This window comes from Pleurodeles waltl, chromosome 5 (genome assembly GCF_031143425.1).
Source record: "Pleurodeles waltl isolate 20211129_DDA chromosome 5, aPleWal1.hap1.20221129, whole genome shotgun sequence".
Classification (NCBI taxonomy): Eukaryota; Metazoa; Chordata; class Amphibia; order Caudata; family Salamandridae; genus Pleurodeles; species Pleurodeles waltl.
In genome coordinates this window covers 1876428797-1877005512 of record NC_090444.1, presented here as the reverse complement: position 1 = coordinate 1877005512, position 576716 = coordinate 1876428797, and the positions used below count along the sequence as shown (strand labels likewise).

At 47.7% G+C, this 576716-nt stretch overlaps 3 protein-coding genes across 3 annotated transcripts; 1 reads left to right on the top strand and 2 right to left on the bottom strand.

Annotated features, from left to right (window-relative positions):
• Positions 1–75651: 75651 nt before the first annotated feature.
• LOC138297182 (serine/arginine repetitive matrix protein 2-like) lies at positions 75652–87371 on the bottom strand. Its single transcript, XM_069236677.1, has 2 exons — positions 81915–87371; positions 75652–77136 (listed from the first exon to the last, which is right to left on the bottom strand). The coding sequence occupies exons 1-2, from the start codon at positions 82077–82079 to the stop codon at positions 75652–75654; spliced, it is 1650 nt and encodes a 549-aa protein (XP_069092778.1). The 5' UTR covers positions 82080–87371.
• On the top strand, positions 82463–85314 carry LOC138296920 (zinc finger protein 300-like). The gene has a single exon (XM_069236442.1). The coding sequence runs from the start codon at positions 82463–82465 to the stop codon at positions 83444–83446; it is 984 nt and encodes a 327-aa protein (XP_069092543.1). The 3' UTR covers positions 83447–85314.
• A 163210-nt stretch (positions 87372–250581) lies between the features above and the next one.
• LOC138297181 (uncharacterized) lies at positions 250582–558689 on the bottom strand. The gene is made up of 13 exons (XM_069236676.1): positions 558222–558689; positions 546688–547530; positions 532140–533238; positions 458670–458739; positions 443002–443262; positions 437867–439258; positions 436829–437395; positions 417342–418089; positions 382640–383864; positions 335014–335673; positions 334448–334559; positions 281188–281917; positions 250582–254071 (listed from the first exon to the last, which is right to left on the bottom strand). The coding sequence occupies exons 2-13, from the start codon at positions 547307–547309 to the stop codon at positions 253317–253319; spliced, it is 8241 nt and encodes a 2746-aa protein (XP_069092777.1). The 5' UTR covers positions 547310–547530; positions 558222–558689; the 3' UTR covers positions 250582–253316.
• Between the last annotated feature and the right edge of the window lie 18027 nt (positions 558690–576716).

Genomic DNA, 576716 nt, shown 5'->3' with positions numbered 1-576716 from the left:
AAGGCTTGTTGGCATTCTTTCGGCGGGAAAACACTTCTGCACGACTCTCCACAGCGAGAGGCATCTGTCCACCAAAGGGGAAGTCTCTAGCCCTTTTCGTTCTTGCAGAAACCTCTGCTTCTTCTGTCCAGTAGAAGCTTCTTTGCATCCACAGCTGGCATTTCCTGGGCATATGCCCATCTCCGACTTGCTTGTGACTTTTGGACTTGGTCCCCTTGTCCCACAGGTACCCTAGATTGGAAATCCATCGTTGTTGCATTGTTGGTTTGTGTCTTTCCTGCATTATTCCTCTAACACGACTTCTTTGTCCTTAAGGGAACTTTAGTGCACTTTGCACTCACTTTTCAGGGTCTTGGGGAGGGTTATTTTTCTAACTCTCACTATTTTCTAATAGTCCCAGCGACCCTCTACAAGGTCACATAGGTTTGGGGTCCATTCGTGGTTCGCATTCCACTTTTGGAGTATATGGTTTGTGTTGCCCCTATCCCTATGTTGCCCCATTGCATCCTATTGTAACTATACATTGTTTGCACTGTTTTCTAAGACTATACTGCATATTTTTGGTATTGTGTACATATATCTTGTGTATATTTCCTATCCTCTCACTGAGGGTACACTCTAAGATACTTTGGCATATTGTCATAAAAATAAAGTACCTTTATTTTTAGTATAACTGTGTATTGTGTTTTCTTACGATATTGTGCATATGACACTAAGTGGTACTGTAGTAGCTTCACACGTCTCCTAGTTCAGCCTAAGCTGCTCTGCTAAGCTACCATTATCTATCAGCCTAAGCTGCTAGACACCCTATACACTAATAAGGGATAACTGGGCCTGGTGCAAGGTGCAAGTACCCCTTGGTACTCACTGTGAGAAAGTAGCCTCTTTCTAGCCTTGTTACCCCCACTTTTGGCCTGTTTGTGAGTGTATGTCAGGGTGTTTTCACTGTCTCACTGTGATCCTGCTAGCCAGGGCCCAGTGCTCATAGTGAAAACCCTATGTTTTCAGTATGTTTGTTATGTGTCACTGGGACCCTGCTAGTCAGGACCCCAGTGCTCATAAGTTTGTGGCCTATATGTATGTGTTCCCTGGGTGGTGCCTAACTGTCTCACTGAGGCTCTGCTAATCAGAACCTCAGTGGTTATGCTCTCTCATTTCTTTCAAATTGTCACTAACAGGCTAGTGACCAATTTTACCAATTTACATTGGCTTACTGGAACACCCTTATAATTCCCTAGTATATGGTACTGAGGTACCCAGGATATTGGGGTTCCAGGAGATCCCTATGGGCTGCAGCATTTCTTTTGCCACCCATAGGGAGCTCTGACAATTCTTACACAGGCCTGCCACTGCAGCCTGAGTGAAATAACGTCCACGTTATTTCACAGCCATTTTACACTGCACTTAAGTAACTTATAAGTCACCTATATTTCTAACCTTTACCTGGTAAAGGTTAGGTGCAAAGTTACTTAGTGTGAGGGCACCCTGGCACTAGCCAAGGTGCCCCCACATTGTTCAGGGCCAATTTCCCTGACTTTGTGAGTGCGGGGACACCATTACACGCGTGCACTACATATAGGTCACTACCTATATGTAGCTTCACAATGGTAACTCCGAATATGGCCATGTAACATGTCTATGATCATGGAATTGCCCCCTCTATGCCATCCTGGCATAGTTGGCACAATCCCATGATCCCAGTGGTCTGTAGCACAGACCCTGGTACTGCCAAACTGCCCTTCCTGGGGTTTCACTGCAGCTGCTGCTGCTGCCAACCCCTCAGACAGGCATCGGCCCTACTGGGGTCCAGCCAGGCCTGGCCCAGGATGGCAGAACAAAGAACTTCCTCTGAGAGAGGGTGTGACACCCTCTCCCTTTGGAAAATGGTGTGAAGGCAGGGGAGGAGTAGCCTCCCCCAGCCTCTGGAAATGCTTTCTTGGGCACAGATGTGCCCAATTCTGCATAAGCCAGTCTACACCGGTTCAGGGGACCCCTTAGCCCTGCTCTGGCGCGAAACTGGACAAAGGAAAGGGGAGTGACCACTCCCCTGACCTGCACCTCCCCTGGGAGGTGTCCAGAGCTCCTCCAGTGTGCTCCAGACCTCTGCCATCTTGGAAACAGAGGTGCTGCTGGCACACTGGACTGCTCTGAGTGGCCAGTGCCACCAGGTGATGTCAGAGACTCCTTCTGATAGGCTCCTTCAGGTGTTAGTAGCCTATCCTCTCTTCTAGGTAGCCAAACCCTCTTTTCTGGCTATTTAGGGTCTCTGTCTCTGGGGAAACTTTAGATAACGAATGCAAGAGCTCATCCGAGTTCCTCTGCATCTCTCTCTTCACCTTCTGCAAAGGAATCGACTGCTGACCGTGCTGGAAGCCTGCAAACCTGCAACATAGTAGCATAGACGACTACTGCAACTCTGTAACGTTGATCCTGCCGCCTTCTCGACTGTTTTCCTGCTTGTGCATGCTGTGGGGGTAGTCTGCCTCCTCTCTGCACCAGAAGCTCCGAAGAAATCTCCCGTGGGTCGACGGAATCTTCCCCCTGCAACCGCAGGCACCAAAAGCTGCATTACCGGTCCCTTGGGTCTCCTCTCAGCACGACGAGCGAGGTCCCTCGAATCCAGCGACTCTGTCCAAGTGACCCCCACAGTCCAGTGACTCTTCAGTCCAAGTTTGGTGGAGGTAAGTCCTTGCCTCACCTCGCTGGGCTGCATTGCTGGGAACCGCGACTTTTGCAGCTACTCCGGCCCCTGTGCACTTCCGGTGGAAATCCTTTGTGCACAGCCAAGCCTGGTTCCACGGCACTCTAACCTGCATTGCACGACTTTCTAAGTTGGTCTCCGGCGACGTGGGACTACTTTGTGCAACTTCGGGTGAGCACCGTTTTACGCATCCTCGTAGTGCCTGTTTCTGGCACTTCTCCGGGTGCTACCTGCTGCTGAGAGGGCTCCTTGTCTTGCTCGACGTCCCCTCTCTCTCCTGGTCCAATTTGTGACCTCCTGGTCCCTCCAGGGCCACAGCAGCGTCCAAAAACGCTAACCGCACGATTTGCAGCTAGCAAGGCTTGTTGGCGTTCTTTCGGCGGGAAAACACTTCTGCACGACTCTCCACGGCGAGTGGGATCCGTCCACCAAAGGGGAAGTCTCTAGCCCTTTTCATTCCTGCAGAAACCTCAGCTTCTTCTGTCCAGTAGAAGCTTCTTTGCATCCACAGCTGGCATTTCCTGGGCATATGCCCATCTCCGACTTGCTTGTGACTTTTGGACTTGGTCCCCTTGTTCCACAGGTACCCTAGATTGGAAATCCACAGTTGTTGCATTGTTGGTTTGTGTCTTTCCTGCATTATTCCTCTAACACGACTTCTTTGTCCTTAAGGGAACTTTAGTGCACTTTGCACTCACTTTTCAGGGTCTTGGGGAGGGTTATTTTTCTAACTCTCACTATTTTCTAATAGTCCCAGCGACCCTCTACAAGGTCACATAGGTTTGGGGTCCATTCGTGGTTCGCATTCCACTTTTGGAGTATATGGTTTGTGTTGCCCCTATCCCTATGTTTCCCCATTGCATCCTATTGTAACTATACATTGTTTGCACTGTTTTCTAAGACTATACTGCATATTTTTGGTATTGTGTACATATATCTTGTGTATATTTCCTATCCTCTCACTGAGGGTACACTCTAAGATACTTTGGCATATTGTCATAAAAATAAAGTACCTTTATTTTTAGTATAACTGTGTATTGTGTTTTCTTACGATATTGTGCATATGACACTAAGTGGTACTGTAGTAGCTTCACACGTCTCCTAGTTCAGCCTAAGCTGCTCTGCTAAGCTACCATTATCTATCAGCCTAAGCTGCTAGACACCCTATACACTAATAAGGGATAACTGGGCCTGGTGCAAGGTGCAAGTACCCCTTGGTACTCACTGTGAGAAAGTAGCCTCTTTCTAGCCTTGTTACCCCCACTTTTGGCCTGTTTGTGAGTGTATGTCAGGGTGTTTTCACTGTCTCACTGTGATCCTGCTAGCCAGGGCCCAGTGCTCATAGTGAAAACCCTATGTTTTCAGTATGTTTGTTATGTGTCACTGGGACCCTGCTAGTCAGGACCCCAGTGCTCATAAGTTTGTGGCCTATATGTATGTGTTCCCTGGGTGGTGCCTAACTGTCTCACTGAGGCTCTGCTAATCAGAACCTCAGTGGTTATGCTCTCTCATTTCTTTCAAATTGTCACTAACAGGCTAGTGACCAATTTTACCAATTTACATTGGCTTACTGGAACACCCTTATAATTCCCTAGTATATGGTACTGAGGTACCCAGGGTATTGGGGTTCCAGGAGATCCCTATGGGCTGCAGCATTTCTTTTGCCACCCATAGGGAGCTCTGACAATTCTTACACAGGCCTGCCACTGCAGCCTGAGTGAAATAACGTCCACGTTATTTCACAGCCATTTTACACTGCACTTAAGTAACTTATAAGTCACCTATATTTCTAACCTTTACCTGGTAAAGGTTAGGTGCAAAGTTACTTAGTGTGAGGGCACCCTGGCACTAGCCAAGGTGCCCCCACATTGTTCAGGGCCAATTTCCCTGACTTTGTGAGTGCGGGGACACCATTACACGCGTGCACTACATATAGGTCACTACCTATATGTAGCTTCACAATGGTAACTCCGAATATGGCCATGTAACATGTCTATGATCATGGAATTGCCCCCTCTATGCCATCCTGGCATAGTTGGCACAATCCCATGATCCCAGTGGTCTGTAGCACAGACCCTGGTACTGCCAAACTGCCCTTCCTGGGGTTTCACTGCAGCTGCTGCTGCTGCCAACCCCTCAGACAGGCATCTGCCCTCCTGGGGTCCAGCCAGGCCTGGCCCAGGATGGCAGAACAAAGAACTTCCTCTGAGAGAGGGTGTGACACCCTCTCCCTTTGGAAAATGGTGTGAAGGCAGGGGAGGAGTAGCCTCCCCCAGCCTCTGGAAATGCTTTCTTGGGCACAGATGTGCCCAATTCTGCATAAGCCAGTCTACACCGGTTCAGGGGACCCCTTAGCCCTGCTCTGGCGCGAAACTGGACAAAGGAAAGGGGAGTGACCACTCCCCTGACCTGCACCTCCCCTGGGAGGTGTCCAGAGCTCCTCCAGTGTGCTCCAGACCTCTGCCATCTTGGAAACAGAGGTGCTGCTGGCACACTGGACTGCTCTGAGTGGCCAGTGCCACCAGGTGACGTCAGAGACTCCTTCTGATAGGCTCCTTCAGGTGTTAGTTGCCTATCCTCTCTCCAAGGTAGCCAAACCCTCTTTTCTGGCTATTTAGGGTCTCTGTCTCTGGGGAAACTTTAGATAACGAATGCAAGAGCTCATCCGAGTTCCTCTGCATCTCTCTCTTCACCTTCTGCCAAGGAATCGACTGCTGACCGTGCTGGAAGCCTGCAAACCTGCAACATAGTAGCAAAGACGACTACTGCAACTCTGTAACGCTGATCCTGCCGCCTTCTCGACTGTTTTCCTGCTTGTGCATGCTGTGGGGGTAGTCTGCCTCCTCTCTGCACCAGAAGCTCCGAAGAAATCTCCCGTGGGTCGACGGAATCTTCCCCCTGCAACCGCAGGCACCAAAAGCTGCATTACCGGTCCCTTGGGTCTCCTCTCAGCACGACGAGCGAGGTCCCTCGAATCCAGCGACTCTGTCCAAGTGACCCCCACAGTCCAGTGACTCTTCAGTCCAAGTTTGGTGGAGGTAAGTCCTTGCCTCACCTCGCTGGGCTGCATTGCTGGGAACCGCGACTTTTGCAGCTACTCCGGCCCCTGTGCACTTCCGGTGGAAATCCTTTGTGCACAGCCAAGCCTGGGTCCACGGCACTCTAACCTGCATTGCACGACTTTCTAAGTTGGTCTCCGGCGACGTGGGACTCCTTTGTGCGACTTCGGGTGAGCACCGTTTTACGCATCCTCGTAGTGCCTGTTTCTGGCACTTCTCCGGGTGCTACCTGCTGCTGAGAGGGCTCCTTGTCTTGCTCGACGTCCCCTCTCTCTCCTGGTCCAATTTGCGACCTCCTGGTCCCTCCAGGGCCACAGCAGCGTCCAAAAACGCTAACCGCACGATTTGCAGCTAGCAAGGCTTGTTGGCGTTCTTTCGGCGGGAAAACACTTCTGCACGACTCTCCACGGCGAGAGGGATCCGTCCACCAAAGGGGAAGTCTCTAGCCCTTTTCATTCCTGCAGAAACCTCAGCTTCTTCTGTCCAGTAGAAGCTTCTTTGCATCCACAGCTGGCATTTCCTGGGCATATGCCCATCTCCGACTTGCTTGTGACTTTTGGACTTGGTCACCTTGTTCCACAGGTACCCTAGATTGGAAATCCACAGTTGTTGCATTGTTGGTTTGTGTCTTTCCTGCATTATTCCTCTAACACGACTTCTTTGTCCTTAGGGGAACTTTAGTGCACTTTGCACTCACTTTTCAGGGTCTTGGGGAGGGTTATTTTTCTAACTCTCACTATTTTCTAATAGTCCCAGCGACCCTCTACAAGGTCACATAGGTTTGGGGTCCATTCGTGGTTCGCATTCCACTTTTGGAGTATATGGTTTGTGTTGCCCCTATCCCTATGTTTCCCCATTGCATCCTATTGTAACTACACATTGTTTGCACTGTTTTCTAAGACTATACTGCATATTTTTGCTATTGTGTATATATATCTTGTGTATATTTCCTATCCTCTCACTGAGGGTACACTCTAAGATACTTTGGCATATTGTCATAAAAATAAAGTACCTTTATTTTTAGTATAACTGTGTATTGTGTTTTCTTATGATATTGTGCATATGACACTAAGTGGTACTGTAGTAGCTTCACACGTCTCCTAGTTCAGCCTAAGCTGCTCTGCTTAGCTACCATTATCTATCAGCCTAAGCTGCTAGACACCCTATACACTAATAAGGGATAACTGGGCCTGGTGCAAGGTGCAAGTACCCCTTGGTACTCACTACAAGCCAGTCCAGCCACCTACATTGGTGGTAGCTGTGGGATAAGTGCTTTGAGACTACTTACCACTCTTGTCGTTGTACTTTTCATGAGAGAAAAATATACAAAACAAGGTCAGTGTATATACACATAGCCAAAAAGTTTTGCATTTCCTCTTTTCACTCTTTTCTAAGTGCTGAAAAGTACTTCTAACTTTCTAAAAAGTTCTAAAAAGTTTTAAAAGTTTTTTTCTCTGTCTTTCTAAAAGCTCTGACAAACTTTTTTATCTTTTTCTATCACTTTAACTCTCGCTAAAAATGTCTGGCACAGGCCAAAATGTTCATCTGTCCAAACTTGCATATGATCACCTTAGCTGGAAAGGAGCAAGGAGTCTCTGCATAGAGAGAGGTTTGAGTGTAGGGAAGAATCCTTCCTTGGAATTGTTACTTAACATGCTTAGAGAACAAGATAAGGCAAGAAGTGCCCCATCTGTTGAAAAAGTAGCTAATGGTTCCCAATCTGATCCAGGGACTCCCCCAGGAAAAGATTCAGGAAAGAAACTTCCTAGCCTGCCCATTACTAGACAGTATAGCATAGTTGGTAATGATGTGGAGTCACACCATACAAATAGTGTTGTCTCACATCATAGCAAAAGCATGTATTCTCACCATACTGGTAGTGATGTTTCTGTTAGCCAAGCTGTTAGGGTGGCCTCTGTAAGGGACAGGTCTCCTTCTGTTCATTCCCATCATACCTCTGTATCTAGAAATGTCCCTCCCACCAACCCTGATGACAGATTGTTAGAAAGGGAACTCAATAAGTTGAGGGTGGAACAAACCAGACTGAAGCTTAAAAAGCAACAGATGGATTTGGATAGACAGTCTTTAGAATTAGAGAAGGAAAGACAGAAGTTGGGTTTAGAAACCCATGGTGGCAGCAGCAGTATTCCCCATAGTCATCCTGCAAAAGAGCATGATTCCAGGAATCTGCACAAGATAGTTCCCCCTTATTAGGAGGGGGATGACATTAACAAGTGGTTTGCTGCACTTGAGAGGGCCTGTGTTGTACAGGATGTCCCTCAAAGGCAGTGGGCTTCTATCCTATGGCTATCATTTAGTGGAAAAGGTAGGGATAGGCTCCTTACTGTGAAAGAAAGTGATGCCAATAATTTTACAGTCCTTAAGAATGCACTCCTGGATGGTTATGGCCTAACCACTGAACAATACAGGATAAAGTTCAGAGAGACCAAAAAGGAGTCTTCACAAGACTGGGTTGATTTCATTGACCATTCAGTGAAGGCCTTGGAGGGGTGGTTACATGGCAGTAAAGTTACTGATTATGACAGCCTGTATAACTTGATCCTGAGAGAGCATATTCTTAATAATTGTGTGTCTGATTTGTTGCACCAGTACTTGGTGGACTCTGATCTGACCTTTCCCCAAGAATTGGGAAAGAAGGCAGACAAATGGGTCAGAACAAGGGTGAACAGAAAAGTTCATACAGGTGGTGACAAAGAGAACATTAAGAAGAAAGATGGTGAAAAATCTCAAGATAAGCATGGGGATAAGGGTAAAACCAAAGATCCCACTTCAAATCTTAAACACTCTTCAGGGGGTGGGGATAAAACAAATTCTTCCTCTTCTTCTCAACCTACACAATTTAAAAAGCCTTGGTGCTTTGTGTGTAAAATTAGAGGCCATAGGCCAGGGGATAAGTCCTGTCCAGGTAAACCCCCTGAGCCTACCACCACTAGTACATCAAGCTCTAGTGCCCCTAGCAGTAGTGGTACTAGTGGTGGGACTGCTGGCAACAGTCAAGTTAAGGGTGTAGTTGGGTTCACTTATGGGTCCATAGTAGAAACTGGGGTAGTCAGTCCCAAGACAGTTTCTGTCACACCTAGTGGCATTGGCCTTGCCACACTGGCTGCTTGTCCCCTTACAATGGATAAGTACAGGCAGACAGTTTCAATAAATGGTGTTGAGGCCTTGGCCTACAGGGACACAGGTGCCAGTATCACTTTGGTGACTGAAAACCTAGTGCATCCTGAACAACACATCATTGGACAACAGTATAAGATTATTGATGTCCATAACTCCACTAAGTTTCTTCCCTTAGCTATAATTCAGTTTAGTTGGGGTGGAGTTACTGGCCCTAAGCAGGTGGTGGTATCACCTAGCTTACCTGTAGACTGTCTCTTAGGTAATGACCTAGAGGCCTCAGGTTGGGCTGATGTAGAGTTTTATGCCCATGCAGCCATGCTGGGCATCCCTGAGGAATTGTTCCCTCTCATTTCTACTGAAATGAAAAAGCAAAGGAGAGAAGGCCTGAAAACTCAGGATCCCTCTCCATCAACAGGTAAAAAGAGTATCACAGTATCCCCTAACCACCCTACCATTCAGGATACCATTCCTGTGGTGGGAGAAACCTCTCCTGGGGTGGCACCTGTTCCAAGGGAATCATCAGTTGGCAAAACTGTACTCCCTGAGGTGGAAGTACCTCTCTGTGGGATAACTAACATTGGTGAGAAAAAGAGCACCATTTTAGTTAACATGGAGCATCCCTCCAACCCTCCCAGAGAAACTTTAGTGCAGAAACCCTGCACTGCCTCACAACACTTAGGACAGCATCCCTGCCCTAGTGTGGAGCTCATAGGACAGCATCCCTGCCCTGCTCCAACTCAAGAGAAACAGCATCCCTGTTCTCTCTTCCAGCCATATGGACAAAGTTTTTGCCCAGCTATGGCTTTTCTGAGACAGCATCCCTGTCTGGCATTTCCATCACTACAAATAGGTTCAGTGGACAATTCCCACTGCTCTAAACTAAAACTTACTGATAGAAACTCTGAAAATACATCTTCACATTGTTGCTTAGCTAAAAAACTTCAAACAGGGTGGTTTACATCCCCACAGGGAAGTAACCATATAGTGGATGATAAAGGGAGTAACCAGTCTATTGCAGAGCTACTCTCTACTTATCACCACTTAGACAATAAAGTCTCAACTGGCCAAGGTTAGCCTTATTGTCCTTCGTTTGGGGGGGGGGAGTTGTGTGAGAAAGTAGCCTCTTTCTAGCCTTGTTACCCCCACTTTTGGCCTGTTTGTGAGTGTATGTCAGGGTGTTTTCACTGTCTCACTGTGATCCTGCTAGCCAGGGCCCAGTGCTCATAGTGAAAACCCTAGGTTTTCAGTATGTTTGTTATGTGTCACTGGGACCCTGCTAGTCAGGACCCCAGTGCTCATAAGTTTGTGGCCTATATGTATGTGTTCCCTGGGTGGTGCCTAACTGTCTCACTGAGGCTCTGCTAATCAGAACCTCAGTGGTTATGCTCTCTCATTTCTTTCAAATTGTCACTAACAGGCTAGTGACCAATTTTACCAATTTACATTGGCTTACTGGAACACCCTTATAATTCCCTAGTATATGGTACTGAGGTACCCAGGGTATTGGGGTTCCAGGAGATCCCTATGGGCTGCAGCATTTCTTTTGCCACCCATAGGGAGCTCTGACAATTCTTACACAGGCCTGCCACTGCAGCCTGAGTGAAATAACGTCCACGTTATTTCACAGCCATTTTACACTGCACTTAAGTAACTTATAAGTCACCTATATGTCTAACCTTTACCTGGTAAAGGTTAGGTGCAAAGTTACTTAGTGTGAGGGCACCCTGGCACTAGCCAAAGTGCCCCCACATTGTTCAGGGCCAATTTCCATGACTTTGTGAGTGCGGGGACACCATTACACGTGTGCACTACATATAGGTCACTACCTATATGCAGCTTCACAATGGTAACTCCGAATATGGCCATGTAACATGTCTATGATCATGGAATTGCCCCCTCTATGCCATCCTGGCATAGTTGGCACAATCCCATGATCCCAGTGGTCTGTAGCACAGACCCTGGTACTGCCAAACTGCCCTTCCTGGGGTTTCACTGCAGCTGCTGCTGCTGCCAACCCCTCAGACAGGCATCTGCCCTCCTGGGGTCCAGCCAGGCCTGGCCCAGGATGGCAGAACAAAGAACTTCCTCTGAGAGAGGGTGTGACACCCTCTCCCTTTGGAAAATGGTGTGAAGGCTGGGGAGGAGTAGCCTCCCCCAGCCTCTGGAAATGCTTTCTTGGGCACAGATGTGCCCAATTCTGCATAAGCCAGTCTACACCGGTTCAGGGGACCCCTTAGCCCTGCTCTGGCGCGAAACTGGACAAAGGAAAGGGGAGTGACCACTCCCCTGACCTGCACCTCCCCTGGGAGGTGTCCAGAGCTCCTCCAGTGTGCTCCAGACCTCTGCCATCTTGGAAACAGAGGTGCTGCTGGCACACTGGACTGCTCTGAGTGGCCAGTGCCACCAGGTGACATCAGAGACTCCTTCTGATAGGCTCCTTCAGGTGTTAGTAGCCTATCCTCTCTCCTAGGTAGCCAAACCCTCTTTTCTGGCTATTTAGGGTCTCTGTCTCTGGGAAAACTTTAGATAACGAATGCAAGAGCTCATCCGAGTTCCTCTGCATCTCTCTCTTCACCTTCTGCCCAGGAATCGACTGCTGACCGCGCTGGAAGCCTGCAAACATGCAACATAGTAGCAAAGACGACTACTGCAACTCTGTAACGCTGATCCTGCCGCCTTCTCGACTGTTTTCCTGTTTGTGCATGCTGTGGGGGTAGTCTGCCTCCTCTCTGCACCAGAAGCTCCGAAGAAATCTCCCGTGGGTCGACGGAATCTTCCCCCTGCAACCGCAGGCACCAAAAAGCTGCATTACCGGTCCCTTGGGTCTCCTCTCAGCACGACGAGCGAGGTCCCTCGAATCCAGCGACTCTGTCCAAGTGACCCCCACAGTCCAGTGACTCTTCAGTCCACGTTTGGTGGAGGTAAGTCCTTGCCTCACCTCGCTGGGCTGCATTTCTGGGAACCGCGACTTTTGCAGCTACTCCGGCCCCTGTGCACTTCCGGCGGAAATCCTTTGTGCACAGCCAAGCCTGGGTCCACGGCACTCTAACCTGCATTGCACGACTTTCTAAGTTGGTCTCCGGCGACGTGGGACTCCTTTGTGCGACTTCGGGTGAGCACTGTTTCACGCATCCTCGTAGTGCCTGTTTCTGGCACTTCTCCGGGTGCTACCTGCTGCTGAGAGGGCTCTTTGTCTTGCTCGACGTCCCCTCTCTCTCCTGGTCCAATTTGCGACCTCCTGGTCCCTCCAGGGCCACAGCAGCGTCCAAAAACGCTAACCGCACAATTTGCAGCTAGCAAGGCTTGTTGGCGTTCTTTCGGCGGGAAAACACTTCTGCACGACTCTCCACGGCGAGTGGGATCCGTCCACCAAAGGGGAAGTCTCTAGCCCTTTTCGTTCCTGCAGAAACCTCAGCTTCTTCTGTCCAGTAGAAGCTTCTTTGCATCCACAGCTGGCATTTCCTGGGCATATGCCCATCTCCGACTTGCTTGTGACTTTTGGACTTGGTCCCCTTGTTCCACAGGTACCCTAGATTGGAAATCCACAGTTGTTGCATTGTTGGTTTGTGTCTTTCCTGCATTATTCCTCTAACACGACTTCTTTGTCCTTAGGGGAACTTTAGTGCACTTTGCACTCACTTTTTAGGGTCTTGGGGAGGGTTATTTTTCTAACTCTCACTATTTTCTAATATTCCCAGCGACCCTCTACAAGGTCACATAGGTTTGGGGTCCATTCGTGGTTCGCATTCCACTTTTGGAGTATATGGTTTGTGTTGCCCCTATCCCTATGTTTCCCCATTGCATCCTATTGTAACTACACATTGTTTGCACTGTTTTCTAAGACTATACTGCATATTTTTGCTATTGTGTATATATATCTTGTGTATATTTCCTATCCTCTCACTGAGGGTACACTCTAAGATACTTTGGCATATTGTCATAAAAATAAAGTACCTTTATTTTTAGTATGACTGTGTATTGTGTTTTCTTATGATATTGTGCATATGACACTAAGTGGTACTGCAGTAGCTTCACACGTCTCCTAGTTCAGCCTAAGCTGCTCTGCTAAGCTACCATTATCTATCAGCCTAAGCTGCTAGACACCCTATACACTAATAAGGGATAACTGGGCCTGGTGCAAGGTGCAAGTACCCCTTGGTACTCACTACAAGCCAGTCCAGCCTCCTACACTCACTACAAGCCAGTCCAGCCTCCTACATTGGTGGCAGCGGTGGGATAAGTGCTTTGAGACTACTTACCACTCTTGTCATTGTACTTTTCATAAGAGAAAAATATACAAAACAAGTTCAGTGTGTGTACACATTGCTAAAAAGTTTTGCATTTCCTCTTTTCACTCTTTTCTAAAGTGCTGAAAAGTACTTCTAAACTTTCAAAAAGTTCTAAAAAGTTTTAAAAGTTTTTTTTCTCTGTCTTTCTAAAAGCTCTGACAAACTTTTTTCTCTTTTTCTATCACTTTAACTCTCTCTAAAAATGTCTGGCACAGGCCAAAATGTTGACCTGTCTAAGATTGCATATGATCACCTTAGCTGGAAAGGAGCAAGGAGTCTCTGCATAGAGAGAGGTTTGAGTGTAGGGAAGAATCCTTCCTTGGAACTGTTACTTAATATGCTTAGAGAACAGGATAAGGCTAAAAGTGCCCCATCTGTTGAAAAAGTAGCTAATGGTTCTCAATCTGATCCAGAGACTCCCCCAGGAAAAGGTTCAGGAAAGAAACTTCTTAGCCTCCCCATTACAAGACAGTCTAGCATAGTTGGTATTGAGGTGGAGTCACATCATACAGATGATGTGCTCTCACATTACACTGTCAGCCAAGCTGTTAGGGTGCCCTCTGTAAGGGACAGGTCTCCTTCTGTCCATTCTCACCATACTTCTGTTTCAAGACATGTCCCTCCCACCCACCCTGATGACAGATTGTTAGAAAGGGAGCTCAATAGATTGAGAGTGGAACAAACCAGACTGAAGCTCAAGAAGCAGCAGCTGGATTTGGAGAGACAGACCTTAGAAGTAGAGAAGGAGAGACAGAAACTGGGTTTAGAAACCCATGGTGGCAGCAGCAGTATTCCCCATAGTCATCCTGCAAAAGAGCATGATTCCAGGAATCTGCACAAGATAGTTCCCCCTTATAAGGAGGGGGATGACATTAACAAGTGGTTTGCTGCACTTGACAGGGCCTGTGTTGTACAGGATGTTCCTCAAAGGCAGTGGGCTGCTATCCTATGGCTATCATTTAGTGGAAAAGGTAGGGATAGGCTCCTTACTGTAAAAGAAAATGAACCTAATGATTACAAAGTTCTTAAAAATGCACTCCTGGATGGTTATGGCTTAACCACTGAACAGTACAGGATAAAGTTCAGAGAGACCAAAAAGGAGTCTTCACAAGACTGGGTTGATTTCATTGACCATTCAGTGAAGGCCTTGGAGGGGTGGTTACATGGCAGTAAAGTTACTGATTATGACAGCCTGTATAACTTGATCCTGAGAGAGCATATTCTTAATAATTGTGTGTCTGATTTGTTGCACCAGTACTTGGTGGACTCTGATCTGACCTCTCCCCAAGAATTGGGAAAGAAGGCAGACAAATGGGTCAGAACAAGGGTGAACAGAAAAGTTCATACAGGGGGTGACAAAGATGGCAAGAAGAAGGATGGTAAGTCTTCTGACAAGGGTGGGGACAAATCTAAAAATGAGTCTTCATCAGGCCCACAAAAACACTCTGGTGGGGGTGGTGGGCCCAAATCCTCTTCTAATCAAAACAAGGAAAAGAAACCATGGTGCTATTTATGTAAAATAAAAGGCCATTGGACAACAGATTCCAGTTGTCCAAAGAAAAGCACCAAGCCTCCTACCACTACAACCCCTACTGCTACACCTAGTGTCCCTACTAATAGCAGTGGTGGTGGGAGCAAACCTACTAATAGCCAATCCAAGGGAGTAGCTGGGCTCACTATTGGTAACTTAGTTGGGGTTGGCCTTGTTAGGGAGGCCACAGAGGCTGTGTTAGTCTCTGAGGGGGCTATTGATTTAGCCACCTTAGTTGCTTGTCCCCTTAATATGGATAAGTACAAGCAGCTACCCCTAATAAATGGTGTTGAGGTTCAGGCCTACAGGGACACTGGAGCCAGTGTGACTATGGTCATAGAGAAACTGGTCCACCCTGAACAACACCTACTTGGTCACCAGTACCAAGTAACCGATGCTCACAACAACACACTTAGCCACCCCATGGCTGTTGTAAATCTCAACTGGGGGGGGGTTACTGGTCCAAAGAAAGTTGTGGTAGCCACAGATTTACCTGTAGACTGTCTACTAGGAAATGATTTGGAGACATCAGCTTGGTCAGATGTGGAGTTAAAGGCCCATGCAGCAATGCTGGGCATCCCAGGGCATATTTTTGCTTTGACAAGGGCTCAAGCCAAAAAGCAAAAAGGACAGGGAAGTTTGGATCCTGGAACAATGGACCAAGTGCTCCCTAAAGCTAGGGCTAGTAGAAGCAAACCACTTCCTACTATCCCTCCCTCTACAGTGGATTCAACTTCTGAGGAAGAAGAATTCCCTCCCTGTGCAGAACCTACACCAGAGGAGCTGGAAGCAGACACTGCTGAGCTTTTGGGTGAAGGGGGGCCTGCCAGGGAGGAGCTGAGTGTGGCACAGCAAACCTGTCCCACATTAGAGGGTCTAAGACAGCAAGCTGTCAAACAGGCTAATGGGGATGTCAGTGACTCTCACAGAGTTTACTGGGAGGACAACCTCTTGTACACTGAGCATAGGGATCCTAAACCTGGAGCTGCCAGGAGATTAGTGATTCCTCAGGAGTACAGAAAGTTCCTCCTAACTCTAGCCCACGACATTCCCCTAGCTGGACACCTGGGACAAATGAAAACTTGGGACAGACTTGTCCCCTTGTTTCATTGGCCTAGGATGTCTGAGGACACAAAGGAATTTTGTAAGTCCTGTGAAACCTGTCAAGCCAGTGGCAAGACAGGTGGCACCCCAAAGGCACCCCTTATCCCATTGCCTGTGGTTGGGGTTCCCTTTGAAAGGGGAGGGGTTGACATAGTTGGCCCCCTTGACCCTCCTGCTGCTTCAGGCAATAGGTTTATCTTGGTGGTAGTGGACCATGCCACAAGATATCCTGAAGCTATTCCTTTAAGGACCACTACAGCTCCTGCAGTGGCAAAGGCCCTCCTGGGAATATTTTCCAGGGTGGGCTTCCCAAAGGAAGTAGTATCAGACAGTGGAAGCAATTTCATGTCTGCATACTTAAAGGCCATGTGGAAGGAGTGTGGTGTAACTTACAAGTTCACTACACCCTATCATCCACAAACAAATGGACTGGTGGAGAGATTTAATAAAACTCTCAAAGGCATGATTATGGGTCTCCCTGAAAAACTCCGCAGGAGATGGGATATCCTGTTACCATGCCTCCTTTTTGCCTACAGGGAGGTACCCCAGAAAGGAGTGGGCTTCAGCCCCTTTGAACTTCTTTTTGGACACCCTGTTAGGGGTCCACTCACACTTGTAAGGGAGGGTTGGGAACAACCTTTAAAAGCTCCTAAGCAGGATATTGTGGACTATGTACTTGGCCTCAGATCAAGGATGGCTGAGTATATGAAAAAGGCCAGTAAAAACCTTCAGGCCAGCCAAGAGCTCCAGAAACAATGGCATGATCAGAAGGCTGTTTTGGTTCAGTACCAACCAGGGCAGAAAGTGTGGGTCTTGGAGCCTGTGGCCCCAAGAGCACTCCAAGATAAATGGAGTGGTGCCCACACAATTGTTGAGAAAAAGGGTGAAGTCACCTACTTAGTTGACTTAGGCACTGCAAGGAGTCCCCTTAGGGTACTCCATGTAAACCGCCTGAAACCCTACTATGACAGGGCTGATCTCACCCTGCTCATGGCAACTGATGAGGGACAGGAAGAAGACAGTGATCCTCTACCTGATCTCTTCTCTTCCACAGAACAAGATGCTATTGTGGAAGGTGTAGTTTTGGCTGATTGTCTTACTGCTGAGCAGAAAGACCATTGCATAAATCTCCTAGATCAATTCTCTGAACTCTTCTCTACTGTGCCAGGTACCACTTCTTGGTGTGAGCACACTATAGATACTGGAGACAGTTTACCTGTCAAAAGTAAGATCTATAGGCAGCCTGACCATGTCAGGGACTGCATAAAGCAAGAGGTGCAGAAAATGTTAGAACTAGGAGTGGTTGAGCACTCTGTAAGTCCATGGGCTTCTCCTGTGGTACTTGTACCAAAACCCCATTCCAAAGATAGAAAGAAGGAAATGCGGTTTTGTGTAGACTATAGAGGTCTCAACTTGGTAACCAAAACTGATGCTCACCCTATACCCAGGGCAGATGAGCTCATAGATACACTGGCATCTGCCAAGTATCTAAGCACTTTTGATTTGACTGCAGGGTATTGGCAGATCAAATTGTCAGAAGATGCTAAACCTAAAACTGCATTTTCAACCATTGGAGGCCATTACCAGTTTACTGTAATGCCTTTTGGTTTGAAAAATGCACCTGCCACTTTTCAGAGGTTGGTGAATACAGTCCTGCGAGGGCTGGAAGCTTTCAGTGCAGCATATTTGGACGATATAGCTGTATTTAGCTCCAGCTGGGATGATCACCTGGTCCACCTATGGAAAGTTTTGGAGGCCCTGCAAAAGGCAGGCCTCACTATCAAGGCTTCAAAGTGCCAGATAGGGCAGGGTAAGGTGGTTTATCTGGGACACCTTGTTGGTGGGGAACAGATTGCACTACTTCAGGGGAAAATCCAAACAATTATTGATGGGTTCCCCCTACCACTCAGACTCAGGTGAGAGCCTTCCTAGGCCTCACTGGGTATTACAGGAGGTTCATTAAGAACTATGGCTCCATTGCAGCCCCTCTTAATGACCTCACATCCAAGAAAATGCCTAAAAAGGTATTATGGACAGCAAACTGTCAGAAAGCTTTTGAGGAGCTGAAGCAGGACATGTGCTCTGCACCTGTCCTGAAAAGCCCTTGTTACTCTAAAAAAATTTATGTCCAAACTGATGCATCTGAATTAGGAGTAGGGGCAGTCCTATCACAACTTAATTCTGAGGGCCAGGATCAACCTGTTGCTTTTATTAGTAGGAGGTTGACCCCTAGAGAAAAACGTTGGTCTGCCATAGAGAGGGAGGCCTTTGCTGTGGTCTGGGCTCTGAAGAAGTTGAGGCCATACCTGTTTGGCACTCACTTCATTGTTCAGACAGACCACAAACCTCTACTTTGGCTAAAACAAATGAAAGGTGAAAATCCTAAATTGTTGAGGTGGTCCATATCCCTACAGGGAATGGACTATACAGTGGAACATAGACCTGGGAGTAGCCACTCCAATGCAGATGGACTCTCCAGATATTTCCACTTAGACAATGAAGACTCATCAGGTCATGGCTAGTCTTATTGTCCTTCGTTTGGGGGGGGGGGTGGGTTGTGTAGGAAAGTACCATCTTGCCTGGCATGTTACCCCCATTTTTCACTGTATATATGTTGTTTTAGTTGTATGTGTCACTGGGACCCTGTTCACCAGGGCCCCAGTGCTCATAAGTGTGCCTGAATGTGTTACCTGTGTAGTGACTAACTGTCTCACTGAGGCTCTGCTAATCAGAACCTCAGTGGTTATGCTCTCTCATTTCTTTCTAAATTGTCACTAACAGGCTAGTGACCAATTTTACCAATTTACATTGGCTTACTGGAACACCCTTATAATTCCCTAGTATATGGTACTGAGGTACCCAGGGTATTGGGGTTCCAGGAGATCCTTATGGGCTGCAGCATTTCTTTTGCCACCCATAGGGAGCTCTGACAATTCTTACACAGGCCTGCCACTGCAGCCTGAGTGAAATAACGTCCACGTTATTTCACAGCCATTTTACACTGCACTTAAGTAACTTACAAGTCACCTATATGTCTAACCTTTACCTGGTAAAGGTTAGGTGCAAAGTTACTTAGTGTGAGGGCACCCTGGCACTAGCCAAGGTGCCCCACATTGTTCAGAGCCAATTCCCTGAACTTTGTGAGTGCGGGGACACCATTACACACGTGCACTACATATAGGTCACTACCTATATGTAGCTTCACAATGGTAACTCCGAATATGGCCATGTAACATGTCTAAGATCATGGAATTGCCCCCTCTATGCCATCCTGGCATTGTTGGCACAATTCCATGATCCCAGTGGTCTGTAGCACAGACCCTGGTACTGCCAAACTGCCTTTCCTGGGGTTTCACTGCAGCTGCTGCTGCTGCCAACTCCTCAGACAGGTTTCTGCCCTCCTGGGGTCAAGCCAGGCTTGTCCCAGGATGGCAGAACAAAGGACTTCCTCTGAGAGAGGGTGTTACACCCTCTCCCTTTGGAAAATGGTGTGAAGGCAGGGGAGGAGTAGCCTCCCCCAGCCTCTGGAAATGCTTTCTTGGGCACAGATGTGCCCAATTCTGCATAAGCCAGTCTACACCGGTTCAGGGGACACCTTAGCCCTGCTCTGGGGCGAAACTGGACAAAGGAAAGGGGAGTGACCACTCCCCTGACCTGCACCTCCCCTGGGAGGTGTCCATAGCTCCTCCAGTGTGCTTCAGACCTCTGCCATCTTGGAAACAGAGGTGCTGCTGGCACAATGGACTGCTCTGAGTGGCCAGTGCCACCAGGTGACTTCAGAGACTCCTTGTGATAGGCTCCTTCAGGTGTTGCTAGCCTATCCTCTCTCCTAAGTAGCCAGACCCTCTTTTCTGGCTATTTAGGGTCTCTGTCTCTGGGGAAACTTTAGATAATGAATGCAAGAGCTCATCCGAGTTCCTCTGCATCTCTCTCTTCACCTTCTGCCAAGGAATCGACTGCTGACCGCGCTGGAAGCCTGCAAACATGCAACATAGTAGCAAAGACGACTACTGCAACTCTGTAACGCTGATCCTGCCGCCTTCTCGACTGTTTTCCTGGTGGTGCATGCTGTGGGGGTAGTCTGCCTCCTCTCTGCACTAGAAGCTCTGAAGAAATCTCCCGTGGGTCGACGGAATCTTCCCCCTGCAACCGCAGGCACCAAAAAGCTGCATTACCGGTCCCTTGGGTCTCCTCTCAGCACGACGAGCGAGGTCCCTCGAATCCAGCAACTCTGTCCAAGTGACTCCCACAGTCCAGTGACTCTTCAGTCCAAGTTTGGTGGAGGTAAGTCCTTGCCTCACCTCGCTAGACTGCATTGCTGGGAACCGCGACTTTTGCAGCTACTCCGGCCCCTGTGCACTTCCAGCGGAAATCCTTTGTGCACAGCCAAGCCTGGGTCCACGGCACTCTAACCTGCATTGCACGACTTTCTAAGTTGGTGTCCGGCGACGTGGGACTCCTTTGTGCGCTGTTTCACGCATCCTCGTAGTGCCTGTTTCTGGCACTTCTCCGGGTGCTACCTGCCGCTAAGAGGGCTCCTTGTCTTGCTCCACGTCCCCTCTACCTCCTGGTCCAATTTGCGACCTCCTGGTCCCTCCTGGGCCACAGCAGCGTCCAAAAACGCTAACCGCACGATTTGCAGCTAGCAAGGCTTGTTGGCATTCTTTCGGCGGGAAAACACTTCTGCACGACTCTCCACGGCGAGAGGGATCCGTCCACCAAAGGGGAAGTCTCTAGCCCTTTTCGTTCTTGCAGAAACCTCTGCTTCTTCTGTCCAGTAGAAGCTTCTTTGCATCCACAGCTGGCATTTCCTGGGCATATGCCCATCTCCGACTTGCTTGTGACTTTTGGACTTGGTCCCCTTGTTCCACAGGTACCCTAGATTGGAAATCCATCGTTGTTGCATTGTTGGTTTGTGTCTTTCCTGCATTATTCCTCTAACACGACTTCTTTGTCCTTAGGGGAACTTTAGTGCACTTTGCACTCACTTTTCAGGGTCTTGGGGTGGGCTATTTTTCTAACCCTCACTATTTTCTAATAGTCCCAGCGACCCTCTACAAGGTCACATAGGTTTGGGGTCCATTCGTGGTTCGCATTCCACTTTTGGAGTATATGGTTTGTGTTGCCCCTATCCCTATGTGTCCCCATTGCATCCTATTGTAACTATACATTGTTTGCACTGTTTTCTAAGACTATACTGCATATTTTTGGTATTGTGTACATATATCTTGTGTATATTTGCTATCCTCATACTGAGGGTACACTCTGAGATACTTTGGCATATTGTCATAAAAATAAAGTACCTTTATTTTTAGTATAACTGTGTATTGTGTTTTCTTACGATATTGTGCATATGACACTAAGTGGTACTGTAGTAGCTTCACACGTCTCCTAGTTCAGCCTAAGCTGCTCTGCTAAGCTACCATTATCTATCAGCCTAAGCTGCTAGACACCCTATACACTAATAAGGGATAACTGGGCCTGGTGCAAGGTGCAAGTACCCCTTGGTACTCACTACAAGCCAGTCCAGCCTCCTACAGATGGACTGGGTGGGGGGGGTTGTAGGAAAGAGGTCAAGTTTTGAAAAGAAAAGCAATTTGGAAAGAGAGGGACGGTTAGGTGTAGTGGGTATGGGAGTGGAGGAAGAGGATGTGGTTGTAGGAGTGTGAAGTCTGGTGTCTTTGGGTGCAGGTGCTTGGGCTGGAGGCTGACGTGAGGTGGATGGCTGTTGGGTGGGTGGCTGCTTGCGTTTGTGTGGTTTGGAAGAGGGGGTGACAGACACACTGGGAGAGGACACAGGGGACGTGTAAATGGTAGTGGGGGTGGTGACTGCACGTGTGCGGATTGTTCTGGTGGGTGTGCTGGTGATGGACGTAGTGGATGATGATGTTGTGCATGCAAGTGTGAGTGGAGACGTCACAGGGAGGGAGGAGGGAGACGAGGAGGAGGGGGACACAGTGGAGGCAGTGGCTGTTGGCATGTCTGCATGTGGATGTTGCTTGGGTGAATGCTTGTGTGATCTGTGGTGCTTATGTCTGGATGAGCTGCCCTTGGGTGTTGAGGTGTGTGCAGGCTGGTCTGTAGGTGTGGCTGGGATAGGCAGAGGAACAGGGGAGTGGGACTGGGTTGAGGAAGTTGGAGGGGGGAGGCTAGACACAGGGACAATTGCTGCCATCAGTGCTGAGGCCAGAGCGTTGAACGATCGCTGATGGGCAGCCTGACCCAAATGAATGCCCTCCAGGTATGCATTGCTCCGATGCACCTCCCTCTCTACACCCTGGATGGCATTCAAAAGGGTAGACTGCCCAACAATGATGGTCCTCAGGAGGTCAATGACCTCCTCACTGAGGGCAGCAGGGGTGACAGGGGCAGGGCCTGAGGTGCCTGGGGCGAAGGAGATGGCCGGCTTCCTGGCCGAGCGGGCACGGGGCGAACGCTGAGGGCCTGCTGCGCTGGGTGGCGTCTGTATCTGTTGTTGCGGTGGGCACGGATGTTGCTGCCACCACAAGGGAGCTCCCTTCCGAGGACGTGTCGGTGTCGCTGACGTCTCCACGGGTCCCCGTTGTGGAGCTCCCCTCGCCCTCCGTCTCACTGGTGTACTCGGAGTCGGTTGTATGGCCCTCCGGGCCCATGTGAGATGCAGCTCCCTCGTGCGCCGATGCCACTTCTCCTCCGCCTGATGATGCTAATGCACACATGAACAGGAAAACCAAGAAAAAGGGGGGGGAGAAGAAAGAAAGACATGTTGAGTGCATGCATTGGCGGCACCGTTGGCGGAGAGGACAGACACAGAAGCCCCCATCAGTACGCCGCGCACTCGGGGTACACTACTCAATTATTGTGACTTGGCCTACAGGTCTATGGACGACAAATGCACACATAGGTGAGGCCGGACCATGGATAGCTGTACATAGCACCCTACAGAGGTGGGGGGCGGGGGCACAGGGCCATGCCTAACGGAGGGGCCTAGCCTACTGAAAGCGCCCTGGCCTAGAGATAGCCACAGCCCTCCTCCCCCACCCAGACACCTCCACTGTGCGCTAATATAGCAGAATGTGCTGATACTCACCCCCTTGTGTCTGCTGTGATGTCCTCACGCGCCCATCCAAATCGGGGTAGGCCACCACCAGGATCTGGGACATCAGGGGGGTCAATTGCCGGCTGGCACCCCTCCTACGTTGGGAGGCCATCCCCAGCAGAGCTTCGACGGTCTTTCTGCTCCCGCGGCGGATGTCCTCCCACCTCTTGCGGCAGTGGGTGCCCCGTCTGTTGTGGACCCCCAGGGCCCGGACGTCCTTGGCAATGGCACGCCAAATTTCGATCTTCTGATGGGCGCTGACCTATGTGACATGTACAGGGTGGGAAAAGAAATATCATCACTTTTCTGCATGGTCGATGTGAGTGGCCCCCCCTCCCCAACCTTGCCATGTGGCACATGCTCTCATCTGTCGTGCATTGCACTCCTCATTCGCTCACCTCCCCACCATCTTACATCCACCCCACTCAACACAGGCATAGCCCATACTACGTGCTCCTTGTGTACTTAACTGTTGGTCTGGAGGACCATAGAGTAGCGCATACTGGGGGAGGACCCCATCAACAAGTTTCTCCAATTCCTCAGATGTGAAGGCAGGGGCCCTTTCCCCAGTCGCAGCAGCCATTGTATCTCCCAGACCGAGGTCACAGCAGCACTTGCAGTATAGGTCCTCTCCTGTGGATGATCAGGTCTCGAGTGATTAAGCAGTTAGAAAATGGCGGTCACGCCCACGGCGGTGCGTACCGCGGGCGCACATCGTCATTGGCTCCTGAAACCCATAGGGTTCAATGTTAACCAATGCGGCTTAGCACCGCGGTCTTCGACCGCCTACCGCCACGGTGTGCCACGCCAGCGCATTGACCTCACATCCCATTGTCACACTTCACAGGTCAGGCAGCCGCCATTTCAAGGGCCCACATGGCTTAATTTCTACTGCGTCACACAGGCCTAGGCCTTGCATTGCCACTCATACAAGCCATTCAATGCATAGCGAATCGTGTACTGTGCAAGTTGTGTGGACGTACCTGTGGGTTGCTTGACTCTGTGCTCCATGTTGTCCTTCCTAGGCACCGTCCGCTGGGACTTGCAAGGAGAAGGAGGAATCCTCCCGTGTACAGACCGCTGGTGGACCTGTCGACAATGGAAGAACGACATATCATACTGACATACAGGCTTGACAGAGCCACTATACATGAACTGTGTGCCCAGCTGGAGCCAGACCTGATGTCCCCCGTCCGCCAACCCACAGGGATTCCCCCTCTGGTGCAGGTTCTGTCAGTTCTCCATTTTTTTGGCAAGTGGATCATTCCAAACAACAGTGGCCATATCATCAGGGATGTCTCAGCCTATGTTTTCTAAGGTTTTGTCCAGAGTGTTGTCTGCCCTGATGAAATACATGCGGAGCTACATTGTGTTCCCTGAGGTGGGCGATTTGGCTACAGTGAAGGGTGATTTCTATGCCCTTGGACATATCCCCAACATCATTGGTGCCATTGATGGGACCCATGTGGCTTTGGACCCCCCCAGTGGAAGTGAGCAGGTGTACAGGAACAGAAAAAGTTATCATTCGATGAATGTCCAGGTGGTCTGTTTGGCAGACCAGTACATCTCCCATGTAAATGCCAAGTTCCCTGGGTCAGTGCATGACGCGTATATCATGCAAAATAGCAGCATCCCGTATGTGATGGAACAGCTACAGATACACCGTGTGTGGCTATTGGGGGACTTTGGTTACCCCAACCTGTCCTGGCTACTGACCCCAGTGAGGAATCCCCGGACCAGGGCAGAGGAACGGTACAATGAGGCCCATGGGCGAACTAGGAGGATCATAGAAAGAACCTTCGGGCTCCTGAAGGCCAGGTTTAGGTGCCTGCATATGACAGGTGGATCCCTAATGTACTCACCAAAGAAGGTGTGCCATATCATCGTGGCCTGCTGTATGCTTCACAATCTGGCTTTGCGACGCCAGGTGCCTTTTCTGCAGGAGGATGGTCCAGATGGTGGTGTTGTAGCAGCTGTGGAGCCTGTGGAGAGTGAAGAGGAGGAAGACGACGGGGACGACACAGACAACAGGGACACAGTGATACAACAGTATTTTCAGTAGCACACAGGTAAGAATCAACCACGCCATTTTACATTTACTTAAGGCCTCCTGCCTCTCTACTGTAGCGTTTCCCCCCAGTTCCTGTTAACTGATTTGTGACTTTCCCTTCCCTTTTCAGAGCTGTATGCCCCACTGCGTGACTTCTGCTTTGTTTGCCCATGGACTAAAGCTGTATGACAGTGGTATGTTGTCATCACAATGTAACTGAACATTTTTGCACCATTATGTCTAATACATTTGTTAAGAATACAAGCAGACTCCAGATTTTTTAAGTGCAATAAGTGATTTAATTAAAGTGCTACATTTAGGTACATGATTGTAAAACGGTGATGGGTGGGGGTGGAGTAATGTCCATGGCAGAGTCCAGTTCTCAGTCTCACAGGTGCATTGTCCATATGCCTGTGGAAGGATGGAGCAGGGGCAGTTTAAGGTTGGACAGGGTGACAATGTGGGACAGTGGGATGACATCAGGGGGTATTGTTTGATGGCGGGGGTCTTGGCATCCTACTCTGTCTTCTTGTGAGATCTCAGGTTCCGCTTGCGGGGTGGTTCTTCTTCTGCAGGAGGTGGGGTTCTGGTGGCCTGTCGTTGTGTGGGGGCCTCCTGTCCACTAGCGCCGGCGGATGTGGTAGGCTGTTCCTGGTCTAGGCTAGTGACAGGGGCCCTTTGGGGTGCCACATGGTCCAGCAATGTGGTGACTATCTGGTTAAGGGCCACGACGATGGTCCCCATTGCGGAACTAATGTTCCTCAGTTCCTCTCTGAACCCCATGTACTGTTCCTCCTGCAGTGCCTGGATCTCCTGGAACCTGCCCAGTACCGTAGCCATCGTCTCCTGGGAGTGGTGGTATGCTCCCATGATGTTTGAGAGGGCCTCTTGAAGAGTGGGTTCCCTGGGCCTGTCCCCCCCCGTCGCACAGCAGCCCTCCCAGTTCCCCTGTGTTCCTGGGCCTCTGTCCCCTGGACGGTGTGCCCACTACCACTGCCCCCAGGTCCCTGTTGTTGTTGGGGTGGTGGGTCAACCTGGGTGCCCTGTAGTGGCGGACACACCGCTGATTGACGTGTCCTGGAGACAGAGGCATGGCCCCGCTGGGTGGGAGCTGTGCTGGTGTTCCCAGAGGGGGTTAGGTCTGCTGTAGCCTGTGGCTGTCTGTGGGGAACCGACTGTCCCGAGGTCCCCGATGGGCCGAGCTGGTCATCTGGGTCCAGGGAGACAGAGCTGCTGTCATCACTGGGGGCCTCTTCTGGGGGTGGGATGGACATCTCTGGACCCTCCGTGGCGGTGTGGTGGCGTTCGGGTCCTGCAGGGGTATAAGGGTATGGTTATTGCTTCTGTGTGTGGCATTTCGTGTAATGGGTGGGTGGCCGTGTACCCAAGTGCAGGCATTCCCTTGTGGGGGCTTTTGTGAGGGTGGCTTGTGGGGGTGATGTGTGTGTGCAGTGGGCATGCTTTGGTGATGGGTGTCCATGCTTTGTGGTCGCATGCAGGGCTTGGTGTTGGGATGGGTGGGTTGTGATGGTGAGCCATTTGCAAGGAGTTGGTGTGATGGGGGTGGGGGTGGGGGTGAGGGTGGGGGTATGATTTGGCATGCAGGTGGGGTGGGGGAAATGAAGTAGTTAAGATTTGACTTACCAGAGTCCATTCCTCCGCCTACTCCTGCGAGGCCCTCAGGATGCAGGATGTGCAAGACTTCCTCCTCCCATGCTGTAAATTCTGGGGGAGTAGGTGGGGTTCCGCCGCCAGTCTTCTGCACCGCAATGTTGTGCCTTGATACCATGGAACGCACCTTCCCCCGTAGGTCATTCCAGCGCTTCCTTATGTCATCCCGATTGCGTGGATGCTGTTGTGAGAAAGTAGCCTCTTTCTAGCCTTGTTACCCCCACTTTTGGCCTGTTTGTGAGTGTATGTCAGGGTATTTTCACTGTCTCACTGGGATCCTGCTAGCCAGGGCCCAGTGCTCATAGTGAAAACACTATGGTTTCAGTATGTTTGTTATGTGTCACTGCTAGCCAGGACCCCAGTGCTCATAAGTTTGTGGCCTATATGTATGTGTTCCCTGTGTGATGCCTAACTGTCTCACTGAGGCTCTGCTAACCAGAACCTCAGTGGTTATGCTCTCTCATTTCTTTCAAATTGTCACTAACAGGCTAGTGACCAATTTTACCAATTTACATTGGCTTACTGGAACACCCTTATAATTCCCTAGTATATGGTACTGAGGTACCCAGGGTATTGGGGTTCCAGGAGATCCCTATGGGCTGCAGCATTTCTTTTGCCACCCATAGGGAGCTCTGACAATTCTTACACAGGCCTGCCACTGCAGCCTGAGTGAAATAACGTCCACGTTATTTCACAGCCATTTTTCACTGCACTTAATTAACTTATAAGTCACCTATATGTCTAACCTTTACCTGGTAAAGGTTAGGTGCAAAGTTACTTAGTGTGAGGGCACCCTGGCACTAGCCAAGGTGCCCCCACATTGTTCAGGGCAAATTCTCCAGACTTTGTGAGTGCGGGGACACCATTACACGCGTGCACTACACATAGGTCACTTCCTATGTGTAGCTTCACAATGGTAACTCCGAATATAGCCATGTAACATGTCTATGATCATGGAATTGCCCCCTCTATGCCATCCTGGCATAGTTGGCACAATCCCATGATCCCAGTGGTCTGTAGCACAGACCCTGGTTCTGCCAAACTGCCTTTTCAGGGGTTTCACTGCAGCTGCTGCCAACCCCTCAGACAGGTTTCTGCCCTCCTGGGGTCCAGCCAGGCCTGGCCCAGGATGGCAGAACAAAGGAATTCCTCTGAGAGAGGGTGTTACACCCTCTCCCTTTGGAAAATGGTGTGAAGGCAGGGGAGGAGTAGCCTCCCCCAGCCTCTGGAAATGCTTTCATGGGCACAGATGGTGCCCATTTCTGCATAAGCCAGTCTACACCGGTTCAGGGACCCCTTAGCCCTGCTCTGGTGCGAAACTGGACAAAGGAAAGGGGAGTGACCACTCCCCTGACCTGCACCTCCCCTGGGAGGTGCCCAGAGCTCCTCCAGTGTGCTCCTGACCTCAGCCATCTTGGAAACAGAAGTGCTGCTGGCACACTGGACTGCTCAGAGTGGCCAGGGCCAGCAGGTGACGTCAGAGACTCCTTCTGATAGGCTCCTTCAGGTGTTGCTAGCCTATCCTCTCTCCTAAGTAGCCAAACCCTCTTTTCTGGCTATTTAGGGTCTCTGCGTTGGGGATTTCCTTAGATAACGAATGCAAGAGCTCATCAGAGTTCCTCTCCATCTCTCTCTTCACCTTCTGCCAAGGAATCGACTGCTGACCGCGCTGGAAGCCTGCAAAACTGCAACAAAGTAGCAAAGACGACTACTGCAACTCTGTAACGCTGATCCTGCCGCCTTCTCGACTGTTTTCCTGGTGGTGCATGCTGTGGGGGTAGTCTGCCTCCTCTCTGCACTAGAAGCTCCGAAGAAATCTCCCGTGGGTCGACGGAATCTTCCCCCTGCAACCGCAGGCACCAAAGAACTTCATTACCGGTACTCTGGGTCTCCTCTCAGCACGACGAGCGAGGTCCCTTGATTCCAGCAACTCTGTCCAAGTGACTCCCACAGTCTAGTGACTCTTCAGTCCAAGTTTGGTGGACGTAAGTCCTTGCCTCCCCACGCCAGACTGCATTGCTGGGAACCGCGACTTTTGCAGCTACTCCGGCCTCTGTGCACTTCCGGCGGAAATCCTTTGTGCACAGCCAAGCCTGGGTCCACGGCACTCTAACCTGCATTGCACGACTTTCTAAGTTGGTCTCCGGCGACGTGGGACTCCTTTGTGCAACTTCGGGTGAGCACCATTTCACTTGTCTTCGAAGTGCCTGTTCCGAAACTTCTGCGGGTGCTGCCTGCTTCTGAGAGGGCTCCTTGTCTTGCTCGATGCCCCCTCTGTCCCCATACACAATTGGCGACATCCTGGTCCGTCCTGGGCCACAGCAGCATCCAAAAACGCTAACCGCACGACTTGCAGCTAGCAAGGCTTGTTGGCAATCTTTCGGCGGGAAAACACTTCTGCACGACTCTCCACGGCGTGGGGGATCCATCCTCCAAAGGGGAAGTCACTAGCCCTTGTCGTTCCTGCAGAATCCTCAGCTTCTACTGTCCAGTAGCAGCTTCTTTGCACCCACAGCTGGCATTTCCTGGGCATCTGCCCATCTCCGACTTGGTTGTGACTTTTAGACTTGGTCCCCTTGTTCCACAGGTACCCTCGACTGGAAATCCATTGTTGTTGCATTGCTGGTTTGTGTCTTTCCTGCAGAATTCCCCTATCACGACTTCTTGGTCCTTTGGGGAACTTTAGTGCACTTTGCACTCACTTTTCAGGGTCTTGGGGTGGGCTATTTTTCTAACCCTCACTATTTTCTAATAGTCCCAGCGACCCTCTACAAGGTCACATAGGTTTGGGGTCCATTCGTGGTTCGCATTCCACTTTTGGAGTATATGGTTTGTGTTGCCCCTATCCCTATGTGTCCCCATTGCATCCTATTGTAACTATACATTGTTTGCACTGTTTTCTAAGACTATACTGCATATTTTTGGTATTGTGTACATATATCTTGTGTATATTTGCTATCCTCATACTGAGGGTACACTCTGAGATACTTTGGCATATTGTCATAAAAATAAAGTACCTTTATTTTTAGTATATCTGTGTATTGTGTTTTCTTATGATATTGTGCAAGTGACACTAGTGGTACTGTAGGAGCTTCACTCGTCTCCTAGTTCAGCCTAAGCTGCTCTGCTAAGCTACCATTATCTATCAGCCTATGCTGCTAGACACCCTATACACTAATAAGGGATAACTGGGCCTGGTGCAAGGTGCAAGGTGCAAGTACCCCTTGGTACTCACTACAAGCCAGTCCAGCCTCCTACAGCTGTCCCACAGCGTTGACCCTGTCGACTATCCTTTGCCATAGCTCCATCTTCCTAGCAATTGTGGTGTGCTGCACCTGTGCCCCGAAGAGCTGGGGCTCTACACAAACTATTTCCTCCACCATGACCCTGAGTTCTGCGTCAGAGAACCTAGGGTGTCTTTGGGGTGCCATGGGGTGGTGTGGATGAGGTGAGGGATGTTGTATGTGTTGTAGAGTGTGGTGTGTGTGGTGGTGTATGGTGTTTTGTGCGTGGTAATTGTGTGGGTGATGTTGTGATTTGCCTCTGTGTGATGGTCTACTCTAAGCAGTGCTGTCTCTCTCTGTCCTTCAGTCGCTATTGTGGTCGTAAGGGTTTGTGGGTGATGTGGGTGTGTGTTTTATATTGTTTTGGGTGTGTGGGAGTGTTGTTTGTATGTGTATCAGGTGTGTGTATTTCAAATTGTCCAATGTGGTTGTGTTTTGTAAGGGTGTGTGTATTTTGACCGCGGCGGTGTGTACCGCCAATGGAATACCGCGGTTGATTCGTGGGTCGTGATGGCATGGGCGTATTTCTGTTGCCGTGACGGTGGAGGTTTGGTCATCGCCAGTTTTACGCTGACCTTTGGTGTGGCGGACTTTTTTGGATGTCGGGTTTTTGGCGGTTTGCCAGTTGCGGGTCAGAATGACCGTGGCGGTTTACCGCGGCAGCGGCGGTGTTATGGCGGTCTTCTGACCGGCGGTAAGCGCCTTTTACCGCCGAGGTCAGAATGACCCTCTATGTTTCTAAAAGTTGGAATGCTTTTTAAGAATCTAACACTATCTCTAGAACTTAATTCACACTTTCACAAAACTTTTAAACTCTAAAAGAAATGCTAACAGGGACTAACACAAGGCCCTAGCAGGACTTTTAAATTTTTTTAAAAATAGTTCACATTTCAAAAATCAGTTTCTAATGACAATTTTTGGAATTTAGTCGTGTGATCAGGTATTGGCTGAGTAGTCCAGCAAATGCAAAGTCTTGTACCCCACTGATGATCCACCAAAGTAGGAAGTTGGCTCTGTATGCACTATTTCAAAGTAAGGAATAGTATGCACAGAGTCGAACGGTTCCCCTTAGAGGCAAGATAGTGGCAAAAAGAGATAATTCTAATGCTCTATTTTGTGGTAGTGTGGTCGAGCAGTAGGCTTATCAGAGGAGTAGTGTTAAGCATTTGTTGTACATACAGAGGCAATAAATGAGGAACACGCACTCAGAGACAATTCCAGGCCAATAGGTTTTGGTATAGAAAAATATATTTTCTTAGTTTATTTTAAGAACCACAGGTTCAAGATTTACAAGTAATATTTCAATAGAAAGGTATTGCAGGTAGGTACTTTAGGAACTTTGAATTAGCAAAGGAGCCTATACAGTTTTCAAATAAATGGCATATAGCTATTTTAAAACTAGACACAGTGCAATTCTCAACAGTTCCTGGGGGAAGTAAGTGTTTGTTAGTTTTTGCATGTAAGTAAACCACCCACGGGGTTTAAGTTTGGGTCCAGGGTAGCCCACCGTTGGGGGTTCAGAGCAACCCCAAAGTTAACACACCAGCAGCTCAGGACCGGTCAGGTGCAGAGGTCAAAGTGGTGCCCAAAACGCATAGGCTTCAATGGAGAAGGGGGTGCCCCGGTTCCAGTCTGCCAGCAGGTAAGTACCCGCGTCTTCGGAGGGCAGACCAGGGGAGTTTTTTAGGGCACCGGGGGGGAACACAAGTCCACACAGAAAGTACACCCTCAGCGGCACGGGGGCAGCCGGGTGCAGTGTGTAAACAAGCATCGGGTTCGCAATAAAAATAAATGGGAAACCAAGGGGTCTCTTCAGCGATGCAGGCAGGCAAGGGGGGGGCTCCTCGGGGTAGCCACCACCTGGGCAAGGGAGAGGGCCACCTGGGGGTCGCTTCTGCACTGGAGGTCGGATCCTTCAGGTCCTGGGGTCTGCGGATGCAGTGCCTTTACCAGGTGTCGGGTCTTTGAAGCAGGCAGTCACGGTCAGAGGGAGCCTCGGGATTCCCTCTGCAGGCATCGCTGTGGGGACTCGGGGGGTCGACTCTGGCTGCTCACAGTCTGGCAGTCACCGGGGAGTCCTCCCTGAAGTGATTGTTCTCCACAAGTCGAGCCGGGGGAGTCGGGTGCAGAGTGCCAAGTCTCACGCTTCCGGCGGGAAACACGTGTTGTTTCAAAGTTGCTTCTTTGTTGCAAAGTTGCAGTCTTTGGTGAACAGAGCCGCTGTCCTCAGGAGTTCTTAGTCCTTCTAGATGCAGGGCAGTCCTCTGAGGCTTGGAAGAGGTTTTAATGGTCGCAAAACAAATTGAACATTCAGAACTCTGCGTGGAAGATTTAAGAAAATCCAAGAATACGTTAAAGACTGTTCAGTTTGTTGGGACAAGGTTGCCAACTAAAAAACACCCTGGTCCGTTGAAAACTAAACTGTTATGTTATAGATGTAATTCATCATCACACTTAACCAATAGCAAAGATTGCCCAGCTTTTAAGGTGTTATGTAAAAAATGTGGTAAAAAGGGGCACTTTGCTAGGTGTTGTAAGTCTGGAGACAAAGGGGTGGTGAAGTTGAATGAAGTTGGTGATGGGGGCAGTGATGATAATGATGAAGAAAGATCATTCATTTTACAAGTTGTAAATGATGTAAACTGTATTGCTAAGGTACGATGTGAATACCCTATTGATGTGGTTGATGTTAATGGGGTCAAGGTTTCCATGATGATGGATTCAGGTGCAAAATTGACTCTGATTTCAGAGTCAGACTTTTTAAAACATTTTGCGAACAAGGTTACTCTTCAACCTCCAGATGTTTTGCCTTTTAGTTATGGGGGGAAACCTATTGAGTTGAGAGGATATTTTGAAGCTAAGATCATGTTCAAAGGGAATACCATTGAAGGGAAGATTTATGTTCCCATAGTAGGGAATACTATTTTGGGTTGGCCCCATCAGAAATTACTTAATATTGTATTGAACCCTAATGCAGTTCCACAAGTCCAAGTTCAAAAGGTCTGCTCTGGTAGTGATGATCTTATGAATGAATTTCCTGAAGTTTTTTCTAATAAGATTGGGTGTGTAAAAGGATACAAGCACCGCATTGTGTTGAAAAAAGAAGCTATTCCTATAGCATGTAAGGTTAGGAACATACCTTTTAGTTTAAGGGACAAAGTTAAGGTGGAACTTCAGAGATTAGAATTGGAAAATATTATTGAGAAGGTGGAAGCTGCAGAATGGGTGGCCCCAATTGTAGTTGCTTCTAAAGCCAACTGAGATATTAGGCTATGCATAGACTTGCGAAATTTGAATAAGGAAGTGGTTGAGGACAGATTTCCCTTACCTAACATTACAGAAATTATAAGTTCTTTGGGCAATGCCCGTTTCTTCACTACTTTGGATCTCAGTTCAGCTTATCACCAGGTTTCACTGTGCGAAGAATCTAAATTGTTGACTTCATTTATCACTCCTTTTGGTGTTTTTAAATTCAACAGGATGCCGTTTAGATTATGTTCGGCGGCATCCGTTTTTCAAAGACTGATGAATGGGTTATTAGGTGATTTGCCTTTTGTGAAATTTTTTCAGGACGATGTTCTTGTTTTTTCAGATACTCTTGAACAGCATAGAACATCTGTCAGGAGTGTGCTTAACATTTTCCGAAACAAGGGGATAACTTTAAAAAAAGAGAAGTGTAAGTTTTTTAGAACCGAAATCTCCTATCTTGGTCACATGATTTCTGCGGAAGGAGTAAAGCATAAAAAGGAGTTAGTTCATGCCATTATAAAGCTAGCAGCACCTGAAAGTAAATCTGATGTACAGTCCTTTTTGGGTATGGTGGAATTTTATGCTAAGTTCATTCCTGATTTGGCTAAAAGAACTTGTGCTATTAGGAGTTTACTTAAGAACCGATCTGAATTTAACTGGGACTCTGAGTGTCAGAGAGAATTTGAAGATTTAAAGATGGGTTTGTCTTCAGCTCAATCTCTTAATAGTTTCCAACCAGATCTACCTTGCTCAATTACCACGGATGCATCTGAGAAAGGATTAGGATGTGTTTTAAGACAGTTTAATGAGGACAAAATCAATACTATTGCATTTGCGTCTCGTAGTTTACGTGGTGCGGAGTGTAAATATTCGACTATCGAAAAAGAGGCTTTAGCCATTTTCTGGGCTGTAAGAAAATTTAAACAATTTCTGTGGGGAGTCAGGTTTGAAGTATGCACTGATCACAAACCTCTACGTGAGATCTTTGAGAAAAAGGGGTTGGATAATGTTTCGGGTCGCATTTGTAAGTGGATTGTTGGATTACAGGATTACCATTTTGATGTGAAGTATGTTCCGGGGTGTGAAAACAAAGCAGCGGACTGTTTATCTAGAATGAATAATGTTGATTGGGATGGTTATGACTCTGATGATTCCTGGTGGGTTGATGAGGATGTTAAGGTATGTGCTGTCACTGACGGGTGTGTTACGGAGGATGAATGGTTACAAGGAATGGAGGATGATGCAAATCTTTCCCGTGTCAGAGATTTACTTTTGGATGGACGGGCCTTAAATAAAAATGAGAATATGAGTGAGAATTATAGTAAAATTTGGCATGAATTGTCCATTCAGAATGGGATAGTTTTGAGAGGAGAAAGGTTAATTCCCCCGTGTAACTTGCGTGAGCGCATCATGGATTTTGCCCATAGTGGTCATCATGGGATTTGTAAAACTAAAGAAAGACTGAGAGGAGTATACTGGTGGCCGGGTATGGACTTAAATATTGAAAGAAAAGTACGTGATTGTGTGGAGTGTAATGTTGCGGATAAGTCGTTGAAAGTTAGAACTCAACCTATGATACTCAAGAAAGCTCCTAACGAAGTGTGGGACTCAGTATCTATTGATATCTTAGGACCATTGAACTATAAATCACATTAAAAATTTGTTGTAGTGCTTATGGATGAGCTTTTTAGGTGGCCAGAGATCATGATCTCTTCAGAAGTGTCCTCTTTGACTGTGGTAGAATTTCTCACAGATGTTTTTAGTAAAGAAGGTAATCCCAGGTCCATTTTGACTGATAATGGGGTTCAATTCACATCTAAACTTATGCGTGAGTTTTTGAGTAAAAGAGGGATTCTGCATAGAAAGAGTGCCTTGTACCATCCTGAGACAAATGGGATGGTGGAACGTTTCAACAGGACATTAAAGGAGACCATTCAGTTGGCAAATCAATTGGGGTGTGATTGGGAATTCATGATTAAGAAGAAGGTTGAGGAATATAGGTTCACGCCACACACTAGCACGGGTCAATCCCCGTTTGTCATGTTCAAGAAACGTATACCACATACTATGGTGTATCCTCCGTGGGTTAAAGTTTATACTAAGGAACAACTCAATTATGAAGGTAGGAGGGATTCAGGAAGGAGCAAACATTTGTCTTGTCAGGAGAAAAGAAAACATGTGTATGATTTGAGGAAATCTGTAAAAGAGTTACATATTGGAGTGGGTGATTTCGTAAAGGTCAAGTTACCTGGGAAAATTACAGGAGGGCAATCTCATTTTAGCAGAGTTTTTAAGGTTATTGAAGTTTACAGTGGTGCTGTTAAATTGGATGATGGTCGTGTGTGGAATCTCAATAGAATTGTCAAAGTCAAGTAATGTAAATGGGTATATATGTACTTTTCTGGAAGAGGAAGGTGGTGGTGTATTGTGTTAAGAATAAGTAAAGAAAAAATAACTTTCATGTATTTAAAATGTATCATATTACTGGTGTGATTGTATTTCATTGTTTTGCACTTTGTTTATTTGTAACATGTTATTTGGTTTCTTCCGGCCGCCCCTGCTCCATCAATGGGACTGCTTGGAATGTTGGAATGACAGTTGGTGAAGGAGCAGAGCAGGAGTGGCTGGGGTTTCCTTTTCTTCGTTGAGAATTATTCTTCAATAAATACGGATTACTGTTTTCCTGGTTTCCTGCATTGAAATTACTTCAGTGCCCTCTGGGGTGTATGTTACAATAAAATGTACACTGGCATTAGTGTGCATTTATTGTGCTGAGAAGTTTGATACCAAACTTCACAGTTTTCAGTGTAGCCATTATGGTGCTGTGGAGTTCGTGCATGACAGACTCCCAGACCATATACTCTTATGGCTACCCTGCACTTACAATGTCTAAGGTCTTGCTTAGACACTGTAGAGGCACAGTGCTCATGCACTTATGCCCTCACCTATGGTATAGTGCACCCTGCCTTAGGGCTAGAAGGCCTGCTAGAGGGGTGACTTATCTATACTTCATAGGCAGTGTGAGGTTGGCATGGCACCCTGAGGGGAGTGCAATGTCGACTTAGTCGTTTTATCCCCACTAGCACACACAAGCTGGCAAGCAGTGTGTCTGTGCTGAGTGAGGGGTCCCCAGGGTGGCATAAGACATGCTGCAGCCCTTAGAGACCTTCCCTGGCATCAGGGCCCTTGGTACCAGGGGTACCAGTTACAATGGACTTAACTGGATGCCAGGGTGTGCCAATTGTGGAAACAAAAGTACAGGTTAGGGAAAGAACACTGGTGCTGGGGCCTGGTTAGCAGGCCTCAGCACATTGTCAAATCAAAACTTAGCATCAGCAAAGTCAAAAAGTCAAGGGGAAACCATGCCAAGGAGGCATTTCCTTACAATGAGCCTCCAACTCCACTTCTGCCCAAGCTGATGTCTCTAAATCATTCCCTAGTAGACAGTCTACAGGTAAATCTGAGGCAACCACAACTTTCTTTGGACCAGTAACCACCCCCCCCCCCCCCAGTTGAGATTCACGAAAGCCATGGGGTGGCTAAGAGTGTTGTTATGAGCGTCTGTCACTTGGTACTGGTGACCAAATAAGTGTTGTTCAGGGTTTACCAGTTTCTCTATTACCATGGTAACACTGGCACCTGTGTCCCTGTAGGCCTGAACCTCAACACCATTTATTAGGGGAAGTTGCTTGTACGTATCCATATTAAGGGGACAAGCAACCAAGGTGGCCAAATCAATGGCACCTTCAGAGACTAGCACAGCCTCTGTGGTCTCCCTAGCAAGACCAACCCCAACTACATTATCAAAAGTGAGCCCAGCTACTCCCTTGGATTGGCTATTAGTAGGTTTGCTCCCACCACCACTGCTATTACTAGGGGCACTAGAGGTTGCAGTAGGGGTTGTGGTAGTGGGAGGCTTGGTGCTTTTCTTTGGACAACTGGCATCAGCTGTCCAATGGCCTTTTACTTTACATAAATAGCACCATGGTTTCTTTACTTGATTAGAAGAGGATTTGGACCCACTACCCCCACCAGAGTGTTTTTGTGGGCCTGATGAAGACTCATTTTTAGATTTGTCCCCACCCTTGTCTGAAGACTTACCATCCTTCTTCTTGCCATCCTTGTCACCCCCTGTATGAACTTTTCTGTTCACTCTTGTTCTGACCCATTTGTCTGCCTTCTTTCCCAATTCTTGGGGAGAGGTCAGATCTGAGTCCACTAGATATTGGTATAACAAATCAGACACACAGTTATTCAGAATATGCTCTCTCAATTTAGATTGTACAGGCTTTCATAGTCAGAAACTTTACTGCCATGTAACCACCCCTCCAAGGCCTTCACTGAATAGTCAACAAAGTCTAAGAGTGCATTCTTCAAAACTGTAAAATTATTGGCATCACTTTCCTTCACAGTAAGGAGCCTATCCCTACGTTTTCCACTGAAAGATAGCCATAGGATAGCAGCCCGCTGCCTTTGAGGGACCCCCTGTACCATACAGGCCCTCTCAAGTGCAGCAAACCACTTGTTAATGTCATCCCCCTCCTTGAAAGGGGGAACTATCTTATGCAGATTCCTAGAATCATGTTCTCTCACAGGATTGCTATCTGGAATACTGCTACTGCCACCATGGGGTCCAAACCCCAACCTCTGTCTCTCTTTTTCTAAGTCTAAGGATTCCCTGTCTAGAGCCAGCTGTTGCTGTTTAAGCGTCAGCCTGGACTCTTCCACTCTCAACTTATTGAGTTCCCTTTCTAACATCTTGTCATCAGGGTGGGTGGGTTGATAATGTCTTGACACAGAACAATGATGTGAATGAACAGAGGGAGACCTGTCCCTAACAGTTGGCACCCTAACAACCTGGCCTCCAGGAACAAAAACATCCCTACTGTGATGGGCGCTTCCATTACTACGAGCTATGCTAGGTGGTCTGCTTGCTAAGGGGCAGGTTAGGAAGGGCACCCTCTAACACTCTTACTGGGGGTCCCCTGAGTCAGAGTGTGAGCTATCTCCTAACTTCTCAATTGAACTGCCAGCTAGGGCCTTATCATTTTCAATAAGCATGTTAGACAATAATTCTCTAGAGGGGTTCTTTCCTACCACTAAACCTCTATCAATGCAGAGACTCTTTAGGCCCTTAAAGTTAATGTGGTCATAAGCTGTGCTGACCAAATTAAGAGGAGTTCCTACATCAAACATGATAGAAAAGGTTTAGGGACAGATAAAAGAGAGAAAAAGTTTTAGGGCATTTTAAAGCACAGGAAAAAATAACCTTTTCAACTTTTTGAAACTTTTAGAAAGTTTTAGGAGTACTTTTCAGCACTTAGCAGATAGTGTAAGAGAAGAAAAGCAAAACTTTTTGGTTAGGTGTACATACACTGAACTTGTTTTGTATATTATTCTCTTATGAAAAGTACAAAATGACAAAGTGGTAAGTAGTTACAAGTACCTAACCCACTGCTGCACAACCAATGTAGGAGGCTGGCCTGGCTTGTAGTGGGTACCAAGGGGTACTTACACTCTGTACCAGGTCCAGTTATCCCTTATTAGTGTAGAAGAGGTGTTTCTAGCAGCTTAGGCTGATAGAAGGTAGCTATAGCAGAGCAGCTTAGGCTGAGCTAGGAGACATGCAAAGCTCCTACTATACCATTGGTGTCATATGCACAATATCATAAGAAAATACAATACACAGATGTACTAAAAATAAAGGTACTTTATTTTTATGACAATATGCCAAAAGTATCTCAGTGAGTACCCTCAGTATGAGGATGCAAAATATACACAAGATATATGTACACAGTACCAAACATATGCAGTAATAGCAAAAGGAAGTAATGCAAGCAATGTAAAGTTACAGTAGATAGCAATAGGAGCACATAGGTATAGGGGCAACAGAAACCATATACTCCAAAAGTGGAATGCGAACCACGAATGGACCCCCAACCTATGTGAGCTTGTAGGGGGTCACTGGGACTGTAAGAAAACAGTGAGGGTTAGAAAAATATCCCACCCCAAGACCCTGAAAAGTAGGTGTAAAGTGCACCTATATTCCCCAGAGAGCACAGAAGTCGTGATAGGGGAATTCTGCAAGGAAGACCAACACCAGCAATGCAACCAAAGTGGATTTCCAGACCTGAGTACCTGTGAAACAAGGGGACCAAGTCCAAGAGTCGCGACAATGTCGAGAGAGGGCAGATGCCCAGGAAATGCCAGCTGTGGGTGCAAAGAAGCTGCCACCGGATGGTAGAAGCTGTGGATTCTGCAAGAATGAAGAGGACTAGGAACTTCCCCTTTGGAGGATGGATGTCCCACGTCATGAAGAAGCTTGCAGAGGTGTTCCCACGCAGAAAGACCGCAAACAAGCCTTGCTAGCTGCAAGGGTCGCGGTTAGGGTTTTTGGGTGCTGCTGTGGCCCAGCAGAGACCAGGAAGTCGCCACTTGGATGAGGAGACAGAGGGGGCGCCCAGCAAGTCAGGGAGCCCTCACAGAAGCAGGCAGCACCCGCAGAAGTACCGGAACAGGCACTTGTAAGAGGAGTGAACCGGAGTCCACCCGAAGACACAAAAGGGAGTCCCACGATGCCGGAGGACAACTTAGGAGGTTGTGCACTGCAGGTTAGAGTATCTCGGACCCAGGCTTGGCTGTTCACGAAGGAAATCCTGAAAGAGTGCACAGGAGCCGGAGCAGCTGCAAATCACGCGGTACCCAGCAATGCAGTCTAGCATGGGGAAGCAAGGACTTACCTCCACCAAACTTGGACTGAAGAGTCAATGGACTGTGAGTCACTTGGACAGAGTTGCTGAGTTCCAGGGACCACACTCGTCGTGCTGAGAGGGGACCCAGAGGACCGGTGATGCAGTCTTTTGTTGCCTGCTGTTGCAGGGGGAGAATTCCGTCTTCCCACAGGAGATTTCTTCAGAGCTCCTGGTGCAGAGAGGAGGCAGGCTACCCCCAGAGCATGCACCACCAGGAAACAGTCGAGAAGGCGGCAGGATCAGCGATACAAGTGTAGTGTGGTCAGTTTTACGTATCCTTTGCGCATTAGCTTCGGGCTTTAGGCCTTTGTGCATTTTGCCCTGGATGTATTTTATTCTTTTGCTCGCAGCTTAGAGCCTTCGTGCACTTTGCTCTAAATGCTATTTATTCGGCTTCGTACTGTTATTTTTCAATTAGCCAGTTCTACGGTCTTGTTTTATATTTCATATCACACTGTTTAGCCTACTTCAGCACTGGAGTTCTCCATAACACATTCTTGTTCACACTGTGCTTCAGTCAAGGATACAGTCTAGTACATTGCCGATAGACGTGGTAGGAGTTTAGTCTTTGGCATTTCTGCGTAGGGACATTTTGTGATCACGCTGACATGTTAGTTATAAAAACACTTCCTTGTCCCAAGGAGGAGGAGGGAGATTCCGACCAGGGAACCACAACTAGATGCTGACTGCCTCGTTGCAGATGCTGAACCAGATCACAGGCCTTTGCTCAGGTATGAGAGTTTATGTCTCCCGAGGGATTCAGAAAGGTAAGTTAGAAGCTTAACATGCTGTGCTCGAAATAGAACTAGCAGAGGGAGAGTAGAAATTGTTAAACACCATGATAGCGTTATTCTTATGTTTTACTCTCCTGGTGACTATTTCAATCCTTCTGTGTTGTATGGTTCTGGTTATTGTGGCTCACGCCTTATTATCTAAAATGCAGTTGTTTTATTAAAACATTATATAAAATTTATACTGCCTTTGTCATTTGTATATGAGATCACACTGTAAATGAGAGAGTTGATTTGGATTTGAGTGACCACGACTTCCCTGAGAAGTTCCAAAGATGTCATGCGCTCGGCTGCCCAATCCTCTCTTCCCTTTGGGATAAATGAGGCACTGCTAGTTAGCCGGAGCAAAACCGGATTTAGGGTGACAGAGTTCCTTCCACGTGGGTCAGACTCAGTCCCCCACACCGTGAATGATCCTGCTGCCTAGAAATCCAGTAGTCTCATTTAGGATAATGAGAGCCCACACGACATGGCGCCGCCAACGATTGGTCTGGCTCTAATTTTTGGGTCCGGCTGACTCTCTCGGTCTCATATATATATTGACTCCTCGGTTCCGTAAGCAGAGACGTCCGTGGAGCTGAGGATTTCCGCCGCCACGGAATAGGTGCATCCTATTACTTAGTGGTCGGTTATTCAAGCTTGAACTTTGAAAGGAAAAACCCCGTTATTGGTGTGCCTTCTCTACCCAGGTGCTGTTTTTCTCTAGATGGCGAATCCGGTAGTGGTGCAAGTAGCGCTTAATATGCGACAACCGCTCATGGGACATTTGTTAGCACATGGCCTGACGGTCCAGGGGGGTCCAGTCACTTTTGTGGTGGACGCCCATGCAGCCTATAGAACAGAACTTTTTTATTCTTGGGTCGTATTTCCAGCAGTAGATGGGGGTTCAAACACTTTTCACAAATACATTGTTGCGAATGTCCCTGGACAGTACAGGGCTTATGTATACTTAGAGATACCTTTATCTTATTAAGAACACCATAATTGGCTTGATTGCGCCCTCCCACACACAGTAGCACAAGTAAGGTTAGGTCCACTGAGTAATGATGGTCCGACCTGGCCTTTATTGGCTACTTACACACCATATCCTGCGGTTGCTAATTTGCAAGTGGCTGACGTGCGTCATTTATATATGGACTTAGCATCTACATACAGAAGACTGGTTCAGTTTGTAATGCAGGCATTAAATACTAATGCAGCGCGTGCTGCTCCGGCGCACCCACAGGCAGTGGTTCCGGGTATCAATCCGGCCACTGTATACTCAGTTATGGGTAAGGTACCGGCTAAACGTGAGGAGACTCCATTTTGGCTGGCGCAAAAAATTAATACGCTGGAAGCAGTATTTCCCCATACGGGACCTCAGGATAAACATAGAATATTGACGATGTGTTTGCCGTATGGAATGGTTCCTCCGGTGGACCTTTGTAATACATGGGGCACGGTGTTTGCGGCGCTCTACACTACAGCGCACGGTACACCGACTTTGGCTAATCTGCCTGAAGTGCTTAAACAGATTCAAGATGAATATGGGGCTGCCCCCGCCTTAGATTTAGGGATGCAGTTGATGGGCAATTTTGTCTCAGTTTCTTCTATTATCTTGAGTAATCTCAAGGGAGAGGCAGTAGCGCTAGCAGTGCGAATGCGTCTTCGGGACGTTCCGCAGATTAATCAGGAGCGGGAACTTCCGAGAATAATAGCAGAAACATATTCCAGTATTGGTCACAATAGCCTAGGAGCTAAACCGCAAAAACCCCAATTACAGGGTAAAAATAATAAAGATAATGCTAAACAACAGCAACCTGAGGGTACTAAAAAGCTCTGGGAAAAGAAACAGCAAACACCTAAGAAGGATGGGGGACAATCTCCGCAACCGGAGACCCCGCAGAATAGGTATAATCTCAGGAATAGGGATAATTTGAAGACGCCTGATAGATATCAATATACTGATACACGCCAATCTCGTTCCTTTCAGGACTCCTCAGACAAGAGAAGTGAGAGCGGTGGGCGGTCAGAGCGGAGAACTGAGTACGTGAAACCGAGACAGGAGTCACAACGCTCAACGGAGGTTTCTGTTAAACCGAAAGAGAAACCGCTCCAACAAAAGCAACAATTTAAAAAGAAGAAGGTGTCAGCAGTCTCAGTTAGACATGCCACACAGGAAGAGAGTTCTCTTGAAGAACAAGACATGGGCGTTAGCACTGTTAGACAGCGCGGCAGAGGTCACAATAGTTCGCCGGAGTCTTCTAGAGCATCTGGAGGTGAAAGCAACTGATGACTTCATACAAGTCGAAACGGCAGATATGCGTGTCTCTGATCCCGATAGAGTATATAAAGTAACTCTTCAATTAGAAGGGGACATTGACCGCATTGTACACGCCATCTTTTGGGACCATGTGGTAAAATCATATGACGTTCTGCTGGCCGAACAAGATTGGCCACCTGACTTTGTTTCGCGACTGTCCGGTTGGGGAGGAGGTTATTACACCTTCGTTCTCACCACTTGTTCCGAGAGAACTAGCGGAGTCCTATAGTAAATCATGGGCTCTAGCACAGGCCCCCGCCCTATATAGAAATAACGTGGGGTGGGATAGACAATCACCGTATCATGTAATTCCAATAAAGGGCGAACCTCAGCCGCAGCCGCAGTATCCTATCAAATTTGAAGCAAGGGCATCGGTTACGAAAATTCTTACACAATTGGAGTACCAGGGTGTAATAGAACCCTGTGTCTCGCCGATGAATAATCCCTTATTTCCAGTTGCTAAACCGGACCATTCATTTAGGATAGTGGTGGATTACAGACACTTAAATGGACATACACGCACATATGCTATACAGAATTCACACAGCGCAGCGCTTATGAATAATATTGTGCGTAAAAAATACAAAACAACATTAGATATCTCGAATGGATTTTTCTGCCAAAATATAGCGCCCGAAAGTCGGGACTATACCAGTTTCAGTGCATTTGGCTCTCAGAAATTTTTTTGTAGTTTGCCTCAGGGGTATAAGAATAGCCCAGGAATATTTTCGGCTCGAGTAACTGAAATTCTGCACGGGTTGGACCCTGAAGCGTTATCATATGTTGATGACATATATTTGACAGACGATGAGATTCTGCAACATCTAAGGCGTGTAGCACGCATTGTTGTGGGGTTTGCTGAAATTGGATATAAGTTTAATTTTCAGAAGTCAAAGATTGCCTTCCTCAGCGTCATTTTCCTGGGATATGAGTTGTCGAATGAGGGCAAGAGCTTAGCGCCACATTTTTTGGAGAAATTTGGTCAATTGCAGCCTCCCAATACGGTTCGGAAGCTCCAGTCATTATTGGGGTTTCTGAATTTTGGCAGAACTTACATTCCTGAATATGCTTCACATATAAAACCCTTATACGAGTTGATTCGCCCAAATTTTTCGAGTAGATTTTGGACGATTGAGCATACACATATACTTCGAGATTTGCAAACTGATCTCTTAGCAGTTAAACATTTACACACACAGGACAATAAAACGCATTTAGTCATCAGGGTGATACCTGGGGCTGTTGGGTTTACATATGTCACCTTTAATGAAGGTGTATTCTGCTGCAAAACAACGATTTGCACAGACTGAGAAAATACTCACTGCTGTACAGATGGCTGTTATTAAAGAAAGACCTCTTGCCCAGGGCCAACGCATCATTGTCGTTTCCCCGATTCCGGCCTTAGAGGCTGTTACAAAAGCGAGTGTTCCTAATTTGAAAGCTTTACACCCGCGATGGATACAATGGGCTACGTCTTTGACAGACACTGATGTAGATTACATATTTGACCCTAAGCTGCAGACTCAAGAATTTCTTTAATATGAAATGGAATACCCAGTTCCCGCTGGCACGTTGCCTATTGACCAATATCAGGTGGTCATGTATACCGATGGCTCTGCGCAGCCAGCGGTTGGGACTAAACAACCGTATTCTGCTGCATGTGCAGTGGTGAGCTGCACTATGGAGGGGGAAGTGTTCTGCCCCCGACATACTTATACACAGACTTTGGGGGATTGTACAGCACAGCTGGCAGAGCTCAAAGCTCTATTGTTAGCATTGGAACACGTGGATCCGGCGATACTAACCTTGCTGGTCTGTGACTCCTACTACTGTGTTCAGTCTTTCAATGAATATTTACACTACTGGAGGTTGAATGGGTTCAGAGATTCTAAAGGCAACACCATTAAACACAAATTGCTGTGGGGTAAGGTTGCGGATCTGAAAGAAACGCTTCCTAATGTCCATGTTGTACGTACACTTGGACACCAGCGCGTTGGAAAATACGTTGCTGGGAATACTTTGGCTGATGAAACCGCGAAGTTGGCAGTGGCTGTCGCCACTGTGGCCGCAGTGACTCATTCGGGTTCCAAACCAGACACAGAGATTTTGGCTGCCATAAAGGCTATGGCTGATGGCATGCCCTTTCCTAAAGGATTCCCTTCTAAATATAGTTACTGCTTGAGTGGTGCGCTAAATGCTGTTGTTAACATTCCAGGCATTGGTGTACGTGATATGCCCAATAAAATTGAGAGACCTCGATTGATTTCTGCAGCACATGAGGGGGCAGCATCTGCACATGCGGGTGTGGCTGCCATGATTTCACTTTTACAGGCTCGTTACTGGTGGCCTGGTCTCTATAAGGAGACAAAGCAGTATGTCCTTTGTTGTGACGTCTGTCAACAAATTAAAGCTTCGACGGCTAGACGCCCGCAGCAGACGCCCCTTCTGATTTCAAATAAACCTTTACAGTGTGTGTACTTGGATCATTGTGGTCCACTGACGCCAGATAGTGCATACAAATATATTTTGGTTGCTGTAGATTCGTGCTCCAGATTTGTGTGGGTCTGGCCACAGCGCTCGGCTGACGCTCGGACTGTTATTAAAGATTTGCACATCTTTGTCGATACATTTGCAGTTGCGGCTTTTCATTCGGACCAGGGCCCTGCTTTTGCCTCTAAGGCATTCAGGGACACCATGGCTTCGTTGGGGGTCCAACTCCAATTCTCGTCTCCATTTCATCCCGAGGGAAATTCTGTCGTGGAGCGTTTAAATTGTGATTTAAAGCAATCCTTAACGGCCAGAGTTATAGGTACGGGTCGTAGTTGGATAGCCCACCTGTATGGAGTACAGAGAGCACTTAATAACTTGCCTAGAAGGTCCCTGGGGGGTCGTACTTCATATGAGTGCCTGTTTGGAACACGAATGTATGTTCCTGATCTAGATGGTCCTGGTGTGGAGGCGGCAGATACGCCCTTTGACATAAATGATTGTGTCACTGTTTTGCAGGATTTACAACAATTCCGTGAAGATAACTCTTCTGCGAGTGCTGCCTCCTCAGGAATTAAGGATGAGCCAGTAACGCCTACTGGTTGGATACCCAGGATTGGGGATCTAGTGCGTGAAAAGGTCGCAGTAAAGAAAGAAATTGGTCCTTCTTATCGAGCACCAGTCCCTGTATTAGGGGTTAGCGGCACGAGAACTGTAATTTTACCGCCGCTGCACGGGCCAAAGGAAATCGCTTTGTTTCCATTGATAATGTCAAGTTACAACATGTGGCCGATTCTGCACAGCAGACCAAGGGGGACACCCAGTAGTTCCGGAATCCCTCTCACTACTGCGGAAGAAGTCCTGCTGCAGGTGATTTGCACCGATGCTGTTTCCTCTCCGAGCATGGGGAGGGTGGAAGATGATCTTGCGATTGTTCCACAGACAACGATTAGTTTGGAGTCTTTTGATCAAGTTGCTGTACGTTCTACTGATGTTTCTGAACATGTGGTTTATAGCGTGCCTAGGCGAGAGCCACCATCTGCTTCTTTGTTCACGATTGCGCCTTTTGCAAGAACTGCCTCTGGCTGCTTCAACGACACTACTGATGCAGTGTCAGACTTGTCCTCACTATCTTCAATCCGCGGTCCACGTAAGCTGCTGTGTTGGCTTAAACGCACATATTTTGTTTATCCTTGGAACTATTTGTGGCTTTTTATGGCTGTAATGACTATCTTTTTGTGGTTGGGATTTGTGGTTACTTTTTTTTTTAGTAATACATGGTCATTTTCTTCCTGAACGATCTGACATTGAGCACGTGGAGACGGTGTTGAAACCACATTTTTCATCTCATATGGTTCGAAGAGACTTGTCCAATGTGAACATTTCTGCAATACCGATTCCGGATGGGATTGTGTGGGATAAAGTAATGTTTGATATATATGGTCCCACTGAATTGATTCAAATACCGTATGTCCTCAAGTTATCAATGAATGATATTGTTATACCAGGCATTGTTTCTGATGATTGCGATGTGAAGACAGTAGATTCTATGCTTACTGAATTGCAATATTATACTGTCTGTGACGATGAAGATGCCTACCTATTTAGAGATAATCATGGTGACATGTTTTGCAACAATTATTATGGACACCACTTTATTCATAAAGTAGCCCTAAATCGATATTTGAATATGTGCAATGGGAACATTGCCCGACTCCTCCACAGGGGAGTTCTAAAACGTATTATGATAAATTTGCATATTTTTCTGGGCATAGTCAACAAGATGCTAAGTCTTACTATTTTAAAGTTACTCCGTATGCTAATAAGCAAATGTTATTGACCGATACTAAATTACTGTATTCGAATTTGTTTGTATCTAAACTTTCGGTTGAGGGGTATGAATATTGGTTTAAGACTGTTGAGTTAAAAAGTGTTGGGGGAATGAAAAATTGGCAAAGGCAAGGCAGGGACACATTATTTAGGGCATGTATTATCCCTGTGCAGATGATTTTCCTCAATGACACGGTACAACAGACTAGCTGTTTGGGCTTAGCAACGATTGGAGAGTTGAATTTGCCTGGTATACCTGTCCCTTCCAAATTGAACAATTGGCAGCGATATGTTAATGCCACGTTTAATGAGTTTACACACTGGGTCCAGAATGGTACGCTTAACACTTCATTGATACATCCGGGCGGGTGGTTATTATGGCCCATAGACACTAATGGGTGTCATCGACGTTTTGTCACCTCTTCAGGGGGGTTCAGGACTGGTAGGGCAGACCCTCGCTACATATCACCAGAACATGCTGATATCATAACTACATACAGCGTGGGAAAGCTTTGTCAGCAATGGTTAAAATCATCCACGCTGGATGCAGTTAAATCACATCTCACGTTGCTGTCTAATGATACTGACTTACAAGATTTTTTGTCAGGACCAAAGGTGCCACGGAAGAAACGTTTTTTATATGAAGTATATAATGAGATTTGGAAGCTTTCACAACAAGAGGCAGCGGCCCTGTTGATACAAATTGATCAGGAGAATCTGATACAGGCTTTGTCTGTTGTGGATAATGGGATACATACCCTTTCAGACCGTGTTTATACAATTGACAACATCGTTTCCTCTGCTATAGACATTATTAAATCAGATATGTCTTCTTTATATCATGGGCAGAGTCAGACGCGGTCCATCATGCAGCTGGGTTGGACTCTACAGACCTTGAAGGCAGGTTGTGTCCCGTGGCAGCACATTCGTGCCAGGGAGATATTTGTTTCCTTTAATTTGACTCGTCAGCAACAGCTGATGGCTAAAAAAGAAGCGACGTATGTTTTGTTAAATATTGAAAAATTAGAGAAACTGCCTTTTACGGTTGCTGAGATTCCGTCAGCTGAATGGTTGATTCATGGGGTTATTAATTTGCCTATCTCCACTCTGCAATTTACTTCTTGTTTGAAGCACATTCCGGTGGGTAGATATGAACTATTGGGAGACAGTTACATACACGAGGTGTGGGAGCTTCTCTAGGAGGCTGGACTGGCTTGTAGTGAGTACCAAGGGGTACTTGCACCTTGCACCAGGCCCAGTTATCCCTTATTAGTGTATAGGGTGTCTAGCAGCTTAGGCTGATAGATAATGGTAGCTTAGCAGAGCAGCTTAGGCTGAACTAGGAGACGTGTGAAGCTACTACAGTACCACTTAGTGTCATAAGCACAATATCATAAGAAAACACAATACACAGTTATACTAAAAATAAAGGTACTTTATTTTTATGACAATATGCCAAAGTATCTTAGAGTGTACCCTCAGTGAGAGGATAGGAAATATACACAAGATATATATACACAATAGCAAAAATATGCAGTATAGTCTTAGAAAACAGTGCAAACAATGTATAGTTACAATAGGATGCAATGGGGAAACATAGGGATAGGAGCAACACAAACCATATACTCCAGAAGTGGAATGCGAACCACGAATGGACCCCAAACCTATGTGACCGTGTAGAGGGTCGCTGGGACTATTAGAAAATAGTGAGAGTTAGCAAAATAACCCTCCCCAAGACCCTGAAAAGTGAGTGCAAAGTGCACCAAAGTTCCCCTAAGGACAAAATAGTCGTGTTAGAGGGAAAATGCAAGGAAAACACAAATCAGCAATGCAACAACGATGGATTCCTGACTGAGGGTACCTGTGGAACAAGGGGACCAAGTCCAAAAGTCACAAGCAACTCGGAGATGGGCAGATGCCCAAGAAATGCCAGCGGTTGGTGCAAAGAAGCTCTTACTAGGCTGAAGAGCTGTGAATACTGCAGGAACAAGGGCTAGAGACTTCCCCTTTGGAGGATGGATCCGCCACGCCTTGGAGAGTCGTGCAGAAGTGTTTTCCCGCCGAATGGACGCCAACAAGCCTTGCTACACGCAAATCGTGCGTTTGGCGTTTTTTGGACGCTGCTGGGGCCCAGGAGGGACCAGGAGGTCGCAAATTGGACCTGCAGAGAGAGGGGACGTCGAGCAAGACAAAGAGCCCTCACTGAAGCAGGTAGCACCCGGAGAAGTGCCAGAAACAGGCACTACGAGGATGCGTGAAACGGTGCTCGCCGAAGTTGCACAAAGGAGTCCCACGTCGCCGGAGACCAACTTAGAAAGTCGTGCAATGCAGGTTAGAGTGCCGTGGACCCAGGCTTGGCTGTGCACGAAGGATTTCCGCCGGAAGTGCACAGGGGCCGGAGTAGCTTGCAAAGTCGCGGTTCCCAGCAATGCAGCCCAGCGAGGTGAGGCAAGGACTTACCTCCACCAAACTTGGGCTGAAGAGTCACTGGACTGTGGGGGTCACTTGGACGGTGTCGCTGGATTCGAGGGACCTCGCTCGTCGTGCTGAGAGGAGACCCAAGGGACCGGTAATGCAGCTTTTTGGTGCCTGCGGTTGCAGGGGGAAGATTCCGTCGACCCACGGGAGATTTCTTCGGAGCTTCTGGTGCAGAGAGGAGGCAGACTACCCCCACAGCATGCACAAGCAGGAAAACAGTCGAGAAGGCGGCAGGATCAGCGTTACAGAGTTGCAGTAGTCGTCTTTGCTACTATGTTGCAGGTTTGCAGGCTTCCAGCGCGGTCAGCGGTCGATTCCTTATCAGAAGGTGAAGAGGGAGATGCAGAGGAACTCGGCTGAGCTCATGCATTCGTTATCTAAAGTTTCCCCAGAGACAGAGACCCTAAATAGCCAGAAAAGAGGGTTTGGCTACCTAGGAGAGAGGAAAGGCTACTAACACCTGAAGGAGCCTATCAGCAGGAGTCTCTGACGTCACCTGGTGGCACTGGCCACTCAGAGCAGTCCAGTGTGCCACCAGCACCTCTGTTTCCAAGATGGCAGAGGTCTGGAGCACACTGGAGGAGCTCTGGACACCTCCCAGGGGAGGTGCAGGTCAGGGGAGTGGTCACTCCCCTTTCCTTTGTCCAGTTTCGCGCCAGAGCAGGGGCTAAGGGGTCCCTGAACCGGTGTAGACTGGCTTATGCAGAATTGGGCACATCTGTGCCCAACAAAGCATTTCCAGAGGCTGGGGGAGGCTACTCCTCCCCTGCCTTCACACCATTTTCCAAAGGGAGAGGGTGTCACACCCTCTCTCAGAGGAAGTTCTTTGTTCTGCCATCCTGGGCCAGGCCTGGCTGGACCCCAGGAGGGCAGCTGCCTGTCTGAGGGGTTGGCAGCAGCAGCAGCTGCAGTGAAACCCCAGGAAGGGCAGTTTGGCAGTACCAGGGTCTGTGCTACAGACCACTGGGATCATGGGATTGTGCCAACTATGCCAGGATGGTATAGAGGGGGCAATTCCATGATCATAGACATGTTACATGGCCATATTCGGAGTTACCATGGTGAAGCTACATATAGGTAGTGACCTATATGTAGTGCACGCGTGTAATGGTGTCCCCGCACTCACAAAGTTCAGGGAATTGGCTCTGAACAATGTGGGGGCACCTTGGCTAGTGCCAGGGTGCCCTCACACTAAGTAACTTTGCACCTAACCTTTACCAGGTAAAGGTTAGACATATAGGTGACTTATAAGTTACTTAAGTGCAGTGTAAAATGGCTGTGAAATAACGTGGACGTTATTTCACTCAGGCTGCAGTGGCAGGCCTGTGTAAGAATTGTCAGAGCTCCCTATGGGTGGCAAAAGAAATGCTGCAGCCCATAGGGATCTCCTGGAACCCCAATACCCTGGGTACCTCAGTACCATATACTAGGGAATTATAAGGGTGTTCCAGTAAGCCAATGTAAATTGGTAAAATTGGTCACTAGCCTGTTAGTGACAATTTGAAAGTAATGAGAGAGCATAACCACTGAGGTTCTGGTTAGCAGAGCCTCAGTGAGACAGTTAGGCACCACACAGGGAACATATACATGCACACCTATGAGCACTGGGGCCCTGTGTGACAGGGTCCCAGTGACACATACATATAGGCCACAAACCTATGAGCACTGGGGTCCTGACCAGCAGGATTCCAGTGACACATAACAAACATACTGAAAACATAGTGTTTTCACTATGAGCACTGAGGCCTGGCTATCAGGATCCCAGTGAGACAGTGAAAACAGTGACAAACACCCTGACATACACTCACAAACAGGCCAAAAGTGGGGGTAACAAGGCTAGAAAGAGGCTACCTTCTCACACAACCCCCCCCCAAACGAAGGACAATAAGGCTAACCTTGGCCAGTTGAGACTTTATTGTCTAAGTGGTGATAAGTAGAGAGTAGCTCTGCAATAGACTGGTTACTCCCTTTATCATCCACTATATGGTTACTTCCCTGTGGGGATGTAAACCACCCTGTTTGAAGTTTTTTAGCTAAGCAACAATGTGAAGATGTATTTTCAGAGTTTCTATCAGTAAGTTTAAGTTTAGAGCAGTGGGAATTGTCCACTGAACCTATTTGTAGTGATGGAAATGCCAGACAGGGATGCTGTCTCAGAAAAGCCATAGCTGGGCAAAAACTTTGTCCATCTGGCTGGAAGAGAGAACAGGGATGCTGTTTCTCTTGAGTTGGAGCAGGGCAGGGATGCTGTCCTATCAGCTCCACACTAGGGCAGGGATGCTGTCCTAAGTGTTGTGAGGCAGTGCAGAGTTTCTGCACTAAAGTTTCTCTGGGAGGGTTGGAGGGATGCTCCATGTTAACTAAAATGGTGCTCTTTTTCTCACCAATGTTAGTTGTCCCACAGAGAGGTACTTCCACCTCAGGGAGTCCAGCTTTGCCAGCTGATGATTCCCTTGGAACAGGTGCCACCCCAGGAGAGGTTTCTCCCACCACAGGAATAGTATCCTGAATGGTAGGGTGGTTAGGGGATACTGTGATACCCTTTTTACCTGTTGATGGAGAGGGATCCTGAGTTTTCAGGCCTTCTCTCCTTTGCTTTTTCATTTCACTTGAAATGAGAGGGAACAATTCCTCAGGGATGCCCAGCATGGCTGCATGGGCATAAAACTCTACATCAGCCCAACCTGAGGCCTCTAGGTCATTACCTAAGAGACAGTCTACAGGTAAGCTAGGTGATACCACCACCTGCTTAGGGCCAGTAACTCCACCCCAACTAAACTGAATTATAGCTAAGGGAAGAAACTTAGTGGAGTTATGGACATCAATAATCTTATACTGTTGTCCAATGATGTGTTGTTCAGGAGGCACTAGGTTTTCAGTCACCAAAGTGAAACTGGCACCTGTGTCCCTGTAGGCCAAGGCCTCAACACCATTTATTGAAACTGTCTGCCTTACTTATCCATTGTAAGGGGACAAGCAGCCAGTGTGGCAAGGCCAATGCCACTAGGTGTGACAGAAACTGTCTTGGGACTGATTACCCCAGTTTCCACTATGGACCCATAAGTGAACCCAACTACACCCTTTGCTTGACTGTTGCCAGCAGTCCCACCACTAGTACCACTACTGCTAGGGGCACTAGAGCTTGATGTATTAGTGGTGGTAGGCTCAGGGGGTTTACCTGGACAGGATTTATCCCCTGGCCTATGGCCTCTGTTTTTACACACAAAGCACCAAGGCTTTTTAATGTGTGCAGGTTGGGAAGAAGAGGAAGAATTTGTTTTATCCCCACCCTCTGAAGAGTGTTTAAGATTTGAAGTGGGATCTTTGGTTTTACCCTTATCCCCATGCTTATCTTGAGATTTTTCACCATCTTTCTTCTTATTGCCATCTTTGTCACCCCCTGTATGAACTTTTCTGTTCACCCTTGTTCTGACCCATTTGTCTGCCTTCTTTCCCAATTCTTGGGGAGAGGTCAGATCAGAGTCTACCAGGTACTGGTGCAACAAATCAGACACACAATTATTAAGTATATGCTCTCTCAGGATTGTGTTATACAGGCTTTCATAATCAGTAACTTTACTGCCATGTAACCACCCCTCCAAGGCCTTCACTGAATGGTCAATGAAATCAACCCAGTCTTGTGAAGACTCCTTTTTGGTCTCTCTGAACTTTATCCTGTACTGTTCAGTGGTTAAGCCATAACCATCCAGGAGTGCATTCTTAAGAACTTGGAAATTATTGGCATCATTTTCTTTCACTGTAAGGAGCCTATCCCTACCTTTTCCACTAAATGATAGCCATAGGATAGCAGCCCACTGCTTTTGAGGGACATCCTGTATAGCACAGGCCCTCTCAAGTGCAGCAAACCACTTGTTAATGTCATCCCCCTCCTTATAAGGGGGAACTATCTTGTGCAGATTCCTGGAATCATGCTCTTTTGCAGGATGACTATGGGGAATACTGCTGCTGCCACCATGGGTATCTAAACCCAACTTCTGTCTTTCCCTCTCTATTTCTAAAGACTGTCTATCCAAATCCAGCTGTTGCTGTTTGAGCTTCAGTCTGGTTTGTTCCACTCTCAATCTATTGAGCTCCCTTTCTAACAATCTGTCATCAGGGTGGGTGGGAGGGACATTTCTAGATACAGAGGTATGATGGGAATGAACAGAAGGAGACCTGTCCCTTACAGAGGGCACCCTAACAGCTTGGCTACCAGCATAATGTGAGATCACATCATCAGTATGGTGTGATTCAACCTCTGTACCAACTATGCTAGACTGTCTAGTAATGGGCAGGCTGAGAGGTTTCTTTCCTGAACCTTTTCCTGGGGGAGTCCCTGGATCAGATTGAGAACCATTAGCTACTTTTTCTACAGATTGGGCACTTATGGCCTTATCCTGTACTCTAAGCATATTAATTAACAGTTCTAAGGAAGGATTCTTCCCTACACTCAAACCTCTCTCTATGCAGAGACTCCTTGCTCCTTTCCAGCTAAGGTGATCATATGCAAGTTTGGACAGTTCAACATTTTTTCCTGTGCCAGACGTTTTTTAGAGAGAGTTAAAGTGATATAAATAGAGAAAAAAGTTTTCAGAACTTTTTGGAAAGACAGAAAAAACTTTTTAAACTTTTAAGAACTTTTTGAAAGTTTAGAAGTACTTTTCAGCACTTAGAAAAGAGTGAAAAGAGTAAATGCAAAACTTTTTGGCTATGTGTATATACACTGACCTTGTTTTGTATATTTTTCTCTTATGAAAAGTACAATGACAAGAGTGGTAAGTAGTCTCAAGCACTTATCCCACCACTGCACAACCAATGTAGGAGGCTGGACTGGCTTGTAGTGAGTACCAAGGGGTACTTGCACCTTGCACCAGGCCCAGTTATCCCTTATTAGTGTATAGGGTGTCTAGCAGCTTAGGCTGATAGATAATGGTAGCTTAGCAGAGCAGCTTAGGCTGAACTAGGAGACGTGTGAAGCTACTACAGTACCACTTAGTGTCATATGCACAATATCATAAGAAAACACAATACACAGTTATACTAAAAATAAAGGTACTTTATTTTTATGACAATATGCCAAAGTATCTTAGAGTGTACCCTCAGTGAGAGGATAGGAAATATACACAAGATATATATACACAATAGCAAAAATATGCAGTATAGTCTTAGAAAACAGTGCAAACAATGTATAGTTACAATAGGATGCAATGGGGAAACATAGGGATAGGGGCAACACAAACCATATACTCCAGAAGTGGAATGCGAACCACGAATGGACCCCAAACCTATGTGACCGTGTAGAGGGTCGCTGGGACTATTAGAAAATAGTGAGAGTTAGCAAAATAACCCTCCCAAGACCCTGAAAAGTGAGTGCAAAGTGCACCAAAGTTCCCCTAAGGACAAAATAGTCGTGTTAGAGGGAAAATGCAAGGAAAACACAAATCAGCAATGCAACAACGATGGATTCCTGACTGAGGGTACCTGTGGAACAAGGGGACCAAGTCCAAAAGTCACAAGCAACTCGGAGATGGGCAGATGCCCAAGAAATGCCAGCGGTTGGTGCAAAGAAGCTCTTACTAGGCTGAAGAGCTGTGAATACTGCAGGAACGACAAGGGCTAGAGACTTCCCCTTTGGAGGATGGATCCGCCACGCCTTGGAGAGTCGTGCAGAAGTGTTTTCCCGCCGAATGGACGCCAACAAGCCTTGCTACACGCAAATCGTGCGTTTGGCGTTTTTTGGATGCTGCTGGGGCCCAGGAGGGACCAGGAGGTCGCAAATTGGACCTGCAGAGAGAGGGGACGTCGAGCAAGACAAAGAGCCCTCACTGAAGCAGGTAGCACCCGGAGAAGTGCCAGAAACAGGCACTACGAGGATGCGTGAAACGGTGCTCGCCGAAGTTGCACAAAGGAGTCCCACGTCGCCGGAGACCAACTTAGAAAGTCGTGCAATGCAGGTTAGAGTGCCGTGGACCCAGGCTTGGCTGTGCACGAAGGATTTCCGCCGGAAGTGCACAGGGGCCGGAGTAGCTTGCAAAGTCGCGGTTCCCAGCAATGCAGCCCAGCGAGGTGAGGCAAGGACTTACCTCCACCAAACTTGGGCTGAAGAGTCACTGGACTGTGGGGGTCACTTGGACGGTGTCGCTGGATTCGAGGGACCTCGCTCGTCGTGCTGAGAGGAGACCCAAGGGACCGGTAATGCAGCTTTTTGGTGCCTGCGGTTGCAGGGGGAAGATTCCGTCGACCCACAGGAGATTTCTTCGGAGCTTCTGGTGCAGAGAGGAGGCAGACTACCCCCACAGCATGCACAAGCAGGAAAACAGTCTAGAAGGCGGCAGGATCAGCGTTACAGAGTTGCAGTAGTCGTCTTTGCTACTATGTTGCAGGTTTGCAGGCTTCCAGCGCGGTCAGCGGTCGATTCCTTATCAGAAGGTGAAGAGGGAGATGCAGAGGAACTCGGCTGAGCTCATGCATTCGTTATCTAAAGTTTCCCCAGAGACAGAGACCCTAAATAGCCAGAAAAGAGGGTTTGGCTACCTAGGAGAGAGGAAAGGCTACTAACACCTGAAGGAGCCTATCAGCAGGAGTCTCTGACGTCACCTGGTGGCACTGGCCACTCAGAGCAGTCCAGTGTGCCAGCAGCACCTCTGTTTCCAAGATGGCAGAGGTCTGGAGCACACTGGAGGAGCTCTGGACACCTCCCAGGGGAGGTGCAGGTCAGGGGAGTGGTCACTCCCCTTTCCTTTGTCCAGTTTCGCGCCAGAGCAGGGGCTAAGGGGTCCCTGAACCGGTGTAGACTGGCTTATGCAGAATTGGGCACATCTGTGCCCAACAAAGCATTTCCAGAGGCTGGGGGAGGCTACTCCTCCCCTGCCTTCACACCATTTTCCAAAGGGAGAGGGTGTCACACCCTCTCTCAGAGGAAGTTCTTTGTTCTGCCATCCTGGGCCAGGCCTGGCTGGACCCCAGGAGGGCAGCTGCCTGTCTGAGGGGTTGGCAGCAGCAGCAGCTGCAGTGAAACCCCAGGAAGGGCAGTTTGGCAGTACCAGGGTCTGTGCTACAGACCACTGGGATCATGGGATTGTGCCAACTATGCCAGGATGGTATAGAGGGGGCAATTCCATAATCATAGACATGTTACATGGCCATATTCGGAGTTACCATGGTGAAGCTACATCTAGGTAGTGACCTATATGTAGTGCACGCGTGTAATGGTGTCCCCGCACTCACAAAGTTCAGGGAATTGGCTCTGAACAATGTGGGGGCACCTTGGCTAGTGCCAGGGTGCCCTCACACTAAGTAACTTTGCACCTAACCTTTACCAGGTAAAGGTTAGACATATAGGTGACTTATAAGTTACTTAAGTGCAGTGTAAAATGGCTGTGAAATAACGTGGACGTTATTTCACTCAGGCTGCAGTGGCAGGCCTGTGAAAGAATTGTCAGAGCTCCCTATGGGTGGCAAAAGAAATGCTGCAGCCCATAGGGATCTCCTGGAACCCCAATACCCTGGGTACCTCAGTACCATATACTAGGGAATTATAAGGGTGTTCCAGTAAGCCAATGTAAATTGGTAAAATTGGTCACTAGCCTGTTAGTGACAATTTGAAAGTAATGAGAGAGAATAACCACTGAGGTTCTGGTTAGCAGAGCCTCAGTGAGACAGTTAGGCACCACACAGGGAACATATACATGCACACCTATGAGCACTGGGGCCCTGTGTGACAGGGTCCCAGTGACACATACATATAGGCCACAAACCTATGAGCACTGGGGTCCTGACCAGCAGGATCCCAGTGACACATAACAAACATACAGAAAACATAGTGTTTTCACTATGAGCACTGAGGCCTGGCTATCAGGATCCCAGTGAGACAGTGAAAACAGTGACAAACACCCTGACATACACTCACAAACAGGCCAAAAGTGGGGGTAACAAGGCTAGAAAGAGGCTACCTTCTCACAGCTTCCCTTTCTATACAGATGTATTAATGGTTTGAGGGAGGTTTTTCTTAGCGGTAGTGAATGCGAAACTTCTTTCAGCCATTCCATGGTTTGTAAACAGCTGTCCTTGCACGGGCGTGTAATGCTTCGATTACTAACTTAGCTTGTTATCTGTAGGGAGTTCCAGTCCCGGTTATTAAAAACACTTTCCAGGTGCTTTCTAACGGCAGTTACATTCTTCTTAACAGCGAACACTGTTGTGGCATGCGTGCCGGAATAGTTTACGTCGTCGTTGTCACCAAGGCCGTTACGTGCTGCGGGAATGTGTTGTTTCCCCCCACTCAAATTAGGGAGGAAGCAGACATCTGGCCTCATCTTGCTACTTCCAAGGTAAATTTCGACAGGTTGAGTCGATTAAAGGCTCTATTGTTTCAAAAGCATGTGGCCCTTACATCTGCTAGCGAGCCCTACGCACTTCAAGTGCCAAGGTCATCGGCGGAAATACAGTCCCTTTTGAATACTAACTTTCCGACTCACTTTGGTGAACTTGTGGGACGTATATTTAATGCATCCAGAACTACTGGAATTGCACATTTTTTTAAAGCCATTGGTGTTGGTGTTGGTTTTGCTCACACCTTCTCTTCCATATTCGGTTTAATACCTTCGGCTATACACCCTATTTTCGGAAGCATTTTTGGGGTTTCCCGATTACTTTGGCTTTATTGGCTGGAGTCTTGCTTTTGCTGTTGTTCTTCCGCAATGGCTGTCCCGCCGCGACGAGATCCCATGTTGGCGCTCCCATCAGCGCAGCTGTGTCGTGAACGCATGATGCAGCATTTTGGAGCAACACTCCTGGGTCATTTGGAGCGTGACTGGTCTCTGACATTCCGGCCGGTTTTGGATTGTGTGCAACCCGTGTTTCGGTGCCTCTGGTGCTCGTTTGAACATGCACTGGCTCTCTGTCTCTCACTGCAGCACTGTAGGAGGCTGGACTGGCTTGTAGTGAGTACCAAGGGGTACTTGCACCCTGCACCAGGCCCAGTTATCCCTTATTAGTGTATAGGGTGTCTAGCAGCTTAGGCTGATAGATAATGGTAGCTTAGCAGAGCAGCTTAGGCTGAACTAGGAGACGTGTGAAGCTACTACAGTACCACTTAGTGTCATATGCACAATATCATAAGAAAACACAATACACAGTTATACTAAAAATAAAGGTACTTTATTTTTATGACAATATGCCAAAGTATCTTAGAGTGTACCCTCAGTGAGAGGATAGGAAATATACACAAGATATATATACACAATAGCAAAAATATGCAGTATAGTCTTAGAAAACAGTGCAAACAATGTATAGTTACAATAGGATGCAATGGGGAAACATAGGGATAGGGGCAACACAAACCATATACTCCAAAAGTGGAATGTGAACCACGAATGGACCCCAAACCTATGTGACCTTGTAGAGGGTCGCTGGGACTATTAGAAAATAGTGAGAGTTAGAAAAATAACCCTCCCCAAGACCCTGAAAAGTGAGTGCAAAGTGCACTAAAGTTCCCCTAAGGACAAAAGAGTCGTGTTAGAGGAATAATCCAGGAAAGACACAAACCAGCAATGCAACAACTGTGGATTTCCAATCTAGGGTACCTGTGGAACAAGGGGACCAAGTCCAAAAGTCACAAGCAAGTCGTAGATGGGCAGATGCCCAGGAAATGCCAGCTGCGGGTGCAAAGAAGCTTCGACTGGACAGAAGAAGCTGAGGTTTCTGCAGGAACGAAAAGGGCTAGAGACTTCCCCTTTGGTGGACGGATCCCTCTCGCCTTGGAGAGTCGTGCAGAAGTGTTTTCCCGCCGGAAGGACGCCAAAAAGCCTTGCTACACGCAAATCGTGCGTTTGGCGTTTTTGGACCCTGCTGGGGCCCAGGAGGGACCAGGAGGTCGCAAATTGGACCTGCAGAGAGAGGGGACGTCGAGCAAGACAAAGAGCCCTCACTGAAGCAGGTAGCACCCGGAGAAGTGCCAGAAACAGGCACTACGAGGATGCGTGAAACGGTGCTCGCCGAAGTTGCACAAAGGAGTCCCACGTCGCCGGAGACCAACTTAGAAAGTCGTGCTATGCAGGTTAGAGTGCCGTGGACCCAGGCTTGGCTGTGCATGAAGGATTTCCGCGGGAAGTGCACAGGGGCCGGAGCAGCTGCAAAGTCGCGGTTCCCAGCAATGCAGCCCAGCGAGGTGAGGCAAGGACTTACCTCCACCAAACTTGGGCTGAAGAGTCACTGGACTGTGGGGGTCACTTGGACAGCGTCGATGGATTCGAGGGACCTCGCTCGTCGTGCTGAGAGGAGACCCAAGGGACCGGTAATGCAGCTTTTTGGTGCCTGCGGTTGCAGGGGGAAGATTCCGTCGACCCACGGGAGATTTCTTCGGAGCTTCTGGTGCAGAGAGGAGGCAGACTACCCCCACAGCATGCACAAGCAGGAAAACAGTCGAGAAGGCGGCAGGATCAGCGTTACAGAGTTGCAGTAGTCGTCTTTGCTACTATGTTGCAGGTTTGCAGGCTTCCAGCGCGGTCAGCGGTCGATTCCTTATCAGAAGGTGAAGAGAGAGATGCAGAGGAACTCGGCTGAGCTCATGCATTCGTTATCTAAAGTTTCCCCAGAGACAGAGACCCTAAATAGCCAGAAAAGAGGGTTTGGCTACCTAGGAGAGAGGAAAGGCTACTAACACCTGAAGGAGCCTATCAGCAGGAGTCTCTGACGTCACCTGGTGGCACTGGCCACTCAGAGCAGTCCAGTGTGCCAGCAGCACCTCTGTTTCCAAGATGGCAGAGGTCTGGAGCACACTGGAGGAGCTCTGGACACCTCCCAGGGGAGGTGCAGGTCAGGGGAGTGGTCACTCCCCTTTCCTTTGTCCAGTTTCGCGCCAGAGCAGGGGCTAAGGGGTCCCTGAACCGGTGTAGACTGGCTTATGCAGAATTGGGCACATCTGTGCCCAACAAAGCATTTCCAGAGGCTGGGGGAGGCTACTCCTCCCCTGCCTTCACACCATTTTCCAAAGGGAGAGGGTGTCACACCCTCTCTCAGAGGAAGTTCTTTGTTCTGCCATCCTGGGCCAGGCCTGGCTGGACCCCAGGAGGGCAGCTACCTGTCTGAGGGGTTGGCAGCAGCAGCAGCTGCAGAGAAACCCCAGGAAGGGCAGTCTGGCAGTACCAGGGTCTGTGCTACAGACCACTGGGATCATGGAATTGTACCAACAATGCCAGGATGGCATAGAGGGGGCAATTCCATGATCATAGACATGTTACATGGCCATATTCGGAGTTACCATGGTGAAGCTACATATAGGTAGTGACCTATATGTAGTGCACGCGTGTAATGGTGTCCCCTCACTCACAAAGTTCAGTGAATTGGCTCTGAACCCTGTGGGGGCACCTTGGCTAGTGCCAGGGTGCCCTCACACTAAGTAACTTTGCACCTAACCTTTACCAGGTAAAGGTTAGACATATAGGTGACTTATAAGTTACTTAAGTGCAGTGTAAAATGGCTGTGAAATAACGTGGACGTTATTTCACTCAGGCTGCAGTGGCAGGCCTGTGTAAGAATTGTCAGAGCTCTCTATGGGTGGCAAAAGAAATGCTGCAGCCCATAGGGATCTCCTGGAACCCCAATACCCTGGGTACCTCAGTACCATATACTAGGGAATTATTAGGGTGTTCCAGTAAGCCAATGTAAATTGGTAAAAATGGTCACTAGCCTGTCAGTGACAATTTGGAAAGAAATGAGAGAGCATAACCACTGAGGTTCTGATTAGCAGAGCCTCAGTGAGACAGTTAGTCACTACACAGGTAACACATTCAGGCACACTTATAAGCACTGGGGCCCTGGGTTACCAGGGTCCCAGTGACACATACAACTAAAACAACATATATACAGTGAAAAATGGGGGTAACATGCCAGGCAAGATGGTACTTTCCTACACAACCCCCCCCCCAAACGAAGGACAATAAGACTAGCCATTACCTGATGAGTCTTCATTGTCTAAGTGGAAATATCTGGAGAGTCCATCTGCATTGGAGTGGCCACTCCCAGGTCTATGTTCCACTGTATAGTCCATTCCCTGTAGGGATATGGACCACCTCAACAATTTAGGATTTTCACCTTTCATTTGTTTTAGCCAAAGTAGAGGTTTGTGGTCTGTCTGAACAATGAAGTGAGTGCCAAACAGGTATGGCCTCAACTTCTTCAGAGCCCAGACCACAGCAAAGGCCTCCCTCTCAATGGCAGACCAACGCTTTTCTCTAGGGGTCAACCTCCTACTAATAAAAGCAACAGGTTGATCCTGGCCCTCAGAATTAAGTTGTGATAGGACTGCCCCTACTCCTAATTCAGATGCATCAGTTTGGACATAGAATTTTTTAGAGTAACAAGGGCTTTTCAGGACAGGTGCAGAGCACATGGCCTGCTTCAGCTCCTCAAAAGCTTTCTGACAGCTTGCTGTCCACAATACCTTTTTAGGCATTTTCTTGGATGTGAGGTCATTAAGAGGGGCTGCAATGGAGCCATAGTTCTTAATGAACCTCATGTAATACCCAGTGAGGCCTAGGAAGGCTCTCACCTGAGTCTGAGTGGTAGGGGGAACCCAATCAATAATAGTTTGGATTTTCCCCTGAAGTGGTGCAATCTGTTCCCCACCAACAAGGTGTCCCAGATAAACCACCTTACCCTGCCCTATCTGGCACTTTGAAGCCTTGATAGTGAGGCCTGCTTTTTGCAGAGCCTCCAAAACTTTCCATAGGTGGACCAGGTGATCATCCCAGCTGGAGCTAAAGACAGCTATATCGTCCAAATATGCTGCACTGAAAGCTTCCAGCCCTTGCAGGACTGTGTTCACCAACCTCTGAAAAGTGGCAGGTGCATTTTTCAAACCAAAAGGCATTACAGTAAACTGGTAATGTCCTCCAATGGTAGAAAATGCAGTTTTAGGTTTAGCATCTTCTGACAATTTGATCTGCCAATACCCTGCAGTCAAATCAAAAGTGCTTAGATACTTGGCAGATGCCAGTGTATCTATGAGCTCATCTGCCCTGGGTATAGGGTGAGCATCAGTTTTGGTTACCAAGTTGAGACCTCTATAGTCTACACAAAACCTCATTTCCTTCTTTCCATCTTTAGAATTGGGTTTTGGTACCAGTACCACAGGAGAAGCCCATGGACTGTCAGAGTGCTCAACCACTCCTAGTTCCAACATTTTCTGAACTTCTTGCTTTATGCAGTCCCTGACATGGTCAGGCTGCCTATAGATCTTACTTTTGACAGGTAAACTGTCTCCAGTATCTATAGTGTGCTCACACCAAGAAGTGGTGCCTGGCACAATGGAGAAGAGTTCTGAAAATTGTCCTAGGAGATTTATGCAATTATCTTTCTGCTCAGCAGTAAGACAATCAGCCAAAACTACACCTTCCACAAGAGCATCTTGTTCTGTGGAAGAGAAGAGATCAGGTAGAGGATCACTGTCTTCTTCCTGCCCCTCATCAGTTGCCATGAGCAGGGTGAGATCAGCCCTGTCATAGTAGGGTTTCAGGCGGTTGACATGGAGCACCCTAAGGGGACTCCTGGCAGTGCCTAAGTCAACCAAGTAGGTGATTTCACCCTTCTTTTCAACAATTGTGTGGGGTCCACTCCATTTATCTTGGAGTGCTCTTGGGGCCACAGGCTCCAGAACCCACACTTTCTGCCCTGGTTGGTACTGAACCAAAACAGCCTTCTGATCATGCCATTGCTTCTGGAGCTCTTGGCTGGCCTGAAGGTTTTTACTGGCCTTTTTCATGTACTCAGCCATCCTTGATCTGAGGCCAAGTACATAATCCACAATATCCTGCTTAGGAGCTTTTAAAGGTTGTTCCCAACCCTCCTTTACAAGTGTGAGTGGACCCCTAACAGGGTGTCCAAAAAGAAGTTCAAAGGGGCTGAAGCCCACTCCTTTCTGGGGTACCTCCCTGTAGGCAAAAAGGAGGCATGGTAGAAGGATATCCCATCTCCTGCGGAGTTTTTCAGGGAGTCCCATAATCATGCCTTTGAGAGTTTTATTAAATCTCTCCACCAGTCCATTTGTTTGTGGATGATAGGGTGTTGTGAACTTGTAAGTTACACCACACTCCTTCCACATGGCCTTTAAGTATGCAGACATGAAATTGCTTCCTCTGTCTGATACTACTTCCTTTGGGAAGCCCACCCTGGAAAATATTCCCAGGAGGGCCTTTGCCACTGCAGGAGCTGTAGTGGTCCTTAAAGGAATAGCTTCAGGATATCTTGTGGCATGGTCCACTACCACCAAGATAAACCTATTGCCTGAAGCAGTAGGAGGGTCAAGGGGGCCAACTATGTCAACCCCTACCCTTTCAAAGGGAACCCCAACCACAGGCAGTGGGATAAGGGGTGCCTTTGGAGTGCCACCTGTCTTGCCACTGGCTTGACAGGTTTCACAGGACTTACAAAATTCCTTTGTGTCCTCAGACATCCTAGGCCAATGAAACAATGGTACCAATCTGTCCCAAGTTTTCATTTGACCCAGGTGCCCAGCTAAGGGAATGTCATGTGCCAGTGTTAGGAGGAACTTTCTGTACTCCTGAGGAATCACTAATCTCCTGGCAGCTCCAGGTTTAGGATCCATATGCTCAGTGTACAAGAGGTTGTCCTCCCAGTAAACTCTGTGAGAGTCACTGACATCCCCATTAGCCTGTTTGACAGCTTGCTGTCTGAGACCCTCTAATGTGGGACAGGTTTGCTGTGCCACACTCAGCTCCTCTCTGGCAGGCCCCCCTTCACCCAAAAGCTCAGCAGTGTCTGCTTCCAGCTCCTCTGGTGTAGGTTCTGCACAGGGAGGGAATTCTTCTTCCTCAGAAGTAGAATCCACTGTAGAGGGAGGGATAGTAGGAAGTGGTTTGCTTCTACTAGCCCTAGCTTTAGGGAGCACTTGGTCCATTGTTCCAGGATCCAAGCTTCCCTGTCCTTTTTGCTTTTTGGCCTGAGCCCTTGTCAAAGCAAAAATATGCCCTGGGATGCCCAGCATTGCTGCATGGGCCTCCAACTCCACATCTGACCAAGCTGATGTCTCCAAATCATTCCCTAATAGACAGTCTACAGGTAAATCTGAAGCTACCACAACTTTCTTTGGACCAGTTACCCCCCCCCCAGTTGAGATTTACAACAGCCATGGGGTGGCTTTGTGTTATGTTGTGAGCATCGGTTACTTGGTACTGGTGTCCAAGTATGTGTTGTTCAGGGTGCACCAGTTTCTCAATCACCATTGTGACACTGGCACCTGTGTCCCTGTAGGCCTGGACCTCAACACCATTTATTAGGGTTAGTTGCTTGTACTTCTCCAAGTTATGGGGGCAAGCAACCAAAGTGGCTAAATCAATAGCCCCTTCAGAGACTAAAGTAGCCTCTGTGGTCTCCCTAATCAGACCAACCCCAACTAAATTACCAAAAGTGAGCCCAGCTACTCCCTTGGATTGGCTATTAGTAGGTTTGCTCCCACCACCACTGCTATTAGTAGGGACACTAGGGGTAGCAGTAGGGGTTGTAGTGGTAGGAGCTGTGGTGCCTTTCTTTGGACAACTGGGATCTGTTGTCCAATGGCCTTTTATTTTACATAAATAGCACCATGGTTTCTTTTCCTTGTTCTGATTAAAGGAGGATTTGGGCCCACCACCCCCACCAGAGTGTTTTTGTGGGCCTGATGAAGACTCATTTTTAGATTTGTCCCCACCCTTGTCTGAAGACTTACCATCCTTCTTTTTGTTGCCATCTTTGTCACCCCCTGTATGAACTTTTCTGTTCACTCTTGTTCTGACCCATTTGTCTGCCTTCTTTCCCAATTCTTGGGGAGAGGTCAGATCAGAGTCCACCAAGTACTGGTGCAACAAATCAGACACACAATTATTAAGAATATGCTCTCTCAGGATTAAGTTATACAGGCTGTCATAATCAGTAACTTTACTGCCATGTAACCACCCCTCCAAGGCCTTCACTGCCTGGTCAATGAAATCAACCCAGTCTTGTGAAGACTCCTTTTTGGTCTCTCTGAACTTTATCCTGTACTGTTCAGTGGTTAAGCCATAACCATCCAGGAGTGCATTCTTAAGAACTTGGAAATTATTGGCATCATTTTCTTTCACTGTAAGGAGCCTATCCCTACCTTTTCCACTAAATGATAGCCATAGGATAGCAGCCCACTGCTTTTGAGGGACATCCTGTACAGCACAGGCCCTCTCAAGTGCAGCAAACCACTTGTTAATGTCATCCCCCTCCTTATAAGGGGGAACTATCTTGTGCAGATTCCTGGAATCATGCTCTTTTGCAGGATGACTATGGGGAATACTGCTGCTGCCACCATGGGTATCTAAACCCAACTTCTGTCTTTCCCTCTCTATTTCTAAAGACTGTCTATCCAAATCCAGCTGTTGCTTCTTGAGCTTCAGTCTGGTTTGTTCCACTCTCAATCTATTGAGCTCCCTTTCTAACAATCTTTCATCAGGGTGGGTGGGAGGGACATTTCTAGATACAGAGGTATGATGGGAATGAACAGAAGGAGACCTGTCCCTTACAGAGGGCACCCTAACAGCTTGGCTACCAGCATAATGTGAGAGCACACCATCAGTATGGTGTGATTCAACCTCTGTACCAACTATGCTAGACTGTCTAGTAATGGGCAGGCTGAGAAGTTTCTTTCCTGAACCTTTTCCTGGGGGAGTCCCTGGATCAGATTGAGAACCATTAGCTACTTTTTCTACAGATTGGGCACTTATGGCCTTATCCTGTACTCTAAGCATATTAATTAACAGTTCTAAGGAAGGATTCTTCCCTACACTCAAACCTCTCTCGATGCAGAGACTCCTTGCTCCTTTCCAGCTAAGGTGATCATATGCAAGTTTGGACAGTTCAACATTTTTTCCTGTGCCAGACATTTTTTAGAGAGAGTTAAAGTGATAGAAAAAGAGAAAAAAGTTTTCAGAACTTTTTGGAAAGACAGAAAAAACTTTTTAAACTTTTAAGAACTTTTTGAAAGTTTAGAAGTACTTTTCAGCACTTAGAAAAGAGTGAAAAGAGGAAATGCAAAACTTTTTGGCTATGTGTATATACACTGACCTTGTTTTGTATATTTTTCTCTTATGAAAAGTACAATGACAAGAGTGGTAAGTAGTCTCAAGCACTTATCCCACCGCTGCCACCAATGTAGGAGGCAGGACTGGCTTTAAGTGAGTACCAAGGGGTACTTGCACCTTGCACCAGGCCCAGTTATCCCTTATTAGTGTATAGGGTGTCTAGCAGCTTAGGCTGATAGATAATGGTAGCTTAGCAGAGCAGCTTAGGCTGAACTAGGAGACGTGTGAAGCTACTACAGTACCACTTAGTGTCATATGCACAATATCATAAGAAAACACAATACACAGTTATACTAAAAATAAAGGTACTTTATTTTTATGACAATATGCCAAAGTATCTTAGAGTGTACCCTCAGTGAGAGGATAGGAAATATACACAAGATATATATACACAATAGCAAAAATATGCAGTATAGTCTTAGAAAACAGTGCAAACAATGTATAGTTACAATAGGATGCAATGGGGAAACATAGGGATAGGGGCAACACAAACCATATACTCCAAAAGTGGAATGTGAACCACGAATGGACCCCAAACCTATGTGACCTTGTAGAGGGTCGCTGGGACTATTAGAAAATAGTGAGAGTTAGAAAAATAACCCTCCCCAAGACCCTGAAAAGTGAGTGCAAAGTGCACTAAAGTTCCCCTAAGGACAAAAGAGTCGTGTTAGAGGAATAATGCAGGAAAGACACAAACCAGCAATGCAACAACTGTGGATTTCCAATCTAGGGTACCTGTGGAACAAGGGGACCAAGTCCAAAAGTCACAAGCAAGTCGTAGATGGGCAGATGCCCAGGAAATGCCAGCTGCGGGTGCAAAGAAGCTTCGACTGGACAGAAGAAGCTGAGGTTTCTGCAGGAACGAAAAGGGCTAGAGACTTCCCCTTTGGTGGACGGATCCCTCTCGCCTTGGAGAGTCGTGCAGAAGTGTTTTCCCGCCGGAAGGACGCCAACAAGCCTTGCTACACGCAAATCGTGCGTTTGGCGTTTTTGGACCCTGCTGGGGCCCAGGAGGGACCAGTAGGTCGCAAATTGGACCTGCAGAGAGAGGAGACGTCGAGCAAGACAAAGAGCCCTCACTGAAGCAGGTAGCACCCGGAGAAGTGCCAGAAACAGGCACTACGAGGATGCGTGAAACGGTGCTCGCCGAAGTTGCACAAAGGAGTCCCACGTCGCCGGAGACCAACTTAGAAAGTCGTGCAATGCAGGTTAGAGTGCCGTGGACCCAGGCTTGGCTGTGCACGAAGGATTTCCGCCGGAAGTGCACAGGGGCCGGAGCAGCTGCAAAGTCGCGGTTCCCAGCAATGCAGCCCAGCGAGGTGAGGCAAGGACTTACCTCCACCAAACTTGGGCTGAAGAGTCACTGGACTGTGGGGGTCACTTGGACAGCGTCGCTGGATTCGAGGGACCTCGCTCGTCGTGCTGAGAGGAGACCCAAGGGACCGGTAATGCAGCTTTTTGGTGCCTGCGGTTGCAGGGGGAAGATTCCGTCGACCCACGGGAGATTTCTTCGGAGCTTCTGGTGCAGAGAGGAGGCAGACTACCCCCACAGCATGCACAAGCAGGAAAACAGTCGAGAAGGCATCAGGATCAGCGTTACAGAGTTGCAGTAGTCGTCTTTGCTACTATGTTGCAGGTTTGCAGGCTTCCAGCGCGGTCAGCGGTCGATTCCTTATCAGAAGGTGAAGAGAGAGATGCAGAGGAACTCGGCTGAGCTCATGCATTCGTTATCTAAAGTTTCCCCAGAGACAGAGACCCTAAATAGCCAGAAAAGAGGGTTTGGCTACCTAGGAGAGAGGAAAGGCTACTAACACCTGAAGGAGCCTATCAGCAGGAGTCTCTGACGTCACCTGGTGGCACTGGCCACTCAGAGCAGTCCAGTGTGCCAGCAGCACCTCTGTTTCCAAGATGGCAGAGGTCTGGAGCACACTGGAGGAGCTCTGGACACCTCCCAGGGGAGGTGCAGGTCAGGGGAGTGGTCACTCCCCTTTCCTTTGTCCAGTTTCGCGCCAGAGCAGGGGCTAAGGGGTCCCTGAACCGGTGTAGACTGGCTTATGCAGAATTGGGCACATCTGTGCCCAACAAAGCATTTCCAGAGGCTGGGGGAGGCTACTCCTCCCCTGCCTTCACACCATTTTCCAAAGGGAGAGGGTGTCACACCCTCTCTCAGAGGAAGTTCTTTGTTCTGCCATCCTGGGCCAGGCCTGGCTGGACCCCAGGAGGGCAGCTGCCTGTCTGAGGGGTTGGCAGCAGCAGCAGCTGCAGAGAAACCCCAGGAAGGGCAGTCTGGCAGTACCAGGGTCTGTGCTACAGACCACTGGGATCATGGAATTGTACCAACAATGCCAGGATGGCATAGAGGGGGCAATTCCATGATCATAGACATGTTACATGGCCATATTCGGAGTTACCATGGTGAAGCTACATATAGGTAGTGACCTATATGTAGTGCACGCGTGTAATGGTGTCCCCGCACTCACAAAGTTCAGTGAATTTGCTCTGAACCCTGTGGGGGCACCTTGGCTAGTGCCAGGGTGCCCTCACACTAAGTAACTTTGCACCTAACCTTTACCAGGTAAAGGTTAGACATATAGGTGACTTATAAGTTACTTAAGTGCAGTGTAAAATGGCTGTGAAATAACGTGGACGTTATTTCACTCAGGCTGCAGTGGCAGGCCTGTGTAAGAATTGTCAGAGCTCCCTATGGGTGGCAAAAGAAATGCTGCAGCCCATAGGGATCTCCTGGAACCCCAATACCCTGGGTACCTCAGTACCATATACTAGGGAATTATAAGGGTGTTCCAGTAAGCCAATGTAAATTGGTAAAAATGGTCACTAGCCTGTCAGTGACAATTTGGAAAGAAATGAGAGAGCATAACCACTGAGGTTCTGATTAGCAGAGCCTCAGTGAGACAGTTAGTCACTACACAGGTAACACATTCAGGCACACTTATGAGCACTGGGGCCCTGGGTTACCAGGGTCCCAGTGACACATACAACTAAAACAACATATATACAGTGAAAAATGGGGGTAACATGCCAGGCAAGATGGTACTTTCCTACAAGCACCCTCCAGTGGTCGATGCTGATCTGTTGATGTTCCCGATTAGGGCTCATTCCCAGACTTGTGCACTACGGTTGCGTTTGCTTCGTGAGGCAGTTTATGAGATTCCCTTCCTGGAGGAAGATGGTATTGTCTCATGCATAGGCCCTGCACGGGGTGCCGCCCTGAATGGGTTTGAGGCTTTGGAACACACCTGCTCCATGGTACTTTTTGGCGTGGATCTTCCGATATTGACATATATCGAAGTGGAGGAACTCCTGCTTTCTATTGCTTCTGTCTGACAATTGGATTTTTTTTCCCTCTTCTCAATGAAGACAAAATTGACATTATATTGGATTTGGCTTTATCGTCACATGCTTCCCAAATTTATGACTTTATTGTCCTCTTACCTTGTCGAAATGTATCTTTTTATGTTTTGTTATATCTGGGGCATGTTTTTATTTTCTTAGAACCACTTGCTACCGACAAGGGGAGGGTGTAGTGTGGTCAGTTTTACGTATCCTTTGCGCATTAGCTTCGGGCTTTAGGCCATTGTGCATTTTGCCCTGGATGTATTTTATTCTTTTGCTCGCAGCTTAGAGCCTTCGTGCACTTTGCTCTAAATGCTTTTTATTCGGCTTCATACTGTTATTTTTCAAATAGCCAGTTCTACGGTCTTGTTTTATATTTCATATCACACTGTTTAGCCTACTTCAGCACCGGAGTTCTCCATAATACATTCTTGTTCACTCTGTGCTTCAGTCAAGAATACAGCCTGGTACATTGCCGATAGACGTGGTAGGAGTTTAGTCTTTGGCATTTCTGCGTAGGGACATTTTGTGATCATGCTGACATGTTAGTTATAAAAACACTTCCTTGTCCCAATACACGCAGGAGGGAGATTCCGACCAGGGAACCACAACTAGACGCTGACTGCCTCGTTGCAGATGCTGAAACAGATCACAGGCCTTTGCTCAGGTATGAGGGGCCAATCAAAGCATTTCCAGAGGCTGGGGGAGGCTACTCCTACCCAGCCCCGACACCTTTTTCCAAAGGGAGAGGGTGTAACACCCTCTCTCTGAGGAAGTCCTTTGTTCTGCCTTCCTGGGCCAAGCCTGGCTGGACCCCAGGAGGGCAGAAACCTGTCTGAGGGGTTGGTAGCAGCAGCAGCTGCAGTGAAACCCCAGGAAAGGCAGTTTGGCAGTACCCGGGTCTGTGCTAGAGACTCGGGGATCATGGAATTGTCTCCCCAATGCCAGAATGGCATTGGGGTGACAATTCCATGATCTTAGACATGTTACATGGCCACGTTCGGAGTTACCATTGTGACGCTGTACATAGGTAGTGACCTATGTCCAGTGCACGTGTGTAATGGTGTCGCCGCACTTACAAAGTCCGGGGAATTTGCCCTGAACGATGTGGGGGAACCTTAGCTAGTGCCAGGGTGCACCACACACTGAGTAACTTAGCACCCAACCTTCACCAGGTGAAGGTTAGACATATAGGTGACTTATAAGTTACTTAAGTGCAGTGGTAAATGGCTGTGAAATAACGTGGACGTTATTTCACTCAGGCTGCAGTGACAGGCCTGTGTAAGAATTGTCAGAGCTCCCTATGGATGGCAAAATAAATGCTGCAGCCCATAGGGATCTCCTGAAACCCCAATACCCTGGGTACCTCAGTACCATATACTAGGGAATTATAAGGGTGTTCCAGTATGCCAATGTGAATTGGTGAAATTGGTCACTAGCCTGTTAGTGACAATTTAGAAAGCAGAGAGAGCATAACCACTGAGGTTCTGGTTAGCAGAGCCTCAGTGAGACAGTTAGTCATCACACAGGGAACACATACAGGGCACACCTATGAGCACTGGGGCCCTGGCTGGCAGGGTCCCAGTGACACATACACTAAAACAACATATATACAGTGAAATATGGGGGTAACATGCCAGGCAAGATGGTACTTTCCTACAGTGTACATATATCTTGTGTATATATCTTATCCTCATATTGAGGGTAGTCACTGAGATACTTTTTGCATATTGTCATAAAAATAAAGTACCTTTATTTTTAGTACTTCTGTGTATTATGTTTTCTTATGATAGTGTGCATATGACACCAGTGGTATAGTAGGAGCTTTACATGTCTCCTAGTTCAGCCTAAGCTGCTTTGCCATAGCTACCTTCTATCAGCCTTAACTGCTAGAAACACCTCTTCTACACTGATAAGGGATAACTGGACCTGGTACAAGGTGTAAGTACCTCTGGTACCCACTACAAGCCAGGTAAGCCTCCTACATTGGGGTGGACTGGAATTGAATGGGGTGGATTGCCCTTCAGTGGAGTGGAGTGGGGTGGATTGGAGTGGGTGAATTGTTTGGGTCTGAGGTAGATTGGACTGGGTGGGGTGAATTGGGTTGGTGTGGGGTACAGTGGGGTGGATTAGATTGGAGTGGGTGGATTAATGTGGTTTAGAGAGGGGTGAGTTAAGGTGGACTGGATTGGACTGGAGTAGGGTAGATTAAGGTGGACTGGATTAGGGTAGATTAAGGTGGACTGGATTGGCACAGCATGGATTGGAGTGAGGGGATTGGGTTGCAGTGGATTGGATTGACGTGGCTTGGCTGTTGGTTGTGCTGGGTTATACTGCTGTGTGGTGGGTTATATTGGGATGGGTTGGATGTGGAGTGGCCTGGAGTGGGTTGAATTGGAGTGGGTGGATTGGACTTGAGTGGGTTGGACTGGGGTGGTAGGGTTGGATTGGAATGGCATGGGGTTGATTGGATTTGAGTAGACTTGATTTGAGTGGGGTGGATTGTTGATTTTGATTGCATTGGAATGGAGTGGGTATATTGGTATGTGGTGGACTGAATTTGAATGGAGTGAGTGAACTGGATTGGTGCAGGACTGGACTGGGCTGGAGTGAAATGGGGAGGAGTGGACTGGACTGGGTGGATTGGTGTGGGATGGATTGGAGTGAGGTGTGTTCAGGTGGTTTGGAGTAGGGTGGATTAAGGGGGAATGATGTGGGTTGGGTGAGATTGGACTGGGTGGGTTGGATTGGTTTGGGGTGGATTGGACTTCAGTGGGTTGAACTGAAGTGGGGTGGGGTGGATTGTATATGAGTGTGGGGTGGATTGGAATTCATTTTTGCAGTTTTATATTGAGCAAACTCAACTTGAAGGGTTTGTAGCTCTTTACATGAGCACCAGCTACATTACACAGTCATATTCATTTCATTTAGACAGTGAGCTGTGCAGGATCACAGGATGTTGAGCTGACGCTGAGAGTCGGTTCCATGGCACAGTGTCCCCAGTTCCAAAGTTGGTAGCTTTGGCCCTAATGCATTCCGAGTCGACGGCAATCTAAGGCCTGCAGAGATCACTGGACAATATAGACAACTGATGCAGATTGCGGCTCCCATCACTAGGTTTCCTATGAAGACAACAAGCATTCAACTCCACATAATTCAACACAATGCCACAATTCCACAAAATACACATCAACACCACATGCTTCCACTACACACAATACATTTCAACATCTCATAATTCCACACCACACAATTCAAATCCACACCAGTCTGCTCCATGTCACATAATGACAAATTCAACTCCACAGATTTCCACTCCTCTCCATTCCACACAATTCCACTTCAAATAATAGTACTCTGTGCAACATGATCACACTCCACGCAACACAATTCAGCTCCAGATAATTCCACTCCACATATATCCACTCAACACCAAAACACATAATTACACTCCACAAACTTCAACTCCACACTGTTACACTACACATAATTCCACACCATGCCACACAATTCAATTACACAAGTATCCACACCACACAACATAATTACATTCCACTCCATACCACATAATTACACTTGACACAAATCCACTCCGCGCTACATAGCAACACACCACATAAATACAATCCACACCATGCCACATAATCCCACTCAATATATTTTCACTCAATGCCAGAGAATTCAACTCCACACAATTCCACTCCACTCAATTCCACTCTCAACACATATTTGATCTACACACCACATAAATCCAATTGACACCACGGAATTCTACATCATGCGATGTAATTCAACACCACACCACAAAATTCCACTCAATACGTCACTCCAAGACACACAATACCACTACACATAATTTGACTCCAATTAATGCTGCATAATTACTATCCCCATAATTCCACCGCACACCATGCCACACAATTCCACTACACAACCACACTCAACGCCACACAATTCCGCAACAAGCAATTATACTCAAACCCACATAATTTCACACCACACAACCTAATTGCAATCAACAAAACATAATTCAATATCATGCGACATAACTGAATTCAATTACATGCCACTCCATGCCAAACAATGCCACTCCACTTAAATCCACACCATGCAACATAATTGCACTCCACATAATTTCACTCTGCACCATGCCACAAATTTACACTACAGATATTTCAACTCCACACCACATAAATCTACTCCACTCCATAACACATGGCTAGAAGAAATTGACATTGACAACGTCAACAGCTCTCAGATTGCAGTGACCTGTTGGCTTTGCCAATGCTTGCTATTTTGCCCTTTTATTGGCATGGTTCCACCCCTACCCATTGGATTGTATAACACACTGTGCAGTGAATGTCTGTGCGCTCTCACGCCTCCAAGCCGCCATCCTATCTCTCTGTTGTTGACAGTGTTTGTCTTGAGCCCCAGCCTCAGGCAACAATAAAAATGCACTCTCTGCTCTCCTTACTATACCCTTCTTTTCCTCCTAGTGAGTGCCTCCTACATTTTGCTTTTCCTTCAGTTAAGTGTCCCCTCAAGCCCCCTCTTGCTCCTCTCTCTCCTATGTAGAACCCATCTTCCCCATTTTTCCTGCCTGCGTTCTCCCCATAGCAGCAGCTTAAACCAAACCATGGTTTTTGGGTTGTGTCTGCACAGCAAAAGTCTTGTAAATAGAACGAGCATTTGCACAGCTGAGCGAGCTGCTGTGTAACACGCCATAAAGTAAAATAGAAACATGTTCTATGGCGCGGCCAGCGTTGACTGCACTATAGCGTTATTTTTTCAAGTTTAAGCCATGTTGCACAGCAGCTCATTCTGCTGTGCAACACGTAAACAATATTGATAAAGCCAGTCGACTTTGCATAGGAGAAACCCACAGCTTTTGGTAATACGTGTTTATTTCATGCAGCCTCTCGTGAGTGCCCTGGGAGCTGCACAACACGCGTGATTAATGCATTTCAGTTCCGGGATGCAGACGCCAGCGTTAGTCTAACCCCTGATGCGTGGGACGTGGCAGGGTGGTCTGCTCCAGCCCTGATTATTCCTGGAATTCTGAGACGTGTACTCTTGTTCATTTCATTATAAAAAAGAACAACAAGTTTCAGAATTACAATAAAGAAGCCGGACGGCAGCGGTTCACAAGGATCCGGAGTAAATAGATGAATGAATAAGACTATTACTGAGACCTCCGCTGCCAATCAGCAGCAGCCAATCCGAGTCAGCAGGCTGAGAGCCAATCCAAACTCACCTAGTTTATCAGAAGCAGGCAATCCGAGTCAGCAGGCTGAGAGCCATTCCAAACTCACCTAGTTTATCAGAAGCAGCCAATCCGAGTCAGCAGGCTGAGAGCCAATCGGAGCTCACGATGCTTATGAGCAGCAGCCAATAAGAGTCAGGAAGCTATCTGCCAATGCGAACTCTGGGTTAGTGACTGAGCCTCGGGCTGCGGTGAGAGCCTCGGACGTGAGAGGACAGCGGCGCGGGAGCCTCGAGCTGCGGGAGCCTCGAGCTGCGGGAGCCTCGAGCTGCGGGAGCCTCGAGCTGCGGGAGCCTCGAGCTGCGGGAGCCTCGAGCTGCGGGAGCCTCGGACCAGCGGGAGCCTCGGACCAGCGGGAGCCTCGGACAGCGGGAGCCTCGGACAGCGGGAGCCTCGAGCTGTGGGAGCCTCGGACAGCGGGAGCCTCGAGCTGTGGGAGCCTTGAGCTGGACAGCGGGAGCCTCGAGCTGTGGGAGCCTCGGACTGTGGGAGCCTCGGACAGCGGGATCCTCGAGCAGCGGTGAGAGCCTCGGACGTGAGAGGACAGCGGGAGCCTCGAGCTGCGGGAGCCTCGAGCTGCGGGAGCCTCGGACCAGCGGGAGCCTCGGACAGCGGGAGCCTCGGACAGCGGGAGCCTCGAGCTGTGGGAGCCTCGGACTGTGGGAGCCTCGGACTGTGGGAGCCTCGGACAGCGGGAGCCTCGGACTGCGGGAGCCTCGGACAGCGGGAGCCTCGGACAGCGGGAGCCTCGAGCAGCGGTGAGAGCCTCGGACGTGAGAGGACAGCGGGAGCCTCGGACGTGAGAGGACAGCGGGAGCCTCGGACGTGAGAGGACAGCGGGAGCCTCGAGCTGCGGGAGCCTCGAGCTGCGGGAGCCTCGGACAGCGGGAGCCTCGGACAGCGGGAGCCTCGAGCAGCGGTGAGAGCCTCGGACGTGAGAGGACAGCGGGAGCCTCGGACGTGAGAGGACAGCGGGAGCCTCGAGCTGCGGGAGCCTCGAGCTGCGGGAGCCTCGAGCTGTGGGAGCCTCGGACAGCGGGAGCCTCGAGCTGCGGGAGCCTCGGACAGCGGGAGCCTCGGACAGCGGGAGCCTCGGACAGCGGGAGCCTCGAGCAGCGGTGAGAGCCTCGGACGTGAGAGGACAGCGGGAGCCTCGAGCTGCGGGAGCCTCGAGCTGCGGGAGCCTCGGACCAGCGGGAGCCTCGAGCTGTGGGAGCCTCGGACAGCGGGAGCCTCGGACAGCGGGAGCCTCGAGCTGTGGGAGCCTCGGACAGCGGGAGCCTCGAGCTGCGGGAGCCTCGGACAGCGGGAGCCTCGAGCTGCGGGAGCCTCGAGCTGTGGGAGCCTCGGACAGCGGGAGCCTCGAGCTGCGGGAGCCTCGGACAGCGGGAGCCTCGGACTGTGCGGACAGCGGGAGCCTCGGACGTGAGAGGACAGCGGGAGCCTCGAGCTGCGGGAGCCTCGAGCTGCGGGAGCCTCGGACAGCGGGAGCCTCGAGCTGCGGGAGCCTCGAGCTGCGGGAGCCTCGGACAGCGGGAGCCTCGGACAGCGGGAGCCTCGGACAGCGGGAGCCTCGGACAGCGGGAGCCTCGGACAGCGGGAGCCTCGGACAGCGGGAGCCTCGGACAGCGGGAGCCTCGGCCTGTGCGGACAGCGGGAGCCTCGGACAGCGGGAGCCTCGAGCTGTGGGAGCCTCGGACAGCGGGAGCCTCGGACGCAGCATCGCGCCCAGGATCCCACGGCTGGTGAGGCGCGGGGGGCGGTGTCCCCGGCCACGGAGGGTCCACCCGCGCCTGTATTGTCTCATCCCCTTTGCTGCTCCCGCGGCTCCTCGCAGGCGCGATCCCACCCTTGTCCCCTCCCGTTCCTGTGCTCTCCTGGGTCCCTTCATCTCTCTACCTCCCGTGACAGCCCGCGGGAGACTGGTTGTTACCGCTGTCCGCACATGTACTCATGTGCTGGTGGTGCTCCATCCTGGGCGGCAACTGAGGGCTGGGACTCTCCCACCTGTCAGGAGTGGCCGGGTCTGAGCAGCATCCGCATCCTTGTAAGAGGCGCTGTATGCAGCCTGAGCAGCATCCTTGCGAGAGGCGCTGTATGCAGCCTGAGCAGCATCCTTGCGAGAGGCGCTGTATGCAGCCTGAGCAGCATCCTTGCGAGAGGCGCTGTATGCAGCCTGAGCAGCATCCTTGCAGGAGGCGCTGTATGCAGCCTGAGCAGCGTCAGCATCCTTGCGAGAGGCGCTGTATGCAGACTGAGCAGCATCCTTACAAGAGGCGCTGTATGCAGCCTGAGCAGCATCCTTGCGAGAGGCGCTGTATGCAGCCTGAGCAGCATCCTTGCAGGAGGCGCTGTATGCAGACTGAGCAGCATCCCTGCGAGAGGCGCTGTATGCAGACTGAGCAGCATCCTTGCGAGAGGCGCTGTATGCAGCCTGAGCAGCGTCAGCATCCTTGCAAAAGGCGCTGTATGCAGACTGAGCAGCATCCTTGCGAGAGGCGCTGTATGCAGACTGAGCAGCATCCTTGCGAGAGGCGCAGACTGAGCAGCATCCTTGCGAGAGGCGCTGTATGCAGACTGAGCAGCATCCTTGCGAGAGGCGCTGTATGCAGACTGAGCAGCATCCTTACAAGAGGCGCTGTATGCAGACTGAGCAGCATCCGTGCGAGAGGCGCTGTATGCAGACTGAGCAGCATCCGTGCGAGAGGCGCTGTATGCAGACTGAGCAGCATCCGTGCGAGAGGCGCTGTATGCAGACTGAGCAGCATCCGTGCGAGAGGCGCTGTATGCAGACTGAGCAGCATCCGTGCGAGAGGCGCTGTATGCAGACTGAGCAGCATCCGTGCGAGAGGCGCTGTATGCAGACTGAGCAGCATCCGTGCGAGAGGCGCTGTATGCAGACTGAGCAGCATCCTTGCAAGAGGCGCTGTATGGAGACTGAGCAGCGTCAGCATCCTTGCAAGACACGTTGTATGGAGACTGAGCAGCGTCAGCATCCTTGCAAGAGGCGCTGTATGCAGACTGAGCAGCGTCAGCATCCTTGCAAGAGGCGCTGTATGCAGACTGAGCAGCATCATTACAAGAGGCGCTGTATGCAGACTGAGCAGCATCCTTACAAGAGGCGCTGTATGCAGACTGAGCAGCGTCAGCAGGAGGCGCTGTATGCAGACTGAGCAGCGTCAGCATCCTTGTAAGAGGCGCTGTATGCAGACTGAGCAGCGTCAGCATCCTTGTAAGAGGCGCTGTATGCAGACTGAGCAGCGTCAGCATCCTTGTAAGAGGCGCTGTATGGAGACTGAGCAGCATCAGCATCCTTGTAAGCGGCGCTAAATGGATACTGGGCAGCATCCCTGAGAAAGACCACAAGTGACTACTGCATCTTCCAAAGAGCATCCCCCGTCCTAAGCAATATCCTTCACTTACTCCGGAAAGGAAGCAACCCTTTTTGTTTTTTTTATGGTCCAGAAAAGGCGCCGTCTTTGCTAATGTACTGATTAAGCATCGATGCAACGCAGCTTAATGATGGCTTTTCTGTTAGAGATCATAAGATAAAATGACATCAGCATGATAGAATTTAGATTTTAGTTCACAGACTGTATTTGTTCTTCTGGGATCATTTACTGGGTGTTCATTGAATGTTCTTAAGCAACGCTACTGAGAAGCAACAAATGCCGAGGGTACGGAGTTTCCGATTGCTGTCTTTTTGTTAGAAAAAAGTTATAGGATTGTGCTGCCACTGTGGAGCGCTGAGGTTTGAGGAAACTGGTCAAGAGGAAGTCAGATTGTCTTTCACTGTCTTAACCCTTTTGCGGCTAAGATTTGACCCTTCCACCCAGTGCTATGCCATTCTTTGGTTATTTAGGGGTCCTTCGCGCTTAGGCTTCCCATACCTTTTTGCCAACAATATCCACACCAAATTTGTGGCCTATCTTCTTTTTTTTTCCAACATCCTGGGGATTCTCAAGTTACCCTGAGTTTGTGAATTTCCCACGAGGGGGCTGACAAAATAGTAAAAAATGCAGCTACATTTTGGATTTTTGGGGACAAATGTGAGGAAAAAAGTGCTGCAGAAGAAAGCGTCTGTTGATGCCATTTGCAGAGGAGATAAACAAAGAGTTTGCGGTGATAAAATCTCCTTCTTCCCAGCTTTCAGGAACAGGTGGACTTGAGTCAGAAAACCACATTTTTAATGCAGTTTTGGTGTTTTACTGAGACATACCCCATATTTTTTGTGCTTTCGACATTGCAGTTAGTGGTAGAAATGGGTGTGAAATCAATGGCTGAAATGTAGACAACATTCTGAATTCAGAAAAGGGGCATTTGTGTAGATCCTTTAAGGTTTTCCCAAAGAAAGTAACTGCTGAAATAAAATAAAATAAAATATTGAACCAGAGGTACTCCAAGTCAATAACTGAGATGCACCTTGCAAATGAAGACAGCCTGGAAATGCGCCCTTCACGCTCCCAGGCTATCTTCATTTACATCCACGGCTCCCAGGGGGCATGCTCCACAGTTTGAAGAACTCTGCTGTAAATTACCAGGGGAGAGGGTGGGAAGGCATGACTTTATGAAGGTGGTCCGTGAAATGTTATGTGAAGATACAGTGATGTAACTTGTATGGAGGAGAATGCCTAGACCAGACGGCCCTGTGGGATAAGTCAAGGATTTGCAGCATCGGGTTTGTCCTGACAGTATCACTGAATAGTTGGGTGTTTTTCTTTACTGTTTTTCTCTACTGAGTGGCAGCTTTTACCTGATGTATTTATTATTGTACTTGTCTATGAACCTTAATTGACATTGTATTCTGAGCAATGCTGTTGACATGTACTAGTTATTTGTTAGTGGAAAAATGCATATTTGCTTTACTCATCTCTCAGAGCTTCGATGCTACGGCCGGAATGCGCTTTATAAATTCAAATACAAAAATACTTGCAGAGATAAAAAGTTAACTTTGAAACTGTAAAAATTTACAATACTAATGGACATTATGGATGACCTGTGAAAGGGTTGTGAAATTAGTGACTCAAGCAGCTCATTTTCTTGTCAAGGAAAAAAATAGAAAGCAAGGAAATCTCACCGCCAGTGAGGTAATGTAAATTTGAATAGCGTTGGGCTGAGAGATGATCCTTAGGGAATTCCACAGATTAGGTTCTTGACCTTTGGTATGTCGGGTGGTAGGTTGACTGCATGTATCCTTTCAGTGAGAAAGGAACCAATCCAGTTGAGCGCAGGTCCTTGTATGCCTGTCTCATGCAGTCTTTTGATTAGGGTGGGGTGGAAGACTATTGAAGGCAGCAAGGAGGTCAAGTAGTGTGTGTGCTGCTGTGTGGACCGTCTAGGATCATCCTGATGTCGGCTGTTGCGGTGTGGGCAGTCTCAGTGCTCTGCTTTGGCCAGAAATCTGATTGCTACTTGTCATGGAGCGCCTGTGCGTTGAGGTAGTAGGAGAACGTTGTATGCGTTGAGGTGGTAGTAGAGCTGTGTATTTATAGCTTTTTCCATCACTTAGGCTGGGTAGAGTCAAAGGGAGCTAGGGCAGTACCTTGCTGCATCCTTCCTCCTTTCTGTGTTTGCAGGAGTCTGCTTAGCACAGATGATGGTGAGTCCTGAGGCTGGTCTAACAGCCTGCAGGGTGCATTCGCAACCTCCTCGATCAGAGGGAACTTAGCTAAAGGAGGCTTGGGGTTCCCTCTACCCAACCCCTTCACCACCAAGAGGGTTTGAAATATTTCTCATTGAAGGCTTCATAAGGGGGGCATTGGTAACATCTGCATTCTGAAAAAAGGATGCGTAAAGGACCCTGGTTGACTGCCAATGCAGATGTTTATGGTGAGTGTTCCACCCTACATCAGCTGGCACCCAGGTCACTTTACATCACATCTCCCGCAGATTAATTTCCCCCCTCTCCACTCTTTCCCCTCCCCATGAGCCTATGGTACAGGAGCAGCTCCCTTTCCTTTGTATTTCTCAAAACTCTTGTGATTGAAAATGACTGATAAAGCACACTGTGACAGGGGTTTGGTGTGTAGTCCAATGTGGTGGCAGATTCTGGGCTCCTTTTCAGTGCTTTAATATTGCAGAGTTCTTCGTATGACTTTGTGCACTCAGGAATATAGCCGCAAAGCATCATCCTTTGTTATACTGGTTTATTTATCTGATCAGAGAGGAGAAGTATTAGCTTTGTGTTTTTCTATTCATTCACACTGCACTGTGGGTCTCTCTTATTACTACTTCATTGTATCCTGATGCACTCCTATAAGATGGACCAGATAGCTGTCAGGTTCGTGACAAGAGTGCCCATCCATCCTCCAAAATCAGGCCCATAGCTCAAGATTATGGTTTATGATTTTATTTTTTGCTCATGCAATACTAATTTTGGGTTTCTTTTTCATTTTGACAGGTGATTGAAACACAGCAAAAGTGAAAAGAGACATGAAATGTTTGTAAAGAAGTCCTTTGTGACAGTAGATGTGAAAACGCTGCACAAGGAAATCCCTTTCGGTGATATGAAGGGTCGAAGGAGAGGCTTCTCCGACATCAGAAACTACAGCACCATCGTGCATATACCATTCTGAAAACTAAAAATCAGGACCTGAAATGGGTGATTTTAATATACCAAAGATCATGTGTTTCTCATGAACGTAAGAACAGCTTCCAATGTAAATAATCTCTTTCTGACACCCACTGGAAGAGCTCACAAAATAGCTGATATTTGTATGTTTATGCCAACCCTGTAGTAGGAAGGGGAGCTTGAGTCTGTAAGCTGAAGTGCAAAGGAAACCGGTTGCATACATTATTGGATGACCAAACCTTCACCATAAAGAGTTATTAACCAGAACATCACAATACTGATCAATGAGGAATTAATGGCAGAAAATCTAAATGCAATGAAATGAACAAGGATTTTATGAATGGAAGATAAATATTTGAAGGTGTGAGCCACAAAATGGAGGAAGTAGTTAACCCAAAAAATTACGCTGGTGAAAACTCAATTCACTGTTCTACATGTGGCAAGACTTTTGCTTCAAGGTACAGTTTCCTAGTCCATCAGAGAATTCACACTGATGAGAAGCTGTGTAAGTGTCCTGAATGTGACAGGGCTTGTGCTCTAAGGTACAGTTTCCTAGTCCATCAGAGAATTCACACTGATGAGAAGTCATATAAATGTTCGGAGTGTGACAAGGCATACAAATTTAAGGAACGTTTATTAATCCATCAGCGAACACATACCGGGGAGAAACCATATAAATGTTCTGAATGTGACAAAGCTTTCATACTAAAAGAGCTTTTATCAATCCATCAGCGAACACATACTGGTGAGAAGCCATTTAAATGTTCTGAATGTGACAAGGCTTTCAGTCTAAAACAGCTTTTATTACTCCATCAGCGAACACATACTGGTGAGAAGCCATTTAAATGTTCTGAATGTGACAAGACTTTCAGGCAAAGGCATCATTTATTACTACACCAGAACATTCACACTGGTGAAAAGCCATATAAATGTTCTGAATGTGAAAGGGCATTCAAAAAGAGGGAACACTTATCAATGCATGAGCGAATACATACTGGTGAGAAACCATATAAATGTACTGAATGTGACAGAGCATTCATTAAAAAGCATCAGTTATCAGTACATGAGCGAACACATACTGGTGAGAAACCATATAAATGTACAGAATGTGACAAGGCTTTCCGTCAAAAGAGTGATTTTTCACATCATCAGCGAACACACACTGGTGAGAAACCATATAAATGCTCTGAATGTGGCCGAGCTTTCAAGCTAAAACAGTTTTTATCAGCTCATTACCTAACACATACTGGCGAGAAACCGTATGCATGTTCTGAATGTGAAAAGGCTTACAGACAAAAGTATGCTTTGTCACAACATAAGAAAACCCATCACAGGTTTTCAACTCAGAGTCACAGTTGATATGATATGATATAGGCAAAATTATACTATTGAGAAACCATACAAGTGTTCAGAAAATGATAAGCAGCGATACTGGAGTTTTGCAACTGTGAATTTTGCATAATTTTAGATTTGCCACATAATTCTGCATACGCTGCAGATTATCACAAAAAAAACATTTCTAGCACAAATGGTTCAGAAGTTACTAAGAATGCAGTGACACATGTTCCCACACAAAGGGAGGTCCTTTGCAATGCTGGACTTGCCGCCTTTCTGTGCCTGTTGCTACGTTTGGGTATTAAGCTGGGTCTAATCGGGTGGAATTAATGCCCATGCAGTGTTGGCAACTTTAGAAATGATGATATAATGAAGTGATACTGTTCCAAAATGTGCTGCATTATGCCACATAATTTGACCGTTCTTGCCTCATAATTTACTCAACCCTATCACAGCTTGGCCCTCTCGTGCCACATAATTCCAGTGGCCCTTAGGAGAAGGCATCTAATAAACAGGAGCTTTTATCCATCCAATAGCTAACACTTAATAGCGAGAAACCACTTGGTGTACTGAATGTGACAAGGTCTTCAAGTGAATTTTTTATTTCTAAGATTAGAAACACCAGACAGTAAGTATGAATACGCTTGTAATACAGTGTAATTGATGGTGATATAGTTGAGGAAGAAATCACTGATGCTAAATAGACAAGTCACCCAGTGATGAGGCAAATCACATGGCTGTTTACTTGATAGAGGAACAGCTGATCCGTCAACTAAAGGAAACAAATGAGAAACCAGACTTGTGCTTAATGTGACAGACTGTTAGCAGTTATACAACACCATGAATGCAAAGGCAAGAGGGACCATTGTACATTCTACTCATGAACCATAGAATCCTGATTCACCATACTCACTCATTTGTACCTCAAAAACCAACGTTGGAGATTGCCTGCCTCAGTTTGTCAGCCAAGCTTCGTTTTCAAAGACCTTCCTAAAATTGAACCCAAACAAAATTCACTTTTATCACCAATATAATCAAAAAAAGGCAGAGGAGGTGCTTTGCTGCATGATTTTTGGAACTTCTTCACAACCTCTCAAAGTAAATGAATAAAGTATATCCTTAACCATTCTCTACTTCATGGTATCCAGTACCAAGAAACTGCAGAGCGTTTAGTACACGTGCCCTCCTTTGCTAGGCTCTCTACAGGAGGGCCTAAACCGCTGTCCTTCTCACATGGATGGTGCTAGCACCCTGCCCACTAATAACCCTGGCCCTATGTTCACTCCAGTGAAAGTATGCTTCAGGCTGCTGATAAAAGAAAATGATACGATCACATTTGTTCTATTCCAAATTAACACTGTTGCTTGAAATCATTATCCTCTTCAAGACGTTCTACATCACAGATAAAACAACGCCAGACAATGCTTCTCTTTACCTGGTTGAAAAACTAAACCCCTCAGGAAGAAGGGCGAGCAACAGTACCACATAAGGCACCTGGACATTACAAGCGGAGAAGTGCAAAAATCAACCCACATCAACAGGTGTCACCCATGAAAGCAAGTGGCTTTGCTAAGTATTTGGTTTTCAGAGAGTGAGCTTGGAAGTTGATGCCACCCCTTGCAAACTCAAATCTAATTTAAAGACTTGTTTTTCATGTCAGCAGTAGACGGATGCAGGTCAACCAGTCAGAAACATAGTACAGCAGAATAGGTGTGGGAGTATAAGGGGGTACCAGAGAGACATTATCGAAGACGTCTATTTGAGAGACATCTCTGCTTCTGCAGCCTGATCTAAATAAGAAATTAACCCAATGTTACATTGTGTGGTATGGAGCCCCGTGCGAGAGGATGGACGTGTAATGAGGAGAGTAAATAAACAAAGTAACCTACTGACTACTTTATAGCAGTTTCTTCATACTTTGGCGACGAGCATTTTGGAGACCGATTTGATTGGTGAGGTCGCACTGGATTGTTTTTACCGTTGCCGCTGTCTAATGGTAGAATACCGCTACTGATGTGCGTAGGAATGATGAGACTAGCGCCACCTTATATTCCTGTCAAGTGTAGTCCTGCTTTTTGGGACACATCGTCATTTCATGTATATTCACTTTGATTTACTACTGCATGGAAGCACTGTGCTATATCAGCCTAGAAATCTATGCCTCGCATGTGCATTACGTCATCAGCAACTGTTAGGATCAGGTACTCAATGTCAGAATGTTGACTGCGTGACGTGACTATAGTGGATTGGGAAACAAACTTTGCATCTCTATGAAAACAGCAGCCAGTGTCAGTGGCTCACAAGTTACTGAAAACCCTACCTCAAGCATCGTGGTTTAGCAACAATTGTGGATTGGGGTGCTTTTGTTATCCTATCTGGGATATTACTTAGTTGGTGCTATGCACAACTTGTGCTTATACGGTGGAACATCTGTCTGGTTGTTAAAAAGTCACCTAGGAAACCTTTGGAAGTGCTAATTAAAACCGCACCATGCAGTTTGTACCCCTCCTAAAGTTCTTCAAAGTAAAGGTGAACCACTTACTACATGGGCTGGGTGGGAAGAAGAGTTTTTGAATTATATGAAAGCAGTTGAGTGAAAGCTGGAAGAAAACATTTTTACATTGTTTAGGTTCTGAAGGATAAGTCATTTTTAGGACTGTACCACTTATGAGGTCCCAGGATGATGGAGACCATGATTGCTTTACAGAAATTTGATGAGAATGCAGAAGTAGTTTAAATCCATTGTTAGTATTGTATTGGGTAGTTTCAAATTTTATACCAGATTTCCCTGTGAAGCAGAACTGTTTGACCTTTTGTAAAAGCCCTTGTGGCACGGTCTGTCTTTCAATTGGTTTTACCATGAATGGGAATAGATAATTAATGTACTTTGATGTCAAATGTGAAGGGCCTCAGTAGATGTGAAACTGCTTGTATGTTTTGAATGTGGTCGTAATACGCATATTGCATATTCTGCCATAGGGAAGAATCGTAAACTTTGTGGTAAGCTAGTGCATTTTTCTAGAGTGTAGGGACAGTAAGCAAAAAGTAGAGCAAAGAAAAGTAAAATTGGATATGTAAGTGATGATAAAATTGTTTCCCAAAGTTTTTTCCCAGTAACTTGGGATTACTGATGGGGTTCTTTCCAGTCGCAGCTCACAACATCAGGAAGGGGTGGGGTGAAGGGGGGGGGCGTTTAAGGGAGGAGGGTTGTAAATGAAAAGAAAAAAGAAAATCACCTCCTCTGCTGCGCACCACTCCTCTTTCCCTTGTTGCTGCTGCAGGCTTTCAGCCTGCCCTGCAGCCAATCATGACGCTGCTCAAAGCAGCATCATGATTGGCTGGGAGTGCCCAATCAGGGCACTCCCAGGTACACTGAGAGCTCGTGCAGGCTCTCTCAAGACTTGAGAGAGCTTACTGTGCGCATGTGTGTTTGACCGGCCCGAGACGGCCGGCCAAAGATACATGCACAGTGAGGGGGACTGCTGAACACTCCCCCCTTGCTGCTCTTTACCCCCGTGGCCCCACCCCTTTAAAAGAAAGAGATAATAAACAAAGTTTATTATCTCTTTCTTTTAAAGGTTTTGCAGCTGCCACGGCTGGTGGGGGTGGCAATGCTCCTCTACCCTAATGGAGGAGCCACCCCTGAATCTTTCACAAAGTTCAGTTGAAGAATAACACTTTTGCTGTTAAACATACATTGAGAAATGTTCTGTTGAGTGTGAGAGAAGAGCTGAAGAATTTAATGTAAAGTATGATGGAAATGGGAGTTATCCAAGAAATCGGGTCATTGGAGTGGATTTCTCCCATTGTACTGGCGCTTAAGGGTGATGAGACTGCGCATCTGTGTGTTGATTTACGTGGATTGAATGCTAACATCATGATTGACCCTCTTCCTAATAATAATGAACTAATGTGCATGTTGGAAGGAAATAAAGTCTTTTCGGCACTGGATTTATTTTCTGCCTACCATCAAGCTATGCTGGCACCCGACGCAAAAAAGCAGAACACCTTTTTGACATCTATAGGTCTGTTTTAGTTCGTTAGAACGCCTTTCGGACTAGCATCAGCTTCTGTTTTCCAAAGGCCTATGTTACACAATTGTAAGGGTGGTGAAAAATGTGTGAAATGTTTTCAGCATTATATATTTGTTTTCTTGAAAACAAGAGAAGCAGGTAGAGCATCCTAAGGAGGTTTGGGATGGTCATGTAACTGAGAGATGTCCACACCTGGTATCACCAGGGAGGGGGTGTGCAAAGTCACTAGGGAGCAGAGGCCATTCCAGTTCGGGGGTAGTTGTATGTGGAGCCGGGCCCCACACATCCAGTAGTCATCCATCAGGCTGGAGGTGCTGCCCTGCATATCAGCGTTGTAGGTGGTGATGTTACAGTTGAGGTCACTCCCCACTTTCACTGTCCCTTTCCCTCTGAAACAAAGAGAAAACAGTGTTAATTTCATTGCTATTCTAGGGTGTATCGTAGTCCCTGTCCATGTAGATCTCTGTATGTTCGCATCCCATATTTCCTGACATTGGCCTATTATCTTATTAAAGCTTAGTGGACCTTATGTTTTGGTACCATTTGTCATGGGCAAATACTGATCGTGTGATACTAAGAACTGGTCTGCCTGAGCAATCCGGGGGCAGGGGTTTAGCTAAATAGTTATTACATTCAGATGATGGGTAAGACCTTCCAAAAATACCTCGATGTAATACCCATTTTTCCCAATCTGGGTGAAACATTGTTTGCCCTGCTTCCTTCATTCTTGATATCTCTTCCATTATCTCTTGTTTTTCTGTCGGGACTCGTAGGACTTCTGGGGTGGTGTCAAATCTAGTTGTGTTAACTCGTGCAGTAGCAGGACTAACCTGAGTTGGCTGTAGCTGTGCTCTCATTCTGCACAAAAACAGGTGCAGGAGACAATGTGTAATGTTTGGGGATACCTCTTTAGGGAGATGCAATTTATCTACTCCAGCAGCATGGGGAATGAGAGAGCATACATAACAACTGGTGTTGGATGTGGATGTGCCTATGCTGTGCATGTGCTGGTACCACACATTGTCAAACAAAGCAATATGGCGAGGGTGATGGTTAGTATCATTATCAACAGTTCTACGCATGCGTGTAGTAATCGATATAGGATCAAAAAAAAAAATATATCTATGGGCTAAAAGCAGCAATATCAGTGCAACGAGGAGGAAAAACAAACATAAAATACATAACTTAAAAGAAGAATTGTCTAAGATTGAAGCTTTAGAGGGAGGCTTTACTCCGGTTGCTTCTCCTGTTCTCCCCCCCTCTTTTTCCTGCTCGGTGTCCAAAGGGATGGATGGCACTGGGAAGGGTCCATTAAATTTGCAGTTCTTCCATTGTCTTGCAAAATTGCTAAAGTTCCCAAAGGTAATGGTGTTTGTTGATCCTTTACAGGAGATGCGTTGGCACGCTTCTTGGCTGCACGTGTAACTTGTTTAGAAAAGAACTTTGCAACTTTGGTTAGCTCAGACATGTATTCATTCATTTCAGATTATACAACTTCAGGTGCACTCTCAGTCTCCAACTTATGTCTGGTTGGTGGCACAAATGTGCTCATTGTTCTACCTGTCAATATTTGATGAGAAGTCAAATGGTGCTCTGATCCTGGGGTATTTCTCAAAGCAAAGAGGGCTAACAGACTTGGCATCACAGTGAACACAAGGTCCTGCTTCAATCCACCTTGAGAATGGGCAGACTACAACTATAAGATAGCGATAATGATTGCATCTGCCAATCATATCAATGTAGTCAATGTGCAGTTCCTTAAAGGGACCTTGTGGGCGAGGTATTGTAGAAGCTATTACCTTAGAGGTGGGACTTGGTGAATACTGCTGGCACACTGCAGGTGTGTGTGTGTGTACATTATAATCCTCTCATGTAAGTAAGGGACAAACCAATCCTGACGTATTTGGAGGGACATATTGTCTCTAGCAGTATGTGAACGAAGATGTAGCTGGTTTAGAGCTATCAGTAGCAATGCTTGGGGCATGACAGGCTTCCCTGTTGATATTTGTCTGTATATTAAATCTGTTCCTGTCTGTGTGCATCCTCTAGCTTCCCACAACTGTTTCTCATGCTCTGGTGCATTTTATTGTATCTCTTATATGCAGGTGAGCTGTCTCTTTGTAATGTCTGGATGCATTCAGAGAGTCTGAAGATGTCAATGTTTCACTAGCTAACAAAACTGTGGTATGTGTGTCACGAAGAGGGCGTGTTGCTGCATCTTTGGCTGCCCAATCAGCCAGGGCATTTCCACGGGACACAAAATCTGAGCATTAGTGTGGGCTGCACATTTCACTACTGCAACTGCATGTGAAGGTGTTAAAGCTTGTATCAAGTCCTCTAAAAGGGGGCGGTGCATGACAGGGCTTTCATCAGACTTGAGAACTCCCCGTCTATTCCACCGCATAATGCTGGAATGCACTGTTGTAGTGACATAGGTTGAATCAGAGTATACTGTTATTGTTTCTCCTTCCCCTTGTTTGAGGGCTGCCCCTAAAGCTACTAATTCAGCAGCCTGGGCTGAATATTGAGATGGCAAAGTTATCTATTCAGTTATCTACAGTGTGTCTGAAGAGTTGTGCTCATAGCTCTGACCACTGCAGCACTTGTATGTCTTACCCCCTTATGTCCATTGATAAATTTGACAATGAAAGTCCCCTCTCAGTGTTGATGAGAAAGGTGTACTCCTTGCCATTTATGGCTACCATCACAGTGGGTTCCTTGTCTGGCCTGTGGGTTACCGAGAAGACTGGACACATGAGACTTCTCCTTGGGCACCTTCATTGGGCATATGCTCCCATGTAGTTTTGCTGGAATGGGTTACCTCCCCTGACAGTTACCCCTCCTTGTAAGTTCTGGTGCTGCAAGGTGGGCTGCACTGTCTGCTGTAACTGCTGAGGCTGTATCTGTGGTTGAGGCTGCAGTTGTATTTGGGGCTGTGGGAGATATATCACTTGGGGACTCGTGGCAGATTGTGCTACAATGTCACCAGGCGGTACCATTTGTTGGCCATAATTTGCCCTTGTCTGGTTGCTAAATTCATCTTCCTTTTTAAACCTACAGTCTCTAATGAAATGTCCTGTCATTTTGCAATAGTGGCATGTCTGTCCACTCTGGAATGTGTTTACTCTATTTCCCCCAAACCTTCCTCGCCCTTCTCTTCCATTATTCCTGTTATTGCTTCTCTGGGCATACTGGTAGGTTTGCATTGGGGTGCCTGAAGGAGGCATTCCCAGGGACACTGCAGCTAACTGGGTGGTAGCAGTGGCAATTCCTTCCTCTGTTTTATTGGCTATTTCCTGCTGGACCAATTTAGCTGCTGCTTTCTCTATTTTATCTTTCTCGCTCTTTTCATTTTCTTGTCTCTTCTTACAAAAATTTATTATGTGTGCTTGTATCTCTGTCCATGGTTTGGCCTCCAAGGCAACTATATTATCTAATTTATCCTGCACTTCAGCTGGCAGACACTTTTTCACTATTTTGAAAATAGTATTGCATTCTGTCCTGTGACATCCCAACTCTCCACCGTTTCCTGTGTCCATTTTTCCTTTATTCTGTTAAGGAATTGGGCTGAATCCTGATTTGGCTGCATTGCTTGTGCCATAAGGGACCCAATGTCTGGCCTGTCTGGATACATTTTCCTCAGTTGTTTCCAAACAATTCCCCTTACTCTATTAAAGGGTGCCCCATCACATTTTGGGTTGGTCAATGTCACATCCTTTACTCCTGCCTTTGTGAACTGTGTGTTTGTCTCATCTCCTATAAGGGAACTTAGTAAACTCTTAATGTCCCCTATTGCAAGAGTAATCCCTGCAGTATGTTTTTCCAGAGCTGCTATCCATTTCCCAGCACCCTCCGCAAGTTGTGGCAACTGTTTATTAAAATGTTCTTTGTCCATCTGGGGCCATGGTATATTTTGAGGCACCCCAGGGCCCTTGAATATCAAGGGCAGTTGTGACAGGACTGTATTCCTATTGCCAGTAGGGTGATGAGAGTCATACTTACAAGCATATCTCTGCCACACCCTTAAACCTTTCTGCATATAGGGATAATCCCAGTAAGGTTCCCCTGTGCCCTATAAAATGCACATTTCTGCATTAGCCATGTCTCAGGGTTCAAAGGAACCCTCTCGCGGCCATGGTGTCATCTGTGATGCCAATCCTTCTGTCCAACCTGCTAGGTTGTCAGTAAAAAAGGACAATATTATACCAACTATTTTCATACTGAGCTACTATTTAATTGGGTGTCAAATTATTGCCAGGACATACAGGGAATGCATGTGCCGTGTCTTTCCTCAGTGTCATTTTTCCTGCCATATCAAATGTTCCCTTTCTCTCATATGGGCGTGCATTCGCCCCATCAAATACTAATCTCTGTAATTCTCTTGGCTTGTTTTGTAAAGTCTGTCCTGTCTTATTGTTTTCTTCTCCCTCACAGGCACATTGTGACTGTTCCTTGTTATGGTCCTCAAAAAGGGACATTCTTTTAACTTGTTCAGTGATGTCATCTAATGCCCCCTCTGATCCTTTGTAGGATTTTTCTAAACCCATATCTTCTTCACCTAAGCTGCTATGTGTGGAGGCTGTGTCATCTAGTCCTTCTTGTTCAATTATTTGTGGCCTAGTGAGGGCCCTTGACTGCCTCTGGGCCTTTCCTCCTTTTCCCAAGTCCCTCTTTTGTCTACCCGTCCATCTTCCTGCTCTGTGACCCACCTGCTTACACTAGCCCCCTCCATTCTCTGTACCCCTCTTGATCCCTCATTAGGCATACCTTCATTTTTCCTAGTGGGGGACATCTCGTCCTCCAAATGAAGTGTAAATGTGGCATCTACTGTCCCTATGTATTTAGTACTGTTCCCACCTGACATTTCACATGGTGTACTGGCCATTTGAGGATATGGAGATGGGTGAACATATTTTCTATGTTTAAAAAAAGATTCTAATGGTGGGCTATACTCTGGGTGTGTATGTCCCACAGCAGGGGGATGTGAAGAGGTGGGTAGTGAGTTTGGGGTACCAGGTTGCATCGTATTCATGCCCTGTACCTTTGCATTTCCTAACCTTAATTGCACGTCTTGATAGGGGGTGGAGGAGCCGAAGGGAGGGTCTAAGGCTTTGTATTTGACTCATTCATATTTGTTTCACAAAAGCCCCTCCATAGGTCTAGTGTGATCTTCCTTTTCTCTAGTTTATTTCCCTTGTATTTACTCTGTAGGAAGGTGGCCATGTGTTCTATGATTGTATTATCAAATGTGCCCTCTTTGGGCCACACATGTGCAAGTTTAAATGTTGCTTTGTGCCATTCCTTACAGTATTTTCCTATCCTGTCCCTGTCTCAAGAGAACACTTTAACCATGTGTTCTAAAGGAGACCCCATGACTGTTAAGTGAACTTAATCTTTTGTACTATATGTTTTCCACTCTAAATGGACTTCTATTTACTTCCTAGGGTATTTCCAGACTTCACATAAACTAGTATTAGGCTGTGAAGGTGAACATCAGATATATATATATCTCCCTAATCTCTTAATGACTTTATTCATTTACATATATATATTGGGTAAGTGCATTTATGTGTGGCCTAAGTGGTTTGTTTGCCTGACACAACAAACAATAATATTATTGTGATCTATATACATGTTTATAAATTACTCATATCCTAAATTCCACACTGGGAGGTCCCTAATAAATACATACAGTAGGAGGTCTAATACTAAATACGAGTCTGTTATTATTGCAGGGAATTCACGTGACTGTTGCCCATGGTTCCACTGAAAAATTGCAGTAACTTCAATATATTCACTTTCCTGCCACAAGGTGGCACCAGTGTCACACATGGAAACAAATTTAAAATTTACTCTTGGAAAGACAACTGCAACAGGTTTTGTAGATTTCAAAATAAACTCTTTTATTCTAATTACGTGAAGATCCTGTTCACATCTATCTGAAAGGTAGTTAAATATATTTGTATGTACTGTATAGTAGCTGATAATTCTCCTTCTATTTGTATATCTTCAATATATGTGTGTATGTCCCAGTCTATAATATTTGATAATTCATCTAGCCTCCAATCTTGAGGCTCTATAGTTTTATAATGGGGATAATAGTAGTGTCAATATTTGTTATGGGGTTTATGAGGCTACTACACTACTTTTAACTTGGAGAATAATGTCCTTGTATTAGTTCTTTGAATAATTACTTATAATTGTCTAACAGGCATTTCTCTTATGTCAATGTAGGTTGTTTTAAGGCCTAGAGGTGATATACTATAAATACCTAGGCATTCATAAACTTCTGACTTAAAAAATGATTCTATGGTATTGATATTGCTAATCTACTACGGTCAGTACTGTTGCAGAGGGCAACAGCCTGACCGTTATAAAAATTAATAATTAATTCAGGGATGTGGAATTAATTAGTTGACTTTTTGGGACCTGCCCAATCCAGTCAATTACTTTACTTTTGAGTATACTATTATAACTTAACCTTCATAAGAATAGGAGGTCTGATACTTATTTCTAAATTATACACTAAATAACAAATGTATATATTGACATTATTATGTGGCCACATTTCTGTCTATACATGCACATACATACACAGTAAATTTTAATATACATACACAGTAATTCTTAATTTCATACTAGGGCAAACAAAATACCACTGGTCACTTCCCTCTGGATTCATAAAAGGGACAACTTTTCACTATTTTCAACTAAAAAAATTGTGACGTCCAGATTTAATATCTGGGTTAGGTTGACATGAGTGTTCTTTAAAAGATACACTGATTGCTCAGCCCCCAAGTCCAACACTACTCCTGACCACTTTTGACTTACTTAGTCAAGCTCCCTGTATCTTCCGGACTTACCACCGGGATCCCTTAATATCATCTCAATTCATACACAATCTTGCATGCAAACACAAAAATGACCTACATTACAGTGTCAACATTGTAAATGTCTTTATAAAATAAAAGGAACAGACCATGTACTTTGTACACCTTACTACCATCACCTGAGTCCCATCTGTCCCCACGAAATCAGAGATTTTTACTAAATGTAGGCATCTGTCTTACCTCTTTAAAATGTGCACAAATCACCTTGTGGAGACAGGCAGGGCCCCCAGTTCAGCAGTTGGTGAGATCAAAGTAGAGCTCCTAGGCTTTTAGCTCGCCAATATGTTAGAGGGAAATCTGTTAATAAACTAAAACAAATCATTTTGACACAATAATATAGGTTTAATCAATTTTCAGCTGGGAACAACAGGCAGTCTCACATAGAGGCCATGACTGAAGTTCAAAGTTCTGGTTCAAACACCAGTAGCATTTATACTATAAAAAACACAAAAAACTGTGGTCAAGAGTTCAGCATTTACGTAAGCAACTACAAGCAGTACAGATAAGATAATGAGGTGCCTCTGGAAAGAAGCACTTGCACTTGTTGGCCTCATGGGTGGGCAAGTTACACTGACGTCATTCACCATATCTATCTTTCTGCACAACAAGAGATTATGGGGGTCATTCTGACCCTGGCGGTCTTGGACCGCCAGGGTCACGAATGACGGAAGCACCGCCAACAGGCTGGCGGTGCTTCAAAAGCCATTCTGACCGCAGCGGTAAAGCCGCGGTTGCCCTGCCGGGGCCGGCGGTTTTCCGCCGTTTTTGCCCTGGCTGGGAGAATCCGCCAGGGCAGCGCTGCTTGAGATTCTGACCCCGTTACCGCCAGCCTGTTTCTGGCTGTTTTCACCGCCAGGAAGAGGCTGGCGGTAAGGGGTGTCCTGGGGCCCCTGGGGGCCCCTGCACTGCCCATGCCTCTGGCATGGGCAGTGCAGGGGCCCCCTAACAGGGCCCCGGCCAGCTTTTCACTGTCTGCCTAGCAGACAGTGAAAAGCGCGACGGGTGCAACTGCACCCGTCGTACGGCCGCAACACCGCCGGCTCCATTCGGAGCCGGCTCCTGTGTTGCGGCCCTCATTCCCACAGCGCCCGCCGGCCCAGCGGGAATGTCAGAATGGGGGCCGAGGAATTTTGGCCGCGGTAGCCGCCCGCCAAGGTTGGAATGACCCCCTATATGTTGCGTGCTGCTCATGGTAGCCCTGCCTTGCAAATACTTATCTGACCCTTACACAGTTCCCCTTTACACAATATGAATGACTTGTGGTTTTTAGGACCCCTGTGCTAAGGAAGGATACACCCTTCTGTTCCACCCTGTTCATGCTAAGTGAACATTTTGAAAGCAACAGTTGGTACAGCTTTAAAGTAAAACTCTCATTCTAATGTGGCTTGTGTGTTTCAGCACAGCTAACTTAACAATGCAGCATGTGTATAAGTTTCCTAAGTAATAAGTGTTTGTTTGTCCTAAATATGACCTGCCTTTTCTATTGAACCCACAGTCTGTCTTTTTTAACATGTCATGTATTAAGCCTTTCACTACTTACGTTGGTTTACAACTATGTAGCCTAAAATGTTTGTATCGGGATATGGGAATTTATGTTTGTTTGTATGTGATGTATTCCTATTCTTCCTACCTCAGAGTGGGTTGGATTGGAGTAGTGTAGGTTTGATGGATTGGAGTGGTGTGAACATGGGTGGGTTGGATTGGGGGTAGAGTTGGTTGGATCGGAATAGATTGGATTAGAGTGGATTGGGGTAGGGTGGATTGAAATGGGGTGGCTTGGATTTGGGTGGAGTGGATTAGGGCGGTCGGACTGGAGTGGGATGGATTGGACACGAGTGGCAAGATTGGGGTGGGGTTGACTGAACTGGGGTGGGTTGGATTGGGGTAGAGTTGGTTGAATTGGAGTAGATTGAATTAGAGTGGAATGGGTAGGATTGGGGTGGGTTGGGTTGAATTGGAAGTGAGTGATTTGCATTGAGGTGGGGTGGATTGCATTGGGGTGGGGTAGATTGAGGTGGGGTGAATTGAATTGAGGTGGGCTGGATTGGAGTGGGATGGGCTGGATTGCAATTGAGGTGGAGTGGGTGGTTTTCTTGGAATGGGGTGGGTGGATTGTGGATTGCAGTGGGGTGGATTGGTTTGGTGTGGGTTGGAATAGATTGGAGTGGATGGATTGGTGTAGGGTGGATTGGATTGAAGTGGAGTGAAATGAGGTGGGCTTGATGAATTTGATTGGTGTGGGAGGGATTGGAGTGGCGTTGATTGTGGTGGAATATGGTGGTTTGTTGTGGGTTGGATTAAAATGGATTAGGGTTGATTAAGAAGGATTGGAGTGGGATGGGTTGGATTGGCATAAAGTGTAATGGAGAGGGGTGGACTGGATTTTAGTGGGGTGGATTGTGGATTGCACTGAGGTGGGGTTGGGTGGATTGGTTTGATGGATTGGAGTGGGTCAGTTAGATTTGTGTAGGGTGGATTGGATTGCAGTGGGTTGACTTGGACTGGAGTAAAGTGAGGTGGATTGGATTATTTTGGATTGGATTGGAGCAGGTTATTTAGGGTTGGAGTGGGGGCAGCATATTTAGGAATGGAGTGGGGGCAGGTTAATTTGGATTGGAGTGGGGGCAGGTTAATTTGGATTGGAGTGGGGGCAGGTTAATTTGGATTGGAGTGGGGGCAGGTTAATTTGGATTGGAGTGGGGGCAGGTTAATTTGGATTGGAGTTGGGGCATTTTACTTTGGATTGGAGTGGGGCGGATTGTTTTGGATTGGAGTGGGTGTTTTGGATTGCGGTAGGGCAGATTGTTTTGGATTGGAGTGTGGCATATTATTTTGGAGTGGAGTGGGGCAGCTTTATGTCGGGTTGGACTAGGATGGATTGGATTGGACCGGATTTTTTTGGATTGGATTGGACGAATTGTTTTGGGGTGGGGCTAATTGTTTTGGATTGGAGTGGGGCTGTAGGAGAATGGCTCCCTGTTGCAGTTACCCCCCACTTTTTGCCTGATATTGATGCTGACTTGACTGAGAAGTGTGCTGGGACCCTGCTAACCAGGCCCCAGCACCAGTGTTCCTTCACCTAAAATGTACCATTGTATCCACAATTGGCACACCTCTGGCACACAGATAAGTCCCTTGTAAAACAAGTGCTTAACACTACCCTCTGATAAGCCTAGTGCTCCACCACACTACCACAAAATAGAGCATTAGAATTATCTACTTTTGCTACTATCTTACATCTAAGGGGAACACTTGGACTCTGTATATGCTACTTCTTACTTTGAAATAGTACATACAGAGCCAACTTCCTACATTGGTGGATCAGCGGTGGGGTCTAAGACTTTGCATTTGCTGGACTTCTCACCCAATACCTGATCACACAACTAAATTCCAAAAATTGTCATTAGAAACAGAATTTTGCAATTTGAACTATCTTTCAAAATGTTTAAAAGTCCTGCTAGGGCCTTGTATAAGTCCCTGTTAGTATTTCTTTTAGAGTTTAAAAGTTTGGATTACGTTCTAGAAATAGTTTTAGATTCTTAAAAAGTATCCCAACTTTTAGAAAAGTAATGTCTAGCACAGAAGAGATGGTGGTGAAACTCAACCTCACTCCTTACCTGCATCTAAGGATGTCAGAGTTAAGGACTCTCTGTAAGCTAAAAAAGATAAAAACTGGGTACAACCCTACCAAAGTACAGCTCCAGGAGCTCTTGGCAGAGTTCAAAAGGGACCCCCTCTGATGATAATCCTTCAGATGGGTAAATTCGTGAACAGGAGGATGAATTCCCCCCTCCTGTCCTAAATAGGGAGAACAGGGTTCCTCAAACCCTGACTCCACAAATCATAGTCAGAGAGACTGGTTCTTCCACAGGGGAGACCAGCACCTCTGAAAGCATTGAGGGCAGCCTCAATGAAGAGGACCTCCTGTTAGCCAGGATAGCCAAAAGATTGGCTTTGGAGAAGCAGCTCCTAGCCATAGAAAGGGAAAGAAAAGAGATGGGTTTAGCTCCCATCAATGGTGACAGCAACTTAAATAGGGTCAGAGAGAATGCTGACATCCTAAAAATCCCCAAAGGGGTTGTAACAAAATATGAAGAGGGTGATGACATCACCAAATGGTTCACAGCTTTTGAGAGGGCTTGTGCAACCAGAAAAGTAAACAGATCGCACTGGGGAGCTCTCCTTTGGGAAATGTTCACTGGAAAAGTGTAGGGATAGACTCATCACACTCTCTGGTAAAGATGCAGAATCTTATGACCTCATGAAGGCTACCATGATTTAGGGCTTAGGATTCTCCACTGAGGAGTAGAGGATTAGGTTTGGGGGGCTCAGAAATCCTCGAGCCAGACCTGGGTCGATTTTGTAGACTACTCAGTGAAAACACTGGATGGTTGGGTAACTGGAAATTAAGTGCATGACTATGTTGGGCTTTATAATTTATGGACGAACACATTTTAAGTAACTGCTTCAATGAAAATTTGCATCAGTATCTGGTAGACCTTGGTCCAATGTGTCCCCAAGAATTGGAAAAGAAGGCAGACCACTGGGTCAAGACTAGAGTAACCCAAACTTCCACTTGGGTTGACCAAAAGAAGGGGGTTACAAAGCCTCCCCAGGAGAAAGTTGGTTACACTAGAAACAAAGAAATAGTCATCTGTAGGCCCCAAAAAACCAAACCAGGTGGGTGGGCCCCAAGACACAACCCAAAACAAAGGTAGGTACCAGGGTAAGAACTGGGATGCGACAAAGGCATGGTGCCAAAACTGTAGACAGACAGGGCACCACACCAAGGACACTTCTTGTTCCAAAAAAAAAAAACCCTAGCAAAATCCCAGGGGTGACCAGTGTACCCATTGGGGATGATTCCTCAGATGAGGAGGTCTTCATAGCCTTCAACTGGAAAAAGGGCCCAACAGGTAAGTTGGAGATTCCAGAGGAAAGTAGACACTCCCACCACCTACTGGTGAATGGAATCCCAGCCACTGCCCTGAAAGACACTTGTGCCAGTCACACTATTGTGCATGACAGGCTGGTGTTCTCAAACCAGTACATCCCAGGTGAGACTGCCAGATTAAGAGTTAGCCCAGACAGGGTCACTGATAGGCCTGTGGCTTTTGTTCCCATAGAAGTGGGTGGGACTTCTAGCTGGAGAAGGGTGGTAGTCAGTATAGACCTCCACCTTGATTGTCTCCTTGGAAATGACTACCCAGAGGTTAGTCAGAGCCCAAGAGAGGAACTGGTCCAGTGCCAGTCCTCTCCCAAGGATTGTGGAGGTGCTGCCCCTGTAGTAACTGCAAGTAGGCCACAGAAGAAAAAGAAAAGAAAACAGAGTAGGAAGGGTGGACAACCTTTAGGTAAGGTTCAGCAAGCCAAGGAGATTCTGCTCCAGTAGGGGAGAGCTCCAAAAGTGGCACTGGTAAGGTCCCACCTGACCCACAAGAAATCCTGGCTAGTCAGGCAACTGTTAAACCTGAGAGGGTGGCTCCTCAGTTAACAAAAGAAAGAGTGGAAGAAGGGTGTTTACTACAAGATGTAGTAACCCCCCCACCCCACTCTAGCACAGCAGACAGGCACCCTGAACCCAAACCTTGTAGGTAAAGAGCTAAAGGTGTGGTTCTGGGCACTGACAGCTGTCAGTGACCTCTGCTGGGTGTTGGCCTTTATGGCTGCACTATCCTTGGCATGGTGGTCTGACCCCATTCCAAATAGAAAGTTAGGCCCCCTGACCCTGTTGGTAATGGTGGGGTTACTCCAGCTATGGGTAACCTCTTTGGGTAAGCTAGGGGTGACCCTGGCTAAAATGAGATTAGCAGAGGTGGATACCTCTAACCCCAAAATAGAGAAAATAGGGGACGATATCACAGACACAGACGAGGCAATTCAGACTGTCCTATCACTGTGGAAGTGAGTCAGTTCCCTAGAGGGAATGACCTGAACAGTAGGATGTAAGGCAGAATAGGCCCTGCAACAAACCAGCCTGTTTTCCTTACTCTTCCTCGCCTGACAGACTGGGAAGACTCTCCCAGCTTTGGCTGAGTCTCCTGGCCTGTGGGCTGGGGGGCTTGTGTAGGAAAATGTTGCAGTTACCCCCCACGTTTTGCCTGATATTGATGCTGACTTGACTGAGAAGTGTGCTGGGACCCTGCTAACCAGGCCCTAGCACCAATGTTCTTTCACTAAAAATGTACCATTGTTTCCACAATTGGCACACCTCTGGCACACAGATAAGTCCCTTGTAAAAGGTACCAGTGGTACCAAGGGCCTGTGACCAGGGAAGATCTCTAAGGGCTGTAGCATGTGTTGTGCCACCCTTAGAGACCCCTCACCTAACACATGCACACTGCCATTGTAGATTGTGTGTGTTGGTGGGGAGAAAATGCAAAGTCGATGTGGCATCCCCCTCGGGATGCCATGCACACAAAATACTGCCTGTGGCATAGATAAGTCACCCCTCTAGCAGGCCTTACAGCCCTAAGGCCGGGTGCACTATACCACAGGTGAGGGCATAGCTGCATGAGCAATATGCCTCTACAGTGTCTAAGTCTATTCTTAGACATTGTAAGTACAGTGTGGCCATACTAAGTATATGGTCTGGGAGTTTGTAGAAAAACGAACTCCACAGCTCCATAATGGCTACACTGAATACTGGGAAGTTTGGTATCAAACTTCTCAGAATAATAAACCCACACCAATGCCAGTGTTGGATTTATTAAAAAATGCACACACAGGGCATCTTAGAGATGCCCCCTGTATTTTACCCAATCCTTCAGTGCGGGACTGACTGGTCTGTGCCAGCCTGCTGCCTAGAGACGAGTTTCTGGCCCCCTGGGGTGAGAGCCTTTGTGCTCTCTGAGGGCAGAAACAAAGCCTGCACTGGGTGGAGGTGCTTAACACCTCCCCCCTGCAGGAACTGTAACACCTAGCAGTGAGCCTCAAAGGCTCAGGCTTCGTGTTACAGTGCTCCAGGGCACTCCAGCTAGTGGAGATGCCCGCCCCTGGACACAGCCCCCACTTTTGGCAGCAAGTCCAGGGGAGATAATGAGAAAAACAAGGAGGAGTCACCCACCAGTCAGGACAGCACCTAAGGTGCCCTGAGCTGAGGTGGCCCCCTGCCTTTAGAAATCCTCCATCTTGGTTTTGGAGGGTTCCCCAAGAGGATTAGGGATGTGCCCCCCTCCCCAAAGGAGGAGGCACAAAGAGGGTGTAACCACCCTCAAGGACAATAGCCATTGGCTACTGCCCTCCCAGACCTAAACACACCCCTAAATTCAGTATTTAGGGGCTCCCCAGAACCCAGGAAATCAGATTCCTGCAACCCGAAGAAAGGACTGCTGACCTGCAAGTCTGCAGAGAAGGAGGAAGACGACAACTGCTTTGGCCCCAGCCCTACCGGCCTGTCTCCAACTTCGAAAACCTGCTCCAGCGATGCATCCAACTGAGACCAGCGACCTCTGAAGCCTCAGAGGACTGCCCTGGACTACAGGACCAAGAAACTCCAGTGAACAGCGGCCCTGTTCAAAACCAGCTACTTCTTTGCAACAAAGAAGCAACTTCCAAAGACTTCACGTTTCCCGACGGAAGCGTGAGACTCTACACTCTGCACCCGACGCCCTCAGCTCGACCTGCAGAAAACAAACACCTCAGGGAGGACTCCCCGGCGACTGCAAGCCTGTGAGTAACCAGAGACGACCCCCCTGAGCTCTCACAGCGACGCCTGCAGAGAGAATCCAGAGGCTCCCCACTGACCGCAACTGCCTGTAACAAGGGACCTGACGCCTGGAACCAACACTGCACCTGCAGCCTCCAGGACCTGAAGGAACCAAACTTCGACGCAGGAGTGACCCCCAAGCGACCCTCTGCCTAGCCCAGGTGGGGGCTGTCCCGAGAACCCCCCCCCCCCCCTGTGCCTGCATGCACCGTTAGTGACCCCCAAGTCCCTCCATTGTTTCCAACCTAAAACCCGACGCCTGCTTTGCACACTGCACCCGGCTGCCCCTGTGCCGCTGAGGGTGTGTTTTGTGTGCCTACTTGTGCCCCCCCCCCAGTGCTCTACAAAACGCCCCTGGTCTGCCCCCGAGGACGCAGGTACTTACCTGCTGGCAGACTGGAACCAGAACACCCCTATTCTTCATAGGCGCCTATGTGTTTTGGGCACCTCTTTGACCTCTGCATCTGACCGGCCCTGAGCTGCTGGTGTTGGAACTTTGGGGTTGCCTTGAACCCCCAAGGGTGGGCTTCCTATGCCCCAGAACTGAGACTTGTAAGTATTTACTTACCTCCTAATCTAACCTTTACTTACCTCCCCCAGGAACTGTTGATTTTTGCACAGTGTCCACTTTGAAAATAGCTTATTGCCATTTTTGCAAAGACTGTACATGATATTGTTTTAATTTAAAGTTCCCAAAGTATCTAAGTGAAGTACTTTACATTTAAAGTATTAACTGTAATTCTTGAACCTGTGGTTCTTAAATAAACTAAGAAAATATATTTTCAATCTAAAAACCTATTGGCCTGGAGTAAGTCTTTGAGTGTGTGTTTCCTCATTTATTGCATATGTGTGCGTACAAAAAATGGTTAACACTACCCTCTGATAAGCCTACTGCTCGACCACACTACCACAAAATAGAGCATTAGAATTATCTACTTTTGCCACTATCTTACTGGGAAACCTTGGACTCTGTGCACGATATACAGAGCCAACTTCCTACAGGGGCCAATTGTTTTGGATTGGAGTGGGGCCAATTGTTTTGGATTGGAATGGGACTTAATGGTTTTGAATTGGGGTAGGGCAGACTGGAGTTGGGCACGTTATTTTGGATTGGAGTTGGGGCACGTTATTTTGGATTGGAGTTGGGGCACGTTATTTTGGATTGGAGTTGGGGCACGTTATTTTGGATTGGAGTTGGGGCACGTTATTTTGGATTGGAGTTGGGGCACGTTATTTTGGATTGGAGTTGGGGCACGTTATTTTGGATTGGAGTTGGGGCACGTTATTTTGGATTGGAGTTGGGGCACGTTATTTTGGATTGGAGTTGGGGCTCGTTATTTTGGATTGGAGTTGGGGCTCGTTATTTTGGATTGGAGTTGGGGCACGTTATTTTGGATTGGAGTTGGGGCACGTTATTTTGGATTGGAGTTGGGGCACGTTATTTTGGATTGGAGTTGGGGCACGTTATTTTGGATTGGAGTTGGGGCTCGTTATTTTGGATTGGAGTTGGGGCTCGTTATTTTGGATTGGAGTTGGGGCTCGTTATTTTGGATTGGAGTTGGGGCATGGAGTTGGGGCACGTTATTTTGGATTGGAGTTGGGGCTCGTTATTTTGGATTGGAGTTGGGGCTCGTTATTTTGGATTGGAGTTGGGGCACGTTATTTTGGATTGGAGTTGGGGCACGTTATTTTGGATTGGAGTTGGGGCACGTTATTTTGGATTGGAGTTGGGGCACGTTATTTTGGATTGGAGTTGGGGCACGTAATTTTGGATTGGAGTTGGGGCACGCCGATTGTTTTGGAGTGAGACCGGCTGATTGTTTTGGAGTGGAGTGGAGTGGAGCGGGCCGATTGCTTTGGAGTGGAGTGGAGTGGAGTGGAGCGGGCCGATTGCTTTGGAGTGGAGTGGAGTGGAGCGGGCCGATTGCTTTGGAGTGGAGTGGAGTGGAGCGGGCCGATTGCTTTGGAGTGGAGTGGAGTGGAGCGGGCCGATTGTTGTGGAGTGGAGTGGAGCGGGCCGATTGTTTTGGAGTGGAGTGGGCGATTTATTTAGGTCTGAAGCGAGGCCGACTGCTTTGGTTTGGAGCGTGGCCGACTGCTTTGGTTTGGAGCGGGCCGCCTCTTTTGGTTTGGAGCGGGGCAGAGACTTGGTTTGGCGCGCGTTTGGTTTAGAGCGGGGCAGATTCGTTTGGTTTGGAGCAGGGCAGATTTGTTTCGTTTGGAGCACGTTTGGTTTGGAGCACATTTGGTTTGGGGCGGGCAGATTTGTTTGGTTTGAATCTGCCCTGCTCCAAACCAAACAAATCTGTCTTTCCCCAAACCAAACAAATTTTGAATTGGGCCAGATTATTTTGGTTTGAAGTGGGGGAAATTATTTTGGTTTGAAGTGGGGCAAATTATTTTGGTTTGAAGTGGGGCACATTGGAGTAGGGCGTATTTGTTTTGGATTGGAGTAGGGCGGATTTGTTTTGGATTGGAGTAGGGCGGATTTGTTTTGGAGTGGGGTGAAATTGTTTTTGTTTGGAGTAGGGTGGAATCACCGGCCCAGCAGAATGTTGTTTATGCGGCTGGTGGGGTCTCGCGGGGGCTGCCGGTCAGTGAAATGACCGCCAGCATGAACACGGCAGTAAACACCACCATGTTCATAATGACCCCCCATAGTGTCCCTCTGACCCCTGGCGTCTCAATTCACACTGCGCAGCTGTGGGTTTACCCCTCCCGGCAATAGCCTGCAGTACATTTGTGGACGCCATCTCCTCCACTGAAATCAATTGGGCCACCACTGTGCTGGCACTATGTACCCACCCACCACTGAGGGTGTGAGTTTGGTGCTGCCTTGTGGCCCCCCTTGTACTTATCTCAATGCCAGTAGATCGACCTCTGACCCCGCTTTACACACCTGTAAGTAGCACTGCAGTGAATATCCCCATCTCCATTGGAGAGCATTGGCCTTGTGACACCGTGTTGTCACTCTGCACCCAGCCACTACTGCGCCGCTGAGGGTGTACGTTTGGTGCTGGCCTGTGACCCCCAGGCGTTCGCCTCAAACCCCAGAGACCAACCTCTTCCACTGCTGGTACATACCTGTGAGCAGTGCGTCAACTCCCTCCCGCAGCTACCATTAACAAACTGTGACACCAACCTCAAATTTAACCTTTGCGCTCACCCGCCACTGTGGATGCACCTTGGAAACAAACCTGAACCTTGTCTAGTGCTAGTCTAAACCCCTGAAGACTGGGATCAAAAGTCATGTCTGTGAAACTGCATCTTTGAAAATTGCATTGTCGATTTTTGAAACAGCAAAGTATTTTTAATTTGACAACTGCTTCAAAGCATAAATAAAAGCAACTGTTATTTTTGTAAATTGGTCTCTGATTTATTACTGCCTCTGAGTACAACAAATGCTTAACACGACTCCTAGATAAGCCTAGCTGCTCACCTACACTGCCACAAAAAGAGCTCTAGACCAATCTGTTTCTACCTCTGAACATCTTTGGTGATCCACTGGACTCTCTGCACAGTGCACTTCATTTTAGTACATTATATAGAAAGCCAGTGTTCTCCAGTCCCGCTCCAGTCTGTCCCAGTCCAATCCAAAACCATCTGTCCTACACCAATCTGCCCCACTCCAGTCCAAAATCACCTGCCTCACTCCACTCCAAAATAACCCTCCTCCAATCCACATCAATTTATCCCACACCAATCCAATCCACTCCATTTCGGTCCAGCCCATTCCAATACAAACAATTTGCCTGTTTTAATCTGTCAAGCTTCAATCCAATTCATCCCACCTCAATCTGACCTACCCCAATCCAAAACAATCCGCCCCAACTCCAATCCAAAACAATCCACCCCACTTCAGTCCATTTCTCCCCATTCCAATCCACCCCAATCTGCCCTACCCAGGCAGGCCTCCTCTTATTTTAAGATGGTTTCTTCTGCACAGGTCCACTCTCCTTGGGAGTTCTTGGTCCTTTTGGAAGGCTGGCAGCCCTCCCCAGGATTTGGAGGTTGCTGGGCTGCAGGACGGTCGTCTTCTGGGTGCAGGTTTCTTTGAAGGCTGCAGACAGGCCAGTAGGGCTGGGTCCAAGTCAGTGGGTGTCTTTAGTCTTCTCTCCTGGCAGTGGGTCCGGTTCTTCTTAGGTTGTAGGGATCTAGGGTTCAGGGGTGCCACCTAAATACTGAATTTAGGGGTGTTACAGGGAGTGCCAGGTGGTAGCCAATGGGCTACTCACCTTTAGGGTGACTACACCCTTTCTATGACCACTTCCTTTGGAAAATGGCATAACTGTAACCCTAGCGGCCTAATTCCTTCCATGGAAGATGGAGGAATTTAAAATGTAGTGTGCACTTCAGCTCATCCACCTTAGGGGTGGGACTGGCATGAAGTAGGCACTTCTACTAATTTGCTTAACTTACCCACCAGTCCTGCTGCCAAAAAATGGGGTCTGGAACTGGGGGTCAACCTCCCCCATTTGGAGGGGCCCGGTCGCATTTCAAAGGCAGCAAGGCATCTGAAGGCCCCTGCCCTGGAATGTCCATCCTGCCTGGAAGAGGAGATCACCCCTTTGCCTGGGGCAGTCCTTTGTTCTGAGCCCCAGGGTGCGTTGACTCTCTCCTCAGGGGGCCAGAGCTTTGAATAGGGTGGCTGTACTGTTTTTTGTTTTTTTTAACCAGTCAGTGCCCATGCTAGAAGTTGGTAGGTTTTACTAAGGTGCCCTCTGAGTGCATGTATTAATAAATCCATCACTGGATTCAGTGAGGGTTTAGACAAACGAGATGTTTGATACCAAACATCCCTGTCTTTAGTGAAGCTATTATGTAGCTGGGGCACTCGTAATGACCAGTGTCTAGCACATGTACTTAAAATGGCTTCACTGTTCACTTACTATACAATCAACAAAGACATAGCAGGGGCATATCTGCTCAGGCAGGTATGCCCTCGTGACATAATGCGCCCTGCCTTTAGGGCTAGAAGGTTTACCAGAGGGGCGACTTTCATATATTGCATGTAGTGTAAGGGGACAGGGCACACAGGCTGTGTGCCATGCCATGCCATGCCATGTTTTCATTTTAGTTCTGGACCAAGACACGCAGCCTGTGAAGGTAACACTGTGTGCACTTAGGTGAGAGGGTACCGGAGGGTGGCACAGTCTGTGCTGCAGCCCTCTGGGACCTTCCTTTAGTACCCATTGCCCTAGGTGCCAGGGTACCATTTACTAGGGACTTACAGTAACAACTAAAGGTTTGCTAATTGGGAAAAACAACTGTGCAGTTTTAGGGTAAGAGATCTAGCCCCAGTGATCTGTTTACCTGGGACCCAGTGCACTTTCAGTCAAAATTACACCAGAAGCCAGGGGAAAAAAGTGGGGGCTGGGGGTTGGCATGTCAAAGGAGGCACTTTCCAAAGGGCAAAGATTATTTTGGATGAGAGTGGGGCAGATTTTTTGGGAGTGGGGCAGATTGTTTTGGATTGGAGTGAGGTGGATTGTGGTGGAGTGTAATAGATTTAATTTGGGTTGAAAGGGATTGGCATGGGTTGGATTAGAGTGGGGTTGATTGGATTGAGGATTGGATCAGGCAGTTTGGATTAGAGGAGGGTACATCTGAACATGTGCAGATTGTTTTGGATTGCAGTGGGGCAGCTTGGAGCAGGCAGAATGTTTGGATTGGAGCAAGCATTGCAGGTTGTTTTGAATTAAACTGGAGCAGATTGGAGTGGGGCAGATTATTTTAGATTGGAGTGGGGCAGATTATTTTAGATTGGAGTGGGGGGTGTGGTGGATTGGATTGGGGTAAAGTAAATGGATTGGATAGGAGTGGGATAGATTGGATTAGGCTGGATTTGGGTTAAACAGGAGTGGTGTGGATGGATTGATGATGCATGGATTGTGGTGGATTTGAGTGGGGTGGGTAGGGGTGAGGTTAATTGGGTTGGAATAGGCCAGATTGGCAGTGGGGCGGATTGGAGCGGGCACATGGTTTGGATTGAGGTAAGGCAAGTTGGAATGGGGCAGGTGGTTTTAGAATGAAGTGGGACAGGTTGGATTTGTGCAGATTGTTTTGGATTGGAATGTAGGGGGAGCAGCTTGTTTTGGAGTGGGGAAGAATGGTTTTGGAACGGAGTGAGGTGGATTGGATTGGGCTGGATTTCGGATGAAAGGGATTAGTGTGGATTAGGTTACAATATGGTGGATTGGGGTGAGGTGGGTTCGATTGTAATGAGGAGGACAGGAATGGAGTGGAGCAGAATGGAGTGGGGAAGATTGGAGTAGGGTAGATCTGAGCATGTGCGGATTGTTTTGGATTGTAGGGGGCAGGTTGGAGCAGGCAGATTGTTTTGGATTGGAGTGGGGCAGATTATTTGGGATTGGAGTAGAGCAGATTATTTTGGATTAGAGTGGGGCAGATTATTTTGGACTAGTGGGGAAGATTGGAGTGGGGCAGGTTATTTTGGATTGGAGCAGATTGGAGTGGGGCAGGTTATTTTGGATTGGAGCAGATTGGAGTGGGGCAGGTTATTTTGGATTGGAGTGGGGCAGGTTATTTTGGATTGGAGTGGGGCAGGTTATTTTGGATTGGAGTGGGGCAGGTTATTTTGGATTGGAGTGGGGCAGGTTATTTTGGATTGGAGTGGGGCAGGTTATTTTGGATTGGAGTGGGGCAGGTTATTTTGGATTGGAGTGAGAGCTGGTTATTTTGGACTGGGGTGGAGACGGATTGTTTTGGAATGGGATGGGGCGGATTGCTTTGGATAGCAGTGGGGCAGAATGGTTTTGGATTTGGGTAGGGCACATTGGAGTAAGGTAGGTGGGTTGTAATGACGAGAATTAGGGATTGAAGTGAGGCAGATTGGAGTGGGGCCAATTGTTTTGGATTGGAATGGGACTTAATGGTTTTGAATTGGGGTAGGGCAGACTGGAGTTGGGCACGTTATTTTGGATTGGAGTTGGGGCACGTTATTTTGGATTGGAGTGGGGCACGTTATTTTGGATTGGAGTTGGGGCACGTTATTTTGGATTGGAGTTGGGGCACGTTATTTTGGATTGGAGTTGGGGCACGTTATTTTGGATTGGAGTTGGGGCACGTTATTTTGGATTGGAGTTGGGGCACGTTATTTTGGATTGGAGTTGGGGCACGTTATTTTGGATTGGAGTTGGGGCACGTTATTTTGGATTGGAGTTGGGGCACGTTATTTTGGATTGGAGTTGGGGCACGTTATTTTGGATTGGAGTTGGGGCACGTTATTTTGGATTGGAGTTGGGGCACGTTATTTTGGATTGGAGTTGGGGCACGTTATTTTGGATTGGAGTTGGGGCTCGTTATTTTGGATTGGAGTTGGGGCTCGTTATTTTGGATTGGAGTTGGGGCTCGTTATTTTGGATTGGAGTTGGGGCTCGTTATTTTGGATTGGAGTTGGGGCATGGAGTTGGGGCACGTTATTTTGGATTGGAGTTGGGGCTCGTTATTTTGGATTGGAGTTGGGGCTCGTTATTTTGGATTGGAGTTGGGGCACGTTATTTTGGATTGGAGTTGGGGCACGTTATTTTGGATTGGAGTTGGGGCACGTTATTTTGGATTGGAGTTGGGGCACGTTATTTTGGATTGGAGTTGGGGCACGTAATTTTGGATTGGAGTTGGGGCACGCCGATTGTTTTGGAGTGAGACCGGCTGATTGTTTTGGAGTGGAGTGGAGTGGAGCGGGCCGATTGCTTTGGAGTGGAGTGGAGTGGAGTGGAGCGGGCCGATTGCTTTGGAGTGGAGTGGAGTGGAGCGGGCCGATTGCTTTGGAGTGGAGTGGAGTGGAGCAGGCCGATTGCTTTGGAGTGGAGTGGAGTGGAGCGGGCCGATTGTTGTGGAGTGGAGTGGAGCGGGCCGATTGTTTTGGAGTGGAGTGGAGTGGGCGATTTATTTAGGTCTGAAGCGAGGCCGACTGCTTTGGTTTGGAGCGTGGCCGACTGCTTTGGTTTGGAGCGGGCCGCCTCTTTTGGTTTGGAGCGGGGCAGAGACTTGGTTTGGCGCGCGTTTGGTTTAGAGCGGGGCAGATTCGTTTGGTTTGGAGCAGGGCAGATTTGTTTCGTTTGGAGCACGTTTGGTTTGGAGCACATTTGGTTTGGGGCGGGCAGATTTGTTTGGTTTGAATCTGCCCTGCTCCAAACCAAACAAATCTGTCTTTCCCCAAACCAAACAAATTTTGAATTGGGCCAGATTATTTTGGTTTGAAGTGGGGGAAATTATTTTGGTTTGAAGTGGGGCAAATTATTTTGGTTTGAAGTGGGGCACATTGGAGTAGGGCGTATTTGTTTTGGATTGGAGTAGGGCGGATTTGTTTTGGATTGGAGTAGGGCGGATTTGTTTTGGAGTGGGGTGAAATTGTTTTTGTTTGGAGTAGGGTGGAATCACCGGCCCAGCAGAATGTTGTTTATGCGGCTGGTGGGGTCTCGCGGGGGCTGCCGGTCAGTGAAATGACCGCCAGCATGAACACGGCAGTAAACACCACCATGTTCATAATGACCCCCCATAGTGTCCCTCTGACCCCTGGCGTCTCAATTCACACTGCGCAGCTGTGGGTTTACCCCTCCCGGCAATAGCCTGCAGTACATTTGTGGACGCCATCTCCTCCACTGAAATCAATTGGGCCACCACTGTGCTGGCACTATGTACCCACCCACCACTGAGGGTGTGAGTTTGGTGCTGCCTTGTGGCCCCCCTTGTACTTATCTCAATGCCAGTAGATCGACCTCTGACCCCGCTTTACACACCTGTAAGTAGCACTGCAGTGAATATCCCCATCTCCATTGGAGAGCATTGGCCTTGTGACACCGTGTTGTCACTCTGCACCCAGCCACTACTGCGCCGCTGAGGGTGTACGTTTGGTGCTGGCCTGTGACCCCCAGGCGTTCGCCTCAAACCCCAGAGACCAACCTCTTCCACTGCTGGTACATACCTGTGAGCAGTGCGTCAACTCCCTCCCGCAGCCACCATTAACAAACTGTGACACCAACCTCAAATTTAACCTTTGCGCTCACCCGCCACTGTGGATGCACCTTGGAAACAAACCTGAACCTTGTCTAGTGCTAGTCTAAACCCCTGAAGACTGGGATCAAAAGTCATGTCTGTGAAACTGCATCTTTGAAAATTGCATTGTCGATTTTTGAAACAGCAAAGTATTTTTAATTTGACAACTGCTTCAAAGCATAAATAAAAGCAACTGTTATTTTTGTAAATTGGTCTCTGATTTATTACTGCCTCTGAGTACAACAAATGCTTAACACGACTCCTAGATAAGCCTAGCTGCTCACCTACACTGCCACAAAAAGAGCTCTAGACCAATCTGTTTCTACCTCTGAACATCTTTGGTGATCCACTGGACTCTCTGCACAGTGCACTTCATTTTAGTACATTATATAGAAAGCCAGTGTTCTCCAGTCCCGCTCCAGTCTGTCCCAGTCCAATCCAAAACCATCTGTCCTACACCAATCTGCCCCACTCCAGTCCAAAATCACCTGCCTCACTTCACTCCAAAATAACCCTCCTCCAATCCACATCAATTTATCCCACACCAATCCAATCCACTCCATTTCGGTCCAGCCCATTCCAATACAAACAATTTGCCTGTTTTAATCTGTCAAGCTTCAATCCAATTCATCCTACCCCAATCCAAAACAATCCGCCCCAACTCCAATCCAAAACAATCCACCCCACTTCAGTCCATTTCTCCCCATTCCAATCCACCCCAATCTGCCCTACCCAGGCAGGCCTCCTCTTATTTTAAGATGGTTTCTTCTGCACAGGTCCACTCTCCTTGGGAGTTCTTGGTCCTTTTAGAAGGCTGGCAGCCCTCCCCAGGATTTGGAGGTTGCTGGGCTGCAGGACGGTCGTCTTCTGGGTGCAGGTTTCTTTGAAGGCTGCAGACAGGCCAGTAGGGCTGGGTCCAAGTCATTGGGTGTCTTTAGTCTTCTCTCCTGGCAGTGGGTCCGGTTCTTCTTAGGTTGTAGGAAACTGAATCTAGGGTTCAGGGGTGCCACCTAAATACTGAATTTAGGGGTGTTACAGGGAGTGCCAGGTGGTAGCCAATGGGCTACTCACCTTTAGGGTGACTACACCCTTTCTATGACCACTTCCTTTGGAAAATGGCATAACTGTAACCCTAGCGGCCTAATTCCTTCCATGGAAGATGGAGGAATTTAAAATGTAGTGTGCACTTCAGCTCATCCACCTTAGGGGTGGGACTGGCATGAAGTAGGCACTTCTACTAATTTGCTTAACTTACCCACCAGTCCTGCTGCCAAAAAATGGGGTCTGGAGGGGCCCGGTCGCATTTCAAAGGCAGCAAGGCATCTGAAGGCCCCTGCCCTGGAATGTCCATCCTGCCCTGAAGAGGAGATCACCCCTTTGCCTGGGGCAGTCCTTTGTTCTGAGCCCCAGGGTGCGTTGGCTCTCTCCTCAGGGGGCCAGAGCTTTGAATAGGGTGGCTGTACTGTTTTTTTTTTTTTTTTTTAACCAGTCAGTGCCCATGCTAGAAGTTGGTAGGTTTTACTAAGGTGCCCTCTGAGTGCATGTATTAATAAATCCATCACTGGATTCAGTGAGGGTTTAGACAAACGAGATGTTTGATACCAAACATCCCTGTCTTTAGTGAAGCTATTATGTAGCTGGGGCACTCGTAATGACCAGTGTCTAGCACATGTACTTAAAATGGCTTCACTGTTCACTTACTATACAATCAACAAAGACATAGCAGGGGCATATCTGCTCAGGCAGGTATGCCCTCGTGACATAGTGCACCCTGCCTTTAGGGCTAGAAGGTTTACCAGAGGGGCGACTTTCATATATTGCATGTAGTGTAAGGGGACAGGGCACACAGGCTGTGTGCCATGCCATGCCATGCCATGTTTTCATTTTAGTTCTGGACCAAGACACGCAGCCTGTGAAGGTAACACTGTGTGCACTTAGGTGAGAGGGTACCGGAGGGTGGCACAGTCTGTGCTGCAGCCCTCTGGGACCTTCCTTTAGTACCCATTGCCCTAGGTGCCAGGGTACCATTTACTAGGGACTTACAGTAACAACTAAAGGTTTGCTAATTGGGAAAAACAACTGTGCAGTTTTAGGGTAAGAGATCTAGCCCCAGTGATCTGTTTACCTGGGACCCAGTGCACTTTCAGTCAAAATTACACCAGAAGCCAGGGGAAAAAAGTGGGGGCTGGGGGTTGGCATGTCAAAGGAGGCACTTTCCAAAGGGCAAAGATTATTTTGGATGAGAGTGGGGCAGATTTTTTGGGAGTGGGGCAGATTGTTTTGGATTGGAGTGAGGTGGATTGTGGTGGAGTGTAATAGATTTAATTTGGGTTGAAAGGGATTGGCATGGGTTGGATTAGAGTGGGGTTGATTGGATTGAGGATTGGATCAGGCAGTTTGGATTAGAGGAGGGTACATCTGAACATGTGCAGATTGTTTTGGATTGCAGTGGGGCAGCTTGGAGCAGGCAGAATGTTTGGATTGGAGCAAGCATTGCAGGTTGTTTTGAATTAAACTGGAGCAGATTGGAGTGGGGCAGATTATTTTAGATTGGAGTGGGGCAGATTATTTTAGATTGGAGTGGGGGGTGTGGTGGATTGGATTGGGGTAAAGTAAATGGATTGGATAGGAGTGGGATAGATTGGATTAGGCTGGATTTGGGTTAAACAGGAGTGGTGTGGATGGATTGATGATGCATGGATTGTGGTGGATTTGAGTGGGGTGGGTAGGGGTGAGGTTAATTGGGTTGGAATAGGCCAGATTGGCAGTGGGGCGGATTGGAGCGGGCACATGGTTTGGATTGAGGTAAGGCAAGTTGGAATGGGGCAGGTGGTTTTAGAATGAAGTGGGACAGGTTGGATTTGTGCAGATTGTTTTGGATTGGAATGTAGGGGGAGCAGCTTGTTTTGGAGTGGGGAAGAATGGTTTTGGAACGGAGTGAGGTGGATTGGATTGGGCTGGATTTCGGATGAAAGGGATTAGTGTGGATTAGGTTACAATATGGTGGATTGGGGTGAGGTGGGTTCGATTGTAATGAGGAGGACAGGAATGGAGTGGAGCAGAATGGAGTGGGGAAGATTGGAGTAGGGTAGATCTGAGCATGTGCGGATTGTTTTGGATTGTAGGGGGCAGGTTGGAGCAGGCAGATTGTTTTGGATTGGAGTGGGGCAGATTATTTGGGATTGGAGTAGAGCAGATTATTTTGGATTAGAGTGGGGCAGATTATTTTGGACTAGTGGGGAAGATTGGAGTGGGGCAGGTTATTTTGGATTGGAGCAGATTGGAGTGGGGCAGGTTATTTTGGATTGGAGCAGATTGGAGTGGGGCAGGTTATTTTGGATTGGAGTGGGGCAGGTTATTTTGGATTGGAGTGGGGCAGGTTATTTTGGATTGGAGTGAGGCAGGTTATTTTGGATTGGAGTGGGGCAGGTTATTTTGGATTGGAGTGGGGCAGGTTATTTTGGATTGGAGTGGGGCAGGTTATTTTGGATTGGAGTGAGAGCTGGTTATTTTGGACTGGGGTGGAGACGGATTGTTTTGGAATGGGATGGGGCGGATTGCTTTGGATAGCAGTGGGGCAGAATGGTTTTGGATTTGGGTAGGGCACATTGGAGTAAGGTAGGTGGGTTGTAATGACGAGAATTAGGGATTGAAGTGAGGCAGATTGGAGTGGGGCCAATTGTTTTGGATTGGAATGGGACTTAATGGTTTTGAATTGGGGTAGGGCAGACTGGAGTTGGGCACGTTATTTTGGATTGGAGTTGGGGCACGTTATTTTGGATTGGAGTGGGGCACGTTATTTTGGATTGGAGTTGGGGCACGTTATTTTGGATTGGAGTTGGGGCACGTTATTTTGGATTGGAGTTGGGGCACGTTATTTTGGATTGGAGTTGGGGCACGTTATTTTGGATTGGAGTTGGGGCACGTTATTTTGGATTGGAGTTGGGGCACGTTATTTTGGATTGGAGTTGGGGCACGTTATTTTGGATTGGAGTTGGGGCACGTTATTTTGGATTGGAGTTGGGGCACGTTATTTTGGATTGGAGTTGGGGCACGTTATTTTGGATTGGAGTTGGGGCTCGTTATTTTGGATTGGAGTTGGGGCTCGTTATTTTGGATTGGAGTTGGGGCTCGTTATTTTGGATTGGAGTTGGGGCTCGTTATTTTGGATTGGAGTTGGGGCTCGTTATTTTGGATTGGAGTTGGGGCTCGTTATTTTGGATTGGAGTTGGGGCACGTTATTTTGGATTGGAGTTGGGGCACGTTATTTTGGATTGGAGTTGGGGCACGTTATTTTGGATTGGAGTTGGGGCACGTTATTTTGGATTGGAGTTGGGGCACGTAATTTTGGATTGGAGTTGGGGCACGCCGATTGTTTTGGAGTGAGACCGGCTGATTGTTTTGGAGTGGAGTGGAGTGGAGCGGGCCGATTGCTTTGGAGTGGAGTGGAGTGGAGCGGGCCGATTGCTTTGGAGTGGAGTGGAGTGGAGCGGGCCGATTGCTTTGGAGTGGAGTGGAGTGGAGCGGGCCGATTGCTTTGGAGTGGAGTGGAGTGGAGCGGGCCGATTGTTGTGGAGTGGAGTGGAGCGGGCCGATTGTTTTGGAGTGGAGTGGAGTGGAGTGGGCGATTTATTTAGGTCTGAAGCGAGGCCGACTGCTTTGGTTTGGAGCGTGGCCGACTGCTTTGGTTTGGAGCGGGCCGCCTCTTTTGGTTTGGAGCGGGGCAGAGACTTGGTTTGGCGCGCGTTTGGTTTAGAGCGGGGCAGATTCGTTTGGTTTGGAGCAGGGCAGATTTGTTTCGTTTGGAGCACGTTTGGTTTGGAGCACATTTGGTTTGGGGCGGGCAGATTTGTTTGGTTTGAATCTGCCCTGCTCCAAACCAAACAAATCTGTCTTTCCCCAAACCAAACAAATTTTGAATTGGGCCAGATTATTTTGGTTTGAAGTGGGGGAAATTATTTTGGTTTGAAGTGGGGCAAATTATTTTGGTTTGAAGTGGGGCACATTGGAGTAGGGCGTATTTGTTTTGGATTGGAGTAGGGCGGATTTGTTTTGGATTGGAGTAGGGCGGATTTGTTTTGGAGTGGGGTGAAATTGTTTTTGTTTGGAGTAGGGTGGAATCACCGGCCCAGCAGAATGTTGTTTATGCGGCTGGTGGGGTCTCGCGGGGGCTGCCGGTCAGTGAAATGACCGCCAGCATGAACACGGCAGTAAACACCACCATGTTCATAATGACCCCCCATAGTGTCCCTCTGACCCCTGGCGTCTCAATTCACACTGCGCAGCTGTGGGTTTACCCCTCCCGGCAATAGCCTGCAGTACATTTGTGGACGCCATCTCCTCCACTGAAATCAATTGGGCCACCACTGTGCTGGCACTATGTACCCACCCACCACTGAGGGTGTGAGTTTGGTGCTGCCTTGTGGCCCCCCTTGTACTTATCTCAATGCCAGTAGATCGACCTCTGACCCCGCTTTACACACCTGTAAGTAGCACTGCAGTGAATATCCCCATCTCCATTGGAGAGCATTGGCCTTGTGACACCGTGTTGTCACTCTGCACCCAGCCACTACTGTGCCGCTGAGGGTGTACGTTTGGTGCTGGCCTGTGACCCCCAGGCGTTCGCCTCAAACCCCAGAGACCAACCTCTTCCACTGCTGGTACATACCTGTGAGCAGTGCGTCAACTCCCTCCCGCAGCCACCATTAACAAACTGTGACACCAACCTCAAATTTAACCTTTGCGCTCACCCGCCACTGTGGATGCACCTTGGAAACAAACCTGAACCTTGTCTAGTGCTAGTCTAAACCCCTGAAGACTGGGATCAAAAGTCATGTCTGTGAAACTGCATCTTTGAAAATTGCATTGTCGATTTTTGAAACAGCAAAGTATTTTTAATTTGACAACTGCTTCAAAGCATAAATAAAAGCAACTGTTATTTTTGTAAATTGGTCTCTGATTTATTACTGCCTCTGAGTACAACAAATGCTTAACACGACTCCTAGATAAGCCTAGCTGCTCACCTACACTGCCACAAAAAGAGCTCTAGACCAATCTGTTTCTACCTCTGAACATCTTTGGTGATCCACTGGACTCTCTGCACAGTGCACTTCATTTTAGTACATTATATAGAAAGCCAGTGTTCTCCAGTCCCGCTCCAGTCTGTCCCAGTCCAATCCAAAACCATCTGTCCTACACCAATCTGCCCCACTCCAGTCCAAAATCACCTGCCTCACTTCACTCCAAAATAACCCTCCTCCAATCCACATCAATTTATCCCACACCAATCCAATCCACTCCATTTCGGTCCAGCCCATTCCAATACAAACAATTTGCCTGTTTTAATCTGTCAAGCTTCAATCCAATTCATCCTACCCCAATCCAAAACAATCCGCCCCAACTCCAATCCAAAACAATCCACCCCACTTCAGTCCATTTCTCCCCATTCCAATCCACCCCAATCTGCCCTACCCAGGCAGGCCTCCTCTTATTTTAAGATGGTTTCTTCTGCACAGGTCCACTCTCCTTGGGAGTTCTTGGTCCTTTTAGAAGGCTGGCAGCCCTCCCCAGGATTTGGAGGTTGCTGGGCTGCAGGACGGTCGTCTTCTGGGTGCAGGTTTCTTTGAAGGCTGCAGACAGGCCAGTAGGGCTGGGTCCAAGTCATTGGGTGTCTTTAGTCTTCTCTCCTGGCAGTGGGTCCGGTTCTTCTTAGGTTGTAGGAAACTGAATCTAGGGTTCAGGGGTGCCACCTAAATACTGAATTTAGGGGTGTTACAGGGAGTGCCAGGTGGTAGCCAATGGGCTACTCACCTTTAGGGTGACTACACCCTTTCTATGACCACTTCCTTTGGAAAATGGCATAACTGTAACCCTAGCGGCCTAATTCCTTCCATGGAAGATGGAGGAATTTAAAATGTAGTGTGCACTTCAGCTCATCCACCTTAGGGGTGGGACTGGCATGAAGTAGGCACTTCTACTAATTTGCTTAACTTACCCACCAGTCCTGCTGCCAAAAAATGGGGTCTGGAGGGGCCCGGTCGCATTTCAAAGGCAGCAAGGCATCTGAAGGCCCCTGCCCTGGAATGTCCATCCTGCCCTGAAGAGGAGATCACCCCTTTGCCTGGGGCAGTCCTTTGTTCTGAGCCCCAGGGTGCGTTGGCTCTCTCCTCAGGGGGCCAGAGCTTTGAATAGGGTGGCTGTACTGTTTTTTTTTTTTTTTTTTTTAACCAGTCAGTGCCCATGCTAGAAGTTGGTAGGTTTTACTAAGGTGCCCTCTGAGTGCATGTATTAATAAATCCATCACTGGATTCAGTGAGGGTTTAGACAAACGAGATGTTTGATACCAAACATCCCTGTCTTTAGTGAAGCTATTATGTAGCTGGGGCACTCGTAATGACCAGTGTCTAGCACATGTACTTAAAATGGCTTCACTGTTCACTTACTATACAATCAACAAAGACATAGCAGGGGCATATCTGCTCAGGCAGGTATGCCCTCGTGACATAGTGCACCCTGCCTTTAGGGCTAGAAGGTTTACCAGAGGGGCGACTTTCATATATTGCATGTAGTGTAAGGGGACAGGGCACACAGGCTGTGTGCCATGCCATGCCATGCCATGTTTTCATTTTAGTTCTGGACCAAGACACGCAGCCTGTGAAGGTAACACTGTGTGCACTTAGGTGAGAGGGTACCGGAGGGTGGCACAGTCTGTGCTGCAGCCCTCTGGGACCTTCCTTTAGTACCCATTGCCCTAGGTGCCAGGGTACCATTTACTAGGGACTTACAGTAACAACTAAAGGTTTGCTAATTGGGAAAAACAACTGTGCAGTTTTAGGGTAAGAGATCTAGCCCCAGTGATCTGTTTACCTGGGACCCAGTGCACTTTCAGTCAAAATTACACCAGAAGCCAGGGGAAAAAAGTGGGGGCTGGGGGTTGGCATGTCAAAGGAGGCACTTTCCAAAGGGCAAAGATTATTTTGGATGAGAGTGGGGCAGATTTTTTGGGAGTGGGGCAGATTGTTTTGGATTGGAGTGAGGTGGATTGTGGTGGAGTGTAATAGATTTAATTTGGGTTGAAAGGGATTGGCATGGGTTGGATTAGAGTGGGGTTGATTGGATTGAGGATTGGATCAGGCAGTTTGGATTAGAGGAGGGTACATCTGAACATGTGCAGATTGTTTTGGATTGCAGTGGGGCAGCTTGGAGCAGGCAGAATGTTTGGATTGGAGCAAGCATTGCAGGTTGTTTTGAATTAAACTGGAGCAGATTGGAGTGGGGCAGATTATTTTAGATTGGAGTGGGGCAGATTATTTTAGATTGGAGTGGGGGGTGTGGTGGATTGGATTGGGGTAAAGTAAATGGATTGGATAGGAGTGGGATAGATTGGATTAGGCTGGATTTGGGTTAAACAGGAGTGGTGTGGATGGATTGATGATGCATGGATTGTGGTGGATTTGAGTGGGGTGGGTAGGGGTGAGGTTAATTGGGTTGGAATAGGCCAGATTGGCAGTGGGGCGGATTGGAGCGGGCACATGGTTTGGATTGAGGTAAGGCAAGTTGGAATGGGGCAGGTGGTTTTAGAATGAAGTGGGACAGGTTGGATTTGTGCAGATTGTTTTGGATTGGAATGTAGGGGGAGCAGCTTGTTTTGGAGTGGGGAAGAATGGTTTTGGAACGGAGTGAGGTGGATTGGATTGGGCTGGATTTCGGATGAAAGGGATTAGTGTGGATTAGGTTACAATATGGTGGATTGGGGTGAGGTGGGTTCGATTGTAATGAGGAGGACAGGAATGGAGTGGAGCAGAATGGAGTGGGGAAGATTGGAGTAGGGTAGATCTGAGCATGTGCGGATTGTTTTGGATTGTAGGGGGCAGGTTGGAGCAGGCAGATTGTTTTGGATTGGAGTGGGGCAGATTATTTGGGATTGGAGTAGAGCAGATTATTTTGGATTAGAGTGGGGCAGATTATTTTGGACTAGTGGGGAAGATTGGAGTGGGGCAGGTTATTTTGGATTGGAGCAGATTGGAGTGGGGCAGGTTATTTTGGATTGGAGCAGATTGGAGTGGGGCAGGTTATTTTGGATTGGAGTGGGGCAGGTTATTTTGGATTGGAGTGGGGCAGGTTATTTTGGATTGGAGTGAGGCAGGTTATTTTGGATTGGAGTGGGGCAGGTTATTTTGGATTGGAGTGGGGCAGGTTATTTTGGATTGGAGTGGGGCAGGTTATTTTGGATTGGAGTGAGAGCTGGTTATTTTGGACTGGGGTGGAGACGGATTGTTTTGGAATGGGATGGGGCGGATTGCTTTGGATAGCAGTGGGGCAGAATGGTTTTGGATTTGGGTAGGGCACATTGGAGTAAGGTAGGTGGGTTGTAATGACGAGAATTAGGGATTGAAGTGAGGCAGATTGGAGTGGGGCCAATTGTTTTGGATTGGAATGGGACTTAATGGTTTTGAATTGGGGTAGGGCAGACTGGAGTTGGGCACGTTATTTTGGATTGGAGTTGGGGCACGTTATTTTGGATTGGAGTTGGGGCACGTTATTTTGGATTGGAGTTGGGGCACGTTATTTTGGATTGGAGTTGGGGCACGTTATTTTGGATTGGAGTTGGGGCACGTTATTTTGGATTGGAGTTGGGGCACGTTATTTTGGATTGGAGTTGGGGCACGTTATTTTGGATTGGAGTTGGGGCACGTTATTTTGGATTGGAGTTGGGGCTCGTTATTTTGGATTGGAGTTGGGGCTCGTTATTTTGGATTGGAGTTGGGGCTCGTTATTTTGGATTGGAGTTGGGGCTCGTTATTTTGGATTGGAGTTGGGGCTCGTTATTTTGGATTGGAGTTGGGGCTCGTTATTTTGGATTGGAGTTGGGGCACGTTATTTTGGATTGGAGTTGGGGCACGTTATTTTGGATTGGAGTTGGGGCACGTTATTTTGGATTGGAGTTGGGGCACGTTATTTTGGATTGGAGTTGGGGCACGTAATTTTGGATTGGAGTTGGGGCACGCCGATTGTTTTGGAGTGAGACCGGCTGATTGTTTTGGAGTGGAGTGGAGTGGAGCGGGCCGATTGCTTTGGAGTGGAGTGGAGTGGAGCGGGCCGATTGCTTTGGAGTGGAGTGGAGTGGAGCGGGCCGATTGCTTTGGAGTGGAGTGGAGTGGAGCGGGCCGATTGCTTTGGAGTGGAGTGGAGTGGAGCGGGCCGATTGTTGTGGAGTGGAGTGGAGCGGGCCGATTGTTTTGGAGTGGAGTGGAGTGGAGTGGGCGATTTATTTAGGTCTGAAGCGAGGCCGACTGCTTTGGTTTGGAGCGTGGCCGACTGCTTTGGTTTGGAGCGGGCCGCCTCTTTTGGTTTGGAGCGGGGCAGAGACTTGGTTTGGCGCGCGTTTGGTTTAGAGCGGGGCAGATTCGTTTGGTTTGGAGCAGGGCAGATTTGTTTCGTTTGGAGCACGTTTGGTTTGGAGCACATTTGGTTTGGGGCGGGCAGATTTGTTTGGTTTGAATCTGCCCTGCTCCAAACCAAACAAATCTGTCTTTCCCCAAACCAAACAAATTTTGAATTGGGCCAGATTATTTTGGTTTGAAGTGGGGGAAATTATTTTGGTTTGAAGTGGGGCAAATTATTTTGGTTTGAAGTGGGGCACATTGGAGTAGGGCGTATTTGTTTTGGATTGGAGTAGGGCGGATTTGTTTTGGATTGGAGTAGGGCGGATTTGTTTTGGAGTGGGGTGAAATTGTTTTTGTTTGGAGTAGGGTGGAATCACCGGCCCAGCAGAATGTTGTTTATGCGGCTGGTGGGGTCTCGCGGGGGCTGCCGGTCAGTGAAATGACCGCCAGCATGAACACGGCAGTAAACACCACCATGTTCATAATGACCCCCCATAGTGTCCCTCTGACCCCTGGCGTCTCAATTCACACTGCGCAGCTGTGGGTTTACCCCTCCCGGCAATAGCCTGCAGTACATTTGTGGACGCCATCTCCTCCACTGAAATCAATTGGGCCACCACTGTGCTGGCACTATGTACCCACCCACCACTGAGGGTGTGAGTTTGGTGCTGCCTTGTGGCCCCCCTTGTACTTATCTCAATGCCAGTAGATCGACCTCTGACCCCGCTTTACACACCTGTAAGTAGCACTGCAGTGAATATCCCCATCTCCATTGGAGAGCATTGGCCTTGTGACACCGTGTTGTCACTCTGCACCCAGCCACTACTGTGCCGCTGAGGGTGTACGTTTGGTGCTGGCCTGTGACCCCCAGGCGTTCGCCTCAAACCCCAGAGACCAACCTCTTCCACTGCTGGTACATACCTGTGAGCAGTGCGTCAACTCCCTCCCGCAGCCACCATTAACAAACTGTGACACCAACCTCAAATTTAACCTTTGCGCTCACCCGCCACTGTGGATGCACCTTGGAAACAAACCTGAACCTTGTCTAGTGCTAGTCTAAACCCCTGAAGACTGGGATCAAAAGTCATGTCTGTGAAACTGCATCTTTGAAAATTGCATTGTCGATTTTTGAAACAGCAAAGTATTTTTAATTTGACAACTGCTTCAAAGCATAAATAAAAGCAACTGTTATTTTTGTAAATTGGTCTCTGATTTATTACTGCCTCTGAGTACAACAAATGCTTAACACGACTCCTAGATAAGCCTAGCTGCTCACCTACACTGCCACAAAAAGAGCTCTAGACCAATCTGTTTCTACCTCTGAACATCTTTGGTGATCCACTGGACTCTCTGCACAGTGCACTTCATTTTAGTACATTATATAGAAAGCCAGTGTTCTCCAGTCCCGCTCCAGTCTGTCCCAGTCCAATCCAAAACCATCTGTCCTACACCAATCTGCCCCACTCCAGTCCAAAATCACCTGCCTCACTTCACTCCAAAATAACCCTCCTCCAATCCACATCAATTTATCCCACACCAATCCAATCCACTCCATTTCGGTCCAGCCCATTCCAATACAAACAATTTGCCTGTTTTAATCTGTCAAGCTTCAATCCAATTCATCCTACCCCAATCCAAAACAATCCGCCCCAACTCCAATCCAAAACAATCCACCCCACTTCAGTCCATTTCTCCCCATTCCAATCCACCCCAATCTGCCCTACCCAGGCAGGCCTCCTCTTATTTTAAGATGGTTTCTTCTGCACAGGTCCACTCTCCTTGGGAGTTCTTGATCCTTTTAGAAGGCTGGCAGCCCTCCCCAGGATTTGGAGGTTGCTGGGCTGCAGGACGGTCGTCTTCTGGGTGCAGGTTTCTTTGAAGGCTGCAGACAGGCCAGTAGGGCTGGGTCCAAGTCATTGGGTGTCTTTAGTCTTCTCTCCTGGCAGTGGGTCCGGTTCTTCTTAGGTTGTAGGAAACTGAATCTAGGGTTCAGGGGTGCCACCTAAATACTGAATTTAGGGGTGTTACAGGGAGTGCCAGGTGGTAGCCAATGGGCTACTCACCTTTAGGGTGACTACACCCTTTCTATGACCACTTCCTTTGGAAAATGGCATAACTGTAACCCTAGCGGCCTAATTCCTTCCATGGAAGATGGAGGAATTTAAAATGTAGTGTGCACTTCAGCTCATCCACCTTAGGGGTGGGACTGGCATGAAGTAGGCACTTCTACTAATTTGCTTAACTTACCCACCAGTCCTGCTGCCAAAAAATGGGGTCTGGAGGGGCCCGGTCGCATTTCAAAGGCAGCAAGGCATCTGAAGGCCCCTGCCCTGGAATGTCCATCCTGCCCTGAAGAGGAGATCACCCCTTTGCCTGGGGCAGTCCTTTGTTCTGAGCCCCAGGGTGCGTTGGCTCTCTCCTCAGGGGGCCAGAGCTTTGAATAGGGTGGCTGTACTGTTTTTTTTTTTTTTTTTTTAACCAGTCAGTGCCCATGCTAGAAGTTGGTAGGTTTTACTAAGGTGCCCTCTGAGTGCATGTATTAATAAATCCATCACTGGATTCAGTGAGGGTTTAGACAAACGAGATGTTTGATACCAAACATCCCTGTCTTTAGTGAAGCTATTATGTAGCTGGGGCACTCGTAATGACCAGTGTCTAGCACATGTACTTAAAATGGCTTCACTGTTCACTTACTATACAATCAACAAAGACATAGCAGGGGCATATCTGCTCAGGCAGGTATGCCCTCGTGACATAGTGCACCCTGCCTTTAGGGCTAGAAGGTTTACCAGAGGGGCGACTTTCATATATTGCATGTAGTGTAAGGGGACAGGGCACACAGGCTGTGTGCCATGCCATGCCATGCCATGTTTTCATTTTAGTTCTGGACCAAGACACGCAGCCTGTGAAGGTAACACTGTGTGCACTTAGGTGAGAGGGTACCGGAGGGTGGCACAGTCTGTGCTGCAGCCCTCTGGGACCTTCCTTTAGTACCCGTTGCCCTAGGTGCCAGGGTACCATTTACTAGGGACTTACAGTGACAACTAAAGGTTTGCTAATTGGGAAAAACAACTGTGCAGTTTTAGGGTAAGAGATCTAGCCCCAGTGATCTGTTTACCTGGGACCCAGTGCACTTTCAGTCAAAATTACACCAGAAGCCAGGGGAAAAAAGTGGGGGCTGGGGGTTGGCATGTCAAAGGAGGCACTTTCCAAAGGGCAAAGATTATTTTGGATGAGGGTGGGGCAGATTTTTTGGGAGTGGGGCAGATTGTTTTGGATTGGAGTGAGGTGGATTGTGGTGGAGTGTAATAGATTTAATTTGGGTTGAAAGGGATTGGCATGGGTTGGATTAGAGTGGGGTTGATTGGATTGAGGATTGGATCAGGCAGTTTGGATTAGAGGAGGGTACATCTGAACATGTGCAGATTGTTTTGGATTGCAGTGGGGCAGCTTGGAGCAGGCAGAATGTTTGGATTGGAGCAAGCATTGCAGGTTGTTTTGAATTAAACTGGAGCAGATTGGAGTGGGGCATATTATTTTAGATTGGAGTGGGGCAGATTATTTTAGATTGGAGTGGGGGGGTGTGGTGGATTGGATTGGGGTAAAGTAAATGGATTGGATAGGAGTGGGATAGATTGGATTAGGCTGGATTTGGGTTAAACAGGAGTGGTGTGGATGGATTGATGATGCATGGATTGTGGTGGATTTGAGTGGGGTGGGTAGGGGTGAGGTTAATTGGGTTGGAATAGGCCAGATTGGCAGTGGGGCGGATTGGAGCGGGCACATGGTTTGGATTGAGGTAAGGCAAATTGGAATGGGGCAGGTGGTTTTAGAATGAAGTGGGACAGGTTGGATTTGTGCAGATTGTTTTGGATTGGAATGTAGGGGGAGCAGCTTGTTTTGGAGTGGGGAAGAATGGTTTTGGAGCGGAGTGAGGTGGATTGGATTGGGCTGGATTTCGGATGAAAGGGATTAGTGTGGATTAGGTTACAATATGGTGGATTGGGGTGAGGTGGGTTCGATTGTAATGAGGAGGACAGGAATGGAGTGGGGAAGATTGGAGTAGGGTAGATCTGAGCATGTGCGGATTGTTTTGGATTGTAGGGGGCAGGTTGGAGCAGGCAGATTGTTTTGGATTGGAGTGGGGCAGATTATTTGGGATTGGAGTAGAGCAGATTATTTGTGATTGGAGTAGAGTAGGTTATTTTGGATTACAGTGGGGCAGATTATTTTGGACTAGGGAAGATTGGAGTGGGGCAGGTTATTTTGGATTGGAGCAGATTGGAGTGGGGCAGGTTATTTTGGATTGGAGCAGATTGGAGTGGGGCAGGTTATTTTGGATTGGAGTTGGGGCACGTTATTTTGGATTGGAGTTGAGGCACGTTATTTTGGATTGGAGTTGGGGCACGTTATTTTGGATTGGAGTTGGGGCAGGTTATTTTGGATTGGAGTGGGGCAGGTTATTTTGGATTGGAGTGGGGCAGGTTATTTTGGATTGGAGTGAGAGCTGGTTATTTTGGACTGGGGTGGAGACGGATTGTTTTGGAATGGAATGGGGCGGATTGCTTTGGATAGCAGTGGGGCAGAATGGTTTTGGATTTGGGTAGGGCACATTGGAGTAAGGTAGGTGGGTTGTAATGAGGAGAATTAGGGATTGAAGTGAGGCAGATTGAAGTGGGGCAGATTGTTTGGATTGGATTGAAATGGGATGGATTGGAGTGGAATAGATTGGATTGAGTGGGGCGGGTTGAAATGGATTGGTGTGGTTTGGATAGGATTGGTGTTGGGCAGATTGGATTGGAGCAGAATTGATTGTAGTGGATTAGAGTGGGGTGGGTTGGGGCAGGGCAGATTGGGTTGGGGCGGATTGGGTTAGTGCGGGCGGATTGGGTAGGGGCGGATTGTTTTGGATTGGAGTGGGGCAGATTCAAGCATTGCAGATTGTTTTGGATTGGAGTTGAGCCCGTTGTTTTGGATTGGAGTAGGGCAGATTGTTTTAGATTGGAGTGAGTGGGGTGGATGGGGTGACTGGGATAAACTAAATGGATTGGATAGGAGTAGGATAGATTGGATTGGGCTGGATTTGGGTTAAACCGGAGTGGTGTTGGATGGATTGATGATGCGTGGATTGTTTGTGGTGGATTAGAGAAGGGTGGTTTGGGGTGAGGTGGATTGGGTTGTAATGGGCAGATTGGAACGGGCAAATGGTTTAGGTTGAAGTATGGCAGGTTGGAACGGGGCAGTGGTTTTGGAATGAAGTGGGACAGGTTGGAGTTGTGCAGATTGTTTTAGATTCGAATGTAGGGGGCAGATTGTTTTGGATTGGAGTGGGGTGGATTGGATTGGATTGGATTGGAGTGGGCTGGATTTGGGATGAAAGGGATTGTGTGGATTGAGTTGCAATATGGTCGATTGGGGGTGAGGTGGGTTAGATTGGACTGCGGAGGATTGGGATGGAGTGGAGTAGATTGGAGTAGGGTGGATCTGAGCATGTGCAGATTGCTCTGGATTGTAGGGGAGCAGGTTGGAGCAGGCAGAATTTTTGGATTGGAGTGGGGCAGGTTATTTTGGATTGGAGTGGTGGAGGCAGATTGTTTTGGATTGGAGTGGGGCGGATTGTTTTAGACTGCAGTGGTGGAGGCAGATTGTTTTGGACTGCAGTGGTGGAGGCAGATTGTTTTGGACTGCAGTGGTGGAGGCAGATTGTTTTGGACTGCAGTGGTGGAGGCGGATTGTTTTGGACTGCAGTGGTGGAGGCGGATTGTTTTGGACTGCAGTGGTGGAGGCGGATTGTTTTGGACTGCAGTGGTGAAGGCGGATATTGTTTTGGACCGGAGTGGGTGGAGGCGGATATTGTTTTGGACCGGAGTGGTGGAGGCGGATATTGTTTTGGACCGGAGTGGTGGAGGCGGATATTGTTTTGGACCGGAGTGGGGCACAAATTGTTTTGGACCGGAGTGGGGCAGATATTGTTTTGGACCGGAGTGGGGCAGATATTGTTTTGGACCGGAGTGGGGCAGATATTGTTTTGGACCGGAGTGGGGCAGATTGGTGTGTGACACGATGATTTTGGATTGGAGTGGCACAGATTAAGTGGAGAAGGTTAAGAGGACTGGAAGGTGGTGAATTATAATGGGGTGGATTGGATTGAGCGGATTGGTCTGGGGTGAGATTGGGTGGATGGAGGGGGATGAATTGGATTGGAGCGGGGTGGATTAGAGTGTACCGCACAATTATGTGGTAAAGCTTAATTTTGAAATTATACATGAGAAAGAAACCATGCTGTTATGCATTATTTAGAACAAAATAGGCGTCATCTTTTGATAACACCGCTAATGAGCTAATATTATGAAAGAAAACAGTGCAAAGTAAAAAAAAAATACCTGGCAAAAGAAAAGAGTTAACTATAGAAAATAAAACTTTACAGTTTGATTGTTCTGCTGTGCAAGTTTTTGCCTGTCACACGCCTTCTCTTTGCAGGGCCCTAGAGGTGAAAAAGAACAAAATAGTACCTCGACCATGTCAGGGGCAGTGGACAGGTATTGATTAAGCTAAATCAATCAGTGCATGCTCCCTGCTCCTCAGACGAGAACGGAAATGATGCTAGGCCTGCAGTTACCAATTACCTGGCTGTAAAGAAGAGTTCCACTCAAGTCAACAAATGGTAAGCAGCAGATGGGTTCAAAGCTCTTTTTGTTTACAAGAGTGTCTGGCAAGCGAGGCACATGCGCTAGCACAAAGTATTGCAGGCTCAACCCTAAAAATGTAGTGAATAAATACAATTATATCGGAGTGACAAAGCCCTACCCGTCATCTAGTTCTGAAAATGTCTTCCATTCCACTGTCAAGGCTCTGAATTGGGGGTGGCAAATGGTTTGTGTCAGGTTCCTTTTGAAGTGTAAGTGGGTAACTGCCCCCAGCCATCTGGCCCACACCTAGTCTCCACTGTGTCACAGTCATGTGACCCAGGTTATTGGCAAAAGGCACAGATGGTTAAGACCATAAAATGCCAACTTTCTAAAAGTAGCACTTTCAGAATTCTACCTTAAAATCTTACTGCACCATTCAACAGAGTTTCAGATTATAATTTGAGAGGACGGCTCTGACTCTGGTTCACTATGATTATTCGGTTTTGGATCATCTGGTTTTTGACTTTTTACTGTAAGGGGGGCCTCGTAGTTTGGAACTCACCCACAGTAAACTTCTGGTAAAATGGACTGCACATTTACCCCCGGTGCTGCCTTGTTAAGCAAAGGCTGCTGTGACTAAGCATGGGTAGGCGGCCCAGGGATGTTTACATGTGATCATGTGTGCACATGCATGTGCACCATGTGAGGACTGCGCAGAGAGGATTTCTGGCATGCGCAGTCAAGAACTGTGCATAGGTATCCTGGCGCAGAAAGGACAGTGCAGAGTGGGTGGTGACCTGGAGTAGGTCTTATGAGATGGGTGTAGTCCATGTACCCACTGCCTTGATTGTAGGAACACTTCATTACATGTCAGTTGGAAAGGCTGGCCTAGGGCGCAACTCCATTTCCTTAGGGTCCACAGACTCCAGTGTTGCACCAATGTACAATTTAACCTGTATTAAAAAAAATAATGAAGTAGGTTACAAAATAATATTTGTACATCTTATGGGTCATCCAGGAATGTTATCTTTCTCTGACTCAGCTCAGAATTAGGGCCAGTTACTGCTCTGTCCAGCTGCTGGAGCAGAACCTTGTGTCAATCAGCCAGCTATCATTCCATGCCAGGAACTGTGCCTGAGAGGCCCCAGAAGGAATGTCAGGGAGGAGGGGCTGAGTCTCTTAGAGCACATGTGGCAAGTGACTCCTGGATGAGGCTGTTTTGAGATTTTCCAGAAGACTGTACCGGAAGGTGTGGAGAAGTGATGTGGCAAATCCGGATTAGCCAGAGGCGCAGCCCTGCTGGCCACTTCCGCCCCCACTTAAAAGATCTTGCACAGGGAGGGCTCGTTCTCTTGGAATCTGCTTTTGCTGAAGAACCCCGGGACTGGAGGCTGACCCCATGGACAGTTGGAAGGAGGACCCCTCTGAGTGTCCCCAGGACCAAGGACTCTGACTTTGATTGATCTCAGGGCCAGTGGGGAAAGATTGAGCTCTGCTCTCCCTCTGGGCCTCTCACCTACTGGCGCAAAGTGGAATCTGGCACAGGGAGCCTGTGAAACCAGCTCCCAGCCAAATTTGTCATCCTTTCAGCCAGAAGGCCTGATGAAAGTGATCCTGGTAACTAGGGCTCGCCACCAGGAGCAAAATGAGCCAGAGTTCATCAAAATTGGCCCACCGGGGCCCGAGATATCTTCCTTTAAAGGAAGGACCTTACATCGGCCCATGGTGAAGCATGTGGGGCTCCACCGCTGACCTCCAACTTGCTCCTAGGGTGGGTCAGAGCCTGGGGGCTGCCCCCAAAGAAACGTGGAGCCAAGGAGTGCTGTCGGGCATCCCCTGCAAAAGTACTGGCATGAGGGAGCGTTGCGCTCCCTTGAAGGTGTGCAGGAAGGGCCCCAGACCCCATCCTGGGGCCCCACAATAAAGTGAAGATGGGGGACACCATTGTGCCCTCTGTGAAGATTGCCAGAGGGGCGCCTGGACCCCATCCTCGGGCCTCACAAGGAAGCACATCCGGGAAGCACTGTTGCGATCCCCGTGAATATGGCTGCCAGCTGAGGGCAGGTAAGTGGCCAATGGACAAGCCTGGTGAGCTCTGCCACACTCTCAGTTGAGATTGCTGAGGAGCCCTGAACCCCGTCCCAGGGTCCCACACAAAAGCAAAGCCGGGGGATGCTGTTGCCTCCCCCACCTCCCTGTGAAGGTGGCTGAAGGGACTCCAGACATCATCCCGTGGTCCCGCAAGGAAGAGGAGGTCAGAGAGTGCTGTCGCGCTCCAGTGAAGTTGGAGAAGGGGCCCAGGACCCATCCCCAGCCCCGAAGCACTGGCGAGTATTGGGTGGGGGGAGAGTGCCACCGCACTCCCCATGTGGCTTGCTGTCCCACTTTGGGGAGCACCCATGACTGATGGCAGTGGTTGGAGGGTGGGTCCACTATGCACGTCTGCTAGTGGAGCAGCCAGACTAGAATGGTGCTGTCGGCTTCCCCCGGAAGCCTGAGAGCTGCTGCTCGCGCTAGGAGTCGGTGAGGGCAGCCGGTGGTGGACTCCCCGGTGGTGGGACCAGACACCCCTGGAGACACAGTCACAGTGCGAGGCTGCAAGATTACAATGGAAAACAAAGAAAAAGGCAAAAAGTGACTTTTCCCAGCGCAGCAGAAGTGTGGCTCATCAAATATGCACGCTGCTGAGGGAGTGCCCCATAATGTTCTGGGGGCCTGACCACATTCCTAAGTAGACATCACTCGTTTTCGGCTCGAGGTGAGCCCAGTAGAATTGGGTCACCACCAAATGGAAGCAAATGTGCAGGAGGAGCTGCAGGAGTAGCGCAGCCTCCCCACAAGGACTCATCAACTGTCCCCACCCTAAGTTCCAGGGGACTTGGGAAGGATAACCCCTCATGGGTTCCAATGTGTTTTCTAAGCAAATCCCAGCTGGAACTTTTGTTTCAGGGTGCTGGAAGTGAGCCGCCTAGGGGAAAGATCATGGCTGCAGTCTTTGTGGCCTACGTGGTGTTAACAACAGGATTGTTACAATGGTGAACACCCTTTAGGGGTGGCAGGTTGTAATTACGGGTTGTTTTTACAGTAATGGAGTCCTTTAGGGACTATGGTTCAAATGGTAGCATGTTATGCTGATTGTGTTTAAAAATGTCTGACTGCAGGGTTGTGGCCTGTGGTATGACTCGTGCAGGGTCATATGAAAAGGCACCCTCTAGGGATGAAAGATGTTATTACATCTTGAGTAACAACCAAGTGATGTCCTTTAGGGACTGTGTGAACTGTACATCATTTTATGTTAAGTAATTCAATATGAATTATGATGATCCTTGGCCCACACCCTTTAGGGGTGTGAGTAGACTGTGTAGATCATGCTTAGAGTGATCCTAGCAATGGCGACCACTCCAGCCTGCTTAGACATGTTCCTTGGTGATGCTTATTTGAGTAATGAGTCCAACGGCCACCAGTGATCAAGGTAGATTTTATTGCCAGTATCGGTGCTCTCACTGCAAAGTTACAACCAAAAAGGTGCATTAGACTACAAGTGAATATTCTGCCATGCAGGTTGTTGGTTTATATCTCCCCTCGGAAGAGACAAGAATGATTATGAAGTGTTATCCAAAAGTAATTACTTCAACTGGTGTATATTTGTAAATTGTTGCATAGTATTGAGTAGTGTGTGTAATAAATGTACTTTTTACTTTATCAAAACAAAAAGCACTCACTGGACAATCATTTACTGAGTGTTATTATTGTGTGCTCGTGAATGGTGATTACTAGCCCACACCACCTCCCTTGAGTAAGCCTTGGAGTGCTCTGCAACGCTTCCAGCTGAGAGTCGAGAGCTACAACTGGGTATTTGGTTCCCAGCGGTGGATGAGTGCGGACCCATTATTTGTGCAGGCCACACAACTAATGACCAACCCACCAACACAATTCATTTGCGTCTGAACAGTAGAATCCTATCTGCTCTCATTCCATAGTTATCACTCATTGAATGCAATAAGGTAAACCAGTGTTAACCAATGGGAGAGGCAGGTGTTTCAGTAGTAAAAACCAGCTTTAGGAGTGTTTCACTACCCCGGGACATGTAAAACATAAATCCACATCTTCTTAAATACAGAGATCCTATTCTATGAACATTTAGGGCTCACTTTAGGGGTGACATGTATTTAAAAGGAAGATTTACACCTGGCAAAAGGTTTATTTTGCAAGGTTGAATGACTGTTTTAAACTGCACTACGGGCTGCAGTGGCAGACCTGAGATGTTGATAGGATACTTAAGTGGGTGGCACAATGTATGCTGCAGGCCCGCTGTATTTTTACAGGCCCTGGGTGCAGGTAGTACCTTTTTCCTAGCGACGTACAAGTAAACTGAATGTGCCAATCAGGTGTAGGACAATCTTATCATCTTTTAGGGAGACAGCACACACACTTCAGCACTGGTTACAGTGGTAATGTGCACAGAGTCCTAAAAACCAAGAAGAACGTGCTCAGCAAAGGAAGGGAGTGAAGGCGGAATGTTTGTGGGGGTCCTGCAGAGAGGGCGAGGTCCGGCACCGGGGTTCATCACTGTAGTGCTTTTTATCTTATCTAGTTTCTAAGCACTAACATAACACAACAGAAATGCACTTCTGAGGTCAAAGAAGACTTTTATTGTTGTTAATTCTTCCCCAACCACAATATTTTATGTATGACGAATTAGTAGCTTTCAAGTCCGCGTTAATCAAACAAAATATATCAGTTTGCAATATACACAGCAGGTTATATTTATAAGATATTGAATGCAAAGCAAAACAAATACTTCACCGTGTGGGAATTATTTACAGCTACATCTTTCTAAGGTCTGCAAGCTGATGACCCCTGTCAGCCGCGAGAAAGAGTTTCATCTACCCACACGGGATGCTGGCAGCTGGCGCCAAGCTCCAGCACGAGGTCCGGCAGATTCGAATCTGACCCTCTGCAGCCTGTTACATTCGTTACAAAGGTGTGCCCCCTCCTCTCAGACCTGGGAAACTGAGCAAGCCTTTTGGAGACTGGCCAGGTCTCCAAGACTACTCCTGTTCCCAAGCTCAAGCGAAGAAAACAACACCCATGTACTCTCTCTTATCATGTCTAGTCTACTGTGAGAACAAAACATCTTGGTTCATCTTGTGCAAAAACACAGCTTGGAAAAATACAGCTTGGATTCTCAACTGCAATGTCTAACTCCACGTTAAAGGCAATAGGCAGCTAACCTAGATATCAAATGCAATGTCATGTTAAAGGCAATAGGCAGCTAACCTAAATATCAAATGCAATGTCTAGTGTCATGTCAAAGCCAATAGGCATCTAAGCTGAATACAAAATGCAATGTATAATATCATGTCAAAGCCCATAGGCAGCTGAGCTGAATACAAAATGCAATGTCTAATATCATGTCAAAGCCAATAGGCAGCTGAGCTGAATATAAAATGTAATATATGATATCATGTCAAAGCCAATAGGCAGCTGAGCTGAATACAAAATGCAATATATAATATCATGTCAAAGCCCATAGGCAGAATATCTAATAGCATGTCAAAGTCAATAGGCAGCTAAATTGAATACATCATGTCAAAGCCAATAGGAATGCAATGTCAAAGCCAATAGGCGGCTAGACTGGATACAGCATGTCAAAGCCAATAGGTAGAATACAGAATGTAATGGCTAATGCCATGTCAAAGCCAATAGGCAGAATACAGAATGTAATGACTAATGCAATGTCAAAGCCCATAGGCGGCTAAACTGAACAAAACATACCATGTGCTACTGGTGAACATTGAGCAACTAATATGCGCAGTGGTGAAACACAAAGTCATTGGTCAAAACAAACTTTATCAAATGGCAGTACAATCACATGTAAGCCTGGGCTGATCCAAGTGTGCAGGGGAGCACAGAACGGGACGCACACCCCGCCGAGCCTACTCTTACACGCAGGTTTATGGGGCTCAATGCTTGTGGGGCGAGACGTTCTACGAGACGATCAGAGGTGCGTTACTTCGGTTGGAACCACAAGTGCGAACCTTTAAATGATCCACTCCCCCTTCTTCGGGCAGCAAAGCTTGTGCTTCAGATGGAATAAGGGGCAGAACTCTACAATGAAGACTGATGTAGCACCCAATATCCTTGGGGTACAGAGTGAGGCAAGGAAGACACCCCCACCCTTACCCCCACCCTTCGCAGACTGATACAACCCAAGTGGCGCCGCAGACTGTGGGTTGATGTCGGTTCTCAGTCCGGACACTGAAACACTCCCCACATGTGTACAGACCTCACCCATGAGTGAGCGGCCTATCCCATCCCGTGTCCACTCTCGGGTGACTTCTGCACCTTTGTAGCTCACCCAGACCAACCTGGCCAGACTGCTGCGGTGTTCTGTACCTGCGAAAATGATGTCATTCTTTAGACTGGATCAGTGTCACATCAGTCTCAACAGAATGAGGCTTTGCAAACGGATTCTTGGGCGGACTTCCTTGCACTGCTCTGACCCAAAGGTCCCAATTAGGATTATTGGGAACTCCCCCGATCCTTCCTGAATGAGAGAGACACGCGGCAGGGGTCCCACAGTCTCCTTTACTATTTGCGATGTAAGTATAACCAGAGAGGATCCTGCCCATAGCAGACTGCATAGTGGGAAGAAGTTTTACTGGGTCCTGGAGAGGGATGATATTGTGTCAACGTTAGGAGCCCCGCACACCAGTGTTCACCTCTAGTCAAACAGATCATTAGGTTTTCCAAATCACTCATGGCAGCCATCACCAACGCGCCTCAGCTGGACTAGCGCATACATTGGGGTGAGAATCCAATGTGCAACCACCCGACGTTGGTAATTAAGGAGAATTGTAACTAGGGATCCTGGTTTTATGGTATTTGTCTTTTTTGAGATTTCCATTGTTATTTATTTTTTGCTAATTTATTCTGTATTTATTTATTTTAGGTTTTGTGAAAAAATGAAGCTGAAACTAGTATATTTCCATAATTTTTCAACCGAAAAAAGTACGTTCTTATTTTAATGTCTGCCAATTTTCAGTGATCTAAGACCTGTAAGTAATAAGTCAATAGACTTTTAGGAAAATAGTTTCTTTTAAATAGACAGGAAAATGAATGATTTTCTGTCTGTTTTTATCTGTAAAAATCAGTAAAAACTTAAAACAGGGAGCATTAATTATGACGCATTGCTGATGAAAATTCAGACCAGCATTGAGAAATGGTTGATGATATTTGGATAACTGTTACTGATGCTATATGGCAGTAATCTTGTACTCAGATGGCCAAGATCTCTCTTAATAGTACACTGCCTCCTCTATTGTACTTTCTGTAGGAAAGTTACCTCTTTTTGGCATGTTACCCCCATTTTCTGCCTGATGTCAATGAGCTTGACTGTTCACTGACATCCTGCTAACCAGGACTACCGTGCTTATGCGCTCTTCTCTAAATTCTGTCACAGCATACTGTTAACCCAGTATTTCAACCAAAATTTGCATACTGGTCACCCCTTATAAGTCCCTAGTATATGGTACCTAGGTACCCAGGGCATTGGGATTCCAGGAGATCCCTATGGGCTGCAGCATTTCTTTTGCCACCCATAGGGAGCCCATGCAAAGGGTTCCACAGGACTGTCATTGCAGCCAGCGTGAAAAGGTGCAAGCACCCTTTCACTGTCATTTACACTGCACCAGGTCACTTATAAGTCACCCATATTGCAGGCCCTCTAGCCCTGAAGGCACGGTGCAGAGTATCTGTGTGTGAGGGCACCTCTGCACTAGCAGAGGTGCCCCCACATCATCCAGGACCATTTTCCTGAACTTCAGGAGTGCCAGGACGCCATTTTACGCATGCACTGGACATAGGTCCATACCTATGTCCAGCTTCACAATGGTAACTCCGAATATGGCCATGTTTTGTATCATACATGTTGGAATCATACCCCAAGGCTTTTGAAAGCATTGGTTGTATGATTCTATGCACTCTGGGGGCTCCTTAGAGGACCCCCAGGACTGCCGTTACATCCTTCTGAGGTTTTCCAGGCAGCCCCAGCTGCTGCCACCTCACAGGCAGGTTTCTGCCCTCCTGTTGCTCATGCAGCTCGAGTCCAGGAAGACAGAACAAAGCATTTCTTTTAGGAGAGGGGTGTTACACCCTCTCCCTCTGGAAATAGGTGTTACAGGCATGGGAGGGGTAACCTCCCAGAGCCTCTGGAAATGCCATAAGAACGAAGGACTCTCCAGTGGAGTGACAGAGTCACTTTCCTGCTTCAGCAGGCACCCTTCTGCAGTGACGGCTGGTGGCGTGGTCCCCTCTCCTGACGATGTGTGTGGATCCAGCGACACAGGTGGAGGACTGATGTGGTCCTGATAGTCCTGATGTCCAACTTTGGTGGAGGTAAGAGCTTGCCTCCCCACGCAAGACAGTACCCTTGTGCACAGCGTGTTTTGCAGTTGCCAAGGCTTGTTGGCATCCTTCCATGAAGTTCTTAGTGCCCCATTCAGCTCTGGCCCCCAGCACTATATCCTGTGACGCACAGCTTCCTGAGTGGTTCTCCGGTGGCGTGGGATCCCTTTGTGTAGTACTGCATGGGCCTCCTTTTGCACCTTCTTTGTCCCAATGCTGTGGGACTCCTGTGTGCACTGCCTGGTCTTCTGCGGGCTCTCTGAGTTGCTGAGAGCCCCCACTGACTTCCTCCCCTCCTGGGTAGATTCCATAAGGTCTCTCCTGGTCCTGGGCGGCGCCATTTTCCGCTAACCGTGAGCTTTGCGTGTGCCAAGGCTTGTTGGCGGAATCCAGTGCCACAAACCAGTCTGCAATCATGTATCCGGCGTGGGACATCTCCTGCACCAACCAGGAACCTGCATCTGTCTTCTTGGGTGCAGTACTGACTTGTCATTCACCGGTGGTTCTTCTTGTGCACCTCCATCCGTGTTAGCAGGGGCTCCTCTTCTCCCTGGACTCTTCCGTGCTTCTTGGGCTTAGTCCCCTTCTTCCACAGGTCTTCAGGTCCAGGAATCCATCATTGGTGCAGTCTCTTCTGGTTCTTGCATAATCTTTTATCTCGTGTTCTTGTGTGTTCTAGAAAAGGTACTGTGATTTACTCCTGCTTTCCTGGCCTCTGGTGGGTTCTATTACTTACCTTTGGTATTTTCTAATACTCCCAGCGCCCCTCTACACACTACACTTGCCTAGGTGTGGGACCGACTTTCGCATTCCACCTTCTTAGTATATGGTTTGTGTTCCCCCAGGCTCATTTCTAACTATTGTGATTTTCACTATTTGCACCATTTTGTAGCTGTTTTTACAGTTATTTCTGAATACTAGTGTATATAATTTGTGTATTACTTACCTCCTAAGGAAGTATAGTCTCTATGGTATTTTCGGCATTTGTGTCACCAAAATAAAGTACCTTTATTATTGTAACACTGTAGGAGGCTGGCCTGGCTTATAGTGGGTGCCTGGTGGCACTTACACCTTGTGCCAGGTCCAGTTATTCCTTATTAGTAGATTAGTAGTGTTCTAGCAGCTTAGGCTGATAGAGGTAGCTATAGCAGAGCAGCTTAGGCTGAACTAGGAGACATGCAAAGCTCCTACCATACCACTTATATCATATGTCACTATATCATAAGAATCACAATACTCAGAGTTACTAAAACTAAAGGTACTTTATTTTAGTGACAATGTGTCAGAAATATCTCAGAGGATATACTCCCTTAGGAGGTAAGTAAAATACACAAAATATACACAAACCAAAATCAGGTAAGTAAACAGTTGGAAAAGTACTGCAAACACTGTAGAATACAATAGGATGCAATAGGCATAGGGGCAACACAAACTATATACTAAGAAAGTGGAAGGTGAACCACTTAGGGACCCCAGGCCTAGTGTAGTGTGTAGAGGGTTGCTGGGAGTGTAAGAAAATACTAAGGCCCATATTTATACTTTTTTAGCGCCGCTTTTTGATGCAAAATCGGCGCAAACTTACAAAATACCATTGTATTTTGTAAGTTTGCGCTGATTTTGCGTAAAAAAGCGGTGCAAATGTGGCGCTAAAAAAGTATAAATATGGGCCTAAGGGCCATATTTATACTTTTTGACGCAAAACGGCGCAGTTTTGCGTCAAAAATATTACCACCGGCTAACGCCATTTTGGTGCGCCGTGCGGGCGTCAAATTTATACTTTGACGCATGGCGGCACAAATCACAGATGGGAGTCATTATTTTTTATGCACACCGCAGCATGAAGTCGTAAAGCAGAATGACGTTAACGTGGCGGAAATGACTGCGGGTCGATTTACAACCCCGCAAACCGGATATGTGCCGTTTTTTTACGCAATAGCGTCAAAAAACCCTGTGAACACTGCCATTTCACCAGAGGAGAGCCAAAATGGATCCCAGATGCCACTACAGACCCCAGGAAGATGACAACAGACCAGGAAGCAGCCAGGAGGACCCACACAAGAACCAGGACACTTATAAGAAGAAAATAAAGTGTTGCTTCAGTGCAGAGGAGCAGGAAATTCTGGTTAAAGAGGTGACAGAACACCAGCACCAACTGTTTGTCACCTCAAAGTTGCCAATCAGTAGGAGAGAGGCTATATGGCAACAAATTGTTGACAAGATTAACAGTGTGGCTGAAGTACGCAGAACAGTCATCAAGTGCAAGAAACGCTGGCATGACTGCAAGCGCAGGACCAAGGAAAAGATGACCAGGAACAGGAAGGCAGCACTGCAGACTGGAGGTGGGAGTCCAGCACACCAGGAGGCCCTGGACCACATGGAGGAGATGGTCGCAGCCGTCATCCCTGAGGAGATCGTCCCAGGGATTCAAGGACAGGACAGCACAGACTACCAGGAGACAACTCACATGCACGATAAGTCGCATGGGGAATTAAAATGCACCAATGTTAACCATAAGCGGGGGGGAACTGACCACCAAAATGCATGGAAGTCATCATATACATGGAGTGGAATGGGTAAAGGGGGATGGCATGGGGGCATGGCCTGCACAAACAGAAGCTGGGGCACACCATTACACTACACCAACAACAGTCCCATGGGGGCATGCTGTCATGCCAACGATGGAGCAAAGAGAAATCCACGCCAGGAGGGAAGGCCACAACGTCAAACTGACATCCCAGCACACGTCAGCCACCATACCCCCTACATTAACTAGGGCCCTCTTAACAACCTCTAGCCTTACCGACAACTGGAATGTAACTGCGACAACAGTTGCCACTACCACTACCACTTCTGCTCTGTGTGCAGCTCAAGTAGCCAATGGCAGTAACCTCCCCATGGAACATACACACCTAAATTAGGGGGTGAGGATAACAACTTCAACAATCCCCTGAAACAAGACAAAGACCCCAGTACTGTCAAATGTCAATGCCCATAGTTGTTGCAAACATCAGCCAATGTAAACAACAATAGGAGCTACACAGCACTAAGGACACACCCATGCTGCATATGTCAGGGTCCATCCTGTGCCTGGGTCACAATGTAACATCACAAATGTCATTCTGCTCAGAAAACAGCATTGAGGGGGGGCCACATGTAACTGGTCACTGAAATACACCTGGACAGTCAGAGGATGAAATAGGACACTGATACGACTATCAGGGCAATCCAATGTAACACACATTCCCCAACATCAGCAGTACACATTAACAATGTCAACATCCATATCGGATCTTAACATTGCCATGCATAGGATATGCTACATGTCAATTACATTTAAGTCGATGTGAACGATCAGAGATTGGGGCAGGTCCAGATTGTTAAGTGTGCTGCCAGTGCCATCAGAGCACCCACAGCCAGTGAAAGGTCTCACCATGAGAATGGATATACACAGAGGGTTGAGTAGGACAAGAAGGTGGCAATTCTCTATCTGGCCAAAACCAACACCTAGAAGAGATGATGCAGACAAGTCTTATAACTCAATAACATACATGTGACATGCAGGTGGGCCATAGGCCTGGGAGAATGCCCATCTGAAGGACTGGAGCAATGAACACGAAACAAGATCACAATGTGAATTCATAACAAGGCAGGCATGTCACCTCTCTCATGCCACAACACAGACTCACTAATTGTACCCTGTTTCATTGCAGAGGAAGATGGATCTCCTGCGGATATGCCTGTCCCAGATTACCCTGATGACATGGATGACGAGCCGATAAACATTCCCCAGGAGACTTGAAACCCTTCAGACCCCACCTTCAGTCACAAGGAGGAGCACAGAACAAGCAGCCATCGCAGAGGATCCACCCACCACCCCAATTGTAAGACCTGCCAGCTCCAATACAGCTGAGGACTCAGACACTGGCACCAGCTTTGAGAGAACTGTAGTTGGAGCCGGCCAAGGAGGTGCGGGTGGGGATGCAAACTATGGCAGCCAACCTTGAGGGGGTGCGTTTGTGCATGATGTCATCTGCAGATCAGGCAGCTGCTATGCAAGCCCTAACATCTATCTTGCAGGAACAGCAAAAAACCCAGAAGGAAATCAGCACAGCTGTAATACAGTTGACCCAACACCTACAACAGCAAACCTGTCCACGCGTTCACGAATGCAACATTGAACCCCTCAGGGCCGATCTGGCTGCCTACCATCGTGATGTGGCTGCTCTTCTCAAAAACCAGCAGATCCTCCTTGCTGCAGTACTGCCCTTAAGACCTTCACATGGAGCAGTGATGTCTGACTCCATGTCTTCTAACATTGAGGTGTGTGTTGCCCCTTCACAACCACCATCAACAAGGACAGAGGAGGCAACACACACATCAGAAGACATGGAACAGATCACATTCACAAGGAAAAGTACCCGGAAGCACTAGTCCCTGCCACATGGCCAACTATTACCAAGGTCCTGCGCTTTGTAACATGCCACTCTTGCAACAACTCTACTTAATGACTGTTCTGCTTACCACTGTATATCTTGTCAGCCTGTCCAGTGATGGTCTCTCTCCTACTCATTGTCAAATCCTGTCCCTCTGCACTGTCTGAAACAGCAACCCCAGCATGTCAAAAGCATTTCCGTAACCCCTTGTGTACGATCACAATGTAAGATGTCACTATAATGGACTCACAATCACGGACAATGTACAGATAGCACTACAGCACTTTTCAATAAATAGCACTTACACAACAAATCTGTCTCTGGGTAATGTGACATATCAACTGTGCAGTAGATAACTGAAATGTGCCTACTGTCAAATTACGTAGCTTGTCAATACAACTGTCCTGATATTATATAGTTAGAGAAATCTGCACAGTGCCCATGATTGCATCATACTCTGCCCATCCTGAGGGATATATCTGATGAAGTGAGAAACCATACACCATCATGCTGTGTTGGACAGAAGAATGCTTCCGCAAGGGATATCTAAGTCATCAAATAGTGGCCGCAAAATGTTGTCACTATGCAATACTAACACATATAACAGTGCAGACTAATCTAAGCAAACACTACAAAAACTGCATAAATGAAGGTGTCTGAGTTTACATACAAATAGGTAATCATGCTGAACTGTGTTACGAGAACTCATCTTATAAGGGTGTCCTTGATCATCACACTGCAGTCAGACCTAAAACTGTTCCCCCAGTACCAAGTCTGGAAGCACTGTTTGTGATGTAGAAAACACACTTATCAACAGAAACACATTGTCATCCATATTAACTGTGATTGGTGGTTGCAACGAAGGGTGGAAACTTTGCAAGGTAGCCCTGGGGTAGCTGCCAATCGTACAGCTCAGTTGGGATTTGTTTGTAGCATAGGACACAAATGTAATAGTACAAAATTCATGTACACTGATTCCAAACCCAGGATCAAGTACCATTTAACACATACTGTTAAGTGTTAACCAAATATTTATTAAATGCTAATCACAGAAGTGGAAACTGAGGGAAAAATCTTACCTACCCTAATCTACCCTGACTACTCATTACCCACAACTGTCCCTAACTAACCTAAGCTACACTTACTTATAACATGTAACGAAACGTTCTAAACATCCACCCCCCACCCCCCTTATGAGACGGGACACATGGAGGACAACACATACTAACCTAAACACATACTATACTATCCTAAACAAATATATATATATATTTTTTTTTTTTCTTATTTTTTTTTATTAAACACACAAGAACCCCAACATGTAATAAGAAAAAATAGAAACAATCAGAACCGCCCACCCACTAACACTAACTAAACTAACAGCCTATATTAACCTAACACTAAGCCCCCTAAGCCAACTAACTATAAGAACAAGGAAAGAGGAGGGAGGGGAGGGAATCATGTCCATATCAAAAACAGTCTAGAGGTTGGCCCTGCAGAGGGTCCTCTTGATTGACTTCACACGCTGGTTAATGTGGCGCACATCCCGGCTCAGGTGGCTTAACTTGCGCAGCACACAGTCCATCTTCCGTTCCATGTTGTGGAAGGCTGCAGAGTCAACAGATGGAGCTGGGGCAGTCTGGGTACCGGTGGAGGAGGTCTGTGTGTGTGTGTGTGTGTGGAGCCAAGGCCAGTGGGCTGTCCTGCACCTGTAGCAATGCTGGGGCCTGGAAGTCCGGCAGATGTAGGCACAACAGTCCCAGCTGTGGGTGGGGCCACCTGGCTTGAAGTGGTGGTTGTGCTGGTGGTGGCTGTGGTGGGCAAAGTAGGCCCACCCTGTGGGAAGGCCCTCCATGCCCCGGAGGCCCGTTCATGGTGATATTGACGGGCCATCCTCCTGAACCCCGACTCCACCAGCAGGATGTGCTGGTATCTCATGGCCCGCCACTGGAATTCACGGACCTGGTCTGGAGTCATGTTTGCAGCTGTAGAGACAAATGCAAATATTCTACATTAGTAACTGCATTGTGTGATATGGCACAAGAAGTTCATCAGACAATACATCTACTGTACTTGTAACAGCTCATATCACAATACAGATCATTGAATGTCCCTGAGGAAGTACATGGCAGGCCAGTCTACAAAGGTCACATCACAAGTAGCACATCCATAACCTACAAGATGGGTAACAACTGGCTTTGACTTGCCATCTGAGTTCTGCCAGTTATCGGCTAACAATCATGCTGCATATCCTCCGCCAAGACCTGGGCTACAAATGTCAGTGTACGGAATGCAAAACTAAAGCCACATGGTCTGCAAGTTGTAACTGGACTTGCCAGTATAGTACTACCTGCCAAACCTGAGGGTGTATACTATGTTCCAAGCAAACAGTCACTTATTCACATGTATGTGTAACATACTGGTAGCATCAGTACTAGGTACCCCATTCACAAACCCATGCCTGTGTTTGAGGGGGGGGCGGTGGATAAACCACTATCAATTCCCAACAACATGTACACCAAGGAGTGTACAGAAAACTCCACATGTGTTTGGCTCTACACACACACACACCATAGGTAAGGTCTATCAACAATTAGGAGTCAGCAAACCCTTGACCAATCATAGGGCCACACATGTCATGAAATGCAGAACTTGGTACACAACATATACTTCCAGTAAGGCCTGACTTACATCAGACACAGAGTTGCAAGAACACCCAGGAATATGATTAGCATGCACACCTAGGCCATTGCACTCAGGTTCCACATACTTGTAGCACTACATGTGGAAGTACATGCTGCTAGGAGGTTCTACCTACAGTTTAATAAGTACCTTGGTAAATAGGGAAGCAGCAGTCTAATGGAAAGCAATTTGCTGTACCAATCTTGGAGAATGTGGGTCTGACAGGCAGACTAAATCTGAGCTGACTTCCACATGACTCACCCCAGTACTCACTGTGGGGCCTACAGGAATGGCCTACAATCCCTAGATAATACCATAGGATACGCATTGGCCAACTCAAAACATTTGAGAAACTGAAATGCCACTCATGGAACAAGATAAATGATTGCCCAACGCATCACACCGTACTATGCGTTCAACACACACGAGTCCTTAACCAGCAAACACAACACATAACCGACATATCAACACTTACTGGAGTGGTCGGGGTCCTCAAATGTCGCCACCTCTCCCACAGTGTAGGGTGACGGTCCACCTTTAAGGCATGGAAGGAAGAAATGTGCTCAAAATCTGTGCACAGACCAACAATTTCATTAACATATACAATGTGTAGGCTGAATCAGGAAATGGCAGCCATTCAGACATGATACTGCATCTGATATATCACGGCCAACTTGGACATAGCATGGGTCTCCTGTGACAGTAACACACATATCTGCACACATGCATTGGCCCTAACTATCATGTGGTGGCAAACATGCCCCGTTATTGGTGATATGAAAAAAATATGGAGTGCAATCGTCTCATCATGTGCTTCCAAGAGAGACATCCAAAGCCTAGTTACTTGAGGACTGCATTACCAGTCAAACATGCTATGTGGCCATGACACATTTATGACACATGGGTACAATGTACAGAGGGAGGGGCAGGGACTTTTGTAAGCCCTCCTGTTGTTACAGTTTATTCAATTGATGTGGCCCAGCTATGGTGATTTGCACCAACCATGGAGATGTGAACCCATGTGCATAACTTTGGACTGCCATCCCTAATTGGAATGTGGCACAACTAACTCCAACAAACATTCTAAGATGTTTCCAAATCCAGATCTGACATATATCCAAAAAGATAAAGGACCACAATAATCCCAAACATTCATAGTACTTCCGTGAACGCTTTCCTTCCACACTCACCAGACTCACATGAGACATATGTCTGAGCCACTTTGCTATAATCAATTGACGTGAAGCCAGCACTCATTTTCTGCATCATGTAGTGATTCTAAAGTCAGTCTAGCTATTGCGTCAACAAAGTTAGCCAATATGTTGGTACATATTTACTTCTCTGGCAAAGTGCCCTATATAATCATGATTGGCTCCTATTTTGTTTGGTTGTCTGACACAAAGGCCGCACCAATTTACTTCATGGAAAAGTATCCTGTAAGTTTGCTGAGCACGTGCTACCTGACAGCTAGTAATTGTGATCCTTCCCATAGTGCATCAATTATCCCTGTATGTTTCCCCAGTATTACACACAGTCAGCAAGTTAGCTGGCAGACATAGTACAAATCATCTGATGTCACTACAGAGCATTTAATCGTGCACATTTACATGATTAGTACTCACCAACAGGGCCACCATTCACGATTCCCAAGTGGTCCAAGAGATCCTGCTCCCTTGGTGATGAGGTCAGCCCACTGGTGCTTCAGCTGGTGGTCGCTCCTCTGGCTGGCATACACACGCTGCAGGTGATGCAGCACCTTTCCCCACCGGATTCTGCGCGCCTCTGTGTGATACCCCTGTATCACCCTGCCCCCTGCCTCGATCATCAGTGGCAAGAAATGGCACACAAGCCATATGAAGCCCCCCAACTCCTCTTCACCCATCCTGCCAAGACGTAGCCTACCAGACATTGTAGAAATGTGAAAGGGAACAGGGGTTAAAGTAATAGAAAGGGGAAAAGGGGGAAAGTAGGGGTACAAATACAGAAGAAAAGTAAACTTAACCACTAAAAGAGCCCAACTATCCCCAAACTACCACTACCCACAACAGACTCCCACAAACAACAAAAACACTAGATAAATGGACAAATGTACACAAAACACAGTAGGTCAGTATACAACAATAGTTATTTCACAAATTGACAATAGAGACAGCACACAGGACAAAAAAGCACAAAATCTTAGGACACCACTCTACACAGCCACACAGTCTAGAAGAATCATAGACTGCAAAGTGAAAGTGAAAGTACACCCACTGTACATGATCTGTAAACAGGATATCCTATTACATCACTTCCTGTATGAAATGTATGCCTTTTTTCGCATTATGCGTCATTTTTTGTCCACCAATACTGTGCGTCATTTTTTTTGACGCACAGGAGTGAAAATTAGCCCGCATCCAAATATTAGTACATGGCCTGTACAAATATCTGGATGCAGCCTAATGTTCACTCCTGTGCGTCAAAAAAAAATGACGCAAATACAGTATTGGTGGGCAAAAAATGACGCATAACGCTAGGAACGTCAAAATTTCAGTGCATGAACTGGTTTTGGGCATTTGTTCTGTTTTTATGTTATGTTACATTTGGGACACATCAGAGATAGGCTGATTGCACCCACTATGGTGTTGATGGTGTATGTTCACATGTGTGACATATTGCAGCGGTCCATGATCCACTACTTCCTTCACAGTATTTTTACGGTTGGCTGACGCACTAGATGGCCATATTTGTGGCCTACATATATTTGTTGCACAAATTGGGCATGTTTGGCATTAGGAGAGGATAGCAATGTGACGCACATATGTACAATACCTAAATGCCTTTGGCTCAATGTGTGTGCTTTGGCAACTAATGTATTTGTTGACCAAGTGTGTGTGTATCACATGAAGCATTATTGCACATATGCTTGTATGAATGTTACGTCCATGTGTCTAATCCTTAGATGCAAGTCATTGTGGAAATGAGAGAGGACATGTGTTAGTCATACATGTAGCAACATCCGTAATGTGGACTTCCAAGATTTAGGGTAACGTAGACACCACATGTGACAAAGCATGCACCAGATAGATGGCAGACACTTGTTCATGTCAATGGTCCACATTTTCAACATCCTATGACCTAGAGTTTTGGTAACAGCTTCCTAGGCACTAGTTGGCGAATCCCACAGTGAGTCATACACATGCATTGAGGTAGTGGGTACCATGTTGTTTGCCCAGACAGACAAAGGGTGAATCACAAATGTATGATGACACCACAGTTGAGGTCATAGAAGTGAGCCACAACTCTCAAGTGGCTGTGGTGGACCAGCAGATAAGGCAGCACGTGTCCACATATTTCCAGTGATCAATTGCACATAGGTGTCTTGTTTATGTGTGTGGTCCAGTGATGATCCTGTATATTTTTTGGGGTGTAATTTGTCACAGTTCGGTCCAGGACTCATCACGAGTCAGTGGCAGCTATTCCTGTATCTACTGAGTATCCTTGATTGTTCAATGTGAGTAAAGTGGATGAGGACATGGGAACCTACATGGGGATGGTCCCACCCTGTCACTAAAGACGTGTAAAGAGACAGTCAACAGGGCAACCTTGGTGTGCTGAGTGAGATAATGTCTCAGGTGTCATGTTCCGGCAGGTGTTATTACAACATTTGTACACAGGTTAGCCTCTGCAATTTCCACTGCATCTGGGAACATAATAGCGTCTGTGCTGATTATTCTCGCAGCTATTAACCACACACGGCCCATCAATATGTTGTGAGCACTGTGATTCTGTGTGTAAACTGTCAGGGTCCTGACATGTGTGGATTTTTAATGGACATTATCAGAGGTTGCTGGTTCTGCTGAAGGCCCCGTACCCAATCCCTGCATACAGCCCTGGGACACTGTCACACTTTGTCATTCATGCATAAATGAGACCCAGACATGGGATGGGCCATGAATTTTGCTTTTCACAGAGGATTTAACTCAAATGGTACAGTTAAAAGGCAGATGATGCTATACAATGTATTTGGGTATGCATTGAAGAAGCCCATGCCCAATACCCCCTGATGAATGAGAGGTTTGCTAACGCAAATGTAATACATATGTAGACACAGGGATACTTTAGTGTGATGCACGGACAGATGCCAGTCAGGCTGACAGAATGCAGGGTGATTCAGGATCCAGCAGTTTGACAAGTTACATAATCAGTGGTCTGACTCAGACTGTTTGGAGGACGAACTAGAGAGTTGACATGTCAAACTGTGTATGTCCTGTGTTTTTGAAGGTGACAAATGAACCCAAGGGCTGTGTTACACTGCTTAATTAGTATCAATGCTTAACGGTGTATTAAACAAAATGGCAACTTCTATGCTGTTCCAGACATCAGCAGGGGCAGTAATGGGTGGGGTGCATCTGTTTCTCACAAGTCCTGTAGGTGAGATTTGCATTCTAATGGCCAACAGACATTTTCACACTGGAAGCAATCTACAGGTGCTAACAGGGCTTTGAAACTAGAAGTCAGTGTATTAATTGACCTGCTTCCTTGCAGTCAGATGTTCTATTACAATGGCATACCATAGGAAAGGGTGTAGCACACTGGATTGCTATTGTTAGTCTGTGTGTGTAGAGGAGGGAATATCAGGGTACACATCTTAGTATTCCAGGCACCTCTTCAGACAGGTGGGTTGTCATCAGGTGCATGGGTGTGTCAGGAGTTAGGAAATGGGCTGACATGTACATGGAATGTCATGTGCGCAATGCTGCTCATATGAGTGGCACTTGTGCTGTCTATGATCTGCTTCTATGGAACTCTGGTCACAGATAGTCCTTGCAAATATTGGATGCAGTTGGACTTACTGCTGTCAAGGGTCTGGTCAGACATTCCTGTTACTGATGCAAAAGCACATCGACTGCCTCATGTATGAGGCTTGTTTTCCCCTTATTGAGTGATGGTGTCTTAGTTGTGTGCCATATGCTGCGTAGGTCCTTGATTTCAACATGTATGTGTGAAATAGGTGTGGTCCTCTGCTATTGGCCTTCAAAGGAGAAATGTACATGATATATGTGTAGGAAAGTACCATCTTGCCTGGCATGTTACCCCCATATTTCACTGTATATATGTTGTTTTAGTGTATGTGTCACTGGGACCCTGCCAGCCAGGGCCCCAGTGCTCATAAGTGTGCCCTGTATGTGTTCCCTGTGTGATGACTGTCTCACTGAGGCTCTGCTAATCAGAACCTCAGTGGTTATGCTCTCTCTTTACTTTCTAAATTGTCACTAACAGGCTAGTGACCAATTTCACCAATTCACATTGGCATACTGGAACACCCTTACAATTCCCTAGTATAAGGTACTGAGGTACCCAGGGTATTGGGGTTCCAGGAGATCCCTATGGGCTGCAGCATTTATTTTGCCACCCATAGGGAGCTCTGACAATTCTTACACAGGCCTGCCACTGCATCCTGAGTGAAATAACGTCCACGTTAATTCACAGCCATTTACCACTGCACTTAAGTAACTTATAAGTCACCTATATGTCTAACCTTTACCTGGTAAAGGTGTGGTGCTAAGTTACTTAGGGGGTCATTCTGACCTCGGCGGTAAAAGGCCCTTACCGCCGGTCAGAAGACCGCCATAACACCGCCGCGGCCGCGGTTAACCGCCACGGTCATTCTGACCCACAACGGCCAAACCTCCAAAAATCCGTCCTCCACTGCACCCCGCCACATCAGCGGGCAGCGATAAACTGGAGATGACCAAACCTCCACCGTCACGCCAACAGAAATACGCCCATGCCATTACGACCCACGAATCCACACGGCGGTCATTCAAACGCGGTATTCCATTGGCGCTACACACCGCCGCGGTCAGAATACACACACATCACCAAAACACAGCCACATTGGACAATTTGAAATACACACACCTGATACACATACACACACCACTCCCACACAATCAACCAACTATAAAACACACACCCACATCACTCACAAACCCCTGCGACCATAATCACTGAGAGAAGGAGAGAGAGACACAGCAGACAATCCATAGCAAGACACACTGAGGCACACTACACCATCACACACACCACATAGTAGCACAAAGCACCACTCACCAACATACTCCTCATCACATACACCACCCCACACCTCACCCACACCACCCCATGGCACCCCAAAGGCACCCACGCTTTTCGGACCAAGAACTCCGGGTGGAGGAAATCCTAAGAGTGGAACCCCAGCTCTTCGGCTCGCAGGTGCAGCACACCAGTATAGCCAGGAAGGCGGAGCTATGGCAGCGGATCGTGGACAGGGTCAACGCGGTGGGACAGCATCCCAGGAATAGGGAGGACATCCGCAAAAGATGGAACGACCTACGGGGGAAGGTCCGATCGATGGTCTCCAGGCACCACATCGCGGTCCAGAAGACTGGCGGCGGACCCCCACCCACCCCTCCCGAATTTACATTGTGGGAGCAAGACGTCTTGAACATCCTGCATCCTCAGGGCCTCGCTGGAGTAGCCGGAGGAATGGACTCTGGTAAGTCCAATCTCAACTACTATATCCCCCCCACCCCATCAGCATGCCAACCCACACCCCCACCCTCACCCCCAACCCCCCAGCACACATCCTCCCTGACAATGTCTCACCAGCACAACCCACCCATCCCAACACCAACTCCCGCATGCCAACACAAATCATGGGCACCCATCACCTAAGCATGACCACTGCACTAACCCCCCCCCCCACTAACTACCCTCACAACACCTCCCTCAAGGGAATGCCTGCACTGGGGGACAAGGGCACCCATAACACGCACGCTATTGCACACACAGAAACAATAACCAAACTCTCTTACCCCATGCAGGACCCGAACGACAACACACCAGCCAGGAGGGTCCAGAAGTGTCCATCCCACCACCGGAACAGGCCCACACTGAGGATAGCAGCTCTGTCGACAGTGAACCTGATGACCAGCCCGGACCATCGGGGACCTCTGGGCAGTCGGTTCCCCTCAGGCAGCCACAGGCCACACCAGACCGACCCCCTCTGCCAACACCAGCACAGCTCCCACCCAGCGGGCCCATGCCTCTGTCTCTAGGACAGCTCAATCAGCGGTGTGTCTGCCACTACAGGGCACCCAGGCTAACCCAACACCCCAACAACAACAGGGACCTGGGGGCAGTGGTAGCGGGCACACCGTCCAGGGGACAGAGGCCGGGGGAAACCGGGCAGCTCGGAGGGCTGCTGTGCGACAGGGGGGGGAGGAGAGGCCCAGGGAACCCACTCTCCAAGAGGCCCTCACCACCCTCATGGGGGCCTACCACCACTCCCAAGAAACGATGGCGACGGTACTGGCCAGGTTCACTGAGATCCAGGGACAGCAGGAGAAACGCTACATGGGGTTCAGGGAGGAGCTGAGAATCATCGGGACCGCAATGGGGACCATCGTCCTGGCCCTCAACAGGATAGAGGACGCGTTGCGGGACCATGGTGCACCACACAGGGCCCCTGTCACTAGCCCAGACCAGGAACAGCCTACCACCTCCGCCGGCGCTAGTGGACAGGAGGTCCCAACACCTCGACAGCCCCCCAAAACCCCACCTCCTGCTGAAGAACAACCACCCCGTAAGAGGAGCCTGAGACCAAAAAAAAGACAGAGTAGGATGTCAAGACCCCCGCCAGCAGGACATACCCCCTCAAGTCTTCCCACTGTCCCACATTGCCACCCTGTCCAACCATGAACTGCCTATGCTCCATCCTTCCACAGGCAAAAGGACAATGCACCTGTGAGACTGAGAACTGGACTCTGCCATGGATATTCCTCCACCCCCACCCATCACCCTTAGAATCACATGTACCAATATCTAGCACTGTAAATAAATCACATTTTGCACACAAATCTGTTTTGAGTCATGCTGTATTATTAACAAATGTATTACATATTACTGTTCAATTTCTGTTCTGTCAATTAGTCATGACAACATACCAATATCAATACGCTGTATCTCATGGGCGAACCAAGCAGAAGTCAGGTACTGAGTCAGACAGCACTGAGAAGGGAAGGGAAAGGCAAAAATTAATGAAAAACATCTGTGGGGAACTACAGAAAGTACAGATGCAGGAGGCTATAAGCAATTGTGAAATGTCGTGGGTGATTCTTACCTGTGTGTTACTGGAAATACTGTTGTATCACTCTGTACCTATTGTCTGTGTCGTCCTCAGAGTCTTCCTCCTCTTCACTCTCCACAGGCTCCACGGCTTCTACAACACCACCATCTGGACCATCCTCCTGCAGGAAAGGCACCTGGCGTCGCAAAGCCAGGTTGTGAAGCATACAGCACGCCACGATGATATGGCACACCTTCTTTGGTGAGTACATTAGGGATCCACCTGTCATATGCAGGCACCTAAATCTGGCCTTCAGGAGCCCAAAGGTTCGCTCAATCACCCTCCTAGTACGCCCATGGGCCTCATTGTACCGTTCCTCTGCCCTGGTCCTGGGATTCCTCACTGGGGTCAATAGCCACGGCAGGTTGGGGTAACCAGAGTCACCTATTAGCCACACACGCTGTCTCTGTAGCTGGTCCATCACATAGGGAATGCTGCTATTTCGCATAACATACGCGTCATGCACTGACCCTGGGAACTTGGCATTTACATGGGAGATGTACTGGTCAGCCAAACAGACCACCTGGATATTCATTGAATGGTAATTCTTCCTGTTCCTGTACACCTGTTCATCGTCATTTGGGGGGACTAAAGCCACATGGGTCCCATCAATTGCACCAATGATGTTGGGGATGTGTCCAAGGGCATAGAAAGCAGCTTTCACTGTAGGCAAATCACCCTCCTCTGGGAAAATGATGTAGCTCCGCATGAGTTTCATCAGGGCAGACAACACTCTGGATAAGATCTTGGAAAACATAGGCTGAGACATCCCAGATGACATGGCCACTGTTGTCTGGAATGAGCCAGTTGCAAAGAAATGGAGGACAGACAGAACCTGCACTAGAGGGGGAATTCCTGTGGGTTGGCGGATGGGGGACATCAGGGCTGGCTCCAGCTGGGCACACAGTTCATGGATGGAGGCTCGGTCAAGTCGGTATCGTAGTATTATATGGCGTTCTTCCATTGTCGACAGGTCCACCAGCGGCCGGTACACGCGAGGATTCCTCCTTCTCATCGCTAGTCCCAGCGGAAGGTGCCTAGGAAGGAGAATATGGAGTACAGAGTCAATCCACTCACAGGTACGTACAACACAGCTTGCACAGTACAGGTAAATGTATGGTTTGATATGTTTGTATGTGTGCCATTGCAAGGCCTAGGCCTGTGTGACGCATTAGAAATTAAGCCATGTGGGCCCTTGAAATGGCCGATGCCTGACCTGTGAAGTGGGACAATGGGATGTGAGGTCACTGCGCTGGCGGGGCACACCGTGGCGGTAGGCGGTCGAAGACCGCTGTGCGAAGACGCATTGGTTAACATTGAAGCCTATGGGTTTCAGGAGCCAATGACGATGTGCGCCGGCGGTCGCGGTACGCACCGCCGCGGTACGCACCGCCGCGGGCGTGACCGCCATTTTCTATCTGCTCAATCATTCGAGACCTGAACATCCACAGGAGAGGACCTATACTGCAAGTGCTGCTGTGAACTCGGTCTGGAAGTGACAATGGCTGCTGCTACTGGTGAAAGGGCCCCCGCCTTCAGTTCAGAAGAGTTGGAGAAGCTCGTGGACGGGGTCCTCCCCCAGTATGCGCTACTCTACGGTCCTCCAGACCAACAGGTGAGTACACTCAGTGCACATTGAATGGGTTATGCCTGTGTGGAGTGGGGGGGATGTAAGTTGGTGGGGTGTGGAGGGAATGAGGAGTGCAACGCACGACAGATGAGAGAATGGGAACCATGGCAAGGTTGGGGAGGGGGGGGCATGTACTCCAAACATGCAGATATGTGACGGTTTCTCTTTCCCACCCTGTACATGTCAAACAGGTGAGCGCCCATCAGAAAATCGATATTTGGCGTGCCATCGCCAAGGAAGTCCGGAACTTGGGGGTCTACAACAGACGGGGCACCCACTGCCGCAAGAGGTGGGAGGACATCCGCCGCGGAACGAGGAAGACCGCAGAAACACTGCTGGGGATGGCCTCCCGACCTAGGAGGGGTGCCAGTCGCACCATGACCCCCCTGATGTCCCGGATCCTGGCGGTGGCCTACCCTAATTTGGATGGGCGCTTGAGGACAGCACAGCAGACACAAGGGGGTGAGTATCTGCACATTCTCCTATCTGTATGCGCAGTGGAGGCGTCTGGGTGGGGGAGGAGGGCTGTGGGTGACATTAGGCCAGGGCGCTCTCCGTAGTGTAGTCCTCTCCCTTAGGCATGGCCCTGTGCCCCCACCCCCCACCTCTGTAGGGTGCCAAGTGCAGCTACCCATGCTCCAGCATCACACATGTGCGCGTCTGTTGTCCCTAGACCTGTTTGCCTAGTCAGAAGTACTGAGTAGTGTACCCCAAGTTCGCGACTTAGTGCACGAGGCACCTGTGTCTGTCCTCTCCGCAAAGGGTATTGCTAAGGCATGCACTCAACTTTGTTTAATTTCTCCCCCCACCCTAAATCTTTGTCTTCTTGTGTTTTAGCATCATCAGGCGGAGGAGATTTGGCGTCGGAGCAGGAGGGAGCTGCAGGTCACCAGGCCCCGGTGGGCACTGACACAGACACCGAGGGCACCAGTGATCCGGAGGGCGAGGGGAGCACCACAACGGGGGCCGGTGGAGACACCAGCGACACGGACACGTCCTCGTTTGGGAGCTCCCTAGCGGTGACGGCACCATCTGTGCCCCCCGCAACAACAGGTACAGCCGCCACCCAGCGCACCAGCACCGCCCTCCCAGCAGCCCCTCAGTCTTCGCTCCGTGGCCGCTCGGCCAGGAAGGCGCGCGTCTCCTTCGCCCCAGGCACCTCAGCCCCTGCCTCTGTTACCCCTGCTGCCCTCAGTGCGGAGCTCATTGACCTGGTGAGGACGGTCATTGTTGGGCAGACTACCCTTCTGAATGCCATCCAGGGGGTGGAAAGGGAGGTGCATCGGAGCAATGCCTACCTGGAGGGCATTCATTCGGGTCAGGCTGCCCATCAACGAGCGTTCACTGCTCTGGCCTCAGCACTGACGGCAGCCATTGTCCCTGTCTCCAGTCTCCCTCTTCTATCTGCCTCCACCCTTTCTCTGTCTCCTGTACCTCAACCTATCCCATCCACACCATCAGACCAGCCTGCACACACCTCAACACCCAAGGCCAGCTCATCCAAACATAAGCACCACAGAAAACACAAGCATTCACCCAAGCAACACACAGATGCAGACATATCAACAGTCACTACCACCTCTGTGTCCCCGTCCTCCTCGTCTCCCTCCTCCCTCCCTGTGACGTCTACACTCACACCTGCATGCACCCCAACATCAGCCAGTTCTTCCACCACCAGCAAACCCTCCACTACAGTCCGCACACCTGCAGTCACCACCCCCACTGGCATTTACACGTCCCCTGTGTCCTCTCCCACTGTGTCTGTCACCCCCTCTTCCAAGACACATAAACGCAGGCAGACACCCAAACAACAGCCAACCACCTCACCACAGCCTACGTCCCAGTCACCTGCACCCAAGGACAGCACACCTGGCTCTCATACAACCACATCCTCTTCCTCCACTTCTCTCACCACTACTCCTACCCCTTACCTTGGTCCCAAGAAATATTACCTCTCCAATTTTGACCTCTTTCCCTCCCCCGACCCACCCCCTCCAACTGGGAAAAGTCCCAAGGGCACCTCAGCCACCACCAGCCCAACTTCTACAGTGCAAGTGGTGCATGGCATGTGGAGTCCACCCTTTGGCGGCAGTAACACTTCGGTGAGCAGCAAGGGGACAGCCAGCCCCCCCCCCCCAGGCAAGAGGACCCGGAAATTGAAGGGCCGCCGTGAGCGGACAGAGACGGCTGCCCCCAAGGAGGTGACTCCGGCCACTTCACCGGCCACAGCAGCCAGGGGAGGCAAGGGGCCGAGAGCCCCATCTAAGGAGCGGAAGGACAGCAGGGCGGAGAGGACAACCACCAGGAGCGCGGAGCAGGAGGGCCCCACAAGCCCCATCCCGGCTGCAAGGGACGACACCAAAGGGCCCAGGACTCACTCCCCGAAGGGGCCTGACACAGCACGGTCGGAGGGCGAGTGAGCAGGGTGTCCAGGCCAGGTCTGACTCCCTTGACATACTGCAAGAGCACCGCTGAACAGGGCCCCGCCGTGAAGACAGGTACCGCTGAAGAGGGCCCCGCCGTGCAGAAGAGCACCGCTGAACAGGGCCCCGTCGTGAAGACAGGTACCGCTGAACAGGGCCCCGCCGTGCAGAAGAGCACCGCTGAACAGGGCCCCGCCGTGAAGACAGGTACCGCTGAACAGGGCCCCGCCGTGCAGAAGAGCACCGCTGAACAGGGCCCCGCCGTGCAGAAGAGCACCGCTGAACAGGGCCCCGCCGTGAAGACAGGTACCGCTGAACAGGGCCCCGCCGTGCAGAAGAGCACCGCTGAACAGGGCCCCGCCGTGAAGACAGGTACCGCTGAACAGGGCCCCGCCGTGCAGAAGAGCACCGCTGAACAGGGCCCCGCCGTGAAGACAGGTACCGCTGAAGAGGGCCCCGCCGTGCAGAAGAGCACCGCTGAACAGGGCCCCGCCGTGCAGAAGAGCACCGCTGAACAGGGCCCCGCCGTGAAGACAGGTACCGCTGAACAGGGCCCCGCCGTGCAGAAGAGCACCGCTGAACAGGGCCCCGCCGTGAAGACAGGTACCGCTGAACAGGGCCCCGCCGTGCAGAAGAGCACCGCTGAACAGGGCCCCGCCGTCTCAAGCACTGCTCCGCTGGGCCCTTCCTCTCAAGCACCGCTCCGCTGGGCCCTTCATCTCAAGCACCGCTCCGCTGGGCCCTTCATCTCAAGCACCGCTCCGCTGGGCCCTTCCTCTCAGGCACCGCTCCGCTGGGCCCTTCCTGTCAAGCACCGCTCCGCTGGGCCCTTCCTCTCAAGCACCGCTCCGCTGGGCCCTTCATCTCAAGCACCGCTCCGCTGGGCCCTTCATCTCAAGCACCGCTCCGCTGGGCCCTTCATCTCAAGCACCGCTCCGCTGGGCCCTTCCTGTCAAGCACCGCTCCGCTGGGCCCTTCCTCTCAAGCACCGCTCCGCTGGGTCCTTCATCTCAAGCACCGCTCCGCTGGGCCCTTCATCTCAAGCACCGCTCCGCTGGGCCCTTCCTCTCAGGCACCGCTCCGCTGGGCCCTTCCTGTCAAGCACCGCTCCGCTGGGCCCTTCATCTCAAGCACCGCTCCGCTGGGCCCTTCCTCTCAGGCACCGCTCCGCTGGACATCGCCATGTCATGCACCGCCGCGCTGGGTCCCGCCGTCTCAGGCACTGTTTATGGTTCACTGTGCCCACCATGCCTCCTCCTTGACCAGTGGAGACTGTCATCCACCGGATGGACTGTGGCTTTGCACTCCCCAGGATGGTGCAGTGGGCAGCCCACCCACTGTAGAGACATTGAGAGACTGTGGCTTTGCACTCCCCAGGATGGTGCAGTGGGCAGCCCAACCAATGTAGAGACATTGAGAGACTGTGGCTTTGCACTCCCCAGGATGGTGCAGTGGGCAGCCCACCCACTGTAGAGACATTGAGAGACTGTGGCTTTGCACTCCCCAGGATGGTGCAGTGGGCAGCCCACCCACTGTAGAGACATTGAGAGACTGTGGCTTTGCACTCCCCAGGATGGTGCAGTGGGCATGGTGGCTCCTCGTGGATCTGGCGTCGTGGACTCATGTGACTGTGGTGGCCCCCCCTTCCATTCCCCCTGAGGTGCCTGTAGTTTTAACATCAGATGCCCCTGCAGTGTTCTCTCCAAAGGACTCAGGTCTCGTGTGTGGGCTTTGCCCTTGTTTCGCAGAACATTGGCCCACGGACATGTTAGATTCGTAGGATGTGCAGGACTTGTTACTTCAGTGATACACTGATGTGTATATATTTTTGGTTTTTGTAAATATTTTTCACGGTTGCTCAATTATTTCCAGGTGCTTTTTTTGTACATAAATATTTATTCCAAATTTGGTTGTGTCATTGTATTTTTAAAGGGTGTTTGTGTGGTGTCACTGTGACTTCCTGCTCTGCATTGGTGTGTACATATTGGGGGGGTCGCATATGTGTATGCCCGTAACCTTTCGTCCTCCCCCCTCCCGTGTGTCGTAGGTGCAGTACTCACCGTTGACCTCTGCGCCGGAGTTCGTACTCGTGGTAGATGAGCAGGTAGACGAGAGCAGGTATGATGTTCAATTCGGGTTCCATGCTGTCCGGATTCCGCGTGGAGTGTCTCGAGGTGAGCGTTTTCCATTGAAAATGTCTGTTTCCGCCGTGTTTTTATCGGCGGGGCTCCCGCCCCGGAAAAGGTGGCGGATTGGTGGGTCGTGATAGGGTGGGCGGTACATTGTCTGCCGCCTGGCTGTTGGCGGTGACCGCCGCGCTGTTTGTTTGTTCCGCCGTGGCGGTCGGAGTGTTAATGCGGCGGGCTGTGTTGGCGGTTCCCGCCAGGGTCAGAATTGCATTTTTTTGACCGCCGGCCTGTTGGCGGGTTGGCCGCCGCTTTATCACCGACCGCCAGGGTTAGAATCACCCCCTTAGTGTGTGGGCACCCTGGCACTAGCCAAGGTGCCCCCACATCGTTCAGGGCAAATTCCCCGGACTTTGTGAGTGCGGGGACACCATTACATGCGTGCACTGGACATAGGTCACTACCTATGTACAGCGTCACAATGGTAACTCCGAACATGGCCATGTAACATGTCGGCCATTCTGGCATTGGGGAGACATTCCATGATGCCCCGAGTCTCTAGCACAGACCCGGGTACTGACAAACTACCTTTCCTGGGGTTTCACTGCAGCTGCTGCTGCTGCCAACCCCTCAGACAGGTTTCTGCCCTCCTGGGGTCCAGCCAGGCTTGGCTCAGGAAGGCAGAACAAAGGATTTCCTCAGAGAGAGGGTGTTACACCCTCTCCCTTTGGAAAAAGGTGTCAGGGCTGGGGAGGAGTAGCCTCCCCCAGCCTCTGTAAATGCTTTGATGGGCACTGATTTGTGCCCATCTCTGCATAAGCCAGTCTACACCGGTTCAGGGATCCCTAAGCCCAGCTCTGGCGCGAAACTGGACAAAGGAAAGGGGAGTGACCACTCCCCTGACCTGCACCTCCCAGGGGAGGTGCCCAGAGCTCCTCCAGTGTGCTCCAGACCTCTGCCATCTAGGAAACAGAGGTGCTGCTGGCACACTGGACTGCTCTGAGTGGCCAGTGCCAGCAGATGACGTCAGAGACTCCTTCAGAAAGGCTCTTACCTGTGTTGCTAGCCTATCCTCCTTCCTAGGTAGCCAAACCACCTTTTCTGTCTATTTAGGGTCTCTGCTTTGGGGAATTCTTTAGATAACGAATGCAAGAGCTCATCAGAGTTCCTCTGCATCTCTCTCTTCACCTTCTGCCAAAGGATCGACCGCTGACTGCTTAGGACGCCTGCAAAACCGCAACAAAGTAGCAATGACGACTACTGCAACCTTGTATCGCTGATCCTGCCACTTTCTTGCCTGTTTCCTGGTGGTACATGCTCTGGGGGTAGCCTGCCTCCTTCTTGCACCAGGAGCTCTGAACAAATCTCCCGTGGGACGACGGAATCCTCCCCCTGCAACCGCAGGCTGCATCACCTGTCCTCTGGGTCCCCTCTCAGCACGACGAGCGTGGTCCCTGGAACTCAGCAACTCTGTCTGAGTGACTCCCACAGTCCAGTGACTCTTCAGTCCAAGTTTGGTGGAGGTAAGTCCGTGCCTCCCCGCGCTAGACTGCATTGCTGGGTACCGCATGATTTGCAGCTGCTCCGGCTCCTGTGCACTCTTCCAGGATTTCCTTCGTGCACAGCCAAGCCTGGGTCCCCGACACTCTAACCTGCAGTGCACAACCTCCTGAGTTGTCCTCCAGCATCGTGGGACTCCCTTTTGTGTCTTCGGGTGAGCTCCGGTTCACTCCTCTTCGTAGTGCCTGTTCCGGCACTTCTGCGGGTGCTGCCTGCTTCTGTGAGGGCTCCCTGACTTGCTGGGCGCCCCCTCTGTCTCCTCATCCAAGTGGCGACATACTGGTCCCTCCTGGGCCACAGCAGCATCCAAAAACCCTAACCGCGACCCTTGCAGCTAGCAAGGCTTGTTTGCAGTCTTTCTGCCTGGGAACACCTCTGCAAGCTTCTTCACAACGTGGGACATCCATCCTCCAAAGGGGAAGTGTGATCGGGCGATCCCGATCACAGTGACAGCAGCCGGAGGAACTGACGTATCGGGCGAACCCGATACATCATTTCCGCGTCCCCATGTTGCCATGGGGACGCGCAACTCGCCACAGCTGCGTTTCCCCGTTCACGGGGAAACGCTCAAGTTAAAAAAGACCGCGGATCGGGAGGTGAGGACAGACAACGACGAAGAGCAGGACGGCGGGAGTACGAGGAGGACTGACACCGGTGAATCCACGAAGGAGCAGACCACCAGGCACCAGGAGCTGCACAACCCCGGAGAACAGCACAGACAGACGAAGGAGCCTAGCCACGACCCTGGAGGGTCGTGGCTCACAAAGGTACGGTCACTCTTAGGGACAAGGGCTGGAACCCTAAAAACTACGCTGGGAAAAGGAAGTGGGGAGGGGTAAGAGGGGGGAGAGGGATAAAGAAAGGGCACAGTCTGACTAAGGATACCTAAACCTCTCGGGTGCACCTTATAACTTACCTAAAGTACAGATAGTGTGATGCTTTAGCACAGTTCACGGGTGGACGCACTTTTTCCTCCTATTCCCCTACTTACCCACTCCCTCTTTCGTTCTTCACTAGAAAAAGCCTCAGTACCCACCTATATACTTACCCAAGTCTTCTTCTGTTTTCTTGTCGGTACCTCTCTGGAGTTTTACCCCGTCCCTCGAGAAACCTGACAAAGGAAGAAAAGAGAGAGAAAGAAGACCAAGTTAAAGAGACATTTAACTGGACTACGCCATATTTCACTATGTACACTTGAAAGAACAAAAAGATAACGCCTAAAAAAATATAATAAACCTTTACTTACCATAATATCGGATCTCTGTCTGGTTTATACTGTTCAGCCTGCCACAGGAAGTTTCTAGCTCTCTTCGTTCTTGCAGAATCCACAGCTTCTACCATCCGGTGGCAGCTTCTTTGCACCCTCAGCTGGCATTTCCTGGGCAGCTGCCCAATCTCGACTTTGTCGCGACTCTTGGACTTGGTCCCCTTGTTCCACAGGTACTCTCGTCCAGATCTCCACTTTGGTTGCATTGCTGGTGTTGGTCTTCCTTGCAGAATTCCCCTATCACGACTTCTGTGCTCTCTGGGGAATATAGGTGCACTTTACACCTACTTTTCAGGGTCTTGGGGTGGGCTATTTTTCTAACCCTCACTGTTTTCTTACAGTCCCAGCGACCCTCTACAAGCTCACATAGGTTTGGGGTCCATTCGTGGTTCGCATTCCACTTTTGGAGTATATAGTTGGTGTTGCCCCCTATACCTATGTGCTCCTATTGCAATCTACTGTAATTCTACATTGCTGGCATTACTTCCTTTTGCTATTACTGCATATTTTTGGTATTGTGTACATATATCTTGTGTATATTTGGCATCCTCATATTGAGGGTACTCACTGAGATACTTTTGGCATATTGTCATAAAAATAAAGTACCTTTATTTTTAGTATATCTGTGTATTGTGTTTTCTTATGATATTGTGCATATGATACCAGTGGTATAGTAGGAGCTTTGCATGTCTCCTAGTTCAGCCTAAGCTGCTCTGCTATAGCTACCTTCTATCAGCCTAAGCTGCTAGAAACACCTCTTCTACACTAATAAGGGATAACTGGACCTGGTACAGAGTGTAAGTACCCCTTGGTACCCACTACAAGCCAGGCCAGCCTCCTACAATATGTCATTTACAGTGTGTGTGTATGTGACCATTGTATGTTACGCATCACATTAGCTCTGGGATTTTCAGTGTCCTAATCAGTATATCAGCAATGCATGAAGGTGTGCAAAAATGATTAGCCAGACCATGATATGGTGATTATTATAGGTGTTTATTTAAATTAGTTGATTAAAGTGGTGATGGTGATTATATTTAAAATAAATTGTTGACAATATGTTGCCGCCTGCGTATACCAGCGGACGTGTTCTGTAGTTCCCCCTCATGTTGCAGGCCACCATCCTCCTCTTCCTCCTCTTCAGGCATGTGTGGCTCTGGTTCCAGAAGGGGAATGTTCCTTTTGATGCAAATGTTGTGCAATATTGCACATGTTAGGATGATCTTACAGACCATCTCCGGGGAATATAGAAGGCTACCACCAGTGATGTCGAGGCACCGGAACCTTGACTTGAGGATGCTGAAGGTCCTCTCGACTATGGTGCGTGCCCTCCTATGTGCGTCGTTGTAGGCATGCTCTGCTGCAGTACTCGGGTTGCCAATAGGTGTCATTATCCATGGCTGGATGCCATACCCCTGATCAGCTGAAAGAGAAAATGAATGGCATCATGTTGATGTAGCTGGCCCTATGGAAATGACCTTTCATGGCAGTAGTTGTCTTGTGTTGTCTGTGACTCTTTTGTGTTATAATGTTGCATACTAGGCTTCTAGGACGGACCATCTGCATTGTGTTGTTTCCTTGGCTGAACGAGTGTTTGTCTGCTGACCGTTATGTCAGCAGTATGTTTTGGGATTTGCAGTACAGTGTGCCCTCCCTAGCATTGTGACTTGTGATACAGGTGTCCCTGTGTCTTCACTGGGGGTGAGATGATAGTTCCATACACAGGTTAAAATTGACAGTGTTTTTAACACGTTCATATCAATGTACCCTGGACATCCCATACCTTTAAGACTTATGCAATGGATTAATGTAAACGTCATTGGGACACTTACAATTTGCAAGGTGACATTTAGGCAACCCACTCCACACGTTGTGATCATTGACGTCTTAACATTAGACTGTACACTAATTTCAGATGTGTGACAGGTTCTCTGCAGACCTATGAAACGTGGCTAGCGATGTCCTGACCTCAGTGTGTTCCTGTTCACATGTTGCTGTTGTGGTGTATGTGTTGTGTGTCCTAGAGGGTTGCTGTGCAGTGTATATATAAGTAGGTTTTTGTACTTACCAACAAGTAGTCCATTGCCATACCGTCCATCCTGGAAGTGTTCATTGATGGTGCAGTGACGGTAGATGAAGGAGTCATGGACACTCTCAGGATATTTAGCCATGATGTTGTTGATCAATCCCTGGTGATCGACAATGGCCTGCACATTGATGGAATGTGTGTGCTTCCTGTTGCGGTAGAGGTGTTCAGTTGCAGCAGGTGGCACAAGGCATACATGTGTGCAGTCGATTGCACCAAGGACGTGTGGGAAGCCACTAATGAGGTAGAACCACTGTTTTGTTTCCTGCTGCTTCTGCAGTGTGTTAGGGAAGCAGATGTGGCGGGTGTAAGTCCAATTATGGCATCCAGTACTTTGGGCAAAAAGGCAGAGAATGATAGTTGTGATATTCCGGCAACCAGGGCACCAGTTGTTTGAAAAGAGCCACTTGCCAGCATGTGAAGTACAGCAAGCAGCTTGGTTTCTGTTGGGATGGTGCGGGGTGTCAGCAAAGTGGGTGCCAACTGCGGTTCAATGTTTTGCAGCAGCTGCTGAATGGCCTGCCAGTTTAACCTGTACCTCTGGATGATGTTGTGTTCTCTGAGGCCATGAAGGGTTGTTCTGGGGCGGAATATCCTCTCCTGCCTTCTGCGCTGCCTTTGGGGTCCCTGCTGGTGTTGTTGTAGCTGCTGTTGTAGCTGCTGGGCTCGGCGTCTGCGTGCACACTGGATAAGAATCACCTCCATGTCTCCCTTTTGCTGCTCTGCTGCTCTGCTGTTGCTTCTGTGTGTTCTGATTAAATACAGGTGTGTTTGCCCCATTTTAACGGCTGCCCTGACCCAGATGTTAAATTTTGACGCAAATCGGGCCGTGGGTCATTTTCTGTCTCCGCCTCCCGGCCGTGCGTAATTTTTCCCCGAAAGCATAAATACGACTCAAGGCCCTTTAAGTCATTTTTTGGACGGGAACGCCTACCTTGCATATGATTAACGCAAGGCGGGTTGCCGCATCTAAAAAATGACGAACATGGTGGAATTTTGTCGTCCGCGGGCTCGGGCATCAAAGTTTAAATACAGGGCAACATTTACGCTGAATGTGCGTCAAACTTTTTGACGCACATTCGGCGCAGACGGAGTATAAATATGCCCCTCAGGGTGTCTAGGGTACCCAACCCAAGACCCTGGAAAGTAGGAGTAAAGTGACCCTACTTCCCCAAAAACACACTAAAGTCGTGATAGGAGATTCTGCAAAGACCACAACTGACTGCACAGCACTGAAGACGGATTCCTGGACCTGAGGACCTGTAAAGGAAGGGGACCAAGTCCAAGAATCACAAAAGTGTCCGGGGGGGGGCAGGCCCCACTAAACCCCCAGATGAAGGTGCAAAATGGCTGCCTCCGGGTGGAAGAAGCTGAAGATTCACAATGGAAGATGCCAGGAACTTCTCCTTTGCACAGATGTCGTCCCACAGCGTGTTTGGAGGATGCAGAGTTGCTTCCACGCAGAAAGACCACAAACAAGCCTTGCTAGCTGCAAAGGTCGTGGTTGAAGAAAATGGGTAGTGCCCGGGACCAGGAGGTCGCCCCTTGGAGGAAGAGACTGAGGGTGCTCAGCCACACAGAGAGCCCACGCAGAAGCAGGCAGCACCCGCAGAAGTACTTGAACACGGGTTCAAGAAAACTGAGCACGACAGTCGTCTCAACACTACAAAGGAGGGTCCCATAAAGCCGGTGGTCAACTCAGCGAGTTGAGCAATGCAGAACGGAGTGCTGGGAACCTGGGCTGTGCTGTGTACGAAGGATTCCTTGCAAAAGTGCACAGAAGCCCTGGCAGCTGCAGTTCACACAGTACACAGGATTACTGTCTGGCATGGGGAGGCAATGACTTACCTCCACCAAATTTGGACAGATGGACCACTGGACTGTCGGGGTCACTTGGATACAGCTCCTGTGTTCCAGGGACCACACTCGTCACAATGAGAGGGAATCCAGAGGACCAGTGAAGCAGAAGTTTGGTGCCTGCGTTAGCAGGGGGAAGACTCCGTCAACCCACGGGAGATTTCTTTTTGGCTTCCAGTGCAGGTTGAAGGCAGACAGCCCCCAGAGCATGCACCACCAGGAAACAGTCGAGAAAGCCGTCAGGTTTGGTGCTATAATGTCACTGGTAGTCTTCTTGCTACTTTGTTGCAGTTTTGCAGGCGTCCCGGAGCAGTCAGTGGTTGATCCTTGGCAGAAGTGAAAGAGGGAGATGCAGAGGAACTCTAGTGAGCTCTTGCATTCGTTATATGAAGAGAAGCCCAAAGGAGAGACCCTAAAGAGCCCTCAGAGGAGGATTGGCCACCTAGTCAGGTAAGCACCTTTCAGGAGGGGTCTCTGACGTCACCTGCTGGCACTGGCCACTCAGAGGCCTCAACTGTGCCCTCACACCTCTGCATTCAAGATGGCAGAGGTCTGGGACACACTGGAGGAGCTCTGAGCAGCACCCCTGGGGTGGTGATGGACAGGGGAGTGGTCACTCCCCTTTCCTTTGTCCAGTTTCGCGCCAGAGCAGGGGCTGGGGGTTCCCTGAACCGGTGTAGACTGGCTTATGCAAGGAGGGAACCATCTGTGCCCTTCAAAGCATTTCCAGAGGCTGGGGGAAGCTACTCCTACTCAGCCCTTAACACCTATTTCCAAAGGGAATACCCTCTCAGAGGAAATCATTTGTTCTGCCTTCCTGGAACTGAGCTGCCCAGACCCCAGGAGGGCAGAAGCCTGCCTGTGGGTTGGCAGCAGCGGTAGCTGCAGTGAAAACCCAGAGAGCTGGTTTGGCAGTACCAGGGGTCCATGCTGGAGCCCCGGGGATGCATGGTATTGGCACCCCAATACCAGATTTGGCATGGGGAGGGGGACAGTTCCATGATCCTAGACATGTTACATGGCCATATTCGGAGTTACCATTGTGATGCTACGTATAGGTATTGAACTATATGCAGTGCACGCGTGTAATGGTGTCCCAGGAACTCACAAAGTCCAGGGAAATTGCCCTGAACGATGTGGGGGCACCTTGGCTAGTGCCAGAGTTCCTATTAGTATGTTTTAGTTTAGAGAAGTGGGAATTGTCCACTGGGCCTATGTAAGGAAATGCCTCCTTGGCATGGTTACCCCCTGACTTTTTGCCTTTGCTGATGCTAAGTTATGATTTGAAAGTGTGCTGGGACCCTGCTAACCAGGCCCCAGAACCAGTGTTCTTTCCTTGAACTGTACCTTTGTCTCCACAATTGGCACAACCCTGGCACTCAGGTAAGTCCCTTGTAACTGGTACCCCTGGTACCAAGGGCCCTGATCACAGCTTGTGTGTGCTGGTGGGGAGAAAATGACTACGTCGACATGGCACTCCCCTCAGAGTGCCATGCCAACCTCACACTGCCTGTGGCATAGGTAAGTCACCCCTCTAGCAGGCCTTACAGCCCTAAGGCAGGGTGCACTATACCACAGTTGAGGGCATATGTGCATGAGCACTATGCCCCTACAGTGTCTAAGCAAAACCTTAGACATTGTAAGTGCAGGGTAGCCATAAGAGTATATGGTCTGGGAGTTTGTCAAACACGAACTCCACAGCACCATAATGGCTACACTGAAAACTGGGAAGTTTGGTATCAAACTTCTCAGCACAATAAATGCACACTGATGCCAGTGTACAATTTATTGTAAAATACACCAAGAGAGCATCTTAGAGATGCCCCCTGAAAACATACCCGACTTCCAGTATAGGCTGACTAGTTTTTGCCAGCCTGCCACACACCAGACATGTTGCTGGCCACATGGGCAGAGTGCCTTTGTCACTCTGTGGCCAGGAACAAAGCCTGTACTGGGTGGATGTGCTTCTCACCTCCCCCTGCAGGAACTGTAACACCTGGCGGTGAGCCTCAAAGGCTCACCCCTTTTGTTACAGCGCCCCAGGGCATCCCAGCTAGTGGAGATGCCCCCCCCTCTGGCCACTGCCCCCACTTTTGGCAGCAAGGCTGGAGGAGATAATGAGAAAAACAAGGAGGAGTCACCCCACAGTCAGACAGCCCCTAAGGTGTCCTGAGCTGAGGTGACTCTTACTTTTAGAAATCCTCCATCTTGTGGATGGAGGATTCCCCCAATAGGATTAGGGATGTGCCCCTCTCCCCTCAGGGAGGAGGCACAAAGAGGGTGTAGCCAACCTCGAGGACAGTAGCCATTGGCTACTGCCCTCGCAGACCTAAACACACCCCTAAATTGAGTATTTAGGGGCCCCCAGAACCTAGGAAACCAGATTCCTGCAACCTTAACAAGAAGAAGGACTGCTGACCTGAAGCCCTGCAGTGAAGATGGAGAGGACAACTGCTTTGGCCCCAGCCCTACCGGCCTGTCTCCCAACTTTGAGTAAAACTGCAACAGCGACGCATCCAACAGGGACCAGCGATCTCTGAAGCCTCAGAGGACTGCCCTGCAACCAAGGACCAAGAAACTCCAGAGAACGGTGGCCCTGTTCAACAATCTGCAACTTTCTGCAACAAAGAAGCAACTTTTAAGACTTCACGTTTCCCGCCGGAAGCGTGAGACTTTCCACTCTGCACCCGACGCCCCAGGCTTGACCTGCAGAAAACAAACACCTCAGGGAGGACTCCCCGGCGACTGCGAGCCCGTGAGTAACCAGAGACGACCCCCCTGAGCTCCCACAGCAACGCCTGCAGAGGAAATACAGAGGCTCCTGTAACAAGGACCCGACGCCTAGAACCAACACTGCACCCGCAGCCCCCAGGACCTGAAGGAACTGAACTCCAGTGCAGGAGGACCCCCAAGCGACCCTCTGCCTAGCCCAGGTGGTGGCTACCCCAAGGAGCCCCCCGTGCCTGCCTGCATCGTTGAAGAGACCCCCGGGTCTCCCTGTTGCTTTCAATACAAAACCCAACGCCTGTTTGCATTCTGTACCCGGCAGCCCCTGTGCTGCTGAGGGTGTACTTTCTGTGCCTACTTCTGCCCCCCCCGGTGCCCTACAAAACCCCCTGGTCTGCCTTCCGAGGACACGGGTACTTACCTCCTGCTGGCAGACTGGAACCTGGGCACCCCTGTTTCCATTGAAGCCTATGTGTTTTGGGCACCTCTTTGACCTCTGCACCTGATCGGCCCTGAGCTGCTGGTGTGGTAACTTTGGGGTTGCCTTGACCCCCCCAACGGTGGGCTACCTTGGACCCAACTTTGAACCCTGTAAGTGTTTTACTTATCTGTGAACTTTACAATTACTTACCTCCCCCAGGAACTGATGATTTTTGCAGTGTCAACTTTTAAAATAGCTTATTGCCATTTTTGTCAAAACTGTACATGCTATTGTGATTATTCAAAGTTCCTAGAATACCTGAGTGAAATGCCTTTCATTTGAAGTATTACTTGTAAATCTTGAACCTGTGGCTCTTAAAATGAACTAAGAAAATATATTCTTCTATATAAAAACCTATTGGCCTGGAGTAAGTCTTTGAGTGTGTGTTCCTCATTTATTGCGTGTGTGTGTACAACAAATGCTTAACACTACCCTCTGATAAGCCTACTGCTCGACCACACTACCACAAAAAAGAGCATTAGAATTATCTCTTTTTGCCACTTTCTTACCTCTAAGGGGAACCCTTGGACTCTGGGCACACTATTTCTTACTTTGAAATAGTATATACAGAGCAAACTTCCTACAGTCTATATCAAGTGATGAGAATGCCAGGCAGGGATGCTGTCTCAGTAAGGCCATAGCTGGCCAAAAAGTTTGTCCATATGGCTGGAAGAGAGAATAGGGTTGTTGTTTCTCTTGAGTTGGAGCAGGGCAGGGCTGCTGTCCAATAAGCTCCACACTAGAGCAGGGCTGCTGTCCTAAGTGTTGTGAGGCAGTGCAAGGCTGTTGCACTAAAGTTTCTCTGGGAGGGTTGGAGGGATGCTCCATGTTAACTAAAATGGTGCAATTTTTCTCACCAGTATTAGTTATCCCAAAGAGAGGTACTTTCACGTCAGGGAGTACAGCCGTGGTAGCTGATGAGTCCCTTGGTTCAGGTTCCACCCCAGGAGAGATTTCTCCCACCACAGGAATGGTATCCTGAATGGCAGGGTGGTTAGGGGATACTTTGATGCCCTTTTTACCTGTTGTTGGAGAAGGATCCTGAGATTTGAGGCCTGTTTTCTCTCCTTTGATTTTTCATTTCAGCTGAAATGAGAGGGTGCAGTTCCTCAGGGATACCCAGCATGGCTGCATGGGTATAAAACTCTACCTCAGCCCAACCTGAGGTCTCTAGGTCATTACCTAACAGACAGTCTACAGGTAAGCTAGGTGATACTACCACCTGCTTAGGGCCAGTAACTCCACCCCAACTAAACTGAACTATAGGTAAGGGGAGGAACAGAGTGGAGTTCTGGATATCAATAATCTTGTACTGTTGTCCAATGAGGTGTTGTGCAACAGACACTAAGGGCCTCATTACAACTTTGGCGAACGGCGCAAGTTGTAACCGCCGTGCGGCCGCCAATGCAGCCGCACTCCTGCGGTGCCCATTTCAACATCCCCGCTGGGCCGGCGGGCGGAAACCGAGTTTCCGCCCGCCGGCCCAGCGGGGGGATGAGGGCCGCAACATGGGAGCCGGCTCCAAATGGAGCCGGCAGTGTTGCGGCCGGGCGACGGGTGCAGTTGCACCCATCGCGCTTTTAGTGAAAAGCCGCATGGGGCCCTGTCAGGGGGCCCCTGCACTGCCCATGCCAATGGCATGGGCAATGCAGGGGCCCCCAGGGGCTAGGCGACTCCTCATACCGCCAGCCTTTTCCTGGCGGTTCTCACCGCCAGGAAAAGGCTGGCGGTCGGGGACTCGTAATCCCCTGGGTAGCGCTGCTAGCAGCGCTGCCCTGGCGGATTACTACCGCCGGGCCATTGTGGCGGAAAAACCGCCGCAGTCGTAATGACCCAGGAAGCACCGCCAGCCTGTTGGCGGTGCTTCCGTCATTTTAGCCCTGGCGGTCATGTACCGCCAGGGTCAAAATGACCCCCTAAGTTTTCAGTCACCAAAGTGACCTGTGTCCCTGTAGGCCTGGGCCTCAACACCATTTATTGAAACTGTCTGCCTGCACTTATCCTTTGTAAGGGGACAAGCAGCCAGTGTGGCACGGCCAATGCCACCAGGTGTGACAGAAACTGTCTTGGGACTGACTACCCCAGTTTCTATGATGGACCCAAAAGTGAACCCAACTACACCCTTATTTTGGCTGTTGCCAGCAGTCCCACCACTATTACCACTTCTGCTAGGGGCACTAGAGTTTGATGTATTAGTGGTGGTAGGCTCAGGGGCTTTACCTGGGCAGGACTTATTCCCTGGCCAATGGCCTTTATTTTGACACACATAGCACCAAGGCTTTTTAATGTGTGTGGATTGTGAAGAAGAGGAAGAAAATGATTTATCCCCACCCCCTGAAGAGTGTTTATGATTTGAAGAAGGATCTTTAGTTTTACCTTTATTCCCATGTTTATCCTGAGATTTCTCACCATCTTTCTTCTTGTCATCCTTTTCACCCCCTGTATGAGCTTTTCTGCTCACTCTTGTTCTGTCCCATTCTCTTGTTCTGTCCCATTTGTCTGCCTTCTTTCCCAATTCTTGGGGAGAGGTCAGATCTGAGTGTACCAAGTACTGGTGCAACAAATCAGACACACAATTATTCAAAATACGCTCTCTCAGTATTAGATTATACAGGCTTTCATAGTCAGTCACCTTACTGCCAATGTAACCATCCCTCCAAGGCCTTCATTGAACAGTCTACAAAGTCTGTCCAGTCTTGAGAGGACTCTTTTCTGGTATCTCTGAGCTTTATCCTGTATTGTTCAGTGGTTAAGCCAAAACCATCTAAGAGTGCATCCTTCAAAACTTTGTAGTTATTGGCATCACTTTCTCTAACAGTAAGGAGCCTATCCCTACCCTTGCCAGTAAAAGACACCCAGAAGATAGCAGCCCACTGCCTTTGAGGGACCAACTGTACCATACAAGCCCTATCAAGTGCAGCAAACCACTTGTTAATGTCACCTCCCTCCTTGTAAGTGGAGTACTATCTTATGCAGGTTCCTAGAATCTTGTTCTCTTACAGGATTACTATCAAGGACACTGCTGCTGCCACCATGGGGAACTAACCCCAACCTCTGCCTTTCCCTCGCTACATTTAGGGATTCCCTGTCTAAGGGCAACTGCTGCGGTCTTAGCTTCAGTCTGGCCTCTTCCAACCTCAGCTTTCTGAGTTCCCTCTCTAGGGTGGGAGGCTTGGGAATTCTGAGACACAGAGGAAATGTGGGAATTGGCAGAAGTGGACCTTTCTATAACTGGCTGGACTCTAGTTACCTGGCCTTTTGGAGTGAAAGGTGCCCTACTAGTGTGTGGCCCCCTCCCACAACCAGTGTCACTAGGTGGCCTGTTAGCTAGCAGGTCTTTGGATGACCTTTCTTTCTTGGAAAGTGAAATCTTGGTGGCGGAACGTATGAGCGTGATCACTAAACTTCATAAAGACAATACTCCTGGCCCAGATGTTTTCTGGGTCTCCAGCCCGGCGGCGTCACTATACCGCCGGCGGTATTTGGACCCTGCTGACCGCCATGGATTTCATGCGGTTTGAAACCGCCATGAAATCCATGGCGGTGAGCACTATCAGTGCCAGGAAATTCCTTCCCTGACACTGATAGTGGTCTCCCCCACACCCCATCCCCACCCTGACTCACTCCCCTACCCCCACCACCCCCCTACCATCCCCCAAAGGTGGCAGGACCCCCCTCCCCACCCCGACCCCCAACATAACATCATTCATACACACACGACACGCACGCAGGCACCACCAACACACATACACGCACACACACTGACATACATGGCAACATCCACACGCACAGACACGCACACCCACATTCAAACATACATGCACACATCCATACAGACATACCTACAGACATACACGCACTCATTCCCAAACACACAACACCCCCGCAAGCATACACGCACTCACACACCCCCTCTACATACACACACGCATGGCGGTCCCTCGGCGGTCTTGAAAAAAGACCGCCGAGGTCAAAATGACCCCCATAGTCTAAAGTCCACTCCACTTCTTGTTCAGCTGGTATGACAAAACATTATTTTTTCACAATATATTTTTTTTTTTATCCCTGTGTCTCTTTGCAGGTTCAGACTCTCCACTGATACCAAATCTTGTCTTTAGAACCAAGGTATTTTTTTACATATGTGTTTTTGACTATCTGTACAAATTTTTGGGGTACAAGTTTGGGATAAGACAAATGAAAAGTGTTCTCTTAAAATACCCTTTAATAAATTAAATATTTTCTTAGAAGGTTCCTCTCATACATGCCGTTCTCAGGTTATGTTAGGAAAATTTGCTGACTTACTCATTGCTATAGCGTTACAAATGATTACATCCAGTTGGAAGGGAGAACTAAAGTCTTGTTTCTCGGAACGGTGCTATGTCATCATCATCAAACTGGACAGAGGTCATGCACTTACCGCACAACAGCTGAGTGAATGAGACCTGCTCTTGGTGTCACTCATCCTTTTTATCCAGACAATCCACTCCTTGCTCGGGTACCACTACTATTTTTGACCTGCCTTTATTCGTAAGCCGCTTTTTATATATATATATATATATATATATATATATATATATATATATACATACATATATATATATATATATATGTGTAATATTGAGTCGTATTGTATATTATATCTATTTTGGATTGCTTCCATTATTTACCTTATATTACAATGTTTTTATTTTCCTTGTTTCTCTTCTTTTTCCTACTTTTGTCTTTTTACTCTCTCAAAAATCATACAAGGGTGATTGATTGTATTCACTATAGCAATATACTTGTATTCTGTGTTCTCATTATGCACCAATAATGGCCAAACTCCAGAAAAGGCTGCAAGCATACAGAACGCCTCTGCACACCTCATCCTGGATATCCCCCGCCACTGCCATATCACAGGCCACCTGAGAGACCTGCATTGGTTCCCCGTCAACAAGAGAATCACCTTCAGAATCCTCACCCATGTTCACAAGGCACCGCACAACACCGGACCAGAATACCTCAACTAATGGCTCTCCTTCTACACCCCAGCCCGACAATTCCGCTCCGCTGACCTCGCCCTCGCCACCGTCCCACACATCTGCAGAACAACCACTGGCGGGAGATCATTCTCGCACCTCGCTGCCAAGACATGGAACACTCTTCTCACTCACCTGCATCAGACTAAGGACCTCCTTACCTTCAGGAGATTTCTCAAGACTTGGCTGTTCGAGCAGTAGCAGCCCCCATCTCCCCCCCCCTCTCAGTGCCTTGAGACCCTCACGGGTGAATAGTGCGCTTTACAAATTCCCTGATTGATTGCATGACCTATTGATTACCCCATTATTTTTCTTGTTGACTTCTGTAAATGTGTATGTACACTTCTATCAGTTGTAATATTTTAATAGTACTAGCTCCTTTAATAAAGCATTTTCAAACTCAAACAGCCAGGCATGGATGAAGGTGTCCCCCATATGTTGGGGGCGCTTTGCTTCTTTGTAAACCTAAGGCCTGTTTCTCGCAACACCTTGTGAAGTGACAGTGTCCCTCAGGGGATACAAAAAGCAGTTGTTAGAGTTGCCTTTCCTTACAGAGGACATTCTAATGTGTGGCTTTTTTCACCAAGTGTACAAGACTTGATTCAACAAAGCGTTGTAAACACAGCTCTCTGTAAGCAAACGCCTGAGACCTGCTTCTGCCCATTCACAGTACTATAGCTCAAAGCCATGCCTTCAGACATTTACTGAGAAGTGTGCCTTCTGCACAGCCAGATCTACACAGTTCCTTAGATTAATGTTTGACCAACTGCTCCAGTCCGGTTATGTGGCTTTGCATTCTGGACTTGTATTCCTTGTTTTATAAAGAGGAAAATGACAAAGTGGCCTTTTCAGGATATCAAGGTAGACCAGTTTGGGGGTCTGGAGGTGCTGGAGAATGGATTGGTGTAGGTTACAAGGGCTGAGAAATTAAACAGCTAACTGTATTCAATTCCAGCTGCAGGTACGAGCTTCCTAGGATGGAATCACATCTGGATTAATTAAGCCTTACTCTGAGAGATAGTTTTCACCTGGCAAGGTATCACTTAGTTGCATTGGCTTTTTGCTGTCATACTAGTTTGCACCCCTTATTTGTCATTTTTGTTTCCCATTTAATTTCCACTGGTTTCTCTAGTGCCCTAGTGTTGCGCTGTTTCTTGCCTTGTTCTGTCATTGAGTCTTACCACTGTGTTTACAGCAGCTACCGCTTGCTACCTGGCCAGCTTAATGTTCATAACTGCTCAATCCACCTCTGGAACCGGATTGTGCTATATTTCTGCTGCAGTAGGTGTTGACTTACCAATCCTGTAGTATCTAGACAGAGTGGTGCTATCCCCTGAACCAAACACACTTTTAAGCAGTACGGTCAGCAGTCCATGACATTGCCCAGGTAAGTGAAGGCCTGAGCCTCTTCCAGTGCATCACCTGTAAGAGTGACTGCTGTTGTGGTGGCTGTGTTAGCCTTCATGATCTTGGTTTTTCCCCTGTGGATGTTGAGGCCAAGGTGTACTGATGTGGCTGCCACATTGTTGGCCTTTTCTTGCATCTGCAGATGGGTATGGGATAGTATAGCCAGGTCGTCTACAAAGTCCAGGTCATCGAGCTTTGTCCAAAGGTGCCCACAGGATCCCATTTCTTCTCCTTGCTGTGGATGTCTTCATGATCCAGTCTACGGCCAGCAGGAAGAGAAAACGCAAGAGCCAACAGCACTGGCGGACTCCGGTCCTCACCTGGAAGGCTTCCATGAATAGTCCTTCTGCTTGCTGTGGATGTCTTCATGATCCAGTCTACGGCAGCAAGAAGAGAAAAAGCAAGAGCAAACAACCCTGGTGGACTCAGGCCTCACTTGGAAGGCTTCCATAAGTTGTCCTTCTCCGTGCTGTGGATGTCTTCATGATCCAGTCTATGGCCAACAGGAAGAGAAAAATCAAGAGCAAACAACCCTGGGGGACCCAGTCCTCACTTGGAAGACTTCCATGAGTTGTCCTTCTCCTTGCTTTGGATGTCTTCATGATCCAATCTACGGCAGCAGGAAGAGAAAAAGCAAGAGCAAACAACCCTGGCAGACTCCGGTCCTCACCTGGAAGGCTTCCATGAATAGTCCTTCTGCTTGCTGTGGATGTCTTCATGATCCAGTCTACGGCAGCAAGAAGAGAAAAAGCAAGAGCAAACAACCCTGGTGGACTCAGGCCTCACTTGGAAGGCTTCCATAAGTTGTCCTTCTCCGTGCTGTGGATGTCTTCATGATCCAGTCTATGGCCAACAGGAAGAGAAAAATCAAGAGCAAACAACCCTGGGGGACCCAGTCCTCACTTGGAAGACTTCCATGAGTTGTCCTTCTCCTTGCTTTGGATGTCTTCATGATCCAATCTACGGCAGCAGGAAGAGAAAAAGCAAGAGCAAACAACCCTGGCAGACTCCGGTCCTCACCTGGAAGGCTTCCGTAAGTTGTCCTCCATGGACTGTCTTGCAGGTCATTTACTCTTAAGCTTTATTGATGATTCGTACAAATTTAACTGGCACACCATAGTGGTGGAGGAGTTTTCAAAAGGTCTCTCTGTCCATGCGGTTGAATGCCTTCTCCTAGTCGATGAAGTTGATATAGAGGGGAGAGTTCCATTCCATCTACTGCTAAATGATGGTGCGCAATGTTGCAATCTGGCCTGTACATGACCTATCTTTGCAGAAACCAAATGAGCACTGACTTCTTCATTTCTTCTGTTCAGTATGACTCGGTTGAACAGTTCGCTTGTGGTTGATAGAAGAGTTATCGCTCTGTAGTTTGTGCAGTTTCACAGGTCACCTTTCTTGGGGATCTTAATGAGCTATCCCTCCTTCCAGTCTGAAAGCCCCTTTTCTTTTTCTCAGATCCTTTCAAACATGGGAAAGAGCATGTCTGCTGATGTTTCAATGTCTGCCTTCAGTGCCTCTGCAGGAATGTTGTCGGGTCCGGATGTCTTCCCATTTCTCAGTGCTTGCTTTGGTTGATGTTGGAGCCACTGTATGTTTTATGGACTGCCATTTTCAAGCTTTCCAACAGGTTCCCATTATGAAGAAAACCGTGAAAGAGGCAATTCAAGGAACCAGTGGTACAGAATTGACCTTAGCCTGTCAAAACACTCTTTATTAATGGCTATGCAGACAGGGCATATGCAAAAAAGTATAATTTCACCTCATTGCTTGACAGTCTTCAGTACCACACGATTTTTAATCATCAGATCTATTGGTTGTATTACTCCTGATATGTGTGTGTGTATCTAAGTTTCCATAGAAAAAGCAGATTTTTTCGCTTGCCTTGATCTTTGGCGCCACTTGACGAATCTTCCCGAAAATTTCCAAACCAATTTGACAGTCATGTGAGCTGCAGTCTGGAAAGTTATAGGGTGATCCATGAAGAGGGGACCGCGATAAAGGGGGTGAAATTTATAGCATTTCCAATGTTAATTCCCATAGGAAAAATTGAACAGCGATAGCACCAAAACCACTGGACGGAATAAAAAATTTGGCAGAAAGATAGCTCTTGGTCCAGAAAGAGCCCTTTTGTTACTTGGCTTAAATCTGTTCAGTAGCTTTAGAGAAATTAAGGAAAATCCAAATTTGTACATCTAGGGACGCAAAGGTTTTGCAACCCCTCTCGATCTTGTGCTGAGATCTGATTGGCTGCCCACACTTCAACAAGGAAATGTTGTCAGCTGAGTCCCACAAAAAAAGTTAAAAATAAATAAAAGGGGTCTGGGTACAGACATCGTGACCCCTTAGGTCTGGTATCTTTTGGTGGGGTTCCAAAGGACCCCCCACCCCGGCTAAAAAACATTTTCTTTAAAAAAAACAATTCCAGAGATTCACACATTATCTGCAAATCTGGCAAAAATAAATATAAAAAATAAAATAAAAACTAAGCCTGTGCTTCGTTTTCTTTAAGCCCCCGGGTGGGCCAAGTCCCAGGGGCATTATTAAATTAAGTGCAGGAGGGGTGCCCCCCACGTCCCTGGGACCACCACTTCCCCAAAGCAAAAATAATTAATGGAGTGGGGGAGGCCCATCAGCCTCCCCTACAGCTCCAGGACATATCTGATGCCACCAAGTCAGAGCAAACACTCTGCTCGCAACGAGGGGGCTGTTAAACAGCTTTCCCTCACTATGAGCAGAGGCTTCTTCTGTCTCCCTGCCCACAGAGATGCATGCAGGGAGACAGAGTAAACATTGCTCTCACAGAGAGAGGTGCTTTAGCAGCTTCGCCTCTGTGACAGCAGTGCAGCTCCCACCGGAGGTTGCTGGCTGGGACCATGGGGCCCTTCAGGCTTACCCTGCAGTCCCCAACCAACATTGTGACTGGGTGCCCCGGGGGAGCACCCAGGTCACATGGCCAGGCCCCAGGGAATGGGGTGCCCAGGGCCGAGATCAGCCTAGGAAGGGGGTACACATGGCCCCCCTCACACCCAAAAATAAATAAAAATAATTAGGCCATGCCCCAGGGGATGGGGTCCTTAGATTGGCCTGGTGAAAGGGGCAATGCAGCCCCCATTCCTTCCCCACCCCAAAAAACAATAATTAGGCTGTGCCCCGGGGGATGGAGCCCACAGGGCTAAGATCGTCATGGGGAGTGGGGTCACGTGCCCTCCCTACAAAAAAATAAACAAAAAGAAATATATATGTATATATTTTTAGGCCAGACCTCGCAGGATGGGGTCCCTAGGGCTGAGACCACCCTGGGTGGGGGGGGGGGGGTTAGGCTGGGGGAGGGCATCCATGGGGCTGAGATTGGGCTCCCTCTCTCCCAAACAATTTAATATTTAGGCTGGGGGATGGGGTCCCCAGGGCTGAGATCGGTCTGGGGAGGTGGAGCAGCGGGGTTGGGTTGTTATAGGGGTTGGGTGCAGGGACTGACCATGGCCAACGGCTGTGTGTCCCACTGGATTTTTTTGGTATAGGGGTTGGCTGCAGGGCCTGGCTGCAGTCAAGGCTCTATAGCCAACCGCCTCCAGCTAAGGGCAGCGGCTGTGCGCAGTGGTGGTTGGGTTAATGTATAGAAATGAAAATTACTTTACGTTAGAAATAAAATAGAAATTCACTGGAAAAAACAAACGTTACAGGGATGGAAATAGACAGGAAATGGAGTTTAAAAAAAACATAGAAATTCACTTTAAAAAAAAAAAAAGGTTACAGGGACGTTATATTTAGGCTAACATTTTTGAAACGCACAAAACCATAGAAACTCACCTTTTAGAGTTATCTCAAGTAACTATAAGTTGTGCCCTCAGGTGACTCTAACGCGCGACCTCGCCAGGACGCACCACACGTAGAAAGAGGAAGTGATGAGGAGACATAAAGATGTTTCTCCTCCTTATACCTCACCTCGGGAGGCGCAAGGTCTTGGCATATCCACATGCTTACATGGCCAAGTAAATCTGGAGATTTGTCAAATCTATGGTGCTGCATCCGAACCCCCACTGCAATGCCCATGGAATGCACCCCCAGCGCAGAGTAAGGCAACACAGCAATTTGCGCTGCTTTGTGTTACTCCATATCAATGAGGCCATTCAAAGTCACTCGAAGTGGCTTTGCGTGGCCTCATAGATATGATTTTGTAGTTTGTGCCACCAGAGCTTCATAAAAAGTGATGCTCCAGCAGCACAAAGGGCTCATAAATATGCCCCTAACTCTGTTCAGGAGACCTTCTGTACTCTCCAAGTTTCTCCTGATCTCCTCCTTCCCCAAGGCAGAGATTATCCATTAGGCCCAACAACTCCAGGACTCCTCATACCTCCTAATGTTGCATGTCCACAGGTCCCAGCTACAGCATACAAAAAGCAGAAGCATGCCAAGGAGCATTCAAATGGAGCTTCCTTTAACAATAACGCTGGCCAAAGGGTTGACTATGATGCCCCCCTCCAAGTCAGAAGAAATTATGGGGCATCTTTATACTCTGTCTGCGCCGAGTGTGCGTCAAACATTTGATGCACATTCGCCGCAAACCTTACACCATATTTATACTATGACGCCTGACCCCACGAACATCAAAATTCCTCTGTGTGCGTCATTTTCTGGATGCTGGAAACTGCTGTTCGTTAATGACATGCAAGGTAGGCGTTCCTGTCCAAAAAATGACTTTAAGGCCTGTGCGCCTTATTTATACTCCTGCGTCATTTTGACACACAGGAGGGGTTGGGCCTTAAAAAACGGCGCACAGCCTGATGTGCGCCGTTTTTAAACACCTGGGTGAGGGCAGGCGTTAAAGGGCCTGTGGGCTCACTTCCATGGTCTCTGACCATGGAAGCAGTCCAGAGGTGCCCTTCCCTGCCTCCAGGGACACCCCCTGCTACCCTCTCCCACCCCTGGAGGACACCCATGGATGTGGGACCCATCCCAGGTAAGTAGAGGTAAGTATAATTTTTTAATTTTTTAAAGTGGCATAGGGGGGCCTAACTTGGGGCATGGCCTTTGGGCAAGGTGGCATGACTCCTGTCTTTGCTAAGACAGGAGTCATTTCAATGGGGGTTGTGCGTCAAAAAATGGTGCAAGTCCGGTTAGAGCCATGATTTTTTACTCTAACCTGACTTGCACCATTTTTTGACGCACAACCTCCATTTTTCCCTACGCCGGCGCTGCCTGGATAGAGTCATTTCTTTTTTTACTCTGACCAGCCCGCAAGCCGGCTAACATCAATCCTTAAATAAGGTGCCCACCTGGCGCGTAGGAATGGTGTTAGCCAGCAGTCAATTTTTTGACGCAAACCAGCGCCGGCGCTGGTTTGAGTCAAGAAGTATAAATATGGGCCTATGTGTCTGTAGCCGGGCGCCCGAACACAAGGCTACCAACAGTGGTGGCCCCCAGACAGACCGATACCCCGGGGGTACCAAGGGGGAGGAGCCGGAACACATGCACATCGGGAATCCGGATATCCGGATTCCCGTAGAGAAAACGCACGTGGAATGTCCAGGGCACGGAGAAGAGATGGAGGAGGAAGACACGGAAGCCGAGGAGACACAGAGCAACGGAACACGTGACGAACAGAGCCACCCAGACCAGCAGACTCACGAGGAGAACCTCGACGGCGGGCAAGGAAGCCCAGAGATGTGGAGACTCGTGGCTCCAGCAGGTACGGTCCTGCTTAGAATGCAGATTAAACGCTTTGGTGAGGAGGGAGGAGGGAGAGAGGGAGAGAGAGGGGAAAAGGGGGTGAGGAGGAGGAGAAAAAGAAAGGAAGGGAATAAAAGGGGGCTACTGACAAACAAGTATTACATAAATAATTACCAGGCCCTGGTTATTTTTTTTATTGCCATTGTTGGTGGTTGGATAAAAAGAGAACTATCTTGTTTTTTGGTTTTTTTTCTTCTTTTAGTGTGAACCCCCCCCTCCCCTTTCACTAGTGCCCACATTTATCTTTTGACACGGGTGGTGTGAATTCGACGTGTCTTTCCTAGTGATAGGTCACTAAGGTGCTTGCACTATCTGGTAAACCTTCTTTCTTTCTTTCCCCTTTCCAATACTCCCCCTTCCCTTACTACCTCACCGCACTCCTTTCCCAAACCCTCTCATCATACTATAACAGCACAAGAAATCCATCCAGAGTAAAGACTTACCTTACCTTCTTTCCTTTCCCGGTTTCCCGGACAACTCCGCTCCACCACGAGAGCTTTGGCGGGACCACAGAAGACCTGAAAGAGAGAAGAGGAGAAAAAGGACTACTTCACTGAGAGAGAGAGAGAGAAAGAGAGAGAGAGAGAGAGAGAGAGAGAGAGAGAGAGAGACTTATGGACTGATAAAAAGGACTTGGTAATTTTCAATAAAATACACAATTTTCACAACCACAACACCCGAGTTGTCTCGTATATCCATACCGCTACGCCCACTGCCACAGTGGTGTCAGAAGTGGGATAAGATAGTAGCGGCTGAGTACAGGAGGACATACCCAACATCGGAAAAATATGGAGGTGAAGCCAACCATTGAAGACATGATCCAACAACTGGCTGAAGGACAACCCCACCTTCAATTAGTGTGGGAGCCCAACAAAGAGAGGCCAAAGCCGATAGAGAAGCCCTCCAAAGTGCCCTGAAGAGCCAAGCCACAATTATCGTGAATAATCAGTTGGTACATGAGACGGCCTTACAAACACTGACGGATACCATCGCAGCCAGCAAAGTTCACCCCAACGTCCCAAATTCTTTCCTCCAAAAATATCAGGAGGGGGAAGACCCCAACGCGTTTTTCAAAAACTTTGAAAGAGTGGCTCTGCCACATGGCCCGAGGAGCGATGGGGTCAATATGTGACTCCCTTATTAACAGGTAAACTACAAACCGCCTATCAGGCCGCTAACCCAGACGGGACCACTCCGTATAAAGTAATAAAGAGGAGCATACTAGAATGCGTGAGACATGATGTCGAACATTACCGACTACGCTTCCGGAAGACCAAGGCCCGTATTTATACTCCGTTTGCGCCGAATTAGCGTCGTTTTTTTCGACGCAAATTCGGCGCAAAACTAACGCCATATTTATACTTTGGCGTTAGACGCGTCTAGCGCCAAAGTATGGGCAAATAGCGTCATTTTTTTGCGTGAACGCCTTCCTTGCGTTAATGAGATGCAAGGAAGGCGTTCCCGTCTAAAAAAATGACGGCGACGCAAATGCGTCGTATTTATACTCCCGGGCAAAAATCACGCCCGGGAGTGGTCGGGTCAAAAAACCCCGCATTTGCGCCACTTTTTAACGCCTGGGTCAGGGTAGGCGTTAAGGAGCCTGTGGGCTCAAAATGAGCCCACAGGTGCCCTCCCATGCCCCCAGGGACCCCCCCTGCCACCCTTGCCCACCCCAGGAGGACACCCAAGGATGGAGGGACCCATCCCAGGGACATTCAGGTAAGTATAATTTTTTATTTTTTTTAATTTTTTTGGGTGGCATAGGGGGGCCTTATTTGTGCCCCCCTACATGCCACTATGCCCAATGACCATGCCCAGGGGACATAGGTCCCCTGGGCATGGCCATTGGGCAAGGGGGCATGACTCCTGTCTTTACTAAGACAGGAGTCATTTAAATGGCGTCTGGGCGTCGAAAAAAATGGTGCAAATCGGGTTGAGGCGATTTTTTTGCCTCAACCTGACTTGCCCCATTTTAAGACGCCCTAACGCCATTTTCCCCCTACGCCGGCGCTGCCTGGTCTACGTGGTTTTTTTCCACGCACACCAGGCAGCGCCGGTCTGCTAGCGCCGGCTAACGCCATTCCATAAATACGGCGCCCGCATGGCGCTTCAGAATGGCGTTAGACGGCGCTAAATTTTTTGACGCTAAACTGCGTTAGCGCAGTTTAGCGTCAAAAAGTATAAATATGGGCCCAAGTGGTCACCTTCAGAGGACCCCAGGACCTTATATTACAGAGTGAAAGATTTAGGGTTTAAATGGTTAGGTATGATTGGCACAGAACGGGAAGACATCATAAAATCCATTCTTCTCGAACAGTATCTGGAGGCCCTTCCTCCCCTTACCCCCAATTGGATTCAACAGCATCGTAATGTAGATACCAACATGGCAATTGACTTGGCTTGTGCATATCATCGGTCAACCGAGTTTAAAGCGGGGCCTTCCAAGTTGACGAGTTCCACAAATCGACCCCCAAGTCTAACATACCGACCCACCACCCGAAAGAATATAGAAGAAGCCCCCCCTCCCCGGTCGGTTGAAAAGCACCCTATGCAACAGCCTCAATCGTATAGTTGCGGCGAGTGGGGCCATATAGCCAAGCTATGCCCCCACAAAGATGAAAAGGGTGAACCTATGGAGATCGTGATGACCCGTGGGCGAGTCCTATGTACAGGAAAAGAGAGCTCCAGACATACCCAGGAGATAACGGCTAATGGCCAGAGGATTAGGGCCTTAGTGGACTCTGGGTGTAGCCAGTCTGTTATTAGGGCCGACTTGGTTTGTCCCAATGTCCCATAGCCCGAAAAACTAGTTTCCATATGGTGCATGTAAGGAAATGGCTCCCTGTTGCAGTTACCCCCCACTTTTTGCCTGATACTGATGCTGACTTGACTCAGAAGTGTGCCTGGACCCTGCTAACCAGGCCCCAGCACCAGTGTTCTTTCACCTAAAATGTACCATTGTCTCCACAATTGGCACAATCCTGGCACCCAGGTAAGTCCCTTGTAACTGGTACCCCTGGTACCAAGGGCCATGATGCCAGGGAAGGTCTCTAAGGGCTGCAGCATGTCGTCTTATGCCACCCTAGGGACCCCTCACCCAGCACAGACACACTGCTTGCCAGCTTGTGTGTGCTGGTGGGGAGAAAATGACTAAGTCGACATGGCACTCCCCTCAGGGTGCCATGCCAACCTCACACTGCCTGTGGCATAGGTAAGTCACCCCTCTAGCAGGCCTTACAGCCTTAAGGCAGGGTGCACTATACCACAGGCGAGGGCATAGGTGCATGAGCACTATGCCTCTACAGAGTCTAAGCAAAACCTTAGACACTGTAAGTGCAGGATAGCCATAAGAGTATATGGTCTGGGAGTCTGTCAAAAACGAACTCCACAGCTCCATAATGGCTACACTGAATACTGGGAAGTTTGGTATCAAACTTCTCAGAATAATAAACCCACACTGATGCCAGTGTTGGATTTATAAAAAAATGCACACAAAGGGCATCTTAGAGATGCCCCCTGTATTTTACCCAATTGTTCAGTGCAGGACTGACAGGTCTGTGCCAGCCTGCTGCTGAGAGACGAGTTTCTGACCCAATGTGGTGAGGGCCTTTGTGCTCTCTGTGGACAGAAACAAAAACCTGCTCTGGGTGGAGGTGCTTCACACCTCCCCCCTGCAGGAACTGTAACACCTAGCAGTGAGCCTCAAAGGCTCAGGCTTCATGTTAAAATGCCCCAGGGCACTCCAGCTAGTAGAAATCCCAGCCCCCTGGACACAGCCCCCACTTTTGGTGGCAAGTCCAGGAGAGCTAATGTGAAAAACAAGGAGGAGCCACCCACCAGTCAGGACACCCCCCAAGGTGTCCTGAGCTGAGGTGACCCCTGCCGTTAGAAATCCTCCATCTTGATTTTGGAGGATTCCCCCAATAGGAATAGGGATGTGCCCCCCTCCCCTCAGGGAGGAGGCACAAAGAGGGTGTAGCCACCCTCAAGGACAGTAACCATTGGCTACTGCCCTCCCAGACCTAAACACACCCCTAAATTCAGTATTTAGGGGCTCCCCAGAACCTAGGAAATCAGATTCCTGCAACCTAAGACGAAGAACGACTGCTGACCTGAAAGCCCTGCAGAGAAGACGGAGACACCAACTACTTTGGCCCCAGCTCTACCGGCCTGTCTCCCCACTTCAAGAAAAACTGCAACAGCGACGCGTTCCACAGAGTCCAGCGACCTCTGAAGCCTCAGAGGACTACCCTGCATCTAAAATGACCAAGAACTCCCGAGTACAGCAGCTCTGCTCCAAAGAAGAAACATCTTTGCAACAAAGAAGCAACTTTGAAAGAACACACGTTTCCTGCCGGAAGCGTGAGACTTTGCACTCTGCACCCAACGCCCCCGGCTCGACTTGTGGAGAAACAACACTACAGGGAGGACTCCCTGGCGACTGCGAGCCCGTGAGTAGCCAGAGTTGACCCGCCTGAGCCCCCACAGCGACGCCTGCAGAGGGAATCCAGAGGCTACCCCGACCGTGACTGCCTGCTTCAAAGAACCCGACTCCTGGTAAAGACTCTGCACCCGCAGCCCCCAGGACCTGAAGGATCTGACCTCCAGTGCAGAAGCGACCCCCAGGTGGCCCTCTCCCTTACCCTGGTGGTGGCTTCCCCAAGGAGCCCACCCTTGCCTGCCTGCTTCGCTGAAGAGACCCCTGGGTCTCCCATTGAATTACATTGCAAACCCGACGCCTGTTTGCACACTGCACCCGGCCGCCCCCGTGCCGCTGAGGGTGTACTTTCTGTTCTGACTTGTGTCCCCCCCGGTGCCCTACAAACCCCCCCTGGTCTCCCCTCCGAAGACGCGGGTACTTACCTGCTGCCATTCTGGAACCGGGGCACCCCCTTCTCCATTGAAGCCCATGCGTTTTGGGCAGCGCTTTGACCTCTGCACCTGACCGGCCCTGAGCTGCTGGTGTGGTAACTTTGGGGTTGCCCTCAACCCCGAACGGTGGGCTACCTTGGACCCAACTTTGAACCCTGTAGGTGGTTTACTTACCTGCAAAACTAACAAACACTTACCTCCCCGAGGAACCGTTGAAAATTGCACTGTGTCCAGTTTGAAAATAGCTTATTGCCATTTGTGTGAAAACTGTATATGCTATTTTGCTAATTCAAAGTTCCTAAAGTTCCTAAGTGAAATACCTTTCATTTAAAGTATTGTTTGTAAATCTTGAACCTGTGGTTCTTAAAATAAACTAAGAAAATATATTTTTCTATATAAAAACCTATTGGCCTGGAATTGTCTTTGAGTGTGTGTTCCCCATTTATTGCCTGTGTGTGTACAACAAATGCTTAACACTGCCCTCTGATAAGCCTACTGCTCGACCATACTACCACAAAATAGAGCATTAGAATTATCTCTTTTTGCCACTATCTTACCTCTAAGGGGAACCCTTGGACTCTGTGCATGCTGTTTCTTACTTTGAAATAGTACATACAGAGCCAACTTCCTACATTGGTGGATCAGTGGTGGGGTACAAGACTTTGCATTTCCTGGACTACTCAGCCAATACCTGATCACACGACTAAATTCCAAAGAATGTCATTAGAAACTGATTTTTGAAATTTGAGCTATTTTTCTAAATTTTTAAAAGTCCTGCTAGGGCCTTGTGTTAGTCCCTGTTAGCATTTCTTTTAGAGTTTAAAAGTTTTGTAAACGTTTGAATCAAGTTCTAGAAATAGTTTTAGATTCTTAAAAAGTATTCCAACTTTTAGAAACAGAGGTGGTCATTACAACCCTGGCGGACGGTGTTAAAGGTGCGGTAATACCGCAAACAGGCCGGCGGACAAAAAAAGGGAATTATGATCCTGGTGGAAACCGCCAACAAAGACAGCCACTTTAACACACCGCCCGCCACGGCGGTACAGACAAGCAGCGCGGCGGTTACCGCCAACAGACAGGCGGGAGACAATGTACCGCCCACACTATTACAACCCGCCAATCCACCACCTTTTCCAGGGCGGATTCACTGTGGATAAAAACACGGCGGAAACAGTTTCTGCAATGGGAAAACGCTCACCTTAGCACATTCCACGAGGAAGGAGGACACCATGGAGCTGGAATTACAAATCCTCCCTGCCCTTGTTTTTCTGCTCCTTTACGACCAACAGCTACGTAGGCGCAGAAGATACCGGTGAGTACTGCACCTACGACACGGGGGAGGAGGGAGGCAAAAGTTAGGGGGACACCCACCAAACACCCCCACCCCCATCCTCGCATAAAACAACATACACACCAATGCAGTCACAAAAATCACAGTAACAACCCACAATCCCCCCGGAAGATTGAAAAGACAATGCGAAATTCAGGCAAACATTGTAATGTGCCAATATACATGTCATACAAAAATATACAGATATATATCTCAAAATCACTCTTATTTACACATACAATCCGAGAAGTAGTGCAAATATGTACACAACAATGTCCGTGCACCAACAGTCCAAAAATGCATGGGCGAGGCCCACAATAGATACCTGACCAAAATCAGAGAGAACACTGCCGGGGCATCAGATAGAAACACTACAGGCACCTCAGGGGGAAGGGAAGGGGGGGCACCTCAGCCAGATGGATGCGAAGCCAGATCCACAACGGGGCTCCATGCCCATTGATGTATCCTGGGGAGTGCAAAGCCACAGTCTCTCAAGTCTCTACAGTGGGTGGTTTGCCCACTGTGCCATCCTGGGGAGTGCAAAGCCACAGTCTCTCAAGTCTATACAGTGGGTGGTTTGGCCACTGTGCCATCCTGGGGAGTGCAAAGCCACAGTCTCTCAAGTCTCACAAGTGGGTGGTTTGCCCACTGTGCCATCCCGGGGAGTGCAAAGCCACAGTCTCTCAAGTCTCTACAGTGGGTGGTTTGCCCACTGTGCCATCCTGGGGAGTGCAAAGCCACAGTCTCTCAAGTCTTTACAGTGGGTGGTTTGCCCACTGTGCCATCCTGGGGAGTGCAAAGCAACAGTCTTTCAAGAAGATGCAGGTCTCCACTGGTTCTGGAGGGGGACTGGTGCCCAGACTGGATGAGTGTCCCCGTGAAAGTACCTGTCCTGTCACTGTCCCAGCTGCACATGGGATAAGGATGCCTGATGTGGCGGTCCATTCATTCCTACACGGTGCATGCCCAGTTCAGCGGTGCTTTGCCATGGCGGTCCCTGCCCTGTTCAGCGGTGCTTTGCCATGGCGGTTCTGGACTGTTCAGCGGTGCTTTGCCATGGTGTTCTTTGCCCTGTTCAGCGGTGCTTTGACATGGCGGTCTTTGCCCTGTTCAGCGGTGCTTTGCCATGGCGGTCTCTGCCCTGTTCAGCGGTGCTTTGCCATGACGGTTCTGGACTGTTCAGCAGTGCTTTGACATGGCGGTCTATGGACTGTTCAGCGATGCTTTGCCATGGCGGTCTTTGCCCTGTTCAGCGGTGCTTTGCCATGGCGGTCTATGGACTGTTCAGCGATGCTTTGCCATGGCGGTCTTTGCCCTGTTCAGCGGTGCTTTGCCATGGCGGTCTATGGACTGTTCAGCGGTGCTTTGCCATGGCGGTTCTGATACGGACATTGGTGTGTGGCATGACAATCTCTACACTGGGCATTGGTGTGTGGCATGACGATCTCTACACTGGGCATTGGTGTGTGGCATGACGATCTCTACAATGGGCATTGGTGTGTGGCATGACGTTCCATCATTGCCCAGCGGGGCTGTGGCATCCTGGCCCCTTCTGGGCTGTGACTCCGGTGGTGGTCTCTGGACCAGTGACGATACTTGTGCCCTCCTGGGCTGTGACTCTGGCGGTGGTCTCTGGACCAGTGACGATACTTGTGCCCTCCTGGGCTGTGACTCCGGCGGTGGTCTCTGGACGAGTGACGATACTTGGGCCCTCCTGGGCTGTGACTCCGGCGGTGGTCTCTGGACCAGTGACGATACTTGGGCCCTCCTGGGCTGTGACTCCGGCGGTGGTCTCTGGACCAGTGACGATACTTGGGCCCTCCTGGGCTGTGACTCTGGCGGTGGTCTCTGGACCAGTGACGACGGTGCTGGCGGTTGTGTCTGGACCGCCGGAAATGATGGCGCACTTCTCCGCCGTGACACTCACAACAGGCTGGGCAGAGTTCCTCTGGACCTTCCCCCCCTTTTTTGGAGTTTCAGCTGACTCACCAATCGCCTTCAATCCCATGTCACTTGTTGTCCCACCAGGAGTCTTAAGACGGTCCCGTCGTCCACTCTCCAATTTCAGAGCCTTTATAGGGGGTGGGCTGGCAGTGCCTTGGCTCCGGGTCCTACTGCCTGCCCTGGTGGCCGGTGCACTCCAAAAACCTGGAACACGCACCACTGGTACTGGAGGCTTTTTGGCTGAGGCGCTGCGACGGGACTGATGAATTGGAGGGGGGGTGGGGGCAAAAAGGTCAATTTGACATAGGGACAGTTTCTGACGGACACTGGGATAGGTAGCTGGAGGGGGTCTGGGAGTGGAGGAAGAGGAGGTGGTTGTAGGAGGTGTCACTTTAGGTGTTTTGGGTGCAGGTGCAGGTACTGGAGGCTGTCGTGAGTTGGATGGATGTTGGGTGAGTGATTGCCGGCGTTTGTGTACTTTGGGAGGGGGCGTCACAGACACATTGGGAGAGGACACAGGGGACGTGTAAATGGCAGTGGAGGTGGTGAGTGCAGGTGAGCGGCTTGCGGTGCTGGGTGTCCTGGTGCGAGTCCTAGTGCCTGTAGATGTGGTGCATGCAGGTGTGTGTGTAGACGAGACTGGGAGGGAGAAGGGAGAAGAGGAGGAGGGGGACACAGTGGAGACAGTGGATGTTGCTGTGTCTGTATGTGGGTGAGGCGTGCATGAGTGCCTGTGGTGTGTGTGGTGCCTATGTTTGCTTGAGCTACTTGTGTGTGCTGACTTGTGTGCATGCTGGTCTGTAGGTGTGCTTGGGATGGGCTGGGGTACAGGAGATTGGGTCTGGGTGGAGGAAGTTGGAGGGGGGAGGCTAGACACAGGGACAATGGCTGCCATCAGTGCTGAGGCCAGAGATTGCAGGGTTCGCTGAAGGACAGCCTGACCAGAATGAATGCCCTCTAGGAATGCATTACTGTGTTGCAACTCCCTTTCTACACCCTGGATGGCATTCACAATGGTAGACTGCCCAACAGTGAGTGACCTGAGTAGGTCAATGGCCTCAGGGCAGCAGAGGTGACTGGGGCAGGGCCTGAGGTGCCTGGGGCAAAGGTGATGCCCACCCTCCTGGGTGAGCGGGCACGGGGCGAACGCTGAGGGGCTGCTGGGAGGGCGGTGCTGGTAGGGGAGGTGGCAGCTGTACCTGTAGAAGTGGGGCGCACAGATGGTGTCGCCACCACAGGGGAGCTCCCATCGGCGGACGAGTCCATGTCGCTGGTTGGTGAACCGGTGGCCGACGTGAAGCTCCCCTCGCCCTCCGTCCCACTGGTGCATTCAGAGTCTGTGGTGTGGCCCTCAATGGCCATGTGGGATGCAGCTCCCTTGTGCTCCGGTGCCACTGTACCTCCGCCTGATGATGCTGATGTACAAAAGGACAGGGAGAGCAGGAAAAGTGGGGGAGACAGAACAAAGAGAGTTTTAGTGCATGGCATGCCGCTACCGTTGGCGGACAAGACAGACGCAGCAGGCCCCTGCATTACGCCGTGCTCCTGACCTCTGCACTTGCAATTTCTGGGATATGGCCTACATGGCAATTGTGGAAATCTGCGCAGATGGATGCCACAGGGGCAACTATACCTCAACTTGGCACTCTGCTGAGGTGGGGTTGAGTGCCACATGGCCTACATTATGGGGGGGCCTTGCCTACCTAACTCGCCCTGGCCTAGGGACACCCACAGCCCACCTCCCCCACCCAGACCGCTCCACTGCACGCAAAGTCAGAAGAATGAGGTTGTACTCACCCCCTTGTGTCTGCTGTGATGTCCTCAAGCGCCCATCCAACTCCGGGTAGGCCACCGCCAGGATCCGGAACATCAGGGGGGGTCATGGTGCGACGGGCACCCCTCCCCTCCCCAGCTGAGCCTCCACCGTCTTCTTGCTGCAGCGGCGAATGTCCTCCCATCTCTTACGGCAGTGGGTGCCCCGTCTCTGGTGGGCCCCCAGGGTCCGGACCTCCTTGGCGATGGCACGCCAAATGTCCCTCTTCTGGTGGGCACTGACCTACATGACATGCACAAGGGAAGAGGAACAGTCATTACCAACTGCATCGTCAATGTGAGTGGCCCATTCATTCCCATGCATTAATGTTCTATGAACTCTGGCCCCTTCCCTCTTCCACCCAGCACTCTCCACCCAGGACTAGCCCATTCAACATGCTCCCTGTGTACTAACCTGTTGGTCTGGAGGACCGTAGAGTAGCATGTACTGGGGGAGGACCCCATCCACAAGTTTCTCCAACTCCTGTGCAGTGAAGGCAGGGGCCCTTTCCCCAGACGCAGCAGCCATCGTTGCTTCCAGACCGAGGTCACAGCAGCACTAGCAGTGTAGGTCCTCTCCTGTCGAAGGCCAGGTATCTAGTGATTGAACAGATAGAAAATGACAGTGACGTCCGCGGCGGTGACGTCCGCGGCGGGGCGCATCATCACCACCGGCGCACCTGTTCATTGGCTCCTGGGACCCATAGGGTCCAATGTTAACCAATGCAGCATTGCGCCGCGGTCTACGGCCGCCTACCGCGACGGTGTGCAACGCCAGCGCAGTTACCCCACAATCCCATTGTCCCAGCCACCATTTCAGGGGCCCACATGGCTTCATTTACTACTGAGTCACACATAGCTAGGCCTATACTCAACACACATACAGGAAGGGTTTTTTGTCTGGTGTAGTCTTGTGTGTAACTGTGGGTACATACCTGGAGGAATAGTGACTGGTTCTTCGCTGTTGTCCTTCTTAGGCACCGTCAGCTGGGACATATGAGAAGATGGCGGAATCCTCCGGTGTACCGACCGCTGGTGGACCTGTTGACAATGGAAAAAAGACATGTCATCGTCACCTACAGGTTTGACCGTGCCACAATCCAGGAACTATGTACCCAGTTGGAGCCAGACCTGATATCACCAATCCGCCATCCAACTGGAATCCCCCCTGACGTGCAGGTGCTGTCAGTGCTCCATTTCCTTGCAAGTGGCTCTTTTCAGACAACAGTGGCCATGGCATCAGGGATGTCCCAGCCTATGTTTTCCAACGTGTTGTCCAGAGTGTTGTCTGCCCTGCTGAAACACATAAGGAGATACATCATATTCCCTCAGGTGGAGGATTTGCCTACAGTGAAAGATGACTTCTATGCCCTTGGACATATCCCCAACGTCATAGGTGCCATTGATGGGACCCATGTAGCTCTGGTCCCCCCCGCAGGAGTGAACAGGTGTACAGGAACAGGAAGAGTTATCATTCGATGAATATCCAGATGGTCTGTTTGGCAGACCAGTACATCTCGCAGGTAAATGCAATGTTCCCTGGCTCTGTGCATGACACCTACATCCTGCGGAATAGCAGCATCCCTGATATGATGGGTCAACTCCAGAGGCACCGTGTATGGCTATTGGGGGACTCTGGTTACCCCAACCTTTCCTGGCTATTGACCCCAGTGAGGAATCCCAGGACCAGGGCAGAGGAACGGTACAATGATGCCCATGGGCGGACTAGGAGGGTTATCGAACGCACCTTAAGGCCAGGTTCAGGTGCCTTCATATGACAGGTGGATCCCTATTCTACTCACCGAAGAAGGTGTGCGACATCATCGTCGCCTGCTCCATGCTCCATAATTTGGCATTGCGACGCCAGGTGCCTTTTCTGCAGGAGGATGATCCAGATGACGGTGTTGTGGCAGCTGTGGAGCCTGTGGACAGTGATGAGGATGAAGCTGAGGAAGAAGAAAACAACAACAGGGAGTCAGTCATACAGCAATATTTCCAGTGACACACAGGTGAGAACATTTTCTGGTTTAACATTACATTAACTTTCACACGTCTACCTCTATCCTTTACCTACATTTCATTCACTATTTGTTAATTGAGTTGTACCCTTCCATTTCAGTTTCACAAGTGTGGGAACCTACGTGTCAACTGCTTGCATCCTTGAAGGGCTTGTGATGTGTGACATTGGTATGTTAGCCTTACAATGGGTAACCCATTATGACACTGTAATTGATAACACTAAGTTCCAAATCATAGACTGACTCCAGATTTTTTTGTGTTTCAAGGGTGTTTATTTAAGTGCTCAAAAAATGAAGGGGGGTTGTAAAATGAGGATGGGTGATGGTGGAGGAATGTCCATGGCAGAGTCCAGTCTATTAGTCTCACAGGTGCACTGCCCATCTGGACATTGGAAGTGGAGCTGGGGCAGTTCCAATCTGGACAGGGTGACAAAGTGGGACAGTGGGGGGACAATCAGGGTGGTCTCATTTCCTGGCGGGGGTCTTGCCATCTAGCTCTGTCCTGTTCCTGGATCTCAGGGACCGCTTGCGTGGTGGTTGTCCGTCTGCAGGGGGTGGGGTGCTGGTGTGGTGGTCCTGTGGCGGGGCGTCCTGTCCACTAGCGTCGGTGGAGGTGGTGGGCAGTTCGTCGTCCTGGCTAGTGTCAGGGGCCCCTTGGAGTGCCACGGTGTCCCTCAAGGTCTTTTGAATGTCCGTCAGCACCCCTACGATGGTGCCCAGGGCGGAGCCGATGGTCCTGAGCTCCTCCCTGAACCCCAAATACTGCTCCTCCTGCAGACGCAGGGTCTCTTGCAACTTGTCCAGGACCGTCGCCATCGTCTCCTGGGAGTGGTGGTATGCTCACATGATGGAGGAGAGGGCCTCGTGGAGAGTTGGTTCCCTTGGCCTGTCCCCCCTCTGTCGCACAGCAGCCCTCCCAGTTCCCCGGTGTTCGTGTGCCTCCGTCCCCGGGACCGTGTGCCCACTACGACTGCCCCCAGGTCCCTGTTGTTGTTGGGGTGGTGGGTTAGCCTGGGTGCCCTGTAGTGGTGGACACACCGCTGATTGACCTGTCCTGGGTAGGGAGGTTTGGGCCCGCTGGGTGGGTGCTGTGCTTGTGTTACCAGAGGGTGGAAGCTCGGTGTTGGGCTGTGGCTGGGCAAGGGGAACCGGCTGTCCTGAGGCCCACGATGGTCCGGGCTGGTCATCAAGATCCAGTGGGGCAGAGCCGCTGTCGTCACTGTGGGTCTCTTCTGGGGGTGGAGTGGTGTTGTCTGGACCCTCTGGTGTGGTGACGTTCCTTCGGGTTCCTGCAGGGGTATAAGAATATGATTATTGCATCTGTGTGTTTCATGGTGTGCAATGGTTGGGTGTGCGTGAACCCCAGTGCAGGCATTCCTGTGTGGGGGCTTGTGTGGTGATGGTTGGGGGGGTGTTCTGGGTATGTGCAGTGGGCATGCTTTAGTGAGGGGTGTCCATGCTTAGTTGTGTCATGCAGGGCTTGGTGTTGGGATGGGTGGTTGGTGTCATGGGTAGATTAGTGAGGATTTGGGGTGATAGGGGAGGGTGAGAGGGTGGAGGTGTGTGATAGCATGCAGGTAGGGTGGGGGATGTGATAGTTAAGATTTGACTTACCAGTCCTCCGAGGCCCTCAGGATGCATGATGGTCAAGACTTGCTCCTCCCATGTTGTTAGTTCTGGGGGAGGAGGTGGGGGTCCGCCGCCAGTCCGCTGCACTGCAATGTTGTGCCTGGAGACCGTGGAACGCACCTTCCCCCGTAGGTCGTTCCACCTCTTCCTGATGTCCTCCCTATTTCTTGGGTGCTGTCCCACGGCGTTCACCCTGTCCACTATTCTGCGCGATAGCCCCATCTTCCTGGCTATTGATGTGTGCTGTACCTGTGAGCCAAAAAGCTGTGGCTCTACCCGTAGTATTTCTTCCACCATGACCCTGAGCTCCTCCTCGGAGAAGCGGGGGTGTCTTTGGCGTGACATGGGGTGGTGTGTGTGATGTGTGGGGTGGTGTATGTGTTGATGAGTGTGGTGAGTGTAGTGGTATGTGGTGTTTTGTGCGTGGATGTTGTGTGGGTGATGGTGTTGTGTGTCTCTGTGTGATGGGGTTGTCAATAGCTGTGCTCTCTCTCTCGCCTTCTCTCAGAATTTCTGGTTGTAGGGGTTTGTGGGTGATGTGGGTGTGTATTTTATATTGTGTTGTGTGTGTGGGAGTGGTGTGTGTATGTGTCTCAGATGTGTGTATTTGTAATTGTCCAATGTGGCGGTGTTTTGGTGATGTGTGTGTATTTTGAGCGCGGCGGTGTGTACCGCCAATGGAATACCGCGGTTGAAAGACCGCCGTGTGGATTCGTGGGTCGTAATAGCATGGGCGTGTTTCTGTTGCCGTGGAGGTGGAGGATTTGTTTCCGCATGTTTATCGCTGACCTTTGGTGTGGCGGTGTTGTGTGGGTGTCTGAATTTCGGCAGATTCCGTGATGTGTGTCATAATAGCTGTGGCGGTCTGCCGCGGCGGTGTATTGGTGGTCTTCTGCACGGCGGTAAGCGCCTTATATCGCCAATGTTGTAATGACCCCCATAATGTCTAATGCAGGAGAGATAGTGATGGAACTCAACCTCACCCCTTACCTGCATCTTAGGTTGTCAGAGTTAAGGTCTCTCTGCAAACTCAAAAAGATTGAAACTGGTTCAAACCCTACCAAAAGACAGCTCCAGGAGCTTTTGGCAGAGTTTGCTAAAAACAACCCCTCTGATGATGGCCTCACAGAGGGGCACCCTAGTGACATGGAGGATTTCCCACCTCCAGTCCTAGATAGGGAGCCCAGGGTCTCTCAAACCCTGACTCCAAATGTGATAGTCAGAGATGCTGCTTCTCTCACAGGAGAGTCCAGCAACTCTGGAAGCATTGAGGGCAGCCTCAATGAAGAGGGCCTCCTGCTAGCCAGGTTGGCCAAAAGATTGGCTTTGGAAAGACAGATCCTAGCCATAGAAAGGGAAAGACAAGAGATGGGCTTAGGTCCCATCAATGGTCGCAGCAACATAAATAGGGTCAGAGATTCTCTTGACATGCTAAAAATCCCTAAAGGGATTGTAATTAAATATGAAGATGGTGATGACATCACCAAATGGTTCACAGCTTTTGCGAGGGCTTGTGCAACCAGAAAAGTAAACAAATCTCACTGGGGTGCTCTCCTTTGGGAAATGTTCACTGGAAAGTGTAGGGATAGACTCCTCACACTCTCTGGAAAAGATGCAGAATCCTATGACCTCATGAAGGCTACCCTGATTGAGAGCTTTGGATTCTCAACTGAGGAGTACAGGATTAGAATCAGGGGGGCTCAAAAATCCTCGAGCCAGACCTAGGTCGATTTTTTAGACTACTCAGTGAAAACACTGGATGGTTGGGTAACTAGAAATGAAGTGCATGACTATGTTGGGCTTTATAATTTGTTTATGAAAGAACACATTTTAAGTAACTGCTTCAATGAAAAGTTGCATCAGTATCTGGTAGACCTAGGTCCAATTTTTCCCAAAGAATTGGGAAAGAAGGCAGACCATTGGGTCAAGACTAGGGTAACCAAAACTTCCACTGGGGGTGACCAAAAGAAAGGGGTTACAAAGCCTCCCCAGGAGAATGTGGGTGACACTAGAAATAAAGAAAGAGAGTCCTCTGTAGGCCCCCAAAAACCAGAGCCTGTGGGTGGGCCCCAAGACATGACCCAAAACAAAGGTGGGTACCAGGGTAAGAACTGGGATGCCACTAAGGCATGGTGCCAAAACTGTAGACAGACAGGGCACCACACCAAGGACACTTCTTGTCCCAAAAACAAACCCCCTAGCAAAATCCCAGGGGTGACCAGTGTAACCATTGGAGATGACTCCTCAGATGAGGAGGTCTTCATAGCCTTCAACTGGAAAAAGGGCCCAACAGGTGAGTTGGAGATTCCAGAGGGAAGTAGACACTTCCACCACCTACTGGTGAATGGAATCCCAGCCACTGCCCTGAGCGACACCTGTGCCAGTCACACTATTATGCATGACAGGCTGGTGTTCTCAAACCAGTACATCCCAGGTGAGACTGCCAGAGTAAGAGTTAGCCCAAACAGGGTCACTGATAGGCCTGCAGCTTTTGTGCCCATAGAAGTGGGTGGGACTTTTAGCTGGAGAAGGGTGGTAGTCCGTACAGACCTCCCCCTTGATTGTCTCCTTGGAAATGACTACCCAAAGGTTAGTCAGAGCCCAAGAGAGGAACTGGTCCAGTGCCAGTCCTCTCCCAAGGATTCTGGAGGTGCTACCCCTGCACTAACTGGAAGTAGGCCCCAAAAGAAAAAGAAAGGAAAACAGAGTAGGAAAGGTGGACAACCTTTAGCCAAGGTTCCAGCAAGCCAAGGAGATTCTGCTCCAGTAGGGGAGAACTCTAAAAATGGCACTGGTAAAGTCCAACCTGACCCACAAGAAGTCCTGGCTAGTCAGGCAACTGTTAAAACTGAGTGGGTGGCTCCTCAGTTAACAGACGAAAGAGTGGAAGAAGGGTGTTTACTACAAGATGTAGTAACCCCCCACTCTAACAAAGCAGACAGGCACCCTGAACCCAAAGAAGCCTGTAACTTAGCCCCTTCCCTTGTAGGTGAAGAGCTAAAGGTGTGGTGGTTCTGGGCACTGACAGCTGGCAGTTGCCTCTGCTGGGTGTTAGCCTTTATGGCTGCACTATCCTTGGCATGGTGGTCTGACCCCATGCCAAATAGAAAATGAGGCCCCCTGACCCTATTGGTCATGGTGGGGTTACTCCAGCTCTGGGTAACCTCTGTGGGTAAGCTAGGGGTGACCCTGGCTAAGATAAGATTAGCAGAGGTGGATACCTCTAACACCAAAATAGAGAGAATGGGTGAAGACATTAAAAGCACAGACAAGAGGCAATTCAGACTAGGTCCTATCACTGTGGAAGTGGGTCAGTTCCCCAGAGGGAATGACCTGAACAGGAGGATGTAAGGCAGAGTAGGCCCTGCAACAAACCAGTCTATTTCCTCTACTCTTCCTCGCCTGACGGACTAGGAAGACTCTCCCAGCTTTGGCTGAGTCTCCTGGCCTGTGGGCTGTGGGGGGCTTGTGTAAGGAAATGGCTCCCTGTTGCAATTACCCCCCACTTTTTGCCTGATACTGATGCTGACTTGACTGAGAAGTGTGCTGGGACCCTGCTAACCAGGCTCCAGCACCAGTGTTCTTTCACCTAAAATGTACCATTGTCTCCACAATTGGCACAACCCTGGCACCCAGGTAAGTCCCTTGTAACTGGTACCAAGGGCCCTGATGCCAGGGAAGGTCTCTAAGGGCTGCAGCATGTCTTATGCCACTGTAGGGACCCCTCACTCAGCACAGACACACTGCTTGCCAGCTTGTGTGTGCTGGTGGGGAGAAAATGACTAAGTCGACATGACACTCACCTCAGGGTGCCATGCCAACCTCACACTGCCTGTGGCATAGGTAAGTCACCCCTCTAGCAGGCCTTACAGCCCTAAGGCAGGGTGCACTATACCACAGGTGAGGGCATAGGTGCATGAGCACTATGCCCCTACAGTGTCTAAGCAAAACCTTAGACATTGTAAGTGCAGGGTAGCCATAAGAGTATATGGTCTGGGAGTCTGTCAAAAACGAACTCCACAGCTCCATAATGGCTACACTGAATACTGGGAAGTTTGGTATCAAACTTCTCAGAATAATAAACCCACACTGATGCCAGTGTTGGATTTATTACAAAATGCACACAGAGGGCCTCTTAGCGATGCCCCCTTGATTTTTACCCAATTGTTCAGTGCAGGACTGACTGGTCTGTGCCAGCCTGCTGCTGAGAGACGAGTTTGTGACCCCATGTGGTGAGGGCCTTTGTGCTCTCTGAGGACAGAAAAAAAAGCCTGCTCTGGGTGGAGGTGCTTCACACCTCCCCCCTGCAGGAACTGTAACACCTAGCAGTGAGCCTCAAAGGCTCAAGCTTCGTGTTACAATGCCACAGGGCACTCCAGCTAGTGGAGATGCCCACCCCCTGGACACAGCCCCCACTTTTGGCGGCAAGTCCAGGAGAGATAATGAGAAAAACAAGGATGAGTCACCCACCAGTCAGGACAGCCCCTAAGGTGTCCTGAGCTGAGGTGACCCCTGCCGTTAGAAATCCTCCATCTTGATTTTCGAGGATTCCCCTAATAGGAATAGGGATGTGCCCCCCTCCCCTCAGGGAGGAGGCACAAAGAGGGTGTAGCCACCCTCAAGGACAGTAGCCATTGGCTACTGCCCTCCAAGACCTAAACACACCACTAAATTCAGTATTTAGGGGCTCCCCAGAACCTAGGAAATCAGATTCCTGCAACCTAAGACGAAGAAGGATTGCTGACCTGAAAGCCCTGCAGAGAAGACGGAGACACCAACTGCTTTGGCCCCAGCTCTACCGGCCTGTCTCCCCACTTCAAGAAAAACTGCAACAGCGACGCGTTCCACAGGGTCCAGCGACCTCTGAAGCCTCAGAGGACTACCCTGCATCTAAAAGGACCAAGAACTCCCGAGGACAGCAGCTCTGCTCCAAAGAAGAAACATCTTTGCAACAAAGAAGCAACTTTGAAGGAAAACACGTTTCCCGCCGGAAGCATAAGACTTTGCACTCTGCACCCGACGCCCCTGGCTCGACTTGTGGAGAAACAGCACTACAGGGAGGACTCCCCGGCGACTGCGAGTAGCCAGAGTTGACCCCCCTGAGCCCCCACAGCGACACCTGCAGAGGGAATCTAGAGGCTCCCCCTGACTGCGACTGCCTGCTTCAAAGAACCAGACGTCTGGTAAAGACTCTGCACCGCAGCCCCTAGGACCTGAAGGATCTGACCTCCAGTGCAGATGCGACCCCCAGGTGGCCCTCTCCCTTACCCAGGTGGTGGCTTCCCCGAGGATCCCCCCCCCTTGCCTGCCTGCTTCGCTGAAGAGACCCCTGGGTCTCCCATTGAACTACATTGCAAACCCGACGCCTGTTTGCACACTGCACCCGGCTGCCCTGTGCCGCTGAGGGTGTACTTTCTGTGCTGACTTGTGTCCCCCCCCCGGTGCCCTACAAAACCCCCCTGGTCTGCCCTCCGAAGACACGGGTACTTACCTACTGGCAGACTGGAACCGGGGCACCCCCTTCTCCATAGAAGCCTATGCGTTTTGGGCACCACTTTGACCTCTGCACCTGACCGGCCCTGAGCTGCTGGTGTGGTAACTTTGGGGTTGCCCTGAACCCCCAACGGTGGGCTACCTTGGACCCAACTTTGAACCCTGTAGGTGGTTTACTTACCTGCAAAACTAACAAACACTTACCTCCCCCAGGAACTGTTGAAAATTGCAATGTGTCCAGTTTTAAAATAGCTTATTGCCATTTGTGTGAAAACTGTATATGCTATTTTGCTAATTCAAAGTTCCTAAAGTTCCTAAGTGAAATACCTTTCATTTAAAGTATTGTTTGTAAATCTTGAACCTGTGGTTCTTAAAATAAACTAAGAAAAGATATTTTTCTATATAAAAACCTATTGGCCTGGAATTGTCTTTGAGTGTGTGTTCCCCATTTATTGCCTGTGTGTGTACAACAAATGCTTAACACTACCCTCTGATAAGCCTACTGCTCGACCACACTACCACAAAATAGAGCATTAGAATTATCTCTTTTTGCCACTATCTTACCTCTAAGGGGAACCCTTGGACTCTGTGCATGCTATTTCTTACTTTGAAATAGTACATACAGAGCCAACCTCCTATAGTGTATACATGGGGAAATGAAGGACTATCCCTTGGTTTCCGTTCTCCTCGGATGGGAAGGGAAACCGAATTCCTTACCAATGGGTGTTATTGACCACCTGGTAGAAGAATGCATCGTAGGCACAGACTATGTACATTTCACCGACCTACTACAGAGCGTAGAGAAAAAGAATCGACTAGAGTAATGGTGGGATGAGGCTCCCTTTTCGGAAACCCCAATAGAAACAGGAGCCGTACGATATAGACCTAGCAAGCGGGAGAAAAGAAAAAATAACAAAACTTTATTCCAGGAAGGAAGAGAACAAGGGTCCAAAAAAGGTCCAGAGTATAACCATACCCCCTCTACCTTCATTCAGTAGTAGCCAACATGAGGACTCCTCCCTCCAGAATGCCTAGGGATCGGCTAAATCAGAGATCAGCGGTGAGGTGGGTCCTTACTTTTTTGTACAAAAAGGCCTCCTGTATAGAATCACCAAGCATAATAATCACGAAAAAAAGGCAACTAGTCGTACCGCAGCCATACCGAGACCAGGTATTGCACCTTGCTCACAGCCAACCGGGAGGGGGACATTATGGCAGAGATAAAACTGAGGAATATCTATTACGCAGTTTTTATTTGCCAGGAGCCTATGCCCAAATATGTTGTTTTTGTATGCAATGCCCTAAATGTCAGATGGTAGATCCAGGGCTCCAAAAGAAAGCACAGTTACAACCACTGCCTTTAATAGACATCCCTTTCTCAAGGGTGGGAATGGATCTGGTAGGTCCCCTCCTTCCATCAACAAAAGGGTATACTTATATACTAATCCTTGTAGATTATGCCACAAGATATCCCAAAGCTATACCCCTCTCCAGCATGACAACCAAGAATATGGCTCATGCTATGATTGGTTTCTTTTCCCGGGTGGGTTTCCCAAACAAAATCCTGACCAACCAACGGACACCATTCATGTCGAACCTAATGGCACAAATATGCCACATCTTGGGGGTCAAACAGCTCAAAACCTCAGTGTACCATCCACAAACAGACGGTCTCGTTGAGAGATAAATCCGCACTCTGAAGTCTCTATTGAGAAAAACGGTTTCAGAGTTGGGACGAGACTGGGATAAGAAATTACCTGTCGTCCTATACGCAATAAGATCCAATGTACAAGCGTCCTCGGGCCATAGTCCCTTTGAATTGGTCTTTGGCCGCCAACCCCGTACCCTTCTAGATATGGCTGCCAAATTATGGGAAGAGGAAGAAGGGGGGGGGACCCATACTAGAGTATACTCAACAACTGAAAGCCGAGCTACAAACTGTTTGGGAAGACGTCCGTTTACATATGGAATGGGCACAAGAAAAACAAAAGCGGTACTATGATCAGGGTACTAAATTGCGACAACTACAACCAAACAATAAAGTTCTCCTTTTGCTCCCGAGCTCAGATAATAAGTTGCTAGCTAAATGGCAAGGCCCATATAAAATAGTGAAGGCAATAATCCCTGTCACTTACCTGGTTGAGATATCGGAAAACCCAAGGAGGACACAGATCTACCACATTAACTTGTTTAAAAAAAAAAAGAAAAGCCAGCTACCCCCCTTCTTCCCATAGCGACGGGTTTTCTGGTAACCCCTAACAAGACTTTAGCCTTAGAACTATGCCCCACTACTCCAGATTCGGAGCTGAACCGACCTCAAGTTAGTCCCTCACTACAAGACAAGCAACGACAACAACTCAATACTCTTCTAAAAGAGCATGCGAGGTTCTTTTACTCAAAACCGGGGAGGACCTCACTGACACAGCACCAAATCAGAACACCAAGCGGCCAAATTGTACGCCTCCGCCCCTATCGTATCCCAGAAGCCCAGAAAATTCTAGTAGAACAGGAAGTAGAGAAAATTCTTCAAATGGGGGTTATCGAACCATCCATCAGCTCCTGGTGTTCTCCAATCGTACTAGTCCCAAAGCCAGATGGCTCGGTTCGCTTCTGTATTGATTTTCGGCGACTAAACGCAATATCTCAATTTGATACCTGCCCTATCTCTCGTGTTGACGAGTTGCTGGCAAGACTGCAATACCTGTCAACCCTAGATCTGACCAAAGGATATTGGCAAATACCCTTGGCCCCGGCGGATCGAAAAAAGACAGCCTTTTCTACACCCTCGGGCGATACCATTTCACCGTGCTTCCCTTCGGATTTCATGGCGCTCCCGCTACCTTCCAAAGATTAATGGGCCAACTCTGGAGACCCCTCTATAAATACGCAGGAGCTTATTTAGACGATTTAGTGGTCTATAGCGAGTCTTGGGAAGACCATCTTAACCACCTAGATCAGATATTCTGATTTTTATATTCTGCTGGCCTTACACTCAACGCCTCCAAGTGTCACTTGGCCTATAACAACATTGCGTATCTCGGGTATTTTATAGGCAAAGGACAGATCCGACTGCAAAAGAGCTAAGTAGAGGCTATACACCAAGTACCGGTCCCAGCCACCAAGAGGGAACTTCGATCTTTCCTAGGCCTAATAGGCTATTATAGGTGATTCCTACCGCATTATTCCACTTTGGCGGCCCCTCTTACCGACCTCTTATGAAAGGGACAGCTGTCAAAACTACCAAACCTAACCCCGGGTCAACTATCTAGTTTTCACACCTTAAAGAACAGCCTCACCACTGAACCTTTCTTACGTTGTCCAGACTTTACAAAAACATTCCATCTTCATACTGATGCCTCCGATGTAGGGATAGGCGCTGTACTTTTCCAAATAGATTAAGCGAGCTTTAACGACCCTATAGTGTTTATTAGCCGGAAACCTCTACCATGCAAACAGCGTTATCCGATTATTGAGAGGGAATGCTTAGCTATCAAATGGGCCATAGAAAATGTGCAATATTACCTTTTGGGTCATCCTTTTATATTATATACCGACCATGCTCCCCTCACCTGGTTGTCCACAAACAAAAACACGAATTCCCGCGTTCTGCTGTGGTTCATGGAGCTCCAACCCTTTTCATTTCACATCCCGGGTGACCAACAGTATACAGCAGATTTCTTATCCTGTTACCCCGTAAACACGGAACTCCACCAGTCCCTTTCTAGGGAAAGGAGATGTAGCCAGGTGCCCGAACACCCGGCTGCCAACATTGGCGGCCCCCAGAAAGGCCGATACCCCGGGGGCACCAAGGGGGTGGAGCCGGAACACACGCACATCAGGAATCTGGATTCCTGTGGAGAAAACGCACGCGGAACATCCAGGGCGCGGAGAAGAGATGGAGGAGGAAGACGCGGAAGCCGAGGAGAGACAGAGCAACGGAACACGCGAGGAACTGAGCCGCCCAAACCAGCAGACTCACGAGGAAAACCTCGATGGCGGGCAATGAAGCCCAGAGACGCAGAGACTCCGCCACGTCCCTGGAGGGGCGTGGCTCCAGCAGGTACAGTCCTGCTCACCAAAGCAGGTTAAACGCTTTGGTGAGGAGGGGGGAGGGAGGGGACAAGAGGGTGAGGAGGAGGAGAAAAAGAAAGGAAGGGAATAAAAGGGGGATACTGACAAACAAGTATTACATAAATTATTACCAGGCCCTGGTTATTTTATTTGTTGCCATTGTTGGTGGTTGGATAAAAAAAGAACTATCTTGGTTTTTTTTTTCTTCTTTTAGTGTGACCCCCCCCCCCTTTCACTAGTGCCCAGATTTATCTTTTGACACGGGTGGTGTGAATTCGACGTGTATTCCCTAGTGATAGGTCACTAAGGTGCTTGCGCTATCTGGTAAACCTTCTTTCTTTCCCATTTCCAATACACCCCCTTCCCTTAATACCTCCCCGCACTCCTTTCCCAAACCCTCTCACCTTACTAAAACAGCCCAAGAAATCCATCCAGAGTAAAGATTTACCTTACCTTACCTTCTTTCCTTTCCCGGCTTCACAGACAACTCCGCTCCACCACGAGAGCTTCGGCGGGACCACAGAAGACCTGAAAGAGAGAAGAGGAGAAACAGGACTACTTCACTGAGAGAGAGAGAGAGAGAGAGAGAGAGACTTATGGACTGATAAAAAGGACTTGGTAATTTTCAATAAAATACACAATTTTCACAACCACAAAACCCAAGTTGTCTCGTATGTCTGTACCGCTACGCCCACTGCCACAGTGTCAAAACAAAAAGTTAAGGTGAACTTCAACTATGCTCCCTTGTCTGAGCACTTTTATGGGCTCATCATTTTGATGGAGGAGTTGTTTGACTCCGATCCCAAGGCCCTCGCAATGACTGATCAGGATTATGACTGCATAAAGGATGATCTCTCAGAGGCTGTTAACCACCTCCTCCTCCTTTATAACACGGATGCAGACTTGTTTCTAGATTCACAAAATGCAGTAACTTGGACCCATCACCAGAATGAGACTTTCCTAACCCCCCCCGGCCCTCCTTCACAAGAAGTTTACTCATCGTAAGAAAAATAGCCGCAGCCCTGGAATTGACTTTGCATTTTGGGGAGGGTCCTAACATTTTAATCAAGATCTTGTAACTCTTCCTTAGTGGTGGAGCCCTTGGTTTAAAAAAGGCTCTGCTGTAGCTGCATGGGAGAAAATCTAATCAGGCCAAACGGGCCACAGGCAGATATCCAGACTCCATAGGCCTGCTGTTCTCTCCTTCTTCCTTGGAAAGTCTGGTAACATACGTTCAAATCAAAATCCAAATACCTTTCCTAGGGTACCTCCTGATATAGAGCTGAAAAAACTTGACTATCAGCTGCAAAATCTTTGCTTTTTCACTGCAAATGTGTCCTGCCTTATGGGCTGACATGTTATTTAACTACGGGAACTGGAAAAGACTACCATTTGCTTACCAGGACACATGACAAAGCAAGTCACTGATTTGGTCACTGACTGCTTTGATGTCTTGAACCTAAAGCGTGATCTAGATTGAGGCCACCACAGCTTGGTCCAAGGGCACGGCTGTTATGCTGCATGAGCATGCCCAGATTTGTTCCACTGGGTTCTCTGTACATATCAAGCACTACTCATGAACTTGCCCTGTAGCTGCTCACCTTGAGAACAGTCCTCTTTTGCTGGAGGACCAAGAGTGGAGATTTGACCCCAAAGTAACAAAGGTGGTCTTCTCCAAATCTGAGTTTCCATAGTTTGATCTGTTAACTGTGGCCCAGAGAAGGAAGTTGCCTCAGTTTTGTGCCAGATTCCTTCCTCTTCCAAATAGTTTGCTCAGGTACGCTTTCAGATTCAGCTGGTCTCTGAGTCTACTGTATCTGTATCCACCAATTTTGCTTTTGATGAAAGCCCTGCAGAAAATGCAGGAGGATCAGTCACAGCTGATCCTTATTGCTCCAGATGGCGCACAGAGGACCTGGTACACTACTTTGTTTGTGCTTAGGTTGCAGCTGCACCTTCCTCACCTGCAAAGGGTGTACCTGCTTTTACAGAAGGATGGTCGGGTACTCCATCCAATCCTGAAGGACTGCAGCTCTACACATGGCTCATTTTGCCTTCCCGGTGTGGTGTGGTTGTGGACATCTTGAAGTCTTGAAGGCCAGGAAACCTGCTACTAAAGACATCTACATGGGTCTCCAGAACATAATTTGCTCAGAGGTGGGAGCCTGAAGGTTTTGATCCTTCTCGTTTTCTGATGTCCTGGGATTCACGTTGTCCCTTGCAAAGCAGGGGAATCTGGCAGTGGCCAAAGTTAAGGATAATTGGTTCCCGGATAGTCGTCCTGTGTTTTACTGACAAAGTATTCCAGTTTAATTCACCATTACTGGTGTATTTCCTTAAAGCCTGGTTATATTTGGTTCCTCTGACTAAGTTTTGTGTTCTTAAGTGCGATTTGAATCTTGTGCTTACTCTCTTGTTGGCATCCCAATTTGAGCCGATGCAGAGTTGCTGGTTCAACTTCTGGCCCTGAATACAGTACTGTTGGTAGCAATCGCTTCAGCCTGTAGGGTCAGAGAACTTCAGACTCTCTCTAACCTCTGCCTTTCACAGTTTTCTAGCCAGAGAAGTTGGTCCTTCACACCTGCCAGTTCTTACCCAAGGTAGTATTGCATTTCATATGAGTCACTATATGACTCTTTGAGCTCTTTTTTATTTTTTTACTTCCTCCACATACAACCAAGGAAGAGTAAATGCTGCATAGCCTGTGCCACAAATGTGCAGCGCTGTACTACGTTAACCACACGTGACATGATAGAGTGAATGATTAACTATGTGTAGGCTTTGCCGATGCCGAATGCATTTTCCTGTCTGTATTTATTTTTAAATGTGGATAAATATGGAAATTATAATGTTTTTGAGTGAATATAAATGTTGTCAGTTGTGGCTCCCAGGCCAATAACTGTCTGGAATGACGGGTAAGAGAGCTAAAAAAACAAAATAGACATTTAAAGAATGAAGCTGCAGGTGTGCGCGGTTGATACTAATGGCCTCATTACGAGGCTGGCGATCCTAGGACTGCAAGCCTCGCGGTGGCAGTCGAACCGCCACACTCCAGGCAGTCTGACTGCCAAATTACAACCTTGGTGGGTGGACCCGCCTAAAGACCACCGTCCCCGCCAGGAACATTGTTCCCAGCATGGTGACCGTGGTTAGGGCTGCACCGAACTCAGTGCTGCCTGGTTGATTACAACCCCACTTTCTGCCAGCCTTTTCATGGCGGGGACCCCTGCCCAGAACCATCGGAATGCGCACTTCTTTGCAGACCATGCACATTCCAAGGGTGCTGGTCGGCCCCATCTGTGCTATGGTATAGGACTCGTTCTCGGCAGACCGACCAGCGGGAATGCATATTACAATGTTCCTGCCGGTCAGCGTGGCAGGAACATTGTTATATGCTCGGGGGGATGTCACCACCATGGCTGTGGCATCCTCCCCTTGAGTTTGGCGGTCCTGTGGTGGGACCTTTAAATTCATAATGAGGCCCTGAATGTTTGTTTTCATAGAAATCTTATTTTATTATCTATGGGTGTTCATATCATTGAAACCTGTCAGGCAAGTGTACTTTTCTCGGTTCAATAAATGTGAAAAAATACTATTGTCAGCTTCATCTTTTCATAAAACCCTAAATAAATATGGATAATTACAAATGGTGCAAAAAAAAAGAAGAAAAAATATATATATATATATATATATATATATATATATATATATATATATATATATATATATTCATTCACAGGTAAAAACAAAGGTTAGAGGGACGTTATAGTTAGGAAATAGATTTTGTTTTAAATATAGAAATTCACTGAAAAAAACAAAGGTTATAGGGACGTTATAGTTAGGTTAACACTTCAAATCTACAAAACCAGTGAAATTTAGCAGTTATAGTTAACTGGGCCAACTATAATTGCGCCCCCATAATGCACCGCTTATGACCTCACATATTAGATCACTTATGACCTGGTCAGATAAATCACTGATTACATCACTGATGCCATCTAAAATGACATCAGTGATGACATTACTGATCACATCATCCAATATAGACCTTAATGTAATGTCCAAAAAATCGATTTCTACAGCACTCATTTTGTATGTGAAGGTTAATCCATACTCATTTTGATTCAGTTTTTCAAAATATGCTACAAATTCATCTTGTGTGCCATCCCAAATTACGAACAGATCATCTATATAAAGCAGCCATAAAATGATCTTACACAAGCGTTCCTGGTAGTTCTCTTGCCATACAATCTCTCTCTCCCACCACCCCATAGTGAGATTGGCGTAGCTTGGGGAAAATGAAATTCCTATGGCAGTTCTGCGTATGTGCTTATAAATTTGGTGATCAAATAAAAAAAACTTTATGAAGACACATTTTCCAAGAGCATATCAGAGTGTCTAGTTTCCCTTAAATTTCTCTGTCTCAAAAAAATATGTAAGTGCTGTTAATCCAACTTCATGTCGAATTGATATATATAATGATACTACAGCTATAGTGACTAAGATGTAGCTCGGTGGCCACGCAATATCACAAATGACTCTCAAAAAGTCACCCATGTCTTTAATATTGGAACTGACTGAGGTCACCATAGAAGCAATATAGAATTCCACATATTTGGAGATATTTTCAAAAGAAGACGCGCATCCTGACACAATGGGTCTTCCAGGTGGATTCAGTATGAAAGAGATATGATAAAGCAGAAGAAATACTTAAATCCAAATAACAACATAAACTTTTGAGAAATTTGAAGGATTATGAGAAAGGGCAGATTCTTACATTTGGAAGGAAATATGATCAGTTTAGGAACAAATCTCTTGGAAGAGTAAAGATGATAGATCTATAAACAAACCAAATGGTATGATGACCAATGACAATGAAAGGATACAAGATGATTCTGGAAAGGTGGAAGTGAGGATAGTGAGAGTGATGCATCCTTACAATCAGAGAGTGGTGGAGCAAAAGACAATATTTTAAAGTACTTCGATCTCATAGTCCAAGGAAGACTAACGGGGCAAGCAGGAAAAGGAAACTAGCTTCATCGAGGTCAAGGAAAAGGAAGAAGAACAATAAAAGGAGTGTGAGATTCAAAGGAAGGCCCAGTGGGAATGCAAACAAGAGGCCAGTTGACACTAAAATGATGGAGAAAATGACTGTGGTCAATCTCTCTGGAACTTGTATAACGGAACCCGAGAAAGAGGTATTAACTTTAGGATACTTTTTTTGTCCTGGGGCACAATTTGACTATACTCAAGAGTTGTATATGTTTTTTTCATTTTACTAGGAAATTAACATTGAAAAAGTGGTTTGCAACTCAAATTAAAGAACTAAGCACTGTTACGGAAGTGATATCTTCTAATTTACAGATAAAGGATATAGAGGTATACTACACACTATGTGTGAGCTAGATAAAAATATTGAGGCACTCTCTGACCCGGTTTTAAATCTAATGCAAATGGGAATTGACATAGAGAAACAATGTCCTAGTGGTTTTAGACCTAAGTAAACTTTTCTTCCCCCAGTTAATAGTGATGCTATCAATGTTTTTGAGAGGGGTGTTACTAAAGAGATGAAGGAACTGATATGCAAAAAGATCCAACTTTGACAATCTGAATTTAAAATATAGCGAAACGATTAAATCATTACAAGACAACAGAACTATTGTAATAAAACAAATCTGATAATGGTGGAAATGTGCTGGTATTATCCAGAGATATGCATATTAAGCAAGGATTGCGGCAATTACAGGGTGTGAATAATTACATGATTTCAAATAGAGGAAAGATGTTGCAGGCGAAAAGTAATTGTTTTATAAAGAAAAGGTGTTTTGTAATCTTGATGAGTGGAGAGAGATGGGACTTATTGAATTGGAGGAGTATCAATTCCTAAATGTTGAATTTCCCAAAACTCCAGCTATCTATTTTTTACCTAAATTGCATAAGAATGCAAATAATCCTCCAGGAAGACCCATTGTATCATCTGTGAACAGTTTATTGGAGAATACTTCGAAATATGTTGGGTTTTTTCTTATGTCCATTTGTGGAGGCATTGCCTTCATATATTAAGGATACTGGAGATTTTCTGAGGATTATTAATGGAGTTATGTGGGAAGATGATTTCCTCTTGATAAGTTCAGATGTCTACACCTTGTATACCTGTATACCCCATGACAACGGGATCAGTGCAGTAAGACATTTTTTGGGGGCCCGGTCATTGTCATATCTCTTTCATACTGAGATGTTGCTGGATATGATCTACATATGTTTGACCAACAACTTTTTCATCTTTGAGAAAACGCTGTACTGTCAAACCCAGGGATGGGCACCTGTTTCGCACCCAGTTATGCAGGTTTATACCTTGGCTTGTAGGAGGAACAGGTGGTCGAGAACATCACTGATTTTGAAGATCACGTAGTCCTCTGAGTTAGGTACTTCAATTACATTTTTTGTATTTGGAAAGGCAGCACAGAATCTACAGTACAATTTGTGACTGTTTTGAATGATAATTCTCTAAATTTGAAATTTAGTGGGGAAATCCATTCAAATGAGATTGAATTTCTTGATGGGAAGATCAGTGTTTTGAATGGTAAATTGGAATGTGCCCTATATGGAAAGGAAACAGCTAGAAACAGTTTACTTCATGCAAAAAGTAATCATCCTAGAAACTTGGCTCAGAGTATCCCATATGGAGAATTATTGCGAGCAAGAAGGAATAGCAGTTTGGATACTGCTTTGAGGAAGAAATTGAGATTATGATTAAACGTTTTAAAGAAAGGTTAATCATCAAGTACTATAGAGAAAGCACTGGCTAAAGTTAGGCAAGTTAATAGAGATGATTTACTAGTAACGGGATCAGCAAGCGACACTAAAAAGGAAGAGTCTAGGAGATTTATTACAACATTCCACAATAAGACAGGAGAAATAAAGAGGATATTTAAAAGGTTTTGGCCAGTGCTGAAAACAGATGAAAATATAGCTGAAGCACTGGAAGAATATCCAAGATTTACCTTTAGAAGGAGTAGATCATTGAAAGATTCTCTAAGCCAAAGCTTATTATCGAAGATAGAAATTAACAAACCTATCAACGTTTTTTTCTTTTGTGGGAAATGTAAGGCTTGTAAGTATAGTGGAAATCGGAAGGAAATTACATTTCCGGGGGTTTCAAGACCATTCAGTATCCGAAAACATGTAACTGGTAAATCAGTGGCTACCACAACTTTCTTTGGGCCAGTAAATCCCCCCCCCCCCCACCCCTCCCCTCCAGTTGAGACTCACAACAACCATGGGGTGGCTAAGAGTGTTGTTATGAGTAACTTGGTACTGCTGACCAAGTAGGTGTTGTTCAGGGGCACCCAGTTTCTTTATCACCATGGTGACACTGGCTCCTGTGTCCCTGTAGGCCTGAACCTCAACACCATTTATTAGGGTAGTTGCTTGTACTGACCCATATTAAGGGGACAAGCAACTAAGGTGGCAAAATCCATACCGCCATCAGAGACTAAAACAGCCTCTGTGGTCTCCCTAACTGGACCAACCCACACTACATCACCAATAGTGAGCTCAGCTACACCCTTTGTCTGGCTATTTGTAGTGTCTTCCCACCACCACTGCTATTACTAGGGGCACTAGTGGACGCAGTAGGGGTTGTGGTGGTGGGAGCCTTGGTGTTTTTCTTTGGGCAGGTGGGATCACTTGCCCAATGGCCTTTACTTTTACATAAATAACACCATGGCTTCTTTTGATTGTGGGAAGAGGGTTTAGACCCACCTCCCCCAGGGATTTTTGTGGGCCTGATGAAGACTCAGAATTATTTTTGTCTTTGTCCCCACCCTTGTCATGAGACTTACCATCCTTCTCCGTGCCATCCTTGTCACCCCCAGTATGAGCTTTTCTGGTCACCCTTGTTCTGACCCATTTGACTGCCTTCTTTCCCAATTCTTGGGGAGAGGTCAGATCTGAGTCTGCCAAGTATTGATGCAACAAGTCTGACAAACAATTATTCAAGATATGCTCTCTCAAAATTCAATTATATAGGCTTTCACCGTACTGCCATGTAACCATCCCTGTAAAGGCCTTCACTTAACAGTCTACAAAGTCTGTTTGTAGAAAGAGGAAAAACCACGGCACATCGCAAATTCATAGATAAGTTGGTTTATTCTTCTGTGAAAGATCAGAGAAGACATCACCTGGCCCAGTAGGACAATTGGGCGTGATGTGATTGCTGCTGTTGCTGCCACCATGGGGAACTAACCCATGTCTTTCTCTCTCTACATCTAAGTATTCTCTATCCAAGGGCAACTGTTGCTGCTTTAGCCTCAGTCTGGCCTTTTCTAACCTCAGCTTTCTGAGTTCCCTGTCTAGGGTGTTATCCTCAGGTGGGAGGTTTGGGAAGTCTCTGATACAGAGGAAATGTGAGAATGTGCAGAAGTGGACCTTTCTCTGACTGCCTGAACCCTAGTGATCTGGCCTTTAGGAGTGAAAGGTGTCATACTGTTGTGTGACCCCCTACCAGCTTCAATAGATGGCCTGTTAAGTGAAAGGTCTTTGGAAGTACCCTCCCCAGAATTCTCAGGACCCTCCCCCTCCTCTACCTCCTGATCCTGGGTTTGACCATTCTGATTCTGGTCACTTTCAAGGAGAAGGTTAAGAAGGAGATCCTTGGTAGGGTGGTTCTTACCAATCCCTAAACTTCTTTCTACAGAGAGACCCCTCAACCCTTTAAAGTTAAGATTGTCATACGTTGTTTTCACAACTTGGGGGAGTAGCCTCTACCATAGACATGGTGAAAAGAAAGCGGTTAGGGGTAAGAGAAAACGTTTTGAGCTTTCAAGAACAGAGAGAAAACACTTTTTCAAACTTTTTAGAAAGTTTTTAGAGTGAAAGTAAGGAATATGATTTTCTTATGAAAAGCACCAATGACAAAGTGGCAAAGCAGTTACAAGTACTTATCCCACTGCTGCACCACCAATGTAGGAGGCTGGCCTGGTTTGTAGTGGGTACCAATGGTACTTACACCTTATACCAGGTCCAGTTATCCCTTATTAGTAGAGTGTAGTAGTGTTCTAGCAGCTTAGGGTAATAGAGGTAGCTATATCAGAGCAGCCAAGGCTGAACTAGGAGACATGCAGGGCTCATGCAATACCACTTATATCATATAGGTACTATATCATAAGAAAGACAATACTCACAGTTACGAAAAATAAAGGTACTTTATTTTAGTGACAATGTGCCAAAAATACTGTATCTCAGAGGATACTCCCTTAGGAGGTAAGTAACATACACAAAATATACACAACTAACCTAATCAGGTAAGTAAAACAATCAGAAAGTAGTGCAAACACTGTAAAACACAATAGATGCAATAGGCCTAGGGGCAACACAAACCATATACTAAGTAAGTGGAATACGAACCACGAATGCACCCTTAGGCAAGTGTAGTGTGTAGAGGGTTGCTGGGAGTGTAAGAAAACACCAAGGGGCCTATTTATACTCTGTTTGCGGCGAATGTGCGTCAAAAATTTTGACGAACATTCAGCGCAAACCGTGCACCATATTTAAACTTTGACGTCCGAGCCCGCGGATGTCAAAATTCCTCTGTGTGCGTAATTTTTTGGATGCGGGAAACTGCCTTGCATTAATGACATGCAAGGTAGGCGTTCCCGCACAAAAAATGACTTTAAGGCCTGTGCGCCTTATTTATACTCCAGTGTCATTTTGGCGCACAGGAGGGTGCGGGCCTTAAAAAACGGCGCACAGCCTGATGTGCGCCGTTTTTTAATGCCTGGGTCAGGGCAGGCGTTAAGGGACCTGTGGGCTCATGTCCATGGTCTCTGACCATGGAAGGAGTCCAGAGGTGCCCTTCCCTGCCCCCAGGGACACCTCCTGCCACCCTCGCCCACCCAAGGAGGACTCCCATGGATGGGGGGACCCATCCCAGGTAAGTACTGGTAAGTTGAGGTAAGTATTTTTTTGTATTTTTTTAAAGTGGCATAGGGGGACCTAATTTGGGCCCCCCTACTTGTCACTGTGCCCAATGGCCATGCCCAGGGGACAGAAGTCCTCTGGGCATGGCCATTGGGCAAGGGGGCATGACTCCTGTCTTTGCTAAGACAGGAGTCATTTCAATGGGGGTTGTGCATCAAAAAATGAGTTTTGCCTCAAACCTGACTTGCACCATTTTTTGACGCACAACCCCCATTTTCCTCTACGATGGCACTGCCTGGTTTGAGTCATTTTTTTTTTACTCAGACCAGTCCGCAGCGCCGGCTAATGTAATTCCTTAAATAAGGCACCCGCATGGAGCGTAGGAATGGCGTTAGCCGGCGGTAAAATTTTTGACGCAAACCGGCGCTGGTTTGCATCAAAAAGTATAAATATGGGCCCAAGGGTGTAAAGGAGACCCCACCCCAGGGCCCAGGAAAGCAGGAGTAAAGTACTACTATTGCCCCCTAAACACACTAAAGTCGTGATAAAGGATTTTGCAAGGACCACAACAGACTGCAAAGCACTGAAGACTGATTCCTAGACCTGAAGACCTGTAAAGGAAGGGGAAAAAGTCCAAGAGTCGCTAAAGTGTCCAGGGGGGACAGGAGCCCACTAAACCCCGGATGAAGGTGCAAAATGACTGCCTCCAGTTGGAAGAAGATGCTGGTTTTGCACCAACGAAAGGAGGTAGGAGGTTCGCTTTGTGCAGAAGATGTGTTCCTTGGCAAAATACCACAAACAAGCCTTGCTACCTGCAAGAGTCGCAGTTGAAGGAAAAGGGTGCTGTCTGGGCCCGGGAAGGACCAGGATGTCGCCACCCAGGTGAGGAGACAGAGTGGGCCCTCAGCAATGTAGAGAGCCCACTAAAAGAAGGGAAGCACCCACAGGAGTCCTTAAACACATGTTCAAGAAGACTGAACACAGCGGTCATCTCAACACTGCAAAGAGAGGTCCCATGACACCGGAGGTCAACTCAGGGAGCTGAGCATCGCAGGACAGAGTGCTGGGGACCTAGGCTCGGCTGTGCATGCAGGATTTCTTGGAAATGTGCACAGAAGACCTTGTAGCTGCAGATCACACAGTGCACAGGATTACTGTCTGGGGACGGGAGGCAAGGACTTACCTCCTCCAAATTCGGACAGTTGGACCACTGGACAGTCGGGATCACTTGGGTCCACCACCTGTGTTCCAGGGGCCACGCTCGTCAGGATGAGAGGAGACCCAGAGTACCGGTGAGGCTGTAGTTTGTTGCCTGCAGGAGCAGGGGGAAGATTCCGTCGACCCACGGGGGATTTATTCGTGGCTTCCAGTGCAGGGTGAAGGTAGGCAGCCCCCAGAGCATGCACCACCAGGAAACAGTTGAGAAAGCCGGCAGGATTAGGCGCTACAATGACGCGGGTAGTCTTCTGACAAGATGGCAGAGGTCTGGGACACACTGGAGGAGCTCTGGGCACCACCCCTGGGGTGGTGATGGACAGGGGGGTGGTCACTCCCCTTTCCTTTGTCCAGTTCCGTGCCAGAGCAGGGACTGGGGTTCCCTAAACTGGTGTAGACTGGCTTATGCAAGGAGGGCACCATCTGTGCTCTTCAAAGCATTTCCAGAGGCTGGGGGAGGCTACCCCTCCCCAGCCTGTAACACCTATTTCCAAAGGGAGAGGGTGTTACACCCTGCTCTCAGAGGAAATGCTTTGTTCTGCCTTCCTGGGACTGGGCTGCCTGGACCCCAGGAGGGCAGAACCCTGTTTGTGAGGTGGCAGCAGCTGTAGCTGCAGAGCAAGTCTCAGGGAGCTGGTTTGGCAGGACTGGGGGTCCATAGTGGAGCCCCCAGGATGCATGGAATTGGCTCCCCAGTACCAGATTTGGAATGTAGGACAATTCCATGATCTTAGACATGTTACATGGCCATATTCGGAGTTACCATTGCAAAGCTACATATGGGTATTGACCTATATGTAGTTCATGCGTTTAATGGCATTCCCGCACTCACAAAGTCCGGGGAAATGGCCCTGAACTATGTGGGGGCACCTTTGCTAGTGCAAGGGTGCCCTCACACTTAGTAACTTTGCACCTAACCTTCAGCAAGTGAAGGTTAGACATATAGGTGACTTATAAGTTACTTAAGTGCAGTGAAAATGGCTGTGAAATAACGTGTGCCTTATTTCACGCAGGCTACAATGGCAGTCCTGTGTAAGGGTTTGTCTGAGCTCCCTATGGGTGGCAAAAGAAATGTTGCAGCCCATATGGATCTCCTGGAACCCCAATGCCCTGGTACCTAGGTACCATGTACTAGGGGCTTATAAGGAGGGGTCCAGTATGCCAATTGGAATTGGTAAATGTAGTCACTAGCCTATAATGACAAATTTAAAGGCAGAGAGAGCATAAACACTGAGGTTCTGATTAGCAGAGCCTCAGTGACACAGTTAGGCACTTCACAGGCATACACAGTTAGGCCACAAACTATGAGCACTGGGGTCCTGGCTAGCAGGATCCCAGTGAGACAGGCAAAACATACTGACATACTTGTAAAATTGGGGGTAACATGGCAAGAAAGATGGTACTTTCCTACAACGTGCAACTCTGATTATTGTATATATATGCCTTACAATGTCCCTGTAATAAATTTTAGGTGGGAAGAACCATCCATGCAGCTAATAAAAGAATTATGAAGCACTTGAGGGCTATTAAAAATGGCGATAAATCATATCCAGTAGCAAGACATTTCAAACAAAACCATTAGCAGAATACCAACAAATTGAAACCTGTTGTCTTAGACAGGATTGTACTAAGTGAGAGAGGAGGAAACCCAATGCTCGAATTGAGAAAACTGGAATCTCGTCTGATTATTGGTCTGAATACTAAGCAGCCTAAAAGATTAAACAGGGATGATAAATTAGCCATTCATCTCATAAGCTAACAGCTGTCTTTAGAGCAATATGAATTACACACTGTGTAAAATTAGTCTTATACTCTGTTTGCGCCGAATATGCACATTTGGGGCAAACTTTGCCCCATATTTAAACTCTGGCGCCCGACCCCACAGACGTCAAAATTCCACAGTGTGCCTAATTTTTTGGATGCAGGAAACTGCCTTGTGTTAATTACATGCAAGGTAGGCGTTCCCGCCCAAAAAATGACTTTAAGGCCTGTGCGCCTTATTTATACTCAAGCGTCATTTTGACGCACAGGAGGGGGTGGGCCTTAAAAGACGGACCGCAGCCTGATGTGCGCCGTTTTTTAACGCCTGGGTCAGGGCAGGTGTTAAGGGACCTGTGGGCTCGAAAGGAGTCCAGAGGTGCCCTTCCCTGCCCCCAGGGACACCCCCTGCCGCCCTCGCCCACCCCTGGAGGACACCCATGGATGGGGAAACCCATCCCAGGTCAGTACAGGCAAGTTGAGATAAGTACTTTTTAATTATTTAAAGTGGCATAGGGGGGCCCTAATTTGGGCCCCCCTCCATGCCACTGTGCCCAATGACCATGCCAAGGGGACAGAAGTCCCGTGGGCATAGCCATTGGGCAAGGGGGCATCAATGGGGGTTGTGTGTCAAAAAATGGCACAAGTCCGGTTTGAGGCATGATTTTTGCCTCAGACCCGACTTGCACCATTTTTTGACAACCCCCATTTTCCCCTACGCCGGCGCTGCCTGGTTTGAGTAATTTTTTTTTACTCAGACCAGTCCGCAGCGCCGGCTAACGTAATTCCTTAAATAAGGCGCCCGCATGGCACGTAGGAATGGTGTTAGCTGGTGGTAAAACCTTTGACGCAAACCGGCGCTGGTTTGCATCAAAAAGTATAAATATGGGCCTTAATGTCTAGCTGAATTTAATACATTCTTTTGTTTTGTTTTAATGGTTTTTAGGTGGATGTGGTAATATTTGATGGGCCTAGTAAATGAAGGCACCAGTAGATTCAAATAGATGAGAAGCAAATGAGCTACTATATCCTTTATAACTCTCGGAGAGACATGTAGAGCATTAAGGAAATAAAATATAACCCACTTGGTTATTGAGATGTATATTGTTATAAATATTTATAAAGTGGATTTTGATTTAGACATGATTTAAAGTGTTAAGGCAATTATAAGGCAATCCACTGTGGCAATCATATACTGTTTTATACCGACTGGGGTACTAAATGGAATATGGTAACAAAAAATGGGAGAAGAAGTAAACCCCAATATACATAGAGTATTGTGTAATTGATATTTTGCTAATGTTAAATGTAGGATAATTGAAAGATGGACGATTGGGCTGTAAATACATGAGTTTGATCAGAATTGGATTAAGTAAAAATGATGATAATTGAATTTTTGTAAATGTTATTCAACATAATGATATTAATTTGTTAATTCATGCCATTTGATATTATGATTTATCAATTACAATGTATACGGAGGTAATTATGCTCAAACAAGGTTGAAAAACTTGTAGAGATGGCCGCCACAACTAGGGAGGCAAAAGGAAGTTTGCAGAGCCCATCGTTTATGTTGATTGTATTTGTATCACGATATGTAAATATAAAGAAATTAAGGTATGGACAATGTGGAATACCCGTGAACAAGGAAACAATGTTTTCCGAAACGCATCGGGTAGATATATATTTTTTGCCAGAGTAAATAAAATGGATACATTACAACCAAAGGCGACTGTGACCGATGCAGTTTTTCTTCCTTTAAGGACGTTTGTCTTTAAGTAATAGGAACAGTGCTTTATGTAGGGGGGTTCGCGACCCCGCCAAGGTCTGCCGTGTTTGGGCTCGGACTTAGCGAGTTTGAGCAGATCACACATATATATATATATATATATATATATATATATGTATATATATATACATATATAGATGGATAAGTACAGACAAAGATGTCAAGAAAATAAATACCATAAAACCAGAAGCCCTAACAATTAGGGCTCCTGGTTTTATGGTATTTTTGATTTTATGGTATTCAGCCATATTTATTTTTCGGCCATCTTATTGGTATTTATTCATATATTTTTTTTGTTTCGAGAATGAATGGAGTTCTAAAATGGTACAGTTCAACATTCATTTAACTTATGAATATATATTCATACTTTGATGCCTGTTGCGTTTTAAAATTAAGCAACCAGATATAGCAAAACATTATACTCACAGGAAATTATTAGAACTCATACATACGTTAACATATGCTTTTATTAAAGCAAATCTCATCCGGTTTTTAACTTCCTATGCTGTCTGCGCAGCTGTTGGTCTGGAATTCACAAAAGACAGCTTGACGAGTCACTCATAAGAAGCACAAATTTTAGTATTTTTCCACTTTTACAAATAAATACAACCAGGAACCACATTAGGGGCTATTTACAAGAACCTTGTGCCACTGATGCGTCCCTTTTTATGGGAAAAAGAGATTCACCGCACTTGTAAATAAGCCCTTTTGTTTTTAGTCTGTATTTATCTGTAAAAATCTGTAAAAACAGAAAAGTGTGAGCCTTAAAAAACGGCCAAAGGATTCCAAAATGTCTCTGTTTGTGATACTCTTCGTTCTTCTCCACACATCTTGCTGGTGTGCAACAATAAAAAAAGGGTATGAGGAACGGATGCCAGAGCATCGGGTGGCACCTAAAGTATTCCGTTGTCATGGTTGAAGGTGGAGTGGCAGCTAATGCCACTTGGCGTCACTTGGTGGTAATGGAGAGAAAAAGCTGGGGGAAGATTCCCGGAGCAGACTAAAGCTTGGAAGGAATAATCTTAAGGAGAGGAATGTGGGGTAAGTTTCTAGATCTATCAGAAGTTAGCTAGTTTTTATTTGGGTTGTTGACTATGTTATGCTATATTTAAAATTCCGGAATGAGCTAAGGAAAAGTGTTGTTGTTTTTGTAAGAGAAAACGCTAAGTAAAGGTTTAGGCTTACGATTTAGGCCTAATAGTTTGAGTTAGAGTAAGGAAGAAGGTGTTGTCTTGTGGTGTTAGACCTGTCAGCCTTAGTGTGGTCTTTTTGCCTGGTTACCTCCATTTTGTCTAGATTTTTGCTCTGTTGGCATTATGACTTGGTGCATGTAGTGCTTTCCTCTTATCTAGTTTTAAAGCACTAACATAACACACCAGAAATGCACTTCTGAGTTCAAAGAAGACTTTTATTGTTGTTAATTCTTCCCTAACCACAATTTTTATGTTGACGAATTAGTAGCTTACAAGCCCGCGTTAATCAAACAAAATATATCAGTTTGCAATATACACAGCAGGTTATATTTATAAGATATTGAATGCAAAGCAAAACAAATACTTCACCGTGTGGGAACTATTTACAGCTTCATCTTTCTAAGGTCTGCAAGCTGATGACCCCTGTCAGCCGCGAGAAAGAGAGATTCATCTACCAACACGGGATTGCTGGCAGCTGGCGCCAAGCTCCAGCACGAGGTCCGGCAGATTCGAATCTGACCCTCTGCAGCCTGTTACATTCGTTACAAAGGTGTGCCCCCTCCTCTCAGACCTGGGAAACTGAGCAAGCCTTTTGGAGACTGGCCAGGTCTCCAAGACTACTCCTGTTCCCAAGCTCAAGCAGAGAGAACAACACCCATGTACTCTCTCTTATCATGTCTAGTCTACTGTGAGAACAAAACATCTTGGTTCATCTTGTGCAAAAACACAGCTTGGAAAAATACAGCTTGGATTCTCAACTGCAATGTCTAACTCCACGTTAAAGGCAATGGGCAGCTAACCTAAATATCAAATGCAATGTCATGTTAAAGGCAATAGGCAGCTAACCTAAATATAAAATGCAATGTCTAGTGTCATGTCAAAGCCAATAGGCAGCTGAGCTGAATACAAAATGCAATGTATAATATCATGTCAAAGCCCATAGGCAGCTGAGCTGAATATAAAATGCAATGTATGATATCATGTCAAAGCCAATAGGCAGCTGAGCTGAATATAAAATGTAATATATGATATCATGTCAAAGCCAATAGGCAGCGGAGCTGAATACAAAATGTAATATATGATATCATGTCAAAGCCAATAGGCAGCGGAGCTGAATACAAAATGTAATATATGATATCATGTCAAAGCCAATAGGCAGAATATCTAATAGCATGTCAAAGTCAATAGGCAGCTAAACTGAATACATCATGTCAAAGCCAATAGGAATGCAATGTCAAAGCCAATAGGCGGCTAGACTGGATACAGCATGTCAAAGCCAATAGGCAGAATACAGAATGTAATGACTAATGCAATGTCAAAGCCCATAGGCGGCTAAACTGAACAAAACATACAATGTGAACATTGAGCAACTAATATGCGCAGTGGTGAAACACAAAGTCATTGGTCAAAACAAACTTTATCAAATGGCAGTACATTCCGCCCTTTGACCAATGAATTTCTGTTTCACATATCTCTTGTTTCAAACAAAAACAAAAAACAAAAAACATCAGCACAAAAAAAAAACCATTATCAGCAAGTCAGATTTGAATGATCAAAGCAATCCCTGTAAAGGAATAGAAGTGAATTAACACATTGATTTCATAACCTTTCACATCAGATACATCTATACAGAAAAGACTGGGCAATTTTTATACTCTGAGTGAGTCTCTAATTCAACAGTGTTAGCAATTTGATGTGGCATGAGTTCTACTCATGTAAAGGGGCACGGTCCACCTGAAAGGTTTGCTGGAAGATAAGCAAAAGTCAGAGGTCCATACGAGAGGGAAAAAAAAAAAAACACAGCTTAGTTCCAGTGGAAGAATGCAATCAAACAAGTTGAACTTGAACTGAAGGCGCAGTTTGCGCAAAATGGATCCATGGTGCTGGCACTTTACTCAGCCAGGTTCAGGTTGGGGATTCGGTCCCTTCCCCGACCCCACACGCACACACCGGAAGGGGGACCACACAGCACACTCAGGGACAGTGGCGAAACGTGGTAGGATCTGCAAAAGAAACAAGTATGACTTTTCTTGCAAATAACATTTTTCATTGAAACTGCACCCTTCCTCTTTCTTTCCCTGTTTTATGATCAGCAGGACGTTTTTGGGGCCCTTTGTTATATTCACAGCAGGTTCTGGAGGATCACTTGGGGCTTCAGCCCACACATCAGCACTGAGGTTTTTATCTGCTGCGCCACAGCTTCCCTTTTCTTGCACTGTCAGAAGGGCTGGGGCAGACTCCTTCTTTACCAAACCTCCATTCACTGCATTTTTGTCAAGTTGGGCCATTCTGTCTCCAATTTGTATGAATGAATCAGATTCTTTTCTAGGTATCAGCATAATTTCGATTTTTCCTTGGTAATCTGCAGCAATCACTCTCCCTAAAACCTGATCACTTTGCCATTCCTGTCCTGGTAACTTTCCTCTCCCCAACTGCTCTGTGACTGCTTGCATGACAGATTGCTTTTGTGCGTGCTGCACAGTTTTTATCAAATCTAGGGGAATGTGCATCTCTCTCATCTCTGCCCACCTGTAAGTGGCTTTTTCTCTCAGCTGTTCACATTTCTGGGGCACCCACTTAGCCATCCCCACTAAGGCAGAATTCTGGGTGAACACTTCTCTCTCTGAATTTTTCTCATTAACATCTGCAAGGTAATTGAACCAGTTAGGTGCTAAAACATTAGCAATGAACCAAAAATCAGCGTAAAAATTACACATCTCACGTAGCTCTTGCTTTAAAATCTGACACACATTATACAACGCTGTTCCTTCTACTGTGCCAGAAAACAACATTTCAGTCAATGAATCATTAGTAAAACAAACATGCTTTTTATCTTCAGTGGACACGAATTCAAATGGTGCACTCAACTTCATTGGTAACTCCTTTACCTGTGGTACTCTAGCCCTGTCTTGCAAGTACCAGATCCATTGTATGATTCTAGCTAGGGGCACTATTTTCTTTCCTTGTTCTTGATTTACATGTACATAAGTATTTTCCTCTTGCACTGCGCAAAAACCAAAAGTCTGCATTATTTCATTTGCCAAATCACAACCGCGCAGCTGCATATTATTTTTCACAGTGACCATATACAAAAGTGTTAGGATTTCTCTCAAATGAGGGCTATTCTTTTTCCAAAAATCAAACAAGCTAATGAAACTCGGGGTGTCTTGCTCTAAAATCCTTCGTTTTACTTCTGCATTTTGCAACGGTAACTCGTAAATCACATTCTGGTCTCTCTTCGTGTTATCAGTTAAGGAATGCGCTTTCACTGCCAAAAACCCTGGCTCACACGGCTCAAAGCAGCTCGGAGCTGTCTTAACCCCCTCATTACTGGAATGGGAAAAGAAAGATTCTTCTACAACAGCAGTTTTATAACTTTCAGAATTATTTTGAATTATTGTATCCTGGCTAATTTGCTCACGTAAATTCCTATTTTCATGTTCCAACTGCCTACATTTCTCCTGCATTTCTCTGTAAGCAGATAAAGGTATCCAGACCTTTCTGTCATCATTACTTCCAAAAGACACGTTTTCTACATATGTACAACCAAAATTATTTCTCAAAGCATTATCAGGCATTTTAGCTACACATGCATTCTCAGACATGGTCTGCCGTGCTTCTGTGATTCTCCAAACAACAAAAAAAACAATTTCTGTAATTCTCCAAACAACAAAAACAATTACACTTTTAAAGTGTGCACTTAGAAATCTACCAACTCATCAACACCCTCTTAATCACCTCTTAATGACCGACCCCACTCCTGGTACCAATTGTAGTGCTTTCCTCTTATCTAGTTTTAAAGCACTAACATAACACACCAGAAATGCACTTCTGAGTTCAAAGAAGACTTTTATTGTTGTTAATTCTTCCCTAACCACAATTTTTATGTTGACGAATTAGTAGCTTTCAAGCCCGCGTTAATCAAACAAAATATATCAGTTTGCAATATACACAGCAGGTTATATTTATAAGATATTGAATGCAAAGCAAAACAAATACTTCACCGTGTGGGAAACTATTTACAGCTTCATCTTTCTAAGGTCTGCAAGCTGATGACCCCCTGTCAGCCGCGAGAAAGAGATTCATCTACCCACACGGGATTGCTGGCAGCTGGCACCAAGCTCCAGCACGAGGTCCGGCAGATTCGAATCTGAATCTCTGCAGCCTGTGTCATTCGTTACAAAGGTGTGCCCCCTCCTCTCAGACCTGGGAAACTGAGCAAGCCTTTTGGAGACTGGCCAGGTCTCCAAGACTACTCCTGTTCCCAAGCTCAAGCGAAGAAAAACAACACCCATGTACTCTCTCTTATCATGTCTAGTCTACTGTGAGAAAAACATCTTGGTTCTCTTGTGCAAAAACACAGCTTGGAAAAATACAGCTTGGATTCTCAACTGCAATGTCTAACTCCACGTTAAAGGCAATAGGCAGCTAACCTAAATATCAAATGCAATTTCAATAGGCAGCTAACCTAAATATCAAATGCAATGTCTAGTGTCATGTCAAAGCCAATAGGCAGCTGAGCTGAATACAAAATGCAATGTATAATATCATGTCAAAGCCCATAGGCAGCTGAGCTGAATATAAAATGCAATGTATGATATCATGTCAAAGCCAATAGGCAGCTGAGCTGAATATAAAATGTAATATATGATATCATGTCAAAGCCAATAGGCAGCGGAGCTGAATACAAAATGTAATATATGATATCATGTCAAAGCCAATAGGCAGCGGAGCTGAATACAAAATGTAATATATGATATCATGTCAAAGCCAATAGGCAGAATATCTAATAGCATGTCAAAGTCAATAGGCAGCTAAACTGAATACATCATGTCAAAGCCAATAGGAATGCAATGTCAAAGCCAATAGGCGGCTAGACTGGATACAGCATGTCAAAGCCAATAGGCAGAATACAGAATGTAATGACTAATGCAATGTCAAAGCCCATAGGCGGCTAAACTGAACAAAACATACAATGTGAACATTGAGCAACTAATATGCGCAGTGGTGAAACACAAAGTCATTGGTCAAAACAAACTTTATCAAATGGCAGTACAGTGCACTTTACCGTTGCTAACCAGTGGTAAGGTGCATGTGCTCACTCCCCTAAACATGGTCTGAATCGGCTGCCTGATTGGCATTTTTAATTTACATGTAAGTCCCTTGTAGAGTGGTATACCATATACCCAGGGCCTGTAAATGAAATAATACCAGTGGGCCTAGAGCACTTATAGTGCCACCCACTTAAGTGGCACCGTAAAACTTGTCCTAGGCCTGCCATTGCAGCGTGAAGGCAGTGTCCCGCTGCCATGTCGACTTGGCATTTAAAACCCTTTCCAAGCCTTAAACTCCCCCTTTTTTTATACATATACGTCAATGCTAAGGAAGGCTCTAAGTAGCTTATAAGGCAGGGTGCTGTGTAATGGAGATCTTTTTAACTTTAGTGAAAGAAAGTCTTGATTTTATTAAAGATACAGAGGCAAGTATTATGCTATCTTCTCTTGCTTTAATTCAAATAGCAGACAAGAAAAAACTACAACTCCCAGCATTCCTAGCTGGGAAGACTACAGAATATATGTCACAAAGAAGTAACCAATTAGGATAATAGGTAGGTATAAACGTCTTGACTGAGAGCAACAAGTCCTCTTTTCTTGCAGAGCAGTTAATCAACTCTGAATAAAGGAAAAATAAAAAATAAAATAAAACAGGCCAATAAAAAGGATAAAAAAGCTTCCAATTGATAGATGACACAGAAAGTCTTTTCGTCGAAGTCCGGATGAAGCATGGAATGCTGGAAGCCTTGAAAGAAGGAACACTTGTGTACATCTGTAGGTAGACCAGGAGGAGCGTTGCACTGTGAACGAAGAAGCCTTCTAGGACGTCTGGTTAGTAGAGGCAGTTGAACCTGATCAAAACAAAGGGAGGGTTAAAGAAGTGGTGGGATAATACTCACCTCTGTGTCTTTAATTAAATCAAGACTTTCTTTCAATCAAGTTAAGAATATCTCCATTTTATTACAAAACACGGAGGCTCCTATTATGCTAGTTCAAAGCCTAGAAATTAATGAACTGGCCACATGAGAGATCGGTTTACAATAAAATGTTCAGAAAGTTGAAACATTTGACCAATCTGCCGATTTGAGAATGTCAACTAAACTCAAGCCTGCCCAAAAGGCCTTGGATTCCATAGCTCCTCTGGTGGAATGAGCCCCAAAGACGGAAATGTCAATACCTGCAAGGTTCATAATCCATCTTACCCAACGGGCTAAAGTAGTGGACGAGCCAGGATTATGAGGGGACCTAAAGGAGACGAGGAGTTGAGTTTCAGAAGGCTTTCTCAAATCGTTGGTTCGTGATATATACTCTCTCAGACAACTTCCCACACATAATTCAGCATGATCAGGAAAGTACGGGTAAAATACTGACATTAAATTAGTTTTTGTTATTATTCGTACCTGAAAGAAAACACATGCAGCAGTATACTGTACAGCAGTCACATCTAAAGCTCTAACATCAGAAATACGTTTTAAAGAAACTAAACAGAGAAGAATAGTACGTTTAGCGGAAAGGAATTTGAGAGATAAGAGAGAATTAGGTTGTTGAGATAATAAAAATTGCAAAATGACATTAACATCCCACATAGCGTTATACTTCGGTAACAGAGGTTTAGCAAAACGTACTCCCTTTAGAAGGCGGCATATTAGAGGATGTTCACCGACTGGTTTATTGTTAATTCGAACATGTTCAGCGGAAATCGTAGACCTATACATATTAACTGTCCTATGCGCTCTACCCCGAGCTGCCAGAGAGGATAAGAAATTAACAATGAGAACTACAGCTGCTGAAAAGGGATCAGCACCCCTGACCAGACACCAATTATGCCAAGCTGACCAGGCTGACTTATACGCCTTGGTTGTTCCGGGAGCCCAGGCCTGGCGGATGAAGCCAGCAGCTTCCTGCAAAATTGCTGGGGTTCTCCAGGAAGACCCGAAACCATCCATGCCACCAGTTGAAGGGAATAATTGATTATTAAATTGTGAGGTTGTCCCATTGGGTTCAACAGAAGAGAGGGGAAGAGAGGGAGGAGGACTGGGAAGTCCATTAACAATTCCAGAGCTGTAGGGAACCAGGGTTGGCCTTGCCAAAAGGGAGTGATTAATAAACTTCTGGTGGATTGGTGACGAATATGCGCCAAGACTATAGAGATCATAATGAAAGGAAGAAAAGCGTAATTTGTTTGATTAGACCAGACCTGTTGAAAAGTGTTGGTAGCCAACGCCTGAGGATCCGGTCGCCAATTGTAGAAGCAAGGGAGGTGAGAATTCAAACGAGAGGCAAAGAGGTCGACCGAGAAAGGACCGAATCTGGAAAAAAGGTTTTTGAAAACTGAAGGATGAAGCTGCCAATCACTGGAGTCCTGAAGATATCTGGAACACCAATCTGCGATCGTATTCATGTTTCCCGGAAGATTCTGCTTGCAGAGAAATCTGATTTTGGAGACAAAATTCCTACAGACTTTTTGCATGCTCGGCCAGAGGTTTTGACCGAGTACCTCCTAGATGATTTATATATCGGACGCAGAGAGATTGTCCATCCGGAGGAGAATAGAACAACTTACCTTGTCTTTGGCAAATGTTTGGATCGCAAAGGAACCTGCAAGAATCTCTAAACAGTTTATATGCAGTGACAACTCCTCTTTTGACCATAGATCTCCAGTCGAGAACTGAGCACATCTTGCGCCCCAACCAGTCCGACTTGCATCGGATTCTAAGACAAGATCTGGAGCTGTAGAGAAAATTGCTCGGCCCTTCCAGGTATCTAGATGATCGAGCCACCATTGGAGCTTGATGCGAGAATCGTGGTCTAGCGAGACTAAATCCTCGAACCCAAAACCTTCGCGAAGATGAATTTTCAATCTCTGAAGCGCACGATAATGAATGGGACCTGGAAAAATAGCCTGGATAGAAGAGGCAAGAAGACCGATTTTACGAGATAGACCCTTGATTGTAAGTTGAGACCTGTCCAGAACTGAAATAATTTCTTTCTTTATATGGGAGATCTTTTGGGTTGGAAGATGAAGTGTAGCCTTGACGGAATCTATGAGGAAACCTAGAAACTCCATCTGACGAGACAGAATAAGATTGGACTTTTCTCTGTTGATGAGAAAACCTAGACTTTGGAGGAGAGAAACAAATTTCTCCAAGTGCTCTGTCAGTAAGGATCTTATCCTCATGTAAAATGAGAAAATTGTCTAAATAAACCATGATCCTGACACCTTGAGCTCTCATGTATGTCACCACAGGCTTTAACACCCTGGTAAAACACCATGGAGCTGAAGAAAGACCGAAGGGGAGGCATTTGAACTGGAAAAATTGGTCCTTCCATTGAAATTGAAGACATTTCTTGAAGGACTGATGAATAGAGATGGAGAGATACGCATCCTGGAGGTCTAAACGAACCATCCAATTGTTTTCTAATAACGAGTCCGAAGATGGAGAATAGTTTCCATCTTGAAATGATGGTACACTACAAACTTGTTGAACCACTTTAAATTTATGACCAGACAACATTTTTTGTTCTTTTTTTGAACCAGAAAAGAGTGCTGACAAAACCTGAAGGATGAGGGGAACATACTTCTATAGCTTGTTTGAGACTGAGGGAGTGGATCTCTTGAGAGAGCAGTTCCTCTTGCTCTTTGGAAAAAAACAAAGGTTTCGGACGATAATGTTGGACTGAAGTGGAATAGAACTCTATACAATAACCTGAAACAGTTTGCAAGACCCATGGAGCTGTTGTCAACATCTGCCAATTCGCTAGGAACAAAGCTGTCCGTCCTCCCCCCAACAATGGACCAGAAATGTGATCTCTTACCTGAATTTTGGAAACCTCTGGATCTGTAGCCACGTCTGAAGGAGCGATTCCTCTGTGGATAAAACTGTGGCTTGAACTCTTGTTGATACGAAGTGGAGCCTCTGGTCTGATTAACCACACCCCTGTGGGTGAATCGGTCGGCAAAGCGACTCCTGCGTTTGCCGGCCCTGCCAAAATCATGAGAGTGAAAAATCTTCTGCATGGAGGACTGTGCCTTGTCTATAGATGCAAAGGTGGCTACGTATTTACTGAGCTCCTTAACAAAGGAGTCCCCGAAAATCAGCCCATTAGCTTCTAGCCCCATCTCTTTGGTAGCGAGATTGCTTAATTTGGGGTCTATTTTTAATAAATGACTCTTTCGTCTTTCCTGTGCCATGGAAGCATAGGAGGCAATTCGCCCTTTGGGCCCAATTTGACAGAATAACCAAGTCAACTTTCTTGCCCTCCATCCTGGCCTCCTCTGCCAAATCTAAAATTCTTGTTAATGGACTAGAAAGATCCAACAATCTGTCTTGGCAATTAGTCCAAGCCCTGTCCACCCCTTTTTTGGGATCTTTGCCAAATTTTGTGAAGAAAATAAGCATGTTTGGATCAGTCAGTGGAGTGGCGGTAACATTGTGAGAAAGGGAAGGTCTTGGACATTAGGATTTCAATCTGTTACGCGCCAGTTTATCTAAAGGCTGGCGTAATTTGTTGGAGACGTATGATGCCACATGTTCACAGGGAGTCCACTCAGTGGAGTTTGGGTGACGGATAAGAGCAGGATCAAACATCGGTTGACCTGAGAAATCCAGCAAGGAATCATTAGAGTTATTTGATTTTGAAGCCTCTCCCAGTAAATTAAGAGAAGTTTTATGCCTCTTCTCCACAGGCCCTGACCAGATCATTATGTCTGGGTCATCCTTATCCGTATCTGATTCACCCATATCATCGTCTGTATCTCCCAACTGAGAAACTTGAATGGGAAAAGTGATATTAGTGGAAGTACCTCGTTCACAAGGGGGATTTTTTGAAGGAGAGTCTGAATTAGGGGCTACATTATCTGCCCTTCGTTTTGTAGCCTTCTTGGCGCCAGAAGAGGAAACATCAAAGGTCAATAGTTTGTTGACCAAGGCTTCAAAGGACTTAGAAAAATCAGAAATAGAGCTTAAGACTGCCTTCTGGACTGAGGCCCATATTTATATTTTTTGACACAAACCAGCGCCGGCGCTGGTTTGCATCAAAAATTTTACCGCCAGCTAACGCCATTCCTACGCGCCATGCGGGTGCCTTATTTAAGGAATGATGTTAGCTGGCGCTGCGGACTGGTCTGAGTCAAAACAAATGACTCAAACCAAGCAGCGCCGGTGTAGGGGAAAATGGGGGTTGTGCGTCAAAAAATGGTGCAAGTCAGGTCTGAGGAAAAAATCATGCCTCAAACCAGACTTGCCCAATTTTTGACCCACAACCCCCATTGAAATGACTCTTGTCTTAGCAAAGACAGGAGTCATGCACCCTTGCCCAATGGCCATGCCCAGGGGACTTCTGTCCCCTGGGCATGGCCATTGGGCACAGTGGCATGGAGGGGGGCCCAAATTAGGCCCCCTTATGCCACTTTAAATAATTAAAAAATACGTACCTCAATTTACCTGTACTGACCTGGGATGGGTCCCCCCATCCATGGGTGTCCTCCAGGGCTGGGCGAGGGTGGCAGGGGGTGTCCCTGGGGGCAGGGAAGGGCACCTCTGGACTCCTTCCGAGCCCACAGGTCCCTTAACGCCTGCCCAGACCCTGGTGTTAAAAAACGGCACACATCAGGATGTGCGCCGTTTTTTAAGGCCCACCACCTCCTGTGCACAGGCCTTGAAGTAATTATTGGGCGGGAACGCCTACCTTGCATGTCATTAACGCAAGGCAGTTTCCTGCATCCAAAAAAAGATGCACACAATGTAATTTCGACGTCCGCGGGTTCGGGCGTCAGAGTTTAAATATGGGGCAAGGTTTGCGCCGAATGTGCGTAAATTTTTTTTACGCACATTGGGTGCAAACAGAGTATAAATATGCCCCTGAGTCCTTAATAAAAGAGTCCAAATATCCTTAAAATTTTGAGCCTCTTCATCCTCTGAAAAATGTTCCATTTTATAGCAAAAGTTCTGAAAAAACTAGTCTTTTTGGTTAAAATTAGCCAATTGCAGAAAAAAGGGTTAACTAAGGGTTAAAAACCTGAAGGGGCAGAACCAGGATGTAAAGGTCCGTGAAGGAAAAACAGCTGAGAGGAGTAAGAGGCGTGGTTTGGCACTCCGGTGTGACCGAGCGTCGAAAAACACGTGTAGCAGGAGCAGAAAGGAGGATTCCCCAGAGCCAAGCCGATAAACAGCTGACATGCGGAAGCGGGAGCCGAAAAGGAATTCCCTAGAGTGAAGCCGAACAGCAGCTGACTGGAGCACTGAGCCGAGGAAATGCCGGTAGGAACGTTACGGTCAGAAAAAGACCGTTGCACAGCGCACGCTGAAGGCGCTCTGAATAGAATGTTGGGACACAAAGGAAAAGGAAATGAAGACCAAACGACAATAACTATAAAATGAGTAATTAGTAATAATTAACCATAAAAGCAGGAATAATAAACGTAGTACTCATCTCGACTGCGAACAGCAAGAAAAGAGAACTTGTTCCTCTCAGTCAAGACGTTTATACGTACCTGTTATCCTGATTGATTACTTCTTTGTGACATATATTCTGTAGTCTTCCCAGCTAGGAATGTTGGGAATTGTAGTTTTTTTCTTGGCTGCTATTTGATTTAAAGCAAGAGAAGATAGCATAATAGGAGCCTCCGTGTTTTGTAATAAAATTGAAAGGTAGGACATGTACTTTTTAGTTTTACATGTCCTAGTAATGAAAAACTCCAAAATTACTTTTCTCACTATTGGGAGACCTTCCCTTCCCGTAGGGTAATATTGGGGATTTCTTATTAAAACTAGTAAGTTGTAATTCCTTAACCAGAGGTGGTAGATATGTCATATGTGGTACCCTCTTTAATGGTAAAGTACAATTTACCATCACAAGTTTGAAAATGCCTCTTTTAAAAAGTTGGAATTGTCCTGCCCTTAGCCCTATGTGCCTGTAACCTGCCTTATGTCACGTGACTGGGTGTAACTGACAGTTGGGACTTTGTGAATACACCCCAGACAGTCACACAATAGGGGGATTAGCAGGACCCTGTGGGCCATTAACTGATTTGATGGGGGAGGGAAGGGGGTTGTGGAGCTAAGCACAGCCTCACTTGCAGATGAATAGGCTGGGCTCTGCCACCACACAATAGGCTTAACGGCCCTGTATTGTCAGTGCAGCCAGCTAGGAAGCAGGACAGAGGAGGCAGGAAATTCCTGGAACTTCAGAGAACCCTTGTGGAAACTTCTCCCAACTTCTAGGAGCCAGGACACCAGGGTATAAAGGGAGCACCCTCAGACCTTCTCCTCAGTTCACTAATGGACCTGTAGAAGGACTCTCAGAGGACAGTCTGCTACTTTGACCTGCTGTGCACTCTGCCAGACTGCTGCTATACCCAGAAGGGGCTGCTTTGCTGCCTGGAGCCTGCTTGGGACCTTCAGAGACCATCCCTGCTGAAGAGCCCTATGTTGTGTAGCTATTTTAGTCATGTTTCAGGCACATTGTTTTTAGCTAACTAGGCCTGCACCTGTGCACGTTCACCCGCTCACGTTTTATTCAGAATTGCTTGTTTTTTTTTAGCAATAGCTTAATTTGCAGTGCTGTTTTATTTCTCTTTATCTTGTTGTTCTGTAGCCTAGGGTAGCATCGTGTTCCTAGGAGGACATATAGTTCACTTTGTGCTTCTCCATGGCTACAGTCAGATAGGTTTGCTGACAAATGTTTTCTGTGAATGCAGGAGACACAGCATACCACAACACACTCATACATGGGGACCATTTCCCAGAATGTCAGCTGGTTTATTATAAAACACCCCTTAGTCCCAGACTCATTAAAGGGAGATTCCAGCCAGATGACCTTGACTGTATGCTGATTGCTGGAAGCTTCGCTACAGCTACCTGCTTAGACGGCCGAGCCCTGATCCAGATGGGGAAGGTGTCTCTTTAGACCTCAGGCCTCTTCTTCAGGTATGAGGGATGATGTTCTTCCAGGGGAAATCCCAAAGGGCAGATTAGGTTTAGTATGCTGTGCTCATACTCAGTGTAGGTGAGAGGCTATAGATCCACTCCCCTATTTAGACAGTATGGTAGGACTGTTTTACATTCCTTGCCACATGCCTGCTCCTATTGTCTTTCATTATCCTCATTATCGCTATGCACCTGCTTTTATCTAAGATGCAGATATTTTAATAAATGCTTATTTAAATATATTCTGCCTCTGTTGTCTTTGACTGAGTGAGATCTTGGTAACTGAGAGAACGGGGTGTGATCTGATGTACCACGATTCCCTGGGAAGTCTATCTTACCATGAGCTTGGTTGCCACAATCATCTCTGTCAGAGATGGGCGCTGCTAGTTAGCTGGAAACCCCAGATTAGGCCAACAGGTGTCACCAGAGGTGGAATTGTACTCAGTACCCACAACCTGGGCGATCCTACCGCTCAAATCCAGTAGCCTCATTACCCTAATGAGAAGCTACGCAACATGGCACCACCGTTTGGTCAGGCACGAAAAATCAGATCCTCCTAAGTATCTCTGTCTCACTGAAGGCTAAAGACACCTCAATACTTTATACAGAGACGTCCGTGGTATTGAGGATTTCTTCACCAGCTAGCTGGTGAGGACCTATCCCGAGATGTAGTTTGTTAAAGCTTGAACCATAAAAGGATTGGTCCCCAGTTGGTATGCTTATCTCTGAACACAATAAATTAGTAATATGGCGAACCCTCAACAGGTAGCAATAGCAGTAAACATGAGAGGTCCCCTTACTGCACATTTATTGGAAAATGGCTTAACGGTCTGGGGATGTCCAGTTACATTTGTTGTTGAGCCACATGCAGCCTATAGAATAAACATTTTATTCTTGGGTCACCTTTCCAGCAGTGGATGAGAACACAAATACATTTCATAATTATACACCAGCAAATCCTCCTTCACAATACAGGGCTTATGCATCTTTAGAGATACCTTTATCTTATCAAGACCATAACAATTGGCTTGATGGCGCCCTACCCCTCACAATTTTACCAGTTAGGTTAGGTCCATTAAGTAATGCTGGCCTGACCTGGCCTTTATTGGCCACATATACACCGCATCCTGTCGCAGCAGCAATGGCGGTAGCTGAAGTCCGGCGCTTATATACAGAAGTCACAACAACATATAGATTGTTAGTACAATTCGTACAGATGTTAAATACAAACCCAGCACGAGCTGTTCCAGCTGAAGCACATGCAGCAGTGCAAGGTATTAACCCTGGCACTGTACACTGATCATGGATAAAGTACCCACCAAACGGGAGGAGATTCAGTTTTGGTTAGCTCAAAAAAATAAATGCACTGGAAGCAGTCTTTCCCATACGGGACCTCAGGCTATAGGTAGAATTTTGACAATGTATTTGCCTTTTAGCATGGTTACCACACTTTAAAACTGTAATACGTGGTGCACGGTATCTGCTGCGCTCTACACAACCGCTCACGGTACACCAACACTTGCCAATCTTCCGGAGGTGTTGGAACAAATTCAAGATGTATATGGGGCAGTCCCGGCCCTAGATTTGGGGATGCAATTAATAAATAATTTTGCCACTGTATCCTCAATCATATTAAGTAACATCAAAGAGGAAGCAGTTGCACTGATGGTGCACATGTTGATCCGTGACATTCCAGCACAGGATCAAGAACATGAGCTGCCAAAAATTATTGCTGAAGCATACTTTAACATAGGTCGGGATAGTTTGGGAGCCAGACCAACTAAACCATAAGTACAAGGTAGATCCAATAGGGATGCTGCCAAACAAACACCTGAGAGTTCTAAAAAAAAACGCTGGGATAAAAAAAAAAAAAAACACCTAGAAATCAAAGGGGAGAATCTCCGCATTCAGAGACCCCACAAAATAAGTATAACCTTTGAAACAGGGATGACATAAAGACGCCTGATAGATATCAGTATACTGATACACGCCAATCTCATTCCTTTCAGGAATCACTGGACAAACAAAGTGAGAGAGGTGGGTGGTCAGAGTACGTGAAACCGATAAAAGGACTTACAACGCTTGTCAGACGTTTCTATTGAAAAAGAAGAGAAACTTCCACAACAGAAACCACAGTTTAAAAAGAAAAAAGTGGTAGCAGTTGCAATTCAACATGCCACTCAAGAAGAAGGCTTTGCTAAAGAACAAGAAGTGGGTGTTAGCACTGCTGGACAGTGCGGCAGAAGTCACAATAGTTATCCAGGATCTTCTAGAGCATCTGGAGGTGAAAGCAACTGATGACTATCTACTAGTAGAGACTGCAGGCATGAGTGTCTCCACACCAGACAGGGTGTACAAAGTAACTATTCAGTTAGGAGGGGACATCGAACGCATACTAGACGCCATCTTTCGGTATTGTGTTGTCTCTATTTACGATATTCTGCTGGCCGAAAAAGATTGGCCACCGGTATTTGTCTGAGATCTCCCAAATGGAGAGGATATTACTGAAAAATCCTTCTCGCCCCTTGTTCCGAAAGAGCTAGTTGAAAAATACGCCATTTATTAGGCAGTGGTGCAGGCGCCTGCATTATATCGCAATCATGTAGGGTGGGACAAAGATTCTCCCTACCATATAATACCAATAAAATCAACACCTCAATATGCAATCTAATACGAGGCGAAAGCCCCGGTGAGGGAAATACTCACACAATTAGAGTACCAGGGTGTCATGGAACCCTCCGACTCATCAATGAATAATCCATTATTTCCAGCGCTAAACCCAACCACTCATATAGAACAGTGTTAGACTATAGGCATTTAAATAGTCACACAAAAACATATGCTATGCAGAACACACATAGTACAGCACTAATGAACAACATTGTGCGGAACAAATACGAAACAACCCTGGATATATCCAATGGGTTTTTCTGCCAGAACATTAAGCCTGAAAGTAGGGACTAAACAAGTTTCAGCACATTAGGCTCTCAGATATATTTTTGCTGAGTCCCACAAGGCTATACGAACAGTCCTGGACCATTCTTAGCTCGTGTGACAAGAATATTACACAACATAGACCCTGAGGAGTTGTCCTATGTGGATGGTATATACCTCACGGATGATGACCTCACACAACATTTAATACGGGTAGCCTGCGTTGTTGTAGGAGTCACCGAAACGGGCTACAAATGTAACTTTGAGAAAGGCTATTTTTGTTTTTTTAGTGTCCTTTTTCTGGGATACGAGTTGTTGGATGAAGGCAAGAGCCTGTAGCCCCAATTTTTTGAAAAATGCACACGACTACAACCACCAAATACAATAAAAATGCTCTAGTCGGTGCTGGGCTTCCTGAATTTTGGCAGAATATATATTTCAGATTATGCACATTGTATCAAACCATTATATGAATTGTTACGACCCGACTTCACCACCAAATTCTGGATAGTCGAACACACACACACATTCTCAAAGCACTACAAAAAGACATGCTTGAAGCTAAACATTTACACACAAGGGACAACAAAAAACATTTGGTTATTAGAGTAATTGCTGGTGCCGTTCGTTTCACCTACGTAACATTCAAAGGTGAGAGTTCCAATTGCATATAAATCACACCTGTTTACTGCAGCTGAACAACGCTGAGACAATTCTCACTGCTGTTTAGATGGCGGTCCTTAAAGAGAGACCTCTGGCCCAGGGGAAACGCATCATTGTCATAGCTCCCATTCCACCCCCTGAGGCTGTTACCAAAGCGTGCGTTCTGAACGCTAAAGCATTACACTGACGTTGGATTCAGTGGGCAACGTCTCTGATGGCCACTGATGTTGATTATGTGTTTGACTCCAAATTACAGACTCAAGAATTCCTTCAATACGAACTTGAATATCCTGTTCCAGCAAATACGTTACCTATTGAACAATACAAAACTATTTTGTATATCGATGGTTCAGCACAACCTGCTATAGGTACTAAACACCAGTACTTAGCTGCTTGTGCAGTCGTGAGTGGATATATGAAAGGTGGCAAGTTCCATCCAGAAAAAACATATACACAGACTCTAGGGGACTCTACGGCACAACTCGCAGAACTTAGGGCTCTGGTAATGGCACTACAACATACGGATCCTGAGCAGATGACTCTGATTGTCTATGATTCGTACTACTGTGTCCAATATTTCAAAGAATATCTGCATTACTGGCGGCAAAATGGGTTCAGATATTCAAAAGGTAATACCATAAAACACAGACTTCTGTGGGGCAAGGTAGCGGGTCTGAAGGAAAAACTACTGAATGTCCATGTTGTACATACACTTGAACACCAACGTGTTGGAATACACGTTGAAGGCAACACTTTGTCTGATGAAGCAGCAAAGTTGGCAGTAGCAATGGCGTCTGTCGCAGCAGTAACACACTCTAAAACTGAAGTGGATGATGAAATATTGGCAGCTATAGGAGCTACAGCTGAGGGTAAACCAATGCCAAAAGCCTATCCTACTAAATATTCCTACCGGATGGGACACATGTTTGACTCAAAAGTAAAGATTCCAAGTGTGGGGGTCCGAGTGATTCCCAACAAAGATTTACGACCAGAGTTAGTGAAAGCAGCGCATGAGGGAGTTGCATCTACCAATGCTGGTGTGGTGGCTACAATATCAATATTGCAATCATGCTATTGGTGGCCAGGTCTTTACAAACAGGCCAAGCAGTATGTCCTTTGCTGTGACATCTGCCAACAAATAAAAGGCTCCAGCGTTAAGCGCCCACAGCAGACACCCCTCCTAATTTCCAACAATCCTTTACAATGTGTGTACTTGGACCATTGTGGTCCCCTCACACCAGACAGTGCATAAAAATACATTTTAGTCGCTGTGGACTCATTCGCCACATTTCTAGGGGTGTGGCCACAACGCTCGGCTGACGCTCTTTAACTGTTAACTTGCTTTTGCCTCAAGGGCTTGCAGTTGGACTCCTAACGAAGCCATGGTATCCCTGTATTACTGATGTCCATATTATCCTGAGGAAAATAGTGTTGTGGAGCTACAAAACCGCGATCTAAAGCAATCCTTAACTGCAAGAATGTTAGGCACGGGTCGTAGTTGGCTTACACACATGCATGGAGTTCAGAGACCACTTAATAATCTGCCTAAAAGGTCCCGGGGGGGGCGTACTTCATAAGAGTGCCTGTTTGGAACTCAAATGTATGTTCCAGATCTTGATGGTCCTGGCATGGAGGCGACAGATACACCTTTTGACATAAATGAATGTGTCACTGTCTTGCAGGAGTTGCAACAATTCAGTGATGACAATGCAACTGCCAGTGCTGCCTCCTCTGAAATTAGGGATGTCCCAGTAACACCTACCGGCTGGATTCGCAAGCTGGGCGATCTAGTACGTGAAAGTATTGCTGTGAAAAAGGAGTTTGGTCCTTCTTATCGTGCACCGGTCCCAGTCCTGGGACTACACGGTACCAGAACTATTATACTACCACCGCTGCCTGGTTCTAAGGAGAATTGCTTTGTCTCCATTGACAATGGCAAGTTACACCATGTGGCCGATCCTCCACAGCAAACCTAGAGGACTCCTGAGTAGTGCCCGAATCCCTCCCACTACAGACCAGAATGTTCCTCTGTAAATTTTCAACAGCAACGTTGATACCTCTCTGAGCTTGGGGAGTGTGGAAAATGAACTTTCATTGGTTCCACTGATGACTACTACTTCATCAATTTCTGCTGATACAAAGCAGCCTTCTACAACCTCAACAAAAACTAATGTCGTAACATACTACACACCACCAAGGGAATTTTCGGTAGTCTCTCCTCTGAATACACTGCCAGCATTTGTCAGTACAGATGATGGCTACTTTGTCGATGTTGACGACATTTCCTCGGACCCATCTGCCTAGACTGTGACTGAACTGTCAAAAGCACGTAAGCTGATACATTGGCTAAAAATTAACTATCTTACTCGTCCTTGGAACTATCTATGGTTATCCCGGACTGTGGTTGCCTTTCTTCTTATGATTGGGTTTGTCATTGTTTTCTTTCTTCTTATACATGGTCATTACCTACCTGATCGCTCTACAGTTGAACTGGTGGATGAAGTCTTAAAACCTTATTTTTTCTTTCTAATAATGGCCCATATATTTATACTTTTTGACGCCGGCTAACACCATTCCTACGCGCCATGCGGGTGCCTTATTTAAGGAATGACGTTAGCCGGCGCTGTGGACTGTTCAGAGTAAAAAAAAAATAACTCAAACCAGGCAGCGCCGGCGTAGGGGAAAATGGGGGTTGTGCGTCAAAAAATGGTGCAAGTCAGATTTGAGGCAAAAATCATGCCTCAAACCGGACTTGCGCCATTTTTTGAGGCACAACCCACACTGAAATGACTCCTGACTTAGCAAAGACAGGAGTCATGCCCCCCTGCCCAGTGGCCATGCCCAGGGGACTTATGTCCCCTGGGCATGGTCATTGGGCACAGTGGCATGTAGGGGGGCTCTAATTACGCCCCCCCTATGCCACTTAAAAAATAAATACTTACCTCAACTTACCTGTACTTACCTGGGATGGGTCCCCCCATCCATGGGTGTCCTCCGGGGGTGGGCGAGGGTGGCAGGGGGTGTCCCTGGGGGCAGGGAAGGGCACCTCTGGACTACTTCCATGGTCAGAGACCATGGAAGTGAGCCCACAGGTCCCTTAACGCCTGCCCTCACCCAGGTGTTAAAAAACTGCGCACATCAGGCTGCGTGACGTTTTTTAAGGCCCGCCCTTCCTGTGTGTCACAATGACGCAGGAGTATAAATAAGGCGCACAGGCTTTAAAGTCATTTTTGGGGCGGGAACGCCTACCTTGCATGTCATTAACGCAAGGCAGTTTCCCGCATCCAAAAAATTATGCACACGGAGGAATTTTGACGTCCGCGGGCTCGGCGTCAAAGTTTAAATATGGTGCACGATTTGCGCCGAATGTGAGTCAAAATGTTTGACGCACATTTGGCACAAACAGAGTCTAAATATGACCCAAAATATGCAGAGACTTGTCCCTAGTGTACATTACAGCAGTGCCAATTCCTGATGGGATTGTATGGGATAAAGTCTTATTCAACATATATGGTCCTACAGAGATCATTCAAATTCCTTATGTGTTTAAACTTTCATTGACTGATGTAATTACACCCGAAAGTGATTTCTGATGATTGGGATGTGAAAACTGTTGATACTACTGTATGATGTCTGATCTACAGTATTATGCGTTTTTTTTTAAATGATGATGTGTACCAATTCAAAGAAAATTATGGATACATGTTTTGTTATAATGATTATGGACATCATTTCATTCACAAAGCTGGTACCCCAAAAACAATTTTTAAATATGCACAATGGGAACACTGCCCAATTCCACTAATAGGCAGCTCAAAAAAGTATACTGAAAAGTTTGCATATTTTTCTGGACATAATGTCAACAATGCTGAGTCATTATTTCCCATTGCCAGTAATGGAAGATTTGCATGTATTATTGACTGATACTAAATTGATATATTCTGATTCCTTAGTTTCCAGATTGGCCATTGAAGGTTATGAACATTGGGTTAATTCAATTGAATTGAAACGTGTGTGGGGAACAATAAATTGACAAATTAGAGGCAAAGAAGCTGATTCCTGTTCAAATTATATTCTTAAATGAAACAGTACAGCAAACCAGCTGTCTAGGCTTAGCAAGCATTGAAGAATTGAATGCCCCCATATTCCGGCCCCTGCAAAATTGAATAAATGGCAGAAAATATACAAATGCATCTGAAGACCAGCTTAACGATTGGGTACAAAATGGGACATATAACATGTCATTATCACATCCTGGCGGGTGGTTTTTGTGGCCTGTCGACACCAATGGGTGCCATACGAGTTTTGTAAACTCCTCAGGGGGTTTTAGAACTAATAGGCCAGACCCTTGCAATCTATCCTCGGAACACTCGGGTATTGTGACAACATATAGTGCCAGCAATGGATGAAGGTCTCCTCACTAGATGCTGTTAAACAACCTCTTAGGTCTCCTGTCCAACAACACAGATTTACACGATTTCCTGTTAGGCCCCAGAAGACAGCGCAGAAAACACTTCATATATGAAACATATAATGAAATTTGGAAACTTTCCCGCCAAGTAGCAGCTGCCCGGTTAAGGCAAATAGACCAGAAAAATTTACAAAAAGCATTAGCCATCGTAGATAACGGAATTAACACTTTGTCCGATGCATTTACACCTTAAATATTATCGTGTCCTCTGCGATAGATATAGTACAGAGTGATGTCTCATTTCTGCCACATGGACAAAGTCAGCTACGTTCTATCATGCAGTTAGGTTGGACATTGCAAACACTAAAGGCAGGTCGCGTCCCCTGGCAACATGTGAGCGCAAGGGAGATTTTTTCATAATTTAATTTAACGTGACAGCAGCACGATAGCTAAGAAGGAAGCAACATATACTATGTAGAGAATAGAGAAATTAGAAAAGTTGCCTTTTACTGTGGCTGAGGTACCTTCTGCCAATTAATACATGGGGTTATTAATCTGCCTATTCCAACATTTCAATTCACGTCCTGCTTGAAACACATTCCGGTAGGCAGATATGAATGGCTGGGAGATAATTACATACACAAAGAGTAGGAGCTCCCCTTTTCATAAAAATGTTTCAATGGCATGAAAGAAGTCTTTTTTAGCGGCAGCGAATGCAAGACTTCTGTGAGCCATTCAATTGTTTGTAAACAGCTGTCCTTGCACAGGGCATGTAATGCCTCTGTGGCGAATTTAGCTTGTCATCTGAAGGGAGTCCAAGTATCCTTAATTCGTCTTGCGTTCCAGGTGCTCTCCAATGGCAGCTATGTGCTCCTTAACAGTGAGAGCTGTTGTGGGATGCAAGCCAGAATACCTTACATCATTTCCATCTCCAATATTGTTACATGTTGCGGGAATTTCCTTTTCCCCCCCGCACAATTCAAGGGAGTAACACATCTGGCTCCAAATTGCTACTTCGGATGTTAATTTTGAAAAGTTGATTAGACTAAAGGCCTTATTGTTCCAAAAACATGTGGCGCTTACATCAGCCCACAAGACCTATGCGCTTCAGGTTGCGAAGTCATCAGTGGAAATTCAGTCTCTTTTAAATACCAATTTTCTGAGACACTTTGGTGAACTTGAGGGATGAATATTTAATGTGTATATTAATAGTGGAATCACCCGCTTTTTTTGAGGCTGTTGGTTCTGGTTTTGTTGGCACCTTCTCCTCTATTTTTGGTTTAATATCTTGGGCCATACATTAGCTTTTTTTTAAGTGTTTTCGGGGGATTCCCGATCACTTTGGCTTTACTTGGTGGCATCCTGCTGTTGCTACTTTTTCTACGCAATGGCTGTCTCTTCACAGCAGGGAGGACTGAATGGGCTGCCACCGGCACAACTATGTCGTGAACGCATGATGCAATATTTTGGAGCACCTCTCCTGCAACGACTGGAGTGTGACTGGTCTCTGTCATTCCAGCCAGTTTTGGATTGTGTGCAGCCCGTGTTTCGATGCCTCTGGTGTCTCTTTGATTGTGCACTGGACGTCTGTCTTTCTACGCAGCGCTTACTTTCATTGGATGCTGATCTGCTGATGTTCTCGATGAGGGCTCATCGTCGGACATGTGCATTGAGGGTGCGTTTGCTACGAGAGGCGGTGTATGAACTGCCCTATATGGATTTGGCGAGTCTTGGCTCTGCTGTGGGCATGACACAAAATGCTGCTACCTCGGCTGAGGCTCAGACTCTGGAACACGTGTGCTCTATGGTCCTTCCTGGACCTGACTTGGATGTTTTGTCACCTGCCGAAGTTGACCATCTCTTGGCGTCCATTGCCCAGGATACGATTGGCGCTGTCTAAAATGACTTTGAGTTTTGAATTTGGTTCCCTTAACCACGTTGTGGTTTTCCAAATTGTTTTTCTATGGCTTGTGTTTGCTGAACTTGTCATTTTTACTGCTTTGGTTGATGCCTTAGTTTAGAGCCTTTTGCATTAGTTTTGAACCACCTTTTGACCAGCAAGGGGAGGGTGTTGTGTAGCTGTTTTAGCCATGTTTCAGGTGCATTGTTTTATGTAACTAGGACTGCAGCTGTGCACTTTCACCGCCTACGTTTTATTCAGCATTGCTTTGTTTTTCTAGCAATAGCTTCATTTGCGGTGCTGTTTTATTTCTCTTTATCTTGTTGTTCTTCAGCCTAGGGAGGCATCGCACTCCTGGTAGGGCATATAGATCACTTTGTGCATTTCCAAGCTACAGTCAGATAGGGTTGCCATGGTATGGGGTGTCTCCTGCATTCACAGAAAACAACACACTCATAGGTGGACCATTTCTTAGATGTCAGCTGGTTTATTATAAAACACCCCTTAGTCCCAGACATGTTTTAGGGAGATTCCAGCCATATTACTACAACTCTATCCTGATTGCTGCGAGCTTCGCTACAGCTACCTGCTTAAGACAGCCGAGCCCTGATCCATATGGGGACGGTGTCCCTTTAGACCTCAGGCCTCTTCTTCAGGTATGAGGGATGATGTTCTTCCAGGTCAGAAACCCGAAGGGCAGATTAGGCTTAGTATGCTGTGCTCATAGTTAGTGTAGGTGACGGATTATAGATCCACTCCTGTTTAGACAGTATGGTAGGACTGTTCTTGTGTTTTACATTCCTCACCACATGCCTGCTCCTATTGTCTTTCATTAGCCTTATTATTGCCATGCACCTGCTTTTATCTAAGATGCAGATATTTTAATAAATGCTAATTTAAATATATCCTGCCTCTGTTGTCTTTGCCTGAGTGAGATTTTGGTAACTTAGAGAACAGGATGCGATCTGATATACCACGATTACCAGGGGGTTCTCTTACCATGATCTCGGTTGCTACAATCATCTCGGCCAGAAATGGGGCGCTGTTAGGCGGAAACCCCGGACTAGGCTGACAGTTGTCACCAGGTGTGAAATTGTACTCAGTACCCACAACCTAGGTGATCCTACCGCCCAAATCCAATAGCCTCATTACCTTAATGAGAACCTACGTGACACCTGCACCACCACCCACACTCAGGACTCCAGAAGTGACTCCAAGGGCTAGCTCAGCTGGCCTCCTGTTTTGAGCCACAGAGACAACGGGCTCCCACCATCTTAAACCTGTATCTGGACCCAGCCTGAGTGAGTTTTTCACCCACAAGAGGTCGCCCTTCCAGTCCTGGACCATTGGTTGTGGTACTAAAGGTGCCTAAGTGGCCATTTTCTAAAACTGAGGACTTGCTATTTTGAACCTTAAACTTTAAAAATTCGGAGCTCTGGTTTTACTAATAGATTTTCATGGTTTTGGTGGCAAATAATTATTAATATTTTCCTCTTTTTGTGTAAATTGGTTTAAGATTGTTATTGTGTTGTTGCTGTGTGTGTATTGCATAAATACTTAACACATTGCCTCTACGTTTAGCCTGACTGCTTTTTGTGCCTAGCTACCCAGGGTTAAGCACAGGTTAATTTAATGAATTTTTGTGGTTCACCCTGCAAGGGATTGTGGCTGTTGCTTGACCAGGTTCACATCCCAGTCAACCAACAACTCATTTTTTCACATTAAGCAGTGTGAATCAGGACTTGTGTTTTTGCAGTACCATATTGGTATTACACAAAAATCCCTGATAAATATTTTGGCATCAGGACTGACTTTTTAAATTCTCCTTAGTCACCATTGGCCATTTTTGTTTTTTCCAAATTTAAATGACCCTACCTTTCTCTGCTACCATGGAGATAAATCTGATCAGTGTTGACAGCCTCAACAAGGCTGAGCTGCAAAACCTTTGCAAGGTTAGGGGGCTAAAAGTTGGCAAGGCTTCCCAGGTGGACCTACAGATAGCCCTCCAGGCCTATGAGGAAGTCAAGAGGCTACACACAGCAACAGGAGGAGGATGCTCCAGAAGGGGACCTGGGACTGGATGAGGAAGAGGACCAAGGCCCCCAGGAGAACTAAGGACTTCAGGAGGAACATCCCTGCCCCTAAAAGGAGAATCAGGATACTTAGGATGTGGCAGGGAGCAGTGTATCTTCCAGAGGCCTGTCTCAGGTGGAGCTAGAGGAGAGGAAGCTCGAGCTGGAACTGGCCAGACTAAGGCCCATATTTATACCTTTTGACGCAAAACTGCTCATGGAAATATATGCCTCCAGTGGGAAGGGACACACTCCTGATTCTAGAGGTAGTGGACCAGACTCAGAATATCCTCATGAAGGCTATTCTTCTTTCGAAGTTTGGGTCGACCCCTGAAAACTATAGGCAGAGATTCAGGGATAGCCACAAGCTTCCCAACCAGACTTGAGTGGACTTTCTGGATTATGCTAGCAAGGTACCAAAGGGCTGGGTGAGGGACAGGAAGGCAGATGTTTTAATGGGCTGTACAACCTGATTCTGAGGGAGCACATGCTCAAGTCATTTTACAGAGCTGCGTCAACACCTGGTAGACAGCAAGTAGACTGACCCCCAGGAAAGTTGCTGAGGGCGTGTACTTCCGGGCCAGCACCAGAGTGTCCAAAAAGGCATCTAGGGGAGACTACCAAATGGGTGGTCAGGGTTGCTACCAGAAGAAAGAGAGGGGGGGGAGATAAAAAGGGAGTCTTCAAGACTCCCGAAATCATTCTCGAGGGAAAAGGTCCCCATCCCAATCTGACCACCACAAGAAAAGCTTCTCAGGTTAAAACAAATCTGACCCCAAGTGTTATGAGTATGGGCACTATAAGGGTGACCCCAAGGGTCCCAAGAAGGCACAGCCTCCCAGGGTTGGTGAGTGTAGTGCTTGGGGAGGAGATGGCCCCGGTTAGTAGTGGGGGGGAGTCAGTGAGCTTACCCTAGTGTCCCTGGGTGATGAAGAGATGGTGCCCAAAGCCCACATGCCTTCCAATACTACAAAGTATAGGCAGTGGGTCACCATCAATGGGCAGAGGATGGAGGCTCCGAGGGACACAGGAGACAGCATGACTACAGTAAGGTGTCATCTTTTGTCCTCAGAGCAAGTCATTCCCAGTACATTCCACTAGGTTGTAGTAGCAGACAACTGGGAGAGCCACTGCCCTATGACTCAAGTTCCCTTGGGGAGGGGCAGAGGTGTCTCAGGTCTTCTGAAAGTTGCTGTGACCCCTGCCATGCCTGTAGACTGTTTACTAGGAAATGGCTTGGAGCACACTGCCTGAAAAGAAGTGGAGCTCAGGTCCCACGTGGGAATGTGGGGTTGCTTGAGTGGGTCTGTGGGACCACCAGGTCCATGGCTGTCCAGAAAGGGACTCAAGAGTCTGGAGCCTAGAAAAATGGCCCAGACCACTGCCAGAAGAGGGAAGGGCGGGCACGTGGGAAACCAGCCCGTTTGTCTCCCAGAGGAGGTGGATAGGGAACCAGAAGAGGCTGACCCAGAACCCACTAAGGAGGACATTGCCTCCCTTGGTGACCTGCCTGAGCTTGCTGGCTGGTAAGCAGAAGGGGGATCCTCCAGGGAGGAGTTCTGCCAAGCACAGAAAGATTGCCCAACCATGGAGGGCATGAGGCAGCAAGCTGTAGCCCAGGCAGCTGGTGAAACCTCTGGAGATTACCACATTTAATGGGAGAATCACCTCCCATACAGTGAACCCAATGCACCTTTGCATGGTGCAACAGGAGCCCTAGTTGTCCCCCAATGCTACAGGGCTTTTCTACTAAAGTTAGCCCTTGAGATTAGCCTGGCAGGACATCTAGGACAGGACAAGACCTTTGCCAGGCATGTCTCCCACTTTAACTTTCCCAGGATAAAGGTGTCCTTGGATACATTCTGCAGGACTTGTGTGACCTTCCAGGCCAGTCAGAAGTCAGGGACAAAGCTCAAAGCTTCCCTGCAACCCTTACTTGTCTTTGGAACTCCCTTTGAAAGGGTGCGCATCAACAGCATTGGGCCCCTGGACTCTAAGACAGCCTCTGGCAACAGGTTTATCCTGTTTTTTGTGGACCATGCTACAACATATCCAGAGGCTATACCTCTGAGAATAGCAACTGTGCCTGCAGTAGCTAGGACCCTAATGGAGATTTTCACCAGAGCAGGTTTCCCCAAAGAAGTAGTGTCTGACAGGGGCACCAACTTTGTCACCTTTCTTGCAATCTATTTGGAGGAAGTGTGGAGTTACCTATAAGTTCTCCACACTCAATCATCCACAAACCAATGGGCTTGTTGAGAGGTTCAACAAGACCCTGAAGGGCATGATTGGGAGTCTACCTGACCCCCTGAGGCAGAAGTTGGATATCCTCTTGCCCTGCCTGCTCTTTGCTTACAGGGAGGTACCACAGAAGGGGTTTGGATTCAGCCCCTTTGAACTTCTGTATGGTCACCCTGTAAAAGGACCTCTCAGTCTGGATAAGGAGGGTTAGGAGCAAGTACTCAAGAAACCTCCCCAGGATGTGGTTAGCTACATGCTAATTCTGAGGACCCAGATAGCCAAGTTCTGGAAGAAGGCTTCTGAGAACTTGGAGGAGGTGATGAAGCAGTGGTGCGGCCAGAAGGCTACCTTTGTGGAATTCCAGCCTGGACAGAAAGTGTGGGTGATGCATCCTGTGGAGCCCAGGGCCCTCCAAGACCGCTGGACTGAGCCCTAAAGGGAATGCCGCCTACCTGGTGGACCTCAAGACCACCAGACACCCCTTAAGGGTCCTTCACATCAACCGTATCAAACCCCGCTATGAAAGGTCTGACGTAACCATGCTCCTGGTGACAGATGATGGGGAGAGGTAGGAGGAGGAAAGTGAGCCTCTCCCTCACCACCTGTCATCAAGAGAGCAAAATGGGTCAGTGGAAGGCCTCACCCTCTCCTCTACCCTGACCCCGGAACAGCAGGATTGTCACCAGTTATTAGGAAGCTTTTCCTCTCTGTTTTCCCTCACTTCTGGGCATACACACCTGTGTACCCGTGATATTGATACAAGAAACAGTCCTCTGTCAAAAACAAAATGTACAGACTGTCTAACAAAGTGAGGGCCAGCATCAAGGAGGAAGTCTTCAAGATATTGGCACTTGGCCAGCAGCCCCTGGTCTAGCCCTGTAGTGCTAGTACCAAAAGCTGCCCCAGAACTCGGGTTCTGCGTGGATTACAGGGCGCGTAACTCAGTCACCACGACTGATGCTGACCCCATACCCAGAGCTGATTGATAGGTTAGGGGCTGCCAAGTTCCTGAGCACTTTTGATTTAACCTCAGGGTACTGGCAGATTGCCCTAACTGAAGGGGCTAGAAAGAGGTCAGCCTTCTCCACTCCATAGGGCCACTATCAATTTAAAGTGATGCCCTTTGGATTAAAGAGAGCCCCTGCCTCCTTCCAGAGGCTGGAAACCAAGTACTGTCTGGTACGGAGGCCTTCAGTGCTAACTACTTAGATGATATATATTGGACATGGCCCTTTCTACAGGGTAATTCCCCAAACTTTTTGCCTTCTCCTCCTAATTTTTCTTACCCTTTTTGGCTGACGTTGTGACTCTGGGCACTTTTTCACGGCTAATGAGTGCTAAAGTGCATGTGCTCTCCCCTGTAAACTTGGTATGATTGGCTTATACCCGATTGGTACATTTAATTTACCTGTAAGTCCCTTGTACAGTGGTATCCCTATACCCAGGGCCTGTAAATAAAATGCTACTAGTGAGCCTGCAGCGCTGCTTGCGCCACCCACTGAAGTAGCCTTTCAAACCTGTCTCAGGCCTGCTAGCGCAGGACCTGCGTGCGCAGTTTGCTGCCACAGGGCCCTAGCATCTAAATCTACTTGCCAGGTCCAGAACTCTCCTTTTACTACATGTACGTCACCCCTAAGGTAGGCCCCTAGCTAGCCCTATGGGCAGGGTGCTGTGTATGTAGAAGGCAGGACATGTGCCTAGTAGCGTGGCCTGTCCTGGTAGTGACAAACAGCCTATTTGTTTTCTCAATGCTGTGAGTGCTGCCTTCTCATAGGATTGCATTGGAAATGCAGTGCCTTATGTCTAGGGGGTACTGTCTGATTTATGAGGCGTAGCATAGCCATGTTTGGTATAGTGTGAAATGCTGCTTACTGGTGTAGGGGGGGTTTTCATTACTATTACAGAAAAGCCACTTCTAGAAAGTGAGCATTTGTCTGTGTTTATGACTCTGGTGTTTTGCAGCTTGACTCCAATCCACGTCAGGGGCACAGTGACAGCTGGGCTTTGTGCATACTTTTCAGACATCCTGTACACAGGGAGGGTGGAAGAGTCAGAGGTGCATCTGAATTTTGAGTGGTCTTCCTGGGCTGAGAGAAGGGGAGGCGGGGCACACATGCATCTGCAAAGGCTGTGCCTTGGCCTCACACAAAAGGGTCTTTTATCCCCAACTGATGTTTGGAGCCTGTGCTGGAGGAGAGCGGGGACACTCCCAGAACTAGTTGTAACTGGTTGAAACCACCCTCTCCTCATTGGAAATGCTTTGCAAAACTGAGTATAAGTACAGGGGACTTTCCCCACATTACACACAAGAAATATACTTGGAACTGGACACAGAACGCTGCTGGAGGGACTCACCAGGAACTGCCTTGGACTGCTGCTGCTGTTGTGCTGACCTGTGACTTGCTGGGTCACTTGGAGGCCTTGCCACTGACTGCATCCGACTTGTGCTGGCCTGATTCCTGGGCCCTCCCGCCCTGTGCTCCACCTTGTATCCCTAGGGGCTGGGTGCTGTGACTCCCTACAACTGCTTGCTCACAGCACTGGAGAGCACTACATTCAATTAATCTAAAAAAAGGCTCTCTGCGTTGTTGCCTACTTGCTCATAGAGCTGGGGAGCGCTGTATTCCATCGATCTTCAGAGCGCAGGAGTGCTCTGCTTTGGTTGCCTAAAGGCTGCCCATAGTCTGCGTAGGGCCCTCCACATTGACCCCTCTTTGCGCCCCCTCCTCTGACGTGGGAGAGGTCTTGAGGGCCACCGCATGAGCACGGACAAGCGCAGAGTACGAGGAAGCCGGCTCCCCGTGAGGATGCAGGGGACGCTACGGAGGATTCCCTTGCCAGAGTCCTCCTCCATCCACAAGGATTGGCAGGCTTGATCCTGAGCCAGGCGGGATCCAAAGCTAGGAGGCTCATCCTACCGGGTGTGTTGAGACCAGGGACGTGTTGACTCCGGCCACGGTAAGGGACGGAGCTGGTCGGAGCCCCCTCACCCCTCCACCACCCGCTTCTCACTGCACTCACCTACCAGCGAGCCGAAACTGTGGGGAGAGAACTGACTCCGAGGTAGAGATCGCTGCGTTGGCTTGTTTGTTTTGTTCCCCCTCAGCCTATTTTGGGGATCACGGGACCTTGTTTGTGGGGAGCATCATACCGTAGGACAGGCAGAGACCTCAACGGAGGTTTCACCCCGGCCAGGACCAATCAGTACCTTCCGACACTAGGAGCTCCTGTGTGCCACACAAGAATCTGAGAGTTGCCATCCCTGGTACAAGTACATCTATACTGACACATGTGGTGATGTCTCACTTTTTGGGCATTCATGCTAAAGTCTAGGCAGTAATAATTATGTGTTTGGTTATGACCCATACGTCTATGCTAATATGTTTGCATGACTTGCCATACATTTTCTAATGTTCCTTTTATGGGCATTTATGATAATTTTATGACAATTGCATTTCTATAGTAATGTTTTCCTGACTACTGCTTGGGTTTCAGAATTATAAGTAACCTGTGTGTTATGTGTGACTACTGCTATGTGCAGAATAACAGTATTATGTTGTGTTCTGACAACTGCTTAGGTAGCAGGGTATTACTGACATGTTATGGTTGGTTTAATTATGTTTTGTGCAATACAGTTTATTTTTACATAATTTGAAGCGGTTCCTTTGTGACGTATTTATTGTGTCATGTGTGTTGTATGTGTTGTGCAAACACTTTACACATTGCCTCCGGGTTAGGCTTGACTGCTCGTGCTAAGTGACAGAGGACACAATGTAGAAGAATCCATAACATGTTTTTATGGTCAATGCTACGTATTTCCAAAAGGTTTCCTCGATAATAAATATGACATGTACTACATGGCTTTGTAGGACTGTTTTATAATGAAAACAGGTGCTTTGAGACAGACTTTATGGTTAACTCAGTGTAAACCTTAAACTTTTAAAACACAAGTTAGAAGCATGGAATTAAACAGGCATTTTATATCAGGCTGTGTGCATATAAAAGCTTGTTTTCTGCTAAGTGCAGCACTGTATATATTTGACACTAAATGTTTTATCCTGGGAATAGGAACAAACATTGGTGAACCCTGCAAGCATTTGTTCATTGCATGTAGTGCTGTAGATTCACACGCTTTGCAAACACCTGCCCTCTAGTGTTAGGCTCGGGTGATGCACCTTGTTTATCTTCGAAGAAGTCTTTCTGAAGTGCCCTTTCAGATACACATGCTGGGTGTGAAAAGAAGAGTGAGAGCTCAATGGTCTGTTTTGTTAAATGTATCTTTATTGGAGTTATTTGGTCGCACCCGACGACCCCAGGCATCCAGTTACAAAAAAGAAAACAAAAAAAACCCACACGTTTTGAATAATCCCCAACAACAGGTTTCTCTCTTCAATGGTCTGGTTAAGGTGGAACGAGGAGGCCAACTTAAATGATAATTCTGGATTGGTTCTAAGAATCACTCTGTCCTGATGTACCTGGAAGAATGTTCCTGTCATGTAAGAGACTATAGTTCACCAGTACATCTGGCTACTAGTAAGGCAACCTTCCAAGAGAGAAACTGCACAGTGGACGAATGCAGGGTCTCAAAGAGGGCCCTATGAGTCTGATGAGGACAACACTGAGATCCCAGGCTGGAGGTACGCTTGATGGAATGACACGTTTGAGGTCCTCCATAAAAGCTTTAATTACAGGAAATTTCAAAGGGGAAGAGTTTTGCCTGTTTTGTATATATGCAGGAATGGCAGCTAAATGCAGATGGATTGATGTGTAGGCTAATCCTCAGATACCTACCACACTGACTTTGTGAGTGTGGTAGGTAGCAAATATTGCCTTGCACCATAGACATAAGAGGGTTTAGGTGCTTTGAATTACAACAAGGACATAATGCTTCCACTTAGCAGCACAACAGATGCACGTTCTGGACCCATGGGCTTCCCTCGGTATGTTCAAGCGCTCTTGGGGTAGACTACAGTAACCAAACTCCAAGACTTCAGGAGCAAAACTGCTGGGTTGAGCTGTTTGGGGGTCAGGAACCCTAACTCTGCTGTGTTTTTGTGTGAGAAGGTCTGGCCTGTTGGGGAGCTTCTTGTGAGGAGTGATGGGAACTTGAGGAACTCACCGAAGACTTCCAGCGTTTCTGAAGAGGACTGCACCATCCCATTCTACTCGAAGGAGTGGCATAGTCTCTTCTTGCTGCAGAACGCCGAACAAGAACTGCAGCAGCTCTCGTCATGCTTGGGCAAAAGACAAAGATTACAGACAATGTGGAGATCGGCCCAGGGGTAGTAAGAGTGACATCTGGGGCATCTCTTGAACAGCGTGTGTTCTATTACCTCAGGTGGGTCCTCATTCTGCAAAGGGTAGCCTGGAGCATGCTGTGGCCTGAAGAGCTTCGAGGTCCGAGCAGCCTCGTTGGTTGACAATGACAGGTGGACTCAGCACTGTTCACAGAGAATGAGTGGAAGAAGTTCCCACCACAAGATGGAAGGTAACCAACAAACTTGCTGAGACCCAGAGCCCACTGAATCATGTCTGAACCCGTTGGCAGTCTGACAATAGAGACAGATGCCTTCTGCATCAAAGACCAACAAAGGAGTCACCAAGACCTCGTGATTTAAAGACTTCTTTGAAGATAAACAAGCTGCGTTCGATGAAGCCCAGCATTAGATAGGAGTATGTAGAGCATGTGTATCTACAGCCAGGTGTGCTACGATCATCTGTCTTACCATGCAGGACAGACTAATTCAATTATTTGCAAATAACAATTTGAGAAGGGCTTGCGGAATGTGTAGAATTTTTTTTTATTTTTAAGCAGAGGTGTTTTTTTCTTTTTTTTTTTTTTTTTTAATTGGATCCCTGTTACACCAGTGTGTGTAAATTGTGAGATAATGCTAAATAATGTTCCTTCTAATTTCCCCTTTAGTAATATAATATGATCCATGATGTACCTTTTTTGTGATATATAATTTAGTCACCCCAGTCTCAAACTTTGGTCTTCCACTGCTGCATAAATCTAGTAGCCACCCCTATACCAGCTATCAATGGCTATCTATTTCATGTTAGAGATCATTTTCACTGTGTAGAGTTGACTGAAGAATGCAAGATTGTGGTTTTATCTGAATGATTAACACTGAAAGTGTACAGCAGTGACATGAAGCAAGACACCAAGTAAACATGATGGGGAAAACTGACCTGTTGCTAAAGGCAATCATCCAAGTTAGTTTTCCATCTTAACAGCAGGTTCATAGGGCACAAATGTCAGACAAGGTTTCTTCAGAGAGAGTCTAGGGTATCTCATGTGAGGGGGGGGGGAAGTGGTAGCTCACGTGAGTCTGGGGCACCTCATGCAAGTCTAGGATACCTCATGTGAATCTGTGGTATCTCATGTGGGTCTGGGGCACCGCATGAGAATATGTGGTATTTTATGTGGGTCTGGAGCACCTCTTGTGAGTGGGAGGTAGCTCATGTACGTATGGAGCATCTCCTGCAAGTCTGGAGTACCTCATGAGAAACTGGGCACCTCATGCGGGTCTTGGGCATAGTCTGGGAGTACCTCTTGATAGTCTGGGGTACCTCTTGTGAGTCTAGGGTACCTCATGTGAGCCTGGAGTACCTCATGTGAGCCTGGAGTACCTCATGTGAGCCTGGAGTACCTCATGCAGCTCTGGGGTATCTCATGTGGGTTGACTTGGCTGTGTGTCTCACCAAAGGATACAAACTGCAGAGCCATGTGACTGCATGAGAAAGGCTAGCTACCTCTAAATATTTAAGAGTTGACCCACACACAAGTTTACGTAGAACTAGTAATACGATTAGTAATAGCTACTATGACAGCTGAGTGAATTCTACCATGCTATGAGTGGGAACAAAGTGCAGTTCGCTCAAGACATGTCCTTAAGCACCATCCCAGATCCCACTTCATTTTCACAACTTGTCATTAGTGGAAAAAAGGGTCTGAATCAGGGTACCACTTGAACACACATAATAACTTAAGTCAAGTTTTTGAAACATGCGACTCTGCCTCAAACAGAGAAATGTCTTGAAGGAACTCCTCCGCACTGTAGCATGCTATGTGGATCTGTTTGTGTCTGATGAGGTTTGATGACTCGCTGAAATTCTTCCCACATTCATCGCACCCATAAGGCTTTTCTCCTGTGTGAATTCTCTGATGCCTGGTCAGATCTGATGACCATCTGAAACTTCTGCAACACTCTGTACATTTGAAGGGTTTCTCTCCAGTGTGCACTTTCAGATGTGAGAGTAAGTGTGCTGAACGAAGGAAACTCTTCTCGCATACGGTGCATGGAAAGGGTTTGTCCTCTTTGTGGGTTTGTTGATGCTTGGTGAGAGCCGAGGCCTTACGAAACATCCTCCCACATTCATTACATTTAAAGGGTTTATCTCGGGCATGAATTCTCTGGTGTTTCCTCCATTCTGTTAACCGCCCAAAACTCTTGCCACAAGAACTGCAGATGTACAGACTTTGTCTGCTGTGAACTTTCTGATGGTTCACAAGGTTTCCTTTTTTCTTGAAGCTTCTTTGACACACAGTACATGAAAAATTCATGTCTGCTGGAGGTTTCTTCTGCTTTTTTCGGGCCTGCACTCCTTTCGTGGATTTTTCTTCAGAGTTCTGAACAAGGACGGTCTCCTGTGCTTTCCAGAATAGTGTCTCTTTTTGCTCCAGTACTGGAGAATGTGCTTCAAAATTATTGTCCGTGCATGTCTGCTCGACTCTGGCGTCACACTCTGTTGGAATAAAATAGATAGAAAAGGATTTTAATTAGGGAACAGGTACTAGGTCTCTGAAAGTAATCAGTCAGTATCTCACTACTGTGGGGGTCTCAGGTAATCAATAACCACAAACAAGCATTTGCAATGCAACAAGGTCTCGCATTTTCTTGAGTTAGAGCTATTGGTGTTGTAAATTCATAAATGGAATTTGTTGTCACATTAATTGGTCAACCGTGCCTCATAATTCGATCTTTTCCTGCTACATAATTCCAGTGGCCCTGCATATAACGACAGCACTTCCATTTACCTTCTTCCTCTATCCGAGGCCAAAAATGAAAATGTTGCCATTTAGCATTCTTATTTAAATCTGCCATGCTAGTTCCAATAGATTACCACTTTCACCACCCCCACCATCATAGTTGCTGGCTGGCTAACACAATTACCCCAAAAAAGACACAAGACAGCCACAGAGGAGAAATAAACTAGAAGGGTCACCCACACATATCAAGAGTGTTCAAACAGTCAGAGTGTAATAAGGCTGTTAAGTTGGCCTGAATCATGATCATACTTACAATAATGAGAGCTGAATAAAACATATACAATTAGCATGGAAACCCAATAAAAACCTTTATCAGAATTAAACATTTGGCATTAGACTATAATGCTGAGAATAGCTCCTAGAGCAGTTGTTACCAACCTGTGGTCGGGGGACCCCTGGGGATCCGCCAAGCCTCTTTAGGGGGCCCGCAACTGCTTAGAAAATTAAATAATATTAACAGATCAGGTCCCCAGCTTTCAGTAATGACTCAGTGGGAGGTGGGTGGGGTCCCCCCGGATTCCAATAAAGATTCAGTGGGGGTCCCCAGGCACCAGTAATGATAAAGTGGGGGGCCACAGAAGTCAAACGGTTGGGAACCACTGCTCTAGAGGACACCACAATGAAAATAGAATTTGTAAAAAACATGGTCATGTAACCACATAGTTAGCCCCTAGAGGGCATAACAACATGAAAAGAAAATGGCAGAAGGTATTGCACTGTAACCATATATTTACTCCCTAGATGTCATAGCACATTACACATTTTTAAGGCAAGAGGCCCACTGCAATGAAATTACAAACAAGGCCTTTAAAACACAAACAAAAAGTCCAGCCATGATAGATGTTAAGAAGACACTGGATGGAGGGAGGAGGTTATAATTTTGGGGTCCCTACTAACTGAGTGTGAGGACCCAGAGATGATGTAGACAGAAAGAGCACATTGTGGTGAGCGTTTTGAAGGTGGTCCCATTATCCTAGGACCACCACAGTTGGAGTTGACACCAAAAATGTTTTGTAAAAGTAATTCCCTGCAAAGCATTATGGGGACAGTTTTTCTGCCTGTGAATATTGTGGTATGTTGACTGTAATTCTAAGGACAGCCCCTAGAGAGCCCCACAGTAAAAATAGCACTTGTAAGAAACATGGTCATGTAACCATATAGTCAGCCCCTAGATGGCATAACCACATGAGAAGATAATGGCAGTAAGTAATGCAGTGTAGCCATATATTTAGTCCCTAGAGGGTATAATACATTACACATTTTGAAGGCTAGCAAACCTCCTGCAACTATATTACAAACAAGGCTCTTAAAACAAAATTACTGCTAACTGTAAAACAAAAGTTCCAGCCATGAAAGAACTTAAAAAGACACTAGATGGTGGGAGGGGTTATTATTCTGTGGTGCCCACCAACGCAGTGTGGGATCCCAGAGATGACGTTTAATAAAAGTAATGCCCTTCAAAGCATTATGGGGCGAGTTTCAGAGTGCCGCAAATATTGTACTATGTTGATTGTAATGCTTAGAACAGCCAATAGAGGACACCACAATAGAAATAACATTTGTAAGAAACATGCCCATGTGACCATATAATTAGCCCCTGGGGGCATAACCACATGAAAAGAAATTGGCAAAATGCAATGCAGTGCAGTGCAACCATATATTTAGCCAATAGAGGGCGTAATGCATTACACATTCCAGAGCAAGCAAACCTTTTGCAATGCTATTACAAACAAGGCCCTTAAAACACCAACTCCTCTCAGCTGTAAAACAAAATTTCCAGCCATGAGAGAGCTTAAAAAAACACTGGAGGCTGGGAGGGGTTATTATTTTGTGGTGCCCACTAATGTAGTGTGGGGACCCAGAGATGAGGTAGGCAGACAGAGAACATTGTGGTGAACGTTTTTGAAGGTGGTCCCATTATCCTAGGACCACCACAGTTGGAGCTGATAGCAAAAATGTTTTGTAAAAGTAATTCCCTGCAAAGCATTATGGGGACAGGTTTTTTGCCTGTGAATATTGTGGTATGTTGATTTTAATGCTCAGAACAGCCCCTAGAGGACACCACAATAAAAATAGCATTTGTAAGAAACATGGTCATGTAACCACATAGTTAGGCCCTAGAGGGCGTAATGCATTACACATTCCAGAGCTTGCGAGCCTACTGCAATGATATTACAAACAAGGCCCTTAAAACACAAACTCCTTTCAGCTGTAAAACAAAAGTTCCAGCCATGAGAGAGCTCAAAAAAACAATGAATGGTGGGAAGGGATATTATTTTGGGGTCCCCCGCTAACCTAGTGTGGGGACCCTGAGATGATGTAGACAGAAACAGCATTTCGTGCTGAACGTTTTGAGCAAAACACTTTTGTAAAAGTAACGCCCTGCAAAGCATTATGGGGCGACTTTCCCAGCGTGCAGTAAATATTTTAGTATACGAACTCCTGCTGTGTGGGGACAGCCACTTTGAGGATTGCCTTTTTTTTTTTTTTTACATAAAGCATTTATTAATTACAAGAGTTTTTGTGAAAGCTATGGAGCGCAAAGGGGTGAGCCAAAAGAAACGACTCTGTAACAGTGGGAACAATGTGAGCACGAAGGGGAGAGACAAAAGAAAAAAATTGTTTGCCCACACAGAAGTATATCAGCAATCGTGCAATAGTCCATGTAAAAAAGGTCAGTCTGCAAGGCGTAACAAACCAGCCCCAATGCAAGACAAATGTAAAGCACTTACCAATGACATCAAGGGATTTCTAAAAGGCAAGCGCCCATGAACGAGTGAAAGCGATGGGCGTGGTTAAAAGCCCACAGAATACTTACGCCAAGTTGAAAACTTGATGTGCTCGACCTATAAACAGGAGACCACGTGTAGGAAGCTGACTCTTTATATGGTGCACTAAAAAGTACACTGTGCAGAGAGTCCAGTGGATCCCCAATTGGTTTGCAGGGGCAAAGGTAGATAGTGTAGGAGGCTGGCCTGGCTTGTAGTGGGTACCATAGGTACTTAAACCTTATACCAGGTCCAGTTATTCCTTACCAGTGAAATGTAGTCAGTGTCTAGAAGCCAGACTGTCTAGAGGTAGCTGTAGGCAGAGCAGCCAAGGCTGAACTAGGAGACATGCAAAGCTCTTGCAAAAGCACTGTATTCACATAGTACTTACACACATGAAAGATAATACTCTGTGTTAGCAAAAATAAAGATACTTTATTTTAGTGACACAAATGCCAACTATATCTTAGAGGCTATACTCCCGTAGGAGGTAAGTATTATACACAAAAGAAACACTAGTAACCAAAATCAGGTAAGTAAACAGTCATATAATAGTGCAAACAGTGAAAATCACAATAGGTTGCAATGGGCCTAGGGGAACACAAACCATAATAACAAATTGTGGCATGCGAATGTCGGTTTCCCACCTAGGCAAGTGTAGTGTGTAGAGGGGCACTGGGAGTGTAGGAAAACACTAAAGGTAAGTAAAATACCCCACCCCAGAGCTCAGGAAAGCAGGAGTAAAGTACAGCAACTTTCCTAAAACACACTAGAAGTTGTGATAGAGAATAATGCAAAAAAACAAACAAGACTGCAAGACATCAACAATGGATTCCTGGATCTGAAGACCTGTGGAGAGAGGAGACCAAGTCCAAGAAACGCTGAAGAGTCCAGGGAGAACAGGAGCCCCTGCTAACCCAGATGAAGGTGCAAAAGTGAAACCTCTGGTTGGAAGAAAAAGTTAGAAATGCACCAAAGAAAACAGCTGCGGGGTCCTGCTTGTTGCAGGAGATGTCCCACGTTGAGTAGATGAATGCAGGCTGGTTTTCATTGCTGGATTCCGCCAACAAGCCTTGGCTCATGCATGAACGCGTTTGGCGGGAAAAATGCGCTGCCCGGGCTCAGGAGTGACCTGGGGGTCTCAACTCAGGATAAGGAGACAGAGGGGACGCTCAGAACTTCAGAGAGCCCTCAGAAGACCAGGCAGCACCCACAGGGGTCCCAAAACACAGGGGAAAAGGAGTTGCAAATGGCAGTCGTCACAGCACTACACAAAGGGATCCCACGCTGCTGGAGAATAACTCAGGGAGCTGAGCGCCGCAGGATAGAGTGCTGGGGACCTGGGCTACACTGTGCATGAAGGATTTCTTGGTGAAGCACACAGAAGCCCTAGGAGCTGTAAAACATGCAATGTACATGGGTACTGTCTGGCACGGGGAGGCAACCTCTTACCTCCACCAAATTTGGACAGCTCGACCTCTGGACAAAAAAGGTCAGCACCTGAGTTCCAGGATCCAAGCTCATCGTCGGGAGAGGGGACCCCAAAGTACCGGTCGCCGCTGCAGAGAGGTACCTGCTGAAGCAGGGAAGTGACTCTCACTCCACAGGATATTATTTCAATTCTTCCAGTGCAGGCTGAAGACAGGCAGACCTCTATGGATGCACAACCTGGAAACTGCTGCAGTTGCTGGCAGGAGCTGGAGTTACAGAGTTGCAGTAGTCACCTTGGATACTTTGTTGCAAGTTGTAAAGTTCCTGGGGGAGTTCTGCTGTTGATCCGATGTTAGATGGTGAAGTAAAGGATGCAGAGGAGTCCTGCTAGAGTCTTGCAATCCCAATCTGAGGAGACACCCACAGGAGAGACCCTAAATAGCCCTGAGAGGGGGATTGGCTACCTTATCAGAAAAAGACCTATCGGGAAGGGTCTCTGACGTCGCCTGCTGGCACTGGACACTCAGATGCTCCCAGAGTATCCCAACACCTTGGAATCCAAAATGGCGAACCCCAGGGACACTCTGGAGGAGCTCTGGGCACCACACCTGGGGTGATGATGGACAGGGGAGTGGTCACTCCCATTTCCTTTGCCCAGTTTTAGGGACTGGGGGTCCCCGAACCGGTATAGACTGGATTATGCAAGGAGGGCACCATCTGTGCCTTTCAAAGCACTTCCAGAGGCTCTGGGAGGCTACCCCTCCCATGCCTGTATCACCTATTTCCAAAGGGAGAGGGCGCAACACCCTTGTCCCAAAGAAAATGCGTTGTTCTGCCTTCCTGGGATTGGGCTGCCCAAGCCTCAGGAGGGCAGAAGACTGCCTGTGAGGTGGCAGGAGCTGGGACTGCAGAGGAAACCTCAGAGAGCTGGTTTGGCAGTACTGGTGGAGCCCCCAGGGTGCATGGAATTGCCCCCTCAATACCAGAATCAGATTGGGGGTACAATTTCCGGTTCTTAGACACCTCACACGGCCATATTCAGGGTTACCATTGTGAAGCTACATATATGTATTGACTGGTATGGCAGTACTGGGGTCCACTGTGGAGCCCCCAGAGTGCATGGGATTGTGCAACCAATACTGGAGTCAGTATTGCGGTACAATTCCCAGTTGTTAGACACCTTACATGGCCATATTCGGAGTTACCATTGTGAAGCTATATATAAGTATTGACTTATATGTAGAGCACACTTATTATGGCATTCCCGCACTCACCAAGTCTGGGAAAATGGGCCTGGACAACGTGGGGCCATCTCTGCCAGTGCAGGGGTGCCCTCACACACAGTAACTTTGCACCTAGCCTTCGGGGTCTGAAGGTTAGACATATAGGTGACTTATAAGTTACCTGGTGCAGTGAAAATGGCTGTGAAATAGTGCTTACACCATTTAACCTAGGCTGCAATGGCAGTCCTAAAAAAGTGTTTGTATGAGCTCCTTATGGGTGGCAAAAGAAATGCTGCAGCCCATAAGGATCTCCTGGAACCCCAATGCCCTTTGTACCTGGGTACAATATACTAGGGACTTATAAGGGGGGGTCCAGTATGCCAATTTAGAGTGGAACACTGGATTACCAGTAAGTAAGTACACATTTGGAATCAGAGACAGCATAAGCACTGGAGTTCTGATTAGCAGGACTCCAGTGACACAGTCAAGCATACTGACAAAACAGTAAAACACACTGACATATAGGCCAAAAACTATGAGCACTGGGGTCCTGAGTAGCAGGATCCCAGTGAGACAGTAAAAACACACTGACAAACAGGCCAAAGATGGAGGTAACCATTCTAGAAGGAAGCCACCATCCTACAGATAGGACTAATGCTCTGTTTGTGGTAGTGTGGGCAGTTAGGCTTAGGTAGTGCTAAACATGTGTTGTACTCACAGAGGCAATAAATGAGAGACACAGTCACAGAATAAATCAGAGACCAACTTATAAAAATAATACTTCTTTTTATATATACTTTAAACACAAGAACTTTGTTCCAAGGTAAGTATGCTTTCAAGCATAAATACTTTTTAGCTGCAAAAATCGACAGTACAGTTTTAGAGTTCTTCACTGTTAACCTATGGAAGGAAAACATATCCAGCAAATAAGCACTTATTGACAACTCACTGGACCAATCTTGTAGACTTAAGGTAAGTACTGGTCAGGGTTCTGGACCACACCAATGGGTCACTCCGGGCAGCACTGGGGCGGCTAGGTGCAGAGGTGCAGTGCGCATCGTGTGCCCAATGTATTTCAATAGGGATTGGTCTCCGTGGATTCAGGCTGCAGGCTTCGGCTGGGGGAGGGCCAGTGGAGGGCAACCAACAGATAGGTCACAAATGTGGGGTGCTCGGCGACGTAGATGCACCTTTGGTCCTCTTCTCCAAGGCCAAGGGGCGACAGATGCAAGGGTGTCCTTTGATGTCAGGTTTCCTTGTTCAGGAGCACTCATGGTTAGGGGGCCCTATGGCTTGAGGCTGCAGGCGTCGCTGAGGATTCCAGGAGGGGTGGAACCACAGAGGACTCAAGATCAGAAGAGCTGGGGGGACGTTGTTGACATCAAGGGTCCAGTTCAACTCGGGCGAGCGGTGACCGGTGCAGTGGTTGCTTTAGGTGTCAAGTTTCTCTCACTATAGAGTTGTGGGAGAGGCGGCCCGACGTCAGGGAGTCCAGGAGGGGTGAAACCACAATCGACTCAGACTCTGGACAGCTGGGGGACCTTTCTCAAACAGGAGGTCCACTCCCACTCGGGTAATGACTGCGGGTGCAGTGGTGCCTTCAGGTGTCGGGTCTTTGCGGTTCCAGAGACTGCAGAGTCCCTTCCTGGGAGTTGGTTGGACAGCATGTCCACTGCTCACTTGCGTCTTTTTGGAAGGCAGGCAGTCCTCTCAGGGTTCTGCAGGTTCAGCTACAGGACAAGGCATCTTTGGGTGTAGAGTATATGAAGGAATGCAGACAGGCCAGTGGGACTTGTACCAGGTCAGCTGCTCCTTCTTCTCTTCTGCTGGTGCATCTCTCCTTTGACCTTTTCTCCTTAGGTCGTGAGGATCCGAGTTCCAGGGTTCCAAACAAAGATGGAGGAATTTAACAAGTGGTGACCACTTAAGCTCGTCCACCTTAGGGGTCGACTGGAATTAAGTGGGCACACCTGCTAATCTGCCTAATTTTCCCGTCTGTTCTGCTGCCAAAAGTGGTGTCAGGACAAAGGGGTCGGGTGGAATTCAATCATCAACCCCATCTGGAGAGACTTGGGTTGCATTACAAAGGCGGCTAGGTCTTTGAAGCTTCCCACCCTGGAATGTCCCTCCTGCCTGGATGAGGTTCAGGTTTTTGTCTCTTGTTCTCAATAGCGGAGCCTCTGACCTTGCGGGCCAGAAACGAGTCTAAAGTAGCTAAATTGGTCAGGACCAGTCAGTCAACACACTAGTAACTGGTAGGTTTTCAGAAGGCACCTCTACAGTGCTCTGTGTGTGCATTTATTAATAAATCCCTCATTGGAATCAGATACTAAACATCCCTGGGTTTGGAGAATCCTTCATGCAGCTGCTTGTAGTCATCAGTGTCAGCACATGTACTTAAAATGGCTTCCCTGGTCACTTACTATGTCTGAGAATCTACAAAGTCATAGGAGGGGCATATCTGCTTGCGCAGATATGTACTCACATGTAATATAATGCACCCTGTCTTAGGGCTGTAAGGACTGCTAGAGGGGTGACTTACATATATTATTTGCAGTGTTAGGGGACATGGCACACAGGCCGTAAGCCATGTTGTGTTTTCAATATTGGGAGCACCTTGTCACGCAGCCTGCAATGGCAGCTGGCATAAGGTTGGTGGTGGGTCCCTCAGAGTGGCACAAGTTGTGCTGCAGCTCTGAGGGGCCATCTTCAGCACCCGTGCCCTAGGTACCGGGGTACCATTTACTAGGGACTTATAGGGGGCTGGTCACTTGGGGAGCAAGAGACCAGGTGTCTAGTTTTGGGGAAAGAACACTGGCACTGGGGTCCTGGTTAGCAGGAACCCAGTGCACTTCAGTCAAAGTTGCATCTAAAAACCAGGAAAAAAGTGGAAGAAGAGAACTGCAACCAGAACCCAGCTCCCTACACCATGTCACACCAATAAAGAGACCACCTATTTAAAATTGTTACTTCGAATAACATTGTCTAGGTTTTCACCGATGAACGCTGCTTATGGTTCTGCAGACCATCACCTGATCGGATAAAAAAACAAAATAAAAAATGCTCCTATCAGCTCCTAAACAAATGAATCCTGCTGCTTGAAGAGGTTTTACTTCTGATAAGTACACCTCCAAACGGGCCAGGAATTGTTTTGAACACCAATATCTGCTCGGTCATTTGAGGCTTGGCATGGTTTCTCTCATGCTAACAAAGAGAAGCAGACACCTGAAGGTCAAGAAACTGTATTGAAAGTATATTTTACCTACTGATGCAGACCCTAATGGAGGTATACATTTCTTCCTCACGTAGACTCTATTTGAGGTATATATTACTGCCTCATGTAGACTCTACTGAAGTTATACATTACCTCCTCATGCAGACTCCAATGAAGGTATGTGTGATTTCCAACAAAGTTGGAGGTTTGCAGGGCATTGTGGGTAAGAAAATGGTGCGGGGTGCCTAATTATAAAATTGCCCCCTGGAGAGCAAACCTTGCCAAAGAGGTCGCACCCCTTATGAAATTAGACGAATACAACAAAAATCCCTCGTGTTTAGTGGCATTCCTGCTGCAGGAATGCTCAGAGAGACATGAAAAGGCAAGGAAAAGCCTTGCCTTCCCTTTTCATGCCTCCCTGACATCCCCTGCCCCGTACAGAGGAGAAACTAATCTGTTTCTCCTCGGTCGCACTGGAAGCATGGTAGCCAGTGATGAGGTAATTGTGCGATGGCGCGCTTACGTCATCAGACGTCAGTGCAGGGGTGAGGGGGGGGCAGCGGGGTGGTGGAAGGGGAAGCGCTTCCCCTTCCATCCCTGCCTTGGGGTGTGGGAGGCTTATGGGGGAGCGCTAGCACTACCCCATGAGCCGGGTGCAGAACGAGCTGGTTTCGTCCTCAGCACACGGCAACCGCGCCCGAGGACGAGACCAGCTCATACCAGGCACCCAAGGGGTTAACAGGATGAAAACAGATCAGAACACTTCACTTGGTGGTGTGCAAAGAATAAATATGTTTTCTGAAACCAGATTTTCACAGATTTAGTAATACATTACAGGCCTCGAAAAATCATTAAAATGTCACTTGACCTGCTGGTCGAGTAGCACTCGACCTAACTGTAATGTACCTGACCGGAAACAGGCCTCAAATTGGGAGCTCCTGTGCAAATATTGTATTTTACGGGCGCCTTTTTCTTAATTCAAATATGCAAGTTGGTAGGATTTTGGACATTTCTTTAAAATGTTCTGTCTGTAAATGACAGTGAGTGACCACACCATGCTTTAGTAATATATTTATTAAAAGTGAGTGTTTAAACATAAACCCTTGTGCCCTGGTAGCAATGCTATTAGTAAACTAAGAAGCAAGTAATGGATCATGTGTTCCCTATATGTGGGCGAGATTCTTTTTATACATGGTGCAAACGTTTAGTCTATTTAATGAAACAGACTTTTTTTTGTACAGCAGAAAGGCTGTGCTCACATATTTGAAGGTACACTCATGTGAGAATGAACAAAAAGGTGACTCTGTAAACTAAAATATTTGCATAGGATCACACAATTTGAGAGCATTTACAGATCAAGTATATTACAGTTATGGTAGAGTAGATTATTCAAGTTACTTGACCTGCAGGTCTACTAACATTTTTATGATTTTTTGAGGCCTGACCTCCTCACACAGACACTACTGAAGGCATGCTTTACCTCCTCACGCAGACACTACTGAAGGTATACATTACCTCCTCACGCAGACTCCACTGAAGGTATATGTTACCTCCGCATGCAGACTTTACTGGAAGTATACAATACTTCCCCCATCAGACTCCACTGAAGGTATACATTACCTCTCCAGGCAGGCTCAACTGAAGGTATACATTACCTCCTCAGGCAGACTCCACTGAAGGTATACATTACCTCCTCAGGCAGACTCTATGAAAGGTATACAATACCTCCTCAGGCAGACTCTACTGGAGGTATACATTGCCTCACGCAGACTTTACTGAAGGTATACATTACTCCTCAAGCAGACTCTATGAAAGGTATACATTACCTTCTCAGGCAGACTCTACTGAAAGTACACATTACCTCCACATGCAGACTCTACTGGAGGTATACATTGCCTCCTCACGCAGACTCTACTGAAGGTATACATCACCTCCTCACGCAGACTCTACTTGACATATACATTACCTCCTCATGTAGCCTCTACTGAAGGTATACATTACCTCTTCAGGCAGACTCCACTGAAGATATACATTACCTCTTTAGGCAGACTCTATGAAAGGTATACATTGCTTCCTCAGGCAGACTCTACTGAAGGTATACATTACCTCCTCACGCAGACTCTACTGGAGGTATACATTACCTCCTCAGGCAGACTCTACTGAAGGTATACATTACCTCTTCAGGCAGACTCCACTGAACATATACATTACCTCTTTAGGCAGACTCTATGAAAGGTATACATTACTTCCTCAGGCAGACTCTACTGAAGGTATACATTACCTCCTCACGCAGACTATACTGAAGGTATACATTACCTCCTCAGGCAGACTCAACTGAAGGTATACATTACCTCCTCACGCAGACTCTACTGAAGGTATACATTACCTCTTCAGGCAGACTCTATGAAAGGTATACATTACCTCCTCAGGCAGACTGTACTGAAGGTATACATTACCTCCTCACACAGACTCTACTGAAGGTGTGCGTTATCTCTTCACACAGACTCTACTGAAGGCATCAGCTATCAGTAGAGGACCTGCTTAAATCCCTGCTGACAGCACTGCAAACCTACATTCTAACGTAAATAATACAAACTGGGAAACACTTTGAACTACCTATAAAAGGTAAAAAACTATTCTGGATCCCACTTATACATGAAGGAAATAGTTACTTATCCTGTACGCATCTGTTTGTAGTGTGCATGCTCTGCATACTCCTGCCATCTTGTTTTGGGTTTGGAATTTCTAATTTGTTTTACTATGAAGAAGTCTTTCAAGTCACAAGATGTAGTGACTCGTTCCTTACTTGCATAGGATCACACAATTTGAGAGCCATTTACATATCAAGTATATTACAGTTATGGTAGAGTAGATTATTCAAGTTACTCGACCTACAGGTCTAGTAACATTTTTATGATTTTTTGAGGCCTGACCTCCTCGCACAGACACTACTGAAGGCATGCTTTACCTCCTCACGCAGACACTACTGAAGGTATACATTACCTCCTCACACAGACTCCACTGAAGGTATACGTTAGCTCCTCATGCATACTCTACTGAAGGTATACATCAACTCGTCATGTAGACTCTACTGAAGGTATACATTACCTTGTCATGCACACTCTACTAATGGTATATATTACCTTGTAACAGAGAATCTAATGAATATATACATCAACCCCTCACGCAGGCTCTACTAAAGGTATACATTACCTCTCCAGGCAGGCTCAACTGAAGGTATACATTACCTCCTCAGGCAGACTCCACTGAAGGTATACATTACCTCTCCAGGCAGGCTCATCTGAAGGTATACATTACCTCCTCAGGCTGACTCTATGAAAGGTATACATTACCTCCTCAGGCAGACTCTACTGGAGGTATACATTGCCTCAGGTAGACTTTTCTGAAGGTATACTTACCCCACGCAGACTCTTCTGAAAATATAGATTACCTCCACACGCAGACTCTACTGAAGGTATACATTACTTCTTCAGGCAGGCTCAACTCAAGGTATGCGTTATTTCGTCACACAGACTATACTGAAGGTATACATTACCTCCTCAGGCAGACTCTACTGAAGGTATACATGACTTCTTCAGGCAGGATCAACTGAAGGTATAAGTCACCTCGTCACACAGACTCTACTGAAGGTATATATTACATCCTCCTGCAGACTCCACTGATGGTATACATTACCTCACGCAGACTCCACTGAAGGTATACATTACCTCACACAGACTCCACTGAAGGTATACATTACCTCACACAGACTCCACTGAAGGTATACATTACCTCACGCAGACTTTACTGAAAGTATACATTACCTCCTCACAGAGACTCCACCAAAAGTACACATTACCTCCTCAGGCAGACTCTACTGAAGGTATACATTACCTCTTCAGGCAGGCTCTACAGAAACTATACATTACCTCCCTCACGCATACTCCACTGAAGGTATACATTGCCTCACGCAGACTTTACTGAAGGTATACATTACCTCCTCACGCAGACTCTAATGGAGGTATACATTGCCTCATGCAGAGTTCACTGAAGGTATGCATTACCTCCTCTACTGAAGGTATACATTACCTCCTCACGCAGACTCTACTGAAGGTATACATCACCTCCTCACGCAGACTCTACTTGAGGTATACATTACCTCCTCATGTATCCTCTACTAAAGGTATACATTACCTCTTCAGGCAGACTCCACTGAAGATATACATTACCTCCTCACGCAGACTCTACTGAAGGTATACATTACCTCTTCAGGCAGACTCTATGAAAGGTATACATTACCTCCTCAGGCAGACTATACTGAAGGTATACATTACCTCCTCACGCAGACTCTACTGAAGGTGTGCGTTATCTCTTCACACAGACTCTACTGAAGGCATCAGCTATCAGTAGAGGACCTGCTTAAATCCCTGCTGACAGCACTGCAAACCTACATTCCAACGTAAATAATACAAACTGGGAAACACTTTGAACTACCTATAAAGGTAAAAAACTATTCTGGATCCCACTTATACATGAAGGAAATAGTTACTTATCCTGTACGCATCTGTTTGTAGTGTGCATGCTCTGCATACTCCTGCCATCTTGTTTTGGGTTTGGAGTTTCTAAGTTGTTTTACTTCGAAGAAGTCTTTCAAGTCACAAGATGTAGTGACTCATTCCTTACTTGCATAGGATCACACAATTTGAGAGCCATTTACATATCAAGTATATTACAGTTATGGTAGAGTAGATTATTCAAGTTACTCGACCTACAGGTCTAGTAACATTTTTATGATTTTTTGAGGCCTGACCTCCTCGCACAGACACTACTGAAGGCATGCTTTACCTCCTCACGCAGACACTACTGAAGGTATACATTACCTCCTCACACAGACTCCACTGAAGGTATACGTTAGCTCCTCATGCATACTCTACTGAAGGTATACATCAACTCGTCATGCAGACTCTACTGAAGGTATACATTACCTTGTCATGCACACTCTACTAATGGTATATATTACCTTGTAACAGAGAATCTAATGAATATATACATCAACCCCTCACGCAGGCTCTACTAAAGGTATACATTACCTCTCCAGGCAGGCTCAACTGAAGGTATACATTACCTCCTCAGGCAGACTCCACTGAAGGTATACATTACCTCTCCAGGCAGGCTCATCTGAAGGTATACATTACCTCCTCAGGCTGACTCTATGAAAGGTATACATTACCTCCTCAGGCAGACTCTACTGGAGGTATACATTGCCTCAGGTAGACTTTTCTGAAGGTATACTTACCCCACGCAGACTCTTCTGAAAATATAGATTACCTCCACACGCAGACTCTACTGAAGGTATACATTACTTCTTCAGGCAGGCTCAACTCAAGGTATGCGTTATTTCGTCACACAGACTATACTGAAGGTATACATTACCTCCTCAGGCAGACTCTACTGAAGGTATACATGACTTCTTCAGGCAGGATCAACTGAAGGTATAAGTCACCTCGTCACACAGACTCTACTGAAGGTATATATTACATCCTCCTGCAGACTCCACTGATGGTATACATTACCTCACGCAGACTCCACTGAAGGTATACATTACCTCACACAGACTCCACTGAAGGTATACATTACCTCACACAGACTCCACTGAAGGTATACATTACCTCACGCAGACTTTACTGAAAGTATACATTACCTCCTCACAGAGACTCCACCAAAAGTACACATTACCTCCTCAGGCAGACTCTACTGAAGGTATACATTACCTCTTCAGGCAGGCTCTACAGAAACTATACATTACCTCCCTCACGCATACTCCACTGAAGGTATACATTGCCTCACGCAGACTTTACTGAAGGTATACATTACCTCCTCACGCAGACTCTAATGGAGGTATACATTGCCTCATGCAGAGTTCACTGAAGGTATGCATTACCTCCTCTACTGAAGGTATACATTACCTCCTCACGCAGACTCTACTGAAGGTATACATCACCTCCTCACGCAGACTCTACTTGAGGTATACATTACCTCCTCATGTAGCCTCTACTAAAGGTATACATTACCTCTTCAGGCAGACTCCACTGAAGATATACATTACCTCCTCACGCAGACTCTATTGAAGGTATACATTACCTCTTCAGGCAGACTCTATGAAAGGTATACATTACCTCCTCAGGCAGACTATACTGAAGGTATACATTACCTCCTCACGCAGACTCTACTGAAGGTGTGCGTTATCTCTTCACACAGACTCTACTGAAGGCATCAGCTATCAGTAGAGGACCTGCTTAAATCCCTGCTGACAGCACTGCAAACCTACATTCCAACGTAAATAATACAAACTGGGAAACACTTTGAACTACCTATAAAGGTAAAAAACTATTCTGGATCCCACTTATACATGAAGGAAATAGTTACTTATCCTGTACGCATCTGTTTGTAGTGTGCATGCTCTGCATACTCCTGCCATCTTGTTTTGGGTTTGGAGTTTCTAAGTTGTTTTACTTCGAAGAAGTCTTTCAAGTCACAAGATGTAGTGACTCATTCCTTACTTGCATAGGATCACACAATTTGAGAGCCATTTACATATCAAGTATATTACAGTTATGGTAGAGTAGATTATTCAAGTTACTCGACATACAGGTCTAGTAACATTTTAATGATTTTTTGAGGCCTGACCTCCTCGCACAGACACTACTGAAGGCATGCTTTACCTCCTCACACAGACACTACTGAAGGTATACATTACCTCCTCACACAGACTCCACTGAAGGTATACATTACCTCCTCACGCAGACTCCACAGGAGGTATATGTTACCTCCGCATGCAGACTCTACTGGAAGTATACAATACTTCCTCTATCAGACTCCACTGAAGGTATACATTACCTTGTCACACAGACTATACTGAAGGTATACATTAGCTCCTCATGCATACTCTACTGAAGGTATACATTACCTTGTCACGCACACTCTACTGATGGTATATATTACCTTATAACAGAGAATCTAATGAAAATATACATCAACCCCTCACGCAGGCTCTACTGAAGGTATACATTACCTCCTCAAGCAGACTCTACTGAAGGTATAGGTTACCTCCTCAAGCAGACTCTACCGAAGGTATGCATTACCTCCTCACACAGACTCTACTGAAGGTATACATTACCTCGTCAGGGAAACACTACTGAAGGTATACGTTACCTCCTAACGCAGACTGCACTTAAGGTATACATTAACTCTTCAATACACACTCTACTGAAGGTATACATCACCTCCTCACACCGACTACAGGAGGTAGACATTACCTCTTCAATCAGACTCTCCTGAAGGTATAGATTACGTCCTCATGCACTCTATTGAACGTATACATTACCTCTTCAAAGAGACTCAACTGAAGGTATACATTAGCTCCACATGCAGACTCTACTGGAGGTATACATTACCTCGTCACACAGACTATACTGAAGGTATACATTAGCTCCTCATGCATACTCTACTGAAGGTATACATTACCTTGTCACGCACACTCTACTGATGGTATATATTACCTTATAACAGAGAATCTAATGAAAATATACATCAACCCCTCACGCAGGCTCTACTGAAGGTATACATTACCTCCTCAAGCAGACTCTACTGAAGGTATAGGTTACCTCCTCAAGCAGACTCTACCGAAGGTATGCATTACCTCCTCACACAGACTCTACTGAAGGTATACATTACCTCGTCAGGGAAACACTACTGAAGGTATACGTTACCTCCTAACGCAGACTGCACTTAAGGTATACATTAACTCTTCAATACACACTCTACTGAAGGTATACATCACCTCCTCACACCGACTACAGGAGGTAGACATTACCTCTTCAATCAGACTCTCCTGAAGGTATAGATTACGTCCTCATGCACTCTATTGAACGTATACATTACCTCTTCAAAGAGACTCAACTGAAGGTATACATTAGCTCCACATGCAGACTCTACTGGAGGTATACATTACTGCCTCACAATGACTCTACTGAAGGTATACAGTTAGTTCCTCATGCAAACTCTACTGAAGGTATACATTACCTCCACACACAGACTCTACTGGAGGTATACATTATCTCCTCACGCAGACTCATCACGGACTCCACTGGAGGGATAAATTACCGCCTCATGCACTCTACTGAAGGAATACATTACCTCAATCAATCAAAAAATGTGTAGAGCGCGCTACTCACCCGTGAGGGTCTCAAGGTGCTGGGGGAGGGGGGGGCGGGGGCAGGGAGGGTCACTGATCGAACAACCATGTCTTGGGGTTCTTTCTGAATTACCTCCTCATGCAGACTCTACGAAAGGTATACATTACCTTCTCACAGACACTACTGAAAGTATATATTACCTCCTGAAGCAGACTCCACAAAAGGTAAACATTATCTCCGCACAGACTCTACTGCAGGAATATATTACCTCCTCACGCAGACTCTACTGGAGGTATACATTATCTTCACATGCGAACTACACTGAAGGTATACATTACCTCCTCATGCAGACTCTACTGAAGATATACAATAGCTCCTCATGCACACCCTACTAAAGGTATAAGTTACCTCCTCACGCACACCCTACTGAAGGTATAAATTACCTCCTCAGGCATACACTACTGAAGGTATACATTACCTCCTAAGGCATACACTACTGAAGGTATATATTACCTCCTCACGCAGACTCAACTGGAGGCATACGTTACCTCCTCCTAGAGACTCTACTGAAGGTATACACTACCTCTTCATGCAGACTCTACTGAAGGTGTACATATCTTCTCACGCAGACGCTACGAAAGGTATACATTACTTCCTCACAGAGAATCTACTGAGGGTATACATTACTTCCTCACAGAGAATCTACTGAAGGTATACATTACCTCCTCAGGCAGACTCTACTGAAGGTATACATTACCTCTTCAGGCAGACTCTATGAAAGGTATAAATTACCTCCTCAGGTAGACTCTACTGAAGGTATAAATTACCTCCTCAGGCAGACTCAACTGAAGGTATACATTACCTCCTCAGGCAGACTCAAATGAAGGTATACATTACCTCCTCAGGCAGACTCAACTGAAGGTATACATTACCTCCTCACGCAGACTCTACTGAAGGTGTGCGTTATTTCTTCACACAGACTCTACTGAAGACATCAGCTATCAGTAGAGGACCTGCTTAAATCCCTGCTGACAGCACTGCAAACCTACATTCTAACGTAAATAATACAAACTAGGAAACACTTTGAACTACCTATAAAGGTAAAAACTATTCTGGAACCCACTTATGAAGGTGAAGGAAATAGTTACTTATCCTGTACGCATCTGTTTGTAGTGTGCATGCTCTGCATACTCCTGCCATCTTGTTTTGGGTTTGGAATTTCTAAGTTGTTTTACTTCGAAGAAGTCTTTTAAGTTACAAGATGTAGTGACTCGTTGCTTACTTGGCAAAGCGGATGGGTATAGACTCCATGTCAGACTGTTTTCCGCACCACTGGTGAGGGTAGTACGGGTGGTTAATGAACACTATATGATGCACATGTGTATTTCACAAAAAATGTATTAACTGAAAAGAGAGAAAAGATCTGATCAGTGCCACACATGTCCAGGGAGGGTGCATGTGAGTCTACAGTGCTACACGCTACAAACAGACGGGTACAGGGCAAGTAATATTTCCCTTGAGGAGCATGTGCTGCTGTATAGGTACATGGTCTGCATAGACTGTAGAGAGGTACTGTACTATAAGTGATGGCTAGCATGGGGACGATGAAGATATTTGGAATAAGGTCCAAAGGACCATCTGGCCAACCACTGCCTGTTGTGTGAAGAACATCCACACAACGTCACTTAATTAACATGTGGGGTTGACAACGTAGCTGACTTGCATATGTCAGCCAGGAAAATGCTTTGTAAGAAAGCCATGGTTGCAGCCTTCTTGTGCGTTGAGCAAGCACTAAGATTAATGGGGGGGGCTCTTGGCTTTTTGATAGTATGTCTAGATACACCTAACTATCCTTCTAGCAATCCCTGCTTTAGGGATAGGTGGCCTCTTGTGAGGCTTTGCAAAACATTTGGTCTGCTTTTTGAATAGGTTCAGTTCTGTCTATGTAGAACTTGAGAGCTTGCTTTGTGCCTTGCATATGCAGCACTCTCTCTGCTACTTAGTCGAGTTGGGAAAAGAAGTCTGGAAGCTCTATGGTTTGGTTAAGATGGAAAGGAAAAACCATCTTAGGAAGGAACTTTGGGTTTGTCTTGAGCACTATTGTGTCTTTGTGAACTTGTATGAAGGGTTCTTGCATTGGGAGGGCTTGCAGTTCACTAATGCGGCATAGATAATTTATTCCAAACACAAAGGATACCTTCCAGGAGAGGTGCTGCAGTGGGCAGCCATGTTGTTTTGATTAGTACTAATTTAAAACAAGAGAGTGCTAGATGAGATTTCAAAGCACATTGGATCGCCTGAGGTGACTCTGCTGCTGGGAAGTCCATACACCCTGAGCTATGTTGTGGTTGAGGTGAGCTTCCCACCTAGCTTGAGACGCGTCCATGGTAATAGTGACTTGCAGATTGAGGTGTAAAAAAAGGCCTGCCCAGCAAAAAGTTGTTGCTGCTTCACCACTGAAGACAGCATTGGGAGCTGTTACCAACACTAGATCTTCCATCTCATCTTCTGCTTGTGACCATTATGCTGACAAGCACTGCGGTAACAGACGCACGGGGAGCAGGTCTGGGGTATGACAGCAATGCACCACAGGGGCATTACAGTTGTTAATATACGGGGATGTTCTGGCTGAAAAAGAGGAACAAGCTGGCCAAAAATCCCTCTGAGGCTTAGCTCTGTGACTGAAAAGAGTGCCGCTTCCAGAAAAGGTTTAATCTGGAAGGGGAGGAGGTGGGGGTGTGGCCATATTTATGGAAACCTACGACTGAAGAAGTGACATAGTCGCCTGTGTGTGCTGTACGCAGTGATAGCCGTTGCACTCGATGAGCCAATCATCAAATAGGGAAAAATGTGGATGCACCCTCTCCTTAAGTGGGCATCTTGCTCATCTTCCTCGTCAGAACTGGAGGAAAAGGCTTTCGTGCTGGGAGACAAATGAATGACTCAAGCCCCAGAGGGGCTAGCTTCTTCTGTCTTGATGCTGTGTCTCCCAAAGATGTAGGGGGTGTCGTCCAACTCCTGCCTGTGCATAATCTAATGGGCCCTCTTCCACTCATGTTGGTATCAAAGTGTATTCTTATACTTGAAGGTGGGGCATGCCTTCCACATGGTGTTGTTGTGGTCGTCAGAGAGGCAAAGACTGCAGACCTGGCGGTGTTTGGTCCATGGAAATTTGGAGTGCCACTCAGGGCAGTACTGGAAGGGCGTCCTATCAATCATTGTTCACAAATTCTTGCCAATAAAGTCCTCAAGGCAAGGGACACAAAGTCCTGAAGAGGGCCAGAGGGCCTGAGGCCCTGACAGTGAGGTGTCGAAGGAGGCTGGTGCCCACTGCATGTCTCTCTGCAGACAAAATTAAGCAATCCCTAAGTGGAGTTTCTTCCAGTGCTCCCGGAGTGAAAAACCAACTGAATGAGCCAGAAGGAATTGCTCCAAGCCCTGAACACGAAGCCCATCACTACACATCCAAACTTGATGGCAGGAAAATACAGCTCAACATAGAGTCAGTGTACATGAACATTGCCAACTAAGATGGGTGTCACTACACTTTGTTATACGCAAGACGTATTTGAAAAAACACACAACTTGCAAATGTCTGAACTCAACACTAGATGGTAGGAGTATGCATAGCACATGTATCTAGAGCAATACACGCAACAAACAAATGATTTTCTATCACACTTTAGATGGCACCCAATTGAGGAAAAAACTTAAACTATTTACTTGGGACTATATTCTTAAACTTTAGATAGAAAGGAACGTGTCCTTTTAACATTTCTTGTGTTAGCAAAGAATAGTATTAGGTGTAGGTTTTTACTTTTCATTGGAAGGCGAGACAGAGTTCAGCTCAGTGTAATTTAACTCACAGACTCTTGTTCTTGTGAAAGCCAAGTAAATTGCTTTTTTTCTGAACACAATGAATAAGCATGCTGTCCTACGACTGGCCTGGGGAGTCAGACTAAGTATATGCTACACATCTTGGTGGGTAGTATGTGACGCACAGAAGAAACCCCGAAGAATGCTACCATAGGTGCTTTGGTATCTCCTGAAGAAGGTGAAACAAGGTGATCATAGTACTTTTTAAATCTTTCAATAACTTGGAGCCAGATTAATTAAACCATTTTGCTTTAACAAGCTCAGCCATCAATAAAATCAGAGATGACAAACACAAAATGGGTTTATTACACTATACCTAATCCCAATTAGGAAGGGGCGTAAAAGTGGCATTTCTTCCTTACTGCAATTCGGTATGGTATGTGTTAATAATGGTTTAAGAAGGCAACTGAAGTCGCAAATCTTTGATCCATACTGACACCTCAAAGGAGGGGGTAACTGATTAAGGAGGGGTAACAAGTGTCATGGGGACCTCTTCCCCTTGTGACATCAGGGGCGACGAGAGTGGTCCAAAGGCTTCCGTTAATGTGTTCTTCATTTGGAAGTTTAAAAAAAGGGTGGTGGTATGCTGTTCCTTGAGGGCGACTGTCCTTGTGTTCGTAGCCAATCACACTGGGAACCACATAGCAGCCTTCCCAATTAATATTAGGCAGGTAATTCTTCAACCTGTTGTGACAGTGGATTTTGAGGCAAATCCTATTAGTACACAGATCGAATCACAAAATCATAGACTGGTTTCAAAATGTCGGTGTACAATTCATAACCATTTTTGAGACTTACTTCTTAGTACACTAAGCCCTCAAGTCTCATTTACTTCTTTTAATATATTTAGTGAACACATTTCCTTATGCCCTCACTTTGTCACTTTTACCCAGAAGTGCCAACCCCTTCTTGATAATCCCAGCTTTCAACTGTAACCTCCAGCTTCCATTGGTAAGTCCCCATCATTAATGCCATTTCCATGGGTCTCATAAGTGACCTGCTCCCACATCAGGAAACTCCATTCCCCTTCATGAAATCATCCAGCTGAGGTAATCTCATCATGAACACCAAGCTCGAGGTAATAACCAGCTACTACCATCCCTTAGCGCCCCACAGCAATACACAAGACCCATTACTGCTCCCTTTGCACCCCAAAAACCAGCTCTCATTTCTGATTCACAACTGCCTTCATTGACTACTTCTAGCTCTCTTCACGGACCCTCCCCCACACCCTCAAGTCCCTTCCCTGACCGATAAACCAACGTCAGCTCTTCAGTGATCCAAAGAGAACTAACATATGCCAGTCTCCTGAAATGATCCCAGACCCTTCATATAGTGTTTAGTTTGTAAAATAATGAGTGCACAGTCCAAAGGGTTTTTCCCCAGAGCCCTCCGCCGGCCCCAACGAATGTCGGGGATGCAGAATACCAGAGATGTCTAGTGTGGATCCCACCTCATTCCTTTTTCTTCTACCATTCTACGCTGCCCATTCCTGTGTTTCCCTTTTTTGTACCCCTGCACTCTTCTTTCTATTTTAAAGTATTTCTCCCTTTTATACCTTTCTGCCTCTTGTTCTAGGTCAAAGTTTGATGATAATAAAACGTAAACCTTGGTGTCCAAAAAAAAGAGTGCCTGTGGGCCTCACCAGCAACCACCAGCTCAAATCAAGTACTGCTGTTGGAAATGGCCCTTTCTGCAGGGTTATCCTCAATTTTTTTGCCTTTCTCCAACTATTTTTCTAACTCTCTTTTTGTTGGTTTTAGGACTGAGGGCACTTTACCACTGCCAATCTGTGCTAAAGTGCATGTGCTCTCTCTCCCTGAAAACGTGGTATAATTGGTTTACACCCGTTTGGCTAATTTAATTTACCTGCTTGTAAAGTGGTATACCATATAAACAGGGCCTGTAAATTAAATGTTACAAGTGGGCCTGCAGAGAAGACTGCGCCACCCGCAGAAGTAGCCTTTAAAAATGTTCTCAGGCCTGCCACTGCAGTGCCTGCGTGCACAGTTTACTGCTACAATGACTTAGCAACCTTTTTACTACACCTAAGTCACCCCTAAGATAGGCCCTAGATAGCCCTATGGGCAGGATGCTCACATATATGTTCATGTGTGACATGTTCTAATAGTGACAAACAACCCATTTCTTTTTTCACTGCTGTGAGTGATGTTCCTCTCATAGGTTTGCATTGGGAATTCCCTTATACATGTCTAAGTGGTAATTTCTGATCTGTGAGGAGTAGCTTGGGTATGTTTGGAATGGTAGTAAGAAATCCTGCTTACTTGTGTGGGTGGATTTTACATTACTATTTTAGGAATACCACTTTTAGAAAGGGGGCATTTCTCTGTGCTTACAACTCTGGTGGTTTGCAGCCGGACTCCAATCCACGTCTGGGGCAGTGTGACAGCTCCACTTTGTACATAATGTCCAGACAGCCATCTATCAGGGAGGGTTAGGTGTGACAGGGTTACATATAAATTAATCTACATATTGATGGTCTTTTTGGGCTGGGAGAGAGGGCGGGTCATTCACATTTTACACTTGAATAGGGTGTGTCCTGCCCTTACACAAATGGCTTGTTTACCCCCCTACTGATGTCTGGAGCCAGAGTAGGGAAATTCTTGGGACTGGTCAGATCTGGCTGGAACCTTCTTCCACCATCTAAGAGCTGGGCACCTGGAGCGTAAGTACTGGGGCTCTCGCCCCATGCTTTTTAGAGCATTTTAGGGAACCATGGCTGTGCCAGGAGGACTACTGCACTGCACTGAGGGACTCGTCAGGACTGCTCTTTTGTTGTTGCCTTGCTGCCTGAAGAACTGGGTGGCCGAAAGGACTCACTGGAGGGGATTTTCTGTTTGTGGTCTTGCTGCCAGCCTGCTCCCTGCTCTGGACCCAGGCACTACAAGGGCCTGTTGTGATGGCCTGTCTGCCCCTGTTGTGCCTCCCTTGGTGCCTCACAAGGAGCCCAGCGCAGAGAGAGTGTTGTTTTCCTCTTCCCTGGCCCTTTCCCAACAAATAGTGCATAGTGAGCGCTTCTGCTCTTGTGGCTCACTGTGCCCCACACCTAGTGAGGACTCTCCTCTTCGCCCTGCAATAGTCAACATGTGATGAGCGCTTTGGATCAAGCGCCTGATTTGCTTTACCTGTAGTGCATGGTGGGCGCTCCCACTTCCCAGAAGAAAGAACGTTGAGGATAAAACAAGCGGCGTTCATGCTGCAGCCACGAAAGGGCCGCAACCACCTGCCGTCTTCCCCACCCCCTATGTTGCCAGTGGGGGGCTGCTGCGTTTCAGAGGAGGACAACCAAACCAGCCAAAGGTTGGTCCACATAGCCGTCGCCGCCACTATTCCCCACTATCGTTCCTGAAAGGCATGCTTTCCAGCTTTTTGGGCCCATTCTCCATCAAATGCAAGGAGCCAAGCTTCTGCCCCCGTTCTGCCTGCCTGAAGTGCCTGCATTTCTGGAGGGGAACTGGCACTGGGATTGGCAACAACACCCCCTTACAATGCTGTAGTGAAACAGGAGACCGCACAAGCAGCAGCCTCTTTTCTTTTCACCGTTTGTGCCTGGGGCTCAGAGGACAGTTGCCCCACGATCCTCTGTCGAGTGCATATCACGGCCCTGGAAGCCTACCTGGGGGCACTTGCTTGAGGCAATCACACAGGGGAAGACCTCTAAGGAGGCCTGGTGGATGTCGAATAAGTTACCACCACCCATGTAGTATCCACGAAGAAACACAGACTGCCTACTTGTGTTTCATTCTGACTCCAACAAAACAACCATAATTACCATGATAGGAGTGCAAGGCTCCCTTTGCCCATGTGGGCTTGCAGTTATTGTGGTTTCTGGTGACACTGAAGGGTGGGTTTACGTGGGGTACACTGCAGTAATCTTGATGTTTTATTACAGCCTGTCTGTATTGCCTAATGTGTAGTATCCTGAGCCTTGCCTTACCATAATCCTGAATCTCACAGCGATTACACTTCCCTACATAATATTTCCGATGTATGTCATCTTGGCTTACTTAGTGCCAGACTAACAAGTGACGATTCAGTGAGGCTAACAGAACTGACATATTCAGCCCAACAGGAGCACAGGGGCGCTGTGGCCTGTGTTTTTACGGTTATAGGTACTACATCATGTACGTCCCTAAGCGAGTTTACATCTCTTGCACAGACTGTACAATTCATCTCTTGTTATAACCCGAGCCTTACTGCAGTAATTATATTTTGTACGTAGTATATATGATGCATGTTGTGTTGATACTTGCACCATAATTATGATATCTCATGGTACATAGTGTTCATGGGTTGCTACAATAACCTACCTGCTGTGCCTCATGCCCTGATGATGAGATTCTTACTAGACTCTTGCATGTTGGTGATATCAGGGTTTTGTATGGTGCGCACAACATTTATGAACAATGTCATTTGGATCTATGTGATATACAACATATCATATATGTATATATACATATATATTTGTTATATATATAATCCCATGTAGAGTCCCTTTTGTGATGTATTTATTGTGTCTCTGGTGTAAGTGTGCAGTGCAAACACTTTTACACATGACCTCTGGGGATAAGCCTGACTGCTCTGTGCCAAACTACCAGGAGGTGAGCACAGGTTGTCTTTGGTGTGTAACTTACTCTCCCTGACTAGAGTGGTGGGTTCTCTCTGGCTGAGGTGCCTTCCGTAGCCAACCAGAAACCATTTCTAAAAAATCAATCTCCTAGCTGCATAACTGACCCACCACCATCTTCACTGACTCCCAACTCTCCCCATTATTCCCAGCTCCCTCCATTGACCTTTGGCTCCGCCCATCAATCCCAAGTTGCATTCAACGTCCCCAGGTTCCCTCCAACATCCATGGACTCCATCCAACATCCCCCGGCTCCCCCTCAATATTTCCCCCCTCACTTCCTTCACTGGCCATCATTACTCCTTAGATCCCTTAATTATCCCTCTCCTCCCTCCACTTTCCTCCTGGCTCCCTTCATTACACCACGGTCACCTTCACTGTTCTCAGTACTCCTCAATGACCGCCCCCCCCCCCCAATTCCTCCAATTACTCCTCCACCCACTTTCGCAGCCATCATGTTGATTTAGTCTCCTCCAGCATCCTCCATGTGGCCACAAAATCTTATTAATCCCAAACTCTTCATTTGCCTTCTTTTCCTGGCTTATCAATGAGCCACTCCTCCACCAATCGCACTTGGGTACAAACACATCCCCATTAGTTTCCTCTTCTGTATAGACTGGGAAAAGTGCATTATTATCCCCCAGCTCCCTATATATCCTTCAGTTTCCTCCATCATCCCTCATCTCCCTCTGATGTCCCAATCTCCTTCCAGTGACCCTCAATATTTCCCTGCTCCCCCCAACATTGCCCCCACTCCCTTCACTGGCCATTTTTATTTCCCATCTCCCTTTATTATCACCCTGGCTCCTTACATTGCCCCCTCCTGACCCCCATCACTGACCCCACCGGCCTCCCTCCATTATGCCACTGTTCCCTTCACCGACTATCACTTCAATGACCTCCAGTCCCGCTAAATATTTTTTTATATTTTCTTATCATTAATCAAGCCCTCTTCCTTCGTCTCCTTCCCCAGGCTCATCAATGATCCGCTCCTGCTTGTTATTTAACCATGGCCCCCTTAGTTTCCTCTATCATGTGGACTAGTGCAAGTGCAGCATTAGCCTTGAGCTCCCTAGATGAGCCTGAATTTCCGTTCAGTAATCCTCAGAACACTTCATTGTCCCACAGCTCTCCTTATTCCTGAGCCCCCCCATATGTCCCCTGCTTGCTTCTCACTTTGTCAGCCTCAATGTCCTTAAGTTGCCTTTAGTAAATTCCTGCTCGCTTCAAACACTGCTGCTCTCATCACCCCTTCCCCACTCCCATCACTCAGCCACAACTACCTTTGTACACACCTGCTCTGTCCATTCACATCATGTCCTTTTGTTAGACTTCAACTTCATTAATCAAATTCCTCATTTTATTAGCCTTCAAACAGGTCATTGGGCCTCAACCCTTAACTGATCCTTGCGACTGCCATGACTCACCCCGTTCCAAACCCACAGCTACTTTCGTACCTTCACTTGTGTCCTCTTCCTTACAGATGAGTGTCAGAGCATCAGAGCTGCAACCTTTGGAGGCTTCACCTGCCAAGTAGCCTTCAATCAACAGGACGGCACTGTTAACGGACTGTACCTGGAGATGACTCAACCAATCCTGAGCACCTTGTGGCAGGATCTGGACAAACTGTTCCAATATGATGAGGTCCACTATTTCTGTCGGGCTACGGATCTCTGGTTTTAACCACTTCCGGCACCACTCCTCCAGCTGATTAGCCACAGTCCGCGGTCGGACGTCTGGTGTGAACGTAAGGTTACGGAACTTTTTACGCAAGCTTTCCTCACTCATTTCAGTTTCCTCCAGGAGGATGCCTTTCAGTCTATCATAATCTTCAGCAGTACGATGTGGCAAACCCTGGTAGGAGACATGAGCGTCCCTTGCGGACATGGAAGACAGTGAAGCTTCACCAGCATCCTTTAGCCACAAGGATCCTTCAGCTGAACACCTGTAAGCCAACAGGAACTCTTCCGGGTCGTCCTCAGGCTCTATCTTCACACCCTTGATATTTTTGCCCAATGATTCTGATGTCTCCCAAAGCGCCCCTTCGAATTTCTGCTCAGTGACCGGTTGCTCCTGAATAACTTGCACTAGTGATTCCACCTTCGTCTGTGTACTTTTCACACTGGTTCCTAGCTTCATGTTGCTGCAGTTCAGTTTCACTTCAGGCTGGGAGGTGTCGCAATCCATCTACTTGCGTTGTTTGAGACCGTTGACTGTACAGATAGCCGGAGGGGCTGAAAAAAGGCAAATATTGCTCCAAATCAATGGATGGTCATTTTGCAATGTAGATGAGTCGCAATTTCTTCTGTCATCAAACTTTCTGAGAAGCACCCCACATGAGCAGGGTGTAGGACACACCTGAAACAAAAACACAATTGTAAGACATTGCAGATCGTCAAACCATAACTTTGTGCTTAATTGTGAAGTCAGTAATTTGGGCCTTTACCCCTAAAAAGACGTCAGCGAATTTCATGTCTGGTCATAATTTGTGTAAAAAGAAAAGTGCTGCACTTCAAGGAAACAGGAGTATAATTTTGCATTCTAGGTGAGGACATGATATAGAGATTGTGATAGGAAGAGAACACAGGCGACAAACAAGAGGGGAAGTAGAGGTGGTCGTAGTAGCAGAAGGAGTTATGGCACCTAAGGACATTTATTAGGGTCAGTGTGAGAACTTCTGCTGCTGGTCATAGTAAAGAGAGAACTTTAACCCAATATCAACAATGTACCACCTAACAAGCATGCTAACCAAGGCTTTCCCAATATGACTAGTGTTTCAGCAGGAACTAGGACTATTCAGCTAATGCCCCATATGAATGTTAATCTTTGTTAGAGCATAGTCGTGTGATGGCACAAGCACATTCAGCTCAGTTTCACTTTGAAGACGCCTTTGATAATTATTTCTGTTTCTTGATGGTCTGAAGAAAACCCATTTGTTTTTTCAAGTCAAGACTTTGTTCATATGAAGGAACTTCAAGAAGTTCTTATCAGGGGGTTCTAGGACTTTGGCTAGAGAAAGCTGGGGGTCCTTCTGAATCAGTGCAACATTCCTTCGATGTCCATTACAAAGACTTATGTAAAATGTCTTCAGCCTTGTAGCAAGTGGGGTTTCCATAAGAATCCTTGAAGTTTGACCCTTCCCTTATCTGCCGCTAGAGGACCATGGCATCCAATCTAATGATTACAATAAAGTCTCATGTATATTTCAAGGACTTACTACAATTAGGTCAATTGTGGCAACTTCTGCTACAATGGCTCATTTTTAGGTCGACTACAAACAATCTTAGGAGGTATTTGAGACATAACGCCTAAAATAAAGCCACAACTGAAGAATGCATCCCCTGCTTCCCTTTTGTATCCGGTCTCCAACTCAATAATGGAGAAATCTTGTAGTTTAGTCAGAGGCAAACTGGTCAATCTGAAGAAGGCTTCAGAGTTGCACGAGTTGACGAAACATCAATCTGTGAAGCGACCAGTCGCTCCTGTCTTGTATAATCCTCGCTCCTGAATACTCTACACAGTTTGCCAAACCTGGGAGATATTGTGTGTGCACCATAATGTCCTTTTCTAGACACTAATGCCAAATTTCTGTATGTGCATATGCAAAGCTTTTAGAAAGGTCACTCCCACCTTGTTTACATAACAGACCATCAAGATAATCTTCATCCAGAGTAGAATGCAAAAATCTGCCCTGGACCAAACGTTTTAAAGCAATTGTGCTTCATTGTGTGACCAATTTCCTCCTATACAACATTGAACATCATGCTCCCAAACATAATGTTCTTGCACCGTACTCTAACATGGGTCTAACATAGATCTTCCTTTCAAAGCATCCACTTGGGAGAACCACCAATCCAACTCCTCCCTTGAGTCATCCAATAAGGAAATTAACACAGAGTATGAAAGGTCCTTTTTTTAAAGTAACGCTTTCAGATGTTGAAGAGCTCCATAATAAAGTGAAGCCGTGAATATGGATCGGATGCGATTAGTAACCTTACAATCCCCGCTAACTTCCAAAGGGAAAATCTGGTCAAACTCAATAATGCCAAAGTCTCCTTTATAACTTTGATTTTCTGCCTGGTTGGGAACACAGAGTTTTTCAATGAAAGTATCACAAAAGGCAAGAAGTGAAACATTTATGAAATAAACAATGACTTCTTTTGATTTACCACAAATCTCAAAGTCTGCAACAGTGACACAATCCAACCTATCTGAACCTATAAACTTTTCCTGTCCTGCAACCTGATCAGCATATGGTCCGGTTATTTTTTTCCTGTCCTGCAACCTGATCAGCATATGGTCCATATACACAATCAACTGGGTTCCTCAGGACAGCAACAAAGCCAGAACAAGTTTCAATGGCTTTGTTAAACACCGCGGGGAGGACAGAAGTCCGAATGGGAGAGCTGTGAACTGCAACCCTTGCAGTCCAGCAAAACTGTAGAAATCCCCTGTGGAAGGGATGAATTGGAACTGACCGATAAGCATCTTTTAAATCTATCATCACCATCCAGTCCCCTGGTAAAAAGGAAAACCACAATGAATTCACCCCTTCCATCTTGAAGTGACAGTACATAACAAATGATTTAGTAATTTTAAATTTAATCACCAGTTAGAAATTCTCGCTTCCTTTGTTAACAAGAAATAATTTGCTCAAAGTCCTGGAGACTCAAAATGTATGTATTGCCCTGTCGTTTTTTCAGGTCCTGGATCCCCTCTGACAACAGATATCTCTCGAATTAAAAAAACAAAATTACCAGAGGGCTAGTCAGTTGTACAGGAGGAGAATAAAACTGTTTAGTAACCCTATATCTGCTGACATTAATACAGAAAGAGTGCGAGTCTGACACCAACTAAATAGGAGACGAAAGATTGAAGAATTGTTGGCTCACCGTTATTCTTGACGAACCATGGTGCAGTGGCCTCTTCCACACCATGGCCACTGTAGCCAGGTGTTGAATATAGTATCTCCCAGCATGATCTCTTAATTCATCCAATGGCAATTTGATCTGTCTCCCTTGCATTAAGTCACTTATAATGGGAGGTCGCCCCTTTTCCTATTTATCTGCCCAACTGTGGATTCCCTACCATTGTGGTCCAGTCCAATTACCTCGCTCTACATCGTTAGAAATAAACTCAAAACATGTTTCTTCTAGTTTAACTCAGTCTAGTTTAAGTGGCCTCTCGTCTCTTAGATCCATCCCTAGCATGCCCTTGCAGATAACAGTGTGCTTTACAAGACAAAAAAGGGAGTTTGATAATCCTCGTTTGTCATTAAATCAGGCCCTGGGTCCTTCCCTTCTCCGGAGCACAGAAGCTTGGTCTAAAAGAGATCTGCTGTTGAAGTACCCCAGAGGAGAGAGCGCTACCTCTGCCGTCCTTGACGAAAATCCGTGAAGTCATCATCTGCTTCAAAGACTACAATTTGCTGGGCCTTCTTCTGCAATGTCAAGAATTGTAAATCTCTTTACGAAAACATCTCTCCAGAGATATCGCCTTCTTTTGCTGCCCCAAATTCCTTGTTCATCATCTCATTTAACTTTAAATCAAGGCCCATCAGCAAGGACTTTGGCTCTCCTAAAAGAGAGGCATTTCCAATCCCTTGAATGCAAAGTTCTCTTTGCATCCGGCCCCTCGAAACCAGAAGATTTAAAGGAGCCTGGAAGAAGCTTCTTCCGTCAGCTCCATTATTTGTGTATGTGGGACCAAAATAGCCAAATGTTTAACCAGACAGACTTGTAAGGTCTTGTCTTTGCCATTCCTTTGATCCTTCTCCTTGGATAAAAAGGGCCACCCTGGAATGATCAATAACTGGAGTAGAAGTCAGTTTGAGAGGAAGGGCAGGCAAAGGAATGTATATTGAAGTGTATTCCAATTCATCCTGTCCAGCGGAGACCTAATCTATCTCTACAAACTCAGAAACTATGGGAGATGAGACCTACTCCCCTAATGCATGATGTATTCTATTTGGGTCAAAGTGCGGTTGCAAAAGAGCATTTAAATTCCTGCCTTCAACCCCACCAGCAGTGGTCAGACCGCCCAAAGTGAGAGACAGTCCCCCACTGGAAACTTCACCTGGAGGGACGTTTGCCACATCAGTAGATTGGGTCTCCACAAAAGTGGCACTAATACAATTAACTATCATCATTTTGGAAGGATTGAGTTAACTTAGCCAGAGAAATCAGACTATAATTCTTCCAAGATGTCTCAGAGATATGTTACCCTCGAGGGAGCATTTCCTTCTCTGTTAGTAGAAGGGGAAACTTCACCACAGTGGGGTGGGCCAGGCCCTTCGAGGACAAGCAGGCATATGGGGAAAAGGAGCCAGAGTCGAATTAGTTACATCTCATGCATAAGTTGCATTGCAATACTCACTGCATAGTGGACCACATCTTTGATTGTTAAACGAGAATCGTCCTTCAAAGACTCCTGTTTGTTCCCATGACCAGGAGCCACCTTATCCAAGGAAAAGTCATACATTTATGCTTTTTGATCCATCAAATCAGGAAGCATAAGATTATACATGACTAAGCAAGCCACTTGTGTCTGTGTCCTGTAATTAGTAGGTACAACAAAGAATATTTAATGCCCAACAACACGTGAGCCGCATTTTGGGGAAAAAAGGGGGAGTCAGTAACCTAAATGATTCAAATGAAGTTTTCACAATACCCACAAGAATAAAAAAACGACCCATCGAGTAATCTACAAAAATATAATATCTATATACCTGTTTTTTATATTCAAAGAGAAAATCCTAAACTAAAAGCACCTGCCTAAGCCTGAGAAAATAGCTTAGCCAGTAAATGCTCATTGCCGCTAACTATGCTCCAATCGGACTCTCCAATGCGCCACAGCGAGGGAAGGGAGCGTTTTTAACACAGGCATCACCTCTGTGCGAGGACCAATGCACGCTCACCGTGCTACGCAAAAGCGAGGAACAAAAGTCTCAAGCTTCCAGTGCATATGCAGGCTCGGTCACCAGCGGGGGGACTGTGACCGTGAATGTTACCAACTCCTGAGGAGCACGCACCACCCGGGGAAAGAAAAAAAACCAAAAAGGAAACCTCAAGAATACTATAGGCCAAGGCCATGTGCACTGAAAAACGTCGCCTGAAAACTTTAAGACGAAAGCATGTGTGCATAGCCCATCTCAAAAAAACAGAGCGCAAAAAGAGCAAAGCTTATAATATCATTAAAAGAGTGAGCACGAGAGACAGAGACGCATACCTTCTGCTAGAGCAGCAAAGACGAGGGAGTAGCCCTCTCAGAGTACTTCTAAGGAGAGTGATGATGTGAGGTTATGCAGAGAGATTAACTGGAGTGCAGGCCTTTATTAAACTATTGTATTGTTGAAGCTTCAATGTGTTATATAAAAACTTGCAATAATGGGTATGTCCACCTTAAATCTAGTATAGAAGAATCAGTCATCGTTGTGGCCTCCAGTCTTAGAATTTCAATATGAAATCTGTTTATCTGGTCAAGATACTTTTTATGGTATTAAAAAAAGAAAGTGTGGCCAGCAACATATTTTTGTCTTCTCATTCCCCAATTATATTTCCATCTTGTTTTTATACTTTCCTAATTGTTGTACATCTGACTGGTCCAGTAGCAGTGAGGTTATACTTGCCTTCTTCATAGAAGATTATTCCTGGTTTCCCCATTGTTGTACACCTGACTAGTCCAGTAACAGTGAGATAATGCTTGCCTTCGTCATGGTGCATTAATCCTGGCTCCTAGTGAACATTTGTCTCATTGACAACTGTCACTACTCCCGCCTGTGGCTATGGATGGGTATCTGGAGTTTGAAGAAAAAATACTGGTAATTCAAACCTTCTGTTTTTGGTATCCTGAAAAGGATAATCTCCCATTGACTGTACTTGGCAGCCAGGCCCTCTTCTACTCTTGTAGTACATTGAATCATGAAGCACCCAGGAGGGTGGGGTGGGCGATAAACCAATCTGATGGGCAGATAATGGCAGAATGCCCACAAAGAAATACCGGCAACAGAGACACAGCAGTGCACTACATGAAGGACATACAGACACACATCAAATACCGACAGACTTTCAATGTTTCTAATAAAAAGGGCTCGGACTGAGGGGGCATGCTGTGTGTTTGATGGTGATAGACTTTGAGGTAAAACCTGCCGCTACACCACTCTTCGGGATGTAGCCTGCACCAATTCTAGGAAAGCATGCAAATGTCACACAGAAGGCACTGAAGACATGCAGATGTCTCACACAAGGCACTGAAGACACGCAGATGTCACACAAAAGGCACTTAAGGCACTGAAGACATGTCACAATGAAGGCTCTGAAGGCACGCACATGTCACACAGAAGGCAGTGAACACGTCACCCAGAAGGCACTGAACACATGCAGATGTCACACAGAAGGCACTGAACACATACAGATGTCACACAGAAGGCAGTGAACACGTCACACAGAAGGCACTGAAGTTATGCAGATGTCACACAGAAGTCAGTGAAGACATGGCACCCAGAAGGAAGTGAACATATGTCACACAGAGGGAGGTGAACACGTCACACAGACGGCACTGAAGACATGCAGATGTTACACAGAAGGCAGTGATGACATGTCACCCAGAAGGCAGTGAACACGTCACACAGAAGGCACTGAAGCTATGCAGATGTCACACAGAAGTCAGTGAAGACATGGCACCCAGAAGGAAGTGAACATATGTCACACAGAAGGAGGTGAACACGTCACACCGACGGCACTGAAGGCATGCAGATGTCACACAGACGGCACTGAAGACATGCAGATGTTACACAGAAGGCAGTGATGACATGTCACCCAGAAGGCAGTGAACATATGTCACACAGAAGGAGGTGAACATGTCACACAGACGGCACTGAAGACCTGCAGATGTCACTTAGACGGCAGTGATGACATGTCACACCGAAGGCACTGAAGACATGTCACACAGAAGGCACGGCAGACCTGCAGATGTCACAAAGAAGGCAGTGAGCACGTCACACACAAGGCCCTGAAGACACACACAAGGCACTGAAGACATGCAGATGTCACACAGAAGGCACTGAACACATGCAGATGTCACACTGAAGGCACTGAAGACAAGCAGATGTCTCACACAAGGCACTGAAGACACGCAGATGTCACACAGAAGGCACTACAGACCTGTCACACAAAAGGCACTTAAGGCACTGAAGACATGTCACACAGAAGGCACTGAACACGTCACACAAAAGGCACTGAAGATATGCAGATGTCACACAGAAGGCACTGAAGACACGCAGATGTCAAATCAAATCAAATCATAAACATTTATAAAGCGCGCTACTCACCCGTGCGGGTCTCAAGGCGCTAGGGGGATGGGGTTACTGCTGCTCGAAGAGCCAGGTCTTGAGTTGCCTCCGGAATGCGGAGTGGTCCTGGGTGGTCCCGAGGTTGGTGGGGAGGGAATTCCATGTCTTGGCCGCCAGGTAGGAGAAGGCCCTCCCACCTGCTGTGGTGCTGCGGATGCGAGGGACGGAGGCGAGAGCGAGGTTGGCGGAGCGAAGATGACGGGTGGGTGTGTAGAAACTGAGGCGGCGGTTGAGGTATTCGGGTCCCTTGTTGTGGAGGGCTTTGTGTGCGTGGGTGAGGAGTCGGAAGGTGATCCTTTTGTTGACAGGAAGCCAGTGCAGGTGTCTCAGGTGGGCGGAGATGTGGCTGTTGCGGGGTATGCTGAGGATGAGGCGGACGGAGGCATTTTGAACTCGTTGCAGACGTTTCTGGAGTTTTAGCGGTGGTTCCTGCGTATAGGGTGTTGCCGTAGTCCAGGCGGCTCGTGACGAGGGCGTGGGTCACGGTCTTTCTGGTGTCGGCGGGGATCCAACGGAAGATCTTTCGGAGCATGCGGAGGGTGAGGAGGCAGGAGGATGATACAGCGTTGACTTGTTTGGTCATGGTGAGAAGTGGGTCCAGGATGAAACCGAGGTTGCGTGCGTGGTCTGAGGGGGTTGGTGCTGTGCCAAGGTCCGTGGGCCACCAGGAGTCGTCCCAGGTGGTCGGGGTGTTTCCGAGGATGAGGACTTCCGTTTTGTCTGAGTTCAGTTTCAGACGGCTGAGTTTCATCCAATCTGCGACGTCTTTCATTCCATCTTGCAGGTTGGTCTTGGTGGGGTCCTTGGTGAGGGAAAGTATCAGCTGAGTGTCGTCGGCGTAGGAGGTGATGATGATGCTGTGTTTGCGTACGATGTCAGCAAAGGGGCTCATGTAGACATTGAAGAGAGTCGGGCTGAGCGAGGAGCCTTGTGGGACGCCGCAGATGATCTCGGTGGGGTCTGAGCGGAAAGGTGGGAGGTAGACTCTTTGGGAGAGGTTGGAGAGGAAGGAGGTGATCCAGTCCAGGGCCTGTCCTTGGATCCCGGTGGAGCGGAGGCAGGTGTCGAAGGCAGGAGGATGTGGAATTCCTATCGCCCGGGACATCTTGATTGGGGTCAAGGGCAACAAGTTTTTATGTTTACTTTGTCCTTGGGACAAGTAGGCCCAACCCCCTGCAGCACAAACCCTTTGGCTGCCTGTTTACAGAGAAAGAAACTATCTGCAGTTAAGGTAATGTGTTTCCAAAACATAATGCTAGCCGAACTTGTATTTATGGTTCATTATTTGAAAGTCTTCATTATTAGGGTGAGTGCTGTAAATAAATGTTTTAAGGTCACACTTCACTACTGACGTTGCTTCCAGTACAAACAAAAAAAAAAACGTGTATACACATGTTTGAAAGGTTTAGGCTATGAGGCTCAGTATAATGCTCCCAGAATGCTCTCTGATTATATGCAAATGAAGTGTCATTTAGTAAAATGTGTTGATGCATGTTAGTATTTCCCAAAAATATTTCTGATGGAAAATCTGTGTAACCATTTTCAACACGATTATGGGAAGCATGAAAATAAACAAACACTGACAAATCCAACTGATCTGACATATTTTTATAAGTCTTTTAGTTTCATCAATGCGTGTCTTGTTTTGGCATATCTTTAGTAACACTTTATTGTTGTGGGAGCTACCAAGCCCTCAACATTGTAACAAACACTGGCAAAACCCTGCCAAAAAGTTTTTGAACTGTAAAAGCACATGTTGCCACCAGCGGCATAACAAAGGCCCCGCAGCCGCCCTCTAGGGGCCCCTTCAGCACAGCACCTGCCCTGAGTGAGTCTGGAGAGGGGGCTCCTCCATGTTCTTTGCAAAGGGGCATCCTCCAGTTTCGTTACGTCACTGATTGCCACTGTAGTTCCTGCCACTGAACAAAACTACTTTGTGTGGCAATATGCTTCTTGTGGAAGAGCAGAATGCGATCACTCACAGTAAAGCCAGCCGAAAGAGAGAGAAATAGAAGTTTAATAAAAACAAAATGTCTTTGTTAACACCACACCTAATTAGGGACCAAGGCCCACATGTAGGTAGCTTTTTGCATGTTGCAAACAGCGACTTTCGCTGTTTGCGACGTGCAAAAAGCACATTGCGATGCACAAACCCAGTTTTGCGATTCGGTAACCTGGTTACCGAATCGCAAAACAGGTTTGCGACTCACAATTAGTAAGGGGTGTTCCCTTCCTAATTGTGACTCGCAGTGCAATGTAGGATTGTTTTGTGACCACGAACGCGGGCGCAAACCAATCACAGTTTGCACCCATTTCAAATGGGTGCTAACACTTTCGCAAAAGGGAAGGGATCCCCATGGGACCCCTTCCCCATTGTGAATGTCACTGTAAACATTTGTTCAGAGCAGGCAGTGGTCCTGTGGACCACTGCCTGCTCTAAAAAAAATTAAACGAAAATGTTTCATTTTTGTTATGCATCTCGTTTTCCTTTAAGGAAAATGGGCTGCATTACAAAATAAAAAAAAAACTGCTTTATTGAAAAGCAGTCACAGACATGGTGGTCTGCTGTCTCCAGCAGGCCACCGTCCCTGTGAGGGCCCCCATTCGTGAGGGGGTCGCAAATTGCGACCCACCTCATGATTATTCATGAGGTGGGCATTTGCGAAGCCCTTGCGAATAACAGATGGTGTCAGGGACACCATCCTACATTAGGATTTGCGACTCGCAATTTGCAGGTCGCAAATCTGAACCTACCTACATGTGGCCCCAAATTCTTAAAGAAAGTCACAAAAGTGCACCCATTGTATATGTCGTACCCCTATAAAATATTTGTGAACTGTATTTTAGCATGGGTAAATACGATGTGTAGATTTGCTCATGTGAAAATCTATTGAGCATTAGCAAGTTCATTTTCCCTCCAGCCACTTTCTTCCCCGTCCTGGAAGAAGTTCTAATTCTGCCATTGTCAGGAGTAAATGTCCAACCTTTCTTATTATGGGAAAATATTATAGAGAAGCTGGTAAAAATCTTTAAAACATGCAGGTTAGTAGGTTTGCAGACTCAAAGGCATTCCAGCACTGGAACTATTGCTTACTGCTTCCTCCAGCCCCAGTATGCAGATCTGAAGAAAGGTGGCAAAATAAGGAAATTGCTACAGTAGGGATTGAAACTGCAAGTATTCAAGCCCTACTATGGTAGTAGCCCTGGCATAATCAGAGAGGCTATTATCAGAGCACTTACATAATGAGATTGCTGCCATAATTTGTTGCCACACTACAAGGCACCAAAGGGACAAGTAGATCTTTTGACAGGACAAGTAGATTTGAGAAGCAACCTGTCCCCTGGACAAGTAGATATTTTAATAAATTCCACACCCCTGGGTCGAGGAGGATGAGGGCGACTGTTTGTCCGTTGTCCATCAGGGTTCTGATGTCGTCTGTGACTGAGATGAGGGCGGTTTCTGTGCTGTGATTGGCTCGGAATCCGGTCTGAGAGGGGTCGAGTAGGTTGTTGTCTTCAAGGAAGTTGGTAAGTTGCTTGTTGACGGTCTTCTCTATGACTTTGGCAGGGAAGGGGAGGAGCGAGATGGGGCGGAAGTTCTTCAGGTCGCTTGGGTCCGCCGTAGGTTTCTTCAGTAGGTCGTTGACTTCAGCGTGTTTCCAGCTCTCGGGGAAGGTGGCAGAAGAAAATGAGCGGTTGATGATGGTCTGGAGATGCGGGCGATGATGTCGTCGGCTTTGTTGAAGATGAAGTGTGGGCAGGGGTCCGAGGGGGCACCGGAGTGGATGGAGTTCATGGTGGCTTTGGTCTCTTCCGTGTTGATGTGAGTCCAGGCGTTGAGGGTGATGGCTGGGGTTGTAGGTTCTGTGGTGGTTGGCTGGGTTTGGTGTCCGAAGCTGTCGTGTAGGTCGGTGATCTTACGATGGAAGAAGGTGACGAGGGAGTTGCAGAGGTCTTGTGAGGGCATGATGGCGTTGGCGTTAGGGTTGGAGAGCTCTTTGACGATGTTGAAGAGTTCTCTGCTGTTGTGACTGTTTTTGTCCAGTCTGTCTGTGAAGGAATTTCTTTTGGCGGCGCGGATCAGTTGGTGGTGTTCGCGGGTAGCGTTCTTGAGGGCAGTCATGTTATCGGCTGTGTGGTCCTTGCGCCAGGCTTTCTCGAGGGTGCGACAGTTTTTTTTTATTCCTTGAGGGTATCAGTGAACCAGAGAGGTTTTTTGGTGTTGGTCTGTCTTGGGAGGCGTCTGAGGGGGGCGAGGATGTCTGCGCAGTTGGTGATCCAATGCGTGAGGCTGAGGGCTGCGTCGTTGGGGTCGGTGGAGAAGGTGGGTTGGTTGTCGCTGAGAGTGGAGAGAAGCTGTCCCGCTGGGATTTTCTGCCACTGTCGGCGTGGGATGGGTTGTGTGCGGAGGTGGCGAGTCTCACGTCGGAGAGGCAAGGGCGTGTGGGGAGATGAAGTCAGTGATAGAGTCGCTGAAGAGGGCGCGTGGTCCAGGGGGTCGGTAGATGAGAGTTCCTCTGAGGGTGGTCCTGGGGTCGGTGTGGATCTGGAAGTGCAGGTGTTCGGCGGCGAGAGGGGTGTCTTCGGTGGAGGTGGTGAAGTTGATGGAGTCCTTGAAGACGATGGCGATTCCTCCTCCTACTTGGTTGGTGCGGTCTCTCCTGGAAATCATGTAGCCGTCGGGGATGGCTATGGCGATGTCGGGGCCGAGGAGGCGTTCATCCAGGTCTCAGTGATGAAGGCGACGTCCGGTGGAGTCCAGGAGGTCCCAAAGTTCAACGGCGTGCTTGTGGACGGAGCGTGCGTTGATCAGGATGCATTTGAGGTGGTTGTTGGCGCGTGGGCTGGCGGGCGTGGTGGTTTCGCGGTGGAAGGTGAGTTTGCAGGTGTGACATATGAAGGGTCCGTGGGTACGTTTCGGGTTGGCTTGGCAGCAGGTGCTGGAGCACCCTGGGTTGAGGGCGTGGAGGGTGATGGGGTCGTAGCGGTGCTGCAGGTTTTGGGAGTGCTGGGGGCCAGGGGTCGTGGCGCTGGGCGCGGTCCAGGTGCAGACGGGCTTGCCTTTGGCGCGGCCGCCATAAGAGGGAGGAGGGGTCAGCTGGGGGCGGGAGTGGGGCGACGAATGGGAGCGGGGCGAGCAGGAGGTGGCGGCGGGAAAGCAGAGGGTGGGGGGTCAGGTAGAGGGGAGAAAAGATAGGGGAGCGGGGTTAAAGGCGGAGGGGAGTAAGGAAGAAATAAAGGAAGATAGGGGAGGGGGGGTTACAGAGGTGGAGGGGAGTAGGGAAGGACAGAGAGAAGAGTCAGGAGCAGAAGAACAGAAGAGAGAAGAGCCAAGAAGAAAGAAAGGTAAAGAAGAAGAGGAGCGAGGAGTCCAGAACAGAAGAACAGAGGAGAGAAGAGCCAAGAGAAGGGTAAAGAAGAGGAGGAGAGAAGAGTCAAGGAAGAGGAGTCAGGCAGAAGAGGAGAGACCTGAGAAGCAGAGGATATGAAGAACACAGATGAAGAACACAGAAAAAGGACCAAAGAAGAAGAGAGAACACGCAGGACGGGGTGTAGGGAAGAAAGAAGATCACAGATAAAGAAAGAAGAAAGCACACGCAGGTCGCGGTGCAGAAGAGAAGGAAGAAGCACAGATGAAGTACACAGAAGAAGAACACAGATGAAGTATACAGAAGAACACCACAGATGAAGAATACAGATGAAGAACAAAGAAGAAGAACGCAGATGAAGTATACAGAAGAACACAGATGAAGAATACAGAAGAAGTACACAGATGAAGAATACAGAAGAAGTACACAGAAGAAGAACGCCGATGAAGTACACAGAAGAACACAGAAGAAGAACGCCGATGAAGTACACAGAAGAAGAACACAGATGAAGGACAAAGAAGAAGAGAGAACACGCAGGACGGGGTGCAGGGAAGAAAGAAGAGCACAGATGAAGAATACAGATGAAGAACACAGAAGAAGACCAAAGATGAAGAAAGAAGCAGGAAGAGAACGCGGTGAGGAAGAGGAGCGGGCCGAGGAAGAGCAGAACACGCAGCAAGGGGGCTGCAGAAGAGGAGCAGAGAGCGAAGGGAAGAAGGACGGCGGAGGAGCGGAGAGAGGTAGGAGGGGAGAGCAGAAGGCAGAAGACAGAGGCAAAGTAGAAGAGGTGAGTAGCGCGGGGCAGGGCGAGGGGCTGGGCGGGGGGAGTACTTACTGTTTTTTCGCAGGACTTGCTTGGAGGTTTCAGGAGCCTGGGCTGGTGGAGCTGCAGCAGCAGGGGGAGCGACCTACCCTTGGGTCAAGGGTCGCTAACTCTGTCGCGCAGCGGCCGCCATAAGAGGGAGGAGGGGTCAGCTGGGGGCGGGGCAAGCAGGAGGTGGCGGCGGGAAAGCGGAGGGTGGGGGGGTCAGGTAGAGGGGAGAAAAGATAGGGGAGGGGGGGTTAAAGGTGGAGGGGAGTAAGGAAGAAAGATAGGGGAGGGGGGGTTACAGAGGTGGAGGGGAGTAGGGAAGGACAGAGAGAAGAGTCAGGAGCAGAAGAACAGAAGAGAGAAAAGCCAAGAAGAAAGAAAGGTAAAGAAGAAGAGGAGTCAGGAGCAGAAGAACAGAAGAGAGAAGAGCCAAGAAGAAAGAAAGGTAAAGAAGAAGAGGAGCGAGGAGTCCAGAACAGAAGAACAGAGGAGAGAAGAGCCAAGAAGAAGGGTAAAGAAGAGGAGGAGAGAAGAGTCAAGGAAGAGGAGTCAGGCAGAAGAGGAGAGACCTGAGAAGCAGAGGATACGAAGAACACAGATGAAGAACACAGAAGAAGGACCAAAGAAGAAGAAGAGAGAACACGAAGGACGGGGTGCAGGGAAAAAAGAAGATCACAGATGAAGAAAGAAGAAAGCACACGCAGGTCGCGATGCAGAAGAGAAGGCACTGAAGACATTGCACCCAGAAGGCAGTGAGCATATGTCACACAGAAGGAGGTGAACACGGCACACAGACGGCACTGAAGACCTGCAGATGTCACACAGAAGGCACTAAAGACCTGCAGATGTCACACAGAAGGCACTGAAGACCTGCAGATGTCACACAGAAGGCACTGAAGACATGGCACCCAGAAGGCAGTGAACATATGTCACACAGAAGGAGGTGAACACGGCACACAGACGGCACTGAAGACCTGCAGATGTCACACAGAAGGCACTGAAGACCTGCAGATGTCACAGAGAAGGCACTGAAGACATGGCACCCAGAAGGCAGTGAACACATGTCACACAGAAGGCACTGAAGACATGGCACCCAGAAGGCAGTGAACACATGTCACACAGAAGGCACTGAAGCTATGCAGATGTCACACAGAAGTCAGTGAAGACATGGCACCCAGAAGGCAGTGAACATATGTAACACAGAAGGAGGTGAACACGTCACACAGACGGCACTGAAGACCTGCAGATGTCACACAGACGGCACTGAAGACATGCAGATGTTACACAGAAGGCAGTGATGACATGTCACACAGAAGGCACGGAAGACCTGCAGATGTCACAAAGAAGGCAGTGAACACGTCACACACAAGGCACTGAAGACATGCAGATGTCACACTGAAGGCACTGAAGACATGCAGTTGTCCCACAGAAGGCACTGAAGACATGCAGTTGTCCCACAGAAGGCACTGAAGACATGTCACACAGAAGGCACTGAACACATGCAGATGTCACACAGAAGACACTGAAGACATGTCACACAGAAGGCACGGAAGACATGCAGATGTCACAAAGAAGGCAGTGAACACGTCACACACAAGGCACTGAAGACACACAGAAGGCACTGAAGACATGCAGATGTCACACTGAAGGCACTGAAGACAAGCAGCTGTCACACAGAAGGCACTGAAGACCTGCAGACCCAGAAGGCACTGAACACATGTCACCCAGAAGGCACTGAACACATGTCACCCAGAAGGCACTGAAGATATGCAGATGTCACACAGAAGGCAGTGAACATATGTCACACAGAAGGAGGTGAACACGTCACACAGAAGGAGGTGAACACGTCACACAGAAGGAGGTGAACACGTCACACAGAAGGCACTGAAGGCATGCAGATGTTACACAGAAGGCAGTGATGACATGTCACACAGAAGGCACAGAAGACCTGCAGATGTCACACAGAAGGCAGTGAACACGTCACACACAGGGTACTGAAGACATGCAGATGTCACACAAAAGGCAGTGAACACGTCACCCAGAAGGCACTGAACACATGTCACATAGAAGGCACTGAAGACATGGCACCCAGAAGGCAGTGAACATATGTCAAACAGAAGGAGGTGAACAGATCACACAGACGGCACTGAAGGCATGCAGATGTTACACAGAAGGCAGTGATGACATGTCACACAGAAGGCACAGAAGACCTGCAGATGTCACACAGAAGGCAGTGAACACGTCATACACAAGGTACTGAAGACATGCAGATGTCATACCGAAGGCACTGAAGACATACAGATGTCACACTGAAGACCTGCAGATGTCACACAGAAGGCAGTGAACACGTCACACAGAAGGCACTGAACACATGTCACACAGAAGGCACTGAAGATATGTCACACAGAAGGCACTGAAGACATGGCACCCAGAAGGCAGTGAACATATGTCACACAGAAGGAGGTGAACATATGTCACACAGAAGGAGGTGAACATATGTCACACAGACGGCACTGAAGGCATGCAGATGTTACACAGAAGGCAGTGATGACATGTCACACAGAAGGCACAGAAGACCTGCAGATGTCACACAGAAGGCAGTGAACACGTCACACACAGGGTACTGAAGACATGCAGATGTCACACAGAAGGCAGTGAACACGTCACCCAGAAGGCACTGAACACATGTCACACAGAAGGCACTGAAGACATGGCACCCAGAAGGCAGTGAACATATGTCAAACAGAAGGAGGTGAACAGATCACACAGACGGCACTGAAGGCATGCAGATGTTACACAGAAGGCAGTGATGACATGTCACACAGAAGGCACAGAAGACCTGCAGATGTCACACAGAAGGCAGTGAACACGTCATACACAAGGTACTGAAGACATGCAGGTGTCATACCGAAGGCACTGAAGACATACAGATGTCACACTGAAGACCTGCAGATGTCACACTGAAGGCAGTGAACACGTCACACAGAAGGCACTGAACACATGTCACACAGAAGGCACTGAAGATATGTCACACAGAAGGCACTGAAGACATGGCACCCAGAAGGCAGTGAACATATGTCACACAGAAGGAGGTGAACACATCACACAGACGGCACTGAAGGCATGCAGATGTCACACAGACGGCACTGAAGGCATGCAGATGTTACACCGAAGGCACTGAAGACCTGCAGATGTCACACAGCACTGAAGGTACACACTGAAGGCACTTAAGACCTGCAGATGTCACACTGAAGGCACTGAAGACATGCAGATGTCACACAGCACTGAAGGCACACAGATGTCACACTGAAGACCTGCAGATGTCACACTGAAGGCCTGCAGATGTCACACAGAAGGCACTGAAGACCTGCAGATGTCACACAGCACTGAAGGCACGCAGATGTCACACTGAAGGCCTGCAGATGTCACACTGAAGGCCTGCAGATGTCACACAGCACTGAAGGCACGCAGATGTCACACTGAAGACCTGCAGATGTCATACCGAAGGCACTGAAGGCATACAGATGTCACACTGAAGACCTGCAGATGTCACACTGAAGGCAGTGAACACGTCACACAAAAGGCACTGAAGACACACACTGAAGGCACTGAAGACCTGCAGATGTCACACTGAAGGCACTGAAGACCTGCAGATGTCACACAGAAGGCACTGAAGACCTGCAGATGTCACACTGAAGGCATACAGATGTCACAGTGAAGACCTGCAGATGTCACACTGAAGGCCTGCAGATGTCACACTGAAGGCACTGAAGACCTGCAGATGTCACACTGAAGGCCTGCAGATGTCACACTGAAGGCCTGCAGATGTCACACAGCACTGAAGGCACGCAGATGTCACACTGAAGGCCTGCAGATGTCACACTGAAGGCCTGCAGATGTCACACTGAAGACCTGCAGATGTCACACTGAAGGCACTGAAGACCTGCAGATGTCACACAGAAGGCACTGAAGACCTGCAGATGTCACACTGAAGGCACTGAAGACCTGCAGATGTCACACTGAAGGCCTGCAGATGTCACACTGAAGACCTGCAGATGTCACACAGCACTGAAGACCTGCAGATGTTGCACAGAAGTTGTGACCCCCTGAGCCGCGGGCCCCGCGAGTGCTCACCTGGGGGTCCGGCTCCTCCTCGTCTCCTGGCTGCAGGCGCTCCCGGGCCCTGGGAGGAGCAGGGGCGGCTCTGCTGCCGGCCGGGGCCCCAGGCGGGGAGGGGGGGTGGGAGGCCGGGCTCCCGCAGGCTCCGGCGCACAGCCCTCGGTTCGCAGCACACGCTGAGGTCGGGGTTCGCGCCGCTCCTGCCTCCAGATTCAGCCGTTAACCGTCCACAGCGACGGCCCCTGTGCTGCCGCTGCCCCTGTGACCCGGAAGAGACCGGCCTCATCTGACTCTGCCCTGTGACCCGGAAGAGGTTGCCCCACTCGAATGTGCTGTCGCCTCTGACGGCCTCGAGCCGCTCCCTCCACGTCCACCCCGCACGGTCCGGTCAGAACCCTTCATTTAATGCAAATCTTGTATTCCCCGAAGGGTGTAGACTGAAGTGTAGCAAACCATACACTTAATTCCAAGCCTCGGAACGGAGGGAGTGCCCTCAGTGCTATTTTATTTCTACTCATCCCCGTACCTTACGGAGATTTTTCAAAAGAGAATCTTGTGTTTACTCAGCGCCCTCGCGAGGCATTGGAGTGCTTCCGGATAAACTGACAAAGCCTGCCGGAAGTCCCTCCCTCCTTCCCGAGATCGCCAGTGTGATTGGCGTGTGAAGTATACCTGCACAGCGAGAGACGGAAGTCCCGCCCTTCTCCCCGCGCCGCCAGTGTGATTGGCGTGTGAAGTATACCTGCACAGCGAGAGACCGGAAGTCCTGCCCTTCTCCCCACGCCGCCAGTGTGATTGACGTGTGAAGTATGCCTCCACAGAGCGAGACAGGAAGTCCCACCCTTCTCCCCACGCCGCCAGTGTGATTGGCGTGTGAAGTATCCCTCCACAACGAGAGATGAAGTCCCGCCCTCCGCACCGATGTGCGGAAGGCGGTTCCGCGTTCACGGTCTGACGTCACTTCCTGCCTGCGCCGCTTTGTTTTTACTTTTCTAAAGCGCCTGGCGTCCATGTTCTCGCGTTGTTTGAGACCGTTGACTGTCCAGATAGCCGGAGGGGCTGAAAAAAGGCAAATATTGCTCCAAATCAATAGATGGTCATTGTGCAATGTACATGAGTCGCAATTTCTTCTGTCATCAAACTTTCTGAGAAGCACCCCACGTGAGCACCTGACACAGAAACACAATTGTAAGACATTGCAGATCGTCAAACCATAACTTTGTGCTTAATTGTGAAGTCAGTCATTTGGGCCTTTACCCCTAAAAAGACGTCAGCGAATTTCATGTCTGGTCATAATTTGTGTAAAAAGAAAAGTGCTGCACTTCAAGGAAACAGGAGTATAATTTTGCATTCTAGGTGAGGACATGATATAGAGATTGTGATAGGAAGAGAACACAGGCGACAAACAAGAGGGGAAGTAGAGGTGGTCGTAGTAGCAGAAGGAGTTATGGCACCTAAGGACATTTATTAGGGTCAGTGTGAGAACTTCTGCTGCTGGTCATAGTAAAGAGAGAACTTTAACCCAATATCAACAATGTACCACCTAACAAGCATGCTAACCAAGGCTTTCCCAATATGACTAGTGTTTCAGCAGGAACTAGGACTATTCAGCTAATGCCCCATATGAATGTTAATCTTTGTTAGAGCATAGTCGTGTGATGGCACAAGCACATTCAGCTCAGTTTCACTTTGAAGACGCCTTTGATAATTATTTCTGTTTCTTGATGGTCTGAAGAAAACCCATTTGTTTTTTCAAGTCAAGACTTTGTTCATATGAAGGAACTTCAAGAAGTTCTTATCAGGGGGTTCTAGGACTTTGGCTAGAGAAAGCTGGGGGTCCTTCTGAATCAGTGCAACATTCCTTCGATGTCCATTACAAAGACTTATGTAAAATGTCTTCAGCCTTGTAGCAAGTGGGGTTTCCATAAGAATCCTTGAAGTTTGACCCTTCCCTTATCTGCCGCTAGAGGACCATGGCATCCAATCTAATGATTACAATAAAGTCTCATGTATATTTCAAGGACTTACTACAATTAGGTCAATTGTGGCAACTTCTGCTACAATGGCTCATTTTTAGGTCGACTACAAACAATCTTAGGAGGTATTTGAGACATAACGCCTAAAATAAAGCCACAACTGAAGAATGCATCCCCTGCTTCCCTTTTGTATCCGGTCTCCAACTCAATAATGGAGAAATCTTGTAGTTTAGTCAGAGGCAAACTGGTCAATCTGAAGAAGGCTTCAGAGTTGCACGAGTTGACGAAACATCAATCTGTGAAGCGACCAGTCGCTCCTGTCTTGTATAATCCTCGCTCCTGAATACTCTACACAGTTTGCCAAACCTGGGAGATATTGTGTGTGCACCATAATGTCCTTTTCTAGACACTAATGCCAAATTTCTGTATGTGCATATGCAAAGCTTTTAGAAAGGTCACTCCCACCTTGTTTACATAACAGACCATCAAGATAATCTCCATCCAGAGTAGAATGCAAAAATCTCCCCTGGACCAAACGTTTTAAAGCAATTGTGCTTCATTGTGTGACCAATTTCCTCCTATACAACATTGAACATCATGCTCCCAAACATAATGTTCTTGCACTGTACTCTAACCATTCGCACCAATCATCAACTCATACGCACCGCCAAAAGAGATCACTACAAGACACGCCTTGACAACAACTCTCAAAACAGCAAAGAACTCTTCACCATCATCAATAAACTTGCCAAACCCAAAGCCAGCAACATAGACCCCACACACACAGCCCCTATGTGACACCCTTTCCAACCACTTCCTCCACAAAATTCTGGACATCCACAACAGCTTCATACCACACACACCCCTCACTCACCCAACCCAATCCCCACTCATGACCCCCCCACCACACTCTCCACCTGGATCCCCACCACACATGAAGAAACCGAAAAAAACATGAACTCCATCCACTCCGGTTTCCCCTCTGACCCCTGCCCACACCGCATCTACAACAAAACTAGCCCAACCATCGCCCCCATACTCTACAACATAATCAAATCCTCTTTCGACTCCGCCACCTACCCAGACCCCTGGAAGTACACGGAAATCACTGCTCTCCTAAAAAAAAACAAGCCGACTCGGAGATCCTCTCCAACTACCGCCCCATCTCCCTCCTCCTTTTCCCCGCCAAGGTTGCAGAGAAATTAGTCAACGCCCGCCTATCCCACTTCCTCGAAGCAAACAACACTCTTGACCCCTCACAATCCGGGTTCCACAAAAACCACAGCACGGAAACCGCCCTCATCGCATGCACTGACGACATCAGGACCAAAGTCGACAAAGGCGAGACCGTCGCACTTATCCTCCTAGACCTCTCCGCAGCCTTTGACACCGTCTGCCACCACACACTCCGCACACGCCTCCACAACATTGGAATTCGCCACAAAGCCTTAGATTGGCTCACCTCCTTCCTCACCGACCGGACCCAGAGAGTCCGCCTTCCACCCTTCAACTCCAACACTACCAAGATCACCTGCGGAGTCCCCCAAGGGTCCTCCCTCAGCACCACACTCTTCAACATCTACATGATCCCCCTAGCCAACATCCTCCGAGCACACGGAATCACTATCCTCTCCTATGAAGATGACACCCAAGTCATCCTCTCCCTCACCGCAACCCCACCACCGCCAAAACCAACCTACACGCCGCTCTCCTTGACACCGCCAACTGGATGACCACTAACCACCTCAAGCTCAACTCAAACAAAACCAAGATCATCATCTTCGGCCCCAACAAAACCACATGGGACGACTCCTGGTGGCCCACCGCCCTAGGCCCCGCACCCACCCCCGCAAACCACGCACGCAACCTCTGCATCATCCGTGACCCCTCCCTCTCCATGACACAGCAAATCAATGCTATAACCTCCTCCTGCTTCCACACACTCCGCACTCTAAAAAATCCTTCAAATGGATTCCCCTAGAAACCAGAAAGACAGTCACCCACGCACTCATCAGCAGCAGACTGGATTACGGTAACGCCCTCTACGCCGGCACCACACTCAAACTCAAAAGCAAACTCCGGAGAATCCAGAACACAGCCGCACGCCTCGTCCTTGGCCTCCCCCGCCACGAACAAATCTCACCACACCTCAAATCCCTTCACTGGCTCCCCATAGACAAGAGAATCACATTCAAGATCCTCATCCACGCACACAAATCCCTCCACAACACCGGCCCGATCTACCTCAACAATAGAGTGAACTTCCACACTCCCACACGCAACCTCCGATCAGCCGACCTCGCCCTAGCCACAGTCCCCTGCATCCACTGCACCACCACAGGAGGCAGGTCCTTCTCCTACCTCACTCCCAAAACCTGGAACTCCCTCCCCACCGACCTTTGCAAAACCAAGGACCTCCTGGTCTTCAGAAAGAAGTACAAGACATGGTTGTTCGATCAGTGACCCTCCCTCTCTCTCCCCCCCCCCCCCCCAGCGCCTTCAGAGCCTCACGGGTGAATAGCGCGCTCGACATTTTTTTTTGATATGCTACAGAACAGGCGGCTACAAGAGGGACAGTGCCAGGGGATCAGCAAGGACATGAGGCCATCAACACCACCCTGGTCTCCATAGCAGGGGTGCTGGCAGACATGGCCAACATTATGAGGGAGGCAGTCTCACACCAGCGGGCCCCTGCCACTAGCCAATCATCTGAACTGCCTTCCACCTCCGGTGCTGCTAGTGGCCAGTAGGCCCCTCCACAGGACTCACAGGCCACCAGCACGGTCCCCCTGCAGAAGGAGAACCCCCCCGCAAACGTTCCCTGCAATCCAGGCAGAAGCCAGAGACTATTGCCAAGACCCCTGCCTGGAAATGAGACTCTCCTGATTGTCACCCTTGTGTCCCACTCTGTCACCCTGTCCACCTTGAACTGCCATTGCTCCCCTTCCTATGTCCCCATGGACAATGCACCTGTGTTACAGACTGGAACTATATCCTGGAATTCCATCCATCATCACCCCATCCCTTTGCACTTGCCCCTCTTTTTCTTAGCACTCCAATAAACACCCTTGGAGTATGTCACATTTTTCTAGTATGTATACAATAAAACCAGGTACAAACATTGCAATTCAACTGTACAGTAAATGAGCACATAAGAAAGACTTGTAGTTGGCTGCAGTGATCACACTAGGAGCTATAGTGAGGCACCAACATCTGTAAAATGAATTGCCAAAGGGTACAATAAGTTGGCATAGAAGTAGGAATAACAGCATGCTAATGCCAAAGAATTTCAAAATAATGACAATGAAATGTGAAGTAACACTGTCTTACCTGTGTGTCATTAGAAATATTGTTGTATCACTGCTGTTCTGTTGTCCTCATCTTCATCCTCTGCCTCCTCATCCTCACTATCGACAGGGTCCACTGCTGCCACACGGGCATCTCCAGCCTCCTCCTGCAGAAAAGGCACATGGCATCTCAGTGCAAGGTTGTGCAAAATGCAGCATGCCACTATTATCTGGCAGACGTTCTTGGGTGAGTAGCACAGGGATCCACCTGTTAGTTGGAGGCACCGAAACCTGACCTTCAGGAGGCCAAAGGTTCTTTCTATGAGCCTTCTGGTTCGCCCATGTGCCTCATTATAACGTTCTTCTGCCCTTGTCCTGGCATTCCTCACAGGAGTCAGTAGCCATGATAGGTTGGGGTAACCAGAGTCACCTGCAAATACTGAGGGACAACATTTAGCCACACACTATTCCATATGGCCCACGACATACCCATACACCAACATATAATGGGTGGGGACCAGTGCTCACCTATTAGCCACACCCTGTGTCTCTGTAGTTGGGCCATCACATTTGCGATGCTGCTATTCCTCAGGATAAATGCATCATGCACCGACCCAGGATACTTAGCATTGACATGGGAGATATACCGGTTCGCCAAGCACACCATCTGTACATTCATTGAGTGGAAACTTATGATTTCTGAACACCTGTTCATTTTGACGGGGTGACAAATGCAATATGTGTTTCATCAATAGCACCAATGATGTTGCGGATATGTCCCATTGCATAGAAGTCAGCCTTCATTGTGGCCAAATCCTACACCTGGGGAAATACAATGTAGCTGCACATGTGTTTAATCCGGGCAGACAACACTCTGGTCAGCATTACTGAGGACATTGGCTGTGAGATTCCTGCTGCCAAGCCCACTGTCACTTGGAAAGAACCAGTTGTCAGGAAATGGAGCACTAATAGAACTTGCACAAGAGGGGGGATCCCACTGGGGTGACGGATAGCAGATATCAGGTCAGGATCCAATTGGGCACACAGCTCTGTGATTGTGACCCTGTCAAGTCTATAGGTGAGGATGAAGTGCCTGTCCTCCATTGTTGCCAAGTCCACCAGGGATCTATACACGGGCGTATGTCTCCATCTCCTATTCATCCGTAGCTGTAGCAATCTAAGGGACAAAAGAGTGAGCCGCCGGTCACAAACTGAACAATGGGGCTACAACAGTACAATCCATGCTGTCAGATTGTAATGGGTAAGTGACAATTGTTCTGTATGTCTAAATTTAGACAGTGACACAGTAATTATCCTGGGCCTCCCCCCCCCCCCCTGAAATGGCGTCCGCCTGTTCTGTGTGGAGAGACAAGTGGAAGTGAGATAATTCCGCTGGCGTTGAGCGCCATTGCGGGAGGCGGTCGAGAACCGCCGTGCAACTCCTCATTGGTTAACATTGGGCCCTATGGGTTACAGTGGCTAATGGTGATGTACGCCGGCGGTGACGTTTTGCACTGCCGTGGACATGACCGCCATTTTCTATCTGATTCCTCACTTGCTACCTGACCTTCCACAGGAGAGGACCTACACTGCATGTGCTGCTGTGACCTGTGTCTGGAACCTACCATGGCCCGTGTGACTGGGAAAAGGGCCCCTGCCTCCAACTCAGAGGAGTTGGAGAGACTAGTGGATGGGGTCCTACCCCAGTACAGACAGCTGTATGGGCCTCCAGACCAACAGGTGAGTACACTGTGGGCACAATGCATGTGGCATGAATGCATGGAGTGGTGTGTGAAGGCCTTGTGTAAGGGGGGTGGGTGGATGTCCCCTGGGCATGGTACATGTTGTGTGCTGGGCCATTTGTGTGCACCCACTGTTAGAAACGGTGTGAGGACCTGAGACGCTGGGCACGGAAGACGGTGAAGGCCCAGCTGACGATGGCCTCCCAACGAGGAAGGGGTGCCCGTCGAACCCTGACTCCCCTGATGGCCCCCATTCTGGTGGTGGCCTATCCTGAGCTGGATGGGCGCTTGAGGGCATCACTGCAGCCTCAAGGAGGTAAGTACAGTGCCCATCATTACAACTTACGCATGGTAGGGTGGGATCCGGGTGGGGTTGTGTGGCAGTGGATGCCTTTAGGTCAGGCCTGACATTGCAGAGTAGGTCCCCTGGTGGCAAGGGTCCTGAAGGGATAACCCTGCTACCTAGCTCGTAGGCATCCACTACTGGTCAGGGCTGCGTGGGTCCCAGGCATGCTGCTTTTGGAGGTGTATGCGTCTCCCCATGCCTTGGAGGCTAGCGATATCACTGGTAGTGCAATGCATAGTGCGAAGGCCTGTTCCCTGTGTGGGTGGGTACTGTGCACGCCAACAGTGATTTTGATGCATCCATTGACCAAGTGTACCTGTAGCTGGCAGACGGATGCTCCGGCTACTCTACGAACAGAATCGACAATAGAAGAAACATTGAATCAGAGAGAAGCCCGGCACCCAAACACCCAAGACCGAATTGAAGCCAGAGAGGAAACAGAAAAGCGAGAACTCCACCACGTCCCAGGAGGGACGTGGCTCAACCAGGTACGGACATATCTAAAGGACAGAATCTGTCCAAAAGGGAGAGGGACATCAGGAGGGGAGAGGGGAGGGAGACTACAGGTAGAGGGGAGGGAGACTACAGGGAGAGGGGAGGGAATGTATAGGGAAGAGGGGAGAAACACTAGAAAGGAGGAAGAAGGATAGAAAGGAACAGTGACCCTGTAGAGGGGAATTAGAATAATGTGAGTTTATAGTAATAGAGAGAAGGAATTAAAAGCACTAAACCATAAGAGCACCTCAGAGATAAAACCTGTTCCTCCGAAGACACTCATTGGTGACCACTCTTTTACCTTCCGGCTTACAAACTCATCACACTATCCTAGGGGACGATTCACACTTTATCTCTTTCTCTCTCTCTCATTCTTTTCATCGTGTTAGTAATAAACGCACAACAAAACCCCAGACTCACCCATATCTCCATTCCTCTTGTTTTCTGTGTACCTGGGAGTCATCCTAGGTCACTACCTATGTATAGCGACACAATGTAACTCCGAACATGGCCATGTAACATGTCTAAGATCATGGAATTGTCACCCCAATACAATTCCATGATCCCCCGGGTCTCTAGCACAGAACCCGGGTACTGCCAAACTGCCTTTCTGGGGTTTCCACTGCAGCTGCTGTTGCTGCCAACCCCTCAGACAGGTTTCTGCCCTCCTGGGGTCCAGGCAGCCCTGGCCCAGGAAGGCAGAACAAAGGATTTCCTCTGAGAGAGGGTGTTACTGTGAGAAAGTAGCCTCTTTCTAGCCTTGTTACCCCCCACTTTTGGCCTGTTTGTGAGTATATGTCAGGGTGTTTTCACTGTCTCACTGGGATCCTGCTAGCCAGGGCCCAGTGCTCATAGTGAAAACCCTATGTTGTCAGTATGTTTTTTATGTGTCACTGGACCCTGCTAGCCAGGACCCCAGTGCTCATAAGTTTGTGGCCTATATGTATGTGTTCCCTGTGTGATGCCTAACTGCCTCACTGAGGCTCTGCTAACCAGAACCTCAATGATTATGCTCTCTCTGCTTTCCAAATTGTCACTAACAGGCTAGTGACCAATTTCACCAATTCACATTGGCATACTGGTACACCCATATAATTCCCTAGTATATGGTACTGAGGTAATCAGGGTATTGGGGTTCCAGGAGATCCCTATGGGCTGCAGCATTTCTTTTGCCACCCACAGGGAGATCTGACTATTCTTACACAGGCCTGCCAGTGCAGCCTGAGTGAAATAAAGTCCACGTTATTTCACCGCCATTTACCACTGCACTTAAGTAACTTATAAGTCACCTATATGTCTAACCTTCACCTGGTGAAGGTTGGGTGCAAAGTTACTTAGTGTGTGGGCACCCTGGCACTAGCCAAGGTGCCCCCACATTGTTCAGGGCAAATTCCCTGGACCTTGTGAGTGCGGGGACACCATTACACGCGTGCACTATACATAGGTCACTACATATGTATAGCGTCACAATGGTAACTCCAAACATGGCCATGTAACATGTCTAAGATCATGGAATTGTCTCCCCAATGTCATTCTGGCATTGGGGAGACAATTCCATGATCCCCCGAGTCTCTAGCACAGACCCGGGTACTGCCAAACTACCTTTCCCGGGGTTTCACTGCAGCTGCTGCTGCTGCCAACCCGTCAGACAGGTTTCTGCCCTCCTGGGGTCCAGCCAGGCTTGGCCCAGGAAGGCAGAACAAAGGACTTGCTCAGGGAGAGGGTGTTACACCCTCTCCCTTTGGAAAAAGGTGTCGGGCTGGGGAGGAGTAGCCTCCCCCAGCCTCTGGAAATGCTTTGATGGGCACAGATGCTGCCCATCTCTGCATACGCCAGTCTACACCGGTTCAGGGATCCCCCAGCCCTGCTCTGGCACGAAACTGGACTAAGGAAAGGGGAGTGACCATTCCCTTGACCTTCACCTCCCCTGGGAGGTGCCCAGAGCTCCTCCAGTGTGCTCCAGACCTCTGCCATCTTGGAAACAGAGGTGCAGCTGGCACACTGGACTGCTCTGAGTGGCCAGTGCCAGCAGGTGACGTCAGAGACTCCTTCTGATAGGCTCTTACCTGTGTTGCTAGCCTATCCTCCTTCCTAAGTAGCCAAACCTCCTTTTCTGGCTATTTAGGGTCTCTGCTTTGGGGAATTCTTTAGATAACTAATGCAAGAGCTCATCAGAGTTCCTCTGCATCTCTCTCTTCACTTTCTGCCAAGAAATCGACCGCTGACTGCTCTGGACGCCTGCAAAACTGCAACAAAGTAGCAAAGACAACTACTGCAACCTTGTATCACTGATCCGGCCGCCTTCTCATCTGTTTTCCTAGTGGTGCATGCTGTGGGGTAGTCTGCCTCCTTTCTGCACTAGAAGCTCCGAAGAAATCTCCCATGGGTCGACGGAATCTCCCCCCTGCAACCGCAGGCACCAAAAGACTGCATCACCGGTCCTCTGGGTCCCCTCTCAGCAGGACGAGCGTGGTCCCTGGAACTCGGCAACTCTGTCCATGTGACTCCCACAGTCCAGTGACTATTCAGTCCAAGTTTGGTGGAGGTAAGTCCTTGCCTCCCCATGCTAGACTGCATTGCTGGGTACCGCGTGATTTGCAGCTGCTCCGGCTCCCGTGCACTCTTCCAGGATTTCCTTTGTGCACAAGCCAAGCCTGGGTCCCGACACGCTAACCTGCAGTGCACGACCCCCTGAGTTGTCCTCCGGCGTTGTGGGACCTTCTTTTGTCACTTCGGGTGAGCTCCGGTTCACTCTTCGCAGTGCCTGTTCCGGCACTTCTGCGGGTCCTGCTTGCTTCTGAGTGGGTTCCTTGTCTTGCTGGATGCCCCCTCTGTCTCCTCACGCAATTGGCAACATCCTTGTCCCTCCTGGGCCACAGCAGCATCCAAAAACCGTAACCGCGACCCTTGCAGCTAGCAAGGCTTGTTTGCGGTCTTTCTGCGTGGGAACACCTCTGCAAGCTTCTTCACGACGTGGGACATCCATCCTCCAAAGGGGAAGTTCCTAGTCCTCTTCGTTCTTGCAGAATCCACAGCTTCTACCGTCCGGTGGCAGCTTCTTTGCAACCTCAGCTGGCATTTCCTGGGCATCTGCCCACTCCCGACTTGAGTGTGACTCTTGGACTTGGTCCCCTTGTTCCACAGGTACTCTCGTCCGGAAATCCATCGTAGTTGCATTGCTGGTGTTGGTCTTCCTTGCAGAATTCCCCTATCACGACTTCTGTGCTCTCTGGGGAACTTAGGTGCACTTTACACCTACTTTACAGGGTCTTTGGGTGGGCTATTTTTCTAACCCTCACTTTTTTCTTACAGTCCCAGCGACCCTCTACAAGCTCACATAGGTTTGGGGTCCATTCGTGGTTCGCATTCCACTTCTAGAGTATATGGTTTGTGTTGCCCCTATACCTATGTGCTCCCATTGCAATCTATTGTGACTGTACATTGCTTGCATTGCTTTCTATTGCTATTACTGCATATTTTTGGTATTGTGTACATATATCTTGTGTATATTTGCTATCCTCATACTGAGGGTACTCACTGAGATACTTTTGGCATATTGTCATAAAAATAAAGTACTTTTATTTTTAGTACATCTGTGTATTGTGTTTTCTTATGATATTGTGCACATGACACTAGTGGTATAGTGGGAGCTTTGCATGTCTCCTAGTTCAGCCTAAGCTGCTCTGCTAAGCTACCCTTTTCTATAAGCCTAAGCTGCTAGACACCTCTTCTACACTAATAAGGGATACCTGGAACTGGTGCAGAGTGTAAGTACCCCTTGGTACCCACTACAAGCCAGGCAGTCTAACCTGCAGTGCACAACCTTCTGAGTTGTCCTCCGGCGTCGTGGGACTCCCTTTTCTGACTTCGGTTGGACTCCGGTTCACTCCTCTTCTAAGTGCCTGTTCCGGTACTTCTGCGGGTGCTGCCTGCTTCTGTGAGGGCTCCCTGACTTGCTGGGCGCCCCCTCTGTCTCCTCATCCAAGTGGCGACATCCTGGTCCCTCCTGGGCCACAGCAGCATCCAAAAATCCTAACCGCGACTCTTGCAGCTAACAAGGCTTGTTTGCAGTCTTTCTGCGTGGGAACACCTCTGCAAGCTTCTTCACGACGGGGGACATCCATCCTCCAAAGGGGAAGTTCCTAGTCGCCCACTTGACATTGTCGCGAGTCTTGGACTTGGTCCCCTTGTTCCATAGGTACTCAGGTCTGGAAATCCACTGTTGTTGCTTTGCTGGTGTTGGTCTTCCTTGCAGAAACCCCCTATCACAACTTCTTTGCTCTCTGGGGGTTATAGGTGCACTTTACACCTATTTTTCAGGGTCTCGGGTGGGCTATTTTTCTAACCCTCACTGTATTCTTACAGTCCCAGCGACCCTCTACAAGCTCACATAGGTTTGGGGTCCATTCGTGGTTCGCATTCCACTTTTGGAGTATATGGATTATGTTGCCCCTATACCTATGTGCTCCTATTGCAATCTACTGTAACTTTACATTGCTTGCATTACTTCCTTTTGCTATTACTGCATATTTTTAGTATTGTGTACATATATCGTGTGTAGATTTGGCATCCTCATACTGAGGGTACTCACTGAGATACTTTTGGCATATTGTCATAAAAATAAAGTACCTTTATTTTTAGTATATCTGTGTATTGTGTTTTCTTATGATATTGTGCATATGACACCAGTGGTTTAGTAGGAGCTTTGCATGTCTCGTAGTTCAGCCTAAGCTGCTCTGCTATAGCTACCTTCTATCAGCCTAACCAACTAGAAGGAGAGACAGAGGTTGGAGTTTGGACCCCATGGTGGCAGCAGCAGTATTCCTGATAGTAATCCTGTGAGAGAGCATGATTCCAGGAATCTGCACAAGATAGTTCCCCCTTACAAGGAGGGGGATGACATTACCAAGTGCTTTGCTGCATTTGAGAGGGCCTGTATGGTACAGGCGGTCCCTCAAAGGCAGTGGGCTGCTATTCTATGGCTATCTTTCAATGGAAAGGGTAGGGATAGGCTCCTTACTGTTAGAGAAAGTGATGCTAACAATTTTGCAGTTTTGAAGGATGCACTCTTGGATGGATTTGGCTTAACCACTGAACAATACAGGATTACGTTCAGAGACACCAGAAAAGAGTCCTCACAAGATTGGATAGACTTTGTTGACTGTTCAGTGAAGGCCTTGGAGGGGTGGTTACATGGCAGTAAAGTTTCTGACTATGAAAGCCTGTATAATCTTATTCTGAGAGAGCATATTCTGAATAACTGTGTGTCTGACTTGTTACACCAATATCTAGTGGACTCAGATCTGACCTCTCCCCAAGAATTGGGAAAGAAGGCAAACAAATGGGTCAGAACAAGAGTGAACAGAAAAGTTCATACAGGGGGTGACAAGGATGGCAAGAAGAAAGATGGTGAGAAATCTCAGGATAAGCATGGGGATAAGGGTAAAACCAAAGATCCATCTTCAAATCCTAAACACTCTTCAGGGGGTGGGGATAAATCAAATTCTTCCTCTTCTTCACAACATACACACATTAAAAAGCCTTTGTGCTTTGTGTGTAAAAATAAAGGCCATAGGCCAGGGGATAAGTCCTGTCCAGGTAAACCCCCTGAGCCAACCACCACTAATACATCAAACTCTAGTGCCCCTAGCAGTAGTGGTAATAGTGGTGGGACTGCTGGCAACAGTCAAACTAAGGGTGTAGTTGGGTTCACTTATGGGTCCATCATAGAAACTGGGGTAGCCAGTCCCAAGACAGTTTCTGTCACACCTAGTGGCATTGGCCTTGCCACAATGGCTGCTTGTCCCCTTACAATGGATAAGTACAGGCAGACAGTTTCAATCATTGGACAACAGTACAAGATTAGTGATGTCCATAACTCCACTAAGTTTCTTCCCTTAGCTATAGTTCAGCTTAGTTGGGGTGGAGTTACTGGCCCTAAGCAGGTGTTAGTGTCACCTAGCTTACCTGTAGACTGTCTCTTAGGTAATGACCTAGAGACCTCAGGTTGGGCTGAGATAGAGTTTTAAACACTGAGGTTCTGGTTAGCAGAGCCTCAGTGATACAGTTAGGCACCACAAAGGGAACACATACAGGGCACATACTATGAGCACTGGGGCCCTGCCTGGCAGGGTCCCAGTGACACAAGGACTAAAACAACATACATACAGTGAAATATGGGGGTAACATGCCAGGCAAGATGGTACTTTCCTACAGTGATGCAGAAGTTTGGTTCCTGCGTTGGCAGGGGGAAGATTCCGTCGACCCATGGGAGATTTCTTCTTGACTTCCAGTGCAGGGTGAAGGCAGACAATTCAGAACATGGCCATGTAACATGTCTAGGATCATGGAATTGTCCCCCCAATACCATTCTGGTATTGGGGGGACAATTCCATGCATCCCCGGGTCTCTAGCACAGAGCCTGGGTACTGCCAAACTAGCTTTCCGGGGTCTCCACTGCAGCTGCTGCTGCTGCCAACCCCTCAGACAGGTTTCTGCCCTCCTGGGGTCCAGCCAGGCCTGGCCCAGGAAGGCAGAACAAAGGACTTCCTCAGAGAGAGGGTGTTACACCCTCTCCCTTTGGAAAAAGGTGTCAGGGCTGGGGAGGAGTGCAGAGATGGTGCCCATCTCTGCATAAGCCAGTCTACACCGGTTCAGGAATCCCCCAGCCCTGCTCTGGCACGAAACTGGACAAAGGAAAGGGGAGTGACCACTCCCCTGACCTGCACCTCCCAGGGGAGGTGCCCAAAGCTCCACTGTGCTCCAGACCTCTGCCATCTTGGAAACAGAGGTGTTGCTGGCACACTGGACTGCTCTGAGTGGCCAGTGCCATCAGGTGATGTCAGAGACTCCTTCTGATAGGCTCTTACCTGTGTTACTAGGCTATCCTCCTTCCTAGGTAGCCAAACCACCTTTTCTGGCTATTTAGGGTCTCTGCTTTGGGGAAGTCTTCAGATACTGAGGCCCGTATTTATACTCCGTTTGCGCCGAATTAGCGTCGTTTTTTTCGACGCAAATTCGTCGCAAAACTAACGGCATATTTATACTTTGGCGTTAGACGCGTCTAGCGCCAAAGTATGGGCAAATAGCGTCATTTTTTGGCGTGAACGCCTTCCTTGCGTTAATGAGATGCAAGGAAGGCGTTCCCGTCTAAAAAAATGACGGCGACGCAAATGCGTCGTATTTATACTCCCAGGCAAAAGTCACGCCCGGGAGGTGGCGGGTCAAAAAACCCCGCATTTGCGCCACTATTTAACGCCTGGGTCAGGGTAGGCGTTAAGGGGCCTGTGGGCTCAAAATGAGCCCACAGGTGCCCTCCCCTGCCCCCAGGGACCCCCCCTGCCACCCCTGCCCATCCCAGGAGGACACCCAAGGATGGAGGGACCCACCCCAGGGACATTCAGGTAAGTTCAGGTAAGTATAATTTTTTATATTTTTTAATTTTTTGTGGGTGGCATAGGGGGGCCTTATTTGTGCCCCCCTACATGCCACTATGCCCAATGACCATGCCCAGGGAACATAAGTCCCCTGGGCATGGCCATTGGGCAAGGGGGCATGACTCCTGTCTTTACTAAGACAGGAGTCATTTAAATGGCGTCTGGGCGTCGAAAATAATGGCGCAAATCGGGTTGAGGCGATTTTTTTGCCTCAACCTGACTTGCCCCATTTTAAGACGCCCTAACGCCATTTTCCCCCTACGCCGGCGCTGCCTGGTCTACGTGGTTTTTTTCCACGCACACCAGGCAGCGCCGGTCTGCTAGCGCCGGCTAACGCCATTCCATAAATACGGCGCCCGCATGGCGCTTCAGAATGGCGTTAGACGGCGCTAAATTTTTTGACGCTAAACTGCGTTAGCGCAGTTTAGCGTCAAAAAGTATAAATATGGGCCTGAATGCAAGAGCTCATCAGAGTTCCTCTGCATCTCTCTCTTCACCTTCTGCCAAAGGATCGACTGCTGACTGCTCAGGACGCATGGAAAACTGCAACAAAGTAGCAAAGACGACTACTGTAACCTTGTATCGCTTCATCCTGCCGGCTTTCTCGACTGTTTTCTGGTGGTGCATGCTCTGGGGGTAGCCTGCCTCCTTCTTGCACCAGGAGCTCTGAAGAAATCTCCAGTGGGTCGACGGAATCTTCCCCCTGCAACCGCAGGCAACAAAAGACTGCATCACCGGTCCTCTGGGTCCCCTCTCAGCACGACGAGCGTGGTCCCTGGAACTCAGCAACTCTGTCCAAGTGACTCCCACAGTCCAGTGACTCTTCAGTCCAAGTTTGGTGGAGGTAAGTCCTTGCCTCTTCACGCTAGACTGCATTGCTGGGTACCGCGTGATTTGCAGCTGCTCCGGCTCCTGTGCACTCTTCCAGGACTTCCTTCGTGCACAGCCAAGCCTGGGTCCCCGACACTCTAACCTGCAGTGCACAACCTTCTGAGTTGTCCTCCGGCGTCGTGGGACTCCCTTTTCTGAATTTGGTTGGACTCCGGTTCACTCCTCTTCTAAGTGCCTGTTCCGGTACTTCTGCGGGTACTGCCTGCTTCTGTGAGGGCTCCCTGACTTGCTGGGCGCCCTCTCTGTCTCCTCATCCAAGTGGCGACATCCTGGTCCCTCCTGGGCCACAGCAGCATCCAAAAATCCTAACCGCGACCCTTGCAGCTAGCAAGGCTTGTTTGCGGTCTTTCTGCATGGGAACACCTCTGAAAGCTTCTTCACGATGTGGGACATCCATCCTCCAAAGGGGAAGTTTCTAGCCCTCTTCGTTCTTGCAGAATCCACAGCTTCTACCATCTGGTGGCAGCTTCTTTGCACCCTCAGCTGGCATTTCCTGGGCATCTGCCCACTTCGCGACATTGTCGCGACTCACTTGGTCCCCTTGTTCCACAGGTACTCAGGTCTGGAAATCCACTGTTGTTGGTTTGCTGGTGTTGGTCTTCCTTGCAGAAACCCCCTATCACGACTTCTTTGCTCTCTGGGGGTTATAGGTGCACTTTACACCTACTTTTCAGGGTCTCAGGGTGGGCTATTTTTCTAACCTTCACTGTTTTCTTACAGTCCCAGCGACCCCCTACAAGCTCACATAGGTTTGGGGTCCATTCGTGGTTCGCATTCCACTTTTGGGGTATATGGATTATGTTGCCCCTATACCTATGTGCTCCTATTGCAATCTACTGTAACTTTACATTGCTTGCATTACTTCCTTTTGCTATTACTGCATATTTTTGGTATTGTGTACATATATCGTGTGTATATTTGGCATCCTCATACTGAGGGTACTCACTGAGATACTTTTGGCATATCGTCATAAAAATAAAGTACCTTTATTTTTAGTTTATCTGTGTATTGTGTTTTCTTATGATATTGTGCATATGACACCAGTGGTAAAGTAGGAGCTTTGCATGTCTCGTAGTTCAGCCTAAGCTGCTCTGCTATAGCTACCTTCTATCAGCCTAACCAGCTAGAAACACCTCTTCTACACTAATAAGGGATAAGTGGACCTGGTACAGAGTGTAAGTACCCCTTGGTACCCACTACAAGCCAAGCCAGCCTCCTACACTGCTCTGGCACGAAACTGGACAAAGGAAAGGGGAGTGACCAGTACGTCCTGGGGGGGTGCCCAGCGCTCCTCCAGTGTGTCCCAGACCTCTGCCATCATGGAAACAAAGGTGTTGGGGGCACACTGGACTGCTCTGAGTGGTCAGTGCCAGCAGGTGACGTGAGAGGCTCCTTCTGATAGGCTCTTACCTCTCTTGGTAGCCAATCCTCCTAACTTGGTAGCCAAAACTCCTTTTCTGGCTATTTAGGGTCTCTGCTTTGGGTTATTCTTCAGATAGCGAATGCAAGAGCTCACCAGAGTTCCTCTGCATCTCCCTCTTCGCCTTCTACCAAGGATCGACCGCTGACTGCTCCAGGACGCCTACAAAACTGCAACAAAGTAGCAAGATGACTACCAGCAACATTGAAGCGCCTAATCCTGACGGCTTTCTCAACTGTTTCCAGGTGGTGCATGCTCTGGGGGTAGCCTGCCTTCACCCTGCACCAGAAGCTCCGAAGAAATCTCCTGTGGGTTGACGGAATCTCCCCCCTGCTAACGCAGGCACCAAAAGACTGCATCACTGGTCCTCTGGGTCCCCTTTCATCCTGACGAGCGTGGTCCCTGGAACACAGCAACTCTGTCCAAGTGATTCCCACAGTCCAGTGACTCTTCAATCCACGTTTGGTGGAGGTAAGTCCTTGCCGCCCCACGCTAGACTGCAAAGCTGTTTACCGCGTGATTTGCAGCTGCTCCGGCTCCTGTGCACTCTTCCAAGATTTCCTTTGTGCACAGCCTAGCCTGGGTCCCCAGCACTCCGCCCTGCAGTGCACATCCCTCTGAGTTGGCCTCCGACGTCGTGGGACCCCCTTTTGTAACTTCACGTGGACTCCGTACACTATTCTTCTAAGTGGCTGTTGGGGACTTCTGCTGGTGCTGCCTGCTTCTGTGAGGGCTCTCTGAGTTGCTGAGCACCCCCTCTGTCTCCTCCTCCAAAAGGCGACATCCTGGTCCTTCCTGGTCCTCAGCAGCACCCAAAAACCTCTACTGCGACCGTTGCAGCTAGCAAGGCTTATTTGTGGTATTTCTGCGTGGGAACACCTCTGCAAGCTTCATCGCGACTTGGGACATCTGTCTTCCAAAGGAGAAGTTCCTAGTCCTCTTCTTTATTGCAGAACTCCAAGCTTCTTCCAACCAGAGGCAGGTTCCTTGCACCTTCATCCAGGGTTTCCTGGGCTCCTGCCCCCCCTGGACACTGTCGCGACTATTGGTCTTGGTCCCTTTGCCTTGCAGGTCCTCAGGTCCGGAAATCCGTTGTCAGTGCACTGCTGGTGTTTGTTGTTCTTGCAGAATCCCCCTATCACGACTATTGTGCTCTTTTAGGGTAGTAGGTGCACTTTACTCCTACTTTTCAGGGTCTTGGGGTGGGGTATCTTGGACACCCTGACTGTTTTCTTACAGTCCCAGCAACCCTCTACAAGCTCCCATAGGTCTGGAGTCCAATCGTGATTCGCATTACACTTTTGGAGTATGTGGTTTGTGTTGCCCCTATACCTATGCTTGCCTATTGCAACCTATTGTAATTCTACACTGTTTGCATTACTTTGCTGACTCTTACTTACCTGATTTTGGTTTGTGTACTTATAACTTGTGTATATTACTTACCTTCTTACTGAGGGGTGCTCACTGAGATACTTGTGGCATATTGTCATAAAAATAAAGTACCTTTATTTTTAGTAACTCTGTGTATTGTATATTCTTATGAAATTGTGCATATAATATAAGTGGTATAGTAGGAGCTTTGCATGTCTCCTAGTTCAACCAAAGCTGCTTTGCCATAGCTACCTTCTATCAGCCCAAGCTGCTAGAAACACCTCTATTCTACTAATAAGGGATAACTGGACCTGGCACAAGGTGTAAGTACCTTTGGTACCCACTACAAGCCAGGCCAGCCTCCTACAATCACCGGTCCTCTGGGTCCCGTCTCATCTTGACGAGCGTGGTCCCTGGAACACAGGAGCTGGATCCAAGTGTCCCCGACAGTCCAGTGGCCCTTGTGTCCATATTTGGTGGAGGTAAGTCCTTGCCTCCCCACGCCAGACAGTAATCCTGTGTACTGTGTGACCTGCAGCTGCTAGGGCTTCGGTGCACTTTTGCAAGACTTACTTTGTGCACAGCACAGCCCAGGTCCCCAGAACTCCGTCCTGCATTGCCCAACTCGCTGAGTTGGACTCCGACTTCATGGGACCCTCTTTTGTTGTGCTGAGACGACCGCCGTGCTTAGATCTTCTGAACGCCTGTTCAGGTGCTTCTGCGGGTGCTGCCTGCTTCTGCGTGGGCTCTCTCTGTTGCTGAGCGACCCCTGTCTCCTCCTCCAAGGGGCGACCTCCTGGTCCTTCCTGGGACCTGGCAGCACCGAAATCCTCAACCGCGACTCTTGCAGCTAGCAAGGCTTGTTTGCAGTCTTTCTGCTTGGAAACAACTCTGCACCCTCCAGCACGCCGTGGGACATCTTCTGACCAAAGGAAAGGTTTCTGGCCCCTTCCGTTGTTGCAGAATCTGCGGTTTCTTCCACTCACAAGCAGCCCTTTTGCACCTTCATGTGGGGATTAGTGGGCTCCTGCCCCTCCCCCCCCTGGACACTTGCGTGACTCTTGGACTTGGTCCCCTTCCTTTGCAGGTCCTCAGGTCCAGGAAACTGTCTTTGGTGCTTTGCAGTCAGTTGTTGTCTGCAGAATCCTCTATCTCGACTTTACTGTCTTTCTGGGGTAGAAGGCTAACTTTACTCCTTCTTTTCAGGGTCTTGGGGTGGGGTATCTTGGACACCCTTAGGCCCATATTTATACTTTTTTAGCACCTCATTTGTGTGATTTTTTGATGCAAAAGCGTTGCAAACTTAAGTTTGTGCCGTTTTTGCTCAAAAAGTGGCACAAATGTGGCGCTAACAAAGTATAATTATGGGCCTTAGTGTTTTCTTACACTGCCAGCGACCCTCTACAGACTACACTAGGCCTGGGGTCCATTTGTGGTTCACATTCCACTTCTGGAGTATATGGTTTGTGGTGCCCCTCGGCCTATTGTCTCCTATTGCATTCTATTGTTTTCTACAGTGTTTGCACTACTTTTCTAACTGTTTACTTACCTGATTTTCGTTTGTGTGTATATTTTTTGTATATTACTTACCTCCTAAGGGAGTATATCCTCTGAGATACTTTTGGCATATCGTCACTAAAATAAAGTACCTTTATTTTTAGTACATCTGAGTATTGTGTTTCTTATGATATTGTGCTATATGATATAAGTGGTATAGTCGGAGCTTTGCATGTCTCCTAGTTCAGCCTAAGCTGCTCTGCTATAGCTACCTCTATCAGCCTAACCTGCTAGAACACTACTAATCTACTAATAAGGGATAACTGGACCTGGCACAAGGTGTAAGTACCCCAAGGTACCCACTATAAGCCAGGCCAGCCTCCTACATCCCGCTCCAGAAAGTGCGCAATATAAAGAAGGAACTATGCCTTCTCCTGTCCAAACAGCTTGTGTCTTTGAGGAATCTGGCTCGGATGGTGGGACTTTTATCGCCCTCGATCCAAGCTATCTTCCCGGGCCCCGTGCACTACAGAGCCCTTCAGCAGCTCAAGATACCTCACCTTCAGAAGGGTCTGTCGTATGCGGACAAGGTTCCCCTCTCTGTTGAGGCGAAGACGGAGATAGCCTAGTGGCTAGAGCACATGGAGGCCTGGAATGGCCGTGCGATCTTCGGCAGCACGCCAGATGTGATTCTGGAATCAGATGCCAGCAGGTGGGGCTGGGGAGCCCGTTGCGTGTTTCTGACCACGGGAGGTCGGTGGTCGGAGGAGGAACTGAAGCTCCACATCAACTGCTTGAAGGTTCCAGCCGGCTTGCTTGCGATCCGGAGTTTGTCCCCCTGCGGTCGGATTGTTGCATCTTGTTGAGGATGGACAACATCTCGGCAGTCAGATATGTGAACAAGTTGGGTGGTACGAAATCTCAGATTTCAGCACAGATTGCCAAAGAGTTCTGGCAATTTTGCCTTCATACTGTATCTCAGTGGTTGCAGAATATCTTCCGGGGATGAACAATGCAATAGCGGATTGGCATTCCAGGTTTCTTCGGTATGGCAGCAATTGGAGGCTACACCCGAAAGTGTTTCATTATCTCAACCGGAACTGGGGTCCCTTCTCGATAAACCTGTTCGCCTTGAGACTGAACCATCAGCTTCCACAGTTCTTCAGTTGGAGACTGGATCCAGAAGTGATGGTCACAGATGCCTTCCTTCAGGACTGGTTCCCTCTTCTGGGTTATGCTTTTCCGCCTTTCAGCATGATTCCTCGAGTCCTGGTGCAGGTTCGCCGTCAGAAAACAGAGATTGCTTTAGTGACTCAGCTTTGGAGGGCTCAAGCCTGGTTCACACTCGCTCTGGAGTTGTTACGCAACTTTCCCCTTCTAATTCCCCTTCATTACACCCTATTGCAGGATCCTCTGGGGAACCCTCATCCCTTGATTGTGACAGGCAAGTTACGCCTGGTGGCATGGAGAATTTCCAGCAACAATGGCTCGTGCCAGGCACTTCTTCACAAGCTTTGCTCTACATCCAGCAGGCTTGGTCCTCTAACACACTCAAAATATATGATTCTGCTTGGAGGTGATGAGTTCATTGGTGTGCAGAACGAGATTCTGATCCCTTTCGTGCCAATGCCAATCTAGTAGTTAACTTTATGGCATCTCTAGCGGCTTCTGGTTTAGCCTACAGATCTGTGAATAACTATAGATCTTCGATTTCTGCCGGACATATTCCCGTGGCTGGTAAGCCATTGGCGAATATTTTGCGGTTTGTAAACTTATGAGAGGTATTAGACTGTCTAAGCCTCCTCAACCTCGGTATGTGTCTCTGACGTTAATGTGGAGTTATCCATTCTTACATCTTGGCCAGATAATATTTTTTTGTCACGTAAGCAACTTTCAGCCAAATTTACTTTACTGTTGTACCTCATTTCTTGCAAGAGAGTGTCGGATGTTCAAGCACTGGATTTTGCGGGGAGTATTTTTTCCCCTAATGGGGTCTCTTTCTCCATTTCCAGACGCACCAAAACAAACACTACTTTGGTATGCTACCCTGCATTTCCACATAATTCTACGTTATGTGTAGTACAATGTCTAAAAGCCCATGAGGCAGTTACTAATAAGTTCAGGAGAGACCCTGGAGGTCAGCTTTTAATTGCTCTTCAAAAACCGTTTCATCCGGTTTCGTCAGCTACTTTGGCCAGTTGGATTAGATGTCTCTTTTCAGAGGCACGTATTGATATATCCATTTTTGGAGCCCATTCAGTCAGAGGGGCTATGGCCTCCAAATCTTTTACCTTGGGCGTAAGACTAGAAGATATTATGATAGCAGCAGACTGGTCTTCTGAGTCTACATTTAAAGCCTTCTATTACAAGCCTATATTGGATATTGCCTCCGTGGTGGTGAATCAGCTTTGAACAAGCATAATCTGAGCCTCTGGTCCTGACATAGAATAAAAAAATTGAGCTTTTGCGTCAAGAATTTTTAATTCTATTAAGGACACGGAGGCGAGGATTATCCCACCCTTTATATGTGCAGACATCATTTTACGAGTTAAGTATTATTTGCAATTTTTATTGTTCAATTGTTGTTACCCACCTAGGTTGCAAGTTATATTATGTATATGATTCTGATGATTGAATTTTTCCTTTGTTCTCGTTCCTATGACTGGTCTTATGTGTGTTTTTTCCCTAGGATTCGATCAGAAATAACGCTGGAGTTAGCGTTTCGTGGTCTTTTCGTTGGTTGAGGTTCCCTCTTCTATAGGCAGCTTCTGATATGGACAGTTGTTGAACCCGAGTTAAGACTTTCCCTTGGATTTTTGGTTAGAATCATAGACTGGAACTTATTGACTCTTTGGTCGGATGAAGCGCTCGCAAAGAAAGCGGAAGGATGCTAGTGTTCGGAGTTTATATACAGGTTTATCTCTATGGTTGTCACATGACACATTTTGAATCATGGGATATGTTTTGTTTATTGTAAAGCTTCTGTGATTGGCTGCTGGTAAGATTAAAGCATAGAAAGAGAAGCATAATCCTCGCCTCCTTGTCCTTAATAGAACTGAAAATTCTTGATACGAAAGCTCGAAAAACTTTATTGTCAAACACTTGCTGACCTTCATTGCCAAGATGACTAAACAAAATTGCAGCTTTGCATTTTGGTTCAAAATCATCTGCACCCACTGCGACTAAATGGTTCTCAAAAGAACACAACCAACAATTCCATTTAATAGGAGGTTTACCAGGCTGCTGTAAAAAAGGACTAATGACAGCCAAATTACTACTTACAAGTAAGCTTGCCATGTCTAAATTTAAAACTTTAAATTATGTTTCAAACTGTCTACATTAGAAAATATTAAAATACTGAATAAATAAAAAACAAAGTGAAACAAAGCCCCTCGTAACTACTAACACTGTGAATTAAAATGGCAAAGGTGCGTAAATCTTACTGTGAAGTTGGTGTGCCTGTCACCGTAGCGACAAGCTGCTGAAAACAGATGAAAATACGGTGTTTCCCTAATACGAAGCAATGCTTTGAAAGACCAGTTGCTCCGACGTTTAAGGAGTTAAAAACCCATAATTCATCACTTCCTTACAGCTGTCGTAAGGAAGCATGCGCAAAACACTAAACTCGGCTTAACACCTACTGTGCACGTGCCAAACAAACGAGTAGTGAAACAAAAAAATACAAAATCAAGAGATCCACCCAAGAGCTGCTGCGGAGTCAACAAACCGGTCCTCTCCCTCGACAGCTGCTCCTTTAAATACCCCTGGCTGAAAGCGACGAAATGTCTTAGAGTCTCCTCAGACGTCAAGCAGGCGCTCCATCACTTACATGCTCTAAGGGTGGGCCCCAAAAATAACTTGTCGCCAATTTGTAATAAATAATGCTTCTCCGAAGGATAGCCGGAAACGTCGATCCACAAGAATAAACTTATTTATCCTAGTACAAGGTCAGAGGAGCCGACAGCAAGCACAAGGGGCTCGCCAGCGGCACCCTCTGTAGAGCATGCGCTAACCAGAATAGAATCAATAACCAACCGTGTGCCTGTTGCACACGCACATAACATGAACAATATCATACAACAGACTGATTTCACGATTTGCCTGCGCCTTTTTGCTTGCAGTTTTATATAGCGCCAACTCTGCCCTAGGGTGCTGGAGCGCTTTTCCTGAGCACCAGTTACATTACACAAGGACACTGAAAACATTTTCTAGCTATCGCTTTAAGAATTTTCAATTCTATTAAGGACAGGGAGGCGAGGATTATACTTCTCTTTCTATGCTTTATTTCTCTCAGCAGCCAATCTAACAGGGGATTTAACCCCTTCGTTGCCAGGCCTTTTCCCCCTCCTGTGCCGAGCCTTTTTTTTGGCTATTTGGAGCAGTTCACGCTTAGGCCCTCATAACTTTTTGTCCACATAAACTACCCACGCCAAACTTGCGTCCTTTTTCCCAACATCCTAGGGATTCTAGAGGTACCCAGAGTTTGTGGGTTCCCCTGAAAGAGACCAAGACATTAGCCAAAATACAACGAAAATTTTGTTTAAAAAAAAAAAAAAACAATGGGATAATAGGGCTGGAGAAGGCGGCTTGTGTTTTTTCCTTGAAAATGGCACAAACAAAGGGTTTGTGGTGCTAAAATCACCAGCTTCCCAGCTTTCAGGAACTTGAATCAGAAAACCAAATTTTTCAACACAATTTTGGCATTTTACAGGGACATACCCCATTTTTACTATTTTTTCTGCTTTCAGCCTCCTTCTAGTTAGGGACAGAAATGGGTGTGAAAGCAATGCTGCATCCTGGAAAGCTAAACATTACTGAAAAGTAGACAAAATCCTGAATTCACCAAGGGGTCATTTGTGTAGATCGTACAAGGTTTTCCAACCGACAATAACAGCTGAAATAAAAAAAAAAATGAAATTGAGGTTACTCTGTAACTTTTTCCTGCAATGTCAGATTTTTGAAAGCAATATACTGTTACGTCTGCTGGACTCTTCTGTTTGCGGGGATATATAGGGCTTGTAGGTTCATCAAGAACCCTAGGTACCCAGAGCCAATAAATGAGCTGCACCTTGCAATGGGTTTTCATTCTATACCAGGTATACAGCAATTCATTTGCTGAAATATAAACAGTGAAAAATAGGTAGCAAGAAAACCTTTGTATTTCCAAAATGGGCACAAGATAAGGTGTTGAGAAGCAGTGGTTATTTGCACATCCCATAATTCCGGGGTCCCCATATTAGCATGTGAATCACAGTGCATTTCTCAAATAGATGTCTTTTTTTACATACTGTTTTACATTTGGGAGGAAAAAATGTTGAGAAAGACAAGGGGCAATAACACATGTTCTTCTATTCTGTTTTCCCCCAAGTCTCCCGATAAAAATGGTACCTCACTTGTGTGGGTAGGCCTAGTGCCTGCGACAGGAAATGCAACATAGACACATCACATTTTTACATTGAAATCTGACATGTTTTTTTGCAAAGTGCCAAGCTGTGGATTTTGGCCTTTAGCTCAGCCGGCACCTAGGGAAACCTACCAAACCTGTGCATTTTTTAAATCTTGACACCTAGGGGAATCCAAGATAGGGTGATTTGTGGGGCTATCACCAGGTTCTGTTACCCAGAATCCTTTGCAAACCTCAAAATTTGGCCCAAAACACTTTTTCCTCACATTTCGGTGACAGAAAGTTCTGGAATCTGAGAGGAGGTACAAATTTCCTTCCACCCAGAGGAAGTCTCCCGATAAAAATGGTGCCTAATGCCCACCACAGGAAAGGCCCCAAAACACTATGGCCCTCATTACAACATTACAAACGACATTTGATTATTTTGGGTTTAGGTTTCACATTTGGGCCATGAGAGCTTGTCTAACTCTCAAAATCGTCCAGCTTGGAATGGCGAGGGCTCCACTTTTTGGACTTTGGGATAATGCCATGTAGAAAAATCCACAAGACCTAGACGCATCTGAAAACTAAACATCTGGGTGAGTCCAGGGTAGTGTGCCTAAAATAAATTCCCCCCCACCCACCTCCACGGGGAACAATCTTTGCCAAAGGAGTCGCTCCCCTTGTGTGAAATTGACGCAAACAAATAAAAATCCCTGGTGTCCAGTGGTTTAGGCCGATCTGCCCCCAAGGGAGGCAGAAACGGCCTAAACATATTTCTTCCCAAGGGGAGCGATCCTTGCCTAAGAGGTCGCTCCCCACGTGTAAAACACAAAATAAACAAACAAAAAAAAATGATCCCTGGTGTCTAGTGGGCATTTCTGCTGCCTGATAGCGTCACGATCGGGCAGCAGAAATGCAGAAAGACATCAAAGGAAAGGAAAGGCCTTTCCTTTGATGCCTCTCTCGCCCCTCCACATAATCAGAGTAGAATTCCGAGGGTAGACCCCGGAACGAGGTCAGCGCACGATCGCGTGCTGATGTCATCAGACGCCACAGGGGTCAGGGGTGGAAGTGAAAACAATTCCCCTTCCATCCCTGCCCTAGGGGCGGCGAGGCGAGGCTCATGGGGAGAGAGCTAGTGCTGCCCGCATGAGCCGGTCCAAGGACATAACAGTTACGTCCTTGGTGCATCAGCGCCGCAGCCAAGGACGTAACCATTACGTCCTTGTCTGCGAAGGGGTTAAAACACATTTTCCCCATAAAGTAACTATAGTCACATGACCAACCATAGAGATACTCCTCTAAAAAACCTATGACATCATACTGCTTCCTCTTTCTTTGCAGAGATAAGCATACTAAACACATTGCAATAAACGTGAGTTTACCAATAAACGTATAACTCTGTCCTCCAAAAACCAACTTCAAATATCTGGAACCAACAGCACACAAGAACGTCCTGCTTGTGATCTTGATAGCTATCCCTCAGCTCTAGATTAGAACCTCTGAGTTCCAGTAGATCCTTCAATACTCAGCAATCCACAGCCAAGGAAGGCAGACTCTCCTGATATATAAATCCTGCGAAACACGCCCCTTTAGGTTTGTTTTTGCTCTGTACCAAAGGATAAAAAACAGAGCTGTAAAACTATTCTCTAACCCTCATGCAAGAACTAAACGGGTGGGAAATTATAACGTGACAATCAGAAATATTTTGAAATAGCATACTTATATCTTATGTAGGTCACCATCTTCCTTCAGGGTGGGATAATCCTCGCCTCCATCTCCTAATTTCCAGCTTTTGCATCAAGAATTTTCAGTTCTATTAAGGACATGGAGGCGAGGATTATGCTTCTCTTTCTATGCTTTATTTTTTACAACAGCCAATAAAAAGACTTTATTTAAAAAAGCAACATTTCCCAGTAAAACATACTGATCACATGACCAACCATAAAGTATCCCCCCCATAAAACCTGGCAACATGAATATACGTCCTCTTTCTTTGTAACTGAATACTCAACAATGTCCTAACCTGAGATAAACAAACACGAACAGTCCCAGGGTCTTAAACATCCTTAACAAACGGAGGCCGGAACCAAGCGAACTACGATCCTCTCGAAATCCATGGAAAAACCGACTCCAAACATGAGGACTGTCAGGAAATAAAGAACTCCCAATACTGATACTGTTGCAGGGGGAACGGATCTCCCCTTCCAGCTTCCCTGCACTTCACGGTGGCTATAAAAGGACACGCCCCTCGCGGGAAGCGCTTCTTGATACTGTTGCCGGGGGAACGGATTTCCCCTTCCGGCTTCCCTGCACTTCACGGCGGCTACAAAAGGACACGCCCCTCGTGGGACGCGCTTGTTGATACTGTTGCCGGGGGAACGCATCTCCCCTTCCGGCTTCCTTGCACTTCATGGCGGCTACAAAGGGACGCACGCGGGCATGCCAAGATGGGCCCGTCTTCGTCAATCATCGCCCGATTGAGGCCGGGCCGGGCCTAGTCTCTTTCCAGAAGACCCGACAACAAGTAAGATTAGTACCTTATCATATATTGGGTTGCCATTTTTTATTATTGAACCATGGGGAAAAGGAAGGCTGTTGATCTGCCGGCACCATTGAACGACACTAAAAAACAGAAAATGCGCCAGAGGAAATCAGCTAATAAGGCCTTAGGATGTGGCCCCAAATCACTCGAAGAGATAGACCTGCTATTAGAGGACGTGGAGGCTATTTTGAACAGTGAAATGGATATTAATGGAGCCCTGCCCCCCAAGAAGGCCCTGCCTCAACCTAAAAGGATCCAAGAGTTCTTTCAAAAGAAGAAGGGCTAAACCTCTGACTCTGTTAATCAGATTGATGAAGCAGGGAACTTGCCTAAAACTAGTACCACTAACCCCCCACCTAGCCAGGGGATATCTCAAGTAGAGGAAGTAGAAAGTATACCCCTTCCACTTAGCCCTGAGATAAGGCTGGTTCCCAACCTACCATGTAGAAATTAATTTGGGCCTTTGCCTGAGGAGGGTGATCTGATTAGGGACTATGAAAATCCTACGGCTGAGCTGGATATTGAGGATGTTACCTCCCCGCCAATTGCTATTACTACTATTCTTTCTGAGCCACCCGTTAGCGAAGTTAATTTGTCTTTTATTCTGCAAAGAGTCGACGAAGTTAGGAACCTGGTACTGCAGCTAGCTAAATTTCTTCAGGGGAAAATGGTATATCCGTCGAGATGTAAATGCCAAGTGGTAGAGGTGGCTGGAAAGGAGGAACCTCGGCGGTTGGACCAATTCCACCCACCTCAACTGTGCATGGGGGATCAGCCATTCATCCAAAAGCAAAGGGATATACATGGGTGATACAGAGGCCAATCAAACCCCCTTTGTGGATACATTTATTAATGAGCGCTTGGGTACCAATAACATTCCAGTGGACGGGGTCCCTATGGTGACTTGCACTGGCAATATTGGTAGTTCTCCTGTTTCTCTGAGTAGCCAGGCACCTAGGAGGTGTAATACTGTAGCTAATGCACTAGGTAAGGGGGGGTCGTACCTCCTTTAACGTTAGTAGGCCGTCTGTACTCCCCCCTACTTGTGACCAAATTTGTGCTACTTCCTTTCACAGAGATAATAGTGACTCAGCCATCTCAACCAAAAGCTTAGGTTCCAAGAGCAGGAATAGAATAATACCCTTTTTTGACTAATGTCCCGAAGTTGTTGTCAGGGTCTGTTGAGAATCATGATTCCCGGATCAACAAGGTTACTCACTGGTTACGCTTCCGACGGAACTGTCTCTCGGTTATATGCTCGGACATCTCTAAAGCCAAGAGATGGAGCCCATTGGGGTCAAACTATGACGTAATTTCAATTGAGTTTTTCGACAAGACCATGGTGGACCAACTTATTGCCTTTGATGCACGTACGTACCAGCAAGGGGGGCAAAAAAGGGGAGGTATTACCCTAGTGTCAGAATTAGATGATGCAAGTCTGGCCCCTGTGCATGGACAGTTGGCTCACAATAATAGGAGGGATCCCCTGAAACCTGCTGAATCTATGCAGTCCAAATTTTTATGACTGTCTTCAAGCCAGGAAGCACTTCCCAGGGACAGACCAGAGGAACCACAAATGAACAGATTTGATGAACCCACTATGAACGAGTTGATCCCAGAGGATGCCTGACCCCAATTTTATGGCACTGATTCAGATAACACTGGCCTCTCAATAATGACTTGGAACCTAGCTGGCATCGCCAGGAAATTGGATGATACAGATTGGCTTACGTATATAAAGACTCAAGATGTCTGTCTTTTCCAAGAAACTTGGGTCGAGGATAGAACCAATATAGACGGGTTTCTTTCATTTAATAACTCTGCCCAGCCATCAGAAAAAGCATCAGGTCGTGCAAAAGGGGGGCTTTTAATTCTTTTAAACACAAAATTGCAATGTGATTACAAGATTTTAAAATGTTATTTTGTTGATTTGATAGGCTTGCAAATTTCCTTTCAACAGAGTTTTAATGTAATTTTTATTAATGCTTATGCGCGATCTGTTCCTCGAGGATCAGAGTCTCAGACCTTAACCTTGCTCTCTGATTTTTTAGATACCTTACAAACTAAATTTTATCTAATTGTGGCTGGGGATGTAAATTGTACCTTCGAACCTTCTGCGCTGCTTAGTGGCCTAACAGTGGAGGAGGACGAACTATGGGGGATTGCACAATTGGATAGCGATCCCCCGTGCCCACGTTCACGAGTGGCTGTTCAGTTGGCCTCCCTATGTTTAAAGTATGGCCTCAGGGCCTGTAATGGTCATACACCCTCTGATCTAAATCTTGCACCCACATTCAAACGAGGTCTAACGACAAGTGTTATTGATTATTCTTAGTGGATGTGCGACTATGGCCCTTGTTGAGAGACATGAGGGTGGGCTTGAGATGCGAGAGTGATCACTTCCATCTGCTACTTTCCCTTTCTGGGAATGCATTTGGAAGAACCTCGAATACACAATTTACAATGGTTCCCTCTCCCGCCTTAAATAACCCATATACGAAGGTTGGGTGGCCAAAGGTGATGTCAAACCCCTACCTGTTACGTGAGATTTATCAAACGCTTATAGAAAAATTGCAAACTTATGAAGACCATGATTCTACAGATATCCCACTTCTTTGCATACATGAAACCATGACTGTCAAATTGCAAAGTATTTTTTACAAAAAGACTTGGGCGAGATCGCAAGGTGGGGTCCCAATAAACAACAGATGGTTTGACGAATCATGTTCCAGGGCCAAGTCTGGGTTAAAAAAAGCTATTCTGAATGGGCCCCTGGGGGAAATTCAACAAGCTAGACGTACCTACAAGGAGATTACCTTACGAGCAAAGAAATCTTGGGAAGATTCTATTTGGCAGGAGTTGTTGGATGCCACGAAATCCAATAACAATCCATTGTTCTGGGAATTGTTGACCAAACGAGAGAAAGGGGGCAGATTTAGCTTAAGGAACCATATCCAACCCGAATGTTGGGTGGAACACTTCTCTTGCCTCTATGACAAAATTGACACTCCTGTGGCCCCTGACACTTATGATGTGGGACATGATCCCCTCTCCTTGTTAGATGTGAACTCTGTAAATGCCCCCATAGATGGGAGCCTCCATGACACCGAGGACCATATCTGTTTTTCCCTAAAAGAAACTGCTGATGCAATTCACTCCTTAAAACCTGGCAAAGCTCCAGGACCAGATAAGATCCCAGGTGATCTCTATAGATCAGAGCCAGCTATATGGACCTGGTACATTAATTTACTCTCAAACAAAATCGCCGAAGGAGGACAGATTTCCACTACATGGAAGGGTGCTGAAATTATTCCCATCTACAAAAAGGGCAATGCAAACCTTCCATCAAACTACAGACCGATTAGTCTATTAGATAATCTGCAAAAAATCTTTGCTAAACAACTCCTAGGTAGATTATCGAGTTGGGTCATGGAACATCAGATTCTCTCTCCCCTTCAGACGGGGTTTCGACCTAGAATTAGCACGGTGGATCAGGTCTTTAGGCTGGCCGTGCTATACTGGAAATATGTAGTTTTGTCAAAGCAACCTTTATATGTTGTCTTTCTTGACTTGCGATCTGCTTTCGAGTTGGTCCCAAGAGAGAAATTGTGGGAAGTCCTATATAAAATAGGGACTCCAGCTAGCATAATCCAATTATTGAAATGAATGCATGAAGATAGATATGCGCAAGTGAGATGCGGCAACAAAGGTGAGTTGACTGATAAATTCCCCATATATAGGGGCGTCCACCAGGGATGTGTGCTAGCTCCGCTCCTGTTTTCCCTTTTTATTAATGAGGTGGTACAGGTATTAATGGCATGTCAGAATGATGCTCCCTCTCTAGATGCCCAGAAAATCCCCATCCTCCTCTTTGCAGATAACTCACTACTCATCTCAAAGACTCCTATGGGTCTACAAATTCTTGTTGATAGATTTAATCTATTTTGTCGGAAGTATGGTCTGGAGTTGAATTTTAAGAAAACAAAATTAATGGTATTCCGCTCTGGCCCACGGAAGAAATGCACTATTAGCTTGGATGGTGATCTTCTGGATAAGTTTAGTTCTATCGATTATTTGGGTGTGAGGCTCACAGATGCATTACATTGGGAAGAACAGGCTACCAAAAGTGCTGGACTCCTGCAACATAATGTAGCATCTATACTGCGCTTTTATAGGAGCACGACGGCCGAAGCTGTATCACCAGCAATCAAGATCTATGTGGCCAAGGCACAGGGAGCTGCTGTCTATGGCGCAGAGATATGGGGCTTTTTTAACAGTAACAGGATAACCACTGGCGAGAACAATTTTGCGAGGGCTCTATGCGCGTGCCCTCCCAGCACCCCATTGATCCCATTGTTTTTAGATCTGGGATTAAAACGGATAGCTGACCTAATTATTTTAAGACCCTTGTTATATTGGTTAAGGCTATGGATTGTTCCTGAATTGGTTGTATATAAGAATTCACTTCTAGAACTGTTAAAATGCCCAAATTCTACTTCTATTCAATGGGTTAAGCATGTATCTAGCTGGTTCCATACCTTGGGCTTAGGAGACTTCTGGGAGAACCCACACAAACTTGAGAAATCCCATGCAAAAGTTTTGAAGTGTGTCTATTGGTCCTATGTACGAAAAAACTATATTAGCCGTAAATCACATGGCCGTTTAACTAATCTTTTTATTGACTTCAAATGGTATCCACGTTTGAATCATATCTAGATATAATACCCGATTTACTAGGCAAAGGACAGTACGCCAGATTTCATTTTGGAACATTGCCATTGATGACCTTGACGAGCAGATGGGGACCAAATGCCACATACGATATTTGCCCGCGTGTGGTATTACCCCAGAAACAGTTGAACACTATATGTTTTTTTGCACTGCATATTCATCCCCCAGGTCTAAATGGATCCGTAAAATCTGCCGGAAACGAAGGTAAGGAAATATGTTTTAGCCTTGAGGCTTTTAAAAAGCCATTGCTCCAATGTTTTAATTTATGCTGTTAGCAAGTTTTTAGTGGCAGCATGGAGCATACGTAATTCCTATGTAAACAATGATTTTTAATGAGTTTTTACAGATTGGGTGATTGGGGTATTATTATTGTTAGATACTGGTTTTAGGACGGAATTGTATTATATTATTTATGATGATATTTATTGTTGTATCACTTTGATGATCTTTGATTGAATAAAGCTTGTGTTGATGATAAAGAACTCCCAATATGGGCAACCATTGAACCTCAAGTTTGCTTCTGCTCATTGCCTAGAATAAATAAAGAGGAAAAGCCATAAAAACTATTCCCCAAAAGAGTCCCACACATAAATGCTATAATGGAGCGGGTGGAGGCGGTGGGGTGGAACTTAACATTTGGAACATTAAAAAAAAAACTTGAACTGTAATACTTAGACCTTACAATGTGATATATGTATACATCACCTTTGGGTGGGATAATCCTCGCCTCTGTGTCCTTAATAGAATTGAAAATTCTTGACGCAAAAGCTAGAAAATGTTGTATTCTATGTCAGGACCGGAGGCTCAGATTATGCTTGTTCAAAGCTGTGCAACCAGCACTGACGCTATATCCACAACTGGTTTGTAGTAAAAAGACTTAAAAGTAGACTCAGAGGGCCAATCTGCTGCCTTCATGATTTCATTCAAACTGGAACCTGGTGAAAAAGATTTTGAAGCCGTAGCGCCACTTGCAGAGTGAGTGCCAAACACTGAAACATCAATACCTGCTTCAGAGAGCAACCAATGTATCCATCTGGCCAGAGTGGTAGAGGAAACCAGTTTAAATGGCTTTTGCAAGGCAATGAGCAATTTTTCCTGAGGGTCTAACCGGAACTCACAGGTAGCTCCCTCATAAGCCTTAAGACACTGTACCACACAGAGGTTATAATCCTGGGGAAAACACGGGTAAGAAATCAACCTCGTATTTTTTTGGGTTCTCCTAGACACAGAAAAAGATACTCCCTCCAGAGAAAAATGTCTACCCTTGAGATCCAAGGCTCTCAAATCTGATACCAGTTTACATGAAATCAAGCATAATAACAGTCAACTTGGCCGATAACTGTTTGCGTGACAAATACTTATTATCAGGCCAAGACTTAAAAAATCTAAGTACAACATCTACATCCCATAAAGAAGTATATTTTGGCTGAGGAAGTGCGGAACATCGAATGCCCCTGAGTAATTTGCACACTAAAGGATCTTCTCCAACAGGTTTACCATTAAACTGGACATGACCTGCCAAAATAGCGGATCTGTAGTTATTCACTGATCTATAAGTAAGCCCTGCTTCAGCTAAAGAGGACAGAAAATTTATTATAAAACACACCACTGCCTGAGAGGGATCCAGACCCCTTTCACCACACCAATTAGCCCATCTCCATCATGCCGAAGCATATCGTTTGTGGGTACTACTGGACCAAGATTGTTTGATGTACGCTGAAGCTTGTGGTGAAATGCCTGGCACCTTGCATCTACCCCTGAAATCTTCCAGGCCACTAACCGCAATTGTTCCGAGAGAATCACAGGCCTACTGGATCCAGCAACAGGTTCTGACGATAAGGGATAAGGAGAGGAGAATCGAATTACATCTCCAGAATCAAGGAGAACCAAGGTTGAGCCCTCCACAGAGGTGTCACCAACACCAGGTCCACCTTCTGACACGTTACCTGGGCGAGAACCCTGGGAATCATGCTGAAAGGAGGAAAGGCATACCCCTTGAAGGAGGACCAATCCTGCAAGAACGCATCCGTTGCTAGCGCTTCCGGATCCAGACAGCAACTGAAAAAGGCAGGAATTTGTCGGTTGAGCCAGGAGGCAAACTGATTCACTGAACATGGACCCCAAGAACGATTGAGAAGAGAAAGGCCTGTGGATGTAGTCTCCAATCGCTGAAATCCCAAAGATGACAGGAGTACCAGTCTGCCACTGAATTTGTGAACCCTGGCAGATAGCCCCTATGAGCGAGATCTGATGCTGAAGACAATAATGCCATAGATCCTTGGATATCTCTGCTAACATCCAAGACTTCGTATCCCCAAGTCTGTTGACATAACGTACCGCGGAGACATTGTCCATACGCAACAGAATGCATCAATCGCTCTTGAGAGGAGACACGCTCCTGATCGCAAAGGAGCCGACCAGTAGCTCCAAGCAGTTGATATGGAGTTGAAGTTCCGACTCCGACCAACTACCACCTTTAGGGAGGGGACCGCACCTGGCACCCCAGCCCCACCTGCTGGCATCCAATTCTAGAATGACATCTGGGGCGCTGCCAAAAATCACCCTGCCATTCCAGGCTTCCATGTGGTTAAACCACCAGTTCATCTCCATTCGGGCCTCCTGTGACAGCTGAATCTGGTCTGCATACGCTAATCCCTTCTGCAGGTGCTGAATCTTCAGATGCTGAAGATCCCTGAAATGAAGGGGACCTTGGAATATTGCCTGGATGGATGAGGCCAAAAGACCTACAATCCAAGCCACTGATCTCAACAATATTGTCTGGGCTTGTAAAGCAGACCTCAACTCCCTCTTGATGTTCTGAATCTTTTGATGAGGAAGGATCACATGGGGAAAGACAGAATCATTCTGGAACCCCAGGAATTCCATCCGTTGGGAAGGGACTAGACAGGACTTTGGTTGATTGATTACAAATCCCAGGTCCCGCAACAGTTTAACTGTCCATGACAGATGTTGCATAACCGAAAGAGGATCCTGAGCCATTAGAGTGAGATCATCGAGGTAGACTATAAACTGGATGTTCCTAGCACAAATCGCTTCCACAGCTGGCCTTATCAGTTTAGTGAAGCACCACGGGGCTGACGAGAGACCGAAAGGAAGGACCTTGTACTCATAGCAATGCCCTGCCAGAACCTCAGAATGCGGCTGTGGGAAGCTAAAATAGGAACCAACAGATAAGTATCTTTCAAATCCAGGCGGACCATCCAGTCCCCCTCCTAAAGTATGTCTCTGAGGAGATGGATGTAGGAAAGTACAATCTTGCCTGGCATGTTACCCCCATTTTTACATGTATGTCAGTTTGTTTTTGCCAGCCAGGACCCCAGTGCTCATAGTCTGTGGCCTGAATGTGTGTACCTTTGTAATGACTAACTGTCTCACTGAGGCTCTGCTAATCAGAACCTCAGTGCTTATGCTCTCTCTGCCTTTTAAATTGTCACTATAGACTAGTGACCATTTTCACCAATTCACATTGGCACACTGGAACACCCTTATAATTCCCTAGTATATGGTACCTAGGTACCCAGGGTCTAGGGGTTCCAGGAGATCCCTATGGGCTGCAGCATTTCTTTTGACACCCATAGGGAGCTCAGACAAACCTTACACAGGACTGCCACTGCAGCCTGAGTGAAATAACATCCATGTTATTTCACAGCCATTTTACACTGCACTTAAGTAACTTATAAGTCACCTATATGTCTACCCCTCACTTAGTGAAGGTTAGGTGCAAAGTTACTAAGAGTGAGGGCACCCTTGCACTAGCAAAGGTGCCCAACATAGTTCAGGGCAATTTCCCCGGACTTTGTGAGTGGGGGGACACCATTACACACATGCACTACAAATTGGTCAATACCTATATGTAGCTTCACAATGGTAACTCTGAATATGGCCATGTAACATGTCTAAGATCATGGAATTGTCCCCCCATGCCAAATCTGGTATTGGGGTGCCAATCCCATGCATCCCCGGGGCTCCACTATGGACCCCTGGTACTGCCAAACCAGCTCTCTGGGGTTTTCACTGCAGCTACCGCTGCTGCCAACCCACAGAGAGGCTTCTGCCCTCCTGGGGTCTGGGCCGCCCAGTCCCAGGAAGGCAGAACAAAGAATTTCATCTGGGAGAGGGTGTTACACCCTCTCCCTTTGGAAATAGGTGTTAAGGGCTGGGGAGGAGTGGCCTCCCCCAGCCTCTGGAAATGCTTTGATGGGCACAGATGGTGCCCTCCTTGCATAAGCCAGTCTACACCGGTTCAGGGATCCCTCAGCCCTGCTCTGGCGCAAAACTGGACAAAGGAAAGGGGAGTGACCACTCCCCTGTCCATCACCACCCCATGGGTGGAGCCCAGAGCTCCTCCAGTGTGTCCCAGACCTCTGCCATCTTGAATCCAGAGGTGTGAGGGCACAATGGAGGCCTCTGAGTGGCCAGTGCCAGCAGGTAACATCAGAGACCCCTGCTTATAGGTGCTTAACTGACTAGGTGGCTGTTTTGATACCGCGCTGAAAATAATCTCTGGAATGCACTTCTTAGTTTAAAGAAGACATTTATTATTACTTCACCACGAGGTTCCTGAGAAAAGAGATTAGTAGGTTGGAGGCACACGATTAAAAATAGTCACAGCAATGAAAGGAAAATATATCAAAGCAATTCTCAATTGCAATGTACACAGCAAATATATGTGATTATATTATAGCGTAACTTCAAACAAAGAATAAAAGTCAAAATTCATCACCGTAGTAAGGACTATCACTGCTCTTCATCTTTCTCATGCCTGCAAGTTGATGACTCCTGTTCAACTGCGAGAAAGAGATTTTCCACCCCCACAGGACAACGTCAGGCAGCTGGTGCCCGTACCTGACTGAAGTCTCGGTATTCCGCGCTACTGAACAGAGACATCTGTTTTATATCCTTTCAATAGAGAACGTTCCAGAAAGCCCCCCTTAGAGAATAATTATAAGAAAGTGCTGGCTACTCTAGATCAGGGCTGGGAGAAAATAAAAACAAGCGTCAGAGGTTGGCCAAGTCTCCACAGCTCCTTCCCCTTCCCAAGGCTGAGTAGAGGGAAAAAAACAAAATGTGTGCTCCCTTATCATGCTAGGGTTCGGTGAGAGAAAAACACAATTTTAGTTTACCATGTAGAAAAACACAGCTCATCTGCAATTGCTCAACTGCAATGCCTAACTCCACGATAAAGTCAATAGCCAGCTAACCTAAATACAAAATGTAATGTCTAATGCCATGTTAAAGCCAATAGGCAGCTAAACCAAATACAACATGTAATGTGCTACCGGTGAACATTGAACAACTAATATGCGCAGTGGTGAAACACAAAGTAAGTGGTCAAACATACTTATTTTCAATACAGTGGCCAATCCTCCTCTGAGGGCTATTTAAGGTCTCTCCTGTAGGCTTTTCCTCAGATAATGACTTGCAAGAATTCTCTAGAGTTCCTCTGCATCTCCCTCTTCTACTACTGCCAAGGATCGACCGCTGACTGCTCCACGACACCTGCAAAACTGCAACAAAGTAGCAAGAAGACTACCAGCAACATTTTAGCACCTAATCCTGCCGGATTTCTCTACTGTTTCCTGGTGGTGCATGCTCTGGGGGCTGTCTGCCTTCACCCTGCACTGGAAGTCACAAAGAAATCTCCTGTGGGTCGACGGAGTCTTCCCCCCTGCTCCAGCAGGCACCAAACTTCAGCGTCACTGGTACTCTGGGACCCCTCTCATCCTGACGAGCGTGGCCCCTCGAACACAGGTGGTAGACCCAAGTGACCCAGACTGTCTAGTGGTCCAACTGTCCAAATTTGGAGGAGGTAAGTCCTTGCCTCCCCTCTCCAGACAGTAATCGTGTGCACCACGTGAACTGCAGCTGCTAGGGCTTCTGGGCACATTTCCAAGGAATCCTTCGTGCACAGCCAAGCCCAGGTCCCCAGCACTCTGTCCTGCAATGCTCAGATCCTTGAGTTGACCACCAGCTTCGTAGGACCCTCTTTTGTAGTGTTGAGACGACCACTGTGCTCAGTTTTCTTGAACCCGTGTTCACGTACCTCTGCGGGTGCTGCCTGCTTCTGTTGGGGCTCTCTGTGTTGCTGAGGGCCCCCTCTGTCTCCTCTTCCAAGTGGCGTCCTCCTGTTCCTTCCTGGGCCCGGGCAGCACCCTTTTTCTTCAACCACGATCTTTGCAGCTAGCAAGGCTTGTTTGTGGTCTTTCTCCAAGAAAACAACACTGCATCCTCCTGCACTCCTTGGGACATCTTCTGCACAAAGGAGAAGTTCCTGGCACCTTTTGTTGTTGCAGAATCTTCAGCTTCTTCCATCCAGAGGCAGCCATTTTGCATCTTCATTTAGTGGGCTCCTGCCCCCCCTAACCCTCCCCAAGACACTTTCACAACTCTTGGACTTGGTTCCCTTCCCTTGCACCCTTATTGTTTTCTTACACTCCCAGCGACCCTCTACACACTACACTAGGCCAGGGGTTCCTACGTGGTTCGCATTCCACTTTCTTAGTATATGGTTTGTGTTGCCCCTAGGCCGATTGCATCCTATTGTATTCTACAGTGTTTGCACTACTTTTCTAACTGTTTACTTACCTGATTTTGGTTTGTGTACAAATTTTGTGTATTTTACTTACCTCCTAGGGGAGTATATACTCTGAGATATTTTTGGCACATTGTCACTAAAATAAAGTACCTTTATTTTTAGTAAATCTGAGTATTGTGTTTCTTGTGATATAGTGCTGTAGGAAAGTACCATCTTGCCTGACATGTTACCCCCATATTTCACTGTATATATGTTGTTTTAGTCTATGTGTCACTGGGACCCTGCCAGGCAGGGCCCCAGTACTCATAAGTATGTGCCCTGTATGTGTTCCCTGTGTGATGCCTAACTATCTCACTGAGGCTCTTCTAACCAGAACCTCAGTGGTTATGCTCTCTCTGCTTTCCAAATTTGTCACTAACAGGCTACTGACTAAATTTACCAATTCACATTGGCATACTGGTACACCCATATAATTCCCTAGTATATGGTACTGAGGTACCCAGAGTATTGGGGTTCCAGGAGATCCCTATGCGCTACAGCATTTCTTTTGCCATCCATAGGGAGCTCTGACAATTCTTACACAGGCCTGCCAGTGCAGCCTGAGTGAAATAACGTCCACGTTATTTCACAGCCATTTACCACTGCACTTAAGTAACTTATAAGTCACCTATATGTCTAACCTTCACCTGGTGAAGGTTGGGTGCAAAGTTACTTAGTGTGTGGGCACCCTGGCACTAGCCAAGGTGCCCCCACATCGTTCAGGGCAAATTCCCTGGAATTTGTGAGTGCGGGGACACCATTACACGCGTGCACTGTACATAGGTCACTACCTATGTACAGCGTCACAATGGTAACTCCGAACATGGCCATGTAACATGTCTAAGATCATGGAATTGTCACCCCAATGTCATTCTGGCATTGGGGAGACAATTCCATGATCCCCCGGGTCTCTAGCACAGAACCCGGGTACTGCCAAACTGCCTTTCCGGTGTCTCCACTGCAGCTGCTGCTGCTGCCAACCCCTCAGACAGGTTTCTGCCCTCCTGGGGTCCAGACAGCCCTGGCCCAGAAAGGCAGTACAAAGGATTTCCTCTGAGAGAGGGTGTACACCCTCTCCCTTTGGAAACAGGTGTGAAGGCTGGGGAGGAGTAGCCTCCCCCAACCTCTGGAAATGCTTTGATGGGCACAGATGGTGCCCATCTCTGCATAAGCCAGTCTACACCGGTTTAGGGATCCTCCAGCCCTGCTCTGGCGCAAAACTAGACAAAGGAAAGGGGAGTGACCACTCCCCTGACCTGCACCTCCCAGGGGATTTGCAGCTGCTCTGGCTCCTGTGCACTCTTCCAGGATTTCCTTTGTGCACAGCCAAGCCTGGGTCCCCGACACTCCTTCCTGCAGTGCACAACGTTCTGAGTTGGCCTTCGACGTCGTGGGACTCCCTCCCTTTTGTGACTTCGGGTGGACTCCGGTTCACTTTTCTTCTAAGTGCCTGTTCAGGTACTTCTGTGGGTGCTGCCTGCTTCTGTGAGGGTTCCCTACGTTGCTGGGCGCCGCCTCTGTCTCCTCCTCCAAGTGGCGACAGCCTGGTCCCTCCTGGGCCACAGCAGCACCCAAAAACCCTAACCGCGACCCTTGCAGCTAGCAAGGCTTGTTTGCGGTCTTTCTGCGTGGGAACACCTCTGCAAGCTTCTTCACGACGTGGGACATCCATCCTCCAAAGAGGAAGTTCCTAGTCCTCTTCTTTCTTGCAGAACTCCAAGCTTCTTCAACAGGTGGCAGCTTCCTTGCACCCTCAGCTGGCATTTCCTGGTCTCCTGCCCACTCTCGACACGGTCGCGACTATTGGACTTGGTCCCCTTGTCTTACAGGTACTCAGGTCCGGAAATCCACTGTTGCTGCATTGCTGGTGTTTGTTCTTCCTGCAGAATCCCCCTATCACGACTTCTGTGTTCTCTGGGGGTAGTAGGTGCACTTTACACCTACCTTTCAGGGTCTTGGGGTGGGCTATTTTTCTAACCCTCACTGTTTTCTTACAGTCCCAGCGACCCTCTACAAGCTCACATAGGTTTGGGTTCCATTCGTGGTTCGCATTCCACTTTTGGAGTATATGGTTTATGTTGCCCCTATACCTATGTGCTCCTATTGCAATCTATAGTAATTCTACACTGTTTGCATTACTTTTCTTGCTATTACCTGCATAAGTTTGGTTTGTGTACATATATCTTGTGTATAAAACTTATCCTCATACTGAGGGTACTCACTGAGATACTTTTGGCATTTTGTCATAAAAATTAAGTACCTTTATTTTTAGTACTTATGTGTATTGTGTTTTCTTATGATATTGTGCATATGACACCAGTGGTATAGTAGGAGCTTTACATGTCTCCTAGTTCAGCCTAAGCTGCTTTGCCATAGCTACCTTCTATGAGCCTAAGATGCTAGAAACACCTCTTCTACACTAATAAAGGATAACTAGACCTGGCACAAGGTGTAAGTACCTCTGGTACCCACTACAAGCCAGGCCAGCCTCCTACAGTGCTATATGATATAAGTGGTATAGTAGGAGCTTTGCATGTCTCCTAGTTCAGTCTAAGCTGCTCTGATATAGCTACCTCTATCAGCCAAGCTGATAGAATACTACTGATCTATTAATAAGGGATAACTGGACCTGGCACAAGGTGTAAGTACCCTCAGGTACCCACTATAAGCCAGGCCAGCCTCCTACAATGGATACCACCCATTTTGAAGTACCTGTAGACTATCCAAGAGTTGAAATTCTTGAGATTGAGCACTAAACAAGAGTCTCCTCCTTGTTTGTTGACCAAGAAAATAGAAATCACTAAACCTTTTGGATGTGGACTGGACAGGCAGATTGTATCTTGTTATGAGATTTTGATTGTGTAGGGAAAAAAACAGACCCTGGGGAAGAGTCCTGAACCAGGGAACTGTAAAATTCCAGTTATACCCCCAAACAGATTCTAGAACCAAGGGATCCTGTGTCAGCTGCATCCAATTGTTCACAAAATACTGAATCCTTCCCCCCCCAATATCACGGCTGAACAAGGTAAAATGCTCACCTGAGTATCCTGACTCCTGGGAGCCTATCTGTAGGTCTCTGCCATAGCCCCTGTGGAGTCGTTGACGTCCTCCACGAGGGCGGGAGTGGTAGAAGGTCTGGTCAGCTTACTGATCTTGCCAGTTGTCGTGGGAGCGGTTGAAATTCTCCCATGGGGGACCCTGGTAGAATCTACCGCCTGACGAATGGGCCCTAAATCGTCCGGCTCTTCCAGAAAGGGTACTGCAAAAGACCTTTTTCAACGACAAATGTGCTTTATCCAAGGTATTATAGGTTGCCGCAAATGTTGCCAAAAGGGCCTCCAAAAAGGAGACCCTGTGCCACAGGACCAGGTTCGGAGGACGCTAGGTCATTAAGTTTAGGGTCAATGTGCATCAGGATAGATCTCGGTCTCTCTGTTGACATTGCCACATTGGAGTTACCCAACAGGCATACTGCACGTTGCGCCCAATCAATCAAGATGTCTGGGTCGACAGCTATACCAGAGCCGTTAGCCTGAAACCCAAGTTCTAGGATCTTGGTAAGAGGTCCTGACATATCTAGTAACTTGTCCTGGCATGACCGCCAGGCTCTGTTGAGACCCTTTTTGGGGTCTTTGGCCCACTTCTCATGAAGTTAACGATAGTCGGGTCCACCTCTGGAGTATCTGAGACTTTTACGGCCATGTCTGGTCTCGGGCATTCAGAGCAGAGCCTCGCCCTGACTTCTTTGTCGAAGCCCTGCCGAAGATGAGATTGGACATAATTAGCGACCTCCATGAGGGGGGACCGATTGGTGGATCTGGGATGCACAAACTTAGTGGGATCAAAAGTAAGCACCTTAGGGGACTTGGTCCGGGATCCGATCTGTGATCCTGACACTTTTTAGTACTAGGGGCCCGGAGCGTCATCCAGATCGCTGTCCGATGCGTCACCAGAAGAGGAGTCTTACCCCACTGGGTCTGGATATTTGAAAGCATCATCTGAAGTTGAAGCCTGCGGCTGCAAATGGCTATAACCATGTTCTTCCATGATAGAAGCTGAAAATTGTTCGAAGGCATCAGAGTGCCAACGTTACCCCTGTGACTTCCCTTTAGCCTTTCTCCCAGATGGATTGAAAGTTTGTGGAATGGACTCTGAGGCAGGAAGAGGGGGAAGCCAGCCTTGCTGGCGCACAAAACCTTTAAGATGAGATGTCAGAGAACCTAGAGCCTTTGCCAGGGCTTTATTGACAGAGTTGTACATTAGAATCAAGCACCTCGACAAGGTTGTTCTCAAACGAAGGTCCAAACTCTTGACCTTCACCTCCATGTCCCTCATAAGGGTCATATTGGGCCATAATGCCTGTTCAAGGTAGAATCACCCAGCAATTTGAGGAAAAATAGCCAAAAGCTATGATCAAGGAGGAGTGTTGCCCCTGCATGCCAAATATGGTTTAAAAAGTGGAGGGAGACGCCTGCCAACACTCTAGGCAGAGCCTATGCCAAATTTTACTACCCTGGACACACTCTGATATCTGAAGGCGTCAGGAGCCAACAAACTGCACAGAGGAGGGAACAGACACACTTGTGCTGGATATAACATGCAGAAAGCAGTGAAGCGCACCACCCAACACGCTCCCAAGACTTCTAGACGCTTAGAAATACACGCAGCATTAGCGCATATGCGCACACACAGCTGACAGTCCCGAAGGACTAGAACATTTGGATTGTGGCCAGCCAAGATGGCGGCTGCGATCGGCTTCTTGCCCGCTCCACATGAAAAAGGTACGCGAGAGCCTACCGACCTATGGAGGCGATAGCACTCCCCTGAACAAAACAATGCATGAACAAAGTTATGCAAACACAGCGTGATTGACCGCGTGAAACAAACACAGCACGATTAACAGCGCAAGTCAAAAACACATCACATGCAGGTAATTAGATCAAGGAAAAACTCATGACTTAACTGGCTGCTGAGCAGCAAAGAAAGAGGACGTCTATTCATGTCCCCAGGTTTTATAGGGGGGATACTCTATGGTTGGTCATGTTGTTGTAGTTTAGCAGCGATTAGATTAAGCATTAGCAGAAGACATCTTGTATTTGTAACTATTGTGAACATATCGCGGAATCCATTTTGTATTCATGGCAGCCATTTTCTCTGCCACATGCTGCCATGTGCTCACCATGTGCTCTGTCCTACCTTTCTGTTAACTACTCTTGAAAATCTGCCTAGTGACAAGTTATATTTAGCATCTCCCTCTTTCGCACATGCCCAGTAAGGTCTGCAGCTGTTAGTCCTTGAAAACTGTTAGCTCCTCCTACCTGTCGACTGTGCATTTCCACATGACCTTACATGTATGCAAGTCTTGCTTCTATAATTGTACCACCTCCTTTTAGCCCCTGCGTGGGTATAAAAGGACCATGCTCTCTCAGTTCAGTGTGCTACTTCAAACATTACCGAAGGGTGCTGTTTGAACTGTAGTACCACCTCATGAGGTTTAATAAACTTTGTCTTTTATTTCAGTTTCTGTGCCAACTTCTTCCTACATGGTCTGAGGACTTTGTGCAGAGAAAGGTGAACCCCTTGCACTAGTAGGCCTTGCTGAGGCTTACTTCAACAATGTGATCAGTATGTTTTACTGGGAAATGTCATTTAAAAAAAAATATTTTTATTGGCTGCTGAAAACAAATAAAGCATAGACAGAGAAGCTTAATCGGAGCCTCCGGTCCGGACATAGAATTGAAAATTCTTAACGCGATTGCTAGAACGTTTTTCATTCTATGTCAGGACCGGAGGCTCTGGAAAGCTGAGCCACCACTATTGAAGCTACATCTACAACAGGTTTATGATAGAACAATTTAAACGTGGATTCAGATGACCAATCTGCCGATTTAATGATATCATCTAAACAAGACCCGAGAGCAAAGGATTTTGAGGCCATAGCTCCTCTGGCAGAATAAGCTCTGAAAACGGAAATGTCGATACCTGCTTCCGAAAGAAGCCAAGGCATCCATCTAGCCAACATGGCAGAAGAGACTGGTCTAAAGGTCTTCTGCAATGCAATGAGCAATTGCCCCTGAGGATCCATGCGAAGTTCGCTAGTTGCGTCTTTATAAGCTCTGAGACACAGAGCTTAGAATCATTAGGAAAAACTGGATAAGAAACTAATCTAATGTTAGTTTTGGTCCGTCTAGAGACTGAGAAGGATACATATTTTGGAGAAAATTGACGACCCTTAAGGTCTAAAGCTCGGACATCTGAAACTCTTTTGCAAGAAATCAAACACAACATAGTTAATTTTGCCGACAACTGCTTTCGCGACAAATACTTGTTATCCGGATGGGTGTTTAAAAAAAATAGAACTATGTTCACGTCCTTATTTCGGTTGAGAGGGATTGGAGAAATGAATATCCCTCAATAACTTTCATATCAAATGTTCCTCCCCAATTGGTCTACCATTGACGGGACATGACCCGCTGAGATAGCGGATCTGTAGTTGTTTACTGACCGATAAGTCAGTCCCGATTCAGCGAATGAAGACAGAAAATTAACTACGGAGCACACATCCACCTGAGAGGGATCCAAACTCCTTTCACTACACCAGCAAACCCATCTGCGCCATGCCGAAGCATATCGTTTATGAGTATTACTGGACCAAGCCTGATCAATGTAGGCGGAAGCCTGAGCCGAAACGCCTGGCAATTTCCATCTACTCCTGAAACCCTCTAGGACACTAGTTTGAGCTGGTTCAATGATATCAGCGGATGTGGAAGGTCTACCTGATCCAGTAACAGATTCCAGAGATGAGGGATCAGAAAAGGAACATCGCACGACATCTCCAAAACCAATGGGAACCATGGTTGTGCGCTCCACAACGGTGTTACCAGGACCAACTCGGTCTTCTGCCGATTTACCAGAGAAAGAACTCTTGGGATCATACTGAATGGAGGGAAAGAGTAACTCTTGTGAATGGACCAATCCTGCAAGAATACGTCCATCGCCAGAGCCTCCGGATGCAGACGCCAACTGAAGAAGGCAGGAATTTTCCGATTGATCCTGGAGGCAAACAGCTCCACTGAAAAAGGACCCCAAATGTGATTGAAAAGATCTTTGGGTGTAACCTCCAATCGCTGAAATCTTGGAGGTGACGAGAATACCAGTTTGCCACTGAGTTCTTTGTGCCTGGAAGATACTCTGGAATAACTGAAATCCGGCATTGCAGACAATAATACCAAAGATCCTTGGCAATCTCTGCTAACATTTGAAACCTCGTACCCCCCAACCTGTTGACATAGCAAACTGCTGAAACGTTGTCCACCTCAGCAGAATGCAACAATCTGACTTGGAAGGGGAAAGGCTCTTGATCGCAAAAGATTCCCCCTACAACTCCATACAGTTTATGTGGAGGTGAAGCTTGTTCTCACTCCAACGGCCCCCTGTGGAGAGGGACCCAAATCTGGTGCCCCAACCCCACCTGCTCTCATCCGATTCCAGAATGACATCTGGAGCGTTGCCAAAAATTGCTTTACCATTCTAGGCTTCCATGTGAGTCAACCACCAGTTCAACATTCAGCCTGGCCTCCTCTGAAAGCTGAATCTGATATAAATATGACAACCCCTTCCCTAGGTGTTGGATCTTGAGACGTTGAAGGGCCCTGTATTGTAAAAGTCCTGAGAATATCGGCTGAATAGAGGAGGCTAGGAGACCCACAATCCATGCTGTGGACCTCAACAATATTATCTGGTCTCGCAAGGCAATCTTCAATTCCTTCTTGATGTTCTGAATTTTCTAAGAGGGGAGAATTACTGGGATAAAACCAAATCTATCTGAAATCCCAAAAATTCCATCTGTTGGGAAGGGATCAGAAAAGACTTATGTTGGTTGATGACAAATCCTAATTTCTGTAATAAATGGATTGTCCAGGAAAGGTGAAGAATTACAGTCCGAGGATCTTGTGCCATCAGAAGTAAATTGTCAAAGTAGACGGTGAGTCTGACATTCCTGACGCAGAGAGCTTCTGCCACTGGTCTCATCAGCTTGGAGAAACACCATGGAGCTGACGAGACCAAATGGCAGAACCTTGTACTCGTAACATTGCCCCTACCAAAAGAATTGAAGAAAGCGCCTGTGAGGAGCGAAGATGGGGACCGAGAGGTAAGCGTCCTTCAGGTCCAATCTGATCATCCAGTCGCCCTCTTGAAGGAGATCTCGAAGGAGATGAATACCCACCATCTTGAAATGCCTGTATATTATCCATCAATTGAAGTTTTTCAGGTTGAGCACTAAGCGGGAACCCCCGCTTCTTTTGCTGACCAAGAAGACACTGCTGATGAGCCTCCAGGATGAGGAAAGGTAGGAGGCTGGCCTGGCTTGTAGTGGGTACCAGGGGTACTTACACCTTGTGCCAGGTCCAGTTATCCCTTATTAGTGTAGAAGAGGTGTTTCTAGCAGCTTAGGCTGATAGAAGGTAGCTATGGCAAAGCAGCTTAGGCTGAACTAGGAGACATGTAAAGCTCCTACTATACCACTGGTGTCATATGCACAATATCATAAGAAAACACAATACACAGATATACTAAAAATAAAGGTACTTTATTTTTATGACAGTATGCCAAAAGTATCTCAGTGAGTACCTTCAGTATGAGGATGACAAATATACACAAGATATATGTACACAAAACAAAATTATGCAAGTAATAGCAAAAGGAAGTAATGCAAGCAGTGTAAAGTTACAGTAGATTGCAATAGGAGCACATAGGTATAGGGGCAACACAAACCATATACTCCAAAAGTGGAATGCGAACCACGAATGGACCCCAAACCTATGTGAGCTTGTAGAGGGTCGCTGGGACTGTAAGAAAACAGTGAGGGTTAGAAAAATAGCCCACCCCAAGACCCTGTAAGGTAGGTGTAAAGTGCACCTACAACCCCCAGAGAGCACAGAAGTCGTGATATGGGGATTCTGCAAGGAAAACCAACACCAGCAATGCAACAACAGTGGATTTCTGGACCTGAGTACCTGTAAGACAAGGGGACCAAGTCCAAGAGTCGCGACAGTGTCGAGAGTGGGCAGGAACCCAGGAAATGCCAACTGAGGGTGCAAGGAAGCTGCCACCGGATGGAAGAAGCTTGGTGTTTTGCAAGAACGAAGAGGACTAGGAACTTCCCCTTTGGAGGATGGATGTCCCACGTCGTGAATAAGCTTGCAGAGGTGTTCCCACGCAGAAAGACCGCAAACAAGCCTTGCTAGCTGCAAGGGTCGCGGTTAGGATTTTTGGATGCTGCTGTGGCCCAGGAGGGACCAGGATGTCGCCACTTGGATAAGGAGACAGAGGGGGCGCCCAGCAAGTCAGGGAGCCCTCACAGAAGCAGGCAACACCCGCAGAAGTACCGGAACAGGCACTTGGAAGAGGAGTGAACCGGAGTCCACGCGAAGTCACAAAAGGGAGTCCCACGACGCCGGAGGACAACTCAGAAGGTTGTGCACTGCAGGTTAGAGTGTTGGTGTTGCGCCGCGGCGGGCGCTGCACGGCATTTTCCGCGGCTTGCATGCAGGCCGCGGGGGAAGCCGCGAGTCCGGCCAGGGGTCGCGGCACTCGCCTGTAGGAGGCTGGACTGGCTTGTAGTGAGTACCAAGGGGTACTTGCACCTTGCACCAGGCCCAGTTATCCCTTATTAGTGTATAGGGTGTCTAGCAGCTTAGGCTGATAGATAATGGTAGCTTAGCAGAGCAGCTTAGGCTGAACTAGGAGACGTGTGAAGCTACTACAGTACCACTCAGTGTCATATGCACAATATCATAAGAAAACACAATACACAATTATACTAAAAATAAAGGTACTTTATTTTTATGACAATATGCCAAAGTATCTTAGAGTGTACCCTCAGTGAGAGGATAGGAAATATACACAAGATATATATACACAATAGCAAAAATATGCAGTATAGTCTTAGAAAACAGTGCAAACAATGTATAGTTACAATAGGATGCAATGGGGAAACATAGGGATAGGGGCAACACAAACCATATACTCCAAAAGTGGAATGCGAACCACGAATGGACCCCAAACCTATGTGACCTTGTAGAGGGTCGCTGGGACTATTAGAAAATAGTGAGAGTTAGCAAAATAACCCTCCCCAAGACCCTGAAAAGTGAGTGCAAAGTGCACCAAAGTTCCCCTAAGGACAAAATAGTCGTGTTAGAGGGAAAATGCAAGGAAAACACAAATCAGCAATGCAACAACGATGGATTCCTGACTGAGGGTACCTGTGGAACAAGGGGACCAAGTCCAAAAGTCACAAGCAGCTCGGAGATGGGCAGATGCCCAAGAAATGCCAGCGGTTGGTGCAAAGAAGCTCTTACTAGGCTGAAGAACTGTGAATACTGCAGGAACAACAAGGGCTAGAGACTTCCCCTTTGGGAGGATGGATCCCCCACGCCTTGGAGAGTCGTGCAGAAGTGTTTTCCCGCCGGATGGACGCCAACAAGCCTTGCTACACCAAATCGTGCGTTTGGCGTTTTTGGACGCTGCTGGGGCCCAGGAGGGACCAGGAGGTCGCAAATTGGACCTGCAGAGAGAGGGGACGTCGAGCAAGACAAAGAGCCCTCACTGAAGCAGGTAGCACCCGGAGAAGTGCCAGAAACAGGCACTACGAGGATGCGTGAAACGGTGCTCGCCGAAGTTGCACAAAGGAGTCCCACGTCGCCGGAGACCAACTTAGAAAGTCGTGCAATGCAGGTTAGAGTGCCGTGGACCCAGGCTTGGCTGTGCACGAAGGATTTCCGCCGGAAGTGCACAGGGGCCGGAGTAGCTTGCAAAGTCGCGGTTCCCAGCAATGCAGCCCAGCGAGGTGAGGCAAGGACTTACCTCCACCAAACTTGGGCTGAAGAGTCACTGGACTGTGGGGGTCACTTGGACGGTGTCACTGGATTCGAGGGACCTCGCTCGTCGTGCTGAGAGGAGACCCAAGGGACCGGTAATGCAGCTTTTTGGTGCCTGCGGTTGCAGGGGGAAGATTCCGTCGACCCACGGGAGATTTCTTCGGAGCTTCTGGTGCAGAGAGGAGGCAGGCTACCCCCACAGCATGCACAAGCAGGAAAACAGTCGAGAAGGCGGCAGGATCAGCGTTACAGAGTTGCAGTAGTCGTCTTTGCTACTATGTTGCAGGTTTGCAGGCTTCCAGCGCGGTCAGCGGTCGATTCCTTATCAGAAGGTGAAGAGGGAGATGCAGAGGAACTCGGCTGAGCTCATGCATTCGTTATCTAAAGTTTCCCCAGAGACAGAGACCCTAAATAGCCAGAAAAGAGGGTTTGGCTACCTAGGAGAGAGGAAAGGCTACTAACACCTGAAGGAGCCTATCAGCAGGAGTCTCTGACGTCACCTGGTGGCACTGGCCACTCAGAGCAGTCCAGTGTGCCAGCAGCACCTCTGTTTCCAAGGTGGCAGAGGTCTGGAGCACACTGGAGGAGCTCTGGACACCTCCCAGGGGAGGTGCAGGTCAGGGGAGTGGTCACTCCCCTTTCCTTTGTCCAGTTTCGCGCCAGAGCAGGGGCTAAGGGGACCCTGAACCGGTGTAGACTGGCTTATGCAGAATTGGGCACATCTGTGCCCAACAAAGCATTTCCAGAGGCTGGGGGAGGCTACTCCTCCCCTGCCTTCACACCATTTTCCAAAGGGAGAGGGTGTCACACCCTCTCTCAGAGGAAGTTCTTTGTTCTGCCATCCTGGGCCAGGCCTGGCTGGACCCCAGGAGGGCAGCTGCCTGTCTGAGGGGTTGGCAGCAGCAGCAGCTGCAGTGAAACCCCAGGAAGGGCAGTCTGGCAGTACCAGGGTCTGTACTACAGACCACTGGGATCATGGAATTGTACCAACAATGCCAGGATGGCATAGAGGGGGCAATTCCATGATCATAGACATGTTACATGGCCATATTCGGAGTTACCATGGTGAAGCTACATATAGGTAGTGACCTATATGTAGTGCACGCGTGTAATGGTGTCCCCGCACTCACAAAGTTCAGTGAATTGGCTCTGAACAATGTGGGGGCACCTTGGCTAGTGCCAGGGTGCCCTCACACTAAGTAACTTTGCACCTAACCTTTACCAGGTAAAGGTTAGACATATAGGTGACTTATAAGTTACTTAAGTGCAGTGTAAAATGGCTGTGAAATAACGTGGACGTTATTTCACTCAGGCTGCAGTGGCAGGCCTGTGTAAGAATTGTCAGAGCTCCCTATGGGTGGCAAAAGAAATGCTGCAGCCCATAGGGATCTCCTGGAACCCCAATACCCTGGGTACCTCAATACCATATACTAGGGAATTATAAGGGTGTTCCAGTAAGCCAATGTAAATTGGTAAAATTGGTCACTAGCCTGTTAGTGACAATTTGAAAGTAATGAGAGAGCATAACCACTGAGGTTCTGGTTAGCAGAGCCTCAGTGAGACAGTTAGGCACCACACAGGGAACATATACATGCACACCTATGAGCACTGGGGCCCTGTGTGACAGGGTCCCAGTGACACATACATATAGGCCACAAACCTATGAGCACTGGGGTCCTGACCAGCAGGATCCCAGTGACACATAACAAACATACTGAAAACATGGTGTTTTCACTATGAGCACTGAGGCCTGGCTATCAGGATCCCAGTGAGACAGTGAAAACAGTGACAAACACCCTGACATACACTCACAAACAGGCCAAAAGTGGGGGTAACAAGGCTAGAAAGAGGCTACCTTCTCACATCGCCGCGCCCCCTTCTTTTGTCTTTACAGCAAAGACAAACGCGGCAGGAGATAGACCCCGAGTTGGGTCTAGATCCTGCCGCGCATAGCGCATTTAGTGCGCTTTACATTTGGACATTTAGGTACTTCTGCACTTACCAGTATGCACAGGCAAAAGCCGGATACCTGCACATGATGGTGTTTTTATGCATGCCTTTTCCCTTTCCCAGCATGCTACCCACTTCCTCTCTTCCCAGCATGCATTATTTCTTTTTGTTGGACGCATGTTCTTTATTCAATGTTATACTCTTTTCCCCAATCCAAGATGGTGGTGTTTCTACTTCCTGTTTCCTACTTCCTGTCTAGGGGTATATAAGGGGAATTCAGCTGCTTGTTCATTGCGTTGCAACACTCCTTTGGTGGTAGTCACGCTCCAGCTGGTTTCTTCTTGTGAATCCAGTATTTCCTGACCTGTCTTCGTCTCCAGTCTTCCTGTACTCTCGGATCCTCAGTTCTAACGCCCTTGTGCCCTCCTTCTGTTTCAGGGAGTTCCTGTTGGAGGTTTTTTACCCTACTGGGGTTTTTCCTGTGGGACTCCTTCTGGAGGGCACGGACTGTAGTGGCTTGCTATTGTCAGACAGCACCGTGGCTACCGGAAGGGGTCGCCCCTACCTCGGCCAGAGCAGAACCTGCCGGAACCGGGGTCGTTCCCCAACTCTCATCAACTTCAACGGTAAGCCCTGTAAAAACCGTGACAGTCGGGGACCCAGGCTTGGCTGTGCACAAAGGAAATCCTGAAAGAGTGCACAGGAGCCGGAGCAGCTGCAAATCACACGGTACCCAGCAATGCAGTCTAGCGTGGGGAGGCAGGGGCTTACCTCCACCAAACTTGGACTGAAGAGTCACTGGACTGTGGGAGTCACTTGGACAGAGTTGCTGAGTTCCAGGGACCACACTCGTCGTGCTGAGAGGGAACCAGAGGACCGATGATGCAGTCTTTTGTTGCCTGCGGTTGCAGGGGGAAGATTCCGTCGACCCACAGGAGATTTCTTCAGAGCTCCACATGCAAGAAGGAGGCAGGCTACCCCCAGAGCATGCACCACCTGGAAACAGTCGAGAAAGCCGGCAGGATGAAGCGATACGAGGTTGCTAGTAGTCGTTTTGCTACTTTGTTGCGGTTTTGCAGGCGTCCTGAGCAGTCAGCAGTCGATCCTTAGGCAGAAGGGGAAGAGGGAGATGCAGAGGAACTCTGGTGAGATCTTGCATTCGTTATCTAAAGAATTCCCCAAAGCAGAGACCCTAAATAGCCAGAAAAGGAGGTTTGGCTACCTAGGAAGGAGGATTGGCTAGTAACAGAGGTAAGAGCCTATCAGAAGGAGTCTCTGGCGTCACCTGCTGGCACTGGCCACTCAGAGCAGTCCAGTGTGCCAGCAACACCTCTGAATCCAAGATGGCAGAGGTCTGGGGCACACTGGAGGAGCTCTGGGCACTTCCCCTGGGAGGTACAGGTCAGGGGAGTGGTCACTCCCCTTTCCTTTGTCCAGTTTCGCGCCAGAGCAGGGCTGTGGGATCCCTGAACCGGTGTAGACTGGCTTATGTAGAGATGGGCACCATCTGTGCCCATCAAAGCATTTCCAGAGGCTGGGGGAGGCTACTCCTCCCCAGCCCTGACACCTATTTCCAAAGGGAGAGGGTGTAACACCCTCTCTCAGAGGAAATCCTTTGTTCTGCCTTCCTGGGCCAGGGCTGCCTGGACCCCGGGAGGGCAGAAACCTGTCTGAGGTGTTGGCAGCAGCAGCAGCTGCAGTGGAGACCCCGGAAAGGCAGTTTGGCAGTACCCGGGTTCTGTGCTAGAGACCCAGGGGATCATGGACTTGTCCCCCCAATGCCAGAATGGCATTGGGATGACAATTCCATGATCTTAGACATGTTACTTGGCCATGTTCGGAGTTACCATTGTGACGCTGTACATAGGTAGTGACCTATGTACAGTACACGCGTGTAATGGTGTCCCTGCACTCACACAGTCCGGGGAATTTGCCCTGAACGATGTGGGGGCACTTTGGCTAGTGCCAGGGCGCACACACACTAAGTAACTTTGCACCCAAACTTCACTAGGTGAAGGTTAGACATATAGGTGACATAAGTTACTTAAGTGCAGTGGTAAATGGCTGTGAAATAACGTGGACGTTATTTCACTCAGGCTGCACTGGCAGGCCTGTGTAAGAATTGTCAGAACTCCCTATGGGTGGCAAAAGAAATTCTGCAGCCCAATGGGATCTCCTGGCATCCCAATACCCTGGGTACCTCAGTACCATATATTAGGGAATTATATGGGTGTACCAGTATGCCAATGTGAATTGGTAAATTTAGTCACTAGCCTGTTAGTGACAAATCTGGAAAGCAGAGAGAGCAGAACCACTGAGGTTCTGGTTAGCAGAGCCTCAGTGAGACAGTTATGCATCACACAGGGAACACATACATGGCACACTTATGAGCACTGGGGCCCTGCCTGGCAGGGTCCCATTGACACATACGCTAAAACAACAAATATACAGTGAAATATGGGGGTAACATGCCAGGCAAGATGGTACTTTCCTACAGTTTTCACTATGAGCACTGGGCCCTGGCTAGCAGGATCCCAGTGAGACAGTAAGAACACCCTGACATGTACTCACAAACAGGCCAAACTTGGGGGTAACAAGGCTAGAAAGAGGCTACCTTCCTACAGAGAGCCACAGGATAGCAGCCCACTATCTCAGAGGGACCCTTTGTTCTTTACAAGCCTTCTCCAGAGCAGTGAACCACTTGTATATGTCATCCCCCACTTTGTAGTTGGGGGGTTGGGGGGAGATACAATCTTGTTTAGATTTCTGCAATCAAGAGTCCTCCCTGACCCCAGGTTCCCTGAAACTAAAGCTGCTGCCACTATGGGGTACTAACTCCAAACCCCATCTCTCTCTCTCGCCACTGATAAGGCCTCCCTATCTAGGGCTAGCTGTTGCTACTGCAACCTCAGCTTGGCCTCCTCCACTCTCAGCTGTCTGTGTTCCCTATCTAGGGAATCTGCTCCTGGAGATGAACATGGTTTCTCCTCAGAGACTGAGGTGACATAAGAGTGAGTAGCTGTAGGGAAATGCCTCCTTGGCATGGTTACCCCCTGACTTTTTGCCTTTGCTGATGCTAAGTTATGATTGAAAGTGTGCTGGGGCCTGCTAACCAGGCCCCAGCACCAGCCAGCACCAGTGCTCTTTCCCTAAACTGTACCTTTGTCTCCACAGTTGGCACAACCCTGGCATCCAGATAAGTCCCTTGTAACTGGTACCCCTGGTACCAAGGGCCCTGATGCCAGGGAAGGTCTCTAAGGGCTGCAGCATGTCTTATGCCACCCTAGGGACCCCTCACTCAGCACATGCACACTGCTTCACAGCTTGTGCAGTGCCATGCCAACCTCACAGAGCCTGTGGCATAGATAAGTCACCCCTCTAGCAGGCCTTACAGCCCTAAGGCAGGGTGCACTATACCACAGGTGAGGGCATAGGTGCATGAGCACTATGCCCCTACAGTGTCTAAGCAAAACCTTAGACATTATAAGTGCAGTGTAGCCATAAGAGTATATGGTCTGGGAGTCTGTCATACACAAATTCCACAGCACCATAATGGCTACACTGAAAACTGGGAAGTTTGGTATCAAACTTCTCAGCACAATAAATGCACACTGATGCCAGTGTGCAATTTATTGTAACATACACACAGAGGGCATCTTAGAGATGCTCCCTGAAAACATACCCGACTTCCAGTGTGGGCTGACTAGTTTCTGGCAGCCTGCCACACACCAGACATCTTGCTAGCCACATGGGGAGAGTGCCTTTGTCACTCTGGCCAGGAACAAAGCCTGCACTGGGTGGAGGTGCTTCTCACCTCCCCCTGCAGAAACTGTAACACCTGGCAGTGAGCCTCAAATGCTCATGCCTGTTACAGCGCCCCAGGGCATCCCAGCTAGTGGAGATGCCCGCCACTCCGGCCACTGCCCCCACTTTTGGTGGCAAGACTGGAGGAGATAATTAGGAAAACAAGGAGGAGCCACCCACCAGTAAGGACAGCCCCTAAGGTGTCCTGAGCTGAGGTGACCCTTACTTTTAGAAATCCTCCATTTTGTGGGTGGAGGATTCTCTCAATAGGATTAGGGATGTGTCCCCCTCCCCACAGGGAGGAGGCACAAAGAGGGTGTAGCCACCCTCAAGGACAGTAGCCATTGGCTACTGCCCTCCCAGACCTAAACACACCCCTAAATTCAGTATTTAGGGGCTCCCCAGAACCTAGGAAAGCAGATTTCTGCAACCTTAACCAGAAGGACTGCTGACCTGAAGCCCTGCAGTGAAGACGGAGACGACAACTGCTTTGGCTCCAGCCCTACGAATCCAACAGGGACCAGCGACCTCCGAAGCCTCAGAGGACTGCCTTGCAACCAAGGACCAGGAAACTCCCGGGAACAGCAGCCCTGTTCAACAATATGCAACTTTCTTGCAACAAAGAAACTTTGTGCATTGTTTGCACTCTGCAGCCGGCCGCCCCTGTGCCGCTGAGGGTGTACTTTCTGTGCCTTTTTGTGTCCCCCCCCCCCCCCCTAAGTGCCCTACAAAACCCCCCTGGTCTGCCCCCGAGGACGCCGGTATTTACCTGCTGGCAGACTGGAACCGAGGCATCCCTCTTCTCCATTGAAGTCTGTGTGTTTTGGGCACCTCTTTGACCTCTGCACCTGACCGGCCCTGAGCTGCTAGTGTGGTAACTTTGGGGTTGCCTTGAACCCCCAACGGTGAGCTACCTTGGACCGAACTTTGAACCGTCTAAGTGTTTTAGTTAACTGTGAACTTAACCTTGACTTACCTCCCCTAGGAACTGTTGATTTTTGCACTGTGTCCACTTTTAAAATAGCTTATTGCCATTTTTGCCAAAACTGTACATGCTATTGTGATTATTCAAAGTTCCTAAAGTACCTAAGTGAAATACCCTTCATTTGAAGTATTACTTGTAAATCTTGAACCTGTGGTTCTTAAAATAAACTAAGAAAATATATTTTTCTATATAAAAACCTATTGGCCTGGAATCAGTCTGAGTGTGTGTTCCTCATTTATTGCCTGTGTGTGTACAACAAATGCTTAACACTACCCTCTGATAAGCCTACTGCTCGACCACACTACCACAAAATAGAGCATTGGAATTATCTCTTTTTGCCACTATCTTACCTCTAAGGGGAACCCTTGGAGTCTGTGCACACTATTTCTTACTTGAAATAGTATATACAGAGCCAACTTCCTACAGTAGTGGCAGGTCTATCCCTATTTTTAGTGACCCTCTCAACCAGTCCTCTGGGCACAAAAGGAAGCCCTACTGTTATGGCTTCCCTTCTCACTACCTGAAGTGCTCCCAGTTGGCTAGAGGGTCTACTGGGGACTCTGTGATCCTTGGAGGTACCCTGGTGACCCTCCCCAGTTTCTAGATCCTGTCTTTCAAACACTGGGGGCTAGAGTCTGCATCCTCTTTTCCTGGCTACCAGCATGCTCCTGGTCATCCTGGAGGAGCAGGCCCAGAAGCAGACTCTTGTTAGAGTTCCTCCCTGCCTTCAGTTTTCTCTCAGCACACATCTCTCTCAATTCCTGGAAGGTTAGATTCTCATAAGGAGAATCCTTGGCCCAAGATGTGTACTCTACTAAAGACGTGGTGTTCTTAGAGTGGTGTAGGTGTACCTAACTACCCCAACTCCTAGTCTCTCAAAGGAAGTTTAGAGCAAGGGATATGCCTAGACCCCTAGCTTAACTAAACTTAAGAGGCTAGATCCCTGACACTACGTACAGTGTGTACCCCAGTCAGTAAGTGGTCTTTCATGTGGAAAGTACCAAGTGATAGAGTGGTAAGGCAATTGCAAGTGCTTATCCCACCCCTGCACCACCAATGTAGGAAGCTGTCCTGGTGTGTGGTGGGCACCTGAGGTACTTAAACCTTATACCAGGTCCAGGTATGCCCTATTAGTGCAGTGTAGTCAGTGTCTAGAAGTCAGTGTCTAGAAGCCAGGCTCTCTATAGGTAGCTGTGGATGAGCAGCCAAGGCTTATCTAGGAGATATGAAATGCTCATGCAATACCATTGTAGTCACACAGTATTTACACACAAGAAAGAAAATACTTGGCTGTACAAAAATAAAGGTACTTTATTTTAGTGACACAAATACCACAACGTACTAGAGAGACAACCCTCCAATAGGAGGGTAAGTAACACACTAGATATGTACACTAGTAATCAGCAATAGGCATAGAAAGTGTTAGAAAACAGTGTAAATAGCAATCGACAATAGTGACCCTAGGGGGAGCCCAAAACATACTTAGTAAGTGGAATGCGAACACAGGACCCCCACCTAAGTAAGTGGAATGTGTGGAGGGATCTGAGGATACTAGGATACCCCAAAGTTAAGTACCACAGTGCCCCCTGGTGACCAGGAGGAAAAGAGGAAATTACTAGATTTCCCCCAAACCACCCAAAAGGAAGGAAAAGAAGAAAATGCAACACCCAGACAAGACTGCAAGAAACCAGCAGTGAATTCCTGAAGAGAAAGCCCTATGGAAGAAGGGGACCAAGTCCCAGAAGAGTCCAGAGGGAGAAGGAGCTACTACTCACCCAGATGTGGATGCAGGAGTTGGTCGACGGTAGGACGAAGACAGTCAGGAACGCAGCCCTTGAGCAGGTGAAGCGTTCCTGGAGGATGCAGTCAACGTTCCTCGCTGGATGAATGATTGCAGTCATTCAGTGGCGTGGAGGAACCACAAACAAGCCTTGACAAAGGCAGAAGTCGCAGTGAAGCAAACGTGGAGCTGCCGGGGACCAGCAAGGTCCAGGAGGACTTAAACCACGGGGGAGCCGGGGGAGGGCAGAGTCCTAGGGGGACCCTCAGCAAAGCAGAGAGTCCAAAGAAGAAAAGGCAGACCCCACAGGAGACCCACTGGACGAGGAACCGGAAGTCACAGAGAAGCCCACGCAGCACAACTGGAGAAGGGTCCTACGCCACAGGAGAAGCATGCAGAGGGCTGTGCATCACAGGAAGGAGTGCTGGGGGTTGGGGCACCATGGAGCCTGAAGATCCCTTGGAGGAGATTCCAACAAGCCTTGGTAGCTGCAAGAGACACAGTGCTCAGGGGTACTGTTCTGCGTGGGAAGGCAAAGGCTTACCTCCATCAAAGTTAGGCAGCAGGTAGCGATAAGAGGACAACTCTGGTCCACCACCCATAATGCAGGATCCACGCAGCTCAAAATGAGAGGAGATCCACAAAGGCGGCCATCACTGCAATTGGTACCTATAGATGCAGGGGTGTGACTCCTTCACTTCAAGGAAGATTCTATGTCGGGACCGGAGGCTTCGGATTATTCTTCTCTTCACTTTACTGACAAACACAGCAGCCAATAAAAGTGTAACAATTAAAAAAACGACAAGTCCCATGAACCCCAGTCCACCAATCATGGCTCTATACTGTCCATAAATAGCCTGAACGCTATAGTCCTTCCTCTTTCTTTGCTGCTTCAGCAGCCAGATAAGCGACGCGCGCTGTTTGTGCTTGTGTTTGTATGTCTATTGAAGTTTAACATCACGAACGCGTTTGCTCTTTTATTGATTTTATACTCTAGCCTTAATTACAGTAATTTCAAATTGGTTTCTTTCCTCCTTTCATTTTCTGCCGGCATGGAGTGGGGCCGGCCGCTCTCGGCGAGCTTAGGCTCACCGAGTAGAGGGCGCTGTCCTCTTTCTACTCCCATGCTCACGCACGCGCGTTGAGAGAATCAGAGGTTTTTCTTTTCCTTCCGACCGGCTTCTCAACGCGTGTGTGCCTCAGTGGGGTGTCAGATCAAAGTTAATATTCATACGGCCAGCATTCGCCCGTAAGGGGCTGTAATAATACCTTGAGAGCTTTGCTCAGGGGGCATTGGGAATTTTTCTTGTTAACATTTCTTTATATACCCCAATCTAAACTCCTCAAGCAGGTGGCTCCCTCCACAACAGAATTGCTGGCTGTACAGCTACTAACTGTATCTTATAAATTTTGATTCACCTGCTCAGGGTTTTTTCCCCCCGTTAACTCCTCCCTTAACAATAAGCTTAGCATGGCGTACTACGCCAATAATGATGATGAGCAGTATGGCGAACTGCAGGAGATACCATCAGAACAACAAATGGAGGAAAGACTTGTGGAGGCACTTGGCCATCATGTGCAGGACTCCGTGAATTGGGCCCTAATACAAGCCCTGAAACCCTTTACCCAACCTCTGTCTAACTTTGCTAAAAGGAAATTTTTGGGCGAGAGTAGTCAGCAGCCTCGCCTACAATCCGGGGATCCCGGTGAAACGATGGGTTTGCACCTGCAACGTTCAGGTGGCAGTTCCTCTGCAGAAATCTTATCTCAAATGGCAACCTCTGTGTTGCGCGACCATGCTTATGGAGGGCTTCCCCCTTCTCAGGAGACATCATCTAACTTCCTGCAATCCTCGCATTCCAGCTATCATGATCCTTCTTCCTCAAAGTCAGACTCAGAGGATTCGCAAGCAGATCCCCAACCGCACAAAAAGCAGCGCAAGACACAGCATAATATACCCGAGAGCAATCCCCCTCAGGGGAAGAACCTCTTATTCTCACCTGAGGATATTATCCATCCTCGCTCCATCGAATGGATTCCTAACCAAGAGGTTGCCAGTTACGTCCAGGATAGGCTACGTAAAAGTTCTGAGAAGAAAGTGCCCAACACCCTTAGGTCAGAATGCCCTCGCCCCTCCCTTCTCGGTAAGGTGGCAGAAACACCCGAGTTGGACCCCAGCATGGCGACCTTTCTCCGGAAATTCGCCAAAGACCCGAAGAAGGGTCTAGATCGTGCCTGGAGAGGATGCCAGGACAAATTACTGGACGTGTCCGGTCCCTTAACAAAAATATTAGATCTAGCCATTCAATCTAAGGAGATGGAGACTCCATTAGATACGGAGGCGATATTACAATGGGCAGAGAGCAATCTGCCTACTTGGCAATGCCAACTGCGCCATGTCAACGGAGCACAGACTATCCTTTCTCATTTGTTTAGATCCAAAACTTGCAGAATTGGCTACTAATGAGGCAGGATCCTCGGCCAATGGTATGCTCTTCGGAGATAAATTAATTTCCAATTTGAGCAAGTATGTGGCTACCTTTACAGCCCTCGACATAGCCCAATCCAAAATCAAAAAGGATTTCAACAACGCTCTTTTTATCCGGGCCGGACGTTTGATGGGCCAAGCGTCAGGCCGAAGATATCAGGCTTCCAGATACGCCTCTCAAGGCAACCGTGGGAGTTATTCAGACCAACACAACTTCTACACCAACCGCTACAGGGGTCGTGGTCGATCCTCCAGAGGATATCGTGGAGGTAACTCCAACCAAGACAACGCAAACTCGGGTGAGAATTATCCCTCCTTCAGAGATCATATTGGGGGGCAGGATACAACATTTTCTCCCAGCCTGGAAGTTAACTACACAAGACCCGTGGGTTCTTCAGACAGTTCAGGGCTTCCAACTAGAATTTTACGCCCCTCCGAGGCAAACAAATCCTCCTATGCCTCTCCTTTTTTCCCCTCGCAGATCGCAAATTTATAGAAGAAGAGATACTCTCTCTCATTCAAAAAGGAGCCGTAGTGCAGTCCTCTCCTCATCCACGAGGCTTCGCCAGCACAATCTTCTTAGTCCAAAAGAAGGGTGGCGGATCCAGATTGGTCCTGAACCTCAAACATTTCAATTCTTGGATGGTGTATCGCCATTTCAAGATGGAGGGCATTCACCTCCTCAGAGACCTTTTAAGGGACAAAGACTGGATGGTACATCTAGACCTCAAAGACGCTTACCTCTCAGTTCCAATATTTGCCCCTCACAGGCGTTTCCTCCAATTTCAATGGGGTTCCCACTGGTTCGAGTTCAGGGTTCTTCCCTTCGGCCTCTCCTCAGCACCCTGGTGCTTCACCAAACTCTTGCGCCCACTGGTACAATTTTTAAGAGAACGAGGAGTGCGTCTAATTATTTATCTGGACGACATTCTGATTATGGCCCAAGACAGAGATCTTGTTCTGACTCACCTAAATTGGACGTTGCAATTACTCCAAGACCTCGGGTTTGTCATAAATTCCGAGAAGTCTTGTCTAATCCCAGCTCAGAATGTAAAATTCCTAGGGTTCCAAATAGATTCTTTGGCGGCCTTACTAATTCTTCCGATCAGCTAACCGAACCTGATCAAGAAAGAGTTGAGGAGAGCGCTTGACTCTCCGACTATATCATTGAGGACGCTAGCACGCCTTGTCTGGCTCTTAGCTTTGTCCATTCAAGCAATTTTTCCGGGCCCCCTACATTACAGAGCCCTTCAGAGATTGAAGATCCTCCATCTTCAAAAAGGCCTTCAATACTCAGAGCTAATTCCCCCGTCGGAAGAAGCCAACACAGAGATGTCATGGTGGCTAGACCACATGGATGCATGGAATGGCAGAGCGATTTTTCCTTCCAGTCCGGATGTGGTGATAGAGTCAGATGCCAGCCGTTGGGGTTTGGGGGGCACGTTGCGGCCCCGTGGAGACCGGGGGTCGTTGGACTCCGGGGGAGTTGGCATACCACATCAACTGCCTGGAACTCCTTGCAGGATCTTTTGCCATCAAATCCCTTGCCCCTCGCCGGGCTCATTGTTGTATCCTTCTGCGGATGGACAATGTTTCCGCAGACAGATACATCAGTCACCTAGAGGGGACCAGGTCTAGTCTCCTAGCAGAGATAGCGAAGGAATTCTGGCACTTTTGCCTCAATCAGAAGATTTCGGTGGTGGCGGAATACATTTCAGGCATTACCAATACAACAGCGGATTGGAACTCTCGATTTCTCCGGGATGGCAATGACTGGAAGCTCAATCCACGCATTTTTCAAGCTCTCCAACTTCGTTGGGGGACATGTCTGATGGATTTATTTGCCTCCCGATTGAACAGTCAGGTCCCTTGCTTTTTCAGTTGGAGACCGGACCCTCAGGCTAAGGGGATAGATGCTTTCCTACAGTTGTGGCCGAAGAAACTTCTTTATGCCTTTCCACCTTTTGTGATGATTCCTCGCGTCCTGGCACAAGTTCATTGCCAACGCTCGGAAATCATTCTAATAACTCAGTTGTGGAGTGCTCAGCCCTGGTTCCCTTCTGCAATGAACCTGTCGTGCGAACCTCCGGTGAAGATTCCATGGTCGGTGGACCTTCTCACGGATCCGTTGAACAGTTTTCACCCTCTAATTCTGCAGGGATTGTTAACCGTGATGGCCTGGAGACTTTCAGGCGACGATGGCAAGTGCCTGGAGTTTCGGAATCGGCAATGTTTTTCTTATCCCAATATTGGGCCCCTTCCACTCAGAAAAGATACGAACAAGCCTGGAGGAAGTGGGTACATTGGTGCAATACAAGGAGTTTGGAGCCACTGGGGTCAGAGATTCATGTCATAGCAAATTTTCTTTCTGAATTGGCCTCCCAGGGTTTGGCATATAGGACAATTAATAATTGTCGCTCAGCCCTTTCTGCTGGTCATCCTCATATCCAGGGGAGACCGGTAGGAGAACATCCCTTAATTTGCAAATTGCTTAGAGGTATTCGTATGGTAAAACCCCCTCAACCGAAATATACTTCCTTATGGGACGTTAACATTGTCCTACGATTCCTTAAAAATTGGCCGGATAACGAAGGCTTATCTCGCAAACAACTATCTGCAAAATTGACAATGTTATTATGTTTGCTCTCCTGCAGAGGAGTCTCAGATGTTAAAGCTCTGGATTTATCAGGTAGAGTATTTACTCCGGATGGAGTGTCTTTTTCCATTTCTAGACGTACAAAAACCTCATCCAAATGTGTTTCATACCCCTCTTTCCCGCACAATAAGAAACTGTGTGTTGTTCAATGTTTGAAAGTTTACGAAGATGCCACAAGAGAGTTCAGACAGAATGTTTTTGGGCAATTATTGATTTCGTTACAAAAGCCTTTTCGTCCAGTCACTGCGGCAACTTTGGCTCGTTGGGTTAAGTGGTTACTGGCCGAAACTGGTATTGATATGTGTTTTTGGAGCTCACTCAGTTAGAGGAGCCATGTCCTCGAAAGCTTTTGCTACTGGAACCAGATTAGAGGATATTATGGCTGCGGCAGACTGGTCAAATGATTCCACTTTCAAGGTTTTTTTTATCACAAACCCATTGTCAATGTAGTGTCAGAAGTAGTAAATAGACTTTAAACTAGCATAATCCGAAGACTCCGGTCCTGACATAGAATTAAAAAATTTCTAGCTATTGCGTCAAGAATTTTAGATTCTATTAAGGACACGGAGGCGAGGATTATTCCACCCGTTATACACAGTTTATTGCATGGGTGGTATAAATATTGAATGGTTATAGCATAAAATGTGTATGAAATACCCTCCCAAAGTATATCTCGATATTAGTTTGATCTTTTGTCTCACCCAGGAACATCTAACACGACTTCGTGAGTTTCTCCGGTGGATATCCGCAGGTGCAGTCAAGATCTCCAACGTCTTTGGGATCGTTTCAGAGGACCTGGATAAAGTTTGCTGTCAAGTTATAATGCATGTTTGAATTGGTTTCGCAAAGAAAGAGGAAGGACTATAGCGTTCAGGCTATTTACGGACAGTATAGAGCCATGATTGGTGGACTGGGGTTCATGGGACTTGTAGTTTTTTTAATTGTTACACTTTTATTGGCTGCTGTGTTTGTCAGTAAAGTGAAGAGAAGCATAATCCTCGCCTCCGTGTCCTTAATAGAATCTAAAATTCTTGACGCGATAGCTAGAAATCTTTTAATTCCTTCTCATGCAGACTGAACACTTGCCGCCCTCCGAGGATGCACAGCTGGGGAAATGTTGCAGAAGCTAGAAGGAGCAGTGGAAACAATGTTGCAAGCAGAGTCGTCGTGGTGGATGCAGATTGTCGGTTCCCGGAGGGTTCAGTCATGGTTCCAGTGGCTAGATGTTAAAGTAGAGGTTGCAGTGGAGTCCCGCTGGAGTCTTGCAAGCCGAATCTGAGGACCCACCCAAGAGAGAGACCCTAAATAGCCCTGAAAGGAGGATTGGTCACCTAGCCAGGTGGCCACCTATCAGGAGAGGGATCTGACATGACCTGCCTGATCTGGCCACTCAGATGCTCCCAGAGATCCCAGCCAACCTTGGATTCAAGATGGCAGAAGCCAGGGACCCTCTGGAGGACCCTGGGGGTGGTGATGGACAGGGGAGTGGTCACTCCCCTTTCCATTGGCAGTTTTGTGCCAGAGCCCGGACTGGGGATCACTAAACCGGTGTGGACTGGTTTATGCACGGACGGCACCAAATGTGCCCTTCTGAGCAAACCAGTGAATTTGGGAGGCTACCCCTCCCAAGCCAGTCACACCTATTTCCAAAGGGAGAGGGTGTTACTTCCCTTTTCCAAAGGAAATTCTTTGTTCTGCCTTTCTAGGCTTGATCAGATCAAGCAGCAGGAGGGCAGAAACCTGTCTGAGGGATTACAGCACCCTGTAAGAATGGTGGTAGCAATGATGGGGGTCCTCTCTAAGGAGCCCCAGGAGTACATGGAATCATACTTCCAATAGTATTAGGGTATGATTCGGACATGTTTGATACCAAATGTGCCCAGGTTCGGAGTTACCATTATGTAGCTGGACATAGGTACCTACCTATGCCCAGTACACATATAAAATAGCGCCCTGCACTCACCAAGTCCAGTAAAATGGAGCTGAGTTTGTGGGGGGCACCTCTGCTAGTGCAGGGGTGCCCTCACATACAGGTACACGCACCCTGCCCTCTGGGTTGAAAGGGCCTACCACAGCGGTGACTTGGAGTGACCTGTAGTGAAACCAGGTGCGGGCACCCAGTTCACGCAGACTGCAATAGCAGACCTGCAGAACCCTTTGCATGGGCTCCCTATGGGCGTAAGAATAACTGCTGCAGCCCATAGCCAATGCTCTGGGTACCTAGGAACCATATACTAGGGACTTACGTGGGGCCCCCCACTATGCCAATTGTGGGGATAAAAAGTTACCAGCAACCAAATTTAGAGGACAGAGCACAGTCGCTGGGGTCCTGGCTAGCAGGATCCCAGTGAACATAGTCAAACACACTGCCAAACAGGCCAAAAGTGGGGGTAACCGAACTAGAAAGATGCTACTTTCCTAAAGTTACCCCCACTTTTTGCCTGATGTCAGTGTGTTCTTTACTGTGTTCACTGGGATCCTGCTAACCAGGACCCCAGTAACTGCTCTCTTTCCTTAAATTCAGTTGTTCATGGTTTTTACACTCCACAATTAGCATACTGGTGCCCCCATGTAAGACCCTAGTATATGGTACCCAGGGCATTGGGGCACCAAGGGTCCCTCATGGGCTGCAGCATGTACTATGCCATCAATGGTAGCCCATGCAAAACCTCTCTGCAGGCCTGCTATTGCAGCCTGCATGAAAGGGTGCATGCACTCTTTTTCACTATATGTAACTTCCACGAGGTCAATGCAAGTCATCCCTATGGTAGCCCCTCCTAGCCCAGAGGGCAGGGTGCAAGTACCTGTGTGTGTTTGGGCACCCCTGAACGAGCAGAGGGAATCTCCCTTGGAGTGAAGGAGTCACTCCCCTGTATCCACAGGCACTAACTGCAACGACGACCGGCTGCGTGGATCTCCGCTCATACTGAGCTGCGTGAATCCTGCATCACGGTGGTAGTCTGGAGTGGTCCTGTTGGTCCTCTACCAGCTGTCCAACTTTGGTGGAGGTAAGCCCTTGCCTTCCCACGCAAGACAGTACCCCCATAAACTGCACCTTTTGCAGCTACCATGTCTTGTTGGTATCTCCTCCAAGGGATCTTCAGGCTCTGTGCAGCCTCAGCCCCCAGCACTCTTCCCTGGAACAGAGTCCTCTGCCTGCTTCACCTGCAGTGTGGGACCCTTCTTCAGTTGTGCTGTGTGGGCTCCTCTGCAACTCCTGGGTCCTCTTCCAGTGGGAGCTGCCTGTTCTTCTGTGGACTCTCTGCATCGGTGAGGGTCCCCCTGAGACTACCCCATGGGTTGAGTCCTCCTGGACCTTGCTGGTCCTCAGCCGCTCCACTTTTCTTCTTCAGTGACTCTTGCCATTGCCAAGGCTTGTTGGTGGCTTTTTCACACCACGGACCGACTGTAATCTTCCATTCGGCGTGGGACATCGACTGCATTCTCCAGGAACTCTACACCAACTCCAGGGTTGCATTGCTGACCGTCTTCACCCTACCGTCAATCACAGATGGGTGGGTAGTCGCTCCTGCCCCCACCAGGCACTCCTGTGACTTCTGGACTTGGCCCCCTTCTTCCACAGGTCCTCCACCTCAGGAACCCACCTCTGGTTTCTTGCAGTCTTGTCTGGGTGTTACATGTTCTCCTTTTTAGTCCTTTTGGGCGGTTTGGGGAAAATCCAGTAACATACTCTTTTCTTCCTGGTCACTGGGTGGTACTTTGGTGCCTACTTTTGGGGCTTTCTAGTTCCCCCAGCTCTCCTCTACACACTCCATTTACCTAGGTGGGGGTCGTGCATTCGCATTCCATTCTTCTAATATATGGTTTGGGCTTCCCTAGGGTCACTATTGCCTTATGCACTGTTTTCTACTGCTTTTTTGCTTATTTCTGTTTACTCAAGTACATATCTAGTGTGTTACTTACCTCCTATTGGAAGGTTGCCTCTTTAGTACTTTCTGGTAAGTGTGCCTTTATTTTTGTAACACTGTTTCCTTTCATGTGTGTGAGTACTGTGTGACTACAGTGGTATTGCATGAGCGTTGCATGTCTCCTAGATAAGCCTTGGCTGCTCATCCACAGCTACCCCTAGACAGCCTGGCTTCTAGACACTGACCACACTACACTAATAAGGGATACCTGGACCTGGTAAAAGGTGTAGGTACCTTAGGTAACCACCACACACCAGACCAGCTTCCTACACTTACCATATCATTTGCACACCCTGGGTGGGACGCACATCATTTCTTACACAGTATGGCAACTATGTGAGGCACAGCTATAAATCTTATCCTGGAACACTGAAGGGCTAGGCAAAAAGATTAAAAGAGGACAATTGTTGAAATACATATGCAGATTAAATCTGTGTGTGGTCCTACAACAGGAGAATTGCCTGCACGGCATGTGTTGCCCATTTCTGGGTAGAAGAACATGCACAACTTTGGTGCATACAGTATTTAGCTTGGGGTCTAGGTGTGTGGTTATACACCCCCAACAGCTCAAACCTGGGCAACCCATAGGGAACATATGTTAGAGTCCAGGGATTATAGGGGAAGGACTGAAATCACCCCATTCAGTGTATATGCATTACCCCCATTTGCAGGCCTCCACAATAGAGAAATTATCATTCATAGTTATGGAAAGACTCGTCCCTACATATAATATTGGGGGGAGGGATGGAGGTTTATGATGTTATGACTCCTGCACTGCACAGTTGGGACACACTTCTGGTACACTGCGGTTTTGGGTCTTAGGTGAAGGGCCCACCCAGGAGATAAGGGGTAGTCCTACTTCTCAGTGGTCCACAAGGTATGCTCCAGACTGGACTACATATTTGTCCCTGTGGGGGAGGTCGGTGTGGTACCCCGGGCCAAATACCCAGGCCTGGGCCTAATTGTTGGAAAGTACCATCTTGCCTGGCATGTTACCCCCATATTTCACTGTATGTAGGTTGTTTTAGCCCATGTGTCACTGGGATCCTGCCAGGCAGGACCCCAGTGCTCATAGTATGTGCCCTGTATGTGTTCTCTGTGTGGTGCCTAACTGTATCACTGAGGCTCTGCTAACCAGAAGCTCAGTGTTTATGCTCTCTCTGCTTTCTAAATTTGTCACTGCAGGCTAGTGACTAAATTTAACAATTGCCATTGGCACACTGGTACACCCATATAATTCCCTTGTATATGGTACTGAGGCACCCAGGAGATCCCTATGGGCTGCAGCATTTGTTGCTGGGGGAGTAGTTCCCCCCCCCCCGCCCCAGCCTCTGGAAATGCTTTGATGGGCAAAGATGGTGCCCATCTTTGCATCAGCCAGTCTACACCGGTTCAGGGATCCCCCCCAGCCCTGCTCTGGCACGAAACTGGACAAAGGAAAGGGGAGTGACCACTCCCCTGACCAGTACCTCCCAGGGGAGGTGCCCAGAGCTCCTCCATTGTGTCCCAGACCTCTGCCATCTTGGAAACAGAGGTGCTGGGGGCACACTGGACTACTCTGAGTGGCCAGTGCCAACAGGTGACGTCAGAGATCCCCTCTGATAGGCTCTTACCTTTAATGGTAGCCAATCCTCCTTTCTTGGTAGCCAAACCTCCTTTTCTGGCTATTTAGGGTCTCTGCTTTGGGGAATTCTTCAGATAACGAACGCAAGAGCTCACCAGAGTTCCTCTGCATCTCCCTCTTCGACTTCTACCAAGGATCGACCGCTGACTGCTCCAGGACACCTGCAAAACCACAACAAAGTAGCAAGACGACTACCAGCAACATTGTAGCGCCTAATCCTGCCGGCTTTCTTGACTGTTTCCTGGTGGTGCATGCTCTGGGGGTCGCCTGCCTTCACCCTGCACCAGAAGCTCAGAAGAAATCTCCTGTGGGTCGACGGAATCTTCCCCCTGCAAACGCAGGCACCAAAAGACTGCATCACTGGTCCTCTGGGTCCCCTCTCATCCTGGCGAGCGTGGTCCCTGGAACACAGCAACTCTACCCAAGTGACTCCCACAGTCCAGTGACCCTTCAGTCCAAGTTTGGTGGAGGTAAGTCCTTGCCTCCCCCACGCTAGACAGCAAACCTGTGTACTGCGTGATTTGCAGCTGCTCCGGCTTCTGTGCACTCTTGATTTCCTTCGTGCACAGCCTAGCCTGGGTCCCCAGCACTCCGTCCTGCAGTGCTCAACCCGCTGAGTTTGCCTCCGACGTCGCGGGACCCTCTTTTGTAACTCTGCGTGGACTCCGGTTCACAAATCTTCACAAATCTTCCAAGTGCCTGGTCAGGTACTTCTGCGGGTGCTACCTGCTTCTGTGAGGGCTCTCTCTGAGCGCCCCCTCTGTCTCCTCCTCCAAGGGGCGACACCCTGGTCCTTAGCAGCACCCAAAAACCTCTACCATGACCCTTGCAGCTAGCAAGGCTTGTTTGCAGTATTTCTGCGTGGGAACACTTCTGCAACCTTCATCGCGACGTGGGACATCTTTCTTCCAAAGGAGAAGTTCCTAGTCCTCTTCGTTTTTGCAGAATTCCAAGCTTCTTCCATCCAGAGGCAGCTTCCTTGCTCCTTCATCCGGTGTTTCCTGGGCTCCTGCCCCCCCCTGGACACTGTCGCGACTACTGGACTTGGTCCGCCTGCCTTGGAGGTCCGGAAAACCGTTGTCAGTGCACTGCTGGTGTTTGTTGTTCTTGCAGAATCCCCCTATCACGACTATTGTGCTTTCTAGGGGTAGTAGGTGTACTTTACTACTTTTCAGGGTATTGGGGTGGGGTATCTTGGACACCCTGACTGTTTTCTTACAGTCCCAGCGACCCTCTACAAGCTCCCATAGGTCTGGGGTCCATTTGTGATTCGCATTCCACTTTTGGAGTATATGGTTTGTGTTGCTCCTAAACCTATGATTGCCTATTGCATCCTATTGTAATTATACACTGTTTGCATTACTTTTCCTACTCTTACTTACCTGTTTTGGGTTTGTGTACATATAACTTGTGTATATTACTTAACTTCTTACTGAGGGTACTCACTGAGCTACTTTTGGCATATTGTCATAAAAATAAAGTACCTTTATTTTTAGTAACTCTGTGTATTGTGTTTTCTTGTAATAATGTGCATATGATATAAGTGGTATAGTAGGAGCTTTGCATGTCTCCTAGTTCAGCCTAAGCTGCTTTGCCATAGCTACCTTCTATCAGCCTAAGCTGCTAGAAACACCTCTATTCTACTAATAAGGGATAACTGGACCTGGCACAAGGTGTAAGTACCTTTGGTACCCACTACAAGCCAGGCCAGCCTCCTACACTAATTCAACCACTCCCCGCTCTGGGTCTCACTGGGGCGGCAACACCAGATGGGGGCACGGGGTGGAAATTGAATGTGTGGGACCTGCAGGACAAAGAAGTGGCCCAAGAGATCCAGATTGTTTTTTGTGAAATATAACTCTCAATCAAAGGGTCGGTGGAATCGCCTTTCACTCTCTGGGAGTTATATAAGGCAGTCCTTAGGGACAGAGCCCAGAACAAACACAAGTAAAAGATGACGTGAGGTGAGAGAGATAGAACAGTTGGAACACCAACTGCGACCCTTAGAAGGGCTCACACAGGACCTGACAGATGTGCAGGTTCGTTCAGAATATCAGGACCTGGTACAGGGGAAGGCAATGCAGCATATGCTAGCCATCCATCACCACCTATATGACACTGGGGACAAGGCTGGCAAGGTTCGAGCAAGAGAGGTAGAGGCCCGGTAGGTGGAAACCATACAGACCGCTTCAGGAGCAACATACACATTTGACACCCTTGTAATGGACAAATTCACCCACTACTATGCAGGGTTCGATAGGGCAGACACTCTAATGGGTGATCAACACATTAGGGCGTTCCTGGACATGGTGGATACCCCGGTGTTCACAGCTGAGGACTGCATGGTATTGGAAGAAAATGTTGAACTCCCTAAAGTCCAAGCTGCTATTGTGCAGCTTAAAATGGGGAATCCTTACAGCCCAACGGGCTCCCAGACGAATTCTTTAAGAGGTACGCTGGCCTACTGGAACCCCATCTCCTTAACCTGTTCAGAGAAGCCAGGGACAGGACAGCACTACCACCCAACCTCCAATGCACAACCACGATCCTTGCCACCAGCCCACTTACAATGGTGACCCCGCTAGTTCATGGGGACCAGTCAGGCTTCATGCTGGGTAGATTCACCACACACAATCTAAGGAGGCTGCATAACTGGACGGTGGAACTCAGAGATTTGGGGGGGGGGGGCGGTTTGAGGAGCCCCATGTCTTCATCTCATGAGATGCTGAGAAGGCAAACACTGATAAAAATTAGATTGGGTTGTCCCCCGTTCCCCCTCCTCTTTGCTCTTACAATTGAACCGCTGGTGTGCATGGAACACACACATCCTCACAAACGGGGATTCCTGATTATTTTTTAATTCTAGTCTGGAGGAAGAAAGAATTTTGCTTCATGCAGACGATATCCTCCTTAATGTTACTGAACCCAGGACCACAATCCCAGCCATACTTCAGACCTTGGAGGTGTTTGGCAACTTCTGAGGCCACAAAACGGGGGGAAGTTGGTGCTATTTAAATAGCATCATCCCGCAAAACAAACTGCCTCATTGGATACACTATGAGTTGAAATGGAGGGCTTTAAATATCTTGGAATTTGTGTGATGCCCAACAGGGACTTGCGTCTCTCGGATAACATGGTAATGGTGGTTGCAGGTTTCCAGGGTGATGTGGAGAATGGTTGAGGTCTTCCCCGGACTATTCGGGGGGGGGGGGGGGGGGGGGAGTTGCCATCTTCAAGGTGATCACACTCCCCAAGCCGCTTTACGTCCTACAAAACACGTACTACAAAATACCAGCGGAGAGGTTTACCACAATAGACAGGGAGCTGAGAACAATGCAATGGACTGGGGGACATCGCAGGGTTGCATTAAAGACACTACAGGGCAACTCCTACAATGGTGGGATTGCTCTTCTGGATGTGCGGGCATATCACTGGGCTGCACACCTGATAACAGTCAATGAATGGGTATTTGCTCCTCAGGATCATCCAACTTGTCTCCTAGAACAGGCGTGGTTGTCGCTGCGCTCCCCTTTGCATTATCTGCATGGGTGAAATGAGGTTAGCAACCTACTACCAGCAACACAGTGGCGATAGAGGTTTAAAAGAGGGACACTACTTCCATACACTGGAGGATCAGGGTGACCAGGGAGACTCACTTGTGGGACGGTGGGTGTCTGTGGTGGTGGTGGGGGGGACCGGGAGGAAACAGGGGGTTTGATGCGAGAAGTGGGAAAATTGAGAGGGTTTCACGCATGGGGCATGATAGGGATTGCCAAAGTTAGAGATCTCTTCAAAGGTGGTCGGCTGATACCTTTTCCCACTCTTAGGCAGGACTATCAAACTCCATCAGAATCAGTGCCTAAAATAAGCACAGCTGTGTCATGCATGGTTGGCTGAGAGACTAAGAGCTGTAGATATACCGGAATATGCCCTGCTGGTAGGCAGTCTGCTGATGGGCGAGCTTGGGATAGGGGCGGTCTCTTACTTACAAGATGCTAAACAACCATATGTACAACATATTGAGCAGGTTGCAGGAATAGCAGGTGCAGGAAGTAGGGTAAATGGACAACACATACTGGGTGGCAGCTCTGATGCACTTGCGGGAGGTAGCCATAAAGTCCAGACTACTGCTGATACAGTGTAGGGCACTCCAGTGAGTATACTATGACAGAGCCAGACTACACAAGACGGGGCAAACGCCGTCCACAACTACCCGAGAGGCAGAGGGGTCTGCTCAGGGGCGTTCACACTAGCCTTCTGGGAAAGGGGGACAATTAACTGCGTGTCATCCGCGTAAGAAATCGAGAAACCAAAAGCTTCCATTACACCTGCTAAACATAAAATAGAGTAGGACTCAGGGCAGATCCCGGAGGAGATCCTTGTTGCAGAGGGAATCCTTATAAATAAATAGCTGTAAGGATGCCCAAAACGATCTACCTTGTGGGTACGAGGCAAGTCAGAGTAAACCCTCCTGGCCAATACCGCATTCCCACAATCATTTTAACAAGATATTTTGGGACAACGTGTGGAAGCCAGCAGGAAGGTGTAGCATAATGACTACCACTGATCCCCATTGTTCCCAAAACAGAGCACACACTTTCCGTAGTCAGTAACAGCACAGATTCTGTGCGGTCTGAAGGAAGAAAGCCCGACTGAGGCCAGTGGGGAAGATTGTTGTACACACTTTATTTACACAATGGTGTAGCTGTAGCGTTACCAATGGTGCTTGGTGCTCTAGAACCTCCTCACTTACTCTTCTGTCACAATCCAGGACCCCGGATTTCTATCACGAGGGCTCACGTGAGCAAGAAGGCGGCGCTAGCTTGAGCTCTCTGAAGGCTGCGGACCTGCGAGGGTAGCCCAGGGGCAAACATGCATCGTGAGAGTGTCCAAGGACCATTCCACCCAGAGCAACCTAAGTTCACTGCTTCTAGAGTAGATATACACACAGATACATACATACACACATACATACATAAACATGCCTCCAATTGAATTAAAAAAATGAAGAATTCAAAACACAGACACCACAAGCAGAGAAGATGAGTGTTGCAAGATTCACACAAATAATAACCGACACAACAGCAGGAACCAACCGTGGGACGCACATTTCCACTCTGAGGAACATTCAATACAATATCCAGTAACAAAAAGAGATGGTGAACTAGCCCCTCCCCCTCCGTGCCTGCACATGCAAACTGATTCTGCAGAGCAAGTAACTTTCACAAGTTTTGAATTGGGCAGAAATGTAGGCAGCATTGGTTTAAAGAGCCTGACCAAGACCAAAGATGTGTGTTCTCCTTTCCTGCCCAGCCCCATCACCCCTCCCCTGTGGATGGGAATACGTCGAGGCACAAACATGCTCCGCGACAAAGAACTCAAACAAAAAACGTTCATTTAGAAGATTACATTTATTTACAAATGAGTTTATTGATTTAGGAAAACCGTGTATGGAAGTGTCAAGGGTTGAACGGTTCCAGTTGAAAGAGCTCAGCAAGTGGTGCACATTTTTAAGAACAAAAAAGCATTAAGGTTAACACCCCAGCCTACATACTGTAGCAAGATCTGTCTCATATCACCCGGGCAGGTCTTTGTAACTGACCATCATAGCAGTAAAGTCAGGCTGCCCCCTTGGTGGCTTCTCAGACACTACCCGTGCACGACACCTCAATGTGCACGAGCAGCATCCAAAACCCGCTGAGGGGCTATGTACTATTTCACAATCCTGTCAGATGCCCATTTCTCTTTCATGGGCGGATGAGACGGGTACATTTATGGCGCGCAGGCTGGTGAGCACCGGAGTCTAATCCCAAACATCATTCACTGGTTTGATGATTTCTATCCGACACCTTGCAGACAGAAATCCCTTAAAGCCAATCCAATATGCACTACCTCAGTGAGAAGCATTTCATGCTGAAGGTCAGAATCTGCATGTTTTATGAGAACCCGTGAGAAACGATGAGTCCCATTTCTCCAAACCCCTCGAATGGCCTTCTCATGGAGGCACAGCAAAGCTTAAAGGACGAACACGCACAGCTTTAGAAAGGAAAGTATCTTCCTTCTTTTTGCTTCTAAACATCCCAAGTGGAGACAGCACTCTCTGGCGGCAGAGGCCTGGCATGAAATGTTCCTCAATTGAATCTATGTATTTAAATGGTATTTCTATAGCACAAGCCTAGCAGAGCGCTGTACATGGTGAACGATAAGCAGAAAGTCAACGAGCGAGAGGAGATGTAGCTGGGTTGTAGACTGCAGATGCATTGCGATGTAGTCACTTAAAAAAACTTAAGCTCCCGTATCCTAAATTGGGCAGCTTTGGAGTGGTCCACGTGGCTACGGCGATGTTGCAAGTCTTGGGTGCACAGGTGGAAAAGGCCCGTGCCTAGGTTTTTCTTTTTTTACACTTCTTAGGCTGTAGTCCGATTGTGTCCTGGCTGCAGGTGTGCAACCACCACGAGAGGTGGCACGCTTGACCAACGTAAGTGGAGGTGCTGGTTATTACTTTGTAAATGATGCAGCTGGTTTTGAAAATAATGCGGTCCTGCAACAGGGGCCAATAGAGTTCTATCAGAAGGGAGGTGTTGTGATCATATTTCTTCAGGCCAAGGACGAGACGTACTGTGGTGAGTAGGATGCGCTTAAGGGGCACCAGTTTGGAGTCTGGAAGGACATGGAGCAGGGCGTTACCACCATCCAGATGCAAGAGTGCAAGCCTTGAACACCCCTTCAATCTTCTGAGGAAGAGACATTTGGGAGCAGCTTTACTAATAATTGGTGCATTACAATGCAACAAGACAACTTGCTGGCCTGCATCAAATGGAGAAGGTTGGAATGCACTCTATGTAATAAAATATGGCGCATTCCTGCTCTCCCTCTGCACTGGAGCGCTTGTGGTTGCACCATGGTGCAAGGGTGCCGGCTTTGAAAGTGCCTCCGGGGATTGTTTCAGTTTTCCATGTGTGCGAAAGAGGAAAGAACAAGGAGAAATAAACATTTCTTCACGTTAAGCTTCCCCTGGGAAGGTGCAGCATTTTTTTTTATACTTTCCCAAGTTTACTAGTGTAAATAAATCTGGGAATGTGCAAAAAAAATAAAAAAAACATGGGTGCATGCGTAGGAACACCCATGTTCCACTCATGGAACACCTTCCCCAGGACGTGCGCTGCCTTGCGTTACGCTTTATTATGCAAGGTGGCTCTGTGCAGAATAGCACATCTCAATTAAAGGTTGGAATTGCCTGTGCATCACAAGGCGTGATGCAAGGGCAACACAAGTCCTTAATAAATCTACGCCCAGGTGTCTTTGGGGCACTTAACATAGGCCAGTGAAAGCAACAGACGAACTCAAATGATCTACAGTATTTCCAGCATTCAAATTAGCGGTCCTTTGCAATCTACAGAGCAGTCGCCTGGGATCAGCAGCATACACCCTGCTTCTTCTTGGACATTCCTCTTAGCACAAGTACAGGACACACTGGTGCACTTCAATGTCATGGAGAGTCGCATGTTCTAATGTGGCGTCTAATCCGCCATGCTTTCAGGTTAAAACACCATGTGATTCATCAGCAATCCCTACTTCTCTTTTTTTATTACACCTCCAATAAGAGACTTCGGTTCAGCAGTGCTGGTTGAGGCTGGGGATGACAATTGGGTGAGCTTCCTTTCTAGTGCAACACACTCAAAAAAAGATACTAAGAGAAGCAAAAGGTAGATGTTTCACAGTACGTAAATGCAAGTGTTGTGGGTGCATCAATTCTGGGTTAGAACAACTGGAGACCAAATGCTGCAAGAGATGTGGAGGTGCAGCTGATGGAAGGCAGCAGGGTGTTCTTCTCTACCAAACACTACTGCACATTTGTTTCCACCTTCGTTGATATGCAACGTGATGCCCTGCTGAGACCAGGTTGAAAGAAGACACTGTGCTGAGAACTGCCCTGTAAAACAAAACTGAGCTACCCTAAACAATATTGAGAGGCCTGTGGCCTTGAAGCAGATATCAGTCTATAAGATGAGCGCAGCATATGTGGGGCTAATCATCAAGGACAAATACTGTCTAGATATGAAACAACGCGGGCAAAAGCAACTAACCACAACTGTGCTTGATCACTGTTCTGCTTTGTACAGTTCAGAGGAGGACCCATGTGGACCATCTAACCACAGCAGTTTCGTCACACAGCCGTTAATTTTACAGAAGGCGGCCTCCAATATCCGATAGGGGATGGTTTGTAGGACACAGGTTAATTTTGGTAAGGTGATCATTCTGAACAAAGCCGCTCTACCCAGTAGGGAGAGCATAAGTGTCCTGCAGTGTGAAATATCGGTCTCAAGTCAAACACAGAAGCAGGACATTTTCATAGTGAGTGGGTCCATTTCTGGATATCCAGAGGCCTAAGTATCCGAACCGTTTCTTCTCCACTCCAAGGGGCGCAAAGGGGAGCCCCCCACACCCCCCAACCTGATTGATTCAAGCAGTAGCAGCACCTTCCCCCCTCCCCTCCCCCCAGCACCTCGAGACCCCCACGGGTGAGTAGTGCACTTTACAAATTCCTTGATTGATTTTGAAATGGTAATGCAGACCGTTTATTACAAACCTCCAATACTACTGATGTGCCGGCTGAAACGGAATATGAAAGTAGGAGTCCTTGAGGTTGAGTGCGGCCATGAAGTCGCCTTGTTGTAGTAACAGGCTGACATCTTGAAGAGTGACCCTGTGAAAGTGCTGTGAGGGGATGTACTCCTTTAGGGGTCTGAGATCCAAGATTGGTCTAAGGGTCTCGTCCTTTTTGGGAATAAGAAGTATAGTAAATAGACTCCTGTGCCCTGTTGATGGAGTGGAACAAGTCCTATAGCTCCTTTTTGAGGAACATTTGTACTTCTTCCCTGAGTAACTGTTGATGTTGTGTTTGCGCAACAGAACGTGGGGAGGTGTGGAAGTGAGCTCCAGACAGTAACCATGTTGGATAATATCCAACACCCACTGGTTGGAGGTGATGTTCCACCAGGCGGAAAAAACCCTTGCAGTCAACCCACAGCAGGAGTTGTGTGTTTGTGGGAATGAGAGGTAAGTCACGGTTCGGAGGTTGTGGCAGATGCCTTGGTGAATCTGCCCTTGCCTCTGGAGTTCTTGGCCCTATATGAGCCTTGGTAGTATCCTCTAGGTGAGGTGGTTTGCATTTGTGGCCGCTGGTATGAGGTGGAGGGCTCAGGAGATGTGGTTTTGGACCTGCCCTGGTAGGTTGTGCTGTGAAAGGAGCCACGGTGGAAGGGGTCTGCAGCGCTCCCATGGCTTTGGCTGTCTCATTGTCTTTTTTTTATTTATTTTTTCTAGTATTATATCTATTTGAGGGCCAAATAAATGTTTACCATCGAACGGGAGGTGCCAGAAGAATTTGCGGTCCCTCGGGTTTAAACACTGAGACGAGAAGCCATGAATGTGTGTAGAAAAACGCAGGAGCTTATTCCCATAGCTGTAGTATCTACAGTGTTGAAAGCACAACACATAGTTGTGTTAGATATTTATTTATACTTAGGGGTTATTTGAGAGGAGTTTTGCTGGGTTCTGACATTCTCAGCTCTGACACAAATGGTTCTGTGTCGAAGATCTCGGCTCAGATGAAGCAGGTTTTGGCGTCAGCAGTAGCTGGGATTTCAGTGCTGAAAAAGTACAGTAAAGATTTCCTTGAGACCTGGGAAGACTTTCAAGTTTAATGGATCCGGCAGAGATCCAAAATGATGATCCCCTATGAACACCTCAAATACTTATTGCACTCACCAAACTGCTCTGGAATCATACGGGGGGGCCTCCGCACTGCCATCGCATGGATTAAAATGCTTGGTGAATGTGTTTATTTTAAATGTATGTCACACCACATACCTTCAGCTTTTCTTTCTTCATGCAACGTCACCCAGACAGCTCTACAACTGTATGATTCACTCTCCAAGCAGCAGACGGCTCATTCGAGAAACTCACTCTGGAGGGAACAGTCAGCAGCTAAACTGCCCCAAAGGGTGCCTGCTCCAGAGATCCGGAGGCAATCCGCAAATGGCGGCCTGAACCCCGACATCAGTGGCACCCGCCCCAGGTCAATAAACCAAGCAACGCTTCTTACTAACAGCAAAGAATCTCATCGCTGTAACAGCAAGTGCGGAATTAAAAATAAAGTCTCTCTCTGTGGCAAGCTGCCAGCTTATAAATGCCGCTTAGACAACACAAATATTCATTTTACAAGTTTGCCTAAAATCCTAAATTAAATGTCAAGATCAATTTAAAAAATGAGTGTCCTTTCCCCACGGACCGGGTATTAGAGTAGGGCACTCTTGTGCAGGCTTCGAGCATGTTACTCCCCTTAATCTCAAAGCAGGGGCCCTTTGTTACAGCCCTCAGAGTTAGAAAAGGTCCCCACACAGGTTTCCTGCGAGTTCAGCGGCTCAAGGTCATATTAGGTACAAAAGATTCATTTGATGCAGTTCAACTAGTTGGAGATTTCTATTATGGACTCCAAGGGGGCGATATTTTGTAGACATTTTTTTCAGGACACAATACTTAAGCCAGCCCACTATGATATTCTAATCCCAGAAACTCTGTTTTCACACCTGGACCGTGACTGACCCAGGTTTAACACTTTCGGCTACGTACATATGATGCACGTGTTTTTCCATTGCTCAAACCTGCTTTCAGTACAGAAGCATTGTGAACTGCAGCATAGTCTGTTGCAACTGGAAGCACCCATCTGGTCATCCTGAAATGTCTGTAGGACCATGGTTGTCTATGTTCCATCATAACACATCAGAAGCAAAAGGTGCACATCACCTTTCCTAAAGCTTAAAGGGACAAGCTGGGGATATCTGCGTTTCTGTACAAGAAATAGCCAGGATATCAACACGCATTCAGAACAGACTGGTCCCCTGAATATAAGGAAGCCACTCCACTGGTCTTTATAAATCCATGCAAAAAAGGAGGTTTATCTGACTCCATCTGCGATCTTCCACATCTAGGTTCCCAAATGTCAAGTCCAGTATATCATATCGCAAAACAGGCATTTTATATGCAAGACAAACTATCACTTTTTTGTTCAAATCTCCTGAGCCACACTCTCAAACGTTTGCCTTCGATGCTTCAGGAGTTCACTGTTTCTTATCCAGTGAGTTTCTTAACGTGGTTTCATTTCTGCGAAAGGCTGGGCTCCATTCAAGAACAAATAATCCTTATCCAAACGCAACCTACTGGGAACATCTGCAGAGGTACAACTGACAGATGTGGATGTGTTGTGCACAAGCACAGACACTTAAAAGCCTGGAGAGCCAGTCTTGCCACACATTGCTTCCTTCTGCAACAACAGCCATGGGACTTTTCTGTTTCAGGTCTGTTGGGATATGTAACATTATACATGTGTGAATTCACAGCTTAGTAGATATAGGCACATCTAGCCCTTACCACTTCAAAGAAAGCTGGAACAAAATCTAAGACTGCAACGGGTTAAGAAGTTTCATGGCTGTCCAATGCACACTGTGCATTATTTTACCTGGCAGTGATTTTACTCTTTGATGTTGTGGCTGTCCTTGCACTCACTAGATTTGGGAATCTGGCCCTGCCTCTGGTTAAGTGTCAACAAATGTCTGGATTTAAGAGGCGATCCAGTGGACAGTTCCATCAACCTCTAGTGAAGTTCCCATTTTAAAGATGATGGCAGCAAGTGGCTCAGTGATTGAAGATTTAAAAAAAAAAAAAAACACACAACTAAATCTGCTCCCCTTCCTCTCTCGAGAAAGGCCTAAGTTGGGCCAGAAGAGCACAGGAGGTGAAGTTTGTCTGGCAGTCTGTGGCTCCCTCCTCACTCTGGTACACTGTCAGGGCCAGCTTTACTTTAATAAGCCTGCGGCACAACCTTCACAACACCACAAGTTATGGGACTTTTAGATGATCCACATAAGAGACTGAAATAGACAATATCTCATGTGACTGAAAATGTTTGAACGAGTACAGTGCAACAGAAACTTAGAGCCACCAAAGAGCAGAGAAGGTCTCAAACCAGGCCCTTTTTCTGGAGCCTGGATGCAGATGGACATAATACACATGCATGATCCGTAATCGCAGGAAGGAGCCGGGTTTAAGAATATAAGTCCTAGAATTGAAGTACGTGGAATGACCAGGCTTGCCAAGACTTTTCCAATGGGGTCAAGAGTGCATCTTTTCACTATGGCTTCTTCAGCATCAGCTGATCTTTGGTTCCATGGGACGTCCTTCTGTTGCCCGATGCTCTATTGCCATGATACGAGTGAGATGTGTGTCCTGCGTGGTTTCGTATAGTGCTGTGCAGGTTAACATTGCATACTGTTTGGGTAATACAAGATGTTCTGGAAATGCCTAGTACCTTTCACATTTTATTTTTGTTGATAAACCGCAGATGCTCCACGGTGATCTAGCCACAGTCTCAGGTAGACAATACGGTTACTATAAGCACCAAGTGCTCTTCAGTTTATCAAGGGTCAATCCTCCTCATCCCAGGTGTGTGACAAGCTCGTATGAGTAAGTAGAAAAAATCTCTCTGGAAGAAATTGTCAATATTTTTTTATTTTTATGCACCCAGGATGTCCACTGAATTCTTTGATGCATGTTTTCTTTAGATTTGTATCCAAAAACATTCTAAATATGCTTTTGGTAACAGTAAACGTGTATTTGCTATGCCCACGGCATATTTTGCGCCATTCCTTGCCAAGTAGGTATTCCAGCCACTGATGTGTCAGCGGTTACGTTTCCAAATGTACACGTGACTAGGGTCTTTACTCATTTCTTAAAAATACTGAGGCCTTTCAATATCAGCATTAGACTACTGGATTACTTTGGTTTTGCCTGAATTCTTGTTTCATTTTTATAAATTGCAGACCCTTAGTGCTGTTACAAGGTGAACTACATAGGTAATGCACACCCTGAAGCCTCTGCATCTTCCAAACAGCACTTGTGGCATCGCCCAAATATTTCCAGTCAGGACTCAAACAGATCTAGTTCCAATGTAGCGGAGCCAGTAAGCAAAAGGCCAATGTGTCTACAAATGCAAGGCCAGTGCAGATTCTGCTTCCCATCTTTGCTGTGGTTTGCATAAGGCATGCAGAAGGCCTTTCATGAAATCACCTTCTTGAGGACATCCTAAGCGTTATTTCGCAGCGTGCTGTCGTTCCCTCCAGCTTCTGTGGTTTCATTCACTTCTACAACCCAAGTTTTGCCTTCATTATTCTCATCCTCCATCTGTAACTTCTTCATTTTAATCTGTGACCTTCAGCGCCCACACAGACCAACCCTGGACTGACTCAGTACATCTAGTGCAAAGGTTGGAGGTGATCATGTTTTAGCAAACCCTGCATAACTTGCATCACTACTGAAGTAGAATGTCACTTGCTGAGATGCAGTAAAGACCGAACACATCAAAGTACAAGGGAAGTACATCAGTCACGACTGCTGCCCCAGGCAGAATTCTTCCACTTCCCACAGATTTTCACGACTGGACTCTTCCGGTTTCTTGTCATTCTTCCCTTTTTCATCACTTATGGGCTCAGTTGGCGAACCATCCTGTACAGCAGTGTGGGTTTGCAAGTGGGCTACTAAGTCTGCTGGCTGGCTAAAACTTTTACCACATATGCTACATATGAAAGGTTTCTGCCTGGTGTGTATCTTTTGGTGTGATGTTAGAGCAGACGAGTGCCTGAAGCTCTTTCCACATTCACTACACGTATATGGTTTAACACCAGTGTGTATTCTCTGGTGTGTGATTAGATTTGATGACCCAATGAAACTCATGCCACAGTCTTTACACTTATAAGGTTTTTCACCTGTGTGTATTCGTTTGTGAATAGTTAGATAGCCAGACTGTCCAAAGCTCTTCCCACATTCATTGCAAGTATATGGTCTTTCGCCAGTATGCGTTCGCTGATGTATTATAAGGTCTGCTGATCGACTGAAGAGCTTTCCACATTCAATGCACGTATACGGCTTCTCTCTCGTATGCGTCTGCAGGTGTGCACTCAGCGCAGAGGAGTGCCTAAAGCTAGTGCCGCATTCACTACATGTATAAGGTTTCACTCCTGTGTGTATACGCTGGTGCGTGATCAGATTGGATGAACCTCGGAAGCTCATGCCACATTCACCACATGTATATGGTTTTTCTCCTGTGTGAATTCTTCTGTGTATTGTGAGATCACCCGACTGTCTGAAATACTTTCCACAATCACTGCATGTATATACGTTCTCACCCGTGTGTATCCGTTGATGAATAACTAGTTGTGAGGACTCTCTAAAGCTCTCTCCACATTCGTTACAGGCATACGGTTTTTCCCCTGTGTGTATTAGCTGATGTTCCATCAGTTGTGTGGATTCCCTGAACGTCTTCCCACAGGTGGTGCAGATATACTGCATCTCATCGGTGTGGATTCGCTGATGGTCAGTCAGACTGGTAATGTTATTAAAGCATCGCCCACATTCAGAACATATACATGCAATGTTCTCTCCAGGCTTGCTGTGCCTCCATTTGGCCCGGCCCTGGGTCTGGATTCTCGCTCTCTTCTCTGTAGATGGGGGAACATCCGGATTTGCATTCCATGAGCCGGGCTCATCCAGTTCCACTTTGAACGTGCATATTTCAGGATTCATTTCTGCACTTTTCTCCCAAGGTCCAGTACGTTCTGAAATGAGAAAAAAGTCACAGCATTACTATATCAAGCAGTATAAAGTGTCAACTCTTGCTGTAGCGCTATGAAAAGGATGACAAAAACTGCCAAATCTATACACAAACTGCAGGCAAAACACTCTTATTGTATTAACATTTTTTTATAAATGGTGAATGCTCTTAAAAATTGTACAACTCATATGATTTTGGAACAAGTAACTTATTGCAAGCTACAACTCCTTACCCTGAGTTAACTTATTTGGAATCTGCAATAGCCACCGTCCGTCCACAGGACTTGGGCAACATCCCTAAATGCAGGAACTATTCAACCCCAACTAAAACATCCGGTGTTTCCAGAAGGGCTTTGAGAATTGTCTGATAAGGATTACAAAATGAATGCAAAGGAAGCATTCCCACAGCAAGGACACGGCATCAACTAAGTACAGTCCCGTGGGACAATTACACAGGACTTAAAGACATGCATTTCTTCAGTTTCTGGTTCAGTATTAATAAAATCAGAAATAAAACGAGGCTTCCTATCATCCAAACGTGCTCTTTAATATGTACATGAAAGCCTCCACTAAAGTTCTAGCTAACATGTTAGAGGGAGCACTCCTTTCCCTGATTAACGTGGAATAGAGAGGGTGCTTTCAAGGTTGCAACACTAGCAACACCAGCAAGAAGGAGCTGGGGAGGCGGATGCACTCCTCTTGCTCAGTGCCAAAAAGGAGACAGGAGGACTTTGATATTCTGGCAGACATCCTGCAGTCGCTGGGGTTGGGATCTGGCCAGTCAAGACACCATGGGGAAGAGTAAACAAAGTGTCATCATTCAAAGGGGGACATGCCTGGGTGCTCCCGCCCCCTTTTAGTTGTACTCACAATTGAGTAAAGAATTCGAGACGACCCCCTTGATTAAAGGTATCATGTTTTGGCCAACAGTTTTTGGTGGTACCAGTTCATAACAATGGAAGGCCCCTGTCAGTCTCTCAGAGTACCTTAGTGAACCCAGGCTTTGAGAGTGTCAGCCTTTTTAATCTGTCTCCATAAATCTGAAAGCTCGATTTGTCAGCAGGTTTCAGACTCACGAAACAGGTGAAGGTTTGTGCTCCCTTCTTGTGGTCGAAGGAGGGCATCTATTATCAGCATGCAAGAATAACACTGAATCTATAAGTCTGCTCCAAGAAGAACATATTGATCATACTGCGAGAGGCTACAGCGGTGTGACTGGGCTGCTCGTGCTGGGTAAGTCTGAGGCCCGGTGCCAGTGTGGATGTCTGAGGAGGTGAATAGACTGCATGAACTACTCTGGTGAGGATGTTTCTACTGCAGGCGTTGCTGGTGATTGGCCTGTTACTGGTTGTGAATAATGCAGGGCTGAGGTGAGGCACTGGGAGAAGCCATCTCATTTGAGAGTTACTGATAGCTGCAAGAACTCTGGAAGCAGGTAGACCTTCTCAGTGCTGTGATGATCAAGGGTACACAGCTGACAAAGTGCTGCTCGAGACGAATCTTTGCCCCATGGAGAGGGGTGCCAGCATCACCAGGGTTCAGCTCAGTTTAGCCTCTGCTCACAGACACTTTCGGGGTACAGGTTGATTTGTAAAATAAAGTGCACAGGCCAAAGGTTTTACCTCAGAAGGCCTGACTTTCCTTTTTATTCTTTCCTCTCTCTTCTAAAGTCCTGTGATAAAGAAACACAAGCCCCGTGCTCTGAAAAGGAGTGTTGCCGCCCTACAGAGGTAACCACCAGCAAATGAGCTCCAAGGCAGGCTCGCCACTGTGAGGTCAGCCAGTGACTCTTCTACTCAGCAGCACGGCCCACCTTCTCCAAGTGCTCCAAACAGCTCTTTCGGGACTACTGACACTACTTCCACGCCTGCCAAGCTAGTCACATTTTCCAGAGAGATGAGATGTTGGCAGATGCAGGCAGGCTTGTTGGCAGATGCAGAGTCCGGAAGCTGTTCTACAATAGAACTCCCTTACTTAGAGGCAGTCCAATGGCTCTCCTGGCAGGTATCTGAACCCAAGCGTTTCCAGCTCGGAAAGGAGCCTGGCACTGATCCGCTGAATCTGCATTTATGCAAAGGCTGACAAACTGTCATGGTGCACCCCTCAACCTCCAATCTTTTCACAAATCCACATCTATCACAATGCTAGGCGTTACATCACAAGATACAAGCACCTCTCAGGTAACTAAGGCACGACACCAAACAATTTCCACATAGCATCACATGCAAAAATCAACACTGGGTCAGACGTGCACTCCTCCAAGGGATATAGCAGGATTATTTTCATTTCCACTAAGATAGCTTGCTGATGAATTACTTTTGGGATTCAGGTCCTGATTGGGTCGAATTGTCATCGTTTTATTGATTATACTTTATTGATATTAATATTATGTGATGACAACCTGACTGAATGGGGAGGACAGTTGATCTGTTTGGAACGACAACTGTGGAAAGAGATATATTAGCTATTATCCTTTAGAGACTTTCTGCATATCTTATATGGTAAGCATCACATCATGATCATATGATCAAGTACACTTTATCATGGCAATGTGCACAGGAAAAACCAGACAACTACTGAGATCAAGAGACAAAAACATCCTTCTCTCCTGTATAGGGAAGAGACTGACAAAATGAGAAACACTGCATGAAGCAAAGATGTGAATATTTGTCGTTATATGTTCTGTATGTGTACACTGTTACTTAATGGTGTGGGTATACTAGAAAAGGTTAAAAAAAAAAAAAAGAAGGAGCATGTTCCTTTAAATTGCTGTTTTGCACTGCACCGTTGGATGACTCAGTCAAAGGCTTTTGCCGAAATGCATAGGTCAGGTGTCTCTATGTGGCACCCTGCACTTTACTGTGGAATAAAGAAAAACCTTTTAACAGCAAGTTTGACTACCACCTCCCGGGGCTAAGTTCTCACTGAAGGGGAGCCACGCGGCGCTCCTCGAGGAGCCTCTGATGGCCCTGGGAAACCCCATTCCTCAGGGCCGGCTCCTGCTATGTCCCTGGGTGCCCACCCCCGAAAGATAGCCGTTTGCTGTGGCTTGGCATGCCACAGCAAACAATCTTTTGTTTGACTGCCAGACCTATAAAGCAGGTCCCGCTGTCAAAATCTGAAGTTTCATATCTGTCCCCTGCACGCTTGCAGAGGACAGAGATGAGATGCTTCAGCAAGCAGGGAGATGCTGTCAAAGCAGCTTCCTGCTTGCTGAAGCATTAGCACTGCGGGGAAAGCCTTAAGGCTTCCCCCGCAATATCAGGTAGCCTGTAAGGGCATTGTATTTATAAAAATTAAAAAAAGAGAAGAAGAAGAGGAGGAGGGAACCTGGGAGGGGGGGGGGGGGGGGGAGATTCCTTGAGGGCTCCCTCGTGGTCCCTCATAGCCCTTAAAGAGCTTTATTATTTAAAAAATAATAATGTTTTAAAGCAAAACAAAATGTAGGGACCACAGGAAAGTGCTTTAGGATTCCCCGTGGGGTCTTATATATATATATATATATATACATATATACATACATACACATATACACGCAAACACACACAATATAAAATAATATTTTTTTTTACTACAAAGCCCACATAAGGCTAAAAAAGAATAAAAAGGAGAAAAAAAAAGAAAAAAAAACTCCATAGCTCAGTGTCGCAAACTAGGTGCTATGGGGTACGAGTCCAGGTTTTTTTTTTTTAAATAAATTCTATTTTTTTTCAAATATATCAAATACATTTTTTTTAAATCCAACAAAAATATCTCATTTCAAGTATATGAGATATTAAAGCCTATAAAAACTCACTTGCTTTCTCGCTTTCAATCAATTTCTCCCACTCACACACCCACTTAGACACTGACGTACCCACTCACAGACCGGTGCACAGACTGATACAGCCACTAAAACATTAATGTACGTACTCTCGCTCCCACACAGACAATCTGACAGCCACTCTAATCCCCCGGTACACCCCCTCACACCCAGAGAAGCTGCAGCTAACTCCCGGAGTGCAAGGCGGAAGGGCTGTTCACATCGTGTGTTTGGGCGGTTGGGGGTGTTGATCAGAGGGTCTGGTTGCAGGCCAGGTCTTACGGGCAATCTCCCCTGCGCCTGGATGAAAGACACGCACGTCTGGATTGTTACAGGGGGTTGGTCTCAGCAACCGCGCCTCGCCATGCAATGTTAATTAAACCACAAATTACGGCACTCATGACATCTTTGATAACATCATTCATAAAATCAATGTAATATTTGCATTAAAATGTTTGATGAAAAAACTGTGCATGGCAAGGGCGTTAGCCATAGTTACCTGGGGGCACGAGTTACAGTTACTTGAGGTAACTGGTAATTTTTTGTTTGTTTAAAAATGTGAGCCTAACTAAAACCTCCCTGTAAGTTGTGGCTTTTTCCAGTGAATATGTGGTCGCCAGTAGGTAGTTATAGGTAGGACCACGATTTCATAGAGAAAGCGTTTTTTGGCTTGACGATGTCTATGGCACCACTTGACAAATTTTCACATACGTTTCCCAAAAAGGTGGCCCGGTGCTTCTTGGTGGGCATGGAAAGTTTCAAGGTGATCCGTGAAGCAGCAGCCGAGAAAAAGGGGGCTAAAAAACCAGCCCGAACCGCTGGACGGAATTACACCAACTTTGGCAGAAAGCTGGATGTAGGTACGCAGATTGTGCTTTTTGTTCATTGGTATAAATCAGGCCAGTAGTTTTTGGTCAATTCAAATTTGTATATCTCTAGCTGCAAAGTATATGCCAACAAAGACAAACTCATGCAGGGAAATGCACAGCTCTGATTGGCTGCCAACATTTCAAACCAGGAAGTGTTGGCAGCCATCTTGGAACTCTGCTGAAGCCGAGTCCCAGAAAAACAAAAAAGTAAACAAAATAAATAAAAGGGGCCAGGTGGGCAAGGTCCCGGGGGCATTAATTTGTGTGTGGGGCGGCCTCCTGGCCCCTCAACAGCCCTGAAGGACCACCACCTCCAGGGATTGTTTTTTTTTTTTTTTTTAATATGCCGGGGGCCCGTGGCCCTGGGGACCGCCACCTTCTCACTGATTTCATTTTTATACATGGGGAACCCATGGACCCCTCTAACCCCCACACCCTGTGCCCTGGGGACAACCAACCCTGGGGCTTTGTTTAAAATACATGCAAAGGCTACCCCCCCCCCAACAGACCCCAGGGATTAAATTAAAAAGATATGCTGGGGCAGCACTCCCCGCACCCTAGGGACTACCATTGCCGGGGGGGCAAAGAGAGTGAAGGGGGTCTGTCTTGAACCTCCACTAGCCCTGGTGACTACAACTCCCCCCCAGGCAGTGCCGAGGGTGGTGGGGGTGGGAGATGCGCCACCACCTTGTGGAGCCACTGATAGCCCTGGGGTCCAGCTTCTGCTATGTCCTGGGGTGCCCACCCCCAGGAAATAGCTGTTTACTGTGGCTTGGCTACAGCACTGCAGCTAAGCCACAGCAAACAGTTTGGGTTTCGAAAGCCAGATCTTTAAAGCAGGTCCCATTGAGAAAATCTGAAGTTTTCACCTCGGTCCCCTGCACGTGTGCAGGGGACATAGATGAAATGCTTCAGCAAGCAGGGAGCTGCTGTCAAATCAGCTATGTGCTTGCTGCAGCAATGGCACTGCGAGGGAATCCATGAAGGGCATTTGGGAAAAAACATAAATGAAATAATTAATCTTTTGGAACAGAGTTGAGCTAAAAAAAAAAAAAAAAAAAAAAGCCAATAGTTCTGTGTGAATGTCACAGACCTTCACACTTAAGCGTTAAGGGTTAAGGGTTCGAGCCCAGCTGAACTACAGATCTTTAAGGCTCACACTGGAAGGTAAGCTTACACTTTTCTAAATAAACAAATACATTTTTCTTTTTAATTTGTTCAGAAATATCTCATTGTAAGTATGTCATTTCAAAGTCTGAACATCTCTCAATCTTTTACCACTCACTCTTATGCACGCACAACCTAGTCAGACCTTCACACACCCGCTCACAGACCAACTCAGTTACCCACCCACTCAGTGGGTCTGTGAGTGGATGGATGTGTGACAGTCTGACACCCTCATATGCCCACTCAGACATGCGATACACTGACGTATTTACTAAAATACTGATGTAAGCACTCACACACAGACACACACTTTGAGAGCCACTCTCACCTCCAGATATACCCTCACACACCTATTCTCACACCTAGAGAGGCCACGGCCAACTTCCCCCGTGCACAGCGAAAGGGGCGTACACAGCATGGGGTTGGGTGGCTGGGGGTTGGCGGCAGGGACTGGCTGCAGGCCAGCCTGTGCGGGCAACCCCACCTGTGCACAGGTGAAGGCAGTGCACAGTGCAAGGGTGGGTGCTTATAGGGGGTTGGCCAGGCCCTGTGGCCAACTGCTGCTGCGCGGCGATTGTTGGATTAATGTATAGTGATGAAAATTACTATACAGTAAAAAAAGGTTATAGTTAGGTTCTGAGTTTACTTGTACAAAACCATAGAAATTCAACAGAGTTATTTTAAGTAACTATAACTTGCACCCTAAGGTAACTATACTCGAGTTTTCGCCATGCACAGCTATTACTCCACATATTATATCACTGATGAGATTTTTGTACGGCACCTTAGATATTATCACTGCAATATTGGCAATAAAATTGAAGAAAACTGTGCATGGCAAGGGCGCAAGTCGTAGTTTCCTTAGGGAGCAAGTTATAGTTACTTAAAAGAACTTATATCACTGAAAAAAACAATGGGTACAGAGACATCAGTTAGGCTCACATTTTAATCATATCAAACCACAGAAATTCACCAGCAAGTTAGTTATCTCAAGTAATTATAACTCGCGCCCCTGCCATGCACGGTTATCTGATTACTTATTTTTCTGCAGATGTGACACTATCAGTGAGGCTATCAAAGATGCCCGGAGTGCTGTAATTTTGGGGTAATTAAGAGGGCATGGCGAGGGTGTGAGTTATTGTTACCTTAGGGCACGAGTTATAGTTACTTGAGGTAACTAACTGTAACAAGGGGATTTCTATGGTTTTGTACATTTAAAATGTGAGCCTGACTAACCTCCCCGTAACCTGTTTTTTCTCAGTGACATATATATATATATATATATATATACATATACATACATACATACATATACACACACACACACAACACACACAGTCACTGAAAAAACTAAAGGTTTCAGGGACGTTAGGTATCTGAATGTACTTGTATAAAACCATAGAAATTCAGCAGTTATAGTTGGAGTTCTTTCACGTGAATGAAAGAATGAAAATGGATCGGTATATGGCTTGGTTACTCCCTTTGTAGTGTTTTTTTCGAAACTCTGGTTCCTATTTCCCTAACCTCAGGTCCAGTGGCAGCGAGTTCCACATTGTGGGAGCCGTGAATGTCCTCCCATTCGTGCTCTGTTAACTTTGGGGATATACGCCAGCGCCCTGGCGGAGGATCTGAGGCTCCTTGTAGGGCATTCCTAGGACCCCCTGGGGAACAGGTAACGAGGGCCTTTGCCTTGGAGTATTTGGTGGTAGAAACACAAGGCTTTAAAACCCACCTTCTTATTTAGTGTGAGCCAGTGAAGGGAGCTAAGGACCTTTCCCATGGAGGAGAAATTCGGAAGATGTAATATTATTCGGGCAGTTGCATTTTGCACTCTGTGGCTTCAGAAGTTTGCTCCTGGTGACTCCACGGTACAGAACATTACAATAGTCTAACCTTGATGTAATTAGGGCCTGTACCACATTTTTTCTGGCTTCTCTTGGCAGAAGGTCCATGACTTTCTGAAGCATCTTGAAAATGCCAAGGAGGTACCTGTCAGAGCCGCAATCTGTTTACCAACCTTAACTGACTCGAACCAGATCCAGAGATTCTTCACTGCTGACTTGAGGGGGCAGAACTGGCCCCATAATGTCCGGCCACCAGGCTGAGGACCAGATTGAAGGTTGCTTTCCAATCACAACCACCTCTGTTTTCCTGGCATTTAGTTTCAGGCAGCTCTGTTCCTTCCAGCTTGCAAGACTGACCAGGCAAGATCTGAAGTGCTCAGCGGAAGACCCCTGGTTCTGAGACTGATGATCAATTTGGTGTCATCAGCACAGGACACTACTGTGACCCCCCCACCCCCTCTCAATCACTTCAGCTAAAGGACCCACATAAAGATTGAAGAGCATAGGACTCAAGCTGGAGCCCTTGGGTACCCCTTCTTTTAGCGAGAAGATTTGAGGCACATGATTGCTGCTCCACATGAAACGTGGAGTCAAAAAGATAAGAAGCAATCCACTTTAGAGCCAGTCCCCTGAATGCCCAACAACCAAAGTCGTTCCAGTAGAATACCATGGGACACTGCATCTAAAGCCGCCCTTGGATCTAGCATTATTACTGCTGCAGCATCTCCATCGGCAACCCTGTGTCTGAATGTTTCTGAGGCTAACAGAAGGACAGATTCAGTGCTGTGAAGCGGGGAAAAGCCCGACTGGCTCACATGCAGCACCTCTTCTGCCTTCATAAACTGCATCAGTTTGTGGTTAACACATTGGTCAGCTACTTTAGCCTAAACGACAACAGCAAGATCAGCCTCAGATTTTCTGGCTTACTGGAATCTAATAAGGGCGTGATTCCAGTCAGAAAGCACCTGGCCAACCTTTAGAGACACTTTAACCAATTCGGAAAGCCAGAGCGATGACCCCCCCATAACTCATTGCATAATCCTAGGTGGAGCAGGGTCCGATGGTGACCCAGATCTGATCCTTGCTATCACCTGCTGGATCACAGTTGCAGATGTTATCTCCAGCGTTGTTGGGCCTTCCTTCGCGTCACTGGGTGAAAACCAGGAATCCCCATAGATCACCTCCTTGAATTCTTGTAGGAAGGTTGAAAAGATTTTATCTAACGTATCCACAAAGAACTGAGCTATTGCGTGGCATCTTTCAGTAGAGGCTGCTGGCACTGCTGCTATGTGTTCTAAAGAGGACAGAGATTTGACAATGGACAAAATCTCCAGTGCAGACTTCTGTGCCAAGTGAATTTCCTGAATATAAAATTGCCTACGACTCGCCCCAATCAGCTTGTGATAAGCTCTTATGGCCTGTCTGGTGTGCTATGGTTCCTGCTGCATAGGTGCTCCAATTGTTTGCAGCATTTCTTTTCTTTTTTTTTTTTTAAACTCCGAGCTCTTCATTAAACCACTCCGCAGAGGGAGAGGTGCGCCCAACTGAGCTAACTTATCGAGGGCATTCCTGCTACTGTTTGTAAACTGGGATCTGGATGTGTTCACGCAGTCAGTGGAGCAAGGGACAGATGCCTCTAGTGCTGTGGTGAAAGCGTCAGCCAAGACTTTAGCCCATCTCCAGGCCAAATATTCGTGGCTTGTGGGTGGGGGGAAAGCCCTTAATTCAGAAGTTTACGCCATAGTGGTCAGACCAAAGTACTGGAATTGGGGCGGAAGCATTCGTAAATATCGGATCTAGAGTGTCCCATGCTATGAGATGGAACCTGCACTAACTGCTTCATCTGACATACAGCTAAGTCTTCCATTATAGTTGCTGCATTATGACAAGTTGGATCATCGAGGTGCGTGTTGAGGTCCCCCAAGATGACAAAGGTAGAATATTTTAACATCAGCGGGAGTGATGTCTGCCAGTGCTGACATGATTGAGCGGGTGGGCCAGGCAGCCGATACATAAGTAGGCCCACTAGCACGCACTTGCTAGACAATGTCAACGAGAAAAAGGAGGCCTCGCTGCCTTGATCTTTAGGTCTGTTAGGATGCAGGGTGGAGACTATTTACATATCACCACAAGCCCTCCACCCCTTCCCGACTTCCTATCCCCTCTGGCTAACGCACAGTCAGTCGGAACTGACTCAAGAACGTAAGGGGCTGAAGTGTCCGTGAGCCACGTTTCTGTCAGGAAAAGTGCGCTCTGCTGATTATCCCTGATCTCCAGTTTGTGTTTAGGAAGTGAGGGGCAGATAAAGATGAAGTCTGCCAAGTGGTCAGCTTGTGGGGCTATTCTCGCCCTAAGCTTAATCAATTTACAAGCAGTTAGTCTGAAGCCACATTGATTAAAGCTAAGCTTGTTTCCACAAATATTTAACACATTCAGACTCTTCTCATTCACCTTAGCGGAGCCAGGTAAAAAAATATCTTTTGGTGAATATACCTTGTGCTCAAAGGCTGTAGAAGGCTGGCCTGGTTTGTACTGGGTACCAAAGGTACTTACACCTTATACCAGGTCCAGTTATCCCTTATTAGTGAAATGTAGGCCGTGTCTAGAAGCCAGGCTCTCTAGGGGTAGCTGTAGCTGAGCAGCCAAAGCTGAACAGCCAAAGCTGAACTAGGAGACATGCAAAGCTCGTGCAATACCACTGTAGTCACACAGTACTCACACACATGAAACAAAATATTTAGTGTTACAAAAATAAAGGTACTTATTGCGGGGACACAAAGGCCAAAAATACCTTAGAGATTATATTCCCTTAGGAAGTAAGTAATATACATTAGAAAAAATAGCAGTGAAAACAGTTAGAAAACAGTAAAAATAGTAATGAAATCACAATAGTTAGAAATGGGCCTATGGGGAACACAAACCATACACTAAGAAAGGGGAATGCAAAAGTCTGTTTCCATCAAGGGAAGTGTAGTGTGTAGAGGGGCACTGGGAGTATTAGAAAACACCAAAAGGTAAGTAACAGAACACCCCCCCCCCCACCTCACACACACACACACAGCCCAGGAAAGCAGGAGTAAATCACAGTATGTTTCATAGAACACACAAGAACACATGATAGAAGATACTGCATGAACCAGAAGAGATTGCAAGACACCAACAATGGATTCCTGCACCTGAAGACCTGTGGAAGACGGGGACCATGTCCAAGAAGCACTGAAGAGTCCAGGAAGAACAGGAGCCCCTGCTAACCCGGATGGAGATGGAAAAGAAGAACCACCTGTGAAGAACAACAGTCAGTACTGCACCCAAGAAGACAGATGCGGGTTCCTAGTGGGTGCAGATGTCGTCCCACGCCAGATGGATGACTGCAGTCTGGTTTGCATCGCTAGATTCCGCCAACAAGCCTTGGCAAAGCCCGCCGTTAGCGGAAAAAGGCGTTGCCTGCGACCAGGTGGGACTTGGCGGACTCTACCCAGGATGGGAAGTCAGAGGGGGCTCTGAGCAACTCAGAGTCCTCAGAAGACCAGGCAGCGCACACAGGAGTCCCACAGCAAAGGGGACACTGTTAAACAGTTGCAGTTGCTGGCAGGAGCTGAAGATACAATGTGGCAGAAGTCGCCTTTGCTTCTTTATTGCAGTTTGTAGAGTTCATGGAGGGTCCAGATGCAGTTTCTTCAGTAAGAAGGAGAAGTAAAGGATGCAGAGGAGTTCTGCTGGAGACTTGCAATCTGAATTTGATTAAACACCCAAAAGAGAGACCCCAAATAGCCCTGAAAGAGAGGGTGGGGGTATTGGTCACTGTGAGAAAGTAGCCTCTTTCTAGCCTTGTTACCCCCACTTTTGGCCTGTTTGTGAGTGTATGTCAGGGTGTTTTTACTGTCTCACTGGGATCCTGCTAGCCAGGGCCCAGTGCTCATAGTGAAAACCCGATGTTGTCAGTATGTTTGTTATGTGTCACTGGGACCCTGCTAGCCAGGACCCCAGTGCTCATAAGTTTGTGGCCTATATGTATGTGTTCCCTGTGTGATGCCTAACTGTCTCACTGAGGCTCTGCTAACCAGAACCTCAGTGGTTATGCTCTCTCTGCTTTCCAAATTTGTCACTAACAGGCTAGTGACTAAATTTACCAATTCACATTGGCACACTGGTACACCCATATAATTCCCTAGTATATGGTACTGAGGTACCCAGGGTAGTGGGGTTCCAGGAGATCCCTATGGGCTGCAGCATTTCTTTTGCCACCCACAGGGAGCTCTGACAATTCTTACACAAGCCTGCCACTGCAGCCCGAGTGAAATAACGTCCACGTTATTTCACAGCCATTCACCACTGCACTTAAGTAACTCATCTCACCTATATGTCTAACCTTCACCTGGTGAAGGTTGGGTGCAAAGTTACTTAGGGCCAGATGTAGGAAAATCCAATTTTGCGACTTGCAAATTGCGAGTCTGACCGACTCACAATTTGCAAGTCGCAAAATCGGATGCAGAATGGTGTCTCAGACACCTTCTGCGACTCGCTATGGGGTCGCAAAGACCCACCTCATCAATATTCATGAGGTGGGTCGCATTTTGCGACCCCATAGCGAGTCCCTGCACTCACAGGGATGGTGGCCTGCTGTAGTCAGCAGACCTCCATGTCTGTGACTGCTTTATAAATAAAGCAGTTTTTTTTCCATTTTGCAGCCCGTTTCCTTAAAGGAAAACGAGTTGCAAAATGAAAAATAAACCGAAACCATTTGGTTTCGTTTTTTTCAGAGTAGGCAGTGGTCCATAGGACCACTCCCTGCTCTGAAAATATATTTTGCCGACATTCACAAAGGGGAAGGGGCCCTTCCCTTTTGCGAATGAGTTACCACCAGTGCGACACTGGTGGTGACTGCAAGTTGGTTTGCGACCGCATTCGCGGTCACAAAGCAACTCTGAATTGCGATGCGAGTCGCAAAAAGGAAGGGAACACCCCTTCCTATTTGCGAGACGCATTCCCAAATTGCGAGTCGGTACCGACTCGCAATTTGAGAATGAGCATCGCGTTCGGCCGTTTGCATGCCGCAAACTGCGATTTTTGCAGTTTGCGACGTGCAAACGGCTTACTACATCTGGCCCTTAGTGTGTGGGCACCCTGGCACTAGCCAAGGCGCCCCCACATCGTTCAGGGCAAATTCCCCGGACTTTGTGAGTGCGGGGACACCATTACACGTGTGCACTGTACATAGGTCACTACCTATGTACAGCGTCACAATGGTTACTCCGAACATGGCCATGTAACATGTCTAAGATCATGGAATTGTCCCCCCAATGACATTCTGGCATTGGGGGGACAATTCCATGATCCCCCGGGTCTCTAGCACAGAACCCGGGTACTGCCAAACTGCCTTTTCAGGGTTTGCACTGCAGCTGCTGCTGCCAACCCCTCAGACAGGTTTCTGACCCCCTGGGGTCCAGGCAGCCCTGGCCCAGGAAGGCAGAACAAAGGATTTCCTCTGAGAGAGGGTGTTACACCCTCTCCCTTTGGAAATAGGTGTGAAGGCTGGGGAGGAGTAGCCTCCCCCAGCCTCTGGAAATGCTTTGATGGGCACAGATGGTGCCCATCTCTGTACAAGCCAGTCTACACCGGTTCAGGGATCCCCCAGCCCTGCTCTGGCGCGAAACTGGACAAATGAAAGGGGAGTGACCACTCCCCTGACCTGCACCTCCCAGGGGAGGTGCCCAGAGCTCCTCCAGTGTGCTCCAGACCTCTGCCATCTTGGAAACAGAGGTGCTGCTGGCACACTGGACTGCTCTGAGTGGCCAGTGCCAGCAGGTGACATCAGAGGCTCCTTCCGAAAGGCTCTTACCTCTCTTGGTAGCCAATCCTCCTTCCTAGGTAGCCAAACCTCCTTTCCTGGCTATTTAGGGTCTCTGCTTTGGGGATCTCACCAGATAACGAATGCAAGAGCTCACCAGAGTTCCTCTGCATCTCCCTCTTCACCTTCTGCCAAAGGATCGGCCGATGACTGCAAAACCGCAACAAAGTAGCAAAGACAACTACGGCAACCTTGTATTGCTTCATCCTGCCGGCTTTCTCGCCTGTTTCCTGGTGGTGCATGCTCTGGGGGTAGCCTGCCTCCTTCTTGCACCAGGAGCTCTGAAGAAATCTCCTGTGGGTCGACGGAATCTTCCCCCTGAAACCACAGGCAACAAAAGACTGCATCACCGATCCTCTGGGTCCCCTCAGCACGACTAGCGTGGTCCCTGGAACTCAGCAACTCTGTCCAAGTGACTCCCACAGTCCACTGACTCTTCAGTCCAAGTTTGGTGGAGGTAAGTCCTTGCATCCCCACGCTAGACTGCATTGCTGGGTACCGTGTGATTTGCAGCTGCTCAGGCTCCTGTGCACTCTTCCAGGATTTCCTTTGTGCACAGCCAAGCCTGGGTCCCCGACACTCTAACCTGCAGTGCACAACCTTCTGAGTTGTCCTCCGGCGTCGTGGGACTCCCTTTTCTGACTTCGCGTGGACTCCGGTTCACTCTTCTTCCAAGTGCCTGTTCCGGTACTTCTGCGGGTGCTGCCTGCTTCTGTGAGGGCTCCCTGACTTGCTGGGCGCCCCCTCTGTCTCCTCATCCAAGTGGCGACATCCTGGTCCCTCCTGGACCACAGCAGCATCCAAAAATCCTAACCGCGACCCTTGCAGCTAGCAAGGCTTGTTTGTGGTCTTTCTGCGTGGGAACACCTCTGCAAGCTTATTCACGACGTGGGACATCCATCCTCCAAAGTGGAAGTTCCTAGTCCTCTTCGTTCTTGCAAAACACCAAGCTTCTTCCATCCGGTGGCAGCTTCCTTGCACCCTCAGCTGGCATTTCCTGGGCTCCTGCCCACTCTCGACACTGTCGCGACTCTTGGGCTTGGTCCCCTTGTCTTACAGGTACTCAGGTCCAGAAATCCACTGTTGTTGCATTGCTGGTGTTCGTTTTCCTTGCAGAATCCCCCTATCACGACTTCTGTGCTCTCTGGGGGTTGTAGGTGCACTTTACACCTACCTTACAGAGTCTTGGGGTGGGCTATTTTTCTAACCCTCACTGTTTTCTTACAGTCCCAGCGACCCTCTACAAGCTCACATAGGTTTGGGGTCCATTTGTGGTTCGCATTCCACTTTTGGAGAATATGGTTTGTGTTGCCCCTATACCTATGTGCTCCTATTGCAATCTACTGTAACTTTACATTGCTTGCATTACTTCCTTTTGCTATTACTGCATATTTTTGGTATTGTGTACATATATCTTGTGTATATTTGGCATCCTCATACTGAGTGTACTCCCTGAGATACCTTTGGCATATTGTCATAAAAATAAAGTACCTTTATTTTTAGTATATCTGTGTATTGTGTTTTCTTACGATATTGTGCATATGACACCAGTGGTATAGTAGGAGCTTTACATGTCTCCTAGTTCAGCCTAAGCTGCTTTGCCATGGCTACTTTCTATCAGCCTAAGCTGCTAGAACCACCTCTTCTACACTAATAAGGGATAACTGGACCTGGCACAAGGTGTAAGTACCTCTGGTACCCACTACAAGCCAGGCCAGCCTCCTACAGTCAGCTACACAGTTAAGCACCTATCAGGGGAGGGCTCTGACTTCACCTGTTGGCTCTGGCCACTCAGATGCTCCTAGAGTTCACTGCCAAATTGGAATCAAAGATGGCAAAACCCAGGGACCCTCCAGAGGAGCTCTCAGCACCACCCTGGGGTGGTGATGGACAGAGGAGTGGTCACTCTCCTTTCCTTTGTCCAGTTTCACGCCAGAGCAGGGCCTGGGGGTCCCTGAACCGGTGTAGACTGGTTTATGCATGGAGGGCACCAAATGTGCCCTTCAAAGCATTGCCAGTGGCTAGGGGAGGCTACCCCTCCCAAGCCTGTAACACCTATTTCGAAAGGGAGAGGATGTAACACCTTCTCACAAAGGAAATTCTTTGTTCTGCCTTCCTGGGCTTGCGCTGCTTGAGTAACAGGAGGGCAGACACCTGTCTGTGAGGTAGCAGCAGCTCGGGCTGCCTGGAAAACCTCAGAAGGCTGCAATGGCAACCCTGGGGGTCCTCTAAGGAGGCCCGAAAGTCCATGGAATCATACAACCAATGCTTGCACTCTTGAACTCTGGGAGCATCTGAGTGGCCAGAGCCAACAGGTGAAGTCAGAGCCCTCCCCTGATAGGTGCTTAACTGTGTAGCTGACTGTAGGAGGCTGGCCTGGCTTATAGTGGGTACCTTGTGGTACTTACACCTAGTGCCAGGTCCAGTTATCCCTTATTAGTAGAATAGAGGTGTTTATAGCAGCTTCGGCTGATAGAGGTAGCTATAGCAGAGCAGCTTAGGCTGAACTATGAGACATGCAAAGCTCCTACTATACCACTTATATCATATAGCACTATATCACAAGAAAACACAATACTCAGAGTTACTAAAAATAAAGGTACTTTATTTTAGTGACAATATGCCAAAAGTATCTCAGAGGATACCCTCACTTAGGAGGTAATATACACAAATTATATGTACACAAACCAAAAACAGGTAAGTAACAGTTAGAAAAGTAGTGCAAACAATGTAGGATCAAAATAGAATGCAATAGGTAGACATAGGCCTAGGGGCAACACAAACCATATACTCCAAAAGTGGAATGCGAATCACAAATGGACCCCAGGCCTATGGTATGTTGTAGAGGGTCGCTGGGACTGTTAGAAAACACTAAGGATGTCCAAGATACCCAACCCCAAGGCCCTGAAAAGTAGGAGTAAAGTTAACCTACTACCCCAGAAAGACAGTAATGTCGAGATAGGGGATTCTGCAAGAACAACAACTGCCAGCAAAACACTGAAGACGGATTCCTGGACCTGAGGACCTGTAAAGGAAGGGGACCAAGTCCAAGAGTCGCGCAAGTGTCTGGGGGGTGGGGGGGCAGGAGCCCACTAAACTCCGGATGAAGGTGCAAAAGGGCTGCCTCCGGGTGGAAGAAGCCAACGATTCTGCAATAACGGAAGATGCCAGGAACTTCTCCTTTGGTCAGAAGATGTCCCACGGCGTGCTGGAGGATGCAGAGTTGTTTCCACGCAGAAAGACCGCATACAAGCCTTGCTAGCTGCAAGAGTCCCGGTGGAGGATTTTGGGTGCTGCTAAGAAGGACCAGGAGGTCGCCCCTTGGAGGAGGAGACAGAGGGGGCGCTCAGGAACTCAGAGAGCCCCTGCAGAAGCAGGCAGCACCCACAGAAGTACCGGAACAGGCACTTAGAATATCTGAGGACAGCTGTCGACTCAGAGTCAAAAAGGAGGGTCCCACGACGTCGGAGTCTAACTCAGCGAGTTGGGCAATGCAGGACGGAGTGCTGGGGACCTGGGCTAGACTGTGCACAAAGGAAGTCTTGGAAAAGTGCACAGAAGCCCGAGCAGCTGCAGTTCACGCAGTACACAGGATTAATGTCTGGTGTGGGGAGGCAAGGACTTACCGCCACCAAATTTGGACAGAAGGGCCACTGGGCTATATGTAGTGCTCGCGTGTAATGGTGTCCCCGCACTCAAAGTCCGAGGAATTTGCCCTGAACAATGTGTGGGCACCTTGGCTAGTGCCAGGGTGCCCACACACTAAGTAACTTGGCACCTAACCTTCACCAAGTGAGGGTTAGACATATAGGTGACTTATAAGTTACTTATGTGCAGTGAAAATGGCTGTGAAATAACGTGGACATTATTTCACTCAGGTTGCAGTGGCAGTCCGGTGTAAGAATTGTCTGATCTCCCTATGGGTGGCAGAAGAAATGCTGCAGCCCATAGGGATCTCCTGGAACCTCCTTCAGGTGTTAGAGGCCTATCCTCTCTCCTAAGTAGCCAAACCCTCTTTTCTGGCTATTTAGGGTCTCTGTCTCTGGAGAAACTTTAGATAACGAATGCAAGAGCTCATCCGAGTTCCTCTGCATCTCTCTCTTCACCTTCTGCCAAGGAAATCGACTGCTGACCGCGCTGGAAGCCTGGAAGCCTGCAAACCTGCAACATAGTAGCAAAGACGACTACTGCAACTCTGTAACGCTGATCCTGCCGCCTTCGACGGTTTTCCTGGTGGTGCATGCTGTGGGGGTAGTCTGCCTCCTCTCTGCACTAGAAGCTCCGAAGAAATCTCCTGTGGGTCGACGGAATCTTCCCCCTGCAACCGCAGGCACCAAAAAGCTGCATTACCGGTCCCTTGGGTCTCCTCTCAGCACGACGAGCGAGGTCCCTCGAATCCAGCAACTCTGTCCAAGTGACCCCCACAGTCCTTCTAGGATGCCACCACCAGAGCTAAGGGGTCATGGTGTCTCTACCCTGGCCCTTTTTCTTTCACATTTTTTCACACAAGCTCGTCATTGTTTGCTAAGGCATCACAGCCAGAGATACACATTTGGATTTCCTTTAGTATCTCAAAAAATACTAAACAGATTTTCACCAAATAAGCAAAAGAGTACTCTGCGTCCTGAACGCTAGATTTCTGCTAAATGTGGTGTAATTCCATCCCAGTGGTTCGGACTGTAGCCTTTTTCAAAGGTCCAATGGAAATTAACATGGGAAACGCAGCTTTCCCCCACCCCCCCCCCCCCCACTTTTTCTTGACCCCCGCCTAGCGGATCACCCAGAGACTTCCCATGCGCAACAAGAATCACCAGGTCACATTGTGAGGAAAACGGTGCCAAAGATACATGCAAGCCAAAACACCCTTCTTCTATGGAAACACGGTCTCAACTAGAACTACCTACCGACTGCCAGCACGTTATATATTTTTAATGAAAAAAACAAAAGGTTACAGGGACGTTATAGTCAGATTTTAACTGTACCAAACCACAGAAATTCACCAGTTCTAGTTAGAGGTACCTCAAGTAACTATAACTTGCGCCCCCACCAGACAGTCTTTTTTCATCCAAATTTTTACTACAAATACTACATTGATATTATCAATGATGTTATGAAAGATGGCATGATTGCTGTAATTTGCATTGCATGGTGAGCGCGAGAGTTACAGTTAACTTAGGGCATGAGTTATAGTTACTTGAGGTAACTAACTATAATTTAATTGCTAATGTTTGGCACGGTTAAAATCTGAGCCCGACTATAACATCCCTGTAACCTTTGTATTTTTTAAAGTGAATTTCTATGTTTCTTTAAATTATATTTCCTAACTATACCGTCCCTGTAACCTTTGGCTTTTTCAGTGAATTTCTATATATATATATATATATATATATATATTTTTTTTTTTTTTTTTTCAAACATATAGTAATTTTAATTACTATATGTTAAAGCAACCACCACAGCACGCAGTCTTTGGCCATGCGTGGCAGTGGCTGGCGGAGGCCAGGCCCGGAGGCCAACCCCCTATAACCACCCAACCTTGCACCATGCACAGCCTTCACCCGGGCACAGGGGAGGTTGCCCGCAGGACCTCGCATGCAGCCAGACCCTGTGGCCAACACCTCCTAACCCGAAACCACGATGTGCACAGCGTTTTGGCTGTGCACTGCGTGAGTTTGCCACGACTTCTCTGGGTGTGAAAAGCTGTCAGATTCTCTGTCTGGGTGTGAAAAAGCTTACATCAGTGTTTTACTCAGTGTGTCAATGTGTGCGCAGGTATGTGAGGGAGTGCATCAGGGGGTCTTGTGAGTGACTGACATCTGAGCAGGTGTGTGATTGGGTGCATAACTATCTGAGTGGGTACATAAGGGTCTGATTGGGGTTGCAAGTACTTGAGGGTCTGAGTGGGTCTGTGTGTGGATGCCTGAGTGAGTGCTTGAGTAGGACTGAGTGGGTTCGTAAATGTCTGAGTGTGTGTGAAGTGAGTGTGTGTGAGAATTAATTGAAAGATAAAGTGAGAGGGAGAGAGTTTTTTTTAGGCTTTGATGTATGATAAACTACGAATTAGATATTTGTATCAAATGATAAATAAAAAATGTATTTTTTATTTTATTTAAAAAAAAAAAATGAGTTGGTAAGGAGTCCAGCTGGACTTGAACCCACTCTAGCTCAGAGTGAAAGTCTGCGACCTTCACACTGAGCTACAGATTTTTTTATTTTTTTTATTTTAATGTTTTTCCCCCTTTATGAGCTATTTGGGACCTCACATATTACATCACTAATGACATGATCAGTGACATCACTGATGACATCATCCAGTGAGTGTGAGTGATTGTACCAATGTGGGTGTGAAAGTGTGTCTATGGGTGAATGAGTGGTTGAATCATTTGCTGTATGGGAGACTGGTGTGTAATTTGCTGTATAGGCGAGCAAGTGACCGAACAGCTGCATTTCATTAAGTGTGAGCGGGTGTCAGAGTGGTTGTCTGGTTAAGTAAATGGGTGTCACTGTGTTGGTGAGTGACTTGGTGAGTCACTTACTGTATGGCTGTAAGTATAACTGAGTGGCTGTATGTAGGAGGCTGGCCTGGTTTATAGTGGGTACCACAGGTGCTTACACCTTATACCAGGTCCAGTTATCCCTTATTAGTGAAATGTAGGCAGTGTCTAGAAGCCAGGCTGTCTAGAGGTAGCTGTAGGCAGAGCAGCCAAGGCTGAACTAGGAGATATTCAAAGCTCATGCAATAACACTGTGGTCACAGAGTACTCACACACATGAAAGACAATACTCAGTGTAACCAAAAATAAAGGTACTTTATTTTAGAGACACATGGCCAAATATATCTTTAAGGCTATACTCCCTTCAATCAATCAATCAGGAATTTGTAAAGCGCACTACTCACCGTGAGGGTCTCAAGGTGCTGAGGTGGGGGGAGGGGGGGTTACTGCTACTGCTCTAACAGCCAAGTCTTGAGAAGTTTCCTGAAGGTAAGGAGGTCTTTGGTCTGGCGCAGGTGGGTGGGAAGAGTGTTCCACGTCTTGGTGGTGAGGTGCGAGAATGATCTGCCAGCGGTTGTAGTTCTGCGGCCGTGTAGGACAGTTGTGAGGGCAAGCTCGGCGGAAATGCCAGGTCAGGGTGTAGAAGGAGGGCTCTCTGTTGAGGTATTTTGGTCTGGTGTTGTGCAATGCTTTGGGAGCATGGGTGAGGAGTTTGAAGATGATTCTCTTGTTGACTGGGAGCCAGTGCAGGTCTCTCAGATGACCTGTGATGTGGCAGTGGGATGTCCAGGATGAGGCGTGCGGACATGTTCTGGATGCGTTGCAGCCTCTTCTGGAGTTTGGTCGTAGTCCAATTTGCTGCTTACAAGGGCTTGATTGACTGTTCTTCTGGTTTCAGTGGAGATCCATTTGTAGATCTTTTGAAGCATGCAGAGGGTATGGAAGCAGGAGTAGGGGATTGTGTTGACTTGCTGGGTCATGGATAATGAGGAGTCCAAGATGAAACCTAGGTTGCGTGCGTGGTCAGTGGGAGTCGGAGTGGCTCCAAGAGTAGCAGGTCATCAGGAGTCATCCCATGCGGAGGGGATGGAGTCGAAGATGAGGACTTCAGTCTTGTCAGAATGGAGTTTGAAACAGCTGCTCTTCATCCATTCGGCAATGGCCTTCATTCCTTCGTGGAGGTTGGTCTTGGCGGAGTCCTTGGTGAGGGAGATGATCAGTTGGGTGTCGGAGTATGAAATGATGTTGAGGAATCGGGCGGTGTTAGCAGGATCCCAGTGACAGTCAAAGCACACTGACAAACAGGCCAAAATGGGGGTGACTATGCTAGAAAGAGGCTACTTTCTTACACTGTATGCAAGAGTCAGTGTGTGTATGAGTAGCTGTATCGTAAACTGAGTGTGTGAGCTAGTGTTTATATAAGATAGTGAGCGGATGTGTGGCTGGCTGTATGGCTAACTTATAAGGGCGGGTCCAGTATGCCAATTAGGAGTGGGTGACTGAGTGGGTATGTAAGTGCCTGTTCATGTGAGTGAGTTGGTGTGTGAATAGTTGAGTGACTGCTTGTGACTATGTGTGACTGTAAGGGTGTGTCAGTGTTTCTACAGCTGATTAACTGGATGTGTCACTAGAACAGTGATCTATTAATTGGGTGTATGAGCGGGTGTGTAAGTAACTATGAGTGAATACCTCAGTTAGTAGTGTACAGGTGAGTGGTTGAGTCAGTGGCCGTTTGACTGAATGAATGCCTGATTATCACTACTTTTATGCATTTCTAAATAAGTAAGTAAGAAGATTTGTATGTGTGGGTATACAAGAGTTGATCGGCAAATGAGTGGGTGTATGACTCTGTGGATGATGTAATCAGTGATGTCATATGAGAGGTCATGAATGATGTCATCAGTGTTGTCAATGACCATGTCATGAGTGAAGTAATATGTGAGGTCATAAGCAGTGCATTATGGGAGAGCCAGTTTTATTTAGCTCAGATAACTATAACTGCTGAATTTCTATACTTTTGTACTAATAAATTCAGAAAGTAAATAAAACTTCTATGTAACCTTTGTTTTTTTTCCGTGATTTTCTACGTTTTTTTTGGGACGAGCGCAAAGAGCACTGTCCCTCTTCTAATCTCTCTTTAGGGGGATTTTAACCACTCCCATGTTACCTCAGTCACTTTCATTGGTGCGTGGGCTTGCCTTTTAAAATCTACTTGTTTTCATTTGTGAGTGGCATGCATACGTCATACCTTTTCTTGTGTTTAGCCCTCCTCGAGTGCACCGGTAAACTACTGAAAACATACAAGGCTCCGTGTTTTCAGCTGTTGTCTGGACTACTTTAACTTTTCATTTCCAGCACGACGCGATCTCGCTGGGCAGAAGTCGAGTACTTTGCATAACATCGACCCTGTAACATGGATAATTGCTCTTTTGCTGCTTCCATGGATAATTGCACTTTTGCCAATAAGTTTCATTGCGAGCGAATTTCTGTTTCCTTTTCTGTGTCTCCTACACGCTCATGACGACAATCAGCTTGGATATGTGAAACCATTTTACTTTTCATTATTAGTTTATGTGGCAAGAAAAGTTCAGCAGAGTCCCAGAAAACAAGATGAAAAAATAAATAAAAGGGGCCCCTTAGCTCTGGTGCAGAGGTTCCAGGCGGACCCCCCCCCCACACACACACACACAGGTTGTGTGCCCGATGCATTATCAGACAACACAATTGCTCTGAATGGAACTAATGTAAATGAGGAGGCCTGAAAAATACCCAATTTCAACTATTTTAATAAAACATTGTTTTAAAAAAAAAAAATATAATGCTTAAAGGAGATACAGACAGCAAAGTGTGAGATTCACTTTAGTGCTTAATATGTACAATGGCAAAAGCACTCAGAGGATTTCTATATGTGTGGAACACACCACCTTTCATGAAGCTCCAAAGAACTGTTAGGTCTCGACTAAAGAGATGTGTTGTATCTACTATATGGGCTTCAGCCCACCCTTAGACTTCCCATTTGCTGGGTCCATTGTCATAATATTTGTCCATAGCATGGGTATTCACAAACATTTTCTCAGGGACCACAAAGTATAGTCTATGGCGTGTCCAAGGGCTTCTCTGATGCCAGCAGTATGGGAGGTACAGTGGGCGCTGGGGAAGAGAAGCATGTACATGGTGTGATCAGTGCGTCATGGAGTTATTTTGAGGGTTTTATTCCATACTGCCCTTTAATGTAATACCCTAGTCTGTAAAAGAGTTGGAGATTTGACAATACCGAGTTATGCAGTATCTAAATCGCTATCCCTCTACCAACCTGCTCTACCTGCAATCAATACCTGTGTCAACTGTTAAAAAATTTGTGTCATTATTAAATTGGAATGAAAACGAGTTGCACAACGTCAAACCAAAAATAGACAATGAAATATTTCCAAGCTATCATAATGGAAAGTTTCAATTCTATTAAGGACACGGAGGCGAGGCTTATGCTTAACTTTCTCCACTTTAATAAACAGCAGCCAAGGAATATAACAATAACAAACTACTGATCCCATGAACCCTAAGGATCAGGAAGTAAAAACATGGAATTCCAATAACATGAAGCAGAATGGTAACAGCCAATCAGCATGAATGAGTCTCAATGTCGTCCATCAATAGTGTCTGCAACTCCTCTTTCCTATCGCGAGACAGGCTAAGAAGTGTGTTCGGACATCTTGTTTAACCGTGTCCGAACCTAAGAAATAGTAGTACAATTAATGCTAGAATAGAAAATGAGCAGTAATTTAAAAAAAATAAAAATAAATAAACACTCAAAGGCAAAACAAATTAGATTAAAACAATGACAGGTACAGGATATTCTGTTACTCATATCAACTGAAAGTAATGGAACAATGTTACTTACTAGCAACGGGGAAGGGATCGTGTATGCAATTGGGTGGGACAATCCTCGCCTCAGTGTCCTTAACAGAATTGAAACTTTTCATTACAATAGCTAGGAAATTTTTCATTCTATGTTAGGACCAGAGGCAAGGATTATGCTACTTTAAAGCTTATCCACTACAAGCTGAGCCATGCCAAGAACTGGTTTAAAATAAAACCTTTTAAAAACAGAGTCTGAAGACCAATCAGCAGCATTCACGATATCCTCCAAGTGAGCACCTAAAGTGAACGCTTAGGAGCCATGGCTCCGTGAGTGGAATGTGCTCGGAGAATAGTGAGATCAATTCCAGCCTCCTGCATTACTCATCAAACCCAACGTGCAATGGTAGGGGATGAAACAGATTTATGTGGTTTTTCTGAGTGCAATAAGAAGTTGACGTTCCCCAGGGGGTTTAAGTTCTGAAGACATCCCTTCATATGCTTTCAGGCATTGAACAACACAAAGTTTGGGGGAATCTGGAAAAGCAGGATAGGAAATTACTCGTGTGTTACATTTAATTCTTCTACCTACTGTGAAAGTAACCCCTGAAGGAGAAAAGGTTCTGCTGGAAATAGCCAAAGCTCAGACATCTGAGACCCATTGACAGGATACTAAACAGAGAAGCATCACCAGCTTTGCTGTCAGCTCTTTCCTGAATAAGTATTGGTTATGATTCCAGGACAAAAGTAAGTTAAAAACATGATTGACATCCCAAGGGAAGAAAAGTGTGGTTCAGGAGGAAGGGAAAGTCTGATACCACGAAGAAGACTGCACACAAGAGGGTGTTCTCCCGATGTGGACCCGTTCAAGGGAGAGTGCCCAGCCGAAATGGCTGATCAAAGCACTTATAGAGCGGTAAGCTAAGCCCTCCATAGCTAGACTGGGTAACAAATAAAAATAATAAATAAATAAGACCCAAGGAGAGAAAGCTGATTTGTATTGTTTGGATGTGCTGGGAGCCGAGGCTTTGAATAAGAGTTCTTAAGTTTGGCCTGAAAGGCCCAGCAACGACCATCGTCCCCTGAAACTCGCTACACCAGAGACAGAGATCCTTGCAGAACCAATTGGTGAGGTATATGATCCGAATTCAGGAGTCTCAAAGGAAAGAGAGGGAGTGGGATTGGAAAATCCCAAGAAAGTTCTAGAAGAACTGGGAACTAAACTTGAGATCTCCAAATGGGAGTGATCAGGACTACATTGGCCTGCTGGCGATAAATCTGAGCGGAAGTGCGAGTGATCATCGCGAAGGAGGAAAGGCGTAACCATTCTCTTGAGTCCAGTTATGGAGAAAAGCATCTGTGGCGGCCGCTAAAGGGTCCGGCCTCCAGCTGTGAAACTTGGGAAGTTGATGATACAGCCTGGAAGCAAAAAGATCCACCGAAAAAGGACCCCAATGGTCTCAATGACTATTGGGACCGGAAAAGACACCTGGATGGAGTTTTCAGAAATTGGAGTCTCAAAGGTGTCTGGGTTGAAAGTCTGCCACCTGGTTAAACTGACCCGGGAGGTACTCCGCTGTCACGGAGATTTGACAGTCTAGGAAATATTGCCAAAAACTGTGTGCGAGATCTGACAAGGTTTTGGATCGAGTCCCCCCTAGGTGGTTGATATAACAGACAGCAGAAATATTGTTCATATTCAGGAGGATATACGTCTGAATAGTCTCTTTGGTCCAGCACTTGACTGCAAATGAGCCAGCTAGAGTTCCAGACAGATTGTGTGTAAACTTTGTTCCTCTGAAGACCAAAATCCACCAGTGGAAAAATCTCCACAACCAGCGCCCCAGCTAGATCTGCTGGCATCTCATTATATGATAGAGCTAGTGCTGAACCGAAAATTGTTCTGCTGCTCCAGGCCTCCATATGGGAGAGCCACCAATGAATTTCCTCCCGAGCTTCTTCTGACAAGAAGATCTTGCGAGTGTAAGAAAAAGCCCTGCATAAATGCACAGCTTTGAGACGTTGGAGAGCTCAAATGGAGAGGGCCAGGGGAGAAGAAGAAGAAAGAAAGAAAAAAAAAAAAAAAAATAATGGAGGAAGAGAGAAGACCTACCAAACGGACAATTTGCAAAGAAATCCGCTGTCTGGCTAAGGAGCGTCTTAGCGTGTCACAAATTATCACCATTTTCCGGGATGGAAGACTCAGAGTTACCTAAGACTGAATCTATTACGAAGTCTAGGAAAACAGCGTTCTGAGAAGGAACCAGAAGAGATTTGGATTTGTGTATAATGAAACCTAGTCGTTGTAAGAGATTGACAGTGATTTGTAAATTAAGAGTCAACTTTCGAGGGCATTGAGCCAAAAGAAAAATGTAAAAAAATAAATTTAGGGAAAAAAAAAAAAAAAACACCTTTTGGCGTATATCCAGCGCTCCGAGGTGTTCCGCCGCTGGCTGGAGAACCTTGGTGAAACAGAGGAGCTGAGGAACGCCCAAATGGAAGAATGGTCAATTCATACGTTTGCTGACGCCGAACGAATTGGAGAAAACGCCTACGAGGAGAGAAAATTGAAATGGTCAAGTAAGCGTCTTAGATCTAACTGTGCTAACCAGTCCAAAGGGTGCAAAACATTGCGAAGGAGGGGAATTTCTTCCATTTTTAAGTGTAGATAGAAAAGCCAATTGTTGAAGTCACGAAGGTATACGACAGACTGTTGGTCTCCATTTGCCTTGTCGACCAAGAAAATGTTGCTTATGAAGCCACAAGGATGAGGTTGTGTTGGACAGATCACGTCTTTTGCCAGCGGAGCTGCAACCTCTGCGTCCAACAGAGTGACATCTTGAGAGGAAAACTGAATAGGTCAAGGAGAAACAACCTGTTTGGGGTTCCCATGAAATTCTATGTGAAAGCCTCTGACTGTTTGTAAGACCCGTGCATCCGCTGTGATGGACTCCCAAGCCTGGATAAAATCATCAGACAGCCCCCTACTTTTAGAAGAGAAGAAGGGAGAACTCCTGCCTGAATAAGGAGTGGATGAGCCTTTGCTTCCTCAGCTTCTGAAACACTGGTCTCTGGTAGGGCAGAAATTTGCAAATCTGGTTTGGTCTTGAGGTAGTGCCGACCGGGGCCCTTGTCCTCTGAAGGAGTTTTGGGAATATGGATGGCCGGACTTGCGGCCCCTGCCGGCCCCATAAAAAACACCAGAAGGAAAGACTTTTTTTTTTTTTTTTAATTGAAGACTGAGCCTTGTCTAAGAATGTGAAGGAATTCACAAATTTCCTAAGTTCTTAGATTAATTGCTCACCAAAAAGACCACTGAGCTACAGGTCCTGCTTCAGAATCTTCCAGATCAGCTAACTTAGGATCCACTTTAATTAAAAGTGACCGGCGGCGCTCAGTTGATAGAGTACAGTGAGCATTAACCAGGAAAATCATGGCACAGTGTGCGCCCAACCAGACAGTACCTCTGGGGAAATTACAGGTCCTGAAGTCTTTGCGTCCTCAGCCATATCTAAAACTTTTGTTAATCGACCCAAGACATCCAAAAATTTGTCCTGGCACGGCCGCCAGGACCTAGCAATACCTTTTTTAGGATCTTTGATGAATTTTTGTAAAAAGGCAGACGTTCTGGGGTCTAAATCAGGGGTGTGGGAATCCTTGTCAGATAAAGAAGGCCGAGGACATTCTTCCCTGAGGCAATTATGTGATTTTTCTTTTCCAACGGTTTCCAAATGCGACCCGCTACATGTGTGGCAACTTTTTCCAGACAGGGCCCATTCAGAAGACCGAGGGTGAAGAATGTCATGGGGTCAGAAGGTACAGGGATGGAGTCAGGAAGCCAGGGCCTGGAAGAGTCAGGTTCTTCATCAGGATCGATATAATTATCAGAATACTGATCATACGCAAGGTATGAGGAGGTATCCATATCATCATCAGACATGAAAGCTTATTTGATTCTCTCAAACATATCTTGTTTGACACTTTGCAAGGGTAGGGCCCTCAGGGAGGTTCTGAAGGACGGGAGCTGAAGAAGCAGACATCTTGGCACACTCTCGTGAAATTTGTAGGGACAAGCGTTCCTCCAAGCGAGCAATGGCCTCAGATACTGAACAGTAGATGGAGGCATCTACCGCATCAAAAAAATTCCTCCTCCTCATTTAATTCCATTATAGAAATGTATCTATAACTGTATTTAAACAGTGAGGAGGCTTTAATAATTAATGGGAGAGTATCCCTTGTGATATGGTAAGACTGGGTGTCAGTCTGTAGAATTAAGAAGCACAGCGCTACGGTTTGCAGGTAATGGGACATTCTGGTGCAAAGAAATTTAGCTGTGGAAAAAAGTGCCCGACAAAATGTCACAAAATGAATATTAACTGTTGGGAATTACAGACCCCGAGTACGGTGTAGGAACAATAAATATCTTAGATACTGACCCCGTGGTACAGGGCGTTGTGTAAACACAGTGAATAAATAGTACGGGCCCCTAAAATGGGGGCTTCAACTGCAGGCACAACGGACTCCATGCACAAAACAGCTCGATTCTGAGGGAAAGCGTTCTAAGCTGAGCGCCCGAGAGCTGAGCACGTCAGCAGGGAAGGGCCCCTGGAGAGCCCGACACACAACACCGAGTCGCACTGAAAAGAAGCGATTGCGAAGGAGTGGAAAGAAACGTTCCAGCGACTGTATAAGGAAATTTAACAGGAAAATAGAAACGAGGCAGCAAATACGAATAAACTGTGCTAATGTATAGTAAAAGCAGTTAAAATATAAAAGAATGTAGAACATGACACTTATCTTGGCTGCGAGCAGCGAAGAAAGGAGTTGCACAGTAATCGATGGACTACATTGGGACTCATTCATGCTGATTGGCTGTTACCATTCCGCGTAATGTTATTGGATATGCCTGTTTTTACTTCCTGATCCGTAGGGTTCATGGGATCAGTAGCTTGTTATGGTTATCTTTCTTGGCTCTTATTTATTAAAGTGGAGAAATTTAAGCATAATCTTTGCCTCCAGTCCCGACATAGAATGCTGGCTTCCCCACTGACCAAGTTGTGTGATCCTAGACAATTGTTTTATTTCACTTTGTCTCCCTTTTTTCCATTTCACATGTAAGAGCACGTTGAAATGTGTGTGTTCAGGATATGCACTGTACAAAACCTTCTGTTGTGTTTGATTCAATAAACTATAATGTGGTCTGTGTATAATAACAAGAACCCAGGCCACCCAGAGAGTTCAACGTGACAAATGACCTGTCACTTAGTTCACATTTGTAATGTTTGTCAGGGTGGGAGGTAGTGCAAGTGTGTCTATGTTCATTTTTTTTTTTTTTTTTTTAAACTATCACTTTTCAAAAATACCTCTCAATGGACTGATATAATCCGAAGTAGTAAGGTCAAACACTTCTGCCTGTAACCAGATAAGCATTTTGAAAATAGTCTTTTTTCTTTACACGTTTGTTGCAAAATGTCACAAAAATTAACGTGTTCCTGGAGTTAAGTGGTGCGGGACACTTTTTTGCTTATTTTCTTATATTTCAGTCTTGTAGGTAAATGCTTGCCTGTTTATTAAACCAACTTTCTGGAAGTTAGTGCTCTTTTAAATAAACACCGGCCCAGTGCAGCTGTTCAGCAGGGGGCTGGGTGTAAAGATCAGGGGGGGCACAAGCATCCCACAAGCTGTACTTTCAGTATCACTGCTCCATAGCACGCATGTGTCATGCATCTTCCTGTGTTTAGCCCTCCCCGAGAGGAGGGACCAATTACTACTAAGGAACTGCTGTTTCCCTTGCTGAAGAGCAGTTCGAGTTCCCGTTTTTTCAATCACCCCGAGCTCTGTTTCTGTAAACAGGGCTGCCTGCAAATCCCGTACTTATCTTGTCACATTTGCTGTGCATTTGAGGTCGGAGGTCAAATGTGACATGGATCCATCAGCCTGTCTTTGGAACTAGCCACAGTCAGTGCGCTCGGCTCCACGTGGATACAATGCATCTTATGTGAATCAGCATAGCTGCGGCCCGCTCTGCTCGTGCTATGATCTGACTTTAGTTTTTCATTAATTTGCCGATGTTAGCCTTCCAGCTCAGCACAACAGGCTTACAATGTTCCTTCTACGAGACATCCCTGTGGCCCGCTCTCCTTTCATTTCATGATCAGACTATAGTTTTTGAGTACGTCAATGGCAGCCGAGTTCAGCTGGACAGGGTTACAATGTGTCTTTTGCCTTACACACACAGACCGCTCCGATTATTTTGTAACTTTTTCACTAGTATGCCGATGTCAGTCACTTCGCGCTGCATACTTGTTTAACTTTGTTAGTATTGTGTACTCTGCAAGCAGTGCTTAATATGGATAGCGTTTTCCTGAAGTAAACAAAGATGTAGTAACTAGCAAACTTTTATTTACGAGTTTTCACAACCACACAGGATGTTTCTGCAGGCTCAATGAAGGCACTAAAAATCAAGAAAAAAAGGGCAGATTTAAAAAAAATTTAAATAAAAAAAAAATTGGTAGAAGTAAAGTATTACTTGCTGTGTCCAATAGTAAGCCTTAACTTTCACAGATCAATTGTTGATTTTGTTTGTGTCTCTCCCCCACCCCCCACTTCAGTGCTATTCATGCAGGGACACTAACGAAACGCTTGCTGATGTGATAAAGCATATTAGAACCAAACTCTGAACAGCCACCATACAAAGACCCAATAAACAACTAACTGGCTGTTAAGGCACTTATCATGGGCTACTTAATCATATTTGCCAGACAGTGGGCATTTGCATAAATAACTGTCAAATATGAATAAAATAAAATTAGGGTTCGTACTTCATGAACCGGCACCCATATGAAATACAGAGAAGGTAAATTCCACGCCGACCCGGGGAGACTGTCGAGGATCCGTGCCCTCTCACTCTCAGATACAGCGAACCGTGCAAGAAGCAAACAGACCCGCTACACTGGCTTACACGTTCCTGTGACAGGGAAAGGATCTCCGCCATCCTTGAGAAAGCATTCTGTACAGTTTGAAAGCCATATCCTTTGCATACTGTTATTCACTGCCCATTTAGCCTCTGCAATTTTATTTTGTCATTTCAATACACACTTCTGCATCAATAACGCTGGCCTATTGCTTTTCTGTTCGTTTTGAGGATATTCACTCTAACTTATCTGCTGGTCTGTGGTCAGAGTCCTGTAAATTACTATTGTCTGTTGTAATACTTATTATGCTGTTAATCTTCAATTCAGTGTCACCATCCCTTACTTTTTCAATCTGGATCTCTCTGTCCTCTGTGTGACTAGTTCTCATTTTCAATTTGCTCATTCAATTGCTCTACACTGCTGGTTCCAACTCTGATTTAAAATATTGTCCATATCTTTCAGTCTCTGCTGCCAATCATCTACTTCTTGGTGCACATCCGAGTCACTGCTGTTCACTTTGTTGTTTTGTTCAAATATGCCTCAAAGCCCGAGAAGTGTGACAGAGAGAAATCTACTGGGTCAACCTCCCAATGTAGGCAAAATCCAGAAGAGATAGACACCCAGGAGTTAAAGATTGTAGGTAGAGAGACTAGGGACAACAATGTTTGTCTTACGCCCCCTATAAAAAGGAACCATCTTATTAACTCCAGAGGCAGTGCCTCAGGGTAGAAAAAAAATAACACTCCAACAAGGAGCGTAGCGTAAAAAAAGAAGACACTTCACAGGAGCAATCAAAGGGATTTTCAGGGGTGGTGTAGACCAGAGGTTCCCTACTTTTTGACTTCTATGGACCACCATTTTATCATTACTGGAAGCCGGGGACCCAGGACAAACATTGTCGAAGATTTTAACCGCAAACAATACACAAAAAATAAAGCAACAAGCATTTCATCAAACACATTAAAAAAAATAACACATTGGATTTAACTTGCAAACAAATGAAATATTTTTTTTAAAGGAAGTTTGGAGCTTTCCTAAATTAAAGCCACACTTCGTCGATACTATATTCTGTTTGATGCACCTGCGCCGCTCCCACAAAGCAATGAGGATACTAATTTAATGTCTCCAATTTAAAACCTTTGACATTTAGATTAAGTTTTTAACATTTTCAGTTCTACATTCAGCCACTTTATTAATCTATTAATATTGGTTGATTTTCTAAGCAGCCACGGACCCCTGAAGAGGCTCTGCGGACCCCCAGGTGTCCCCGGACCATTGGTGTAGGCACCCCCTGGAGACTAATCCTCAGTGCTCAACTAACCACTCGTCAGGGTGGTATTCCTGCCACTTTCCCTGTACTCTGGATTGAACGTTGGAGCGCTGCTCATGCTAGTGGCTTTCATAGGAGAAGAACAGCATTCATGCTTGGGGGTGAGGAACAAAAACACATATGAGGATATTAAAGAGATATCTCTACACAAAAAATATTAATGATGTGCATCAGTACAAGCAGAACAAATATTTTCATGAAGTGGCTATTTTTTCAGTTTAAAAAATGACATTAAATCCCTGTTCTAATAAAACTCTATAAACAGCAACACAGACCTGTTAGTACTCGCTGCCATTGAATGAAAGAGGTGTTGAATGAACAAAACTCACAACATCTATAGTAAACTGGGCCATGTAATACATCAATCCAAATCAGTACAAACATTCAAATTAAGATTCTAGTTTCAGCCACAGAGAAGTTTTCAATTCTATGGGGTTAAACAGTCTGTGAAAAAGAATGCGCTGGAAGAAAGGCAGCAGTGTCTGAAGAAGATTAGCAATGGTGGAAGCAACGTCTGCAGTCTTCTTGTAAGACATTTTCATAAAATGTACTGAACTAAGAAAATAGGAAATCTCCATTGAGTGACAAACTTCAACTTTGTGTAAAATTCCCGAACAACAAGGGGAACGACACTCGACACAACACACTCCTGAACTCTAACTGCTGCATGTGGCCTTTGCCTTGAATGCCCAAACTTCTGCACGCTACAACTAGGTGGCTAACTGCAAACCACAACCCCCAGAAATGTTTTTCCATAAATGGAAGGATGTCATAATTCGAACTACAGTGCAAAACCCACTGAATGATTTGTCTCCTCTTGTTCTTTCCACCCTCCTTCACTCTCGAAACATTTCTTGAAAAGAAATGAAATGCAACACTGCCCATAAGGAACAAACACTAGATTATAAACCAAGAGCATATGTTGAGGACATTCTTCTTGAGTAATAACCCACAAGTCTTAGGTGCTACTTCTTATATGCGGACCCTAACAATCCTATCGAAACACCAATAAGAAAACATATTACTAACATCATCGCCCCAGGATTAAAACACAACCGAGGCAGTTCCTACTACAGTGCCAGAGACACGCCCTCCAAGCATCAGATCTAATTTCTGGACGACTTCTTCTGGATTGTGAGACAAAAATCAGTGCTGCCTAGAGCAGTATCAGACACTCTTTGCCAGCTGGGGAACTCGGAGTATATCATCCCTGAGCAGAAGCTATATTACCACTAGACATTGCCTCCGACATGAAATTCTGCATACCCATCATAAATCTCAATACACTTGCTGAAATAATAGGTGACAGGAATTACAACGTTAAAAAAGTGCTTTTGGACTTGGACTATAGAAAGTTACCTGCTTGTTCCACTTCTGAATCGACCTTCATTTCTTCAGGCTTTTTTTCTCCCTTCTGAGCAGGAGTCACAACATCAGACTTTCCATGTCCCAGTTTACGCTTGCGGCCCTTTTTTGACAAGAGAGTGTCCTCTATCAGTTTGACGGCACTGTCAAGAGTCTGTACCTGCTGCTGACGCAGCCACTCGCCAGCTCCTTCTGGTAGGATCTGGGTGAACTGCTCCATAATAATGACCTCCGACATCTCAGCGGTGCTCCTGCTCTCCGGCTTTAACCACTTCCTGCCCCAGTCTTTCAGCTGGTGCGCTATGGTCTGCAGTCTTACCCCTGGTGTAAATGTAAGACTGCGGAATTTTCTACGATAAGTCTCTTCACTGGCACCCACATTACACAGGATAGCCTCTTTCAAGTGATGGTAATTGCCAGCAAGGCTAGGAGGGAGATTCTGGGAAATTTCCTTGGCTTTCCCAGAAAGTAATGGAGTCAGTCGGGATGCCCACTCTTCTCTTGGCCACATCGAGCCTTCCGCCACACACTCAAACTCCAGAAGGAAAGCTTCCAGGTCGTCCTCTGGTGCCATCTTGATGATAATGTGGTTCTGGTCCTCTGATCTCTGTAGAGATTGTTTGACCTCCTCCGGGTCACTTTGTGTTTGCTCCAGAGAGTCTTCCGTGGGTGTTTCGATGGGCAAAGTAATATTTTCTAGGTGATTCTCGGTTTCCATGTCTGCACTCAAAGCTTCTGTATTCTAAGAAGATAGATCAAACGATATTCCTTGTCGCCTGAGGCAGTATCTGCTGCTTGCTGCACCTGAGGACATGAGAAAAACATTGATTTAAAAAAAAAGGAATCAATCACTTGTGGAAATTACTCTGAATCACACAATAGTTGAGCAACAACCAGATAATTTTAGGTATTGGAGCATTGTCGAGTGATAATATCCCTATGACAACTATTAATAATATCTAGGCAAGTGACTGGACGGGGATTGGCACATGATATGGGTAGAGGTGCAGAAAGAAATCTGATGTATCATTTTATAACTGCATCACAAGTCAATAAAAGATGTGTAGTGTGTTACATCTGAATATAAATACTTCATAGCTCACATTGTCACCCAATCAGGAAAATCTTACAGTAAGAAAGTAAATAGCTTGACACCACCTCCCACCAATCAGGTAGGATAAATTTCAGGAGAGCATCTTGAGCAACAACGCGTGCAAGCTGGCATGTCTACTCAAGGCAAAATGAGCATACAATAAAGCTGCCAACTTGTGTGGCATGCACAGAGGTTCCATGGAGACCACCAATATACACTCAGCACGACCTATGAACCACATATCCCACTCACTGGTTCCTCATGCATGTTTCTGCATGATGAAGGAAAAGTACTCAATGCACCTTTTAATGGGGAGAGCTGCTAGGAAGTCATTCAAAACGTATACCAATGAAAAGGCTGGTGCCCTGGCACATGATTAGGTGGCCACCAGCCACAAAGTAGCTTGGATTACAGGGTAGACGTTATTAGAAAAGTGGGTACACTTCAGGTATTCCCAAACATCAGAGGGCACTTCTGATGTCGAACAAAACTAGTGCCTCCAATAAGCTGCAAAGTGTTTTCAATCCACAAGATTACAAAACACAGGCTAGCAGACAAAATGGCCAATAGGCAGTTTTATCAAATCATTCAGGCCCATGCCCCAAGGATCCCTCTCTCGAAAACTGGTAGATATTGTGATCTGTTCTTTAGACAGAAATGGAGACCTTGGTCATAAGCAATTACCCACATCTTATAGTCAGAAGCTAAACACAGATGCCCAGCTTTAATTGTGGAGTTGCAGATGAAGAGGCGACTTAGATGATGTTTCTCCTAGTTCATCATACCTGCTCCCAAGGTGTTGCTGGACAGTCAAGATATCTGCATGGCCAATGGCAACTGATGCTTTGCAATACACAGAGCGGTTGTTGGCTCCTCTTGTCACCTCTTTCTGGCTATCTGGTGAATCATTCCACTATTTAAGGAGTGCTTGCATTGTACTGCATGAGGGATTACTTTATACCTCAAAAGTACTCAGAAATTTCCTACTTTAAAATCTTTGAGCCATGGATGAATTACACATAGAAAGCAATCATTTTTGCTTTTTCACTACAGCAGACCATGTTTCACTGAGGACTCAAAATGCAAGCCATTCCTAATGGATTTGCCAATGCTTGTTCTAGCTCCAACTGATGGCAGCGCTTTGCACACCAAGCTGCATCATCGGTCTTGATGGATATAGGGATGTTGTTTCAGATTCTAGGTGCATAGCTGAAAATGATCAATTTTGTTTTTGTTCCTTTCTTAAACACTTCTTAGTCTGTAGTCTTATGGTGCCCTGGCTGTGGGTGTGCCAAAAAACACCAGAAATGATGAATCGGAGTGCAAGATAAGCAAGAGTGCTGGGTGTGATGGTTTGTGAAGGATGCATCTGGTTTTGTAGATGGTGCATGCTGGTTATAACATAATATTATAACCAATACTGGCAAAAAGAAAAAAATATTTTTTGGTCTCAAAAGTCACACATTGCTCAGTAGTCCCCGGCACTAAACAAAACTACTTTGTGAGCAGATACGCTCCCTGTGGAAAAGCAGACTGCTACCTCACAGTGAGGCCAGCTAATCGATAATAAGATAGAATTTTAATAAGAACAAAAAGGTCTTGGTTAACGTCCGACCTACGTAGGAGCCCAATTCTTAAAGAAACTCACAAAAGTGAATCCATGGTATATAGGCTTGCATTAGTGCAGATTTATGCTTTTATGAATTCACCAAAACATACATAAGTATGCCAGAACTCCAAGAAAACATTTGAAAGCTGCATTTTAGCACATGCAAGCATAAATTTGCTCTTACAAATATCTGTTGAGCGTTTACAAGTTCACTTTCCTCCAACCACTTTTTCCCAACCCTGGAAGAAGTTTTACTTCTGCCCTTGCCGGGTGTAAATGTCCAACTTTCTCAGTATGGGGAAAGAACGGAAGAACTGTTCAAACTACCCCTAAAACATGCAAGTTAGTAGGTTTGCACAGATTCAAAAGGGCATTCCATCTCTGGAACTATTGCTCACCACTACTTCCAGCCTCAGTATGTGATCTGTGGAGAGGTGGCAAAAGAAGGAAATCGTTAGTTTCAACATATTATATTATGGGTCCTGGCATAATCAGATAGAGGATTATCAGAGCTCATATATATTGAAATTGCTGCCATAACCTGCCGCCGCACTAAATGACACCAACAAGACAAGTGGATTTTTTTTGTTTACAGTATAAGTAGATTTTTGTCCCATGGACAAGTAGATATTTTGTTAAATTCCACACCCCTGGAATGGATCTTATAATTGGTGTATAATTCAGAGTTACCAATCAAAATGTAACATTTTCACTAATACTGTCCAACATTCTTGAACCATGCAAATACACGAACAAGGGCTTGCTATATTCACTTGGTTTTGAAAGTTCCATGGCTATATTATGCAGGTGCGTGCCATGCTATCTGTCGCATGCGATCACAATTACTTTGTTGTTTCAGTACAAGTAAACAACGCATACATTTCTCTGCAACAGCTGCTTCTGTTCCTCTTCTTCATGGCACCTCTCTTCACAGGGAATTCCATTCTTATTTAAAAGTTTATGGATGTGTTTGTCACAGGATCACACTAAGCAAGTCCTTTTCTCCGTTAGCCACATTTAAATTGTGTTCAACACTTGCATCTTTTGGACACAGAGGAGCTACTCTTTGGCTGCATCGCTGTTTCAGATTTTTTCTGGCTATAAACACATCACACATTTGTATGCCTTGTTCTTCCAGATTTAAAAAAGCTGAGAGGGAGCAGTTCCATAGTTACAGCTGTTGATAAAAGCCTTATGCAGTCACCTCACAACCACTTTTGAAAACTGATTAACCAATCTTGCTTTACCATATTCCTAGAGAACTGCCCCTCAAGAATTGTTTGCACATTAGTATAATAAAGGGTGGAGAGGAAACTATAAGCATTTATCATTACATCAAACCTTCAAATACATGCAGAGATCTACGAGTAGTTTTAAAAGGGCTGTCTACAACTTCATCCTGCTCCTTAACATACTTACGAAAACCTGTTCTGCAGAAATTTTCTGCCACAACCAGTTTCCTCAAATTGCTTTTCCAGGATATCTAAAGCACTATGGCAAAAGCCCAATGTAACCAAAATTTCCTCCAGTCTTTTTATTTCTAGGATCATATTGTAGACGTTTCGAGCATTATATGTTTTTGTGCATTATTAACTGCATGCAGAAAGTGGATTTATTGACTTTACGTGTGTATACTGACACTGTGCTATTATATGTCATAGTTAATTTATTTGACATGCAAGTGGGTTTTTCTGGCTTATGTTCAGTAGGCCTCAATTTAGGCCACAATGCCATCTTGTTCAAAATGGACGTCTCCACCGGGAAGCTCACTGTTGATTTCTGCACCACACAGTCAAGCAGATTCACATTATTTTATTTCCTTTGACATTGTTCTTGGGGAAAACTTTCCAACATGGACACAGAAGAGCTGCTTATCCTAAAACCCTTCCGCTAGCTGATTGCAGTGTTTCATTAATTGATTCACAAGAGGTTGCTGTTTTTTTTAACTACTTTGTCCTGCCATCTCAGGATAAGGTCAGTGAATCAATACTTATGTAATGAGATCGAGCTTAGATGCTAAGGTGGTATTAGGTTTATTAGAGCTGTGTCTGGTTTACTGAGAGTGTGATTTTTTTGCTCACACCGTGATGATTTTGAAAAAAATTAATGATTTCCTTTGCAAGAAAACTGTATATAAACCTTCAATTTTGAGGGCGAGTCAGAAGACTTTATGATAGTACTAGGGATGCTGTATGTTTTATTAATGTTGGTGCTCACTTGGGACTGGAGTAGCTTCATGATTTTAATGGCTGGTAAAAGCCTGGAGTATCAGCATTTCAGTGTTTGTGTCACTGAAGCAGGTGTGAACAAAGGCATGACAGGGATTTTTCAAGCCCCTCGGGATCTGTGAGGCTTTTGATTTGTTTATTAGACCCTTTGGTGGTGAAGTGTGCTGCCAGCCTCGTAGCCCTCTGGAGCTGGGCTGTGCGGGCACACAGCCCGCTCTCTCGTTAGAGCGGCGAGCTGAAAGGAATGCTGAGGTGCTGGAGCCTGGGATCACACGGTGCGGCTGTCCTTAGAGAGCTGCGCCACTGAGACATCGTTAGCATTAAACGGGCTGCAGGGAATCCGGCGCAGAAGTCTGTCAGTTCTGTTCAAACGGAGGAGAGTTGATCCGGAGTCTGCAGGATGATGAACAGCAGCGTGAGCCCCGCAGCAGAGGTTTGGACGGGACTGAGCCCTCCCTGGAGTGACTGACCTCGAGGGATGACGAGCATCAGTGTGAGCCTCAGCAGGAGAGGTTTGGACGGGACTGACCCCTTCCTGGAGTGACTGACCTCGAGGGATGGTGAGCATCAGTGTGAGCCTCAGCAGGAGAGGTTTGGACGGGACTGACCCCTTCCTGGAGTGACTGACCTCGAGGGATGGTGAGCATCAGTGGGAGCCTCAGCAGCAGAGGTTTGGACGGGACTGAGCCCTCCCTGGAGTGACTGACCTCGAGGGATGGTGAGCATCAGTGGGAGCCTCAGCAGCAGAGGTTTGGACGGGACTGAGCCCTGCCTGGAGTGACTGACCTCGAGGGATGGTGAGCATCAGTGTGAGCCTCAGCAGGAGAGGTTTGGACGGGACTGAGCCCTCCCTGGAGTGACTGACCTCGAGGGATGGTGAGCATCAGTGGGAGCCTCAGCAGCAGAGGTTTGGACGGGACTGAGCCCTGCCTGGAGTGACTGACCTCGAGGGATGGTGAGCATCAGTGGGAGCCTCAGCAGCAGAGGTTTGGACGGGACTGAGCCCTCCCTGGAGTGACTGACCTCGAGGGATGGTGAGCATCAGTGGGAGCCTCAGCAGGAGAGGTTTGGACGGGACTGAGCCCTCCCTGGAGTGACTGACCTCGAGGGATGGTGAGCATCAGTGGGAGCCTCAGCAGCAGAGGTTTGGACGGGACTGAGCCCTCCCTGGAGTGACTGACCTCGAGGGATGGTGAGCATCAGTGTGAGCCTCAGCAGGAGAGGTTTGGACGGGACTGAGCCCTCCCTGGAGTGACTGACCTCGAGGGATGGTGAGCATCAGTCTGAGCCTCAGCAGGAGAGGTTTGGACGGGACTGAGCCCTCCCTGGAGTGACTGACCTCGAGGGATGACGAGCATCAGTGTGAGCCTCAGCAGGAGAGGTTTGGACGGGACTGAGCCCTCCCTGGAGTGACTGACCTCGAGGGATGACGAGCATCAGTCTGAGCCTCAGCAGGAGAGGTTTGGACGGGACTGAGCCCTCCCTGGAGTGACTGACCTCGAGGGATGGTGAGCATCAGTGGGAGCCCCGCAGCAGAGGTTTGGACGGGACTGAGCCCTCCCTGGAGTGACTGACCTCGAGGGATGGTGAGCATCAGTCTGAGCCTCAGCAGGAGAGGTTTGGACGGGACTGAGCCCTCCCTGGAGTGACTGACCTCGAGGGATGGTGAGCATCAGTGTGAGCCTCAGCAGGAGAGGTTTGGACGGGACTGAGCCCTCCCTGGAGTGACTGACCTCGAGGGATGACGAGCATCAGTGGGAGCCTCAGCAGCAGAGGTTTGGACGGGACTGAGCCCTGCCTGGAGTGACTGACCTCGAGGGATGGTGAGCATCAGTGTGAGCCCCGCAGCAGAGGTTTGGACGGGACTGAGCCCTCCCTGGAGTGACTGACCTCGAGGGATGGTGAGCATCAGTGTGAGCCCCGCAGCAGAGGTTTGGACGGGACTGAGCGCTCCCTGGAGTGACTGACCTCGAGGGATGGTGAGCATCAGTGGGAGCCTCAGCAGCAGAGGTTTGGACGGGACTGAGCCCTGCCTGGAGTGACTGACCTCGAGGGATGGTGAGCATCAGTGGGAGCCTCAGCAGCAGAGGTTTGGACGGGACTGAGCCCTCCCTGGAGTGACTGACCTCGAGGGATGGTGAGCATCAGTCTGAGCCTCAGCAGGAGAGGTTTGGACGGGACTGAGCCCTCCCTGGAGTGACTGACCTCGAGGGATGGTGAGCATCAGTGTGAGCCCCGCAGCAGAGGTTTGGACGGGACTGAGCCCTCCCTGGAGTGACTGACCTCGAGGGATGACGAGCATCAGTCTGAGCCTCAGCAGGAGAGGTTTGGACGGGACTGAGCCCTGCCTGGAGTGACTGACCTCGAGGGATGACGAGCATCAGTCTGAGCCTCAGCAGCAGAGGTTTGGACGGGACTGAGCGGTCCCTGGAGTGACTGACCTCGAGGGATGGTGAGCATCAGTCTGAGCCTCAGCAGCAGAGGTTTGGACGGGACTGAGCCCTCCCTGGAGTGACTGACCTCGAGGGATGGTGAGCATCAGTGTGAGCCCCGCAGCAGAGGTTTGGACGGGACTGAGCGCTCCCTGGAGTGACTGACCTCGAGGGATGGTGAGCATCAGTCTGAGCCTCAGCAGGAGAGGTTTGGACGGGACTGAGCCCTCCCTGGAGTGACTGACCTCGAGGGATGACGAGCATCAGTGGGAGCCTCAGCAGCAGAGGTTTGGACGGGACTGAGCCCTCCCTGGAGTGACTGACCTCGAGGGATGGTGAGCATCAGTGGGAGCCTCAGCAGCAGAGGTTTGGACGGGACTGAGCCCTCCCTGGAGTGACTGACCTCGAGGGATGGTGAGGATCAGTCTGAGCCCCGCAGCAGAGGTTTGGACGGGACTGAGCGCTCCCTGGAGTGACTGACCTCGAGGGATGGTGAGCATCAGTCTGAGCCCCGCAGCAGAGGTTTGGACGGGACTGAGCGCTCCCTGGAGTGACTGACCTCGAGGGATGGTGAGCATCAGTCTGAGCCTCAGCAGGAGAGGTTTGGACGGGACTGAGCCCTCCCTGGAGTGACTGACCTCGAGGGATGGTGAGCATCAGTCTGAGCCCCGCAGCAGAGGTTTGGACGGGACTGAGCGCTCCCTGGAGTGACTGACCTCGAGGGATGGTGAGCATCAGTCTGAGCCCCGCAGCAGAGGTTTGGACGGGACTGAGCCCTCCCTGGAGTGACTGACCTCGAGGGATGACGAGCATCAGTCTGAGCCCCGCAGCAGAGGTTTGGACGGGACTGAGCGCTCCCTGGAGTGACTGACCTCGAGGGATGGTGAGCATCAGTCTGAGCCTCAGCAGCAGAGGTTTGGACGGGACTGAGCCCTCCCTGGAGTGACTGACCTCGAGGGATGGTGAGCATCAGTCTGAGCCTCAGCAGGAGAGGTTTGGACGGGACTGAGCGCTCCCTGGAGTGACTGACCTCGAGGGATGGTGAGCATCAGTGGGAGCCTCAGCAGCAGAGGTTTGGACGGGACTGAGCCCTGCCTGGAGTGACTGACCTCGAGGGATGGTGAGCATCAGTGGGAGCCTCAGCAGCAGAGGTTTGGACGGGACTGAGCCCTCCCTGGAGTGACTGACCTCGAGGGATGACGAGCATCAGTCTGAGCCTCAGCAGCAGAGGTTTGGACGGGACTGAGCGGTCCCTGGAGTGACTGACCTCGAGGGATGGTGAGCATCAGTCTGAGCCTCAGCAGGAGAGGTTTGGACGGGACTGAGCCCTCCCTGGAGTGACTGACCTCGAGGGATGACGAGCATCAGTGGGAGCCTCAGCAGCAGAGGTTTGGACGGGACTGAGCCCTCCCTGGAGTGACTGACCTCGAGGGATGGTGAGCATCAGTGGGAGCCTCAGCAGCAGAGGTTTGGACGGGACTGAGCCCTCCCTGGAGTGACTGACCTCGAGGGATGGTGAGGATCAGTCTGAGCCCCGCAGCAGAGGTTTGGACGGGACTGAGCGCTCCCTGGAGTGACTGACCTCGAGGGATGGTGAGCATCAGTCTGAGCCCCGCAGCAGAGGTTTGGACGGGACTGAGCGCTCCCTGGAGTGACTGACCTCGAGGGATGGTGAGCATCAGTCTGAGCCTCAGCAGGAGAGGTTTGGACGGGACTGAGCCCTCCCTGGAGTGACTGACCTCGAGGGATGGTGAGCATCAGTCTGAGCCCCGCAGCAGAGGTTTGGACGGGACTGAGCGCTCCCTGGAGTGACTGACCTCGAGGGATGGTGAGCATCAGTGGGAGCCTCAGCAGCAGAGGTTTGGACGGGACTGAGCGCTCCCTGGAGTGACTGACCTCGAGGGATGGTGAGCATCAGTCTGAGCCCCGCAGCAGAGGTTTGGACGGGACTGAGCCCTCCCTGGAGTGACTGACCTCGAGGGATGACGAGCATCAGTCTGAGCCCCGCAGCAGAGGTTTGGACGGGACTGAGCGCTCCCTGGAGTGACTGACCTCGAGGGATGGTGAGCATCAGTCTGAGCCCCGCAGCAGAGGTTTGGACGGGACTGAGCCCTCCCTGGAGTGACTGACCTCGAGGGATGACGAGCATCAGTCTGAGCCCCGCAGCAGAGGTTTGGACGGGACTGAGCGCTCCCTGGAGTGACTGACCTCGAGGGATGGTGAGCATCAGTCTGAGCCCCGCAGCAGAGGTTTGGACGGGACTGACGTACCCCCGCCCCGGCCTCACCCCCGCCCCAGGCCCGGCGTCGCCTCCACGAGGGGCCCCGTGACCCACCCCCGGGGCAGGCCTCGCTGATATACCCGCCCCCGGTGTCCGGCGCCCCCGCCCTCCCGGCAGCGCCGAGACCCGCAGCGAGCGCGCCGGCGTCCGTCCACCTACCCCGGGACGGGCTTCCTCTGCCCCCGCGCGCCGGGGTAGCGCCTCACAGAGCCGGTGAGGGCTTCGGGACGCCCTGGAGCTCCGCTTCCGGTGGGAGGGGTCAGGCCCGGCGCCGCCGCGGTGCACGTGCTGACGCTCCCCCGCTGACCCGGAACTGGAGCGGCATTGTTTAAACGCAGCCACCGCGCGGCCTCTGATTGGCTGCGCGAACACGACCTCATACGCGGGCTGGTACTAAGATGGCGGCGGACCAGCACACCCGTGATTGGGTACTGGAACCGAGAGGCTACTGACCTGTGACTGACGTCCTGAAATACAAGTAAACATACTGCCCTGTGATTGGTTGTTAAATAACGTAATGCGGATGCTTATCTGTGATTGGGTACTTAGTTGAAGGCTCAAATGAAAAATTTCCTAGCTACTGTGAAGGAAACTTTAATTCTATTAACCCCTTCGCTGCTGGGCCTTTCCCCCTCCGGGGCCTTTGTTTGGCTATTTGGGGCAGTTCGCGCTTAGGCCCTCATAACGTTTTGTTCACGTAAGCTACCCACGCCAAATTTGCGTCCTTTTTTTCCAACATCCTAGAGGTACCCAGACTTTGTGGGTTCCCCAGAAGGAGGCCAGGAAATTAGCCAAAATACAGTGAAAATTTCGTTTTTTTTTTTTAAAATGGGAAAAAGTGGCTGCAGAAGAAGGCTTGTGGTTTTTTCCCTGAAAAGGGCATCAACAAAGGGTTTGTGGTGCTAAAATCACCATCTTCCCAGCTTTCAGGAACAGGCAGACTTGAATCAGAAAACCCAATTTTTCAACACAATTTTGGCATTTTACTGGGACATACCCCATTTTTACTATTTTTTGTGCTTTCAGCCTCCTTCCAGTCAGTGACAGAAATGGGCATGAAACCAATGCTGGATCCCAGAAACCGCAACATTTCTGAAAAGTAGACACAATTCTGAATTCAGCAAGGGGTAATTTGGGTAGATCCTACAAGGGTTTCCTACAGAAAATAACAACTGGAAAAAAAATATTGTAATTGAGGTGAAAAAATCTGCAATTTTTCTCTCTGTTTTACTTTTTCGTGCAATGTCAGATTTTTGAAAGCAATATACCGTTACGTCTGCTGGACTCCTCTGGTTGCGGGGATATAAAGGGCTTGTAGGTTCATCAAGAACCCTAGGTACCCAGAGCCAATAAATGACCTGCACCCTGCAGTGGGTTTTCATTCTATGCCGGGTATACAGCAATTCATTTGCTGAAATATAAAGAGTAAAAAAAAGAAAACCTTTGTATTTCCAAAATTGGCACAAGATAAGGTGTAGAGGAGCAGTGGTTATTTGCACATCTCTGAATTCCGGGGTGCCCATACTAGCATGTGAATTACAGGGCATTTCTCAAATAGACATCTTTTTTACACACTCTTTTATATTTGGAAGGAAAAAACGTAGAGAAAGACAAGGGGCAATAACACTTGTTTTGCTATTCTATGTTCCCCCAAGTCTCCCGATAAAAATGATACCCCACTTGTGTGGGTAGGCCTAGCGCCCGCAACAGGAAGTGCCACAAAATACAACGTGGACTCATCCCATTTTTTTTTTACAGAAAACAGAGGTGCTTTTTGCAAAGTGCTTACCTGTAGATTTTGGCCTCTAGCTCAGCCGGCACCTAGGGAAACCTACCAAACCTGTGCATTTATGAAAACTAGAGACCTAGGGGAATCCAAGATGGGGTAACTTGCGGGGCTCTGACCAGGTTCTGTTACCCAGAATCCTTTGCAAACCTCAAAATTTGGCTAAAAAACACATTTTCCTCATATTTCGGTGACAGAAAGTGCTGGAATCTGAGAGGAGCCACAAATTTCCTTCCACCCAGCGTTCCCCCAAGTCTCCCGATAAAAATGGTACCTCACTTGTGTGGGTAGGCCTAGCGCCCACAAAAAGAAATGGCCCAAAACACAACATGGACACATCACATTTTTTCACAGAAAACAGTGCCTACCTGTGGATTTTGGCCTCTAGCTCAGCCGGCACCTGGGGAAACCTAGCAAACCAGCGCATTTCTGAAAACTAGACACCTAGGGGAATCCAAGATGGGGTGACTTGTGGGGCTCTGACCAGGTCCTGTTACCCAGAATCCTTTGCAAACCTCAAAATTTGGCAAAAAAAACACCTTTTCCTCTCATTTCGGTGACAGAAAGTTCTGGAATCTGAGAGGAGCCACAAATATCCTTCTACCCAGCGTTCCCCCAAGTCTCCCGATAAAAATGGTACCTCACTAGCGCCCACGAAAGGAAATGGCCCAAAACACAACGTGGACACATCACATATTTTCACAGAAAACAGAGGTGTTTTTTGCAAAGTGCCTACCCTGTGGATTTTGGCCTCTAGCTCAGCCGGCCCCAGGGGGGGCAGAAATGACCTAAAATAAATTTTCCCCTCCAGGGGAGCGACCCTTGCCTATGGGGTCGCTCCCCATCTATAAAAAAACAAACAAACAAAAAAAAAAAACACAATTTTTTTTTAGCCCTGGCGCCTAGAGGTTTCTGCCCCCCCGGGGGCAGATCCCCTAATAACAATAGGTCGATCTGCCCCCAGGGGGGGCAGAAATGGCCTAAAATAAATTTGCTCTTCTTCCCCCCCCCCCCCCCCCCCCCCGGGGAGCGACCCTTGCCTACGGGGTCGCGACCCTTGCGTGACGGCACAAAAAAAAAGATCCCAGGTGCCTAGTGGTTTCTGCCCCCCTTGGGGGCAGATTGACCTAAAATCGGCCGATCTGCCCCCAAAGCGGGCAGAAATGGCCTAAATACAATTTGCCCCTCCAGGGGAGCGACCCTTGCCTAAGGGGTCGCTCCCCATCTGTAAAAAAAAAAAAAAAAATCCCCGGTGCCTAGTGGTTTCTGCCCCCCTTGGGGGCAGATCGGCCTAATTAATATAGGCTGATCTGCCCCCCTGAGGGGCAGAAATGGCCTAAAAGAAATTTGCCCCCCAGGGGAACGACCCTTGCCTAAGGGGTCGCTCCCCTTACGTGAAATTCACAAACAAAAAAAAAACTCCCTGGTGTCTAGTGGTTTCTGCCCCCCTTGGGGGCAGATTGGCCTCATAAAAATAGGCCAATCTGCACCCAAGGGGGGCAGAAATGGCTTAAATATAATTTGCCCCCCTATGGGAGCGACCCTTGCCTAAGGGGTCGCTCCCCACACCTAAAACCAAAAACTGAAGAAAAAAAAAATTATCCCTGGTGCCTAGAGGTTTCTGCCTCCCCTGGGGGCAGATCGGCCTAATAATAGGCAGAAATGGCCTAAAATAAATTTGCTCTCCCCCTCCCCCCCCCGGGGAGCGACCCTTGACTACGGGGTCGCGACCCTTGCGTGACGGCACAAAAAAAAAGATCCCTGGTGCTTAGTGGTTTCTGCCCCCCTTGGGGGCAGATTGACCTAAAATCGGCCGATCTGCCCCCAAAGCGGGCAGAAATGGCCTAAGTACAATTTGCCCCGCCAGGGGAGCGACCCTTGCCTACGGGGTCACACCCCTTGCCTGACGGCGCAAAAATCCCTAGTGTCTAGTGGTTTCTGCCCAGATTGACCTAAAATCGGCCGATCTGCCCCCAAAGCGGGCAGAAATGGCCTAAATACAATTTGCCCCTCCAGGGGAGCGACCCTTGCCTAAGGGGTCGCTCCCCATCTGTAAAACAACAAAAAAAATCCCCGGTGCCTAGTGGTTTCTGCCCCCCTTGGGGGCAGATCGGCCTAATTAATATAGGCTGATCTGCCCCCCCGAGGGGCAGAAATGGCCTAAAATAAATTTGCCCCCCAGGGGAACGACCCTTGCCTAAGGGGTCGCTCCCCTTACGTGAAATTCACAAACAAAAAAAAAACTCCCTGGTGTCTAGTGGTTTCTGCCCCCCTTGGGGGCAGATTGGCCTCATAAAAATAGGCCAATCTGCACCCAAGGGGGGCAGAAATGGCTTAAATATAATTTGCCCCCCTATGGGAGCGACCCTTGCCTAAGGGGTCACTCCCCACACCTAAAACCAAAAACTGATTTTTTTTTTTTATCCCTGGTGCCTAGAGGTTTCTGCCTCCCCTGGGGGCAGAAAAGGCCTTAAAAAAATGCCCCCCCTGGGAGCGACCCTTGCCCAAGGGGTCGCTCCCTTATGCCAATTTCCTTTCTAGAAAACACATCCCTGGTGTCTAGTGGGCGTTTTGACAGCCGGATTGCTTTCAATCCGGCTGCCAAAATGCAGAGAGAGACTTCAAAGGGAAGGAAATACATTTCCCTCCCTTTGAAGCCTCTCTCGGCCTCCCCACGTGATCGGAAGAGAAATGCAAAGCATTTCTCTTCCGATCGCGCTGATGGGGGAGGCCCTTTGACAAATCAGCGCGCTGACGTCACAGGGGGGGTGGGGGGTCAGGGGTGGAAGGGGAAGGGCTTCCCCTTCCATCCCTGACTTGGGGGTGAACCCCACAGAGGGAGGGCTAGCGCTCCCTCTGGGCTGTTTGCCCAGGACGTAATGGTTACGTCCTGGGCACAGCAGCACTGTGCTGCAGGACGTAACCATTACGTCCGCAGCACAAAAGGGGTTAAGGACACGGAGGCGAGGATTATGCAGTCCTTTCTTCACTTTTATTAAGAACAGCAGGTTCAAAGTTCAAACATGTTCAAGACCAAAACTTCAAACCCCATGATGCCCGCAGGTAACCATGACAACCCATAACCAATCCACTGTCTATAAGGAGGAGTATATATATATATATATATATATATATATATAACTGACGGGAGCAGTCCTTTCTCTTCTTCACTGAAGGAAGTTAAGGAACTCGCGACTTCAATCTCCTTTAGAATCACCATCTACAAAACAAGAAAGAGATCAGACACAGGAATAGACATACTTCATACACAATACTCAAACCAGAATATCCAATCATGTTAATGACCAATAAAATACATTAAGCAACATAATGCATAACAAGAGCAGCCAAATTTAGACATAAAAAAATGCATAGAATAACCAAACTTCACAAATAAGAAGAAATATACCATTGACCTGTGTAGGAAGTTGGCTCTGTATGTACTATTTCAAAGTAAGAAATAGTGTGCACAGAGTCCAAGGGTTCCCCTTAGAGGGAAGATAGTGGCAAAAAGAGATAATTCTAATGCTCTATTTTGTGGTAGTGTGGTCGAGCAGTAGGCTTATCAAAGGAGTAGTGTTAAGCATTTGTTGTACACACACAGGCAATAAATGAGGAACACACACTCAAAGACAATTCCAGGCCAATAGGTTTTTATATAGAAAAATATATTTTCTTAGTTTATTTTAAGAACCACAGGTTCAAGATTTACAATCAATACTTCAAATAAAAGGTACTTCACTTAGGTATAATAGGAACTTTGAATCAGCAAAATAGCATGTACAGTTTTAGCAAAAATGGCAATAAGCTATTTTAAAACTAGACAGTGCAAATTTCAACAGTTCCTGGGGGAGGTAAGTATTTGTTAGTTTTGCAGGTAAGTAAACCACCTACAGGGTTCAAAGTTGGGCCCAGGGTAGCCCACCGTTGGGGGTTCAGGGCAACCCCAAAGTGACCACACCAGCAGCTCAGGGCCGGTCAGGTGCAGTGGTCAAAGTGGTGCCCAAAACGCATAGGCTTCAATGGAGAAGGGGGTGCCCCGGTTCCAGTCTGCCAGCAGGTAGGTACCCACGTCTTCGGAGGGCAGACCAGGGGGGTTTTGTAGGGCACCGGGGGGGACACAAGTCAGCACAAAAAGTACACCCTCAGCGGCACGGGGCCGGCCAGGTGCAGAGTGCAAACAGGCGTCAGGTTTGCAATGGAGTTCAATGGGAGACCCAGGGGTCTCTTCAGCGAAGCAGGCGGGCAAGGGGGGGGCTCCTCGGGGTAGCCACCACCTGGGCAAGGGAGAGGGCCACCTGGGGGTCGCTCCTGCGCTGGAGGTCGGATCCTTCAGTTCCTGGGGACTGCGGGTGCAGTGTCTTTACCAGGTGTCGGGTTCTTAGAAGCAGGCAGTCGCGGTCAGGGGGAACCTCTGGATTCCCTCTGCAGGCGTCGCTGAGAGGGCTCAGGGGGGTCAACTTTGGCTACTCACACGGTCGCAGTTGCCGGGGAGTCCTCCCTGTAGTGTTGTTTCTCAGCAGGTCGAGCCAGGGCTTTGGGTGCAGAGTGGAAAGTCTCACGCTTCCGGCGGGAAACGTTCAGTCCTTTAAAAGTTGTTTCTTTGTTGCAAAGTTGTTTCTTCTTTGGTGCAGAGCCGCTGTCCTCGGGAGTTCTTGGTCCTTTTAGATGCAGGGTAGTCCTCTGAGACTTCAGACGTCGCTGGACCCTGGGGAGCGCGTCGCTGTTGCAGTTTTTCCTGAAGTGGGGAGACAGGCCGGTAGGGCTGGGGCCAAAGCAGTTGGTGTCTCCATCTTCTCTGCAGGGCTTTCAGGTCAGCAGTCCTTCTTCGTCTTCAGGTTGCAGGAATCTATCTTGCTAGGTTCTGGGAGCCCCTAAATACTCAATTTATGGGTGTGTTTAGGTCTGGGGGGATAGTAGCCAATGGCTACTAGCCCTGAGGGTGGCTACTCCCTCTTTGTGCCTCCTCCCTGAGGGGAGGGGGCACATCCCTAATCCTATTTGGGGAATCCTCCATCTGCAAGATGGAGGATTTCTAAAAGTCAGAGTCACTTCAGCTCAGGACACCTTAGGGGTTGTCCTGACTGGCCAGCGACTCCTCCTTGTTTTTCCTCATTATCTCCTCCGGCCTTGCTGCCAAAAGTAGGGGCCGTGACCGGAGGGGGCGGGCATCTCCACTAGCTGGAATGCCCTGTGGCGCTGTAACAAAGGGGGTGAGCCTTTGAGGCTCACCGCCAGGTGTTACAGTTCCTGCAGGGGGAGGTGAGAAGCACCTCCACTCAGTACAGGCTTTATTACTAGCCACAGAGTGACAAAGGCACTCTCCCCATGTGGCCAGCAACATGTCTGGTGTGTGGCAGGCTGGTAAAACTAGTCAGCCCACACTGGAAGTCGGGTATGTTTTCAGGGGGCATCTCTAAGATGCCCTCTGGGGTGTGTTTCACAATAAAATGTACACTGGCATCAGTGTGCATTTATTGTGCTGAGAAGTTTGATACCAAACTTCACAGTTTTCAGTGTAGCCATTATGGTGCTGTGGAGTTTGTGCATGACAGACTCCCATACCATATACTCTTATGGCTACCCTGCACTTACAATGTCTAAGGTTTTGCTTAGACACTGTAGGGGCATAGTGCTCATGCACCTATGCCCTCACCTATGGTATAGTGCACCCTGCCTTAGGGCTGTAAGGCCTGCTAGAGGGGTGACTTATCTATGCTATAGGCAGTGTGAGGTTGGCATGGCACTCTGAGGAGAGTGCCATGTCGACTTAGTAGTTTTCTCCCCACCAGCACACACAAGCTGGAAAGCAGTGTGTCTGTGCTGAGTGAGGGGTCCCCAGGGTGGCATAAGACATGCTACAGGCCTTAGAGACCTTCCCTGGCATCAGGGCCCTTGCTACCAGAGGTACCAGTTACAAGGGACTTACCTGGATGCCAGGGTGTGCCAATTGTGGAAACAAAGGTACAGGTTAGGGAAAGAACACTGTTGCTGGGGCCTGGTTAGCAGGCCTCAGCACACTTTCAAATCATAACTTGGCATCAGCAAAGGCAAAAAGTCAGGGGGTAACCATGCCAAGGAGGCATTTCCTTACAACCTGTAAGAAGGATCGCACAGAACAACAGGTAGCTCAACCTCTGGTGATACAGTATAAGGGAGGGATAATCCTCGCCTCCGTGTCCTTAATAGAATTGAAAGTTTCCTTCACGATAGCTAGGAAATGTTTCATTCTGTATCAGGACCGGAGGCGAGGATTATGCAAGTTCAAAGCTTACTTACCACCAACTAAGCAGCTGCATGGAGCAGTTTAAAATAACATTTCTTAAAAACGGACTCCGAGGACCAATCTGCTGAATTCATGATGTCCTCCAATCTCCCACCGACCATAATGGCCTTGGAAGCCATCGCACCTCTAGTGGAATGAGCCCCAAAACGCTGAATGTCAATGCCAGACTCTGACATAACGCAATGAAACCACCTAGCAATGGTGGGGGAAGACACAGCCTTAAACGGTTTCTTGACAGCAATCAAAAGTTGCCTCTCCCCCGGAGGCCTAACCTCCTCCTTGACCATTTCATAAGTCTGTAAACATCTTATCACACATAACTTAGGATGAGAATCAAAGCTGGGATACGATACAAACCTGGTACCTGTTTTAGTACATCTGGAAATAGTGAAGTAACCCCTTCCGGGGTGAAGACCCGGGCCGACACATCCAAAGCCAGCACATCGGAAACCCGTTTACAAGAAACGAGGCACAAAGGCATCGCCAACTTAGCAGAAATCTGCTTTCTGGATAGATAACGATTCTCTGGCCAAGACGAGAGAAAACTTAGAACCTTGGTAACATCCCATAATCCCGAGTATCGAGGTTCAGGAGGACGGGATAAACGAGCCCCTTTCAAGAGCTACTTACCCAGGGATGTTCCCCCACCGGGACATCATTGATGGTATTATGTCCTGCCGAAATCGCAGAACGAAAAGAGTTAATAGTACAGTAACTTAGACCAGATGTAAAAAGTTCAGCCAAAAAATTGACTACGAACTCAACGGGGGCTCCCACGGGATCCACTTCCCTCTCCAGACACCAACGAGCCCATCTGTTCCAGGCCGATCTATATCGCTTGATATTACCTGGAGCCCACAACTGTCTGATAAGGGCAGTAGCCTCCCGTGAAAGGCAGACGTTTTCCCAGCGGCCCCTGTAATCCTCCAAGCCATGAGATTGAGGTGACCTTGAAGCACCAGAGGATGATGGCGACCCAGCGGGTCCTGGAGGACTCCCGGCACACATGGAAGTCTGAGAGGAGCCATCCAAGACAACTCCAGAAGAGTGGGAACTACGGCTGAGCTTTCCAAATTGGAGATATCAGGAACAGAGACGCTCGCTGACGTCGGACCTAAGCCACCACTCTGGGGATTAACAGAAACAGAGGGAAAGCACAGCATTGATCGTTCGACCAGTCCTTCAAGAACACATCCACTGCGCTCGCCCCCGGATCGGGTTTCCAACTGAAGTTAGTCAGAAGCTGAGCATTCCACCAGGAGGCAAAAAGGTCCACAGAGCAAGGACCCCAACAATCCATCAGAGACCGAAAGATCTCCGGATCCAGACGCCAATCGCTGGAATCCTTGAGGTAACGGGAATTCCAATCCGCCACCTGATTCTGGATCCCCGGGAGGTATTCCACTGTAACAGAAATTTGTCTCTGAAGATAGTAATGCCAGAAATCCTTTGCTAGATCCGCCAAGACCCTGGACGAGTGCCCCCCAGTCTGTTTATATGCTGAACAGGCGAGATGTTGTCTATCCGAAGAAGGACAGAACAGGAAATCTTGTCTCGTGTCAAGGACCGAATCGCAAACGACGCCGCAAAAAGTTCCAGGCAATTGATGTGTAGGTTCAGCTCCTCTGAAGTCCACTGACCTCCCATGGAGATCTGACCACACCTGGCTCCCCAGCCCAGTCTGCTGGCATCCGATTCTATCACCAAGTCAGGGAGCGAGGCAAAAAATGGCCGTGCCATTCCAGGCATCCATGTGGCTCAACCACCATTGCATCTCCACACGAGCCTCCGAAGAGAGCTCCACTAGAGCTGAATAGGTATGACCTTTCCGGAGATGAGAGGCTTTCAGACGTTGCAGGGCCCTGTAATGGAGGGGACCCGGAAATATAGCCTGGATAGAAGACGATAGAAGCCCCACAATCCTGGCAATCGGCTGGAGGGAGGTCCTGTCCCTGAGGAGCACCTTGGAAATCTCCTTTTTGATCTTGGAGACCTTGTGTTTTGGAAGTTTCAACATTGCGGATCTCGTGTCCACCACAAACCCCAAAAACGTAGTGGATTGAGACGGGCATAGAGAGGACTTCTCCGTATTGATCACGAAGCCCAGGTCCTGCAGCAATGCAATAGTCATGTTCGCGTAACACAACAGCTGCGGCTTGGACTGGTCCATCAGAAGGATGTTGTCCAAGTAAATAATCAGTCTGATACCATGGGTCCGCAGAAACTCGACCACCCGCTTCAGCAGCTTCGTGAAGCACCAAGGTGCTGAAGAAAGGCCGAACGGGAGACACGTGAACTCGTAGACCTGATTCCTCTATTGAAACTGCAGAAACCTGCGGTGAGGAGGATAAATGGGGACCGTAAAATACGCATCCTTGAGATCCAAATGGATCATCCAGTCCCCTTGACACAAAAGATCCCTGAGAAGATGGATTCCCTCCATTTTGAAATGACGATAAACCACCCATTCATTGAATGCCTTGAGGTTTATCACCGGGCGGAAACCCTTGTCCTTCTTCTCGACCAAGAAAATGTTGCTCAAAAACCCCCTCGGATGGAGAGGAGCCGCGACCACAGCTCCTTTGCTCAGAAGAAGTTGGACCTCCGAAGCGATCAACTGAGAGTCCTGTGTGCTGAACCGAATGGGAGGAGGGCGAACCGGTTGAACAGGGGTCCCATAGAACTCTATGCGGAACCTTACACAGTCTCCAACACCCAAGGGTCGGACGTAAGCCGCGCCCAATTGCATGCGAAGAGTGCAATCCTGCCTCCTAGATCTTGAGGGGAAAAAAGGGCGTGCTCACCTGTGCTTCCTCCCTGGGAAATGGAGTTGCTTCTGTGGAGACGCGAGGAGCGCCCTCTGCCAGAACCTCTGTTGGGAAAGAAGGTTCCCTGCGGCCGTCGTTCCAGCCGTTATTCCGCTTGCCTTGGGCTCTGGAGGGGCCTGACTGCTGGGAGTGGCCGGAGGAGCGACCTCTTCCGGTCCCGCCAAAAACCTTTCCGGGAAAGATCTTGCTTGTGGAAGACTGCGCTTTATCCAAGGCGGAGAATGTGGATACAAATCTCCCAAGCTCCTTCACGAAGGGATCGCCAAAGAGATTGCCCTGGGCTATCGCGCCAGCCTCAGAAGTTGCCAGTTCCCCCAACTTAGGGTCTATGTTAATTAGGAGGGAACGCCGCCTCTCCGTAGAAATGGCACAATTGGCATTGCCCAAGAGACAAACTACCCTTTGTGCCCATCCTGCAACCAGATCTGCCTGCAAGTGTTCCCCTGAGGCCTTGGCAGAATCCGCCATTTCGATAATCTTGGTCAAAGGACCCAACACATCCAAGAGTTTATCTTGGCATGACCACCAAGAACGATCGATCCCTTTCTTAGGATTGCGCATGCACCTTGAAAAGAAAGTGCATAGCTTAGGGTCCAATATGGGCATTGCTACCATCTTATCTCCCAGCGCCGGCCTGGGACATTCCACCCGCAAGCGGGCCCGAACCTCTTGCTCCAAAGGATGGCGGATAGCTTTAGCCACATAAGCCGCCACCTTGGAATTGGGGACCCATTCTGAGGACCGAGGATGATAGATGTCCTCTGGGTCATACATATCTGAGTCCCAACCTTCTTCCTCAACACTAGAGGTGTTCGCAGATGGGCGCCAAGGTCTACCCACAATGCGACCCTCATCCGATGAGCCCTCGTCATCGGAGTCACCCCCCGAATGGGGTGATCCCACGAAGGGATCCAGTGCCAGGGCAGCAGACCTGCCATGCTCTCTGGGTGATACATCCTCCCGGCAGGGTACACGATCTAGCATTTGCGCACTCTTGGAGAGGGCCTCCCTTAACCGGGTGAACCCTTCCAGGTGCCCTGCGTCACGCTTCCTGGAGGAAGAAGGAGTCCTAGAGGTACTGGCCCGAGGGTCCATATCCCCCAAAACACTAGCGGAGTGGGACACTTTATGCATCAGCTTGTCCGCTTTATCTTGCAGGGGTGCCAAGGCTTTCGCTACCGCCTGCGAAACCATCCTGTCCATGAGCTCAGGAAGATGGCGCTGAGGAGGCCAAACCTCCTCCGACCCCAAAGACGGGGTGTAGGCATGGTCCAGAAAAGAATCTACTGAAAGGGTAGAAGAAGACATCTCCAACGCAAAAATTACCGCAGGAAAAGGACCTAGGGCCAGACCAGAACAGTACTGCACCTACCCCATGAAGGGGCATAAATGAAAGGGGGTGAGAGCATTAAAGAATAGACGCCCAACCTAAATTCACTGGGCAGCCCCCTTGCCGTGCTCACAAAGCTGAAATGTCCGCAAAATATATATATATAAATATGCGCTCCTAAAAGGGTCCCCAAGGGGAAATATAATTTCAGGAAGACCTGCTCTTACCGCCACGCGGTGTAGGCAAGGGTTGTAAGCCTTAAAAATCAGGAAAACCCCGATGGCGGGCTCCTGACAGGCTCAAACGATTGGAAAAACCCAGCGCGCGAAGCGCTGAGCTTTCCGATCGCAAAACGCGATAAGCGCCCCCAGTGGAGACAGGGCGTCACCGCACCATGCGCTCGGGCGGAAAGCCTACAGCGCGAGACCAAATATGTAAAGAATGCGAGGGCGTTCCTCACGCCGGCAAACAACACAGAAGAAAACCCCAGAATGCGAAGAACGTGCCTCGCAAGCTAAACACCACAAAGATCACAACAAATGCGGCTAAAGCACACAGCACAAGGCAATCCCCGATCCCCCGAGAGGACGAGAAAGGAGTGAGGACTTAACTGACGGGCAGCAGTGAAGAAAGAGGAAGGACTGCGCCCGTCAGTTATATATATATATATATACTCCTCGTTATGGACAGTGGATTGGTTATTGGTTGTCATGGTTACCTGTGGGCATCATGGTGTTTGAAGTTTATTGTTTGAACATGTTTGAACTTTGAACCTGCTGTTGTTAATAAAGTGGAGAAAGGACTGCATAATCCTCGTCTCCAGTCCTGATATAGAATTAAAGGCTTTTAACCCAGTCCCTGAACGCGCAGAAGACGTACGAAGCATGTGATTGGTCACTGGTGTTAGTACGGTGATCCGGATAGGTGCTTTCAGGGGACTGCCCGGTCTGTTAGAAGCTCCCTGGCAACCGGGGCGACATCGCGGCCTCTAATTGGTGGTGATGTGGGGCTGAACCGTTGCAAAGTTTAAGATTGCTTATGTGTGGCAAGAACGTGGTTTAAGTGTCCTTATGTGTGAGATTCCATGATTATGAGGGACACTAAGTCAAACTTGATTGTGTTTAAACCATGCATTAAAATCCCCGTCAGATAGGTTTATGCGTGATGTGCTGAGCCAGTAAACAATTTTCAGGCGTATGCGTCAAGAATTTTCAATTCTATTAAGGACACGGAGGCGAGGATTATGCTTCTCTTTCTATGCTTATTTATTCACAGCAGCCAATCAAAAGAGAGTATTACAAAAACAAAACATATCCCAAGATTCAATGTAACACGTCATAATCATAGAGTCTGTACTCCTATATAACCATACGAGGATAATGCGCTTCCTCTTTCTTTGCTGCTTCCGCAGCCAGTTAAGTACCTTGTTCCGTTACTGCATATTTTTATGTACGGTGTTGTTATTTCAATTGTTTGTTGCTAGCACTTGCATTTTACTTGCGCGTCTGGTAACGTGGAGTGGGAGCAGGAGCATTTATTACGGGACTTTTCCCGTCCCGGCTATCGGGAGGTTTTCTCCTCCGACGGTGAGACTAGTCAGCACGAGCGTCCTCGTTCACATACGCGCGCGCACACGCACGTTCACATACGCGCTCGCTCGTTTCTTCTGGCGCCCGTTTTCAATACGACAGGAGTTTTTCAACGGCGCTGCCAGAGAATCGAGACAGCGCATGTACTCCCAGTGTTATGCTGATTGCTTATTTGTATTGACTAGCCTTACCTTTGCTCCCTGACGCCCTGAGCTCACTGTGGTGACCAGGGTTGAAAAATATGATTAGGCGCTGCCTAGAGTGCTGCAGGCTGCTCCCTCCACATTTAAAGAGTTACAGCTCAGTTACTTGGCCTGCTGGGGCTTGCACTCCCCCTGATTGTAGTCTTTGACTACCCTGAATTCACGTTTTTGAACGTACCAGAGCTATTATGGTCCAGTCATACGCCTATGACGAAGATGAATATTTTGGGGGCGACCCCCCTTGTTTGAAGAAAATCTGGTAGCGCATTGGATAATAGCATTCAGCTATCGGTGAATAAAGGGCTGGCAAAAGCTCTGGTGCCCCTCACACATCACTTCGAGAGCTTTGCGCGCCAAAAAGGTTGCCTCCCACCCATTACCCCATCTGAAGAGGCGCAATCAGACCAACCCTCTACCTCTAGGGGTAAATCGAAATCCAAGAAGTGGGCGCACTCCAATCTTTTAAAAAAACTTTCTTCCTCCATTCAAAAGGAGTATGGGTATAGCTCCTCACAAGCGCAAGACGCTTATGATACAGATTCGGATCAGTCTTCCTCTAAACATTCATCTGATTCTGATTCGGAAGAAGATCTCGGGGACCTGCCTGGCCCGAGCAAGCGCAAGAAGACGGAGAAAGCTAAAGCCCCACCCACCAAAACTCCACGGGTCTTGACCTTCAGCCCAGAGGAGATCATTCACCCTCGCTCCTCAAGCTGGACTTCGCCTCCGGAGGTTGCAGATTACCTCCAAAACCACATCAGAACTAGTTTCAACAAGGATGTGAGGGCCCTCGTCCAGATTTAGAAGGTAGAGTCACTGACACCCCAGATATTGACCCGACTATGGTCACTTTTCTAAAGAAGTGGGCTAAAGACCCCAAGAAAGGACTTAACCGGGCCTGGCGCTCTTGCCAGGACAAACTTCTGGACCTCTCCGGTCCATTGGCTAAGATCTTAGAGATGGCTTTTGTGGCTAAAGAGTCAAATTCCCCTATCGATCCTGACATTCTGGTAGGTTTGGCTCAGCGAGCCATTTGTCACCTTGGCAATGCCAACGTAGCCTTATCTACGGAAAGAAGACGCTCTATTTTAATGAGAATAGACCCCCAGCTCACTGAGCACGCCCCCTCTGAGGCAGGTCCGGTAGCCCAGGGCCTCCTTTTTGGAGCCCCCTTCATTAAGGACTTAGCCAAGTTCGCTGTGACTTTCAATACCATGGACAAAGCCCAATTGTCACTTAAAAAGGTCTTCAGGGAGACTCTTTTTCGGAGGGCCGGACATCTGTGGGGTTGCTCGTCTGGCCGCTCCTATTATCAAGGCCCCAGACGAGATGCCCTTACCCGTGGCCGTGGGTACTACAGGGATCAACAGGCAAACGCCACCTTCTATCCATCACGACCCCGAGGAAGCAGGGGCAGTTACCGCAAGAATACGTTTAAAGGACAACAAGGAGCCTCCCAAGACGCTACAAATTTAGCTGAGAATCATTCACCCCTCGGAGGTGACCCTTGGGGGCAGGGTTCAAACTTGTTTGACAGAATGGCAAAAATTAACCAGGGACTTCTGGGTGCTACAAACCGTTCAAGGGTTCAGATTGGAGTTTCACCAGACCCCTTTCCAACAGTCCTAACCTCCACTTCTCCATTTTTCCCGTCATGATCAAGACATCATAAACCGGAGGTTCAGGCCCTTCTTAAGAAAGGCTGTTCCCCATCCCCGGGGCTTCCCAGGCCCTGTGTTTCTGGTAGAAAAGAAGGGCGGTGGGTCGCGTTTGGTCCTAAATCTCAAAGAATTCAATGCCTGTCTAGTCTATCGGCATTTCAAGATGGAGGGAATCCACCTCCTCAGAGATATACTTCAAGAAGCAGATTGATTGGTATGCCTATACCTAAAGGACGCTTATCTAAGCATTCCTATCTTCCCTTCTCATCTGCGCTTCCTTCAGTTTCTTTGGCGAGACTAATGATTCGAGTTTCAGGTGCTACCTTACGGGCTTTCCTCCGCTGCTTGGTGTTTCACCAAGGTAATGAGACCAGTGGTGGAATCTCGCGCCCGGGGCGTGCGCCTGATCATTTAACTCGACGATCTGATTCTTATGGCTCAGGAACCCCTTCTCCTTCAGGTCCACTTGATTTGGATGATTCAACTCCTTCAGAACCTGGGTTTCATAACCAATCAACCCAAGTCGTGTCTCCACCCATCTCAGCAGATCTGGATAGACTCCGTGAAAGCTCTGTTGTTCCTTCCACCGCTGAAAATGCGCAATATAAAGAAGGAATTGCGCCTGCTCTTATCCAGACAGAAAGTGTTCTTGAGGAGCTTAGCCAGGATGGTGGGTCTTTTATCATCTTCGATCCAAGCTATTTTTCCGGCCCCCCTACACTAAAGAGCCCTCCAACGTCCCAAGATATCCCATCTGCAGAAGGGTCTGTCATATACAGACATGGTACCCCTGTCTCTAGAGGCCCGTTCGGAGATAGCCTGGTGGCTAGAGCACATGGAGGCCTGGAACGGGCGAGCGATTTTCAGCACCTCTCCAGATGTGATCCTGGAATCGGACGCCAGCAGATGGGGCTGGGGAGCCCGTTGCAGAGATCTGACCACTGGAGGCCGTTGGTTGGAGCAGGAGCTCCACCCCCACATCAACTGCCTGGAGCTTCTGGCCGGATCCTTTGCAATCTGGAGTGTCTCACCTCTGAAATCAGATTGTTGCATTCTCTTGAGAATGGACAACATTTCCGCGGTCAGATATGTCAACAAGCTGGGGGGCACGAGATCTCAGACCTTGGCTCGAATTGCCATGGATTTTTGGCAATATTGCCTCCAACATTGCATTTCGGTGATTGCGGAGTACCTTCCTGGGACTCACAACACAGTAGCGGATTAGAATTCCAGATTCCTTCGGGATGGCAGCGATTGGATGCTCCTCCCACAAGTGTTTGTTACTCTGAATCAGAAATGGGGCCCTTTCTCAATAGACCTGTTTGCCTCGAGATTGAATCGCCAGCTCCCTCTCTTCTTCAGCTGGAGACCGGATCCGGAGGCAATTGCCACCAATGCATTTCTCCAAGACTGGTCACCCCATCGGGGATATGCCTTTCCCCCGCTCAGCATGATTCCTCGGGTCCTGTCCCAGGTTTGCCGTCTGGGAATGGAAATTGTGTTGATAACTCCCCTTTGGAGAGCTCAAGCCTGGTTTCCCCTTGGCACTAGAGTTGCTGTGCGATTTTCCCCTTCTGATTCCTCCTCAACACAACCTATTGCGGGATCCTCTAGGGACTCCACATCCCTTGATTGTGGAGGCAAATTACGCCTGGTGGCTTGGAAAATTTCCGGCAACAATGGCTCTTGCCAGGCCTTTCTGAACAGGCTTCCAGTTTCAATCAACAAGCCTGGTCTTCCAGCACACACAAACACTATACCTCTGCTTGGAAGCGATGGGTTCATTGGTGTGCGGAACGGGGTTCCGATCCCTTTAATGCTGATGTCAGTTTAGTAGTCAATTTTCTGGCTTCGCTTGCTGCTGCGGGCCTGGCTTACAGATCGATCAATAATTACAGATCCTCCATCTCAGCGGGTCATCTGCCAGTTTTGGGTAAACCAATAGGTGAACACCTTATCGTCTGCAAATTAATGAGGGGCATTCTTCTTTCGAACCCTCACCGCCCTCGGTATTCTTCCCTTTGGGACGTTAACGTGGTTCTTTCATTTATTTCCTCTTGGCCAGACAATAGATTCCTGTCCCGCAAACAACTCTCGGCTAAACTATCACTGTTATTATGCCTCATTTCTTGCAAAAGAGTGTCTGATGTTCGCTCCCTTGACCTTGCAGGTAAGATTTTCTCTCCTACAGGAGTTTCCTTTTCAATTTCCAAATGCACTAAAACAGGCACCAAATCAGTGTCTTACCCGGCTTTTCCCCATAACCCCAAACTGTGTGTGGTGCAATGTTTAAAGGCCTGTGAAGCGGCCACTGAGGAACTTTGTTCAGACCCTAGGGGTCAATTGCTCTTCAGAAACCTTTCAGTCCGGTCTCATCGGCTACTTTAGCCAGATGGATCAGATGGCTTCTTTCTGAAGCAGGAATTAATGTTTCCATGTTTGGGGCTCATTCAGTTCATGGAGCTAAGGCTTCAAAATCCTTTAATTTAGGCATGAGATTATGGGCATTATGAAAGTAGCAGACTGGTCTTCAGAATCTACATTTAAGACCTTCTATTATAAACCCATTTTAGACATTGCATCGATTGTGGTGGATCAGCTTTGAACTAGCATAAGCTGAGCATCCTGTCCTGACATAGAATAAAAAAAATTCAAGCTTATGCGTCAAGAATTTTCAATTCTATTAAGGACACAGAGGCGAGGATTATCCCCCCCTAGTTAACAATAAAGCATCTGCTTATGAGTTAAGTATTCTGTTTTGCTATCATATCTCATTGTTTTTTTTATCCACCCATTGCTTGTGACAGTGTATGCATTTATTGATGACAGTTATTGTTATGACATATACTATGATTAGTTCTTGTTTCCCCTTTTTCACAGGATTCGATCAAAGTTGAGGTTCTTCATTCCATGGATTTTGTGGTTTTGACCAGAAACAATGAGGTCTTGGACACTCGCTGGATTTCTGAAATTTTTTTCTCCTAGATTCTTGTTCGTTGTTAGCCTCTTGGTCCTTTGGATTTCCCATTTTGGATCCTTTCCTTTATATACTTTTCTTGTTGACTTTATTGGTTCAGTATTTGCAAAGAAAGAGGAAGTGCGTTATCCTCGTATGGTTATATACAGGAGCCTCCGGTCCTGACATAGAATCCAGGTTTTCCTTTCAACTCTAGGACCTGTAGTCCTGTTTTATAATGGAATAAAAAAACTACAAGTCCCAGAATTCCAAGGGAAAACCTGGACAGGAGAAGCACATTTCATATGGACCTGGGACACCCAGCAGGATTGAATATCAGAAATGACCCCACGTGGTGCCTCATGTAGAGCCAGATATTAGTGCTACTTTTTATAGTCTTTCTCGACAGCGCTCTTGTCAGACAATTATGTGAGCATCACTAGAGGGGGGCTTTGGCCCCACCCAAATAGAGGGAGTCAGAAGTGCATGTTTTGATTGGGCAGACGATGTGTGCTTCAACAAAAAAGTGCTTGTCATCCACACAGCTGTGATCACTCTGTTTATGTATCCAGCTGCCTGAACTTTCAGAGTCACACACATAACACTGAAATCCTACTAAAGAGTCTTAGATAACTAACTACTGTACATCTTCTGTGGCAGCAGCCCAGATGGGGCGACGGCAGCCTCTAACCTACATGGATATTTAGGTCTGGTTTAACACAGCAACTGTCACCTGATCCTTTATCCCACAGCTGTATTATTCTGCAGTTCTTTGCTTCCACACACATGCATATCTATTCTCATGCTATTTACTTGTAATACTTCACATTACCATACAAAATTCCTTTAAAGCCAGACCTTTTGGCACTGCCAATGTGTTACAATTGGGGTTCCCTGTTGGCTAGGGTAGGCACCTCAGCCTGGCAGAACCCACCACTCTAGTCAGGGCGAGGAAGTTATACACCAAACATAACCTGTGCTCACCCACTGGTAGCCTGGCACAGAGCAGTCAGGCTTTTCCCCAGAGAACATGGGTAAAGAGGTTACTTAACACACTCACACCAGTGACACAGTGACTACACCACAAAAGAGACCCTTCACAGGGTGTATGAAAATAGACCTTATATTATAAACACCTGCTTAGACCAGATCGTCATAATTAAAAATTACTGTATATGTTACGCCATGGTCATATATAGTGCAGTGTGTACCATAAGAGAAAATGTTTGCTAAATTGCACGCCATAGAAACATCGTTACCACATATGTTAGATAATCATGTTATATTGGAAATATGTATAGAAGACCAACTGACATAGACCCGTAATCCTGCACACACTATGCAACGCCTGCGATATGGTTATTATCCTGGTTATGCAAGACACAATTACATAATTGGACATCAGGGCAGAAAGTATACACGTTGGAAAATTAACACACATGAGTCAGCAATATGGTACATTCTCTACAATCCCTGAAATGGTACTCAATATCCTGTCAGTGATGCACATAAATCACACTCTAAATAAGAGCACGTACACCTGCAGAGGCCGCAGGAGCCCCTGCACGCCCACCCAAATGATCACAGTAACATGTGCGAACAGTCCCTGAGGCGAGCCCACTCTGCCCTGCTATGGCATCACCCCACTCCTGGCAGACAACGTCCTCGGCCCCAGTCCAAGGTAAGGGCAGTTGGGGAGGGGGCACACACGGTGGAAATATTGCAGGGCAAGCAAAAAGGGTGGCTGCCCGCGTGCAGGCAACTGCAGGGCAGTGTTTTCCTTGCTGCCATTCTTAGGACCAGCCAGCGTGAACCCAGGAAATCCCTCGGTGGCAACACGCCTGCAGAGACGTGGCCCCAGGCTCGGCGCACACCTGTGTGCCACGAGAAGTCAGTAAGATTGGATGCCCAGGGGTACAGGCAGCGTAGTCCTGGCACTGGGCTTCCTAGAAAAAGGGGCGGAAGCCTGGTTCTGGCATCGCACCCCCCTCCCAGAGGCAAGAAGCAGTTCAGGGCTCCCGTGTGGAAGAAGCAAAAGATTCTGTAACATCGGAAGGTGCCAGGAGCTTCTTTTTTGGTCAGCAGATGTCCTACGGCGTGCTGGAGGATGCAGATTTGTTTCCACGCAGAAAGACCGCAAAGAAGCCTTGCTAGCTGCAAGAGTCGCGGTTGAGGATTTTGGGTGCTCCTGATAGGTGCTTATCTCTCTCTGTAGCCAATCCTCCTCTGAGGGCTATTTAAAGTCTCTCCTGTAGGTTTCTCATCAGATAACGAATGCAAGAGCTCAACAGAGTTCCTCTGCACTTCCCTCTTCGACTTCTACCAAGGATCGACTGCTGACTGCTCCAGGACGCCTGCAAAACCGCAACAAAGTAGCAAGACGACTACCAGCAACATTGTAGCACCTCATCCTGCCGGCTTTCTCGACTGTTTCCTGGTGGTGCATGCTCTGGGGGTCATCTGCCTTCACCCTGCACTGGAAGCCAAGAAGAAATCTCCCGTGGGTCGACGGAATCTTCCCCCTGCTAATGAAGGCACCAAACTTCTGCATCACCGGTCCTCTGGGTCCCCTCTCATCCTGACGAGCTTGGTCCCTGGAACACAGAAACTCTAACCAAGTGACTCCCACAGTCGAGTGATCATTCAGTACAAGTTTGGTAGAGGTAAGTCCTTGCCTCCCCACGCTAGACTGCAAACCTGTGTGCTGCATGATTTGTAGCTGCTCCGGCTTCTGTGCACTCTTCCAGGATTTCCTTCGTGCACAGCCTAGCCTGGGTCCCCAGCACTCCGTCCTCCAGTGCTCAACTCTCTGAGTTGGCCTCCGACGTCGTGGGACCCTCCTTTGTAACTCTGCCTGGACTCTGCTTCACAAATCGTTCTGGTACTTCTGCGGGTGCTGCCTGCTTCTGTGGGGGCTCTCTGAGTTGCTAAGCACCCCCTCTGTCTCCTCCTCCAAGGGGTGACATCCTGATCCTTCCTGATCCTCAGCAGCACCCAAAAACCTCTACCGCAACCCTTGCAGCTAGCAAGGCTTGTTTGCGGTACTTCTGCGTGGGAACACTTCTGCAACCTTCATCGCGACGTGGGACATCTGTCTTCCAAAGGAGAGGTTCTTAGTCCTCTTTGTTGTTGCAGAACTCCAAGCTTCTTCCATCTGGAGGCAGCTTCCTTGCACCTTCATCTGGGGTTTTCTGGGCTCCTGCCCCCCTGGACACTATCGCGACTGTTGGACTTGGTCCCCTTGCCTTGCAGGTCCTCAGGTCCAGGAATCCACCTTCAGTGCCTTGCTGGGGTTTGTTGTTCTTGCAGAATCCCCCTATCACGACTATTGTGCTCTTTTGGGGTAGTAGGTGTACTTTACTCCTACTTTTCAGGGTCTTGGGGTGGGGTATCTTGGACACCCTGACTGTTTTCGTACAGTCCCAGTGACCCTCTACAAGCTCCCATACGTCTGGGGTCCATTTGTGATTTGCATTCCACTTTTGGAGTATATGGTTTGTGTTGCCCCTAGACCTATGTCTGCCTATTGCAATCTATTGTAATTCTACACTGTTTGCATTACTTTTCTGACTCTTACTTACCTGTTTTGGGTTTGTGTACATATAAGGTGTATATTACTTACCTTCTTACTGAGGGTACTCACTGAGATACTTGTGGCATATTGTCATAAAAATAAAGTAACTTTATTTTTAGTAACTCTGAGTATTTTGTTTTCTTATGATATTGTGTATATGATATAAGTGGTATGGTAGGAGCTTTGCATGTCTCCTAGTTCAGCCTAAGCTGCTTTGCCATAGCTACCTTCTATCAGCCTAAGCTGCTAGAAACACCTCTATTCTACTAATAAGGGATAACTGGACCTGGCACAGGGTGTAAGTACCACCGGATACCCACTATAAGCCAGGCCAGCCTCCTACATTGGTGGTGCAGCGGTGGGATAAGTACTTGCAACTGCTTTACCACTTTGTCATTTTGTACTTTTCATAAGAGAATCATATACCAAACAGTTCAGTGTATGTACACTTAACCCAAAAAGTTTGCTTTTCTATCCCAAACCTTTTTACAAAGTTCTGAAAAGTCTCTTAAAACTTCTAAAAGTTTTCTAAAAGTTAGAAAAAGTTTTTTCTCTGTGCTTTCAAAAGTTCTAAAACTTTTTCTCTCTTCTGACTATCCTTAAACCTTTTCTGTCATGTCTGTTGTAGATTCTACTCTCAAAACTGTTAATGCAACCTATGAGAGTTTGAACTACAAGAGTTTAAGGGGTCTCTGCCTGGATAGAGGTTTATGTATAGGAAAGAACCCTACAAAAGAGTTTCTCTTTAATATGCTTGTTGTGGATGACCAGAACCAGTCTGGTCCATCAAATGCGAGATTAGAAAAGGGAGAAGCTTCCCAGTCTGATTCAGAGGATCCCCCTGAAGAAGCTGGGGAGGGTTCTGACAAGGGTCTGCCCCCTAGCAGGGTACCCAGTGATGCTGACAGTGAGAAAGGTTCCCATAACAGTAGGGCATCCTTTTTCCCTAGAGGCCAGTGTCGTAGGTTGGCCGATCAAGTACACCAGACTGTTTGTCTTTTTAGGTAAGTAGGTTTTATTGTTCTTTTACAGGGTAGTTTTCTTTGCTGTGGGGTGAGTTTAAGGTAGGGGTTGGTAGACGTCTTCTCTCTTCTGGCCGCTAATCTCGTCTTCTTCTTTCTTTCCTTTCAATAGGCCTCTCGGGAAGCGTGTGGGAACAGAAGAAGAATAGGTATGGTAAGTGTTTTGTTTACAACTCTCTTTCTTTCTCCATCTCTTCTCTCCACTCTAATGTCTCAATAAGTGGTTTCTCTGTCTCTCTTTGTCTCCACTGCTCTTATCTCGTCTTTTCTTACTTGTTCTTCCGTTACCCTGTTTTCCTTGTCTCACCCTTCTTCCCTGTTGCCGGTGGGGAATTTTCCTCTTTTTTCTTCTCTCTTCTCTCTGTCTATTTTTCTGCTTTCTGTTGTGCGGCTTTTCTCCTCTCCTATCCTTTCTTTTCTTCTCCTTTTTCTTCTCTTTACTGTCTGGAGTTTGTCTGTTTCTCAATACTTTTCCTCTTTCTTCCCCTTGGTCTGTTTCTCTTTCCTTCTCTCTCCTTGCTCCTATCTTCGGCTCATATGATCTCCCTGCATCTTGTCCTTTTGTCTCTTCCCTCTTTCTGCCCTGTGTTCCCCACCCGTCCGTGCTCTTGGTGTTCGTGCCCGTGTTTCCCTTTCTCCTCCCGCCTCCCGCTCCTTTTCCCCGTGTCAAAACCCCGTACCTGGTTTGGCCACGCTTCTCCTGAAGCGTGGCAGGTTCACTCATGTGCTCCCCGGGGCCAGCGGTCCTCGTCTCTGAGTCGGGGCTGTAAAGGTGTCGGCTCCGGCTCCGGTCTGCTCTTCTGTCGAGGATTCCAGGCGTCTTCGGTTTCTTCCTCCCTGTGGTTACTCCGTCGCTCTTCCGTCCTTCCACCCGTCGGCTCCTTCGGAATTCTCCTCCGGATCACTTCTTCCTTGTATGGTGGAGCCCCCCCTTTTACGGCTCCTCCTTCCCGCGTCCACGACAGGGATCCAATGGGAAGGCTTGCACCTCGGGTTGCTTCTGTGCTGCCAGGGGCAGAGGCAGCACAAGTTGTAGTGGTGTGCGGGTCGGCATGGTCCGACCCGTCACAGCCAGGTTACCAGGGTCCAGACAGTTAGGGGCAGGTCCCCCTTTGAAGTTTCCAATTTGTCATCTGTGTAAAAACATTCCCATCCCACCCACCCTGAGGATAACTTGTTAGAAAGGGAACTCAAAAAGTTGAGGGTTGAAGAGACCAGACTGAAGCTTAGACAGCAACAGCTGGCCTTAGATAGGGAATCCCTAGACATAGAGAAGGAAAGACAGAGGTTGGGGTTAGTTGCCTATGGTGGCAGCAGCAGTATTCCTGATAGCAATCCTGTTAGAGAGCAAGATTCCAGGAATCTGCACAAGATAATCCCCCCTTACAAGGAGGGGGATGACATCAACAAGTGGTTTGCTGCACTTGAGAGGGCCTGTATGGTACAGCTGGTCCCTCAAAGGCAGTGGGCTGCTATTTTGTGGCTGTCTTTCAATGGAAAGGGTAGGGTTAGGCTCCTTACTGTTAGAGAAAGGGAAACTAACAATTTTACAGTTTTGAAGGATGCACTCTTGGATGGATTTGGCTTAACCACTGAACAATACAGGATTAAGTTCAGAGACACCAGAAAAGAGTCTACTCAAGACTGGACAGATTTTGTGGACTGTTCAGTGAAGGCCTTGGAAGGGTGGTTACATGGCAGTAAGGTATCTGACTATGAAAGCCTGTACAATCTAATTCTGAGAGAGCATATTCTGAACAACTGTGTGTCTGACTTGTTGCACCAATACCTAGTGGACTCGGATCTGACCTCTCCCCAAGAATTGGGAAAGAAGGCAGACAAGTGGGTCAGAACAAGGGTGAACAGAAAAGTTCATACAGGGGGTGACAAGGATGGCAAGACGAAGGATGGTAAGTCTTCTGAGAAGGGTGGGGACAAAAGTAAACATTCTGAATCTTCATCAGGCCCACAAAAATCCTCTGGGGGTGGTGGGTCCAAATCCTCTTATAATAATCAACCAAATAAGCCTTGGTGTTATTTGTTTAAAGTCAAAGGCCATTGGGCAACTGACTCCAGTTGTCCAAAGAAAAACACCAAACCTCCCACCACCACAACCCCTGCTGAAAATTCTAGTACCCCTAGTAATAGCAGTGGTGGTAGGAAATCTACTACTAATAACCAATCCAAGGGTGTAGCTGGGCTCACTATTGGCAATGTAGTTGGTGTTGGTCTTGTTAGGGAGACCACAGAGGCAATTTTAGTCTCTGACGGTGGCATTCATTTTGCTACCTTAGTTGCTTGTCCCCTTAATATGGATAAGTACAAGCAACTTCCCCTAATAAATGATATTGGGGTTCAGGCCTACAGGGACACAGGAGCTAGTGTAACTATGGTGATAGAAAACCAGGTCCACCCTGAACACACCTACTTGGTCAGCAGTACCAAGTGACAGACGCTCATAACAACACTCTTAGCCACCCCATGGCTGTTGTGAATCTCAACTGGGGGGGTTACTGGTCCACAGAAAGTTGTGGTTGCCTTAGATTTACCTGTAGACTGTCTACTAGGGAATGATTTAGAGATATCAGCATGGGCAGAAGTGGAGTTGGAGGCCCATGCAGCAATGCTGGGCATTCCTGGGCATATTTTTGATTTAACCAGGGCTCAGGCCAAAAAGCAAAATGGACAGGGTAACTTGGATCCTGGAACAATGGACCAAGTGCTCCCTAAAGCCAGGGGTAGCAAGGGTAAATCCCTACCCACTATCCCACCCTCTACAGATGATTCCCCTTCTGAGGAAAAGGAATTTCCTCCTTGTGCAGAACCTACACCAGAGCAGCTGGCAGCAGACACTGCTGAGCTTTTGGGTGGAGGGGGGCTTGCCAGGGAAGAGCTGAGTGTGGCACAGCAAACCTGTCCCACATTAGAGGGTCTCAGACAGCAAGCTGTCAAACAGCAAAATGGGGATGTCAGTGACAGCCATAGAGTATACTGGGAAGATAACCGCTTGTATACAGAGTCAAGGGACCCAAAACCTGGAGCAGCCAGGAGATTGGTCATTCCCCTGCAGTACAGAGAATTTCTTCTCACTCTAGCACATGACATTCCTTTGGCTGGGCATTTGGGCCAGACGAAAACTTGGGAAAGACTTGTCCCCTTGTTTCACTGGCCGCACATGTCAGAGGACACCAAAGATTTTTGCAAGTCTTGTGTGACCTGCCAAGCCAGTGGCAAGACTGGTGGCACTCCAAAGGCCCCTCTAATTCCACTTCCAGTGGTTGGGGTGCCCTTTGAAATGGTAGGGGTTGACATAGTTGGCCCACTTAACCCTCCTACTGCTTCAGGCAATAGATTTATCTTGGTGGTAGTGGACCATGCCACAAGATATCCTGAAGCCAAACCTTTAAGGACCACTACAGCTCCTGCACTGGCAAAGACCCTCCTGGGAATCTTTTCCATGGTGGGTTTTCTTAAAAAGGTAGTATCAGACAGGGGTAGCAACTTCATGTCTGCATACTTGAAAGCAATGTGGAAGGAGTGTGGTGTTACCTACAAGTTCACCACCCCTTACCATCCACAAACAAATGGTCTGATTGAGAGGTGTAGCCGGTTGTTGGTGAACCCGGCTCAGGACGCCCCAGAGTGGCGTTTGCTGCGCGACGTCCGCGGCTAGAAAGACGGCTTGCCCTGTTCCCTGGGCAACGGAGACGCCGGAACCTCCCTACAGAACTAAAAGGGAGGACCTACTGCACTTGAGCGAGGCGGAGGACACGGAGAACACGGAGACAACAGAAAGGAAGGAGAACGAGGAAACCACCGGGGACGAGGAAAGGAAGGAGGACGACGACGGCAGGAGGAATGGGAACAGCGTGGTTCCCTTGGGAGCGGCCGACCAGCGGGGAACAGAAAGGAACGATGATACACGCACAGACCGCCACGCCCCAGGAGGGACGTGGCTAACGAAGGTACGGTCCTTTTTAAAGGATAGTATTCTTACGAGGTGGGAGAGTCACGGCAGGAGGGGAGAGGGGAGGGACGGTGCAGGAGGAGTGGAGGGAGAGGCTTGGAGGGAGTAGAGAGGAGACGAGGAGGTCTAATGAAATGGGATATAAACTATAAGACTTCCTTCACGTAAAAACCCTAAAGAGCACGTGAAACAAAAGTCATAATCACGGGTAGAGGCACAAGGAGGTGACTTTGCACACCCTCGCTTATATCATAACACTTACGCACACAGGAGCTATCTCTCTCTCTCTCTCTCACTCCCTCTATCTCTCTCTCTCTAGGAGGCTGGCCTGGATTGTAGTGGGTACCAAGGGGTACTTACACTCTGTACCAGGTCCAGTTATCCCTTATTAGTGTAGAAGAGGTGTTTCTAGCAGCTTAGGCTGATAGAAGGTAGCTATAGCAGAGCAGCTTAGGCTGAACTAGGAGACATGCAAAGCTCCTACTATACCACTGGTGTCATATGCACAATCTCATATGAAAACACAATACACAGATATACTAAAAATAAAGGTACTTTATTTTTATGACAATATGCCAAAAGTATCTCAGTGAGTACCCTCAGTATGAGGATGCCAAATATATACAAGATATATGTACACAATACCAAAAATATGCAGTAATAGCAAAAGGGAGTAATGCCAGCAATGTAAAGTTACAGTAGATTGCAATAGGAACACATAGGTATAGGGGCAACACAAACCATATACTCCAAAAGTGGAATGTGAATCACGAACGGACCCCAAACCCATGTGAGCTTGTAGAGGGTCGCTGGGACTGTAAGAAAACAGTGAGGGTTAGAAAAAATAGCACACCCCAAGACCCTGAAAAGTAGGTGTAAAGTGCACCTATATTCCCCAGAGAGTACAGAAGTCGTGATAGGAGAATCCTGCAAGGAAGACCAACACCAGCAAAGCAACCAAAGTGGATTTCTGGACGAGAGTACCCGTGGAACAAGGGGACCAAGTCCAAGAGTCGCAACAAAGTCGAGTGTGGGCAGATGCCCAGGAAATGCCAGCTGAGGGTGCAAAGGAGCTGCCACCGGATGGTAGAAGCTGTGGATTCTGCAGGAACGAAGAGGGCTAGAAACTTCCCCTTTGCAGGATGGATGTTTCACATCGTGTAGAAGCTTGCAGAGGTGTTCCCATGCAGAAAGACCGCAAACAAGCCTTGCTAGCTGCAAGGGTCACGGTTAGGGTTTTTGGATGCTGCTGTGGCCTAGGAGGGACCAGGATGTCGCCACTTGGATGAAGAGACAGAGGGGGCGCCCAGCAAGTCAGGGAGCCCTGACAGAAGCAGGCAGCACCCGCAGAAGTACCGGAACAGGCACTTGGAAGAGGAGTGAACCGGAGCTCACCCGAAGACACAAAAGGGAGTCCCACGAAGCCGGAGGACAACTCAGAAAGTTGTGCACTGCAGGTTAGAGTGTCGGGGACCCAGGCTTGGCTGTGCACGAAGGAAATCCTGGAAGAGTGCACAAGAGCCGGAGCAGCTGCAAATCATGCGGTACCCAGCAATGCAGTCTAGCGTGGGGAGGCAAGGACTTACCTCCACCAAACTTGGACTGAAGAGTCACTGGACTGTAGGAGTCACTTGGACAGAGTTGCTGAGTTCCAGGGACCATGCTCGTCGTGCTGAGAGGGGACCCAGAGGACCAGTGATGCAGTCTTTTGTTGCCTGCGGTTGCAGGGGGAGGATTCCGTCGACCCACTGGAGATTTCTTCAGAGCTCTTGGTGCAGAGAGGAGGCAGACTACCCCCATAGCATGCACCACCAGGAAACAGCCGAGAAGGCGGCAGGATCAGCGATACAAGGTTGCAGTAGTTGTCTTTGCTACTTTGTTGCGGTTTTGCAGGCGTCCTGAGCAGTCAGCGGTCGATCCTTTGGCAGAAGGTGAAGAGAGAGATGCAGAGGAACTCTGATGAGCACTTGCATTCGTTATCTAAAGAATTCCCCAAAGCAGAGACCCTAAATAGCCAGAAAAGGAGGTTTGGCTACTTAGGAAGGAGGATAGGCTAGCAACACAGGTAAGAGCCTATCAGGAGGAGTCTCTGACGTCACCTGCTGGCACTGGCCACTCAGAGCAGTCCAATGTGCCAGCAGCAACTCTGTTTCCAAGATGGCAGAGGTCTGGAGCACACTGGAGGAGCTCTGGGCAGCTCCCCTGGGAGGTGCAGGCCAGGGGAGTGGTCACTCCCCTTTCCTTTGTCCAGTTTCGCGCCAGAGCAGGGCTGGGGGATCCCTGAACCGGTGTAGACTGGCTTATGCAGAGATGGGCACCATCTGTGCCCATCAAAGCATTTCCAGAGGATGTGGGAGGCTACTCCTCCCCAGCCCTGACACCTTTTTCCAAAGGGAGAGGGTGTACCACCCTCTCTCTGAGGACGTCCTTTGTTCTGCCTTCCTGGGCCAGGCCTGGCTGGACCCCAGGAGGGCAGAAACCTGTCTGAGGGGTTGGCAGCAGCAGCAGCTGCAGTGAAACCCCGGGAAAGCTAGTTTGGCAGCATAACCACTGAGGTTCTGGTTAGCAGAGCCTCAGTGAGACAGTTAGGCATCACACAGGGAACACATACAGGGCACATACGTATGAGCACTGGGGCCCTGCCTGGCAGGGTCCCAGTGACACATAGACTAAAACAACATATATACAGTGAAATATGGGGGTGACATGCTAGGCAAGATGGTACTTTCCTACACCGGGTTCTGTGCTAGAGACTCGGGGGATCATGGAATTGTCTCCCCAATGCCAGAATGGCATTGGGGTGACAATTCCATGATCTTAGACATGTTACATGGCCATGTTCGGAGTTACCATTGTGACGCTATACATAGGTAGTGACCTATGTATAGTGCACGCGTGAAATGGTGTCCCCGCACTCACAATGTCTGGGGAATTTGCCCTGAACGATGTGGGGGCATCTTGGCTAGTGCCAGGGTGCCCACACACTCAGGCCCATATTTATACTTTTTGACGCACAACTGCGCCAACGCAGTTGTGCGTCAAAAAAATTACCGCCGGCTAACGCCATTCCAAAGCACCATGCGGGCGCCTTATTTATTGGATGACGTTAGCCGGCGCTGCGGACTGGTGTGCGTCAAAAAAAATGACTCACACCAGGCAGCGCCGGCGTAGGGGAAAATGGAGCCTGGGCGTCAAAAAATGGGGCAAGTCAGACTGAGGCAAAATTTTGACCTCAACCCGATTTGCGCCATTTCTTTTGACGCCCAATCCCCATTGAAATGACTCCTGTCTTAGCAAAGACAGGAGTCATGCCCCCTTGCCCAATGGCCATGCCCAGGGGACATATGTCCCCTGGGCATGGTCATTGGGCATAGTGGCATGTAGGGGGTCACAAATCAGGCCCCCCTATGCCACAAAAAAAAATCGAACAAACATACGTACCTGAACTTACCTTAACTTCCCTGGGATGGGTCCCTCCATCCTTTGGTGTCCTCCTGGGGTGGGCAAGGGTGGCAGGGGGTGTTCCTGGGGGCATGGGAGGGCACCTCTGGGCTCCTTCTGAGCCCACAGGTCCCTTAACGCCTGCCCTGACCCAGGCATTAAAAAACGGCGCCCATCAGGCTGGGTGCCATTTTTTAAGGCCTGCCCCCTCCTGTGCGTCAAAATGACGTCACAGTATAAATATGGGGCACAGGCCTTAAAGTCATTTTTTAGAAGGGAACGCCTACCTTGCATATGATTAACGCAAGGCTGGTTCACCCTTCTAAAAAATGGCGCACATGGTGGAAATTTGACGCCCGCTGCGTCGGACGTCAAAGTATAAATATGGGGCAGTGTTTGCGCCGAATGTGCGTCAAAAATGTTGACGCACATTCGGCGCAAACAGAGTATAAATATGCCCCTAAGTAACTTTGCACCCAACCATCACCAGGTGAAGGTTAGACATATAGGTGACTTATAAGTTACTTAAGTGCAGGGGTAAATGGCTGTGAAATAACGTGGACGTTATTTCACTCAGGCTGCAGTGGCAGGCCTGTGTAAGAATTGTCAGAGCTCCCTATGGGTGGCAAAATAAATGCTGTAGCCCATAGGGATCTCCTGGAACCCCAATACCCTGGGTACCTCAGTACCATATACTAGGGAATTATAAGGGTGTTCCAGTATGCCAATGTGAATTGGTGAAATTGGTCACTAGCCTGTTAGTGACAATTTAGAAAGCAGAGAGAGCATAACCACTGAGGTTCTGGTTAGCAGAGCCTCAGTGAGACAGTTAGTCATCACACAGGGAACACATACAGGGCACACTTATGAGCACTGGGGCCCTGGCTGGCAGGGTCCCAGTGACACATACACTAAAACAACATATATACAGTGAAATATGGGGGTAACATGCCAGGCAAGATGGTACTTTCCTACACTCTCTCTCTCTCCTATCTACTCCTGCTATGAACTATTAACCTATACAACCCTGACTTACCTTCAATTTCGTTCCTCTTTCCGGTGTGTTGGGGAGTACGACGGAACATCTTCGCCGGTCAAGAAGGGACCTGGGAAACGAGAGAGAAAAGAGACACTCTATGGGAAGAAGCACACCACCCCTACACTGTTGACAAACAAAAGACTATAAAGAAGTATAAATAAATTCACGGTTTCACACCCACTCAAGCATGTGAGTCCTTATTATCACCTGGCCCACTGCTACAATGGTGTCAGAAGTGGGATTGTGAAAGGTGATAAAAGGATAAACGCAGACAGGAAACCATGGGGGAAAAATCTACACTGGAGAACATGATACAACAGCTAGCTGAAGGTCAACGACACATTCAGCTCGTATGGGAGGCACATCAGAGAGAGGCGAAGGAGGACCGGGAAGCACTGCAGAGTGCACTAAAGAGCCAAGCCACCATCATGGCCAATAACCAATTGGTGCATGAGACGGCCCTCCAAAAGCTTACGGATACCATAGCAGCTAGTAAGGTCCACTCCAATGTACCTAGCTCAGTGCTGCAGAAGTTCCAAGACGGTGAGGATCCTGACGCTTTCTTCACTAATTTTGAACGAGTGGCCTCCTCTGCCCAATGGCCAGAAGAGCATTGGGGTCAGTATATCGCACCGCTATTAACCGGTATCCTCCAAACGGCACATCAAGCCGCCAACCCGGGTGGTACCACACCCTACAAAGAGATCAAACAAAGTATTTTGGAACGAGTAGGCCATGATCCTGAATATTACCGTCTACGCTTCCGGAAGATCAAGTGGGGGCAGATAGAAGATCCTCGGACCTTTTCTTTTAAAGTCAAAGACCTCGGTTTGAAATGGTTGGGACCTCTAGGGACTGAGAGGGAGGATATCATAAAGACAGTAATATTGGAACAATACTTGGAATCTCTTCCCTCATCCACTCGGAGCTAGATAAGGCAGCAGCACCCAAATGTTAATACCGATATGGCTGTGGACTTAGCTTGTGCCTACCATCGGTCGGTCGACTTCAAGAACCCTGGCCCTAAGATATCACCAAAACCGACCGTTGTACCTTTCAGGAACTTCTCACGAAAAACCCCAGAAGAGGCAGGACCTCCCAGAATTGGAGAAAACCCACCTATGCAGCAACCACAGTGTTATAGCTGTGGTCAGTGGGGCCACATAGCGAGACTGTGCCCTAGGAAAGGGGAAAGAGCGGAACCCATGGAAATCGGGGTCACTAGAGGGAGGGCCTTGTGTACCGGTGGGGGTAATCCCAAGTACAAACAAACAATTAAAGTGAATGGAAAGGTACTCCTGACTATCATAGATTCAGGATGTAGCCAATCTGTGGTGCGAGCAGATGTGCTAAACCCTTCAAACCAAAATACCAATCAATGGGTATCAATCTGTTGCATACATGGGGACAAAAACAACTACCCCTTGGCACTCGTACACATAGAATGGGAAGAGAACCAGGATCTATTACCTGTTGGGGTTATGGACCGCTTAGTGGAGGAGTGTATTCTGGGAACGGACTATATACGGTTCCCTGAGCTTTTAAACAGGATAAAATCGCGGACCCTGTCCGAAGACTAATGGACAGAAGTGCCATTTCATGATAGTCACATCGAAAACAACCCATGTCGCACCAGACTTACTAGACGAGAAAAGAGACAAGTAAAACAGACATATCAGGCCACTGGAAAGGGAAGGGTCGTAGAGAGAGTGGTGGCCAATACTACAGTCACTCCTCCTTCGTTTTCGAGTCAGTCAGCGAGAAGACCCGACATTATGTCATGCTTGGAGGACAGCAAAATTTGAGTCCACTAATGAGGTGGGTCCCTACTTTATTATCCAAAATAATCTCCTTTATAGGGTCGTAAAGTATAACAACATCGAAAAAAGAGAACTAGTTGTACCCGAACCATATCGCTTACAGGTCCTTTTTTTGGCACACAACCAACCAGGAGGGGGACATTATGGTAGGGAAAAGACCGAGGAATACCTATTGAGGAGATTTTATTGGCCTGGGGTGTATGCTCAACTCAGACAATACTGTGCGCAGTGCCCACAGTGTCAACTAATAGTTCCGTGACCCCACAGAAAAGCGCCACTTCAACCCCTTCCTATCATTGAGGTTCCCTTCTCCCAGATCGGTATGGACTTGGTAGGTCCCCTTTTGCCCTCCACAAAGGGATACACATATATTTTAGTGTTAGTTGACTATGCTACGAGGTATCCCGAGGCTATACCCCTCTCTAGCATGACCTCTAAAACAATGGCCCAAGCTATGATCACTTTCTTTTCTAAGGTTGGATTTCCCCAGGAAATCCTAACTGATCAGGGTACACCCTTTATGTCCTCACAGATTAATAATATTTGCAAGATCCTTGGGATCAAGCAACTAAAAACCTTGGTTTACCACCCCAGACGGATGGGTTGATTGAGCACTATATCCGTACTATAAAAACACTACTACGGAAAACAGTCTCTGAATCGGGACGTGATTGGGATCAAAAGCTCCCTTTAGTCCTATATGCCATAAGGACACACGAGCAGGCTTCAACAGGACACAGCCCCTTTGAACTGGTCTTCGGGAGACAACCCCGCAGTCTATTAGACATGGCAGCGGAACAATGGGAAGAAGAGGGCGGGGAGGAAAAGCCTCTTATAGAATATGTACATAAACTGAAAACTCACCTACGGTACGTATGGGAAGACGTTCGTAAACATCTAGAAAAGTCCCAAATTAACCAAAAGAGATATTATGATCAAAGAATGAAGACCCGGTCTTTTCAACCGAATGAGAAAGTCCTGATATTAAGACCCTGCTCCGATAATAAACTCTTAGCCAAGTGGCAGGGTCCGTACACCATCTTAAAAGTCATATCCCCGGTTACTTACCTAATAGAACTGTTCCAACACCCCAAAAGAACACAGATTTACCATGTTAACCTGTTAAAAAAATGGGAAGAACCTATTGGGACCCCAACACAATCGGCTACAGGTTTCTTAGTAACCCCTGAAAAACCCCTAGGCATAGAATTATATCCTGCAAACACGGAGGAAACAGTTAAAACTCCCCATATCAATATCGATCTTACAGAGCGTCAGAAGACACAACTAGAGGACTTATTAAAAACTCACCAACAGTTTTTCTCAGGAAGTCCTGGAAAAACCAATTTAATCCAGCATCATATAAGAACCCCTGAGGGAAAAGTAATAAGATTATGACCCTACCGTATTCCCGAAGCCCGTAGGCACTTAATTGAAGAAGAAGTACAAAATATGCTAAAACTGAAAGTAATAGAACCATCAACGAGCCCGTGGTGCTCCCCTTTGGTCATAGTGCCAAAACCTGACGGGTCACTCCGTTTTTGTATTGACTTCCGCCGACTGAATGAAATATCACTATTTGACACCTATCCCATACCCAGAGTTGATGACTTACTAGAAAAATTGGGAAAAGCCCGTTACATGTCAACCCTAGACCTAACAAAGGGATACTGGCAAATACCACTCGCGCCAGCTGATAAAGAAAAAACAGCTTTTTCCACACAGTCAGGGTTGTAACACTTTACAGTACTCCCTTTCGGTCTACACGGGGCTCCAGCCACATTCCAAAGATTAATGGACTACCTTTTGAAACCATTCCAAACTTTCGCTGCCGCATATTTAGACAATATTGTAGTATTCAGCAATACATGGGATGACCATCTGAAGCACCTCCATGAAATATTCGGCACTTTGCACCAGGCCGGTCTCACGGCCAATCCAAAGAAATGCAATCTAGGATACGATCACATTGCATACCTGGGATATTTCATAGGGAAAGGCCAGCTACGCCCACAGAAAAGCAAGGTTGAGGCCATCCAACAGGTCCCCTTACCCACTACCAAAAAGGAGCTTTGCTCCTTCCTGGGGTTAGTGGGGTATTATCGTTGCTTTATACCACAATATTCTACCTTAGCTGCCCCCCTCACTGATCTTCTCAAGAAAAACTTCCCGTCAAAATTGCCATCCCTATCAGATACACAAGTATCTAGTTTCCACCAACTGAAAACATGCCTCAATACAGAGCCGGTCGTACAGTGTCCTGCCTTTTCCACGATTTTTCATCTCCACACGGATGCTTCGGATGTGGGTTTAGGGGCTGTACTCTCACAACCCGACAAGGAGGGACGGGACCACCCTATTGTTTACATTAGTAGAAAATAGCTTCCCAGGGAGTGTAATTATCCGAATATTGATCAGGAATGCTTGGCTATTAAATGGGCTGTGGACTACCTGAAATAATATTTACTGGGCCGCCCTTTCGTGCTGTTTACAGACCATGCTCCTTTAACTTGGTTAGCTTCTCATAAGGATTCCAACTCCCGAATACTTTGATGGTTTATGGAACTTCAGCCGTTTTCCTTTCAGATCCGGCATATTCCGGGTGCTCTACAAGGTCCCGCGGACTTTCTGTCTCGTTTTCCGGATCCTTCGGTACTGTATCAGTCCCGATCTTGGGATGGGGTGTGTAGCCGGTTGTCGGTGAACCCGGCTCAGGACGCCCCAGAGTGGCGTTTGCCGTGCGACGTCCTCGGCGAGAAAGACGGCTTGCCCTGTTCCCTGGGCAACGGAGACGCCGGAACCTCCCTCGGGAACACGGATATCCGGGTTCCCTACAAAACTAAAAGGGAGGATGGACTACACTTGAGCGAGTTGGAGGACGCGGAGAACGCGGAGAAAACAGAAAGGAAGGAGAACGAAGAAACCACAGGGGACGAGGAAAGGAAGGAGGATGACGACGGCAGGAGGAACGGGAACAGCGTGGTTCCCTCGGGAGCGGCCGACCAGCGGGGAACAGAAAGGAACGGTGATACACGCACAGACCGCCACGCCTCAGGAGGGACGTGGCTAGCGAAGGTACGGTCCTTTTTAAAGGATAGTATTCTTACGAGCGGGAGAGTTACGGCAGGAGGGGAGAGGGGAGGGATGGTGCGGGAGGAGTGGAGGGAGAGGCAAGGAGGGAGTAAAGAGGAGATGAGGAGGTCTAATGAAAGGGGATGTAAACTATAAGACTTCCTTCACGTAAAAACCCTAAAGAGTACGTGAAACAAAAGTCATAATCACGGGGAGAGGCACAAGGAGGTGACTTTGCACACCCTCGCTTATATCATAACACTTACGCACACGGAAGCTATCTCTCTCTCTCTCTCTCTCTCTCTCTCTTTCTCTTTCTCTCTCTCTCTCTCTCTCTCCTGTCTACTCCTGCTAAGAACTATTAACCTATACAACCCTGACTGACCTTCAATTTCGTTCCTCTTTCCGGTGTGTCGGGGAGTACGACAGAACATCTTCGCCGGTCAAGAAGGGACCTGGGAAACGAGAGAGAAAAGAGACACTCTATGGGAAGAAGCACATCACCCCACCACTGTTGACAAACAAAAGACTATAAAGAAGTATAAATAAATTCACGGTTTCACACCCACTCAAGCATCCGAGTCCTTATTATCACCTGGCCCACTGCTACAAGAGGTTTAATAAAACTCTCAAATTAATGATAATGGGACTCCCTGAAAAACTCAGGAGGAGATCTGATGTCCTGTTACCTTGCCTCCTTTTTGCTTATATGAAGGTACCCCAAAAAGGAGTGGGCTTCAGCCCCTTTGAACTCCTCTTTGGGCACCCTGTAAGAGGTCCACTTACTCTTGTAAAGGAGGGTTAGGAACAACCTTTAAAAGCTCCTAAACAGGACATAGGCCCCCATTCCAACATTGACGGGCGGCGGAGGCCGCCCGCTAATGTTGCGCGGCAGAAATACCGCTCCGCGGTCCAGAGACCGCGGAGGGTATTCCAAGTTTTCCCCTGGGCTGGCGGGCGGCCGCCGAAAGGCCGCCCGCCAGCCCAGGGGAAAACAACCTTCCCACGATGAAGCCGGCTCGTAATCGAGCCGGCGGAGTGGGAAGGTGCGACGGGTGCTACTGCACCCGTCGCGTATTTCACTGTCTGCTATGCAGACAGTGAAATGCAAGCGGGGCCCTCTTACGGGGGCCCCTGCAGTGCCCATGCCATTGGCATGGGCACTGCAGGGGCCCCCAGGGGCCCCGCAACACCCCCTACCGCCATCCTGTTCCTGGCGGGCGAACCGCCAGGAACAGGATGGCGGTAGGGGGTGTCAGAATCCCCAAGGCGGCGCAGCAAGCTGCGCCGCCTTGGAGGATTCCAACGGGCAGCGGAAAACCAGCGGGAGACCGCCGGTTTTCCTGCACTGACCGCGGCCAAAGCGCCGCGGTCAGAATGCCCTGCGGGGCACCGCCGGGCTGTCGGCGGTGCTCCCGCCAACCGCGAGCCTGGCGGTCACAGACCGCCAGGCTCGTAATGAGGGCCATAGTGGATTATGTAATTGGCCTAAGATCCAGAATGGCTGAGTACATGAAAAAGGCCAGCAAAAACCTTCAGGCCAGCCAGGAGCTGCAAAAGCAATGGCATGACCAGAAGGCTGTTCTGATCCAGTACCAACCATGACAGAAGGTGTGGGTATTGGAGCCTGTGGCCCCAAGAGCACTCCAAGACAAATGGAGTGGACCCCATCAAACTGTTGAGAAGAAGGGTGAGGCTAACTATTTGGTAGACCTGGGCACTGGCAGGAGTCCCCTTAGGGTGATTCATGTCAAGCGCCTGAAACCATACTATGACAGGGCTGATCTCACCCTGCTCATGGCAACGGACGAGGGACAGGAAGAAGAGAGTGACCCTCTCCCTGATCTCTTCTCCACCACTGAAGCAGATGCCTTAGTGGAGGGAGTAGTGTTAGCAGATTGTCTCACTGCAGAACAGAAAGACAACTGCATCAATCTCCTAAGCCAGTTTTCAGACCTCTTTTCACTTGTACCATGTACAACATCCTGGTATGAACACACAATTGACACTGGAGACAGCCTGCCTGTCAAAAGTAAAATTTATAGGCAGTCTGACCATGTTCGATTTGGGGGTGATTGAACCTTCTGAAAGCCCATGGGCTAGCCCAGTGGTGCTTGTACCAAAATCTCACACCAAAGATGGAAAGATTACAGAGGGCTCAATCAGGTAACAAAAACTGATGTTCACCCTATACCCAGGGCAGATGAGCTCATTAATACACTGGCTTCTGCCAAGTATCTTAGCACTTTTGATCTGACTGCAGGATATTGGCAGATCAGATTGGCAGAAGATGCTAAACCAAAGACTGCATTTTCTACTATAGGAGGGCACTATCAATTCACAGTAATGCCCTTTGGTTTGAAAAATGCACCTGACACTTTTCAGAGGTTGGTGAACACAGTCCTGCAAGGGCTGGAGGCTTTTAGTGCAGCATATCTTGATGATATTGCTGTCTTTAGCTCAACCTGGGATGAGTACCTGGTCCACCTTTGGAAGGTTTTGGAGGCCCTGCAGAAGGCAGGCCTCACTATCAAGTCCTCAAAGTGCCAGATAGGGCAGGGGAAAGTAGTTTATCTGGGCCACCTGGTAGGTGGAGAACATATTGCACCACCAAAGGGGAAAATCCAGACAATCATGGATTGGGTTCCCCCCACAACTCAGACCCAGGTGAGAGCCTTTTTAGGCCTCACAGGGTATTACAGGAGATTCATTAAGAATTATGGCTCCATAGCAGCCCCTCTTGATGATCTCACAAGCAAGAAAATGCCTAAGAAGGTGGTATGGACAGCTAGCTGTCAGAAAGCTTTTGAGGAGCTCAAACAGGCAATGTGCTCTGCACCTGTCCTAAAAAGCCCATGTTACTCCAAGAAATTAATTGTTCAAACTGATGCATCTGAATTAGGGGTAGGGGCAGTCTTATCACAATTGAATTCTGAGGGCCAGGATCAACCAGTTGCTTTTATCAGCAGAAGGTTGACCCCTAGAGAAAAGCGTTGGTCTGCCATAGAGAGGGAGGCCTTTGCTGTGGTTTGGGCACTGAAAAGGTTGAGGCCATACCTGTTTGGCACTCACTTTATTGTTTAGACAGACCACAAACCTCTACTTTGACTAAAACAAATGAAAGGTGAAAATCCTAAATTGTTGAGGTGGTCCATATCTCTACAGGGAATGGACTATATAGTGGAACATAGACCTGGGATTACCCACTCCAATGCAGATGGACTCTCCAGATATTTCCACTTAGACAATGAAGACTCATCAGGTTGTGGCTAGTCTTATTGTCCTTCGTTTGGGGGGGGGGGTTTGTGTAGGAAAGTACCATCTTGCTTGCCTTGTTATCCCCATATTTCACTGTATGTATGTTGTTTTAGCCCTTGTGTCACTGGAATCCTGCCAGGCAGGACCCCAATGCTCATAGTATGTGCCCTGTATGTGTTCCCTGTGTGGTGCCTAACTGTATCACTGAGGCTCTGCTAACCAGAACCTCCATGTTTATGCTCTCTCTGTTTTCTAAATTTGTCACTGCAGGCTAGTGACTAAATTTACCAATTCTCATTGGCACACTGGTACACCCATTTCTTTTGCCACCCATAGGGAGCTCAGACAATTCTTACACAGGCCTGCCACTCCAGCCTGAGTGAAATAACGTCCACATTACTTCACAGCCACTTTTCACTGCACATAAGTAACTTATAAGTCACCTATATGTCTAACTTTCACCTGGTGAAGGTTGGGTGCCAAGTTACTTAGTGTGTGGGCACCCTGGCACTAGCCAAGGTGCCGCCACATCGTTCAGGGCAAATTCCCCAAACTTTGTGAATGCGGGGACACCATTACACGCGTGCACTATACATAGGTCACTACCTATATATAGCGTCACAATGGTAACTCCGAACATGGCCATGTAACATGTCTAAGATCATGGAATTGTCACCCCAATACCATTTTGGTATTGGGGTGACAATTCCATGATCCCCCGGGTCTCTAGCACAGAACCGGTGTAGGAAAGTACCATCTTGCCTAGCATGTCACCCCCATATTTCACTGTATATATGTTGTTTTAGTCTATGTGTCACTGGGACCCTGCCAGGCAGGGCCCCAGTGCTCATACGCATGTGCCCTGTATGTGTTTCCTGTGTGATGCCTAACTGTCTCACTGAGGCTCTGCTAACCAGAACCTCAGTGGTTATGCTCTCTCTGCTTTCCAAATTTGTCACTAACAGGCTAGTGACTAAATTTACCAATTCACATTGGCATACTGGTACACCCATATAATTCCCTAGTATATGGTACTGAGGTACCCAGGGTATTGGGGTTCCAGGAGATCCCTATAGGCTGCAGCATTTCTTTTGACAACCATAGGGAGCTCTGACAATTCTTACACAGGCCTGCCACTGCAGCCTGCGTGAAATAACTTCCACGTTATTTCACAGCCATTTACCACTGCACTTAAGTAACTTATAAGTCACCTATAAGTCTAACCTTCACCTGGTGAAGGTTAAGTGTAAGGTTACTTAGTGTGTGGGCACCCTGGCACTAGCCAAGGTGCCCCCACATCGTTCAGGGTAAATTCCCCGGACTTTGTGAGTGAGGGGACACCATTACACGCGTGCACTATACATAGGTCACTACCTATGTATAGTCTCACAATGGTAACTCCAAACATGGCCATGTAACATGTCTAAGATCATGGAATTGTCACCCCAATACCATTCTGGTATTGGGGTGACAATTCCATGATCCCCCGGGTCTCTAGCACAGAACCCGGGTACTCCCAAACTGCCTTTCTGGGGTCTCCACTGCAGCTGCTGCCAACCCCTCAGACAGGTTTCTGCCCTCCTGGGGTCCAGGCAGCCCTGGCCCAGGAAGGCAGAACAAAGGATTTCCTCTGAGAGAGGGTGTTACATCCTCTCCCCTTGGAAATAGGTGTGAAGGCTGGGGAGGAGTAGCCTCCCCCAGCCTCTGGAAATGCTTTGATGGGCACAGATGGTGCCCATCTCTGTATAAGCCAGTCTACACCAGTTCAGGGATCCCCCAGCCCTGCTCTGGCGCGAAACTGGACAAAGGAAAGGGGAATAACCACTTCCCTGACCTGCACCTCCCAGGGGCTCCTCCAGTGTGTCCCAGACCTCTGCCTTCTTTGAAACAGAGGTGTTGGGGGCACACTGGACTGCTCTGAGTGGCCAGTGCCAGCAGGTGACATCAGAGGCTCCTTCTGATAGGCTCTTACCTCTCTTGGTAGCCAATCCTCCTTCCTTGGTAGCCAAACCTCTTTTACTGGCTATTTAGGGTCTCTGCTTTGGGGAATTCTTCAGATAACGAATGCAAGAGCTCACCAGAGTTCCTCTGCATCTCCCTCTTCACCTTCTACCAAAGGATCGTCCGCTGACTGCTCCAGGACGCCTGCAAAACCACAACAAAGTAGCAAGACGGCTACCAGCAACATTGTAGCGCCTAATCCTGCGAGCTTTCTCGACTGTTTCCAGGTGGTGCATGCTCTGGGGGTAGCTTGCCTTCACCCTGCACCAGAAGCTCCGAAGAAATCTCCTGTGGGTCGACGGAATCTCCCCCCTGCTAACTCAGGCACCAAAAGACTGCAACACTGGTCCTCTGGGTAACCTCTCATCCTGACGAGCGTGGTCCCTGGAACTCAGCAACTCTTTCCAAGTTACTCCCACAGTCCAGTGACTCTTCAGTCCAAGTTAGGTGGAGGTAAGTCCTTGCCTCCCCACACTAGACTGCATTGCTGGTTACCACGTGATTTGCAGCTGCTCCGGCTCCTGTGCACTCTTCCAGGATTTCCTTCATGCACAGCCAAGCCTGGGTCCCGACACTCCTTCCTGTAGTGCACAACCTTCTGAGTTGTCCTCCGGCGTCGTGGGACTCCCTTTTGTGACTTCGCATGGACTCTGGTTCACTTTCCTTCCAAGTGTCTGTTCAGGTACTTCTGCGGGTGCTGTCTTCTTCTGTGAAGGCTCCCTGAGTTGCAGGGTACCCCCTCTGTCTCCTCCTCCAAGTGGCGACATCGTGGTCCCTCCTGGGCCAGAGCAGCACCCAAAAACCTCTACCGCAACCCTTGCAGCTAGCAAGGCTTGTTTGCAATCTTTCTGCGTGGAAACACCTCTGTAAGCTTCATTGCGACGTGGGACATCCGTCTTCCAAAGGAGAAGTCCCTAGCTCTCTTCTTTCTTGCAGAACTCCAAACGTCTTCCATCCGGTGGCAGCTTCCTTGCACCCTCAGCTGGCATTTCCTGGGCTCCTGTCCACTCTCGACACTGTCGCGACTATTGGACTTGGTCCCCTTGTCTTACAGGTACTCAGGTCCGGAAATCCACTGTTGTTGCATTGCTGTTGTTTGTTCTTCCTGCAGAATCCCCTTATCACGATTTCTGTGCTCTCTGGGGGTAGTAGGTGCACTTTACACCTACCTTTCAGGGTCTTGGGGTGGGCTATTTTTCTAACCCTCACTGTTTTCTTACAGTCCCAGCGACCCTCTACAAGCTCACATAGGTTTGGGGTCCATTCGTGGTTCGCATTCCACTTTTGGAGTATATGGTTTGTGTTGCCCCATACCTATGTGCTCCTATTGCAATCTATTGTAATTCTACACTGTTTACATTACTTTTCTTGCTATTACTTACCTAATTTTGGTTTGTGTACATATAGCTTGTGTATATAACTTATCCTCATACTGAGGGTACTCACTGATATACTTTTGGCATATTGTCATAAAAATAAAGTACCTTTAGTTTTTAGTAACTCTGTGTATTGTGTTTTCTTATGATATCGTGGCTATGACACCAGTGGTATAGTAGGAGCTTTACATGTCTCCTAGTTCAGCCTAAGCTGCTTTGCCATAGCTACCTTCTATCAGCCTAAGCTGCTAGAAACACCTTTTCTACAGTAACAAGGGATAACTGGACCTGGCACAAGGTGTAAGTACCTCTGTACCCACTACAAGCCAGGCCAGCCTCCTACATTGGTTGTGCAGCGGTGGGATAAGTACTTGTAACTAATTACCACTTTGTCATTGTGTACTTTTCATAAGAGAATAATATACAAAACAGTTCAGTGTATGTACATCTAACCAAAGAGTTTTGCTTTTCTCCTCTTAAACTTTTTACAAAGTTCTGAAAAGTTTCTCTAAACTTCTAAAAGTTTTCTAAAAGTTAGAAAAAGTTTTTTTTCTCTGTTCTTTAAAAAGTTCTGAAACTTTTTCTTCCTTCTCACTATCTCTAAACCTTTTAGTATCATGTCTGTAGAAGATTCAACTCTTAAAATGGTCAATACTACTTATGACAATTTGAATTACAAGAGCCTAAGGAGTCTCTGCTTAGATAGAGGTTTAGTGATAGGAAAGAACCCTACAAAAGAGTTTCCATTTAACATGTTTATTGTAAATGATGAGTCCCAAGCAGGCTCATCAAATGAGAGGTTAATAGAAGGTTCCCAATCTGACTCAGGGGATCTCCTTGAGGGAGGTGGGAAGGGTTTTGAACAGGATCTGCCCCCTAGCAGGACACCCAGTAATGTTGGTAGTAATGGAGGTTCCCATCACATTAGGGAAGTCTTTATTCCTAGAGGCCAAGTTGCTAGGGTCCAGTATCCCCCTCTGTTGTTTCAAATTTGTCTTCTGTGTCCAAGCATTCCCAACCCACCCACGCCGAGGATAACTTGTTAGAAAGGGAACTCAAAAAGTTGAGGGTTGAAGAGACCAGACTGAAGCTTAAACAGCAACAGCTGGCCTTAGATAGGGAATCCCTAGACATTGAGAAGGAGAGACAGAGGTTGGGGTTAGGGCCCCATGTTGGCAGCAGCAGTATTCCTGATAGTAATCCTGTTAGAAAGCATGATTCCAGGAATCTGCACAAGATAGTCCCCCCTTACAAGGAGAGGGATGACATCAACAAGTGGTTTGCTGCACTTGAGAGGGCCTGTATGGTGCAGGGGGTCCCTCAAAGGCAGTGGGCTGCTATTTTGTGGCTATCTTTCACCGGAAAGGGTAGGGATAGGCTCCTTACTGTTAGAGAAAGTGAAGTTAACAATTTTATAGTTTTGAAGGATGCACTCTTGGATGGATTTGGCTTAACCACTGAGCAATACAGGATTAAGTTCAGAGACACCAGAAAAGAGTCCTCACAAGACTGGACAGACTTTGTAGACTGTTCAGTGAAGGCCTTGGAGGGGTGGTTACATGGCTGTAAAGTATCTGACTATGAAAGCCTGTATAATCTTATTCTGAGAGAGCATATTCTGAATAACTGTATGTCTGACTTGTTATACCAATATCTAATGGACTCAGATCTGACCTCTCCCCAAGAATTGGGAAAGAAGGCAGATAAATGGGTCAGAACAAGAGTGAACAGAAAAGTTCATACAGGGGGTGACAAGGATGGCAAGAAGAAGGATGGTAAGTCTTTTGACAAGGGTGGGACAAAAGTAAAACTGAGTCTTCATCAGGCCCACAAAAATCCTCTGGTGGGGGTGGTGGGTCCAAATCCTCTTCCAATAATCAACCTAAAAATCCTTGGTGTTATTTGTGTAAAGTCAATGGCCATTGGACAACTGATGCCAGTTGTCCAAAGAAAAACACCAAACCTCCCACTACCACAACCCCTGCTGCAAATTCTAGTGCCCCTAGTAATAGCAGTGGTGGTAGGAGCAAACCTACAAATAGCCAATCCAGGGAGTAGCTGGGCTCACTATTGGTAGTGTAGTTGGGGTTGGTCTTGTTAGGGAGACCATAGAGGCTGTGTTAGTCTCTGAAGGTGCCATTGATCTGGCCACCTTGGTTGCCTGTCCCCTTAATATGGATAAGTACAAACAACTTCCCCTAATAAATGGTGTTGAGGTTCAGGCCTACAGGGACAACACCTACTTGGTCAGCATTACCAAGTGACAGAGGCTCATAACAACACTCTTAGCCACCCCATGGCTGTTGTGAATTTCAACTGGGGGGGGCGGTTACTGGTCCAAAGAAAGTTGTGGTTGCCTCAGATTTACCTGTAGACTGTGTACTAGGGAACGATTTAGAGACATCAGCTTAGGCAGAAGTGGAGTTGGGGGCTCATGCAGCAATGCTGGGCATTCCTGGGCATATTTTGCTTTGACAAGGGCTCAGGCCAAAAAGCAAAAAGGCCAGGGTAATTTGGATCCTGGAACAATGGACCAAGTGCTCCCTAAAGCTAGGGGTAGCAAGGGTAAATCCCTACCCACTATCCCTCCCTCTACAGATGATTCTCCTTCTGAGGAAGAAGAATTTCCTCCCTGTGCAGAACCTTCACCAGATGAGCTGGCAGCAGACACTGCTGAGCTTTTAGGTGGAGGGGGGCCTGCCAGGGAAGAGCTGGGTGTGGCACAGCAAACCTGTCCCACATTAGAGGGTCCCAGACAGCAAGCTGTCAAGCAGCAAAATGGGGATGTCAGTGACTCACATAGAGTTTACTGGAAGGATAACCTCTTGTACACCGAGGCAAGGGACCCAAAACCTGGAGCAGCCAGGAGATTGGTCATTCCCCTGCAGTACAGAGAGTTCCTCCTAACTCCTGCACATGACATTCCTTTGGCTGGGCATTTGGGCCAGATCAAAACATGGGAAAGGCTTGTCCCCCTGTTTCACTGGCCTAGGATGTCAAAGGACACTAAAGTTTTTTACAGGTCTTGTGTGACCTGCCAAGCCAGTGGCAAGACTGGTGGTACCCCAAAGGCTCCCCTTATTCTACTACCTGTGGTTGGGGTCCCCTTTGAAAGGGTAGGGGTTGACATAGTTGGCCCCCTTGACCCTCCTACTGCTTCAGGCAATAGGTTTATCTTGGTGGTTGTGGACCATGCCACAAGATATCCTGAAGGAATTCCTCTAAGGACCGCTACAGCTCCTGTAGTGGCAAAAGCCCTCCTGGGAATCTTTTCCAGGGTGGGTTTCCCTAAGGAGGTTGTATCATAAAGGGGTAGCAACTTCATGTATGCATACTTGAAAGCAATGTGGAAGGAATGTGGTGTAACCTACAAATTCACCACTCCTTATCATCCACAGACTAATGGACTGGTAGAGAGGTTTAATAAAACTCTCAAAGGTATGATAATGGGACCCCCTGAAAAACTCAGGAGGAGATGGGATGTCCTGTTACCTTGCCTCCTTTTTGCTAACAGGGAGGTACCCCAAAAAGGAATGGGCCTCAGCCCCTTTGAACTCCTCTTTGGACACCCTGTAAGAGGTCCACTCACTCTTGTGAAGGAGGGTTGGGAACAACCTTTAAAAGCTCCCAAACAGGACATAGTGGACTATGTACTTGGCCTAAGATCCAGAATGGCCGAGTACATGAAAAAGGCCAGTAAAACCCTTCAGGCCAGCCAAGAGCTCCAGAAGCAATGGCATGACTAGAAGGCTGTTCTGATCCAGTACCAACCAGGACCGAAGGTGTGGGTACTGGAGCCTGTGGCCCCAAGAGCACTCCAGGACAAATGGAGTGGACCCCATCTCATTGTTGAAAAGAAAGGGTGAGGTTACCTATCTGGTAGACCTGGGCACTGCCAGGAGTCCCCTTAGGGTGATTAATGTCAACCGCCTAAAACCCTACTATGACAGGGCTGATCTCCCCCTGCTCATGGCAACAGATGAGGGACAGGAAGAAGAGAGTAACCATCTCCATGATCTCTTTTCCACCACTGAATCTGATGCTTTAGTGGAGGGAGTAGTTTTGGCAGACTGTCTTACTGCAGAACAGAAAGACAACTGCATAAATCTCCTTGGACAATTCTCTGACCTCTTTTCAATTGTGCCAGGTACCACATCCTGGTGTGAACACACAATTGATACTGGAGACAGCTTGCCTGTCAAAAGTAAGATTTATAGGCAGCCTGACCATGTCAGAGACTGCATAAAACAAGAGGTCCAGAAAATGCTTCATCTAGGAGTGGTTGAACCTTCTGAAAGCCTATGGGCGAGTCCTCTTGTGCTTGTACCAAAGCCTCACTCAAAAGATGGAAAAAGGGAGATGAGATTTTGTGTAGACTACAGAGGTCTCAATCAGGTAACAAAAACTGATGCTCACCCTATACCCAGGGCAGATGATCTCATTGATACACTGGCACCTTTGATTTGACTGCAGGGTATTGGCAGATCAAATTGGCTGAGGATGCTAAACCAAAGACTGCATTTTCAACTATAGGAGGGCACTACCAATTTACAGTGATGCCCTTTGGGTTGAAAAATGCACCTGCCACTTTTCAGAGGTTGGTGAACACAGTCCTGCAAGGGTTGGAGGCTTTTAGTGCAGCATATCTAGATGATATTGCTGTCTTTAGCTCCACCTGGGATGAGCACCTGGTCCACCTTTGGAAAGTTTTGGAGGCCCTGCAAAAGGCAGGCCTCACTATCAAGGCCTCCAAGTGCCAGACAGGGCAGGGAAAGGTGGTTTATCTCAGACACCTGGTAGGTGGAGAACAGACTGCACCACTTCAGGGGAAAATCCAGACAATCATGGATTGGGTTCTCCCTACAACACAGACCCAGGTGAGAGCCTTCTTAGGCCTCACTGGGTATTACAGGAGATTCATTAAAAACGATGGCTCCATAGCAGCCCCTCTTAATGATCTAACAAGTGCCTAAAAAGGTGGTATGGACAGCTAGCTGTCAGAAAGCTTTTGAGGAGCTCAAACGGGCAATGTGCTCTGCACCTGTCCTAAAAAGCCCATGTTACTCCAAGAAATTCATTGTTCAAACTGATGCATCTGAATTAGGGGTAGGGGCAGTCTTATCACAATTGAATTCTGAGGGCCAGGATCAACCAGTTGCTTTTATCAGCAGAAGGTTGACCCCTAGAGAAAAGCGTTGGTCTGCCATTGAGGGGGAGGCCTTTGCTGTGGTCTGGGCACTGAAAAAGTTGAGGCCATACCTGTTTGGCACTCACTTTATAGTTCAGACAGACCACAAACCTCTACTTTGGCTAAAACAAATGAAAGGTGAAAACCCTAAATTGTTGAGGTGGTCCATATCTCTACAGGGAATGGACTATACAGTGGAACATAGACCTGGGAGTACCCACTCCAATGCAGATGGACTCTCCAGATATTTCCACTTAGACAATGAAGACTCATCAGGTCATGGCTAGTCTTATTGTCCTTCGTTTGGTGGGGGGGGGGGGGTTGTGTAGGAAAGTACCATCTTGCCTGGCATGTTACCCCCATATTTCACTGTATATATGTTGTTTTAGTTGTATGTGTCACTGGGACCCTGCCAGGCAGGGCCCCAGTGCTCATAAGTATGTGCCCTGTATGTGTTCCCTGTGTGATGCCGAACTGTCTCACTGAGGCTCTGCTAACCAGAACCTCAGTGGTTATGCTCTCTCTGCTTTCCAGATTTGTCACTAACAGGCTAGTGACTAAATTTACCAATTCACATTGGCATACTGGTACACCCCTATAATTCCCTAGTATATGGTACTGAGGGACCCAGGGTATTGGGGTTCCAGGAGATCCCTATGGGCTGCAGAATTTCTTTTGCCACCCATAGGGAGCTCTGACAATTCTTACACAGGCCTGCCACTGCAGCCTGCGTGAAATAATGTCCACGTTATTTCACAGCCATTTACCACTGTATTTAAGTAACTTATAAGTCACCTATATGTCTAACCTTCACCTGGTGAAGGTTGGGTGCAAAGTTACTTAGTGTGTGGGCACCCTGGCACTAGCCAAGGTGCCCCCACACCGTTCAAGGTAAATTTCCCGGACTTTGTGAGTGCGGGGATACCATTACACGTGTGCACTATACATAGGTCACTACCTATGTATAGCGTCGCAATGGTATCTCCGAACATGGCCATGTAACATGCCTAAGATCATGGAATTGTCCCCCCAATACCATTCTGGCATTGGGGGGACAATTCCATGATCCCCCTGGGTCTCTAGCACAGTACCCGGGGACTGCCAAACTGCCTTTCCGGGGTCTCCACTGCAGCTGCTGCTGCTGCCAACCCCTCAGACAGGTTTCTGCCCTCCTGGGGTCCAGGCAGCCCTGGCCCAGGAAGGCAGAACAAAGGATTTCCTCTGAGAGAGGGTGTAACACCCTCTCTCTTTGGAAATAGGTGTGAAGGCTGGGGAGGAATAGCCTCCCCCAGCCTCTGGAAATGCTTTGATGGGCACAGATGGTGCCCATCTCTGCATAAGCCAGTCTACACTGGTTCAGGGATCCCTCAGCCCTGCTCTGGCGCGAAACTGGACAAAGGAAAGGGGAGTGACCACTCCCCCGACCTGCACCTCCCAGGGGAGGTGCCCAGAGCTCCTCCAGCGTCCCCCAGACCTCTGCCTCTGCCATCTTGGAAACAGAGGTGTTGCTGGCACACTGAACTGCTCTGAGTGGCCAGTGCCAGCAGGTGACGTCAGAGACTCCTTCTGATAGGCTCTTACCTCTCTTGGTAGCCAATCCTCCTTCCTTGGTAGCCAAACCTCCTTTTCTGGCTATTTAGGGTCTCTACTTTGGGGAATTCTTCAGACTCGAATGCAAGAGCTCACCAGAGTTCCTCTGCATCTCCCTCTTCACCTTCTACCAAAGGATCAACCGCTGACTGCTCCAGGATGCCTGCAAAACCACAACAAAGTAGCAAAACGACTACCAGCAACATTGTAGTGCCTAATCCTGCTGGCTTTCTCAACTGTTTCCAGGTGGTGCATGCTCTGGGGGTAGCCTGCCTTCACACTGCACCAGAAGCTCCGAAGAAATCTCCTGTGGGTCGACGAAATCTTCCCCCTGCTAACGCAGGCACCAAAAGACTGCAACACTGGTCCTCTGGATCCCCTCTCATCCTGACGAGCGTGGTCCCTGGAACTCAGTAACTCTGTCAAAGTGACTCCCACAGTCCAGTGACTCATCAGTCCAAGTTTGGTGGAGGTAAGTCCTTGCCTCCCCGCGCTAGACTGCATTGCTGGGTACTGCATGATCTGCAGCTGCTCCGGCTCCTGTGCACTCTTCCAGGATTTCCTTCATGCACAGCCAAGCCTGAGTCCCCGACACTCCTTCCTGCAGTGCAGTTGTCCTCTGGCGTCGTGGGACTCCCTTTTGTGACTTCACATGGACTCAGGTTCACTTTCCTTCCAAGTGCCTGTTCAAGTACTTTTGCGGGTGCTGCCTGCTTCTGTGAGGGTTTCCTGAGTTGCTGAGCGTCCCCTCTGTCTCCTCCTCCAAGGGGCGACATCCTGGTCCTTCCTGGTCCTCAGCAGCACCCAAAAACCTCTACCACGACCCTTGCAGCTAGCAAGGCTTGTTTGTGGTATTTCTGCGTGGGAACACTTCTGAAACCTTCATCGCGACGTGGGACTTCTTCCATCCAAAGGAGAGGTTCCTAGTCCTCTTCATTGTTGCAGAACTCTAAGCTTCTTCCATCCGGAGGCAGCTTCCTTGCACCTTCATCCGGGGTTTTATGGGCTCTTGCCCCCCCTGGACACTATCGCGACTCTTGGACATGGTTGCCTTGCCATGCAGGTCCTCAGGCCCAGGAATCCAACTTCAGTGCCTTGCTGGTGTTTGTTGTTCTTGCAGAATCCCCCATCACGACTATTGTGCTATTTTGGGGGTAGTAGGTGTACTTTAATCCTACTTTTCAGGGTCTTTGGGTGGGGTATCTTGGACACCCTGACTGTTTTCTTACAGTCCCAGCACCCTCTACAAGCTCTCATAGGTCTGGGGTCCATTCGTTATTCGCATTCCACTTTTGGAGTATATGGTTTGTGTTGCCCCTAGACCTATGTCTGCCTATTGCAATCTATTGTAATTATACACTGTTTGCATTACTTTTCTGACTCTTACTTACCTGTTTTGGGTTTGTGTACATATGACTTGTGTATATTACTTACCTTCTTACTGAGGGTACTCACTGAGATACTTGTGGCATATGGTCATAAAAATAAAGTACCTTTATTTTTAGTAACTCTGAGTATTGTGTTTTCTTATGATATTGTGTATATGATAAAAGTGGTATGGTAGGAGCTTTGCATGTCTCCCAGTTCAGCCTAAGCTGCTTTGCCATAGCTACCTTCTATCAGCCTAAGCTGCTAGAAACACCTCTATTCTACTAATAAGGGATAACTGGACCTGGCACAGGGTGTAAATACCACAGGGTACCCACTATAAGCCAGGCCAGCCTCCTACACAGTGTGCCAATGAGAATTGGTAAAATTAGTCACTAGCCTGCAGTGACAATTTTAGAAAGCAGAGAGAGCATAACCACTGAGGTTCTGGTTAGCAGAGCCTCAGTGATACAGTTAGGCACCACACAGGGAACACATACAGGGCACACTTTATGAGCACTGGGGTCCTGGCTAGCAGGATCCCAGTGACACAGGCAAAAACAAACATACATACAAGTAAAAATGGGGGTAACATGCCAGACAAGATGGTACTTTCCTACAACATGTGAGAAAAAAAACGATCTCTAAGCGCAGAGCAACTCTCCAAATTGGGTGACAAAATACCCCAAATCAGGAAACACTAATGATCTGCATTAGTCTGCCCTGTGATGCGTGGCACTGGTCAGCATTGTTCAGGTGTTGCGCACCGAAACTTCACTACCATTACACTATGAGGTGACTCCACCTCCTGAACCTAAAAAAAACAAAGGGCAATTCTAAGTAAGTCCTACCCACCCTCCTGGGTGCTACATAAAGGGCATCTTACCAAGAATCCTCCTATTATTTTTCTGTCCTCTGGGTTGAGGAACGCAGGATTTAGAGGTAAAGTTGGGGGAGGAGAGCTTGCCTGCTGGGCTTGTAGACCTGCTCACAAGCATCACGGGAGCTCCTAAAGGAAAGAACTCACATGGTGTTGCATGCTCGAATGCAGCGCCTCCAGGCCTCCCAGGTACCCTAGTAATTTGGACACTAGCACTCAATACAGTAGGAGACGTACACTGCCCACAAGCGGCACAGGCACCTTTATTTATGCCCTCAGGCCGCACCCGTCCCTCGGGATGAGTTTATGCTACAAAGTGAAGTAGCGACCGGTGGCTCACTACATCTCTTTCTACCTTTATTAAAAGAAAAGAAAAAAAACAAAGCAAACAAATAAACCAACAAACATCTCTCCCTCAGTGCTGCTTCACCAGACGGGATCTTCCTTCTCCTGGCTTTCCTCTTCCACAAAGGGGCAGATTTATGAAAAGTGGGGCTGCACCCAGCGCAGCGCCATATTTATTGCGCCCCCCCTAACGCCACCATGGTTGCGTCATATTTAAAATACGGTGCACCATGGTGGTAAGTAGGGTGAATAACGTCATAATTTTTTACGCTAGTTCAGCGCTTTGCAGGATTATCGTAAAAAATGATGCCGCTAATCCTGCAAAGCACCCATAGGCCCATTGTACTCGACGGGAGCCTCTGTTTAATGCCTGCACTTAGCAGGTGATAAAAAATGCCAATAAAATGGCACAAAGGAATCTCATGAATTCCTTTGTGCCATTTTTACGGCCCCCCTAGCACCAGAACGCCCCCTTGCACACTTTATGCCTGGCACAGGCTTAATGTGGCGCAAGGGGTTATTGCACCACTTTGTAAATATGGGGCAGCGTTTTTCCTCTTCCAACGCCATATTAGCGTAAAAAAAAAATTACGCTAATATGGCGTTGGGATGGCACAAGGCCACCATAAATATGGCCCTAAGTCTCTGGGCAGGGGTTTTTGCGTAGCTGATATGGATGGCCTCTTCCTGCATTCACCAATATGGGTATCATCAGATGTGTATTTGCTGGCTGTTCCATGGTCCTTGGTGTGGTCACCAGTTGCTCTCTTTCGTCACTGGCATCACTGTTCCTGCTCCAGTTCAAAGTGGGTAACTCTCCTCCCCCCAGGTCACCCGTGTCATCCGCTGTCTTGAGTGCTTGATTCTTTGTTGACCTTTTTAAACCAGGATACATTTCTAGATACTCCACACTTCCCTTCCTGGCAGTGACCATGGTTCCCTCACAACTTTCCAGATGTCATTCTCATAAGGCGTATGAAACTTCCAGCCTGGATGTTGATCCTTAATGATTACCTGGTCACCCACCCTGATCAGGGGTTTGACTACCCTTCTCTCTCTGCTGGCCGTTTCGTTGTTTGCTCTTCTCATCTCTTGGGCCACTGGTACATTCATGACAGCAGGTGTCATTGAGGTCCAGTAGGTATTACGTCCCACACTACCCTTTTCATGATTAGGTCACTCGGGCACATCCAGTAGTGTTGTGAGGAGTTTGGGGACAGTCTTTTAGAAATTGGCGCAAACAACACTCCAAGTGTTGCCCCTTTTCCACTCCTATCCAGAGCACTCAATTGAGAGTCCTCATAAATCTTTCCACTTCTCATTTGGCCTGCGGCCACTGTGGAGTGATTTTCCTGTGTCTCACGTCCAGCTGACGGAGATACTGTAGGAGGCTGGCCTGGCTTGTAGTGGGTACCAGAGGTACTTACACCTTGTGCCAGGTCCAGTTATCCCTTATTAGTGTAGAAGAGGTGTTTCTAGCAGCTTAGGCTGATAGAAGGTAGCTATGGCAAAGCAGGTTAGGCTGAACTAGGAGACATGCAAAGCTCCTACTATACCACTGGTGTCATATGCACAATTTCAAAAGAAAACACAATATACAGAAGTACTAAAAACAAAGGTACTTTATTTTTATGACAATATGCCAAAAGTATCTCAGTGAGTACCCTCAATATGAGGATAAGTTATGTACACAAGATATATGTACACAAACCAAAATTATGCAGATAATAGCAAAAGGAAGTAATGCAAGCAATGTAAAGTTACAGTAGATTGCAATAGGAGCACATAGGTATAGGGGCAACACAAACCATATACTCCAAAAGTGGAATGTGAACCACAAATGGACCCCAGACCTATGTGAGCTTGTAGAGGGTCGCTGGGACTGTAAGAAAACAGTGAGGGTTAGAAAAATAGCCCACCCCAAGACCCTGAAAGGTAGGTGTAAAGTGCACGTACTACCCCCAGAGAACACAAAAGCCGTGATAGGGGGATTCTGCAAGGAGAACAAACACCAGCAATGCAACAACAGTGGATTTCTAGACCTGAGTACCTGTAAGACAAGGGGACCAAGTCCAAGATTCGCGACAGTGTCGAGAGTGGGCAGGAGCCCAGGAAATGCCATCTGAGGGTGCAAGGAATCTGCCACCGGGTGGAAGAAGCTTGGTGTTCTGCAAGAACGAAGAGGACTAGGAACTTCCCCTTTGGAGGATAGATGTCCCACGTCGTGAAGAAGCTTGCAGAGGTGTTCCCACGCAGAAAGACCGCAAAAAAGCCTTGCTAGCTGCAAGGGTCGCGGTTAGGGTTTTTGGATGCTGCTGTGGCCCAGGAGGGACCAGGATGTCGCCACTTGGATGAGGAGACAGAGGGGGCGCCCAGCAATTCAGGGAGCCCTCACAGAAGCAGGCAGCACCCGCAGAAGTACCTGAACAGGCACTTAGAAGAAAAGTGAACCGGAGTCCACCCAAAGTCACAAAAGGGAGTCCCACGACGCCGGAGGGCAACTCAGAAGGTTGTACACTGCAAGTTAGAGTGTCGGGGACCCAGGCTTGGCTGTGCACGAAGGAAATCCTGGAAGACTGCACATGAGCCGGAGCAGCTGCAAATCACGCGGTACCCAGCAATGCAGTCTAGCGTGGGGAGGCAAGGACTTACCTCCACCAAACTTGGACTGAAGAGTCACTGGACTGTGGGAGTCACTTGGACAGAGTTGCTGAGTTCAAGGGACCTCGCTCGTCGTGCTGAGAGGAGACCCAGAGGACCGGTGATGCAGTTCTTTGGTGCCTGCGGTTGCAGGGGGAACATTCAGTCGACCCACAGGAGATTTCTTCGGAGCTTCTAGTGCAGAGAGGAGGCAGACTACCCCCACAGCATGCACCACCAGGAAAACAGTCGAGAAGGTGGCAGGATCAGTGTTACAAGGTCGCAGTAGTCGTCTTTGCTACTTTGTTGCAGTTTTGCAGGCTTCCAGCGCGGTCAGCAGTCGATTCCTTGGCAGAAGGTGAAGAGAGAGATGCAGTGGAACTCTGAGGAGCTCTTGCATTCGTTATCTAAGGAATTCCCCAAAGCAGAGACCCTAAATAGCCAGAAAAGAGGGTTTGGCTACTTAGGAGAGAGGATAGGCTAGCAACACCTGAAGGAGCCTATCAGAAGGAGTCTCTGACGTCACCTGCTGGCACTGGACACTCAGAGCAGTCCAGTGTGCCAGCAGCACCTCTGTTTCCAAGATGGCAGAGGTCTGGAGCACACGGAGGAGCTCTGGGCACCTCCCAGGGGAGGTGCAGGTCAGGGGAGTTCCCTTTCTAACATGTTGTCTTCAGGGTGGGTGGGTTGGGAATGCTTGGACACAGAGGATAAATTGGAAACAACAGTGGGAGAAATGTCCCTAACTGACTGGACTCTAACAACCTGGCCTCCAGGAATAAAAACATCCCTTCTATGACGGGGGCTCCTATTACTACCAGCATTGCTAGGTGGTCTGCTAAGGGGCAGATTTGGAACAGAACCCTCCCCACCTCCCTCAAGGTTATCCCCTGAGTCAGAATGGGAGCCATCTATTAACTTCTCATTTGAAGTGCCTGTTTGGGACTCATCATTCACAATAAGCATTTTATATAGAAATTCTTTAGTGGAGTTCTTTCCTATCACTAAACCTCTATCTAAGCAGAGACTCCTTAGGCTCTTGTAATTCAAATTGTCATAGGTAGTATTGACCATTTTAAGAGCAGACTCTACATCAGACATGATAGAAGAAGGTTTAGAGACAGTGAGAAGAATGAATAAGTTTCAGAACTTTTTAAAGAACAGAGAAAAAAACTTTTTCTAACTTTTTGGAAACTTTTAGAAGTTTTATAGTACTTTTCAGCAATTAGTAGAAAGTGTAAGAGGAGAAAAGCAAAACTTTTTGGTTAGGTGTACATACACTGAACTTGATTTGTATATTATTGTCTTATGAAAAGTACACAATGACAAAGTGGTAAGTAGTTACAAGTACTTATCCCACCGCTGCACAACCAATGTAGGAGGCTGGCCTGGCTTGTAGTGGGTACCAGAGGTACTTACACCTTGTGCCAGGTCCAGTTATCCCTTATTAGTGTAGAAGAGGTGTTTCTAGCAGCTTAGGCTGATAGAAGGTAGCTATGGCAAAGCAGCTTAGGCTGAACTAGGAGACATGTAAAGCTCCTACTATACCACTGGTGTCATATGCACAATATCATAAGAAAACACAATACACATACATACTAAAAATAAAGGTACTTTATTTTTATGACAATATGCCAAAAGTATCTCAGTGAGTACCCTCAGTATGAGGATAAGAAATATGCACAAGATATATGTACACAAACCAAAATTATGCAGATAATGGCAAAAGGAAGTAATGCAAGCAATGTAAAGTTACAGTAGATTGAAATAGGAGCACATAGGTATAGGGGCAACACAAACCATATACTCCAAAAGTAGAATGCGAACCACGAATGGACCCCAAACCTATGTGAGCTTGTAGAGGGTCGCTGGGACTGTAAGAAAACAGTGAGGGTTAGAAAAATAGCCCACCCCAAGACCCTGAAAGGTAGGTGTAAAGTGCACCTACTACCCCCAGAGAACACAGAAGTCGTGATAGGGGGATTCTGCAAGGAGAACAAACGCCAGCAATGCAACAACAGTGGATTTCCGGACCTGAGTACCTGTAAAACAAGGGGACCAAGTCCAAGAGTCGTGACAGTGTCGAGAGTGGGCAGGAGCCCAGGAAATGCCAGCTGAGGGTGCAAGGAAGCTGCCACCGGGTAGAAGAAGCTTGGTGTTCTGCAAGAACGAAGAGGACTAGGAACTTCCCCTTTGGAGGATGGATGTCCCACATCGTGAAGAAGCTTGCAGAGGTGTTCCCACGCAGAAAGACCGCAAACAAGTCTTGCTAGCTGCAAGGGTCGTAGTTAGGGTTTTTGGAGGCTGCTGTGGCCCAGGAGGGACCAGGATGTCGCCACTTGGATGAGGAGACAGAGGGGGCGCCCAGCAAGTCAGGGAGCCCTCACAGAAGCAGGCAGCACCGCAGAAGTACCTGAACAGGCACTTAGAAGAAAAGTGAACCGGAGTCCACCTGAAGTCACAAAAGGGAGTCTCACGATGCCGGAGGACAACTCAGAAGGTTGTGCACTGCAGGTTAGAATGTCGGGGACCCAGGCTTGGCTGTGCATGAAGGAAATCCTGGAAGATTGCACAGGAGCAGCTACAAATCACGCGGTACCCAGCAATGAAGTCTAGCGTGGGGAGGCAAGGACTTACCTACACCAAACTTGGACTGAAGAGTCACTGGACTGTGGGAGTCACTTGGACAGAGTTGCTGAGCTCCAGGGACCACGCTCGTCGTGCTGAGAGGGGACCCAGAGGACCGGTGATGCAGTCTTTTGTTGCCTGCGGTTGCAGGGGGAAGATTCCGTTGACCCATGGGAAATTTCTTCAGAGCTCCTGGTGCAGAAAGGAGGCAGGCTACCCCCAGAGCATGCACCATCTGGAAACAGTCGAGAAAGCCGGCAGGATGAAGCGATACAAGGTTGCTAGTAGTCGTCTTGCTACTTTGTTGCGGTTTTGCAGGCGTCCTGAGCAGTCAGCGGTCGATCCTTTGGTAGAAGGTGAAGAGGGAGATGCAGAGGAACTCTGGTGAGCTCTTGCATTCGTTATCTAAAGAATTCCCCAAAGTAGAGACCCTAAATAGCCAGAAAAGGAGGTTTGGCTACCTAGGAAGGAGGATTGGTTACCAAGAGAGGTAAGAGCCTATCAGAAGGAGCCTCTGACGTCACCTGCTGGCACTGGCTACTCAGAGCAGTCCAGTGTGCCACAAACACCTGTGTTTCCAAGATGGCAGAGGTCTGGGACACACTGGAGGAGCTCTGGGCACCTCCCGTGGGAGGTGCAGGTCAGGGGAGTGATCACTCCCCTTTCCTTTGTCCAGTTTCGCACCAGAGCAGGGCTGGGAGATCCCTGAACCAGTGTAGACTGGCTTATGCAGAGATGGGCACCATCTGTGCCCATCAAAGCATTTCCAGAGGCTGGGGGAGGCTACTCCTCCCCAGCCCATCACACCTATTTCCAAAGGGAGAGGGTGTAACACCCTCTCTCAGAGGAAATCCTTTGTTCTGCCTTCCTGGGCCAGGGCTGCCTGGACCCCAGGGGGGCAGAAACCTGTCTGAGGGGTTGGCAGCAGCAGCAGCTGCAGTGCAAACCCTGAAAAGGCTGTTTGGCAGTACCCGGGTTCTGTGTAGAGACCCGGGGGATCATGGAATTGTCCCCCCAATGCCAGGATGGCATTGGGGGGACAATTCCATGATCTTAGACATGTTATATGGCCATGTTCGGAGTTACCATTGTGATGCTGTACATAAGTAGTGACCTATGTACAGTGCACACGTGTAATGGTGTCCCCGCACTCACAAAGTCTAGGGAATTTGCCCTGAACGATGTGGGGGCACCTTGGCCAGTGCCAGGGTGCCCACACACTAAGTAACTTTGCACCCAACCTTCACCAGGTGGAGGTTAGACATATAGGTGACTTATAAGTTACTTAGGTGCAGTGGTAAATGGCTGTGAAATAACGTGGACGTTATTTCACTCAGGCTGCACTGGTAGGCCTGTGTAAGAATTGTCAGAGCTCCCTATGGGTGGCAAAAGAAATGCTGCAGCCCATAGGGATCTCCTGGAACCCCAATACCCTGGGTACCTCAGTACCATATACTAGGGAATTATATGGGTGTTCCAGTATGCCAATGTGAATTGGTCAATTTAGTCACTAGCTTGTTAGTGACAAATTTGGAAAGCAGAGAGAGCATTACCACTGAGGTTCTGGTTAGCAGAGCCTCAGTGAGACAGTTAGGCATCACACAGGGAACACATACAAATAGGCCACAAACTTACGAGCACTGGGCTCCTGGCTAGCAGGGTCCCAGTGACACATAACAAACATACTGACAACATAGGGTTTTCACTCTGAGCACTGGGCCCTGGCTAGCAGGATCCCAGTGAGACAGTGAAAACACCCTGACATATACTCACAAACAGGCCAAAAGTGGGAGTAACAAGGCTAGAAAGAGACTACTTTTTCACAGATACTCTTGTTAATCTTGTCCTTGGAAGGGTGGGCGTTATCTGTTTTGATTTTATCCGGTAAGCCCAGTATTGCAAAGATTTTCTTCAATGTGGGTTTTACACATTCAAAACCCATGAAACTAACAACCTCTCCAGCTGGAAACTTGTAGTGGATGTCTAGAACTACAAGGGTGAGCCTGTTGTCAGAAAAACTACTAAAGTCCATACTTCGGGACGACCATGGCTTTACCACTGCTTTGTCAGTAATTATGGGCAACACCAGTGGTTCTGCACTCGTGAGCACACAAGATCAACAGTTCTTTACCTGGTCCTATACCAGTCGATCCATCCCTGGGAACCACACCTTGCTTCAGATAAGGGTTTTGTTTTTCGTAATGCACTGGTGTCCCTGATGCGCCAGCTCCATGGTATGGCTCCACAGTCATTGGGGTATGACTATTTGATGTCATCTCAAAATAAGCCCTTCTTCACTCTCACTGAGCTCATCTTGGCACCGCCACAGCTGTGTTCTTGCTTTTCTCTCAAGCTCTGTCAAGCCCTTCAGACCATCCAGAAAGTGTTTCCACTGCCATTCTTTTAATGCACTCTTGACTCGCTCCAAACATGTATCGGTGTGAATGGCTTCTGCAAACTCCTCTACCGGTAGTGCCCTGGGGCACGCCATTTCTGTCACCATTTTCACAAACCCTTCTGCACTGGCTTCATCATCACCCTCCTCTCTGGATTCTGTGCTATGAGATGTTGCGATAGATAATCTGCAGGGTTATTCACACCTTGTCGATAGACAACCTCAAGGGAATACAGTTGCAGCTGTATGGCCCATTTCTTAATTCTTGAGGAACCCTGTGGTGGCATTCCAGTAAATAGTGGCACTAACGATTCTTGGTTTGTTACCACACAAACGTTCTGGCCACACAGGCACAGGTGAAATGCTTGCACACCCATCTTATCGCAAGGGCTTCTCTCAATTTGAGCGTAACAAATTTCCACAGCTGTGAGTGCTCAGCTCGCATACACGATGGGGACCCAATTGTTTTTGTTTTCTCCTACAGTAACACCGCCCCCAATCCAACGGGGCTGGCATCCACAATCAGCCTGGTCTGTTATTTAGGATCGAAATAGGCTATATATAGGCTAGACTGCGGACTGGGTTGGAAATGGTAGCAACATTTGGTATGAACAGATCACAGTAATTTGCCATGCTGAGGAAACTGCGGACTTCTGATTGATTTCTTGGCACAGCTGGCATTCTTATGGCTTCCACCTTCTAGGGGTCCACTTGGAGTCCCTCCTTCGAGAACTTGTAGCCAAAGAACTTCACTTTGTTTGTGTAGAATTTGCACTTTTGATGGTATAGAGTCAATCCTCTGTCCAGTAGCCATTGCTACATGTCTCTCAATCTTCCATGGTGTTTCTTCTAGGTGTCAGAGTAGATGAGGATGTCATCACTCATGTTGATGACACCTACCAGTCTGGACAGAGCTTCCTGAATTGCCCCTTGAAAGTCTTCAGCCGCCGACAAGACAAGAAAGCTGAGGTGCTTAAAACTCCGGAGTCCCACGTGGGTGGAGAAAGTAGTGATGTAGCGACTAGCTTCCTCTAACACCAGCTGGTGATACCCCAAGTTCAATTCAATTTTAGAGAATTATTTGGCTCAGCTGTTTACCGCTACTATCTAGTCAACTGTCGGAGTGATGTGTCGTTCCCGCCAGATGGCCTGATTCAGCAGCCTCATGTCCACACATAGCCTGATTCATCCCAGTTGCTTGGGCTTCGGGGCTATTATGAATGGTGACAGCCATGGAAAAGGCCATGGACTTTCTCATTTACCCCACTTGTTCTAATTGCTGCTGTTCCTTTTCCATCAGGGGCCAAAGATGGAACGGCACTCTCCTGTGGCGTAAGGCCACTGGTCTTACCGACTCATCAATATGAAGCTTGACATGCACATCTTTCAAGCACCATTATCCTTGGAACTATCAGGAAATTCTGCCCAATTTTCCTCCGCATGGAATTGGTGGGCTTATTTGGTGAAGAATACCAACCCCAAATCTTCTGCTGTATGGCAGCCTAGCAGTGTCCCCTTGTTGCCAAAAGTCATGTGGAATTTTGTTCTCATTTTCATGTTCTGGTGGGCTGCCTCCACTTCAATGACTCCTTTCAGTGGTAGTGGATCTGTTCCTCCATATGTGTAGATTTTCGCTTTTGTTGGGCACAAATCCAGTTGTGGCTCCAGTTCAGAGAACTGTTCAGCATCTATGACATTCACAGAGGCCCCAGTACTGATGAGAGCAGACACTGATACCCCTTTGATGTCGATGTGGCAACTCAGAGGAGGTCTTTTCCATTGATTCTACCTTCCTGTGAATGATATCAGGAAGATTTCCTCCTCTTCCTTGTTTTTCCTTTCCAGTGGTTGTCCTTGTCATCCTCCAAAGACAACTGCTTAATGTTCGCACCTTGCCTTCCCTTTGTTGCCGATGTACCTGCGGTGCCGGAGCTGTGACAAACTTAAGTGAAGTGGTTCATTCTGCCACATTGTAGATATGGTTTGTCCTGTGCTGGGCATCCCCTGGACGGGTGGCGTTCCAGTCTGCAATTTCCACACCCCTTCTCACTGTACTTGTGGTGGGGACCACTCTGGTCTTCGCAGACCATCGCTGCACTGCATTCTCATGCTCCTCCTCGACCTTCACTGCCGGGGGACTTGCGTGGGTGTTCGTGCTGCGGCCAAGAGCAGACTCCATCGCCCCAGCCTGACTGTCTGTCAACTCGTGGGACCTTGCCAGTATTAAAATGTGATCAAGGGAAATTCCAGGCTGGCGCAGAATCAATTTCCGGACTTTGGACGACCTACATTCCTGGATCAATTGTGCCCTTATTTGGTCTTGTTTATCTTGACTCCCCTTCCGCCTGCTGGGCTTGACAAAGCTTGAACCTTTTGTATTGTATATTTAACTGGGTGTCAAAATGTCAGTTCAATGCTGCCACAGCAGCACTGAAATCTCCATACACCCCAATGTTTGGCAGATCTTCAAACAAGTCGTACAATTCATCTCCTCCCACATGCAGCATCATCTATCTCACGACGGTGCCATCTATTTCTCTAGTCGCACGGGAATTATGTTGTAGTTTCCTGATTCATTTGCACCTTTGCGGGGTTGTCTAGCTGGCTGAAAGTCGGCAAAGAGTTAACTGTAGCACTCGCGCCATGTGTGACGGGGGCGTTGCTGCCTGATTGGATGCTGACATGGTTGTGGTGCTCCCCTCTTCCCTTTATACTGCTCCCGCAGTGGGCTGTGTCTTCAGGGAACTTTATTATATACTTCATGTAGACTAGGCCGGGCTGAGTGAGGGGTTGGGGCATGTTACTCCTATGATCGACAGAGGGTTTTTTTCACACTTATTTTGGGCTAACACTGGTGTACACATGCTCAGCTATGCTTTCAGTGCTTTCTGGCTGCTCCCCCCTCTTTTTTTTGAGTTGCAGGTGGGGCTGGACCCCCCCACACGGTACCCGTATTTGTGGTCCACACAGGCGCTTCCCACGTGCGCCTCCTGCTGCACCCGCTCTTACTTCTGAGCTTCCAGCACTTTTCTACTTGCAGATGCGGCCTTCAGTCGTATGGGCTAGCCACATGCTCCTTTCTCAGCACCCTGCTCATCATGACGTGACTGCACCACAACCATCCGCGTGCAGAGGCGCTGGTGCAGAGGAGCGGGCCCATGCTTTGATGCCACACACCAGCATACACACGCTCCACACCGTCTGGCTAGCACACTCCGTGGTATCACCCGCCTCATTGCCAATGGTGCATGCTCAAAATGCGGTGCCTCCAGGCCTCCCAGGTACACCAGTTATTTAAACACTAGCACTCAATTACAGTTGGATACGTGCACTGCCCAGGAGTGATATAGGCACCTTTGTTTATGGCCTCGGACCACGCTTGACCCTCAGGATGAGTCTATGTGACAAAGTAATGTGGTGGCCAGCTGGATCACTCCACTGGGCTGTGGCAGCTTCTCCTGGTACTTGTGGGACAATGAGGAGCGAGTTGCGGGCTGTGTTCAGTTCCCCTGAGTAATGGACGGCCTCTAAGCCCCTGTTAGCTCTTAGTAGCTCACAGTGGCCATCTTCAACCAGACAGCTGTGCTGTGTGGTTGGCCTGACTTTAAGAAGAGACAGAAAATAAATCATCATCTAAATGGGCACCCAAAGTACAGTCCAAGTAAAGTTTTGTAAAGATAATATACAAAAACAAAATTAAAATTGCACACTTTGAAAGTGCTTTGTCACGGAAGAGAAAGGATCTATATTTAAGCAGACGTAAACAGTATGCACATACTTTGTGTAGTCCTTGAAAGTGAAGGCAGTCAGTGGGCGAAGTCGCCTGAGCCATCCTGTATATTTGCTGTGATTGCTGTTTCTTTTATAGAAAAGGTCGGTGTTGAGCAAACACCTGCAACACCGTGAGGAATGTCCACAACTGGCCCTGCTGTTCTAGCCAACACCATGAGGTAAGGCCAATCCAAACAAACATGGGCAAATCTAAGCATGTCAAATAGTTAATATAAAGAGTAATCCTATGAGTGTTACGAGAAGTAGTAGCAAGAAGAGACCAGTATCACTGGACCTGCTGCAGGGGTGTGTCTTTTCCTAGAAACAGAATGTGTTCTTTACAAGAGGACCAGCCTCTCAGAACCCACCACACTGCTGTGGATGTGCATGTTATTAGAAGAGAGATTGGGGTTGAGCTAAAGATTTTCCAGCAATATAATGTTAAAGTACATTTTTACGACAAGCAGGGCGCATGAGAAGGCCCTATGGGCCAGTGAAAAAGGAGAGGAATGCAGATTGGCAGGGATACTAAGTGAGAGAAATCACAATATTTTGTGAAACAACTAACATTTTTGAAGACCTAAAACTTGGAGATGGAGAGAGTGTGTATGTGTTTTTGTCTATGTCAGATTTCACCAGAAGTTTTTACATCCACAGACAAATCACCAAACCAGTCTGGAAGCCCTTGTACCCAACTGCTTACCAGAAAATACATTTATTAGTGGGGTGTAAAACCCCAAACACCCACCCCTGAAGCTGCACCCCTGGTTGTTTAAAGAGAGCGAGGAGCCCCAGTCCTTTCCGTTCAGCCTGTGACCAGAGGTCACAGCTCTTGGAAGAGGCTCTGGTTCCACTAGTGCTGATTCCTTCAAACAATCTTAACAGCTCTGCCTTGGGCATGGCCTGCATCTACTTCTGCTTTTGAAAGACTCAACTCCTTCATAAACACCCATTTCTCATAACCTTTTCTCAATGAATAAATTCATTGTGCTTTACTGCACACTGTCAGGAAAATTAACACTGCCCTGGTGTGAGCATGTAGCCCTTACACGCTGTTTCTTAAAGAAACCAAATGTTTTGTGTCAGTCACTTCATTAGAAATGCTTTTCATTAGTGACTTCATTCCTGGGTCATAGTGCCAGAGGGCCCAGGTCCCAGTGAGACAGCGATAAACACAGGCAGGTGTTTAATGCATTCTATACACTTTACAACAGGCCTTTACAATGCAACAGGTCTTGCATTTGCTTGAGTTAGAGTTACTGGCGTTGTAAATGCATAACTGGACTTTTCTTGCCACATAAATTGGTCAACCTTGCCACATAATTTGGTCCTCTCTGCCACATAATTCTACTGGCCCTGCATATAAATAAAGCACTTCCATTTACTGCAGAGTCTTGCCCGATAACCTTGAACATTTCTTAGATGATTTTTAGTACTGTTTTCTTTTAATTTATTTTTAATGTGGGTGATGTGTGAGGATTGTTACTGACATTTTCAGAGAAATGTTTTTCTTTCATGCAGCATCCATAAACAAGGTTCTTTAAGACCAAAACAGGACTTCCCATATCAGAAATGGGCAGGTTTCACGGAGGTTGGTTGCAGTAATATCAGTGAGCTGCTGCCGTGTTACAAGCATTGAAAACTCACATCACTATCCCTGAATATTCGATGTAATCACATTAAGAATTAGAATTACAAAAAACGTTGCAGTTGCAGATAAACCTGCGCTGCAATGAAGTACACTGACAAATTCCCTCCAGACTGCGCAGCGGCGTTGGCACAGCTCAAACCAAAGCAGACTCTTCTCGTTCACTCTGTTTTCCAAATCAAGTTCAAATGCTGCAAAGCTTAATTTTATTAAACCAACATTGATGTAAATAATTTGATAATATATTGGAAACAATTGCAACCTTGCTTGCCTGCTGTCACGTCCAGGATACGGACATAAATGCACAAAACTAGAAAAAACTCCAGCTAATAATGCAATCTATGCCTTTTTGGTCACTTCCTTATTGGTTTGGAAGATGGTTTTGCAGTTTAAAGAAAAACAAGACACTATGAATGTGTCTCCTCCATCTATCTCACCACTGGGGAAAAATAAATACATATAGATATGTGCTAATTAATGAATCCACCTGTCAACCACAGTTCTATAGTTATGACCAAGAGTCTACAAATTACAAATCGTATATACTACAACAGGAATAACATTTGCAAAAGTAATCTATAAAAAACAAGTTACAATGTTGTGCTTTCCAGTACAGGAACAACCTAATTAAAGCACATAAATTAAACAGTAATGTGCACAGACCTGAGAACTGAAATGGACATGAGAGCGTAAGACATTCAAGAGCAGATAAGAGGGGTTATTGAATTAGTATCTTGCTCCGCAATAGTTGTCTTGTCAGTGTTTGAACGTGTTGCCAAAAGAGCAGGGATAGTTTCTTATCAATGTGAGCACAGAATTTGATGAGGCAGCCAAATATTTGTTCACAGCAAACATGTGTATTGCGGATGAAATAATCTGCCTCTATATCATTCAGTCTACAGAGTGATGCCCTCACTCTAGTCAGCAAAGCATGCAGATACGGTCCCATGCCAGACCCTATGCCATGTAACAGCTCTGCTGTACAGTAACTCTGCCATATAACCCCCTGAAACCTGCCACTCATACACTCCTGAGACTGTTTGTGCTAGAGAACGCCCAAATATTAAAATCACAAGCCCTTGAGGAGAGACAAGAAGATGACTGCACGACCTTGAGTTCTGTAAACGTCTGAACAGAAATTGGAAAATAAGGCCGGAAAAGTACTTTCTTTTTATGTTGACAGATTGAAGTCTTGCAAGCATTCTTGTCTCGCATTACAACAAAGCTCTAATGAAGTTAACAATAGCAGAGCATCCTGAAAAGATTTATGGCCCCAATAAAGGAGATAAGCAATGCCCTGTGTGCGGATGTCGTGAGGGCTGGTAGGGAGGGGCTGGGAGAGAGAGAGAGAGAGACTCCAGATGCGAGGCTCTACAAGTTTCACATCATTGCTTCAAGCTTTAGCTACATTCTACGAAAAAGTTTCACATCATTGCTTGTAGGTTTAGCTACATTCTATGAGAAAGGGCATACTGTTAGCAGTGAGCTAAACATTTAGGCACCGGGCGTTTTGTTTGTAAAATACCCTTTTTTAATGTTTCATAAACATGAGCAAAACACCTACAGAGGAATTAACGCGCTCAAGCACTGAAGAATTTCTCTTGAAACAATAATCTTACTTCAAGATTATATCAAAGCGCACGCACTGGGCTGGATTGAAAGAACATTAATCAACAGATGCTAGGCAGAGGTAAAATAATGTTAGGAGCTACATTTTATTAAAGATTTAATGGTGGAGCAAATGTTCCAGGAGCCAGAGGTAAACAAGGACAGCACTGGAATAAAGCCAAAACAAATGTCAGCGACATGGGAGGAGGTGGGAGGAATGGAATGCTGCAATAAAATGCAGGCAGCTACCAGCCTAAAACACCCACAGTGGGTGCAACACATAAATAACAAAAGTAGTCTGTCACAGCAACAGATAAAGAAACCAAAGTGGAATAATACAGTAGTTGGTCACTGCTCTGAAATAGAAAAAGGAGGGAGAAAAAGGCAGAACTGACCACTGGCGAGCAAGAATTTTTGAAGGACACTGCAACCAACAAATGAAATCACTTTAAGCCATAAGAAGTATTCTAAAAGTATACACAAGGTCGAGCACTTACGCTCGACCTAGCAGGGAAGAAACAACATATGGCCACAGAGCGCAAAGCAGAGAGGCAAAGGTACATGTGGTGGCTGTCAGCAATCCATTCTCCACTGCCATAGCAGGCTACCGCTATTGGGCTGCGATGCCCTTCATTTGTGTTCTAAGTAATAACTGGTTTCCATTTCTTTTGACACATTTGTGTGTGCCAGGCGTCCCAGTTGCTCCTCTTATATAAGGAATGCAGATGCCCCTCAATAACAGCACATTCTTATGGAGATGGTTAAGGGAAGCTTGGTTCCCATTTCAAAGCAAGTAGCAACACTAGGAGATCTGTACCTCTAATAAAGAAAGCAGGCCTCAGTGTGAAAAAACATTTATGAAAACATACTGATTCTGCCTCTGCAGCTCCGTGCAATCACAGACACCAATGCTGATATTCCTTAAGATGAATTAAATATTAGGCACATAAAAAGAAATGCCTATTTTTTCTGTTTAATCCCAAGGTGTAAGAAGATCCATCTCAGGCACACATTTGAGAAAGACACAATACAATCATAGCTTACCGCAAAAGCACTTCAATGGCCTGTCAGGGATATTAAGCGCTATATAAATACACTTCACAACCTCACTGAACAATTAAAGACAGCCACCTTGCTTGAAGTTGAAACTGTTTCCTCTGTGCTGATAAAGACAGAGGCAGCCTGAAAGAGAGAGCCAGCATGCAGACGCATGAAGAATGCATGACTTGGGAGGCTCTGTGCTGACAAAAAGAGGGGCACCACGCATAGGTGGGACACAGCAGCATATGCCTGCAAGCGCATAGGGATGCTAGGCAAGTGAGCCCTTAGGCTGGGGAAGTGAGGCAGCATGTAGAGGCACGACGACGTGGAACAAGAGAGCCTGAGGGCTAAGGGGGGTAAACTAAAAGAGTATTAAAATGGTGCTTTGGTACATGCAAGAACAAATGATAAACCTGCATGCAGAGGAAGAAGAAATACAAAGGCACGAGTAAGTGCTGTCGAAAATCAGGAAATTCCATTAAATCGCCAGTTTCTCTTCCTTCCATCGCCAGCTTGTTATACCATGCTCTCCTCCCCGTTTACTTTGGTGAGTAGTTGCGCTTCTTCTGTCTAGTTTAACATTCTGCAAGTGAGCAGTATAGAATACTCCATGTAAATAAAATAGCTTCTCCTGGAGACAAGCGGGCTGCACTGGGGGCTCTGAAGCACGCGCCATTGGCATGGTTTAGCACACACTCTGTTCAAGTGCGTCAGTTTCAGTGACAAAGTGCCATCTGATCCCAATGCAGTTTGCTGAAGCGCTGAAAATAATAACAAGCAGTGAGAGGCGGGAAGTGAGGGTGTGGGAACATCACAGCACTGGGAGATTAAGTGAACTGCAAGCAGAAATCGGATAGAAAATACATAGTATTTCTTCATCTACTCACTGCTGCTACAGGAAACATAAAACAATGTTTGATTCCCAAATAACATGACACGATGTATGTGTAAATCACAGCGCGAACACATAAATAAAATAGAACAACAGGCGGGAGGTGCTGGGGGGGCAGCGCCAGACAGGAAGATTAACTTAATCGCGGCTGGTACCCACAAAAACATGAAATGCCGCGACGGGCGGGAGGTTTTGGGGGACGGCACTGTGAGCCGAGTCAAATGAGTCAAAAGAAAAAAGTAGTGCCACCAAAACAAAATAAATGGCCAGAAGTGAACTGATGGATGTAGCAGGGTCAGTCTCCAGGGCAGGAACAAACCAGCAAAAAGTCAGGACAAGGCAGGAGAAATGTAAAACATTTTCCAAAGAAAGCTAAAGAATTTTGAAAGGCAGCCCAAGCAACGAATAAAAGTGATGGCCATGTGATGCGCGTGGTAGAAAGCCCACAGAAGCAGATACACCATGTCAAGCAACAGCGCACGCTTGCTGTCTAGGCTCGACCTAAAAAGGGGAGACTGCTTGAAGCATTATGAGTTAATTACGCTGTTACTGTGAACTGTTGCCCTGATGTTCTGTACAGTTTAATGTCATCATCTCCTGTCTAACATTCAAATGACTGACAGTAAATTGTTCAAGGCAGTGAGAGGCCTGTTTATGTTTTGAGAATGAATAAATAACACTTATACAGAATGACCCTTGTAGGAAGTTGGCTCTGTATGTACTATTTCAAAGTAAGCAATAGCATGCACAGAATCCAAGGGGTCCCCTTAGAGGTAAGATAGTGGCAAAAAGAGATAATTCTAATGCTCTATTTTGTGGTAGTGTGGTCGAGCAATAGGCTTATCAGAGGGTAGTGTTAAGCATTTGTTGCATACACACAGGCAATAAATGAGGAACACACACTCAAAGACAATTCCAGGCCAATAGGTTTTTATATAGAAAAATATATTTTCTTAGTTTATTTTAAGAACGACTGGTTCAAGATTTACAAACAATACTTTAAATGAAAGGTATTTCACTTAGGAACTTTAGGAGCTTTGAATTAGCAAAATAGCATATACAGTTTTCACACAAATGGCAATAAGCTATTTTAAAACTGGACACTGCAATTTTCAACAGTTCCTGGGGGAGGTAAGTGTTTGTTAGTTTTGCAGGTAAGTAAACCACCTACAGGGTTCAAAGTTGGGTCCAAGGTAGCCCACCGTTGGGGGTTCAGAGCAACCCCAAAGTTACCACACCAGCAGCTCAGGGCCGGTCAGGTGCAGAGGTCAAAGTGGTGCCCAAAACACATAGGCTTCAATGGAGAAGGGGGTGCCCTGGTTCCAGTCTGCCAGCAGGTAAGTACCCGCGTCTTTGGAGGGCAGACCAGGGGGGTTTTGTAGGGCACCGGGGGGACACAAGTCAGCACAAAAAGTACACCCTCAACGGTACGGGGGCGGTACGGGGGCGGCCGGGTGCAGTGTGCAAACAGGTGTCGGGTTTGCAATGTAGTTCAATGGGAGACCTAGGGGTCTCTTCAGCGATACAGGCAGGCAAGGGGGGGGGCTCCTCGGGGTAGCCACCACCTGGGCAAGGGAGAGGGCCACCTGGGGGTCACTCCTGCACTGGAGGTCAGATCCTTTAGGTCCTGGGGGCTGCGGGTGCAGTGTCCTTACCAGGCGTCGGGTCTTTGAAGCAGGTAGTCGCGGTCAGGGGGAGCCTCTGGATTCCCTCTGCAGGTGTCGCTGTGGGGGCTCAGGGGGGTCAACTCTGGATACTCACGGGCTCGCAGTCGCCGGGGAGTCCTCCCTGTAGTGTTTGTTCTCCACAAGTCGAGCCGGGGGCGTCGGGTGCAGAGTGCAAAGTCTCACGCTTCCGGCGGGAAACGTGTGTTCTTTCAAAGTTGCTTCTTTGTTGCAAAGATGCTTCTTTCTTGGAGCAGAGCCGCTGTCCTCGGGAGTTCTTGGTCCTTTTAGATGCAGGGTAGACCTCTGAGGCTTCAGAGGTCGCTGGACCCTGTGGAACGCGTCGCTGGAGCAGTTCTTTTGAAGTGGGGAGACAGGCCGGTGGAGCTGGGGCCAAAGCAGTTGGTGTCTCTGTCTTCTCTGCAGGTTTTTCAGCTCAGCAGTCCTTCTTCATCTTAGGTTGCAGGAATCTATCTTGCTAGGTTCTGGGAGCCCCTAAATACTCAATTTAGGGGTGTGTTTAGGTCTGGGGGGTTAGTAGCCAATGGTTACTAGCCCTGAGGGTGGCTACACCCTCTTTGTGCCTCCTCCCTGAGGGGAAGGGGGCCCATCCCTAATCCTATTGGGGGAATCCTCCATCTGCAAGATGGAGGATTTCTAAAAGTCAGAGTCACCTCAGCTCAGGACACCTTAGGGGCTGTCCTGACTGGCCAGTGACCCCTCCTTGTTTTTCTCATTATCTCCTCTGGCCTTGCTGCCAAAAGTGGGGCTGGGGCGGGCAACTCCACTAGCTGGAGTGCCCTGGGGTGCTGTAACAAAGGGGGTGAGCCTTTGAGGCTCACCGCCAGGTGTTACAGTGCCTGCAGGGGGAGGTGAGAAGCACCTCCACCCAGTACAGGCTTTGTTACTAGCCACAGAGTGACAAAGGCACTCTCCCCATGTGGCCAGCAACAAGTCTGGTGTGTGGCAGGCTGCTAAAACTAGTCAGCCCACACTGGTAGTCGGGTATGGTTTAAGGGGGCATCTCTAAGATGCCCTCTGGGGTGTATTTCACAATAAAATGTACACTGGCATCAGTGTGCATTTATTGTGCTGAGAAGTTTGATACCAAACTTCACAGTTTTCAGTGTAGCCATTATGGTGCTGTGGAGTTCGTGCATGACAGACTCCCAGACCATATTCTCTTATGGCTACCCTGCACTTACAATGTCTAAGGTTTTGCTTAGACACTGTAGGGGCATAGTGCTCATGCACTTATGCCCTCACCTATGGTATAGTGCACCCTGCCTTAGGGCTGTAAGGCCTACTAGAGGGGTAACTTATCTATGCCATAGGCAGTGTGAGGTTGGCATGGCACCCTGAGGGGAGTGCCATGTCGACTTAGTCATTTTATCCCCACCAGCACACACAATCTGGCAAGCAGTGTGTCTGTGCTGAGTGAGGGGTCCCCAGGGTGGCATAAGACATGCTGCAGCCCTTAGAGACCTTCCCTGGCATCAGGGCGCTTGGTACCAGGGGTACCAGTTACAAGGGACTTACCTGAATGCCAGGGTGTGCCAATTGTGGAAACAAAGGTACAGGTTAGGGAAAGAACACTGGTGCTGGGGCCTGGTTAGCAGGCCTCAGTACACTTTCAAATCATAACTTGGCATCAGCAATGCAAAAAGTCAGGGGGTAACCATGCCAAGGAGGCATTTCCTTACAACCCTTATACAGAATGACCCTTGGACACCATCAAAACCATGAGCACCATCCACTCCGGATTACCCTCTGACCCCTGCTCCCACCATGTCTTCAACAAAGCAAGCCCGATCATCGCCCCCCAACTCCGGATGATCATCAACAGCTCCTTCGAGACCGCCACCTTCCCAGAGAGTTGGAAGCACGCCGAAGTCAACACCCTGCTAAAGAAACCCAAAGCAGACCCCGGAGACCTCAAGAATTACCGGCCCATCTCCCTCCTTCCCTTTCCAGTGAAGGTCATTGAGAAGATCGTCAACGGCCAACTGACCCGCTTATGGAGGATAACAACACACTGGACATCTCCCAATCTGGATTCCTTAGGAACCACAGCAGCGAGACCGCCCTCATCGCTGCAACCGACTACATCAGGACCCTCCTCGACAAAGGTGAAACCTCTGCCCTCATCCTCCTGGACCTCTCGGCTGCCTTTGACACCATCTGTCACCACACCCTCTGCACTCGCCTTTACGACGCCGGGATCCGCCACAAGGATCGGGACTGGATCACATCCTTCCTTTCTGGCAGAACACAGAGAGTCCGCCTCCCTCCCTTCCTGTCTGAAGCCACCAAGACCATCTGCGGCGTTCCCCAAGGATCATCTCTCAGCACAACCCTTTTTAACATCTACATGGCACCGCTCACCAACATCGTCCAATCCCACAACCTCAACATCGTCTCCTACGCCAACGACACCCAGCTGGTCCTCTCAATCACCAAAGACCCCGCCACCGCCAAAACCAACCTCCACGACAGTCATTTTTAGAGCGTGCTACTCACCCGCTAGCGTCTCAAGGCGCTGAGGGGGGAGGTGCTACTGCTCGAACAGCCAGGTCTTGGGGCGTTTCCTGAAGGTCAGCAGGTCCTGAGTCTGTTGTAGGTGGATGGGAGGGAGTTCCAGGTCTTGGCAGCGAGGTGGGAGAACGATCTGCTGCTGGATGTAGTTCGGTGGATGCGAGGAACGGAGGCGAGGGCGAGGTTGGCGGAGCGGAGTTGACGGTTGGGAGGGTAGAAGGTGAGTCGCTCGTTGAGGTAAGCAGGGCCGGCGTTGTGGAGTGTTTTGAGAGCGTGGATGAGGAGCTTGAAAGTGATCCTCTTGTTGACGGGGAGCCAGTGTAGGCCTCTCAGGTGGGCTGAGATGTGGTTGCGGTGTGGGACGTCGAGGATGAGGCGTGCGGAGGCGTTCTGTATACGTTTCAGTTTTTCCTGGAGCTTGGCTGTGGTTCCCACATAGAGAGCGTTGCTTTAGTCCAGTCTGCTGCTGACGAGGGCCTGGGTGACCTTCCTTCTGGTTTCGGTGGGGATCCACCAGAATATCTTGCGGAGCATGCAGAGGGTGTTGAAGAAGGAAGATGAGATGGCATTGACTTGCTGGGTCATGGTGAGTGATGAGTCCAGGGTGAAACCTAGGTTGTGTGTGTGGTCGGTTGGCGTCGGTGCGGTTCCTAGGGTGGTCGGCCACCAGGAGTCATCACAGGCGGAGGGGTTGGAGTCGAGGATGAGGATCTCTGTCTTGTCTGAGTTCAGTTTCAGGCGGCTGCTCTCTATCCAGTTGGCGATGGCCTTTATTCTGTTGTGGAGGTTCATTTTGGCGGTGGCGGGGTCCTTGGTGAGTGAGAGGATCAGCTGGGTGTCATCGACGTAGGGGATGATGTTGAGGTTGTGTTATCGGACGATGTTGGCGAGCGGTGCTATGTAGATGTTGAAAAGGGTCGGGCTGAGTGAGGATCCTTGGGGAATGCCACAGATGGTCTCGGTGGCTTCAGAAAAGAAGGGAGGGAGGCGGACTCCCTAAGTTCTGCCGGAGAGGAAAGATGTGATCCAGTCCAGAGCCTTGTGGCGGATCCCGGCGTCGTAGAGGCGAGTGCAGAGGGTGTGGTGGCAGACGGTGTCGAAGGCAGCCAAGAGGTCTAGGAGGATGAAGGCCGCAGTTTCGCTTTTGTGGAGCATGGTCCTTATGTTGTCGGTCGCAGCGATGAGGGTGGCTCGGTGCTGCAGTTGCTACAGAAACCGGATTGAGAAGTGTCCAGTGTGTTGTTGTCTTCAAGGAAGCGGGTCAGTTGGTCGTTGATGTGATGATTTTCTCGATGACTTTCGCCGGGAAGTGGCGGACGGAGATAGGCCAGTAGTTCTTGAGATCTCTTGGGTCTGCTTTGGGTTTATTTAGTAGGATGTTGACTGCGGCCTGCTTCCAGCTTTCCGGGAAGGTGTCGGTCTCGAAGGAGCTGATGATGATCATACGGAGTTGGGGGGCGATGATGGAGCTTGCTTTGTTGAAGACATGGTGGGGGCAGGGGTCGGAGGGTGAGCCGGAGTGGATGGTGCTCATGGTTTTGATGGTATCCTCGTCATTGATGTGGGTCCAGAAGAGCAGGAGGTTGGTGTGGCTGGGGTCCGGTGAGTCGGGGTTTGTGGTGACAGCGGCTGTCATGGGGGTCGAGGTGTTGAAGCTGTTGTGGATGTCCGTGATCTTGCAGTGAAAGAAGGTAGAGAGGGAGTCGCAAAGGTCTTGCAAAGGAGGGGTGTCGTTGGAGCAGGACCTAGGGTTGGCAAGTTCCTTAACGATGTTGAAGAGCTCTTTGCTGTTGTGAGCATTGTTGTCGATGCGTTCCTTGTAGAAGGATCTCTTGGTGGTCCAGATGAGCAGGTGGTGCTTGTGGATGGCGTTCTGGAGGGCGGTGTGGTTGCTTTCTGTTTGTTCATGGTGAAACTTCTTCTCGAGTTTTCGGTACTCCCACTTGGAGGCCTGAAGGTCGGTGGTTAACCAGATGGCCTTAGTGCTGGTGCGGTTGTTGGAGGGTTTCTTGATCGGGCCAGGGTGTTGGGGGAGTCGTCTATCCATTGTCTGAGGTTGAGGGCGGTTGTGTTGGGGTCGGTGATGATGGGTGACGGTGCTTGGGTGAGGGTGGAGATCAGTTGGTCTTCAGTGATCTTGTTCCAGCTGCGGCGAGGGATCTGTTGTGGGTGGTGGTGTGTGGTGGGTTTCTTGAAGGTGAAGTGGACGCAGCGGTGATCGGTCCAATGGAGTTCGGTGGTGTGGCTGAAGGTGACGTGGCTGCTGGTGGAGAAGACGGGGTTTGAGCGTGTGGTTGGCGGAGTGGGTGGGTGTTGTGACGAGTTGTTTGAGACCAAGGATGGCGGGATTGTCGAGCAGGGCGGTGGAGCTGCTCAGTTGCTCAGGCAGGACTAGGTGGGGGGGTAGATATCACAGGGCCTGAACATGGGCCTGCAGCCGTGCAAGAGGACCCTGACTCTTGGTCCCGACCAGGCAGCCCTGCAAACTCCTGTCTACACCGTGCGTGTCGAGACTCCCCAGGATGTAGCCTTCACTGTTGCTGACCCCCTGACACCTGGGAGCTGCTGGACCCCGACTACCCTCCGCAACGCCATTCTTGACTTGCCCTCCCAGCTTCCTCCTTGGTCCCTACTCCCTATGTTCATAAGTCACTGGGCACCAAGGCTGATTGCCTCGCCCGTCATGATCACAGACATGGAAGCAATACCAGGTCGCAGCTGACACCACTGCAAAGGGTACAAATGAAGGCCGGGGCCTACATATACTGCTAGAGGTGATGCCTACTTTGGGCTGCTGTTTATCCTGAAGCTGTTGCTTTGCCCAAGCTCCCAATTGCCAATCACCTTAACTGATCCCTCCTCTTTCCATAAGTGCCCGGCTACTCATGCTGCGGGAATCCACCACAGCAAGGGCTGGGCACCTAGATCACCATTTTCTGACAACTCCTACTGCTGTACTTATGGATACAAACAAGGCTCCTCTTCCTCATACTTGCCAAACTTGCAGGACGGGGGAGAGGCCCCCCGGCCTTCAGAAAGGCTTTCCTGGCCTGTCTGCCTTCTGATGCCAGAGACCTTGCCAGGCCATCTACACATCACACATGGCAGTAAAAGCCAAGATTGAGGAAGTTCACATTGATGTGGCACTCATGCACCAAGACTTACCCAACGCTCCTGGTAGGGTTACAGAGGCTGATGGGCGAATCTCGACAGTAGAAGATGAAGTCTTGGACCTAAAGATCAAAGTATCCATCCTCATGTCTCAATCTGTGAAGCTGCACCACCGGGCAGATGATGCCGAAAATCATTATTGGCGCAACACTCTAAGATTTATTGATTTCCCAGCGGGAACAGAGATGCCCCATCCCACAGAGTTTCTTGAACAATGGATTATTAGGTCCTGGATGCCAGCGGACAACTTATCTGCCTGGTTCGTAGAAGAGTGGGTGCACAGAGCTCTAACAACCAAATCACCCCCACGGGCCCCACACAAGCTCATGATCACTCAAATTCTCAACTTTCAGGATAGAGATTCCATCCTCGGTAAAGCTCGACAACTCACAGACCTGCATAGCAAAGGCCCTAAAATACTGGTGTTCCCATATTACTCTAGAGAAGTTCAGGCTAAGCAGAGGTCATATACCAAGGTTAAATAAAGGTTGAAGACCATGAACCTCTCATATATGATTCTATTCCCTGCATGACAAAGTGATCTACGAGGGCAAATCAAATTTCTTTGATATGCCAGAAGCTGTGTGGGACTGGCTGGAAAAACAGCTCTGCCATCCAGACCGATCTCTCTGATCTATTCAGAGACTGCCCCCAGTGAAAATACATGCACCTGCTAAGTTGAAACAGAGGGTCTGGAGACGGTCCCACAAGGAATGCAGTTGACCGGTGGCTGGATCACCCTCTCCAGACTCGGACACCTCTGAGCCGCAGTCAAAGAACTCAGGGCAGACACTGCAGAATGATGCCCCATCTCTCGAGCCTGCACCGGACACAGTGCTCCCAGAGGAGACCTCCCTCTTACACCCTCCTAATGTCAATATGATGGTGTCTTCGAGTCCTACCATCTGATCAAAGTCACCCAGCAGCATGACAAAAATGGAGCCCATTGATCCAGACATTGTTCTCTCCTTCTTTGTTAGGTGTCGGCCAATCTGAGATCCTGCAAAAGGAGTGGGTCCACCACTCCACACTTCAAATACGTAATGTTGGTGGGTTTTGTTGTTATTTTAGGGGCAACAGATGCTTCCAGGGTAGAAGGGGTGGAGAGTTGTGGGGGAGGGAATTGTTTTCTCATTGTTTTACTGTAACTGTGTTCTGCTGTCTGGCCCTGCTTCATTTCACACCAGGATACATGAAGATTTCACCACATCAATGCGCTTTCTAGTGGCAGTCCAGCATCGGGTTCCTTTAGCCCTCTTATGTGGCACTCACCTCTCATATACTAAATTTCCTAAATGCCAACCTTCACAGATTTCCAGATTTGTTTGTGGAATGTTAAAGTGCTGCTAGACTGAATCAAGCGTTCCACGGCCCCTCCCTGCAATTCTGATGCTCCTAGAGACGTACTCGCTGGGTATTCACTGCCCATTTCTACTCGATCAAGGGTATGATAGAGTCTACCATGCTGGATATGCCTGGGGCTCCCGAGGGGTGGTGATTCTCCTTCACATCTCCTTCCCAATGGTGATTAACCATGTCCTCCCTGACGCCCTGGGCTGACACTGTGGTCTTAGGGGCGGAGTGGAGGGCCATACTATAAATCTGCTGTGTCTCTACACTCCCCCCCACCCTCATCAGGGGACCTGAGTCATTTCTTCACACTCTCACAAGTCTGCTTCCAGCACACCCAGAGGATGCCACAGTGGGGATTTAAATGCGGTCCTAGATCCCAATGTTGACTGTACAGCCACCTCATCTAGACACAGATCTGCAAGGGTCCATCATCTCTACAACTGGGTGACCGCCCTTGACTTGTGCAACACATGGTGACTGTGGCACCCCAGGCAGCCACAATACACACATATCTTGGTGGCTCATCATTCACATGGGCATATAGACCTTATATTCATGCCAGCGACCAACTGCATGCATGTCTCTGAGATACAGATTCTTCCTAGAGGAATCTCTGGTCACGCCCCTGTACTCCTCCACCTAGGCACTAATGCTAAGCTCCTGTGCGCCTTGTGGAGGTTTAATACATGGAACCTCAAAGACGAGGGTTACTCTCGAGTTCGAGCTGACAAGCTCTAAGCATATTGCCAATCTAACCAGGGAATGGTGAAATCCGCTGGCACTATGTGGGCGTCCTGAAAGGCTACCATCAGAGGATATGCTAAAAGTATTCTCAGATCGAAAGAGAGGGATAGGCACCAGCGGATGACTCGACTGGAGGCTCAGGCCCTCCGGCTGGAGGGTGAGGCCTCCCAACAGCTCAAGCTTACCAGTGCTGAGATTCGCATTATTTTGCTCAAGGCAGTGCATCACAGCAAGGGTATATGAGTGGGGGGACAAAAATGGCAACTTATTTTACTGGCTGGCTACTAAGCCGCTGGCTGCCTGGTTATAGTCCAAGCATTTGCAGAATATTGCCACAACGTATATGCAGCAGTTCAGAAACCAGAGGCGGAACTAGACACCCCCCTTCTAGAGGACATTCCAATACCTAGAGCATCACTGACTGAAAGACATGCCCTGGAGCAGCCCATCACAACTGAGGAGATTGCCAGCCCTCTCTCTGCTCTAGCAGCTGGGTAGACACTTGGCCCTGATGGATACCCTACCGAATTTTATCCTCTCTCCACACCTGCTTGCCCTTTATGCCGAAGCTGGTCAATTTTCACAGAAACTTGATATGGCCACCATTGTGGTCATTCTGAAATCAAGCTGCCGCCCAATGTCTGTGTGGCATACTGATACATCTTGCTTATTAAGGGGGAATTTAAGCTTTTTGCGACAATATTAGCCACACACTTGAAGAGCAGTGTCAACACCCAGACCTATGTGGCTTTGTGGCGACTAGGGCACGAGGTACTGCCTCAGGCGACTCCATGTTGTGTTGCCAAATGACACTTCCTGACACCATCTGTAGCTCTGCTCCTAATGGACTTCGAGAAAGCATTTGACATGGTGGACTAGACTTACCCGGCTCAGGTCCTACATGGAACGGGTTTAGGGCCTGGTTTCTGTGGATATGTCAAATTGCTTTACTCCAATCTAACTGCATGAGTGCAGATTAATGGCATGGTTTCTGACCCATTCCCTATTTGTCTGTGCACTAGGCGGGGTTGCCTTTTATCCCCTCTCCTTTTTAGGTTGAGCATTTGAGGCCTCTTGTATATACTTTAGTATATACTTCTATACTTCTTTGTGGGGTCTCTGCTTTCTCACTGGTTTGTTTCAGTGTCCTTAAAACATCCTTGCTTGCTAGTGGTCAATCCTTGCTCTTTGTCCCACCTTTTCCACAGTTGTACCCTCCCCTGGAGCATGGCCCTGGTACTTGTACCCTTCCACTTGTGCCTATGTAGCATATGCTTGGGGACTACGTTTTTCTTAGGTAAATAGCATTTTACCAGAGCGCTGGATGTTTCAGTGGCTCCATGCTGTTTCTGTTAACAGGGCCTAGTCTAGCGCACATTTTCTGTTCTTGCATTGCAAATGCTTGTTCCTTTTGTCTCTCTCTGCGAGCTCATAGTGGTGCTTTGAACCGGCCGCTTATGTGAACTGTTTTACTTTTTATTTTCAGTTATTGTGGCAAAAAAACACTGATAGCTCTAACACAAGCGAACGTGAGACCCATTCAGTTCAAATGCTTGTTTTTCTTTTAATTTATGTGGCAAGAAAAGTCTGGTTAGGAGTTTACAACGCTAACAGCTCTAACTCGCCCCTCTCCTGTTCGCAAGAGCACCAGTTATGTTGGAAGCACTTAAATGTAATGAACTCCGTCCCAGCAGGGCAGCCTGTCGATCACTCACTCAGCTGTCGCGCTTCTCTGTTAAGAATATTCAGTTGAAAAGCAATTTGCATGTTTTGGTGCAAAACGTTTCTTGTTTTTGTTTCTCATAGTTCTCAGATTCCTCAGCAATTTCTGGGGGTTGCTGAATGTCCGCAAGACAGAAGCCAATGCCTAGCACTGCGGAAAAGACACATTTTTTCACGTTAGAAAACACATGGAAAGATCTACCCTCTGGTCACCTCGTCATTGTAATGGTGTCCTCTGGGGTGCGTCTTGTGTTTGTGGTAGGAATGCAACCTGCCACGCCCGTGCCCACCTCCTGCTTCTGCCGCGGCCCCCAGACTCCCATCAGGTAAGAACAGCCGCTGATCTCTTATTGATTTTTAGAATGATCCCCACTTTTACAGCACAATAGACATTGATGCAAGACAGTGCATTAGAGCTCTGCCATAGGTTACTTGTTACCAGTATGTTGTATAATTAAAACCTTCAGCTTGCATTTGAACCAATGTGCCCCTTGTTTAAAGCTGTCGTGCTAGACACACTTTCAAGTTAAAGGTTTTCGTGCAGCGGAACATCCCCTGTTTGCAGTGTCCCTGGTGCTGTTAGTGTAAGGATGGGGGAAGGCCCGGGACAGCATATTCCCATGGGAAGAAGATTAGGTCACCCAAGCATCAACCTGTGTCTCTTTCTTGGTTTTTTAATTAAATTGTGCTTCAAGATTGAGCAAGAACCAATGTCCGCGCATAAGTTGCCTTGTTCTACTGATCGTATTTGAACATGGTTTATTCTCATTTAATTCTAGTGCACATCCAGAGTCTGTCTCTCACAGACGTCTGCACCTTTCCGCCATCACACGTTTTACGCTGAGTACTGCAGCGTCTACTTTGTAAACTCGGATTACAAATCAGGTAGATTTGCATTCCGTTGAGCACAAGAATACATCCTTGTGGAGCGTTACTGACCCGCGCTCAGGTCAGAATAAGGAAATGATGCACTAACGCTGCACCCCTCACTACCGCAATCCGTCCTTTAAATGTAAATTAGCACTTGTATAGCGCACTACTCACCCGTTAGGGTCTCAAGGCGCTGTACTCATACCGCTATGGAACCCCTCCTGGCTTTTCCCTGTGAGGCGCCCACTCCTGAGCACCCCCAAGGTGAAGCCAGGCATCCAAGCGCTGTTGGGGCCGTTGTGGAGATTAAGCAAGCTATTGCCCAGAGTTGCAGAGTGGGACCCATGAATTAGATTAGGCACCGAGGCGAGAATTATCTGGTCAAGGGGAATTGAGCCCAAGACCTGCCGAAGCGGGACTTGAACCCTGGTCTTGAGCCAGATCTCTGCTTCAGGGTCTGCCGCTCTAACCATTGAGCCACACTTCTCCATTTTTCTCCTTTCATACCGGTGCTCCGGCCAACAAATGAACGGAGAGGTGATCCGAGGGTGGACTCTGGCACCAGGACCCCGAGCACGAGCCGACCCTTGACAACAACGTGTCATGTAATCATGCCCCGACATCATGTGTGAATATGATACGGTGTCTTCCAAATTCACAGCAAAGCATTTCTTTAACAGGTGGAAGCGTTTTGCATTAGTACATCAGACCATATCCCTACATCAAAGAAATATTTATTGTCAGAGTTTTTAAACATGCACTGAGAAATATTCCAGCCTCTGCCCCAATGACAATGCGGTTATTGTACTATGAGGCAAGTCAGTTGTCATGTGTACCTTATATATGGTCTTCATTCTTATTAGCGACGGAGCAACATTATAGGCAAACACAGGAGAACTTTTTGTACAGCACACACCATGAACTTGAATATTTGAAGGTGCTCTCAAATGTGATAATGAACTAAAAGGATGTTCAGTGAAATAATATATTTGCCTAGGATCACACACTTTTGTTCAAGCAGGCAAGTCGTGACTGAATGCCAGATTTTCCAGTTTCACACTGTGTAATTCAGCCACTATATGGGTATCTCTGTATCATGCGAAAGTTTGTTTCATTATTAATTCTTTTAGGATGAGGTTAGAGAGTGGTTGAGTGTTGGAATGCATGTTTTATGTTTGCCAGTTCTACATAGCGCAAACCTTGTCCAGGGACATAGAAGCACCTCACATAAGGGACAGACTATATTATACATTTGTTGTTTTTTTCATCACAGGGCAATATGAAAATAATTCACAAGATGCTGAGGTGGGTCCAGGATTCACACCTGGCTTACCATGTTACGTATTGTGTACATTATGTGTTTCAGTGCCCTTTTAGCTGCACCCTGCTGTAATTGTTTTAGAAAGGCGAAAGAGGGGGCATTGCCCGCTCGGGCTCAGACTGTGTGGAATGGGAGCCATCAGTCATCAGAAGTCTGAATAGACGGCCACAACCGGTACGTTGCCCTCTATCCCTTCACCCTATGTGCTGATCCCCTGAGCAGCCCTGGGAGACAGCCCCCAACCGGCAGCCCTTCAGAGGGTCAGGCTCCAATGCCAGCATTATCATATCCCGTTGTGTAATTTGATCTGTCTGCCCCGCCTGCCATCGAAGCTCCTCTAACGCATCATCTTCCACTTTCACCCAGTGGTGCATGTCGCTCTGCCACGCCACCAGCAGTAGTGCTGAGTCCACCTTCAGGGTATTGCTAACGCTCGTCGCGCCAGTGCCAACACCAGATCCATGAGCCTCCTGCCTTACTTGGGGATAATGTGCTGCATAGCTAAACATTTATAAGGTCTCAAAGGCGGCTCATTTGAAGCGTTGCGTAGGCTCAGAGATGGGAGTGGGATACGGGTCGTGACCACCACATTTCACTGTATGCCGACCATGTTTTCCTGTTCCTGTCCAAACCTGCAGAGGCTGGCCCACGTTGCCTTTGTCTCCTTCAACTTTCTGCAGAGGCCTCTGGTCTACAGGTTAACCATGCAAAGTTGGTGCTGGATCCACTCCACCGTTCTGAAGAATGTGTAGCGTGGCAAGCCACTATTCCAGGGCGATGTCTGAGCTTCTGGTACTTGGGAATCCACGTTGCACTTCATGCTGAGCTTGTATGGAATCTTAATTTCACCACGTTCATCCAGAAGGTAAAAATTAGCTTGAAATGGTGGCAAGCCCTTCCCTCAACATGATGGGGAGGATTGCCCTTTACAAAATGATACTACTATCTCTCTCAAAGCTTCCCGCAGATGGTACACCGACAGTGGTCCAGAGAGGTGGACTCTTTGGCGAAGTCCTTTTGTACAGATCCAGGCCGAGATTAGCTGTTGCGAGAAGTCAGCAAATTATGTATGATGGGGTTATGGACATGGCTAATCTCTACCTCTGCTACTTAGCACCCAGGTCTTGGTTATAAATGATTGGCCTTACGGGGTGGTCGGATCCAGCCTATAGGATGGAACTGACCTTGTTGAGATTTGAGGTTGAGCTGGGAATGCTTTACGGTACCCGAATCCCTAAGAACCTACCAGAAGTGACCCGGATGTTTTTTCTCTGAAGGTGTGCTTCGTCACACAGGTTGTGGCTCCAAACATACTCAACAGACCCCCTGGTGGAGCGGGAGATGGTTGCGCGTACCAGCTGGCCTAGAAGGATTTACTCATTGGGACACAATAGGCGTTTCCCTGCTGGAAGATGTTTGGTCTGGCACCCAAATATATTCTTTTTAAAGAATTTCAGTCGACTTCTGCCCTATCACATATACAATTTCATATATACCTTCAGCTGCAACACACACTGATGTTACACATTTCCCCATGCACAACACCCCCTGAATTCAGTTCCTTAGAGGCTAAACTCCTGATGGGTGCGTTATTAGAAGGGGGTATTTCCTAGATCTACCGCTCATTGATCATTAACACACCCGACACACTGACATTGCAGTGGACTCAATGCGAGGAATGGGTGGGGCAGCTGAAAGATGACCATTGGCAGGATGCCAAGATTGCCCTCCGTTTATCACAATTTCTTCTAGACGAAGGCTGGTACAGACATACTACCATCACTGTGCCGACCTCACCCCTAGCCGCATGCACAAGGTTCGCCTCCTCCCACGTCCGAGATGCCTCAGATGTCCATATGCTTCTGTGGAAATCTATCACGTCTGACTTGCCATGAAGTGACTGAAACACTGTCAGAGGTGATGGGGTGGGAAGTGGAACTCAGTTGCTCCTCCTGGGTATCTTTGAAGGGACAGAAGGCACGAGGGCTGATGGAGCACTAGTTGGAGTGGCCGAACAAGGCATAGCTTGTAGATGGAAATCTCCCAGGCGGCGCTTGTTGTCTCAATGGCGCTGTGGAGTAGACTGGTCTGCACGACAGGTAAAAACAGTATATGAAGCCAGTGGTTCCCAAAAAACACACAAGGATCTGGAGTAAATGGTGGGACTACTTTGGGCTGGGCTCGCTATTGTAAATGTATGGGGGATGTTCCCCCTGCTATTATTTCTGTTGTCTTACTGCTATTGATGGTGCAAACTGATATCATGATTTCCGCCGCTGATGACCAGCAACAGCTGGATGTGGTATGGATATTTATGTTGTAAAAAAAACAAAGTTGTTTATTTAAAAAAAAATCATTTTGCATTTCATCTTTATTACTGTTTTAGTACTTTACACATTGCTTTAAGTTAAGCCCGTTTGGTATGTGCCATAGTCACCAGGGGTTGAGCTCTGGTTTAGTTAGTAACTTTGAGGACTGAGGAAGGCAAGTCAGCTACTCACCTTGGGTTGCAGAGTAACCTACTACTTGCCGCAAAGTGCTTCAGTGCCTCATCGGGGCAGTGAGTGATCCTACATTATGCATCGAGGGCACTGTAGGCCAAAGTGCCCATTTATGTATGAGAAGTGAAGTACAGAACAAGGAGCTATACTGGGTATATTTGGGTCATACATGTGCATGGACTTGTGAGTAGTGACCTGAGCTTCTGCAGTCCTGTTTTTTCCACTTTTCAGGAGGTACTTAGTAGAGGCAGGCGCGTTGGGGGTCTTGTGACAGACCGTGCCATCCCCTCTCCCGCAGATCTCTTCAGGTGGTCAGTGTGCGCCTTCCGCTAACCCTGAGTAACCGTCCTCTGGGCGACCATCCAGTGGTGAAGGTAAAGGACGGAGATGTCGTGGGAGTTGTCCTGTGGCTTCTTCCCTGCCAAGGCACAGTGACGAAGCAAGCTAAGAGCCCAACGTGTGTTCGCACGCACATCTACACACCGCTGATGCTGGCCACTTGGCCCACACACTCATCCATCCAAGCTCCTCCTTGGATGGAGCGATTCACATCAGGAGACTCACATTGGTGCTTTGCCGGGAAGTAAAGAGTGTTATGTAAATGCAAAGACGAGTAAAAAAAAAAAAAAAGGCAAAAGAAGTCATTGGCAGTGTCAAAAAGTTAATCAGTGATTTTCTGATGACCTGCTAATGATCCAGCATCTTACTCAGAGTATAACAAGTTTAAGTAGGGAGGAGGTTGGGGGAGAATGAGAGACTAGGTCTTGGTGCAGAGAAATGAATGCAGAATGTCCTATAATTGAGAAGGCAAGTGAAAGAGGGCCAACAGCGGGGTGGGAAGGGCAGTGTGGTTATCTGTTGTCTTGATAGTTTCCCCAATATTGCCCATACTTGTCACGAAGATGGAAGCAACAGCTTTGTTCCCTAAAAGGGCAGCCTCGCAGTGGGCTGCCCCAAAGTGGCAGCTGCAGGGAGGGGTTCGGACACAGTAGTCTTACAGCAGAGAGTATCATCTGTAAACAGCTGTTTATGGGGAAAGACAAAGTCAGGAACCAGGGTGAATTCAAGGAAGGGGTGCAGGCTGGAAGAAGTGTGGGCGAAGGGCAACACATCACTCAAAGGGGTAGTGTGGGGGGGGCAGGAGGGAACATTACTAGTCACTTTAGGTGGGGCTTCAATGGACAATGCTCTGCTCTTCCCTCTCACGTGGCAATGTTAGTCCACATCTCATCAGCTACATACATAGATAAATAAAAAGCAAATTTTCAGGTCTAGCCTACAGACCTCTTTTAGCTATCCGCTGTGAACAGCAGCAACATTTGCAGTACACTTCAGGATGTCCCATTCCTTACTAGAGGTTGGCTTCCATTTTACTTTCATTTTCTTGCTTCTTATCCAATGGCGTTCCTAGCTCTTCTCCCTCCCTCGCTGAAGCATTGCTTCTTTACCCTCTCTTTGTTTGACTTGTATAGTTCCACAGCTCACATCAGGGAACTACTTTTTTCTTTTTCTTTGAGCACTCCATGAACGTGCATGTGTTTTCTTGCTCTCGCCCCCATGTGCTGCTTCCCCTGACACCTCCGCCCCCAGTGTTCTTCACGGTGCTTCCCGCACCACTGGTCATCATTAAAGCACAACAACATGTAGATATTTCCAGGATTGGATAAAGAGTAGACTTTATTGGGGTTGTTTTTCTTTCATCTCTTGCCTTCCATGTGTTGCATAAATACCCAGGCTTTGGCACATAAAGGCAGCCTCACTGGGCCTGCTTTTCACGCAGTAGGTTTACTTGCAGTGAGTGAGATGCCTCCTCCTCCGAAGACCCATAAATCTGGTCCCAGGGCAACTGCTGAGAACAAACAGCCTGAGCATTTCTTTCAGTTCAGAGTCTTCTGGAAAGTTAAAGTGTTTTCCTTTCAATTCTGATGCGTCCTCAGACAGGTGTCATGGTTTTTAAAGTACTAGGAGTTCATTTTAAGCTGGAGCAACAGCACTTTTCAATTCTGTTCCCTTTCCTGTTAACATATTAACAATAAACCAGCCTGTCCATAAATACTGAAACTGCTGAATGTAAAGCTCAGTTTTCAGTTACCTTTAGATATGATTTTGCTTTCCCTACAGTATTTTAATTTTTTTCTTTTACTTTTTTAATCAATTCTTTACAACAAAAAATAAGCCAATAGCTTACCCAAATGTTATAAAGGCATAACCTATTGCTTTGCCAGTGATTGTTTAGAGGGTTGCTCTGTTTGCAGCAGAGTGTCAATTTCTATTTACAGACATGGGGAATGCAACACAAGTGAGAGAGATTAGGGTTTAGAGGGATGTAAGGGTATAGGTGTCATATTGTAGCATCGGTAAATGGCTTACCACCCCTACGTGAGGTGTTGTGGAGCATACATGCTCTCAGACGATACACTACGTGGGGGTGTGGCTGGAAGCGTGTTATCTTGTTTTAAGCCTATGTGGGGTGCTCTTGAACATACATCCACACAGACGATACGCCACCCGGCGGTGTGGCTGGAAGTGAGTTATCTTTGTTTTGAGCCGGTGTGGGGTGCTGTTGAACATACATCCACACAGACGATACGGCACACGGGGGTGTGGCTGGAAGTGTGTTGTCTTTGTTTTGAGCCTATGTGGTATGTATTCCTGTGCAGTACAGGGTGATCACCAAGGTGCAGTTATCATGTTATGGGATGCAGCACTTAGCTGTCTGATGGATAAGGTGGTGAGAGATACAGACGCACATTTTATAGCTCGGCCTATGCTAGCAGCACTGGTTACCTCTGCAGATCCCTCTAATGTGGTGTTTTTTTTTTGTTATGTACCGAATTCGATATCCTATGCTGGCTGTGGCAGGAGGCCGTCCACTCTGACCCTGGGAGGGTACAGGCAGGGTTGTAACACAGACCCCTACTGCCCCCACGGTGCGGGGACTGGAGGGCACCAGGATTACCTGTATTGGAGGGGGGCCCTTATCCCCCACTGATGTAGGAGGGGCCCCTTCAGCATATCTTGCAGGGGGCTGCCTTCATGTTTTGTTACACCACCGGTTACAGGTGCACAGAAGCAATGGCAAGAATCAGATATCAGCCCGGTTATACTTTATCTTAATATGATTGCTATTGTGATACTTCAATTAAGGAGATTTGTCACGTTATAAACATTCTTTCTTTAAAGATAGGATTTTGGTGTTCAGAGTATGTGACTACTCAGGGCCTGCAGGATGGACTTTGGTAGAGCTCTCTGGTGGCTAGCAAAGCTTTGCTGATCACTCCAGCTTTTTGGGCCTGTTTGGTTAGCGTTGCATGGTGTGCAGTGGCGGTTTTGAAATATTTAACTAGAGGGGCGTAAAACAAACTCCAAGTATAAAAGAAAAAAAGTTAAAATGACCTTACCCTGCCGGCATCCTGTTTAGCAGCACGCCCTCACTGTTGCTTGCTCTACAGTGGCCTCTGTCTGAACGCAAGGTCCCACAGCCACCTCCTTCAGCCAATCAAGACGCTGCTCTCATGTTGCTAAGCAGCAAGAGTGAAGCATCTTGATTCGCTGGAGCGGGCCAGCTCCAAAAAGCATTGGAGGGCCGTGCCTGCTCTCCAACCCAGCTGGCCAAGGCAGCCGGCTGGAGGAGTCTGAATTGCGCATGTCGGTTTGGCCGTAGCAAGGTAGCCGCCAAACCAACACGCAGACTTCAAACTGAAGTGGCCCTGCCCTGCTCTCGCACACCGTTTGCTGGCAGAAAGCATAAAAAATAAAATGGTAATAAAATGACTTTATTACCATGTTATTTTTGACGCTTTCTTCACAGCAGTATTGGGGGGGGGGGGGGACACTCCTATGGAGAAACCTGCGCTGATGGCGAGTTAAGCAAGCTACATCCTCCAGCTACCAGCAAGGTCCCACCGGACATATCATACATTATACTCCTGTCCCACTGAAGAGGAGGGGTCAGCTTGTGGGCTTACACAAGCCATCATAGGGTGGCAGAGATTATTTCAGATTTAAACGGAAGTACTCTCAGAAAGACCAGTCACTGTCCTCATATAGCTGTCAGAAGTAGGGGGTGATTAATTCTGAAACCAGGCTTGCAGACCTCACACAGTACATCCCTTGGAATGCTGCACAGCATGTCCTTAACGTCACAGATTTTAAACTTGCACGAGCAATGGAGTGCCACTCCGAAATCATCACTTTCAGGTCTGTATCCCTTAATCTGCACTTTATCAGGGATGTAGATTTTACTTTGTGCATGCTTATACATGAGATCTTATGCTGTAAGTGAAAAGGCATGTAAACGTTCAGGTCTGCACACCTTAATCTGCACTTTATCAAGTATGCAGATTTTACAGACCTTACCCTGTATGTGTAAAGTCATACACACTTTCAGGTGTGCAGTATTTATCTTGTAACAGGTCTGCATGAACAAGTTTGATGCTCAGATCTGCGGGCTTACCCTGCACATGGCCAGCTCTGCCAATACTGCTGCTGTACTTGTTCATACATGTAGACCTTACCCTGCACATGTCCAGCTCTGCCAATCCTACTGCTGTACTTGCTCATACATGTAGACATAACCCTGCACATGTCCAGCTCTGCCAATCCTACTGCTGTACTTGTTCATACATGTAGACCTTACCCTGCACATGTCCAGCTCTGCTGAACCTACTGCTGTACTTGCTCATACGTGTAGACCTTACCCTGCACGTCCAGCTCCGCTGATCCTACTGCTGTACTTGTTCATGTATGTAGACCTTACCCTGCACATGTCCAGCTCTGCCAATCCTACTGCTGTACTTGTCCATACATGTAGACCTTACCCTGCACATGACTAGCTCTGCCAATCCTACTGCTGTACTTGTTCATGTGTGTAGACCTTACCCTGCACATGTCCAGCTCTGCTGATCCTGCTGTTCTACTTGTTCATACGTGTAGACCTTACCCTGCACATGTCCAGCTCCGTTGAACCTGCTGCTGTACAGATCCATACATGCAGACCTTACCGTGCACATGTCCAGCTCTGCCAATCCTACTGTTGTACTTGTTCATACGTGTAGACCTTACCCTGCACATGTCCAGCTCCGCTGAACCTACTGCTGTACAGATCCATACATGTAGACCTTACCATGCACATATCCAGCTCTGCCAATCCTACTGTTGTACTTGTTCATACATGTAGACCTTACCCTGCACATGTCCAGCTCGGCCAATCGTACTGTTGTAATTGTTCAGACGTGTAGACATAACCCTGCACATGTCCAGCTCTGCTGAACCTACTGCTGTACTTGTTCATGTGTGTAGACCTTACCCTGCACATGCCAAGCTCTGCTGATCCTGCTGCTGTACTTGTTCATACATGTAGACCTTACCCTGCACATGTCCATCTCTGCAAATCCTACTATTGTACTTGTTCATACGTGTAGACCTTACCCTGAACATGTCCAGCTCTGCCATACCTGCTGCTGTACCTGTTCATACGTGTAGACCTTACCCTGCACATGTCCAGCTCTGCCAATCCTACTGCTGTACTTGCTCATACGTGTAGACCACGGGTGTCAAACACAAGGCCCGCGGGCCGAATCCGGCCCGCCAGACCTCGTCATGTGGCCCGTGTAGCCGCCGCCGGCCGCCAGCCTTCACCTTTTATTCTCGCTTTTTTTTTTTTTTGGACACAAGAAAGCCGCCTCTTCAGCGCATGCGCGGCAGCCTACAAGCCAGAGAACATCTGCCCTCTAGCGGCGCCGGCCGTTCTACACAGGAAACCTCCACTTTACATGCATTCAGGAAACCTCCACTTGTTTTTATATTGAGCACATGCCATCCTGTGATGTAACAGATCCAACGGCTGCCTGAACCCTTCTCTCCTGTACTGTAAGTACATATGATGTATGTGGGGGGGAGGGGGGGGTCTGCTTATTATTCTGCTTAAAAGTCTGAGCGGTAAACTTTGGATATACTGACCACTTCCGTGTCACTTTACAGTGGTATAGGGACCATAAACTACAATCAAATAACCCAAAAATGTCCAAGAAAAGAAAAGTTGATGCAGAGGGAAGGCAATTTCAGGAGAGATGGGAAAGTGAATACATGTTTGTGATTAATGGAGACAAGCCGGTATGTCTTATTTGCTATGAGGCAGTGGCAGTGATGAAGGAATACAATTTACGCCGGCACTTTGAGACCAAACATGGAGCCAAATTTGCTAACCTTAGCCACCAGGAAAAGCAACAAAAAGTCCAAGAATTGAAAGGTAGCCTGCATTCTCAACGGAATATTTTTGCAAAAATGACAGCAAAAAATGATGCAGTAGTGAAAGCCAGCTATCTTGTGGCTGAAGAAATTGCGCGAGCTTCAAAGTGCTTTTCAGAAGGTGCATTTGTAAAGCAGTGTATGCTGAAGGTATGTGAACAGGTGTGCCCTAAGCAGAGACAGGCTTTTAACAATGTCAGCTTGTCAAGAAACACCATCACAGACCGAGTCAGGGACCTAGCCTGTAATCTTAAAACAAAGTTGGCTGAAGAGGCATGCAGTTATCTGACATTTTCATTAGCTGTTGATGAAAGCACTGACAATACTGATACAGCTCATCTAGCTATTTTTGTAAGAGGTGTGAAGGAAGACTTGTCTGTCAGTGAGGAGCTCTTGGATGTGGTCGCCATGTATGGGACAACAACTGGGAGGGACATCTTCAATGCAGTGGAGGAATCCATAAATAAAATGAAATTACCTTGGGAAAAGTTGGTGGGACTTACTACTGATGGCGCTCCAGCAATGTGAGGAGAGAGAAATGGCTTGGTTGGACTGTTAAAAGAGAAAATGAAAAAAAGTAATTGCCACACGCCGCTGATAACTTATCACTGCATTATCCACCAAGAAGCTCTGTGTGGCAAGGTTCTGCAACTGGATAACATAATGTCCACAGTCACGAAAACAGTGAATTTTCTGCGTGCACGGGGTCTGAATCATCGTCAGTTCCAACAATTTTTGAAGGAGGTGGGCATGGAACATACAGATGTGCCATAACATTCAGAAGTAAGGTGGCTGAGTAGGAGCACCGTTCTCAAGAGATTTTTTGAGCTTTTGGAAGAAATTACTCTTTTTATGCAAAGAAAAGGGAAGCCCTTGTCAGAACTGTCAGATCCAAACTGGCTGTGCGATTTTGCCATGTTGTGTGACATAACAGAGCATCTCGCCCAACTGAATCGGAGGCTGCAGGGCCGCAAACAAGTCATAACCTCAATGTATGAGGCAATAACAGCTTTCCAGGAGAAACTGCGCCTATGGAAGTCACAGCTTGAAAAAGACAGTCTTGCCCACTTTCCTATCTGCCAGAGCATCTCAACCTCATTCCCAGGTACTTTTTCATGTGCTCGATTGGGTACCAAAGTGAATCGGCTGATTGATTAATTCAATCGACGCTTTTCTGACTTTAAAGAACAAAAGTTAACCTTTACCAGCTTTGCCAATCCCTTCAACATCGATGTTGACAGTGCACCACATCACCTTCAAATGGAATTAATAGAACTTCAGTGTAACAGCAGCCTGAAAGCGAAGTTCCAGGATGCGACAGTCGACGACTTTTACTGTCTCCTCCCCCCGCTTTGATGCCACAGCTCCGACTTCAAGCTGCACGTGTTCTGTCCATGTTTGGGAGCACCTATCTATGTGAACAGATGTTTTCAGTCATGAATCTGAACAAGACCAAGCTCAGATCACGCATCACTGATGATAACCTCCATACTGTTTTGCGGATTGCTACAGCACAAGACCTAACGCCAGACATCGATGGACTGACCTCAGGAAAACGATGTCAGCCATCTAGTCAGAAAAGTTAAAAAAAAGTTAATGCCTTGTGTTTGCCATATGTGTAATAAACAGTGCTTGGCAATATTTGTATGTTTAAAAAAAAATTACTGTCTGTTACCAAAAATCATTTTTCAATAAATTGTACAATAATTGTACATTTGAATATCTACTTGCCATTATTCTGACTATGTTTCTGCTTTCAGAGCTAGTTATTACTTACATTATTACAAAAAACAGTAATAATTGAATGCAGTGACAATAATTTATGATAATAAAGAGTGGACACATAGTCCTACAGATACAACCGGCCCTTTGAGGGTGACCAAACTGCTGATGCGGCCCCCGGTGAATTTGAGTTTGACACCCCTGGTGTAGACCTTACCCTGCACATGTCCAGCTCCGCTGATCCTACTGCTGTACTTGTTCATGTGTTTAGACTTTACCCTGCACATGTCCAGCTCTGCTAATCCTACTGCTGTACTTGCTCATACGTGTAGACCTTACCCTGCACAAGTCTAGCTCTGCTGATCCTGCTGCTGTACTTTTTCATACATGTAGACCTTTCCCTGCACATGTCCAGCTCTGCTGAACCTACTGCTGTACCTGGTTAAGCACGTAGACCTTACCCTGCACATGTCCAGCTCTGCTGAACCTACCGCTGTACCTGGTTATGCACGTAGACCTTACCCTGCACATGTCCAGCTCTGCCAATCGTACTGTTGTACTTGTGTAGACCTTACCCTGCACATGCCCCGCTCCGCTGAACCTACTGTTATACTTGTTCATGTGTGTAGACCTTACCCCGCACATGTCCAGCTCTGCTGATACTGCTGTTGTACTTGTTCATATGTGTAGACCTTACCCTGCACATGTCCAGCTCTGCCAATCCTACTGCTGTACTTGCTCATACGTGTAGACCTTACCCTGCACAAGTCTAGCTCTGCTGATCCTGCTGCTGTACTTGTTCATACATGTAGACCTTTCCCTGCACATGTCCAGCTCTGCTGAACCTACTGCTGTACCTGGTTATGCACGTAGACCTTACCCTGCACATGTCCAGCTCTGCTGAACCTACCGCTGTACCTGGTTATGCACGTAGACCTTACCCTGCACATGTCCAGCTCTGCCAATCGTACTGTTGTACTTGTGTAGACCTTACCCTGCACATGCCCAGCTCCGCTGAACCTACTGCTATACTTGTTCATGTGTGTAGACCTTACCCCGCACATGTCCAGCTCTGCTGATACTGCTGTTGTACTTGTTCATATGTGTAGACCTTACCCTGCACATGTCCAGCTCTGCTGAACCTGCTGCTGTACAGATCCATACATGTAGACCTTACCGTGCACAATTCCAGCTCTGCCAATCCTACTGTTGTACTTGTTCATACGTGTAGACCTTACCCTGCACATGTCCAGCACAGCTGAACCTACTGCTGTACAGATCCATACATGTAGACCTTACCATGCACATATCCAGCTCTGCCAATGATACTGTTGTACTTGTTCATACATGTAGACCTTACCCTGCACATGTCCAGCTCTGCCAATCGTACTGTTGTACTTGTTCATACATGTAGACATAACCCTGCACATGTCCAGCTCTGCTGAACCTACTGCTGTACTTGTTCATGTGTGTAGACCTTACCCTGCACATGTCAAGCTCCGCTGATCTTGCTGCTGTACTTGTTCATACATGTAGACCTTACCCTGCACATGTCCATCTCAGCAAATCCTACTGTTGTACTTGTTCATGTGTAGACCTTACCCTGAACATGTCCAGCTCTGCCATACCTGCTGCTGTACCTGTTCATACATGTAGACCTTACCCTGCACATGTCCAGCTCTGCCAATCCTACTGCTGTACTTGCTCATACGTGTAGACCTTTCGCTGCACATGTCCAGCTCTGCTGAACCTACTGCTGTACTTGTTCATACGTGTAGACCTTACCCTGCACATGTCCAGCTCCGCTGAACCTACTGCTGTACAGATCCATACATGTAGACCTTACCCTGCACATGTCCAGCTCTGCCAATCGTACTGTTGTACTTGTTCATACATGTAGACCTTACCCTGCACATGTCCAGCTCTGCTGAACCTACTGCTGTACTTGTTCATGTGTGTAGACCTTACCCTGCACATGTCAAGCTCTGCTGATCCTGCTGCTGTACCTGTTCATACATGTAGACCTTACCATGCACATGTCCAGCTCTGCTGATGTACCTGTTCATGCATGTAAACCTTACTGTGCACATGTCCAGCTCTGCCAATCCTACTGTTGTACTTGTTGTAGGAGGCTGGCCTGGTTTGTAGTGGGTACCAAGGGTATCCCTTATTAGTGTAGAGTGGTGTCTAGCAGCTTAGGCTGATAGAAAAGGTAGCTTAGCAGAGCAGCTTAGGCTGAACTAGGAGACATGCAAAGCTCCTACTATACCACTGGTGTCATATGCACAATATCATAAGAAAACACAATACACAGATATACTAAAAATAAAGGTACTTTATTTTTATGACAATATGCCAAAAGTATCTCAGTGAGTACCCTCAGTATGAGGATAGCAAATATACACAAGATATATGTACACAATACCAAAAATATGCAGTAATAAAGCAATGCAAGCAATGTACAGTCACAATAGATTGCAATGAGAGCACATAGGTATAGGGGCAACACAAACCATATACTCTATAAGTGGAATGCGAACCAAGAATGGACCCCAAACCTATGTGAGCTTGTAGAGGGTTGCTGGGACAGTAAGAAAACAGTGAGGGTTAGAAAAATAGCCCACCCCAAGACCCTGAAAAGTAGGTGTAAAGTGCACCTAAGTTCCCCAGAGAGCACAGAAGTCTTGATAGGGGAATTCTGCAAGGAAGACCAACACCAGCAATGCAACAACGATGGATTTCCAGACGAGAGTACCTGTGGAACAAGGGGACCAAGTCCAAGAGTCACACTCAAGTCGGGAGTGGGCAGATGCCCAAGAAATGCCAGCTGAGGTTGCAAAGAAGCTGCCATCGGATGGTAGAAGCTGTGGATTCTGCAAGAACGAAGAGGACGAGGAACTTCCCCTTTGGAGGATGGATGTCCCACGTCGTGAAGAAGCTTGCAGAAGTGTTCCCATGCAGAAAGACCGCAAACAAGCCTTGCTAGCTGCAAGGGTCGCGGTTAGGGTTTTTGGATGCTGCCGTGGCCCAGGAGGGAGCAGGATGTCGCCAATTGCGTGAGGAGACAGAGGGGGCGTCCAGCAAGACAAGGAGCCCACTCAGAAGCAAGTAACACCCGCAGAAGTGCCGGAACAGGCACTACGAAGAAGAGTGAACCGGAGCTCACCTGAAGTCACAAAAGAAGGTCCCACGACGCCGGAGGACAACTCAGGAGGTCGTGCACTGCAGGTTAGAGTGTCGGGGACCCAGGCTTGGCTGTGCACAAAGGAAATCCTGGAAGAGTGCACAGGAGCCGGAGCAGCTGCAAATCACGCGGTACCCAGCAATGCAGTCTAGCGTGCGGAGGCAAGGACTTACCTCCACCAAACTTGGACTGAAGAGTCACTGGACTGTGGGAGTCACTTGGACAGAGTTGCTGAGTTCCAGGGACCACACTGGTCTTGCTGAGAGGGGACCCAGAGGACTGGTGAAGCAGTCTTTTGGTGCCTGCGGTTGCAGTGGGAAGATTCAGTCGACCCATGGGAGATTTCTTCAGACCTTCTAGTGCAGAGAGGAGGCAGACTACCCCCACAGCACGCACCACCAGGAAAACAGTCGAGAAGGCCGCAGGATTAGCGATACAAGGTTGCAGTAGTCGTCTTTGCTACTTTGTTGCAGTTTTGCAGGCGTCCAGAGCAGTCAGCGGTCGATTCCTTGGCAGAAGGCGAAGAGAGAGATGCAGAGGATCTCTGATGAGCTCTTGCATTCCTTATCTACAGAATTCCCCAAAGCAGAGACCCTAAATAGCCAGAAAAGGAGGTTTGGCTACTTAGGAAGGAGGATAGGCTAGCAACACAGGTAAGAGCCTATCAGAAGGAGTCTCTGATGTCACCTGCTGGCACTGGCCACTCAGAGCAGTCCAGTGTGCCAGCAGCACCTCTGTTTCCAAGATGGCAGATGTCTGGAGCACACTGGAGGAGCTCTGGGCACCTCCCAGGGGAGGTGCAGGTCAGGGGAGTGGTCACTCCCCTTTCCTTTGTCCAGTTTCGCGCCAGAGCAGGGCTGGGGGATCCCTGAACTGGTGTAGACTGGCTTATGCAGAGATGGGCACCATCTGTGCCCATCAAAGCATTTCCAGAGGCTGGGGGAGGCTACTCCTCCCCAGCCCTGACACCTTTTTCCAAAGGGAGAGGGTGTAACACCCTCTCTCTGAGGAAGTCCTTTGTTCTGCCTTCCTGGGCCAAGCCTGGCTGGACCCCAGGAGGGCAGAAACCTGTCTGAGGGGTTGGCAGCAGCAGCAGCTGCAGTGAAACCCCGGGAAAGGCAGTTTGGCAGTACCCGGGTCTGTGCTAGAGACTCGGGGATCATGGAATTGTCTCCCCAATGCCAGAATGACATTGGGGTGACAATTCCATGATCTTAGACATGTTACATGGCTATGTTCGGAGTTACCATTGTGACGCTATACATATGCGGTGACATATGTATAGTGCACGCGTGTGATGGTGTCCCCGCACTCACAAAGGCCGGGGAATTTGCCCTGAACAATGTGGGGGCACCCTGGCTAGTGCCAGGGTGCCCACACACTAAGTAACTTAGCACCCAACCTTTACCAGGTAAAGGTTAGACATATAGGTGACTTATAAGTTACTTAAGTGCAGTGGTAAATGGCTGTGAAATAACGTGGACGTTATTTCACTCAGGCTGCAGTGGCAGGCCTGTGTAAGAATTGTCAGAGCTCCCTATGGGTGGCAAAAGAAATGCTGCAGCCCATAGGGATCTCCTGGAACCCCAATACCCTGGGTACCTCAGTACCACATACTAGGGAATTATAAGGGTGTTCCAGTATGCCAATGTAAATTGGTGAAATTGGTCACTAGCCTGTTAGTGACAATTTGGAAAGAAATGAGAGAGCATAACCACTGAGGTTCTGGTTAGCAGTGATACAGTTAGGCATCACACAGGGAACACATACATATAGGTCACAAACTTATGAGCACTGGGGTCCTGGCTAGCAGGATCCCAGTGAGACAGTGAAAACACCCTGACATATACTCACAAACAGGCCAAAAGTGGGGGTATCAAGACTAGAAAGAGGCTACTTTCTCACACTTGTTCATACGTGTAGACCTTACCCTGCACGTGTCCAGCTCTGCCATACCTGCTGCTGTACCTGTTCATACGTGTAGACCGAACCCTGTACATGTCCAGCTCCGCTGATCCTACTGCTGTACCTGTTCATGTGTGTGTAGACCGACACATGCACATGTCCATCTGTTGAACCTACTGCTGTACTTGTTAATACATGTAACCTTACCATGCACATGTCTAGTTCTGCTGATTCTGTTCCTGTACATGTGCATGTGTGCAGACCTTACCCTGCACATGTTCAGCTCTGCCGATCCTACTGCTATATTTGTTCATATGTGTAGACACCACCCTGTACTTGTCCATCTCTGCTGATCCCACTGCTGCACCTGTTCATACATGTAAACCTTACCATTCACATGTCTAGCTCTGCTGATCCTACTGCTCTAATTGCTCATACGTGTAGAACGTACCATGCTCATGTCCAGCTCTGCTGATCCCACTGCTGTACCTGTTCATACATGTAAACCTTACCATTCACATGTCCAACTCTGCTGATCCTACTGCTCTAATTGCTCATACGTGTAGAACGTACCGTGCTCATGTCCAGCTCTGCTGATCCTACTGCTCTAATTGCTCATACGTGTAGGACGTACTGTGCTCATATCCAGCTCTGCTGATCCTACTGCTCTAATTGCTCATACGTGTAGAACGTACCGTGCTCATGTCCAGCTCTGCTGATCCTACTGCTCTAATTGCTCATACGTGTAGAACGTACCGTGCTCATGTCCAGCTCTGCTGATCCTACTGCTCTAATTGCTCATACGTGTAGAACGTACCGTGCTCATGTCCAGCTCTGCTGATCCCACTGCTCTAATTGCTCATACGTGTAGAACGTACCCTGCACATGTTCAGCTCTGCCGATCCTACTGCTATATTTGTTCATGTGTGTAGACACCACCATGCTCATGTCCAGCTCTGCTGATCCCACTGCTGTACCTGTTCATTCGCACAGACCGTACCGCGCACACGCTTAGGTCTTCAGTCGCTACCAGTTCATACGTTTACGTCAGTGGCTCGTAACAGGCAATGCCCAAGTACCCACTTCGAGATGTCTGATTGATCAGAGAAGGCGGTTGTTTGGTGAAAAAAAGAAGATACACACATGGCTATGAATCTGGACTAAATTTATTGAGGTTTCGTTAAAGCAATAATGCCAAGCTCAGTACCAAGATCAACCCATCAAGCCAGAAGTAACGACAACTACACATGTAGTAAGTAACTTTACAGGCTACTCCACCAGGGTATAATTCAAAGTGCCATGAGGGTTCTGTCTGGAGAAGGCATAACACATCTCAGGTAGACGCAACTATTACAAAAATTCAATGTAATACAGCACACTTAAAACACTGAACCAAAACAGAAACAACATTAAACATGACGGCCGAGAGTAGGTGATGCAAACCTGGCCGGAGTCAAGCAGGCATGTCCTGGCCACAGATCTGGTACTTGCAAACAGCAGGGAAAGAGGCCAGTGGTGGTCACAGAAAGAAGCAGTGATCACCTTCCAGCACAGTGTAGGCGGGGGTGTTACAAGAGACTACCCTACAAAAGACTTGTCAGATCTTAAATCCTGAAGACAACCCGGGAAGGCCCCTCTGATACAGACGCAATGCTGGGATTACTCCTGAACAAATAATACATAACAAATGAAACACACACTTTTCTTTCAAATTCTAAGCTTGTTTTCTTATTCCAAAATGTCTAAGGAGCTAAAGCGTTTCAGGAGGAAATAAAGGAATTAACCACTGTTCTTCTTATCAATACTGATTCAAACATTAAAATATTATAAAAACATTTTAAATGACTCAAACTGTTAGAAACTAGAGAACAACCGATTTTAAACAGAATTTGAGTTTTTCAAGTATATTAGAAAATGTTTATAAATTTCAGCTTTTTGAAAATGATACAAGTAGTTGTTATAGTCGAGGATGCTTTTGTACTCTTAACAAACATTCCTATTTCACGCTTTAAAAAAATACAGATGTTTTATAACTTTTTACCTAACCATCCCAGCCTTCAGAAAACAATTCAAAGGTTGTCCACCTCTTAATCACTATTTATCATGCCAGCATTTAATTTTAAGAAAAGGATAATTGCCTAGAAATTTGGTTGCAAATACTGTGTGATATTTTTCATAAATAGAAGTACATTTTTGGAGCAGAAATGAGTGCTAGAACTTAAACTGCTGAACAAAAGCTATCAGCTATTTTTGTGATGATTTCTAATCAATATGGGTTCTAAATAAAACAGATCTGAAACACCAAAGGAGGATCCAACCTTCTGCATCGGTTCATGACGCCATGTTTGTTACACATATTTCTTGGGCTCTATTCCACTGCAGGGGAATGAAACCTTTGGGAGGCTGGAGAGTACTTCATAGATGTTAACTTAAAAAACCGGGCCCGTCCATCCTGTGCACCCACAGCCCTCCATACCCGCGACCCCCGCCCTTGTTTGCACACCTGCTGCACTGACCATACTCAAGGAACTGGAACTGAGTGGCACCAGAGGCCCACGTTATGGATCAACTGAGACTGAATTATGTAACAAGGAAAGGCAAGTTGTGCTGCATAACACAGCACAAAATGTAACACTTTTATCACACTATTGTGTCACCTTAATACAGATTGATACTGTTTGTGAAAACGCATTAGTGTAACACCTGGATAAACCAATGAGGACCTGAGAGGCGCCCGTTAACTCTTGGAAAGGATCAACCACTGTACAACATGTAGAATATATTCTTTAGTAACGCTTGACCTGTTCAAGCTAGAGACAGTTTTTGGTGAACTTTGTGAGTTATGTGGCAGATGTGAATTATATGGCACCTCTGCCCATGTGGCCACCCTACAGATTTCTAAGTCTGTGAGGCAGTAGCGTAACGAAACGTGAGGGGGCCTCCCCTGCAAGGTACAAGGAGGGTCCCCCTCTGGACTTAATAAGGCGCTCCTAGGACAGGGTACTGTGCTGAGGGGGCCCCTGGAGCTTGGGGGGCCCCCGCTTTGTGGGGGCCTATGTTACACCACTGATGTGAGGTATCTTAGGAAAGCAGAGGTTTTCTCAGTAGTTTTACATTTACTTAGTAACGTGTACCTCAGAGGGAACTAGACATGCTGGAAAAAATTCAATCTCAGGCATTTCTTTTGAGAATGTTAAACAGGTGTTTGGAAACAATATTGGGGTGTAAAACCAAAAATAGATCCTAAAGCAGAGGCAAGTAACATGTTGTCAACACACTTATTACACCAACAAGAGCAGATAGGTGTCGCCACAAAAAACAGCCGGGGCAGGAACAGAATAATTGCATTTTGTTTCCATAGACAGAAGAATATGCTGTCCCATCATCAAAGATCACACGTCTATCCAAGCCGCTTAGGGGTCCCAGTTGTGATCTGTTCAGATAGTCCCTGGAAGGACTTTTAGCACCATTTGGGACTAGGACCTTTCAGCCTGACCTGGTACAGGCGATGTCAACACCAAGTTCGCATGGCCACCGCGCAGGGCAGGGGCCACTGGAAAAAGACAAAAGGCTCATGAATTGGGTGAGGACACCACTTTGTGAAGCTACCTGTTGATGTCCTGGAGATGCCACCTTGCTGGTCGTTGGTCCGCTTCTCCAGAAGTCACCACAATACGCAGCATGCGCGACAGTGTGCACAGTACCGATGTCGCCCAGTGTGGAGGACGGAACACAAAGAGATACCCGTCTCGAAACACAAGACAAGTATGTTCATAAGTTACCTTCAGGAGTATAAAAACAAAGAATCTTGGATGAACTGGAGTGATTTGTACTGAACTGCCAGCTGTACACCGTAGTAACACACTCCACGTTCCGTGTGTGTTGTTACATGCGTTCCCTTGTTTTTTCGTCGATTGTGTGCAACAGTCCTACTTGTTTAGGTATGTTCAGTTAGAAAGCTGGAAAGATCAGATGTACTCAAATATCTTTAAGTAGTTTAGGTTTTTAATTCATATCTTATAAGGTAAATTAAAAGAGATATGCACATGTCTCTATATGATGCTTGATATTCATTGTAAAAGGTATAAACATACTTTGCAAAGTCTGTATTGCACATTTCCCTGAACTCTGAGCAAAGCTCATGATTTTCATACATCTTTATAATGAGGACTCAGATGGCGAATGAGGCCTACGGTGAATACTTCAATGAAGGGAGGGAAGGGGAATGAAAGACACAGAAAAGGGGAAGAAAATAGAGACAAGGAGAGAGAGTAAACAGAAAGCACAGTGGAGGAAAAAGGGAAACATTCACTCCGAGGTAGGAAGAGAACCTGGAGCCGCAGGCTATCCTTTAGAGAGTGCTGCCCCTGGCTGCATAGCTCCGCAGAGTCCGCCTTCTGCACAGGCGCATGTACTTGGACCTGGGAGGCGTCTGCTGTGCTCTTAGCCCACACGGGGAAAGATGTAGGTATTAAATACTACAAGGCAGATCTAATGTGGTAATGAGCATCTGTGCTGCTTTTTACGAAGGTATCGGAACCCACATCTACTGCTCTCAGGTTTTACTACCTAGGGATTAGGGCGATATTCTGAGCAATAGTAGCGATGTAAGTGGCATCGGGGCGGATACACGAATAACCATCCCTGGTGCTGTGCAAGCTGCTCAGATGCTGTCCCACCTAAAGAGATGCACATGTCAATGGTGGTTCGGCCAAAACATGCTCCTGCCCATTAAAGTGCACACCCTTCAATAGCAGTACTACCCGGAAGTTCTCCCATTAGCGGGTTGCACTTGTTTCAATAGTACTACTGCCCAGACACCCCCCGAAGAGGATACAGACTCAACGGGGGTACTGCCCCGACACTCTCCTGCCCAGGAGGATAAATACTCGTCAACTGAGGTACTGCCCCGACACTCTCCTGCCCAGGAGGATACATACTCCTCAACGGTGGTACTGCCCAGATGCTCTCCCACCCAGGAGGATACATACTCCTCAACGGTGATACTGCCCCGACACTCTCCCGCCCAGGAGGATACATACTCCTGAACTATGGTGCTGCCCAGGAGGATAAATACTCTTCAACAGGGGTACTGCCCAGACGCTCTCCCGCCCAGGAGGATACATACTCCTCACCGGTGGTACTGCCCCGACACTCTCCTGCCCAGGACGATACATACTCCTCAACGGTGGTACTGCCCCGACACTCTCCTGCCCAGGAGGATACATACTCCTCAACGGTGGTACTGCCCCGACACTCTCCTGCCCAGGAGGATACATACTCCTGAACTATGGTGCTGCCCAGGAGGATAAATACTCCTCAACGGGGGTACTGCCCAGACGCTCTCCCGCCCAGGAGGATACATACTCCTCAACGGTGGTACTGCCCCGACACTCTCCTGCCCAGGAGGATACATACTCCTCAACGGTGGTACTGCCCAGATGCTCTCCCACCCAGGAGGATACATACTCCTCAACGGTGATACTGCCCCGACACTCTCCCGCCCAGGAGGATACATACTCCTGAACTATGGTGCTGCCCAGGAGGATAAATACTCCTCAACGGGGGTACTGCCCAGACGCTCTCCCGCCCAGGAGGATACATACTCCTCAACGGTGGTACTGCCCCGACACTCTCCTGCCCAGGAGAATAAATACTCGTCAACTGAGGTACTGCCCCAAAACTATCCCACCCAGGAGGATACATACTCCTGAACAATGGTAATGCGCCCGACACTCTCCCACCCAGGAGGATAAATACTCCTCAACGGGGGTACTGCCCAGATGCTCTCCCACCCAGGAGGATACATACTGCTCAACGGTGGTACTGCCCAGACGCTCTCCTGCCCAGGAGGATGCATACTCCTCAATGGTGGTACTGCCCAGATGCTCTCCCGCCCAGGAGGATACATACTCCTCAATGGTGGTACTGCCCAGATGCTCTGCCACCCAGGAGGATACATACTCCTCAATGATGGTACTGCCCAGACACTCACCCCCAGGAGGATACATACACTTCAATTGTGGTACTCCCCAGACAATCTCCCGCCCAGGAGGATAATTATTCCTCAACAGTGGTACTGCCCGGACAATTTCCGGGGGGAGACAAATGCCTCATTGTTTAAAAAAAAAAAAAAAATACATCTTTGTAAGATGCAAACCAAGTGTTTGAGCTTCCCTTCTTAGAATGACAAAGGTAACCACATCAAGATGCTTCTCAAGGCTCTTTTGTGCTCGTCCCAGCAGGCTTCCCTCGCTTCTTTGTGTATCTAATGGACAGTTCCCACCCAAGCACGGCGTGTGAGGGACGCCGTTCCGATGCTGGCTCAGGGGATGGTTCTTCTTCTTCAGGTTTCACATACACTCCTAATAAGATGCCCCAGGGCTTAGTGTCAGTGTGTCGTCCCCGCGTGCTCTGCTGCTTCGGCTGCCCTGAGACTGCTTTATAGGTTATCGGTAAATGTAGCATCTGGAATTCTGTCTGTGTTTAAAATGTTTCATCACACGCTTTTGTTGTCGTTGTCCCCTTGGTGTGTTTGTGAATACCTAAACGCGCTCACTATTGCAAACAAGAGCACAGCCCGGACAATAAGGCAATGGTTGTGAATGGCTGTCACTCTTACATTTGGTAACTCATGTGAGTAAAGTATACATTAATAAAGGGATTTTTCCATCTGTGTCCCTACTTATTCCATAACATAACATTTGCAACTAACAAAGCTACTTGTTGAGGGGCCGTAAGGAGACAAAAAGCAAAAACGGCAAACAAGAAATTCAACATCCACAAGGATTGTTTAGATGGAAAAAAACAAAAACACAAAAAGTAGTTACCTAACTAACTTGGGATAGCTATCTTCCCCATTCTCACTCTCTTCATATGTATATATATAGGCATTTGATTCCACTGTGCAGCTATGTGTGACATAAAATGAATGAGTTCTTCAAACTCAGCGCTACCTGTTGAAAGTGAGAAGATGACCGGCTGCACTCGAACAGCACCATCCTTCACTCCACAGGCCCTTCCATCTCGATGATCATCGGGCCATCACCACTGGGTTTGAGCCTTTGCGTGAGAAGGTCTGCGGAACAGAAGTTTGGATGCATCTTGTGGTGCGAGATGAGCCCTGTGGCGTGCCTGAACCCTGCACCACATTCACTGCATGTGTATGGTTTGACTCCCATGTGTGTTCGCTGGTGGGTTATCAGGTTTGAAGAACCTCTAAAACCCATCCCGCATACAATGCACTTGTATGGTTTTTCACCTGTGTGTATTCGGTAGTGGATATTTAACCCACCGGACTGACGGAAGCTTTTCCCACATTCTTTACATTTGTATGGCTTTTCACCTGTGTGAATCCGCTGATGAGTGACCAGGTCGGCGGATCGGCTGAAATCCTTCCCGCATTCAATGCATGTATAGGGTTTCTCTCTGGTATGGATTTGCTGGTGGGCAGTCAAAGCTGATGAGTGCCTAAAACTGGAACCACACTCACCACAAGAGTATGGTTTCACTCCCGAGTGAATGCGTTGATGAGTAATCAGGTTTGAAGAGCCTCTAAAGCTCATGCCACATTCAGCACATTTATATGGCTTCTCGCCTGTATGTATTCGCCTGTGGATGTTTAAGTCTCCAGACTGCCGAAAATACTTCCCACAATCACTGCAGGTGTAGACATTCTCTCCAGTGTGTATTCTCTTGTGAATGACCAGCTGGGAGGACTCCCTGAAGCTTTCCCCGCACTCGCGACACATGAAGGGCTTTTCCGCAGTGTGTATCAGCTGGTGCTCTACCAGCAGCGAATGCACTCGAAAGTTCTTGCCACACACTGTGCATACGTGCAAGTTCTCCTCTGTGTGGATTCTCCTGTGGTCAGCAAGCCTGGAGCCGGTACTAAAGCTCCTTCCACACTCACTGCATATAAACACCAGGTCTTGTGCAGATTTTACCTCCTCTCCGCTGGAATCGTTTTCTGTTATGGAGCCGTCTCTCTGCTCTGAGCTCTGCAGCAAAACCTCTCTTGCACCCCACGATCCGGCTTCATGTGGTTCTAGTTTTATGCATCGTTCTGGCTCAGTCGATGTAGATTTGACACATTGCCCTCTGTCTGTCGAAAGAAAGAACAAAGACGTTGATTGTTAGGCTTTAACAAAACATAATAATTTATAGCTCAGAGAAATTACTTTTGTTGACATGGATCCCATGACCTGAGAGAAAGGTTGGTCTAACACCTCTGAAGTGAGTTTGATGAAACTATACATGGTTCCTCTTGTGCAGACAGTAAACCGCGGCCTTTGGCTTGGAAAACTATCTTTCACTACAGGTTAGAGCCTGCCAGATGATGCCTCTGAGGTATGAGTGTGGTAAAGTGTAGGCTGGCACTGGTCCTTCTGTTCCCATCCACTGAGGTACACTTTGTCAGCAGGCCACTCCTGTACTACCAAACCTGGACACTAGATGATCACAAAGGGCTGCCTGGGAGTGCAGACTATCGAGCCATGATGTCACACGACCCTTCAACAAGCGTCAGCAAGAAACATGAGGGAGGAACTACAGACCTATGAACAATTCAGCATCTCTGCCTGCGAGCAGCAGGGACCAACCTGTCCTCTTCCAAAGGGATCTGAAGGTAAGAGGGCCAGCAATCAGCCCTGCTCGACTGTGGCTTCCTAATGTGTAGTGTTTCCTGTTGGACTGTGTCTGTGTGTATGGATATACTGCTATTATATGGCGCAAACCTAGCAATGAAGCAACAGAACACTGTTCATTGGGGTCAGGGGGGTTGGAAGACGATCTACAATATAGTGTAGATAAAGTGTGATTACACAAACGTTTCACACACATTACATTTAATAATTTAAAGTATAGGAAGAGTAACTGATTTGACCAGAATCACACAATGTTGAGTCAAACGCAGTGGCCAGGATTCAAATCCTGGTGCCAAAGGGCAGCAGTTCTAGCCGCGGGACCACATCTCCTCCCTATGAAATACGGCTACTGCGGTAGACCCATAATACACAGAACTTACAACCTCATCTTTGAGATAACTCCTATTACAGTATAGGTGTAGTCAAATGCCGGAGGCTGTCACACTGGACAGCGTCAGTAAATAAACATAATGGAGGAAATACCTGAATTAATTTTATTTTAATCACATCTGTGCTATCAAAGACTTTAAATCAGCCTTGATGGCACCAAAGGGTCAAGTGGATTTTATGTTTTTTTTCCAGAGGATTGCTTTAGGATAAGTAGATATTTTATAAAATTCCACACCCCGATAAAGTGATCAACTCATCAACCTCTCCTAATAATTCATGAATAAAACCAGACAAACGTCCAGTGGGAAGCCAGAGGTTTTGTTCTTCTGCAAGAGATGCGAATCATCTCACAGTGGAAGAAGCTTGAAGGAAGAAAAGATATCCTTCTGAGGATTTGGTTTGGAGAAGATCAGTTTAAGATCGTTCTGATTACCATGCGATTCCTTCCCTATGTTCATGACGCTTCCTTGAAACTTCAATAGATTTTCCACAAGCTTTTATGAAGGAGTCGCCAGATTACTAACAGCAAGTTCATTTCCTGACCGATTCAGGGCACAAAGCAATTTATAAAAATATTAGGCTGCAGATGGTATTTTATAGGAGTAAAGATTTTTTTGAAGGTCTAATTAATTAACTGTACTACCATAATGTTTTGATAGAGTTGATGTATCTATTTTGGGAGTACCTATTAAGCCTAATAGTTTCAGATTTTCTAAAATAGTTCTCTCATGTTTAGGCTCAGAAGGAAGTCATTTACAATTAAGATGCTTAGATTTCATTGTTTTAATTTTTGTCTTGCAAGGGAAATCCTATCCAAGGCAGATTCCATGAATTTGTTGAATTTTATCCATTGTAACTCAACTGTTCCCATTGGCTTGGACCAGCTATGGAGACGCCCTTTAATGTCAAAGTACTTAGTGATCGGGACCCACGTCTGGATAAAACCCTCACTCTAGGTGTCTCACTAGCAAAATTAAACAGTGGCTGGTGGAATAATTTTAGCCACTGGTAACTATTCTGGACCCCAATAACTTAACCTCTGCTCACTACAGACTGGAACAACTCACATGCAAATCAGCTTTAGATCCGCCCCAATAGAGGAATGACGTCTCAACTAGAAGATATCAGGGGACATCAGCGCTTCTACGACTGAGTTTGAGCATTATAACTTCAGACTCACAGACAGCTAAGCTTAGAATCTAGAAATAGATGCTTTCGAGTAGAATTTGATAAAACACAGCTTGCCTAGTTCTCTTATTGTCCAAGGCACTTTGCAACAATAGGAGATGTGCAATGGCAATAGAGTTGTGTCCAGAAACATCATCCTCTGCAAAAATACTGAAGAGTAAAGTATGCTCTACCAGCAACCCAAAGATAAAAATATACTCTACCTGCAACCCAAAGACAAAATTATGCTCTACCAGCAACCCAAAGACAAAAGTATGCTCTACCAGCAACCCAAAGACAAAAGTATACTCTACCAGCAACCCAAAGACAAAAGTATACTCTACCAGCAACCCAAAGACAAAAGTATACTCTATCAGCAACCCGAAGACAAAAGTATACTCTACCAACAACCCGAAGACAAAAGTATACTCTATCAGCAACCCAAAGACAAAAGTATACTCTATCAGCAACCCAAAGACAAAAGTATACTCTACCAGCAACCCAAAGACAAAAGTATACTCTACCAGCAACCCAAAGACAAAAGTATACTCTACCAGCAACCCAAAGACAAAAGTATACTCTACCAGCAACCCAAAGACAAAAGTATGTTCTACCAGCAACCCAAAGACAAAAGTATACTCTACCAGCAACCCGAAGACAAAAGTATACTCTACCAGCAACCCAAAGACAAAAGTATACTCTATCAGCCCTCCTTCCGTTGTTTGGGATATGCTGCTTGCTCTTGAACTAATCCACTTTAATTACCTCCAAAACCCTTTCTGTCCCCTCCATGAGCTGATGACGATCTATAATTTACACAGACCACAATGTTTTATAAATAAACAAATGTAGGATTCAGAAATAGTTATTTTCGGATTATGTGCAGTTCACTTTTCACTCAGGTGACCACAAGACAACACATAAACTTCTCACCTAATACCCATGAACTGGTTTCTGCACACGGGAGCATAAGAGGTAAATGTTTAAGAAAAATTTGAAAAAGGACATTTTTGTGTGATCAGACAATCAAGGCAAATGAGGTCTGTCACTTAACAGTATCCCATGGATGCACAAAGATTGAACAAATATAGTTTTTGATATATTCCCTGCAGCCAATGGGGTTACATCTGCAACCACAGGACAGGATGCCAAAGCCGGACATCATCACCTCAACTTTTTTCTGCCATTAGAGTTTGTACCAGGTCTGGTGTAGTGGCCAAGTGCTCCTAAACATGTAGAAAACCAGTACATGCCTGGTATCCCCAAACCAAGGACACAAAGGGACTCATCATATGGTGGGAACATCCACAATGAGGTGTTTTTGAATGAAGGACACAGGAGAACAGTCACATTTTTATACAACTTCATGAAAAAAGGGGGAAAAAAACCATACGCTTACGTGCTCTTGGTCAGCTAGGACAAGGTAGGTGTTACACCTACAAAACAGACACTTTCCCCATATATCTGGGCAGACACTAGTAATTAAAGGACCCTTTACTGGTGATCATAAATAATACACTCCTACAAATAAGAACTGTAACCTCTGCAACGACACGCAACTGGTATTGCCAGATTCTGGACTTTCGGTGGAACTTCGCCTTGCTCAGAGTTCCGAAATGTAAGTATGTCAGTTTGAGAGCTACAAGGAGGCGCTGCGAAGTTCGCTAAAAAGTAAAAAAGCTACACATCTCCCATTGTATCTTCATGGTGCTAATCGAGATGGATACAGAAGCGGCACCAATAAATGGGCTGAACGTAGTAAACAGAAACACACATTCATCATAACCCTCCTGTGTGAGCTGCTCCTCCTCACATGTAGGTCCCTGTCTCAACAGGCACCTGAGTCACTGCCCCCACCGATGACTGGACAAGAGCACAAGAGGCTTTTGAGATCTAATTCAGGAGAATGGGAAAGATTTCAAACCTAAGTTAAGAAGTTACCTTGAGACCCACCATGTTCTCCGCGAGCCGTGGACAGACATGCATGATGCAGGCATGGGGCAAACTTACACCCCTTCATTAGCCCTGCTGCATGGGTTTGTAGCCGCCTCCATGTAAGAGTGTAGGGGTAACTGATATCACTCCTGGTTTTAATATGTCCCTTAAAAAGAGTGGCTTGATGTAGGAAAGTACCATCTTGCCTGGCATGTTACCCCCATTTTTACTTGTGTGTCAGTTTGTTTTTGCCTGTTTCACTGGGATCCTGCTAGCCAGGGCCCAGTACTCATAGTTGTGGCCTGACTGCGTGTTTCCTGTGTGGTGCCTTACTATCACTGAGGCTCTGCTAACCAGAACCTCAGTGTTTATGCTCTCTCTGCTTTTAAAATTGTCACTGCAGGCTAGTGACTAATTTTACCAATTCTGATTGGCACACTGGAACACCCTTATAATTCCCTAGTATATGGTACCTAGGTACCCAGGGTACTGGGGTTCCAGGAGATCCCAATGGGCTACAGCATTTCTTTTGCCACCCATAGGGAGCTCAGATAATTCTTACACAGGACTGCCACAGCAGCTTGAGTGAAAAAACGTCCACGTTATTTCACAGCCATTTTACACTGCCCTTAAGTAACTTATAAGTCACCTATATGTCTAACCCTCACTTGGTGAAGGTTAGGTGCAAAGGCACTAGCCAAGGTGCCCCCACATAGTTCAGGGCAATTTCCCCGGACTTTGTGAGTGCGAGAACACCATTACAAGCGTGCACTACATATAGGTCAATACCTATATGTAGCTTCACAATGGTAACTCCGAATATGGCCATGTAACATGTCTAAGATCATGGAATTTTCCCCCCATGCCAAATCTGGTATTGGGGTGCCAATCCCATGCATCCCCAGGGCTCCAGCATGGACCCGGGGTACTGTCAAACCAGCTCTCTGGGGGTTTTCACTGCAGCTACCGCTGCTGCCAACCCACAGATAGGCTTCTGCCCTCCTGGGGTCTGGGCAGCCCAGTCCCAGGAAGGTAGAACAAAGGATTTCCTCTGAGAGAGGGTGTTCCACTCTCTCCCTTTGAAAATAGGCGTTAAGGGCCTGAGAGGAGTAGCCTCTCCTGGCCTCTGGAAATGCCTTGAAGGGCACAGACAGTGCCCTCCTTGCATAAGCCAGTCTACACCGGTTCAGGGATCCCCCAGCCCCTGCTCAAAACTGGACAAAGGAAAGGGGCCCAGAGCTCCTCCAGTGTGTCTCAGACCTCTGCCATCTTGAATCCAGGGGAGTGAGGGCACAATGGAGTCCTCTGAGTGGCCAGTGCCAGCAGGTGACGTCAGAGACCCCTCCTGATAGGTGCTTACCTGACTTAGTGGCCAATCCTCCTAAGAGGGCTATTTAGAGTCTCTCCTGTGGGCTTCTCTTCAGATAACCAATGCAAGAGCTCACCAGAGTTCCTCTGCATCTCCCTCTTTGACTTCTGCCAAGGATCGACCGCTGACTGCTCCAGAATGCCTGCAAAACTGAAACACAGTAGCAAGAAGACTACCAGTGACATTGTAGCGCCTAATTTTGCTGGCCTTTTCAACTGTTTCCTGGGGGCTATCTGCCTTCACCCTGCACTGGAAGCCAAGAAGAAATCTCCAGTGGGTCAGCAGAATGCTCCCCCTGCTAACGCATGCACCAAACTTCTGCTTCACCGGTTCTCTGGGTCCCCTCTCATTGCGACGAGTGTGGTCCCTGGAACACAGGAGCTGGATCCAAGTGACCCCCGACAGTCCAGTGGTTCATCTGTCCAAATTTGGTGGAGGCAAGTCCTTTGCTCCCCACGCCAGACAGTAATCCAGTGTACTGCGTGAACTGCAGCTGCTAGGGCTTCTGCACACTTGTGCAAGGAATTCTTCGTGCACAGCACAGCCCAGGTCCTCAGCACTCCGTCCTGCATTGCTCAACTCGCTGAGTTGACCACCTGCTTCGTGGGACCCTCTTTTGTAGGGGTGAGACGACCGCCGTGCTCAGTTTTCTTGAACCTGTGTTCAAGTACTTCTGCGATTGCTGCCTGCTTCTGCGTGGGCGCTCTTTGTTGCTGAGCGCCCCCTCTGTCTCCTCTTCCAAATGGAGACCTCCTGGACTTCCTGGGCCTGGGCAGCACCCTTTTCCTCCAATCGCAACCTTTGCAGCTAGCAAGGCTTGTTTGCAGTCTTTCTGCATAGAAACAACTCTGCATCCTCCAGCACGCCGTGGGACATCTTCTGTGCAAAGGAGAAGTTCCTGCATCTTCCGCTGTTGCAGAATCATCAGCTTCTTCCACCCGGATGCAGCCATGTTGCACCTTCATCCGGGGTTTAGTGGGCTCCAACCCTTCCGGACACTTGCGTGACTCTTGGACTTGGTCCCCTTCCTTTACAGACCCTCAGGTCCAAGAATCCGTCTTCAGTGCTTTGTATTCAGTTGTGGACTTTGCAGAATCTCCTATCACGACTTTAGTGTGTTTCTGGGGAAGTAGGGTAAATGTACTCCTATTTTTCAGGGTCTTGGGGTGGGGTATCATGGACACCCTTAGTGTTTTCTTACACTCCCAGCGACCCTCTACAACCTACACTAGGACTGGGGTCCAATCATGGTTCGCATTCCACTTTCTTAGTATATGGTTTGTGTTGCCCCTAGGACTATTGCAATCTACAGTGTTTGTACTACTTTTCTAACTGTTTACTTACCTGATTTTGGTTTGTGTGTATATTTTGTGTATTTTACTTACCTCCTAAGGGAGTATATCCTGTGAGATATTTTTGGCACACTGTCACTAAAATAAAGTACCTTTATTTTTAGTAACACTGAGTATTGTTATTCTTATGATATAGTGCTTTAGTAGGAGCTTTGCATGTCTCCTAGTTCAGCCTAAGCTGCTCTGCTATAGCTACCTCTATCAGCCTAAGCTGCTAGAACACTACCAATCTACTAATAAGGGATACCTGGACCTGGCACAAGGTGCAAGTACCATCAGGTACCCACTATAAGCCAGGCCAGCCTCTTACATTGGTGGTGCAGCAGTGGGATAAGTACTTGTAACTTCTTTACCACTTTGTCATTGGTGCTTTTCAGAAGAAAAACATATACCAAATACTTAAAAATATACACAGTTAACCTAAGCAATTTAACTTTCTTTCTACAAACTTTCTAAAACGTTTCTAAACAGTTTTCAAAAGTTTTGAAAAGTTTTTCTCTTTTCTCTAAAAGTTTCTAAAACTTTTTTCTCTCGGTCTTAAACTCTTCCTTACAACTATGTCTGCAGTAGAGCTCACTCCCACAGTTGTCCAGGCAACCTATGGTAGTTTAAACTTTAAAAGTTTGAGGGGTTTCTGCATAGAAAGAGGTTTAAGCATTGGTAAGAACTCTACCAAAGATCTTCTCCTTAGCCTTCTCCTAGAAAGTGACCAGAACCAGTCTGGCCCATCCCAGGATCGAGAGGTAGAGGAGGGGGGTACCCAGCAAGAATCAGGGGAGGGCCCAGAGGACTCTGGGGAGGGTTCATCGAAAGCCCTGTCAGCTAACAGGCCACCTAGTGAAGCTGGTAGTGGGAGGGGGTCACATCAGTAGGGCACCTTTCACTCCAAAAAGCCACGTAACTAGAGTCCAGCCAGTTAGGGACAGGTCCACCTTTGCCAATTCAAACATTTCCTCTGTATCTCACACTTCCCAAGCCTCCCACCCTGAGGATAACTTAATGGAAAGGGAACTCACAAAGCTGAGGTTGGAAGAGGCCAGGCTGAATCTTAAACAGCAGCAGCTGGCCTTAGACAGGGAATCTCTTGATGTGGAAAGGGAAAGGCAGAGGTTGGGGTTAGTTCCCCATGGTGGCAGCAGCAGCATTGTTTTTTATAGTAATCCTGTTAGAGAACAAAATTCCAGAAACCTGCATAAGATAGTACCTTACAAGGAGGGGGATGACATTAACAAGTGGTTTGCTGCACTTGAGAGGGCCTGTATGGTACAGTTGGTCCCTCAAAGTCAGTGGGCTGCTAACTTGTGGCTATCTTTTACTGGAAAGGGTAGGGATAGGCTCCTTACTGTCAGAGAAAGTGATGCTAACAACTACAAAGTTTTGAAGGATGCACTCTTAGATGGATTTGGCTTAACCACTGAACAATATTGGATAAAGTTCAGAGATACCAGAAAATAGTCCTCTCAAGACTGGACAGAGTTTGTAGACTGTTCAGTGAAGGCCTTGGAGGGATGGTTACATGGCAGTGAGATGACGGACTATGAAAGCCTGTATAATCTAATCCTGAGAGAGCATATTTTCAAAAATTGTGTGTCTGATTTGTTGCACCAGTACTTGGTAGACTCAGATCTGACCTCTCCCCAAGAATTGGGAAACAAGGCAGACAAATGGGTCAGAACAAGAGTGAACAGAAAATGTCATACAGGGGGTGACAAGGATGGCAAGAAGAAGGATGGTAAGTCTCCTGACAAGGGTGGGGACAAAGATAAAAAACATTCAGAGTCTTCATCAGGCCCACAAAAATCCTCTGGGGGTGGTGGGTCCAAATCCTCTTCCAACAATCAAAAGAACCCATGGTGTTATTTATGTAAAAGTAAAGGCCATTGGGCAAGCGATTCCACCTGCCAAAAGACAAACACCAAGCCTCCCACTACCACAACCCCTACTGCTACACCTAGTGCCCCTAGTAATAGCAGTGGTGGTGGGAGCAAACCTACTAATAGCCAATCCAAGGGGGTAGCTGGGCTCACTTTTGGTAATTTAGTTGGGGTTGGTCTTGTTAAGGAGACCACAGAGGCTACGTTTGTCTCTGATGGTGGTATTGACTTTGCCACCTTGGATGCTTGTCCCCTTAATATTGGTTAGTACAAGCAACTACCCCTAATCAATGGTGTTGAGGTTCAGGCCTACAGGGACACAGGAGCCAGTGTAACTATGGTGACTGAGAAACTGGTCCACCCTGAACAACACCTACTTGATCAGCAGTACCAAGTAACTGATGCTCACAATAACACACTTAGCCACCCCATGGCTGTTGTCAATCTCAACTGGGGGTGTGGGGGGGGGGGGGGGGGGGGGGTTACTGGTCGAAAAAAAGTTGTGGTAGCCACTGATTTACCTCTAGATTGTTTACTAGTTAATGATTTGGAAACACCAGCTTGGGCAGAAGTGGAGTTGGAGGCTCATGCAGCAATGCTGGGCATTCCAGGGCATATTGTTGCTTTAACCAGGGCTCAGGCCCAGAAGCAAAGAGGACAGGGAAGCTTGGATCCTGGAACAATGGATCAAGTGCTCCCAAAAGCCAGGGGTAGGAAGGGTAAATCCTTGCCCACTATCCCTCCCTCACCAGAAGATTCCCCTTTTGAGGAAGAGAATTCCTCTCCCTGTACAGAACCTACACCAGAGGAGCTGGCAGGAGACACTGCTGAGCTTTTGGGTGCAGGGGGCCTGCTAGGGAAGAGCAGAGAGTGGCACAGCAGACCTGTCCCACACTAGAGGGTTTGAGACAGCAAGCTGTCAAGCAGCAGAATGGGGATGTCAGTGATAGCCATAATGAGTATTGGGAAGACAACCTCCTGTATACTGAATCAAGGGACCCTAAACCTGGAGCTGCCAGGAGATTGGTCATCCCTTTGCAGTATAGGGAGTTTCTTCTAACCTTGGCGGAGGTCAGGCAGGCAACATGCAGCTGAAGGGCTGCTAGAAGCCGGGAACACAAGGTCCTGAAGAAAGGTCAGGATGGAGTGGCTGGATGGACCCAGCAAGGCAGCAGGGAGACATGAGACGAGCTCCTCCACAGCCCTCCCAACAGCAGCGGTGGCGAGCCTGCTGCAGTGCAGTGGCAGCAGCGGCCTGGAGGAACCAGCCGGGGTCCAGGAGGGAGCAGGAGGTATCAAAGTGGAGAAGAAGGTATGCAGTGATGCCCTTTAAAATAATGCTTGCTTTTTATTACAGATCCTCCAACTATCCATAGCATCCTAACAATGTAAAGATATCAATTCTTTCTGAGTGAATCTGGATCAAAGCACCATACACGCTGTTCTCCGTTTATCATTCAATAGACTGCAGTCGAGAAACGATGGTCATTATGTAATTTCTTGAGTCCGGCTTTGCAATGTTTATTTTTTCTTCCATGTCCACTGATAAGGGTTTTATCCCCCAACTTCTATAGACTTTGCCTTAGGCTGTGAATAAAACCAAAACTGTGCAGTTAAGTGACTTGTGCAACATGAGTGGGCTCACTTGGGTCAGAACCCCACATCCTTGGTAATCACATAGTGAGTTTCATTTTCCAGATGTTTATTTACATATAATCATAGACACAGCAATCCATGTTTCAGAAATTATGCACGCGATAGTGCCAGACTATCTTCATATAGAGAGTGAACCAACATTGTTGTGTACGTAAATGTTCAAAATGAGTGTCACTTCTTAACCTTAAGGACATAGTAGTGATGTCATCATATTGTTTCTGAGCTGCAAATAAACTCAACCTCTACAAATAAATAAATGGGTGGAAAAGAACATCTTTAAAAATGTGTAAAGAAAACATTTCCAAAGCATGGGTAAGCAGCATAGAGTACCCTGAACCCCAGTGCGCGCGGAGACATGAACCGGGGAATGGGGAGAAGAAACGGCATACTCTCCCTTCAGAGAAGGCGCGATAAATGCCTCATGCATCCATTCAGAGCCTCAAGGAGCCTCAATCAGCTCAAGTATTATAGAAACAAAAGGCACACGCAGGACGGCCACTACTTTGACGTAGAACATTCGCCTTCGGGCCCGATTTAGAGTTTGGCGGATGGGTTACTCTGTCACGAATGTGACGGATATCCCGTCTGCCGCTTTGCAATCTCCATAGGCTATCATAGGACCGTAATACGGCCGACGGGATATCCGTCATGTTTGTGACAGGATGATCCCATCTGCCAAACTCTAGATCAGGCCCTTAGCGCTTAAGGTGGGCGAGCTTCCCAATCCATTCTATGATTCTATGGAGGAGCCCCCCCAGCCCCATGGGGCGGAGACTTCCGCGTTCTTTACCACTACACCAGCAGTTTCACAATTTTTTAAAACCACAACTCACTTTTTAGAGCAATAAAATGTGCAACTCACCTACCCTTGACTGACCCGACGGGGGCTTTTTAAACGTAACTAAAGGATTGCGTGGCAGCCACTGCCATTCCATTGAAACGGCACTAAATTTGCTTAGACATAAAATTTTACTGATAAAACTCTCTTGAACACAAACGCGAATGTGTGGAAATTGTGTTTTCTCTGAATATTTATAACTTGTGCGTCACCAAATAAGTGCCTTGATCGGTTTTGGTCCCATTAAAACCTCAGTTTCCCACACACATCAGAATTACAACAAAGTCTTCCTTTCTGCTTTCTCCTTTTGTACATTTACAGTTATTTACACATTTTGTTGTGATTTGCAAAAAAACAACGTGCTACATGGTCACATAATTCACTTTTAAAGCTCCTCTCACTTTGAAGTCAGAGAAAGAGAAGTAAACACCATTCTCCATGCTAAAAGAATAGGCAGCCTGACTTTTGACCTCTGTCTTTGAATCACTGTCAAATGTGACAACATTTAAAGGCACCTTTATTTATTGTTTAGACTTTGCGAACTACCGAAAATCAGCTCACGACCCACTGCCACAGTTTGGGGAGCACCGCACTAGACTAGAAGAATCCAGGGGGCTTGATGTTTGGCTCCACAACCACCTTGTGTGTGGTCAGGCCACTCAGTGTGGTACATCAGGGAGATCTGCAGTGTGGTTGGTCCTCTACTGTACATGGCACTATTGAGACCACCTGGGTCCTCAACTCAAGCACTGGCCACACAGGACACCAGCTCCGGGAAGGCTGGTGGTCACTGGAACTGAACACAGAATCTTGGCCCCTAAACCTCCATTTACGCAACTAGAATGGGCAGTGTCTTGTTTGGGCGCTGGGTTTTGGCCACAGAGGGTTTTGGCCATTTGTAACCTAAAGATCGGCTGCTGGTGTTTCAGGCCACTTCCCTACCCAGTGTTACTCCCCGAGGCAGATGCAGTGATAACGAGGGCTTGACACATCAGTAAACCTGCTCCATTTTAACTCCTTCTCTGACACCTACCTGACTGCTGAGACTCTGTAAACACAGGAGTGAAATCTGTGAGGTCTAAAGTCTTCTGAGGTCACCCAGGGGCAGCCATTAGAATACCACTGGTCCACAGGTATATAACCCTGGACTCATATCTCGGCCAGAAGCTGCTAGCACCTACCTAGGCCATCATTCTGAGCTTTATTTGTATTTACCTGTTAACAAAACTCGCAATCTACTCACAGATATAAAACTGGCTGGAGAATGAGTTTGTTTACTGTTCAAGTTAAGCAGGAAAAAGACAAGATTATCTAACTTGAGTGAACTAGCACTGATCGTTCTGCAACAACAGAAGTCACAGAGGCTACTGCCCAGCAATGACTGAGCCGGCTCTCCCAAGATGGAATAAAAGTACAGAGAGGCTACTGCCCAGCAATCACAGACTATCCAGGAGCTCAAGAAAAGGACTCAGAGGATACTGCCCAGCAGCCACTGACTCTCCAAGGATGGGATAACGGTACTCAGAGAGGCTACAGCCCAGCAGTCACCAACTCACCCAGGACGGACAGTAGTACTCATAGAGGCTACTGCCCAGCAACCACTGGCTCTCCCAGGATGGGACAACTGTATTCAGAGGGGCTGCTGCCCAGCAAAAAGCAACTCCTCTAGGAGCCCAAGAAAAGGACTGAGAGGCAACTGCCCAGCAGTCACCAACTCACCCAGGATGGACAGTAGTACTCGTAGAGAATAGAATTAATATCTATTACGTGATGGATTATAATACTTGGACACCATCATAAATTGACCCACTTATAAGAACAGTTCTCCAGGTGCCTTCCTAACTTGTTATTAGGTATATTTTTCAGTGTAAGATATAAACAAAATATACAAGTTTATTTATCTTCAAATGCTTTGCTCCCTTTTTGGTTGAGCTGGTCAGTGCCTCATTCCCAACTGTGCTTAGACGCGTGTTTCTGCAGCAATGTCCAGATTCAAAATGCCATGCGTTATACACAAGTTGTACATCTTACACTCCTCAGTTAACTAAAAAGTAAGAGACAGCTCAGGAGGAGGTAGATCCACTACAGGCAAGAATCTCCTACTTCACACACAAAACACATGAGTTTCAAAGTGTTGATCCGGTCTTATCCTACCAAGCGCCTCAAATCCGGACACACTGATGGAAAGGACCTGCTCTGTGCCTGAAGGAAGCCTGAAAACTCACAGCAAGTGTTCTCTTAACTCTCTTACACTCCACACTGCTGCCACTCTCCTCCTATGCGCAGGGTGGGCGCTATGCGGATCCAGCACAGAAGTGAACGAGTACCTGGGGTCAGGCGCTGCTCCTCCTGCTTGACAGGCTTCGAGCTCTCCTCCGGCTCCACTGTGAAGTCCTCGCCGGGCAGGTAGCCCTCGATCAGCTGCACCGCCTGCTCCAGGGACTGCACCTGGTGATGGCGCAGCCACTTCATGGCCCCTTCGGGCAGGATGTCGATAAACTGCTCCACAACCACAATCTCCAGGATCTCCATTGAGCTGCGGCTCTCGGGCTTCAGCCACCGCTTGCCCCAGTCTCGCAGCTGAGTGGCCACCGCTCGAGGTTTGACTCCAGTGGCGAACGTGATGCTGCGGAACTTATTACGGCATCCCTCCTCCGTCACACCCATCCGACTCAGGACGGCATCCTTGAGAGAGTCATAGTCACTGGTGATGCCAGGCGGCAAACGTTGGCATATGTCCCTCGCCTCGCCAGAAAGTAATGGGAGCAGTTGAGTGACCCAGTGGTCTTTGGGCAGCCGAGAGCTCTCCGCAGCACATTCGTACTCCAGCAGAAATGCTTCCAAGTCGTCGCCAGGCTCCATCTTTAAGATAGGGAGGCCTGGGCTCGGCGTCGCAGGCTGCCCTAAGAGCTCTCCATGGGGTTGACCTTCTGTTACCAGCTGGTCCATGGTCACAGTAACAGCTTCTCATGCGTCTGCACAGGACTGAAGATGCTGATGCTGTGGGGACAACGGAGGCAAGGGCAGGTGTGTCAAGGTTATAGTAGAAAGTCCCATCTAACTCAGAACAGAGTCTACACAGCACCGGCTCACAGGACTGCACACAGGCTTTCCATCCCAGTCTTCAGGAAAAGCACCTCTTCTTCACAAGGCGAGACAGCAAGCAGCACCTGGAACAATAATTGCACTGTGTTAGACGCAATGATATATTCTTGTGGGAACTCTGCTTCTGAATCATTCCTTTCATGCGCTCATGCCAGGGACCCATCACATTCTTTAATGAAAGCATCACATGGTCAGCTGTGAATTTGTATACATTGGCGAGGGCCCAGCTGCTCTCCAAACAAGAGTATCTTACAAAACACATGAGAAAACAAAAACCGTTGAAAAAGATAAAGGACTGGCAAACAACACCAGATGTATTATCTTTGCCATACATGTTTCATGATGGTGTCCCTGCCGTTCTCTGCACCAGTCACCAAACTTCCTCCTCCAACAAGCTGTTCACTTATTTATTCAAGCACTTATATATAGTTTCAACTACACCCGAGGGTATACATGTACTTCTTTCAAGTTACAAACATCACACAGTAAACATGTGAAGCACGACTATTGGCGTCAGGGACAGAACACGCCCTGCCCTAAGAGTAACGACAAGCAGGCTGCGTACATGGACGAATGCACAATAGTGTGGAAGGGAGCTTCTTACTGTGGTATTTCTAGATCAAAAGGACTTTTAGGGGCTGGTGCGACTCTCCTAGTGGGGGGATAAAGTTCTGTATTTAAGATGTGCTGCATGAGAAGGATCCTGTTTCTTGAACCTGGGTGGATCTAAAAGACACAAGTTAGCACTGAGCAAGGAGTGCATTGCCCACACTGCGTGGGTTTTTGAGCCAGCTATTTCGAGGTGCCCTGATGCAAGGTTTCTGAGTAATTAATGCACATTTCAAATGCTTGTAACATCTAAACGTATTTAGGTACGATTAAAGATCCAGGCTCCTCTTGAGGTTGATCCTGAGAGACTTGAAGAATTCAATGATTTGGGATCACGACTGATGGTAGTTAGTAAAGCTAACCAGCCCCGGGGCTTTGGGAGGGGGGGGTGAAAGTGGTAGTGAGGGAAGATTAGGAGGAATTTTGTATTACATGGATTCAGCTTGAAGTGGTTGAAAGAATTTGAATTAGCAATAGGATATTTCTTGAAATTAAAGTTTTTGATACACCAGTGTGTAGGCCACGTGGAGATGGTGTTAGACCTCTGCATTCTTTGCGTGGTTCTTCCCTAACTTCTTGTCTTCACATGGCCCGTTTTGCGGACTTTGTTTCTGCTGGCCTTAGACCTCTGCACGCTTTAGCAATGCTAACCAGTGCTTGTGCTCTCTCCTTAAAACATGTTAGATTGGCTTTTACCCTACTGCCACATTTAATTTACGTCTAAATCCCTAGTAAAGTGGCATTACCTGTGACCCAGGGCATGTAAATTAATTGCTACTGCTGGGTCTGGAGGACTGAATATGCCACCTACTCAAGTAGCCACTTTAAACATGCCTCAGGCCTGCCTTTGCAGCCTGCGTGTGCAGTTTTAAACTACCATTTCAACCTGGCAAAGTAAAGCTTCTGCCAGATCCAAACCTTCCATTTATTGATACATATAAGGCACACCTATGAAAGACCCTGGACAGCTCAGAGGGCAGGGTGCAATGTGTGTCAAAGGTAGGACTTGTACTTTTAAGTTTTATATGTCCTAGTAGTGAAAAATGCTCAGATTAGTTTTCACTACTGCAAGGCCTACCTATCCCATTGGACAACATTGGAGTTACCATATTGCATTTTCCAAGTGTAATTTCCAAATAGAACAGGTGACCAGTTCATGTTTGGCATCTCTAGAATCACAATTACAAATTCTAACTTATGGTGAAACTGGATTTTAAAATACAATTCTGAAAATGCAGCTTTTAGAAAGTTGTCATTTTCTTGCTTTGGCCATTTGGTGCCTGCAGCCTGTCTCTGTGTCTGAGCGTGGGGGACAGTTGGGCTTTGTGTATTCCTCCTAGACAGCCACACACAATGGGAAGTCTAAGTGTGACTGAATGGGCCACCACTGGCAAGATGAGAGGGAAAAGCTGGACCCAGCCCCCTTACACTTGAATAGGCTGTGTCTTTTCTCCACACAAAGACCTGCTTACCCCTTGTAGTTAGTCTGAAGTCAGGGCCAGGAGAACTGGACACCTATGCACTTCAAAGGTGTGCCTCTAAAAGCTTCTCTCCACTTCAAAATCATAGCTGGCTGTCAATACTGGACCTCAGACACCAACACGTCAATACACTTCTGGGCCTGTTGGGAAGAAGGACTGCTGTGCTGCTGAAAGGACTGTCACTTGGCTGGTCTAAAGAACTGCTGCCCTTCTGTGTTGATCTGCTGCCCTCTTGCCTAGGCGAGAAGGACTGCACCTGCATCTCGAACTCAGAACCCAGAGTGACTCCAAGGGCTAGCAGGCTGGCCTTATCTGAAGCGCCAGGGACACAAAAGGCTTCCAAAACCCTATACCTCGACTATGCCACCAGTGAGTCTACCCTGTCAAGTAGTACCACCTTGGTACTGGATCCTTGGAAATGGGCATAAAATGATCTGCCAACCTCTGTGGATCCAGCAGAACTGACGCATCTCCTCTGCTGTGTGGTGCAACCTTAAGCGGAACCGACACATATCCACTGCTATGTGGATTGGACCCAGTGAAAAAACCTGCTGTAATCCATCGGAACCACCACTGTGCAATGCATTCTCAGCACAGTCCCTCACGCCCCTCATCAAGGGCAGCCGAAATCATTGTCACCGGACTCTGCATCACAGCCCCTCGAAACCGACTGTGCGCTGCATCCACAACACTGCACACCGCATCACGAGTTTGGTCGACTGGATCCTTGATGACTACACAGCGCAGAGCCAGAGCTGACGCATTGCTTCCTCTGTGCGATACGTCTTTAACACTGATCTTTGCACTGCTCCGCAAACCAGGATTTATGGTACTTTGTTCAGCAGGCCTGACTAGGTCCATATTGCCGACCCGCGCTCTATCACAGTCAGCCTTAACTTATGATTTGGTCTTGGTCAGGCGCGACCAGATATCCACACTCAGCACTTCATGCTTTTTGGTGCTATTTTCACTAAAATCTCTCTGGTTCTGCTGATCAGATTTTTGTTGTTGCGGTCTTGTCTTATTTACGAAAGTAAGTACTACTTTTCTAATTTAGCCTGGGGTCCTTTTTTATGTGGTGTTTTCACTGTGCTACTGTTTGAAGTGTTGTCTCTAAGGTGGGCCTGACTGCTCTGTGCCAAGCTGCCAGAGGGTTGAGCACAGTCAATTTAGCATTGGCTTGTGCCTCTCCCTGACAAGGATTGTGGATGCTGCTTGACTAGGCCTCATCCCCCCGGTCAACCAACAACCTAATCTTTTCAGACAACCTCTTCCTCCTCCCGCCCCTCCTACCCCCGACAGCTACTTGGGCCAAAGAGAAGCTCATAGGCTGCGTCCAGTAAGAGGAGATACCAAGCTGAGCTCTTTAATTGCTCAAGAGAGAATCAGGGTCTGCTACATAAGCGGTTTGTTTTGTAATCACGTTTGTGTTTTCTGAACTTACTTCAGACTGCATTGCTTTTCGACATTAAAGAGATGTTGGAGGACGAAGGGGTCAACTAGGACCGTCACTAACAACAGTTTTATTTGTTTAATGTTCTCAGTGAAAAAAAATCCAATAGCTTCTTGCATCTTTCTTTGGAGAAGGTGTCCATGGATGCCAACATGGGGTTGATCTGTTCAGATAAATCTAGAAGTGAACACCTTTAGCCTAAAAAATACTAGCTTTATATCATCCTCTTTCTAAGCAGAGCAGCGATAGGATCAAGGGTAATGGATTTTATCTGCTCCTCTGTTCACTCAATCTAGGCTGTCTCTTCTCCCTTTCCTTAGGGTTTCATTGCACCACAACGCAGAGATCTTGAATTGTTGTCTCGAGCTTCATTGTTAGACATTGGTCATCTCACAAGCAGTTAGCAAGTCGGAAGAGGCTTGCAAACATGTTCTAATTGTAGAAGCTAGCTCCCCGAGTTCACCTTTCTTGTGTGCCTGATTCAACTTCAGTTTAAAGCATTGGCCCTCAAAGTAGTTGTTTTAAATGTGAGGTGGAAGAGAATAAAGAAGTGGTTCAACCAGTCACTGGAGACCATGAGTCAATCGAAATGGCCCTTTCCGTAGCAATCAGTACGTGAAGAACAGAACCCATCATAAGGGCCGGGCTTGAGAAGAGTTGTGTTACAGAGTTACTCTTTAAGAGGGATTCAGTTGGGCTTCCTTACTGTTCTTTGGATTACACCAGTGGGGATTCAAAATGTCTCAAAGAGGTTGAGGTTGTTGGAGAAAGAAAGGGATTGTTCAGTGACAGGAACCAGAAGTAGTTTTTCTATGAAGGTTTGGTTTTACCCTGAAAGATAATAAATGATGTGAATATTGGAGGGCTTTGAATGTGCGGAGATACTCTCAGGCATTCAAGTGCAGAACATCTCTACAGTGATGCACTTTTCTTGGATGTTTGTCATTCCTCCATTGGGAAAACCCCCATGATGCATGGATTTCCCAGGTTGAGAGGACAATTCGGAAGGTATCTGTAGCCTATTGCCTTCTAGGACAGAGATGTTGTGAGTGCTTAGGTCCTGGAGGTTGCGGTTGGTAGAATTGTAGTCTTCTACTTTTGAGACAATGTCCTGTTGTGAAAAATCACAAGATCTCTCCAGGAAGTTTTCTTATTACTCCAAGGATGGAGCTGTCCATGGTCAGTTGAGATTGTTAACTCACTGGCAGTGATTAGTCGGAGCCCTAAACAGCTTTTTGATATTTAAAGTTGTGAGGTTTTTGAGTTTCACCTCTGAGAATAGCACACTGATTTCTCTAGTTAGGAAGTCTAGTTGTATCCATTGGAAAGGTTACAGCTTTGTCCATGATGTTAAGGAGTATGGACTCCAAATCTACCAAGCCAGGGATGGGGTTTTCTCATCGGCACAGGACTGGTAGGGATTCTTCGGCCGGTCAGCACAGCTGCACACAGAGTGCAGAGAAGGGCTGGTTGCAGCAGGAATCCGAAGTATTCATGCGGATCGAGGCAGGGAAAGGGTGGCCCAATGGGGAGGAGGATCTAGTAAGGTGGAAGGGTGGAGTGCACTCCTAATCAGAATTAGTAGACGGGACAAATAATTTTTGAAATCAGGTGATGTCCAAGGATGTTTGCTGAAGCTATGATAGTAGGAGTTCATAAAGAGCATAAGGAAACTTGTTTCCCAACAATTATTTACCAATAAAAACAATTAACATCTAGGGAGCTGGATGGATTAGATCGTACCACAAGTACTACATCGTGCACCATGCCACAGAGAAAACAAAAGTAATAAAGAGATCTGCATCAGTCAGCACCGAACGCAGAAAAGGCCTTCACAAAGGTTTTGGAGAACTTCCTATTCGGTGCTGATCAAGGCTGGCATTCAGGGTTCATCCATTTTTATATCAGGTTTATAAGCAAAGCCTGTGGCGAGAGTGAGAATCAACGTGGCCCTATCAGACCCCTTCTGCATCGGTTGCAGCACCAGGCAGGGCTGCGGGTCCTTCCGCCTTCTGTTCATGCCAACACATGGTGTCTATGTGGCCTCAAGAAGGCACTATGAGAGAACTGGCAGCATAACAACTGAAAAACCTGATTCAGAGCTGTAGCTCATGTATGTGTTTTTCTTATTTTCACTGCTTAGGCACAAGCACTGATGCTTCACTGGAGGACATCAAAGAGTATTACGCTGCATCACGATATCTGGTTGGTGAAGATGAGCCGATGTAGGACCACTCAATATTACCGTTATACATGATGTAATTGAAGGCTTAATTAGAGGCTTAATTAATCATAAGGTTAGTTTTCTCCAACCAGACAGCTGGATAAACAAAATGTTTTGGCACCCTTTCCTCCTCAACTGCAGTGGCATTGTGTGGCATGGGGTGGTATTGTGTGGTGTGGAATTGTGTGGAAGGGAATTGTGTGGGGTGGATGGAATTGTATGGTACGGAGTAGAATTGTGGGCGTGGAGTGGAACTGTGTGGCGTGGAGTGGAGTTATGTGGCATTGTGTGAAGTGGAATTGCATCGCAGTGTGTGGAGTGGCATTCCGTGACGTGGAGTGACATTTGTGACACTGTGTGGAGTGGAATTTTGTGGCAACGTATGGAGTTATTTGAAATTGTTTCGCCCTGTGTGGAGTGGCACTGAGAAGCGTGAAGTGGCATTGTGTGCGTGGAGTGGCACTGTGTGGTTGGAGCAGCACTGTGCGGCATGAAAGGGAATGTGTGACACTGTGTGGAGTGGAATGGATTGGAATTGAGTGGAGTGGAACTGAGTTGCACTGTGTGATGTGGAAATGTGTAGGGTGAAGTGGAATTGTGTGGTGACAGATCTGTCACCCCCCCTCTCTCTCTCCTGTTTATACTGTACTACCCTGGTCACATTTCACTAGCATCTGCCGATTAATGAAGCACCATACAGGTTTCAGGATAGAGTGCGGCCTTAGCAGCAAGTATGTGAAAAGACAAAAGCAGGCAGGATTACAAATCGTTTTATGAAAGGTAGCTAAATTCTGTAAAATGAATGATAAAACACACAGAAAGGGTGGGAGGAAAAGGAAAGACGTATAAGAGATAAGGAGGAATGGGAGGGAAAGATGAAATAGTACCTCAATAACAGTATGAACAGCGGATGAACACTAATCAAGAGAAAGCGATCTGTACTTGGTCCATGCTCCACAGAAGAAACAGAAAGTGGCGCCTGGCACAGGCTGGCCACTTAGGAAACAGCAAAGAAGAGTGACAACGAATGGTAAGCACTGGGTGGGCTCCAATGACTTTACTGTAAACAGTACACCTTGCAGCGACATCACATTCATCGTCTGCAGGTAAGACCTAAAAAGTATCATCACAGCCTCACCCTGCATGTTCCTTGAGGTTCAGGTGGGCCATCTCTGTGCATTCAGGACAGCCTATTGTTTGCTCCTATGAGCAAGTTCACACCTTATTAACACCTATTCAAAAACAAATTACTGACAGAGAAGTGGGAGAGCAAAATGCAGATATAGCTTACAGCAATTTCAAGCAGGGAAAAGGTAACTTTCTAAGAGTCCCTTTCCCATAATATGTTTTTTTTTTTTTTTACAAATTCAACTTCAACAGTGAATTGACCTTGTAATAAATATTTCCAAAAGTTCAAAAATGAAAAGTGCAGACTTTCCTAGCAGAAGATAATATTTATCAAACCTAATAGTGTATACAACCTCTACTACAGTAAAAATAGGTTTTAGAGTCTTTTTACTGTAGAGAAATGTTTGGAATTAACCTTTTGCATGTTCTTCTTTTAATAACATGTATCCTGCCCTATGGGTAAAAAGGCTTACTAAGGGGTGACTTATTATTATTTAAAAGGAAGGGTTCAATCCGTCAAAAGAAGTAATTCTGACATGGGCCTCGAAAAATCATTAAAATGTTACCAGGCCTGCAGGTCTAGTGACTTTAATAATCAAATCTATGCAACGGAAATGCACTGGACTCATACGCTGGCCTCAAATTATGTGGTTTAAAGATTTTTTTTTATTTTACCGAGTCTTTTTTGTTATTATAGGATATGAGAGCATCTTCAAATATGTGAGTTCAGAATGTCTGCTGTACAAAAAGCTTTCTAGAGCAGATTCACCTTTGCACAGGGGTGTCACGCAGCCCCGGAAGTCACTGTAGGGGCCCCCATTCTTCCCAAAACCAATGGATATCTGTGAAATAGATATTGGAGACTATGTGGCCCCTCATTACATTCAGCAAAGGGGACCACATTGTTTTACATAACACCACTGCTTTGCATACTTTTCTAGAGCCGCTTCACCTGTGGGCACCCCTCTGGATCAGCTTTACCTGTGGGTTCCTCTCTAAAGCAGCTTCACCTGAGGGCACCTCTGTGGATCAACCTTACCTGTGGGTACCTCTCTTGATCAGCTTTACCTATGGGTACCTCTATATGGCAGCTTCACCTGTGGGCAACTTTCTAGGGCAGTGTCACCTGTAGGTGCCTCTCTAGGGCAGCTTCACCTGTGGATACCTCTCTGGATCAGCTTCACCTGTGGGCACCTCTCTGGATCAGCTTCACCTGTGGGCACCTCTCTGGATCAGCTTCACCTGTGGGCACCTCTCGATAGAAGCTTCACCTGTGGGCACCTCTCGATAGAAGCTTCACCTGTGGGCACCTCTCGATAGAAGCTTCACCTGTGGGCGCCTCTCGATAGAAGCTTCACCTGTGGGCGCCTCTCGATAGAAGCTTCACCTGTGGGTGCCTCTCGATAGAAGCTTCACCTGTGGGTGCCTCTCTAGAGAAGCTTCACCTGTGGGTACCTCTGTGGATCAGCCTCACCTGTGGGTACTGCTCTAGGGCAGCTTCACCTGTGGATACCTCTCTGGATAAGCTTTACCTGTGGGCAACTCTCTAGAGAAGCTTCACCCGCGAGTACCTCTCTCGATCAGCTTTACCCGTGGGCAACTCTCTAGAGAAGCTTCACCCATGAGTACCTCTCTCGATCAGCTTAATCTGTGGGTATCTCTCTAAAGCAGCTCCATTTGTGAGTACCTCTGTGAATCAGCCTCACCTGTGGGTACTGCTCTAGGACAGCTTCACCTGTTGGTACCTCTATATGGCAGCTTCACCTGTGGGCAACTCTCTAGGGCAGTGCCACATGTAGGTGCCTCTCCAGGGCAGCTTTACCTGTGGCTACCTCTCTGAACCAGCTTCACCTGTGGGCACCTCTCTGGACCAGCTTCACCTGTGGGCACCTCTCTGGACCAGCTTCACCTGTGGGCACCTCTCTGGACCAGCTTCACCTGTGGGCACCTCTCGATAGAAGCTTCACTTGTGAGTACCTCTGTGGATCAGCCTCACCTGTGGGTACTGCTCTAGGGCAGCTTCATCTGTGGGCACCTTTCTATGGCATCTTCACCTGTGGGTTCCTCTCTAGGGCAGCTTCATCTGTTGGTATCTCTATATGGCAGCTTCACATGTGGGCAACTCTAGGGCAGTGTCACCTGTTGGTGCCTCTCCAGGGAAGCTTCACCTGTGGATACCTCTCTTGATCAGCTTCACCTGTGGGTATCTCTCTGGATCAGCTTTACCTGTGGGTATCCTCTAGAGCCGCTTGAGCTGTGGCTACTTCTCTAGGACACATTCACCTATGGGTACTGCTCTAGAGCAGCTTCAACTGCGGGTGCCTCTCTAGAGCAGCTTCAACTGCGGGTGCCCCTCTAGAGCAGCTTCAACTGCGGGTATCTCTATAAGGCAGCTTCAACTGTGGGTACCTCTATAAGGCAGCTTCAACTGTGGGTACCTCTATAAGGCAGCTTCAACTGCAGATACCTTTCTAGAGCAGCTTCGCCTGCGGGTACCTCTAGATCAACTTCACCTGTGGGTACCTCTAGATCAACTTCACCTGTGGGTACCTCTCTAAGTCAGGTTTACCTGTGGGCACCTCTCTAGTTGAGGTTCACCTGTGGGTAGCCGTCTAGAGCAGCTTCACTTGTGGGTATTTCTCGCAATCAGCTTTAACTGTGGGTAGCCCTCTAGAGCAGCTTCACCTGTGGGTAGCCCTCTAGAGCAGCTTCACCTGTGGGTATCTCTCTAGAGCAGCTTTAGCTGTGGGCACTTCTCTACAGCAGCTTCACCTGTGGGTGGCCCTCTAGAGCAGCTTCACCCGTGGGTGGCCCTCTAGAGCAGCTTCACCCGTGGGTATCTCTCTCGATCGGCTCTAACTGTGGGTATCTCTATAGTGCAGCTTTACCTGTGGGTACCTCTCTTGATCAGCTTCACCTGTGGGTACCTCAGTTGATCAGCTTTACCTATGGGTAGCCCTCTAGAGCAGCTTCACCTGTGGGTACCTCTCTCGATCAGCTTTATCTGTGGGTATCTCTCTAAAGCAGCTTTATCTGTGGGTATCTCTCTAAAGCAGCTTTATCTGTGGGTATCTCTCTAAAGCAGCTTTACCTGTGGGTACCTCTGTGGATCAGCTTCACCTGTAGGTATCTCTCGAGAGAAATTTCACCTGTGGGTGTCACTCTAGAGCAGCTTCACCTGTGGGTCACAGGCTGTATTGTTTGAAAAAGAAATAAGCTCAATAAAAATCAGTATCTGACTGAGAGGTGCCCCGGTCCGGCGTGCTGCCCGCTACCTGCCCAGCACCGCCGGTAGCACCATCATAGCTTCCGCAGTCTGTCACACCTGGCTGACACTGTCTCGTTGGGCACCGACTGCTGAATGTCGTGCTGCTGGGTCGGGTACCATTATGTGTTACCCTGTAGCAGAGTAGCAGCTAGCGCTGCGAGCAGGTGAGGTGCCCCTCGGCCTGCACGGCGCAATGTCCACAGGGGTCACGGTCACTAAGCTGCACTGGCAGCCGAGGAGGTGCTGCATCGCCAGATTATATATTTCACTATGATGATGCGGACCCCACACTGAAATGCGTTAGTCTAACGCCTGATGCGTGGTACTTGGCAGGACTGCTAAAGCCAGCATTTTGAGCCCTCATCTGTAGGTATTTCAAAAAGCAAATACACCTAGAAAGTACGTTTAGTGTGTCCGGGCCACGTTAGCGATCCCTCCAGACACAGCGAGTAAACAGAGGCGGCGGAGTCACGTTACCCATCTAAGGGTCAGGGCTGCTCAAAGCCCGCTGCAGTGTGGCGTCAAGGCGCTTCGCAGGCTCTCAAATGACCAACAAAAGGCCGGCGCTTCTCTTAAAAAGGTGGCAACCTTACCGTGAGGCGGCGGGGGCGGTCTGCCCTGGGGTCCCGCAGCGCCCTGAAGCCCGGGAGCAGGCGCTGGATCTCTTCCTGGGACCGTACAGCGCCCTGAAGCCCGGGAGCAGGCGCTGGATCTCTTCCTGGGACCTTACAGCGCCCTGAAGCCCGGGAGCAGGCGCTGGATCTCTTCCTGGGACCGTACAGCGCCCTGAAGCCCGGGAGCAGGCGATGGATCTCTTCCTGGGACCGTACAGCGCCCTGAAGCCCGGGAGCAGGCGCTGGATCTCTTCCTGGGACCGTACAGCGCCCTGAAGCCCGGGAGCAGGCGCTGGATCTCTTCCTGGGACCGTACAGCGCCCTGAAGCCCGGGAGCAGGCGCTCTGGATCTGTCCCTCGGACAGGATAGCCCCCCCCCGGCCCCGCCCGCGGTGAACCTCCGACCTCCCTCGAACAATGCCCGGAGCCGCTGGTGCTGCCGCCGCCGGTGCTGACCCGGAAGTAGAACCGGGGACTTCCGGCGAGGGCGGGACGATGCTCAACTGTCGTGGAGCGTGACTTTCCGAGAACACTTACCTGCCCCCCTCAGGGCTCACGTGCACCCACCGGCGGCTCTCGCTGTGCATCCTGGGACTTGTAGGCTGACTGACCCCACCGCAGCCCCTCGGCCACGGAGAGGCCGCGGCAGTTACCACGCGCGGACCCCGAAGCGGGGGGGCCCTAGGGGCCCCGCAAATAACAGAGAGGGGGGGGGGAGTGATTACCACCTGCCCTTCACCGTCGCCGCTCCCAGTGACGTCACGCCAAATATCCCACCCACGTCACATCCGGTGGATGGCGAGGAGCCCCCACCCCATAAACACCACTGTGAGAAAGTAGCCTCTTTCTAGCCTTGTTACCCCCACTTTTGGCCTGGTTGTGAGTGTATGTCAGGGTGTTTGTCACTGTTTTCGCTGTCACACTGGGATCCTGATAGCCAGGCCTCAGTGCTCATAGTGAAAACACTATGTTTTCAGTATGGTTGTTATGTGTCACTGGGATCCTGCTAGTCAGGACCCCAGTGCTCATAGGTTTGTGGCCTATATGTATGTGTCACTGGGACCCTGTCACACAGGGCCCCAGTGCTCATAGGTGTGCATGTGTATGTTCCCTGTGTGGTGCCTAACTGTCTCACTGAGGCTCTGCTAACCAGAACCTCAGTGGTTATGCTCTCTCATTACTTTCAAATTGTCACTAACAGGCTAGTGACCAATTTTACCAATTTACATTGGCTTACTGGAACACCCTTATAATTCCCTAGTATTTGGTACTGAGGTACCCAGGGTATTGGGGTTCCAGGAGATCCCTATGGGCTGCAGCATTTCTTTTGCCACCCATAGGGAGCTCTGACAAATCTTACACAGGCCTGCCACTGCAGCCTGAGTGAAATAACATCCATGTTATTTCACAGCCATTTGCCACTGCACTTAAGTAACTTATAAGTCACCTATATGTCTAACCTTCACCTAGTGAAGGTTGGGTGCTAAGTTACTTAGTGTGTGGGCACCCTGGCACTAGCCAAGGTGCCCCCATATTGTTCAGGGCAAATTCCCCGGACTTTGTGAGTGCGGGGACACCATTACACGCGTGCACTATACATAGGTCACTACCTATGTGTGGCGTCACAATGGTAACTCCGAATATGGCCATGTAACATGTCTAAGATCATGATCCATGACCCCCGACTCTCTAGCACAGACCCGGGTACTCCCAATCTGCCTTTCCGGGGTCTCCACTGCAGCTGCTGCCAACCCCTCAGACAGGCAAATCATGTAGTACCCAGCAATGCAGTCTAGCGTGGGGAGGCAAGGACTTACCTCCACCAAACTTGCACTGAAGAGTCACTGTACTGTGGGAGTCACTTGGACAGAGTTGCTGAGTTCCAGGGACCACGCTCGTCGTGCTGAGAGGGGACCCAGAGGACCGGTGACGCAGTCTTTTGTTGCCTGTGGTTGCAGGGGGACGATTCCGTCAACCCACAGGAGATTTCTTCAGAGCTCCTGCTGCAGAGAGGAGGCAGGCTACCCCCAGAGCATGCACCACCTGGAAACAGTCGAGAAAGCTGGCAGGATGAAGCGATAAAAGGTTGCTAGTAGTTGTCTTGCTACTTTGTTGCGGTTTTGCAGGCGTCCTGAGCAGTCAGCGCTCGATCGTTTGGCAGAAGGTGAAGAGGGAGATGCAGAGGAACTCTGGTGAGCTCTTGCATTCGTTATCTCGTGAGATCCCCAAAGCAAAGACCCTAAATAGCCAGAAAAGGAGGTTTGGCTACCTAGGAAGGAGAATTGGCTACCAAGAGAGGTAAGAGCCTATCAGAAGGAGCCTCTGACGTCACCTGCTGGCACTGGCCACTCAGAGCAGTCCAGTGTGCCACAAACACCTCTGTTTCCAAGATGGCAGAGGTCTGGAGCACACTGGAGGAGCTCTGGGCACCTCCCTGGGGAGGTGCAGGTCAGGGGAGTGGTCACTCCCCTTTCCTTTGTCCAGTTTCGCGCCAGAGCAGGGCTAAGGGGTCCCTGAACCGGTGTAGACTGGCTTATGCAGAGATGGGCACCATGTGTGCCCATGAAAGCATTTCCAGAGGCTGGGGGAGGCTACTCCTCCCCTGCCTTCACACCATTTTCCAAAGGGAGAGGGTGTAACACCCTCTCTCAGAGGAAGTCCTTTGTTCTGCCATCCTGGGCCAGGCCTGGCTGGACCCCAGGAGGGCAGAAGCCTGTCTGAGGGGCTGGCAGCAGCTGCAGTGAAACCCCGGGAAAGGCAGTTTGGCAGTACCAGGGTCTGTGCTACAGACCACTGGGATCATGGGATTGTGCCAACTATGCCAGGATGGCATAGAGGGGGTAATTCCATGATCTTAGACATGTTACATGGCCATATTCGGAGTTACCATTGTGAAGCTACATATAGGTAGTGACCTATATGTAGTGCACGCGTGTAATGGTGTCCCCGCACTCACAAAGTCCGGGGAATTGGCCCTGAACAATGTGGGGGCACCTTGGCTAGTGCCAGGGTGCCCACACACTAAGTAACTTAGCACCCAACCTTTACCAGGTAAAGGTTAGACATATAGGTGACTTATAAGTTACTTAAGTGCAGTGTAAAATGGCTGTGAAATAACGTGGACGTTATTTCACTCAGGCTGCAGTGGCAGGCCTGTGTAAGAATTGTCAGAGCTCCCTATGGGTGGTAAAAGAAATGCTGCAGCCCATAGGGATCTCCTGGAACCCCAATACCCTGGGTACCTCAGTACCATATACTAGGGAATTATAAGGGTGTTCCAGTAAGCCAATGTAAATTGGTAAAATTGGTCACTAGCCTGTTAGTGACAATTTGAAAGAAATGAGAGAGCATAACCACTGAGGTTCTGATTAGCAGAGCCTCAGTGAGACAGTTAGTCATAACACAGGTAACACATTCAGGCACACTTATGAGCACTGGGGCCCTGGCTGGCAGGGTCCCAGTGACACATACAACTAAAACAACATATATACAGTGAAAAATGGGGGTAACATGCCAGGCAAGATGGTACTTTCCTACACAACCGCCCCCCCAAACGAAGGACAATAAGACTAGCCATGAATTGATGAGTCTTCATTGTCTAAGTGGAAATATCTGGAGAGTCCATCTGCATTGGAGTGGCTACTCCCAGGTCTATGTTCCACTGTATAGTCCATTCCCTGTAGGGATATGGACCACCTCAACAATTTAGGATTTTCACCTTTCATTTGTTTTAGCCAAAGTAGAGGTTTGTGGTCTGTCTGAACAATGAAGTGAGTGCCAAACAGGTATGGCCTCAACTTCTTCAGTGCCCAGACCACAGCAAAGGCCTCCCTCTCAATGGCAGACCAACGCTTTTCTCTAGGGGTCAACCTTCTACTAATAAAAGCAACAGGTTGATCCTGGCCCTCAGAATTAAGTTGTGATAGGACTGCCCCTACTCCTAATTCAGATGCATCAGTTTGGACATAGAATTCTTTAGAGTAACAAGGGCTTTTCAGGACAGGTGCAGAGCACATGGCCTGCTTCAGCTCCTCAAAAGCTTTCTGACAGTTTGCTGTCCATAATACCTTTTTAGGCATTTTCTTGGATGTGAGGTCATTAAGAGGGGCTGCAATGGAGCCATAGTTCTTAATGAACCTCCTGTAATACCCAGTGAGGCCTAGGAAGGCTCTCACCTGAGTCTGAGTAGTAGGGGGAACCCAATCTATAATAGTTTGGATTTTCCCCTGAATTGGTGCAATCTGTTCCCCACCAACAAGGTGTCCCAGATAAACCACCTTCCCCTGCCCTATCTGGCACTTTGAAGCCTTGATAGTGAGGCCTGCCTTTTGCAGGGCCTCTAAAACTTTCCATAGGTGGACCAGTTGATCATCCCAACTGGAGCTAAAGACAGCTATATCGTCCAGATATGCTGCACTAAAAGCTTCCAGCCCTTGCAGGACTGTGTTCACCAACCTCTGAAAAGTGGCAGGTGCATTTTTCAATCCAAAAGGCATTACTGTGAATTGGTAATGGCCTCCAATGGTTGAAAATGCAGTTTTAGGTTTAGCATCTTCTGATAATTTGATCTGCCAATACCCTGCAGTCAAATCAAAAGTGCTTAGATACTTGGCAGATGCCAGTGTATCTATGAGCTCATCTGCCCTGGGTATAGGGTGAGCATCAGTTTTGGTTACCTATTTGAGACCTCTGTAGTCTACACAAAACCGCATTTCTTTCTTTTCCATCCTTGGAATGAGGTTTTGGTACAAGTACCACAGGAGAAGCCCATGGACTTTCAGAGTGCTCAACCACTCCCAGTTCTAACATTTTCTGCACCTCTTGCTTTATGCAGTCTCTGACATGGTCAGGCTGCCTATAGATCTTACTTTTGACAGGCAAGCTGTCTCCAGTATCTATAGTGTGCTCACACCAAGAAGTGGTACCTGGCACAGTAGAGAAGAGTTCAGAAAACTGACCCAGGAGATTTATGCAATGGTCTTTCTGCTCAGCAGTAAGACAATCAGCCAAAACTACACCTTCCACTAGAGCATCTTGTTCTGTGGAAGAGATCAGGTAGAGGATCACTGTCTTCTTCCTGTCCCTCATCAGTTGCCATGAGCAGGGTGAGATCAGCCCTGTCATAGTAGGGTTTAAGGCGATTGACATGGAGCACCCTAAGGGGACTCCTGGCAGTGCCTAAGTCAACTAAGTAGGTGACTTCACCCTTTTTCTCAACAATTGTGTGGGGTCCACTCCATTTATCTTGGAGTGCTCTTGGGGCCACAGGCTCCAAGACCCACACTTTCTGCCCTGGTTTGTACTGAATTAAAACAGCCTTCTGGTCATGCCATTGCTTTTGGAGCTCTTGGCTGGCCTGAAGGTTTTTACTGGCCTTTTTCATGTACTCAGCCATCCTTGATCTGAGGCCAAGTACATAATCCACAATATCTTGCTTTGGAGCTTTTAAAGGTTGTTCCCAACCCTCCTTGACAAGTATTAGTGGACCCCTAACAGGGTGTCCAAAGAGGAGTTCAAAGGGGCTGAAGCCCACTCCTTTCTGGGGTACCTCCCTGTAGGCAAAAAGGAGGCATGGTAAAAGGATATCCCATCTCCTGCGGAGTTTTTCAGGGAGTCCCATAATCATGCCTTTGAGAGTTTTGTTAAATCTCTCCACCAGTCCATTTGTTTGTGGATGATAGGGTGTAGTGAACTTGTAAGTCACACCACACTCCTTCCACATGGCCTTTAAGTAAGCAGACATGAAATTGCTTCCCCTGTCTGATACCACCTCTTTTGGGAAGCCCACCCTGGAAAATATTCCCAGGAGGGCCTTTGCCACTGCAGGTGCTGTAGTGGTCCTTAGAGGAATTGCTTCAGGATATCTTGTGGCATGGTCCACTACCACCAAGATAAACCTATTGCCTGAAGCAGTAGGAGGGTCAAGGGGCCAACTATGTCAACCCCTACCCTTTCAAAGGGAACCCCAACCACAGGCAGTGGGATAAGGGGTGCCTTTGGAGTGCCACCTGTCTTGCCACTGGCTTGACAGGTTTCACAGGACTTACAAAATTCCTTTGTGTCCTCTGACATTCTAGGCCAATGAAACAAGGGAACAAGTCTGTCCCAAGTTTTCATTTGTCCCAAATGTCCAGCTAGGGGAATGTCGTTGTGAGAAGGTAGCCTCTTTCTAGCCTTGTTACCCCCACTTTTTGCCTGTTTGTGAGTGTATGTCAGGGTGTTTGTCACTGTTTTCACTGTCTCACTGGGATCCTGATAGCCAGGCCTCAGTGCTCATAGTGAAAACACTATGTTTTCAGTATGGTTGTTATGTGTTACTGGGGTCCTGCTGGTCAGGACCCCAGTGCTCATAGGTTTGTGGCCTATATGTATGTGTCACTGGGACCCTGTCACACAGGGCCCCAGTGCTCATAGGTGTGCATGTATATGTTCCCGGTGTGGTGCCTAACTGTCTCACTGAGGCTCTGCTAACCAGAACCTCAGTGGTTATGCTCTCTCATTACTTTCAAATTGTCACTAACAGGCTAGTGACCATTTTTACCAATTTACATTGGCTTACTGGAACACCCTTATAATTCCCTAGTATATGGTACTGAGGTACCCAGGGTATTGGGGTTCCAGGAGATCCCTATGGGCTGCAGCATTTCTTTTGCCACCCATAGGGAGCTCTGACAATTCTTACACAGGCCTGCCACTGCAGCCTGAGTGAAATAACGTCCACGTTATTTCACAGCCATTTTACACTGCACTTAAGTAACTTATAAGTCACCTATATGTCTAACCTTTACCTGGTAAAGGTTAGGTGCAAATTTACTTAGTGTGAGGGCACCCTGGCACTAGCCAAGGTGCCCCCACATTGTTCAGAGCCAATTCCCTGAACTTTGTGAGTGCGGGGACACCATTACACGCGTGCACTACATATAGGTCACTACCTATATGTAGCTTCACAATGGTAACTCCGAATATGGCCATGTAACATGTCTATGATCATTGAATTGGCCCCTCTATGCCATCCTGGCATAGTTGGCACAATCCCATGATCCCAGTGGTCTGTAGCACAGACCCTGGTACTGCCAAACTGCCCTTCCTGGGGTTTCACTGCAGCTGCTGCTGCTGCCAACCCCTCAGACAGGCAGCTGCCCTCCTGGGGTCCAGCCAGGCCTGGCCCAGGATGGCAGAACAAAGAACTTCCTCTGAGAGAGGGTGTGACACCCTCTCCCTTTGGAAAATGGTGTGAAGGCAGGGGAGGAGTAGCCTCCCCCAGCCTCTGGAAATGCTTTGTTGGGCACAGAGGTGCCCAATTCTGCATAAGCCAGTCTACACCGGTTCAGGGACCCCTTAGCCCCTGCTCTGGCGCGAAACTGGACAAAGGAAAGGGGAGTGACCACTCCCCTGACCTGCACCTCCCCTGGGAGGTGTCCAGAGCTCCTCCAGTGTGCTCCAGACCTCTGCCATCTTGGAAACAGAGGTGCTGCTGGCACACTGGACTGCTCTGAGTGGCCAGTGCCACCAGGTGACGTCAGAGACTCCTGCTGATAGGCTCCTTCAGGTGTTAGTAACCTATCCTCTCTCCTAGGTAGCTAAACCCTCTTTTCTGGCTATTTAGGGTCTCTGTCTCTGGGGAAACTTTAGATAACGAATGCAAGAGCTCATCCGAGTTCCTCTGCATCTCCCTCTTCACCTTCTGATAAGGAAACGACTGCTGACCGCACTGGAAGCCTGCAAACCTGCAACATAGTAGCAAAGAAGACTACTGCAACTCTGTAACGCTGATCCTGCCGCCTTCTCGACTGTTTTCCTGCTTGTGCATGCTGTGGGGGTAGCCTGCCTCCTCTCTGCACCAGAAGCTCCGAAGAAATCTCCCGTGGGTCGACGGAATCTTCCCCCTGCAACCGCAGGCACCAAAAAGCTGCATTACCGGTCCCTTGGGTCTCCTCTCAGCACGACGAGCGAGGTCCCTCGAATCCAGCGACTCTGTCCAAGTGACCCCCACAGTCCAGTGACTCTTCAGTCCAAGTTTGGTGGAGGTAAGTCCTTGCCTCACCTCGCTGGGCTGCATTGCTGGGAACCGCGACTTTGCAGCTACTCCGGCCCCTGTGCACTTCCGGCGGAAATCCTTTGTGCACAGCCAAGCCTGGGTCCACGGCACTCTAACCTGCATTGCACGACTTTCTAAGTTGGTCTCCGGCGACGTGGGACTCCTTTGTGCAACTTCGGCGAGCACCGTTTCACGCATCCTCGTAGTGCCTGTTTCTGGCACTTCTCTGGGTGCTACCGGCTTCAGAGAGGGCTCTTTGTCTTGCTCGACGTCCCCTCTCTCTTCAGGTCCAATTTGCGACCTCCTGGTCCCTCCTGGGCCCCGGCAGCGTCCAAAAACGCCAAACGCACGATTTGCGACTAGCAAGGCTTGTTGGCGTCCTTCCGGCGGGAAAACACTTCTGCACGACTCTCCAAGGCGAGAGGGATCCGTCCACCAAAGGGGAAGTCTCTAGCCCTTTTCGTTCCTGCAGAAACCTCAGCTTCCTCTGTCCAGTCGAAGCTTCTTTGCACCCGCAGCTGGCATTTCTTGGGCATCTGCCCATCTCCGACTTGCTTGTGACTTTTGGACTTGGTCCCCTTGTTCCACAGGTACCCTAGATTGGAAATCCACAGTTGTTGCATTGCTGGTTTGTGTCTTTCCTGCATTATTCCTCTAACATGACTACTTTGTCCTTAGGGGAACTTTAGTGCACTTTGCACTCACTTTTCAGGGTCTTGGGGAGGGTTATTTTTCTAACTCTCACTATTTTCTAATAGTCCCAGCGACCCTCTACAAGGTCACATAGGTTTGGGGTCCATTCGTGGTTCGCATTCCACTTTTGGAGTATATGGTTTGTGTTGCCCCTATCCCTATGTTTCCCCATTGCATCCTATTGTAACTATACATTGTTTGCACTGTTTTCTAAGACTATACTGCATATTTTTGCTATTGTGTATATATATCTTGTGTATATTTCCTATCCTCTCACTGAGGGTACACTCTAAGATACTTTGGCATATTGTCATAAAAATAAAGTACCTTTATTTTTAGTATATCTGTGTATTGTGTTTTCTTATGATATTGTGGATATGACACTAAGTGGTACTGTAGTAGCTTCACACGTCTCCTAGTTCAGCCTAAGCTGCTCTGCTAAGCTACCATTATCTATCAGCCTAAGCTGCTAGACACCCTATACACTAATAAGGGATAACTGGGCCTGGTGCAAGGTGCAAGTACCCCTTGGTACTCACTACAAGCCAGTCCAGCCTCCTACATTGGTTGTGCAGCGGTGGGATAAGTGCTTGAGACTACTTACCACTCTTGTCATTGTACTTTTCATAAGAGAAAAATATACAAAACAAGGTCAGTGTATATACACATAGCCAAAAAGTTTTGCATTTCCTCTTTTCACTCTTTTCTAAGTGCTGAAAAGTACTTCTAAACTTTCAAAAAGTTCTTAAAAGTTTAAAAAGTTTTTTTCTGTCTTTCCAAAAAGTTCTGAAAACTTTTTTCTCTTTTTCTATCACTTTAACTCTCTCTAAAAATGTCTGGCACAGGCCAAAGTGTTGATCTGTCCAAACTTGCATATGACAACCTTAGCTGGAAAAGAGCAAGGAGTCTCTGTATAGAGAGATGTTTGAGTGTAGGGAAGAACCCTTCCTTGGAACTGTTACTTAACATGCTTAGAGAACAGGATAAGGCCATAGGTGCCCCATCTGTTGAAAAAGTACCTAATAGTTCCCAATCTGATTCAGGGACTCCCCCAGGAAAAGATTCAGGAAAGAAACTTCCTAGCCTGCCCATTACTAGACAATCTAGCATAGATGGTAATGATGATGAGCCACACCAAATAAATAGTGTTGTCTCACATCATAGCAAAAGCATTTATTCTCACCATACTGGTAGTAATGTTTCTGTAAACCAAGCTGTTAGGGTGGCTTCTGTAAGGGACAGGTCTCCTTCTGTTCATTCCCATCATAGCTCTGTTTCTAGAAATGTCCCTCCCACCAACCCTGATGACAGAATGTTAGAGAGGGAACTCAATAAGTTGAGGGTGGAACAAACCAGACTGAAGCTTAAAAAGCAACAGCTGGATTTGGATAGACAGTCTTTTGAATTAGAGAAGGAAAGACAGAAGTTGGGTTTAGATACCCATGGTGGCAGCAGCAGTATTCCCCATAGTCATCCTGCAAAAGAGCATGATTCCAGGAATCTGCACAAGATAGTTCCCCCTTATAAGGAGGGGGATGACATTAACAAGTGGTTTGCTGCACTTGAGAGGGCCTGTGTTGTAGAGGATGTCCCTCAAAGGCAGTGGGCTGCTATCCTATGGCTATCATTTAGTGGAAAAGGTAGGGATAGGCTCCTTACTGTGAAAGAAAATGATGCCAATAACTTTACAGTTCTTAAGAATGCACTCCTGGATGGTTATGGCTTAAGCACTGAACACTACAGGATAAAGTTCAGAGAGACCAAAAAGGAGTCTTCACAAGACTGGGTTGATTTCATTGACCATTCAGTGAAGGCCTTGGAGGGGTGGTTACATGGCAGTAAAGTTACTGATTATGAAAGCCTGTATAACACAATCCTGAGAGAGCATATACTTAATAATTGTGTGTCTGATTTGTTGCACCAGTACCTGGTAGACTCTGATCTGACCTCTCCCCAAGAATTGGGAAAGAAGGCAGACAAATGGGTCAGAACAAGGGTGAACAGAAAAGTTCATACAGGGGGTGACAAAGATGGCAATAAGAAGAAAGATGGTGAAAAATCTCAAGATAAGCATGGGGATAAGGGTAAAACCAAAGATCCCACTTCAAATCTTAAACACTCTTCAGAGGGTGGGGATAAAACAAATTCTTCCTCTTCTTCCCAACCTGCACACATTAAAAAGCCTTGGTGCTTTGCGTGTAAAAATAGAGGCCATAGGCCAGGGGATAAGTCCTGTCCAGGTAAACCCCCTGAGCCTACCACCACTAATACATCAAGCTCTAGCGCCCCTAGCAGTAGTGGTACTAGTGGTGGGACTGCTGGCAACAGTCAAGCAAAGGGTGTAGTTGGGTTCACTTATGGGTCCATCATAGAAACTGGGGTAGTCAGTCCCAAGACAGTTTCTGTCACACCTAGTGGCATTGGCCTTGCCACACTGGCTGCTTGTCCCCTTACAATGGATAAGTACAGGCAGACAGTTTCAATAAATGGTGTTGAGGCCTTGGCCTACAGGGACACAGGTGCCAGTTTCAATTTGGTGACTAAAAACCTAGTGCCTCCTGAACAACACATCATTGGACAACAGTATAAAATTATTGATGTCCATAACTCCACTAAGTTTCTTCCCTTAGCTATAATTCAGTTTAGTTGGGGTGGAGTTACTGGCCCTAAGCAGGTGGTGGTATCACCTAGCTTACCTGTAGACTGTCTCTTAGGTAATTACCTAGAGGCCTCAGGTTGGGCTGATGTAGAGTTTTATGCCCATGCAGCCATGCTGGGCATCCCTGAGGAATTGTTCCCTCTCATTTCAAGTGAAATGAAAAAGCAAAGGAGAGAAGGCCTGAAAACTCAGGATCCCTCTCCATCAACAGGTAAAAAGGGTATCACAGTATCCCCTAACCACCCTACCATTCAGGATACTATTCCTGTGGTGGGAGAAACCTCTCCTGGGGTGGCACCTGTTCCAAGGGAATCATCAGCTGGCAAAGCTGGACTCCCTGAGGTGGAAGTACCTCTCTGTGGGATAACTAACATTGGTGAGAAAAACAGCACCATTTTAGTTAACATGGAGCATCCCTCCAACCCTCCCAGAGAAACTTTAGTGCAGAAACCCTGCACTACCTCACAACACTTAGGACAGCATCCCTGCCCTAGTGTGGACCTCATAGGACAGCATCCCTGCCCTGCTCCAACTCAAGAGAAACAGCATCCCTGTTCTCTCTTCCAGCCAGATGGACAAAGTTTTTGCCCAGCTATGGCTTTTCTGAGACAGCATCCCTGTCTGGCATTTCCATCACTACAAATAGGTTCAGTGGACAATTCCCACTGCTCTAAACTACAACTTACTGATAGAAACTCTGAAAATACATCTTCACATTGTTGCTTAGCTAAAAAACTTCAAACAGGGTGGTTTACATCCCCACAGGGAAGTAACCATATAGTGGATGATAAAGGGAGTAACCAGTCTATTGCAGAGCTACTCTCTACTTATCACCACTTAGACAATAAAGTCTCAACTGGCCAAGGTTAGCCTTATTGTCCTTCGTTTGGGGGGGGGTTGTGTGAGAAGGTAGCCTCTTTCTAGCCTTGTTACCCCCACTTTTGGCCTGTTTGTGAGTGTATGTCAGGGTGTTTGTCACTGTTTTCACTGTCTCACTGGGATCCTGATAGCCAGGCCTCAGTGCTCATAGTGAAAACACTATGTTTTCAGTATGGTTGTTATGTGTCACTGGGGTCCTGCTGGTCAGGACCCCAGTGCTCATAGGTTTGTGGCCTATATGTATGTGTCACTGGGACCCTGTCACACAGGGCCCCAGTGCTCATAGGTGTGCATGTATATGTTCCCGGTGTGGTGCCTAACTGTCTCACTGAGGCTCTGCTAACCAGAACCTCAGTGGTTATGCTCTCTCATTACTTTCAAATTGTCACTAACAGGCTAGTGACCATTTTTACCAATTTACATTGGCTTACTGGAACACCCTTATAATTCCCTAGTATATGGTACTGAGGTACCCAGGGTATTGGGGTTCCAGGAGATCCCTATGGGCTGCAGCATTTCTTTTGCCACCCATAGGGAGCTCTGACAATTCTTACACAGGCCTGCCACTGCAGCCTGAGTGAAATAACGTCCACGTTATTTCACAGCCATTTTACACTGCACTTAAGTAACTTATAAGTCACCTATATGTCTAACCTTTACCTGGTAAAGGTTAGGTGCAAAGTTACTTAGTGTGAGGGCACCCTGGCACTAGCCAAGGTGCCCCCACATTGTTCAGAGCCAATTCCCTGAACTTTGTGAGTGCGGGGACACCATTACACGCGTGCACTACATATAGGTCACTACCTATATGTAGCTTCACAATGGTAACTCCGAATATGGCCATGTAACATGTCTATGATCATGGAATTGCCCCCTCTATGCCATCCTGGCATAGTTGGCACAATCCCATGATCCCAGTGGTCTGTAGCACAGACCCTGGTACTGCCAAACTGCCCTTCCTGGGGTTTCACTGCAGCTGCTGCTGCTGCCAACCCCTCAGACAGGCAGCTGCCCTCCTGGGGTCCAGCCAGGCCTGGCCCAGGATGGCAGAACAAAGAACTTCCTCTGAGAGAGGGTGTGACACCCTCTCCCTTTGGAAAATGGTGTGAAGGCAGGGGAGGAGTAGCCTCCCCCAGCCTCTGGAAATGCTTTGTTGGGCACAGAGGTGCCCAATTCTGCATAAGCCAGTCTACACCGGTTCAGCGACCCCTTAGCCCCTGCTCTGGCGCGAAACTGGACAAAGGAAAGGGGAGTGACCACTCCCCTGACCTGCACCTCCCCTGGGAGGTGTCCAGAGCTCCTCCAGTGTGCTCCAGACCTCTGCCATCTTGGAAACAGAGGTGCTGCTGGCACACTGGACTGCTCTGAGTGGCCAGTGCCACCAGGTGACGTCAGAGACTCCTGCTGATAGGCTCCTTCAGGTGTTAGTAGCCTATCCTCTCTCCTAGGTAGCCAAACCCTCTTTTCTGGCTATTTAGGGTCTCTGTCTCTGGGGAAACTTTAGATAACGAATGCAAGAGCTCATCCGAGTTCCTCTGCATCTCCCTCTTCACCTTCTGATAAGGAAACGACTGCTGACCGCGCTGGAAGCCTGCAAACCTGCAACATAGTAGCAAAGAAGACTACTGCAACTCTGTAACGCTGATCCTGCCGCCTTCTCGACTGTTTTCCTGCTTGTGCATGCTGTGGGGGTAGCCTGCCTCCTCTCTGCACCAGAAGCTCCGAAGAAATCTCCCGTGGGTCGACGGAATCTTCCCCCTGCAACCGCAGGCACCAAAAAGCGCCATTACCGGTCCCTTGGGTCTCCTCTCAGCACGACGAGCGAGGTCCCTCGAATCCAGCGACTCTGTCCAAGTGACCCCCACAGTCCAGTGACTCTTCAGTCCAAGTTTGGTGGAGGTAAGTCCTTGCCTCACCTCGCTGGGCTGCATTGCTGGGAACCGCGACTTTGCAGCTACTCCGGCCCCTGTGCACTTCCGGCGGAAATCCTTTGTGCACAGCCAAGCCTGGGTCCACGGCACTCTAACCTGCATTGCACGACTTTCTAAGTTGGTCTCCGGCGACGTGGGACTCCTTTGTGCAACTTCGCCGAGCACCGTTTCACGCATCCTCGTAGTGCCTGTTTCTGGCACTTCTCTGGGTGCTACCGGCTTCAGAGAGGGCTCTTTGTCTTGCTCGACGTCCCCTCTCTCTTCAGGTCCAATTTGCGACCTCCTGGTCCCTCCTGGGCCCCGGCAGCGTCCAAAAATGCCAAACGCATGATTTGCGACTAGCAAGGCTTGTTGGCGTCCTTCCGGCGGGAAAACACTTCTGCACGACTCTCCAAGGCGAGAGGGATCCGTCCACCAAAGGGGAAGTCTCTAGCCCTTTTTGTTCGTGCAGAAACCTCAGCTTCTTCTGTCCAGTCGAAGCTTCTTTGCACCCGCAGCTGGCATTTCCTGGGCATCTGCCCATCTCCGACTTGCTTGTGACTTTTGGACTTGGTCCCCTTGTTCCACAGGTACCCTAGATTGGAAATCCACAGTTGTTGCATTGCTGGTTTGTGTCTTTCCTGCATTATTCCTCTAACACGACTACTTTGTCCTTAGGGGAACTTTAGTGCACTTTGCACTCACTTTTCAGGGTCTTGGGGAGGGTTATTTTTCTAACTCTCACTATTTTCTAATAGTCTCAGCGACCCTCTACAAGGTCACATAGGTTTGGGGTCCATTCGTGGTTCGCATTCCACTTTTGGAGTATATGGTTTGTGTTGCCCCTATCCCTATGTTTCCCCATTGCATCCTATTGTAACTATACATTGTTTTCACTGTTTTCTAAGACTATACTGCATATTTTTGCTATTGTGTATATATATCTTGTGTATATTTCCTATCCTCTCACTGAGGGTACACTCTAAGATACTTTGGCATATTGTCATAAAAATAAAGTACCTTTACTTTTAGTATAACTGTGTATTGTGTTTTCTTATGATATTGTGCATATGACACTAAGTGGTACTGTAGTAGCTTCACACGTCTCCTAGTTCAGCCTAAGCTGCTCTGCTAAGCTACCATTATCTATCAGCCTAAGCTGCTAGACACCCTATACACTAATAAGGGATAACTGGGCCTGGTGCAAGGTGCAAGTACCCCTTGGTACTCACTACAAGCCAGTCCAGCCTCCTACAGTCGTGGGCTAGAGTTAGGAGGAACTTTCTGTATTCCTGAGGAATCACTAACCTCCTGGCAGTTCCAGGTTTAGGATCCCTTGCTTCAGTGTACAAGAGGTTGTCCTCCCAGTAAACTCTGTGAGAGTCACTGACATCCCCATTAGCTTGTTTGACAGCTTGCTGTCTTAGACCCTCTAGTGTGGGACAGGTCTGCTGTGCCACACTCAGTTCCTCCCTGGCAGGCCCCCCTTCACCCAAAAGCTCAGCAGTGTCTGCTTCCAGCTCCTCTGGTGTAGGTTCTGCACAGGGTGGAAATTCTTCTTCCTCAGAAGTAGAATCCACTGTAGAGGGAGGGATAGTAGGAAGTGCTTTACTTCTACTAGCCCTAGCTTTAGGGAGCACTTGGTCCATTGTTCCAGGATCCAAGTCACCCTGTCCTTTTTGCTTTTTGGCCTGAGCCCTGGTTAAAGCAAAAATATGCCCTGGGATGCCCAGCATTGCTGCATGGGCCTCCAACTCCACATCTGACCAAGCTGATGTCTCCAAATCATTTCCTAGTAGACAGTCTACAGGTAAATCTGAGGCTACCACAACTTTCTTTGGACCAGTAACCCCCCCCCCCCCAGTTGAGATTTACAACAGCCATGGGGTGGCTAAGTGTGTTGTTGTGAGCATCGGTTACTTGGTACTGGTGACCAAGTAGGTGTTGTTCAGGGTGGACCAGTTTCTCTATCACCATTGTGACACTGGCACCTGTGTCCCTGTAGGCCTGAACCTCAACAACATTTATTAGGGGTAGCTGCTTGTACTTATCCATATTAAGGGGACAAGCATCTAAGGTGGCTAAATCAATAGCCCCCTCAGAGACTAACACAGCCTCTGTGGTCTCCCTAACAAGACCAACCCCAACTAAGTTACCAATAGTGAGCCCAGCTTCTCCCTTTGATTGGCTGTTAGTAGGTTTGCTCCCACCACCACTGCTATTAGTAGGGACACTAGGTGTAGCAGTAGGGGTTGTAGTGGTAGGAGGCTTGGTGCTTTCTTTGGACAACTGGGATCTGTTGTCCAATGGCCTTTTATTTTACATAAATAGCACCATGGTTTCTTTTCTTTGTTTTGATTAGAAGAGGATTTGGGCCCACCACCCCCACCAGAGTGTTTTTGTGGGCCTGATGAAGACTCATTTTTAGATTTGTCCCCACCCTTGTCAGAAGACTTACCATCCTTCTTCTTGTTGCCATCTTTGTCACCCCCTGTATGAACTTTTCTGTTCACCCTTGTTCTGACCCATTTGTCTGCCTTCTTTCCCAATTCTTGGGGAGAGGTCAGATCAGAGTCCACCAGGTACTGGTGCAACAAATCAGACACACAATTATTAAGAATATGCTCTCTCAGGATCAAGTTATACAGGCTGTCATAATCAGTAACTTTACTGCCATGTAACCACCCCTCCAAGGCCTTCACTGAATGGTCAATGAAATCAACCCAGTCTTGTGAAGACTCCTTTTTGGTCTCTCTGAACTTTATCCTGTATTGTTCAGTGGTTAAGCCATAACCATCCAGGAGTGCATTCTTAAGAACTGTAAAATTACTGGCATCACTTTCTTTCACAGTAAGGAGCCTATCCCTACCTTTTCCACTAAATGATAGCCATAGGATAGCAGCCCACTGCCTTTGAGGGACATCCTGACCAACACAGGCCCTCTCAAGTGCAGCAAACCACTTGTTAATGTCATCCCCCTCCTTATAAGGGGGAACTATCTTATGCAGATTCCTGGAATCATGCTCTTTTGCAGGATGACTATGGGGAATACCGCTGCTGCCACCATGGGTTTCTAAACCCAACTTCTGTCTTTCCTTCTCTAGTTCTAAGGACTGTCTATCCAAATCCAGCTGTTGCTTTTTAAGCTTCAGTCTGGTTTGTTCCACTCTCAACTTATTGAGTTCCCTTTCTAACATTCTGTCATCAGGGTTGGTGGGAGGGACATGTCTTGAAACAGAGGTATGATGAGAATTGACAGAAGGAGACCTATCCCTAACAGAAGGCACCCTAACAGCTTGGTTAACAGAAACATCACTTCTACTGAGGTGAGAAGGAATACTCTTGTTAAGATGTGAGACAACACTATCTGTATGGTGTGACTCAACCTCTGTACCAACTATGCTAGGCTGTCTAGTATTGGGCAGGCTAGGAAGTTTCTTTCCTGAATATTTTCCTAGGGGAGTCCCTGGATCAGATTGGGAACCATTGGCTACTTTTTCAACAGATGGGGCCCTTCTGGCCTTATCTTGTTCTCTAAGCATGTTAAGCAATAATTCCAAAGAAGGATTCTTCCCTACACTCAAACCTCTCTCTATGCAGAGACTCCTTGCTCCTTTCCAGCTAAGGTGATCATATGCAAGTTTGGACAGATCAACATTTTGGCCTGTGCCAGACATTTTTAGAGAGAGTTAAAGTGATAGAAAAAGAGAAAAAAGTTTTCAGAACTTTTAGAAAGACAGAAAAAAAACTTTTTAAACTTTTAAGAACTTTTTAGAAAGTTTAGAGGTACTTTTCAGCACTTTAGAAAAGAGGTGAGAAAAGAAATGCAAACATTTTTGTTTGGTTAGGTGTACATACACTGAACTTGTTTTGTATATTTTTCTCTTATGAAAAGTACAATGACAAAAGTGGTAAGTAGTCTCAAAGCACTTATCCCACCGCTGCACAACCAATGTAGGAGGCTGGACTGGCTTGTAGTGAGTACCAAGGGGTACTTACACCTTGCACCAGGCCCAGTTATCCCTTATTAGTGTATAGGGTGTCTAGCAGCTTAGGCTGATAGATAATGGTAGCTTAGCAGAGCAGCTTAGGCTGAACTAGGAGACGAGTGAAGCTCCTAGTACCACTAGTGTCATATGCACAATATCATAAGAAAACACAATACACAGATGTAGGAAGTTGGCTCTGTATGCACTATTTCAAAGTAAGGAATAGTATGCACAGAGTCCAAGGGTTCCCCTTAGAGGTAAGATAGTGGCAAAAAGAGATAATACTAATGCTCTATTTTGTGGTAG

What these genes read in the sequence shown, in the direction of transcription:
- LOC138297182 (XM_069236677.1), bottom strand. Translation starts at nt 82,079, where the DNA reads ATGCACGATGGTGCTGTAGTTTCTGATGTCGGAGAAGCCTCTCCTTCG. An exon ending in TTGCTGTGTTTCAATCACCT is followed by an intron (nt 77,137 to 81,914) that starts GTCAAAATGAAA and finishes CCGCTGTCCGAG; the next exon opens with GCTCCCGCTGTCCGAGGCTC.
- LOC138296920 (XM_069236442.1), top strand. Translation starts at nt 82,463, where the DNA reads ATGGAGGAAGTAGTTAACCCAAAAAATTACGCTGGTGAAAACTCAATT.
- LOC138297181 (XM_069236676.1), bottom strand. Translation starts at nt 547,309, where the DNA reads ATGGACCAGCTGGTAACAGAAGGTCAACCCCATGGAGAGCTCTTAGGG. An exon ending in AAAGAGGAACGAAATTGAAG is followed by an intron (nt 443,263 to 458,669) that starts GTAAGTCAGGGT and finishes GCGCATTTTCAG; the next exon opens with CGGTGGAAGGAACAACAGAG. An exon ending in TTCCCAGGGAGGAAGCACAG is followed by an intron (nt 437,396 to 437,866) that starts GTGAGCACGCCC and finishes TCCTCACCGCAG; the next exon opens with GTTTCTGCAGTTTCAATAGA.